The sequence below is a fragment of the Lissotriton helveticus genome, chromosome 1_1, assembly GCF_964261635.1.
Source record: "Lissotriton helveticus chromosome 1_1, aLisHel1.1, whole genome shotgun sequence".
NCBI lineage: Eukaryota > Metazoa > Chordata > Amphibia > Caudata > Salamandridae > Lissotriton > Lissotriton helveticus.
The window spans coordinates 1,349,652,998-1,350,229,713 of NC_136057.1; the positions used below are offsets into that span (position 1 = coordinate 1,349,652,998).

At 46.7% G+C, this 576,716-nt stretch overlaps 3 protein-coding genes across 6 annotated transcripts; 1 reads left to right on the top strand and 2 right to left on the bottom strand.

Annotated features, from left to right (window-relative positions):
* Positions 1-26,420: 26,420 nt before the first annotated feature.
* Positions 26,421-208,430, bottom strand: POLR3H (RNA polymerase III subunit H). 2 transcript variants are annotated; one of them, XM_078683152.1, is made up of 8 exons: positions 208,416-208,430; positions 206,762-206,803; positions 148,016-148,168; positions 146,811-146,907; positions 97,717-97,803; positions 64,459-64,522; positions 57,422-57,626; positions 26,421-27,066 (listed from the first exon to the last, which is right to left on the bottom strand). In XM_078683152.1, the coding sequence occupies exons 3-8, from the start codon at positions 148,124-148,126 to the stop codon at positions 27,013-27,015; spliced, it is 618 nt and encodes a 205-aa protein (XP_078539278.1). In that variant the 5' UTR covers positions 148,127-148,168; positions 206,762-206,803; positions 208,416-208,430; the 3' UTR covers positions 26,421-27,012. The 2 variants fall into 2 exon arrangements, with proteins under 2 accessions (XP_078539278.1, XP_078539275.1); XM_078683149.1 differs by lacking the exons at positions 206,762-206,803; positions 208,416-208,430 and adding an exon at positions 175,874-176,025.
* CSDC2 (cold shock domain containing C2) lies at positions 176,069-374,013 on the top strand. Of its 3 annotated transcripts, none has more exons than XM_078683171.1 (4): positions 176,069-176,268; positions 293,134-293,366; positions 319,854-319,976; positions 371,331-374,013. In XM_078683171.1, exons 2-4 carry the CDS (start codon positions 293,191-293,193, stop codon positions 371,494-371,496), a joined length of 465 nt encoding a protein of 154 aa, XP_078539297.1. In that variant the 5' UTR covers positions 176,069-176,268; positions 293,134-293,190; the 3' UTR covers positions 371,497-374,013. The 3 variants fall into 3 exon arrangements, with proteins under 3 accessions (XP_078539297.1, XP_078539289.1, XP_078539304.1); XM_078683163.1 differs by lacking the exon at positions 176,069-176,268 and adding an exon at positions 222,012-222,508; XM_078683178.1 differs by lacking the exon at positions 176,069-176,268 and adding an exon at positions 225,987-226,005.
* A 12,940-nt stretch (positions 374,014-386,953) lies between these two features.
* PMM1 (phosphomannomutase 1) lies at positions 386,954-456,669 on the bottom strand. The gene is made up of 8 exons (XM_078683192.1): positions 456,554-456,669; positions 448,412-448,529; positions 448,083-448,159; positions 442,314-442,405; positions 441,556-441,655; positions 399,094-399,169; positions 395,759-395,874; positions 386,954-392,142 (listed from the first exon to the last, which is right to left on the bottom strand). Exons 1-8 carry the CDS (start codon positions 456,623-456,625, stop codon positions 392,020-392,022), a joined length of 774 nt encoding a protein of 257 aa, XP_078539318.1. The 5' UTR covers positions 456,626-456,669; the 3' UTR covers positions 386,954-392,019.
* Positions 456,670-576,716: the final 120,047 nt, after the last annotated feature.

A 576,716-nucleotide genomic window follows, 5' to 3' on the forward strand; every position in this document is an offset into this window, starting at 1 on the left:
TTTGCAGCCACTTACCCTACCTGGACTCACGGACGGGGATGGTGTCGCTATAACGGCCCCAGTTGAATTGGCAGCGAGTTTTGCCCGATATTATGTGAGCAATATGCATCGCAGGATTGCCTTCCGGTTGATGCAGTCGATAAATTTATTGCCGATCTGCCCCCGAGGGCAGTCTCCGCTGAGACGAGAACAGCGTTGGACCTTCCTCTTACGGCGGAGGCGCTGGGGCAGCTCAACACAGGGAAGGCGCCCGGGCCGAGCGGCTTCCCGTGTGAATTCTATAAGAAATTCCAACTCCAATTGGGGTCCCATTACAGGACTGCACTGGAGGCAGCGCGGGAGCTGGGTCGGCTGCCAGCGGACTGGCGCCACGCTGAATTAGTGGTTTTTCAGAAACCGGGTAGGCCCCCAGACCGACATGATTCATATCGCCCTATATCATTGCTTAATATTGAAGCTAAACTGCTGGCTAAGGCGTTGGCGAACCGCCTTCTCCCCTACGTAGCCGATCTGGTCCACCCGCATCAAGCTGGTTTTATGCCGCGTAGGGCAACCCGACACAATATTAGACGGGCGCAGACAGCGGTGGACGCAATGGGAGCCACCGGGGAGCGAGCAGCCCTACTGTTGGCAGATATAGATAGGGCTTTTGATTCTGTAAGTTGGACCTATTTATTTGCGCTCCTGCCTCATCTAAATCTAGGCCCGGTGTTTATCTCGTACATCAAACTGCTATATGCTGATATTACGGCGTCCGTGCGTGTTTCCGGAGCGGTGTTGGGGAGGTTTCCAATCGGTCGAGGGACCCGTCAGGGGTGCCCGCTATCCCCGTATTTATTCGCACTTGCCATGGAGCCCCTGGCCTCTTGGGTACGCATTGACGGGCAGCTTCGGGGCTTCGTGTGGGATGGGGACTCACTGACAGGATCGCACTCTATGCGGACGACATCCTCTTCTTCCTCACGGATTTAAATAGATCGGGGCCCCGAGTATTGGAAATCATGCGCATCTTTGGCGAAGTATCGGGGCTCTGTCTTAACCCGCGAAAGTCCACCCTATGGGTGCTGGGTGGCGGCGGGCTCCTGGGCGTCGGCCCTACAGATGGCGGCTGGAGGTATGTAGTATCTTGGAGTGTTCCTGTCCGAGTCCGCGACAATCTCATGGGAGCGCAACGTGATACCGGTGTGAGAGAAGGTCCAGACGGATATTAAAACATGGTCCCGGATGCCTCTTACCATATATGGTAGGTCTGCGATCTTTAAAATGGTCGCACTTCCACGCCTTTTATATCAGCTTCAGAATCATCCGCACCAGATCGCGTCTCGTTGGTTCTGGCAGGTCAATTCAGTCCTTGGCCGCTTCTTGTGGGCAGGGAGTGCAGCTAGGGTGGCGCTGCGTACCTGCTTCCTATCCACGTATTGTGGTGGTCTTGCTATGTCGGACTTACTGTCATATTACCAAGCCTCCCACTTGTTAGTACTAAATGAATGGTGGTACGGGGACGGAGGAGACCCGGCATACGCTCTGGAGCGCTCGCTGATAGGGGACAACACGCTGTACACAATCCTATACTCGGCCAGGCTGCGGAGGCGGCTGCCATGTGCCACGCAAGTGGTTTTTGCGATTTGGCGACAAGCCCTGCGTCGCATGGGCTGGTGGGGTAGATTGACAGCGGAGACCCCGTTGTGGAATAACGGGCGGCTCCCCACAATGGCCTCCCTAGCGGGGTTTGGCGGATGGGATTCTATCGGGATCTCTTCGCTTGGAAATGTGGTGACCGGAGTGACTCTCAAGTCCTTCCAGGAGCTTAGGAACGAGTTCCATATGCCCCAGACCCAATTTTTCAGGTATCTGCAGTTTCGTCACGTGCTCGCGCCTAGTCTGATTGGTTTGGAGTCGCTGCCGGAATTAAGCCCCGTGGAAGCGAACGTTTTCATGGGAGACCTCGGGGATAAGAAGGTATCCCGTATCTACCAAACACTGGTCACTCACTGTTCCTCTTCCCTACATCCGTTAAAGGAAACCTGGGAAAAGGATGTCGGACCCCTAGATGACGATGATTGGAGGGAGGCCTTGGAGTCCTCGCGTGAGAGGCCTTGGAGTCCCCGCGTGGGACCGCTATCGCAGTACGACTCCGATTGATCCAATTTAAATATCTGCATAGGGCATAATATACACGGGAACGACTGTGGAGAGCGGGCCTGATTGCGACCCAGGAGTGCCTGCGATGTGGAGCTGAGAGGGGTACTCTGTTGCATACTGTATGGTTGTGTGCTGGCCTGACTAGGTTCTGGAATGGTGTATGAAGCTGCCTGTCGGAGGTACTGGGATGGGATCTACCCCGCACTCATCGCTTGGGCCTTCTCCATGTATTGGAGGGTGTGGGAGGGAATATCTACAAACGTCACCTTTTGTTACTGGGTCTGGTTGTGGCCAAGCAGGACTTGGCACGAGCATGGAAGAATGAGCGAGCCCCCCCACTGTGCGCATGGAAGGCCGGACTAGACTGTTTTATGGGGCTGGAGCGCCCAGTGTTTGAAGCCAGAGGATGCCCTCGCAAACACTACAAAATTTGGAAACGTTGGGCCGATGATAGGGATTTGACTCTGGAGCCTCCAGCAGAACCTGACGAAAGTCCGGATTTAGACATTGGACCTCAGGCCTAGGGAGGCGCATGGTGCCTGGCATGATACAAACTGTTACTGGAGGCTTACTGTGATCACGTGCACTGGGTTAGGGAGGGATAAGGGGTGGGTGGAGGGGTTGTTGGGTGGCTGTGGGAGGTGGGGGGAGTTAGGGGGAGGGTCGTTCTTTTAAATTGATTGGGTTTACAAGATGCTGAGCCATGTGTTGATATTTGGCAGTGATCTCCTGGCTGTGGAGAGCTGTGTATATGCCTTGACCTGATCAATCAATAAAATGTGTTGTGGAAAAAAAAAAGAATGGTGTCCAGTGATTTTATTATCTGATTCAATATTGGATCGCTCGGTTGTATGTAGATATTGAACACATGTAGCGGTTTATCATTGTTCATAGTTCTTTTGATTCCAAGCATGTCTAATTAACCAATGTAATAGATGTTAGTATGTCTGGTGCAAATGTTGTCCATATCACCAAGCCTCCTAATGGTCTACCATTCTGTGAGGGAATTGTGTGTTTGTAAAAGGTTTTATACCCTTGTTTATAGGGTGGGCCTAGCAGCCATGTCTCCTGGAAGAGGCAGAGATGGGACTGCTTTATGTATTTGTGCCAATCAGGATCTAATAAACACACAAGATGATGGACGGAATGTTGCACAATGGCAAAATCACAGATCTGGGTTTAATCCATCGTTATTTTGCTCACCAAGCCACCCCAGATCAGACATGGCCATATGCAAATCAGCCTCGACCCTGTGCCTTATGGGAACAGTCCAGACTGAACTGCCAAGCCATGTCTTCCCTGGACCGGAATCAAGCATCCTAGGACCGCTTTCTGGCTCTAATACCCTACTTTGTAGCCCTGCTACATTCCATTAGGTCATTACTACAATCTCCTTGCCCATTGTCCTAGAAATGTTGGAAATATTCAGGCATTCATCCTGCCTTCTCACCACATTTGCAAAATTATTTTCCTCCCTGCTTTTGTCTACTTGGGTTTTTAAGTGTTCTGCCCTATTTAAATGTTCTGCTTGTGCTGGCCCTTCCTGCACATAAACAATCATTTAAAAAAATGAATGACGTTTTGCAATGTCTATGTGTGCTGCATTAAGCAGCACACATAGAAGTTAAAAAACACCATTTACATAGTGTTTATGTGCAGGAAGGGACACATTCCTGCACATAACCAATCTTTCCATGCAACGCAGAGACCGTTGCACTATGGTGCAAGGGTGCCTGTGTTGATGCTAGGCAGCTAAATTTAGCCCGAGAGCGGGGGGAGACGAAGGGCTGCACCATATTGTTGTAAATATAGTGCAGCCCTACGTTTCAGAAGTGGCAGAGGGCGGCATTAAGCCAAGGAGGCGAAGGCCACGCTCCGCCATTTCTATTGTAAATATGCCCCTAAGTACTGTGATGCACGTGAGCCAGTAGTGGGTTAGTTGATACATTTTTTAACATATGGTACCCATATAACATGGCTGTGGGACCACACACAACAGACATGCCAGCGGTGGCACATTTATACATGCTGCCTTTTCGGCGAGTATCCAAGTCGATAGCACTTTGATTGAAATACGGCGGACAAACTCTCTATACAGTGATGGAATTACTAGTACATAAGGGCTTAGCAATATGCGCCTTTATCCATACTGTTTGGGATACAACACATGTATTACAGCATTGTTTGATTTTTAGATCCACTGATCATTGTACAGACATATGGTTGTGATGGTGCCATAACATGGGCTAGTTTCATCATAGATGAGACCCCCCCACGTTTCCCCCCCGTGCACTGAGGTTCACCCCAAGAGTTGGCATGTTGCCATGTAGATACCATAAATACAATTAGTAGACCGCGCTTCGATAGGACGTCTTGCTGACATGATTGGTAGCGCACATTTCGCATGCCATACTAATTGCATATGATGCAAAGTCATTAACCATTTGAAACAAGAAGTAATAAAGTAAGTGATGGATGTGCATATTTTCATTGGCAATTGCTGTAATGCATGTAAAAACCCAATAAAGAAATAAAAAAACACGGGCTAGTTTCAGGCCCAATATGGAGGCCGCACGGGGGGAGGTGGGGAGGGAGGGGGAGTTATCATTCTCATTAGGTTAGGAATAGTTTATAAGCAGGATTGGTTAATTTGATTCTGAGCAAGAGGTATATTGCGACTGTGTGCAGAATGATTAGTTCACTTTAACGTGAATGGTGTGAGTGACTGTTAACCAGCAAGTTAGCTGATATAGTAATTGGGTCCACTGATAAATGTGTAAGGAAATCGATGGGTATTTGTTGATTGCATAGAGGATTACTTGATTGACGAGATGTAAAACAATAAAATATGTTTTCAACAAAAAAAAAATGGAGGCCGCACTAGTCTGTCTCGTGGTTAATAACAGTTCATATAGCAGAAGCGGCTTCTGCCCGCTTCCCATAGGCTGCACAAGGAGATCGCCAGGCTCTGGAGTCAGGTGTGGGCAGAAGCACACTGTAACAAGTAAGATCTTACACACCTCAGGAGACTGTTAGCAGTACAACACCAGCTGCAAGCACTCAACATCCCTGTTTCCCTACTTTTAAAATCATGCACAAGATCACAGTCTTGATGGGAGTATTAATGTAGTATCGGTCATCACGGCCAGTGACAAATAGCAAGTTACGCTCAACAACATGGGCACTTAAGTAAAGAAAAGTGCATACAGTACGGTGAAGAGTATAGTGGCATGTGATTGATTGTGGTTTGACATGAGCATGTTTTCACAGGCATAGTAAAACTATGTGTTACATCTTTTGTACAGACCACAGTGCTGACAGTGTGCCCCTGTCAATATTAGGGGCCCACAATTTTGCACGGGGATTATGCCAACACGGCACATGGGTTGCGTCATCCCAGGCACAATATAAGCTGTATGACACCCATTTAATTTAAGACCATGTCACGGTGGCTAAGCGCTTTTTATATGCAGCTTGAACTTGTACGTTTTCACCTTCGCTTGCTCATTATAGACTCAGTTGAGTTGGCATAGCTCGCTATACATGCGGCTTGCTATCCTGTGGTTCAGTTTACATACTATTCCAGATGGGTCTTGGTCGCGGATAAACTGCTGCAAGCAATATAATTGGGTTTGGGTTGCACGACTGTGCATCATGCACGTTTGGACACTGTTAAGATCGCGGGATTAGTAAAGCGCACCACTGCCCGGCGGTGTCTAAGCGCTGTTCAGTTCCAGTAAAAGAGCAGAGCAGAGACCACAGAAATACCAGGACCTAAACGGGCAGGTCTTTATGTTTAAATTTTGTTTATTGCGCTGCACATTCAATCTGATATACCAACATGCTTTACAAGCTGGTTTGGCGTCAACATTCAGCCCAGCCAGCGTTGATGCAGCTTTTAATAACAGGTCTAAACAGTGGAAATGAAGGATAGATTGCATAGTCAATCGCATTTCGCAGACCCTGGTAGTTAGTTCAAGTGCTGGTAGAAGGTCTCTCAAATACCGTTGATGGTGGCTCGGGGTAGTTGAACACCACATCAAGGTAATGGCCACTGCGACCGGGTCTGCATCAAGGCTTCATAGTAGTGTCCAGAAGAAAGAAATAGAACAACAACCAAACTGTATGACCCCATTCCCGCCACCCTCCAACCTACCAACCCCCCACCCCTGTTCCAGGTCCAACTGTCTTCCACTTAGCAGTGATCGTTCAATCCTTAGGTCCTCCGGCATCGGACTGTGACAGCCGCAGCAGGCGCAAATATCTAGGGCAAGTCACCTCCCTGAACTCAGTAGCTAGAAGCGTTAAGAAGGGTCGCCATAGTTTGGGTACTTGTCTCCCTCCCCCTTGGCAATTAGTGACAATTTCTCCATCCCCAGGACGTTCCAAAGACGGTGCAACCAGCCCTGAAAGGTGGGGACATGTGTAGTGCGCCAATAAGTGAGAATATTCTGTATCGCTGACCCCAGGGCTATGGCTATCAGTCTGCCTCGGTGGGAGCGCAGTGGGTAAGTGATGGGATTGGGAGAGCCCAGCAGCACATATGCGGGGAACCTCGGGATGGTAGTGTCTAAGTGCAGGTCCACCTCGTCCAGCACCTGTTTCCAGTAATCCAGCAGGTGAGAACAGTCCCACAATAGGTGTACTAGTGTACCCCTCTCCCAACGGGCAGGTCTTTAGAGCTTTCCTGGAAGAGAGAAGGCTACGTGCAGTTTTGATAAAGGGAGGTAGGGTATTCCATGCCTTAGATGCTTCCAGCATGAAGCTCTTGCCACCTCACCGGACACGTTTGAACGTGGATAGTACAGCTAATTTAGCATTAGCAGAGCGTACATTTCTGTTGGGAAGATACAATTTGAAACTCTGATTCAGAAACATCAGGGCTGAGATCATTAAGTGTCTTATACGCTAGACAGTGCGCCTTGGAGGTAAATCTTTGCTTGATAAAAAGCCAATAGAGGTTTTTAATATCCTGGGATACTGAGCAAAACTTTGGAATTTTAACAGAAGTCTTGCTTCAGCGTTTTACAGGACTTATAGATTTTATTGAAGTTGTATTTACAGGTAGTAACACGCATTTACAATGCAATGGTCTCTGCTAAAGTTAGAGCTATTGGCATTGCTCAGGACATTATTTTTATTTATGTTTTGGTTTTTAAAACAAATAAATGGCATTGTCATTTACAATGCCAATAGCTTAATCGCTCGCAAATGCATGACCTATTGCATTTACACCCACACAGAGCCACCCACACAGAGCCACACACACAAAGCCACCCACACCCACATACAGAGCCACCCACACAGAGCCACCCACACAGTCATTCACATAGAGCCACCCTCACACACACAGAGCCACCCTCACACATAGCCACCCACACATAGAGCCACCTACAAAAAAAGCTATCCACACAGAGCCACACACACACACAGAGCCACACACACACACAGAGCCACACACAGACAGAGCCACACACACACCCAGAGCCACACACACACACACACACACACACACACACAGACAGAGCCACACACACAGAGAGAGAGCCACAGACACACACAGAGCCACACAGACACACACAGAGCCACTCACACAGACAGAGCCACACACACAGACAGAGCCACACAGACCAAGCCACACACACAGACAGAGCCACACACACAGAGCCACACACACAGAGCCATACACAGCCACACAGACAGAGCCACACAAAACCGGATCACAAGCAGGAGGGAACAGAGGCACGAAAAAATCGGATCACAAGCAGGAGGGAACAGAGGCACGAAAAACCGGATCACAAGCAGGAGGGAACAGAGGTACGAAAAACCGGATCACAATCAGGAGGGAACAAAGGCACAGAAAACGGGCATAGGTGCGTCTACGGAGGGGAGTGAATTGAAGCAGGGAACAGAGGCACGAAAAAACCGGATCACAAGCAGGAGGGAACAGAGGCACGAAAAACCGGATCACAAGCAGGAGGGAACAGAGGCATGAAAAACCGGATCACAAGCAGGAGGGAACAGAGGCACAGAAAACGGATCACAAGCAGGAGGGAACAGAGGCACAAAAAAACGGATCACAAGCACGAGGGAACAGAGGCACAGAACACGGGCATAGGTGCATCTACGGAGGGGAGTGAATTGAAGCAGGGAACAGAGGCACAGAAAAACGGGATAACAAGGATGGAACAGAAGCACGAAAAACCGGATCACAAGGAGGGAACAGAGGCTGGATAAACTACTCACACACCACATACTGAATTTACATGTTGAAGAGTGCTAGAGGGGATGTACAATTATAGTATTATACTGAGTGGAAGCGCCTTACAAGCCTCCTCTCACACTGCACAGTACACGCACAAGGCCCCCTAATCTCGGAGCTTCGGCAGTGGTGAGAGCTCCACCACACTGCCCTGACTGCGGAACTGCGACGAGCCTTGGGAGCGCTTCTGGCGCTGCACCTTGCGCACAGATTTGCGCGTGAATCCGTCCGCCTACTCCGCTGCAGAGATAGCCGACATGGCTATGGCTATGCTGGCGGCTCAGTCACCAGCAGGGGGCGGTGCTCAAAAGCTGCTGTGCACCCCGTTCTCTCGGTCACTTCTCGTCCCGCACATGCCGCGGGGTACATTCATGTCCGCCCGTAGGCTGCTGGGACTGGCCCGCTTGTAAGTGCAGAGTGGCCCACTCCCCGGGGTGTCCACTCCTGCCCTCTCCCGTTAGTCCCCGACCCCTTGCCCAATTCGCAACCACCACAGACCGGGCCCAGCACTCGAGCACACCCCCAACTGACAACACTTTGAGTAGAGCCCCCGATGTAGACATAGAGAGCGGACTAGAGCCTTGTCTGCAGCCACTGCTCTCCCCTGCAAAGGCGCCATTTTTGACAAGTCAATGATCGACAACAGGCGCAAACGAAACATTTATTAAATTAAATGTAAACTGAACTTCAATTAACTAGTTATATTCAGGTATAAATAACAATTCGACATTGATATATTTAGGCTTTCCTGTTTTCAGTTTCTATTTTTGGTAAATTCTGGTGGGGTTTTTTCAGTGTTTTCAATATCTTAAAAAACTGTTGTTATCAGTGGTTACACATTTTCGCACCACTAAAAACAACAGAAAAAGTGTTTTTCCGGTGTTTATGGAACGTTTTGCTTTTCTTATTGCTTGCTTTCTGCACTGAAAGTACATGGTATATAGACAGTGTACTTATAGAGTATATGAGGTCCAAATAGATTTCTGCAAATTAATCTTATTGTAGTACCCCATACAATACTTCTTCAGTGAGTCTTTGGGTCATGTGCGCTCGCTCTTTCCTTCCCATGTAAACTTCTGTGAAAAGGTCCTCTCAGCATTCTTAGCTCATTGGGCTGAGAACCATCAGCTAAGGGACACAGTTGGGATGACTCTTTCTTTGATGCCACATAAAGCACAAAATGATAAATATTTGCGTTTTAGTTCCTGTGCATTAGAAACCAGTGCACCAGAATGGACTAAAAAGTCAATAGCATCCCTCATTAACTCTTAAGATTGTAAAGATGCTTTCAGCATACCATCTAACAAGTGGCAAGGATCTACTACAGGGAATCACTTCAGCTCGGGTATCAATTTTGACAGGTCAACACACAACTTTATTATATATGTAGCTGAATCACTGCAAACACAAACAATATCACTCTAATCTTTGTTGAACTTGGAAAGAACCTTTTTTGCAGAGCATTACAAGTGACACTGCATTCCATGTTTTCCAAAAGTCTGGTGTCATGTTTTCACCACTATCCCAGATGCTTGGTGATATATATACTTGTCACTATACCTAGCATTGAATGTTTAAAGCCTGAGGTGTTGGCAATTCACCTACTATCAATACTGACCCACTAGAAACTATGGTCTGATGTATTAAGGGTTTTTACCCATTCTCTGTGGATAAATGTGATGACACATATTAGGAAAGATTTTTATGAAAGCAGCCATTTTACCTATCGGTGAATGAATCAAATGCAGCCAAAATATTAAATATGAGTTTGATATTTCTTGATTCTCTATAGTTTATAAAATAATTAAACTAGACCTAAAACATGAAACTAAACCCTGCATCTTTAGACCAAAGTCCACAAAACTGAAAAAGTAAAAGGAAGAAGAAACAATATAGTGGTATCCCTAAAGAACAAAACTCAAGCAGAATAATGTTAGCCAGTCTTTCTTACTGCTACTTGTATAACAAAGTTAAATTGTATTGACCCCTTTCAGGCAGAAAAAAATGACTCTTTCACTCTCTTTTTCCTTTCATTGAATGGCATTTAGTTTGTGGTTGTCCAGGTGTTTTTCAGTGTTTATATGTTTTCACCGTTGAGGGCTATTTTTCATACAGTGGGGTTTTATCAGTTATTATAGGTTTAAACCTAAAACCCCACAGCCTAGATATATTTTAAAAGGTTCCACATTTTTAATCCATTCAGCTCAACCCGGAGGTTAACAGCATCAAACAATCCCAGCGAGCCCCCACGATGACGTGGTGGGAGTCCCTGCAGGCGGGAGCCAATCCCAGCGCGGCAGGCCGATGACGCTGCCGCAATCCCTAGGGTCAGGAACAAACCACAGCGCTGCAAACCGATGATGTAAGCCCCGTCCTTTTCAGACTGGGGGCGTGTTTTTTAGGTTTGAGAGTGACTGAAGATGTGATAGAGAGAAAGAACCTAAAAAACACACCCCGAGTCCCAAAAAGACGGGGCTTAAATGGAGTGACGCCCCTCTCCTCCAATGGCTGGCCAGTATTTACGAGGCCAGCCAATGGAGAAGAGGGGCGGGTTTAAGCCCTCATACTGTAAAACAAAATCTCTAACAACAAGGGGTGGTGATGGACAGAGTCTCTGAATTAAGCAGAATACTCTCACCCAGTCAAGAGATCAGGGCTGGATCCAACACCCTTTTTTAGCTCACTGCACCATCCCAGTTCAGAACCTGGCTATATGCAAATTAGTATGTTCCTGTCCCAGTGCATGATGGGAACAGGGCAAACCAAACTACCAAGCCAATTCTTACACTGGGAAGGAAACAAGCTTCCGGGGACCGGTTTCTGGCATTTCAGCCGTCGTCGGCCCGGCTTGCTTGAATCCTGATGGTGCAATGAGCAAGGGACTCACATCTGAGTATACCCTTCCACGCTTAGGGTGGACAAAATATTTAACAACAAGGGGTGGTGATGGACAGAGTCTCTGAATTAAGCAGAATACTCTCACCCAGTCAAGAGATCAGGGCTGGATCCAACACCGTTTTTAGCTCACTGCACCATCCCAGTTCAGAACCTGGCTATATGCAAATTAGTCTGTTCCTGTCCCAGTGCATGATGGGAACAGGGCAAACCAAACTACCAAGCCAATTCCCATGATGACCTGGGCCAGGGACAGACTAATTTGCATATAGCCAGGTTCTGAGCTGGGATGGGGCAGTGAGCTAAATAACGGCGATGGATCAAGCCCTGATCTTTGGACTGGGTAAGAGTGGTCTGCTTAATTCAGACACTCTGTTCATCACCACCCCCTTTTCTGAATCGTTTTTGGCTACTATAGGTGTGGCAGGGTATACTCAGACATGAGTCCCTTGCTCACTGCTCCATCAGGATTCAAGCAAGCCGGGCCGACGAGGCTGAAATGCCAGAAACCGGTCCCCGGTAGCTTGTCTCCTTTCTGGTGAAGAATTGGCTTGGTAGTTTGGTCTGCCCTGTTCCCATGATGCACTGGGCCAGGGACAGACTAATTTGCATATAGCCAGGTTCTGAGCTGGGATGGGGCAGTGAGCTAAATAACGGTGATGGATCAAGCCCTGATCTTTGGACTGGGTAAGAGTGGTCTGCTTAATTCAGACACTCTGTTCATCACCACCCCCTTTTCTGAATCGTTTTTGGCCACTATAGGTGTGGCAGGGTATACTCAGACATGAGTCCCTTGCTCACTGCTCCATCAGGATTCAAGCAAGCCGGGCCGACGAGGCTGAAATGCCAGAAACCGGTCCCCGGTAGCTTGTCTCCTTTCTGGTGAAGAATTGGCTTGGTAGTTTGGTCTGCCCTGTTCCCATGATGCACTGGGCCAGGGACAGACTAATTTGCATATAGCCAGGTTCTGAGCTGGGATGGGGCAGTGAGCTAAATAACGGTGATGGATCAAGCCCTGATCTTTGGACTGGGTAAGAGTGGTCTGCTTAATTCAGACACTCTGTTCATCACCACCCCCTTTTCTGAATCGTTTTTGGCCACTATAGGTGTGGCAGGGTATACTCAGACATGAGTCTCTTGCTCACTGCTCCATCAGGATTCAAGCAAGCCGGGCTGACGAGGCTGAAATGCCAGAAACCGGTCCCCGGTAGCTTGTCTCCTTTCTGGTGAAGAATTGGCTTGGTAGTTTGGTCTGCCCTGTTCCCATGATGCACTGGGCCAGGGACAGACTAATTTGCATATAGCCAGGTTCTGAGCTGGGATGGGGCAGTGAGCTAAATAACGGTGATGGATCAAGCCCTGATCTTTGGACTGGGTAAGAGTGGTCTGCTTAATTCAGACACTCTGTTCATCACCACCCCCTTTTCTGAATCGTTTTTGGCCACTATAGGTGTGGCAGGGTATACTCAGACATGAGTCCCTTGCTCACTGCTCCATCAGGATTCAAGCAAGCCGGGCCGACGAGGCTGAAATGCCAGAAACCGGTCCCCGGTAGCTTGTCTCCTTTCTGGTGAAGAATTGGCTTGGTAGTTTGGTCTGCCCTGTTCCCATGATGCACTGGGCCAGGGACAGACTAATTTGCATATAGCCAGGTTCTGAGCTGGGATGGGGCAGTGAGCTAAATAACGGTGATGGATCAAGCCCTGATCTTTGGACTGGGTAAGAGTGGTCTGCTTAATTCAGACACTCTGTTCATCACCACCCCCTTTTCTGAATCGTTTTTGGCCACTATAGGTGTGGCAGGGTATACTCAGACATGAGTCCCTTGCTCACTGCTCCATCAGGATTCAAGCAAGCCGGGCCGACGAGGCTGAAATGCCAGAAACCGGTCCCCGGTAGCTTGTCTCCTTTCTGGTGAAGAATTGGCTTGGTAGTTTGGTCTGCCCTGTTCCCATGATGCACTGGGCCAGGGACAGACTAATTTGCATATAGCCAGGTTCTGAGCTGGGATGGGGCAGTGAGCTAAATAACGGTGATGGATCAAGCCCTGATCTTTGGACTGGGTAAGAGTGGTCTGCTTAATTCAGACACTCTGTTCATCACCACCCCCTTTTCTGAATCGTTTTTGGCCACTATAGGTGTGGCAGGGTATACTCAGACATGAGTCCCTTGCTCACTGCTCCATCAGGATTCAAGCAAGCCGGGCCGACGAGGCTGAAATGCCAGAAACCGGTCCCCGGTAGCTTGTCTCCTTTCTGGTGAAGAATTGGCTTGGTAGTTTGGTCTGCCCTGTTCCCATGATGCACTGGGCCAGGGACAGACTAATTTGCATATAGCCAGGTTCTGAGCTGGGATGGGGCAGTGAGCTAAATAACGGTGATGGATCAAGCCCTGATCTTTGGACTGGGTAAGAGTGGTCTCCTTAATTCAGACACTCTGTTCATCACCACCCCCTTTTCTGAATCGTTTTTGGCCACGGTATACTCAGACATGAGTCCCTTGCTCACTGCTCCATCAGGATTCAAGCAAGCCGGGCCGACGAGGCTGAAATGCCAGAAACCGGTCCCCGGTAGCTTGTCTCCTTTCTGGTGAAGAATTGGCTTGCTAGTTTGGTCTGCCCTGTTCCCATGATGCACTTGGCCAGGGACAGACTAATTTGCATATAGCCAGGTTCTGAGCTGGGATGGGGCAGTGAGCTAAATAACGGTGATGGATCAAGCACTGATCTTTGGCCTGGGTAAGAGTGGTCTGCTTAATTCAGACACTCTGTTCATCACCACCCCCTTTTCTGAATCGTAAAACAAAATCTCGGCTGCGCGACACTGCTGTGCAGTGTACGCTAGGCCAAGACCTAAAAAGTAAGTCACGGTATGGCAAAGGAAAAGGGTGGAGTCAGGAGGTGCGCAGTCATGAAAAGCATTTCCTGGCAGACAACATTTACATATATTTCTTTTAAACGTTGCCAAACTACTTGGCAACAAGGACACACATGCCAGTAAATCTCTTCTGACTCAGTGGGTCACAAAAAGGCTGTGTTTGAAAATATCTTACCGGGTTAAGGCCCTGCTGCAGAGATCTCTGTGTGCCCATTCCATCTCAGAGGTAATAATATTGGTAAGATAATTCTGGTGGAAATTGCCCTTGCTTGAGAGATCTGTTTAGCTTGTCCCAGTTTTTACTCACAAACTAGCATAGAGGATTCATGTGTCTATGCAAAGCACATTGTGTAACATGCGGATCACAGATTTCTATGTCATGCAGATAAGCTGTTGACTGCTTTTGACAGGAGACCCTTTAGCTACTTCCAGTTTGTAAATTGCAATCCTTATAATATAGAGAACTATGTACCAGCATAAATGCTCTGCAAACTACAAGGCATGGATTTAGAACCTTATTATTTCTGTCAATCTGTCGTTATTCTAAGGATGCTGAAACTGGCTTTTATTTTGATAGTAATAAAGTCTTATTATTATGGACAAACCCCTAGCGCTGCCACATGTTTTAAATCTTGACTTAGCGTTTTTTCTGACGATGAACTTCTCACAAATAATTGCTACCAGTATAGACGATAGGTGACTCCTACATTTCTTACTCTCATTTTGTTCTGTAACATTTACTGCACTGATTTTTACATTTTTTATTCATTGTTAACATACATGTGAACATAATGTGCCCTTTCATCCTAAATTGGGATGAGTGGTGCTATTAAATAAAAATAAATTAGTAAGTTTTATTTCAATTTTTATTTGTGTAACTTCTCAGACAGATACATATGACATGTGTGCAGTGCATGCACATTGCTTATATACAGGGGTTGAAACAAGTCAATATGCTGCTTTCAAATCTTTCTCTTAGGTACTTGAAGTGATAAACCGTGTGCCTTTTTCTCAGTCACCGATCAGTGCCTAACAGGGAGCAGTGACGTCATTGCCCTGCTATCAGTGCAAGGCCCGTGGGCTGATGCACACACTGAAACAAGAAGCACAACGAGAGACACCCTCTGAAGCCCAGAAACCCTTGAGGGCAACAAGAGGTCAGTAGGATGGGAAGTCAAACATGCATGGTCTAGTCTAATGATTAGCTGGCAGTGCTTGTTGGCAAATTCCCACAATGACACCACCGCCTGGAGGGCCAGCATAATACAGCTATCATGGCAGACATACAGGAAGACAGGCTCAGTACCCAGGCCTCTGGGCTCCAAAGTCAGCAACACAACCAGGAGATCGCCTAGCTGTTACAAATGCTGTTACAATTGCTCTAATCACACAGGAGCTGGGAGACAAGCAACATCAGAACACTAACCTAACGAGGCGGCCAGCACCGCAGAACACATGCACTGCGACACAACATGCTTTTCAAAAGCACACCTTCATGCTCCTCCTGGCATCGAAATAACTAATGTGTATTGTTATCCAACTCAAATGGTACTCATTTTAACGGCCTCGGAAGGATGAAAGGCCGAGTGGACCCGACGGGATTCGGACTAGTGACTATGAGATGCGCCATTAGTGACCTTAGCATCCGGCCAGGTGACCACGTACCTATAGCTTGTGCCAACGGGATGACCTCCCAATGTCGAACCTCAGTTTGCGGCTAAGCTGAAATGGCCCTCTTCTGAGCTGAACTCTTCAGACAGAGTTCCCTCGTCTACACAGCTCCTGCTCTCCGGCTTCAGACCCTGGTGAGGGGGAGGCCGCCCAGTGGCTCCATGACAGCTCCTTGCTCGAAGGTACCACAGAAGGGACTCCCTCTCGAGTCGTGCGTGTCCTCGGGGGTGCAGGACCCAAGGCCGGAGAGGCCCCTGCAACAGCTGACAGTGAGGGGCGCATTTTGTGTTTTTGTAAGATGGATGGCCGAAGCTCTCCCGCTGGGAGCCCGCCAGCAGCTCCAGTCAGGCGTGCACGGAGCAAAAGAGGAAAACAAACCGTTTTGTCAGAGAGCCCAAACTGCTGATCGGCCCCCTATGTGGCGGGGGGAGAAGGGAGGGTAAGGGGGGCCCTGACAGGCCCTCCATGTCATCCGTGGGATGCAATGGTATGACAAGGGCGGTGGAGAGGACACCGTACACCAACAGCGAGGAGACAATGCATCTCAGTGTCTGCCATTTACACCCGGATAAATTCAGCATATTGTACGGGGTCCAGCCTGATCCCGAGCAATAATAGCTCAGCTGTCTGACCATGATCCATCTGTCACTCCTCATTTCCTGCACTGGTTACCCGTCACCCCGGTGGCTGTATGCTGCGTTCTGTGTGACCTCCCACCACCCAGCTCCGGGTCTGCAGCACCCACCGTGTCTTCTCTAGTACCGCACCCTCCTGGGCTGTGGGGCGTCAAATGGGGGAGGTTGAGGGTTCGAGTTCACTTCTACATCGGGTGACAGGGCGGTCACCGTGATGGCCGCTTATGAAACTGACAAACGTCGGCGCCATAGATAAAGTGTTAGATGAATGTGTTTTTGTCGAATCCGTTTCATTTAAACCGCTCCCAGGGGCCTCCTGTCGATGGTGGAAGTCTGAAGTATTGACCCAGATCCTTGGAAATCTAGCGTGGCAATGTCTTGGGAGTCATATGGTTTGCGTCGTCATCACAGGCACGTTGTTCACAAATACAAATCAACATACCCGCTATGACAATATTGTCTCTTTAATAACGTGTGAAGATTTTAAAACTTTTTTTTTTTCACCGGAAGCTGTAGAGTTTGACCGTTGCAACTTTTACTCCACTGTTAGGAATATTTAACTTCAGTTTCAGTATTTAAAGTCAGCTTCGGGATATACTATGGACGTGTTCTCTAGCCAAATACACAGCATTTCGGGCTGGGCTTCGAACACCCTCGTATTCTTCAGCCAAGTATACACTATAATATAACGGCGAGCTGTGCACCCCACTGTTCTTCTTCAATTTCTTTGCTGCACTGATTGCATTTGCATTTCCCAAAGGCCTCCTATTGTCCTGTTGGTCACCTGAAAGCACACTTCAAAGGCTTTTGAACGTTTGCAGTGTATATCCGTAAGAAAGCGCGGAAAAGCGGCAAAACATCATCGTGGCGCTAAAGCACCACATACCCAACCTGCTAAGAAGTCCAGATAGACATCTATTCATGTCAGTTTCTTTTTCCTTCAGAATACACGAAGATTAATAATAATAAAAACGGTTAGTGAATATGGCCGCCTTTTGTGCGAATTTTAATAGCTCTGTTTACAGACAAAATTGTAATGTTTCGCAAATGAAACATTTTATTAAATTACAAATCAAATTGGGAGTCCCTGCAGGTGGGAGCCAATCCCAGCACGGCAGGCCGATAACGCTGTTGCAATCCCTAGGGGCAGGAACAAACCACCGCACTGCAAATCGATGATGTAAGCCCCGTCCTTTTCAGACTGGGGGGCGTGTTTTTAGGTTTGAGTGACTGAAGACGTCACAGAGAGAAAGAACCTAAAAAAAAACACCCCCCGAGTCCTAAAAAGAAAATGGAGTGACGCCCCTCTCCTCCAATGGCTGGCCAGCATTTACGAGGCCAGCCACAGGAGAAGAGGGGCGGGTTTAAGCCCCCATACTGTAAAACATAAAATCTCAGCTGTGCGACACTGCTGCGCAGTGTACGCTAGGCCGAGACCTCAAAAAGTAGGCTCTTGCAATAGACAGGATCAGGGAAGTGTGTTTTTTTAAGTTTATCAGGAATCAGAGGCAGGATCTTTTTAATTGTTCCGAGAGTGTAAAAGGTGGATGAGGTGAGTATATTCACCTGATCGGGCAAATTCAGTTTGTCGTTGATAATCACCCCCAAATTCCTAGTCTAATTTACTGGCATAGTGGTAGAACCCATACTAGACGGTCAAGCAAACTGAATCCCAAAAGTAGGACTTCAGTTTTCCTGCATTTAGTTAGAGGCAGTTTGAATTCATCCACTCGGTGACAGCCCACATGCAGTTGTGAAATCTGACCCCAGTGCCCGCCACGCTATTTCTATTGGATATGACAATTTGGGTGTCATCTGCATAGGTCAGAGAGAATCCAAATCTTCTTATCAGATTGCCTAGAGGAGAAACATAAATATTAAAAAGGGTAAGGTTCAACGAGGACTCTTGGGGACCCCGCATGGGAGGGAGAAAGGGAGAGAGGTATAATTCTCCAATTTAACTATTTGCATCTGGCAAATTGGATTTTAGCAGGTCCCAGGCTGAGCCCACGATCTCACACTTAGCTAGTTGGCTTACGAGTAGCTTGTGACTGACAGTGTCAAAGACAGCCAAGAGATTAAGCAGGATTAGGGCTGCCCCTTTTCCCTGATTCAATGCCTCTCTGATCTCTTCGGTTGACTTGATCAGTGCCGTCTCGGTGCTATGCGTTTTTTGAAAAGCCAAATTGGATGTTGTCCAACAGTTTATTAGATTCAATAAAAGCCACAAGCTGGTTGCTAATAACTTTTTCAGCTATTTTGGCCAGTAGAGGGAGGGGTGGAAATGGGGAGATAGTTAGTTGTGTCTTTCTGGTCTAGTGAGGCTTTTGTAAGGAGAGGATGCAGGGCTGCTTTCTTTTAGATGTGTCCCTGTGCCCTTCACAAGAATGAATGCAATGGTACTCCAATTACAAAAATGGCTGAATTACAAGGGCACCACTACTTGCCCCTATGAATGACATTGACTGGTTACCTTATCAAACATTATATGCTCATGAATCATGTTCACTCATCATATGAAGTTATATCCTTAACCTTGCCCCGATTTGGGTCTACATGTATACACAGATGTACTATAACACAGATTGATAATGGTGTATATGTACATTGGTTCAAATACTGGTAGTCCAGGTTGAATTATATGGCTTTACATGGCATGTTGAGATTGAGCCCCCTAGGAAGGAGATACTTTCTTCAACAGGCATTACGGTCATTTAAGTGATACTCTTTACGGCGACTGTACAGTGGTCACACTAATATTATTTTTTTGTTTTTCACTAAGAGAGTCCTCTGGTGCATACTGGCGATTCATTTAGTATTACACACAGCAGATAATACATATTCAACAATGTCGTCCGATGCAGAATGATAGCTGGTCTGGTTTCTGTCTCCAGGTACATGCAGATATTGAAAACAAAAACAATAGACCTGTGAATATATTACTCAGAACCCTTCCAATCCATTGCAGTCTATATACTTTATGTGTTGGACCAGCGGTTAACCTTATACCGTCTGTACAGGAGGGGCCTGGATCACAATTCTGTTATAAAAATCAGTTGTGTTAATTCGTTAAGTCTCCCACAGTCAAACCCACCCCCTGGTGTGATATGACCAAACTCATGTGAACAAGAGAAAAAGTAAAAGAAGGTGAGAAAAGGTTGGCGGTGCCTCATGGAAGTAACACCATGGGAGTAAGCAGGCAGGTAATCGCCTGCATCCTCAGGTTCTCATCAGCAGCAGCCACCAACCCATAACACAAACTGTGATAAAGTAAGACAAAGAAGAAAAAAGGCAAAAGACAAGGTGCTAGGTGTGGTATCAAGTGCTGCCTGTGCACCAGTTAGCTTATCCAAGTGTGCGGCAGTATCAACCCTATAAGGAATAGCGGGATCCGAACTGAAAACCGCGCTTCCCAATTTAAAACCGAGCTAGACCACACTGGCTATGTAAATTTATTCCGTGCTTTGTGTCTGCTCATTTAAAAACCAACATGTTTCATTGCCAGGGGGAACTCACTGCATTTTCATCAGGGCGTGGGTCAATTTCTCTACACTGAACCAATGGTTGTCTATTTTATATATTCCTAAGGGAGACAGAAACAGAATAACACATCATCAGTTGGCACCTAATCTACCATGAACTATCATCGTTATGCAAACCACCTGTTGGACTTGGCCCTTTTTGCAGGGTCACCCCTGAACTTTTTGCATTCTTCCTGTGTTTTGTCTGACCTGTTTTTATTGGTTTTATGACTCTGGGCATCTCTCGATGCCAGCTCCCGCAATCCGGCTCTGTCGCCGCACCGCAAGCTGCAAGCACTGCAATAAAACACTGTCTCGCCCTGCAACGTACGCCTCAGACCCACTGACTCTGTCAACGGGCCGTTGCCTGCACCGCATAGAGGGACATCGCGTCCTACAACGCGACAAACGCCGGAACCGGCTCACACGCCCGTGCCTGCCGCATCAAGTAAAGGTACTGTGACCGAATCTGTCGACACTTGAATGGACCTGGACCAACGCGGTCCGCTGGATTTGTTAGACTCTTTGTTATTTCAGCAACGCTGTAGACGGACAGGGCTACCGACTCGCACAGAGCTTTGATTTAAGCCTTTTTAACAAGAACTCTTGATTTCTAATAGTATTGTGGATTATTTTTGTTGTTCATGGTCTTGTGGTAACTCTATATAAAAGATACTTATTTTTATAAATATACAATCTGTGTGGTGTCCATTTCTAGTGTTGTCACTTGATTACTGTAAGTATTCACAAATGCTTTACATACTACCTCTGAGATAAGCCTGTCTGTTTGTGCCAAGCTACCAAGGAGGTGAGCAGGGGTTATTTTAGGAGTGTACCCCCTTACCCTGACTAGAGGAGAGGGTACCTATTTGTCACAAGTACCTACCTGTGCCAACTAGAGACCCCCAATTCTAACACCACCCTCATTGCGTCAATGTATTTACCAGGTTATTGCCCTGTATGGGCATACCTGTAACCCTCTTAGCACGTCCACCATCTCACTGGCTGTCACGGTTGCTGCAAACGTCAATCTGTAAAACAGTTGTAAAAAGATGTAAATTGTGGGGGGTAAGAGAAGCCAATGTTGTATAGTACATGCGAAAAAGTGTTTTTAACTCACTCTGATATCCGAAGAGTGCATGTGCCCTCCACTGTGAACAGGAAGAACCCGCCCCAGTTTGTCAATATAATAACTCCTACAGACGCCTCGCTATCTGCCTCAAGCCATTGGCGCTGCCTAAAGTCTCCACTGTTGTGACCAGGTTTCGTAACCTTAAATGTGGAGGTTAGCTAGCGGGACCGCCGCGCAAGCCTGTTCTGTGGAACGTTATATTTAAAACTGGCTCCTCTGGGGCGAAATCCTGCCAACCCCACCCCTGCCTGTTTGGGACTCACTCACCATAACCACGTTGGTGTCTGCCGTTCTCTCAGCACCTCGTTGATTCGGTGGGCGGTCTGGATTTTCAAAACATGGCGCACCGCGTCATCGCGTGCGCGACCCGCCCCTCTCTCCGGCATCTCATCATTCTTCCGGATTGAAGGGCCGGTGTGGACACCATATTATGTAAGATTTTTTTTTAAAAAGAGCAACACTTCACTAATGTGCAGCGTACGTTATGACAGACAGCGATGCAATCCTAATATATAAGTTCTGTGCCTGATACGGATTGCATTTGTCCTAGGTTCACGTCCTGGCACCCAGTCCACTTTGATGCAAGTGACCTGCGCTGTACAATGTATCATATTTGGCGACCTCGCAAATTACAAGATGGATCACCTGTAATTACAACAAATTATTGACAAGTTTTCTTTTTAAAAAAAGGATTCAACATGGCAAATCTCTACAAACCCATTACCCACAGCAGTCTGAATTGGAGTGAAAATATTACATTATATACATGTATCACAGCGAGCTCACTCGGTTTCTACCATCCCTCTAGGTTTATGTATACACAAGGTATCCCATCATAGGCTTTTGTCTTGTCAGGAAAGGGTGTCCGTTATATGGTATGCTGCTCTGAACTGCCAAGGGTGTAATACATAACCATACTTTGATGCCTAGCCATTCTTTAATGTAAATCCTAAGCTCACACCCAGACAGTTTCCCTGTTCATGTTTCTAGGGGAGGCGAATATAGGAAGCAAATTAAAACTGGGACTATGGCATGGAACCGTCACGTGGATCAAGATTATGTCATTTTAATGCACATTTGCTTTGTTCCATTCAATGAGGTCATTCAACCCATGCTGATCCACCCCCTCCTGATAAATCCAACGTGCCTCTCTTGTGCACAATCTAGTCTCAATACTGTAGTGATCACCCACTACCCGTTCCAGCCCAACCCATCGTATGTCCTTGGGATTGTGCTTGAATGTATGGAAATGCTGCACAAGTTTCGTGGTCAATTTACCTGTTCTCAGTGGGCTCAGGTGTTCTTGTATCCTAACTTTGACTCTCCGTGTCGTGAGTCCGATGTAATGGAGACCACGCGGACACGGGAGTCTATGTCTATAGAGGACGTTTATGGTGTTAGAATTACTAAACCTGTTCAGGTACCAGGTTTTTTTACTTGCAAGAGTCACACTCTTGACAGGGGCAGTGAGCTCGCACATGGAACAGCTCCCACATGGATAGTGTCCATGGGACACTCCAGTCTCTCTGGATTCTTAAATGTGTACCAGGCGGTCACGTAAATACGCTGACCGCTTGAAGGCGATTCTTGGTTGGGGCATTTTCATGCTGGAGGTGCCAAGCAAAAGCCAATGCCTCCTGATAATTTGTCAGATTTTAGTCGATAGTAGTCCAAAAGTAGTGACCACCGGGATACAGTCTTCACTGTTCTTTGGTGTCCTTTCAAGAAGTGCGGCACGCGGGGTATTTAAAGCTCTCTTTCTTGCCTGTTTGAGAGATCCTCTCCTGTTCTGAGTATGTCTGGATGGACGAACAATCCTGCGGTGTCGCAGGAATTGCCCTACAGGTAAATTGTCACGAAGGGCCCTAAGGTGATAGGACCTGTAGTGAAGCAATAAGTTTTTGTCCATCGGTTTTTGGTGCACAATAGTCACAAGCTTGTTATTTTTGGCCTGAATGTTAAGGTCAAGTTAAGTCGCTGTCGATCGATTGACCGTCCATGTAAACTTCAAACATTCGTCAAGGTTATTTAACCACTCTAAAAACTCATTAAGCTCCGTTTCTGTACCAGACCATATGCACAGCACATCATCCATATATCTCTTCCAGAGGACAATGTTCCTCTGGAAGAGATTGGTGTCATGATTGATGTGATTGGACTCAAACTGTCCTACATAGATGCAGGCCAGACTGGGAGCGAATGTGGCCCCCATCGAGGTACCAGATACCTGAAGGTACATCTGGTCTTTAAAGGCAAAGACATTTTGAGTAAGAGCGATTTCTATACATTGTAAAACAAATGTCTGTGGATTGTCATAAAACCACTCGCATTCCCCCAGGGAGTGTGCTGCTGCCACCAGTGTTACCTCTTGGGGGATGCTGGTGTACAGCGATTTTATGTCAAAGGTGACTAAAAACTGATGGTTCGGGTCACATACAACTTCATCCAGTATTCTCAGAACGTCGGTGGTGTCTTGAATGTAAGAGGGTTGTGTAATAACACATTCTCTCAAAAAGAAGTCTGAAAACTGCGACAGGGGTTCCAATAACGATTGAATACCCAAAACAATCGGGCGCCCAGGCGGTGGTCGCTGGGCCTTGTGTATTTTAGGCACGATGTAGAATGCCAGAACCCTGGGTTTCATATTAATGAGAAATTCGCCTCTTTGTACGTGAGACATTTCTTTTCCTTCGCCTCCGTGACCATCTTGGTAATGGTTGACTGTAGTTCTTTGGTCGGGTCCCTCATGAGTGGTCTATAATTCTGTTGGACTACCAACAGCCTGGTCAATTCGGCCTCATAGTCTTGGGTGTCCATCACCACCACCCCCGCCTTTGTCGGCCGGTTTGATGGTGATGGTGGAATTATTTTGTATAGACTTCACAGCCTGCCAATCCCGGCAACTCATGTTGCTGTGGGTGGTGCTATTCAGGTTTTGTTCCAAAATTTGAAATATCTTGCAGGATTTTCTGCTCAAAGAGTTGGACCTTCGGGCCTACTGAGTTATTTGGAGGACAAAATTGTGAGGGGCATTGCAGGTTGGTCGAAAAGACTGAGGGGGTGTCCTGTTCCTTGCCCTCAAAAAACATCTTGAGTTTGATCTTTCTCATGAGGCCATACAGTTCCCCTCGAAGTCTAAAACGGTCATGTTTTGGAGTGAGGACGTACCCAAGGCCCTTGTAAAGAACCCTAAGTTTGTCCTCAGTCAGTTGGTATTTTGATCGATTGACCACTATGTTCCTATCACTAATGGCTAGAGGGGTGTTCTTCCCCGACTGCATGTGATTCTGGGAGAGAACATCTGCCATGTTGAATTTAAATTCTGGCGTGCCCATCCTCTCCCTTTGCCTCTGTGGCTGGCCCCTCTTTGGTCTGGAGGATGTTGTCCTACAAAAGCCCGGAACAAAGCTCCTAGATCCTCGTTTACTCTTTCTTGGGGATTAAATCTCACCCTTTGATTAGAGGTAGATGGCTAGGCACTGTAGTCGTCGTCCTCACTACTTGTGTTTTCAAAGGTCCAATTGTTTGGAGTCCTCCTGCCCTGACGTCGCCCACCCCTGGGGCCCTGTGGATGTAGTGTCTATTCTGAGGCTTGTTGGTAATATTGATCTTCCACGTACGGGAATGCCCACTCGTGGCTGAATCTATCTAGATTCCTTCTTAATCCTTTAATCTTTTGGTTGACCATGTAAGTTTGATATTCCCCAAGGTCACTTTGAATCTTAGCCAGTTGTTCTTTAGTGTCTTTGATGGTGGTGTCAGCCTTAATGGCTTCCTCTAACTCCAATATCTCCTTAAGAAGTTCTTCACTCAACCTCTTGGCCGTATTAATAATCAGGATAAGCCAGTCCCGGGTGCACTTATTGGGTATGTAGCTCCAGTCCACCCAGAACCTCTTATTCTCCAGAAAGATTTTTGGCTCAATGCGGACCAAGAGGCTTGCTGGTGCTGCGCCTGCCAGTAGATACTCAGTCATTAACGCTCCATACAGCGCTATTCTGGCGCTTTTGAGTGTTGGACAACTTCTCCCATTCATCACGGGCTGTTGAAGTCCCGCTTAAAGGGGCGTTGGGTCTTAAAGATGGCCCGATAGTATGGAAGCTATATGGCCGTCAGTAAGGGGCAGACAGAAATTGTCCATGCTCACAGATCTATGACAGACGGAAGAGGGTGGAAACCTCAACAATGAATCGGTGCCAACAGGATATATCTAAGCTGATATTGAGCCAGACGATTTGCCCTGAAGAGACCTTCACATTCACAAGGGGTTGAAACGTCAACATATATCTCCATATCTCCTTTGGATCTTAGATGACTGTTGATCCGCATTGTGGTATATTACATGCACATGAATATTTGTAAAAAGTTGGCACACAAACCAAGGATGATTTATGGTGCCTTTTTTTAAATATATTTTAAGATTTATACACGCACTTAAGCACTGTGTCTGCACTTGTTCTAAAGTCACACAGTTATTTGCATCTGTATTGGAGGAGAATACATTACAGCAACAGAAACCTTTCCAGTCTCATTGTCCGTTTCTTGCAACCCAAATGAAAACCTTCCATTGGGACCCTTTAAAAAAACATTTGATGAGGGGTTTCCCCTGATTTATACAAAGAGGATTCCAGGAGGTTTCCAAGAGTCCCATAGTGTATTCTGTTAGCATAACAATCCTGATCCATGTCCCTGTGGGCATAGACAGTTGTCCTTGTGGCACTATACATTAAAAGACCAAACAAGCATGGCATATATCCTCCTGAATTGCAGTCAGACTTGGTTTACCAGTCCATTTCAGAGAAGTAAACAATGTTAATGCTGGAAATGCTTAGTATTCCAACGTTCTCTATAACTATAGGATATGGTAACACCTATTGTAGTTTTTTTTATTTTCTATGTATGCAAAAGAGGAGTCTCACTCCTCGCTGGTACACTTAAGAAGAGAATCATAGTGACCGATGTAGGGCTGAACTCCCTATTAGATGAGGTAGGCAGCAATGGTTGGATAGGAATCACTGCAAATCATTGGGTGTTAAACATTAAAAAAAAATAAAAACAAGAAAAAAAACTCCTTGCTCATTGGTCGGCAACAGCTGTATACACAAGATTAGTTGCCAACAGGACATGTAAAGAAAAAAGTACATTTTCGGAAACTCAACTAAAATCAATGTTGCCACATGGGCTGATACACTCTCAGGTGGTGAGTAAGGGGATAAGGGATCATCCATATTGGAAATTTGAAGGAAACCAAAGTACTACAGGCTGATTATTGGAAATCTTAAAACATTTCAATCACCAAATATTTTTAATACTGCAAAATAGTTTCTCCTTTAAGGCCTGTTATGGCGTAAAGTCACTCAGTGTCACAAAGATGCATGTTGCTTGCCATGACAAAATAATCTGATTCACATTAAGTGAATATTATAGAAGAAACAATTATTTTTTCATTTGGCATAAATTAAAGAGCAAATATCCATGATTGGAAGGGCTTAGGAGGAAGTGAACCGTTTTTCACTTTTGTCCCCCAAAATAAAATCCAGTTTCAATGGCTCGTCTTGATGGTATGACGTTGCAACGTAGCCCACACCATTTCTATAAGCATCCAGGAATGTAAATGATGTACTGCTTGTTCTTAAAGTAGAATCTACTTAACAGGTAGCCAAAATTCTCGCTTTTCCTTCACACACTCTTGTGCAAGACCTTACAAAAGATGAAGGCTGGGAAAGTGGCAGTGTTGAGCAGGGTACTGAACATTCATTTATGGTCATATGGTTCCCATTAGGCCCTCAAATTATTGGATCAAGGAATCTGGAACTTGAGGCTGAACAAAATAGTTGTGACTAATAACACCTTGCTGGCACAAGCGATGTTCTAGTAGCTAGCTGCTGGTCCACCAGGAGAGGAGACCCAGGCCTGGCTCGCTGATTGAACCCTGAAAAACAAGAAAAATATAACGTTAAATAGGGAATCCCCAAAAAAGCAACTTAAGAAAATCAATACTCCACTAGGGTGGGATAGCAGACTATGTTAATCACAAACAAAATACCAATGTTCTTGGCAGAGGCCACCAGGAGAGAGCATTTTCTACCCCAGACCTCACACCACTAGAGGAACAAGTATAAATGAAGGTGAACCAGAGATAAAGGCTATTGCTACCAGTGTCCCGGGACATTACGGCTGTACCTGGAATAAAGCCATGGTGAGAAGGAACAATATTCACAACAGAAGCCTTGCTGTGAAGAATAGATCTACAATAGAGAAGGTATTACCAACTTACGACGTTTCAAGAGGAAAAACCAATCAATATGCGTGAGAGCGGACATGCTTGGTGTGATCTTCCCGCAAACCTTTTGCTTTTACCCCTCCTTTTCTCTGAATTAGATTTTGTTGGCATCATGACTCACTTAACCACTGCTAATTAGTGCCAAAGTGCTTGTGCTCTCTCCCTAAAACATGGTAAAATCGGCCAACACCTGATTGGCACATTTAATTTACTCATAGTAAAGTGGTGTACCTAAAGCTCAGAGCCGCCTGTAAATTAAATGCTACTAGTGGACCTGCAGCACCCACTGTGCCACCCATTAAAATGGCCCCTTTACACATTCCCCAGGCCTGCCACTGCAGCCGGTAGTGCAATTTTCAACTGCCAATTCGACCTGGAAAAATAAACCTTTTGACAAGCCTTATCCTTGCTTTTTAATAAATATAGGTGCACTGTATTTTAAAATTAGAACATCTGTTTTAAAGTTTTACTTGTCCTAGTAGTGAAAACTTCCTCAATTTGTTTTTCACTACTGCAAGGACTATCTCTCACATTAGATAACATGTAGTTAACTCATTACATTTAATAAGTGCTACCTTTAGATTGGAAGCAGATAGGGATATCAAGTTTGGACTCAAATGAATTGCAATTTAAAATCCTTTTGATGGTAAAGTTGGATTTTAAGTCACAATTCTGAAAATACCACTTTTAGAAACTTGCCATTTTCTTGTCCCAAACATTTGGTGCCTGCTGCCAGTGTTCTTGGACACCTGACTGTGAATTACTTAGCTGTTGGGCTATGGGTGTTCCTCCCACATAGTAAGGCAAAAGGGGACTAACTGTTAGCAGGATGTGTCCAACCTGCCAGGATAGCTGAGGGTGGAGCTGTTCCCTGTCCCACTTAAGCTTCAAATGCTGCCTCCAGCACACACGCACACCTAAAGGAACATAACACTAGTCTTTGTCACCCCAGACTTCTTGTAGCAGGGGAAGAGAAGAACTGAACAGAACCAGATGTGTGGGTGGTATAGGGACTCCTCTCCATTCCAAAGACTGGCACCAGGTATTAATAGTGGGCCGTCAGAACCACTTTTCAGGACACTCCTAAACCTGTGAACTACAGAAGTACTGCCTTATTCCCCGGTGGACTGACCAACGGCTAAGGCCTCTCCTGCTCCCTGATAAGAACGACTGGATCTGCTCCCTTCATCCCAGGTTAACCTGAGGGACACCAAGGCTCAGTTGGCTGACTTCCTGATCTTCGCTACAGGGACACAACTAGCTCCAGAAGCCTCCTCGCAACTGCCAAGCAGACCTGTATCAACTGGACATACCTGAGCCCTGTTGTCCTCTGGAGTAACCCACCCTCTTGATTCCCAAGCGGTGCATTCCCAGATCCTGGACCCTTGGTTGGCATCATTGGAGCTAATCCTGTGACGAAAGGAGACATCCTAAGGTTTTGGAGCTCTCGTGTCCACGAACGGGCCTGTTTCTGCCGAGACTCTGTCACCTGCGACAAATGCCAATGTGAAGCTTGGGTGAACCCAACTCTTTGCACTACAGCAACAAGAGATCTGTACTTGCTGCTACAGCAACAAAAACCTGCGGTGACCACCAATACGACGCTCCAGCAATGACCGTCCGCTCAACAGGCTGTTCTCACTACAGCAAAGACAGCCTGCACCGCCCAGCCTGCTCTTCACGCTCAGCAATGCTACTCGAAGCCTCTTCCACCACAAACACGACTCTTCATGCAGGACTTTGAAAAGGTAACATTTTCAGCAGGACTAACCTGTATAGAGGCTGGCGTTCCACCAAGCTTGGCCTGAACTTGTGACATTCCCCTGGTCTAGCTCGATCAGAGGACAGAAGTGGGGCTTTGCGCTTTTAGGCCCTATACCAACCTAAAACTTTGAACTTTCATAACTCTGGGTCTACTGAATGGATTGTTGCCATTTTGGTCTCATTGTATTTATTACAATTCATTATATTATTCTAAATTGGTTTGGGATTTTTCTTGTGGTGAGTTTTCACTTTATTACTGGATTTATGCTGTATAAACTCTTTAAACGTTGTCCCTAAGTTAAGACGGACTTCTTTTGTGTCAAGCTACTAGAGGGTTAAACACCAGTTAATTTAGTGACTTCTGTGGTTCACCCTGACAAGGATTATGGTTGGTGCCGGAGTGGAGCTTTCACCACCCACCCAACCAATAACTCAATTCCTTACAGCATGCTTTTATGAACTCAGGGTGTTTGCACCAGTTATGATTTTCTTGACAAAAAGTACAAGTGCTTTGGTTACAAAACAATTTTTAAAATTCTCCTGAAAATACTGAAACTGCCGCTCAACAGTGCCAGAGACTCCAGATAGGTGGGGTACTGATAGAATTTACTCCCTGAAATAGAGAATGTTCAAAACAATAGACTCATGCCTCTCTATACCAGAAAATGAGCTGTTCCAAAAGGTAACTGTGCTCCCCAATATAAAAGATGTTTAAAAAGGGAATTGCAGCAATATTTTGAACATGTGGACTGTCCTACAGTAAAATAGGATTTTTATAAATGCTAAGTGGATTCAGTGGATAACTTCACTGATAGTATGCCTGTCCAGTGGTATGCTGCGTTTTTAAAAAATATTTATGAAGGAAAAAAAGTAAAAAATATTTATAAAGGAACAAAGGTCCCTCACAACATAAATTCAAGGCCCGTAATTAACAAAGAAATACAATGATGCTTTTGTTTATATAAATCCCAATGGGTTTTATAATTTATTTGAAAAATAAAGAAATCATGAAAGTGGGACAGTATTGAACGAATAAGTGAGTTCAACTCAGTCATTGTAAACATTGGCCAGAATACAAGCAATAGTTAGGCCACAAACATGTAGGTTGCACCATTCACATTTTTATGATATAGATATAAACAAGTATGTGTCGAGGTGCTGAGGTGGATGACGTTTCGATCCCTAACGTAAAATAGGATTAACATCTGGACAGAAGTGATGCCTGAAAAAAATGCAATTTCATGGAGGGCAAAGCGGTGACTCATGGTGTCTATGTTTGAAATCCAACCAAGGTCAATTGAAATGGAAGGTCGCAAAATTATACATCAAGTCTCATGGAACAATTGGGAAGAAAATGTGAGCGGATGCTATATACTGGTAGCTAGATCCAGATCCGATTGGGAGAAGATGTGGTGATTAGTTTTGGATGTTCAATTGCAAAACAATATGAAAGTCGGACCATATTCAGCCTGTGAGAAACGGTGTATTACCCCTGCTAGGGTTCCCTTGTTTCTTTAAGATATGTTATTTTAATGACTGGTTACATATGGGGATCCTAGGCCTGCTGTCCTCCTGCTAGCCAATCAATATAAAGGCTTGAGAACCAGGGTCTTGAGAGCTCCTTCAGCTGCAGATCACAGACCAGCAAGAAACAAAGAATGTTAAAATCTTACCTACATTGTATTTTGGGGGTAACCACGTGCTACAATCCAACACACTGGAGCACATTTTTATTACTATCACCTCAACTTTGAGGGTTTTGTCATGAAGGAAGCTGGAAATCGTGAATGGAAATATTTACACACAGTACTTTTGATGCTCTTTTTATGATAGATGTCAGATAAGACTAAAGTAGTAAAAGCTTACAGGAGTGGGACCCATATACCTGATTAGGACTGGGTAAGGAAGGTGTAATCAAAAAACAATGTCCCAATAGGTAAGAATATACAGTCAATTAATTATGCATGCGCATCGCATTGCTCGCAAGGAAAAAGGAGAACACTCATTGATTTAAGACAAGATATTCAATCATCTTATTTTATGATGCACAATCATGGTCAGTAATATACAGTTATAGGCAGCACTGCATAAACTCAATTTAATGACAACCATATAGAACTTGGTGCTCTATAAAAAGTGACTGCGGTGAAAGTGGCGACGCAAGTGAAATGGTGAACAGCATGGACGGCGCACTGTGAATAAGGTGCAAATAATCTACAGTGGGTGGCTCAAATCATGTGACAGAGTGATATCACAGATTGAAAAGATTTATTTCCATTGTTTGAACCACATTAGAAAAGTACGCCTGTTAATGAGCTGTAAAGTCGGCGGCGTTTCGATCCACGTAAGTCAGAATCGGCATCAGGACTTGGTTGTCTGACTTGGGGCGTGCTGGGGTGGAGTGTGGTTTGAAGAGATCAAAGGTGGTCATCAGAAATTAATTTCAAGCCTGCCTGAGGGCGCGGCAAGGAAACACCTGGCGGCCGTGTGCAGTGCGCCGGTGGCCGGCACGAGTCCTTAGTGATCTACGTGCCGCACAGAACCGAATCCTGTAGTCACCAGACTACAGGATTTGGTTCTGTGCGGCACGTAGATCACTAAGGACTCGTGCCGGACACCGGCGTACTGCACACGGCCGCCAGGTGTTCACCATTTCACTTGCGTCGCCACTTTCACCACAGTCACTTTTTATAGAGCACCAAGTTCTATATGGTTGTCATTAAATTGAGTTTATGCAGTGCTGCCTATAACTGTATATTACTGACCATGATTGTGCATCATAAAATAAGATGATAGAATATCTTGTCTTAAATCAATGAGTGTTCTCCTTTTTCCTTGCGAGCAATGCGATGCGCATGCATAATTAATTGACTGTATATTCTTACCTATTGGTACATTGTTTTTTGATTACAGATAAGACTAAAGGCAGTAAATGTTTAGGGCAACAAAAATAATGTGGCACTGGAGATTTTAAATGATAAGGCAGTGTTGACTGAATATATCAAGCAAGCAAAGTTGGATTTAAAGTCACAATTCTGAAAATACCACTTTTAGAAACTTGGCTTTTTCTTCTAATCATTTGGTACCTGCTGCCAGTGGTTTGGGTCATTGGACTGTGAATTACTTGGCTGTTGGGCTTTGTGTGTTTCTCCCACACAGTGAGACAAAACAGGACTAACTGTTGGCAGGATGTGTCCAGTCTGCCAGGATAGCTGGGGGGAGCTGTTCCCTGTCCCACTTACGTTTCAAAATTCTCCCCCTTTGTTCCATTAATTTTTCTTATCCATTCTATATTTCCATCCTTTTTACAGCTTACTCACACCCCTGATCTTGTTTCAACTTCACCCCTATTTGCCCTTACCGCCTTCCCCATTCTCATACCCTCTTCTACTTTCACTCCCCTCTCCTTTCTTCTATTTCATTTTCACCACACCTTCCTAATCCTCTCTACTTCCCACATTCCCTTTGTTCTCATCTCTTCCCCTTTTTCACTTCCTCCTCTGCTCATTCTCCTATATTTCTTTCCATCCATCTCTTTTACATCGCTCCTAATATACCTTCCTCGCCCCCTTACCCTACTTTACACTGAGTCCTTTGCTCTTTCTCCAGGTCTGTTCTCTCCCCTAACCCTCTTCTTAGGTTTCGCCTGCACAGCGCTTGTGAAATCTCAAGTATCTAATACATCTTAAAAAGGGCTATTATATTAGTTCCCATTGTCGAAGTACTGTGTCCATTTACTTTTGTGTAGAACTTTTTATGTCTCACCTCTCAATGCGCATGCGCATTGAGCAGAGTGAGACTATAGGGACTTAAACAGACTTTACCCAACTTGGCGATTTGGTGCTGTGCCCGTGCGCTTTTAGGTCAATGCGCAAGCGCATTGACCTAAAATGCGCGTGCACATCATCAAATCGCCATCTATTCCCCAGCAGCTCTTCCCGCTCCGCCCCACAAGCTTCCCCCAGCGTGCGCTCTGCCTCAGCCGCACTCCTCCCACACCCCCTGCTGCTTCACACCCTCATGCCTCTCTCCCTGCTCCGCCCCCTCCCCTGCCCGCCGTGTCGCATTTCTCCTCCCCCCTCCCCACAGCAATGCACTCCGTCTTGTTCTTTCAGCTGTCTCCTTGCCACTCGTGGGTACAATCTCCTCGTGCCTTCGACCAACACCTCATGCTTGCCGCTTCGGAAGAATCAGTTTTTGTTTATATTTTACATAGGCCTTTATTTATAAACTGCGCCACTTTAACTTCACATTTAAAGAGTGATGCGCTCTGCATGGCGCAGTGCAACTCCTTTTTTGCTACTCTACATAGCTCTGCAGCTCATCAGATTTCAACGGACAGACTGGGAACTCTCCCTTCTCTGGGCTGAGCTCTTTCAATCCTCCCAAAGTAATGATTTTTATACACCCATGCCAGTGTTGTACCCGACACCATGTGCGATCCGTACGAAATGTGATTAGTGTTTTTTATGACCCTGTCAACAGCGGGAGTCACTTTTCCTCTAGCTTTCCAGTTCACCTACACAGCTAAGTACAGACAACTAACCTCCCAGACGGACATTTCTTACTAATAATTCGTCCCTTGCCCCTGCTGCTTCACACCCTCATGCCGCTCTCCCTGCTCCGCCCCCTCCCCTGCACGCCGTGTCGCATTTCTCCTCCCCCTCCCCACAGCAATGCCCTCCGTCTTGTTCTTTCAGCTGTCTCCTTGCCACTCGTGGGTACAATCTCCTCGTGCCTTCGACCAACACCTCATGCTTGCCGCTTCGGAAGAATCAGTTTTTGTTTATATTTTACATGGGCCTTTATTTATAAACTGCACCGCTTTAACTTCACATTTAAGGAGCGATGCGCTCTGCATGGCGCAGTGCAACTCCTTTTTTGCTACTCTACATAGCTCTGCACTCATCAGATTTCACCGGACAGACTGGGAACTCTCCCTTCTCTGGGCTGAGCTCTTTCAATCCTCCCAAAGTAATGATATTTATACACCCATGCCAGTGTTGTACCCGACACCATGTGCGATCCGTAGCGAAATGTGATTAGTGTTTTTTATGACCCTGTCAACAGCGGGAGTCACTTTTCTTCTAGCTTCCCAGTTCACGTACACAGCTAAGTACAGACAACTAACCTCCCAGACGGACATTTCTTACTAATAATTCGTTCCTTGAGCGATTGTTGGCATGGCGGGAGCACCACCACATCCACCTCCACATCCACCTCCACATCCACCATCACCTCCACATCCACCATGACATCCACCGCCACATCCACCACCACATCCACCACCACCACATCCACCACCGCATCCACCACCACATCCACCACCACCACATCCACCACCACATCCACCGCATCCAACACCACTACATCCACCACATCCAACACATCCACCACCACATCCACCATCACCATCACATCCACCGCATCCACCACATCCACCACCACATCCACCATCACCATCACATCCACCATGACATCCACCATGACATCCACCGCCACATCCACCGCCACATCCACCGCCACATCCACCATCACATCCACCGCCACATCCACCACCACATCCACCACATCCACCACCACATCCACCACCACCGCATCCACCACCACCACCGCATCCACCACCACCACATCCACCACCACCACCGCATCCACCACCACCACCCCATCCACCACCACCACCACCACCGCATCCACCACCACCAAATCCACCACACCCACCACCATCACTTCCACCACCACATCCACCACATCCACCACCACATCCACCACCACCACATCCACCACACCCACCACCACATCCACCACCACCACCACATCCACCACCACCATATCCCCCAGATCCACCACCACCACCACATCTATATGTGTGTGTGTGTGTGTGTGTGTGTGTGTGTGTGGCTCTGTGTGTGTGTAGGTGCAAATGTAATGTTCTTGGATTTTCGTCACAATAAAATACACTGAACATAATCTTCACAAAAGTTATTTACAAACGTTTAAGCTATTGCCATTATAAATTACAATAAATTTTATTTCAGTAATAATTATTTACAAAATTAAAAGCCATTGTTATTTGTAATATCAATACATCTAAGTCACGTAAATACAACACACATTGCATTACAAATGCTATAGGTGTCACATTTGCGAAAGTTAAAACTATTGACAAAGCTATTAATTTTGCTATTTTCAAAACCAACACATAAATAAAAAAAGTGTCATTTACAATACCAATCGCTCAAACTTTCCTAATGCGAGACCTATTGCATTTCCAATGCTTGTTTTAGTGTACTTTCCCTGGCAGCACACACTGAAACCGTGTCGCAGCTATTTCTACATGTTCTTTAAGCACAGCATTGTGACAACCACTGCACACATTTAATACTTAAAGCTTTTGTTGCAGCTTATATTGTTAAAAAGCTGGCTTCTGAAGACTGATGAAGCCCTAAAATGTCCCTTAACAATAGTCAGTCGCTCTCTCCCTCCTCTGTATTGACACACCCATTTGCCTCCCTTTTACTTGATCTATTTTCCGCTGCTCTTCATTCCTCATGTGCCTTCCCTCGCCCCGTTGCAGTGCCCCTTCTGTTCTCTTGCAGTTCTAGCTTCTCTATCTCATAGAGTTTTCTCTCTTGTATTGTTTTTGTTGCTCTCTCCGTCATTTTTGTCTTAGTTCTACGCATTCAAATTACTACTGTTTCTTGACCCCCCACTCCCTATTTTTTTATGCACCTGTGACGACGGCAATCCAAATGCAACCAAACGAGGAAAACACTTTAATCCCTGGAGTGTTAAGTGGGTTCCTATAGCACACTTCAGCCTTGCCATTTCTTCTTAGAAGACCAGCATTTTCCCCTTGAGGAAAACCTGTGTTAGGTTGTGGATCGTGTGAGCGCAGCCCGAGTCCGAGACAGGCAGTCAGTCTGCACATATCCCCCAGACAAACACAAAGGGGGTGCTGCATGCCCGACAGCTGCATGGGTGCTTGGAAAGTTAAGGGATGGGTCGTTATCCCAGTTGGCAGTCCTTGTTTATATTCGGTTTAGGCTGCCTGCTGCCTTGAAGTCAAAATGTGGATTTGAAGCCTGGTATTTAATCTACCTCTTCACTTTACTGCACGGAAATGGATTGCCAGAGCTTTCCTAGTTTTATTTTTAAATATGAACTGCCCAGAATTACAGGATGGAAGCAGATCCCAAGTCTCAAACCTGGATCCCAGGTTCTAAAGACCCGATGTCTCGGGTCTAGTTCGCGCTATATAAAACTCTAAAAAATAAAATAAAAAAGACGCCAGCTCTCGCCTCCTCGTCACATGCTCTCCCTTGTTGGTACCTCTTGTCAAGCTCTGTCCCATCCCTTGGTCACTACGACTAGAGCTGCGCTCCTCTGCACAAGCAGGAAGGCCTCCCACCTTGCCCATTGTCGTGAAACACCTCATAAAATATTTACAATCAATATAAAAGACAAAAACACTCTATATTACAGGCACCCATCCGTTTTGCCAGCAACTCTGCTTCAGGAATTTGAATGCTGTCTGCAGAACTAAGTTCATTTGTGTCTCTCTGAAAACGGCATTGCTTAATTTACTTGTGCTGATTATTAGGTCTCGCATGCAGGTATGCTGTCGCTGGCCAACGAATACTGTTCCTTAAAACATGTTTTGTAAGTGTGAATAGTGGGATGGGCTGGGAATAGTCACTTCACCTCTGGGTCCCTAACTATAACAAGTATGGGGAGGGAGCTGCGTCTGGGCAGTAGACTTGGTATCAAAAGTGAAATGACTCCTAGCAGCAGCTTCAGAAAGTGTGTGTTGGCGACTGCATGAGCTGGTTCAGGAGGGTAGCGAAGTTTGTTGGTGAACTACCAGAAGCCACACATTTTCTCTTTCGCAAATCATTTGGACCCACCTTATTAGATCACTTGGTTTTATGTAGCTGTTGTACATCATAGACCATAATTACAACTTTTAAAGACTTTTAAAGGTCTGCTGGGTTGAGCCACATAGACGTGTCGGTCTTATGGAGTCGGGCAGATGGACTTAGCGATGCAGGTCCTGTTACTAAAGTAAGTGAACCAATTTTGTAGATATTACTTTGAGTCAACAGTCATATGAATTTTTGGTTTTGGCTATGAAAGCAGGTACTTAGTGAGATATTGTCTATTTCTTTTTAGGTGAAGAGACGCTTGTTGTAATTACGTTGTGAGTATTTGTATATAACACAATACTTATTGGTGCGATTGGGTTGCTTTTTAAGGTTTTATCATTCTATTCCTTTCATTAAAGTAGTAGGTATAGTTAATGTTGACTTTGTGTTTCGTATCATGTTTTTAGGCGATGAGTGGGCATTTCTGAAGAAGATGTAAGTATTGTCCCCTACTGTGGATAATGTTTTGTAAAGGTTTGTGAGCTCCTACAGGATTATTGACTAAGGGACAATTGTCTGAATATGTTTTGACTAGATAGTTTTTGCTGATGATTTGGAATTTTAGGAGAAAATTCCTCTACTTTTACACTTCTTGGTAAGTGTGTTGATTCAGCATGTGCTTTTAAAACTTTTGATGATTTCTGATTTCTTGTCACATGTTTGGGTACACATTGCTGTGGTGGCATGTTTATAGGTATACTTGGTGTGACACTTTGTTTTTGATACCATCTGGGTTGTTTTGTTGTCTTTCTATGTGGAGCAAAACTATACCATAGTGATGCAGGGGTACCAAGATTAAGTTTATTCTTTTCATACTAGATGTATATATGTGCAACTACATCGTCCTGATGATGGTCCTGTGGATCTCTTAGACCAACGGGGGACCGAAACGTCGACGCTTAACAGCCGTTTACGAACATTATATATTTTTGACCGTTGTCAAGACCGAGTGAGACACGCCGCCAAACAGCGGCTCAAAATAGAATTGAAAAAGCCGGGAGCTCGCTCCTAATGATGACATCATCTGTGGAGCAACTATGGTGGCCATCTTTGAGTGGTCATTGGGTTTGAGAAAAAGACGGATAAAAATCTTACAACCCAGTAGCTGTTCACCTAAGCATCATCAAAAACATGTGTTAAGGATATAACAACGGTCAAAAATACATAATGTTCGTAAACGGCTCCCGATATTGCATAAAATGTCTGTTAGTAGCCGATTCTCATTATCTCAAAACTGTATAGCCCCACGCATCCACAGAGCCAGAACAGGTGGAAGAACCTTCTCCTACATCGCAGACCTGGAAAGAGCTCCCGTTCAACATTAGACGCACCTCCTCCCCGAACATCTTCAGGAAAACGCTCAAGACCTGGCTTTTTGACTGATAGAGAGCGGCTCAACCCCCGCCCCCCCCCCCCCACCCCACCCTGCGCGCATTGAGATCGTCACAGGTTAGTTGGAGATCAAAATTTTAGACAACCCTCCTCAAGCAATATAGTAATTTTCCCTCTCAAAACCGATGACTTTCTTAGAGCATTTTGTGCAACACTGCACATATTGACAGGCTAAATCTTCTGGGATTTTTTAATTTGGATTTACCCACTATTAAAATGAGGGTGAAGGTATTTTATCAGGTGGTCTCATCAAGTTAATCTCAGGAAAAGGGAATGTTACGCTTGAATCATGTATAACTGAACAACATTATATATTAGCTTTACAAATAGAATTCCTGACTGTCAAGCACAGTGCTCACTGAGCGGGCTGCTGTATTATGTATTTACCACCTCAGAAGCGTTATACAAAAATAATCTTGCAAAAGCGCTCGACCAGCATTCAAGTTCAAATTCAAAAAGATCACGGGACAAATTTGATGGTTAGAGTGGAATTTAACAATATAGTGGATAAATCACAAACAATCGTGGAGGACAGAGGCAGAATTAACAACTTTCAGCATATTCCAGGTATGCTTTCACCTTTTAGAAACTGGATTTATGATAATGGTAGTTTTTAGGAAAAGAGGACAGCTATCAAGTTATGTTCCTAGATAATCTGCAACATCCAACATATCAAACAAACACAATTATTATCTTAGCCCGTCACTACATTGACACCGGGGTCATTTCAGATGGTTGCCTTTCTTAATACAGTATAAAGATAGGGACGGTGGCCACAAAAGTATAACCCTTCATTTCTTGTCTACAGAACTTGTAGCTTTAAACAATGGAGACCCTCGGAGGGGTTATTTGAAACATCTAAATTGGACCCATGTGTCAAAATGTAACCTACTTCAATGGAAGAGCTCTAGGGAAATCAAATTTATACAACAAATGTAATTTACTTACCCCACCAGACATGGGCATTTTTGAGATGCAGCAAGAAATTCTCACTAGTGTGATTGGTTTTGCAAGCCCCATTAGAACAGACTTAATGCTCAGCAGTACAACTAACAGGCATTGAAAAATGCATTACGTTTCGCCTATGTTATTTAATAATAAGCTGTTTTTTGCTGTAAATTGTAGCTAGTTGAGTAGCTGTACAATATAAGTTTGTTTATGTACAAAAAGGCAATATATTTTACTGCTGCTAGTGGGGTATAGTGTGGGTAAGTAATCGCAAAACTTTGAAAAATGAAATGAAAGAGGGAAATAATAGAATTAATGGATGAAATGGCAATATTATGTGTTTAGAGGAGTTCTGATATTTCGGTCTTTTACCTACTTTTGACCGTGGTGCCACTGCGCCGCAGCACCATTGAAATCATGGCCCTAGTGCCTGCTAGATACCTGTTTAGTAGTAAAATTTAGCAATATTTAAAATTTTGCAATATTCTGCGTCTAGCGGGGTCCCTAAAGCTTTTGGCCCCGGTGTCACCACACCTGCTGCACCATTCAAATGAAGCCCCTTTTAACTGCAAGGTAACTGCAATTGTGTCTGCCTGTATAGTAGTAAAATATAGCAATATTTGGTGTTTAGTGAAATTCTGCCAACTTTTGGGCCCGGTGCCAGTACACCAGCTGCACCATTCTAATCATGAACCCGTTGTATGTAAGGTAACTGCACTTGTGACTGCCTGTTTAGTAGTAAAATATAGCAATATTAGGTGTTTAGTGGGTTGCTTTGAGCTTTTGGCCCTGGTGCTATTGCATCCGGCGAACCAATCAAATCATGACCCTATTGCCTGCTAGAAAACTAAAGTTTGACACCGAAGTAAGTGTTATCATGCACTGCATTTATTTACTATGATGTATCGGGGCAATTTGAGTGCTGGGATTTGAGGCAGAATACGCCCTCCTCCTGTTTGAAAAGGCTCCCTTAAGCTAATGAGCTGAAGAGTTCTGGTTGATGCACCTGCGCTCAGAGAGTGGTACAGAGACCTGAGAAGACTTTGAGCAGCATTTCCAGCACCCCCAAAAAGAATGTGTTACTCTCTACTGAAGAAGGACAACTATTCTGAAACACATGTCTAGAGATACACAGCACTGGCTGCACCAACAAGGGTGAAACACTGAAGCCTAACACCGAAGTAGGTGTTATCATGCACTGCATTTACTATGATGAATCGGGGCAAACTGAGTGCTGGGATGTGAGGCAGTGTGCGCCCACCGTCCTCCTATTGCCTGCTAGATAACTGCACTTGTGACTCTTGTTTAGTAGTTCAATTTAGCAATAATATGGGTTTAGTGAGGTCCTTGGAGCTTTTGGCCCCAGTGCCACTGCACTTGCGGCAAATTCAAATCAAGTCCCTTTTAACTGCAAGGTAACTGCAATTGTGACTGCCTGTTTAGTAGTCAAATATAGCAATATTAGTTGTTTAGTCGGGTGCCAGGAACTTTTGGGCCTGGTGCCACTGCACCTGCTGCACCATTCAAATAATGACCTTGTTGCCTGCAGGATAACTGCACTTGTTACTGCCTGTTTAGTTGGAAAATATAGCAATATGTGGTGTTTGGTGGAGATATGACAACTTGTGGCCCCGGAGCAACTGCACATGCTGCACCATTTAAATCAAGCCCCTTTTGACTGCAATGTAACTGCAATTGTGACTGCCTGTTTAGTAGTCAAATATAGCAATATTATGTGTTTATAGGAGTTCTGACAACTTTTGGGCCTGGGCTGTTGCACCTGCGGCACCACTCAAATCATGACCCCGTTGTCTGCAAGGTAACTGCAGTTGTGTTTACTGGGTTAGCAGTAAAATATAGCATAGCACTTGTATATCAACTTTTTTTTTAACGTGCAATGTTTATAACAACATTTACATTTGATCATAAAGACCAAATAGTTTAAGTTGAAAAAATCAAGTTGATGATGCCCAAAAGTGCAAAGAAAGGTACTGAGGAATGAATAGGGAAATGTCTTAAACGTTCTAAGGTTAAAGCATCTGCTTTACACAGCTAGGTAATAAAAAGCAAGAATACTGTTTGAAGCCGACTGCCTTTTCCATGGTAAGAGAGTCAATCTAGACAGTAAAGGGGCTTCAACAGTGGGAACAGCTTCAGTACATGTATCGTAAATGTGCGCAGCCAGGGGAGCTTAACAAAAAAAAAGTTCCACACAAAATCCAACGGACACAGTAAGGAATATGCTACTTACCAGTATGCATCTGTTCTTGCCATGTAGGGCTGCTGATATTCACATCTTATGCATAGATCGCCGCCTAGTGTTGGGTCCGGATGATTGCACATTGTTGTCCTGGAAGAGTCTTCGAAGTATCACGAGATAGGTGGCTCCTCCCCTGGACTACAGTGCGCATGGGCATCCCTTCCATCCGTAGATTGTTTTTCGCCATTGTGGCAAGGATGGAGTAGTATGCAGTAAGTGATGTCCATGCTAGAAATTAATTCTGAGTGCTACAGCTGCGACAGGCACCGGGGAGGAGGGAGGGCGATGTGAATATCAGCAGCCCTACATGCCAAGAACAGATGCATACTGGTAAGTAGCATATTCCGTTCGAGGAATGTGGGCTGCTGAATTCACATCTTATGCATAGAATGTATAGCAGTTTCCTCCTAGCGGCGGTTGCCCGTGCCAGCTGCAGCAGTCTGAAAAAGAGTTCTGAGGACAGCCTGTCCTACAGCAGCTTTCTGTTTGGAGTGTACATCCACGCAGTAGTATTTGGTGAATGTGTGTATGGTGGTCCATGTGGCGGCTCTACATATATCCTCTAGAGGAATGTTACCTAGGAAAGCCATGGATGCCCCTTACTTGCTTGTTGAATGCGCACGTGGGGGAACTGTTAATGTGCGTTTAGCTTTTTGATAACAGATTTGTATGCACTTAACAATCCATCTGGCTATACCTGATTTGGAAATGGGGTTGCCTTTGTGCTGTGGAGAGAAGGCAACAAACAGTTGTTTAGTTTTCCTGAAATCTTTTGTCCTGTTTATGTAATACAGGAGAGCTCTTTTAACATCTAGTGTGTGCAGTGCTCTGTCTGCCACTGAATATGGATTTGGGAAGAATACTGGCAGTTCTATTGTTTGGTTAATGTGGAACTGGGACACCACCTTAGGCATACATTTAGGGTTGGTATGTAGCACCACCCTATTTACATGAATTTGTATAAAAGGCTCCTGAATAGTGAGGGCTTGCAGCTCACTAACTCTCCTTAGCGATGGGATCGCTACGAGAAAAGCCACCTTCCATGTGAGAAATTGTATCTCACAAGAGTGAAGAGGTTAAAAAGGTGGTCCTATTAGTCTGGTGAGAACTATGTTTAGATTTCAGACAGGTGAAGGCGGGTGTCTGGGAGGAATCACTCTTTTGAGTCCTTCCATAAAAGCTTTAATGGCAGGCACTTTGAAAAGGGAAAGGTGCTGTCTGTTTTGCCATTGCAGCCAAATGTATCTTGATGGAACTATATGCCAGATTGCATCTGTGTAGATGCAAGGTTGACTACAGACATTTCCAGCCTGATCATTGAAGGCGAGACCGACGGCTGGATCTCGAAACATGAAGCAGAGTTCCTCCTGACAACGGACCCAGTGGTCCCTTATTTCTATACCTTGCCTAAGATCCATAAAGGTACCAGTCCAGTCCCTGGGAGACCTATCGTCTCGGGAATCGGCTCATTATTGGAGCCACTGTCCAAGTTCTGTGACGTATTCCTCCAGCCCATTGTAAAGGAAATACCCTCCTTCCTGCAGGACACAAGGGATGTCCTACGCCTCATAGATTCCATCGAAGGTAGAGAAGGAGTGGACCTCCTCCTCACGCTTGATGTGGAAGCTTTATATACTAATATTCCCCAAGCAGCCACACTAGAAGCCGTAGAATCTGCCCTTATGCAGGAGGAATGGTCTTCACCCACTCCAATACAATTCATCATGGCATGTGCGAGTATTGCCTTAACGGAAAACTTCTTCCAATATGGATCACAGATGTACCATCAAATTAGGGGTACCTCAATGGGTTCTACTTTTGCTCCTAGCATTGCCTGTATTTACATGGCAGCCTTTGAGAACCAGTTTATCTACCCAGAATCCAACCCCTTCAGACAATATCTAACTTTATGGCGGCGTTACATTGACGACATTCTGATACTATGGAAGGGTGACCGCGACAGCTGCACTCAATTTTGCACTTGGATCAACCAACAGAACCCTTATTTGAAATTTACAGGTTCCATGTCTGAGACAGCCCTGCCCTTCCTTGACCTCACGATACGGCTGGGCACAGCCGGTCTGAGTACTACCCTGTTCCGCAAGGACACGGACAGAAACAGCCTTCTCTTGTTCAATAGTCATCACCCTAGAGCACTACGCGAAAATCTTCCCTTTGGCCAATTCCTGAGGGTACGTAGAAACTGCTCCTTCAGGGTTGATTATAGGCAAGAAGCCAATACCCTCCAACACAAACTTCAAGATAGAGGATACCCCACTAAACTGATACGTGACTCCAGCAAGAGAGCCCTTAACAACCATAGGGAGGCCCTCCTTGAAGTGCATCAAAAGGAATGTGATGACCTAATAACGTGCGTCACAAGCTTCACTAGCAACTCCAACTTCATTAAAAAACTGTGAATAAGCACTGGGGCATCCTGAACTCAGGGGGCACTGAGTTACCCAAACCAAGGTTCGCTTTTAAACGCACGGCCAACCTAAAAGACTCCCTGATACATACACGCCCTAAGAGACAGCCTTGGGGTGGGCAACGGACACTGTGGCACCTCCCTCCTGTTGTTGGAAACTACCCTTGTGGTGGCTGTGCGGTATGTCCTCAGTCCAGACAATGTAAAGAAATCAAGCTCACTGATTCCGTCACGTGGAAACTCAACAGACACAAAAATTGCCATAGTACTAAATGTATCTACCTCATTTGTCCATGCAACAAATTTTACGTGGGAATGACCATGAGACAGGTAAAGCTCAGAATAACGGAGCACAAAAGCAACATACGGTGCTCCAAGACCCACACGAGATTGTATGAACACTACCAATTACACAATCACTCTGCAGACAGCATTCAATGGTTAGTGCTCGAGTCCCAACCAGCCATGACCAAACAGGCACTGTTCAGGCTTGAACAAAGATGGGTACATCGCCTTCAGCTTGATTTAGTAGGGCTCAATGATGCTATTCCCTGGGCTACCGTCTCCAGATAACATCCCCTAGCCAGCCCCTGTACCTAGTTATAATCACACACATTCTAGCTCGGCACAGGTCTTCCCACTACAGAGGGTTATGAGCATGACATAGGATCTTACGACTAAATCCCCTTGGTTTCCATCTCTAGATAAGATACACTATCTAGCCCATGAACCTAGTTACCCTATGAATCGCCCACATCCTAGATAAGAATAGGGCTTCCCACTACAGAGGGTTAATGGCATGATACATCATTGATCACTCACGAATGAGGCATCCCTATCTCATGGCCCCTAAGCACCTGTCTGACCCTTGTCATCTTTACGATGAGCCTATCAATCGGGCCAAAAGAAGGGCTTTCTTTGACATTCCCGGGGTTTTAAATTGGTGTCAGCCCCCCTTCTTCAACATGTGTACTCTCCCAACAATACTTGCCCCGCGCGCTACCTTATCAAGAGGCTTCTTCTTACACAAATACCTGAATGAGAGTCTGCTAACGGGAGCCACCCGGCTTACCACCAACTCTTGCACACCTCATCCACGGCATCAGCGACCCTTCCAACATGGCCGCTATGCCTTGCCATCACGTTCCGGATGCAGGTTTAGTCATCGCATTGCTTACACGCATGCGCATGATGCGTGACAGGCGCGACGTTTACGACGGCGCTTCGGCTGATCACTAAACACCTTCATAAAGGCGGACCCCCCCGTGATCCCTTACCAGCTGCTCCGCACCCTGACCAGGTGCCGTGAGCGTGAGGGGTAGGTGTCCCGCCGTTCCAGCGCCTGTACCAAGGTAAGCCTTGTCTCTATCCCCTGACCCCCCAGAGGCTCGTTTCAATGTTTGCAGCCCAGCCTTCCTGACATTGACGGGAACTGCTCCTAAACCCGAATTGGACCTGTACCCATCTGTGATAGTGACCTGTTGCCTTTTACCACACTGGCAGCACCACGGTACTGACCGCAACTGAGATTGCTCCCAATCCCACAATTGACCCACGCTACCTATTTAAAGTACGGTCAGTAGTCTAGCGGTACATGGGGAGTGCCCCCGCCCCCGACCTCACTCGCTCTACTTTACCCTTATTTTGAAGGCTTTGATCAGCGCGGTGGCCCGCAGCACCACGGTGCCGGCTTCAAGAATGCCTTAGGCTTGTGAGCATGAAGTGTCGGGGGGTTGCCGAACTTTAATACAGGGCCCCGTCCTGGGGCCCGCTGATCTTTATAGACATCATGTGAATAGAGTGGTCGTTCCCCCTCTACCAACAACCCCCCCCCATCCAACATGAGTGTTTACAGGGGCTTCGGTTTTAACCCTGGAGGTCTCTTGTCAAACTAGCCTCCATCTACATGCACTAGTATTATAAAAAAAAAACCCTCTAGAGGTGTAATACACAAATCAATCCCTCCCTTACATACCCTACAGGTTCATCCACCAGACAGTGCTGGCCTCACGGGAGCATGCTGCGAGGCCCGTGTTACTCTCCCTTAGGGTAAGAACCTGCCTGCTATTCTCCTAGGAATGGGTGTCACTTTGAAAGATTCGGCGTTACACTTCAGATTAGTGTTTTATCTGCACTCTGGTTTCTCCATTGAGAAATTATAATCGTGCCATCACTAGACCGATTATGAAGGGAAATCTCACCCAGTGTCCGGTATGATCGGTTTCCCTACACGCCCCTCCTCACCCCTCACAGTGTGGAGAGCATTCACTGGAGTCACTCTACATCTTCTGACTATAGTCACATAATTAAGATATGACTTGACTCGCTCTCTGTTAATCCTTTTTTTCCCCCTACCTCTAGGTCGCCTAATTAGAGCAGGACCCCGTGGCCCTCTTTGCACCCGACCCAGAGAGGTTGTATTTGCTTTTTACTATGTGAATGAGCATTTAATCATTGGTCTTCTTGTGTAGTACTTTGTTTTAGGTCCTGACGAATCGCCGGTTGGCGAGAAACATGTTGACCACACCAGGGGGTTGAGTTAGTTTTCTGTATACTTCCACAGCTTCTAGCTCCCCTCCCACCCCTTTTAATTAGGGAATCAGCCACGTCAATAAAACTTATTGTGGACTGATTACCCTTTTTATTATTCACTCACTTTGCACCGACTACACGTTCTTTCGTCCTCACTCACAATCGGCAAGGAACAAAAGAACTCCGCCAAAAGAGTGCCTTTGGGCACTCCGTCAGACATTGCAGTGCCAGTCTGACGAGGGGCAGTGAGCCGATGATGATACTGGACATCCTTCAGTCAGGGTGTGTTTCACACCTAACGCTCTGGGTGTGTGAGGCTCTCTAGTTCCGACAAGGGAACCTTCCCAGTTCCTTGACTCTTTGCATCCACTTTCTTCTCCACACTGTATCACTCTCCTCGGGGAACTTTGTACTCTTCTGTGTGCTCTAGATGCAATAAATAACATATAATGTTTTGCGTTGATGCATCTAGCAGATTTATGTCATTATTGGAACAATAAATGACAAAACGCTTCCATTTTGCCGCGTAGCACGCCCTGGTTGTAGGCCTTCTAGCCTCCTTGATAATGTTCATACAATCAGGGGGCAGGTTGAGGTAGCCAAACTCTATGACCTCAGGAGCCATATTGCAAGGCTCAACTGTTGCGGATTTGGGTGCTGAATGTCTCCACGGCTCTGAGTGAGGAGACTGGGTGTGAGTCGCAGTCGCTGGTGAGGCACCACTGAAAGTTCTAGGAATGTGGTGTACCATGCTTGTCTTGCCCATGTTGGAGCAACTAGGATGAGTGTCATGGAGTGCTGCCGCAGTTTGCGCGCTAACAGCGGGATGAGCGGTGCTGGAGGAAAAGCGTACGCAAATCTGTTTGACCAGTTCATCCATATCGCATTGCCCTGAGACTGCGGGTGTGGAAACCTGGCGGCAAAGGTGTGGCATTTTGTGTTTTCTTTTGTGGCGAATAGGTCTATCTCTGGATGACCCCACTGCTGGAAATACGGTTGTAGCGCTGAGGGATGAATCTCCCACTCGTGCATGTGATGGCAGGTCCGCTATCTGGTTGTCCTTGCCCGGGAGGTGTTCCGCCATGAGGAAGATGTTTCTCAAAAGGGCCCACTTCCACATGCTCTGGGCTAGGTGTGACAATTGTGGGGAGTGTGTCCCCCCCCTGCTTTTGGATATAATACATTGCAGTCATGTTGTCCGTTCGGATCAGCACGACTTTGTTGCACACATGCAATTTGAATGCCTTCATCGCCATGAAGATTGCCATCAGTTCCAGTAGGTTGATATGCATCTTTTGCTGCTGCGTCGTCCATAGTCCCTGCACCGTATAATTGAGGACATGCGCTCCCCAGCCTTGGAGAGATGCGTCCGTTGTCAGCACTATTTGTGGTACAGGCTCTTGGAACGGTCGTCCACTGCAAAGGTTTTGTGTGTTCCACCGATGCAGAGAGTTGTGAGCACGACCGGTCACCAACACCAGTCCTTCAGATGTCCCTGAGCCTGGTTCCACTGTCGTGCCAAGCACTGCTGAAGCGGACGCATGTGTAGCCTCGCGTGAGGGACTATAAAGATGCAGGAGGCCATCATGCCTATCAGCTGCATAAACACTTGCGCTGGAAGTGAGTGATGGGGTCTGAATTTTTGGATCAGCAAGTGCATGCTGTTGATTCTTGCTGAATTTGGTTGTGCTGTTGCTGCCAGGGTGTTTATTTCCGCGCCTAGGTACTGTTGTACATGTGCGGGTTGAAGATGAGATTTTGGGTAATTCAGTGAGAACCCTAGGCTGTGTAGGAGGTGAATTGTGCGGGACATGTGGCTTGCACATTGCTGGGCCGACTTTGCTTGGATAAGCCAGTCGTCCAGATAGGGATAGACATGGATGTGTTGTCTCCGGAGGTGCGCAGCTACTGTCGCTAAGCACTTAGTAAACACTCTGGGGGCAGTAGTGACCCCGAAAGGCAGGACCTTGAACTGGTAATGCTGGTTGTTTATGATGAATCTGAGATATTTCCTGTGACCTGGGTGAATTGGAATGTGGAAATATGCGTCCTTCAGGTCTAGGGTTGCTAGGAAGTCCCCCTGACTGAGCAATGGTAGAACCTGCTGCAGAGTGAGCATGTGAAAATGTTCTGACAAGATGTATTGGTTCAAGGGTCTGAGGTCTAGAATGGGCCTGAGAGACCCGTCCTTTTTTGGGATTAGAAAGTACAGTGAGTTGGTCTGTTGGTCTAAAGGCACAAGTTCTATGGCCCCTTTTTGCAGCATGCAGATGACTTCTTGCTGCAATAAGTGCATGTGATCTGCGGACATAGGACGGTGCCTTGGGGGTATGTTGGGTGGAGTGGAGGTTAGTTCTAGACAATAGCCGTATTGGATAAGTTGTCTCACCCACCTGTCTGTGGTAATGCCTTCCCAGACTGGCAGGAACTGCTGAAGTCTTCCCCCGACCGGTGTTATATGGTCTGGGGGCAGTGACAAGACGTCACTGTTTATTGGTGGCGGAGGACCTGGCATTATTATTTCCTCGCCCTCTGCCTTTGGTGCTGTACCCACGGTATCCACCCCTATTGCCTTTGTTATAGGTGGTCTGCGTTCCTCCTTTGTTGTATTGGGCTTGCTGTGATGCTTGACCTCTAGAAGCTCCCCTGTTACCGGAGCGACGAAAGGAACCGCCCCTGAACTCCTGTGACTTCAGAGCTCCCATGGATTTGGCTGTTTCAGTGTCTTTTTTAATTTTCTCTAGGGTTGTGTCCACATCGGGACCAAAGAGAAAGTCAGGGTTAACAGGCTGATTGAGTAAAGTTGTTTGGATCTCTGGCTTGAATCCGGAGATACGGAGCCAGGCATGCCTTCTGAGCATCACACTTGTGTTGATGGCCCTAGCTGCTGTGTCTGCCGCATCTAGCGCACATTTAATGGATGCTTTGTAATTAGCTTCCCTACCTGTATTAGCATTTCTGCTCCCTCTTTATAAGTGTCAGGCAGGTGTTGTAGTAGCTGCTCTAACGTGTCGTAATGAGCTCTATTATATCTGGCTAATAGGGCCTGCGTATTTGAGATTCTCCAAATATTTGCCGCCTGAGCCGCCACACGTTTGCCAGAAGCTTCCAAGATTTTGGATTCTTTGTCCGGAGGAGGAGCGTCACCACTTGTTTGAGAGTTCGCTCTCTTACGAGCATTAGCCACCACCAAGGAGTCCAACGGTAGCTGGCCTTTGATATATGTAGGGTCCACAGGCGCAGGCCTGTATTTCCGTTCAATTTTGGGGTTTACAACCCGTGCCCGTGTGGTTTCTTTGAAAATGTCACTAGCGTGTTTAAGGACACCCTTAAGCATAGGTAATGTTTTTACTGATCTCTCTGAAGTTGAGAAAGTATCAAACAAAAAGTCCTCTTCTACCGGGTCAGCGTGCATTTCCACATCATGGTTAATGGCTGCTCTTTTAATTAATGCGTTAAACGCAGCCGTATCTTCAGTAGGCGAGGTCTTGACTGTAGATGACGGAGTGTCAGGTGTGGCGTGTGGCTCACCAGGGTCAGTCCAGGGTTGAGACTCCTCTTGATCTGTGTCTACAGGATAATTAAATTCATCCTCATTGTATCCTTCCCTCACATCCTCAGTGGTATGTGTGGGAGAATAGGTATATTCCTGTCCATAGGACTCTATAGGTTCAGGTGAGGTAGCAGAGTCCCTTTTCTTTTTGAGTGGTATTTTGTATGACCCCATTGGATTTTCTGGAATGATTTTTCTTTTATAAATAGTGAGTCTTCCAGTATCGGAGTCGATGAAAAGTTTCGACTGATTATCATAGGATGGCGGTTGGAACAGTACATCCTCATCCATGGGCTGTGCCCTTGATGGCACCGACGACATTGTTGTTGTGTCGGTGCTTCTTTGTACTTGTAAAGCCTTAGGGCGCGCAGTCGGGGGCAGTCCGTACTTTATCGGTGGCGTAGGCCTTGGAGACGGACTGACCTGCTTCGAGGTTGGGGCCGACTTCGATACACCCGACTACGTTTTATCAGGATGTTGCTCGTGGCCATGCGTCGACTCGAGCTCTTGTTGGGCAGCAGTCACGCTTTTGTGCTTCGACTTGTTATGCTCTGTCGGGCCGAGTTTTGTTTTCGACTTGAAGGCCTTGACCAGTAGCAGCTTGGCGGTTTGAAGCTTTGGATCGATAGTCTTGTGAGCTTTAAGTCCTTTGTCGATGTCGCCATCTTTGGTCTTCGACGTCGACGGCGTCAGCGTGACGTGCTTGACTGTAGATACAGGCTTTGTCGATCCGATCTTCGGTCCGACACACCCCTTTGACCCCGAGGGGTCGATGACACTTTTGGATTTGATTGGATCCGAAGCCGTCGATCCGATGACTGTTTTATCCGTTTCGGTTTAGATTTAGCCTCTTGTGCTTTCGGTTTCGATTTCACCGTTTATTGTGGTTGATCGACCGATGGCTCTTTAGAAATATTCTTAGCCAGGCCTTGAAGCGGGGCTATAGAACATGGATGAAGATCTTGGCTAAGGCCTTCCGGCGATGCCTCGACCTGAGCCTTGGAAGGTACAGTGTCACTACTGGGCCCCGCAACTGCGGTTGGGCCTTGCTCATCGCTTGAGTCATCATCGACGGCTCCGATGGCCTGTGCGTCGTCCCCTACCTCGACGACGTCTTCATCATGGACGTAGTCTTCATCTTCGTCCTCATCATAGTTTGAGTTTTGCTCCGACGCGGGATCCGACTGTTGATCAGGATCCCCCTCTTCTACGCCTTCGTCATCTTCAGCCTCGAAGATGTTCTCCGGGTCGGGCGCCGTCTGCCGCGCTGACTGCCTCGCTGCGCGTCGAAGCCTAAGTGTTTTCTTCGACCTGAATCGAGAACAGGCCATGCAGCTGGCCTCGTCGTGGTCCGGTGATAGACATTTATTGCACACCGGGTGCACATCGATGTGAGGGTATTTTGAGTTGCAAACGGGGCACCGTTTGAACGGACTCCGTTCCATCGTAGATCGTTGATGGGGCCTTCGGTGTCGAAAAAGTAAATCGTCCTTCGACGTCCGGCTTGACGAATTGGAAAAAGTATAAGTCACCGAACGAAAGACAATACCGACGCCCCTAAGGCCTTTTGGCCTTGAAAAAAGTGTGTTATTTAGATTCCGAACGTGAGTCACGAAAGTACATCCGAACCCAATGGCGGAAAAAAACAATCTAAGGATGGAAGGGATGCCCATGCGCACTGTAGTCCAGGGGAGGAGCCACCTATCTCGTGATACTTCGAAGACTCTTCCAGGACAACAATGTGCAATCATCTGGACCCAACACAAGATGTGAATTCAGCAGCCCACATGCCTCGAACATGGGAGATCAGAACTGATAAGAGCCCCCTTTTAAGATATATTTTTATGAAATGTGTTTTTATAATTATAATGTCTTTTATTAATATGGATGGTTAAAATGTATTTTGCACTGTATCTTTTATGGTCTAAAGGACCGAAATAAAGAATTTTTGGATTGGATTGGATTAGATATATTACATACAAGAGATTTCACAAGCACAGTGCAAGCGCTGTGCAGGCGAAACCTAAAAACTACATAAATATACTACGTCACTGGGTCTAATCAACTGATGTTCACGTTTTGCTTCCCCACTCTTCAGCACACAGTGTGAGGCACATCGGCCACTGGTGCAGGTGAAACCTAAAAACTCTACCTGATTCATGTAGAGGCATAAAATGGATCCATTTTCTAAACAAATGGAATACTAACAATCCACAGAATTATTGAAACATTGCATTGTTAAATAGTGAGAGAAAGTTATTTGCCAGAACCTTACTTGGGTAACTGTAAGTATGGATTGAGGACAATTCAGTTTTGCTGCTCTATTAATCTGGTTTCAGTAAAGGTGCAGAACCCATAGACAATATAATGGCAGTACTTATAATGGCACAAAGCGTGTTGAGCAATCAGTAGGCTCTGCGCCTGCTTCCTCAACTACTGATCTGCTTTTGATAATTTGTATCAGGCCAAAGTGTGCAATCAGTTGAACATTGTGCCTTCTCTGTTTAGAACAATAAAGCGGCTACATTGGGAAAACTGAATATCCATGAAGACAGAGGATCTTATGCCTTAGAGTTTGGTGGTCCAAGCTTTCACCAGCAAGGTCATTCATAATTTGTGCCACATGACCTCTCCAGACAAGGAGCGGTCATGTGGCAATAGTCAATAGTTGCTTGTTGAAATTAGAAAATTACGCAGCAGATTGTTGAATGTGTGGCAAACACATCAAAATCAGAATTGAATCTGAAACAGATGCCATGACTCAGTGGGAGGCCCTAAAGCCGGTGCTCCGCGGAGTGGACATTGCGTGGTGCGCAGCGAACCGTAGGGCCCACAAGTTGGCCGTCGAGGAGGCGGCGAGTCAGGTCCGTAGCCGGGAAGCGGAAAGCACGTCGGGTGGTGGTGGTGACGCGGTGGGGCAGCTGTTATATCATCAACAGGTGTACTCCTCCTTATTATTAGACGAGGCCCGCCAAGTTTCGCTAGCTACTCAGAGTAGGATATATCAATGGGGGGATAAATCCAGCACGATGCTTTACCGGCTGTGCCAGGGCACATTTCAGGCCCAGCCCCTGCCGGGGCTCCGGGACGAACTGGGTGGTCCTATAGTGGCCCGACGGTCCTGGCCGACACTTTTGCGCAATACTATGCGACATTGTATGCCCCCCGGGAGTCTCTCCCGGCGGAAGAGATTGACAAATTCCTGGCGGACCTTCCGCCCCGGGCGCTCTCGGACGACGCTCGTGCCCGTCTGGATCTCCCGTTGTCGGCTGAGGAGCTGGGGGAGGCTCTAGGTGAGCTGAACTCTGGCAAGGCCCCTGGACCTAACGGCTTCCCATGTGAATTCATGAAAACATTCCATCTCCAATTGGGGATGCGTTATAGGAAGGCTCTGGAGGCGGCCAGGGATCGTGGATGTCTGCCGGCAGACTGGCGACACGCGGAGGTGGTGGTCTTTTGCAAACCGGGAAGGCCGCCGGATCGCCCTGAGTCGTACCGACCGATATCCTTGCTTAATTTTGAGGCGAAGGTGTTGGCCAAGGCGTTGGCGAAGCGCCTACTCCCTTACATTACAGACCTGGTTCACCCTGACCAGGCCGGTTTCATGCCCCATAGAGCGACGCAACATAATATCCGACGAGCACAGTTGATAGTGGAGGCTGCGCGAGCGGCGGAGATCCCGGCGGCCCTTTTCCTAGCGGATATTGATAGGGCGTTTGACTCCCTGAGCTGGCAATTTCTCCGGGCGCTTCTTCTCCGCCTCAATTTGGGCCCGCGCTTCCTGTCCTACATTCATTTACTATATACTGACTTGACGGCGGCTGTGAGAGTAGCGGGAGCAGTATCCAATTCGTTCCTGATAGGCAGAGGTACCCGACAGGGGTGCCCCCTCTCGCCATACCTGTTCGCTCTGGCGATGGAACCACTGGCGGCGTGGGCGAGAGTGGATGCGCAGCTGCATGGGGTTGAATGGATAGGGGGCCCGTCAGACAAAATCGCGCTATATGCGGACGATGTCCTCTTCTTTCTTACGAACCTAAATAGATCTGGTCCTAGAGTCCTGGAGATCATGCGCGTCTTCCGCGAGGTGTCCGGACTCACGCTGAATGTGCAAAAGTCGAAATTGTGGGCCCTAGGAGGTGGCGACGCCCTGGGCCCGTGGGCTTCGGCCCTCCAGGTGGTGACGGGAGGCCTGCAGTATCTCGGTGTCTTTCTGACCGATGTGCCGGGAGTCTCGTGGACCCGCAATGTGCTCCCCGTGTGGGATAAAGTAAGGTCGGATATGCAAATATGGTCCAGGATGCCCCTTAATGTATACGGACGCTCGGCCATCTTCAAGATGGTAGCGCTGCCCCGTATTCTTTACCAACTACAGAATCACCCATATCCATTTTCGCCGCAGTGGTTTCGGCAAGTGAACTTGGTTCTGGGTCGGTTCTTATGGACAGGGGGGGCAGTGAGGGTGGCGCTCCGCACCTGCTTCCTTTCGACTTATTGTGGAGGGCTGGTGACCTCGGACGTCCAGTCTTATTACCAAGCTTCGCACCTGCTGGTCCTTAATGACTGGTGGTATGGGGATCGTGGCGACCCGACCTATGCTCTGGAGAGGTACCTGATGGACCCACACACGCTCCACACGGTCTTATACTCAACGGCCCTCCGGAGAAGACTCCTGGTGGTCACTCAGACGGTGTTTAGGGTGTGGCGCGAGGCGCTAAAACGCATGGGTTGGTGGAACAAATTGACGGGGGAGACCCCTTTATGGCACAATGGGAGGTTGCCGGCTCTGGCGTCCCTGCGTGGCTTTGAGGGCTGGGACGCTATCGGCATTTCGACGCTGGGCCACATTATGAAGGGTGCGGTTCTCAAATCATTTCAGGCTCTGCGAGATGAATACGAAATGCCCCAGTCTCAATTCTTTCGATACCTGCAGCTCAGGCACGCCCTGACCCCCGCAATAGCGGACTTGACCTCTCTACCGGAGTTCAGTCCCCTGGAAGCTAAAGTATTTATGGGGGAATTGGAATCCAAAAAAATCTCTAGCATATACCAAACATTGGTTACCCACTGTTCCCTGTCCCTTGATAGGCTGCGCCTGGTGTGGGAGGAAGAATTGGGGAGTTTGGAGGAGGAGGACTGGAGAGAAGCCCTTGAAGCCCCTAGAGGGGCAGCAATCGCAATGCGCCTGCGCTTTATTCAATTTAAATACCTTCATAGGGCGTATTATATATGTTGTTTGGCGGCCTTCTCCTCCACCCTCAAACCATTTTCTCTACTGATGAGGGAAGTTATCCCGAAACCCGAGCCATGTCTCGGGATGTACACAAAAACCCTGAACATGTATCGGGTCTAGAGATTCATCAGTCCAACAAGTACCGACTTGCACCCACCTGGGTGATCCACTACTGAACTACAAGTACCAGAATCCCGAGGGGCGATCCGGAGGAGGGGCTAGCGGTGTGCGCTCCATTGCGGTGGTTTTTACTAATTGGCTCCCTTGAGCTTTGAGCCGACGGGCTCCTGGATGCTGCCCTGCGTGCCGGTTCGGGCATCGAGGCCATTGACTGTTGTTTGGCGGCCTTCTCCTCCACCCCTAAACCATTTTCTCTACTGATGAGGGAAGTTATCCCGAAACCCGAGCCATGTCTCGGGCGATACACAAAAACCCGGGACATGTATCGGGTCTAGAGATTCATCAGTCCAACAAGTACCGACTTGCACCCACCTGGGTGATCCACTACTGAACTACAAGTACCAGAATCCCGAGGGGCGATCCGGAGGAGGGGCTAGCGGTGTGCGCTCCATTGCGGTGGTTTTCACGTTATGAAGGGTGCGGTTCTCAAATCGTTTCAGGCTCTGCGAGATGAATACGAAATGCCCCAGTCTCAATTCTTTCGATACCTGCAGCTCAGGCACGCCCTGACCCCCGCAATAGCGGACTTGACCTCTCTACCGGAGTTCAGTCCCCTGGAAGCTAAACTATTTATGGGGGAATTGGAATCCAAAAAAATCTCTAGCATATACCAAACATTGGTTACCCACTGTTCCCTGTCCCTTGATAGGCTGCGCCTGGTGTGGGAGGAAGAATTGGGGAGTTTGGAGGAGGAGGACTGGAGAGAAGCCCTTGAAGCCCCTAGAGGGGCAGCAATCGCAATGCGCCTGCGCTTTATTCAATTTAAATACCTTCAAAGGGCCTATTATACAAGGGAACGACTGTGGAGGGCGGGGCCGATTGCCTCCCCGGACTGCCTGCGATGTGGAAGTGAGACGGGTTCCTTTATTCATACGGTGTGGGAGTGCGTGCGACTGCGGAGATTCTGGTCCGGAGTGTGGGACTGTCTGGAGGAGGTGCTGGGCTGGGAACTTCCCCGCTCACCGAAGCTGGGCCTCCTGCATGTGATGGAACATGTGGGGGGGAATGTGTATAAACGCCACTTGCTCCTCTTGGGCCTCGTAGTAGCCAAAAGAGACATTGCCCGGGCCTGGAAGGCGCCTCGAGCCCCGTTGCTAGAAGTATGGAAACGAGGCTTGGACTATAATATGGGGCTGGAACGCCCAATATTTGAGGCCAGGGGGTGCCCTACGAAACATTTTAGGATCTGGAAAAAGTGGGCGGACTACCGGGGCCTACTGCTGGACCCCCCGGTGCCTCGAGACACTGACATTGCTCGAGTCCTACCTGTCTCTGGATGAAGGGGCTCACACGCAGCTCTTTTACTGGCTACACTCCTCTTGATAGACACTGTTGACACCGTGCGGGGTTGTGGGAGGGTACCGGGTGGGGCAGCGGAGGGTGGGTTGTGGGGGGAATGTTGACTGAATATATCTGAACGTGATTCTCTAATGAACGCGCTGCATCTCTGATTTTTTAGGGAGCGGTGCTTTATTTCCTGTATTCTGTCAGCTTCTGAAAACCAATAAAATTTTGTTCTGAAAAAAAAACCAATCAGAATTGAATGCAAAATAGTTACAGTAGTTCGATTCGAACTGAAAATTTGTATTGAGTGATACAAAACAACCACATTTGCATATTAGGTCAGAGCCTAACTGTCCTTATAAACCTGAATAGCTACTGGTGTTCTTGTGTGAAACAGCATCCCTATGTCAGAAGTCACCACCCGAAGAGAATACAATGGCTATATGTCTTATTGTGTGTGTCCAGTACCAGGATATCCTCCTCGATTAAATGGGCTAGGACTTACCACTAGTGTGTAGGGTGCCTCTTTCTTCTGCACCTCCTCTGGGGCAGAGGTAGATGCATCAGCTGTGCTGGGTCCTGTCGGCGACGTATCCAAGAAGGTCTCATCAACCACCCGGAAGCGAATCTCTTCTCCAATGTCCATGTATAGATCATGAGCCCCTTCCTCTGTTTCATACTCCCATACCCATACCTGCTCTCCTTCATCACTGGTGGGATCACAGGTCAAGAAAACAGCGTAAGCAAGTGGAGGATGACAGTAAAAGACATGCGCCCTTAACAATGGAGGTGGTCGAGCCAACAAAATAACACAGAGAGCGGAGCTAAGGGTCGGCTCCGGCAGTAAGAGCTCATGCACGAGCTGAGCCTTGAAACTATTTGGCATGTAAATCAAGCAGCAAACATGTAAAAGGAATATGCTACTTACCAGTATGCATCTGTTCTTGGCATGTAGGGCTGCTGACATTCACATCTTATGCATAGATCGCAGCCTAGTGTTGGGTCCGGATGATTGCACATTGTTGTCCTGGAAGAGTCTTCGAAGTATCACGAGATAGGTGGCTCCTTCCCTGGACTACAGTGCGCATGGGCATCCTGTCCATCCTCAGATTGTTTTTCGCCATTGTGGCAGGGATGGAGTATGATACAGTAAGTGATGTCCATGCTAGAGATAAATTCTGAGTGCTACAGCTGCGAGAGGCACCGGGGAGGAGGGAGGGCGATGTGAATGTCAGCAGCCCTACATGCCAAGAACAGATGCATACTGGTAAGTAGCATATTTCGTTCGAGGCATGTGGGCTGCTGAATTCACATCTTATGCATAGAATGTATAGCAGTCTCCTCCTATCGGAGGTTGCCCGTGCCAGCTGCAGCAGTCTGAAAGAGAGTTTTGAGTACAGCCTGCCCTACAGCTGCTTGCTGTTTGGAGTGTACATCTACGCAGTAGTGTTTGGTAAATGTATGTATGGTAGTCCATGTGGCTGCCCTACATATGTCTTCTAGAGGAATGTTTCCTAGGAAAGCCATGGATGCCACTTACTTGCGTGTTGAATGCGCTCTTGGGGGAACTGGTAATGTGCGTTTAGCTTTTTGATAACAGATTTGTATGCACTTAACAATCCATCTGGCTATACTTGACTTGGAAATGGGGTTGCCTTTGTACTGTGGTGAAAAGGCAACAAACAGTTGCTTCATCTTTCTCAAAAGTTTTGTTCTGTCTATATAGTACAGGAGAGCTCTTTTACGTCTAGGGTATGTAGAGCTCTTTCTGCCACGGAATCTGGATTAGGGAAGAATACTGGCAGTTCGATAGCTTGATTGATGTGAAACTGGGACACCACCTTAGGCATAAATTTAGGGTTAGTTCGCAGCACTACCCTATTAGCGTGAATTTGTATGAATGGCTCCTGAATAGTTAGGGCTTGCAGCTCACTAACTCTGAGTGATGTAATTGCCACTAGAAAAGCCACTTTCCACGTTAGGAATTGTATCTCACAGGAGTGTAGAGGTTCAAAAGGTGATCCCATTAGTCTGGTAAGAACCACGTTGAGGTTCCAGACAGGTGAAGGTGGGTGTCGTGGAGGAATGATTCGTTGAGTCCCTCTAGGAAAGCTTTAATAGCAGGTACTCTGAAGAGTGAAAGGTGCTGCCTGTTCTGAAGGTAAGCTGCCACTGCAGCCAAATGTATACAAATGGAGCTGTAAGCCAGATTGCATCTGTGTAAATGTAAGAGGTAACATATGATGTTTTGAGTAGATGCATCTAGCGGATTTATGTCATTGTTACAATAGATGACAAATCGTTTCCACTTCGCCGCATAGCATGCTCTGGTTGTAGGCTTCCTTGCCTCCTTGATGATATTCATACAGTCGGGAGGCAAGTTTAGGTAATCAAACTCTATGACCTCAGGAGCCAGATCGCAAGGTTCAACTGTTCCGGATCTGGGTGCTGAATGTCGCCATGGCTCTGCGTTAAAAGACGGGGTGTTAATTGCAGCCTTTGATGAGGCACCACGGAAAGTTCTAGGAACGTGGTGTACCATGGTTGCCGCGCCCATGTTGGAGCAACCAGGATCAGTGTCATCGAGTGTTGTCGCAGTTTGCGTGCCACTAGTGGTATGAGCGGCGCTGGGGGAAAAGCGTACGCAAACTTGCCTGACCAGTTCATCCATATCGCATTGCCCTGAGACTGCGGATGTGGAAATCTGGCGGCGAAGCTTTGGCATTTTGCGTTTTCTTTTGTAGCGAACAGGTCTATTTCTGGGTGACCCCACCTTTGGAAGTACGGTTGCAGCACTGAGGGATGTATCTCCCACTCGTGCATCTGGTGGCTGTGTCTGCTGAGCAGGTCCGCCATCTGGTTGTCCCTGCCCGGGAGGTGTTCCGCCATGAGGAATATGTTCCTCTGGATGGCCCACTTCCACATGCTTTGCGCTAGATGGGATAACTGTGGAGAGTGTGTGTCCCCCTGCTTCTGTATGTAGTACATGGCAGTCATGTTGTCCGTCCGGATTAACACGACTTTGTTGCACAAGTGTACCTTGAAAGCTTTCAGTGCCATAAAGATTGCCATCAGTTCCAGCAGGTTGATGTGCATCCTTTTTTGCTGTGTCGTCCATAGCCCCTGCACTGTGTAATGGAGGACATGCGCCCCCCCATCCCAGGAGAGATGCGTCCGTTGTCAGCACTATTTGGGGTTCAGGCTCTTGAAACGGTCGTCGCTTGCAAAGGTTTTGTGGGTTCCACCAATGCAGAGAGCTGTATGCACGACCGGTTACCAACACTAGGTCTTTCAATTGTCCCTGAGCCTGGTTCCATTGACGTGCTAAGCACTCCTGAAGCGGACGCATGTGTAGTCTTGCGTGAGGGACTATGAAGATGCAGGAGGCCATCATGCCTATCAACTGCATAAACACCCGTGCTGTGAGCGAGTGTTGGGGTCTGAATTTCTGAATGAGTAACAGAATGCTGTTGATTCTTGCAGAATTTGGCTGCGCTTTTGCCGCTAGAGTGTCTATTGTGGCTCCCAGGTACTGCTGTACGTGGGCGGGCTGAAGACGAGACTTTGGGTAGTTTAATGAGAATCCCAGCTCGGGTAGGAGGTGAATAGTGCGGGATACGTGACTGGCACATTGCTGGGCTGACTTTGCTTGGATGAGCCAGTCGTCCAGATAGGGGTAGACGTGAATGTGGTTTCTCCGTAGGTGTGCAGCCACTGTTGCGAGGCACTTGGTAAACACCCTGGGGGCTGTAGTCACCCCGAAAGGCAGTACCTTGAACTGGTAGTGCTGATTTTGGATGGTAAACCCAAGATACTTCCTGTGTGCTGGATGTATTGGTATGTGGAAATATGCATCCTTTAGGTCTAATGTTGCGAGGAAGTCTCCCTGACTGAGAAATGGTAGAACTTGCTGTAAAGTGAGCATGTGAAAGTGTTCTGACAAGATGTATTGGTTTAGGGGCCTCGGGTCTAATATTGGCCTGAGGGACCCGTCCTTTTTGGGGATTAAGAAGTACAGAGAGTATACCCCTGTACCTTGTTCCTGTATAGGGACGAGTTCTATGGCCCCTTTTTGCAGCATGCTGATAACTTCCTGCTGCAATAAGTCTATGTGCTCTGTGGACATAGGACGTTGTTTTGGGGGTATGTTGGGTGGAGTGGATGTCAGTTCTAGACAATAACCGTACTGAATATGTTGTCTCACCCACCTGTCTGCGGTAATGCTTTCCCAGACTGGCAGGAACTGTTGCAATCTGCCCCCGACGGGTGTCATATGGTCCGGGGCAGCGACAAGGCGTCACTGTTTAGTATTGGCGGAGTATTGGCGGAGGATCTGGTGTTGTTATTCCCACGTCCTCTGCCTTTACTGCTGTTGCCACGCTATCCACCTCTGTTTGTTTTATTATAGGTGGTTTGCGTGTTCCCTTTATTATATCGAGTCTGCTGGGACGCCTGGCCTCTTGTAGCTCCTCTATTATTGGAGCGACGAAAGGAACCTCCTCTGAATTGTTGGGACTGCAAGGCTCCCATAGATTTGGCTGTTTCTGCGTCTTTTTTAATCTTTTCTAAGATTGTGTCCACATCAGGGCCAAATAAAAAATCAGGGTTTACAGGCTGATTTAATAATGTGGTTTGAATCTCTGGTTTGAACCCTGAGATGCGCAACCAAGCATGCCTTCGGAGCATGACACTAGTGTTGATGGCTCTGACTGCCGTGTCTGCTACGTCCAGCGCACATTTAATGGATGCGTTGGATATCAGTTTCCCTTCTTGTATGAGTATTTCTGCTTCTTCCTTGTAGGTATCAGGCAAATGTTGTAGCAGTTGCTCTAAAGTGTCATAATGTGCCCTATCGTATCTGGCTAGTAGGGCCTGTGTGTTGGAAATTATCCAGATGTTAGCTGCTTGTGCAGCCACCCTTTTCCCAGAAGCTTCTAACACTTTAGACTCTTTGTCCGGAGGAGGAGCATCACCAGTAGTTTGGGAGTTGGCACGTTTACGAGCATTGGAAACCACCAAAGAGTCCAAAGGCAACTGTCCCTTAATGTATGTGGGGTCCACAGGCGCCGGTCTGTATTTTCTTTCAATTCGAGGGTTAATAACCCTTGCTCTTGTGGTCTCCTTAAAAATGTCTCCTGCGTGTTTGAGGACACCCTTTAGCATTGGTAATGTTTTAACTGACTTGTCTGAAGTGGAGAAAGTGTCAAACAAGAAATCCTCCTCAATAGGGTCAGCATGCATGTCCACATCATGATTATGTGCTGCCCTCTCTATTAATGAGTTAAACGCCGCTGTATCTTCTGCTGGCGAAGTATTAACAGGATAAGAAGGAGTATCAGGGATAGGTTGGGACTCCCCCTGGTCAATACGGTCTGTCCAGGCTTGAGCCTGGTCATCCTGATCATTGTCCGCAGGGTAACTATATAGTTCATCATAGTCATACCCCATCTCTTCATTAGAGCGTGTGGGTGAGTAAGAAGTGTCCTGGCCATGGTACTGCACACTTTCAAAAAGGACAGGCGATTGATGTGAATTTTATATGATTCCAGAGGATTTTCCGACCTTATCTTCCTTTGATAAATTGTAAGTGTGCCTGTGTCGGCGTCGATATGGAGCTTCGACTGATTATCATAGGAGGGCTCCTGGTACACAACGTCCGATTGTAGAGGACGACTCCGTTTCCCAAGTGACACAGTTTTGTGTTGTTCGATCCCTGTTTTCGGATCGATGGCTTTAGGCCGTGCTGTTGGGGACAGTCCGAATTTGATCGGCGGCTTCGGGGCCGGCGTTGATATTGGACCGACGGACTTCGCCCTGTCGTCGTGCTTTTGGCCGTGCGTCGACTTCGGTGCTTGTTGCGTCGGAGGTGCGCTCCTTTTCTTCGATTCAACCTGCTCCTTCGAGGCGCTTTTGGATGTCGGCTCGAGGGCCTTGACGAGCTGTTGTTTGTCGACTTGGTGCCTTGGTTCGAGGGCCTTTCGAGACTCGAGTCCCTTGTTTCTGTAGCTGTCCGTCGACGCCGACCTTGTCGGTTCGACGTGCTTGGCTTTAACGATGGACTTCAGCGCACCAATCTTCGGCTCGACACCCTTGGTGGCGGACCTTGTAGGGTCGTCGACATTTTTCGTCGACGTCTATTCCGACGTGTTTGCACTCGTCGATCCGAAGGCTGTCTTAAGCAGTTTCTGTTTCAGTTTAGCCTCGATAGCTTTCGGTTTCGCTTTCTGTAGGGCGACCGATGGCTCGTGTGAGATATTCTTAGCCGGGCCGAGACGCGGGGCTAAAGAATGTTTTTCTTGATCTTGGCTAAGGCCTTTTGGCGATGCCTCGACCTGAGCCATTGAAAGTTTTTGAGTGTCTTGTTTGTGCCCAGTACCCACTGCTGGGCCTGGTTCATCACTCGAGTCGTCATCGACGGCTCCGATGGGGGACACGTCGTCCTTTACCTCTTCGACGTTTTCATCTTCATCGACATGTTCATCGTTGTCTTCATAGTAGTTGGAGTCGTGCTCCGAACCTGGATCCGACAGCTGTTCTGGATCCTCGGTCTCGACGATCTCATCGTCGTCGAAGATATTCACCGGGTCGGGCGCTGGCTTCGACATTGTTTGCCTCGCTGCCCGTCGGAGTCTAAGCGTCTTCTTCGACCGGAACCGAGCACAAGCTAGACAGTTGTCCTCGTTGTGGTCTGGTGATAAGCACTTGTTGCACACCGGGTGTACATTGATGTGCGGGTATTTTGAGTTACAAAGGGGGCATCGTTTGAACGGGCTCCGTTCCATCGACGATCGGGCCTCTGGTGTCGAAAAGGCCACGCGGCTCTCTTCGACGTCCTTCTTCGAAAAGAAACTGGAACAAGAACTCGGCACCAAACGAAAGTACAATACCGACAACCCCGAAGGCCTTTTGGCCTTGTAGAAAAGCTTCCGAACTTGAGTAAAGAAAAGTACATCCGAACCCAATGGCGGAAAAAAACAATCTGAGGATGGACAGGATGCCCATGCACACTGTAGTCCAGGGGAGGAGCCACCTATCTCGTGATACTTCGAAGACTCTTCCGGGACAACAATGTGCAATCATCCGGACCCAACACTAGGCGGCGATCTATGCATAAGATGTGAATTCAGCAGCCCACATGCCTCGAACATATGATAAACCTCATAAAAAATCCAAAAAATGTATATCTTTAACACATGGAAGCGTTTCATTTTAGTAATTCAAATTATTTGAGAAGTATTTATTAAAAGTGAGTGGTTTAAAACATGAACTGAGAAACATTCCTGCCCCCGCCCAGATGAAGTGCTATTAGTGAACAAAAAGATAAGTCAGTGGTCGTGCAACCTACATGTGGCCTTGATTCTTATTATGGATGAAGCAACATTATAGGCTCCCAAACCCCCCCAAAGAAAAAATTATTTGAGCAGCGTAAGACTAGCTGAAAATCAGAAAGGCAGCAATTCATTTTTCAGTACTGTAGTTAAAACAACATCACTTCTCAAAAGTAATATTATCAACTCCTTGCAACTTATTTATAAAGGATACAACTTGCCAGGCTGCTGTAAAGACTCCGGGGGAATGACTATATCATCGAAGAAGCCTAGGGTGACTACAGAGAGAAGCAGAGAAAGTCAGTGAGGGGTACTGGACCTTACAAAAAGAAAGGATTTACAAAAGACATCACAGACATGCAGAATTAGGAACAGCCTTCTCAAGCATATCATTCCTGACAACCGCCAGAGGGTACCAAGTTGAGACTTGTGGGCTATGACAGCTGAAAGGACAGGCTTGAAAGAGTGCTTAATTTGGGCCAGTGGTTTACGGAGCTCGGTGCCCGGTACCAACACTTAATTCTTAGCACTGGCACTTATCTGCCACATGGTGGTGCTGTCTGCCAAATGTGGGTATGAGCACAAGAGCGGCTTATTAATTTAATATACATTAACAATCACTAATACGCGCCACCCAAGCCATTCTTATAGCTCTGTGGGACGTGAACTGTATGAAATGTCACACTTGTGGGAGTGTGATGGTTAGTAGTTGCGTTGGTATTGTAACTGTCAGTGCTGGCAGGGGCAATGGATGATGCAAGCTGCCTAATCTTCCTGACAAGGGCCTTGGCACATATTGTTTTACAAATTAACCGCTGAGCCTGGAAGTCAAGAAATGTTATTGCAGGAAATTTATTACAATCCCATTGCTGGTGAAATTGCTGTCCCTGTTGATGAACCTCAAAGCTACATTGCATTTGATTAAACCATAATACCTCCATCCCCCAAAACACCACTTTATTGGCTCTACATGGGCACAAAACTAGCCTTAAATAGTGAAGATCAAAAGCCACAGTTTCAAATGGAAGTACAAAGATGTTACACAAATATAGGCAGACACAAGCCTGCTAAGCAAGCAAGAGGAGGGTCTGTACTAAAGGAAATCAGGAGATTTTTACACAACTTGACATCTTTGAAAGGCTAACAAACCAGACTGTCACATGTTACTGCTTCTGCCGCAGCGTTCACATAAAACTGAATGTGAAAATTTCTGATTTCTGATAGGGACTTCTAACTGCAGATTCCTCACCTTGTGAATCTCCCCATGCACCATAATGGATCCAGAAATGTTTGTAGAAGCAATTCCCCTGTGCGTCAGTATGTGGCGTTGTGTGACTCCGCATCAGAGCAGTCCCGCTATGGAAGTGCGTCGGGATCCCTAGATCTGTGCCACCTCTGCATGCGGAGGTCAGTTCCTTTCTTTCAGCACCTTCCACAGCGGATCTGGAGCTTTTTAAATTCTGTCACTTTGACAGAAGTTATCCCTCAAAAATGTTTCTCAGTGTGCAGACATGGCTTCCCCTAGCAAAAGTCGAGACTGTCATCACTTATTCTGGTGACACACATACACAACGTCTGCCTTCTGATGGATACATCTGCCTGTGGATTCCTCACCTTATGAATATCCCCTGCGCCAGAATTCCACGGAAATTTTTCCCTAGCTCTCCACGCCGATGAGGTCATCACAATGCCACGGCTCCGCATGACGTCACTGGAGCCATAAGAGGACCACGTCAGTGAGATGACGTCAGTTCCCTTTTTCCGCGCTGTCAACGCTAACTTTTTTTTCTGGGACTCTCCGTACTTGACTAGATACTTTGTATTTAGTTTGTATCTCTTTCTCTTTTGACAAGTATGTCCCGAGGAAGTCAGGTTTTAAGCCCTGCAGGGAGTGCGGTGGACATATGTGAATTACTGACCCGCATGAAGATTGCCTTTGGTGTTTATCTTCAGACCACCACGTCGAGGGATGTTCTTCGTGCAGGAAGATGAATCCTAAGGCGTTGAAGGAGCGAGAAGCCAAGCTTTATATGGCCAAGGTAAGAAAAGAACAAGCATTGGAAATGCAATAGGTCTCGCATTAGGAAAGTTTGAGCTATTTGTCTTGTAAATGACATTTTTTTTTATTTGTGTTGGTTTTGAAAATAGCTAAATTAATAGCTTTGTCATTTACAATGCCAATAGTTATAACTTTCGCAAATGTGACACCGATAGCATTTGTAATGCAATGTGTTGTATTTACGTGACTTGCATGTATTGATATTACAAATAACAATGTCTTTTAATGTTTTTAATTAATTAATACTTAAATAAAAGTTATTGTAATTTCTAATAGCAATAGCTTAAACTTTTGTAGATAACTTTTGTTAAGATTATGTTCAGTGTATTTTATTGTGACGAAAATCCAAGAACAGAAGTGAAATATTAACATGTTTTTGTTACATTTGTAATAAAGCTTGAACCATTGAGAGAACAGATTTGAACCAGATTGATGCTGTGACCCCAAAAATGAGTTTCGGTGAGCAGTGCAATTAAACGTATTACTAATTGTGCAACTCTTTAGCAAGAGGGGGCTCCAGTTAGCAGCTTTATGGATGGGCGTACACAAACAGGGGGGGGGTTACTTTTCGGCTCAGGCGTTGGGCTCGGGTTGCCACAGCAATCACACTTGTGGGCGAACTTTTCAGGAAATAAAATGCCCCAGGGAGTAGATTTATGGTTCACAGGGGGCCCTGCGTCGAGACCCCTGCCCCAATCGATACTGCGTACACCACCTTCCTCACTGCAAGCAAAGCGCCTGGGAATTTGATACGCCACGTCTCGACCCACAACCCTAGATCGGTCTCTCACTGTGAGACAGTCACATAAGTGGATTTACAGCAGAGAAGCGAAAAAAAGGTTTCTGTTATCGCTGTATTTAATGTCATTCAGCCGCACCCTATACCAGCTGCATATCAAGCAACTAAGCACATTGTCAGTGCGTGGGAAACAGCCACAATGTTTACTTAGAGAGACATGAAGAAGGGATACCTACTTAAACTCTCTGAAGAGAAAAATACAGTCTAATTAAATGTGAATAAAATGTTTAAAGAACAACAAGATTGCTGAACGATGATAAAAGAAATTGTTGGAAGTTGTGCTGCGTGCTAAACATGTGGCTCACTGGTTAGAGGAGGCAGACCTGGAAGCAGAGGTTAGCCTGGGACCAGGGTTCAATTCCCGGCCCAGCGGGGTCTTGCGTCCTAAAATGTCGATGGACTCGACAATTCTCGCTCCGGTGCCTACTCGATTCACGGGTTCACACTCTGCGACTCTGGGCAATAGCTTGCTTAATCTCCACAACGGCCCCTCGCGGCGGGATGCCTGGCTTTCACCTTGCGGATACCCTGCCGGGCTTATCTCACAGGGGAATACCAGGACGGGTTCCCTAAGCAAGCGCTTAGAAACCGCTTGGTGATTTGCGCTATATAAATTCCTGTACATTTACATTTACATTTAGGGGAGAGACAGTGCTTTAAGTGGGTCGGACAGTAAATAAAATAAACATGAATAGGGGAGAGACAGTGCTTTAAGTGGGTTGTAACAGGAGTAAGGTTGGACAGAGAAAACAAGACGGAGGGCATTGCTGTGGGGAGGGGGGAGGAGAAATGCGACACGGCCGCAACAGGGGGCGGAGCGGGGAGAGCGGCGAGTGTGAAGCAGCAGGGGCCTTTGAAGTGTAGCTAAGCTTCACTTAAAAGGAGTAGGAGGAGTGCTGCTGGGGAACAGATGGCGATTTGATGATGTGCACGCACATTTTAGGTCAATGCGCTTGCGCATTGACCTAAAAGCGCACGGGCACAGCATCAAATCGCCAGTCTAGGTAAACCTTGTTTAAGCCCCTATAGTCTCGCTCAATGCGCGTGCGCATTGAGAGGCGAGACCTAAAAATGGGGTCGGGAAAGGTCAAAGTCCAAGTCTTCGACGTCGCACAACTCCAAGAGGAAACATAAGAAGAAGAGGAGACATGCTTCTTGGCGCCGAATCTCGAAGTCTGTGGTATCAAGGTCGCCTTCTCCTGCTCGACGTCGAGAAAAGGACTTGGTGTCTCCTTCAGTGTCTCCTCAGGTGATTCTGGCTCAATCTCCTTCATATAAGGAGACTCCAGAGCGGGCGACGACACCAAGATTCTCACCGACTCCAGAGGGTGTATCGAATCTGGCAGACACAGAGGTTTCTTCTGCCCCGGCTGTTCCACCTGTGGCTCCAGCGGCTCCGACTCCAGAGGTACTTAGTTCGGATCTCGAACCGGCTTCATACCCTCAGTTTCCGCACCCAGGTTCGGGGTGTTCACCAGAGCCTCGTACTCCTCTGGAGCACCTTCGGGTCCCATAGATCCTTTGGCATATAATTTGGGTGTGCCTCACCAGTATCCTCAAGCCCCCTTTATGTGGTTCATGCCAGCGACGCCGTCCTGGCCCCCTCCGGCTCCGAGGATGTCGACGCCGTGTGGTCAGTCCCTGGCTCCATCCCGTGAAGCTTCTCGGATTTGATCGCGCCGACTATGGTAGTAGAGCCACCATCCATGCTGTTCCCGGAGCCGTCGCGTGTGGCACCACCGACGCCGCAACCGAAGATGCGGTCGAGGAGAGAGCGCAGAGATTATTGGAAGAGAAGCAGTACCAGGCTGAAGAGAGGGAGGAAGGAGATGTGTATGACACAGAAGATGTGTTTGAGGACTTGTGTGAAGCAAGTGGGCTTGACACTTCTCCAGAGTGGGACTTTGCTTCTCAAAAGGCTTCTCCCTCGAAGGATGTTGCTCCTTATCATACGGTTATTAGGAAGGCTGCTGAACTTTTGGATTTGCAGCTTCCTGTGGCGGAGTATAAGCCTAGTCTTCTCACGGAAGTGCTTCATTTTCCATCTTCGGTGGTTGAACCACTTTTGCCATTTAATGATGCTCTGACTGAGCCAATCTTTGATGTGTGGCGCAACCCTCTTTCGGCTCCTGCGGTTTCAAGGTCAGTCTCAAGAAGGTATAGACCTGCTTCCTGGGGATCCGGGGGAAGTCTGGTGGTGCAGGCTTCGTGTTAGAAGCAATGTACAGGGGCGATTTCGCAGGCTCCCGCAGACAAGGATTCCAAGAAGTTGGAGCAATCTGTTAAAAAGGTCTTTTCATCAGCCAGTATGGCACTGAAGTCTACCAACGCCACTTGTCTCTTGGGCAGGTATATTTATGCCCTGATGGAGTCTGCAAAAGGAAAATGCTACTTACCAGTATGCATCTGTTCTTGCCATGTAGGGCTGCAGATTCACACACCAGTACAATCACCATCTGGTGGTGGGCCCGGATGATTACACTTTGTTGTTGTCCTGGAAGAGTCTTTGTATAGTAGATGATTCCTCCTCTGGAGCATAGTGCGCATGGGTATCGACTCCATCTTCAGATTGTTTTTCGCCATTAGGGAAAATTATGGAGTTGAGTGAGAACAGAAAGAGATGTCCATGTATGGTGTATGTAATTAAGATTATACTGGAACAGATAGAGGTAGGCGGGTGGGCGTGTGTGAATCTGCAGCCCTACATGCCAAGAACAGATGCATACAGGTAAGTAGCATTTTCCGTTCGAGGCGTATGGGCTGCAGATCACACACTAGTGCATTGATTGCATAGCAGTTCTCTCCCTTAGCGGCTAGTACCAGTATCTGTTGCAGTGGTTTGGAATAGTGTTTTGAGTACAGCCTGGCCCCACAGCAGCTTGTTGTTTTGCTTGCACATCTACACAGCAGTGTTTTGTGAATGTATGCGGTGTAGACCATGTAGCTGCTTTGCAGATATCATCTAATGGAATGTGCCCTAAAAATGCTATAGATGCCCCTAGTTTAAGGGTCGAGTGAGCCCTAGGGAGAATGGACAGAGCGCGTTTTGCTTTTCGGTAGCAAATTTGAATGCTTTTAACAATCCACCTTGCAATCCCAGTTTTTGAAATGGAATTACCTTTATGTGGAGGAGAAAAGGACACAAAAAGCTGTTTTGTTTTACGAAATGGCTTGGTCCTATCAATATAGTAGAGGGGAGCTCTTTTGACATCTAATGTATGGAGAGCTCTTTCAGCAACTGTTTGAGGTTGGGAGAAGAATACTGGCAACTCAATAGACTGATTGAGATGGAGCAGTTAAATGACTTTTGGAAGGAATTTGGGATTTGTCTTTAGAACCACCTTGTTGTGATGGAGTTTCAACAAGTGTTCTTGAATTGTTAATGCCTGGATCTCACTAACTCTTCTGAGTGAAGTAATAGCAATTAGAAAAGCAACTTTCCATGAAAGAAATTTTAATTCACACTTATGCAAGGGTTCAAATGGAGGACCCATAAGCCTAGTGAGAACAATGTTTAGATTCCATACAGCGGAGGGTGGTACCCTGGGAGGAATTATTCTTTTGAGGCCTTCCATGAAGGCTTTGATGGCAGGAACTCGGAATATTGACAGATGCTGTCTGTTTTGAAGGTAAGCTGTTATAGCAGCAAGATGTAATCTGATTGAGGAATATGCTAAATTGCATCTTTGTAGATGTAGCAAGTAGCATATGATATTTTGGATGGAAACATCCAGTGAGTTAATGTTAATATTGGTGCAATATATAATGAATATGCTACTTACCAGTATGCATCTGTTCTTGGCATGTAGGGCTGCTAACATTCATATCTATTGCATAGATCGCCGCCTAGTGTTGGGTCCGGATGATTGCACATTGTTGTCCTGGAAGAGTCTAAGTATCACGAGATAGGTGGCTCCTCCCCTGGACTACAGTGCGCATGGGCATCGACTCCATCCCCAGATTGTTTTTAGCCATTGCGGCAAAGATGGAGTATGACAGTGTTAAAGATGTCCATGCTAATGATTGAATGCAAGAAGCAATCTGCAGCTGCTACAGGCGCCGGGGAGGAGGGTGGGCGATATGAATGTTAGCAGCCCTACATGCCAAGAACAGATGCATACTGGTAAGTAGCATATTCAGTTCGAGGCATGTGGGCTGCTAAATTCATATCTATTGCATAGAATACATAGCAGTCCCTCCATTAACGGCGGCCGCCCGTGCCAGCTGCAGAAGTCTGAAATAGAGTCTTGAGAACAGCTTGTCCTACAGTTGCCTGCTGTTTGGAATGCACGTCTACGCAGTAATGTTTGGTAAACGTGTGTGGTGTGGACCACGTGGCTGCTCTGCAAATGTCTTCTAAAGGAATGTTTCCCAGGAATGCCATGGATGCTCCTAACTTGCGTGTGGAGTGTGCTGTGGGTGGGATCGTTAAAGTGCGTTTAGCTTTCTGATAGCAAATCTGAATACATTTAACGATCCACCTGGCTATTCCCGCTTTGGAAATGGGGTTGCCCTTGTGCTGAGCTGAAAAGGCAACGAATAGTTGTTGTGTCTTCCTAAATGGTTGTGTTCTGTCAATGTAGTACATCAACGCCCTCTTAACGTCTAAGGTATGGAGCATTCTTTCCGCTACCGTCTCCGGATTTGGAAAGAATGCGGGCAGTTCAATTGTCTGATTGACGTGAAAGTGTGACACCACCTTCGGAAGGAACTTGGGGTTAGTGCGGAGCACCACCCTGTTGGAATGAACCTGAATAAATGGCTCTTGGATTGTGAGCGCCTGTAGCTCACTAACACGTCTGAGAGACGTGATGGCAATGAGGAAAGCCACTTTCCATGTCAGGAATTGAATCTCACATGAATGTAGAGGCTCAAAGGGTGGACCCATCAACCTAGTGAGGACTACGTTGAGATTCCATACTGGAGCGGGTGGGGTCCTGGGAGGAATGACCCGCTTCAGCCCTTCTAGAAAAGCTTTAATGGCAGGCACCCTGAAAACAGAGAGGTGCTGCCTGTTCTGAAGATAAGCTGCTATGGCTGACAAGTGTATTCGAATGGAAGCGTACGCTAGATTGCATTTGTAAAGATGTAACAAGTAGCAAATGATGTTTGGAATGGATGCATCCAGCGGATTTATGTTATGCTCTGTACAGTAGATGACAAAACGCTTCCATTTCGCTGCATAGCAAGCTCGGGTAGTGGGCTTTCTTGCCTCTCTGATGATGTCCATGCATTCAGGAGGCAGATTAAGGTAGCCAAACTCTAGGACTTCAGGAGCCAGATCGCTAGATTGAGCTGTTGCGGGTCTGGATGCTGAATGTCGCCATGGTTCTGCGTCAAGAGCCTGGGTGTGAGGTGCAGCCTTTGATGCGGTACCACGGAAAGTTCTAGAAACGTGGTGTACCATGGATGGCGTGCCCACGTTGGAGCAACAAGGATGAGCGTCAGCGAGTGTTGCTTTAGCTTTCTTGCCACCAGCGGAATGAGAGGTGCTGGGGGAAAAGCGTACGCAAATCTGCCTGACCAGTTCATCCATATTGCAGTGCCTTGCGACTGTGGGTGAGGGAACCTGGCGGCAAAGCTTTGGCATTTTGCGTTTTCCTCTGTGGCAAACAGGTCTATCTCCGGATGACCCCACTGCTGGAAGTACGGGCGGAGTACTGATGGATGTATCGCCCACTCGTGCATTTGATGGCTGTACCTGCTGAGCAGATCCGCCATCTGGTTGTCCTTGCCCGGAAGGTGTTCCGCCATGAGGAAGATGTTCCTCTGAATGGCCCACTTCCACATGCTCTGAGCCAGATGAGACAGCTGTGGAGAGTGCGTACCCCCCTGCTTCTGGATGTAGTACATAGCCGTCATGTTGTCCGTCCGGATCAACACGACCTTGTTGCACAAATGTACTTTGAAGGACTTTAACGCCAGAAAGATCGCCATCAACTCCAGACAGTTGATGTGCATCTTCTTTTGCTGTGTCGTCCATAGTCCCTGCACCGTGTAGTGGAGCACATGAGCCCCCCAACCCTGGAGAGATGCGTCCGTCGTGAGGATGATCTGTGGTACAGGCTCTTGGAACGGTCGGCCCTTGCAAAGGTTGTGTGGATTCCACCAATGCAGAGAGTTGTATGCCCGACCGGTTACCAACACTAGGTCTTTCAACTGTCCATGAACCTGCGTCCACTGATGCGCTAGACATTCTTGGAGCGGACGCATATGCAGTCTTGCGTGCGGGACTATGGAGATGCAGGAGGCCATCATGCCTATCAACTGCATAAACACTCTCGCTGGGAGTGAGTGTTGGGGTCTGAACCTCTGGATTAGCGACTGGATGTTGTGGATCCTCGCTGGGTTTGGCTGTGCTTTGGCAACCAGAGTATTTATGGTCGCGCCCAGATACTGCCGCACGTGGGCTGGCTGGAGGTGCGACTTTGGATAGTTTAACGAGAACCCCAGACTGTGAAGGAGGTGAATAGTGTGGGACATGTCCGCGGCGCACTGTTGTTCCGACTTGGCCTGAACGAGCCAGTCGTCTAGGTAAGGGTAGACATGTATGTTCTGTCTCCTGAGGTGCGCCGCCACGGTCGCCAGACACTTTGTGAACACTCTGGGGGCAGTGGTCACTCCGAAGGGTAGGACCTTGAACTGGTAATGCCTGTTCTGTATGGTAAACCTGAGGTACTTCCTGTGGGCTGGGTGGAGTGGTATGTGAAAATAAGCATCCTTGAGGTCCAAGGTTGCTAGGAAGTCTCCCTGGTTTAGTAGTGGAAGAACCTGTTGTAGCGTCAACATGTGAAAATGTTCTGAGAGTATGTATAGATTGAGGGGGCGTAGGTCCAGAATGGGTCTGAGTGAGCCGTCCTTCTTTGGTATTAAGAAGTACAGGGAATAAACCCCTGTGCCTTCGTCTTCCACTGGCACGAGCTCTATTGCTCCTTTTTGCAGCATTACGAGAACCTCCTGCTGCAACAAGTGCAAGTGCTCTGCTGACATAGGACGTTGCCTTGGGGGTATGTTGGGGGGAGTGGACGTTAACTCCAAACAATACCCGAACTGGATAAGCTCCCTTACCCACCTGTCTGTGGTGATGTTTCTCCAGACTGGCAGGAACTGTTGGAGTCTCCCCCCGACAGGTGTTGGATGGTCGGGAGGCAGTGACAGGGAGTCACTGTTTGTTGGCAGCAGAGGAACGGGAAGTATTGTTGCCTCTGCCTCTGCCCTTGGCGCTGTTTCCTCTGTAACCACCTCTATTCTGTTTGGGGTAAGAGGCCCTGGCGCCTCCTCTATGGAAACTTGTCTGCTGTGCCAAGTGCCCTCTGGCAACACCTCTTGTACCTGAGCGACGAAAAGTGTTGCCCCTGTATTGCTGAGACTGAAGTGCACCCATGGACTTAGCCGTCTCAGTGTCTTTTTTAATCTTCTCAAGGGTGGTGTCAACCTCCGGGCCAAACAGTCTGTCTGGATTGACGGGTTGGTTGAGGATAGTTGTTTGGATCTCGGGCTTGAACCCTGAGATGCGGAGCCATGCCTGACGTCTCAACATAACACTAGTGTTCACCGCCCGTGCAGCTGTATCTGCAACATCAAGCGCACATTTAATCGCAGCATTAGAAATGAGCTTGCCCTCTTGGATCAACATTTCAGCTCCTTCTTTGAACTGGTCTGGAAGGTGTTGCAAAAGCTGTTCCAAGGTGTCATAATGCGCCCTATCATATCTAGCCAACAGGGCTTGTGTATTGGATATGCGCCATATGTTTGCTGCCTGTGCTGCCACCCTTTTGCCCCCTGCCTCTAGCACTTTAGACTCTTTGTCCGGGGGAGGAGCTTCACCCGTCGTCTGTGAATTCGCCCTCTTGCGGGCATTGGAGACGACCAAAGAGTCTAGAGGCAACTGGCCTCGTATATAAGCAGGGTCCCTAGGTGCCGGTCTGTATTTCTTCTCTATACGTGGGTTGACCACCCGTGCCCTGGTGGGTTCCTTGAAAATGTCAGTGGCATGTTTGAGAACCCCTTTAAGCATTGGCAGTGTTTTAACAGTCTTTTCCGATGCAGAGAATGTATCAAACAAAAAGTCAACTTCCACAGGGTCGGCATGCATCTCCACTTTGTGATTGGCAGCCGCCCGTTCAATTAAGGCATTAAATGCCGCTGAGTCTTCAGGAAGGAAAAGTTTTTATTCCATAAAGCTGTGGGTCACCAACCACCTGTTGGTCACCCTGGTCACCAGTGTCTATCCATGAGTCCTGCTGCTCATCAGGGTCATTATTGGCAGGGAAGTTATACTCTTCATTATGTTCATTTCCAACCCCATCTGAGTAAGTGGGTGAAGGTGTTGGACTCCTCCTAGGCTGTTGAGGAATGGTTTCCACAAGCTTTGGAGTATCCGGTGCAGGCCTTTTCTTTTTTAGAGGGATTACATAGGAGTCCACCGGCTGGGATGTAATTTTCCTCTTGTATAGCATTAATTTGCCTGTGTCGGCGTCGATAAAATGCTCCGAATCGTCGTCCTGCGAAAGTGGCCGAGCAGAGCTACCAGCACGCTGAGTCTGTCGCAGCCCCTCCGAGTCATCGGGCACCGTACGCGGTGCGAAAGCCTTCGGCGCCACCTTCGGCGGCAGAGTATAGAGGATTGGCGTTGAAGTTTTCTTCGGCGGAACAGCCGCCGTCGGTACCAAGGGCGTTTTCGGCTCCGACGTCTTGTCCCGTATCCTCTTCAGGGAGTCCGCGACCTGCTTAGTAAAAGAAGCGGACGGCTTTGTCGATCCGACCGAGGGCCTCGATCCACCACCAGGTGATGATCCGAGCGTCGACGACTTCTGTTTGGGCGCGGACGCACCCTCGACAGCAAGGGCCCGGTCCCCCGTCTTGCCCTTCGGCGTCGACGCCGCCGGCTTCGGATCGGCAGATTTTTCCCTTTGCGTCGTGGTTGCAGACTTCGGCTCGGCGGCCTTCGCCGACGCCACTTCGACTGGCCGTTTGCCTGTAGGCGCGGTAGTCTTGGGTGAAGGTTTCTCGACAGTCTTCTTCGACGCCGACTCCACGACCTTACTCGACACATGCTCGACGACCTTCTTCGAGCCGGCCTCCTTGGCCCCTTTGGGTGCCTTTTCGTGTACGACTGCCTTTTTCGGCATCGAAGCCTCCGAAGACGACGGTTTCGAAGTTGTCTCTGCCGCCTTCGGTTTCGATGGTGTGTCGGCCATCTTAGAAGAAGTCGAAGCCGATGGTTTCGGTTTCGTTTTCTGTAATGGAGGCTCCGCCGAAATGTCTGTAGCCGGGCCAGAAGGCGGGGCGAGGACTTAGGTTGAGGGTCGTGGGTAAGGCCGAGTGGCGATCCCGTGACCTGAGCCTTAGTTATTGTACGGACGGGGCATAGCTCTTCCTCCGAGCTATCTTCCGCGGCCCCATAAACTTCCTCATCGTCCCCTACCTCCTCGACGTATTCGTCTAGGTCCAGGCCCTCAACGGCTTCTCCGTAGTCGGCCTCGACCTCCGCCGACGGAGGCGAGATCTGAAGCTGAAGCTCTTGCTCGTCTGCTTCGGGGTCGTTGAAGATGTCCAAAGGTGCCGGTGCCGATCGCTGGGCCTCGAGGCGCGCAACGCGCCGAATCTGGAGCGTCTTCTTCGACCGGAACTTCGAACAGGCCATACAGTTGGCCTCGTTGTGGTCCGGCGACAGGCACTTGTTGCATACAGGATGCACGTCGATGTGTGGGTACTTCGAACCGCACACGGGACACTTTTTGAACGGACTTCGTTCCATTGTAGTTTCGTCGGGGTCTTGCTGCGTCGACAGGGCCTCGATGACCGAAGAGTCAGCCGACTCTCCAGATATCCGACTCGAAGAGTTGGAACTAACACGAGACCGAACGCGAACAATACCGACGAGGTACCGAAGGCCTTTTGGCCTTAAAGAAATTGTTTTATCGATTCCGAACAGGAGACGTCGAAATCACATCCGAACCCAATGGCGGAAAAAAACAATCTGGGGATGGAGTCGATGCCCATGCGCACTGTAGTCCAGGGGAGGAGCCACCTATCTCGTGATACTTCGAAGACTCTTCCAGGACAACAATGTGCAATCATCCGGACCCAACACTAGGCGGCGATCTATGCAATAGATATGAATTTAGCAGCCCACATGCCTCGAACCAAACCTTTTCCACTTGGCTGCATAGCATGCCCTAGTGGTGGGACGTCTAGCTTCTTTGATAACATTTATGCAATCAGGTGGGAGATTGAGATATCCAAATTCTAAGACCTCAGGAGCCAAGTAGCTAGGTTGAGCTGCATGGGATCTGGATGCATGATCTCTCCATGGTTCTGTGTTAGCAGGTGTGGAGAGAGTTTTAGTTTCTGATGTGGTACCACAGTTGTCTTGCCCAGGTTGGTGCAATGAGAATCAATGTGAGGGAGTGTTGCTGCAGCTTGCGCACCACTAACCGGATGAGTGGGAGAGGCGGAAAAGCGTACGCAAATCTGTCTGACCAACTCATCCATATTGCATTGCCTTTGGACAATGGGTGTGGATACTTGGCGGCAAAGACTGGGCATTTGAAGTTGAGGTGTGTGGTGAACAGATCAATTTCTGGCTGTCCCCACTGTTTAAAGAAAGGTTGAAGAACTTGCGGATGAAGTTCCCACTCGTGAATCTGTTGTCTCTGAACGACTGAACAGATCCGCAACCTGATTGTGAACACCTGGTAGATGTTCTGCCAATAAGAAGATTTTCTGAGGAATATCCCACCTCAATATGCTCTGCGCCAGCCGGGAGAGCTGTAAGGAGTGTGTTCCTCCCTGCTTTTGGATGTAGTACATGGCTGTCATATTGTCGGTGCGGACTAACACAGCCTTGCCTGATAGGTAATGTTTGAAAGATTTTAGAGCTAGAAAATGGCTAGCAACTTCAGATGGTTTATGTGGAGTAGCTTTTGCTGCGGTGTCCACCTGCCCTGTACTGTGTGCTGTGCCAAATGAGCTCCCCAGCCGGTGAGGGATGCATCTGTGGTTAGCACCACCTGTGGAACTGGCTCTATGAACGTCCGTCTCTTGGAAAGACAGCGATATGTCCGGCCGTCCACCACCACCAGATCTGTTAATTGACCTTGAGCCTGGTTCCGTTGGCTTGCTATGCACTCTTGCAGGGGGCGCATTTAGAGTCTTGCGTGCGGTACTATGAAGATGCAAGACCCCATCATTCTGATTAGTTGCATGAACACTCGAGCTGGCAGTGAGTGCTGTGGTTGAAATTTTTGTATAAAAGCTTGCATACTTTGTATTCTTGCTAGATTGGGTGATGCAAGTGCTTTGGATGTATCTATTGTGGCACCTAGATACTGTTGAGACAGGGATGGTTGGAGATGTGACTTTGTGTGGTTTACACTGACCCCGAGCTTGTGTAACAAATGAATAGTCTGGTGCGTGTGCTGCACGCACTGGAGGTATGACTTGGCTTTTATTAGCCAGTCGTCGAGATATGGGAAGAAATGGATGTTCTCCCTTCTCAAGTGTGCTGCTACTACGACAAGACACTTTGTGAAAACTCGAGGTGCTATAGTTACTCCGAAAGGAAAGACCTTGAATTGGTAATGCTGCCCGTCCAGTACAAATTGAAGGTATTTTCGGTGAGCTTGATGGATGGGAATGCGAAAGTAGGCGTCCTTGAGATCTAGGGTAGCAAGGAAGTCGCCTTGTTTTAACAGAGGAAGGACCTGCTGTAATGTGACCATATGGAAGTGGTCGGACTGTATGCAAAGATTTAGGGGTCTCAGGTCTAATATAGGTCAGAGGGAGACGTCCTTTTGGGGAATAAGGAAATATAGGGAGTAAACTCCTGTGTTTTGATGGTGTACTGGAACTGGTTCTATTGCATTTTTTTGCAGTAGAGTGGCCACTTCTTGTTTTAGGAGTGTGAGATGTTCTTGTGACATGGGGCGCTGTCTGGGTGGTATTGTTGGAGGAGTAGAAGTGAGCTCCAGGCAATAACCGGACTGAACTATTTGTCTCACTCACCTGTCTGTTGTGATGGAATTCCAGACAGGTAGGAACTGTTGTAATCTCCCCCAACGGGAGTGGAATGGTCTGGGGGAAGGGGAGGGAAATCACTGTTGGGGAGTGGAGGCAGTACGGGTGTTGTTACCTCTGCCTCTACCTTTAGTGTTGTTGCCTCTGTATCCCCCTCTGTAATAGCCTCTATTGGGGGAGGATTGGATGGGGTAGGAACTGTTGTAATCTCCCCCAACGGGAGTGGAATGGTCTGGGGGAAGGGGAGGGAAATCACTGTTGGGGAGTGGAGGCAGTACGGGTGTTGTTACCTCTGCCTCTACCTTTAGTGTTGTTGCCTCTGTATCCCCCTCTGTAATAGCCTCTATTGGGGGAGGATTGGATGGGTGATTTGTAAGAAGAGGAGGCGGTATCCATTGGAAAAATTCTGGAGGCGCCCCTGTAAGAGGAGCGAAGAAAGGACGCTCTGGGAGTTTGACTTTGTAAAGCTCCCATGGACTTTGCAGTGTCAGTATCCTTCTTCATTTTATCTAGTGAAGGATCAACTGTAAGACCAAAAAGATGTTGCTGGTCAAAAGGTTGATTAAGAATATTGGTATGTACCTCTGGTTTAAAACCAGAAATGCGCAGCCAGGCTTGTCTACGTAACAGTATGCCAGTATGTATTGCCCTTGAGGCTGTATCAGCAGCATCCAAAGCACAACGGATGGAAGTATTAGTGATTACCTTACCCTATTGTATTAAGTCAGAAGCCCTGGTCTTATATTTGTCTGGCAAATGTTGCATAAGGGTTTCAAGCTCATCGTAGTGAGCACTATCATATCTTGCCAAGAGAGCTTGGGTGTTGCCAATTCTCCAGACGTTGGCAGCCTGAGATGTTATGCGTTTGCCTGAAGCATCTAAAAGTTTGGACTCTTTATCAGGGGTTGGAGCATTCCCTGATGTCTGTGAATTAGCTCTTTTTCTGGCATTTGAGACCACTAATGAGTCTAATGGTAACTGGCCTTTGATATAGGCTGGGTCAGTGGAGCGGCTTTATACTTTTTCTCTAACCTGGGATTAATTACCCTGGGCCTGACTGGGTCTTTAAATACCTCAGGTGCATGTTTTACAACCCCATTAAGCATTGGTAAAATGGTTGTGATTTTATGTGAAGGCAATAATGTGTCCATGAGGAAGTTGTCCTCCACTGGGTCAGTGTGTAGATAGACCCCATGAAAAGTTGCTGCTCTATGAATGAGTTGTGTGAACCCTATAGTGTAATCTGGAGGAGATGGCCTAGAAAGGTATGCGTCATCTTGCGGTAGATCGGAGGCATCTGGTGCATTGTAATCCTCCCAAGGATCATCTGATGGCCTAAGAATATTATCTGGGTCATCTAGGGGTTGCTCATCTTCTATCCCACCTGAGTAGTCATCCTCATCATCATCTGCTGGTGCAGGGCTGTGTGGGATGAATGGTGAATGTGCAGGGGAAATGTCAAAGTCTGGTAGCTGTGGAAGTGGTGGAGGTACCCTATTAGGAGAAGTTTGATCATGCTTTTTGAGAGGGACTGGAGGTGTGGGGGGAGGGTCCTATTTTCTTTTAGCAGGCACAGTAATGAAATGTCCAGTCTTTGGATGATTAAGAAGAGTCTTTTGTTTTGGATCTGGATGGAAAAGCTCTTCTGTAGAAGCATCCTTTTTCGGCACCGACTTTTCTTGCTTGGGGCCGAGTTGTTTAGAAGGTTTAGCAGCGTCTATTACAGTCTTTGGAGCAGATTTTGGTTTTGGTTCCGAAGACTTGTGTTCAGAAGCAGTCTTCGGCTCATGTTTTTTGTTCGGATCGGATGTTTTCGGATCCGGAGTAATTGGTTCAGAACTGTGTTTTGGGTTGACGACTTTAGGGGCCGAAGTATGTTTCGGTGCCAAAGTGGCCTTTGGTTGGATCGGTTTCGGTACCGGAGTTGTTTTCGGTTCGATAGTTTTCGGTGTGGAAATTGGTTTCGGTGAAGAGCTTGTTTTCGGCTCGACCAATTTGGGTACCGAGGTTTGCTTCGGTGCCGGAGTTAGTTTTGGTTTAAGGACTTTTTGTTTCTCAAGACCGACAGGCTGACTTGAGCCCGAGTCGCCTAGAGGCTTCTTGGTAGTTTTCGTTGCCGAACCCGAAGGCGGGGCGTCAAAAGTTTATTATTGGTGTGCACCTGGACCCGAAGGTGGAGGTGGAACCGAAGCCTGGCCCGGTGTAGGGGTGTGAGCAGGGTCGACATTTGTACTCGCGACCTGTTGACCAGCTGGAATGGGATTGTCATTGTCTGCTTGTTCTTCGGCTCCGAAAGCTGAATCCTCTGCTTCGGAAACATCGAAGTTTTCCTGCTGTTGTTCTTCGGACTCTAGATCGATTGAAGTTACGTCTATGATGAGATCTGGTGTCGATGAAGAGAATTGTGCCTTGACTCTTCGAGCTCGACGGTCCCTGATAGTTTTCTTGGACCGGAACGAAGCACAGGCCTGGCAATCTCGGCTCTCATGCTCTGGGACAAGCACAGCTTGCACACCTCATGTAGATCAGTGTGGGGAAATTTGTGTCCACACTGAGGGCACTTCTTGAAGGGTGTTCTTTCCATGAAACAAAGGCCCAATGGCGGAGTTGGGCCCAACGGCCCGAAGATCGCCGGAATCGAGAAGTGCAGGATTCTTCGACGAGAGTATGAAGGTAAGTGCGTTCGAAGACTATACCGACGGTACAAATGAAAGAATGGGCGTCTATAGAAGATCGGTAACAGGACCAAGCGACAAACAGATCTGAGCCCGATGGCGGAAAAAAACAATCTGAAGATGGAGTCGAATCCCATGCGCACTATGCTCCAGAGAAGGAGTCATCTACCACACAAAGACTCTTCCAGGACAACAACAAAGTGTAATCATCCGGGCACACCACCAGATGGCGACCTATGCACTACTGTATGATCTGCAGGCCATATGCCTCGAACCAGCTTCTTCCTAAGTTGTCTGAGGAGGACAGGGGGAATCTGAGTGAGGTGTTGGTGGATTCTCAAGCTGCAGCTCGCCAGGTTATCTAATCTGGTCTGGATACCGCGGATTCTGTTGCCAAAGTAATAGGTTCATCCATTGCGACAAGGAGGCACGCATGGTTAAGATCTTCTGGGTTATCTCCTGATGTGTAGGCTGCTCTTGCTGCTCTTATTGATTGGCCACTTGATGGGTCCAAGCTTTTTGGTGAAAAGGCGGACTCTGCCCTACAAAGATTTAAGGACAGTAAGGCAACGGCAAGGTCTTTGGGTCTGCAGACTCAGACAAGAGGCTATGGCTATAAATGTTACCATGGCATTGGGAGGTCTTCCTTTCGTTGGTCCAAACAGTCTCAGCAGCAGCAGAACCCCTTGTATAAGAGCTACAGGAGTAAAGGCAGAGTTCGCCTTCGTGGAACTGGGCGTCAATCTTCTTCCTCTTCCTCCTCTACCTCCCCAACCCCTCCTGGTAATGCAGGAGAGCATCCCTAGATCCTCCATCCTGGATCATGTGGGTCACGTGGGACGCCGGCTTACCCATTTTCTACAAGATTGGAAATTAATCACTTCGGAACTTTGGGTTTTAGATCTGGTAGAAATGGGTACGCCCTTCCTTTCAGGGAATTCCCTCCTCCTTACCCTCCTTGCCAGGTGTTTTGCACAGAGGATCATTTGCTTCTCCTTCAGAAGGAGGTTCTTACCCTGTTACAAAAAGGTGCGATATAGGTGGTTTCGGAGCAGGAAAGGGGTCAGGGTTGCTACTCCCGGTATTTCCTGATCCCCAAGAAGGATGGCAGGTTAAGTCTTATCCTGGACCTTAGAATCTTGAATCTGTTTCTCAAGCAGGAGAGGTTCAACATGTTCACTATAGCACAGGTTCTTCAGGCGCTGCAGCAAGAGGACTGGATGGTGTCCATCAACATACAGGATGTGTATTTCAACACCCCAATCCTGAAGTCGCGCAGGAAGTATCTCAGTTTTATGGTTCGGTCGCAACACTACCAGTTTGTGGTCCTTCCGTTTGGTTTTACTACCGCACCTAGATTCTTCACCAAGGTGATGGCAGTGGTGGCTGCCCATCTCAGGAGGTCGGAGATTCCAGTTTTCCACTACCTGGACGACTGGCTGTTGAAGGTAGAGTCTCCGGAGATGGTGAGTCATCATCTGCAGGTTACAACCCAGTTGTTGTACAAGTTGGGTTTTTCGATAAATGTACCCAAGTCTCACCTGGTGCCCTCTCAGCGCAACCTGTTCATAGGTGCAGTACTGGATACCACTGTGTGTCGGGCATTCCCTCCTCCGCAAAGCATTCGACATTCAGGAAATGATTCCCTTGTTTTACAATGTAGCGGTTGTTCCGGTTCTGTAGGTCCTCCGACTGCTCGGTCTGTTCGCTTCCTGCATCCTGTTGGTCAACCATGCACGCTGGCACATGAGGGCGCTCCAGTGGTGTCTCCGCAGGCAGTGGTATCAACACAACGGAGATCTCAGGGAGTCAGTCAGGATCTCCAGAGAAGCGGCAGCGGATCTGTCTTGGTGGAGTGTGGAGGGCAATCTGTCTCAAGGAAAGCCCTTCCATCTTCCTCATTCGGTGGCCACAGTGATTAAGGATGCCTCTACCCTAGGGTGGGGTGCTCATCTGGAGGATCTGGAGATCAAGGGTCTTTGGTCTCCAGAGGAAGGTATACAACCTTTACAACGCAACTTTTACAACGCACTACCATTACAACGAAACTTTTACAACGCAACATCCATTACAACGCATGCTTTTACAACGTAGTCATTACAACGCACGACACTACAACGCATGCCCTTACAACGCAGTCATTACAACGCATACCATTACAACGCATAGCATTACAACACATAGTACCCTTACACTATCCAACACTTACCCTACTGTTGCACCCCCTGTAGTTAGAATAGTAATTTTTACCCCTACACTATCCAACACTTACCCTACTGTTGCACCCCCTGGAGTTAGAATAGTAAATTTTACCCCTACACTATCCAACACTTACCTTACATGCAATGCAATGTAATGCAATGTAATGGTATGCGTTGTAAATGTAGTATGCGTTGTAGTGGAATGCGTTGTAAAGGTAGTTTCAAAGAATTCGTAGTAGTGGCATGCGTTGTAATGGTGTGCGTTGTAATGGATGTTGCGGTGTAAAAAATGCGTTGTAAAGGTAGGCGTTGTAAAAGTATGTGTTGTAACGTCATACATTCCAGAGGAAGGGTTGCTTCACATCAACCTTTTGGAATTGCGGGCCATACGTTTGGCGCTCAAGGCCTTTCTACCTTCCCTCCGCGGTCAGTCGGATCAAGTCCTGACGGACAACACTGCCGCGATGTGGTATGTCAACAAGCAGGGAGCAGTAGGGTCATACCGTCTCTGCAGAGAGGCGTTGCGGCTCTGGTCCTGGGATCAGGACCATCGGAGTTGTTTGATGGCAAATCATCTGGCCGGGGTGTTGAACATGTGTGTAGAAAGTCTCAGTCTGCAGTTCTCTGCCGACCACGAGTGGAGGCTTCATCCAGAGGTAGTTCGACACATCTTCCAGACGTGGGGAACTCCCCTGGTGGACCTGTTTGCCACTCTCGCGAACGCGCACTGCCAGTCATTCTGAAGTCTCCAGTTTCCGAGGCAGGGAGCGTTGGAGGACTCGTTTGAGTTGAGTTGGAGCTTGCAACTCCTTTACGCGTTTCCTCCCATACCCTTGATTCCTCTGGTTCTGAGGAAGATTCGCCAAGACCCAACCCAAGTTATATTGATCGCCCCGGATTGACCAAGAAGGGTGTGGTACACGGACCTTCTTCACCTCTCATCGCACCCTCCGCTCCGTCTCCCTTTCAGGGCAGACCTCCTCTCTCAGATGGAGGGGCAGGGTCTACACCCCCACCTCCAGAGCCTGCACCTTCATGCCTGGAGATTGAACGAGGCAACCTGAATTCTTTTTCTCTCCCGCCTGACGTGGTGGATGTTATTTTATCAGCCAGGCGACAATCCACCAAGTTGATCTACTCCTACAGGTAGTTGAAATTTGTTAGATGGTGTGGAGAGAAATCTATTGATCCTTTGAAAGCGCATCTTTCTGATGATCTTTTTTTCCCCTTCATTTGGCTCAGCAGGGTTGTGCTGTGGCCACTAATAAAGGATATTCGTCTGGTGTGTCGGCATTTCTTTGTTTGCCCGATCAGCCTTCTCTTTTTAAGTCTCCAATAGTCTTAAGGTTCATTAAGGGGCTTACTAACATGTTTCCGCCCACTCCTTTTATTAGGCCCCAGTGGGATTTAAATCTGGTGTTAACTTTTTTAATGGGTTCCACGTTTGAACCTATGCATAGTTGTCCTTTGAGACTACTGACATTCAAAACGGTCTTTCTAGTGGCTATCACTTCGGATAGGAGGGTGAGTGAGCTTCAGGCTTTGAGTTCAAAGCCTTCTTTTCTGACCATACATGCTGAAAGGATGGCACTCAGGACAAGGGCTGCTTTTCTGTCTAAGGTGGTAACTCCCTTCCAACTAGGACAATCCATTACGGTGCCTACTTTCTATCCTCCCCCTTCCAAGGAGGAGGAGAGGCTTCATAGTTTGGATCCAAAGAGGGCGATTAGTTTCTATTTGGATAGAACAAAGGACTTCCGTCAAGATGATCAGCTCTTTGTTGGATATGCTGGTCTTATGAAGGGCAAGGCAGTGCACAAGCCCACTTTATCCAGGTGGATCATCTTGTACATCAAGATATGCTACTCCCTGGCTGGTAAGGAGCATCCTGTAGGCATTAAAGCTCATTCCACCAGGGCTTAATCATCTACTTCTGCCTTGTCCAGGGGTGTTCCTGTGTTGGACATCTGTAAAGCCGCAACTTGGGCCTCCCTCCACACTTTCGCGAAGCATTACTGCCTGGATTCCGAGGTGAGGAGGGACGGACATTTTGCGTGCTCGGTTATCCAAGACTTTTTGGTATAGAAGGGTGGACACCCTCCTCCGGGGGTTGGACTGCTGTGAGAATCTATTCATAATGTGAGGAATCACAGGCAGATGTATCCATCAGAAGAACAAGTTACTTACCTTCGGTAACGCTTTTTCTGGTGGATACAGTATCTGCCTGTGGATTCCTCACTGACCCACCCACCTCCCCGTTGTCCACCCTTTTATACCTTAAAAAGGAGTTATTGGTTATTTTGATGATTTTATGTATTCATACTTTATTATTATGTCTATATGTGGACTTATTTGAGATGTAGCTTTCTTTGCTTTCCTATTTCAATTTACGCGGAGTGTATTTGTGTGACTTTAGTGTACTATGTATACATTGTCTCTATGGTCAGTCTGCCCGTTTTGCTCAGTGGCAAGGAAAAAATGGGTGGAACTGACGTCATCACGCCGATGTGGTCCTCTTATGGCTCCTGTGACGTCATGTGCAGCCGCTTGCGGAGCCATGGCATTGTGACGACCTCGTGGGCGTGGAGAGCTGGGGAAAAATTTCCGCGGAATGCTGGCGCAGGGGATTTTCATAAGGTTAGGAATCCACAGGCAGATACTGTATCCACCAGAAAAAGCGTTACTGAAGGTAAGTAACTTGTTCTTTGGTGCCTCAACTCCAAACATGAGTTGGTGTTGAGTGACTGCTGCACAAAGATGAACTGTAAGCCCATCCACGACCGGAAAAGCCAAAGTCGCTGAACTCTGCAAGTTGTAGAGAAAAAGGTCCCAGTCAAAGTCAATGGGTGCAGACGTGCACTGGCTCCCAAGGCCGATCTCACGACTGGTCACCATTGGAGTCGCCAGGGGTCAGGGAAGTTAATTAAAATAAAAACCACAGGAAATCCAAGCATGAGTCTCTGTTGTCATACCACCATCATTGGGAGTCATGCAATGCCCTGGGTACCTTGAGGCTGCAGTTGTTTCCTCACATCGGAAATGCTTCCGCTCCTGATCTCTCCTGATACCATAGGATCAGTGATGCCACAACAGCTCTGCGAGTGGAGAAAAGCCATGGATAAAATCTGCAGTACTCCTCTGGGTCCATCTGGAGCACCTTCAGGCCCTTAGTGTCCGAGGTGGCCCCCAGTTGGGTTAGTGCCAGCAGATTTGTTGCGGGTTGTGCTACTCAAACTCAACCTCAGGCTGGCATCTGCTTCAAGCTCGGCTCTCCCAACACCAACCCCAGCACAACATCCCACACCAAGCTCAGCTCTGCGATTGATGCTACCAGCACATGTCTCAACGCTGGCACCGACATCACTGATGCTGAAAGAGGGCCAATACAGTTACCCTGGGATCCATCTTCCACTAATACCAAGGACCCAAACATGACACGATCACACCCAGAGACATAAAATCCATATGACAATGAGGATGATGAGGACGACACTGGAGAGGACAATGCCACTTATGATGAAGGCAAGAGCTTTGATGACTTACAGGATGCCAGTGGTCTGGACACCTCTACAGATATTGGCCTTTCATCCCCAAACTCTGCTCTGTGAACAGATGAATCTGCCTCCTTAGCCCAGGTGATTAGGAGGGCGGCAAAGATTTTGAACCTTACTCTGCCCACAGAGGAAGTTAAAGTGAATACCCTCACTGAGGTCCTCAAAAGCTTCCCTGCGATTCCCAAAACAGATGGAGATATTTCCCAAGGGAATACTTTCTTCCACCAGCCTTGCACTGACGTCTGCGTGTGAGTGGCTGCCTCCTGGGCAGGTACTCACATGCGTTGTGGGACAGGGTGGCTGACATCTTGCTGGCTGTCCAAGGTGACATTTGACCAAGCCTACAGCGACAGCACCTTATCACGGATGGTGAGGACACAGGAAAATACTCAATTCTCTCAGGCTTGGATACAGCTGACAGTCTGGGTAGGGCAGTCAAGACCAGAGTGGTACTTCAGTGCTATGCATGAATTTACCCCATGGGCTTCTCTTAGGACGTTCAACAATCCTTGATGGGTATGCCCCTTGATGGTTCTAGGCTGTTTGGCGAGTAGGTGGACTCAATCCTACAAGAGTTCAAAGAGAGCAAGACTACTGCTTGCTCTCCAGGCCTAGCTCTGCCGGTTCGGCAGTTCCACCAGCAATTTTTTTTTTTTTTAAACTTTTATTTGATAGAAGTACATACACACAGCTCCTCGCCTACAACCCTGGGGCCGGCAGCAATCTAGGGCAATTACAGCAATGAAACAAGAACAACATGCTATAGCGTCCCAGCCGGACTACGCCCCAAGCCTGCAACCTCCCTGCATCCCGCCTCCCCACCACCCGAGAGTGTAGAGCGACTGTCGCCATGTTGCCATGCAGTGTGTAAAGGAGTGTGTATGTCTGCCACCCGAACTAGAATCTAACTGAACTCCCAATACCATCCCGCCCAACCCCTCCCCCTCCTCCGGACAGCTTATGCGCCTACCTCTACCACTACCCTGCCATGTAGATTCGATGCATCCCTCTACTTAACTCAACACCTACCTCTTGCCCACTCTACCCATCGCCCATCTCCTCCCGCCTGACCCTCCGCACTAAGCACCCCCTGTGTCGGTGATCGCTATACGTCGTGTGCCCTTCTAGTGTCCCACCAGGCCCCGATGTGTCAACTGCCATCCCAATCTAGGTTTAGGGGATTGTACACCCGGTCCTCCTGTGCCTCTTCACCTTCCTGCCTCTCCTCCCTCTCCTCCTGAGCTGCGTCCGCAGCATCTTTAGTGGATCTGTAAGTCAGGTACAGGTCCCAAAAATTTCTGGGTCTACTAACTGGAGGTTGTAGCTCACTATACAGCTGCGTCTGAGTGCAGCCGAACAGCATATCCCTGGCCCACCCACGTTTGGTCGGGAGGGGACCTCTCATCCAGCATTGCGCCACCGCTCGCCGAGCCATCAGTAACCCCAGATCTGCCATGCGGCGTGCCACCGGGGGCAGGACCTTTGTGTGGCCCAGTAACGCCAGTGCCGGGTCCACCGGGAGTTCCAGCTCAAGTATCCGCCCCAATTCTAGAAATATGTCTTCCCAGAATTTGTTAATGCCCGGGCAGGACCAAGCCAGATGCATAAAGTCAGCCACCTGTGCGTGACAGCGCTCGCATTCAGGCGTTTGTCTGAGCCCATATCTGTGTAAACGTTCTGGGGTGTAGTACACTCTCTGCAGGAATTTAAAATGGATAAGTCTATGCCTGGCGTTGAGCGACACCTTCCTAGTGTTTAGGCAGCAGTATTGCCACATTGCGTCATCAATCGATGTGCCAAGGTCCCGTTGCCACGCCAAGCGGGCCTTCGAGACCGGGGATCTCTCACTGTGCTGTCCCACCTTATAGAGCCGCGAGATCAAGTGTGTCGGTGATGGCGATTTTATGACATAAGTCAGTTCTGGAATATCGGGCGGCTCGGCCATGGCTGGTCCCAACAGCTCGCGTAGCGCCGCGCGGACCCTGTGCAGGTGAAAGCGGTGCAGCAACGTCCCCGAGTTACGGGAAGAGGCAACCTGTTCCCATGTAATGACCTTCCCGTCTCTGAACAGGTCTCCCAGCTTCAAAATGCCCAGGTATTTAAGGGCGCGCCTGACCCCTTCCTCCCGCAACGGCGCCAGCCAGCCGACCCATTCAATCGGGGCAAGTGGGGAATATAGGAGAGTACATCCCTGTCTCTTAGCCAACGAATGCCATGCATGGTTAGTTGATGAGATCGAGTCCAGAAACCCCACCCGACGCGTGGCCGGCTCGAATACCGTAGCCGGTGGGGGAAGAGGGTCCGTGAATAGGGTCTCGAGCACCACATGTGGGATATTACGATCCCCATGTATCCATGTGTGTAAGTGGGTCGCCTGCGCGATCCTGTAGTACCTCTCCATATCCGGGGCACCCAGGCCACCTTGATCATATGGTAACGTTAGGACCTGCCACTGGACCCGTGGCTGTGCACCTCCCCAAGCCAACCGCGTGAGAGTCTGAGTCAACATTTTAAAGAAGACCCTAGAGAGTATCACCGGAATATTGTTGAACAGGAACAAAAACCTCGGAAGCACGATCATTTTCATTAAGGCGATGCGGCCAGCCAGGGACAACGGAAGTTTACACCATCTGTCCACATCCTCGGTCAATTTATGGCAAGCAACTCCATAATTTTCCCTCACCAATATATCCGGGTCCGGATGTAGCTGTACGCCCAGGTATCTAACTGGGTCCTCAGACCACTGGAGAGGATAATCCATAACAAATTTCTTGGTTACCGGGGAAAGAGGGAATGCTACCGATTTCGTCCAGTTCACCTGTAAGCCAGACAACGCGCCAAACTGGACCACTTCCCTCAGTACTGGGGAAAGGTTGAGCTCCGGGTCTCTCACGTAGAGGAGCGTATCATCCGCGTACGTAGACACGCAAATCTTGTAGGAGGGGAAACTGATGCCTTCGTGGCTATGATATTCTCGCAACGCACATGCGAGGGGTTCTGCTACCAGTGCATACAATAACGGGGATAGGGGGCAGCCCTGCCTAGTGCCTCTGCAAATATTGAAGATGTCCGTGACTCTGTCCCCTATACGCAGCCTGGCCTTAGGTTTGGAGTATAAGGCGCCTATCATTTGTAGGAAGGGCTCGCCCAACCCCATCTTCCTGAGTACTCTCGACATGAAGGGCCACTCCACGGAGTCAAATGCCTTCTCCATATCGAGGAAGACCGCCAACGCTTTGTTCTCCGGTTTCACATGCTGCATCGTTCCCAGCACCGTGCGTATGTTGAACGTGAGGTTCCTGGACGGAATAAATCCGGCCTGCTCCGGGGCCACCAACTCCGGGGCGAGCAATGCAAGACGCGTCGCCAAAACTTTGGCATAGAGCTTCGCGTCAACATTTATCAGGGACAGCGGCCTATATGAGCCACATTCCGTGGAGGGTTTCCCAGGCTTCAGAAGCGTCACTATGAGTGCTTCCCGCATCGTGGCCGGCATGCTGCCCTCCCTGCATATGTCATCAAATAGCGCAGAGAGGTAAGGCACCAGTTGGTCCTTGAAAGCTTTATAGAAGCCCACTGTGAGCCCATCGGCCCCCGGGGCACTACCAGATCGCATGCTCTCTAGCGCCTCCACTATTTCCTCCTTTTGAATGGGCATCATGAGGAATTCCCTCTGCGAGTCGGACAGCTGTGGCATTTTGATATAACTTAAGTAGTCGTCTATTGCCTCTTCCATTCCCTCCGATCGTGATCTATATAGAGAGGAGTAGAATTGCCTGAATTCCTCAAGTATCAGCCCCTCTTCAGTAAGGGTCTCCCCCGAACCCGACACCAGTTCTCCCACTATCAATTGGCGCCTCTCGCCCCGGACCATTCTGGCCAGAAGAGAGCCAGGTCTATCTCCTTCCCCATAAGTGCGAGCGGTGGCATATTTACCCATATGACGCACTTCCCTATCTGCTTCTTCGTTAAAGTCCATCACCAGTAGTTTAATTTGCTCCGAGGCATCACCCTCCGGTTCCGCCCGCTGCCTCTCCTCCAGTTCAGAGAGCTGAGTCTCAAGGTGTTTGAGTCTCTGCCTAATCGCTTTCAGGCCACCGGAGTGTTTGGCCATGGCAACCCCTCGGATGCATACCTTAAATGCCTCCCAAAGCGTTTGGACGCTGTCCACCGTGCCCACATTAGTCTCGAAAAAACCGTCTATTTCATTTGCCAGTTCACCCCGGAAAACTTCATCCAATAGGGAATATGGGGGAAAACGCCACGTAAAGGGGGGGATTCTGCGTGCCGGCGTCTCCAGAATCAGGAGGAGGGGGGAGTGATCAGACAGGGTGCGTGGCAATATCAGGCAGTCCCTTACCTGATTGGAGAGGCGATGCGATGCTAACCAGTAATCTATTCGGGTGTGGAGTGCATGATAAGCGGAGTAGTGTGTGTAGCCCCCTCTAGAATGGTGTCTACTGCGCCACACGTCAAGGAGATCCAACTGTACCAATTCAGTCCGGACCACCTCCGCAGCCGCCGACAGGGCCCGAGGGGGTCCCGCCGACCTGTCCAGATTTGGGTCCAGCACTAAGTTGAAGTCCCCACCCCACAGCAGATTAGAGTAGTCATATGATTTGCACCTCCGGGCCAACTCTGTGTAGAAATCCAGGCAATCGTAGTTCGGACCGTATACATTGGTCACCAATAAGTCATGCCCTTTACCACGACACCTGCATATTACATAACGGCCTTCTGTGTCCGCCTCGAGGAGAGTCAGTGTGAGTTTGGAGCGTGGATTGGCCCATGTGAGTGTCCCCCTTGCATGGGTAGTGAAGCCCGCCGCTACACTACAGCCCGCTACGCCCTTATGGGACAACATCTTGCTAGTAAGGGGCAAATGAGTCTCCTGCAGGAGAGCGAGGTCTATGCGGTGTCTGCGTAGATAGCTAAGGACTTTACGTAGTTTTCTGAAGTCATTAAGACCCCTGACATTCCACGTCAGCACTCGCAGGTGCTCCGGGCCAGTTCCCGGTGGTGTACCAATAGTCTCAGCCATAGCCTTGTCGTGTGAAATAAGTAATGCAATAATGTCGTACCAGGCACAAGTGACCCGGGGGGATGAATTCGAACAGGCAGTGTAGTATGGAAATGGAGGCAGCGCGCGCAGCAGGATTAAGCCAAATATCATGTAGATGCGCAACAGCAGTCAAAAAAAGGAACAACATGTACCCAAGCAAAACCCCCAACAACCCTCCCCCCTCCCACAGCAGACCCTCCCCAACTCGGCCTGACATGTCCCCAGCCCACCCAACCCTCCCCAGCAACAAAATCAACATCTCCGTGTGCTTAGCGCTCAAGGGCGAAGGCAGCAAGGCAGCTCGAGCTCAGTGTACAACTCTCAATTCCACCACCCGGCTCTCCCCCCCCCGCCCAGCGCCACCCAAAGATCATCAAAACATCAACCCGAGGTCCGTTTCAGTATACATCCCCAGTAACTTGTGACTGCTCTTCCCCCTCCCGCCACCCCCAATGTGTTAACCGCAGCCTGACTTCTGGCAAGCTAGCCAGGGGTGAACCAAGCCTGTATTGGGGAGAGTTCACAATTAACTGTCTGTACCATGGAACCCCAGCCCCACTTATCTGGTACCACGTCTCTGCAGGTATCATCTACTAGCACAGTTCCCTCCCGACCTGAAGGGAAAAGACCACGTTCTGAGTCCATCGTTCTCCAGTCGTCGTGGCCCTGGTTCAGTCCTGTTCATCCATTGGGCCTCCATCCGCCTCCTGTTGAACAAGTGGTAGGTCCCCTTTCCGCTCCCTCGCCCACGATTTCATGGCCTTCTGTAACTCAGCAGGGTCAGTGAAAAAATGCGAGTGGCCCTGCCTATTCACTCTTAGCTTCGCAGGGTACAACATTGCATAATCAAGCCCCATGTCCCTGAGGCGCTTCTTATGTGGGGCAAAATGTTTTCTCGCCTCCTGCACCCTTGCCGTAAAATCCGGAAAAATGGAGATCGCAGAACCCTCGTAATGCAGGTCACCCTTGGCTCGAGCCAACCTAAGTGCCGTGTCTCTGTCTCGGTAGTTTAATAGTTTAGCGATTACTGGCCGGGGGGGAAACCCCGGTTTAGGTTGTGGGCCCAGCGTGCGATGTGCTCTTTCTACGACGAACATCGCGGAGAACACTCCGTCACCTAAAAGGGTAGTAAGCAGTTTCTCCACGAAGAGTTCCATCTTCCCCGTCGATGTCGTCTCCGGAAGGCCGGTGATGCGTAGGTTGCAGCGACGTGACCTGGCTTCCAAATCCTCCGTCTTGTCCTGGAGGGTTTTGATGAGCGTCTCCGCCCGCCTTCTCGCCGTGTCCAACTCCGTCTGGCCCTCCTCCACCTCCGTGATCCGCCGCTCTGCCATGTCGTGGCGTTCCGAATGCTTGTCGAGGCGCTCCGCCATGCGGTCCATCCGGTAGGACATGGCGTCTATCTTGGTACCCAGCGCCGCGAAATTCGATTGAATATTCTGCTCCATGGAGCGGAGCATAGACTTAATGTCGGTGTCATCCTCTCGTGCTTCGACCGCAAGTGGCTCTGCATCTCTCGGCGCCGGGGAGCTTTGTACTGGCAGTCGCCTCTGTGAAAACGGGAGCTTGCTCTGGGTCCTGTCGCCTTTCCCCATGCTTGGTGGCGTCGTGTGCCTGCCTCGCGCCACAGGTGGGAAAGCACCAGTAACAATAGGACTGTCCCTGCGCAAATGGATTACACGAGGTTCCCAGCTGGCGCACTCCTCTCAACCAGGACTCAATGCGCTACTCCGGCCTCCACCGATCCAGGAGGTACCCCCCCGGTGAAGCAGCCGAACAGTCAGTGGAGGGAGACACCAGAGACACCACAGTCCCAACAGCCAGAGCCGACTCCACGTCTCCGGAGATGCACCGTAGGGAGGTCGCCCCTAACGCAGCCACCCGCCACTCCCACACCCTCCTACCGTGAACACTCGATCCAGGCACTGGTGGTGGAGCCCTCCTCAGCGTCCGCTATGTTCGCGCCAGAAAATGGCGGCCCGCGGCCCTCAGCACCCCGGTGAGCCGGGCTCTCCCTTCGCCGTGCGGGTAATCAGCGGCAGCAGGCAGCCGTCCTCGGACACACTGGGTGACGCTCTCCCCTTCCCGCCGCGTCCACTGCAGCCTGTGGCGGAATAGGGGGGCCCGTCCGCGGGCGGCTCTCACCCCGTGGCCGCACGTCCACTCACGCAGGCCGGCCAGGCGGATCACCTGAGACCGCGGTCTTGAGGCCTACCCGCCACACCAGCAAGCAAGTGTCCAGCCGTCTGACACGCCCAAGTTGGCCCTCCGCGGTCAGTCCGGACAGTCACCCGGGGTGCCGGCAGCAAGTCGGGTGCCGGGGGTTCCGGGAAAAGTGGGTCGATGTAGGATATTACAGGATTATAGTGGTGGCGCCGGCGGAGCCCGGGAGCTAGACGTCCATTCTCCGTGCTCGCTGGCCACGCCCCCCAGTTCCACCAGCAATTTCATTCCTCTCGATGCTTCAGTAGAGGCACCACCCATGAGAGATTCAGCAGCAACAGGAATCTCAGCACTTTTGAGGTAGACATGGGGTCCAGCAGACAGCATCCAGGCCCCGAGGAGCAGCAATCTATCCAAACCTCAGCCCCCTGTCCCACAGCTGCTGCAACCCCCTTTAATTCACACTCAGCAGCTCACGATCACTTAGTGGGAGGACGTATCACCTTCTACCTCCCTGGATGGAGCGGCTTCACATTCGACCAAAGGGTGCTTCAGTTACTCCTTACACTTCCTTGAATATCCCCAGGGCATGCCAGCCACACTACAATACCTTCCGGATTACCTCTTGTCCTAATATTCGGCAAAGTTCAGACTATCTTGGCCAAGGGAGCCATAGAGAGAATGCGGTATCAGACAGCGGGACTGACAGTTACTCATGTTATTTTCTGGTGCTGAAAAAGGACCGAGGCCTTTGTTCTATTCTAGATCTGCACCCTCTGAACTTTTTCCTCTGGACGGACAAGTTTGAGATGCTCCCCTGGCCCAAGTTCCTTTGGGCCTTGACCCAGGAGACTGGAAAGTGACCTTGGATTTGCAGGACACCTATTTTCACACTCCCATTATGCAAGCATAGAGGCATTACCTGTGGTTTCAAGTAGGCCATGAGCATTTTTAATTCTCCATACTCCCTTTTGGCCTTATCAGTGCACCTAAGATGCTCACAAAGGTAATGGAGGTGGTTGCAGCACATCTGTGGAGATTGGAAATTCCAGTCTTCCCATACCGCACCGACTACTGAAGAGGGGCTACCTCAAGCAGTCGTAAGTAACCACCAGACGACAGACGACCTGGTGACATTGTTAGGATTCCCACCAACGAGCCAAAGTAACATCTGACTCCTTCACAACCACTTCTCTTAATTGAGCTGTTGTGGACACAGTGCTTTTCAGAGCTTTTCTTATACCTCAATGAGTCTAGGACATTAGGAATATGATCCAGATGTTTCAACCTTTGGCCCGGGTCTCAGTGAGAGCAGCTATGAGGCTACTGGGCCTTTTGGCCTCCTTCTGCCTACTCATAAACCACACCAAGTGGCACACACAGGCTCTGCAGGGGGCTCTTAAGTCTGAGTGTGCTTAGCACCATGGAAATCTATAAGAGTCCATCCAGGTGCTGTAGGAGATTGAGAAAGACCTGCAGTGGTGGATGCTTGTCCCCAACTGAACCAGGGGCAGACCTCTCTCTCTACCCCACCCAGACGTAACACCCCTGCTGGATGCATCGTTGCATGATGGGGAGGCCACCTGGGAAAGGTGATGATCAAAGGTCTCATCTTTGAGGGAAACTCACCTCCACATCAACGTGCTGCAGCTGTGAGCAATTTGCTTGCCATTTATGGCGTTCTTCCAAGGGGGGGGGGGGGCAGGTGCAGGTCATCAATGACAACACTACTGCTATGTGGTACAGCAGCAAACAGGGCAGAGTAGGTCCTGTTTCAGGAGGCTCTATGTCTCTGGAAGTGGCTGACACTAAGGGACATTTCCCTGATTGCCCAGCACATTGCAGGATCTTTAAATGTCAGGGCAGAAGAACTTAGCTGCCAGTGCCTAGCAGATCACCATTGGCAGTTACACCTGGAGGTGCAATAGGGCATATTCCAGCAATGTGGAGAACCCTGGTTCAATCTATTCACCACCGAATAGAGGGCAGTGTGTCAAGAATTTTGAGTGTTGCTGTTCCCACTGCAGTACTTCCTTGGAGACACTTCCCAGCTCAACTGCAGCTCAGGACTCCTGTTTGCCTTTCTGCCCCCATCTCTCATGCCCAGAGTGCTGAAAAGATCAAAACAGGGCGCAAGTCATCCTAGTGGCCTAAGACTGGGCGAGAAGAGTATGGTACCGGGAACTTCTGGCCATGAGCATTTGTCCTCTGATCAGGCTGCCCCTTCGGGTGGACCTCCTGTCACAGAAGCAGGGCTGAGACCTACACCTGAACCTGCACAACCGACACCACCATGGGTGTAGATTGAATAATAACAGTCGATGGCCTTCAACATGCCTCCTGAAGTGGTAAGTGTTATTTTGGAAGCCAGGTGTGCATCTAATAAATACATTTACGCAAGATACTGGGAGAAGTTTTGCGCTCCATCCGTAGAATGCACAGTTGTCGGATATATTTTTAACCCACCAACACCTTGCTATGGCAACAGTTAATGGTTACCTTTCTTCCTTCCTATGTTTGCCAGATCAGCTATCACTTTAGGACTATCTGTTGTGATTTGGATCAGTCCCTTAATGAAAAACATGTTCCGCCATCTCCTTTCATGATACTGCAGTGGGAATTTAAACCTGATTTGTACCTACCTGACGTGCACTCCCTTCGAACTGATGCACAGCTGTTCAATTAGTCTCCTCATCATCAAGGCAAGGATCCGGGATGGATCTGACGCAGGGCCTCACAACGCCACCTACTGACATACAGGGGAATTGCTATGAAAGTTTTCAGATCTAGTCTAGCGCCCAGGAAATTCACAATCTGAGGTTAGATAGAGTCCCTACCAGAAAAAGTGTTACCATAACTAAATACCTTTTTCTTCTGTGCTGACTGGGCCACCAGGTGAACAGAGGAACAGGGAAGTAGTGGGCTACTTGTCACCTACCATGTACGCCATCCTGGCTGCAGCCCTTTATCTTCCCAATGAGAATCTCATCCAGAAATGGGTGAAATACCACATAGCGAAAGTGAACTGCAAAAAAAAAAAAAGATATAGGTCATGGGTGAACAAGACCTAACAGATCCAAGGATAAAAAGAGGCATGTATCCAGTGAATGCAGCAACAGCACCTTCCCTGCAACACTTTATCAATGCTTTGAATATCGCTTGGTCACATTTCTTCTATATTAAGAACTTGATTTCCTTCACTTTTATAACGTGATATACATACAAGTTGACCAGCCATGCCAAGTGCCATGCGTATTAGGTTGGACTAATGCATTTGGACTTTTTTTAGCACCATCACAAGCAGCCACCTTTGTCATGCAATTAAATCTGAGCTGTGTGTCGAGTCTTTTTGCCTCGCTCTGGCTGCTGGAATAATTTCTTCCGCTTGGCCACATGCAGTGAAAAATGACTGCTCCTGGGCCTGTTTGCAAGGTGGTAGGTTTTTTGTCACAATGACTGATAATACGAGAGCTCAGTTTCTGTGGAACTAAACTTCACTGGCCTGGCGTTACTAATTTCCAGCCAGGCCGGGGGGGGGGAGGTTTGGAGGGAGGGGGGGGGGGGGGAAGCCGGTGACTGGCTCTCTTCCTGGCCCTGATTGGGTAACTAAAGCTCGAGTGAATCTAGTTTTACCCCACTTGCTGATGATCTAGCGCATCCCTCTGCCAATTTTCCTGTCTGTTACAACACATGCCTCAACCTTTCAATGTTGGTGCAAAATACTCTCTTCACCTCCCAAGAACCACTGTCAGAATCACCTCACACCACACAGGCACTTAATTTTTCCAGCAAAGTAAGTAAGATACAAAGTTTATTCAAGTCCCTGCCTGTCAAAGTATGCTAAACCTAGATCTTTATCATCATGCTTGATTTGGTGTTGCTTCTCTGCAGTGCATAGAAGTGCAACTGCCCATGGTCTGACTGCTAGGTCACTAATACGGGGCTATACCTTGGGTGTGCATTGCAGAGCAGTGATGGTTGGCCCACCATGATGAAAACAATTACAGTAGTCACTGCTGCTCACTGTTCATATATTTTCCAAGTAAATTTGGATGGTAATCCAATTTTCACAGTTAGATAAATAAACCCTAACATAATTAAGCAATAGTTACTGTAATCAAACAATGCCTTAACACTGAGAAAATGAGCAGGTGATGTCACAGCACTAGCACCCCCTTACGTTGGAGAGGTTTGGCTTTACCCAACCCATAGCATCGCAATGGCCTGCAATTTAACGTGTCCCTGTACTGATCAAAGCAGAGGTGCATGGGGTGACAATAACAACAAACACAGGGTCTCACACCCATGAAAGAACAATGCCACAACTAAACACCTGGGATCCTGCAGCACCTTTGTTGCTATGAATCTGCAGTATTTCATAAAACGACCTGATCCTGCAGTATGCTCTGCAGCACCTCAAAACCCGAGTGTTTGCAGGGCACCTGACTTCTCTGTGCCTGCGGGTCCTATACCGGTCGAATTCCAAAATCTGCAGCCCTGCGCTATGAAAGCGAATGACCAAAATCAACAAGGGTGAGATGCGAGTTGAGGAATGCAAGTAGCAGCGCATATGAGTCGCAAGGAAGTGGATAAATCCTACTCAAATGTTATTACTGGGAAACAGAGCATATAGCAATCCCAGAGTGTGTACAGCATAATATTGATCTCACAGAATGCAATTGTTTTGCAGTCTGGTTTGCATATTGAAAGTAATTGGGAATCCAACCAGAATTTAGGCATTACTGTGAAGAGAATGATGACGGAGTCAGACTTCTCAGTTCTATCTCCCTTTACCTCTTCCACTGTATCCCCTGGGGGCCGGAAGGGGTGATTCAGTAAGAGCATCGACAGTGGAGTTTGACATGGCCTGAATGACTAGGGGATGGATGGTTCTCGGCTCACCTGCCACAACAAGTCTAAAGTATTATCCAAGTAATGAAAATTACTCAGGCAATCACCATCATTGCCGCAATTCAGGAAGCACGTCAAGACCTGGCTATACGACTGAACTGCAGACCCACCTCCCCCCACACTTAGCGCCTTGAGAACCCCACAGGTAAGTAGTTGCATCTTATAAGATTACTGAATGATTGATTGATTGACTTTGGTGAACACTCTAAATCCAAAATGAGGCACAGGAGAACCAATGGAGAGGACAGCTGGAAGACCAGGCACTGGACTCCAAGAGAAGACTTGCTTTGTTTGTACTGTCAAATGGTTTCAACCTGAGTAACTTACTTGGTTGATCCATTTCATTTAATCAATTATGACTTAGAAGCAGCCTATCCTAAAAAACAGTATTACTGTCTAAGGACACAGATCGTCAGGTCTGTGCAACTTGAAGTATAACTTTTTCTGTCAGTTTTGTGAAACCTTAGCTGCAGTTCAATTGTTAAAATGTGATTGCCTGAAAGATCAGAGTAACGTTGTGTCGAATGCGAACACCAGAAAAAACAGAAGCTTCAAAGGTAGCTGGACTGTTTAAGACCAACGTGTGTATCATTTGGTGACTTGAACCAGCCCTGGTAACTAAGACAAAGCTTTTGAGTCCATATAGCCTGTGAAGGAGTTCAGCTGTGTATAGCTAGAGTTTGTGGTTCTGTGTAAGTTTTAGAATAGTTTTGCTGTGTGAGACCCTTGAAGTTCAGTGTCCCCACATTGCATCAAAATCCTGACCTTTTTTTGGTGAGAGGACAGAAACCAGATTAAAGTTTGATCTCAGAACAACACCTTTGTTTAGGCCAACAGACACCCACTAAACTGCAAAAGAGCAATAACTTCCACACCCTTGGCATTGTGCCACAACCTCCTGAGAGTGTCAAACAATTACACATTGACGAAGTGCGCAAACAGTGTCCTTTCGGTAAGTCTAATGGAGAGCAAGCCAAGAAAACCATTCAAAGTCAGGTCAGAAAATAGGCTCCACCAGGCCCATGTCGGAAAGATCTGATACGGTTGGTAGAGTCCCTCTCTTGGCTCTATCTGGGTCCCTCTGAGCCGCCCCCCCACCCCCAACAAGTTGAAGCAAGGGCCTCTCATGGGCACACACCACCTCAGCGCAGTCACAGTTCTGACAGCTTTTGTCATGACGAGCCTACTGGTGTGACAGAGTTCTCCTCCAAGGCCTGCGTACTGGGCGTCCCCACCACCAACGTCAGATCTGTCTCTCGGGCTAGGATATCATATCGATTTGTGCTATGCACGGAAACCTCTGCCACCACCTGAGCCCGCTCTGTAGCGGCCTGCTCTTCTGAGGGGCGAGTCCACAGACAGAGAAGGCAAGGGGCAACGAAGCTCACCCTTACACCAGCCCAGCTGATCGTTCTCTTCTGGTCCAGGCAGATTCTCAACACCCTTGAATCTCAACCACACCCAGGACTTCCCCTGGTGTGGAAAGGAAGTAGGTCACATCAAAATCCTCCAGTACCGTGGAGTTAGTTAGTCCTATAAATATAGTTCCATATTAGAGCTCTCCAACCTCTCAGGGAAACCCAGAAAGTGGATATTGTCACGCCAGGAGCGCCCTTCTGCACCCTCTGCTTGCGCCTTTAGCTTCTGCACCGCCACCTGTATGGTCTTTCAAGTGGTCCTGCATAGAAGTCATGGCAGGCCGCAATGATGTCAAGGAGGATTCTGCTTTGTCTATTCTATCCACCAGTTTGGCGATGGCTGCTTGTAGCAGACCAGTTTCCACTTGTATCGTCCCTAGTTGGAGCTCCATGGCAGTTTGAGTCGTGAATTGCTTGTAAACTTTTGTCACACATCCGCGTGTTTCTCTCCAAGGACGTTTCCATAGGCGGATCAGGTCCATCGGCGTGGAGGGGGTGGTCAGCATGTCTATGATGGATTTTGGGGGCGGGATTTAATGTCCTTATGACGGACCATGAAAAGTCCGCAGGTGTCTGCCGGTTTGGGTGGTGGTGGGAGGGGTTGGGGTAATGGGTGCTACACTTTTGCCGGCCAGATGTTAGACTAGGCGCCTTCAGCAAACACTAGACTCCAACGACTTAGTCAGAGCAGTGTGGGCCTCTCTATGTCCTCTGTATGTCGTGGCTCATTGTTCCCGCAGTTTTGGTGCTCCCAAATCCTGAGCCCCCTCCATGTATGTTCAATCTGCAGAGGGGCCTGCACAGCCCAAGGAAGCCTCCAGGGTGCCACTGCTCGTCCGACGGCCAGAGGCCTGCACAGACTACCCTCCAGACATTGCTACAGGGCGCCAAGGCCTACCACCCATCAGAGCCCCTCACCATTGCACTCTGGGGGCATCTCTCGTGGCAGTTGCAGGCCAGCGCAGGAGCAAGCCCCAAGTCGCCTTCCTTCTTCCGACACCTCAGGGTAGCTTCTAGGTCATAACCCGGGGAGACATGCAGGCCATCCCACCTCTGTCTCGTGGGTGAGGCCCGTGCCCATGTCTCTGCGGGGCAAATTGCGCCAATCAGCCCCCACACGCACCCCAAGTGCCCTCGCTAAGCAGTGGAGGCTCCAGTGGGTCTCATCGGGTCTGGATGACTGTGGATGGGCACAAGCTGAGTTTGGATACTCACGGCAGTATGACAGCACCCGGCACCATGTAGGTAATGCCCTTCTGTATTTTATATTATTATGTGGATAGAACAGTTCTGTTTAAGCTTTGAATGGAGTGAGACCTACAGAGCGATTAACTGCGTCACCCTGGCTAAAGAGGAGGGCCGAAAGGGGTCCCGGGAGATCTCGTTCACTCATCAGACTCAGAGAATTGGGCCACATATATTTACAAACTGTTAAATGCACTACTCAGGGCGCAGAGGTCCCACCTAGCGGGAAGGCAGCAGAGTTTGTCCCAGTTTACAACAAGCATTTACAATGCAATGGTCTTGGCATTGTTAAAGTTAGAGCTACTGGCATTGCTCATGACATTATTTTTATTTATGTTTTTTTTTCAAAAACATAAATAAATGGCATTGTCATTTACAATGCCAATAGCTTAATCTCTCGCAAATGCGAGACCTATTCCATTTGCACCCACACACACAGCCATCCACACAGAGCCACCCACACAGAGCCATTCACATAGAGCCACCCACACACACAGAGCCACCCACACACACAGAGCCACTCACACACACAGAGCCACTCACACACAGAGCCACACACACACACACACACACAAAGAGCCACACACACACAGAGCCACACACACAGCCACACATACACACACAGAGAGCCACACACAGAGCCACACACACACACAGAGAGCCACACACACACAGCCACACACACACACAGCCACACAGACACACAGCCACACACACACAGAGCCACACACACACAGAGCCACACACACACACACACAGAGCAACACACACACAGAGCCCCCCCCCACACACACAGCCACACACACACACAGAGCCACACACACAAAGCCACACATACACACAGAGCCACACACACACACACAGAGCCACACACAGAGCCCCCCCCAAACACACAGAGCCCCACACAAACACAGACCCCCCCCACACACAGAGCCCCACACACACACACAGAGCCCCCCAGACACACAGAGCCCCACACACACAGAGCCCCCCCCCCACACACAGAGCCCCCCCAAACACAGACCCCCATCGCACAGAGTCCCACCCCACACACGCACAGAGCCCCCCCCCCCACACACACACAGAGCCCCCCCCACACACACAGAGCCCCCCCACACAGAGCCCAACACACACACACACAGAGCCCAACACACACACACACAGAGCCCAACACACACACACACACACAGAGCCCAACACACACACACACAGAGCCCAACACACACAGAGCCCAACACACACACACACACACACACACACACAGCCCAACACAAACACACACACACACACACACACAGAGCCCAACACACACACACACACACACAGAGCCCAACACACACACACACAGAGCCCAACACACACACAGACATCCCTCAGTCTAGGTCAGCCACACGCCCATCTCTGCCCAGTAACGCCCCAGGGAACAGAGGCAAGAAAAAACTATGACAAGCGGGGAACGATCAGAAGCAGGCAACAGAGGCAAGAAAAAAAAACGATCAGAAGCAGGCAACAGAGGCAAGAAAAAAAACGATCAGAAGCAAGGAACAGAGGCAAGAAAAAAAACGATCAGAAGCAGGGAACAGAGGCAAGAAAAAAAACCAATCCGAAGCAGGGAACAAAGGCAAGAAAAAAACGATCAGAAGCATGGAACAGAGTCAAGAAAATCGAGCAAAAGTAGGGAACAGAGGCCACAGAGCCACACACACAGACACACAGAGCCCCACCCCCCCCTCCACACACACAGAACCCCCCACACACACAGAGCCCCCCACACACACAGACCCCACACACAAACACAGACCCCACACACAGCCCCACACACACACAGAGCCCCCACACACACACACACAGAGCCCCACACACACACACTCACAGAGCCCCACTCACACACTCACAGAGCCCCACTCACACACTCACAGAGCCCCACTCACACACACACAGAGCCCAACACACACACAGAGCCACACACACAAAAACACACAGAGCCCAACACACACACAGAGCCCAACACACACACAGAGCCCAACACACACACACATAGCCACACACACACATCCCTCAGTCTAGGTCAGCCACACGCCCATCTCTGCCCAGTAACACCCCAGGGAACAGAGGCAAGAAAAAAACGATGACAAGCAGGGAACGATCAGAAGCAGGGAACAGAGGCAAGAAAAAAACGATGACAAACAGGGAACGATCAGAAGCAGGGAACAGAAGCAAGAAAAACAAGCATTTACAATGCAATGGTTTCGCCTTTGGAAAAGTTAGAGCTATTGGCATTGTAAATGACAACATTTGTATTTATGTGTTGGTTTTGAAAACAGATAAATAAATGGCATTGTCATTTATATTGCCATTAGCTTAATCTCTCGCAAATGTGAGACCTATTGTACCCTACGGACGAGCTCAGCAGACAGCAATTACTACCACACACACCCAGAGCCACACACCCAGAGCCACACACACACACACCCAGAGCCACACACACACACACACACCCAGAGCCATCCACACACACCCAGAGCCATCCACACACACCCAGAGCCACACACACACACACACCCAGAGCCACACACACACACACACACACCCAGAGCCACATACACACACACACACACCCAGAGTCACACACAGAGCCACAAACACCCACACCCAGAGCCACACACACACACACACACGCAGAGCCACACACACCCAGAGCCACACACACACACACACACACACACACACCCAGAGCCACACACACACACACACACACACCCAGAGCCACACACACAGAGCCACACACACAGAGCCACACACACCCACCCAGAGCCACACACACCTACCCAGAGCCACACACACCCACCCAGAGCCACACACACACTCAAGAGAGCAAGCACAGCGAGGGGGCAGGGAAGCAAGCACAGCGAGGGGGCAGGGAAGCAAGCACAGCGAGGGGGCAGGGAAGCAAGCACAGCGAGGGGGCAGGGAAGCAAGCACAGCGAGGGGGCAGGGAAGCAAGCACAGCGAGGGGGCAGGGAAGCAAGCACAGCGAGGGGGCAGGGAAGCAAGCACAGCCAGGTGGCAGGGAAGCAAGCACAGCCAGGTTGCAGGGGAGCAAGCACAGCCAGGGGAAGGGGAACCAGGGGGCGGGGGAGCAAGCACAGCCAGGGGGCGGGGAAGCAAGCACAGCCAGGGGCAGGGAAGCAAGCACAGCCAAGGGGCAGGGAAGCAAGCACAGCCGGGGGCAGGGAAGCAAGCACAGCCGGGGGGCAGCTTCAAGCATGGGGAGTAACTGACGGTGAGTAAGCTGTTTTCTGGGCTAGTTCGTTAGATGCTTACCGTGCCGCGAGAGCGGGGACGGGGCTTCGTGATAGGAGAATAAAGACTCTGCAATGGACAGAGGCTGGTAATCTATAAGAGCGGCATACGTGGCATTGTGTGAGGAGTTGGGCACGAGGTGACTGACTCAGTGAAGTCCGTGAAGGGAGCAGTCTCACTCACTGGAAGTGCCCCACAGTTCCTCGTCTGAGCAGTCCATCCACACCTCTGGACCGTCTCACCCCAGCGCAAGCTCATTCTTGCGCCCCAGCAGCGCCCACCGTGGGTTGCCTCTCCAGCGATGCCCAGTCTCACTCCCTTCCAGTGCAGGGGTCTCTAAACTGGTTATGGCCTCTTCTGGTCTCCCCCTGCACCCCCCTCCTGCCACCCCACAGGAGAACCCCCAAGTCTCACTCTCCAAAAACGAAATAAGGCACTCTCCTTCCAGATGTGTCCCTCTCCGTGCAGTGCCATATTCCACGTGCACCACTGACTATTATTACAGTACTCAGTCTCATTCACCTTGCAGCCCCCCACCCCAAAGCCTAGAAGCAGGGGTTGCCTCACTGATTCCGCAGTCCTCGGTTTAATTCCCCTACTGACAGTCGTTCCTTCCCGTAGCCCCTCACCCTCCGCGCCGCAGCCCCACTATTCAGCAGTGTCAGTCCCCGGCTTTCACTCTCTAGCACGGCCAGAGATTTACCCTCACAGCAGCGTGCCAGGCTGACTCTTCCAGCACCCTCCAGAGCCCCCTGTCCACTGCCCTGGGTTATCTGCGCTGCAGATCTCCTGCCTGAGTCCCCAGCAGACCCCAGCATCACTCACTCAGCTGTACCCCATTCTCTCTCAGCAGTCACTCTCTCTCCCAGAAGTCCCCTAAACTTAGTGCGCCAGCAGGGCCAAGAGCTCGCTCCCCAGCAACCTGAGTCCCCCGGCAGTGCATTATTCTCACTGACCCAGCAGTGCCCGCAGTCTCACTCTGCAGTGCACCTCCATCCTCTATGTCCGAGCAGGGACCACAGCCTACCCCCACTTCAGAGCAGTGCCACTTTAATGCACGCTGCAGTGTCCTTATTTGCCTTTACGCTTACTCTGAGGACGGTGCCGAATCCAACTCCGGTACCAGTGCCCGAGTCTCACTCCCCCTGCCGCCAGTGCACGAGTCTCACTCCCCCTGCCCGCCAGTGCCTGAGAGTCACCCTCACTGCCCAGCAGTGCCCGAGTCTCACCATCACTGCCCAGCAGTGCCCAAGTCTCACTCCCACTGCCCACCAGCGCCCGAGTCTCACCCTCACTGCCCAGCAGCGCCCGAGTCTCACTCCCACTGCCCACCAGTGCCCGAGTCTCACCCTCACTGCCCAGCAGTGCCCGAGTCTCTCTCCCTGCCCGCCAGTGCCCGAGTCTCACTCTCACTGCCTACCTCTGTGTCACTCAGGTGTCTGCGCTCTCTACTTACCACTGCAGTGGCCCCAGTCTCACCCTTGTCACACTGCCCCTCTCTAGTCTCACTTGCCCCTTGAGTGAATCCAGCTGTTGAGCAGCGACTTCAGACGTATTAATTCACTCACTCATACCCGTAGTATTCCCTCTCCCCACAGCAGTGAGTCCCTCCCGTCCGGTACTCACACGAAGACCCCGAAGAGCAGGGCTCGGACGCCCACTTCCAGCAGCAGCTCCCGCATCTCCGGTCCCTCGGCCGGCGATCGCAGCCGCCCTGCTCTCACAGCACACCCGGCCCCATGCGCAGCCCGCGCCCCAGCCTCCCCCGCCGCCCCTGGCAAGGAACGGGGAGAGGGAGGGAGCAGGAGGGGTGGAGCTACGAGAGGAGGAGGGAAGGCGAAGGATGAGGCTGGAGGAAAGAGCGAGATGCGAGGGGAGGAAGCAGAGGTGACGGCAGGAGGGGGTGAAAGAGAGGAGGAGGGGGTTACAACCAATAATGTACAGTCTCCTTGCAGTGACAGCTGGGCTGCCACACACCTGCAGATGAAAGGCCTGGGCGCGAGGCACGGATCGCCCACAAGGACCGGCCATTGTGTCGGGTGTTAAAGCGGACCATGCCATGAAGGCTTCTGCCCGGCCACCATCTTCGGAGAAAGGACCAAAACAGACCTTAAAAAAAAAAAAACACCGCCCATCGCTGCATGACGTTCTAAAAGGGGCGGGATGAGTAAAAATCGCCGGAACGCCCACGAATCAGCTCCGGCAATGACGGACAGATCTCTCTTCCAATGGCTAGCCTCCATTTATGGAGCTAGCCAATGGAAGAGCAGGCGGGACAAAGCCCCCGTACTGTTCTAACATAAGATTTTGCCTGCGAACGCCAGGCGAAACCTAAAAAACGATCAGAAGCAGGGCACAGAGGCAAGACAATCGAGCACAAGCAGGGAACAGAGGCAAGAAAATCGAGCAAAAGCAGGGAGCAGAGGTAAGAAAATCGTGCACAAGCAGGGAACAGAGGCAATAAAAACACAAGCACAAGCAGGGAACAGAGGCAAGAAAACTTACCGGCTCAGGGGGAGGGGGGGGGGGAGTCTCTCTGTTGCACGTCCGGTCTCCTTTCCTCACTGGTAGGCTCCCTCCGAAACACCCCTGAAGTCCCCGAGTTCTGGAGACCGAGCTGTGCCTACCGTGGTGCTGCAGCAGCAACCCAAGTTGCTAGCAAGAGGACGTGGTGGCCTGCGAGGGATCCCATCTTGCCAAAGCAGTCCCTGCTCCTGACGAGTAGAATTAGACTGCAGATAACTTCCTCCGAGATGCGGTCCCGTTGGGTAACGGCTGCAAGGATGCAGGCAGGGAACGGACGCTTTGGGGGAAATGAGCGAGTCGTTTTGAGGCGCAGCCCGGAAACAGAAACGCTGTGCCCCTCAGCGCAGCGGAAAGTACCTCTAAAGCTGCGGTGTCGGAGTCCGTTCACCTTCCAGCGGGTTACGGGCTCTTCTGGCCGCTTCGGGAAGGCTGTCGGCACACTGACGGGCCCGAGTCCCGGGACCTGCCCCCTGCACGAAGGCGGACACTTACCGACGCTAGATGATAAATTGGCTGGGGCCAGGGTCCTCTAATACCAGCCTTTGCCCCCTGGCTGGTCTCACCAAGTTTATGCATTTTAAGTTATCTTTGATATATTGTGTCCGCACTCACCGTCCGCAGGGTCTAGGCACACTTCATGAACTTAATCTCGCTTAGTATGTATTCTTGTTCCCTCTTGCTCTTCTACAGCGGCAGGACAGGGATCTCCCGCCTCTGCTTCGAACAGAAAGCACCTGGTGAACTCTCCAAAGCTGGCAGAAAGAACGGGAGAGGGACGGGGGAGAGGCGAGGTGAGCTTGCATGTAGTGCTGTCGCTGCAGTAGGGAGGGTAATACCGGGACTGGTGCAGGTCTCTTCTGCGTTTCGCGTTTCGCTCTGCCTCACCTTGTGTATGGTGTGGCTGGACCTGGTTTATTACATCACGAGCTCCGTATGTGTTCCGCCATTTTCCGATTACGGCGGCCAACTCCTCCCGCTCCGAGGTCCCTCTCCGATTTGATCACACCCTGGCGGCGCAATCCCCCGAATTCGTCCCGCTCACCACGTCGACCACTTCAGTCACCTTATTCTTTCTTTGTTTCTGAGAATCACTCGCTGCATGCTGTACAAGTCCGCAAAGAAATCACTGGTCTCTGACACCTTTCCAAAGCCCCCCTCACCAGCTGGGTGCCCGTCCCCAGGGCCCGCCACCTCCTGAGCGCTTCTTCAAAGCCGTCGCAAGCTAGCAGGTTGCTGGAGTGGCCAGGGTCAGGGTGGAAAGCGAAACCGCAACTGCACAGGGGGCCGCCATTTAAGAAAATAATAAAAAGATGCTGCGAGCCAGGGCGACAACAGGCACTCACACACAACAGTGCTTCGGCGGGCGTGCGAGGTACCCCCAGCAGAGCAGAAGGGGGGACCGCCTCATTCCAAGTTTCGGTTCGTCAGAACAGACGCTGACAAGCAGGGAACAGAGGCAAGAAACAGGGAACAGAGGCAAGAAAATCAAGCACAAGCACTTCCCCTCGGTAGCTCCGGCAGAAAAGCGGACCACGCCATAACACCAACTATCTTTCTCCAAGGTCAAGAAAAAATGCCTCGGAGAAAGCCCGTCATTTTCGGATTAGGGGCGTGTTTTTCTTTCTCTCCTCTTCCCATTGGCTGGAATATAAAATTCCAGCCAATGGGAAGAGGAGAGAAAGAACATGATAAAACACGCCCGAATCCCAAAATGACGGGGCTTAAACGGACAGACGCCCCTCTTCTCCAATAGCTGGCCTCCGTTTAGGAAGCCAGCCAATGGAGAAGAGGGGCGGTTTCAAGCCCCACACTAAGAGACATAAGATCTCGCCGGCGAGACTGCGCAAGCGCAGCCTACGCAGGCCGAGACCTAAAAAGGGCTCGAGGGATTCACATCTAAATTACAGACAAACAAGCCTGATAGATGTTATTCAGAAGATTTTCTGCAGGCAAATTCTAAAAAAGCTAAACAATTGGATCGATGAGAATGAAGCCCTATCGATTCTTCAAGCAGGCTGCCGGAGTGACAAATTCTATTGACCAGGTCTTCATATTTATGACAATTTACTGGAAGACGGTGGTACTCCAGTAATCCCATTTATATTTTGTCTTTGTGGACTTTAAATCTGCCTTTGATCTGGTCCCTGGCAACAAACTCTAGGAGGTTTTAAAACATAATGGAGTTACCCTTGATCTATTGAGCATTTTGATGCATTTATACCAAGTTACATATGCACAAGTTTCTCTGGGGGAACTAACAAGACGTATAGAGATACACAAAGGGATGCGACAGGGACGTGTACTCACCCCAACTTTATTTTCTCTGTATCTTAAGGATGTGGTGGCCTACCTGCAGGATTGTGGGAGTGGGCCACCAAGGATTGCGGGCAGGAGGATTCCCCTGTTCTTGTTTGCAGATGACATCTTGTTGATGTCTAACTAAGAATCTGATGGGTCTGCAGACTTTGGTTGATCGTTTTGCAGTCTTCTGGGTGGAGAGAAGGCCATGCAAAAACGAAATCTATGAACATCAACCCACATAAGTCTTTCAGGGATTCATCACCCTTGAGGGAAGAAACCTAGACAGAGTAGAAGAATTGTTCCCAGGTCAAGAAAAGCAGTATGAATTTATGTCATTCTAGAGAATGCAATGGGACTCGAAGACTAGGCAGATTTCCCCCAGCACTTAGGATATACAGCATGAAGGCTAAAGCTAGCGTCCTCTATGGAGCAGAGCTGTGGGGCTACGCAGGACTGTCTAGTTTGGGCATAGCTGAAATTGGGAGAGGTGTGGCGCCGCGGCCAGGGCGACTGACGCTGGAATCTGGGGATCAGGGTTCGATCCCCGGCTCCGGCGGCAGGTTAGCCCAGCACCATGTGACTCTGGGCAATAGATCGCTTAATCTTCCCGACAGCCCCCAGCGCCTAGAGACCCTTACGGGTGATTGTGCGCTTTACAAATGTGGATTATTATTATTAAGATCCTTGGTAAGTCTCACGAAAAGTATACCCTTGCTACCTTTACGGTGGGATCTGGGTGACAAACTGACAGGCAGTAGGAGCCTGGGCATGTTCTCCACCCAAGCTGTAAAACAGCTGGGTGGAGAACATGCAAAGTGCGCATGAATGTTTGGTCGGCCCGAGATGGCCGGTTAAAAGTTCATGCGCACTTTCAAAGTATTCTCACCACTCCCCCTGCTCCTGCCGTCAGACTAGCTCGGCCCCGCGCTTCAAGGATACCGCACCAGGAACAAATACAAGGATCATAACGTTAAGTTATTTTCATTTTATTATTCCTTTATTTCACTGCTAAAAAGCAGTACGGCGACGCTCGTTTGCCTCAGTGAAGGGGCTGCCATTGAGTGACCAGAATAATTAAAGTATGTGCGACAACTCCTGTTACTGCAAACATTGGAATTATCAGCTTTGGTGGTTTGTTCGCACACAATAAATGCCAGATGTAATTAAATCAGTATCCCCAATATAAATTTCAGCAGGTCACACTGGTCAATATTTGCTAGGGGCAGTGGGATGCCTGGAAAATAACAAAAATGCAGATTTTGATTCAGTATGTACTACAATCTGCATTTTATTCCCCTATTTTGCAGACAAAGCTCATAATAGCCGATGATTATGGCACCCAATAAAGTATGAACACCTTGGTGTCTGATTTGATTGAGTGCAATAAATATAGCATAGAAAATAGGCCACCTGTAATGAAAGCCACAGTGCCACACATAAGAGCACTGAAATGCCTTGGGGACGCTTTGCTGTTTGTAAATCATTTGTTTGGGACTGACCTGCCTGCCAGCCTGCCTACTGCTCGCGGAACCCGCTCCGCGGGTCCCGCATCGTGTTGAGTCATCTGCAGCCGCCTGAAGGTTTGGAGGGTCAGCTGAGGGAAGTGTTTGACGGGGCTGCGAGCGAGTGCGTGCGCTCACCGAGGGACTTCAATTCCCAGGAGCGCCCGCCAGCCCGGAGCAGCAACACCTGGGCCGCTCTCCCCGACCCCTCCCACCCTTCCACCGAGCATTTTTAACCAGCACTCCCTGGCATAGAGATTGGGACGCTTTGCTGTTTGTAAATCATTTGTTTGGGACTGACCGGCCTGCCAGCCTGCCTACTGCTCGCGGAACCCGCTCCGCGGGTCCCGCATCGTGTTGAGTCATCTGCAGCCGCCTGAAGGTTTGGAGGGTCAGCTGAGGGAAGTGTTTGACGGGGCTGCGAGCGAGTGCGTGCGCTCACCGAGGGACTTCAATTCCCAGGAGCGCCCGCCAGCCCGGAGCAGCAACCCCTGGGCCGCTCTCCCCGACCCCTCCCACCCTTCCACCGAGCATTTTTAACCAGCACTCCCTGGCATAGAGATTGGGACGCTTTGCTGTTTGTAAATCATTTGTTTGGGACTGACCTGCCTGCCAGCCTGCCTACTGCTCGCGGAACCCGCTCCGCGGGTCCCGCATCGTGTTGAGTCATCTGCAGCCGCCTGAAGGTTTGGAGGGTCAGCTGAGGGAAGTGTTTGACGGGGCTGCGAGCGAGTGCGTGCGCTCACCGAGGGACTTCAATTCCCAGGAGCGCCCGCCAGCCCGGAGCAGCAACACCTGGGCCGCTCTCCCCGACCCCTCCCACCCTTCCACCGAGCATTTTTAACCAGCACTCCCTGGCATAGAGATTGGGACGCTTTGCTGTTTGTAAATCATTTGTTTGGGACTGACCTGCCTGCCAGCCTGCCTAATGCTCGCGGAACCCGCTCCGCGGGTCCCGCATCGTGTTGAGTCATCTGCAGCCGCCTGAAGGTTTGGAGGGTCAGCTGAGGGAAGTGTTTGACGGGGCTGCGAGCGAGTGCGTGCGCTCACCGAGGGACTTCAATTCCCAGGAGCGTCCGCCAGCCCAGAGCAGCAACACCTGGGCCGCTCTCCCCGACCCCTTCCACCCTTCCACCGAGCATTTTTAACCAGCACTCCCTGGCATAGAGATTGGGACGCTTTGCTGTTTGTAAATCATTTGTTTGGGACTGACCTGCCTGCCAGCCTGCCTACTGCTCGCGGAACCCGCTCCGCGGGTCCCGCATCGTGTTGAGTCATCTGCAGCCGCCTGAAGGTTTGGAGGGTCAGCTGGGCTGCGAGCGAGTGCGTGCGCTCACCGAGGGACTTCAATTCCCAGGAGCGCCCGCCAGCCCGGAGCAGCAACACCTGGGCCGCTCTCCCCGACCCCTCCCACCCTTCCACCGAGCATTTTTAACCAGCACTCCCTGGCATAGAGATTGGGACGCTTTGCTGTTTGTAAATCATTTGTTTGGGACTGACCTGCCTGCCAGCCTGCCTACTGCTCGCGGAACCCGCTCCGCGGGTCCCGCATCGTGTTGAGTCATCTGCAGCCGCCTGAAGGTTTTGAGGGTCAGCTGAGGGAAGTGTTTGACGGGGCTGCGAGCGAGTGCGTGCGCTCACCGAGGGACTTCAATTCCCAGGAGCGCCCGCCAGCCCGGAGCAGCAACACCTGGGCCGCTCTCCCCGACCCCTCCCACCCCTTCCACCTCTTGTGTGCAATTCCTATAATAGACATTAGTACTCCCGCAGCGCGGGAGAGCGCGCGGGAGAAGCCCGGGACAAGGGCGGGACAGTCTGTGGCCGTCCGGGGCCGCTGGAGGCCGGGCCGGGCCACGGGATTGTCATTTGTATTTAAAAGTGTATGTCATTTTAAATATTTATTTGTATAGTTGCCCACTGCCTTGCCGCTGCTAGCTCTGTTCCAAAGTATCAAAAAGGGGTAGTTATTGTATTCCTCCTCTACTCCCGTTTATTCCACTGTTTGATATGAGTCATTCAGCCCCTCCTGGTGTGGGTAGTTTTCCACTTGGCCCTCTTGACAAATATTTTAAAAAAACAACCAAGGATGTGGATAGGGATCTTCTCCTTGCCGAAAGAAGAGCGGTACGACGACGCTCAATTGAGCAATTGAAGAGAAGCCAACTGCCCTTTCCATCAGACTCAAATCTTACTCAGGCCACGGATGTCCGAGGGCTGAGCTCGATTGAGGATGATGGTACAGATATTAATCAAACCCCTAACATATTTAGGTTTCCTACTATTTCGCCGCCATGTGACAGTGCAACTTGTGGTGATCAGCTAGCCTGTATTCCTATTGATCACTCGAGTTTTGTGGATGTAAATATTCTAGATAGCCAACCTAGGGATCAGGGGTCCTGTTCCACGTTCCCCAACCCACCACTGGTCTGTATTGAATCCAGTGTGAACTTATGATTGAAGGGTGTGGGCGAGGCCGCTATTGGGCCTGATGATGATAAGAGGGTGGTATGTTCTCCTCCGAGGAAAAGAAGGAGAAAGGGTGGGGTAAAAAGGAAAGGCCAAAATCGCCAAACTGTAATAACCCCCCCACCAACTGTTATCCCAGAACAACTAATCCCTCATCATACAGAGTTACTGACACCAGAAGTACAAACCCTGCCTATTCCGGACCTAGCTCTTGAAGGACTCAGTGAGGCGTCTCGTGTCTTCATAGAGAAGCTCATTAAGTCCTACATGCTACCTTTGTTAGAGCGGGTCAGGGTTGTGAGTGAAAAATTGGATTGTCTATTGGTGTCCCCTGAGCTAATACAGCCTTCTACCTCTGTTAAGGGCAAGGGTGCTTCCATCAACTCCCATACTGCTAAACCCGTGACAGGTACTACAAATACTAATACCAGCAAACCCCCAAATAGTGCAACTAATGCAGCCACTATTCCAACTATAGTGTCGGCTGTGGCTGTCAAACCTCCAAGACTAGCCAGCTCGGCCAAAGCGAACCCCAGGGCTGTTGTTAGTAAACTCCCGCCACAGGGAACTGTGAAACAGACAAAGAAAGGGGAGGGCACACTGGCTCCCACTATTGGTAATCCCCACAAACCCCCATTTAAGAGGCATAATGTGGATTTGCCGCCGGACTCTATAAACTTTGTTATCGTAATGACGGGGGTGCCACCTGTCTCGGAAGGGGATCGGGAAAACATTGATAGCTTAAAAAATAAAGTCATCTTTTGGCTAAAAACTAATAGACCCCTTCCAGCACATCTTAATGGGGACATAGTCTCGGTCAGAAGATGTCAATGGGTGGGGGTTCGCCCAAAGGATATAGAGGGTGATATAGTTATTATCAACTTTAGGGACAATAGAGTAGTATCTTACATCTCTGATTGGTTTGTAGGGAAACATGAGGGACGGGTTTCTACCAGGAATCTTAGTTACTTTTATCCTGAGACCCTGATTAATCCAACTGATCGACCCCATGTCTCAAATACCAAAAGCTTCCTCAAATGGTCCAATTTTACATCCAGCTATCATGGACCACAAATTAACCCTGAGGAACGGTATCGTTCCTACACCCAATCTACTTACAACTGTCCCCCGCAAACACCGGGTTGGGCTAAAATTAAACCTCAACCCCCCGGCCCATCAGTGTTAACAAATAACTTTGTCACTAATAATCCTCTGTACCCCACAGTCCCATTCAATCATGTGTTTCCGCAGGTCCAACAACCACCTAACTACTACCCAGTTTATCCAAATCTAACTAGTTTTAACCCAAAAGATCATTGGAATATCCCGCTGAGGAACCTTTATGATCCCCTATCAGGGTTAGCATCAAATGATTGACCAGTATTGTTGACTGGGGACGATGTAATTCATCAGGTTTACTTGGGAGGGGGGGCGGCTCCCCTTAACCCTTCTAATAACTCTGGAAGTTCTGTTGCACATCCATGTAACCGTATGAAGGGGAGTTTGAGTAACCAATTGGAGACGGGCACATTGGATTTGTCACCGACCCCTTTGTCACCAACGAATGTTATCATAGTTGGTGCAAATCAACCCCCATGTCCTCAAGTTGGGTCTGCTGGGTTGATGATGTTGGGTACAAGTCTTGTTGCACTTGGGCACGAAGAAACCTCCCCACTGTCTAATGCTTCTAACGTGTCTGATAATACCAACCGATGTGAACAAATGTTTAACAAGGGAACTGTTATGGGATGTTGGAATATTGCAGGGTTAGAACCTCGTACATGTATTCCTGACTGGGTAGAGTTTATCTCGTTAGGAGATATTTGGTGTTTTCAGGAAACCTGGGCAATTTTTCCAGTGTATCTCCCCGGTTTTTTGAATTTCTATAAACCTGCGACTAAAGGCCTAAGAAGTCGGGCTATGGGTGGCCTAACAACTTGGGTTCGTCAAGCTGCAGGTGTAACTGTCAATGAAATTTTTATTGATTGTTTAGACTTATTGATAGTTAGCATCCGAACAGCCCGTGGGTTGGATATACTGTTGATCAATGTTTATGCTAGGGGTATGACGGGTGGCAGAGTCGCAGACACCCTTGCTTGCTTAGATGAGTTTTTAAGTTCCAATGTAAACTCTGGTCATGTAGTACTTATGGGTGACCTTAATACCTGTTTTGAACCATTGAGTTATGATGATGGTCTGTTAACAAATGCAGAGGACGAGATCTGGGGAATCCCACAACTGGAATTACCCCCGATTACCAAATGGTCCCAAGCTGCGGTATATATTAAAGGTCTATGTCTGAATTGGGGGCTTCGTGCACTCAATGGTCGGACTAGCTCGGATAGGATGGGTAACTATACCTTTTTTAATGGTAGACACAGTAGTCGTATTGACTACATTTTAGTTGACATATCAATGTGGCCGGTGGTTCTGGATATGTCTGTAAAACAGCGCCAAGAAAGTGACCATGACCCCTTGGTGGCAGAGCTAAAGGACGTTAGTTTCCTCGGGCTGAATGTACGACACCCTAACCCTGTTCAGGAGGCGGTTGTACTTTCAAATGATATGAGGAGGGTACGATGGCCAAAGGTTTCGGTTGACGTGGAAGCACGTGCAAAGATTAGAGCTCTGGTTTCAAACTCCCTGGCAGAAACTGCAAACTGTGGTGTACAGGATTTAGATATTGCAGTTATTCATGCCAGCTTATTTTTGTCCCTAAAATCCTTTTTTGTCAAATATGTTGCAAATAAAGGGAGAGGGAAGGGTAAGAAACCACTAAATTGGTTTAATGAAGCCTGTAAGAAGTCTCACGCAGATCTGTTCAAGGCTCTAAAATCAAAGAACCCTGCCCGAATTAAAGTAAGTAGGAAAGCCTTCAATGAAGCTAAACGCCTTGCCAAAGCTGATTGGGACCACGAGCGTTGGACATCGCTAACTGAGGCCTGTGGGAGTAGGAATCTCCAGCAGTTCTGGCACCTTCTTAGGTGGGGTAACTCACAGGACAATCGCCCAAGCCCAGCTTCTGTTGAACCACAAAAATGGGTGTCCCATTTTGTGGAACAATTTAGATGTTGTAACACAGCGTATGTTTCCATTAGATGGCCTCTATCCTATAACACTCTTGTGTTTACGGCCAGGGAAGTTGAAGCAGTTCTGAGAGCTATCCCCAGGGGCAAAGCGCCTGGTCCTGACGGTATCCCTGCGGATATTTTTTTGGAGGACCATGACCTTTGGGTTCCATATCTGGTGCGTTTGGTTAATGCATTGGCAGCGGACGCCAGAGTACCCGATTCCTGGGCTGGTGCCGAAATATTGCCGATCTTCAAGAAAGGCGATCGGTCGGTTCCATCCAACTATCGGCCGATCAGCTTAATAGACGCGGTTCAGAAGATTATTACCCGTCTTCTGCTCACTAGGATCCAGGCATGGATAGAGGAGTATGACATCCTCACCCCTCTTCAAGCAGGGTTTCGATCCCATGTGAGCACCTTGGATCAGGCATTCCGTTTTATGCTTCTGCATTGGAAGACTGTTACCTTGGGAAAAGGCAACCTGTACGCGGCCTTCGTGGATCTTAGGTCAGCATTTGACCTGGTCCCGAGGGCAGGTCTATGGAACTCCTTACTGGATATGGGTATGCCCCCTATATTGGTTCGCCTTATAGTGAACCTCCATGCCCAGACCTTTGCGTATGTACGCTGGGGAAAACCGGGAGAGGTGACGGAAAATTTTCCAGTGGATAAGGGAGTCAGGCAGGGCTGTGTTATGGCCCCTACCTTGTTTTCCCTATATATCAATGGGGTTATCAAATACTTTGATAACTTCTCCACGGATGCTCCGAGCCTTGCGGGCTTGCGAATGCCCCTGCTCATGTTCGCTGACGACACTCTCTTGCTTTCTCGTACCAGACAAGGTCTGCAAAAGGCATTGACAAGGTTCGAGAGTTTCTGCAGCGAACATGAGCTGGAGGTGAACGTGTCCAAAACCAAATGTATGGTTTTGAGGGGGCACAAGCAAATAAACGCCAGGGTCTCCATGGGGGATATCCCCCTCGAACAAACTAAGCATTTTACCTACCTGGGAGTTACCTTCAGCGACACGTTGAGCTGGTCCCATCAGATTGAACTCATGGCTTTGAAACATCAACAGCTGGGTGGGGCACTGATTAAGGAGCATAAAGGGTCATTTACGAGGCCAATGTCCCCGCTTATAAAGATCTATGGTGGGAAGGTACTATCAGCGGTTCTCTACGGTGCGGAACTATGGGGTGGCAGCAATCTGAACCCTTTAATACATGCCCAAAATAAATTTTTAAGGTTAAGTATAGGTTTGCCACAGTCGACCCCTTTAACCCCTCTCCTTTATGATCTCGGGTGCCATTCGGTGGTGGATCAAGCAAGACTACGTCCATTATCTTTTTGGCGTCGTATGTGGACAACACCGGAACTCCATTATTATGCTGCAGCATGTTTGGAGGTTAAAAATAGTCCTGGAGCTATGAATATTGGTTGGTTCAGAGACCTTAAGGCTATTTTATTAGCTTTGGGTCTTGGCTCCTTGTGGTCATCGCCTGAGTCAGCCACCTTTCCCTCTAAAAGGGCTCTCAAAAAATGTTACTGGGATTGGGTGACTCTTAACATGTACCTGAAGTCGAGCCATAGCAGCCTTACTGGTCGGTTCATTGTACATAAAGATGCGCCCAAGCTTGAAGGGTATTGGGACACCATAACCAAACCCCTGGACCGCAAATTATTCTTTCAATTTAGATGCGGTTCGCTCCCCATCGGGGAGTTTACTAAAAAGTGGGGAACAGAAAGGACGGGGTTCTGTCCCAAGTGTCATGGTACTGGGGAGAGCCTGAATCACTTTTTGTATGTATGCCCGCTATATTCTGCCCCCAGAGCTAAATGGCTCGGACCGGTCTGTAGAAATTTAGGTACCCGAATGGCTGTGGAAGCCACTAGATTGTTAAGAACTAATCTAGATTCCCTTATTGTTGTCGGGGTTGCTAAATTTCTAGGCTGGGCCTGGGTGCTTAGAAGTAGGTATAATAAAAGCACTCAAATGGTGTCAGCCTAGTTTTTGCCAATGGCCTGTCCTTCGGTTGCATTAGAGTTTCCATGTAAAACCTAGCATATTTGTTTAAGAAATTGAGTAATTTTAAATGATTTATATATCTGTTTTAAATTGATTTATGGCTGTATTCAAGTCCCACTATAAAGTTGTTCATTTATCTGTACAAGAAGCTGATTAGTTATAAATGATTTAATACTCGTTTAATTTCACATGTATGTTTATATTGTATTTTATGTCTTTTATGATGAACTAATCGAATAAAGACTTCTTGAAATTGTTAATTGTTGCCTCATGGAAACTCAATGAAAACAAAGAAAAATGTCACACAGACACATTTTTAAACTTTACAGCTCTGCTGAATCCCACTGAAAGCTAGGTCAGCCGAATAGCTAAAAGGGTGCTGCCTTTATTCTGGGATTCGGGGAGGCATTCCCTACACAAACAAGCACCAAGATTAGAGTAAGGAACAAGAAAAAAAGCAAACCAAGCAAAAGAGAAATGTGACGAGGAAAAAAATTGAAACGAGACAATAATGTTAAAGAGACAGATGGAAAACAGGAGGGAAAATGAGGAGCGACATTAAGAGGAAGGCAAAAGAGAAATAATCAGAACCCGAAACAGTGGATATGGAAAACACGCATACCATACAGATGAGAAGATAGACAGCAGAGAATACGTGCAGGAGGGAATGGGATAACAAGCTCTTGGCATTGCTGGGGCGGGGGAGCTGCAGCCTTTGAAGTCTGACGCCTAGGCACAGACAAATGGTGGTGCGCGATATGCAGGTGGGGGGCGCGGGTGCGGCAGCCTTTGAAGTCTGATGCCGAGGCACAGACAAATAGTGGTGTGTTATGTGGCTGGCGTGCACGTGCCGGTCTCAAATGAACTGTATGGGATCCGCAGCCATTTTGGTAGACTTTTCTTTTCCACTTACTATCATTCTCGCCAGCAATGCGCAAGCGCATTGGCAGGCGAGACCTAAAAACAGTCGGAAGGAGTGTAGTAATGCACATGGAAAAGGGGTTTTCCAGGGGTAGTGGGGCAACACTGCACTTCTCCAGTGCAGTTAGTATATGCATAGTTTGTTTTGTGCTCTGATCTTGTCTAGCCAGGTACTCAAACCTCTTTAAGCTACTGTCATTCATCTAACCCTCTCTCTTACTAGTGCACTGCTCACAGATATGCAGATATAGAAATTAATGTCCAGCACAATTAAACTTAACTGTGTGTTAATGTGCATTGTGCAGTGTAGACACTTTTCCACTTGACTGTCCTTGACGAGGGTTATGTTTCAGGTAAAATGGCATAATAAGGCTTGCTAGGTGCACCCCTACCCAGTGCTATCACCATGAGGTTGGCTAGTTGTTTGACAAACAGAGTCCTGTGAAACCTGTGATCCTAAGACTTAAACCATTATTGGCAGCCCCCATAATGTCTCTCTAAAACCTTCATTCAATATGTCTCTTCAAGCACCTTTCATGCAGCCTGTTAGAATTTCTGAGTCACAAATAAACATCTGTGTTGCACTGAGGTTCCATCCTTCAATATACTCGGACATCTCCAATGGCACCCACTTCTGAATGTTCAACATGTTCAAAATTGCTCTCAAAGCAACCTTCTACAAAAAGGCAAGAATTACTATCGACACTATGTCTTCTTGTTTAAAATACATTCATGTGTTTATTGTTTTATCATTGTTCAGGTACCATACATCATACCTGTCACTTTCTCTCTATGTTACCCGCAACAGATTATATCAATGTACGTAAACACTGTTACCTTGTTGCTACATACAGTATTTTGTTTCTATATGTTCCTGTTAATAAATGAAAATTATCTCCAAAGGAGTGTGTGGGAAGACCTATATGCACATAGATTTTTTGGAGGAGGCCTGGGCAGTGGCGTAACGAAACTTTAGGGCCCCCCCCCTGCAAAGTACACAGAGGGGGCCCCTTCCCCACCACCTACCACCATGCTGAGGGGGCCCCCTGGAGCTCCACACCCCTGCAATGGGGGAACTTATGTTATGCCACTGTTGAAGAAAAATAATCACTGAAGTTTTGCCTAATATACATACAAACGTTACAGACAAGCATTAAAAGTTCAATAGGTCTCGCCTTTAATTAAGTTAAAGCCATTTGCTTTGCTATACAATACTATTAGAAAGCAAATGGCTTTAACTTAATCAAAGGCGAGACTTGACTTAGTGCAGTTAAATATCAGAAGTCACACCCATTTGAGCAACAAGAAACTCTAAGATCTTGAAACTGCTGCAAAGGAGCTCAAATGGAAACGCACTTACGTAGTGCCCTGATAATCTCATTGTACTGCAAAACAATTGTGTAATTAAGATATTAAACAAACACGTCTTTCGGAGGCAGTACGTCATTAGCGTTTTGCTTAGATGCAGACACACATACAATTACATTTAAAAAAATACTAACTGCAACAGATTGGCACTTACATTGTAATATAAGCAATGTACTATTAAAGGCCATAGCTCAATACAGTCAAGACTGAGGTACACACCTTCCCAACTGGACACAACTATTAACGTCAAACAGCACAGTGACAGACATCACAGACTCACTCTTTCAGATCCAGCATTAGCATAGGTGGTTCTCAGTGCAACATTCTTTTTGGCTCCCCTAGGACCTCCTTTTTAATGGCTTCCCTTACTACCATCCTCCATGAGTACCCCTCATTTCTTCAAGGGACCTTTCTCACATACATTTAAATTGTTTTATAGCACTGCTCATACCAATGCAGAGAGTTAGAGCACTTTACAACACACCCACATTATACAGAGATAATGAATGGTTTGTGTGTAATTAATTCTAGCAAATGTTATATAAAACAACTAGCTTACCCGTCGCGCGTTGCTGCGATCTCAGAAGAAAGGAAAATCAAGGAAACTCGTTATGATAACATTCAATTTACATTGTGTCATTTTTATTGAAACGTATTCATTTTAATATGGAAAACATTTCAAAGTGTCGTTTTAATTCTATTTATTTATTCGAGTGCTTGTGGATACACGATTTTTTTTGGTTTTCCATCTGGTGCGTACACGAATAAATCAGGTTTCTGACGCGTGAGCTGGCCACATACAGTTGTCCATGTGAGAAGCATGTATTCTTGAAATCTAGTCCACACACTTGCAGAGATTGTCCTTGTGCTTTGTTGATGGTCATTGCAAAAGCGAGTCGCAACGGAAACTGTAAACGTTTGAATTCAAAAGGCAGATCTGTTGGGATCATTGTAATACGTGGCAACAGTACATCTTCCCCCTTGAATTTCCCATTCAAAATTGTAGCTTCGATGACCTTGTTCATCATCTTTTTCACCTAAAGTCTTATACCGTTGCAAAGTCGTGGTGGATTGATGTTTCGGAGAAAAATGATCGGCACACCAATTTTCAATGTTAAAATGTGCGGTGCCATACCTGGCAAATCCAAAGAATTCCGTTGGGTAATTGACAACTTCGTCTTGATTCATCACAGTATCGATGGACTTATACGTTGTCGCTTCGCCTGGTATTCCGTAAATGGAAAAATTCAGTATTCGAAAGATTATGAGGGCCCTGGGGGGCCGTAATTTAAAAAAAAATTATGCCAGAAACCTTTGCGGGAGTGTACTCAACAACTTCCCAAAGTTTCATGGCGATCAGATGAATGGTGTAGTAATGCATAAAGGACAAACAGACAGACATACATTTGTTTTTATATATATAGATGAGGATTACAAGGTGTAGGTAGGCATGAGCATCATGTGTCATCTAAACCAGTAGGCAGTATATTTTAAGAGTGTCTGGTCTGGAGAAAGACAAACTCAGGATAAAAAATGCACCACATTGGTTTGAGTTGGCTTGACTAATAAGATGGTATTTCTAGCCAAACTAACCCCTTTTAGCAAAATTAGGATAATGAAAGACTGGGGCTAAAACATTCAGGTATAACCTATAAAGCTACTCAGTCTTGACCCTTTCAAATTATTTCAGGAATGCTCCTGTGTGCTGCTACAGCCACCAAAATAAAAGTGTGATGCCTGCAAAGCTTTAAAAAGGGCTTTTCTGTACCCCCTTAGGCTTCCCGTGCACACCCGACAGACGCACACAAGCAAAGAAGAGATCCTTGTTCAGTGTGTTACGGAAGTGTACGTTGGACACAAGGAATTTTAAACTCAATAGAACATAATGCATTTTCAGATTCGTTTTAGTTTGCTAATGAAATGCTGTGGGAAGGATAGCACATTTTGTTTTAAAGGGATGTGCACTGTTTGTAGAATAATTAAAATAAATGCACTGGTTTTGCTCATGATAATAAATGAAAGTGCAATATTTAAATCAGTAATGTGTCTTGGTAATGTGAATACCTAAGCACGACGCAGCTCCAGCAATACAGTGGGAGGCCTATCCTCATTGTGCTGCGTCACTCCTTACGCCTGGCCTGCTTGAAGCAGGCGTAAGAATTTGACGCAGTGGCGTCCTAGAAGTGGTGCAGTGAAATCTTGTAGATTTCACTGCGTCACTTCTACACGGCTTTTTTTGCTTTGGAACGCCCACCCTGCATACATTATACCTGATGCAGGTATAATGAGACGCAGAGCTTTACAACATGACACATCTCTCTAGATGCGTCACGCTGTAAATGGACGGCATTTTTACGCTACTGCGTCACAAAAAGTGGCGCAACTGCGGCACAAAAATGACGCAAGGGGCTTGTAAATCTGCCCCCCTGTGTCTCACTCGGGGAGGGACAGTCATCGGCGTGATGGAGAATGAGACCCCCCCATGCCCTAGGCCTAGACCCACCTTGAGGAAAGGCCGAGAGCGGCTGCAAATCCGATGACCCTTTCACCCTTCAGAATCTATCAATAAGAAGTGGTTGACTATAAATTATTTTTTATTTCCTAACTGCAATTACTGTTTTCAAATGCTTTGAATTGTGGAAGCTATAATATAACGTGTACTTGGAAAGTGCACATTAACCGTTGTACACCTGGGCACCAAATAACAGATGTCTATTTTTACCCATCCCAGTGACCTCCTGAGGATAAACGTCTGCGTGTCCCCACTAGGATTAAGACGTGTGCCATTGAGGCTAAACAGTGGCACCGTGAGTCAAATGTCTACCTGATCTTGTTGGTATAAAGCGCTTTGCCCAAGATCAGACAGTGACAGCCTCCGGTAGCCATGACTTCACTACAGCTGTATGCTGGCGTCGAGCCTGTCATACGGGTCTCTCCAATCTCAACAGAATGGACGTGGCCTCCCGCATTTCCCCCTAGTAATCGCTCCCGATTACACCGTATAGTCAAGTGTGGGAGTCGATTTTAAAAAACATATCATCTCCTGCCCCATAGCGGACAGAGGGTGGCCAGGTTATTCCTCATGGGTCCCAGACTCTAGCCTTTGTGCCCAGTGGCAGTCAGTCTCTCCCCACTGATCCCCGAGCTGAGCAGTCAGTAAGAGTCCCTCCACCCCGGGCGCGGAGCAGAGCGCATTCTTCCTCCTTGCGGGGGGGGGGAAGGCCGGCAGGGTTCCTGCAGGTGCTCGACGCAGCTGGAATGAGGAAAAGGAGGCGGGCAGAGGCATCTGCCTGTGACCCTGAGTGCAGGCATTCCTCCCTGGGAGGATGCGGGCACCCGCCGGGCCTCGGTGCTAACGGGTTATACGAGTGTTGGAAGGGGCGACCCCAGGGGACAGGATGTACTCTCCCGACCACCCCGGACTCCTCCTTTCCCACAAATACTGCCGAGTCTTATCGTGGGTCCCCGCCGGGGAGGACTCTATGATCGTACACACTGAACTCACACCACTCTTATGAACGGACACCACACCGTGGATCTTGAGTAAGCATGTTCTTTATCACAGTTAAAAGGAATCAATATTTTCAAAGCTCGGTGGATCGCAAAGTTCTGGTTGGAAGGAATAGGGAAACGGGACAGTCTCAGTAGTAGGCCAGTACGTCACGTACCCTGCGCACAGCTCACAATCCCCGAGCCGGGGGGACACGGAAGTTGGAGGTGGTACTGACTGTTCTACTCCCTTCGGTTCGAGTCAGGTCGTGTTGGTAGTGTCGATGGTCCAGCCAGACCAGAGTACTCCTCAAGCCGCGACGAGGTCTGCAGGGCTCGATCCGGAGGGTACAGAGGCGCTGTTAGTTTGTGGGGAGCCGCGACAGCGTCAGCAGGGCTCAGGATGTTCAGCGCGGTCCTTAGAGTTCCATGGATGAGCCGCGACGAGGTCAGCAGGGCTCCGGGATCTTAGTTCCTTCGGTTCGAGGGTGAGCCGCGACAGCGTCAGCAGGGCTCGTAGGGTACAGAGTTCGGTCTCTCCTCAAGGTCAGCCGCGATCAGATCAGCAGGGCTTTCTTGTCCAGGATACAACTGCCCGCTAGTTCTGAGGCGGGCCTTCATATAGTCCAGTGGCCCTTTGATGTCCGGACCCTCGCAGGAGGAGATCTCGTGGTCCGGGGGCAGGTCGGCCGGGTGTGCCGTCGGCTGGCTCTTTGATGCTTTAGAAGATGCGTCCGGGGATTCTCAGACGCCCATCAAGGTCTGGAGCCAGCTCTCGGGGAGGCCAAAGGTGTGATCGAAACCAGCCCCCAGGGGCAGGCTAGAGGTGTGAGAGAAACCAGTCTCTCAGGAGGAGGCCGGAGGTGCCATTGAAGTCTTTGGTCCGGGGTACTTGGAGGGTCCTCTACCCCCCAGCTGGGTCAGGCGCATCTGCTGCCTACACTTCTCCGGGGCCGGGGTCGGCCAAAGGGGAAATGGCGGCCGGTGGGCCTGTGTGGCAATAATGGTGTCCGGCGGCCACGTGCAGGGATGTAGGAACGGGTCACCGAGCACTGGGTCAGGGCGTGCGGGGAGTGTGGTGTAAGGCTCTGGGCGGACCGGGGACAGGCCGACCAGTGGTTCTCGGGGTGCAGGGTGATGCGCACAGGGTGCTTAGGATCGGGGGAACCACGCCACGAGGCCAGGTCCAACAACGAGTGAGTGCGCCATTTCCTGGGTTAGGGAGAGTGAAAAGTGAAGGAGAACCTCGGGAAGTATTGATATTTTGAGTGGCCGTAAGTCTAGCAAAACCGGCCCTTGAGACTTGTGCTTTATGAACTACAGCTTCAGTCTCAGAGCGTAAGTGTAGGACTGCAAGTCATAGAATTCGTTGGAGAGGCCCATTGCCGGGTGTTACTGGCCAGTATTCCCTATAGGACAACAAGACCCACAATGCATTGAGTTGGATTAGTTGTGACATCCTGCAAGAGGCGCTATGAGGCCCGTTATTCTGTCCACCTGGCCTGTTTCTCATATCACTGCTGCTCTGAGTAACATTGCTCGCCTCATCTACCTCGGATAAAGAAAGAATGACATATAAAATTAGGTTTACATCCCCGTTTGTATTCAGATTTTCTACATTTCCTTAATTTAGGGGCGAAAAAACGGATAAAAAAAAATCTCGAACAAGTGACGTAATGACAGTGGATGAGGCTTGTAAATAAGCCCCTCCCCCTTCCCCCGCGCCTTGTGCGTCCTCAGAAATCAGTATCGGATCTTTTTGGTGCTGCGCACGTTCAAGTGAACCCGTGCGCGCGCGCTGTACTGGCGCCTCTGTTTATTTCGTTGATCTACTAAATCGCATTGGAGTGAGGATTAGTTTAAGAAGGAGAAAGTAGACCAGTAAAAAAAATTTGCTTTTGTATATATTCGGGTGCGTCCGTCTTTAAAAGGAAAGGTCTGCATATATAAGTGAGAACTCCGCAGGCTTCTCGCTTTGAACCTCTAGTCCTCATGGTGCTTTCCTCTGCGTGGGAATGACCTGACCCCTTAGTGAGCTCTGCATACCTCGCCTCACCCGGAGGCGTGTATGCGCGAGTTGCTGACACTCTGCTGTTGTCAGACTAGATATACATAGGCACCTTTAAAGCATCCTGGCTGCTGCTCAGCGCGAGCCAGCAGCGCTTTGCATGTAGGGATTTGTATGTGACATGTTCTTTTCGCTTTTTTGAGCCGTCCCACTTGGGCGGGCTCGGCTGCTGGCGTATAAGGTTTATTATCTTTTTTATGAGGCCATCTGTTTCGCCCGATAAAGAAGATAAGAAACATTTACGCCAGCAGTAAGTCAGGCGAGCCACTCCAAGTAGGACGGCTCAAAGAGAGAAAAGAATACGTCACTAGAAGGTCTTTTTCAATGGCTGGCCACCGTTTAACGGTGACGCCGGCCAATGGAAAAGAGGGGCGGAGCTTAAAGCCCGCTAGTGTAATCTACCCTAAAACATAAGATCTTGCAAGCTAGACTGCGCATGCGCAGCCTAAGCTAGCCGAGACCTAAAACAAGCATTGGAAATGCAATAGGTCTCGCATTAGAAAAGTGTGAGTTATTGGTCTTGTAAATGTAATAATTTTTACATTTTTGTTTATGTTTTTATAATTTCAAATGCATTAATTTTGTTATTATAAATGGGATTTTTTTTAGAAATTGTAAATGTGACACCTATAGCATTATTAAATATACATGTTTAGTATTTACCTAACGTACATGTATTGATATGACAAATTGTAATGGGTTTTATTTTTTATAAGTATTTAATAATTACATAATAATTTCACTAATGTATAATGGCACTAGCTTAAATTTTTTTTGTGATTATGTGTAGCGTATTGAAGATTAAAAGTGTAATAAACTTTTTTTGTTTCTACTTTTTGTGATAAAGCTTTAAACATTGATACATTTCATTTTTGCTGAGAACTGGGACTTAAAGAAGGAAGTGCTGGAATAGATTTTCAGATTATGACGGGTGAAGAGAGGTAAGCATGTAATTATAGAAGGTGTTAAGAGTGAGTGAGTGTCATCACATGCCCACACTTTGCCACGTACTTCACCTAATACACAAGTCACAGTCATGAGACACATACTCATATTCCAATAAACGCACACTTTAAAATGCACATGTGACCAAGATGTACATCATTACATGCAAAAGTCACGGCAGAACATAGCATAACACACACAAAATACTGCCACAGATGTCATTTCGAACATGTCACACTGCCATGTAACAACTACATGCACGAGTTACCACAATAACAATATCACATGCACACATCACACCATAAGGAAAAAAATATGTTGCATTGCTGTAACCCAGGCAAAGTAAGCTGTGGCATTTTATTGGTTCTTAAGAGGGAAAGGGGAGGAGATAGTGGGAGGGAGAGAGAGGAAGAGGGAAGTGGGTGGGCGGGGAGACAGTATAGGGGAAGGTAGACGGGAAAGAGAGGTAAGAGTAACAAGAGAGAACAAGGGAGAGTGAGGGTGAAAGAGGAAGTGGAGGAGCAAGAACGAGCGGCCGAAACTAATTGAAAACGTGCTGGGAGGAGAGATGGGGGGGGGGTCTGGAGGCCTCGGAGCACGAGTGTGCGGGCTGGGGGAGGGGAGCACAGGGAGAGGGGAGGAAACATGCTGTGGAAGCCTAATCTTTACCGTGGTCGGTTGTTTAACAAGAATAAAGAAAGAAGGAAAAAACAATGACTCGTCTTTTACCAAGAGCCGGACGGGCTTACCACGCAGCTCCAGGGTTTGTTCGCCCTAACCAAAAACACACGATCAGGAGCTTCGGAATAGACACAGAGCTGGGAGCGCTAGCTAAGCTGCTGGCTCTACTCCACGGAGTGCGTGGAGAGCTGTGACGTGTCTGCAAGTTATAGAAACCGGACGCGCAATTTGTTTCTTTCCATTGACTTCAAAAGTCGCATTTGTTCGACGGAGATGTTAGTTTTGGACGTCTGGGGATGATAGGAAACAGGCAGTGCTTTAGCTAAGTAACTCCTCGCTGAGTAACATCTGATTGGAACATTGACCAAACAACCTGGGCCTATGATTTCTTTTTTCGAAAAATACACAAAATAAAAAATGTTTACATGCCTGCAAGTAGTTTGCTGAGGAGTGGGTGGGAGGGGGCAACGCAACATGGGAATGGAGCAGAGGGGAAAAGCATCACACACACACACACACACACACACGAGAGAACAAGGGAGTGCGAGCAAACCAGCAAGAGTTACAGCAATATTAAAACAAGCATTGGCAATATGAAATAATAAAAAAAAGTACGGGAAATGCACAACGAGAGACAGAGTTAAAAACGCAGAGGCACCGAGAGACAGTTGGAGGCGCGAGACAGAGAGTTGTGTGGAGAGAGACAATGAGAGACATAGTTACAAAGGGAGAGGCTTCGAGAGACAGAGTTGGGAGGAGCGAAAGACGGGTGAGATGAGAGAGCTGGCGAGGGGAAAACAGAGCATGGAGCCAGGGGAGACAGATCAAGAGAGTAAAGAAGTACACACACGAGAGAACAAGGGAGTGCGAGCAAACCAGCAAGAGTCACAGCAATCTTAAAACAAGCATTGGCAATATGAAATAATAAAAACAAGTACGGGAAATGCACAGCGAGAGACAGAGTTAAAAACGCAGAGGCACCGAGAGACAGTTGGAGGCGCGAGACAGAGAGTTGTGTGGAGAGAGACAATGAGAGACATAGTTACAAAGGGAGAGGCTTCGAGAGACAGAGTTGGGAGGAGCGAGAGACGGGTGAGATGAGAGAGCTGGCGAGGGGAAAAGAGAGCATGGAGGCAGGGGAGACAGATCAAGAGAGTAAAGAAGTACCGACAAAAGAGTTAGAAAAACTGAATTGAAGGGGCAGCGTGGGGCCAAAGAGAGAGGCGGAAAGAGGAGACTGGGGAAGCCTTCGAGAGAATCAGACAACAGTAGTGAAAAAGTGAAAGTACAGCCGGCCTTGAATAATTAGGGGAGGAGAAATGCCTGAGGCAGAGCGCACACTGGGGGAAGCTGTGGGAGGGAAGCAGATGGCTTTGAAGTGCTTGCGCTTTTTTTACGGGCACTGCATGAAAATCGCCAGTTTGGTTAAGCTCTGGATAAGCCCCTATATTTCTCGCCAGCAATGCGCAAGCGCATTAGCAGGCGAGACCTAAAAAGAAATAGGGGCATGCACAGTTTACTCTGAAAGTGTGGATGCGAAGCACGATTGGGTATTTTCAGCACAATGAAAAATGAACATTGCCATATTAACAGAACACTGCTCTTCCAGAGGAAGCATGGGATTGAAGACATTTGGGTCTTGCAGTTTGTCCGCTTTCCTAGTTCCCACCCAGGGTGAAAGGGAGAATGGCTGTTGAAAAAGCCATTTGTCAAGTTTTTCTTGTGTCACATCCCATCCGGAGACACCGGACCCTCCAATAAGTAAGCACCAATAAATCAAATACCCTCGCAGGGCCGCAGGCTGACAATTGCAAAATTTTGCAAAAGTAAGTATTTTATGATGAGTGTAAGGCTCATGGTGGCTAGAGTTGCACAAACGGCATGCAAGCAAACTCAGGGCCCTGAATAAAAGCGGCCCCCACTGCAGAGAATTGAAGAGAGAACATAACTGAACTCAACCAGTGGTTGAAGTTGGGAAAAAAATAGTAGGGGAACTGTGGGCAAAGAATCAGAGGGCGGGAATAACCTGAGGATTGAGTCAGAGCTTGGAGTTAGAGGTGTAGTCCGAATGAGCAATACATCTTAATTTCTAGTATTGTTTGGCATTTCACTGACCAGTTACAGCTTATTACATTTAATTCAACCAATTGATGCACATAGTTATAAAAGGTTTAATATGAGCTATTGACATTAAAATACATTCACGAAGAGGGATATATTTCCAATCACAGAATGTCCCACATACGCTCAAAAGTGGAATCACAAACTATCTGTCTTCAAGCCATGCAGTATCTGTCATCAGAACTTCTCTTGCCCTTTTCCACAAGAGCAGGGGTTCACGGTTCAATTCCCGGTGCTGGCGGCAGGTTAGCTCCGCACCATGTGACTCCGGGCAATATCTTGCTTAATCTTCCCGACGGCCCCCAGCGCCAAGACACCTCTCTGGAGGTAGTTGTGCGCTTTACAAAAACTGGCATTTCATTTCATTTCATGAATGTCAAAATATCCTAGTTTGCAAATGTATTTCACATAATTATGGCTCTGCCATATTTTTTCACATAATACATCTTCTGCTGCATAATTTGACGATTTTAAATAATAAATTGTTTGTAGCTTAAACGAATCAAAAGTTACTAAAAAATGTGACCGGTGTTGCTGCGAAGTGGAGGGCCCTTTGCAAAGGTTGACTGGTCATCTTTCTCACTGCTTCGTTGTATGTTACAGTGGTACTAATGAGGCAACATCTTTGCAAAGACTGTTAGTATGTGTAAAAAGTCAAATTAATAAAGTATCAGAAAATATACCGCATTACGCTGCAGTCATTTTTTTTCTGCATAATTTAGTCAACACTGGGGCACAATGCTGTCCTCCAGTGCTGTATAATTCCAGTGGCCCCAAAGCAGGCAGCACATGTTAAAAGTGCTTCTGCATGAAGCAGAGGGGAAGTGAAGTTTGCGAACTTAGTTTAGTATATGTGCAAGTCCTGCATTGCCGATCCCTGCTGAGTTTCAGCTACTACTGCTGTAAAAGGCCAATGGAGGTACCAATGGGTGAGGCGGACTGGTTTTAGGGGTCCTTCTGTTGTAATTTAGCAGCGATTGGGTTAGCATTAGCAGAAGCCATCCTGTAATTAGAGACTATCGTGTCCGTTTTGTGGAATCCATTTTGTATTTCTGGCAGCCATTTTGTATGGAAAACAATAAAGTGATGGTCGGTGCAAAACAGACCGGAAAAAAGGATATAACTAATGAAAAACGCGCAGATCAAAAATATAACATTGGGTGCCACATAAATATGAAATAAAAATGTGAAAAGAACCTATAACAAAAAATAATGAAAAGGTGACATGCACCAAATGTGTGTCAGAGAAGAAAGGTAAGAAAATGTTAAGATGAAGAATCAGGAAAATGTACATGGTTATCCCTTAAACAACAATTAACTCCGTAGATGCATACAGTGATGATAAAATAATGACATATGGACATTCAAAATACATAGAAAACAACGGAATTGATAAAATTTATCAATAACAGAAAAGTACATACAATCTATATATCACAAAAAAACGTGGACATTTACATAAGATTGATACAATTGGGCCTCAGTATGAGTGCTAAACACATGTAGTGCTTGTGTTACAGAAGGTCTCCCCACAGGACAGACAGGTATTTTTATAGTACAGGGGTCTCTTTGCAGTTATTATAAGGTTTACCTCCACACTTGTTGTTTTCTCCAACCCACAGACTTTAGGTGAAGGGTTCTATCCACTTTTTTTCAAGTGTCCCTTTACTATCATTATTTTTATTATCATTACGTTTTTGGATATGTGGAGTACATTGGTTCCTTCTATATGTTCTACACATGGCTGTTTTATAGCATTGGTAATTTCTGATCACAATACCATCATTTAACCACGGACTTTTATGTACTTATGTGCAACTTTCTGCAGTTTTTTCCTCTCGCTGCGTATTCACGCAATTATGTTAAGTGATATATGTTCATTGTTTTCTTGGTAGACTGGCCTCTGAAGAAGGGACTCTCAGGTCCCGAAATGCATCGGGCCCACGTTTAAAAAATGTTTTCGTAAACAATTGATTATCTGTCTCTTTGTAAATGTTCTCAAGATACATGTATAAGGAATTCATGCTTTTGATTTCTATGTGAATGCAACTAAAAAATGATATCAATGTAAAAGATTTGGGGGGGGGGATTTCAACAATTACCTGTAAAGATTTACATTTACAAGTATATTTGCTATTCTTGTGATTCATTTTTGATATAGGGTTGTTAAATTGTATTCAATGACCTAGAGGGTCACTTTGTGACCATTTGTGGATAGTGCGCAGTGTTGCGACCGTCTTGGTAGCATTTTTCCACTTTTGTCTATTGACCCCTGTTAGACAGCGAGGGTTACACTGCTGCACCAATTGTGTTAAGATTGTTTATTTGTTATCAATATTTGATTACCTTTTGAGTACCTTTAATTGGTGTGCGCCTCCAACCCCACTTCTTTTCAGCCATTTTGTATGCCATGTGCTCCCACGTGCTCACCATGTACTCTGTCCTACCTTTCTGTCCCCTGCTCTTGTATTCTGCCTAGAGACAAGATATATTTAACCTCTTCTGCTTCGCACATGCCCAGTTGAGCTTGCAGCTGTCTTTGCAGCTGCTACTAGTCTGTAACTGTCAGGATGTGTTTACTAGAATTATTCACTGTTAGCTCCTCCCACTTGTTGATTGTAAATTTTCTCTTTGACCTTATATGTACCTAAAACCTTCTTCTTGTACTTGTACCGCCTTCTTTTGACCCCCTGTGTGGGTATAAAAGGACCATCTTCCTTCAGTTCAGTGTGCTACTTCATACATTGCCGAAGGGTGTTGTGTGAATGTAGTTCCACCTCATGAGGTTAATAAACTTTGTATTTTCTATTCCAGTTTCTGTGCCAACTTCTATCCTGTTGGTCTGAGGACTTGTGCAGAGAAGGGCAAACCCCTTGCACTGGTAGGCCTTGCTGAGGCTCACCACCACAAATTGGCGCCCAACGTAGGGCTCATCGGCGACTCGGATGCCCGAAGGAGTGGTCGAAACGAAGGATTGGAATCTCGCTATGGATGATCATTGCCCGAGGAAACCCGCGTCTTGGCAAACCACAGCGTTTTTCCTCTCTTTCTGATCGGACCATCCAGGTTGTGCCGGTCCTCGACTGAGATCTCTTCTGTTGATTCGCCGTGCAGTGACCATTTGGTCGATTCTTGGTAAGAGTCGTTATGCGGCACTTGCTGTTGGTTTTGATGCCTGGGATTGGTAAGGTAGTTTAGTAAGGCTTACTGTGGCTTTGGAATTTTGGAATTTGTGTTGGCCAACTCTGGATTTGTAAGTGATTGATATATGAATTGCAATTTATATAGGCAGGTAATGAGGAGAATTTTCTCTGTTTTGTATTGATTTGATTGGCACAACGTACTACAGCACCTTAAGTGCTACTTTGGTTATAATACCGCATATTCTGCACTATTTTTGGCATGCCTGTTTCTAGCACACTTCGTAGGATGTTTTGCTTTTGTAGTGGTACCAATTTGAGATTCGATGAAGCACAACAACCCCCTCCCCCCCCGGCGGGGACGCCTAATAGGGACATGTATATTAAATATGGTATTTCTTCTATAAAGTAAAGCACGTTATGGAATAAATATACTCGTAAGGATCCTGGGTTACGTTGGCCTATGTATGGGTCATTTGATTTGCGAAAGATTCAGTATGTGAAACAACGAATGTTTAAGCGAAAGGCTAGACAAGACATGTTTTACTGTGTACGAATGTGGGAGAAAGAAGTGCGTGAGCCAGCCTTGATTGAAAAAAGAACAGCGTAAGAGCATTCATGCGAAAGCATTGGAAATGGAAAATAAAGAAATGAAAGAACTTAAAGAGAGAGAAGATAGGAAGCGTCATTTACAGGTAAATGGCCAATACGCGGTTCCTAGACCTCTTTATTTTATTCTTAATAAACCCCAAGATGATTCTCTCTGGTTAGATCATTCTCCACCTCCGTATACTCTTCGTTCTGCTCCTTATGACTCAGATGAGGACTCTCCTACAGACCAGGGCAAAGCACGAGAAACTCGTTCTATGTTGTCCGCTAAGCATGCGCCTGACATTAGAGCTGCTGCTCGTAAAACCATTAGTAGTGCTGCAGAAGTCCTTGAGCGGTTTAGGAGATATTCAGAAGAATTGGAGCCCGTTGATATAGCAAATGATTATAAGCAACTGCGTGAAGGTCTTTTTGATTTCTCTCAGGTGGCTGATACAATCAGACGTTTGGTTAAACTGCGTGCTGATGCAGTCCGTTTGCGAGAGGAGAAAAAGGCAGCGGAAGCACCTGCACAAACATCCCGGATTAATATGGCCCTAGCTTCCACTTCCGAAACAGATAAGAATGTTGTAGTTCATGTGAGACCTATGCGTGAGGCCGCACCTTTGTATGTTCCCCCTAGAGGTACAGGAACTAGCGACTATAAAAATTCTACTGATGCAAAGGGTTATTTTGTTTATAATTGGGTGTTTACTCCTTGGAATAGAACGGATGTCATGGCCCTTAAAACTGCATTACCTGATCCACGAAAGAATCCAGCAGCCTTTTATGAGGAAGTTGAGGGTACTATTAGCTCTTGTACTATATAGGCCTGTTTTTCGGTTTGATATTACCCCCTGATATGTGGAGAACTGCGAGTAAAGTTTATGATCGTGCGACTTTTGGGGCATCATGGAAAGATTTAGAACAATTAGATGAAGATGAAGAAAGAAAATCCGCGCAGAAACCGTGTCAGTTAATTTTAGGGCTTCCCGCAGCTATTATAGTAAAGTTAAAAATGATTATTCCCCCTAAAAAGATAGATTGGACTGTATTAGCATCTTGCAAGCAAAAGGCAGATGAATCGGTTTCGGACTTCTTCACGCGCTTTGAAGAGGCATTCCACGATTTTAGTGGCCAGTCATTGATAGATGACACGGGCAGTTATCTGTTCGTCGATAAATATGTTGCAAACCTGTTGCCAGGAATAGATAGTCTCCTAAAGGCCAGCGAGAGTTCATGGACTACCTCTTCTCCGGTTTCTCTTTTAACTATGGCTCAGTATTACGAACGACAGGAATTAGAATCGAAAGGCAATGAGGATAAAAAGACTAAAGAATTAAAAACAAAGGTTATGTTGGCTCAGGCTTAAGGGCCGACTTCTAGAGGCAATGATAGAGATGGACGTGGATCTTATGGTTCGTCCTTTTCCTCTTATACTCGTTCGAATTTGTCTGTTGATCAGTGTGCGTATTGCAAGAACTTTGGACATTGGGCTTCTGATTGTACGGCACTACGTGCTCAGCAGTATCCACGTGGTCGGGGACAAATGCGAAATCGTTCAGGATATTCAGGGTCTAGTGGAAGCACGGATGATAGTGCTAGGTTTGATTCTAATATGCGCGGACAGGATTGGTTTAATACTTTTGACAGACAAAATCAATAGCAAATGTCCGATTATTTGCAGTCTGATTTCAAAGATTCAGTTTATGCATAGGATTGCCTAGGACGGGGTAAGGAATCAGTTGAAGTTCCAGTATATCAGAAGGGTCCCTATGTTACAGCACATGTTTTGGGTTCTACTGATCAGTTTCTGGTTGATACAGAAGCTACTTGTAGCGCCTTATCTAAACACTTGGTTCCAAGGGCTCCCCTGTCTGGCTTAACTATTACATCAATAGGTTTCGATGGAACACCTCCCTTAGCCCGTTATCACAACCGCTTGCATTCCAGGTTGATAAATTTACTGCTCCATGTCTGTTTTTGCTCTCTCCAAACACACCAGACAATATTTTGGGTCTTGATATGCTCAAATATTTCAGGGCTACGATACGATGTTCTCCTGAAGGTGTACATGTTATTTTGAATGACAACTAACCTGTGATTGAGAGATCTTGTCTTGTAAAAGAGGATATTGCATTAGCTTCACTTCCATGTACTTTATAGGCTACTTCAGATACCGTTGTAGGGCAAATGGTTATTCCACCAATGCATATTAGTGTCAAGGAGGGTGCTTCATTGCCACGATTTCCTCAATATAAAATTTCTCAAGAAGGAGAAGAAGCACTTATATGCTTTGTTCATGATTTGATTAAAGTGGGGGACGTGGAAGAAGTTCCTTATAATGTTTGCAACAGTCCTATTCTTCCTATTTTGAAAAAAGATACTGACACTAGGATTTACAGATTCATCATTGACTTGCGAGAAGTCAACAAGATTGTAGTACCGCAGTACCCTGTGGTTTCGGACATAACACTGCTTACCCTAGTTCCTCCAACAGCAACTACATTTTCTGTGATTGACCTGAAGAATGCTTTCTTCTCGATTCCTATTCATCCTGATAGCCAATATTTGTTCGGTTTCACTTTGAATAACAGATCGTATAGATTTTGTAGAATTCCACAAGGGTACACTGAGAGTCCGAGTATTTATAGTCAAGCCTTGAAACGACAACTTAATTCTTCTACTTTGACTGAAGGAGTGGCTCTCATACAATATGTCCATGACATCTTGTTGGCAGCCAATACACCCGAGCAATGTGAAAAATGTACTTTGTCCCTACTTTCTTTTCTTGCTACACACAACCATAAAGTATCACAGAAGAAATTGCAATATTGTAGACCGAAGGTAACCTATTTAGGTCACCTTCTGCGTAAGGAGGGTTGTGCACTTACACCAGATCGCATACACGCAATTTTAGAAACACCAGTACCTTCCACCCAGAAAGATGTCCGTGCATTCATTGGTTTGACTTCGTTCTGCAGGCAATGGATATTAGGTTTTTAACACATGGTTAAACCCCTGCTAGCTCTTTTGACTAAAGACACTCCAATGCCCCTTCCATGGACAGATGAATGCCAGGATGCTTTTTGTCAGTTACGACAAGCTCTTTGTTCTGCGCCAGTGTTAGGCACACCAGACGAAGGCTTTTACACTCTATGTACACGAGAAGGATGGGTGTGCATTGTCAGTTTTGGTACAGACACACGGTGACAAGCAGCGTCCCAGTGCATATTTTTCAGCGGTTCTTGATCCTGTTGCTCGAGCATTGCCGGAGTGCTTTCGTTCAGTTGCAGCAACAGCTGTGTCCATACGTCAGAGTGAAGGGATAGTTTTGTCACATAAACTGTAGGTGCTAGTACCCCATGCGGTTGATGCCCTTTTGAGTCAGATGAGAACGCAGCATCTGACTAGTGCCCGTTTAACAGGATACGAGTTAACACTGTTAGCCCCTCACATTACACTGAAAGGATGTGCGACAGCTATTTTGTTACCATATCCGGCAACTCGGCCTCAGTCACAGGAGTCTCATGATTGTATATTCCTTACTGAGGAACAGACAAAGGGTTGCATCGACTTGCAAGATTCGCCCCTTTCAGATGTAGATGGGGAATTGTGGGTTGATGGGTCCTATTTGAAGTTACCAGATGGTACGACTTCAGCTGCATATGCAATTGCGACACTTGAGACAGTAGTGGAAACAGCTTGTATACCACAGAATTCGGCTCAAGCAGCTGAGCTAATAGCTTTGACACAAGCGTGTGAACTTAGCACTGATTTGTGTGTGAACATCTACACGGATAGCCGCTATGCTTTTGGAGTGGTTCATGATTTTGGTCTACTCTGGAAGGAAAGAGGCCTTCTTACATCCCACGTGGTGCAGATAATGCATGGAGAATTAGTGCATAATCTTTTGACTGAACTTACATATCCAAAGAAAATTGCTATTATTAAATGTAGCGCGCATAAGAAAGTCATTGATAAGATAGGACAAGGTAATGCCTTTGCAGATCGCGTAGCTCATGAAACTGCGATGCAACAAAGCACTACATCCATGAACGTAGTGAAATCGCAAGCTGAGCGTTGGCATGATAGCTAGAGAAGAAGTATTAGATATACAGAAATCTGCCTCTGTGAAAGAAAGAATGTTAGACGATGAGGACTGTTGGCGTAACAAAGAAATGGATACGTGGAAATTGCCTGCTGCTTATTTACCGCCTATGGTTCAAATGGCACATGGGCTGGCACATGTTGGAGCTCCAGCGATAACGAAATTGCTTACACAAGTCTGGGAGCATTCAGAGATTGCCGGTACAGCAAAAAGAATAGTACCATCCTGTTTGATCTGTTGGCAGTATAATCCTGGAAAAGGGACACGAACTCCTACAGGAGGGTTTGCTACACCAACTGCACCTTTTGAAGTTTTGCAAATGGATTACATCCAACTTGAACGCTGTAACAATCTAAAGTATGTTCTAGTGGTGGCATGTGCCTTCTGTAAATGGATAGAGGCATACCCTACAAAGGATAATACGGTTCTTACTACAGCGAAGGTGCTTTTGACAGAGTTTTTCCCTAGATATGGGGTTTGCAAACTTTTGTGGAGTGAAAACGGACCTCATTTTATTGGGCAAGTTGTTGAGCATGTCCTGAAAGGATTAGGGATCAAACAGAAATTCCATGCAGTCTTCCACCCACGATCAGCAGGATTAGTGGAGAGGAACAACGCTACGTTAAAATTGAAGTTAGCGAAAATACTTGCTTCCACGTCTTTGAAATGGCCAGACGCATTACCCTTGACATTGTTGTCCATAAGATCGGTGCCACATTCATGATCTGGGTTTACACCATATGAAGTAGTATTTGGAAGACCGATGAACATTTGGGGAGTTCCAAAACCACGCCCGTACATGATGTACCTTGTGTTCTGATGAATGATTATTTGGCACAGTTAACCGACAGTTTGATCTCTATTCATCAACAGGTTTGAGAAGCTCTTCCTGACAGATCTGCAGGTGAGGCCCACGAACTCTGTCCTGGAGACCATGTGATGATCAAGGTCTTCGAGAGGTCGAACAGCTTGGAGCCAAGGTGGTGAGAACCGGAGCAGGTGCTCCTTGCGACAAGGACAGCAGTTCAAGTAACGAACAGGAAGAACTGGGTCCATAGCAGTCACTGTAAGCGAGTGTTGTCTCCCTTGGTGGAACCTGCTGTGCTGACTGATCATCGAGAGATCTTGGAAACAGAAAAGGGCCGCGCTATCTCACCTGACGAATCTGAGGGAGTCTTCCCGGACCACACGATTCCTGGAATATCGCAATACCAACTAAGGCAGAGGAAAGAATCTGGTTGAGCAACTGCCCCGGGTTGGTGAAACGGAGTGCCGATGTGGCAGGGGGGGGGGGGGGGGGGGAACAGTCCTGCGAAGTGACACCCGTCTTGGCCCTCGGTGAAGAAATCAACGGCTGCCCAGGGATAAGAGCTCCAACGATTGTTTTTGAAAACGAAGTGATCATGTCTGCCGAGAGATCGAAACTTGCTAAGATCTGCAATAAGAAGATTCTTTGCGCTGTAGGATTTGTTGTTGCTATGGTGGTTATGGCAGCAATAACCTGGGTTGTTGAGAAAGTGGCTCCTGCTCGACAATTGCTGATTGCCACTACTTCTGCATCATTTGAGCACCACTATTTTACACTTCCCAATCATTAGCAGAAGCATCGACAATCCTACCTAAATAACACCTTCACCAGATGTTACATCATACGTATAATGCCACAAATACTACCGATTGTTGGGTGTGTGGAATGATACCTGCTCACCAAAAGAAAGGGGGCACAGCTTTTATTCCTCTTCCGTTTTCCCATAATGGTTCATGTCATGCTTGGTTTGCGCTTTTGATTGCTTCAAAGAAAGTGACAGTTGGAAGGATTAACTATCATCTTAATAAAGCTTGCTACCCTGACGAAGATGGTTATCCGCAAGCCAAAGGAACTAAATGGGAATGTTAGGAGTAGCGACCGGACAATAACTCTGTACCATATGTTTTCACAAACACGAGAGCTCTCAAGAATAATGGACCATTTGTAATTTCTGCGACCAGAGCTAAAGCAGATCTATGTATAGAGAGTATTGGAACAATTCCAGTAGGAAGGAGTGAATGTACTGTGACATTGACTATTGAAGGTGCTAATAATAGTAGTTTTACGTGGTCACATAATACTTATTTTGTATGCGGTAATAAGGGATATTATCAACTCCCCATTGGATGGTCTGGGGTATGCTATGTATCATTTCTGTTACCCCCTGCATTTTTGGCCCCTCCTTTGTATCACCGGGACTTGAAACTGTACAATGATATCTCCAAGAATAGATACAGAAGAACACTAAGTACAGATGAGGTTGATCAGACTGATACTACTTTGCAACAATACGTTGATTTCAATTTAGGGTAGTTTTTCTTTGTGGGTGCTGCACTGAACAGTAGAAAGATAAGGAGATTAACTCGTGTTGTGGAAGCTGTTACCAACCAGACAGCAATGGCACTTGGGAACATTACAGAAGAACTGAAAATTGCAAGGATTGTAGCACTTCAAGATCGTATGGTTCTTGATGTGATTTTGGCTGATCGAGGTGGTGCATACCGCAGTTGTTGTGTGTTCATTCCGGATCACTCACATTCAGTATATGATGCTATATAAAAACTGCATAAGATTGCTGCAGAAATTCACCCAGAGACTGGTACATGAACTTTTTCGACCTGGTTCTGGACACTCTTCGCCACTTGAGGCTGGACACTACTGACTATCTTATGTATACTGCTGGCGATAATATTTACATGCTGTGCATATATACAATGTGGTCCTATGCTCTGCTCCATGTGCATCACTGCTTGTACACCTACTAAGGTAAATGTTGCAGAAATAAAAGCCCAACAAATGCTGAATAAAGAGGTCACCGAGATGATGAGCATCAATATACAGGATGAATATTTAGACTACCCTAGATGAACGAATGACTTCAGCTAATGCTAAAAGGGTCGTCTGTTGTAATTTAGCAGCAATTGGGTTAGCATTAGCAGAAGCCATCCTGTAATTAGAGGCTATCGTGTCCGTTTTGTGGAATTCATTTTGTATTTCGGGCAGCCATTTTGTATGCCATGTGCCACCACGTGCTGTCTTACCTTTCTGTCCCCTGCTCTTGTATTCTGCCTAGAGACAAGATATATTTAACCTCTTCTTCTTTGCACATGCCCAGTTGAGCTTGCAGCTGTCTTTGCAGCTGCTACTAGTCTGTAACTGTCAGGATGTGTTTACTAGAATTAGTCACTGTTAGCTCCTCTCACTTTTTGATTGTACATTTTCTGTTTGACCTTATATATAGCTAAAACCTTCTTCTTGTACTTGTACCGCCTTCTTTTGACCCCCCTGTGTGGGTATAAAAGGACCATGCTCCTTCAGTTCAGTGTGCTACTTCATACATTGCCAAAGGGTGTTGTGTGAATGTAGTTCCACCTCATGAGGTTAATAAACTTTATATTTTCTATTCCAGTTTCTGTTCCACTTCTATCCGATTGGTCTGAGGACTTGTGCAGAGACGGGCGAACCCCTTGCACTGGTAGGCCTTGCTGAGGCTCACCACCACACTGTGACCTCAGGGACAGAGTCACTGTTGCTCTAGGGTGTGCTGCTTCATAGCCCTGCCCACACGACTGAAGGTGAACTTCAGTATGGATTGTGGTGGCTGGGCCTTCATGGTTAACGCACACTTGTTAGCTCTAGGGTCGACCTGCTGGTACCATGACACCACGGCCTCTAAGGTCTTGTGGAGCCTTCTAAGGTCTAGCATGGGAAAGTGCTCCCTCAGAAGAGTGGTCTGGGGAACTGGTCATGAAGGCTGAACCTGGTTCCCCAGTTCCAAATTTGGCAGCTCTGGCCATAGTGCCACATCCTCTCCCCACGGAACACCATACTTCGCCACCGAGAGAAACTCGCACTGCCTTCAGCTACAATCAAATTGTGCCATGCTATAAACACCTGTATGTGACTCAATTCAAATAATGCACTAGACAAGAGTAATATACTGCCTGAAAAAAAAAAGTAACGATATCCTGGAAAAAGCAAACACTCATAGGGAATGTAAGATTAAGTAAAGCATTTGAAATGTAAGCAGGACCAGCATGGTTACCTTAACGCTTATACAATCATTATCCAGAAATCAATTCATGTTTTTGCTAGAACAGTTAAGGACGTGATTACAGGGCCCAGAAGGGACCCATTTCAATGTCCATTGCTTATATCCCTACAAAACATAAGCAGTATGGTTTATAAAGACCACATCCCTGGACGCAGATAAACTAAATAAAGGAAAACAGGTGCTAATGATCACATTAAACTTTTCCACTCTACACATTAACTAGGTATTGTAGTACCTTCAGGAATGCTGCACTTCCCCAACCAAGGAAAACAAAGCTGTTCAAAGAAAGACGAGAAAACCAAAGTAGCGCTTCACTGATAAACACTGTAAAGTGGCGCTAAAGTCTGCGAGTGTGAATAAAACCAACCTGGCCACTTTGAGACCATTATGTCTTGCTTTATTTAGTTATTTATTTTTTGTATTTTGAACCTTTTTTCCCTCCGTTCTAAGGCTGCACTTTGGAATTGAAAAATGTCAGAAAAAGTCGACATTTCCAGCAAGTGTTTCTTTTTTGGATCCATTTATTTCACAGGGGAACAAACATAGGAAAGGAGAGAAAAGAGAGGGTAAAAGCCGTTGAATTCATGATTTTCAGCAAGTAAGGAGGAGCGAGACAGAGACAGAAAAAGAGGGAATAAGAGTTAGGGGAAGAAAGCGAGGGGAGCAGCTGACAGCAGCAGAGCAAGAGAAGTGGACACTGCCATTGTCTTCTTTGGACAAGGACAGAAAAAAGAACCAGTTTTCCTTCTCTGCCCGCCCGTCCCCAACGGTCAGGAACCCCGAGCCTTATATATAAGCCTTGGCTATTTATGGCATTCTGGGATGCATTTTTAAAATAGAAAAGTAGGGGAACGGATCGCATTAAATTTAAAAAAAAGTAGGGGCAAGCCATGCCCTGCCAATTCCACCCACTTCGACCACTGAAGTTAACATAATATAGTGAGCGACTGGACTAGTAATACTACTACCAGTTGTCTAGTCGTATCACTCTCTCACCGACTCACCTGAGACTTGCAGCTTCGGTGGCAGGCACAGGCTTGCAATTACATTCCGGTCCCAGTGTCGGACTCAAAGCCACCGCCTCCGCATGTACAGTTTACACTAACTGCACATGACAATTGAGTAAGCCCAGCCCTTCCCACCAGATGCCCCTCCCAGAGGCTGAAAACCACACAGCTGCACCGTACGCAGCATGCACCTTGAAATTTAAGAGCATTGAGGCACGAGTTTAACTTCAAATCTAGGTACCAGAGCTCAGACGGACCCTGTCTGAGTGACTGAGCGCTTGGGCAGCCCCTGGCACTCGCCCCCTCCCGCACTGCGGGGACCTTTGTTGCGCCCATGCTTCTGGTGAGGACAGCCTCGGTTTGCACTGGCTCTTGGGACCCTCAGCTAGTATTCCGTTCTGTATAAGGCTCAGCACAGCAACACCTACTGTCCAAACTGGTAAGCCTCCCAATGCTTGTACTTTATATGAGTTCACTCCGGCTAGTATATCATACTCACTTGTTGTCCTCTGTCTTTCCTACAGCTGGTTCTATGAGTATCCATCTCTCCAACACTGATGTAGTTTCTCAGTAAATCCATTCAGATGAGGAAGCTCAGTGACTGTGTTGTGAGAGACAGACTGCCAAGACCAACATTCCCAGGGCCCCAGGAGGTGGTTCCTGGCTATCATGTTCACCTGGGTACCTTTAGTGCAATAGCCTTGTTAGCAACCAGTGAGAATGGGAAAAAGGAAAGCTGGTTCTGCAAAAGGTGTTCCTTCAAATGCCCTCCAAGCAACACGGTCTATCACATCATACCTTACCACAGAAATGGGGGCAATTAAAAAATTAGCTCTGGTTGAAAAACACACAGACAAAGTACAACGTCTGTCATCAGCCCCATTCCCTGCATGAGTGGTAAATAAAGATGACAAATTTAAAACCATGGGGCTGCTCCTAAAAAAGTTAACAGGGTTTTGACGGACTTAATCGCAAAGATTGTGCAGAACAACCCCCTTGCAGTAGCACTAATCTGCACCTGTAAATTATTAATATAGGCACAGAGACTGTAAATCCCCCCTGATTAACTGGAAAAGAAAGGAGCCTGATGTACATTTGCATTTGCCTCCATCTTGCACCCAGTTTGTGGTCATTTTAACGAACGTCCAAAGTGGTACATTGGCTCATGCAAAACTCAGGGTGGTGAGAAGACATACATGATGACATTGACCTCTTTCAGTAGAGATCTCTGGCCTCGAGGCAGTTGCCTTCAACCCCCTTGCTACTGGGCCTGGGAGCTCAAGTCACCTGCAACCACCACACGCTGCATCACACACCATTTAATTTAGGAGGCAGGACTGTTATGAGGTAACTGGTGCAACCAACACCTGCGTCTCTTGCTGGCGTTGGTTGCACCAGTTACCTCATGTATAGTGCACTGCTGCCTGTGTGGGCTACAATTACTGCGCTGATGGGGCCCCTCACATTACATAGAGGCTGGAACACAGGGGCTGCGGGCCTATATTACGTTTTACACCCTGCCCCATTAGGCATGTGATGTCCAGTATGCTTCCCAGCACAGACCCCACCCCACCCTCTGTGACTCACCTGAGGCCTTGCTGCAGCTTCAGTGGAAGGCGCGGGCATCAGAAGACCGGGCAAAGCTAGTCAGGGGCTAGCAATAATTAAATCATGGCCGCAGTTACCGCACCCTCTCAGCCGTCTCGGATTGATTGATGCCTCACCGTCCGTGCGCGCACTTTTAATTGTGCAATGCGCATGACAATGACCAGCCCCACCCTAAGGGTAAAGTGTGTAGAGGGCGGAGGCATCTGCGCGCCGTGCACCATGTAATTAATGATAAAGGCGCGGCGAGGTGTAATGATGGCACGCGTAGCGGAAGTTACGTAACCTAAACATCAATATCAGGGGCACAGTGATGTGTGCTTGTTTGCTTGGCGAAGGGGAGCGCGGGGGCCCCCCCGCAACACGGGGGCTGTGGGGGCCTGTGTTACGCCCCTGGGCCTGGGGGAAGTTTTCACACTTGTCTATGATCCATCTCCTTTGGATCAGTGGCAACATAGAAAGGCAAGGAACTTCAACAGTGACTTGGTTCAACAGGAAACCCATGGAGGGTTTAGGATCAACAAGATCATGAAAAATTCAAGCACTGTGACCAGATCCCATGGCTCAGATGTTTGTTTAAAGGAGTTGGTTGGGAGCTCACTTACCAGTTTTTTTGTAACTCTAGCAGGAGTACATATACTGTCAGTAAAAGTGCTGAACTGCAAGTAATGTAACTAGTTAGAGAATAGTTTATGTAAATAGGCAGTGAATTCTTGCAATTCAAACAAGTTCTTTTGGCTTGAGACTGCTTTGGATTAGAGAGGTGGTCAGGTTTTTTTTACCTTGGGAAATCTGATATAGAAGCAGCTGCTATTTCTTTGCACATCAACCAAGTTATGTGTTGGTGATTTGGAGGGTCTACTCACAGACATCTAGAACTGGTTCTAGTTCAGCGTGGGCAAGTGCACATTTGGTAAGAGACTTTTAGGAACAGAGATAGAAGAAAGAGAGAAGGGGCAACAAAATAATAAATAAAGAAGGTGCTTATAGAGTTTAAGAGAGACAGAAGCAAATAAATTGAAGAGAACAGGAAAAAAGATATATCACACAGAAAGTATCAGAGATCAAATCACAGGCGAGAGCATGTAAGAGAGTATGTGAAATGTGGCCAGAATGAATTGGAGGGAGAAACATTACCTTTGGTGTGTGAGGCTCCATCCCCAGGAAAGATGTAGGAGTCCTCCAGTTGGGTGATGTCATATAAGCAGATACAGAGCCCTACATTGTACACCACCTGTGAAGGTAAAGAGGGAAATCTCAATGACTGAAGGTGCTACTCCACGCAAACTCTGTTGATCCTCAGTTTAAATTAGAAGTACTTATATCCAATTCTTTGATGCCAGTGAAGCACTCCAGTGCATAATATAAGAATATTTGCACTCCCTAGATCAACATTATTATTATTATTACATTTGTTGAGCGCGCAGCTACCCAGAGGTTTCCCGGCGCTACATCTGCATATGTTGGTAGCTGTACTCATTACAGATTGCCCAACCATGATCTCGAAAACACCATGGATTTTGATGTAACTATACAGAGCAGGGAGGTCCGAGAGGGTAGAAATTATTCTGCTTTGCTGGACATCCTTACTTCCATGGCACATGGCCCACCGTTGCAACTCATCCTTTGTACAGAGCTTTACAAAGCCTCAATGTTTTCTCACTGGAAGCCATCTGAGATTGGAGGACCTGAAGAAATACACCTGTTACATCTGCATCGATATCAGTCTTGCACTATGACTTTTAAGAGCACAATAGGCTTAGTGTCATCTTCCAGGCCATGTGACCAGTGTATCTTTGCTCTGCCTGAAGGAAGCAAAGTAGTAGGGTCAGGCAATTGCTGTGAATCTTGGGCCAGTTAGAGAACTATAACTACATCTCCTAATAAATTGTTCTTAGCTAATATCTGTCCTAAGCATGCTGGAAGTATAAACCAGAACACCCACCGTGTGATATCGCAATCTTAAAGAGAAAGATGCAGTCAATGGTAACATGCGCACAGACCCTCACTCCTAAAATGTAGCTAAGAAAACTGGATGGTGACACTTCCATATATTCAGAGCTTTAAGATGCCAGTTCCTTCTCTTCCATGTCTCACCACAAGAAGGCACAGAATGGCATCTCAGCCCTGCATGGGGGACTGTGAGGACCAGTATATTTGCAGTTCCACAATGCACCAGCGGATAGCAGACTAAAGCCCCTAGAGACTTTTCTGATTCAAAGTAGTTTGATGGTGTTCATTTTTGAGCATACGAAAATATGTTTCGATTTTCTTCAACAACTGTTTTAGCACATTTCTAACGAAAAGCACAGACACGCAAGCTGAGAGGACCATGTCCTTACCTTGTTAGCCAACTTCTTGTTGAGTTCTTCAGCAATTGAGTCATTTAGCCTCCTTTCAAACTGCCAGGGTGGGGTTCGCACAGTGTCTATCATTTCCACCAGTACAAACATGATGGCGAACAAGCCCCCAGAACAAACACATGAAGTAAAGAGCTGTAAAACAAAGGGTTCACAATGCGGCGTCATCAAATCGGAGCTCAAAATCCTAAGGAGCAGTGCAAGTGAGCAATTACAACTCACAAAACAAGAGATACATTTTACAAGGATCCCCAAAGTAAGCCAACAATGTGACATGGATGCCAAAGGAATGTCGACGCACACAATATACTCAACATGAAAATGGAGGCTATGAAACCACTGTATGCGTTACGGGTTAAGCTGCGTCTGAAAACTTAAGTACAGATAGAAAAACAATTAAAAATATGATATTCAAAAAAATACACCAACATTTTAGAAAGATGATCGCATAAATTATCTGTTTGCAGCTTAAGCAACACACATATTGCAATATTAAATGGCAATGCCCAATTCTTTCGAAAAATAGGTCTCATGTGTTCTACTCAATACATTTTAAGCTTTACAAGCAAACAAGCTGTGCACAATATCCTCCCTACCGTTACCGCGTAGCTGACAACCTTTTCTCCACATCCCGACCTCTACTAACATAAGACACTGTTTTAAAAGTTCTAAACAATGAACTTACAGTAGGGTCCAAAGTAGCTGCAGACAAATTGCATACCAAAATATGACTGATACTGTACCATGAGACTTTTTCATACAATGCTATCTCTTGTCAAACAATTTTCTTACATGTTTAGCCATAACCGATGTTTTATTAACTCTTTCTTTGAAAACACTACCTCCTGGGTGAAAACTTCTCCGCAGCCAACGGTGAAAGTATAGACTGTTCTCTGTATTCACTAAAAGTTCATCTAACAAAGTGAGTTGATTATTTTCTAGAGACATATAGCTGTTATACCAGCACTTAAATGTCTGATAGCGTAATTGGTGCCTATAATTAAGTACCAGTTCCGACTGCAAGACTTGGTCTCATTATCATAATTCTCTTTAAAACATTTTTTTAAAAATCAGCCAACACATTTACTCACTTGACAAGATCACCAAGAGTGCTCTCTATCCCACATAATAAAAATTACACAGATTTGGCCTCATAGATTTCGCAATTGTATCAATTATTTGCTTGCACATACCAAAGAACAAACATAGATTCCCATTTGTAACTGACAACTTAGCGATATTTTTCCACATGCAATTTCCAAACCAATGAACAGTCAAAATACAGCTGCAAGTAAAGGCAAAGTCACCCATTTTCCGTAACTTTATCTCAGCTATTTCCAACACTGATAAAAGTTTCAAAGGTTTTATATAAATATAAAAAAGTACTTTTGATTGTAAACCTATTGACATTAAGTCAGTCAAAACAGTGCAATTGACATACATACAAAAAGCTAAAGTGACAAATCTCAGCGTGACCAGGAAAAACAGCAGATTGGCTACGTAAAGAGAAAATAGTAAAGGGGCAAGAATGCAGTGCTGGGGTGCATTCAGGTTATTACAGAATGCATCTACTTTAATATTGACCCAAGTCTTTGAGCTGCTATACTACCAACTTCAGTAGGGATTCTGAGACCTCCCACTGCCCTTAACCTGAGCCAAAGAAATGATGTATCCACTTTGTCAAAAGTACTGCTTAAGTCAATAAATGCAAAGTACACTTGGTATTTATTTATCTCGTATGTATCTAGCATTATAAATAGTGCCAGAGAATTGTAAGCTGTAGAAGCTACTTTTGAATATCTAGATTTCATTAGCTGGAAACCGGTTCAAAGGAACCACTTTTTTGTGTAGTTTCACACGGAGAGGTTTGGTAAACAATTTCTTGCACTATCAATAATGCTATCAGTTGGTAACTATTTAGCAATCGTATAGAGACTTTAAAACAAAAATAGGGCTTAGGAGGCTTTATTTCCATTCAGTTGCATTGCACACTTCTCTATGAAATACACAAGGAGTGTCTTCAATGCATTTGTTCATAGTAGCACATTTTGCTTTAATATTACATGGGTTACTAATCAGGACCTTGTGCGTGTGAGAATTTTAAGCAGCTATTCAATTCACCATCACCTCTACATCCTGATGGTACAACTCTATATCAAAAGCTAAAGATTTGCAGCGTCAAGGACTAATTAACAATGGCTAACTTCATAAATTTCATAAGGGGCTTTTATGCCATTACGCCACATTTCAGAGCTGACCAAAGTAACTTTTGTAGGAACCAAATTCTCTGTAATCTTTGATATACAGCCTTAAAAGATATGCTAATTTTTTTCAATCCAGAACATGTTTGAATTTGCACTAAATTATACGTTCAGTTTGTTCTTTTGCCTGAAAAATAGGTCACTGGTGATACCGTCTACTTCATTTCACTGTTATCCACCTAACTTCCATCTGTTTAACCTACAGGCTGTAGTTTTTTGATCCTTTTCTGTTTCATCCATGTCTAATATTTCTTTTTCCACAGCGATCATTATTCTTTATATTTCAAATCTCATTTGTAGACCAGTTTGGAATACTCTCCACCACTCTACTAATCAGTTTGTTATAACCTGACAGATCTTTTGGTCGCAACAGTTACTCTAAATGTGCTATCAATTCTTTCTACATCTTCTAGCTGTGCTTAGAATTCCTTGATTTCAAACTGCCATTTCTGGAGGCTGCTTCATCATTTCACCACAGTAAGTATATCCAAGCCAGTTTCATTCTAGCTCACTAAAGTCACATACTCTTTGTCACTGCTAAACTTTCTCTAGGTGTCCTCTGATATCAATGGGATGCTCAACCAATTCTGAATCCCTCATTCCAGAATTAAGAGATCCATGATGTAATCGTCCACAGCATTTCCACTGTATTTCTCAAACTATTACTATGCGGGACGAGTGACAAGGAAGTGGAGACTGAGATTTACACCTTCTACTGGGGACCTCTATTGCATCAAAGCTAGTCGCTCTTAATTAATCCAGTTATGCAGAAAAGATCCCTTGTGTATGGTAACCTGAAAGTCCCCACTGAGCACACCATGCTCTACCCAAACCTGACTGAAGCCACTAATATTAATTGCGTGCAATTAAGATATTTGGGCAAATAATTCCCAACTGTGCTATTTATTTAAATAAAATTAGTTGCTGGAAAATATATTTTAAAACTGCAGTGGCGGGGGGGGGGGGTCATATTGATAAATAGGTTACTTATTTCTGAGATCGTCGTTATGAACAATAGCAAACCCGTGTCTTTGGTATCAGACTTACTATTCTAGTACCCTTGTTGTATCTTATGAACTCATGTTTGTATGTCTTTCTTGAAGTGTTCATACATTCAAGGCGACCTGAGGGTTTGGTGGCAATGAGGAGGCTTGGCTCCAAATTCTGTGCTCACAGACACCATGCAAGGACTTTATGTGGGAGTGGGTCCTGTCGGTTCTCAGACCCAGCAGTAATTAAAAAGTGAGTTTCAAATTTGTCCTTCTTGGGCCCTGTATAGATGTCCTTAATTTTACAGACAAGACCAATGTTGGAATTCTCAAAACCCAAAGTAATCCACATCAGTGAAGCAGTCCCTGTTTACATTTCACATCTTACTTAATTTTGTATTAACTGAAATGTTTTGTTTCATGCAACATATGATTGTTGTATAGGGCATTTGGCGAACTGAGTCACCTCCAAGTGTCTGGGTGACTTCCGATTGCGGGTGGCGTTTATAACTTGGCAGGCTGAAGACGGTACTAGTTTCTCACTATTACGGGTTTTCAGATTACATGGACAGACGATCCTTGGCCTCGATGATCACATATGTACCATTTCCAACTATGTTTCTATGAGAAAGTGTGTGAATGAGGTACTCAGTGGCTAAAACGGTCATAGGCATTTCCTCACAGTAAATATTGACAGGTTTGACAGGCTTAAATTTGTGTGGGGGATGTGGATTTTATTGCATCTGGCATTTATTGTGTGTGATAAAATGCCCAAAACTCATAATTCTGATATGTGCAGTAAAAGGAGTTATATCACATACTTAAGTTACACAGACCACTCATAGAGAGGGACTAAGAGTGATACTTTACCCCAAGTAGAACACAACAATTATGTACACATGAGATAAATTACATAAATGAATGCCTTTTGTGCAATGTAATATTTTATCCACTCTTTTTTAGGTCTCGACTATTATATCTTATGTTATCTTATCTTATCTTATCTTATGCTGTATTTATAAAGCGCGCTGACACCGGAGGTTTCCTGGCGCTGTGATTAAGATTGAGGGTGGAGGTCAGAGTTTAAATGAGGTTTGAGAAGAGCCAAGTTTTTAGGCTCTTTCGGAAACTTAGCAGGGAGCCAGAGGTTTTAATATGGAGGGGGAGGGATAAATAGACGAGAGTATAGTGGGCAAAACAAGCTCTGAAACCATCGCGGATTGCGTCCAGTTCATGTGGTGCACTCGTGCGGAATGCGCGTCCACATCAAACCCATCAGCCGCCCTCCCACAGGCATCGAAGCTTCCCCAGCGTGCACTCGGCCTCAGGCATTCACCCCAGCGCGCGCTCAGCCTCACATCTCCTCCCCCCTAATTCACCCCTGCTGTTTCACTTTCACGGCCGCGAGGCCGTGCTCTAGCTCATTATGCCGAGAGCTTCAATTAAAAGGGATCCGCTCCCCCGCCCCCTGCTTCACACGTCAAAGGAATGCGCCCCTCACCCCCGCAATGCTGAGAGCATTTCCCGGCCGCTTTTAATTTCGTTTCGCAGCCGTTTTTTTTTCTTTTTTTGCTCTACGTTTTGCTATTGTAAATAAAAATATTTTAATTTGTTAAAGGTAGAGCTCTAACTGCACTGTGACCTTCAAGTGTTTTATTGTGTGTCATATTGCCATATCCTGTATTTTTCTTGGCTATATTATTGATTCCAATTGTCTCTGAACAATTGTAAATCGCCCTGATACTGCAAACATAATGTTCGCGCTATAAAACTCATAATATATACATTTTTAAATTAACAATTAGATTTTTGAACACTCCTCACTTCCTAGGTGACATTTTGTCTGCTCGACCTCACCACACTTTAAGAGGTGTAAACACCCATATAAAATAAATGGCCACGAATGAGCAGTGCAACATTGCCCAAGCCCATGTGACCAGTGATCAACGACAGTTACCCACCCGAGAACTGCCCAGCAATCACGGACTACTCCCAGCACCTGGAGCAAAAGCCTGACAACATATCCCGAGGATGGGTGGTGAAGAGGCTTGCTAAAAAGTCCCTGAGCTTGGCAGAATGGGCTAATTATAGAGGGTGTCAGGTCGTCAAACGCCCTTTGCCCCCTTCACACCTGTCAGCCTGACTCTGTTTCGGCTTCTGGTCCCTTCATGGCATCAGGGATGCCCCCTCAGAATCTCACGCGCATGAATGATGATGTCCCCGTGCCCTGTCATGCGCACAGCGTTAAGTAAACCTCACATGGGCGCTTTAACTGCAGCTTTACTACGTGTTGTGATTTGGCCGAGCATACGTTATTGTTTTGTATGTTAATGTTTCCAACTCTTGCCAAGCAATGTAGACCACTGTGGATAATGTAGCTAAGAAAAAGAACAGCCGGGATTAGTTTACAGTAAAAACCACAAGCAAAGCGCGCTCGGTTTGCATTTCAGCTTCCGAGTGCCCGTTATCATCCGCAAGTGCAGAGAGCGGCTTTTTATCTGTGCCTTCAGCATCTCTGAACTGCCTTCTGGCCGAGCGCGGTTTGTGGCTTCTTTATTGGCAGCCTTGTATATTATTTCCAATTTGAGCTGCCCTTAAAGCTCCTAATCTTGCTGCTCTTGTCGACTGCTGCCGTCATTCATGCACCTCTGAGGTAGCGGTGGGAAGGCCAGGCACAGCTGTTGGAGGCTTGTTTTCTTGCTTCAGACTGGCACATCGTGTGGAATACCATATTTTTCCTTTTTTAGAGAGTTAAGTCACTTAGGGCCCGATGTAGGTCGGTCGGTAACGGACGAAAATCGGTATTTTCGGCCGTTACCGACCGGTATATCAGAAATGGTATGTAGGGCCCTTAATTTTACAGAATCAGTAAATTTACCGATTGGTAAATTTACCGATTCTGTAAAATTCCGAATCGGTATTTTTACCGATTTGGTAAATTTGAGATGTAGGTGGGACTCTTCTGAGTCCCACAAGCCTTACAAAATCGGTATTTTACCATCAAATCCAATTTGATGGTAAAATACCGATTCCGGTGTGCATGCATGTGTGCATGCACACCTATGCCATATGACAGGCAGACCTGCCCTTGGGGCATGTATGCCTGCCACATGGCACCCGAGCCTGTTTTGGGGGGGCCAGAGGGTGTCAAAGTGACACCCCCTGCACCCTTGTGAAATTAGGTATTTACCGATTTGGTAAATACCGAATCGGTAATGCCCATTCATTCCTATGGGCTTCAAAGCCCATAGGAATGAATGGGCATTACCGATCGGTATTTACCGAATCGGTAAATACCGATTTTTATCCGATTCGGTATTCCAGCACATCTGGAATACCTACATACCCACCCCTCTGATTTACCGATTATTATGAATCGGTAAATCAATCCTACCTACATCTGGTCCTTAGTATTCAGCGGTTATAACAGCCCCCCCCATCCCCCAGCCTCTTTTTCTCGAGATCGCTACATCACTTAAAATCTTCACCTTTATTGCATTTAAAGTAATTATAGTGCTTAAAACTTACGACCTCTTATATTGGAGTTAACTACACCATGAAAGGTGTAATATTCTAGCACTTGATAAACTCCGATGCTGCTGAGTCGTAAATTATCTGGTGCTACAAATACCACCCAGTTACAAATACCACATGTTTTTGGGGAATTACGTTTTGATGTTGGTGCCTACCGCTGCAAAATCAACATGTTCCGATAAATACCGGGTATTTTACCGGACAAATATCGGCAGGTTTGAACTACCGATATTTTATACAAAACCCATAATTGTGATATGTGGTAACAGCAGATAGCACACACATATCATTTAACAGTGCTGTTGTGATGAGGGCCGTAATGTCGGCCCACCATTTCTTGCAGTGCGCTAGCTGCATCTCCTAATACGATTCATATAACATCTGCGCACTGCTTGCGTTTTCGATAGGCACTATACTCATAACTTGTCTTGTGGTCAGGGCAGTGCCCTCTGCCCTGCAACAAGTCATGCACCCAAAGGGGCTGGAGGTTTAGGAACCGGAGGGCCACTTCTCTGTGGCCACCATCTTTGAAGTCTTTTCAACAAGGTGGCTTTCTTTTTTTAATAAAGCAGTCAAGACGTATCCCACACTCACCAAGATTTGAAGTTAAGAAATATTTCACGAAGTTTGTGGAGGGAACTATGGCAACCTACTTTACAGTGCTGCAGCAGAGTTGTGTCTGAGCTTCAACATGTCTTGCCTTTCAGAGAATATTTGGCCTCTCAGATAGCTGTGCACATCACTCAGGAACACCACCACATCACTCAGGGGCACCACTCAGGGACACCACCACATCACTCCGGGACACCACCACATCACTCAGGAACACCACCACATCACTTGGGGACACCACCACATCACTCGGGGACACCACTCAGGGGCACCACCACATCACTCAGGGGCACCAACACATCACTCGGGGGCACCAACACATCACTCGGGGACACCACCACATCACTCGGGGACACCGAGTGGGGACATATCTTGCACACCCCTAGCCGTAAGAACTTAAGCCGCTCAACCCCCACAAAGCTAGCCACCCTCAACACCAGGTCATTGCAGAAACACCATTTGGAAATTTTCACCCTCTTACAGGACGAGACTATCGATATCCTAACACTCACCGAAACATGGTTGAGTGATGCTTCTTCCCCGGATATCATCGCCGCCCTTCCCAGCGGGTATGATATGATCTGGCATAATCGACCAGAGGGGGCCCGAGGTGGGGGTGTAGCAACGATCTTTAAAAGGCAACTTATGGTAACCAAAATCTTAGCAGAGACCATAAACACCGTTGACCTACTGGGGATAAAAATCACCTCGAACAACTCCTGTCTTATTATCTTAACAGTATACTGCCCACCTCAAAGTACCCCCATGTTCAATGATCTCTTCATTCCCATTATATCAGATCTATGTACACGCTATAAAAACATTCTGGTAACGGGTGACTTTAATGTCCATTGGGATAAAAGTGATCAAAACTCATCCGTCCAGACTTTACAGACTATCATGACCGCCCTTGGACTGACACAACTCGTGGAAGTTCCAACTCATATAAAAGGCCATATCTTAGATCTCATTTGGTCCTCGACACCAAAAACGGTCATCACAAGTATCTCACCTTGTATCTGGTCGGATCACCACCTTATTTTATACGACCTACCGCAAAATATTTACCAGGCCAAATTACCGCTAAAAACAAAAAAAGTGCGCCAATGGAAGAAAGTGAATTCAGAAACCCTAACCAAAGTCTTGCCTAAATACAAACAGGATTTCACTACCTTCTCTGATAGCATAGACCTAGACTCAAAGTATGACGCGATAACAACCACCCTTAGGCAATCAATCGATGAGCTAGCTCCTGAAAAAGTACAAAAAGTAAAAGGTGTAGAGAAAGGAGCCCCCTGGTTCACCGAAGGTTTACGTGAACAAAAAAGAAAACTTCGCTACCTCGAAAGATGCTGGAGGAAATCTAAAATGGATATTGACAGGGAATCATATAGATCATTGTTTCAATCATATAAAAAGCTCATTACATCAGCTAAAAAGGATTACTATGAGACACGCATTAATAATGCTACTAACATCCAGAGAGAGACCTTTCAAATCCTGAAAGAGCTGAGTAAGAAGGAGGAAAAGGCAGATATCCAGATCGACTGCGATACCTTTCAAGGTTACTTCCTCGAAAAAGTAGCGACCATCTTGTCTGATATCAAGAAGGACAACCCTGTCTCTTATATCGACCAACCGCCTCCTCCATGTTCTTCAATCCCTGTCTTCACCAGCTTTCCTGAAATTGACTCCACCATTCTGAGACAACTTGTATCATCCACTAAATCAGGCTCCCCCGCTGATCCCTGCCCGCCTGACATCCTTCGGCTAGCAATGCCGATTCTAGAAGACCAAATCTTAGATCTTTTAAACACTTCATTAGCCACTGGAACACTACCATCTACCTTCAAAGAGGCACGCGTCAGACCCCTGATAAAAAAGCCTGGAGCAGATCCAACTAGCTTAAAGAACTACAGGCCAATCTCCCAGCTGCCATTTCTGTCAAAGGTACTAGAACAGCATGTATTAAAATCTCTGTCATCCCTCCTGGAATCTCACCACCTCCTCCAGGAGCGGCAAGCTGGTTTCCGTGCCCACCATAGCACGGAACTAGTAATGCTGTCAGTACTAGATGAGTTAAGATGCATGGCTGACGGTAAAAAGCCAAGCGCCCTGATTTTATTAGATCTTTCAGCGGCGTTTGATACCGTCAGCCATGCACTGCTCCTGGACAGACTGGCTAGGTTTGGGATAGGAGAGCAAGCCCTCAAATGGTTAACAGCTTTCATGACAGGAAGGACGCAGAAGATCCAGTTGGCAGACCAGGTCTCAGATGTGGGCATTTTAGCCTGTGGAGTCCCGCAGGGATCAGCACTCTCTCCGCTCTTATTCAACCTGTACTTACAACCATTGATAGAGTCCCTGGCAAATATGAATTGTAAAGTCTTTAACTATGCTGACGATACGCAGCTGTTGCTGAGTATCGATAATACATCATCGGCTCAGTCTTTGGCCCAAGACATACTACGATTTACTGTGAATTGGATGTCGTCCAATTTGCTGAAAATCAATCCAGATAAAACGGAAGTGCTTGTAGTTTCAACCTCTACTTCCCCCTGGAATGATTTATGTTGGCCACAAGAACTAGGACCCACCCCAAAACCGTGCCGTAGTGTCAAGAGTCTTGGGATGAAAATTGACCAGGAACTCTCGATGGTCAACCAAGTATCTGCTGTAGTTGGTTCCTGTACCAACCTGATCAGGCAACTACGCAAACTCGCCCCCCTGCTCTCGAGAAACATGCTGCGAACTATTGTCTCCGCCACTATAGTGTCTCGAATAGACTACGGCAATGCGCTATACCTCGGCCTTCCAAAAAATTCCATCAATCGTCTTCAGGTTATTCTGAACGACGCAGCACGTTTGAGCTTTGGACTGCCGAGGAGGACTCATGCCTCCCCCCTGCTCTATAGGCTACATTGGTTGCCCATGACGCAGAGAGTAGAATTTAAAAGCATGTGTATCTGCCACAAAGCAATCCACGGACAGGCGCCAGCCTACATAAAAGAAAGGCTTGAGATATACGAACCTAAGCGCGCCCTGCGATCATCCGGATCTTTTCTGCTATCCTGTCCACGTTTCAAGTTAACAACAAAAGGAGGCAGATCTTTTTCAGTTCAGGCTCCGACCATCTGGAATAAGCTACCGGAGGCACTTCGTAGAGAACCTAATCTCCTCCTTTTTAGGAAGTCCCTGAAAACCTTACTCTTCAAAGACGCATTCCCATCTCGATAGTCGGCTACCAGATCAGACACTTCTATATTCTTTTCCCTCTTTGTTGCTGTACTTGTTCAGTAGCGCTTTGAGACCTGTAGGTGAGTTGGCGCGATACAAAACACAGTTACAAATTACAAATTACAAATTACACCACCACATCACTCAGGGGCACCACTCAGGGCACCACCACATCACTCAGGGGCACCACCACATCACTCGGGGACACCACCACATCACTCAGGGGCACCACTCAGGGCACCACCACATCACTCAGGGGCACCACCACATCACTCAGGGACACCACCACATCACTCGGGGACACCACCACATCACTCGGGGGCACCACCACATCACTCGGGGGCACCACCACATCACTCGGGGACACCACCACATCACTCGGGGACACCACCACCACCACATCACTCAGGGGCACCACCACATCACTCAGGGGCACCACCACATCACTCGGGGGCACCACCACATCACTCAGGGACACCACCACATCACTCAGGGACACCACCACATCACTCAGGGGCACCACTCAGGGGCACCACCACATCACTCAGGGACACCACCACATCACTCAGGGACACCACTCAGGGGCACCACCACATCACTCAGGGGCACCACCACATCACTCAGGGGCACCACCACATCACTCAGGGGCACCACCACATCACTCAGGGGCACCACCACATCACTCAGGGGCACCACCACATCACTCGGGGGCACCACCACATCACTCGGGGGCACCACCACATCACTCGGGGGCACCACCACATCACTCGGGGGCACCACCACATCACTCAGGGACACCACCACATCACTCAGGGTCACCACTCATGGGCACCACCACATCACTCAGGGGCACCACCACATCACTCGAGGACACCACCACATCACTCGGGGACACCACCACATCACTCGGGGACACCACCACATCACTCGGGGACACCACCACATCACTCGGGGGACACCACCACATCACTCGGGGGCACCACCACCACATCACTCAGGGTCACCACTCATGGGCACCACCACATCACTCAGGGGCACCACCACATCACTCGAGGACACCACCACATCACTCGGGGACACCACCACATCACTCGGGGACACCACCACATCACTCGGGGACACCACCACATCACTCGGGGGACACCACCACATCACTCGGGGGCACCACCACATCACTCGGGGGCACCACCACATCACTCAGGGACACCACTCAGGGGCACCACGACATCACTCAGGGGCACCACCACATCACTCAGGGGCACCACCACATCACTCAGGGGCACCACCACATCACTCAGGGACACCACCACATCACTCAGGGACACCACCACATCACTCAGGGACACCACTCAGGGGCACCACGACATCACTCAGGGGCACCACCACATCACTCGGGGACACCACCACATCACTCAGGGGCACCACCACATCACTCAGGGGCACCACTCAGGAGCACCACCACATCACTCAGGGACACCACCACATCACTCAGGGACACCACCACATCACTCAGGGACACCACCACATCACTCAGGGACACCACCACATCACTCGGGGGCACCACCACATCACTCGGGGGCACCACCACATCACTCGGGGGCACCACCACATCACTCAGGGACACCACCACATCACTCAGGGACACCACCACATCACTCAGGGACACCACCACATCACTCAGGGACACCACTCAGGGGCACCACCACATCACTCAGGGGCACCACCACATCACTCAGGAGCACCACGACATCACTCAGGAGCACCACGACATCACTCAGGGGCACCACCACATCACTCAGGGGCACCACCACATCACTCAGGGGCACCACCACATCACTTAGGGACACCACCACATCACTCAGGGACACCACTCAGGGGCACCACGACATCACTCAGGGGCACCACCACATCACTCGGGGACACCACCACATCACTCGGGGACACCACTCAGGAGCACCACCACATCACTCAGAGACACCACCACATCACTCAGGGACACCACCACATAACTCAGGGACACCACCACATCACTCAGGGGCACCACTCAGGGGCACCACCACATCACTCAGGGACACCACCACATCACTCAGGGACACCACCACATAACTCAGGGACACCACCACATCACTCAGGGGCACCACTCAGGGGCACCACCACATCACTCAGGGACACCACCACATCACTCAGGGACACCACCACATAACTCAGGGACACCACCACATCACTCAGGGGCACCACCACATCACTCAGGGGCACCACTCAGGGGCACCACCACATCACTCAGGGACACCACCACATCACTCAGGGACACCACCACATCACTCAGGGGCACCACCACATCACTCAGGGGCACCACTCAGGGGCACCACCACATCACTCAGGGACACCACCACATCACTCATGGACACCACCACATCACTCAGGGGCACCACCACATCACTCAGGGGCACCACCACATCACTCAGGGGCACCACCACATCACTCAGGGGCACCACCACATCACTCAGGGACACCACTCAGGGGCACCACCACATCACTGAGGGACGCCACCACATCACTCAGGGACACCACCACATCACTCAGGGGCACCACCACATAACTCAGGGGCACCACCACATCACTCAGGGACACCACCACATCACTCGGGGACACCACCACATCACTCGGGGACACCACCACATCACTCGGGGACACCACCACATCACTCGGGGACACCACCACATCACTCGGGGACACCACCACATCACTCGGGGGCACCACCACATCACTCGGGGGCACCACCACATCACTCGGGGGCACCACCACATCACTCAGGGACACCACTCAGGGGCACCACCACATCACTCAGGGACACCACCACATCACTCAGGGGCACCACCACATAACTCAGGGACACCACCACATAACTCAGGGACACCACCACATAACTCAGGGACACCACCACATCACTCGGGGACACCACCACATCACTCGGGGACACCACTCAGGGGCACCACCACATCACTCAGGGGCACCAACACATCACTCAGGGGCACCAACACATCACTCGGGGGCACCACCACATCACTCGGGGGCACCACCACATCACTCGGGGGCACCACCACATCACTCGGGGGCACCACCACATCACTCGGGGGCACCACCACATCACTCAGGGACACCACTCAGGGGCACCACCACATCACTCAGGGACACCACCACATCACTCAGGGGCACCACCACATAACTCAGGGACACCACCACATAACTCAGGGACACCACCACATCACTCAGGGACACCACCACATCACTCGGGGACACCACCACATCACTCGGGGACACCACCACATCACTCGGGGGCACCACCACATCACTCGGGGACACCACCACATCACTCTGGGACACCACCACATCACTCGGGAACACCACCACATCACTCGGGAACACCACCACATCACTCGGGAACACCACCACATCACTCGGGAACACCACCACATCACTCAGGGGCACCACCACATCACTCAGCCCAACCACATCATCACTCAGCACCACCACATCACTGTCCTTGCTTGCTACCAACAAGCATTGCCATAGCCAATAGGACTCGCATTAGGAAAGTGTAAGCTATTGGCTTTGTGAATAACAATGCTATTAATTTATATATTTTCAAAGGCAACACATATTAAAACAAGCATTTACAATGCAATAGGTCTCGCAGCATTAAAGTTTGAGCTATTGGCATTGTATATTACAATGTGTTGCATTAATTTGTTATCAAACTCTGAATTGTTTTATAAAGATTGATTGCAAACTGTCAAATGTTGCTGAATAGTAAGCAACGTTGTGAATAATACTGTTTGCTAGTCATCCTTGGGTACCAGAGTACTTCACTTGAGGCAGAGGTATTATCTTTAGACTACAGGTGCCGGTGCCGCTTGAGCTAGAAACAGGGCCAGCCACTCACTACTCTGCACTCACTACTCAGCACTCACTACTCACTACTCTGCACTCACTACTCTGCACTCACTACTCTGCACTCACTACTCTGCACTCACTACTCTGCACACTCACTCTGCACACTCACTCTGCACACTCACTACTCTGCACACTCACTCTGCACTCACTACTCGGCACACTCACTCTGCACTCACTACTCACTACTCTGCACACTCACTCTGCACTCACTACTCTGCACTCACTACTCACTACTCTGCACACTCTCTCTGCACTCACTACTCTGCACACTCACTCTGCACTCACTACTCTGCACATTCACTCTGCACTCACTACTCTGGACACTCACTCGCCCGAAAATATGCAATTGCATAGTCGCTTTTTAAAGGTAAACATGAATCTGCTTCAAACTCTCCAACTAGTGCAATATAAGCAAATATTACCAACAAAATAACCCCGGCTGCTTCAAATATTAAACAGGTTGTGCGTGGGGTACAAAGCAGCACCTGACAATTTATTGGGTGATCTTTCAGACGGATATACTCAAATAGGTGTCATTTTTGCCCAGAGCCTACAAAGACCCCCCACCCACACCCCGATGAAAGAATGAGAGGGTTGAATTTGTGTCGGCAGCTGCAAACAAATACTAAAACACCTGAGAGGAGTGTTCTTGTGACACTTGCAATGCATTTCAAGTTTATATCACGGGCATAGTTCTCAAAACAGCAGTGCTGCTAAAGAACCTCAACTTATTGCATCTTTTTATGGTCTGGAGTCTTAAAATCTAAAATGTCCGTTTGTTCTGCTAGACGGGTTCTTAGTGGAAATAGATGCCCTCATGGGCCTAAAACGTGTAACACAAGGTAAAGTGAGAGACTTAAGAAAGGATATAGAACATAGCTGGAAGGTACAGAATAAATAAAGAGCGTTTATTATTAGAAGTGTTTACAATTTGGTTTATGTTTTTTGCTGAGCACAACCCCGAATTCACCACACACCAATATTAATACAAAGGCAGAGTTTAAGGCAGGCTGAGTGGCTAGATTGTTACTCTATGAATCCACCAACAGTGCGTTATTCGATGTGTATTTAAGCATGCAGTAAGTAAGCACTGTCGCAATCCACATTCCTTATGACTGGGGCTACAACTAAGGTCACCTTGAGTTCGGGAATGAATACGTCCCTCCCCCATCCCCTTATTTTAAGGGCCTGGGAACTTGTGCCTCTCCAGACTGTATTTTTAAGTTACGGGAGACTGTGTAAAATGAAAGATTGGGTTGGTTGGCGAGTCCTTGACCCATAACGAGGGCTGCAGTATAAGGACGGTTACAAGAGGCATCTGCTCTCCGAGAGGGAGGCTTGCTACACGGTCCTGTTAGGATGTTAGATCCTCGGTGGTCGCCCCGGTGCTGAGTTGGGGTGACGCTCCCTTGGCATTGATACCCGAGGTTATGTTTTGAGTTTACTGGTTAGATCTCTCAAGTGCAGCGTATGGATGATGCTACCCGAATAGAGATGGGCAACTTTCAGACTGATGTTCACCCACAGATCTTCGGTACGAAGATACTGGATGTTTTAGTTGTGTCCTTCTTTGGTACTCGCCTAGGTGAAACGTTAGTGTGCTCCAGTATTACTGCTCCCCGTGATTCGTTAGTTGTGTTGAGATTAGTTGGTAGGTACTCATTCAGGTGCAGCGGGATGATTGTGCTCCCTGGCCTTTGCACCCGGGTGCAACGTCAAGCAGATGTTTCCCAGGAACTGCGCCCAGTGGTTTGATGTTTCGGTGCCATTGACCCAGGAAGGGGGCTAGGGTGATGCCTCACTGTTACACCGCACCCCCACCCCTTTGTCTGGGTGGGTTAAGGTTGGGCACAAACATGAGATAATGGGGGTACTTTCCGAGTTCTCAACCAGGTGCAGTGTCAGGGTGATGCTCCCCGAATGGAGTTCTGAGCTTTGGAGTATGTTTGTGGTGAAAGGGGGGTTTGGGGGTGTTAAGATGTCTCTGTACTCACCCAGGTGCAGCGTCAGGTTGATGCTCGAGGGGTACTGTGGAGTAGTGTGGCTCACTGGTTAGAGGTGGCAGGCCTGAGAGCAGAAGTCAGCCTGGGACTGGGGTTCAATTCCCGACGCGGCAGGGTCGTGGACCTTGGTCAGCGGACTCGATAATTCTCGCTTCGGTGCTTACTCTAATCAGGAGTTCCACTCAGCAACTCTGGGCATTAGCTTGCCTAATCTCCACAACGGCCCCACCAATTCCGGGGATGCCTGGCTCCACCTTGGGGACTCCCAGCAAGGGACCATCCCACAGGGAAAGCCAGGACGGGTTCCCCAGAGTTATACAGCGCCGGGACGCCCCGTTGCTGGGGCAGCTGTGCGCTTTACAAGTATACTACTACTACTACTACTACTACTACTACTACTGCACTCCTGCCAGCATGCTCTGGCTCTGCCACCAGGTGGTGTCCTGGAGGTTGTTGTAGTCGGTCAGATAGTCCGCACTGTGCCGCAGGACCGGGAGCGCGAGTCGCACGTGTGGCAGCTCTTGGTGACGCCGGTGACCCCCGTCTGCACGCAGTACTCCTCCGGCGGGGAGCCGCACGTGTTGGTGGCCTCCACCGTCACATTAAAGGCGGCGTTGACGAACTCCGGCATGCAGCGCTGCGGCCGTGCATTCGTCCATGGCGGCGCGCCCCCGGGCGCACAGCAGCCCGAGGCAGAGCAGCAGCAGCCACATTCTGCGCCCTCCGGGGCTCGCGGCAGCGGCACGCGCTCCCCCTGGCACTGCAGAGCTCGCGCGCCTCGGAGCTGCAGGTGATGGGCTCGCGCGCCACCTGAGTTCTGGAAGTTCTTGGGCTCGCGCTGGCTGCAGGGCGGTGGTTGGTGCTCGCACTCCGCCGTCAATGGCCATCCGGCTGCAGCAGCCCGGGAGGAGCACCTACTTCCGGTGTGGCCGGCAATGCTTCCGGGTCGCTGCAGGCAGCGCGGCGGCCCGCCCTGCACGGGGAAGGGAGGCAGCTTTCGAGGAGGACAGCACCTGGCCGCGAGCGCGTTCTCGTGCGCGTGACCTTAACAAATCGCCGCGCGCGGCCAGTGCTGTCCTCCTGGAAAGCAGACACGGTAACTATAGGTCTTTGGCGAGAGCGAGCTTCGCTCGCTTCACCGAGACCTAAAAATGTGTCATTTACAATAACAATAGCTAATGCGAGACCTATTGCATTGCAAATGCTTGTTTTGCGTTACATAACAAAATACGCACAATCTGGCATTGGTGCACTGCGATGGGTTCATATGAGAATGGGTGCGGAGGAAGAACAAGGGAGGGGAGGGAGGAGTCTTCTCGTCACAAGAGGGGAATGCAAAAATTAAACATCAACAGCTGGGGTCGAGGTGTGGGGCTATGAATCATAGGTGTCTTTCTTTATTGGTCGCCAGGATCTTTGACATTATGTTCTGAATAACCAGACATTCTATGGCACCAGGCCTCATTCACCAGATCGGGCGTGTTATGACATTTTCCAAACTCCCATATGAGGTTTTTTTCGAAGTCTTGAAAAATTTCCAAGTCCTTTCAAATATGAACATTTCATCTGCCAATAACATAGTCAGTTTCTCCATGACATGAAAGTATTAGAACTCTGTCCACCAGAAGCCTAAAAGAGGTGGAGTTTTTTTGCTTCCAGCAGTGGGTCTCGATTTATTTTCCTGATTAACGGTACTCTGCAATGAAGTGTCCCATATGCAAATACAGGGGATACATCCTATCCTCCACCCTGGTGGCCCAACCGAACTATGAATTGATCAAGCGGGAGAGCAATTCCACTTATGTCTTTTATGAGATTGAGCAAGGACACCCAGTAGTAATGCGTCTGAGCAGAAACTGAGGATTTTCCTCCATGGTTTGCCCACAATCACCCCGTTTTTTACCTTTTGCTGGATTTAGAACTCTCAGCACTGTACTCCAGCTAATTGTAGTAAGGTGTCTACACTCCCCCTTTAAACAAGGTTGAATTTTGCATAGTCCTAATAGGTATATTTAACTTATTATAAGGCTCTTGTATGTGGTACAAGGTGTACCGAAGGCCTGGAAGTTAAATGTCACTAGTGGACTACTGTACTTATCGTGCCTTCCACTACACTGGCAGTGCAAACATGGATTCAGGCTACCACTATAGCCTGACTACTACAGTTTTAAACCTGAAGCTCGGCCAGTCAAAAGGACACTTTCTGACACGAGAAAAACTCCCCTTTAAATATTGATAAGTCACCCCTATGTAGGCCTTGTAGCCCGGATGGTAGGATATTTAAAAGTAGGACTTGTAAACATCTAATGTTAACATGGCCTCACAGTGACTAGCACACAAAAGCTATTTTCTGTGTCGTAGCCTAGCTGTCCTTTGTATAGAATAAGAGTACCAATTAAATTACTAATAATGTATCTGGGGAATGAGACCAGCTAGAAAAATAATTAATCAACCATTTTTATAGTTACTAAAAAAAATTCACTTTAATGGTGAAGTCAAGTTGTTAACAAATATTAAGGAAAAGTAACTTTTAGAAAATTACCTTTTCCTTGACTGGAGTTCCTGGAGGCTAATTTGCATTTGCTCTCTAGCTTCTCCCAGTGATTAGCCTTGAATAGGTGGGAAATGCTTCCCAGGAGCAAACAATAGGCTGACCTAAATGGACTGAGATAACGCCTCTGAACCCTACAGAACATGCAGGGTGGGGGCTACGGGTATCCTGTTTAAAACTACAGTGTCACATCATGCTTAAGTGTCAAATTCTGCTTGACTAGTCTGCTGGTTTCATAAATAACACCAGAGGCACACTTGAAAGGGAGAGAACAGGATGCTAAGGCAATTCTTGTGTATCCACTATCTAGTTACTGTAGGACCAAACTTTTGTCCTACCAGACTTACGGCTTGCGGTTTGTTGTGGGTACAGTACCGCCTCCAAACTTGATTTTATAGTATTAGATGTGGGAGGACACTAGGATTACCATAGAATATTGAGCCAACCATACCCAACCCACAGAGCCCAATTTTTGTGTAGCCAAATACTTTTAACATCTTCAAGATGCCCAGACATTCAGTGTTTTGTTCTTGATTGCAGTATGGCAAAAAAGGATCCAAAAAGTGAGTAGGGTAGTGTGAGAAAGTGGTTGTATACATACTGGACTAGAATGGAGTACAGTGTGTATAGAGTCCACCAACCCCAGAGGTATAACAGAGGTAAAAGTTAGAACTGACCTTACTCTCCAAAGTGGTAGCTTGGTCGAGCAGTAAGGCAGTACCAGAGGACAGCGTAAAGCATTTGTTGTACACACTCAGTCAGCAAAAGGTTTCACACACCCAAGGACTGAACTCCAGGGCAATTGTTTTTATATCCACAGATATAGTTGTTTTATCTTTAGAACCAACAGTTATAAAAATATACTTTTCTCGTTATGAATACTCTCATGTAATTACTTTGCAAAGGAGCAATAAAGTTTGTTTACGCAATTAGTACAGTATTGACAGTAAGCAATATAATCCTAAAACACACTATAGCATTGAGCTCAATGAGTTTTCCACATGTAAGTACAGTTGATTACTATACAGATTACTTTAGTAGTCCCAGGACCAGATCCTAGATTCAGTCTGGGGTCTAAGCTGAAACCAGATTAGCAAAAACGTTTTAGTTACTGTAGTGAATTTTCATGAATATAAAGCTGTTTTAAAAGTTCACACTTAGAAACTTTTCAATGTAAATCTGACAATCTTATTCAATGGGAGAAAATTCAGGTTGCAGGTAAAGTACGATCGCGTTACTTTTGAAATCCAGCACTGGTCTCCTGGGACCAGCCCTGGGGTCTTAACTTAAAACAGGTAGGTAATTGCGTTTCAGTATTTCGTATGATTTTTAAAGAATATTTCAAGTTTTCAAAAGTAGACACTTAGAAGAAATTTCATAGAAAAGCAGACAATGGGTTCCTATGGAGAAAATACAGATTACTAGTAAACCCAGTAAGGATTACTTTTACGGTTCAGTACTGGTCTGAAAGGTACAGTACTGACTTCTCCCCTGATCCCAGGTGAGTATTTCGGAATTCGGCTGATTTTATATGAATATTTTCAGTTTTCAAAACTTCATACTTAGAAGAAATTTCATAGAAAAACAGTCAATGGTTTCCCATGGCAGAAATTTAGATTGCTAGCAGACACGATTGCGATTACTTTTGTGGTCCAGTACTGGGCTACAAGGTACAGTACTGGCTTCTCTCCTGATCACAGGTGAGTAATTCGAAATTCGTTATTCGGCTGATTTTGGATGAATATTTAAAAGTTTCAAAACTTCACACTTCGAAGATTTTTCGAGTCAAACCAGTCAATGTTATCCTATGGCAGGAAAGTGAGTCATCGGTTTCCAGGTGAGTACTCGACTGGTTCTGGGTATAGACTCAGGGGTCCCCCAGGGTCAGGTAGGTACAGTTAGTACACCCTCAGCGGCACAGGGGCGGCCGGGTGCGGAGGTAGTTAGGCCCAATGTTTTCCAATGAGAGGCAGGGGGCCTTCGGGTGGTGGCTGCTGGCTAGCAGGCCACGCGGCTGTGGGAGCTGGGCTCCTGGTCACTTGCTCAGGGCAAAGGGGGAAGTAGAATAGGGTACAGGTTGCACGGCCGGGTGCACTCAGGCGCCTGGGTGCAGGGTGCTTTTGAGACGTTGGGCGCTCAATGTTATCCAATGAGGATCATGAAAAGGGAACAAAGGCTGCAGGCTCGGGGACGGTGGATCTTTAGGAGCGACCATCACTTCGAGGGGTAAGTTGGGATCTTGGAGGATAGGTAGGCACCCAGGAGTTGGGCACAGGGGGCCGTGGGGCTCTGGGTGCAGGGGTGTCTTTTGAGGTCGGGAAATGGTACCCCCTGCTGGTCGCGGTCGGAGGGGTCCTTTGTCCTGAGGCTGCAGGCGTCGTCGGGGTCGTCGAGGAGGGTCCTTGGGCACTGGATTCCGAGTCAGAATCGCTGGGGGGATGTCCTCAGGGCCTTGGTTCACTCCAGCACAGGCCAGGCTTGGCGGGTGCAGGGTTCGCGGTTCCAGGCTGATGCCAGGGCTTGTTACTTGCTTTGAGCAGTACCACTGCTCGTGGGAGACCCAGGTAGTCAGAGTCACAAGGCAGTCATGTCCTCCGGGGTTTTTGAGGTTGCTGGCCACTGGAGACACCGGGGTTTAGCAGGAGCAGGTTCGAGGGTCGACAGGCCGGTAGGGCTGGGGCCAAATCAGTTGGGGTCTTCCTCTTCTTAGCAGTTGCACAGCAGGTCTTCTTGTTTCTTGTTCTTCTTTCTTGTTTCGGTATCTGGATCTAAGAAAGGAAGGTTCAGGGAGCCCCTAAATACTAAATTTAGGGGCGTTACAGGTAGGGCAAGGGCAGGGACCAATGGGTCCCTGTCCTGGGGTGAGTACACCCCCTAGTCTGCTCCTCTCCTGTGGGAGAGGGGCAGGAGCCTAGCTGGGATTGGGCAGGGCTCCCCATCTATAAGATGGCTGGAGCCCGGGGTCGTGCTTCACCTCGCCTCCTCCACCTGAGGGGTGGAGTTGGCAAAGGTTGGCACACCCCCTTCCTGACAGTTTTTCCCACCAGTCTTCCCGCCAGAGTGGGGGTAGAACGGGTGGGGGCCAGTTGCTGGGTACAGCAAATGGTCTGGAGAAGCTCTCAGAGGCGGCATGCCTTTGAAGCTTCCCCCTGTCCATCCTGGGGGAGGAGACATAGCACCTCGCCCAGGATGTGCATTGTTGCAGGCCCAGGAGAGCGGGGGGCTCTCCACCAAGGGGTCCAGCAACATGTCTGCTGTGTGGCAGCCTCTGCAGCCACTCAGCCCAGACGTGGATTGTAGGTTAGGTTTCAGGGGGCATCTCTAAGATGCCCTCTGTAGTGCATTTTACATTAAATCCCACACTAGCATCAGTGTGGGTTTAATGTGCTGAGAAGTTTGATATCAAACTTGTCAGTGTTCAGTGTAGCCATTATGGTGCTGTGGAGTTTGTAATGACAACCTCCCAGCACCATATACTCTTAATGGAATCACTGTACTTACAATGCCCAGGAATGGCCCTGGGTACTGTAGGGGCACAGGGCTCTTGCACCTGTGCCCACACCACTGGCATAGGGCACCCAGCTAGAGGGGTGGCTGATGTATGCCAGGGCAGTGGGGTTGTGGGCATGGCGGCTCTTTGTTTAGTTCTGCACCTAGACACTCAGCCTGCAAAGGCAGTGTGTGGGTGTCAAGGTACAGGGCCCCTAAGGGTGGCACAATAAGTGCTGCAGCCCTTAGGGGTCTTCTCTGGTCACAATGCCCTGGGTACCTAGGATACCATTTACTAGGGGCTGATATGTGGCCAGAGATGCCAATTGGGTTTAGGCTTTAGTATCATTTTTAGGGAAGAAACACAGACCCTGGGTACCTGATTGGGTGCTGCAACAGGAACTCACTTTCTCACAGGTAGGCCCTGGTAACTTTTACCCCATTGGTTAGCACATACCCAGGAGTCACCCCAGATGGTGCCAGCCATACATTTGGCATCCCTAGACACCTACTTCAGAACACTTTCTGGACTAGTGGAACATCAAATGAGGTCTGGACCTGCTGTCTGTGACCTGAAAGACTGGATATGCAAAGAAGTGGACTCCAAGGGTAAGTTGTCTGACCTTCTGTGTCGGACATGGAGACAACAAGCTGCAATAGGCCTTTTCCTGGAAGTATCCAGATAATCAGTTGCTACTGGATCAGTGTTTGGACAAAATATTGAGTTAAAAATAGCGTGTGGACAAAATTTTGAGTCAAGAAAATCGAGGACAAAAAAATAGTGACAGTAAGTTTCTATGAGTAAGCAAAGTTAAACTATGCTTAACTCTATATATATATATATATATATATATATATATATATATATATATATATATATGCACAACAGTCTTTCCCAAACAGAAAAGGCGGAGGCCACACAGGAACAGGTAGGAAGCCTTTATTTAACAAAAATTCCACCAAGGCGTATGCATTTCGGCGTCTTGTTGCCATCATCAGCGCCGTGGAAATAATGGGAAGAAGGAAGTGGGTCTGCACCTATAGGTGTCCTGCTGCAGTTGGATTGGCTGCCATAACTCCTCCCCCTGAAGGGCTCCACCGCAGGTAGTTCGTACTGTCGGTACTAGAACTACAGGACCCAGAATGCACAGTATTATTCTGAGGTCCCGCGGCGTTGATGATATCAGGAAAAGCCATTAAGCAGGGCGGTGCACTCTCACTGTCCAGTGTTTCCCAAGTTGGCAAAGAAAGAGCCTCCTTCCGTCCCCACCGCACAACCACACTTCCCAGATGTCTCTTTCGCGGGGGCATGCGGCGCGTGCAGCTAGCCCAGCGCAAGGAACAGTGTCCTCAACACCGCGTCCATTTCACCTGGATGATGTGGTGGGCCTGACAATGTCAACATGACCAAGTCCAATGCCGAAGCGTTGCCAGCAACTCGTCAGGCCACTTGATGTGCGGGGGCCTCCAAACACGCCACTGGCAGGCGCGTAATTGATGCACAACAGTCTTTCCCAAACAGAAAAGGCGGAGGCCACACAGGAACAGGTAGGAAGCCTTTATTTAACAAAAATTCCACCAAGGCGTATGCATTTCGGCGTCTTGTTGCCATCATCAGCGCCGTGGAAATAATGGGAAGAAGGAAGTGGGTCTGCACCTATAGGTGTCCTGCTGCAGTTGGATTGGCTGCCATAACTCCTCCCCCTGAAGGGCTCCACCGCAGGTAGTTCGTACTGTCGGTACTAGAACTACAGGACCCAGAATGCACAGTATTATTCCGAGGTCCCGCGGCGTTGATGATATCAGGAAAAGCCATTAAGCAGGGCGGTGCACTCTCACTGTCCAGTGTTTCCCAAGTTGGCAAAGAAAGAGCCTCCTTCCGTCCCCACCGCACAACCACACTTCCCAGATGTCTCTTTCGCGGGGGCATGCGGCGCGTGCAGCTAGCCCAGCGCAAGGAACAGTGTCCTCAACACCGCGTCCATTTCACCTGGATGATGTGGTGGGCCTGACAATGTCAACATGACCAAGTCCAATGCCGAAGCGTTGCCAGCAACTCGTCAGGCCACTTGATGTGCGGGGGCCTCCAAACACGCCACTGGCAGGCGCGTAATTGATGCACAACAGTCTTTCCCAAACAGAAAAGGCGGAGGCCACACAGGAACAGGTAGGAAGCCTTTATTTAACAAAAATTCCACCAAGGCGTATGCATTTCGGCGTCTTGTTGCCATCATCAGCGCCGTGGAAATAATGGGAAGAAGGAAGTGGGTCTGCACCTATAGGTGTCCTGCTGCAGTTGGATTGGCTGCCATATATATGTATCTTGACTATATATCTTCAAGGTAAGTAAAACTATACTCCACTTAGTCTGCAGCAGTAGACACGCCTGCATCGGGAAACCCTGTCTAGGGTAGCTGCGCTCATTACAAATTCAATTATAAATAAATAAATAAAAATACTTAACTATTTGCACTTATCGATATTTTGGTCCTTGAAATAATTGACCCAAACTTGCACTCAGGCAATATTTTTATCTTCAATATTCTATCAGACAACCAATTGACCTTGACTGTAAGTAAGTAAGTAAGTAAGTAATGTTTTATTTGTACATGATTAATTAAAATCTTTACAAAATTATAAAAACACCAATAAAATCTTTGTTAAAAGAAACCATTTGTACTTGAATTTGTCAAATTAGATTACATTAAAAAATACGACATTTGTTGGAATCAGTTCATGATTATCCTCAGAGCATTAAAAATGTTTGTCAGACATTGTTAAGTCTCTTTCTTGTTAAGTCGAAGAACTTCACGACCTGGCAATTCAATTTGGTGTCGCTGGTGGAAAAGCACAGTTTGACTGCCTGCCGGCAGGTCTGAACGGCATGTAGGTTAAAGGATGGACGTAGGAAGTTGTACCTCAGGTCCTTTAAACTAGGACAGGTGCAAATCACATGGACAATGTCCTCCTTGCCGGTTTTGCACAGGCGACACTGTTGGGAGGGGTTATTTCTCTCCCAGGGAGGAAGGTGTGGGAGTATGGGAATTACACCGAGGCGTAGTTTTAGGAATTTTTCTTTAACTTTTATTTTCATGCCAATGTTGAGGTATACTTGTGGCTGCATTTTTCCGTAATCACCCAGCGTTAACCATTCATGGGCTCTATTTGCTTGACCTTGACTGGACTTTGTCGCCCTGCGGTGTCCCCGTCTGCCAAATTCTGAGATGTACCCTGGCCCAGAGCAGTGGCAGGATCCGCAGTCAACAGGACAGAGCCGCATGGCTAACTTACAATGTTTTTATTTTGCAAAGCAAAAAATGCCAAGGGGGATTTTGTTTTTGGAAAAAAACTTCTCCCTCACCAAGGGAGTTCTCTCCCATGAAGAGGGGGCAATTTGCGTTTTTCAATGCCTCTTGCTGCCAGGTTTTACTTGGCGGTGATGAAATTAAAAAATGGCCATGTGTTGGCCTGCTCTGAACCGGGTGGGTAGACCCATAGCCAAACCTTCGACAACCATTACTCTGTCGGGAGGTTTATGTCGGTGGCGGAGATGGAGAAATCTGCTCTGCCAGCACAATGAAGGTCCGTCCATCTCTAAATGAGGTGGGTAGACCTTCAGTTTGGCAGAGAGGGGTCACTGTTGCTAAGGAATACTCTTTCCGCCAAATTCTAAATTGGCCCTAAGTCAGAAGGTAACATTTTTGACCCAGATGACCCTGGCTGATGAAGTAGATCCGGGCTCCATGGCAGCCAGCCTCAAACTGCACCTATGTCCTGGTCTACCATGACCACTGACTATCACTGGCTGTTTGTGCTTTTTGGCGCTATTTCTAGTTTAAATAAATGATAATTCTGGTTCTCTTTATTGTTTTTAGCGTTTTGGTGTAAAATTTTTTATTACAATTTACTCTATCTTTTGGTAATTCGGTATGGTATTTTTGTTTTACATTTCGACCGTTTTGTTAATGCATAAATACTTTACAAACTGTCCTAAGTAAAGCCTGTCTGATTACAGTACTTTGCATAATGTGATTTTTTTAGGCCAAACTTACAAGGTTAAAAGCGAAACTACAGATCTCAACATGCAACATGCTTTTGCTGCTGGTTTAAAATCTAAAGTCTAAAACATTTCAAACAGAACCTGTGGCCACTTCGCAGCTTCAAAGTAAAAAGATGCACTACTTGATACATACATCATAAAACAGCTGATACCGACAGGCGACTACCGATTTTCTAAGCCAAACCTGCTGCATTTTACCTGTCTCCAGCCTAAGTAGTGTATCTACTTCAATGGAAATCAACGGGTAAATAAATTACCACTTTTCCCCCCAAATCTTCCCTTTTCCTATTCCCAAATCTAGGCATGTATACACTGATGTGAAAGACCATTTATAACTCTGCTGCCAGTAAAATAACCAGACGAGTTCATAACACCTAAGGTTAAGGCACCATATTCCCAGTACTAACGTAATCAGTGTCATAGGGAGAGGATGTGGTTTCACGACTGAACTGACGACTTTGAAGCTATGACACCAAGGTTCCAGCCTCAGGGTCCTCTCCATATCCGGTGATTCTGACAAAATCACTTAATCTCCCTGTGCCTACCAATGTAACGTGACTGGTGCTCATTTAAAGCGCTCCAATACCTTCGGGTCGAGTTCGCACTACATAAATCCAGAAAGAAATTTGAGAAATGCCTCGCTAAAACTAACACACAACACGAATGCAGATCACGTCTAAACTTCAACAATTTCAACCTTAAAGCAGGAAATGCGAAGTAAGGGGGTTTAACATTTTGTGAAGTTGTTAAAATGAACCTAGGCCTCCCTAAAATAAATTAATCTGATCAGATGCATTATGGGCTGAATACTATTTCTTAAAAATAAGTAACATTTATGCTATCGTGTCTTTGCCATGCATGCCCCAACTTATGCATTGTAAGATTCATTACTGTGCATTTAATTTCCTTGAAGAAAAAAAATCTAGAGGCAAAAGTAAATTGCAGCTTGAATTTTATTAACCGACTTCTAATCGCTACAGTATATATCTGCAAATCACTCAGTACTTTCCGCCATAATAAAGTGTTTTCTGTTTCCGCATGCGCACTATGCAAAAGTAAGGGCATGCGCATTAGAAAAATCTAAAGGCATTGGTAGTAGGCAGTGATCTTAGCCCCTAACCACGAGGCAGGCACCTACGGAATAACTTACCTTTTCGTAAGGGTAACACTACGTACACATCCCCCACGTGCTGCACAACTAGAGAACGACAGAGCTGGTAACATTTGAAGGGCGGATCTGCGTCGTCTTCCGTATACTGTGCGCGCGGACCAGCCAATAAGGGTCACCACTAGACGTAGAAGACGGACTTTTCAGTAGAAATGGAAAAGAGAATAATACGCCAGTCACATCGTGACTAATATGAGGAAAGGTAGAAGTACTTGCGGTCTTCGAAGAGCAGTAAGTCTTCAGGGTAGGGCGCGTCACAGTTGTGATGCAAAAATGTCAAGTTAATTCCAACGAAACCCCTACGGAACTTGGGGCGGCCGCACAGTTTTCATTTTCTAATGATTCTTCACAAATGTTCAGCCGCGTGCCGTGTTCTGGTAAATACTTGGTTTTTTTTTGTTTTTATATAGCATGCTAATTTTCTAATGTGCGTCACTGTTTGCCCATTGACAGACATGTTCGCCTTTGCATTTGGAAAGGCTATCTATTCGCTCTCACTCACTGGGCAGTTTAACCTATGATTTCCTACAAAAATAAAGACAAAAATTGAGGAGGTACATTTAATTGTGCAGTTCTTAAATCTGCCAGGTGGCATGATGCAATTGCCCACTTATAGTTTTTCACTCAGCAACATACTACATCATGAGGCTTGTTGCATAGCTGCCAAGGTTTCAGATTGCTATGTGTGACATTTTCATAATTTTAGTGTAATTATGAGTGACATTTCTACAACTATGAGTGACACTTTCTCATGAGCAAAATCTAGCGATGTAACGGTGCTAATTTCTCGCACAAACCACACAGGACTCAGGGTAACCTCTCCAATAGGCAGAAATAATGTGTCTACCTATAAAAGCAGGCTAAGAAACAATAGCAAAAACAATAAATGTATGCCCAAGTGGGCCAATTGCCCTTTTTGGTACTTTCTACATGAGAGCCCTGCTTTTCGCACAGCACGCCCCACATAGCGCAACCCGTGGACTCCAACATGGAAGTGCAGCCACAACCACAAACACAAAGGACCGCCATACTCCATCACGTCATCCTGGCTGCTCTGATGCGACAGCACCACAGCAGACCAACTCATAGCAACCCGGTGTTAGCTTCCATGAGCGAAGCTCCACTCACCACAGAAATTCACAGCGATCTGCAATGAAAGCAACAGTAGCCCATGAGGCTCTGCCACAATGTACAAAATCGGGTATCCGCCGAGAAAAGGGAAAAAAAAAAAGGAGGAGGTGGTTACAACTAACAGCACCGGTGACCCCGCTGTTTAAAAGCGAATAACCATTTGTAATTATTTTTTGTTTCTGGCGCACAGTTGATGTCCGTCTGTCAAAGTACTAGAAATCTAACAGCAACACCGTATAAGTATCAATAAAGACAGCACATAAAATGACTTGTAACAATTTTAACATGATAACTTGCCTCGGATGATAAGGGGTTAATATTGTGGCTGTCAGGCATGTTAAAATGAGCACAGCCTTTTGATGTATTATTGCTCTATTTAGATGGGAAAAAACAACAAAGGTCTTCTTCAAACAAGTAAAAATAACGGAGTAAAGCAACCCTTTCAGCTGGGGAAAACAAAAAGTGCATCTTTTATTCACTAACATGTAATATTCAGTAAAATACAAATCTGCAGTGTTCGCCTACAGCTGAACACTTCCTGTTCCATGGCTAGTTGGGTTAAGTGTCCTTTATTTCAGCTCCACAGTGACTCTCGTCTCTTGCATGAAGTGCCCTCCCCCATAGCAATCACTGCAAAGGATGTCTCACAGGACAGAAAGACGACAGTCCGTACTATTAGGGCTGAATAATTATGTTTGGTCGTGGTCAATTGAAACCTTTCCTGCATAACAGAACACTACATGTAAACTTGCCATGATCAACGTCACGTCTTAGGACATGCAGTCTCACTTTGGCTACAGCCTGCGGCCGCCAGGCAGCCTCGCCTGTATTCATGCCAGCCCGGGATTCTGAGCTACTAACAGTTAGGTCTCCTCTTTAACACGACTGGGCGGCAGCTACTGACTGCAGGCGGAACTGCCTGATCTTGTGCTGCTGAAAAGGAAATCATTCATGAGAAAATTTTAATTCACACGCACAGTGCTGCACAGTCACTTACTTCAATTTGTGGCAGGCTCAAGCCGTGAGCCACAGGAATTCATTAGGTTTGCCGCCTGCCACCTGAGAGTCCATTGAAGTCCCCGCTGTCGACTCCGTCTCCATGGCCCCTCCAACTGGGTTCAGTGAATGATTTTAAACTTACTGCAGCTGAGCCACGCATCTTCCTATGAACACTGCAGGCAGCGCTGCGCCCAGATTTACGCAAAACCAGCCTCCAACTTACTCCGAAGTCAAGTGAGTAATACAGGACGTCGTGAGTGACGTAATGAGCCGCAAGCCAATGGGAGCAGTGTGTGCGCCACACAGGCAGCGCGGTGCCCAGATTTACCCAAAACCAGCCAGCCTCCAACTAGCTCCTTAGTCAAGTGAACAATAAATACAAGATGTTGTGAGTGACGTAACGAGCGACAAGCCACTATCGGCACACAGGCATCAGCTCGCTCGCAGCACCCTGCCATACGCGAGTTTCAGAATTGCATTAAAAATGCCTGACAATGCTTTTCAGTGCGGTGTTGCGGAACGCCACACTGAAATGCGTAAGAGTCACGCCTGATGCGTGATACTTGGCAGGACTGTTGTTGCTCTGCTTTATTTTGTGGCACTTTCATATGGTTTCAAAATCCCAGTATGCAGTGTGGTGGACTAAAATGCCAGAATTGCCTGAAAGTGTTATACAGGATATCGAGCCACTCAGCTATTTAACAATGTTACAGTCATCATCATATATAACTTTATTCGGTCATTTGTAGAAAAACCATCAAAGTATACAATGTATAAAACATAAATATATCTACAATTAAAATAGTATTAAACCATTGCAATCACAAATACAAATGACATCTCGAATCAGTTTAAGAACATGAATACATATACCATCAATATGAACAAGAATAGAACATCTGGTAACAACATACATCTGTCCATCATATCGCGGAACGTCGCAGGGCTAAAAAGATTGCTTAGCTGCAATGCAGCATGTATGTACCTCCGAGCAAATGACATTCTGTGCCTACAAGAGACGTGGGCCACTGAACCCCTAATTCTCCCAGGCTTTTATGAGTTTTACACTGCAGCGATAAAACGCCGCATCTTTGGGAGAGCAGTTGGTGGGCTCTCAATTTTTATCAATCATGCCCTCAATACTTGCAAGCAGTACTGATCTGCGGATTTAAAAGTAACAATATCTCAATCCATATTTTGATAATTAATTGTTATGTTAACCCTGCCACATGGCAAAAAAAGCAAGTACTAAAAACTTTAACTACAAAAATGTACCACCTTATAAATAAATATGCCTCACATCTTCCAATCGTAGGGGACATGAACACCAGGGAGTTTGGATACGTAACGAGGGATCTTCCAAACAAAACAGAATCTGCTCCTCTACAACGGCTTCTTTTCTCGCAAAATATGGTTTCCGCCCACTCCATCAAAAAAGCAGTGGACCCTCTCTGGCATCCTTTGCTCACCTTCAGGGATAAGTCAATAATCGATTACATCTTTATCTCTGAGAACCTGCTAACATACTTTAACGACTTCGAAGGGGGAAACAGGGATGAGAGTGATCACAGACCATTGAGGGTATCCCTTGATCTAAATGGGAAATCTGCAAAACAACCAAGACCATTGGGTACCTCAACTGGTGAAGAGCTCCATGAAGTATTGAGCAGAATAAAATGGACCATAAATCTAGGTCCAAAACTCTTGAAGTGGATTACACACAAAGAGTTGAGCCAAACAGTTAGAAGTTTGGCATCCCCCATGGAGCTCTGGAAAGCACTATTTGAGGAACTAAAAAAACGTTCTCGGACGGGTCACTGGTAGCCCTAAAGCACAGGACTCCAATCCACAAAACCTTTCATTACAAATAAAACCAAGGGCCCTAGCGCAAACCAAGTGGAGTCTTTCAAAGGCCTTGAAGGCTAGAAGAAAAGGAGCTACAAATCCCCACATATTGGAAATAAAAGTGCTTCGCAGGGAACACAGGAAGAAAATATGGGAAATTCGATCAAAGAAAATCTAGACAGAGTGGCTGAAAATATTTAACCTTTTCAAAGAAAAGGGTCACATCCAACTTTGGAGATATATCAGACAACAGAACCACACCGGTCAGAGCAAGGAAAACGGGGTGGCAGCCTCCGAGTGGGTCAAATATGCAAAGCTTCTGTATACAACACAGCAGAACACGACTGACACCGAAATACAACAAATCCCTCCAGTAACCCATAAAGATGGCAAAACTCCAGTTATCACCAAGGTTGAGATAACCAACCTGATTAAAAAAAATGAGGTCAGATGGTACGCCATGTCCCAATGGAGTTCCAGCGGCAGTGTTTAAAGCCACATAAGGATTCTGGGCGGATCAGCGAACTCCACTTTTTAGGTCTCGCCGGAGCCAATGCGCTTGCGCATTGCTCCGGCGAGATTATAGTAAGGGGAAAAGAACAGTCGACCAAAACGGCGGATTAGCTACAGTTCATGTGAGACAAGCGCGTGCACGAGTCCAGCCACGTCACACACCACCATTTGTCTGTGCCTCGCATCAGACTTCTAAGGCTGCCGCTCCCCCGCATCAGACTTCAAAGGCGGCTGCTTCCCGGCCCCCGCATCTGACTTCAAAGGAATGCGCTCCCGCGCCCCCGCCACAGCAATGCCGAGAGCTTGTTTTTTTAATGTGCGCGGACTGATTTTGAATCCCAATCTAACCCGGAGTTCAGCCGTTTGTCCTATTGTGAGTTAAGGCCATAGCTATTTAAAACAGCGAGTTCTCACGGAGCACACCTCTGGCAGTGCGCTCGTATCTAAAATACAACTTCACCTTGAGCGTGTCTCGCACACAACTGTTGCTGCGTCTCGTAGGCGACAACACAGGAACTGGAACATGTATCTCTCCCAGTGACGTTATCCGGCAGTGTTTTATCCTGTTCTTGCAAAGAAATACAGTTCTAGCATTCAACTCAAAGTCTCTTAGAACCGGGCGGTTTCCAATTCAATATTTAACAAGAATAGTCTATTTTTCTGCATTGTGTTTGTCAGCTAATGACGTCATCTGCAATCAAAATAAAAGACAGACCAATGTGACATTTTTCCGCCCCATTCCTAAACTTCACCCAGTAGCCATCTTGGAAAAAAGGCGATTTGATTAAAAACAATCAGAAGCAACCCATTTACTATAAAGGACAGCTACTACACGATAGTACACAGGAGATAAACAGTAACTCTATACCAAAATAAATGTCTTGTTATCTTCTACGGTCTAATTTAAAATAATTAGCCAATATGCGTTTATGTACTCAGATGCAACTTTTACTATATATGTATTTATGAAGCAGAGGAGAACAGCGTCTTTATAAGACCTTAATGAAAGATTATTTTGTAAAACGGCATGCTAAAGAGTTAACTGAGCAACCCGACCCTCCATCAGTATTTGATCATGGCCGCTTCCTTTTCTGAATCCTTCCACCCTCCAACTCCACCCTCCAACTCCACCCTCCACCTCCAACTCCACCCTCCAACTCCAACTCCACCCTCCAACTCCACCCTACAACTCCACCCTACAACTCCAACTCCACCCTCCAACTCCGCCCTCCAACTCCACCCTCCAACTTACCCTCCAACTCCACCCTTCCACCCTCCAGCTCCAACCTCCAACTCCAACCTCCAACTCCACCCTCCAACCTCCAACTCTACCCTCCAACTCCAACCTCCAACTCCACCCTCCAACTCCACCTCCAACTCCACCCTCCAACTCCACCCTCCAACTCCACCCTCCAACTCCACCCTCCAACTCCACCCTCCAACTCCACCCTCCAACTCCACCCTCCCACTCCACCCTCCATTTCCAACTCCACCCTCCATTTCCAACTCCACCCTCCAACTCCACCTCCACCCTCCAACTCCACCCTCTAACTCCAACTCCACCCTCCAACTCTACCCTCCAACTCCACTCTCCAGCTCCACCCTCCAGCTCCACCCTCCAACTCCACCCTCCAACTCCACCCTACAACTCCAACCTCCAACTCCAACCTCCAACTCCACCCTCCAACTCCACCTCCACCCTTCAACTCCACCCTCCAACTCCACCCTCCCACTCCACCCTCCATTTCCAACTAGCTAGCACTAGCACTAGCACAGACACTGGTTATGGCTGGATATACGGGATCAGGTGGATGTGGAGAAGGGGACCAGTCAAATGACTCAATCTTATTAAAATCTACCCAAGAAAGAGACGCATCAGACATACAGGACCTGCAGGGCCCACAAGTCCCACATAGACCACAACAGACTCAGACGCAGACTCAGTCTGAGGCCCCAGAGAATCAGGAGAGTCTGGAGAGGTCGGAGAACCTGGGAAATATTAAAAAACACGAAACACACAATGCCCACAGAAGGCAGAAGATACGCAGAGTAGACCGGAAACTAGGGGGTCCAAGGCAAAGGAGAATAACGAGGGAAAAGATGATGGCAACGCGAGAGCTAAAAAACAAGACTGAAAAAGCAGAAACAGAAAAGAACGGAGAAAAATAAATTGATAAGGGGAAAAGGAAAGGGAAGGAGAAGGAGAAAGAGATGGAAAAGGAACCGAAGATACCGAAAATTTGGAGTTATTGGCAAAAAAGTCAAAAAGACTACAAACAATCAAAAATTTGAAAGCAGCAGCCAAATCATCCGGACAGTCGATAGATTCTCAGCCTAGGATCTCTAATATATTTAGCCCACTCACTAAGGATGGGCTACACACAAGCTCTAATAATGAGAAACTACAGAACACCATGCATCAACAGGTAATCAAGAGGGCGTTGCCGGCGGCGTAGCCTCTGCCGCACGCTTGGAACAGGTCGATGCGGGGGAGAAGGCCATGATGGGCCCCAACTCAGATTTAATTCTGGATTCATGCCCCGGTGCAGAAGGGTCTGGCACTGCCACAACCAAAGGGGCTCAAATCGAGAGTTGCCTCAAGATTAAAGCAGGCTTGGAGAACTATGACTCCCCTACTCCTGGGATGCAAACATACACCCCGGGGGAAATGCCTCAACCTCTCAATGACGCACTTTCCGAAGGATCAGATTCGGATCTATATGAGACAGGTGTTTCCATCTCCAGCGAGGAGAGTGAAGCAAGTGAAGTCCCCAAACTAGATGGACCAACTCCGGAGGCATCTGATTTCACGAATCTTAGAAATATAAGTGAATCTGGACAAGGCACAACGCCTAAGAAAAAACTGGGGAAAAAAAGAACTAAGCACAAGAGGCAATCTAAATCTACCTACGAAGAAACTACAGATCCGGGGAGTAACACGGAGCAAACCTCAGGGAGAACTAAACTAATACGCAAAAGCTCCCACTCAAAATCAAATGTTGAACCAGAACGGAATCAGAGTATTACGGACGAACCCGAAGAGGGGGGGCAAAGGAAAAACAGATATGGAAGCGACATGGGACTGACCATAGAGCCTTCACTGAGGGAAGTCCTCAGCTCAATTAAGATCTTCCACCAAGACGTAAAAAAAGACAATCAACGGAACCATGTGGCTATTCAAAAACTTGAAGGTGCTATTAACAAAGTGAGTAACACCTGTTTGGAGATCTCTGACAGAATGGGTTCTGTAGAAGTGCGTACAGAAAATTTAGAGACTGATATTGGTAAGCTTCAATCTCGGGCAAAGGAACAAGATAGCATAATAAAAGACTTAATGGCAAAGGTCGAAGACCAAGAAAACCGAGCGAGGAGAAATAATTTGCGTTTTCTCATGATTCCTGAGGGCATAGAAGGAAGTGGTCAAAGGGGCTTCATGTCCAACCTTCTTAAATCTGCATTCCCGGATCTCGAATCTTGGGAAATGAACAGGGAAATTCATCGTGCCCATCGTTTTCCTCTAATTTTACCGAAACGCTCTGACAAACCATCTCAATATCCCAGGGCTATGCTGGTCAATTTCGGAAACTTCCTGCTACGTGAAGTTATTTATGACCTAGCTAGGCCTACAACCAAAAGAGAACACAAGGGATTTATGTTCTTTGTTAGACCGGATTTTGCACACGCAACTGTCGAACGCAGATAGTGCATGCGACAACTTTTCACCCCCTTTGAAAAAATTGGAGCTACAGTGTTCTTGCAAAACACAGCTCGTCTAAAAATCATCTTCAGGGGATCAACGAGAAGTTTCACAAGTGAAATCCAAGCAGAGACTTCCCTAAAGGAAATATCAGAGAGAGTGAAACAAAATAATGGCAAATAGTGGGGTTAAAAACAAAAATAAAACAAAAAAATTATTTCTTGTAAATCATAATGGGCAGGAGAAACTCAAAGACTTTGACTCTGCGGCGCTAAAATGTGAACTGTCTAGAACTAAGAATTTGTGAATATTATGGGTCACAGCCTGGAGAAGTGGCGGGGGTGGGATTTGGATTTGGATTTGGATCACAGCTCGTTAAACAAATATGATATTAATATTTGGCCTAGTCTAAAAATGTCTAGCGAAATGACTGAGCTGACAAATGAACATCCACCGCCCTCCAGTCGTTATATCTAGGGTATATATGACCAGGCCACGGGGCAAGCTTAGGCGCACTGACTATACGGATGCCCACACCTGGGTACTCAAGGCCTCATAGGGTAGTAAGAGGGGGGTGGAGAGGGTTAGGCGGGAGGAAGGGAGGGAAGGGAGGGAATGGGGGAAGACACACACTAAAGATATTAACTGTAGGGCTGTAAAAAAGCAAATTTGCAACAAGGATTTATAGAGCTGATAACCACGCAAGTAAATTGATGTAGTATCTGGAAAAGGGCTAATATACTAACTCGTAAAGTCCAGAAGGGGGCAAAAAAAAAAAGAATAATAAAACAACAATTTTTAAACACTGCTTTAACTCAAAGAAAGATTTATAAGAAGGATGACTAGATTAAGAATTGTATCATTAAATATCTGCAGCCTCAACGATTTAAAAAAAGAGGCAAACGGTAGCAGAGGGACTGCATGCTATGGAGGCCAACATAGTCTGCTTACAAGAGACACATATAGAGAGGGGACAACAACATCTATTAAAATCTTTAGGGTACCAACTTACAACCGCTTCCACTCAGGGAACTCGCACTAAGGGAGTGGCAATTCTTGCGAAGGGAGGCGGCTTACAATTTAACCGATCACTTGCAGACAAGTTTGGAAGATGGGCCATTACAGAGTGCTGCTACAATAGTGGGCAAAACATGGTGACCTTATGTACAGTATATGGGAATCTGGGGGATGACCCAGTTACTTTACTAAGCATTTCTAATGAACTGGTACATTGGCCCTTACCGCTAATTGTATGTGGTGACCTTAACCTTCACCTTCCAGGAGATTGGACTCCGGGCCCTGAATTTACATATCAGGGGAGGAAACCCAAAGTCTTTAGAGCATTCAAAGACCTGTGTGAACCGCATGGCTTGACGGATGGATGGCAATTGGGACACCACGGGGATCATGGATACACTTTCTTTTCCCACCCCCACTCTCGTCATGCCCGACTGGATTATATACTAGTATATAATTCACTCAGGGACAGTTGCACTATAAGGAAGCTCCCAAGGGTACTATCTAACCACAACCCACTAGAACTTAATATAGCATGCAGCAGTGCTACTCGCGCTAGAAGTTCCTGGACCTTTGAAAGAGCCTTTTTAAAAAATGAGGAGTACTGTATGCATATGAGAAAGTGGCTACCATCCTTTTTAGAAATAAACATGGGTAGTGCTCCTGTCGAGGTAGTATGGGACAAGATGAATGCTGGCATTAGAGGGGAGACACTGTCATTTTCAGTCTGTACAAATAGAAAAGGTAAACAGCAACTAGCCTCTTTACAACAGATCTTGAATAAAGCGGAGGCAGATTTGATAGTAGCTGTACAAACAGGTGAGGGTACTGAGGGATTAGCGCAAGTTGCCATCGCTAGAAATAGGATATCTGAGTTCTTTACGGAAAAAGCCATCACTAAAGCCACAATCTACAAAGAAAAAACGTATGAACTTAGCGAACAAGTGGGGCACCAGTTGGCAGTGCGTACAAGGGAGGAGATGACTGGAAATATGATCAAATCTATTAATGATAGCAATGGCGTGCTGAGATTAGAAGAACCCGAAATTAGAGCTGCTTTTCAAAGGTTTTATTTAGAACTGTATAAGGAACCGTTGAGAGAGCAAGAGGATCCGAGAGAGTATTTTGATGAAGACTTGAGTGGTGTGAGAAGTTGGCCTGGTATATGATGTCCACAGTTCTGTGGGCACCTTGTATCAGTCCAAACAATCCCTTATGGTGATGGTTGTAAGTCAACCTTATAGACAAGCTATCCTAGGGGTAGCATGGACTAAGCAGCCTTACAGGCTTAACTCAAGAGGGCATGTGAAGCCAGCTGTTTTGCCATATGCAATCCTGTAATATCAAATGAAAGGACACCACACAAGTTATATATTATAAAAATATATGTATTTATTCTCAGAATAATCCCCACTACGCTATGAGCAATGAAGCACAAGCGTTTAAACAAAAGCACACTATTACATATACAAGTTGCACGTTTTTGGATGAGGCCGGTGGCCACTCAAACCATATATCAAACAAGCATTTACAATGCAATGGTTTCGCCTTTGGAAAAGTTAGAGCTATTGGCATTGTAAATGACAAACTATGTATTTATGTGTTGGTTTTGTCATTTACATTGCCATTAGCTTAATCTCTCGCAATGTGAGACCTATTGTACCTTACGGACGAGCTCAGCAGACAGCAATTACTACCACACACACACACACCCAGAGCCACACACACACACACCCAGAGCCACACACACACCCAGAGACACACACACACACACAGAGACACCCACCCACCCACCCAGACACACACACACACCCAGAGACACACACACACCCAGAGCCCCCCCCACACACACCCACCCAGAGCCCCACACACACACACACACCCAGAGCCACACACCCACCCAGAGGCAGGGCAGCCCACATCTCACTTCTTGCTGTTTGAACAATATATTTGGGGACTAAGAGTGTATTGCTACGTTCTCCCTACCTCTCTTCACAGAAAAATCTAGGACTAACACAAAAACACACAAAATCTTTGACTCTGAGGAAAGGCAAGTAACCATATACATTGCTAATCCACTGTTTCTGAGGAAAAAGCAACGGCCAGCCACCCCGTTATTGTCATCTACCACGCATTGAAAAATACCTACCCAACAATTGCTTTTCCATCAAAACCTGAACAGGAATGAGACTTATAGGCAAAGACACAGAAACTCGATCCATAAAGAATGGAAGAATACCTTGGCTGGCACCATTTTCTTGCAGGAAAATCAGTGATTACACAGAGAATACAAGGGTGTGGAAATGCAGGAAGCATTGGGTGGTGTGACCTATTTACAATCAAGGATAAGGGGGAAGGTAAGCACATTGTAGATGGTCCCTAAAACCTCAATTTGATCTACACAGTGTGGGACAAATAGATGCTGCAATCCACATGCGAGGAAAAGACAGCCTGGTTTCTGACCTATCCACCAGACAACTTTGCAGTTCACATTTTTTTTCTATCGAAGGGCAGCGCAAATTTACATTGTCTGCTAGCTGCAGTTACATCATGCTGCTGGCTTCACGACAGCTTAGCCCAACAAGAGGCGCAAGTTTGGCAAACTGTATTTAAAACTTTGTTCTAAATGTCATACACTGCTTACTGCAAGGCACCGCATTAGGGAAAGGGGTACTACTTTTTATTAGCCTATGCAGAGCATGTGCTCTACTTTTAAACATCTAGGAGTATACCCAAATCACCCTACAACACCTGGGCTGCGAACATTCAAAATACAAACATGGTATCCTGTAGGGATCCATCGCATAATAAACGTTAGCCACAGTGAAATATTCAATTTGACGCGGGGTTGATGGGGCTGCCGGTATTCAGCTCTCCGTGGTTCGCAGGGACAGTGGCCGGGGGGGGGGGGCAGTGGCGCGGGCGGCACACGAACAGCGGGAGGGGGGTGGGAACAAGCAAACGGACAGAGGGGGGCTGGGGGGGTGGGGCAAATGGACAGCGGGAACGGGCAAACGGACAGCGGGAGGGGGGCGCACTCACCTGGACATTGATCCGGCAAATGATCAAAACATGGCGTCGAAAAAAAAAAAATAATAACATCCGTCCACAGCCGCATGACGTGCTAAAAGGGGCAGGATGAGAAAAACATCCCCGGAACGCCCACAAATCGCCTAGGACCATGATTGACAGATGTGAGAGGCGGGAGTTTTGTCCATAATGGTAAACAAAAGTTTTCGCCTTGCGCGAATGTCTGCTGCGCAGCTTTCAGCGAGGCGAAACCTAAAAAACTGGGTGGCGTGGAAATCTGCTTACTTTAGGTCCGACGCTGGAACTCTCAGAACGTCCCTAGACGGCAGGATGGCTCAGTGAGTTAATGTTTACCACTGCCATCTGTTGGAATATGAAGGCCACGAGTGTGAATTCCACAGGGCAAACTCAGCCTGTCATCCTGCAGAGTTCAGTAAAGTAACATCAAACTGGGTAATAGGAATATCTGTTATTTACATAACTTAGAAACTGCGGAAAAGCACTATGAAGCGCTATGCGTACAAATAAGTAATCTCCTGAAAAACAGTGCAATAGTAGGGTCGGGGGGAGGGGTCTTAGTAGGAGACCAGCCTCATAAAGGAGATAGAAGGGGGCACAAGGGAACCTTAATTCTGGCTTGTGCAAGGACAGCTTCTCTAAACCTGGAATATGTAAACCTAGCCGCTGTCCAGGAACTTCCAGTTCCTGTGAAAACAGCAACAATACCATCTTCCCGCCCAGGTAATTGTAAATTACATTGAAACTAGCAAGCATATAAATAAAAAATGTATTTGTTTCAACAGCTGCAGACAATTCACTGCAGCCAGGAGGCCTGCTCAATTACAGTTAGTAGCCCCAACCCCAGCAAAGTCACCACGACCCAGCAGCAGAGAGAACTCAAATGCGTTGCAAACCGAGCAATATGGGGGGGGGGTGTTCATCTTTAAGGGCATTAGGGCTATGCAATTCCTGTTAGTGGACCACCACCCGGAAGTAAAATTAATCTAAATAATATACCGGTTATGACGCACTATACGAAATATCGAAGCACAACTACCGGAAGTGTTTAGCCAGCTGGTATGCCTGACTGATGGTGAATGGAGCACGGCTTCTGACAGGACGCGTGACACCCCGTGTGCCGGGCCGGGTGTGTATAAAGCACAGCCATTGTATGCCTGGTAATGGCGGGTTTGCCTAATTAGCTGAGAGTTAATGGAGTGCGGACGGCTGGTAGTGCAAGGTCACTCACCACACGCTGGAACTCTCAGAACGTCCCTAGATGGCAGGATGGCTCAGTGAGTTAATGTTTACCACTGCCATCTGTTGGAATATGAAGGCCACGAGTGTGAATTCCACAGGGCAAACTCAGCCTGTCATCCTGCAGAGTTCAGTAAAGTAACATCAAACTGGGTAATAGGAATATCTGTTATTTACATAACTTAGAAACAGCGGAAAAGCACTGTGAAGCGCTATGCGTACAAATAAGTAATCTCCTGAAAAACAGTGCAATAGTAGGGTCGGGGGGGGTCTTAGTAGGAGACCAGCCTCATAAAGGAGATAGAAGGGGGGACAAGGGAACCTTAATTCTGGCTTGTGCAAGGACAGCTTCTCTAAACCTGGAATATGTTAACCTAGCCGCTGTCCAGGAAGTTCCAGTTCCTGTGAAAACAGCAACAATACCATCTTCCCGCCCAGGTAATTGTAAATTACATTGAAACTAGCAAGCATATAAATAAAAATGTATTTGTTTCAGCAGCTGCAGACAATTCACTGCAGCCAGGAGGCCTGCTCAATTACAGTTAGTAGCCACAACCCCAGCAAAGTCACCACGACCCAGCAGCAGAGAGAACACAAATGCGTTGCAAACCGAGCAATATGGGGGGGGGGGTGTTCATCTTTAAGGGCATTAGGGCTATGCACTTCCTGTTAGTGGACCACCACCCGGAAGTAAAATTAATCTAAATAATATACCGGTTATGACGCACTATACGAAATATCGAAGCACAACTACCGGAACTGTTTAGCCAACTGGTATGCCTGACTGATGGTGAATGGAGCACGGCTTCTGACAGGACGCGTGAAACCCCGTGTGCCGGGCCGGGTGTGTATAAAGCACAGCCATTGTATGCCTGGTAATGGCAGGTTTGCCTAATTAGCTGAGAGTTAATGGAGTGCGGACGGCTGGTAGTGCAAGGTCACTCACCACACCTGGAAGCCCCAGTTGGTGGAGGGCCACCCGCTGGGTACAGACTAGGTGCATGAACACTTACTGAAGCGTGGCTGGTGAAAGGTGCCAGAGTGATTAAGGCCCCCAGTGAAAGGTGGTGTCTGAACTGAATGCCACGAGCGCTCCCTCTGCTATAAAGGTATAGTCACTTCGAATGCAGGGTAGTAGGGGAACTCATAACCATCACTTGTAAGTTAAAGCCGCCAATACGCTGCTGCCTTTGCTCTTCTCAGCTGGCGTGGCTCAAGTATGGGGATTCGGCAGGGCCTGTGGCCCCTGAACACAAACATTTCCGGACCTCGCCCAGCGATAGCCTAGTTGCCTCGCGCAGGTGATGGTTTTGTTCATGTGTGCCGGTAGGAGTAAAGGGACTACCAGGGGCTAAAGGGGTGCTAAAAACATCGCCCGCTATATGATAAAGTGGCAAATCGGACAGAAACGAACAGGCATTGGAAGGCTGGATCGAGAAGGGCGCTGCTGCTGCTGGCATAACCTTAATGCACACAGCCCCACACGCCCCTCAGAAAACTGGCGCCCTGGGCCCGGGTCGTCCATGCTAAAGGCCTACAGCAGAGACAGTATTAGCCTTAAGATCTAGGTTACGATGCTTTGTTTCTGCTCAGTTCTCACCGAAGAGCACCGGCTGTCAGGGAGCCTGCGCAGACTGGCCACAAGCGTCGGATGTAATGCTACAGGTTTATTTCCGGGTCGGTAAAGAAGAGGACAAAAACTAGGCCTCTTAGGGTTGTGGAAATAAGCCTCGTTTATCTCGCTTAGCAGCCAGTGTGAGTCACTGGCCCCCCTGCCAGTGTGGGCGGCGATGGGAACAGGAAGAAGAAATCAAAGCGGCGCAGCTGCACTCTGGACACGGCGCTGGCACGGCGCCCGGGCTCTATGAAAGACATCCACGCCCTCTCTCCCGCCACTCGCCCACGGTAACTCAATCCACAGCAGGCGGTGTAAAAAGTATCTCCTGGCGAAGGAAGGGTCGCAGCCAGAGGCCTGACTCAGACCCGCCAACCCTGCTCCCGATTCTTGTGCCGAGTTTAACCCCAGAATGGGTGTGAGCTCCGCTTCCGTTCAGTCCATAAGCGATCGGCGCGTTTAAGTATTCCCCAGACATATGGTGGCGAGGACGCCGGGCGACAACTGTGGACAGCTATTAAGATTTCTCCCCAACCACAAGCTTGTATTCCCTTCCCACCCACAAACTGCTAACTGTCCTCCATCCAGTGTGCCCTAACAACCAAGAGCCGGCCGAATTTTAATCGCGGCACATACTTCGCGTAATTGCGGGAGCCGGGCATGCGGAATTCCACAGGTTATTGCGTGAGTGTAATGTGTAAAATAAATATATATATATAAATAAATAATCAGCCAACGAAGAAATATACACCGCACTTAGAGTATTGTAGTAAGTTAAATTTATTAGTGGCCACATACTGCCACCAACACACCCCCATTGACGCGTTTCGAACACACAAATACAGTCACACACACAATGTGAACGACCAGAACTCGACTGGCTGTTGTTACCTGAAGTTGTGTTTTTCATGCTATTTCCAGGGCGAAATGGACCCTTGTGTCAAAAATTATGGCGAGGATGCAGTTTTCACACTAAAATATGCCACAAAATGAATGATTTTCATTTTCTGCAGAGGGAAGTAGCAACGAAAAGAACAAGTCAGGTCCCGGGCCGGCCAGCCAATCACAGCGCGGCCCGGGAATGACGTCACGGGGGTGTCCCGGGCCGGCAGCCAATCACAGCGCGGCCCAGGACAAAGGGGCGGGGCTTAAAAAAACACCGCCAAACGCCCCCGAATCGCGTTTTCAAGAGAAAGTGTGATTGACAGCCTCTGTCTCCCAATGGCTAGCCTCCATTTATGGAGCTAGCCAATGATAGACAGAGGCTGAACCCAAGTACATATGTAGGATCATGAGGTTTCGCCATGGGCGGAGCAACTGCATACGCAGTTGCAACGCCCAGGGCGAAACCTAAAAAGTGGTATAACAATCACTAATCGATCGGGGTTAAGGCCTAGGGCCTTGGGAATCGCTGGGACTACACTGGACTAACAGCAGTTAGGACGGGAGTAGCCCGCGGGATTCGGGTGCAGTGCAGAAAGCACACGCATGCACCAATGCAAAGTCAATGATGCGTAAAAGTTACAAAGTTATTGCAAAAGGAGTCTTCCGACTGGACTAGGACTACCAAACTTTAGAGTTAGGCACTAGAGGTGTGTACCAGTGTAAGAACACCAGCGCTAGTAAGTTACCTCACCCACAGGAAGCGGGTGCATAGGTGCAAAAGTGTGTCGGGTTTCGTCACGCAGTTCGATGGTGCCTGAAGATGAAGATGCTGCAGGCGTCCAGAAGAGAAGTGTCCGGTGTGATCAAGGGTGGATCGAAGTTGAAGAGTACCTGAAAGCAGAGGGGACAGAGTCTGGGTCACTGGGCAGTGACCAGGAAGGAACCAGGAAGGAACCAGGCAATGTCGGGCGCAATCAGGTCGATGTCGTGTAGCTTCTCTCCGCTGCCACGTGGTCTCTGGGGCACCGAGGATGTCCTGGAGTGAATCACGAGCTGTCCCACGATGGCTCTCGCTGTCGGCGGTGTCGGCTTCACGATCGGAGTCAACAAGCCTTGGCAAAGGCAACCCACGCAGGATTCGAAGATGGCTTAACACTCGGACCAGCAAGGTCAGAGCGGGTGCTCCTTTTCAGGGGAGCGAGTGCCAGTCCGGAGCAACCAGACCAGCTGTGTAAATTAAAGGGTTCATCGGTTCTGGGGCCACTAGCCAACGGGCAAGCGACCGGACCAACGCGTCGAGCAGGAAAATGCAAAAGGGCCCCACGCAGCACTCGTCGAGTGTGGAGGGGTGAGCTTCGGTGCAAAAGCTGCTCGGAGCTGGAGCTTCTCAAACTCCAATGCACAGCGTCGAGGAAGCCTCGGGTGCTGCACGGTCAGCGCTTCGTGGTTTATTCAAGATGGCCGCTCCCACGCTTCAGGTCGCCTCCACGGGTCCCAGCTCTGCATGGACTGTGGATCGGGCTGTTGGAAGTCAGGATAGCTGGCTCTTGTCAGTCTCTGTCGCTCGAGTTCCGGCGGGAACTGCAACAAAGCAAACGTCAAGGTGCTGGATGGTGCCTGTTTGCACAGGTTGGTCACTCCTTGACCACAAGGGAGATTCTTCAGTCTTCCACGTCGAGTGGGATGTCGAAGGGTCCAGAGTTTCGGTCCATAAGTTTCAGTCAGGATAATCTGATGTGCATTGGCACTGCTCCCACCTATATTCCAAATCTGGGGGCTGGATTACCTGCTAGGTCCCTCCTATGGGTGGGACCCAGGAAGGGGGTGGTTACACCCCTTTCCTTTGTCCAGCTTCCCGCCAGGACTGGGGCTGGAAAGTCCCAGAACCGGTTTGGCTGGCATTTGCCCGGGGACACCTTGTGCGCCCCAGGCAGTGTCTAGTTTCTTTCAACCCTCCCTGCTACAATCCACTATCTCCTGTCTGGGGTGGTGTAACACCTCCCTGTGACAGGAGATCCTTTGATCAAGCCTCCTCTGTCGAGTTTCGGTCAGCAGCAGGAGGCCAGACTAGTGTCTGTGGCAGCAGCATCCATTTTGTGATGCTGGGGCTCTGGTTTGGATTAACCGCATTTGCAGTAAGTAACATGTCTTCCCCTCCTGGAGGGGTGGGACGCTGCCCCCATCGTCAGAATCGTCGAGGGGGTAGCATTCCAGGTTGTATGACACCAAACACGACATGTTTTGATAAAGCCAAACCGGAGTTGCAATAACTGTAAGGATTATAATGCACTTAAGAGTATCTAGTATGGCAGTATCACTGGAACAGCTATAGGGAAATGGTCCTGCAAGCTGCAGACAGGCTCAGCTCATGCCCGAGCACTATCTCACATAAAACCAAGCACTCTGCCTCCAGGATTGTTAAGGCCTGCTATAGGAGTGGCTGATAGGTATATATGTGTCCAGATATAGGTTTAGACATAGGTATACTATATCTAAGCAAGGGGTGATTACACCACCTTGCCCCAGCTGAGTGATCAGCCAGTTGTGTCAATTTAAGAACCAGCCAGGGTGGCAAAAGCTATGCTTCAGCTCCTGGTAGGCCTTGGATGCCCCTATGCCCTGGGCAGCTATAGTGCACTGTATAGGGGCTGACAAGGAGTCCAGTACCAATTTGTTATGCACCTAGGGTGCATGGAGTCCATTTTAAGAGAGAGCAGATAGCCTGGGGCCGTGGTTAGCAGGATCCCAGGCCAACTAAGTCGAAAACCAGCTAAACACTAGGCAAAACATTTGGGGTAACCATAGTCAGGTGTCCACCCTCCTACATAACCCCACCCCCCCCCAAACGAAAGGAGATAAGGCTATCCTTGACCAGGTAAGCCTATATTACCTGAGTGGCCATATAAGGAGGAACCTGCACTGGCATGGTTACCCCCTGTGTCATGGTCCACCAAGTAATCCCTCACCCTATGGGTATCAGAGGGTCTCCACCATGGGGAATTACTACCTGTGGTGTGTTTTGGCAAAGTCAAAGGCTGGTGTTGAGATGGAGTACTAAAGTGAGGCTCCACTAATGTAGGGCTCAGCTTCCTCCAATCATCTTCCACCATGTGTGCCTTTCTTTCCTTGACTGAGTTGCACTGTGCTCTCAGGGTCAACCTCTGGCTACCTAAAGCTGGAGGCTGGGTCCCTTTGGTTGGCTTACTGGAGGGACAGGTCAGGTTTGGGGCCTTGGGGTCCCAGGTTTGGCTGTGCCCAACAGTGTCCATTTTGGGGAGATCCCTAACTAGTGGTAAGGGGGATCCCTCAGAAGTTGTTAGAGTTTTCACCTGGCTAGGGCTGCTAGCTTTGGTGCCCCTAATCTGCTGATGTGGGTGCTTTATTTGACAGGGGGCCCTTTGGGGCTCCCTGACCTCCTTGAACCCTGTAGCCCTGGGCTGACTGAGGCAGGGTAGAGAGGGGCAGGTTACCTGCTCCAGACTGGGTCCTACCTTGGAAGGGTCCACTGACATCAGGGGCTCTGCCAGGCTAGGCCTGACTACCTCTGGGGCAGTTCCTTCACAAGGGGTAAGATCAGTTCCCTGAGGAGGCTGATCCTTTCCTAATGTCTGGTAGGAGGGAGATTTCTCTTCCTCCTCAATGCTCTCTGTTTGTGTGGAGTGATCCATAGTTTCAGGCTTCACAACACATGAATCAGTTTGAGTTTGGGCTGTGGCCATCACAGCCCACCAACCTTTTCAGGAGGGGACTCAGTTTGGGTATGGGCTGTTACCATAACAGCTCTGCTAATCTTTTCAGGAAGGGATTCTGCTGAAGATGGGGCTGAGTCTTGCACAGCCCTACCAACCTTTTCAGGAAGGACATCTTGGATTGGGGCTGTAGCCATCACAGCCCCACTAACCTTTCCATGGAGATTTACCATTTTAGAATGGGTTTCTTGTTCCACCTCAGCCCAGGCTGAGATTTCTAAATCATTCCCCAGTAGACAATCTACAGGCAAGTTTGATGACACTGCCACTCTCTTTGGGCCAGTGACACCTCCCCAGCTAAGATTTACTACTGCCATGGGGTGATTGTTCTGCACTCCATCAATGTTTGTCACCTGATATGTGGCACCAGGTAAAAGTTGCTTTGAGGGGACTAGATTCTCAGTCATCATAGTGATGCTAGCCCCTGTGTCTCTGTAGGCCTCAACTTTTTGACCATTGATGATGGACTCCTGTCTATACTTGCTCAAAGTGTTTGGGCAATCAGTGAAGTTGGCAAACCCCATGCCATTTCCATAGACAAGTGTATCTGGACTAGGGGACCTGGTTAGGCCAGAATCCACCTGAGCTCCAAAAGTAAACCCACCCAAATTCTTGGGGGTGCTCCCACCACCTGGGGGATTACTGCTGACAGTAACAGGAGGTGTTGGAGCCTTACTTGGAGGTATGTTTTCTTTATTGCTATTCCTTGGACAACAGCTGTGCTGTCTGTTTTCCAGTGGCCAGGCTGTTTAGAGTCATGGCAGTAAGGTTTCTTCTGGGTAGAGGAGTTGTTTTGGGACCCACCCCCATCCTTGGAGTTTTGGGGCCCTGTGGGAGACTTGTCTTTAGATTTATCCCCACCCTTCTCTTGAGCCTTGGAAGTATCCTTCTTCTGGTCATTACCCTGATTTTTAGGCCTAATCCTGGTTCTGACCCATTTGTCTGCCCTCTTACCCAATTCTTGTGGAGAGGTCAGATCTGAGTCCACCAGGTGCTGGTGTAAAAGCTGGTTCTGACAATTACTTAGGATCTGCTCCCTCATAATCAAATTATACAATCCTGTATAGTCATGTACTTTGCTGCAATGTAGCCAACCTTCCAGAGCCTTAGTAGCACAATCTACAAAATCAGTCCAGTCCTAAGTCTGAGCTTTTTGGGTGTCTCTGAACAACAACCTGTATTGTTCAGTGGTTAATCCAAACCCATCAATAAGAGCACTCTTCAGGACAGTGTAATTTTTAGCATCCTCAGCTCTAACAGTGAGGAGCTTATCTCTCCCTTTCTCAGAAAAGGAGAGCCACAAGATTGCTGCCCACTGATCTGAAGGGACCTGCTGTACGATGCAGGCCCTCTCCAGAGCAGTTATCCATTTGTGGATGTCATCCCCATCTCTGTAGGGGGGCACAATCTTACTCAGGTTTCTAGTATCATAGGACCTGTCTTTATCTTTTGGGATATTGCTGCCACCAGGGGGTTCTGACCCACACAATGTTTGCTCCCTTGCTAAAGCAAGTTTAGCTTGGGCCAGGGCTACCTCCTCCCTCTCTATCTGGAGTTTGACAGCTCTCATCCTGGCCTCATGCTCCAATTTCTGGGCAGGAGTCATGCCCCTTTGGGATTCTCTAGAGGCACTAGAAATGTGAGAGTCTCCAGAAAGAGATCTCTCCCTCCCATTGTCTGGGAGAATCCTGTTATGTACTCTGGGAAGGGGCTGGCCCTCTCCAATTCCATGTAGGTCCAAGTTGGCCCGGCTAAGCCTTCCAACTGGTACCTGGCTAACCCCTTGATCCACATCTGAATCATCTCCATTTGACTCAGGGTCTGCCTCCTCATCTTCTACATCTGGGGGGTGTTCTCTGTGTCTGGGGGGTTCACTCCTACTCCTGATCCTGAGGGAACTACCTTAGCTCTCTCTAGGTCATCCTTCTCCAGGATGGCAACCATGATAGGAATGGTAGGGTTGTCACCCTTTCTCAGCTTCCTTGCAGTGCACAAGGCACTCAAGTTTCTATGGCTGAATCTGTCATAGTCTGAGGTTGCCTTTGGAGGGTCAACCACCACAGGTAGAGAGCCTGTAGGTTCACCTGTGGCAGACATGACTCTAGTGTGGTGTAAGTGATGCACCTACCTACACTAAGTGTTTTCCTACTGTACCTTACTAGTGAGTTGTAGTCAGGGTGTGCTAAGTCCTTCTACCTACAACTACTAAGTTCAGTAGAACTTAAATATGCTAAGCTTTGTTTATATGTACCTAGGTACTTAATGTGATCTTTCAATTTGATAAAAAGATTCCAATGGTAAAACAACAGCAAGCTCAAATCCGCACCGCTGCTCACCAATGTGAGAAGTTGGCCTGGTATATGATGTCCACAGTTCTGTGGGCACCTTGTATCAGTCCAAACAATCCCTTATGGTGATGGTTGTAAGTCAACCTTATAGACAAGCTATCCTAGGGGTAGCATGGACTAAGCAGCCTTAAAGGCTTAACTCAAGAGGGCATGTGAAGCCAGCTGTTTTGCCATATGTAATCATGTAATATCAAATGAAGGGACACCACACAAGTTATATATTATAAAAATATATGTATTTATTCTCAGAATAATCCCCACTACTCTTTATGAGCAATGAAGCACAAGCGTTTAAACAAAAACACAATATAACATATACAAGTTGCACGTTTTTGGATGACGCCGGTGGCCACTCAAACCATATATCAAAAAAGTGGTATAACAATCACTAATCGATCGGGGGTAAGGCCTAGGGCCTTGAGAATCGCTGGGACTACACTGAACTAACAGCAGTTAGGACGGGAGTAGCCCGCGGGATTCGGGTGCAGTGCAGAAAGCACACGCATGCACCAATGCAAAGTCAATGGTGCGTAAAAGTTACAAAGTTATTGCAAAAGGAGTCTTCCGACTGGACTAGGACTACCAAACTTTAGAGTGAGGCACTAGAGGTGTGTACAAGTGTAAGACCACCGGCGCTAGTAAGTTACCTCACCCACAGGAAGCGGGTGCATAGGTGCCAAAGGGTGTCGGGTTTCGTCATGCAGTTCGATGGTGCCTGAAGATGAAGATGCTGCAGGCGTCCAGAAGAGAAGTGTCCGGTGCGATCCAAGGGTGGATCGAAGTTGAAGAGTACCTGAAAGCAGAGGGGACAGAGTCTGGGTCCCTGGGCAGTGACCAGGAAGGAACCAGGCAATGTCGGGCGCAATCAGGTCGATGTCGTGTAGCTTCTCTCCGCTGCCACGTGGTCTCTGGGGCACCGAGGATGTCCTGGAGTGAATCACGAGCTGTCCCACGAAGGCTCTCGCTGTCGGCGGTGTCGGCTTCACGATCGTAGTCAACAAGCCTTGGCAAAGGCAACCCACGCAGGAATCGAAGATGGCTTAACACTCGGACCAGCAAGGTCAGAGCGGGTGCTCCTTTTCAGGGGAGCGAGTGCCAGTCCGGGACAACCAGACCAGATGTGTAAATTAAAGGGTTCGTCGGTTCTGGGGCCACTAGGCAACAGGCAAGCGAACGGACCAACGCGTCGAGCAGGAAAATGCAAAAGGGCCCCACGCAGCACTCGTCGAGTGTGGAGGGGTGAGCTTCGGTGCAAAAGCTGCTCGGGGCTGGAGCTTCTCAAACTCCTATGCACAGCGTCGAGGAAGCCTCGGGTGCTGCACGGTCAGCGCTTCGTGGTTTATTCAAGATGGCCGCTCCCACGCTTCAGGTCGCCTCCACGGGTCCCAGCTCCGCATGGACTGTGGATCGGGCTGTTGGAAGTCAGGATAGCTGGCTCTTGTCAGTCTCTGTCGCTCGAGTTCCGGCGGGAACTGCAACAAAGCAAACATTGAGGTGCTGGATGGTGCCTGTTTGCACAGGGTGGTCACTCCTTGACCACAAGGGAGATTCTTCAGTCTTCCACGTCGAGTGGGATGTCGAAGGGTCCAGAGTTTCGGTCCATAAGTTTCAGTCAGGATAATCTGATGTGCATTGGCACTGCTCCCACCTATATTCCAAATCTGGGGGCTGGATTACCTGCTAGGTCCCTCCTATGGGTGGGACCCAGGAAGGGGGTGGTTACACCCCTTTCCTTTGTCCAGCTTCCCGCCAGGACTGGGGCTGGAAAGTCCCAGAACCGGTTTGGCTGGCATTTGCCCGGGGACACCTTGTGCGCCCCAGGCAGTGTCTAGTTTCTTTCAACCCTCCCTGCTACAATCCACTATCTCCTGTCTGGGGTGGTGTAACACCTCCCTGTGACAGGAGATCCTTTGATCAAGCCTCCTCTGTCGAGTTTCGGTCAGCAGCAGGAGGCCAGACTAGTGTCTGTGGCAGCAGCATCCATTTTGTGATGCTGGGGCTCTGGTTTGGATTAACCGCATTTGCAGTAAGTAACATGTCTTCCCCTCCTGGAGGGGTGGGACGCTGCCCCCATCGTCAGAATCGCCGAGGGGGTAGCATTCCACGTTGTATGACACCAAACACGACATGTTTTGATAAAGCCAAACCGGAGTTGCAATAACCGTAAGGATTATAATGCACTTAAGAGTATATGGTATGGCAGTATCACTGGAACAGCTATAGGGAAATGGTCCCGCAAGCTGCAGACAGGCTCAGCTCATGCCCAAGCACTATCTCACATAAAACCAAGCACTCTGCCTCCAGGATTGTTAAGGCCTGCTATAGGAGTGGCTGATAGGTATATATGTGTCCAGATATAGGTTTAGACATAGGTATACTATATCTAAGCAAGGGGTGATTACACCACCTTGCCCCAGCTGAGTGATCAGCCAGTTGTGTCAATTTAAGAACCAGCCAGGGGTGGCAAAAGCTATGCTTCAGCCCCTGGTAGGCCTTGGATGCCCCTATGCCCTGGGCACCTATAGTGCACTGTACAGGGGCTGACAAGGAGTCCAGTACCAATTTGGTTATGCACCTAGGGTGCATGGAGTCCATTTTAAGAGAGAGCAGATAGCCTGGGGCCCTAGTTAGCAGGATCCCAGGCCAACTAAGTCGAAAACCAGCTAAACACTAGGCAAAAAATCTGGGGTAACCATAGTCAGGTGTCCACCCTCCTACAAGTGGGCGCCTGGAACAAGAGGATCAAGATGGATTGGATTCTCCCCTTAGCTGGGATGAAATATTACTATCCATGAAATCTTTGACTGCTGGTAAAGCAGCAGAGGTAGATGGGATCCCTACAGAGTTTTTTGTTGAATTTGCCGAAAAACTGAAAACTATCATGCTACAGCCCTTCAAATCCATACTTCAGGGAGGGAACCCACCTCCATCCTGGTCCATGGCAAAGATCATGATCTTCCTGAAGAAAAAGAAAAACCCGCTGGAAATGGGCTTGTACCGCCCGATAACATTGATTAATGGAGACTCGAAGATTTACTCGAAACTTCTTGCAGGACGATTGGCACAGACAATCCATAAGATGGTTTCAACTCGACAACATGGATTTATCCCTGGCAGATCGACAACTGACCACATACAGAGAGTGATCTCCCTATTTGACTATGCAGAGACTACAGGAGACCCTACGGCCCATATTCTGCTGGATGCAGAAAAGGCATTCGATAGGGTCTCCTGGAAGTTATTATGGGCAGCTATGTCAAACCGTGGAATAACGAAGGAATTTATTAAGGCTATCCAAGGCGTCTATGTCAACCCGCGCGCTAGCGTCGTGATAAATGGGAGTATGTCCGAGAGTTTTATGATCACGAGGGGAACTAGACAAGGGTGCCCCTGCTCGCCTCTCTTATTTGCGGTATATATTGATACATATATCCGCAAACTTGAAACCATCCTCGTGTGTCACCTATTATGATCAATAATTATAATACAAAAGTCCTAGCTTACGCGGACGATATAGCTCTAATTACTACCAACCCCAAGGAAGCTATAAAGATTGTCGAGGAGGAGGCGGTACGATTTGGCAAAACCTCGGGATATAAACTGAATACAGGGAAAACTCAGGTTGTTATCAATGATAAAGTAGAGATGAGGGACAGTAGAGTAGTGGAGCATGCCGTTTATCTCGGCGTCAGTATATGCGCCAAGGTAGACAAAATTGTGCAGATAAATCTGGACTCATTAATAGGGCGCACCAGAAAAGATTTGATCAGATTGCATAACTTACATTTGACAATTGGTGGTAGGTGCAATATGATTAAAATGTTGTTCTTACCTAGATTTTTATATTTTTTTAGAACAATTTGTCTTGAGTTTTCTCCGCACTACTTTAAAAATATTGAATCTCTGTTTTCTAGATTTATTTGGGGATTAAAGAAACCTCGAAGGGCACTCAAATGGATTATGCTACCGAAAGAAAGAGGGGGGTTAGCTATGCCAAACTTTAGGATTTATTATTACGCAACAGTGGCTAAATATTGCGCGAATAAGATAGCTAGTGACTCTAGCAATCTTTTAATCCACACCCCACAGGAAATGGTTCTAGGGGATAGAAGCAAACTTTGTTTATGGCGACATGTTAACGATAATTTTCAAGAAAACTAAACTCAAGACTATCTCGAGCATTTGGAAAGTTTGGATCAATATCCGCAAACTCTTAGGGTTGGGACGTTTTTCTTGCTAATCTCCAGTTAACTGCAACTCCGATCTCCCAGAGATTTTTCAAGATGGGTGCATGTCTAGGTGGATCGGGGCAGGGATTACCCAACTGGGCTGCTTTTTTACCGCAAATCGGGTGAAAAGCTTCTCAGAGCTGCGGAACGACTACAATATCAGCAATAGGGATTTTTCTAAATACCTACAGATCAGGGATTTCTTGTCAAGGAAAATGGGGGGTTGAGGCAAATTCCCAAATTTTGCAGCCAATGATAATTTGTGTATGGAAACAACCCCTAAAATCGGGAAAATTTACAAGGAGTTTAATAGCACTCTACTGGACGATTTAGACAAGCACTTTGCTAGGTGGCAGACCAACCTAGCGGTTCCGCTAGTAACACCTGCTCGTGCACTAGAGTTCGCACAAACTTGGCTAATGTCAATAAAATTGCAAGCGCAATTTTATAAAACATTTTTTGCCCTATACTACACCCCTTATAAAATGGCCAAATGGGCCAGCGGTGTAGGAACTGCTTGTCCACGCTGCTCATTGACTGCCACCGACGACATTCATATGTTCGCCATGTGCCAAGCACTTACAAATCTTAGGATAGAGTTATCCAACTTTATATCTGACATATTTCATGTAGAAATTACTATCTTAACTGAAGAAATAATACTAGGAGTGGCTGGAACCGAGCGGCCAACAAACCAACAGGGGCTGATTTTTGTAGCTATGGCGGCTCTCAGATTATGTATAGCCTCCTCATGGCTGGACCCTCAGCCGCCGTCTTTCACACAATGGAGGGCTAGATTACCTGCAATTTGTAGTGTGGAGGTGGCGATATATAAAAATAAAGGGATAAAAAAGAAACAAAGAGGTATGCTGATATGGGATCCATTGATACAGTGGATACAAGCTCACGCTTAAGGGCAATATGTTAAAGGGGGCATGCCAACAGAGCTAGAGGGATTTTGAATTTCAGTCTAAGCTATTATCTCTTCCCTACAGGAATACAATGTTGTATGTTCCTATAACCCATTTTTGGGCATCAGCTTATATAGTATTTGTATGATGTAATTTGCTCTGGAAATTTGTTTCTTTTATGTTTATATTTCAGGTGGTTTAATCTAATTTGTTTCATGAACTTGGTCTTCGGAGGGGGTGGGGGGCGAATGTATTAATTGTCAAAATGTGAATAAAAAGTAAAAAAAAAAAAAATCATTGTAATGCATTATGCATAGTCTCAGCTTTCACAGAAAGCGCAATGCAAACTGTGTGTGTGGAAGCTAGCAGTGCCCCAGTGGTCTCCGCGGGCTGCTCTAGCAGGCTTGGGGCGCTCCTAGCAGCCGAGCAGGCTCACAGTGCTGCTACAATGTATCTTTTGATTTCTATGGCACTACGGGGCTCTGTGTCAAGGAGAGCCTGATATCAGGGCCCGACCGGTAGCGCCCAATTGCTACCAAGACACCTTGGGCCTGTGCTTGTTTGAGTTAAATTTTGTGAGGAAGTATAGCTGCGGACTGGCCGGCTGCTCAACCTCGCTCACTGGTTTGCGGGTGGCGCGCCTGTGGCAATCATGGTGCTCGGCCACTGACTTGTAGCACTGCTTCTCACATCTGTCCAGCCGGGCCACCAGCGCTGTTGGGGTCCAGGGGCTAAATTATATCTATGGCCATCGGCTGCCGGCAAATTATTTCTGGGCCCGGGCAGCCAACTGACTTGAGGGAGAGTGCTGCATGCAGCCAGTAGTGTGACGCTGATGGATTAGGGCTTATACCAACACTGATGGCTGCACGGTAATTCCCAATCATACTTTCGCCCCTGAAGGCAGGGTGACACTGCCTAAATTCTTCTGAGATGAAAGGCAGAGACTAGAAATACTGTATGTCAGTGCAAAGCAGCAACAAATTGTTCGCTCTACTCGCAGAGAATAAGCTTGTCTTCAACAAGGTTGTTCTCATGTTCTTCCTGAAATGTAAAAAGTTGCAAGTAGTCTGGAGTTCAAGGAGGAAAGTGTTTCAGCAGCTTGCTACTTGAGGTTGAAAGACCATCTGTGCTGTCTGTGGCATCTGATGGCAGGAGAACCTAATTGTGTTATTTGCAATTACCTACCTGGCATTCAGAGTGGTAGTGTTTGATTCTAGTCTGACTGTAGAGTGGACCAGTCTAATGTTTCAGACGTTGAATTCCCTTCATTTTTCATATAGGTCAACCAATAGAGTTTTATATGAAAGGAGTAATGTAGTCTTGCTCCAGAATTGATTCTGGTGACCAGAGTCCCGCGTGTAACCAGCAGTTGGACGGGTCGTCACCAGAGAATCACTCATTGACCGGTTGCAGGAGTGGCCACCAGAAGTACTGAGGACAGCTAGAGCTGCCTTACCTGGAGTCGCCAATGCGCCAGTCATGCTGCCTGGCTCAGGCTGAAGATCAGAAGAACACCAGTAAGTAGTATATAACCACTAGCCACTTTAAGTTGTCAGCTAGAGTGTGTGACACAAATATTCAGCTTGCGATAAATGCTACTCAAAATGTCACACATATTGCACGGAATGTCACACATAAAAACACACAAATATCACACATAAGCAACCTGAAACCTTGGCAGCTATGGAGAAGATTACAGTGAAGAAGGAATTTGGCCCATGACACAGGGCACTGGTGTCAGTCCTCGGCATTCAAGGTATAAGAACCGTAATATTGCCAATGCTGGCTGGCTGTAAATACAATCATTTTGTCTCTATTTATCAAGTAAAATTAGATCATGTGGCCAATTAGGCCTGAGGACTCCATGGTAGTTCCCTTACTCCTCTCACCACTACACAGGAATTTCCTCTACAGCTTCTGCGCAATATCAAAACTGTTTCTCTCCAGCTGGTGGCGGGGCAGTGGTAAGTGAACTTCAGTCAATTCCTGGTTCCGCTACAAATACAGCCATACGATGGAAGTGAGTACTGTACTTACTACAGCGTCTCTTGGTGTAGTTTATAGTAATTCACCCTTCATGGAATCTACCAGTTGTCTTACTACAACTGCAGCTCCTGTTAATCAACAAATTGATTTTGGTTATTTTTTGGTAACAGATGATTTTTCATCTGCCTCTTTTGACAGTTCCACTGTTCTAGATACTCTGTCTAAATGGGCCTGTATTTTTCTTTCATAGCTACACATTTTTCTGGTCCCTCCCTGGATATATGTTTTGATAATACTTTCCTTGTTTTTTCTATTTCTTTGGATTGGATTTGTGACTGTTTTCATCTTGCTAATAAATGACCATTACCTTCCAGGACGCTCTGCCACAGAACTGGTGAATGAGGTTTTAAAGCGTCACTCATCTTCACACAAACTGAAAAGAGACCTCTCCCTTGGGAACATTTCAGTTGTCTCCGTAACTAATGGAATTGTTTAGGATAAGATCCCCTTTGAAATTTGTAGTCCTACAGAAATTCTTCAGATTCCTTGTGTATTTAAGTTCTCCAGTGGTGATGTTATTGTACCTTGGTTACATTGTAATGACTGGGGTGGTGATACTGTTAACTCCATGCTCTCGGAGGTGGAATATTATTATTTTGAAAGTGAGGACATGTACCATAATTCTGCTAATTATGGTGAAATGTTTAGTTATCATCATTACTCACATCATTATTTACCTAGAGCTACTGCTCAACACCCATTTAATTAAACATAATGGGAGCATTGTCCAACTCCCCCAGAAGGGAGTTTACCAGAATATACGGATAAATTCACATATTTGTCTGGCCATGGTTCATCAGACCCAAGGTCTTTCTATATTAAACTTGTCCTTGCACCACTAAAATCCTGAGTTTGTCCTTCTCCAGACCAAGCACTCTTAAAAAGTGCCTACCAGTATGGGTGGCATGTGAATGTATAACAACAAAATTGGTGGAGTGGGGTCCCAGGGAACCTGATTTAAAGACCACGAGGAGAACTTCCCCTAAACAGAAGCAGTAACACAATGCCACCTCAGGTCTAGATATTTAGCACAAAAACTATATCATAATAAAGAAGTGCAATTTATGTCTGGACTCTCTCAAGTTGTAATGGATACAACAAAAAGAGGGGGAATCATCCCTTTAGAACTAGAACCCTCACTCACCCAAAGGTGACATGCTTCTTCATATGGGTTCCTCCTACCAGTAGGAAATCCTAGTCCTACTGGGAGCTACAACTTCCTCACTGTAGGGAAGGAGCTCGGAGATGTTTTCATGGATGTTCTATTAGGGAGCTAGGATGCTAAAATCCCATATGTGAAGATTTAGGTGTAGTGAGAGTGCAGCGCAACAAAAAAGAAGGATAACCTAATGGTGAATTAAAACTGCTTAGGAAGATGCACAAAATTATCTTTATTGGAATGCTCTCACTGGCAGGGGTAAAAAGCAGTGCAAAGAGTAGTAAGGATATAAAACTACTCTAAAAAACGGGTCGACATGTTTCAGCCTATTTGATCAGTGAACTGTATCAGTGGCTTTCTTCAGGACCAAAAGGAGTATTACTAATGCTGCTGCTGAATGCCATATAAAGTGATAATAAGAAGAAACAATACATACCCAGTAGTCCTGCGTAGTGGTGTCCGGTATTACTGGTAATATCTGTAAGCATAAGAGAGAGAAACAGAAAAAATAACCACACAAACACAAAATCAGTTTCAGTGCTATGCTAATGACATATTCCTGTTCCTATTGTCAAAAACCAAATTGATGTTATCACACTTACCTTCAATAGTAGGATAAAGTGCCTCACCTCGACCTGGCAGGCAGCTCAGGGAAGGAGGTCTCGCTCTGTGGGAACAAGATTTAATGTCACACCTGAACAAATATTTAGGTTCCGGCGGAAGCGCCACATCTGAAGATTGAGGGAGTGGTGGCAGACCCAGTGCCGTTGCCGGCCTTGCTCGCCCGTCCTAGAGATCGGCGAACGGGCATTCTGGACTCGCTAAATGACGTAACACACGCCTGGTATCACCTTATGGATGCACAGGCCTGCTCGTTGATGTACGCCCCGACCGCACCGCTGGCCTGGTGCTCATGGCTTGGTCCTTGTAGGGACAAGAGTGTCCTGTCGGCGCTCGCTAAATTGAATCTCACCACCATGGGTGACCTCTTTCTTGGCGGCTCGATCTGCTCCTGGGAGGAAATCGACTTGGATGGCGTTTCGGGTACCCAGCTTCTCCCTCGCTTCCAATTCCATAGAGTGAGACAAGCATTGCGAGCGCTACTAGGGGACGATATGGAGTAGCCACAGGTGGTACGGGCATACGAATTTATGGCTTCTGCTAAGTCCCGTACCCAATTGATATCGCCCCTTTATCGTATTACGTTGGCAGAGCACACGATGCCCTATGTGAAACCTCGGTTGGTGTGGCAGACGGACTTAAACGCTGAATTATCCGAAGACAAATGGAGATATTGTTCCGCGAGTGTCCGGAAGGTGTCACTTAACGGCCGGCATCCCCTGTTACATTTTAAGTTCCTTAACAGGGTTTATTATACCCCAGAGCGGTTGTTTAGATACGGCTTGCGAGACAGCCCCAGTTGTGAGAGTGCCACGTCCAGGGAACAGATGTTTACTATAAAGGTGATGATTGCTATGTTTGCTATAGAGGAACTGCTGCCGCTCACATAAGACATGTTTCTTTCTTTATCGAAAAAGTTATTGTGAAGCTATGTCTATGTATGTGTCTACACTGTGCTACGTGACTGTAACTTGTTTAAATGCCAATAAACACAATTTAACATTTAAAAAAAAAAAAATCTTTAGGTCGACATTATTTTAGAAAATGCTCCTGTGTTTTCAAATTCAGAATGCTGTGTCCACCCCAACAAAGGAGAATAAATTCTCAATTGGGATGTCTGGTGTTTATCAATAAATGTGCTGGGAATATCATGATCTACAGATTTTTGAAAAAAACTTTTTGACTTCCGGATTGAGATGTCTGATTAGTATGTTTGATGTTTATCAATAAATGTACTGAAATATCCTAATCTACCAATTTTAGAAACTATTTTACTTCCAGATTGAAATACGAAAGTCTTCTGGTCTAAACTTAATATGACATTCCAAAAGAAAGAAATTGCCTTGGGTAGATTAACAGGCTACAAGAGCCAATTTGGCATAAAGCAGTTATTAGAGAACACTCTAAATAATTTCTAGAAAAATTAGAATTTAGGAGAAAGTAGGGAGGGGAAGACCAGAGCGCCTTACCTCTCCGTCGGTACCTCGATGCGGCTGCCACGGGAGGTAAAGGACGGGCAGGTAGGCTCCGCTTAAATAGTATCTCAATTAGCAAACACCCAATCATTGTAAAGACCCATAAGGCGTCTATTTTCATGCCTGTATTCGCAGTACACTTTCCAATGCGCATGGTGTAGCGTAACACTCGTTTTTTGCAGACCGCACATGCGCGGAAGGGAAATGGAATCTTTGCTACAATAAACAATGTTTGTAAAAAGGATGATTGTTCCCCGTAAGCATTGGACTACAACTGAACTCACACGTGTAAAGATTGGTGTACTTAATTAAAACGTATTGTAAAACTATATGTAACACTGCACATGCGCTAAGTATTCAAAACCAATGTTTCTAAAGGACTTTTGGTATTCACTTTAAGTGTTGCACTATAATTATCGAATAGTTGGAAACGCTCCTGTGCAAATTGGCGCAGTAGTTCAAAGCGCATGGTAAAAAAGGAAGTGACAATGCACATGCGCCTAGCGATGTCGCTATACACTAACATTGTCTCCTAGTGTAGTGTCTTGTTTCTGTGACACTACACTCTTTTGTATATCCGCAGTACTGTATCTAATGATGTTAACCCCTTCGCCACGGGGCTAATTCCCCCGCGCGCAGCGCCACCGTGCTTGTGACAAGCTCAGCTCGTCACGCTGCACGGTGGCGCTGTCCTCATGACGAGCTGAGCACGTCATGACCACACCCGTTTGAGTGGAACGCTCAGCACAGCAGGGGAATTATACCCGCGTGTGAGCGCCCCGCGGGTCACGACGAGCTCAGCACAACCGTGCCTCATGACAGTTGAGCTCGTCATGAGCACGGGAGGAGTTAAATCCACAAATATTACCGTCAGTAAACCACGGAAAAACCCGAATGTTCGTTGATCGCAATGTTTAATGAGCTATCTATGACCTCGAGAGCTCCTAATAGTAGCCCCAAAACGATAGGGTTTGCAAAAAATGGTAGTTGTTATAAACCATACTTCTTTCTTTAGGTCTGGACGGAGGGTAATGGTCTCTGCTGATACTAAATGCAAGAGTTGAAAAAATCATGTTTGTGTATACTATATACATGTATCTATGAACCTGTGTGGTTTGCACATCAATCTATCAAAACGTTCAGAGTTCAGCTGCTACTTTGTGTAGAGGTCCATAGGCCCCTAGCTATAATGATAGCCAGGGTATCTCATGTGGTTTGCACATCAATCTAACAAAACATTCAGAGTTCAATTGCTAATTTGTATAGAGGTCCATAGGCCCCTAGCTATAATGATAGCCAGGGTATCTCATCATTTAGGCAAATAACGTCAGTTTTCAGTCTGAAGACCCAACGTTGCTCTCGACTCAGAAGGAATTTGGAGATGTCTGTTATGTGTGAAGGTATCCACGGTTGTTCCAGGACCAATCAGCGCGAATCGGTTTCTGCATGATGTTTGTTCAGAAAGTGATTAGTTAGCTTATTTGATCTTCTATTACACCGGATGGTACTCTTATGTTCGGAAATTCTTGTTTTTACTTTTCATGATGTCATCCCGACATAACTCATTGGGTGAGTGAGGGTTCTAGTCCTAAAGGGATGATTCCCCCTCTTTTTGTAGTATCCATTACAACTTGAGAGTTTCCAGACAAAAATTGCCCTCCTTTTTTAGGTCTCGGCTAGCCGCGCGAAGCGCCTCTCCGCCGAGAACCTTTTGTCGGCGTGTGTGCTTCCCAGGAGACAATCCTGGCCACGCGCATGGCGATTTGAAACTGCCACGCGCACGCGAACGCGCGCTGTGGCCAGGCGCTGTCTCCTGGGAAGCTCGAAACACCACACACGCATGCGCATACACACAGACACACACACACAAGCACCCATGCATGCACGCACGCACATACATACAGAGACACCCCCCCACACACATACACACAAGTGCACCAAGGCCCCCCCTCCCCTCCCCTCACCCCTCCCCCGCCGCCGTCACTGTCGCACACATACATACACACACGGGCATACACACACACACACACACACACGAGTGCACCAAGCCCCCCCAACCCTTTTGAACTTACCTGGCCAATCTCAAGGGACTCTGCTGTCAGCACGCGGCGCACAACCTCCTGCTGGCGCGGCAGCCCCGGGGCGCGAGACGCATTGACTCCGCCTGCCTCCTCTTCCGGTCCGGACGCGGCCCCGCCCCCGTCACAGGCGACCTTGCCTGACTTCCGGTGCGGCCGTGGCAGGATTCCGGGGGGCATTTTCTGTTGCTCCCCCTCCCTAGTCACCACGTAGACTGAAATCCATATTTTACACAAAAATGATCTTCCATGTTTCATGAAAAACATTTTACGAGAATTACATTTACTGTGGCATCTGGATTTTGAAGTCACAATGATTTGTGTGAAAACAATAGCTAAACATCTAATACAATGATTAAGTGTGTTAGTATAAATATACAGCTAATGACTCCTCTTCTGTGGAAATAATGATATCCTACAAGTAAAATTCGTATCGCCAAAAAAAGAAGATATTAGTTCCCATACAGATACGATTGTATCCCAGCAAAAACAGTGTGGATGTATTAAAACAGCAGTTTAAATATGAGTGCAAGCCCGTGTTGGATGTGACTATGAGTGTGTGGGTGGCCAGTGGCTAAAATATCATTTGAATTGCTTGACACAGGAAAAGTGCAGACTGAGTGTGCAGAGCAGTGAGTGCAGAGTGAGTGTGCAGAGTGAGTGTGCAGATTGAGTGTGCAGAGTAGTGAGTGCAGAGTAGTGAGTGCAGAGTAGTGAGTGCAGAGTAGTGAGTGCAGAGTAGTGAGTGCAGAGTAGTGAGTGCAGAGTAGGGAGTGCAGAGTAGTGAGTGCAGAGTAGTGAGTAGTGAGTGCAGAGTAGTGAGTGCAGAGTGCAGAGTAGTGAGTGCAGAGTGCAGAGTAGTGAGGGCAGAGTAGTGAGTGCAGAGTAGTGCGTGCAGAGTAGTGCGTGCAGAGTAGTGAGTGCAGAGTGCAGAGTAGTGAGTGCAGAGTAGTGAGTGCAGAGTAGTGAGTGCAGAGTAGTGAGTGCAGAGTAGTGAGTGCAGAGTAGTGAGTAGTGAGTGCAGAGTAGTGAGTGCAGAGTAGTGAGTGCTGAGTGCAGAGTAGTGAGTGCTGAGTGCAGAGTAGTGAGTGCTGAGTGCAGAGTAGTGAGTGCAGAGTAGTGAGTGCAGAGTAGTGAGTGCAGAGTAGTGAGTGCAGAGTAGTGAGTGCAGAGTAGGGAGTGCAGAGTAGGGAGTGCAGAGTAGGGAGTGCAGAGTGCAGAGTAGTGAGTGCAGAGTGCAGAGTAGTGAGTGCAGAGTGCAGAGTAGTGAGTGCAGAGTGCAGAGTAGTGAGTGCAGGGTAGTAAGTGCAGAGTAGTGAGTGCAGAGTAGTGAGTGCAGAGTAGTGAGTGCAGAGTGCAGAGTAGTGAGTGCAGAGTAGTGAGTGCAGAGTAGTGAGTGCAGAGTAGTGAGTGCAGAGTGCAGAGTAGTGAGTGCAGAGTAGTGAGTGCAGAGTGCAGAGTAGTGAGTGCAGAGTAGTGAGTGCAGAGTAGTGAGTGCAGAGTAGTGAGTGCAGAGTAGTGAGTGCAGGGTAGTGAGTGCAGGGTAGTGAGTGCAGAGTAGTGAGTGCAGAGTAGTGAGTGCAGAGTAGTGAGTGCAGAGTAGTGAGTGCAGAGTAGTGAGTGCAGAGTGCAGAGTAGTGAGTGCAGAGTAGTGAGTGCAGAGTAGTGAGTGCAGAGTAGTGAGTGCAGAATGCAGAGTGCACAGTAGTGAGTGCAGAGTAGTGAGTGCAGCGTAGTGAGTGCAGAGTAGTGAGTGCAGAGTAGTGAGTGCAGAGTAGTGAGTGCAGAGTAGAGAGTGCAGAGTAGTGAGTGCAGAGTAGTGAGTGCAGAGTAGTGAGTGCAGAGTAGTGAGTGCAGAGTAGTGAGTGCAGCGTAGTGAGTGCAGCGTAGTGAGTGCAGAGTAGTGAGTGCAGAGTAGTGAGTGCAGAGTGCAGAGTAGTGAGTGCAGAGTAGTGAGTGCAGAGTAGTGAGTGCAGAGTAGGGAGTGCAGAGTAGTGAGTGCAGAGTGCAGAGTAGTGAGTGCAGAGTAGTGAGTGCAGAGTAGTGAGTGCAGAGTAGTGGGTGCAGAGTAGTGCAGAGTAGTGAGTGCAGAGTAGTGAGTGCAGAGTAGAGAGTGCAGAGTAGAGAGTGCAGAGTAGAGAGTGCAGAGTAGTGAGTGCAGAGTAGTGAGTGCAGAGTGCAAAGTAGTGAGTACAGAGTGCATAGTAGTGAGTAGTGAGTGCAGAGTAGTGAGTAGTGAGTGCAGAGTAGTGAGTGCAGAGTAGTGAGTGCAGAGTAGTGAGTGCAGAGTAGTGAGTGTGTAGAGTAGTGAGTGTGCAGAGTAGTGAGTGCAAAGTTGTGAGTGCAGAGTTGTGAGTGCAGAGTGCAGAGTAGTGAATGCAGAGTAGGGAGTGCAGAGTAGGGAGTGCAGAGTAGTGAGTGCAGAGTAGTGAGTGCAGAATGCAGAGTGAGTGTGCAGAGCAGTGAGTGCAGGTGCAGAGTGGTGTGTGCTGTTGAGTGCAGAGTAGTGAGTGCAGAGTAGTGAGTGCAGAGCAGTGAGTGCAGGTGCAGAGTGGTGTGTGCTGTTGAGTGCAGAGTGCTGTGTATTGGCAATGTAAATGACAATGCCATTTATTTATGATTTAAAGAAAAAAAAAAAGAAATGTCATGAGCAATGCCAATAGCTCTACTTTTATTGATGCCGAGATTGTAAATGCTTGTTATGATATAGTTTTTGTGCTAAATATCTAGACCTGAGGTGGCATTGTGTTACTGGAACGTGACTCTTACACCCTTTGGTCTCCTTTGCCTTATGTAACATTTTCTATGCACTAATTCACAAACGTACGATTCATTGTGTCGGTTTGTGTGATTTTGAAAATGTGGAAAGTTTTGCTTTAGGAGCAGTGATTAACTGAGTCATTTTTAAATGCGTACTGTAATATCTGCAGTTGTAAAGCAACCATTCATGTCTTTGGGCATTCTGGCTGTTAGATAAGATATTTGTTACTGATGAGGTATGTTTCACACAAGATTCCCTATTCGGCACACTATGTCATACCGCCTTTAATTCTGATATGCTTTCGAGGCACCATGTTTGTTGAGACTAAGCGTGGTGTGCCAGCACATGTAAAGAAGGTGGGACTGTGTCTGACAAAGGGTAGCATGTTAAAAATGCACTGGAGAAAGTTAAATATGCATTTCCAATGAATGCATGATGATGCATAAAGCGCAATAATGTAGGAGATTCTATACATACTAATAAACAAACGGCGTGGTTATGCATATAGGGATTAAGGCGCCTAAGTTAAAATTAGCACTGATACTAAGGTTGATTAAGATTAAGGTTTACAGTGCTTTAAGGTATGGAGAACCATAAACTCCACAAGGTTAGAGAAAATTCCTCAAAATACAATTTCTACTCCCAAGCACACGTTTAAGTAAACACGGTTTCCCTGTTAGTGATGAGTATATACAGTGATTCAATAACACATTACACAATACACAATATTTCTTTATTTGTGTGTTCTTTTTGTCACGCTTTATTCAGTTCTTTCCAGCAACAGCTAACGCGTTTCGTCGCATTAGGGTGTGAAACTGCGACTTCCTCAAGGCTGCGTAAATATTTATCAAGGACCCCCTGAGTGCATGGAAATAGAGTTCCTAGACCAGGGAAAAGCAAATAATTTGATATGTATCAATCTAGGCAACAGAGCGTAACAAGTGGTCGAAATGAACTGAGCTAAAACATTGGTTTTTTGTAAAAAGGGGGAGTTCAATTTTATTCACAAATTATTAAAACACATTGAAGTAATAATACACATTCACAATTTACATTTAACACATGTAACTCAATAAATTGAGAATACACAACAACACTGTTAAAAAGAAGCAAATAATTCAACGAAATGAAGGTTACATGAAATAAACACAATTTTTAAGAGAAAAATGTGGCTAAATTAATCTCTACGCGCGTTTCGGCGAACCAGCGCCTTCTTCTGGAGCAGCCACGATAGTATCTAAAAAAGGAAAATGTCATATAAAAAAACATTATATACAATATTGTATCACTCTTATTGTGTAACATAAAAACACTTCAAAACAATCCAATGTTATTCTAGTAGTCTCAGACTTTCCATTTTGTTATGACCAAACTTTTTAGTATTACAACATTACTATTAAGGATTTCATTTCCTTGCCTTAATGGTAATCATAAATAAGCGACTGTGGTAGATCATTGAACCCATAATCTTTTATCTGCACTAATGGTCACAGAAAGAAGACGGTGTCTCATAATATTAGATTGACCATTCCCAATATTGGAAGTTAAAGGGTTCTTACATTAGATGGTTAATAAAGGAATTCTGATATTTGTATCTCTCTAGTTGAACCTCTAACTAGCGTGAACGATGAAATAGAGAACACTAGAGATGGTCGCAGTTATCAAGAGGTTATCCTAGCAGGACCTAAATACTAATATACAGTACATTTATATCATAAATAAGGTCACTTACTTTAAAAACACGAAATATATTGCTGTAACTCGATGACGCAATCTGGTTTGTATGTACAACGAGTACCCTTTCTTTGTTTATGTAATGAAGATATTCTAAACCATAAAGAAACAGTGAATGAACATTTGAACAATTATTATTATAGCCTAGTCTATGATTTCTTCATAGCCAATATTTAATAGAAGAACAGGATTGGTGTTTTACCTATTTTAATTGAGGTTTGCAGATGGATATTCCGTAAACACTGATGTGATTCGTTGGTCTCGAATGTTGATTTTAATTTCTATATTTCCTAAAGAAATTATAGGATCTTTCAATTTATTAGATCTTTCAATTTTTTATGTTTTACTTTAACTAAACAATTAAGAAGGATACAGTTTTTTACTTTAAAAGATGAAGGTACCTTAATTAAGGAGTAGGGGTTCGTTTAGACCCGCCGCCCGGAGTTAAAAAGTAATGGCCGCAGTAATGCGTATTTATGTGAAACTGGAAAGGTATGATCCTCCTGATGTGGGGATAATTAATTGTGATGATTGCCTACAGAATGGATAGAAAGAAAACTGGCATGAACATCTATACCATATAGTTACCGGGTAGCAACTTCTTAACTTAATCTCTCAAGGAGAGGAAGGACTGATGGTTACCTTTTTGCTTGTGCTCAAAGGCGGTCGATTCAGATGATTTAAAATAACTCCCTGTCTGTAAGATAGAAAAAATAGTAGGGAAGTTATGTTACTCGCTCTTCATTTAAAAATTGCGAGTCAACTAAAAAGTGACTAGATTAAAGGTGCCACATTAGGGATTTCTCCAAAAACTTACCCAATTGATATCAACAGGGCTCCAAAAATCCGGCGGCGGGACACGGGGGTTCTATGCTCCTTCCACGAACGATGGCGTTTTAAAGCTCTTTAAACCGCTATTTATATACCCTACTTGATTGGATGAGTGAGTGCAGCTGACCTATGTGCGGAAATGGAGAAAGGACCACAAATTGCAGGGAGGTAAAAAGAGGACTAGATTCTCTAAAGGAATATCACAAATGGCTCCCAAGTATACTGTCACTTGAATAGACATAGACGATGGTGTGGAGCGCATAGACTCACCTAACTCAACAGAATAGTAAAAATGGAGAAGGGAGCCATATTATCAAGGGGCCCTAGAGTCAATTTTACCTATTGATCAATGCCAAATAGGAAACTCTATATCTATAGCGCAACAAGAATAATTGCAAATATAACCATTGGCTCGTTATGTATTGAGTAGCGATCTACCTAATAATTTGTAAAAGAAAGGATCAAATCGTGCGGAATCTCGTAAAGCTTGGAATTCCGTTTGACACAACTATACGTGTAAACTTGAAGAGACTCCAGATAATCTATAATTTTAGCAATTTGTAGATCAATGGCTCCCAGATCTAATGTTGCTTAAATCAACATAAACGACGGTGTGGAACGCAAGGAAAACCCCACCTAGTCGGGATAATGGAAGATAAAAAGAGGAAACTGCATCTTAGGTGGGCACTGAACTCAACTTTTCTTATTGTTAAATTCCAACAAAGGAACTATCAGTGACACACCGCACGTGTATGCGAGAATAACTCTGGACTCGTTATAAAACGGTATGCGCCATATTCTATGGATGAGAAAATCAAACCATAAAGAGTATCGTGCAACTAAATAATATATTTGACAGAACCATGGATGTCAACATGATGGAAATCTATATCATTTACTATTTCAACAAATTATACATAAATTAAAAATATAAAATGACTGAGAGAATGGTTATGGTAGTAATGGCTAGAAGAGGAAGGAAGGGAGCCCAAGGGTGTGTGATATAATTCTTGATACCACATGAGGAGAAATACCTTGGAACTTCTTAATAATATTTCTAGTAAGGACAAACTATACATAACTGTCAACTTATAAACGGAATGGATCTTCAACACTAAATCAGATAGAGCCAAAACAAATTTTACTGAGGTAGGAAGAATCTGCGGTTATTCTAGCAAATAGCGTGCTCCCACGGCAATTCGCTATTCATTCCTTCCCGAAAGGTGTTAAAGACAAATATCCAGAACACCTCCCTCTTTTTTCTAATTGCACAACCACCATTGGAGTCTGAGATATGAATTTTTTCCAGCACTCTCCATTTGAAGTCATCTGCTTGGTGTCCCTTTTCTAAGAAATGCTTCACCATTGGGGCAGCAAGTTTGTGAGTTCTTATCGCCGAACGATGTTCGTTTAACCGTGTTTGTATAGCACGGGATGTTTCTCCTATATACCCGAGGAGACACGGACACTGTATGAAGTAGATCAGATTTGAGGATCTGCAATTCCACATTTCTTTTGCCACTGTTGTATGGCCATTGTGCGTAAATTCTTTGCCTCTTATAATATTGGTACAAGAGGAACATGAGGAACAGGGGAAAGTTCCTTTTATTGGATTGCCTGATACAATCGACCTTTGTACTGAATGATTTCTGTCAGATGTAGGTTGGAAGCATGAACGAACGATATGTTCCTTAATATTTCTGTTCCTTTTGTAGGCAAAGAGTGGCTTAGCTAGTTTCAATTCTGGAGTACAGTTGCTGTTTAAGATGTGCCAGTTTGAATTTATGACTTGTTTAATTTTTGTATCAAGGGTAGAATGTTTAGTTACACAGACCACCTGGTCAGTGGTTTTAGCAGGCTTTGGTTGGAGCAAGTAATTACGGTCATAATAGCGGGCACGCTTATAAGTATGTCTCACTAATCGGTGAGGATAGCCTCTCTCGATGAATTTGCTTCTCATCACCATTGCCTGTCTGTCGAAATCTGCAAGGCTTGTGCAGTTGCGCCTGACCCTTAGAAACTGGGAGAATGGAATTGAATCTTTTTGTGATCTAGGGTGAAAACTACTATAGTGCAGTAGGGTGTTTCTGGCTGTGGGTTTCGTATGCAGATCAACTTTTAAAATGCCCACATCATTCATAATTTCAATATCTAAGAATTCCACCTTATCATCACTGATGTGAGACGTAAAGTGCAGGTTGGGATCTGCTTCGTTTATCCAAGAGATGAACTCATCTAGTGCATCCCTCCCATTGGTCCAGACAAAGAAAATATCATCTATATATCTGGACCAATGGGAGACGGACTCAAAAAAGGGAGCTAATTCATTATATATATTTTTTGCTTCGAAAGCCGCCATATATATATTCGCAATCGAAGGCGCTACTGATGCGCCCATACTTACCCCCTTGATCTGGCGGTAAGTATTCGATCCAAATTCAAAAAAGTTGTCGGTTAGGACAATTTCCAAACATGCCAGTAAAAATGATTTGGGGCAAGAGATGTTATATGAATCAATGAACCAAGATGTAGCTTTCATTGCTCCGATGAGGGGAATATTACTGTATAAAGACTCTACGTCCAATGTAACTAAAAGGTCTCTTCCAGGGGTAAAGGTTAAGCCTTCTGTTTTTTGTATCATGTCACCTGTGTCACGCACATATGACTTGATCTTAGATACAAATGGACGTAGGTAGTTGTCTATATATTTGGAAAGGGGCTCAGTAGCTGTACCTATGGTAGAAACTATGGGTCGATAAGGGGGATCAGACTTCCTCAAGGCTGTACAAGATAAATATACAAAACTGCGCTGTATTTACTGGTGTCATACAGTTGTAAGTCAAATTGACTTATAATGTTACATGTTATACATTTATATCAAAGTTAGAGGGTATGTTTAAATGGATCACATGTTTACTACATATAGAGCTAAGACCCATGTCAAAGGAAATATTCATAAAGATACTCAGATATAGTATACGATGGAGAGAGACGGAAGTAATAAGATATCACAAATAGGCGGTAACAAAACCTTAAGCCCGAGTGTTAAAGGAAATAAAGCGCCGAGTCCACCATTGAAAAGTTACAACTGTGCACGAGCGAATGGTGATGTGATGGTATCAAAGTGCGGTTCATCATATAAATTTGTGCCAAGTTTTGTTATAAAAAGGTGGCTAAATTGCTAAGACCAAAAGTGAGTGTTAGAGAAGAGTAAGAGTTTTCAAATACCTATGATGTCAGAACGTATAATATCTGTAGATTGAGATGAGAACATGGGTAAGTATCTCTTAAAAACATCAGTATTGTCTAATCTATACTCCAATCAACATATAATGGGGAACACCTACTGTATATGTGGTGTTAATTCCAACTCACACAGGGTTTCTGAAGAATCGAGATGTGGATAAATATGCGCAATTCTTGTGTATTCCACTCCAAATAAGTCACCAATATAATCACTCCTCTGAAAATCAATACATAATGTCAACACCGTGCATGTACATAGTGCTCCAAACTTTGTGGCAAGTACTGGTTTAACATGAAATTCTGTATTTAGACGAAGCAGTATGATGAGTTACTAACAAAGCTTTGGCAATAATGTGCACACAATCAGCACGTGTGACTATATTTCAATACTTCATAACCACTATCTATATTGGCTGTTGCTGGAAAGAACTGAATAAAGCGTGACAAAAAGAACACACAAAGAAATATTGTGTATTGTGTAATGTGTTATTGAATCACTGTATATACTCATCACTAACAGAGAAACCATGTTTACTTAAACGTGTGCTTGGGAGTAGAAATTCTATACATACTAGATGGTACCTCTGCTGTGAAAGAACTCCTCTAGAGGCATGCACTATATGCTGTACACACACACAATACTCCCCAATGATGTCCCATTTTGTTTCCATCTTCTTAGTATCAGGGTAGTAATAGTTAGGGATGTCTCTCAGCCTTGCCAAATGCATTATCCCATACATACTAGATGGTCCCTCTAACTTGACACTGCATTTAAATAAACTGTTTGAGTAGCTACATGGCATAGAGTTTCAACGTTTCAGCTTTTCGACTTCACTAAAATGGGTAATAGTCTGCTTTTGCAAAGTTTGTTCTTTAATGCCAGGTTCAGGTTTGGATTTGTAGTGAACAAAGTAACAGGTCCTAATGGGGACCGATCTTCAAAATCAGTAGATACTAAACGAATTTGGACATGATTGCAGAAGTGCCTAGGTGCCCTTTGAACTGCCTCCCACTAGAAGCATATTGAATAGAAATTAGGATTGTGCATAAAATATGTCCTAAAGGCTGATTTTGCATGAATTGACTGTGGCAACTTTGGGCTGCTTTTTGGCCTGAAACTGATCTGCGTTGGGCTGAATTTGGACTTGAACAGCACTGGGACAGCACTGGGCTTGGGACAGGTATCAAAATCTGGCAACACTGGCAGTGCCCCTTGGTTCGGCCCCCCACTCCCCAGGGGAAGGGGGATAGTGGCTGGACCGGGGGTCTCTGTGGAGGCCACCCCCGGGAAGCAGAGCCCGAACACCAATGGAGAGGATTGGCGGGAGATAAGGGAAGGGGGACAAAGAAGGAGAAAGAGTGGGCCCACCAGATAATAGGGCTGGGCCAGCGTAGTCGTAAATCTAGGGTTAGGAATGTGGTAGGGAGATAGGGGTATTTAAAGGAGGGCACCGGGCACAAGGCCCTCTTTCTCCGGGGAATTTTGTCAGGAGAAGACCCGCCCACCCACCCGCTGAGGAACAAGATTTCAGGGGTGGGGGGCCTGGAGAAGGAGGTGAGATTTGTCGCAGAGGCATAGTGGACTTGCAAGAGGTTCTTTGGTTTGGAAGAAGGGACAGCAGGCGGTATGTACAAAGCGATCCAAGAATAATACAAAAGGCAGGTTGCGAAGCGGGCACAGACTGCAAACGGGCAGTCAGGACCCAGGGGGTCACTGGCAAGCTCCCCGAGCACTCTGTTTTCAGGTGAACCGGAACTAAACAATTACACAACAGAGGGCAGAGCCTGTGACAAGGGGGAAGTTGGGGTACCGGTTACCGGGGCACCTCGCAGAGATTGGTGGGGGAACAGCCAACCAGGTTTGGCGGGCGGGAAGCACATCGGCTTGCCCAGGTAACAAGAGGGTACGCACCGGAAGGGACGAGGCCCCGGGCCGGGGTGGGAACAAACGCTTACCCAGAAGGAATTGTGTGGACACCGGAAGTGAAAGGTCACCCGGCCAAGTGGGAACCGGCTGGTTACCCGGGAGTGAGTGGGCACCGGAAGCGAAAAGGACCACCCGGTTGGGTTAAAGCAGACGCTTACCCAAGGATTGCGTGGCAACCGGAGGTAAAAGGTTACCCTGTCGGGCTGGAAGCAGAAGCTTGCCTGGAGAGAAAGGAAAGGGTGTGTCCCGGGGAGGGGGTTACCTTGGCAAGGATAGCTGCACTGAATGTAGGGCACAGTGCAGAGCAAATGGGGTTAAGGACGGTGATAGGTCACCTTGGCAAAGATAGCTGCACTGAATGTAGGGCACAGTGCAGAGCGGATGGTGTAAGGACACAGGCTCGCCGGACAAAATAAATAATGGTGTGTAAAGGATCGCTTGTAAGTTGGAAATGCCTAATAAACTGCGGCCTCAATTCTTCCATAAACCGAAACTTGTGTGGTCTGAATTTTTTGGGGGTGCGACCATGTGGGGGGGGGGTGCCTCTGCTGAGTGTCTGCTAAACACAGCTTGCTCTAGCGACAGTTTAGCCCAGTCACAGTCTGCAGGGGCAGGATTCAACTGAGAGACCGCCGGAGAGGGCTCCAATAACCGGGTACTCCACTGAGAGACCACGATGGAGGGGCTCTAGTGACGGCCTATTCCAGTTACAGTCTGCAGGGGGTAGACTTCAATGACAGCCCCCGCAACCCTTCACTGGAGGACCAAGTTGTCACCGAAGCTCCTCCCCTGCCGTCCCTCCTTCTGCAGCTTGCCACTAGGAAAGAGAGCAAACTGTCCCTGGAGCCCACCCCCTGTCACTGGAGCCCACTTAATGCAGCCATCACAGGAGCAGTCTCCCACTACACTGGACTACAGCCCGTCGCTCGAGCGAGCGGTTACTGGAGGGCCTCCCCTGAACTCCGCCCCTTGCTGCCTGTCATTGGAGTAGGTGGTCATAGTAGCCCCTCCCGCTCAGCCTGTTGCCGGAGGTGCCTGTCACTCACAGCTCCGCCCCTGCAGGCTGTCCTCGGAACAGCTGGTTCCTGGAGCCCACCTGGCCCATCCCCTGCAGTCAACCACTGCGCCTGGCAGCACCTTTCTGTTCCCTTTTCTAGAAGCTTCTCCCCTGCTGCCTATAACCGGAACCCTGACAGACCCCCCTCCCCTGTATCTTGTCTCCTGAACCCCTCTCTTTCAGCCAGTCACTGGAGCAGGCTGTCACTGCTGATGTCAGCAGCAGGGGGCGGGGCTGAGGGTTGTGGGTCTGACGAGGAGGCAGAGGGAAGCAGAGCAGGCGGGAGGAGCTCCAGCGGAAAAACAACACCCCCTCCCCCGTGACTGCCCCCCACCCCAGGCGAAGAGGGGCGCCCGAAGAGAGACAGTCACTGGTGGGCGGGGGGTGCACAGAACCCCCTCCCGGGACTGGGGTACGTTCCTCTAACCCCACCTGTCCGGGGCGCACAGGCAGGTAAGGAGAGGCAGCACCGCTTGCTGCATGCCTGCTCTCAGCGGTGGGAGAAGAATGAAGGGGCGGGGGGTACAATATGCGAATAGGCAGGCATTTGCAATATGGTGGTCTCTGCAAAAGGCAGGCAGCATGGGAGTGACAGCATGAATACTAAAGCAGTCATATTGTGGAGGTGGGAGCATAATCACAGGTGCGGGCCAGCAGTCTGTTTATATACGCTCTGCCTGGCCTGCTGGCCAACCCTTTCTCTTGCTACTATCATTAAGATTCGGCTGATCACTGTGTATCGATTGCTTCAGACACCCAAAGAAACACCCCTGTCTGAAATATAACCTCGCCTTTAATGCAACCAACCATTGAAGCCCTCTACGTTAATGCTTCACCCTAAAAAGAATGCAGCCACCCTTTGAAAACCCCCACTTTCACCCTAACAACGAGACCCGCCCCCATAGCAATGTCCCTAAAATACAAGGTCGCCTACAATGCCCACTTTTCCCCAATAACAGTCGTATGGTATACCGCCCACCCTTTTTCCGTCCTGACTATACAGCGCTCCACTTTGAAATGCCTCCTACCTCTTCTCGACAGTGCACCTTTCTTTGAATATTTCCATTTGTTTTCTTCTCAGAAACGTATACCATTACAGAGCCTTTGATCCGACCCTGGAATGTAGTTTTACCCCCTCATACTGCCCCTCTTCCTCGTCAATAGTGCAGTTTGATGTCAGCGGAGTGCCCCCATGGTTCCCAATAACACAGTTCGAATTGCTCCTTTCCCGTGGCAGAGCAGTTCCCACCTGAAAATATTCGCCGTTCACCCCTTACTTAAGCTCCCATGAAAAAGTCTCATTTTCTCCCCATCAATATAAGTCCCTAGACATGGCCCTTTCTCCTTTTCTCCACCACAACTCAGCACTGCCCATGAAATGCCCGCTCTCGCCCAATCGTCTCTAAAATACAGTTCCGTTCTTGAAATGCCACCTGACGTGCTTCTAAATTCCCCAATTTCTCCCCAGTCATGTAATTCTCTACATACGAAATGGCAATTTTCGCCGCGATATGCCGGCCCTGTGCTTCTGGACAGGTGACTGAAGTCGGGGGTGTGTCCCTGCTGCACCAGTCTGTGCTCACTCACTTCCTCCGCCAGTGCCATACTCTGATTGGACACTGGATGTCACTGTTTGTCAGTGTAGTCATTTTAATGACCTCAACTAGTACCATATATTGAGTGTCTGCTGCACTATTGTCTGCTTCTTCCGGGACCTCAACCAGTGCCATAGTCTGGGTACTGACTGTCACCGCCACATCCGTGTCTGCACCCCACACGACTTTACCCACTTCCATACTGCTTCTAGACAGAGGGTGTCACTGTTGTACAAGCCTCTGCTCCCACCAGCCCCCCACCGCCCAGCCTGTGCAGTTCTCGGCCTTTACCCTGAATTTTACCACTGCACTTGTGTGTTTGCTGTCTCGGTCCATAGGGAATGCCACAATTACTAGACTGCTCCGCCTGCCCCGCTGTCAGCTCCCTCAAGACGTGCATCCAATATTTTAATGTAACTGGACACCACAGATCCCCAGAAAGCACAAAACTTGCATGTGAATGAAATGATATTTTGAGGTGCCCCACTTCTGTTCACACAGGGTCAGTTTATGGGAAACATAAATATTGGATTAAAGACCGTTAAAACAAGCACTGGCCAAGCCAGGGTCCGACCTTAACAAGCCTGTCAGTTTTTTGTTAAATATCTCGTCTAGAGACAGCTTTAAGTGTGTCGCCAGCCTCTTGTAAAAGAAACTCATAAAAAATGCCTGTGAACATAAAGGGACGTTGGGTCTGCCCTCTTCACCCATTGTATTATTAATCTGCATCCACTATTTTCTGCTGACCAGCATGGGTCAGCTCATGTTAGCCACTGGCTCTCTTGTATCGTGAGTGACAGAATTTTGGCCGATCACATGCTCATACCCACCTCAAAAGAAGTGCTTTTCAGTACCAAAACTGGTGGGCCAGCTCTTTGCCATTTTTTGTACTTTCCATTCGTTATCTTCTTTTAGAACAAAAAACATACTTGTGTGTTTAACATATTAGGATTACAGTTGTTCAAAGCCAATAGTACATTTTCTTTAGACCAATAAAATCCAAATTCTCCTGCGATGTGCAGTAAAACAAAAAATAATTGCTATGCCAGTTTTAAAAACACCTACCTTCTTGGCAGCCAGCACCCATACTACTCTGACAGAATATGGGATAGTTATTTTTCTTTGTAATCCAACCTTTTTAGTGCAAGCATAAGGTGACCATGTTTATGATACGGAATGTTTTCTTTTTTAATTTTTTATAACATGTGCTTGCAATAAAAAGAATGTAAACATATTACCATCGCTTTGGCATGCGTGGCCAGAACTTGTGCCTTTGCCAGTGCATGTTATTTATATTTATCTGCAAAAATATGCAGTAAACATAAACAGTTTCAAAGTAATAAAATGTAAAACTGCTGCTGTCTAAAGGTGGTGTGTATATTTTTGGAACACATTTCTATTTTATAAATACATTTAAAAAAAAGTGCAGTGAAAGCAGAGATTTGCCCACTCTTCTCAATCCAAATAAAACTAACATATCCACCGCTCAAATTAATTTCATATATCACCATACTAATACACCACTAATCCTTTTGGTTTCCAGAGTAACGTGCTACTCGCTGCAAAAGCACTTTAACGCCTCGTCAGGGGTAGCAAGTGCTTTATAAATGCATGTACAGTACAATACTAGCTCTGGCTCTGTAGTAAAATACCATCACTCATAGTGAAGATAGCCAATGACCAGGCGCGCAACACCCATTGGCCTCAAAGAGCTTCAGCAATCCCCCACCCCTGTCGTGTGTGGCAGCCCGGGCTCAGACAGCTCCCGGCACACACACAGCAGCACCCGAGCACTTCACAGGTCTTTAAAAGACCTTGTGCATGTTAATGGGGCTTTGTTGTTGTTTCACCCCTTCTAAGAGCCCCTGCAGCTACTGCCGATTGCCTAAAGATTGAGCCCCCACCCCGAATTTTTTTCTAACCTCCCCGCCCCCCCCCCCCCCCCCCCCCCCCGAAATTTGACTCTAGTTGCACCTGTGCCAATAACTGAAAGTGGCTGACTCATTTCCCCATGCTTACTGCTGTTGTGGGTAGAGGCAACATGCGAAGTACACTTAAACAGACCAGTAGAGGAGGAGGGCTCAAAAGAGATAGGCAGAGAGAGAGAAAAGGATGAGGTTATTTTATTATGATTTTTTGGAGGGAAAACAATGGGCCAGTCAAATCTGGCCTGAAAAAAGAAGGCAAGCCCAGAAGATTTAAGCACTTATTTCAACACCATATATAAAACATTGCATATACTATAGTTCTCTCCATCTAATTGTCTGATTGCAGATAAGAAAGAGGCAAGCTGTAACTTAACACTTCCGAATTTGAATGGAAAGACAGCACCACCGTCCCTCATCACTCCAGCAGGTAGAAAAGTACATCGTTTAAACAGGCGCTAGAGGGGGTGCATTTCTTTGCTTTGGAAGGATTCTTGACTTTATGGACAGGGGTTTGGTTTGTGTACAGTACATGGCAGAGGTGCAGTTTGTAAGGTGTGGATAAGGGCCCCACTCCACGAGGCCGCAACCGGTCCATCAGCATCAACGTGAAAACGTGTTTGTGGGTGCAGTCTTAGAGGATGATGAGTGGAGGGGTGTAGTAATTGGGGAGGAAAAAATACAAGGGCATAGGCGGTGAACGTGAACTGGTTCGAGAGAAGTGTTTAGTTTACTGAGCAGAACTGAGAGCCAAGGAGAGGCAGAATAAGAGTTACTCAGTTTTGGTATACTTCAGAAGTGACCAGTTGGCTGCTATCCTTTTTCCGGATGGGGTCAAGGCAGTAGTCCAGGTTGTTGTAGGCGTTTAGTAAATTAATTACATTTGTGTGTAGTATCAAAGCATAACACATTTACAGTTGCTTGTGGCTTGTCTGAGGCACCCACTTCCTCTCCCTCTATAGCTACGCAGAAGATGCAATGTTGATCTCGCTTTGGCTGAGGGCCCGCATAATGTTGTTTTTTTCCAAGTCAGCTTACCGAGTAGAGCAAAACGAGTTGAAACATGCATCCACTCAAGTCAATCCTGAACTATGTTTCAAGTTTGTTTATTTCCTGCATAGTTACTTAAAACCATTGCAAAATTGCTGCATAAATTACATATATTATTCTTTTTAGTTTATAAACGGGAATGTTCAGATTAAAACCCAATTTAAAACTGACGATTGGACGAGTCTTTGCAAAAAAGAAACAGAGTTAATTATAGGCATAATATGTGTCCATTGTGTGTCTGGATACTGTACTTTGCAGACACATGTCCCGTGGGTTTCTTCTGAAGGTCATCGTGGTTATGTTGGTCAGGATGTCTCCACTTGTTTAGAGGGTAATCCCTTTACTTCTGGCAGTTTGTTCTTATTATGTACTGGTTAGGGACATTGTCCCTGTTATCAGTGTGCTGCCCAGGCCTGGTTCAGATTTTTGTAATCTTGGGCATTTTCTGTTCAGCCATCATAAGGAATTTGACCAATCTGCAGTTTAGTTGTGTGTTTTCTGGATTTAAGCATGTTAGCACCGCTTGCCTCCTGGTGCGGATGCCTTTCTGTCTGAAGGGTTCTTTGAGAAGCTGTTTCCGTGCTTGATGCAGGTCCTTGCATAAGCAGATTAGATGTAATATGTCACCTTGTTTGGTTTTGCACAACCTGCACGGGTCTTGTGCTAGGGACCTTTGCCATGGTGGAAGATGCTGAGCGCACGGAAGGATTCCCATCCTGTACCTTAAAAAGATCATTTTTATGGACTTCGGGTAACTCTGGTTAAAATATGGTTGCGGAGCCAGTGTTTTATAGGAATTAAGCGTCATCCAGGCGTGAGATCTGTGTGAGAAGCTTGCTTTATCTTCCACCAAGGAGATATGTTTTAAGGTTTTCAGACCAGTTTTTTAAAGTTGTGATGGACAATTTGTGCGTCCCAGAGTTCTGTAAATGTAAATGTGTGTATACTTGTAGAGCGCACTGCCGCCCCATCTCGGGGCATCCTGGCGCTGTATACCGCTGTGGAACCGATCCTGGCTTTCCCTGTGAGATGCCCCCTCCAGGGCGCCCCCAAGGTGAAGCCAGGCATCCCAGCGCTGTTGGGGCCATTGTGGAGATTAAGCAAGCTATTGCCCAGAGTTGCAGAGTGGGACCCATGATTAGAGTAGGCACCGAGGCGAGAATTATCGAGTCCGCGGACATTGAGCCCAAGACCCTGCTGCGTCGGGAATTGAACCCTGGTCCCGGGCCTGACCTCTGCTTCAAGGTCTGCCGCTTCTAACCAGTGAGCCACACTTCTCCAGTTCTGTAAGTTGGGTTGATTCTAGGGCTGTCTGTAGATGGCGTCGGGCTTCGGAGTACTCCCTGTGGTGTATGTCCTGCCACAGCAGATAATTTAACCTATCTGTAGTGGCACTTCTGATCCTATGCAAGCAGATTATATAAGCTCTGTGCCTAGCTAGATCTTGTCATAGAAGGCCAAATTCCAGCCTTATTTGAGCCGGTGATGTGTAGGACGGAAGGCTTAACATGATTCTATAAGTCTTCAGCCTTGTCTTTTCCAGCTCCTTTGTGTCTCATCTCGCATTGCCTGGCTGCCATAGGTAATTGAGGGGAGTAATTTAGCCTGGGCTACCTTCAGAAATGGAGTCAGGGTATGCCCCATCAGATAAATTGCAAGGTTTTTCAGTGTTAGTGCAATCAGCAGACCTTTCCTTCTGGCGTCCTCATTCTGGCGCCAAAACGACCCGTCCTTGTCAAATGTGACTCCAAGGTACTTATACTCCTGCACTGGGTCAAGCTTTGTGCCACCAAGGAACCCGGTTTTATGAAGGTTCTTTTTGTAGTTTATTGACATTGTCCTTGCCTTGCTCAGATGTATTTTTATGTTGTTTTCTGTGGTGTAGTGCATAATTTCTGTCAGTAAATGCTGGCGACCAACGTAAGTGTGACTGAGCAGAACAACGTCGACTGCGTACATGAGATTGGACAATGTTTTCCCTCCTATCCTTGGTGAATGGGAATTGCAGGCGTCGAGCGCCTTTGGTAGGTCAGCCATGTACAGATTGAACAGGGTCGGTGCGAGCACACAGCCCTGTTTCAATCCCTTGGTTGTCGGAACTTTCGCCGAGATGTGGGTACCGCCGCCTAGTTTCACCTGCACCCAGGTATCAGTATGGAGAAGTTTCAGCATGTTTAACATATGCTGCGGTATTCCCCCTTGCGCCAGTTTCCCACACAATCTACCCCTCTCAACGTTGTCGAAGGCAGCGCTAAGGTCGATGTAGCATAAATGCAGAGGTAGTTTTGAAGCTTTGGCTGCATCATTAGTGAGATTGTGAGAATATTTGTCCATGTGCTGGCCAATTTGCAGAAGCCTGACTGATTCAGCGGTATTATCGAATTCGCCTCCGCCCAGTTTGTCAGCTCCTCTAGTATAGTGCCCGAGAAGTATTTTACTTCATTGTCTATAAGAGGGACTAAGCGATAGTTGTTGGGCACAGCTTTATCACTTTTTTTGTGGATTGGCACTATTGTTGAGCCCTTCCATGATTCCGGCATTTTGTTTAGCTGCCTGACTTCCAGAAACATAAATTGCAGGATGTCAGCCCAGTCTTCGCTTTGAAGGGGGCCGGTGAAATTCCGTTCGGATCCGGAGCCCCTTCCTTCCCCCCTTTAGCTATCTGCTTTTTAATTAAGAGGGGCAGAGAGCGGTTGTCTGTGCTTAATGCTCTGTTTTCTTTGGGTGGCAGCTCCTGGTCCCTCATCTCCACTTTGCTTTCTCCGGCTTGTTCTCCAGATGTCCTGATATTGGCCTTGAGAGTTCCTTCGCTATCTGTTTGGTTGTTGAAGTGGGTGGTAAGGAAATTTACCCAGTTTGCTTCCAAAATATGTGACCCAATACCTTTATTGTGTGGGTGAATAATCCCGTTCACCGTCTCCCATAAGCGGGCGCTATTATTACTGTTTGTGTCGTGTAGGAGTTTAGCCCAAAACGCATTCTCACACTCCCTGTTGATGTTACATTTCAAACTTTTTAATTTTGCCCGTTGCTCATTCAAGGATGCTCGTACAGTGGCGTTCTCTGGGAGTCTTCTCAGCCTGCGCAGAGTTGCATTTATTGATTTTTTTGAAGTGTTTCAACTGTTGTCTTTGATCCTTGAATTCTTGTTTTTCTCCCATGCTTTCTGGGAGTTCTTTTTGTGACAAAAGTTTCTGCGTCTCGATCGAGGAGCTTGGCTGTGAACTGTTCCAAGTGATCTATTTTGTTTTCTAAGCTGAATGAATTGAAGAGTTGAATTGCTGCTTCAGCCTTAGAGTTTATGTTGTTTGTTGTACATTTTTTCCTTCTACGGTTGGACATAGAGATACAACCCAGAGTTATGTCCGTGCTGATTGATCTTGCTGCAGTTGCTGTTAATTGGAATTCTTGGGGGGGATGATCACTATCGCCCTTACCCCCCATTCTATACCCAGATATGTATGGAAAGAGTGCGGGGCTTGCAAAGGTATAGTCCAGTATGGAGCTTGTTTTAGGGGAATAATAAGAATCAACTGATGGAGTGTCGTTCGTAAATCTTCCATTTAAATCTCGAAGGTTTAGATGTTCTAGATCTGCAAGTAGTCGACTATTGCAGTACTTCTTCTTTCTGTGCGGTGGATGACTTTGTATTGGTATATTGTGACTTCCATTTTGTATAGTTACTTCCTCTCCTTGTGATGAGCCAATCCGATACTGATTTAGGTCCCCTGTCAAAATGAAGATCGGAATTTTCATCTCAGTAGCATACTTTGCCGCTTGACTTGCGAATGCTGTGGAGTCTTTCGCTTTACGTTTAGGGTGGACATATGAATTGATCAGGCACACCTCTGTTTCTTCGTTCTCAATTAGGATTGAAATTGTGACTGCTATTATTGGGTTTGACGTTGAGTCCATAATAGTCGATGAGGGTATTCTTGTTGTAGAGATGTAGGTTGCCAGCCTGCCAGAGCAATGGCCAAATCTGCCCCTCCATATTGCTGTACTGGCATAACAGGTGTAGCCCTCAATCTGTTTTATTGCATCAATGCTCCTCTGTGCGTAAGGTGATAGTGCTCTATATTGATCCTTGTTCAAGCCTTGGCGTGTTCTAACAGCTGCCTATGGAGCCGTTTCTTGTTGGCCCCAATCGGTGTTAGCACTCAGTTGGCGGGATCTACCCTGTGCTCCTCTGAGTACACAATTTGGGTACGTTTGGCAAATTTCTGGTTCCGGTTTTACGTCACTTAGTAATGGCGGTGGATACGCTGGTTTTTGAAAGGAGGCAATATCAATGTCCCAGCTTTGAAATATGGCCAATTCGGCAATCCTGAACTATGAGAAATATACATTTCTGTTTGTAGCTCGGCCATTTCAAAGTGATTCTCTTTCATGCAAGACAAAATAACCTCCATCCTCACCGTTTGTACGGATCAGTGCTGTCTCCTATCCACTGTAATCTTAAAAAACTTTATTTAGTATTTTTTGTGTAATTGGCGCATTGAGCTCCTGCTTTGTTAGTTCTTGGAGTGCCTTCCAACTGTTTAGCTGCTTTCCATCCCCTCATGCTGGTTTTCTCATCACATCTTAGGGATATTTGGAAGGCTTCCCTGGCAATGCATTCCTCTAATTGCTTAGCATTGGCTTTGTAGTTGTTTGTGACTCATTTGCTTGCTTTCTGTTTGCTGGCTCTACTTGTTTTAGGCTGTCCAGCTTCAGTTCGTCCCTTTCCTTGCCCAAATGTTATTTACTGATTTCTGTAAACGGGCCTTTAAATCTTGTTCTTTTCTTGTCACATTTGCTATTCAATCAAAGACAAAGGTAAAATGTCAGACTCCATCTTCAGGGAGCTTGATGTTTACTTTTCTTTCTTTAACTTCAAAGTGGGAGGATTTTTGTGACAATTATTCAGGCTACTGAAGGGTGCTGGAAGGAAGGCTGTAGGATGTATTTTTTTCCAGCAAACAAAATCTAAATGTGAATGAACTATGCAGAGATTTCAAAACATCAGATTTAAGAAAGCACAAATAATGCACATTTTTTGTTAATTCTGAAGTGTGGTGGAAACAAATATTCTACTACGATCAAAACAAATCAATACACTAGGTGGATGACATTTGCACACATTATCGTTTGTGTATTGTATACTTTCATCAGTAAAACTTTGTGCAAATGTAATGGTCATTACAATTGAAGATGTGTTGTCTGTAATGGCAGTGCGCTACCGCACCATGCATACACCACTTTACACTATTCCACTCTTTTCTGCACCACTCCATGTCACTACACTCTACTCGGCACCATTCCACTCTACTCCACGCCACTCTTCTCTATGCCAATGCACCATACTCCGCAGTACTCTACTATGCACCACTGCACTCTGTGCCACTCCATTCTACACCACTCCATGGCACTCCACTGTATGCCAATGTACTCTGCAACACTGCATTCTATGCCACACCACTCTACGCCAATGCACTCAAATCTGTACCACTCCACTCTGCCAAAGCATTCTACTCTGTACCACTCCACTGCATTCTATGCCAATCCATGCCACTGTACTCTACCCTGCACTACTCCACTCATCTCTGAGACAATCTACTCTGCACCACTGCACTCAGTGCCACTCTACTCTACTGTACTCTATCGTACACCACTCTACTCTGAAACCATACGCTATCCACCTCTGCAATCTACGACAGTCTGCTCTGCACCACTGTACTCTACGCCACTACACTCTGCCCCACTCTACTCTGGGACACTCTATGGAATGCACTCTATGCCACTACACTATTTCTACCACATCACTCAAATCTATGGCACTTTACACTACCCTGCACTACCCTGCACTACACTACTCTACTCTACTCTACTCTACTCTACTCTACTCTACTCTACACTCCACTCCACTCGGCAACATTGCATTCTATTCCATTGTACTCTCCTCTGCACCACTGTACACTACGCCACTCTACTGCACTCTACACCAATGCACTGTATGCCACTCTACGCCACTGCCCTCTCTCTCAATCCACTATAAGCCACTCTTATCTACTCTAATCAACTTTACACCTCTGCACCCTACAACACTCTACTGTATGCCACTGCACTATAAGTCACTCTATTCTGTTCTGCACCATTCCACTCCGTGGCACTCCACTCTACGCCACTGCAATCTACTTTGCGCCACTCCACTTTGCTCCGCTCCACTTTACTCTATGCCACTCTGTTCTACTCCACTGCACTCAAAACCAACCCACTCTATGCCACTGCACTCTACACCAATCTACTCTGCAGCACTGCACTGTATGCCATTACACACTACAACACTTTACTCTACACTTCTATACTCTACTTTACAACACTGCACTCTCTGCCACTGAACTCTTGCCACTCTAATCTTCCCCAATCTACACCACCTCACTCTGCTTTGTACCACTCTACTGTCAAAGCACTCTACGTCACTGCACTCTATGCCACTGCACTTTATGCCAGTCCACTTTATGCCACTCTAATCTACTGAGGACCACTGCACTCTGACACTGAACTCTATGCCTCTCTACTCTTCACGACTCCACTCTGTGCACTCTACTCTGCAACACTACACTCTATGCCACTGCACCCTATACCACTACTCCATGCCACTGCACTCTGCACCACTACCCTATGCCATTGCACTCTAAACCACCTCTCTACTCTCTACCATGCTAGTCTGCACCACCCTACTGCACTCTATGCCACTGTACTCTACTGCCAAATCACTCTACACCACTGCACTTAAAGGCAATCGACTCTAATGTAGTCTGTTCCATTGCACTCTACGACAATATGCCACTGCACTCGATGCCACTCTATTCCACTCTGCTCCATTCCACTCTGCTCCATTCCACTCTACGCTGCTCCACTCTACACCACTGTAATCTACCCTGCACCACTCCACTCTGTGCCACTCTAGTCCATGCTGCTGCACTCTACGCCACTTCACTCTATGCCACCACTTTACTCAAAACCAATGAACTCTATGCACCTGCACTCTACACCAATCTACTCTGCAGCATTGCACTGTATGTCACGGTACTGTACACCACAATACTGCACTGTACAACACTCTACTCTGTGACACTGCACTCTCTGCCACTGAACTCTTCCACTCTAATTTGTACCACACTGCTCTATGCCACATCATTCTATGCGACTGCACTCTATGCCACCTCACTCTACTCTGTACCGCTCTATGCCACTCTACACCAAAGCACTCTACGTCACTACGCTCTATGCCACTCTAATCTACTGTGCACCACGGCCCTCTATGACATTGCACTTTACTCCTCTCTACTGTTCATCACTTTACTCTGTGCCAGTACACTCTACCCCACTCTATTATGCACCAATGAACTCTTCACCACTGCACACTACACAACTTCAGTTTAGGTAACTCCATTCTAGTCTGCATGACTCCACTCTACTCTGCAACATTGCACTGTTTGCCACTGCACTCTACCCCACTACTCTATGCCTCTGCACTCTACCCTGCACCACTCCACTTTCTGCCACTTCACGCTACTCTGAAACAATCTACTCTACCCCAGTGCAGTCTGTGCCACTCTACTCCACTCTGTGCGACTGCACTCTATGCTGCACCACTCTACACCACTCCACTATGCACCACTCTAAGCCACGGCTCTCTACCCTAATGCATTCTACAACACTTTACTCAAAACCAACGAACTCTATACCAACTACTCTGCACCACTGCACTCTATGCCACTCTAGCTTACAACACTCTCCGCAGCTGCACTCTACACTACTGTACGCTGTGCTACGTCACTCTATACCATAATGCTCTGCGCCACTGCTCTCTGCACCCTTGTACTCTGCACCAGTGCACTCTACATTATACTCTGCAATACTGCACTCTGCGCCACGTAATGCAGTGCCACCTTATACTCTGCACCACAGCACTCTGTCACTACACTCTACATCACTCCACTCTTCGCCAAAATAATCTATTCTGCACCACTACACTCCACGCAACTGCACTCTATGCTACTGTACACCTCTGAACTCGACCCTGCACCACTACACTCTCCCCTGCACCACTACACTCTACCCTGCACTACTCCCCGCCACTTCACACTACTCTGAAATAATCTATTCTACACCACCGCGCTCTAAGCCACTCAACTCCGCTCTGAGCCACTCCCCTCTACGCCATTGAACTCTGTCACTGCAATCTATTCTGCACCATTCACCTCTACTCCACTATACGCCAATGCAGTCTACACAACTTTACTCAAAACCAATGCACTCAACGCCACTGCACTCTACACAAATCTGCTCTGCACCTCTGTTTGCCACTTCACTCTACATTACTACACTGTGACTCTCTACTCCATTAAACTTCTACTCCACTATGCCACTACTACACTCTCTAAGCAACTCCGCTTATGCCACTACATGCGTCTTTACTCCACTCTATTCTATGACACACTACTCCACTGCCACCCTATGCCACTTCCCTCTGACAAACAACTCTACAACACTCTACTCTGCTCATCTCACATTCCAACACTACTCCACTCTTTGACACTCCACTCTGACTTTCCCTCTATACTACTCTACTCTACAACACTCTATGCTACTCTACAACACTCTACGACACGCCACTCTACACTATTGCACTCTGCACCACTGTACTGTACTTTGCACCACTGTACTATACGCCAATGCACTCTACAACTCTCTACTCTGCCAGACTGCACTCTCTGCACCGCTGCACTCTTCGCCGCTGCACTCTTCGCCACTGCACTCTTCGCCACTGCACTCTACGCCACTGCACTCTACGCCACTGCACTCTACGCCACTCCACTCTGTGCCACTCCACTCTGTGCCACTCCACTCTACACCACTCCACTCTTCTCTATTCGGCACCACTGCACTCCACCGTCTCACTGTACTCTATGCTACTCTACTCTACTTTATACCTCTGCACTCTACCCTACACTGCTCCACTCTACGCCACGGCACATTACTCTAAAACAATCTACTCTACCCAACGGCATTCTACACCAATCTACTCCACTCTACGCCACTGCAATCTACTCTGCACCACTCTACTGCACTGTACTCCAAAGCAGTCTAGACCATTTAGCTCAAAATGAATGTACTCAATGCCACTGCAGTCGACGTCGATCTACTCTGCACCACTGTACTTTATTCCACTTCAGGCCACTCTTCGAAACTCCACTTTACAACACTACAGTCTATGACGCTCTCCTGCATTAAAGTCTTCTCGACTCTACAACACTACTCGACTCTACAACGCTCTACACATCTCCGTCCATGTCATTGCATGCCACTTCATTCCAACCTATTCTACGACCCACTACTCCACTCTGCTGCACTCCACCATTCCACTGTATGCCGCTTCACTCTGACTCTCTATGCCACTTGCCTCTACAACACAGTGCTCCACTCAATGCCATCCCACTCTCCTGCACTGCTCCACTCTACTGCACTCTACCCCACTCTACTCTACATCACTGTTCTCTATGCCAATACGGTCTATGCACTTTACCCAAAACCAATGCACTGTATGCCAATCTACTCTGCAACTCTGTACTTTGCGCCATTTCACTCTAGGCCACTCTACGGCACTCCACTCTACTCCACTCTATGGTACTACTCCACTTTGATGCTCTACGTAACTACGTCTATGCTACTCCATTCCACTCTATTCTATGACACACTAGTCCACTTTGCTCCACTCCACCACTCAACTGTTTGCCATTTCAAACTATGACACGGAACTCTACCACACTCTACTACACTTTCTGCCACCTCACTCTCCTACACTACTCCACTCTATGCCACTCCACTCTACGACAATCTGCTCCACTCTACGCCACTCAACACCCTCTACACCACTCCACTCTGTTCTTCACCACTCCACAACACACAGTGCCACTCCACGCTACTCCACTCGGACACTCTACTCATTTCTACTCCACTGTATGACATTCTACTCTCTCCACGACACTTTACACCACTCCACGACACTCTTCTACACTACACTCTACGCGACTCCATAGCATAACACTCCACTCTACTACACTTTACGACAGTCCACTCTGTGCCACTGTCCTTTACCCCACTAACTTTTAGCCATGCTGAACAGCAGCCACGCTGAGGTACGACTTGGCTAAAACATATTGGCAAAACCAATAGCTCTTGCATAGGCTAGTCTTGTCAATGCTTGTTTCCCTTTAAATGTCTTGTTTAGTTGGCCCATTCTCTAATTTCCACATTTCCAGAGACCATGTACCCATGCAGGCAGACCGTTTTCAGACACACAAACAGCACTACAGATGCACAAACAAATGTGAAGGGCTTGAATGTAGCCTGTGCTTAATTTTTATTCTATTGTTTAAAGTGCAGAGCACAATGTGTTTCTTAGTGGATGTGGGTGAGCCACTGAAAGCTGGAGGATGGTTGAGCCAAATGACTGGCTGTGGCTTCGCTTGCGGTCTTCTTGAAACCTCGAGCTGAAAATGGACAGGACTTTCATGTAATTTCTTCCTGCCACCCGCGCTCTATCCCCACGCGTCAGCAATTAAAGACCACGTGTTAACGTTTGATGTAAAAAGGAGAGGAGAAGGGATAGCCATTAGGTTGCTGAATTACACAAAGTGAAACCAGAGAACTTGGAATCAGTCCTTGCTTCTCTGCTTTACCTAATGTTTTGATACTAGGCACATTTGTTTTTCCACCGAGCATCCTTTGTCTTCATTATTACGTATGAGAGCACCAGTACAATAATCTCTTGCGGTTGTTGCTCCACTTATAATAAGAAACCAGTCCCTATATAGGGAGCATTTGATAACGGCCTTGCCCTTAGCTCACTAATGGCATATTTTGTCAGGGAGGGGTAGGGAATGTTTATAAGCTGATGTTTGAAAATTATCACTTTTTAGGGCTCGCCTGCTGTGCGCACAGCTGGCGAAGCTCTATAGGGGCTTAAACAGCGTTTAAACAAGCACGATTCCACTGGCGATTTCTTGGAGTGCATGTGCTTTTTAGGTCATTGCGCAAGCGCAAGCCCTAAAAAGCGCGTGCACAATGCCACCAGCCGCCTGCCTGCCTGCCTCGCATTACCACATCAAAGGCAGCTTCTCAGCGTACGCTCCTCCCCTAATTATTCACGGCCGGCCGGCCGGCCGTACTTTCAGTTTCACGGCCGCTGGCCGTGTCTCCTTTTATGCATCTACTTTAGATTGCATTTCTCTTCTCGTGACTTCTGGTGACTTGTTTTAGTATGCACGCGTTACTTTTTGTTTACTGTTGGTAGTGGATTTAATAGTCTCTGCAGGAGAGAGCTGGATCATCAACAGAAGCAACAGGTTTTACGTTTTTCAGTGCGACCCCCCATGCACTCCCGTTAGCAGCAAAATCAAGCACAACTCGTATTTAAAACATGAATGACAAATGTGTCACACAACACAAGCCCTTTCATGCGCTCTTGACAGTCGGACTCCTACATTAACTGGGAGGGCACTGGCAAAGACTATGAAAAACTATCAGGTTAGTGAACAATCTGGCATATGTAGACCGTGATTAGCATAATTTCAACCTTGTAGGTGCATTCGAAAAGTAAACACACATTTTTCACCAAATCCATAATTAGCCTCTTACTTCTAAGTAAAAACAAAACCTCAAAAGTTGAACTCAAACAGGATCAGCTAAATCCAACCTATCGATTATGGTATGTCCTTCAAGAAATATAAAAATGAAACAAGGTGCACTGGGTTGTAAGCACTTGCAAATCTCGTCAATTGCCATACAAGCAGGAGAAATACTTTTTTTTTTTTTTTTTTAAATACGATCATTCTCTCGTGATGAAATAAGAGACCCGACCACCCTCGATGCCTTGCAATTATATTACATATGTGCTCAGGAGCCAATATAAACATTTCCATTTGTAAAGGAAGGTTATAATCTTCCTTCGAATCGGTCATATGTGTACTTGCAGGCATGGAAGCAATTTTTACATGATATAAAAATAAAATCAATGCCCCATCAGTCTATCAGCAAGGAATATGCAATTATTAAGAAATGCTGCATTTTGTTTATATTTTTAGCCCTAGGAGCGAGATACGTCAAAAAACAGAAAACATAAGCAGGTGCAGTTTCATGTAAAAAAAAAAAATTCATTAAAAAAAAAAAGCTTAGACAGTCAATATTAGGTATGGCATTGGTTAGCATCCTTTTGGCTTGCCAATGTTGGATTTGCCACGTTTGTTTTGATAAAACGTTATTGTTGAGGAAGCTGCGAACCCTCGTTAACATAGAATAAAACAAATTGTTCACAAGCAAAAAAACATTTGTATCTCAAAAAGCACACATAGCTATAGCAGTCCCTTGCACGAGGAAACAAGTCATTGAACGTTTTTAGCTGCAACACTTATTACAAGGGTTGAATGTTTACTGACATCAGATTACTTTCAATCAAATTTATAGAAACTGGTAGATTAGATACATCCAAGTCACGTAAATACAAAACATGTTGCATTACAAATGCTATAGGTGTCACATTTGCGAAAGTTATCACTATTGGCATTGTAAATGACAAAGCTGTTAATTTAACTAATTGAAAAAATAACACATAAATAAAAAAAAAACATTTATAAGACCAATAGCTCAAACTTTCCTAATGCGAGCCCTATTGCATTTATAATGCTTGTTATAAAAGTCTCTCAATACAGTTATATAATCGGTTATTCTAAGGTGAAACCCTTTCATGTGTTAAAGAAATACACTTTTTGGAATTTCGAAGAGAATGTCATATATTTTTACATGGTGGCATGGTTCACTTGATAAATATTCATAAATGCTCAGCTCGTGCATGAGCTCTTAGAGCCTAGCCAGACCCTTGTTGGAGTGCTCACCACTGTTTCTTGGGAGCGGGCTGCCGAAAGGCTGCCTGTTCTTGATTCCACCTCATCTCTCTCTCCAACCCGACATTTCCTGTCTAGTTAGCTCACTCTTGCAGGTTTTTTCATCCCTGGTTTTTAGGTTGCACCTGGGCAGTGAATGCGCTGCTCTGCAAGGCATGCTGTATTCAGGTATGGACTTGAAGCTCCGCCCATATTTTTGGTTGGCTTGTGTCATTGTTCTGTGGAAACTATGGCTATTCATTGGTCAATAGGCTTAGTAGTCGCGTCTTGACTCATTTTGTAACCTACCATGAGTTCACCCCCGTTACATATGTTGTTACTCTGTAGGCTTTAATTCGAGCCTCCGAGCACTAATTGCTTAAATGGTTTTCTCCTGCCTGCTGTTGCAGGCATGACACCCTCACCCCCACTGTTTGAAAAAAAAAGTTCTTCACAGCACGGCACGCTCATACAGTGGCGGCCATGTCTTTGCTTTATGTGCGGCACCAAACGTGGCTGCATGTTTTTATTTTCTATTAACAAACAAATACTTCTTTTTGTTAACCCCTTTGCTGCGGGGGTAATTCACCCCACGGTGCAGGGGGGGCGGGGGTTGAGCACTGCGCCGCGGTGCTGGTGACGAGACCAGCTCGTCATGAGTCACACCAAGGAAAGCAGCCCAGGAGGCAGACACGCCCCGAGTGGAACGCGCCTGAACCCCCGCCGGACAAGGTAAACCAGCACCCCGATAGGCAAGAGTGATGACAGCCTTAATCCAACGACCCAAGGTGAGCCTGGAAGCAGCCTTACCCTTACCAGCCAAACCAAAGGTGACAAAGAGAGAATCAGAAGTGCGAAACTCCCCAGAACGAGCCACATAAACAGACAAGGCACGCCTCAAGTCCAGAGAATGAAGCAACAGCTCAGAAGGAGAAGAAGGAGAAGGGCACAAAGAAGGAAGAACCAGCTCCTGAGAGGAATGGAAACGGGAGCGGACCTTAGGGACAAAACCAGGATCCAAAGAGAGCACCACAGCGTCATCCAGAAAACGCAAAAACTGAGGGGAACAACGCAAAGCCGTAAGCTCACCCAACCGCCTCGCAGAAGTGATGGCCACCAGAAAGGCAACTTTGTAGGACAGAAACTTAAGGTCCACAGTCTCCAAAGGCTCAAAGGGGGAAGACTGCAAAACACCCAACACCAAAGAGAGATCCCAAGGCGGAACCAGAGAACGAACAGAAGGGGAAGAAAGAGAAAAACTACGAAACAGCCAAGAAACTAAAAGGCCATCAGAAGCAAGAAAAGAACCCGGGTCCCGGAAGGCCCGGATAGCAGCCCATTGACCAGGCAAGGTAGACACAGCAAACCGCTTCTGAAAACCATCCAGAAAAAACTGAAGGATAGAAGACACAGGGCAAGAGGTAGGAGACAAACCAGAAGAGGAACACCACCCCGAGAAAGAAGACCAGTGCTTCGAGTAAGAAGACAAAGTAGACGGCCTACGAGAGGCCTGCATCACAGAAATGATGTGGTCGGGCAGACCACGGACCCCAAGAGACAACCGTTCAACCTCCAGACCGCCAAGGAGAGGGGAACCAGAAGAAGGGACTGAGACCTCAGAGGAGAGGGGTAGCGGGGCAGAAGCCAAGGGGGGCCCACCGCTAGGCCCAGCAGCAGTGGAAACCAGGACCTCCTCGGCCAATGAGGAAGAACAGCCACAACCTGAGCCCCCTCCCGCTGAACCTTCAGCAAGAAGGCAGGAATCAGAGGAATCAGAGGAAAGGGAGGAAAGGCATAAAGAAGCCAAGGAGGCCACCGGAGAGACAAGGCATCCACTCCCCAGGCGCCCACCTCCGGAGACCTCGAGCAGAACAGGGGAACCAGGGCATTGGACCGGGAGGCGAACAAGTCCAGACAAGGAGTCCCGAACCGCAGGCAAAGCAAGCGAAAGGTCCGGGGGGCCAAGCACAGGGACAGAGACGAAGGAAACCTCCGGCTCAAAGAGCCCGCCACCACGTTGTCCACACCCCGAATATGCTGAGCAGACAGGGCCAGAAGATTCTTCTCCGCCCAGTCCGAAATGGAGCAGGCCACCAGGATCAGGGAAGAACTGCGGGTCCCGCCCTGGTGATTGATGTAGGCCACAGACACCGTGTTGTCCGATCTCACCAGGACATGGCAACCCCTCAGATGAAGATGGAAAAGGCGGAGCGCCCTCTCCACTGCAGACAACTCCCTCCAGTTGGAAGACCTGCGAGACTCCGACGGCAGCCAACGAGCCTGCACAGCCCAATGATCCAGAGTCGCCCCCCAGCCGGAGGCGCTGGCATCTGTGGTCACAACCAGAGGAGGAGGCAGACGAAACAACATCCCCACAGAAAGGTGGCACGGATCCAGCCACCACTGAAGCGCAGACACAACGTCCAGAGTCGCAGGCACAGAAACCGCATAATCCAGGACAGGAAACGGGACCCACCGCTGCACATGCCACAGCAGAGGGCGCAGATGAACCCTGGCCCAGGGCACGGTGAAGACAGAAGGAGCCATGTGGCCCTGAACCTCCAGCCACTGAAGGAGGGGAGCCGAGGGCAAAGACAACAACTTCCTCAGCAAAGACTGGAGGCGGAGAATCCGGGCCTCCGGCAGGAACACCTTCCCCAACACGGAATCGAACACAGCACCGATGAAGGTCCTCCGAGTGGCAGGCTCCAGGTGGCACTTCGGCAAGTTGATTAAGAACCCGTGGTCCCTGAGCGTAGACATGGTCAAGAGAAGGTGGCGAGACATGACCTCCAGGGACGGAGCCTGCACCATCCAGTCGTCTAGGTACGGGAACACCGACACCCCCAGGAGATGGAGATGGGCCACCAAGGGAGCCACCACCTCGGTGAACACCCGGGGGGCGTACCGAAGACCAAAGGCAAGGACGCAAAACTGCCAATGACGGCCCTCCAGGCAGAAGCTCAGGAAACGCTGATCCCTCACAGCCACCGGGACGTGCAGGTACGCATCCTGGAGGTCCAGAGTGGAGAACACCCAACCGGACTGAATCAGCGGGATAACCTTCTGGAGAGTCTCCATCTTGAACGGGATCTTCCTAACGAACAAGTTCAAACCCCGGAGGTTGATGACCACCCGAAATCCCCCCGTGATCTTCGGTACCACAAAGACGATGGAGTAGACACCCAACCCCCTCTCCGCCCGAGGGACAGGAACAACCGCAAGCTTGCTGACCAAAGACTGAACCCCGTCCGACAAGGCCAGACAGCGAGAGGCATCCCGAGGAGAAGGGGTCACCACCACTCCGGAGGGGGGAGGAGGGGACAAGAACTCGATCCGGTAGCCCCTCGACAAGACATCCAGCACCCATCTGTCCGTGGTAGTCCGGTGCCAAGCAGGAAGGAACTGGCGAAGCCTCCCACCAACCAGAGGCGGACCACCAGCGAGAACGACCTCCAGGCCGGCATAGTCAGGAACGCTGCGGACCAGACCCGGCACCACGCTGGGACTTCTTCTGAAACTTCCTGGGAAAAGACCGGCCAGTGCCCCGCTGACCCCGAAAGGAAGACTGCTGAAACCTGGAAGGCTGGCGGAAAGACCTGGCACCAGAGAAGGAGGAACCCTTACGGGGCTGAGGATCACGAAAGGACAAAGTATGTTTGCGTTCCTTGAAGACCTTGTGAAGTTTCTCCTCCAGCGAGTCACCAAAGAGACGGGCACCAGTGAAAGGCAACCGCAAAGCCATGGAGCGCTGGGCCGCATCCGTCTTCCAATCACGCAGCAACAGGATACGACGGGCAGCCACAGAGGAACCACAGGACATAGCAGAAGCCCTCACAGAATCAAAGGTAATGTCCGACAGGAATTCCGCCTGGCGCTCCATAGACTCCAGCAAGTCCGGACAGCTGGCACCCTCCTGCATAGATGAAAACAGGGACTTGAAATCAGTCAGCAGAGACTGGGCAACATACGCCCCATAAATGCCAGAACGAATCGCCAGGTGAGAGGCAGCATAAGACTTCTTCAGCGCAGAACCCACCTTCTTGTCCACACCATCCTTCAGAATATTATCATCCGCCATAGAAGGACGTCCCACAAGACTGGCCACAACAGAGTCCACAGGAACGGAATCAGGCAATTGCGCAGCCATATCCTGTAATGGATAAAGCTTAGACATAAACCTGGGCATGGAGATATGATCAGGGTCCTTCCACTCATTCAGCAGGACATCAGAGACAAAGGGATGCAACGGCAAAGAAGAGGCAACAGGCTTCCTAAACTGCGGCAAGAGAGAATCCTGAGAAACACAGGGCGCAGCAACATCAGGAAACCCCATGTTAATACGCACATGGGAAAGAACGTCAGGCAAGAGATCCCTGGAAATGTATTTGCCTTGAAGCTCCACCGCAGCTGAAGAAGACTCATCAGACCCAGAAGATGACGAAATATCAGAGTAAAGCGCAGCAGAACCAGCAGCACCCTTCTTGGACGCCCTAATATCAGAAAGAGTCTCCAGGATAAGGCGCTTTATCCTATCATCATCATCCCCCTTGGCACGCTTCACAGGAGGAGGAGAAGAGTCCCCACCGGAATCCGAGGAAGAAGGAGGCATAGGAGAGGTATGCTTCCTCTTGCGATGGTGTTTCCCCATGACTGAACAACCAAAGCACACACAGGAACAAAGGAAACCACAAGAGCACACAAACACCACCCCCCAGAGCACATAAAAAAGAAACTGGTACACCCTAATTAACCCCCCACAGGGAGGACCGGGATAGGCCAATACACCCACAGGGAGGCAAGGCCCCACCTCCCCACCAACCAACAGGCCAGGCCGGAGAAGAGGGAGGGAGAGAAACACCAAAAGCGCATCCGCGCGTCAAAGAAGTAAAACTGACCTGACATCAAAAAACGGATGGACCAGGAACGATGCCGGAAGCAGGGGCGCCGAAAAACGCCCAGGACCCGCCACAGGGTAGGAAGAAAGCAGCCGAAGCACCGGAGCGCCCGGAGCCCACCCGGGCGACCGGCCATCCCAAGGTCAGGCAAGTGGAGTGCTACTGCGCATGCGCGGTCCACGCAGCGCGAGAGGAGGCCGGGCAAACCAACAACGAGGACGCCCGGCCTCCAGGAAGCAGTGCTCAGACGGAAACCCCCCGGGAAATGCCGGGAAGCGCACCGGGGGCCCCCAGTGACAAAGCAAACTCCTCAAGCCCCCACCGCTCACAGAACCAGAAGGGGGGGGGGGGCGGTAAAAAGCGCGCACCGAAGACAGCGCTCAGAACCATACCCAGACAGCGAAGAAGACACCCCAGGGCCCCCATAAGCAGAGAGAGGTCCGAAGGGAGGGTACAAGGGGGGGAAGAACACCCCGAGGAGGGGCGAGCACAGGCAGACCAGCGCCCCCCCCCTACCTGGAATACAGAAGCAGGAGACCAGGAACGAAGAAGAAGCAGGAAGACCAGGGAAGCCCAGCATCCCAGGTCAACCCATCCAAGGGCAGGAGAAAGGGAAGCCCAGCAGCCCCACTCCAAAGAATCCCACGAAGGTCCATGGGAGCCTCCCAGAGCCCAGCAGAGGAGGAACCACAGGACAAAAGATGGAGGTAAGTTCCCGGCACCCACCCCAGCGTCTCCCATCAAGTAAACCACTGACAGGAAACAAAACAGGATGTGCTTCTGGTGGTTGGTAGTGATATAGCACCTGGCAGGAGGGGGGGTGGAGCCTAAAAGCGTTTCCTGTTTTGTTTCCTGTCGTGTGGAATACCTCATGAGTGATGACTGGGTCGAGGACGAGGGACGTAGAGGTAATTCCCCCCACGGTGCAGGGGGGGGGGGCGGGGGTTGAGCACTGCGCCGCGGTGCTGGTGACGAGACCAGCTCGTCATGAGTCACGGTAGAGCTGTGCTCATGACGAGCTGGTCTCGTCACGACCCCGCCCACTGATTAATTCGCCCGCACAGGCGGGAAATTAATAGCGCGTGGGCGGAGGGGCGCTTTTATGACGAGACCAGCTCGTCTTGAGCACAGCTCCATGTGACTCATGACGAGCTGGTCTCGTCACGAGCACCGAAGGGGTTAAAGCGCCCCATACTGCGCTTTCACTTTAATCGCAGCTCGATATATAGGGGCTTATCGAGAGTTTACCTAACTGGCGATTTGATGCTGTGCCCGTGTGCTTTTAGGTCAATGCGCAAGCGCATTGACATAAAATGCGCTTGCACATCATCAAATCGCCAGTCAATCACCAGCAGCACTCCTCCCACACCTTTGAAGTGAAGCTTAGCTTCACTTCAAAGGCCCCTGCTGCTTCATACCCTCATGCCGCTCTCCCCACTCCGCCCCCTCCCGCCGTGTCGCATTTCTCCTCCCCCACTTTCACTTTGACGGCCACAGGCCGTCACTCGTGTTTCTCCTTGTTTTCGCATTTCTTCTCCCCCACATAACCAAAATGTATTTACTTTCAGGCCTTGTCTCCTTTTATTTTTGCTTGTTTATCTCTTTTCTTTCCTCTTTTGCACGTCACCCTTTCTTGTCGTTCAGTCTCCCTGTGCCATTCTCTCTTGTTCTTGCACTCATTTGCTTTATTTTTTTCCGTTTATGTTGCTCACTTCTTCCACCATCCCTTCATGTTATGCCCCATTTGGCTCGCCCGGTACCCTCTATTGCTCTACCACAAGCTATCCCACTCTTTCTTCTGCTTCTACGAACTTCTCTCGTGCTAGGCTGCCCCCTAACATCCCTATGCTTCTCTGCTTTCCCTCCTCCACCAGGTCATGCACTTAGCCCCCTCCAGGTTCCATTTTTCTGCTCCCGTTATTGTCCTGAAGTCCTCCTGACCCTTCTTTCCCCACGCTATCCCCCTTCTGCGTCTTTCATCTTCCCCCGATGTCACCTTCTGTATTCTGAGGTCTCCTTTCCTTTTTTCTTCCTTGTCTCCCTCCTGTCACGTCTTTCTTTCCCCACTCCTATTCACTTAACCTCATGTAACTCACCTGTGAGCGTTCTCCCCTCTCGCTCCTCATGCTGTGCTCACTCTCTCACCCAGAACCACTGCATCCGACCCCTACGGAGCGATGCGGTTTAGCGCTTATTCAGCCTTATTCTGGTTACTTGTAATTACTATCCTTGCCCATCTTTGCTGTGCAGTCGGTCACTTGTGGCTCTCGTCAGGTCCCGTCTGTGCTCCTCTCTTGGTTCTGGTCTGTTGTTTGCATCATTAGTTTGGTCGCGTGCTAGCCTCACGTTCGTGTTTGGTCACATATGGATTGATTTCTCTTGATGTATTCTTCTGGTGTAGCTCATCCTTACCCCCTGTTTTTGCCTCTCACGTGTGTCGCTGTCCAGTTTCTCTTTTTCAGCTTTTTTTCTGGTCAGTTTATTGTGAGACTTAGTTTCCGTTTGCTTTTACTCTCATGTTTAAGTAGTGTCCTACCCACGTTCTATGGAGTGGTTTCTAGTCCTATCCTTTCTGTGCTGCCCAATTGTCAGTTGTTACTCTGTTTAGCTTGTCTCATTCAGTATATATATTTTTTTTTTACAAGTTTTATATAGCGCTAGCTTGACCTGTGGGTATCAGAGCGCTTTACATACACACAGGAGAAAAAACAAGCATCAGCATTGCCAATAGGTCTCGCCTTTGTGACCTTATAAGTGTTTAGCCATGCAACAGTTGATGTTGCACCAAGGATATTGTGTTGGATAACTAAAGACTTATAAGGTCCCAAAAGCGAGACCTATTGGCTATGGCAATGCTTGTCTCCCCTTGTCACTGTTTTCCTGTCTTTCTATTCCTCCTCTGTTCTGCTTTTTTTTGCTTTTCACTGGGTGAAAGTCTTATGGTACAAACGTAAGACGAGGCCTCCAAAAATGATTGGTGTTGCCCGCCATCTGCAACTACCGACACAAAGTAAGCGCAAGCTGATAACTCTGAAGGTGGATGTATCATAATTGGCTGTCCTTTAACATATCTAAGACCAAAGTTCTTTACAGTGTTCCATCAACTTGACTTCACTCCCGTTTGAATGGACAAGCTCTTAAGGAAAGAAGTCCACCACATCCTTCTCACAAGGTGCATGACTTGGAAGTCATCCTAAACAAAAGCAGAATTGAGCTTTTCAATGGACTCCAGGGAGGCTGTTTTACCAAGTCCATAGTCCAGCTTCAAGGAGTCAGTGCCTTACCTCTGCCTTGTTCTTGACTGGTGTACACATATCACATCTTAGGGTGGTTTACTGACTCTCCACTGGCTCCCAAAGAAGAAATAGGCTGATTTCAGAACTCTGTTGCTTGTTTGCAAGCCTCTAAAGTATTATATACTCGTCGACGTTTTTTATCCTACAACACCTTATTTCTCAACCCAGCTCTTAAGGTTAACCAAACAAAACAGACTGTCCACCTGGAGGTTGCTACTGGACAAGTGCCCTCTGTGCAGCAGCATGTTTGTTTTGGGGCCATTCCCTTTGGGTGTGGTTGTGGTGGTCCAACAGGTTCAGCAGTTTTGCCACACCCTGTCAGCCAGTTGACTTTACAAACCTCGAGGGGGTTAACCTGTGAGTAATTCTGAAAACATTCTGACATTCAAGTACCTCTGGAGAGCCAGTGCGGCTGGGGAAGAATCGATTATATATTAGATTTTGAGTGCCGATACCCAGGCAATGTGGATGGCTAGTACCTGCGCTTTTCAGCTGGGCTTCAATACCTGTAATGGTAAAGTGAGAACTTCTTAAAAGAGCTTCTGTACTTGTAACGGACAGCAGCAGCACTTCTCATTAGGACTGCTATACTCATTACATAGCCTATTTTACCTTCTCCACAGGGTTGGCGTACTTGTAATGAACAATACCTATATTTCTCAGCAGGACCACTTTACTACTGACAGACTGGTCCTGCAATTCCCAGCAGCACTATTTTATTGAAATAGAACAGTACCACAACCTCTAGTTATGGCTGCAAACTAGTAATGGACCATACGTGCACTTCTCAGCAGAGCTTCTGTACTAGTTCGGGCAGTAGGAGCACTTCTCAGTGATGCTGCTGTACTTTTACAAGGACAGAATACAACTACTCTGTTGGACTGCTGTACTGGGAATGGACAGTACCTGCATATGTCAGCAGGACTATTGGAATAGGCAGCAAGAGCAACGCCAGCAATTGTCATATGTTGAAATATGTAAATGGCCCCATATCTATGACCTCAAGCGATACGGTGCTGTTTCAAGGCTGAAACCCTTGTGGAAGGCACGGTTTGGGACAGCCACGATTGGTATATAGAATTGGCCTTGGTTTGAATTGCACTTAGGTGCCAGTAAGCATAAATACTCACACATGCTGAAATGTTGCATTAGAGCGCAGATTGCGAAGCTTTTCTGAAGTTTAGTGTCCAGGCGTACAGGCTGTCCAGGACAAGCCTGGGTTTTCAACATCTGTTCTGGCAAATTTCATTCAATTTAGCTCATATTCTGGTTTTTGGAAGGAGTCGACTGAACCCACAGAGAGACTCGTACTCACGCCTGTTCCTGTGCAGAACAAGTTAACAGGCCTTAGCTGAATGCCATATAGTCAACACATTTGGTTTTGTGTGTAAACGCTGCTTTGCCTCATTGTCGTCTGTTTTCTATGTTGCTGGGTGCCATCAATTAAGCCATTCCATGTCCACTGGTTGATGCCAAAATTGTCGTCCCACTTCTATGTTTGTGGAATGTCCTAGTATTTGATTTTCAAAATCTGGTCACCCTATTCAGAAGGCACTTTGTGCTGCCACAGATACGTTTTTTTGTCTTAAGATGTGCATTCCAGAGGGTGGTAGCAAGAGTGAGCAATCTCATTCCACCTCTTGATTGGCATGAATTCTTCAGAACTATCATTTGCAAGAGCAGAGCAACAGCTCAGGGGCACATGCATCAAGGTAATCATTTGCGATTACCAAATAGCACATTTTTAAGAGTCGCTATTTGGTAATCGCAAATGCCTAATTGCGAATCCTTAACGTTCCCTAATAGCGAATCGCAAATTGCGATTCGCTATTAGGGAATGCATTCCCATTCATTCCTATGGGCAACGGGAATGCATTCGCAATTTGAGATTACCAAATTGGTAATCTCAATTTGCGAACGCAAATCCAAGTGTGCCTGGGGGCCCGAGGCACCCCTGAAGCACCCCCCACAAAAAGGTAAGTATGCTAGTGTGTAGCACACACATGCCTTAAGGGCATGTGTGCGCTACTTAGGGCATTGAAAAAATGCATTATTTTTGTATTTTCCAATCCATGTTACCATCAACTTCAAGTTGATGGTAATTAGCATTTCCAAAATGCACACTTGCATTTATGACATGCTACAGGCATCTCAAATAGGGAATCGCAAATTGCGATTCCCTAAATGCATTTGCAATTTAGGTAATCACAAAAATTGCGAGGACCTATTTTGCGAATGCAAAAAGGTGCATGCATCAGAAAAGGCATTTTTCAAGTTGCAAACGGGCCGATTCTGCAAATCAGCTCATTTGTGACCGGTAAAATGCTTGATGCATGTGCCCCTCAGGTACTAGGGAATAACTACTTTATTCAGGTATCAGATGCTGCCTCCTTGAATTTATGTGTAGTCTGACAGATGATAGTCATTAGTACTCCTTTTCAGTCAACAGCCAACATGGTGCCATTTACAGCAGGGACAAGTGGGAACTCGCTATCCCCCTAACTATAAGGTGCAGAAAAAGCCTTTTGAATATTATGGCTGTTGAAAACCTCTGCTGAGGTATGATGGCGCACAGATGAATATGTAGAAATGGAATTGTGGGACAAGTGAATGAGGGGGTGTGGCCAAGCGTCCATGAAGTAGGACGTTCACCGGTTGAGTTCCCACCAGAGTTCCCCATCCGATAACCTCATGCAAACAATAAGGGTCTGGGGAGCACCGGTACACTTCGATACAACCCCTCTGGACCAAGACACTGTGATCCTGCAACAGTTGTTGCAGGGGCGGCTCTAGGCTCATGGCGGCCCTGGGCAGGGAGCGTAGGTAGGGGGCCCCCGGAGGAACGCAGGCACGAAGGCCAGTGAAGAGATGGGGTCAGGGTGTTTGGAAGAGGAACAGAGCCGGAGGCCGCCAAATCCCTGCCAGGAGCCGCCACGCAAATATGTATCCATCCTTAGAGGATTATTATATTAAGGATATATATTGGCATGGCGGCCCCTGGGGTTTGGCGGCCCTGTGCAGGTGCACAGCTTGCACATGCGTAAGGCTGCCCCTGGTTGTTGCTTCGGATATTATCGGATGGACCACCACAGGGGCACTGGCTGGCTGCCCACATACCTAACTCCGGCCTTTCTTCACCATCAAACACACTTCCGACCAGGGGCACAACCAAAGCAATATGGGGATGGTGTCACGCAGGAAAGATCCTGCCACGGAGAGCATACCCACAGGAAAGCTTGGTGAACATTTGCCAGGAGGAGGACACAATAGATTCTTAGCTGTGCTCTGAACAGGGCCCTACGCTCCAGGGTATATTGCATGCAATAACCACCTCCAGAGAGGTACTCGAGGCGATAATTGACATAGTGGTCGAGGATATGAAAATCATGAAAGACGACCACTGTCACCTGGCGGAGCATGTTACTGCGACAAAACAAGAGTTAGTGGAGATCCCTCCGAAATTGATTGCAACAAAAGGGAGACTAGCTGAACTGGAAGGGGAAGTACACACGTTGGAGCTTAGGGCAGATGATGCCGAAAACAGATCCTGGGTCAACCACTTTGGAGTAATTTGTCTGCCTGCGCAGACTGAAGGGATGAGCATGGTGGAGTATCTCACACGTTGGCTGAAGGAAGAGGTGACTATGGAGGGGCTCTCGCAGTTCTTTGCCCTGGAGAAGGTGCACAGGGTTCCAGTGAGGCAGCCGCAGCCGGGGGCATCCTCAGGGCCGATGGTCGCCAGAAATATTTTACTAAGAAGACCGAGACCACATACTGGGCAAGCCTGTCATAGAGGAGAATTTAAAGTGGAAAATAGCAAAGTGATGATATGCTTGGACTTCACAAGAGAGGGCCGGCATCAGCGGTCTATGTTCTTAGAAGCAAAAAAACAACTATGTCAAATGGGTATATCATCTGCTTTGATGTTCCCGGCCAAGCTCTAGGTGGCGACCGCTGGAGAGGTGAAGTTCGTCAGAACACAACAAGAGGTGTGGGACTGGATAGACACGCAGCCTCCATTGGCCTCTGGCACAAGGCTACCATGCATACAAACCAAAAGAAAAAGATCAGGACCTAGGGCTACCAGCAGTCCCAGAGTATACAGACTAGGAAAGAGGTGCATCAAGAGCAGCAAAGAGCGGTGGTTGCAGTAATGACTGGCAGTGGAGTGAGCCGCATATCCTTGGCGGGCAGTGTTGGGGCCTGAGAATCAAACATGATCCCAGATCCAGCTCAACTGGAATTCCAGATGATGAACTCCCGAATATAGCACCTGGACTAAATCATCTAAATGATTAATAGAACAATTGAACTCCAACTTGGGGTGGGGGATAGAAGAGAGGGGAGGCTGGCACTGCTGGGACGGGAATGGTGAGCCCCATAGCAAAGGCCTTCGTTGAATGCTGAGGTTGGGTGGGGTATATATGAAGACAACAAGGGGACCCAATCAAGTCAGCCAAGGACCTTGGGTGCAGTTACTTTTAGACAACAGTGGTCCTTTGGAAGGAAGAAAGTAGAGAACAATAAAATATAGACTCAATCGTAGCTATATTTGTTTTGACATATCCAGCCGGACAGAGGTCTGATATTTACTTATAAATCAATTGCAAAGGTATTATACAATAATACACAAGGTGGAGCACAGGCCTGTGCCCTACTAGTCACATAAATACATACAAACAGGGGGAAAAACAGGGGGCTTTAAGGCAAAAGCTTAGGGTTAGTTGCACTTAGGATTAGGATAATGTCAAAGTACAACAAGAGTGAACCACAACACCTTTACACATTTAGTACATATGAATTAATTTGTATAAGGTGTTTCAAAAGTGTCGACGGCGTTTCGATCCGCCTTAAGCGATATGCGGATCATCATCAGGACATAATTACTATGCCTAAAGGTAGCCTCAATTGCCGGTTCAGTGGGACGGCAAGGATGAGGTGTTGCAAGAATAAAAGAATAAGAGAGTGCCCGCTTAATGGAGGACACAACATACAATGTGTTTGAAAGGAACGTCCCTTGCGGAGAATAGGGAGCGGTGTCCTCGTGGTGGAGTGGATAATCGCCTGAATAGGTCATGCGCCACCGGAATCAATGTTCCAATGCGGTGTCACTCCGCGTATTTGTAATGGAAGGTCGGCAGCTCTGTGGCCGGGGACGACTGATGATTCCTGCACGATCGCGGTTGGAGTTGGGTGGGGGGCACCCATTGGACGCCATGGGTTAATACACCACCAGCATTTAGTGTTTGCGCGGGTACCCCCACGAGTATTTCTGGATGCCTGAGAGTTTGGCCATTGGGGGGGTCATCATTGCCTACTTGTCCTGGGCAAGGGGACTTGGGGTGAATGTTGTTTGTGGGATTGCATGGAAGTTGCGTCCTAGGGGTGAAGCATGGCAAGGTATATCCCGGGAGATGTGAGAACTTGTGCGGAGTGGTTTGAAAGACTCTGGGACCAAATAAAGAGATGGCTGCCCCCATGACCTACCGACTCATCTCCTGTAATATTAGGGAGATGCACGCTATGCTACAAGGTACAAAGTGTTCTCTCACCTGACTAGAAGGGGGATTCAAATAGCATTCACCCAAGAAACATGCCTTGTGGCCAAAGAAGTGGCAGCTCTAAAAAGGATGTGGCGGGACGGGCATATTACACATCTTGCTCGGCCTATGCACAGGGGACATTGATCTGGATACTAGTGGGGTTGCCCTATCAGCACACTGGGGATACTATTAACCCAGTAGTGGTGATGGGCTGCCTCGAAGGCCGCAACATTGCCCTGATCAGCGTCTATTTCCCAAATGTGGACCAGAGAACTTGATTTGCAGAGCTCTTGAGAACCTTAACCTACCTGCTTCAAACAGTTATTATATGAGGGAATTTCAACTGTGTTGCGGATCCGTAAATGGACCGTTCCCACCTGCCGCTGTGGGATTCCACGACCACCAGGCTATCCAGAGTGCTCTCGAACTCGCAAGAGCAGTTGGTATTGATTGATACGTGTCATCTGACACATATTCTCAATAGAGACTACTCATTTCTCTCGAGGTACTATGTGCGATTAGACCCGTTTCTCTGCATCCCAGACATGCATGGTAAAGTAAATGACGTTGAGTACCTCACCAGAACCATATCTGACCATAACACAGTACTTTTACACCTGAAATGGGAAAGACCGCTTTGTATTCCCAAGTGGCGACTAAAATCAGAGCCTTAGAGGACGCGGTCTTTCAAGATGCCATCGGTGACCACATTAGGCAATACTTTGAGTATAACACACACACACACTGCCTCCTAACCTCTGATTGGATGGAATGTGTTTAAGACTGTACTGAGGGGGAGGGTATTTATCTTAGTCAATAGGAGTTTGACGTACTCTGGTGGCGGAGATCACCAGGCAGAAGAGGAGTTGAGAAGCCTAGAGAAGCTTAGACAGGGCCACCCAGAGCTACATAAATTCCTTTTGGGAGCTAAGGAGGAAGTGTCGGAACACATCAAAAGATTGCGCAGCTTCGGATTGTGCTGCTTCGATTATAAATCGTATATGACTAGGGCCCATGCGAAGCAGGACCGGACGGGCTCGTTATTAGCATGGCTTGCCAACCCTGCAAAGTGGTGATCGGTGATAGTAGATATAGCTACGGCTCACAGTGGCTGTCTCTACAAACAAGCAGAAATAAACCAACATTTCTGCGAATACTATTCCACTTTATATACTAGCACATCTACACTAACCGAGAATACTATTCGAGAGTTCCTGGCACCCTTGCCTTTTGCACTACTAACCCATGAGGAGGCAGAGGGATTGGGAGGGGATATTATAATTTAGGAGATCCGAATCACTATCAAAGCCCTGGCCAGCAGTGGCGTATCAAAAGTATATGGGGCCTCACAGCCATGTACACGGAGGGGCCCCCACTCCGGATTTAATCCGTAGCTCTCAGGCCTCAGTGCTGTGCTGAGAGGGCACCCTGCAGCTGACCCCCCGCAGCGCAGGGGATACGGGGGCCTGTGTTACGCCCCTGCTGGCCAGGGGCAAAACACTGGGAAACGTTGGCTTCCAGGTGGAACTGTATACCACATATGTGAATGAAATAGTCCTCTGAATCATCCAGATCAAACAAGATTTATCCCTGGGTGCAATACTGCGCTAAATATCCAGAGATTATTAATGAGCCGACACCTAAGACCGAGAGGCCACTGCCATCTTTGCTGTGAACATTGAGAAAGCCTTTGATAGTCTTGAGTGCGGTTTCTTATACGCAGTGATGGAGCGCTTTCATCTGGGCTAGGAATTCATAGCCTGGACTCTATTGTTATATACGGACCCCACAGCCAGAGTTCGTACTGGCTGCTACATTTCCGAGAGTTACAGAGTAGGCCGCGAACATGGCAGGGCTGTCCCCCTTGCTCTTTGCCCTGGCGATGGAACTGTTAGCCTGTTTAGCCAAAATGGGGAACTGTTACTGGGGGATAGAAGTCTCATGACAAATCTATCACATTGCCTTATACATGGACAACCTTCTCATATTCTTGAGGAATATGACGACCGACCTGAAGGGCTCGAGAGGCTTACTGGAGAAATGTGGCTCTTTCTCTGGGCTAAAGGTCAACTGGCAAAAGTCACACTTATTTCCAGCACCACTGACCAGGAGCCTCCGGCAGCGCTGCTTTAATTACAATGGGAACCTAGATGCTTGGCATATTTGGGGGTAAACATATACCACACACCAGTGGACTTGCTAGATGGGAATGTAGGAAAGGCGATCAGAGCCCTCCGAGCGAGCAGAGCATTCTGGAAGACACTCTCTCTATCAGTAGCAAGGAGGGTAGCCCTTATTAAGATTTGGGCTCTTCCCAGGCTACTCTACTTTTTTTGTGACACTACCAGTGTGGATCCGCAGGGCATTATTCAAAGAAATTGATTCCATACTTATTGCTTTTCTCTGGGAGACAGGTCGCAGATGGGTAATCCTAACCACTTTACAGAGGCCAGTCGCAGAAGGCGGCCTAGCCGTCGCTCATTTTGATGCATACTTTCTTGCGGCACAGCAGCAATGGGTAACGTAGTGGATAGCAGGCAGACAAAGAGTGAGGTGGGCACTACTGGGTAATACACCCGATCCCCAAATCCTGACGGGAGTCCTGCTGAGACTATGTCCAATACAAGGGAGCAACGCTACTGAATTCTTGGTGCTGCAATGGACATGGAATAGATGCTTGCAAAGAACAAGAGCTTTGCTAATTGCTATGATTGAGACACTCCCACACGTGGACTGGAGGTCTCTCACAGAGTGGGAGGAACCGGTAGCCACAAAGGTGGGAGATTTATACCAAGAGGGGGTGCTCCTCCCATTTGATTAATTCAGGGAGGCCTTTGACTTACCAAAGGGTCCCTTTTTAATACATAGCACAGTAACCATGGCAATTTGCCAACACTAAAGGGTGGGACATGAAGAACCCACGACTCATAGGAGCGGTCAGTACAGGATACAGCTTCGGTCCCATACTTATATTGAGCAATATGGGGAGGCATACATAAGCATCTCTCTAAGGACTAGATGGGAAGAAAATTTAGGACTCCCTATACCAGAGGGCGACTGGGCGGCCATAGTGGAATAAGCCCCCAAGGTATCCCGAAACGCCTGGTTCAAATTAATAGACTAATACATATTGCATAAGGCTTACCTCATACAAGGGAAACTCACCAGACCTTTCCATAAAGCGGGGCGGCATGCCCGAGATGTAGAGAAGAGGGAGCGGAATTCCTACACATCATGTGGAGCTGCCCGGTGCTTGCAGAGTATTGGGGTAGGATAACGAGCACTATGGCAGGTATTGCATCCAAGGATGTTCCTTGCGCACTGGGGCATTGCCTTCTAAGTTGGTTGTCCATACACAGCCAAAAATAAAGCTACAAGCAGATTCCAGGACTTAGTGTACTTCCTAGCGAAACGCAAAATTACAAAAAGTTTGGAAACCCCGGGAGGAAATGTGGCGCAGAGAGCTTGAGAGATGGGCAGGATATAAGAGCACAGTGGTTCTTAGAGATGCCAGAAGGGAGCGAGGTTCGCTGTACTTGGCCAGGGTCTGGGAGGCATTGGTGGATTGTATGCAAGACCCATACAGTTCACCTACGGCAATGTCCCCAGGTAACTCTGTAGGAAGGGACCCTGACACCATTGACAGAGAGGATAAAGTGCATGAGTACAGACACTAATAAAGGAGAGAGTGAGAATTACCTTGAGATTTTAAACGGGACACCATAATTACTCTTGAAGGTTAGACACGACCAGTTGGGACATTGGAACATGTTATTAACTAGCAGAGCCACGTGGACGTGACTTGGGGGGGGGGGGGGGATTGTTTGATTTTACAATGGGATATTGGGATTTGATGGTAATCAGCTGACTAACATGATAGTCACTGTGAGGGTTATGCTTTGTTGTGAGGCACAAACTGATAACATTTTGTGTACAGCAAAAAGTAATGGAATTGTGGATTCCACGTGCCCAGAGCCGCCTCATTGATGGAGTTGCCACACCATTGAAAGACAGAGGAGAGTGCTGCTTGTGGACAGAAGTTGAGGTGTGTAGATGAAGACACAATGGTTTCCTTTTACTAGTTGTTCTCTTTCAAGATTGACTAAATAAAATTAAAGAATACCTCACAGATATCTGGGAACTTAGCCAAAGTTATCTTGAGGGTGGAGGCGACTGCAAGATCTGCACAATGCTGCCCAATGCATGTCCAAAAGGAGTGGATCAGTGGCAGGTTTTAAAGCTACACAGATGAGAGCAATCTGTCTACAGTTTATCTAACTGGAAGCCATTTACCTAGTCAACAGTTGTCCTACAGTTCTTGAATGGAGTGAACCCTCATGGATCAAGGTTAGTTACCACTCTTGTCTAACATAATTGATGACTGCAAACAAGGGCATCTCTATGACAATGTCTAACGTGACATGCTCTTGCATAGAACTCTACAAAACGTTCTTCAAATTTTGGTTAGTCTGGAGTGACCAGCAATTTCCCAAATGACATTCAGACTATTTGGACCAAAGGAAGGCTTTTTCATAGCTGTGCCATAAGACATGTTACAATTCAGTTCACAATTTTAGCACATATGTGATCAAGCAGAGATAGGTACTCGGCCCTTCGTAAAAAGTAAGTGGTCATGAATGTAAGCTAGGGTCAGACTATAAGCAGACGAAGGTCTGAATGATCGCTCTGGGTTGCATGTGACAAGTCTACCAGGACCTGGGACGTCCGTGAATTTTATGAGTGATGGATAGATTGGTCCGTTGCAGTATTGTGAGGCAGCGTGAAGACTGAATACCAGTTTTACATGATCCATCGGCTTTAGCCTAATTTGTACCCAAGGCCGCTTTGTTGTGTATTGTATGTGGATATTTTGGTGGCTTTGTTGCAATCATGTGATGCCTCTCCAACGGCTCTTGCAGAGATATTGGAGATTGGAGAAGTTAGAGGTCCCAACTTCTCAAAAGTATGTAATGTGATACAGGGAAACAGTGGAAATGGGTAGCCTTGTGAGTTGATAGGATGCTCACTGTGGAGTGCAAATGCACCCTTACGTGGATAGTGGACTGTCCCCTGAGGGAGGTGCAATACCTGGGGTAACAGCTGATTCCACACTATGAACCTCAGAGACACCCTTTCATGACACTGACTAACCCCTCTCAATTAGCAGCTTAACAGTTTGATAACAGTTTGCAACGTTCCGAGCCTTATGTATGGTCCCGCATAGCGCCATGATGCTCCCTTGGAGTGATAGTTGCACTTTATAAATAATGTATACATACATAACTAGCAAACACATTGAACCCCTAGCACTCTAGGTCGAGGATTTAGAAAACACTTTTTGTTTTAATGCACATTGCAGGGAAATATTCATGATATTTGTGCAAAGAAAAGGTACCATTGAGTTTGAATTACTGTAACCTGAAGACATAGTTTACACATAAAGGAATGACTACAATACATTTAAATAAAAGGTAAAAAATGGAAAGAAAAAAGCATTGGAAAAGTAAAATATTTCCCCACCAGACTGGCCACTGAAGTACACATCTTTTTAGGTTAATACACACACGTGATCTGACAGGACTGGGGCAACAGAGGAGCAGGACACAACGGAGAGTTGGAGGAAGAGAGCAGCACATGAGGGGAACCAGCATGGGATGGGTGGAGAAGCACACAAGTGAGAGAGAGCAACATAGAGCACAGAGGATAAAAGCATGTGGGCGAGATAGAGCAACACAATGCACAGGGGGGCAGGGAAACTTATGGATGATCAGAGAACCTGGAGCGCAGGGGGAACCACAGCACATGAGGGAGAGGACTGGAAAACACACGCACTCTAAAGGAGTGCTTATGCAAAAATAAAAAAGTAGTTCCCTAAAAAGGAGCAGTGGAAGGCCACAAGTAAAGATTCTATGCTACATGGGAGTGGCAAACAGAAGATGGATACTGCAAGCCTTCGAATTAGAAGCAAGCACATGAAAGTGACAAAGTCAACCAATGGTATGCAATGTGTAGACTTTAAGCCGACTAAGTGCTTGGTAAGCAGACATTAGGTCTCATATGCTTGAAGAAATAACTCTGTCCTAGCTCTAGTCCGATCCCTATTTCTAATTCCAGCCACTAATCCTAACTGTAATCCTAATTTTTACACTAACTTTATGAACAATCCTTATCAATTTTAACAGAATATATATATTTTTATTTTTATTTTTGTAAACTTAAAAGTCCCTTTCTGCATTTCTTCCTTCTTTTTTCCCCCTCAAAATGTCTTTTTGATTTAGGTTTCTTTAGTTTGCCAGATTTGCCTTTAGTTAGACAAACTTTAAGTAGTAACATGTCCCCACACCTACTGCTTGTCCACGAGTCATATACTTTTATCTGCCCACGACACATCGCTCCACCACAATTGTGCTATAAATTGCCGATTTCAGCCCTCTCTTACACGCGTATGTCTTTATTAATTTGGTTTCTGCTGAGCTGACCTCAGAGGTCTTTTGTTTTACTTTTCTGCCTTGGCAGGAAAGGTTTTAATTGTATGTATTTTCAGATCTGACTCAGTTCCAAAGGGTGGCTGTCTTGCATAGATCTATATAGGAAAACTGACTGGTATTTAAATGTCTCCAAGGTGTACCGGCTTCTCCATGCCCTTTTCTTCAATGTGTGCCCAATACATTACCAGGCAAGAATGCAATTTCTTTAGTGGAACAATAGTGGCGTCCATCAGCAGGACTGCTGTGTTTTTAATGGTAATACCCGCACTTCTTAGCAGGGCTGTTGTGTTTTTAACGGGCCCTGAATTCATTCCTGTAGATGACTACTACACATTTATTGGGGCATTACCAACAGTTCCAAACAGGGGGCCACACTTGCGTTATTTTACTTGGTATTTATGTGGTGCAGTGTTTGCTAATTACTGTAGGAAAGTGGCTCTATATTAACTGGACCAAAGTAAGGTACAGTGTGTATAGAGTCCCCAGTCCCCAGAGGTTTGGCAGAGGCTAAAGTTAGATATAACCTTACTCCCTAAAGTGGTAGCTTGGTCGAGCAGTAAGGCAGTATCAGAGGACAGTGTAAAGCATTTGTTGTACACACTCAGTCAGCAAATGGTCTCAATCACTCAAGAACTGAACTCTAGGCCAATGGTTTTGTATCAAAATATATAGTTGTTTTATTGTTGAACCAACAAGATATCAAAATATACTTTCTCAGGATGAGTTACTTTAGTAAAATACTTTGCCAATAGGCAATATACTTTTTGAATGCAATAGTTACAGTTTTTTGCAATGGCCAACACAATTTCAAACACAATGCAACATTGAGCTCAATGGGAATTTCTGGTTAAATGCAATTAGTTACTTTGTAGATTACTTTTCTAACCACAGGACTGTATCCTAGCTTCAGTCCCGGGACATGAGCTGTAAACAGTTTAGTAAAAGCGTTTTGGTTACAGTAGTGATTTTTAAGGAATATTATTGTATTTTAAAAGTTGACACTTGGAAACTTTCTCAGTTGAAATTACCAATGTTATCCTATGGAAGGAAATTCAAATTGCAGGTAAAGTAGGTTCACGTTACTTTTGTCATCCAGTACTGGACTCCTAGGTTCAGCACTGGGACCTCTATCTAAAACAGATGAGTAATTACGTTTTGGTAGTTGGTACAATTTTTAAGGAATATTTGTAGCTTGCAAAAATCGACACTTAGAAGAAATTTCACAGAAAAACAGTCAATGGTTTCCCATGGAAGAAAATTCAGGTTACTGGTAAATATGGTTAAAGTTACTTTTCAGGGTTTGTGCTGGGCTAAAAGGTGCAGCTCTGAGGTCTCTCCTGATAACAGGTGAGTAAATCGGAATTCGTTGTTCGGCTGATTTTAGGTGAACATTTTAAAGTTCCAAAACTCCACACTTTGACTGGTTCCACTTGGAAATTCTTCTATGTTAGCCTATGGAAGAAAAGTGAGTTATCAACTTTCAGGTAAGTACTCGACTGGCAGAGTTAAGGTTCTGGGCATAGACTCAGGAGTCTCCCAGGGTCAGGTAGGTACAGTTGGTACACCCTCAGCGGCCCAGGGGCAGCCGGGTGCAGAGGTAGTTAGGCCCAATGTTATCCAATGAGAGGCAGGGGGGGAGGCCTTCGGTTGGTGGCTGCTGGCTAGCAGGCCACGCGGCTGTGGGAGCTGGGTTCCTGGTCACTTGCTCAGGGCAAATGGGGAAGTAGGATAGGACAAAGATTGCACTGTCAAGGGCACTCGAGCGGCTGGGTGCAGGGTGCTTTTGAGCCGTCGGGCGCTCAATGTTATTCAATGGAAATCTTGAAAAGGGAACAAAGGCTGCAGGCTCGGGGACGGTGGATCTTCTGGAGCGACCAACACTTCGAGGGTTAAGTTGGGATCTTGGAGGGTATGGTAGGCACCCCGTAGTCGGGCACAGGAGGCCGGGGGCGTCTGGTGCAGGGGTGTCTTTGGACGTTGGGAAATCTTACCCTCTGCTGATCGCAGTAGGAGGGTTCCCTGGTTCTGAGTCTGCAGGCGTCGTCTGGGTCGTCAAGGAGGGTCCTTGGGCACTGAATTCCAGGTCAGAATCGCCGGGGGGACGTCTTCATGGTCTTTATCCACTTGGGCACAGGCCGGGCTCGGCGGGTGCAGAGTGGGCTGGATTCGCGGTTCCTGGCTGGCACCAGGGGTATTGCTGTTTGAGCAGAGCCACTGCTCGTGGGAGTCCCAGTCTCTAAGAGGGTCAAGGCAGGCAGGTCCTCTGGAGTTCTTGATGTTGCTGTCTGCAGTAGACGACAGGATTTAGCAGGAGCAGGTTCAAGGATCAACAGGCCTGTAGGGCTGGGGCCAAGTCAGTTGGTGTCGTCCTCTTGTTAGCAGCTGCACGGCAGGTCTTCTTCTTGGTCTTCTTTCTTGTTTCGAAATCGGGATCTGAGGAAGAATACTACATTTAGGGGCGTTACAGGTAGGGGAAGGGCAGGGACCAATAGATCCCTGTCCTGGGGTGAGTACACCCCCTATCCTGCTTCTCTCCTGTGGGAGGGGGGCAGGAGCCTATCCCTGATTGGGCAGGGCCCCCCATCCTCAAGATGGCCGGAGCCCGGACTTGTGCTTCACCTCGCCTCTCCCACCTGAGGGGTGGAGTTGGCACAGGCTGGCACACCCCCTTTCCTTACGTAGGGTTTCCCGCCAGTCTGCCCGCCAGAGTGGGGGTCAGAACTGGTGGGGGCCAGTTGCTGAGAACACAAAGTGGTCTGGAGAAGCTCACAAAGGTGGTATGCCTTTGAAGCTTCCCCCTGCCCATCCTGGGGGAGGAGGCCTAGCACCTCGCCCAGGATGTGCATTGTTGCAGGCCCAGGAGAGCGGGGCTCTCCACCCAGGGGTCCAGCAACATGTCTGCTGTGTGGCAGCCTAGGCAGCCTCTCAGACCAGATGTGGATTGTAGGTTAGGTTTCAGGGGGCATCTCTAAGATGCCCTCTGTAGTGCATTTTACATTAAATCCCACAATGACATCAGTGTGGGTTTAATGTGCTGAGAAGTTTGATATCAAACTTGTCAGTCTTCAGTATAGCCATTATGGTGCTGTGGAGTTCGTAATGACCACCTCCCAGCACTATATACTCTTAATGGCATCACTGCACTTACAGTGCCCAGGAATGGCCATGGGTACTGTAGGGGCACAGGGCTCATGCACCTGTGCCCAGACCACTGGCATAGGGCACCCAGCTAGAGGGGTGACTGATGTATGCCAGGGCAGTGGGTTTGTGGGCATGGCACACAGGGATGTGTGCCATGTCGACCCTTTGTTTAGGTCTGCACCAGGACACCCAGTCTGCCAAGGCAGGGTGTGGGTGTCAGGGTGCAGGGCCCCTAAGGGTGGCACAATAAGTGCTGCAGCTCTTAGGGGTCTTCTCTGGTGACAATGCCCTGGGTACCTAGGGTACTATTTACCAGGGGCTGACATGTGGCCAGAGATGCCAATTGAGTTTCAACTTCAATGCAGTTTTAGGGAAGGAACACAGGCCCTGGGCACCTGATTGGCAGGAGCCCAGGGCACACTCAGTCAAAGCACATCAGCAATTCAGCAAAAAGTGGGGGCATACCATGCAAGAAAGATGGCACTTTCTAACAATTACTTTGCCTTTTTAAAGACATTGGTATGTGGTTGTGATTCATTCATTGGAGGTTCTTTGCTGAAGTATTTTCTTCTTGAATCGCACTGGTGTGGGTAGATAGCTGAGACTGGAGATTATTCTCAAGGAGGTGTTCTGTAAAGAGAGAGGAGAGATAGGTTTTGTGACCTTCCATCCCAAACCATAAAACTATTGAGTGTAAAATGGGTTGTTTCTGCATGGTGGTTTGCAGTGCTGCGTAAGGGCGATGGGGCTTCTGCCCTTCCAAAAGATCCAAGTGGTTGCAAGTCAGGAGTTTTCTAGCGCAGTGTTTGCAGATCTTCATCTGGAGTGTATTGCTACTGATTTGTTTTTGAATCTAGGTTCTAGTGGAAACATGCCACCCCTGAGGTTTTGTTTCCCTGTCTCCTTGTAGTTGAAGCAGGTCTGTCCCTATTTTGCAATGAATCTGTTGTTCTTGGGTGTAACCTCTCTGTGTGTTATTGTGTCTGATGTTTCCCAGCCTAATGTTACTAAGTTGTGAGAATTCCTCAGTGGCATGTTCTCAGCACCTGTGCCTCTGTCACCTAATTTTCCCTGTCTCACTAGAGTCATCTCTAATGTTGATTTGTGACCAAGGCCACCTGCTATAAAGTTTTTTTGTTCCCTAAGATCAACAGAACAGGTAGAAAGACAATCATAAAGGTATGAACCTATAGAGGAATATCTCAGTGGAGCAAAGCATAGTTCTATTGTCTCTAACCACTATGTATTTGCTCTGCTATCTGCGACCAGTAAGAGGTAGCGCTGCTGTCTTGATACAGGCATTGGATAGTTTTGTTTCTGCATTGAGCAAGATGTCAGCAAGCAGAGCAGGGGAATGATCTGCTAGAAGTGAGCAATAGCTCTACAGCATAAGTACTCACAAACATTTCCCTGGGGGCCACAAAGTATTGTCTGTGGCACTCTGCTGGCCGCTCCGATGCCACCAGTGCGAGGATCGGTATGATGAAAGGTGGGTGTAGGGGGACACTGAAGGACTGGACTTTTAACAGAACCAGCGGTGCCAGGGAACAACACCTATAACCTTCATGGGATACCTGTTTCGGCGCACAACTACAGAGACACGGGACACTTCCTTCGGCGTCAAAGATCAGCGTTTATTTACTGCAGGGAAACAAGAGTCATTAGAAGTACATCGGCATGTAGGTTCTGCGAGTCTGCTTCAAATTGCATATGCAAGTCGCTCTCTTTTATACAAAATGTTGCCATTGCACAACATGTGAACAAAAGGTTACAATCCAGTTCCCACAGTAAACTTCAAAAGGGTCGCTTTCATATTTTCACAATCCCGGAACATATTTACAATAGCAGTACCGGTTCCCAACTGTAAAACCACATCTTCCCACCATTAGGCATACCCATTAGAGTTGTAAATGACCAAGAAGAAGAGACAAGAGCAGCTGCAAGGAAGTCAGACACGTGTAGAGAAAAGAGTGTGGGGGTAATGTCGGAAGCATGATCGTAGGATCAAAGAGTTGGATCCCATCGCCTGCACGGCTGTCACAATAGGCCGGCACGGCCAGATTACCCTCAAGCTGAGCCATCTGCCTTCGTTGTGTCATTCCTCCGGCCATAAAGACGCATGAAAGGAGTATGCGTCTTCCGCAAGGCTTGAGAACTAGAGGGTCAGGGGGCGAACAGTTACCTGCTCGCTGACTACGTGAGGGCAAGAAACAAAATGGATGCCGTATCTAAAATGGAACCCGAGGGTTCAGATGAAGAACACGTAATATTAGGCGAACCCTACCAGGTAGTGTAGCGAAAATGCGTACACTTACCGAACTCACCCTTTACGGTTCATAGATATCAAACTCGTCCATATTCGGTAATGCCCAGAACGTCGTAATAATTTTTACGGAACCTCAGACGGTCCTTTTGCCCTCATGTAGGCAAGCACTAGTCGGAATCATAATCGATTTCGATATTCATCAGATCATTTAGATGTTGCTGATACATTATTCTATCCATCAATGCCTCTTTGGTGACAACTGGCTGTCTTATACACGTTGTGGCACAGAGACCACATAAGGCAGGACCACATTGCACACAAAGACAACACGTGAATAGAAACGTCACAACAACCCCTATGATCATCAGAATTTTCCAACCCCAAGTCGACATCAGGCCCCAAAACCATCCCAGAAGCGTCCAATTTCCTTCGTCCACGTGTATGGACTCCGAAATTTTGTGCAACTTAGAGATGGCCTGATAAACCGTTGGAGCGTTATCAGGTATGAATATGCAGCAGCTCGAATGGATGACCTTACAAACACCACCTCTATCTGCTAGAACCACGTCTAGAACCATACGGTTCTGTAACGTCATCAGTCTATCCGCCTGAAGCTCGGCTGTCAGATTACCAAGGGCACTTGCAGTTATGTTGGCAGTTGATTCTACTACACGAGTTAACTGCCTCAGATTCCTGCTATTTACCATAGGGCCCCAGAACGGTAGGAAACCCTTAAAGAAGTCTCCTGCTTCTTGACCAGCAGTATCTTCTTTATTGACAACACCTCTCACAACTCTAGTTCGGTGATAATCCGAGGCCACAGTGAAAGTCGGGGGCAAAAGATTTGCAATATAGCAGGTACCCGAGAAGTCATGAGGTAACCACGTATAGGCTCGATCATAACATACAAAATATGTACCCTTGGCAGTTAGGAAGACAGGGGATGAGAGCGTTGGTAAGACATATGTCTCAGTACACGCACTCTCCCCAAACTGAGCTCTCGGATTTCGACCAAGTCCTTTCAGGCAGAAATTACCAAGGTGAGGTACAATCCATATCGGTGATGAGCTTTTAAGCTGTCTATCACCCACTGATACACTATACTCAGCCTCACTTAGTTCCTTATATGCTCGCACCTCTTCCTCTGGGATAAGCGATGCGTCAAAAATATCTCTATCTAAGTCAGCAATAGCTCTCGCCAGAGTCTTGTGGTACGGGCCAGGACCAAAGTTTGCTGAGCGTGGTTCTCGATGGGGGTAGGAATCTAGTGCGCTACGGAACATAGTTTGTAATGCTCTAGCTGACCCTTGGGCACTATAAGGCAGAACTAAGTACGGAATACCCTTATCCATGGTATGTGGCATTAACCCACACACCCAACAATTGGTAGTGTTCACCACTAACTGATGCTGATGCAAGAGTTGAATAAGGGAGTTGTTTCTGAATTCCGCACGTCTGGCTTGTTCGTGTTGAGGCAGAAAATGAAAGGAATGTGGAGAGATAGTTGAAACGAAATGTAGATCATGAGATGGAAGAGTAGGTATAGTAGAAGGCAGTAAGAATTGGGACCCATAATATACTCCCCCCACCAGTAACATAGATACAGTCAGGAACAATATGAAAACCTGTAGAAAAAACCATTTTGTACGAAACATCTTATGTAATGCAGATCTTTGTGCCGACATTCTCTCTCTTTTCGACAGCTCAGACAATGACGATTCCATCCCCTAATGACCGTCCGCGACGTTCTTGACGCACTTCGTTCTGAGTAGCTATTATCAATTCCCAGGAGTTCCCAGAAATCGACAAAAGAAACCGACCTTGTGTCGATAGCTGCTAAACAGAAGGAAGTACCCGCACGGCCTTACGGCCAACCTGGATGATAGGTTCTAGCTAAAATTGAACATTCAATTATAACATTCTTGGCTGTACGGAAAGGGAAAAAAAAATACACAATATATAATGTCCACTATGTTCAGGGCAAGTGTGAAAACCTAAAAACAAAAAAATCTTTTTATTTAGTCTTTTGTGCGTGGACGAAGAAAGTATCGGCTGCTCCCAGGGCGAGTCTGTTCTTCAAATAGTGGATTGGATGGCAAACGAGTGGTCAATTGTTCAGATGATTGTTCAGCATTCGAATTTTCCAAGGTTGACTGAGAGGGAATTGTTTGAGGGGGATCAACAAGGGTGTCAGATACAAGCTGAGCTTCGCTGAATGGGACAAAACGTTGTGGAGTGTCGGTTTCAGATGAAGAAAGACCTCTTCTCATCCAGGTGTCCGACGGCAAAGGAAGCGGGACTTTTTTGGTGTGGGTAGCATGTACCCAGTGTTTGCGTCCCTCCAGCCGAACTGCCGTCCTCGTAGCTAGTTGCACCTGGAATGGTCCCACGTATCTCGGCTCAAGGTTCCGTTTTCGTCCGAAGTTACGGACAAGGAGCCAATCCCCGGGTTGGAGCCGATGACCAGGACCCTCTGTTCGTGACGGCAGAGCCTCAAAGACCTGTTGATGAATCAAACTCAATTTAGCAGTCAGATCATGAAGATAATCAATCAACATTGGATATTCGATTCTATCAAACTCTTTAGGCCTTGGGACTCCCCATATATTAGCAGGACGGCCAAATACAATCTCATATGGGCTAAGCCCAACTCGTGAGTGTACAGTTGCCCTGGTCGATAGGAGAGCTAGAGGCAAAGCGTCGGGCCATGATAAACCAGTTGTTGCCTGAATTTTAGCCAATTTTAGTTTTAGGGTTCCATTGTATCCTTCCACCAAGCCTGCTGATTGTGGATGATTTGCACTATGAAATTTCTGATTAATACTGAGGCCACGACATACACTCTTCATCACACTTCCCACGAACTCACTTCCGTTGTCCGACCATACAACCCGAGGCATTCCATAGCGGGGAAAATACTCTTTGAGCAAAATTTTTGCCGTGGATAGAGCAGTATTATCCTTAAGGGGGTAAGCCTCAATCCATCTGGAGAATGCACACACCACAACTAACACGAATTTCAAATTGTTACATCTTTCCATGTGGATGAAGTCCAACTGGATAACTTCGAAAGGGTAAGTAGGAGGGGCAAAATGGCCAGGTGGAGTGGGAGTGCCCTTACCAGGATTGTGCATCAAACACACCATACAATTCTTAACCACTCTCTCTGCACACTTAGCAATCCCATCATTCTTCCATACATGAGACAACAACTTGCATATGCCTTTCGTGCTTATGTGTGCCGTACCATGAGCCATTGTAACGACAGCAAGCACATACGCATCCGGTAACATCCATCTCTGCTTTTCTGACAAATCAACCCAACATCCGTTCTCATCCAATCTTCCCATGCTCTCTTTCCATTTAGTCTTTTCCGTCTCAGTGGCTTCATTCTGTATTCCCTTCACACTCTCAATCGTGTCTTCACACATACTAGTCTCTGTTGGCCATCTCACTGAACTCGTAACATACATTCGGTTCGTCAAATCTTTAGCTGTCTCTTTAGCCGTCTCATCCGCAAACGCATTACCACGACCCACATCATCCGTCACTTTCTGATGTGCACTACATTTGATTACGGTCACCTGTTTAGGTAATGTGAGTGCATCTAAAAGGTCATTCACAAGCTGTCCATGCTGAATCTTCGTGCCATGTGACGTAAGGAACCCTCTTTCTCTCCACAATCGCCCAAAACTGTGCGCCACACCAAACGCGTACTGGCTATCTGTAAACACATTCACCCCTTTATCCTTAGACAACACACACGCTCTTGTCAATGCGATCAACTCAGCAGCCTGAGCCGAATTCTGACTCAATCTTGCGCTTTCCACAATCGTACTTAATGTTACTATCGCATACGCAGTCGTCCCATCACCATTCGGTAACTTAAAACAAGAACCATCCACATACAAAGTACCATCGGGGTCTGCCAATGGAGTATCCTTTAGGTCAACACGACCCTTGGTTTCCTCTTCAGTTCTGAGATAACAGTCATGTAGTGCTTCACCACTTGACTCCGTGTCGATCGGCAGCAATGTTGCTGGATTCAACACATTACATCGTTTTATCCGTATATGACTGGCCAGTAACGTCAACTCATATCCAGACAATCTTGCGCTCGTCAGATGTTGAGTTTTCGTTCGATTTAAAAGAGTGTCAACTGCATGTGGAACCATCACCGTAAGCATATTATCCATGACCAGACCTGCGGACTGTCGAATGGACGCCGCAGCTGCCGCTGTTGCTCTTAAACAACTCGGCAAGGCTCTAGCCACTGGGTCTAAAGTCGAGGAAAAATATGCACATGGACGTTGTTTGCCGCCAAAAGGTTGTGTCAAAACACTCAATGCACAGCCATCTCTCTCGTGAACATATAGTGTAAACGGCTTACTGTAATCAGGGGTACCCAACACAGGAGCCGAACACAATGCAGCACGCAATTCAGAAAAACCTTTCTGACACTCTTCAGTCCAAGGCAAAGGAGATGAAACATCCTTGCACGTAAAGGCTATCAATGGTTTCGCCAACAATGAAAAATTTGGAATCCATTGTCTGCAGTAGGACGTAATACCTAAAAAGGCACGTACATCTCTGTGGGTTTTTGGCACAGTCATTCGGGAAATCGCTGCGATTCTCACTGGGGTCAACCTTCTCCCTTCTTTTGACAATAAGTGACCTAAGTAGGTAACTTCTTGGCAGCAATATTGTAGCTTAGAAGGCGATACTTTGTGATGTAAGTCATGTAGATAATGCAATAATGATACTGTAGCCGTTTTGCAAATAGCTTCTGTATCAGCCGCCACTAGTAGGTCGTCAACATATTGAATCAAAGCCGCACCCATTGGTAACACAAAGGCATCAAGCTGACTTTTAAGTGCTTGACTGTAGATTGACGGACTCTCACAGTAACCCTGTGGAGCGCGTTTTAGCCTAAAACTGCGACCACCTAATGAAAATCCGAATAGGTCTCTGCTTTCCTCAGCAACCGGGATACTAAAGAAAGCATTCTTTAGATCGATCACCGTGAACCAGGAGGCAGAGGCCGGAATCATTGTTAGTAAGGCCGTGATATCAGGGACCACGGGAAATTGAGGAATCACTATTTTATTGACTTCTCTCAAATCTATTACAAAGCGATACACAGGAGGTTTGGATGGATCAGTTCGTTTCAAAATAGGCAATACAGGGCTATTACACACGTTTCCACGAGTTTCTTCAACAACACCTTTCCCAATTAGATCATGAACGATCGCTAACAGCGCTCGCTCACCATCACGAGAGATACGATATTGAGGTAAACGTGGTAATCGCACACTTGGTTTCAATTGAATCACATAAGGTGGAATGTTCAGTAGGCCCACATCATTGGGACCTGTGGCCCATAGAGATGCAGGAAGGGAACTCAATTCCGGTGGGAATTTATCGATCGACAAATACATAGGAGAGATCACTCTCCGACCTAATGTGAGCTCCACTCCTTCAGGAGAGCAATACAAAGTCGCATATAGTCGTTTCAACAAATCCAGACCCAAAAGATTCTCACCACAGCCGGTAGACAGAATCAGTGGAGCCTCCAGCTCACGAGGGCCAATCGTAAGGGGCAAAGGGCTGGAAACAGGATTGCTAACAGGGGCGCCAGAGAATCCAACGGAAACGTTCGTTAAGCCAGACAAAGGTGCGCCAGGGAGTTTCGAATGCATGATGGAACTTTTCGTCGCAACAGTGTCTAACAGAAAAGGCTCAACTATGCCCGATGTAGCCACTGCAACGTAAGGCCCACTCTGATCAACCGGAACTGATACTACTCCCTCTCTTTGTCGGTGGCTGTCCTAGTAATGGTCGTTTGCAACAGTCTCATGTTCTACGTAATAATCGTCCACATTATATTGTGCAGATCGAACTGACCCCGCATTTCGCTGGTCAAAACAATTATTCGTATCTGATTGATTTTGAAGTCGCTCAATCTGATTTTGGGGTGCACCGCGACCTCTACCTCGTGATGCCTGTTGAGGACCACCACCACGGTTTCCTCGTATCGACACACCATTTAGACGGTCCCGTAAAGCAGGACAATCATATTTTATGTGTCCCTCTCTTCTACAATATGCGCACTGATTATACCCAAGTGAAGATCTATAGTCAAGGTTATCTGAGCGCGGCTGCATCCTATCGGGCTGTGCTCGCGGTCGATACTGCTGTTGTGAATCATTTTGGTTTGATCGTGGAGGATATGCTTGCTGCAACAAAACCTTCGTTTTGAGCTCCTTCGTTTTCTTATCTGCACGATCACTTTCTTCCTTTTCCCTATTCTCATAGTATTGAGCCGTTGCTAATATCTGTGTAGTGGTTGAAACCGCCCATGCACTTTCTGAATTCTTCAATTTGTTGCTTAGCTCAGGCAACAAATTCGACACGAACTTATCGACAAATAACCGCTGACCTCCCTCAGCGCCCATGTCCTGAGCGCTGTGGTCGACAAACGCTTCTTCAAACCTTGTGAAGAAATCCGAGACACTCTCGTCTTTCTTTTGCTTACAAGCTGATAACTTATCCCAATTCACCCTCATCGCTGGCATGAGAGTTTTCATGAGCGTAATTATTTTCTGCGGTAAATCCAAGATCAACTGCTCTGGCTTAGCCCCACCGACTTGCAATGCATCAGCCGCTATCAGTGCAGCCCAATCACCACCTAACTCATTTGCATGGTTTGCTTGGCGGATTTTCGCCCAAACTGGTTGTGGTACGACATTACCAAATAACATGTCGATATCGGCAAGGTTCATAACAGAAGCTTCCACCAATTGGGATAGTTCCTTATAATAACCAGCCGGATTCTTACGCGGATCAGGCAAGGATTGCTTCACTTGCAAAACTTCCGATCGTTTCCATGGGAGGTGTATCCACACTCTTCGAAAATGCGGTAAAACCGCAGGGTTAGCTTGCGGATCACCAGGAACCCAAAGTGGCGGAACCTCTCGCATAGGGTACTGACCAGGAGCCGCTTTCCAATTCTCAGTGGCATCATCAAATGACACTCGAGAATGCACTGTGGATCTGAGTGCTAACAAACGTTCCACGGCACGTCGTACATCACCCCCTACAATCGTACCGTTCGAAAAGTGACTCTGGAGTTCAGTCATATCGGGTGGTACGTTATCTAGATCATCGTTATACCATTCCTCCCTCAAAAAGTTACACATTTCTTCGAACACGAATCTCTGCGTAGGCTCATTAAACTGAGAAAACGTGTCGAAGACCACACGTGGAGTGTAGTTAGCAGGATGTCTTATCCATCTATGTGCCATAGTCAGTAATGTCTCTCTCTCCCTTCCGCTAGGGATCTGGCTCCGTCTCTGTGGAGTTTCGGAAGAACCAGACGGGAATAACTGACCAGAAAGCGGTGAATAGAGGGTAGCAACAGTGTTAGGGATACGATTACGAACAGAAGGGGAAGAAGAAAGAAGAGCAGGAGCAACAATATTAGAAGCGAAGGAAGGCATAGTAGAAACAGACAGAGTAGTCGGGGTAACAGGAATAACGGTTTGAGGAGGTACAGGTACAGGAGCAGTAGGAACGAGGACAGGTGGTGGGACAAACGTAGGGTTAACAACGGGCTGACCCGCAGCTGCTGGAACACCAGGAGGAACTACAGGAGGAACTACAGGAGGAGCTACAGGAGCCGTAGCACCCTGTGCATAAGGAGGTGGCGATTTCATCAAATACGCTAACAAGGAATCCTCCTTCGAATCTTCTTCTTTCTTATCTAGACTAGTCGGTAAAACCGGATAACATTTATCTATACTCATATGATGTAATCTAGTGGAAACTTCTTTTTCCTTTTCTTCTTTTTCTTGTTTACATTCCCGCACAGTTTGCATTATCGGAACGAACCCTTCTCTTTGATCTTTTTTAAGCTTTTTGATTTCTTTCTGCTTGGCCTCTTTACGCCACAGCCGAAAAGAATCAAACATAGCCGGCCTAGCTTTCTTTTGGAATAATTTAGCTTCGAGATTATCTAAAATCGTAAGTTCAAAACTGCCATGTGGTGGCCAACTAAGGACACCGTCTTTTTTCGTGTAGCGGACCCAGTATTCATTATATATAATAGGACCCACACCATGTCGACTGTAGAGCTCATAGATCGGAGTTCCAACTGGAGGTATCGGACACGAGTCCTCCAACCGGGAATCCATTGCGCAACATTTGAAGATACCAAACAAACCACTATGGCTAGGCATCGTGCACACTAACCTAGTATCAAACTTCAAGGGTTACCAAAGCGCTAAATCTTCGTGTAAGACAAAACCCTCGGTTTTTGGCAATTGCAACTGTCAAATAAAATACTAAGAACCACAACTAAGAACCACAAATGCAATGGAACCATGCAATACAACAAAGCCTTAAGGCTACCGCAAAGCTCGATGAGCTAATACAACAAAGCCTTAAAAGGCTACAACAAAGCTCAATGAGCTAGAACAACAAAGCTTTAATAAGCTAATCAACAAAGCTTCAAGAAGCTAGAACAACCACTAAGGACTGGGAGCGACCCACAAATACTTAACTCAGAACTTCAATGGCGTCACCAGGAAGGCCCGTCTGTCGTCTCGCTTGTACGTAAGGTCTGCGCCGGGCGTCGAAGACAGGTCGACAGTCAGGGCATCGGTCCGTCGCAGCCGTCAGGAGGCGGGAATCTTCGCAGGGAAAATCTTCGGGCCACTTATTTCGACAACAGGATCGATGAAGCGGGGTGCACCTTCCCTCGGAGATTTCACACGAAGTTCCTCACGATCGTCAGGCTTTGGACCATTACCGCTGATGTCGCCCCACGTTGGGCGCCAACTGAAGGACTGGACTTTTAACAGAACCAGCGGTGCCAGGGAACAACACCTATAACCTTCATGGGATACCTGTTTCGGCACACAACTACAGAGACACGGGACACTTCCTTCGGCGTCAAAGATCAGCGTTTATTTACTGCAGGGAAACAAGAGTCATTAGAAGTACATCGGCATGTAGGTTCTGCGAGTCTGCTTCAAATTGCATATGCAAGTCGCTCTCTTTTATACAAAATGTTGCCATTGCACAACATGTGAACAAAAGGTTACAATCCAGTTCCCACAGTAAACGTCAAAAGGGTCGCTTTCATGTTTTCAGAATCCCGGAACATAATTACAATAGCAGTACCGGTTCCCAACTGTAAAACCACATCTTCCCACCATTAGGCATACCCATTAGAGTTGTAAATGACCAAGAAGAAGAGACAAGAGCAGCTGCAAGGAAGTCAGACACGTGTAGAGAAAAGAGTGTGGGGGTAATGTCGGAAGCATGATCGTAGGATCAAAGAGTTGGATCCCATCGCCTGCACGGCTGTCACAATAGGCCGGCACGGCCAGATTACCCTCAAGCTGAGCCATCTGCCTTCGTTGTGTCATTCCTCCGGCCATAAAGACGCATGATAGGAGTATGCGTCTTCCGCAAGGCTTGGGAACTAGAGGGTCAGGGGGCGAACAGTTACCTGCTCGCTGACTGCGTGAGGGCAAGAAACAAAATGGATGCCGTATCTAAAATGGAACCCGAGGGTTCAGATGAAGAACACGTAATATTAGGCGAACCCTACCAGGTAGTGTAGCGAAAATGCGTACACTTACCGAACTCACCCTTTACGGTTCATAGATATCAAACTCGTCCATATTCGGTAATGCCCAGAACGTCGTAATAATTTTTACGGAACCTCAACGTGAAGCAGGTGCATGATGTGGACAACGAAACAAGTGATTTCTGTCTGTATTCTCATGCACCAAGAATTAAAGTCAAAACATTAACTTCTAATGTATAACATGAGAGGGAAAGAGATACTTATCTGGTGACTGAATTGCTAACTGTGAAACCAGAAAACCTGCCATCAGTCCTGGCTTCCCCACTTGACCAAATTGTGTTATCCTAGCCACTTGTGTGATCCTACACTTCACCTCTTATTTCTTCTTTACCACATGTGAGAGTCCCCTGAAATACACAAGTTCAGGATGGGCACTGTACAAAACATTCTCTTGTGTTTTATTTAATAAACTATAATGTTGTTCCAATTATTTAACAACCAAGACTATACACAGATAATACCAGACAAATTACTTGTCTCTTGCTTCACTAAATGGCATGGGTTTCAGAATGGGGGTGGAATGAATGTTTTTAAGATCATGTTTGAAAACTATTACTGCTAATAAATGCCTCTCAATGCAGTGACATAATCTGATCTACTAAGGTAAAACACTCATGCATGCTAATAAAATACACTTTTTTGAAGTTTGCAGAGTTTATCATGTTTTTACATGTTTAGTGCAAAATGTCTTTTTAAACTAAAGGTGTTTCTTAAAGATCTAGGACAACTTATTTTCTTCTTCAACGTCACTTTAGTTAATGTGTAAATAAAGTATTTCTGTTTGTTTCACAGCAATCTGAATGTGCCTGTTCTGTCAAGTGAACAGCAGTCTAGTGCTGCTGTTTGCCAGGGGACTGCAATGAAAGGTCAGTAGGGCCGCATGCGGCCCCCGGGCCGTACTTTGAGTATCCCTTCTCTACAGGATTTGGATGTGAGAGCTAGCTATTCTGACTCTAGCAAGTGACTAGCAGTTATCTATGTGTAAGGTTAGAGATCGCTCTGCTGTATATGCAGGCTGAGGAATAATTTATCTGGCTAGAGGAAAGTGGAAACGTGGGATTTTGCACCTTTCTCTGTACAAGGGTTCCTCTATTCCCTGCCCAGGTGCTGATGTGATCACAGAAGACTGCTCTGGTGGACTTTCATTAGTTGACCCATTTACCTGCAGACTCGGGCAGGACCTTCCTGCCTCCTCTCTTTTATTGACACATGTATTTGTGCAACCCGGAGTTGCAGAGAATTGAAAGACGAGAGCTAGGAGAGGGCCTGTTTGTCATTTGCCTTGAGGGTTTGACGAGAGCGACGGGAGGCGACCAGTTGCCACGAGAGAGGCGCTGTCACTCTCTGATCCAAGGGAAGCAGGGCCTGGGTTGACGTGACTGGAACCATGACCCGGTGTAATTGTTCTCCAAGTTAACAGTTGATTAGCCCCGACCAGGGCTGGTGCGAGGGTTGTCCACGGGTTTGGGACACGATCGTGCTTCTGCGCATTTCATTCCAGGATTTCGGGAAAGGCAATGTGTCAGTAACTGCGAACTAGCCGTCTCCACTGCTTACATACATGCACAAATACCACTTTTCATGTTCAGGCTTCTCTCCATCGGCCAGTATTGGGACAGTATTAACACCTCGCTGCAGGGGGGTTGAATACTGGCTCGTCTGAGCTCAGCTTCTATATTTGTAGTTGGGCATGATGTGCACTTTCATCACAGATGCTCTACTTGTGATGGGACACCGTCGGCACTTCTCCTCGGGGCTGCTGTAATTCTAATGGAGCAGCACTACATTTGCTCCCTGGCAGGTATACATCAGGTGCCAGCGAGCTGGGCTGCTGCGCTCTTGGCTGGGGAGTGCATTTGTGCGTGTGCCTGTACTATAAATGCTATCTGTAAACAAACACTGGTGCAGGGCGTGCCCTCTGGGAGTCTGCCAGGGCTCTTGGTTTCACAATGTTATGCGATTGCACAATGCTAGGAAGCTGGGTCATTGCGCGGGGCTTGGAGGAAGCCGGGCAAGGGGGCGTTCTGGTCCAGCCTCTCTGGCCTCGTTTAATGTTTTCCTACGTGATTCTAGTCTTTAGCCATCCCCCTGATATTTTTTTGTATTTTCCCTTCCATTTTTCTAAATGGGCAGTAGTCACTCGCACCAGCTGGTCCAGTCCTGGGGTTCAAAGGTCTGAGCAGCACAGTGTTCTGGGTCTCTAGGACAGAGCGCTCCACACCACCACAACAGGCTGGTCTAGTCATAATGTTAATAATAGATTGGGTACAAAGCTCCAGGTCACTAGGACAGGCCATTCCAGTCCAGGTGTTGAGTAAGTAAGTGGCATGCAAAGGTCCAGGTCACTAGGACAGTCCAGTCCTGGCATTGAAGACTGTGGAGCACAGAGGTCCAGGTCACTGGGACTGTCCAATCCAGTTCAATCTTGTTATTAAAAAGAGTGGAGTGCCGAGGTCCAGGACACTAGGACTGGCTGGTTCTATGTATTAAAGTTAGGGTCACATGGCTCCTGTGCCACTTCAGGCTTCTCCTGGGCCTTCCACCAAACTGTCACCACAGGCCTAAGGCCTGTGCTCGTGTAAGGGTGTGCACTTTCTCCTTGAAAACAACTCATTGGCTCCAGAAAGGGAACCCCCTCGGGCACCACAGCTGCGCCAACACTGCTCTTACTCTTTTTCCCCTATGCATGAATATTGCCAGAAGAACACACCCAGTGTCTTGTACCTATCATTTCTATCTAAAAAGCAAAGCAGACCTGCCATCTTAAGCTCTAATATTTGTTACCTTCGCAAAAAGAATCAACTCTGAGTACCTTTTCCTTTTTATTTGTCTCCAATGTGTGAAAGCCATTAACCAACAACTCTCCTCACATCTGTAGGAGAACTGCCTACTCTACTCTTCCTAATCCGGATTCCACAGCACAGAGACCGCCCTCATTGTGGCTGCCGAATACATCCATGCCCTACTCAGTTGAGGAGAGACTGCGGCTCTGATCCTCATAGACCTCTCAGTAGCCTTTAATGCAGTCTCCCACCACACACTCATCACAAGGCTGCCCAATATAGAAATCCAAGAAGCTGATTTCAGATGGATCGCCACTTTCCTTACCTGGAGAAAGCAAAAAGTGCACCTTCCCCCATCACCTCCGAACCCAAGGAAATCATCTGTGGAGTAGCCCAAGGATCCTCACTCAGCCCCACCCTCTTCAACAGGTATATGACACCTCTGGCCAGCATCGCCAAAACCCACGGAATCAACATCATATCCTATGCCGATGACACACAACAAATCTTCTCCTTCTCAAAAGACACAACAAACAACAAGACCAACTTCCACAACTGCATGACCGATGTCGCCAACTGGATAAAGGATAACTGTTTTAAGCTCAACTCTGGCAAGACAGAGGTACTGATTTTCGGAAACAAAGGTCCCAATGGGACGCATCCTGGTGGCCCTCAGAACTCTGACCTACTCCTACCCCCACCCCTCCTCCCATCTGACCACGCTAGGAACCTAGGCATCATTCTGGAAAATAGGATAACTGTGACGACTCGGTTCAACTTAGTCTACCCCTCCACCTCCTACTTTTTCATCCTCTGCATGCTTTGTAAGTTATCCAAATGGCTACCCAAAACCTCAAGACACACCATCACTCAGGCCGTCATCTCCAGCCGTCTGGACCACGTCAACACTCTCCTCGAAGGGATCGCAGATCACCTCCCCCAATGACTACAGACCACCCAGAACACCGCAGCCAGACTCATCCTGGATCTCTATAGACGAACCCACATCACCCCCTACCTCAGGTTAGTCTACTGGCTCCTGGTACAGAAAAGATTCCAGCTCAAGCTCCTGACCCATGTATACAAGGTCCTACACAACTGCGGGCCCGCCAGCTTGAACCACAGCCTGAACTTTCATCAGACCAAAAGACACCTACGCTCTGCATCCCTTTCTCGAACCCTCGCCCACTGCATCCAACAAAGCAAATGCAGAGTTTGCTCCTTCTCCCACCTAGCAATGAAGATATGGAACATGCTACCCTTTCATCTACGGACCTCTCCATCTCTTTCAGAGCTCCAAAAGACCCTGAAGACCTGATTATTTGGCTAATCAACTGGACCCGGTCAGCACCTGGATACCCTCATGTGTGACCAGAAACGCTCCACAAATGGATGGATTGATTGATTGATTGAACTTCCTTGTAGGTCGGTTAAGGTGCGTCTGAAATGGCAGAAGCCAGCGGCTAGGGCGGAGTCAGTCATTGTCAGGCAAAGGCAGATAAGTGACAGTCTCTGACCTAGGCAGTCCCTGCCATGATTATGGCAACTTTTTAGAGCACAGCACCTTCCATGAATACAAAATCCTAAGCGCCTAGTGGTAGTTCAGTTTGTAAGGTATGTTACTCAAGAAATGTTTTATTTTTGTGCGCAAGTTTCAACTTGTACACATTAATAACATGTTTAGGTTCCCTTTTTACCTGTGTATTGAACCCACAAGATATTACTTCTCTCCTTCTTTAGAAGGCATAGAACTATATTTAGAATTAGGGTGGGCTGCCTACCTCTGAAAATGAAGCGAGGACATAACTCTAGACCCCAATGCAGATTAATGCAGGTCATATTTAGAGATATCTGCCTACTTAGCAGAGATCTCTTTGGCTTCAGAGGAACCACGTACAGAAAGGGGTGGTCCCAGTCTTACAATTCAGAAAACATATAATTTAATTCAAATCAAACAACACAATAAACTGTTCAATATTATTTAATCATATTGAGCATCAGAACACATCTGGGACAGCGTATTATATCAAGTGCCCCACGAGGTGGGGAAAGGAAAGAGGAAATAGTAGGGTGCGATTTGTGAGGATTGGGGGAGTGAGAGAGAAAGGTAATGATGTCAAATATATTACAATTAGAGCCGGCTTTACTCTGCTACAAAATAATCATGAAAACATAAAAAAGCCATTGTTTGCAATACGCTATTGCAGTGAAACAAGCACTGTTGATCAAACTGGCATAGGGCAGTGATGTAGTCGACGTTTCGACCCCAAAAGGTAAGTAGGCTGTTTAGGTCCTTACGTCAGGGTCTTCCTCAGGACTAAGGAGGGGGTACCAGAATCCACCCTTGACTAGATGGAGGATTTAAATGTTCATGGGCTTCAAAGGCTCCAAAATGACAGGGAGACGGAACAATGTCACTTATAACGTGTATTGGGGGAAACCTCTCATACACTACTTGTGTCAGGGAATTAATGTAGACTTCTACTAAGGCCCAGTGCTTCCATAGTTACTGAAAAGGAAACACAGAATCCTGTCCTAAATTCTATTTATGAGAGTTGCCAAATCTTCGTTAATGCGTCTGTCTCCTGGAATTGGAGGAGACGGACGCATTAACGAAGATTTGGCAACTCTCCCAAATAGGATTTATTCCCTGACGCAAGAAGTGTATGCAAGGAGGTTTCCACCACTACACGTTATAAGAGACATTGTTCCGTCTCCAACACGCTAGACCATCCAGAGACATCTGTGGACTTATTAACTGATACTCTTCACTGCACAATGAAAACATTTGACCAATCTCTGAGCTGCACACAATTTATCGATAAATAAATTCCTCAGAACATCTTCATATAAGAAACAAAATTACTCTTCCTTTGAGGCAAATATACACTGCACCCTGTCTGACGTACAAATATTGGAAAGACTTTAACCCCTCTGTCTAGCTCTAGTTTTCATTGGCTCAAACCACGGCTTTCCATGTCCATCATTAATTTCCAGTACTGTAGAAGAGGCAATCAGTGGCGTAACACAGACACCCAACAGCCAGGGCCGGCGTTGGGCATTGGCAGTGTGGGCAGGTGCCCAGGGCCTCCCACTCAGTCTACCAGCATGAGGCCCCACACAATTGCAACACCACACAGGTCCTGATGTACCCCTGATGTATCCAATTGAAAGAAAGTTGTCTCTTTACACTTGGGCCCATGGGACGGGCTCTCTCCCTGGGCCTCTAAGGGATGGTGTGGGAAGGCCTAGGGGAAGGGGACACCTCTCTGGCTGCCCATTCAGAGACACCGCAGGACGTCCATTGTCAGCACTTTAGCACCCCCACAGTTTTAACTCTTAGCCCCCAAGCAATTCTCACACCTTCAGCCAGACAGGAGCTGTAAAAGAGGTGCTTCTAGGAGGCTGAGAGTAGGAGCTGTGGCCCTGGAGGAGTCTGCACAAAGAAGCTTCCCTAGCTCAAAAGGTGTCACTTACATAAATTATAGGGGCCGCGCACCTTTCCTTTTGCTTGGGGCCCCAAAAATCCAAGAACCGGCCCTGCCGCATTGGCCGCGTTGCAGGGGACCCCAAGCTCCAGGGGGCCCCCTCAGCGCAATACTCTTGCTGTAGAGCTCCTGATTGAGTACAGAGGGGGGCCCTCCCCATCCCTGGCAGGGGGACCCTCCTCAAGTTTTGTTACGCCAGTGGAGGCAACAACACTTCACTGCCAAGCGTGGCCACGTACCTCTGTGCCCAAACTGTAATAGAATGCAGATCTGTCAGCACTACCAAAGTGTGCCACAACGCGAGAGATTTGTGGGGCAAGTATGCTTGTGAAAGCCTGTGCTTAGAATCTGTAAACAGTGCAAGCCACAATTCTAAAAAGGCACAGTTAACTAACAGGGCACTGAAACGACAATTTTCAGTTTTATCAGTTACTAATCGGGAGACGGGGAGGGGAAGAACCGACCGGAGACAGATGTACGGTGTGATAAAGGCCGCTTTATTGAGAAACAGGTGCATCCTGACAATATACCACATCCTTGGCCTTTGCCGTACAAAACTAGGCCTAACTAACTATACGTATACCTGTCAAAACCCCTCACCCCCACCCCTAAACAGTTCCCCGCCAACAACATAAACATTAGTACCAAATACCCAAACGCCTGCCTCAACTGTTTCAACACCTGCCATATGTACACTCCCTCCTCCTCTGACAGGAAAACTCATTCCTCCTATCCTACCTCCCCCGTTTAACTAGGAAAAAGCGCCACCCAACATAACTTTCCAGCACCTGCTCCCAGCGACAACACATCCAGCCAAACCTACCTTAGAACGCACCTGCTTCCAACAAAAATCCTTTGGACCCCTCCCGTACCATCATGACCCAGGAAAAAAAACCCTGCTACTCCCCCCTCCCAACCAAAACTACAGGGAGGGTGGGTGGGACAACAATCAACCTGCCCCCCGGCTGCTGGGTCACTGTCCCATGAAATGGTGCACAGTGACCCAAAATGGCCGCTCTTATTGGCACCAGCCCAAAAGAGACCAAATCCCACTGCCCAGCCCAACCAGCTTCGAGCCCTTCCTGTCCCCGTCAATTCCTTCCCCCCACCCTTCCTCCCGGGGCCCCAAAATCCCCGGGGGGGCGAGCCTCCCGCCGGTCGGCCACCCCCCGCAAAGCATCATTGGGGCCCATCGGGAGACGGGGAGGGGAAGAACCGACCGGAGACAGATGTAAGGTGTGATAAAGGCCGCTTTATTGAGAAACAGGTGCATCCTATCAATATACCACATCCTTGGTCTTTGCCGTACAAAACTAGGCTTAACTACCTATACGTATACCTGTCAAAACCCCTCACCCCCACCCCTAAACAGTTCCCCGCCAACAACATAAACATTAGTACCAAATACCCAAACGCCTGCCTCAACTGTTTCAACACCTGCCATATGTACACTCCCTCCCCCTCTGCCAGGAAAACTCATTCCTCCTATCCTACCTCCCCCGTTTAACTAGGAAAAAGCGCCACTCGAAAGCCCCCATACGGCTTTCGACCCCCCCCTAGGACCCCTGCACCTTTGGATACCTGTGCACCCCTACTGCCCGGTCTACTGCCTCTTTCAACTGCACAATATAGAGCTCCATCCCATATCTCGATAAATGCACTCCATCTTCCATAAAAAAGTAGACCGCCCCATACCTCAGCTCCGGGTGCTCCATCCTGCCCACTCCTTCCTTCTCACAAAAAGCCCGCATCTCCCTGTTAATTTTCCTCCGAGTCTTGTCAATTGCCCCAGGTCTCTCCGCCCCCCTCCAACATCTCCTGGGTATGAATTCCGACCAAATGACATAACATCCCGCCCACTGCCTCCTGATCTCCAGCAAATCCCTCTTCATTTGCTTCACCAGTGCCAGTCCCTTACACTGCACTAAATCATTCTCACCCAAGTGGATGACTACCACATCCGGACAGACCCCCTCCCCCCCCCCCCGCACAACATTGTTCAAAACCGGCACCAACTCGTGCCAACGCATGCCCCCTTTACCCCTCCAATGACACCTAAACAACTGCGCGTCCAATTCCAAATTGAGATTCCTGTGTTTCTCCCATTCGGCCCTCTCCGCTCTCTTTACAAAGGAATGGCCCACCACGTATATGCTCATCGCTGCTGCAGCAGGCCCCGCCACCGCACCTGTAAAGACACATATGTGAGCAGCGCGCACAAACTGCAAGTCTATTCCAACACTACCCCCCGCATCCTGACGTATGTCTTATAGCAGTCTGATTTCCAGCGCCCCAGCTTCTTAATCTCCTCCTTCCCCCAACCCTTCCGCGCCGCCTCCGTCGCCGCCCCCGTCGCCGCCCCGATGTGAAATGAATGTGTCCTGAATTCCTTCGGGTCCTCACCCATAGCCCGTAGGGCGTGCCGCAGGACCCACAGCAACTGCGCAGCTGTCACCCGGCCCACATCTCCCCTGCCAAAGACCTCTGCACCGTCCTGCACCCGACCGGCCGCCAGTCTTCTCCCCCATTCCGCCGGACACACCGCCTCCGTTCCCCCTGGACCCAATAGAACCCAAGTACCCTCCCCACGCTGATCAGTCTTGGACCGACGAAGCCGCACCGCAACCTCCCGGCCGCGCAACTCCACCTCCTCCCAGGTCAAACCCGGACGTCCTTTCAAACCTACCAACTCCGACACCCGGAAAGCTCCAAAGAACATCCATGACATCAGCGTGGAAAAAAACACCGTCTCCGCCTGGTCCTTGCATACTACCGGCAAACGGCCCACCAAGCCCTCCAACATTGCCTCCGTAATGGGCCGTCTCCGCCGCGCCTGAGCACCATTCTCCCTTTCACAACCCTCTAAAAGACGCCCCCCCAATTCTCCCGCTGAAGGCGCATAACCCCACCAGAGCTTGCCCATGAGAGCCACCCCTGCCAGTTTTCCTGCTATTGTCACTCTCGCCAGACCGTTGTCCATTAACCCTAGCATGAACTGCACCACCTGTTCCTCACGACGCCACTTGCCGCGCTGCCTTACCGCTCCGCCACGTAGAAACTCCATCCAAGCCTGCTCATAACTCCTCCACGTGGACGCTGCCAGGGACGACCTCACCAACTGAACGACCCGCGCTCTCCCACCAACCACAGCTCCTCCGGCACCCGTATCTTGTCCGCCGCTGCCTCCGTGGCTAGCCCATGGAACCTCCGCCACTGGGAACGAGACAAAGCATCAGCAATGTCATTGTCCACTCCCGGCACCTGTTGAGCCTGGAACAAAATATCATGCTCCAAACACCTCAATACGAAAACGCGCATCAACTTCAGCACTTGGGGCTCCCTTGCAGACTGCCGATTCACCACCTGCACCACCGACATATTGTCCACCCTGAACAAAACACGCTTGTGCACCAACTCTTGCCCCCACACTGTCACAGCCACCACCAACGGGAACAACTCCAGGAAAGCAATGCTCCTACCCCCCGCCTGCCACTGCTCCGGCCATTTCTCCGCGCACCACCTGCCTGCCCAGTAGAGTCCAAAATCTCCGACTCCCGCCGCGTCCGATGACATCGTCACGTCCCACTCCCAGTCTTCCGGGGGCGCCATGGGCACTCCATTGAAACGCCCCAGAAAAGCCAGCCACATGCTCAGGTCCTCCCTCGAGCCCGCCGATAGGCGCACATGATGATGGGGCAGCGTCAACCCGGACAAGGCCAAACCCAGCCGCCGACAAAACGTCCGCCCCGCTCGCACCACTCGGCACGCGAAGTTCAAATGCCCCAGCAACACCTGCACCTCCCGCACCGTCACCTTTCGCCTGGCCAACATGCCCTTCACCAAATCCATCATCACCACCCGCTTTTCCTCCGGTAGGCGTGCTTCCATGGCTGCTGAGTCGAGCTCTATCCCGAGGAACGACAGCACCGTGCTGGGACCTTGCATCTTCTCTGGCGCCAAAGGCACCCCTAGGTAACCCATCAGGTCGGTAAAACTGTCCAGTCGCTGCTGGCAGTCCGTCGAACCGGGCCGTCCCACGAGGAAGAAGTCATCCAGGTAATGCGTTATCGCCTCAGAGCCTGTGCGCCAGGAAAAAACCCACTGCAAGAAGGAGCTGAATCTCTCAAACAAGGCACACGACACGGAGCACCCCATGGGCAGCGCTCTATCGACAAATATGAGACCGTCAAACTGGATCCCCAGCAACTGATGATCCGCCGGATGTACCGGCAGCAACCGGTACGCCGATTTCACATCGCATTTTGCCATGAGCGCCCCCCGCCCCGCCTTCGTCACCAACCTCCTCGCGACGTCCACGGACGAGTACGACACCGACGCCAACTCCGTTGAAATAAAGTCGTTCACCGACGTGCCCTCCGGCCATGAGAGATGCTGAATCAGCCGGAATTGACCCGGTTCCTTTTTCGGGACCACCCCAATTGGTGAAATGATCAAATCCGGCAATGGCGCCTCCTCAAAAGGCCCCGCCATCCTCCCTTCCTTCACCTCCTTGAAAAGCTTCTCCCGGACGATACCCTTGTGTGCGTTCACGGACTTCAGGTTCTCTGCCCATCGAGCGATCCGCGGATCCTCGTAGCCCAACCGGAAACCCTCCCTGAAACCCCGACGCAGCACAGCAGCATCGTCCGCCCGCGGATACGCCTCCAAGAGAGGTTCCAGTCGGTCCAGCCTAACAGGAGTACGAGCCTTTTCCCAGGGTACTCCCCCCCTCCCCCTACCGGGCACGGAGGATGAGTGCTGTCCCTGTGCGGGGCCTCCCCCAAGCCCCCAACAACGTGCCTCCGGGTGGCGTCTCCCGCACGCGGAGCATTCGTGCCGAAAACGGCACACCTGCCTGAGACAAGAGCCTCTGTTGAAGTCCCAGCAGGCCCCAACGCTGGCAGTGCTACCGGCTCCCCCCGCCCCCACCCCCCCACGGGTGGGGCGGGCCGAAAAGGGGGGGGCGCCAGCCCACTGGCCGTGTAGATGGTGCGGCCAAATTTTGCCCCTCTCATCGTCTGTTGGTACAAATCCGCGTCCAACTCTCCCCACTTTGCCTCTGGGTCCGATGCCATGCGCGGCCGAAACTCCTCGTCGTAATGCGACCACGCATTACCCCCGTACGTCACCTGCGCCCGCCGCACAACGTCCATGTACTTGAACAGTGCGACCGCCTTGTCGGGGAACTTTTCGCAGTACACGCTGGCTTAGATCAGGAAAGCCGCCGACCAATTCTCAATGGTAACCGGCACCTTAGGCCGCCTGGCTAACTCCTGCTCTTCCTCCTTCGACCCCTCTTTGGCCATCAACTCCCTGTGGAGCAACTTCAAAATCTCCACATACTCCCCTTTCCAGATCTTCTCCCTGGTCGCCATCGACAAATGCGCCCCCAAGGGCTTCGCCACCCCCATGTATGGCAGCTTCTTGACCGGCACCTCACAGCTCTCCTTCGCTCCGACGCTGGACGCCGCCGACCCGCCGGACGTCGCCGCCTCTCCCGTCCCCGCGCTTGCCGACACCGCTGCACCCGCCGACCCCCCGGACTTCGCCACCTCTCCCGTGCCTGCGCACCCCGACGTCGCTTCACCCGCCGCCTCCGTACACACCCCGGCATCCATCACGTACCTACCCTTCACCAACCTCACCTCATCCCCTCCCCCAGCATCCGTCCCCACTGACACCTGGCAACCGCCATCCCCATCTTCCGCCTGGCCTCCATGAGGCCCGCCCAAGCCACTCCCCGATCCTGCATTGTTCTTACCTGGCGTCAAGGCTGGCGTCCTCACCGGATCCCGCCGCCTAACCAGGTCCACTGGGGGGGGCCGTCACTCGCGGCACCGTCTGCCGGGGGCGTACCTGTAAAACACTGCCAACAACATTACTCGCCTCCCCCTCCCCCTCCCCCTCTGACTCAATCTCGCCATCCCCTTCCACCAATACCCCTCCTGCGTGTACCCTACTCAGACCTGCCTTGTCCCTGCACTCCATCATCAGTGTCCCTAAATCCACATTCCCCCTTCTCCTGTCCTCCGTTTGGTAATTAGAGTAACCTGCCAAATTGCCTCTCCTTCCCCGTCCCCCGGCGCCGTATCGACCCATCGGGAGGGGGGGCGTTGGAGACCTATGGCCCTGCCATCCGCCGTCCGCACGCGCATGCTCCCTCGTTGGAGCGCGACCGCCCGTACTAGGCAGAGCCGGCCCATCCACTCGGCGGGTTGAAGCCGCAAGCTGCTCACCCGAGCCCCTCGACAACTGCTCCTGCCAAGAAAAAAGCGGGGAAGTCCAGCATGCCGGGGCAAATGCACCCCCTTCACCCCCCCAAGCTCCTGGCGCACCCCTCCCCCACGCCGCCGAATGCCCTCCCCGCCGCGCCGGCCGCCCTCCCCACCCCCCCTCTCCCCACTCCCAGCCCCCCGCACCTCCCAGGCCGCCCCACACTCCCCCCCCCTCCCCACCCCCCGCACCACCACAAGCCCCGCACCCCCGCGCCCCACCCCTGTAAACCCCTTCTACCCCCCTTCCTCGTGCCCCCACTCACCGAGACGCCCCCTCCCCTCCCCCAACCACCCTCCACCCTGAAACCCCATGGCACCTCATCTCCCGTGCCCCGCCCCCCACCTACACCTGCCACTCCCCCTCCCCGCCCCGCACCCCTCCTCCCTCCCCGCGGCGACACCGGCCCACTAGGCCCCACCATGTCCTCCTCAGACGACGACCCCCATTCCAGCCTGCTCTCAGCTCCTTCCCCTGCCCCCTTCCCCTCCTCCGATTCCTCAATCAACAGCGGCGAGCCCCCCACTCCTCCCCCTTGCCCCCCCCTCCTCCCCCTCCCCATCTGCGCCCCCTGCTGCCCCCCCCTCCTCCCCCTCGCCCCCTCCGGGCCTATGGGCACACTCGCAGCATCCTCTCTTCCCCCGAGCACCCCCCTCTAGCACACCTTGTCCTTGGCCCCCGTTGCCCCCCCCCCAACCTGGCACCTGGCACTCCTTCTCGACTTAACCTGCTCAGGCCCCTTCCCCCTCGAAGACCCTCCCGCCGGCCTCTCGCTCGTCCCCCCCGCCCCCCCGCTCCTTCCACGAACTTAAGCGGAGCCTTCCCCCGGCCGCTGCGCTTCTTACCCGCTCCCCCTCCCCGCTTCGGCGCACCCACCGCCCGCTGGCCGCCACCACGCTCCGCTCCTCCCTGCGCCGCTCCTCCCCTCGTCCCCGCCTCCTCCTCCCGCGCGAACGCGGCAGCTCACAAGCCGCCACTGCCGCCGCGGCGCCATCAGCAGCGCGCCGCGGTGGCCTTACCATTACATCGCCCCTCAGCAGGTCCGTCCTGCCGGCTTCTCCCAAGAGGCGGAGCGCCTCACGGACGCGGGGATCCGCCATCACCGCCGCCATAAGACCAGGTACTGTCTCTCGCGCCGCCCTCACCGCCGCTTCCAAGTCCTCCGCTCCGCCACACGATCACCGCACACGCCGACAACTCCTTCCGTCCCACTACTCACGCCTCAATTTACAATATTCACCTGCTAAACCACCCGAAACGACCACGACAAACTACCAAGGCCGCAATTTACAACAACAATTAACCTGCCCCCCGGCTGCTGGGTCACTGTCCCATGAAATGGTGCACAGTTACCCAAAATGGCCGCTCTTATTGGCACCAGCCCAAAAGAGACCAAATCCCACTGCCCAGCCCAACCAGCTTCGAGCCCTTCCTGTCCCCCGTCAATTCCTTCCCCCCCACCCTTCCTCCCGGGGCCCCAAAATCCCCGGGGGGGCGAGCCTCCCGCCGGTCGGCCACCCCCCGCAAAGCCCCATTCTAAAAAGGCACAGTTAACTAACAGGGCACTGAAACGACAATTTTCAGTTTTATCAGTTACAACTGTCTGCTTCCTGTTGCCTGCATACAATCGCTAAAATTATCCGAGGTGCACTTCCTTGCTCCAAAGATAGTACCAGAGAGTTGAAGTCCATCCAGGATTACATACATGCCAACATTTTAGGACAGGGACGTGGGAGATTTAAAATAAAAAATCGGGAGAATGAAAATTCCCCATTGACTTCTATTGTAAAAAATGCACTTTCAGGCAGGAGAGACACATAAAATAAAGCCATTTTTGGCTTGAAAAATCGGTAGTCTCCCGCCGGAATCGGGTCTATTGGCATGTATGCAGGATGTTTCCGATTACTCAGAATTTTGGTTTTGCTCACTAGCTATGCCACTCAGCCGTTTAACCCTTACACATCTTCCTTATGTCCAGTAATCATATGTTGCTCTTACCCAGCTCCCATCCTTGTCGCCATTGTTACATTTGAAGGTGCGTAAGGAGACTCAGAAGGCAGGCAAATACAGGTACGTTATTAAGGTACAAAAGTTACAAGTAAGGGAACCCCACTGGGAGCTAGAATGTTACATGCTCCACCCCCAGCTATAGACACCAACTCCACTGACAAGGATAGAACACTCTACCAAAATGAGATCACACAACTTAACATTCCAAACCAGGCAAGATTAGAGGACACGCCAGGCTAAAACACAAGACTAAAACACAAGACTAAATACCGCCATGCCCCACTAGCGGCTAAACTGCACAAAGTGAAGTAAGAAATTCTACGATCCATTCTGGGTCCTCTGCTCGCAAATGATGTGATCCTATAATAATGTAGGCCTCATACAGGGCACACATGACATTTGAGTTGCCGCGAAGTTCACTATGGCATTGTCATCAGGGCGGGGGTGGGAAGAAGGAATGTTTCTAAGTTCTTGTTTAAAAACTATCACTTTGAATATGTACCTCTCAATGCTGTGATATGATTTGATGTACTAAGATGACACACTTCCGCCTGTAAAATAAATGCACTTTTTTTTTTCATTTTGAAGGGACTTTATCATATTTTTTCACGGTTTGCTTCATGATTTACATGCCAAATATGTTCAAGGTTTCGCTTTTGCATGTGCTATTGGAGCCTTGGCTCGGCTCTGTCTCCGCTCCCCCTTTTAATAACGTTGGCTCGTCCCACCTGTAGTCACTTGGAGTTGTCCGGACAATTCGCTTTTTTTTAGTGAAGGTGGCAGAGTCTGAAGCCGTAAAAATGAGAAGGTCGCGATTTTCGAATCAGAAGTGAACACCCCATGGTTTGTGAAGGAACATTCTAAAGACCGCAAACAAGTGGCCAGCCGATGGTGCACTCCTGAAAATGATTATGAGAGGTACACAGACCTCCCTTCAAGAGGTTCTGGCTTGCACTTCTTTCTCCCGGCGAAGTAAAACTATAATCATGTTATGAGGGGTACACAGTCATCCCTTCAAGAGGTTCTGGCTTTCACTTCTTTCCCCGGCGGAGTAAAACTAGAATCACGTTATGAGGAGGGTACACCGACCTCAGTTCAAGAGGTTCTGGCTTTCACTTCTTTCCCCGGCGGAGTAAAACTAGAATCACGTTATGAGGAGGGTACACAGACCTCCGTTCAAGAGGTTCTGGCTTGCAATTCTTTCCCCGGCGGAGTAAAACTAGAATTACTTTGAGGGGTACATGGTCTTCATTTCAAGAGGTTTTGGCTTGCACTTATATTCCCCGGGCGGAGTAAAACTAGAATCACGTTATGAGAAGTACACAGACATCCATACAAGAGGTTCTGGCTTGCACTTCTTTCTCCCGGACGGAGTAAATCTATAATCACGTTATGAGGGGTACACAGTCATCCCTTCAAGACGTTCTGGCTTGCACTTCTTTTCCCCGGCGGAGTAAAACTAGAATCACGTTATGAGGAGGGTATAAGGATCTCCCTTCAAGAGGTTCTTGCTTGCACTTCTGTAGTATCCTCAGGTTGTATATATATGTTCCTTTACTCCTCTGCATCTAGCTGCTCAGTCAGTGTGAGTGTTCCTGTTTGAATGTTAGTGCGAGTGGAATGCTTGGGTGCATGAGTGTTGTCAGTTGAGGATGGGCTGAGCAGCTAGGAGGCTGCTCCTGGTGGGGCTTATTGTATCTACATCTAAGAGCTTAATAAACTACATCTAATTCTACCTGGCCATGTCTACAGCATCTACTGGTGACTCCTGAACATATGGGACCAGCTCACTAATTTGCATGAGCTCGTGAGGTGGCACGTGAGACGGCGCGGCAGAGCTGACTCGCGCATGGTTTTAAGTCAATAGAGCCAATTCAGTTGATAAATATAAAAAGAGTAAGGCCGTGACAGAAAGATTACTCCAACCAGCTCAGTGTGCAAAGTTATGCAATGTCAGACCTACAAGAGGTAACCACTGACGCAGGGCAGTGCGACTGGTGCGACCGCACTGGGCACTGACCTGCAAAGGGGGGGCAGCGCTGTGGTTGAGACATAACTTACGATTGAAAGGCACCTGCTTCAGAGTTCCATGTACGTCCAGCTTTTAGGCATAATAAAAATGCTAAGCTAACTCTTGTGATTATCGCTTCTGATAGAGAGAGAGAAAAATCGAGTTTTGTCTGGTGGCAGTTTTGACTCGCCATAAATTAGCCCAGAGGGTTAATATGCCTGCTGTAAAAACAGATCTGCATTTTTGTGGATAGCTGAGTGGATTAGTAAAACCAGCCTCCACCAGTGCTTTAAAACAAATGAAATGTATGTGAGAGAGGGGCTATGGAGAGATGAGGGACACTTTTGCCAGGTGGTAGAGAAGGAATCCGATGTGTCGGTCATGGGGGGCGCCAGAAAACCTTGTTGCACTGGACGCCACCAGCGCTTTAAAAAAAGACGACTGTGGATAGAAGGCACCCTTTATATCCGAGAAGCTGGCACAAGGTCACAACACTTGTGGGTTTTCAGTTACTCAGCACTTGTTCAAAGTCTCCTCGCCTATCAGCTTGCGAGGTCATCCCGTCTGTCCGTTTTCACTTACCTAGTACTTGCACAAAGTCACATCAAAGCCCGACGCTATAGAGCGTTGGCAAAGCCAATAAGAATACGTCTCAAAGGCTAGATCTATTGGCTTTTGCCAATGCTTGTTTCAGTTACCCAATACTTGTACGAGATCTCAGAAGCAGTCTCTTTTGAATATCTCGGTGCCTGCTCAACGCTTCATTAAATCCGCATGGATTGTTGTTGTCTGTTTCCCATGCCTTGCTCAAGATCGCACAGCCAGTTTGACACTAGGTCACACGGCCTGTCAGCTGTGATTTACTCTGAGCTTGCTCAAGGTCACGTAGCCTGGCCATTTTTAGTTACACGTAGGCGGGTCAGGGTCACACACTACACAGTGTTCTCTTACTGCATGTTAAAAGTCACACATTTTATGCACAGCTTGTTGAAGTTTAGAACTCTTGTCATTTTTCAGTTTCTAAGATTGCTTACAGTCACTCGTCCGTTACTTTGAACTTGCTCAAGGTCACAATAACTGGCAGTTGCACAGGGTTTTGCAGCCAATTCCTTCAGAGTTACTCAAGCTTACAGAAGGTTACACAGTCTGCCAATTGTAAGTTACTCTCAACTTATTCTGCCACTTGCCATGCATTATTTAGTAGGTTTCAGTTAACTAGAGATCGTAAATCTTCCTTCGAGGCTAATCTGAAGAAAGTATCAGCTGTCAGAGTTTACAATGTATGGAGAGGTGGGGCGAGGCCATCAGGCATTCATAGGCACACAGAGCCACCACCTCATCTCCTCATCTAGGGGCCAGCCTACCATCCACAATGTGCATGTCTGCATCAACTGGGAATGGTGTTTAGCGAGTAAACATTTTGGTTTAAGTTAAGTTCTGACTTAGGAAGAAATAAGTCCTAACATAACTTGTAGATTTCCAAAGAGAGCTGTTCCTGAGGCTGGCACGTTGCACCTGAAGACATGAGTACTGATCTTGGCTCTTGCACTTGACTTTAGGTTGTGATCGTGGGAAAATAAGATGCTTGAAAATGGAATAGATACCAGTATTAAATGACGTATATCTACTTCACATGTGTACCTATTTCCCATGTGTCTTGGTTCATTTGATTTGTTTTCAGACCGCTTTTTCGGGCCTATTCAAGATTCCTTCTTTTGTATTCCTAGGTGGCAGCGTGATATTTGACAGCAGCCGCCTCCCTGGTTTCGTGGATAACCTGAACCATGTCTTCAAACCCGACGACTCCCACCTCCCAGCAGCCGGTGCACTCTCCCAAGTCCCCCATCTCGCCCTCCTTCCCTTTCCACAGGGAAGGGAGTCGCCTGTGGGAGAGGGGCCACCTACACTTCGGGGACTTGCCGAGCCCTCTTCCTACCAAGAGGAACCGGACGTACTCTGCGTAAGTAACAGGATTAAAAGTTCAGTTTACATGATTGCTTTCACGCGATTAACACAAATTTCACATGCATGTCACAAAATCATCACTTGTAGTACAGGTATAATGATGAAGTGAGAAAGAGGTAAACATGCATGTTGATTGCACTGCCGTGGCAGTGGAGTGCCTTGTTATATTTTTTTACAGCTCCGAAAATGGACTGTCTAGGGGTTGGAACTTGGGACAAACAGGTTAGTCCGGGGTGAAGTGCTCCCGGCAGGCATCTTCGAAAAACTTTTTTGGGGGAGGTTTGAGCTATGGTTATTGCAGGACTGGGTGTGTTGCAAGTGTCTCGGCCTTTATGGGGATGCTGAGGGTTCGCATGCCTACGTGGTAACCAGGGGAGTCTATATTGTCTCGGGTGCCTTGGGGGATCTCAAGCTGTGGGTCACCTCTCCGGGCCTTAATGGCAGCCGACAGTGGCAGTGGTTGCTGGGCGTTGACCATGTGTTGACGGAATTGGTGTAGTAACGCGGCCCATTCTGTGGATATGTGGTGTCTGCACTCTCCCCGCACCTCCGCGTATCTAATTGCGTCCTCTTCTGCTGTACACCATTTGCCTACTACTCCTATCCAGGTTGTCACCAGGGGGCACGCCAGTACATTGTGATCCCTCTCTTTTCTAGCAGAAGGGCCAACAAGGCGAATCGTGTTTGAACTTTGAGGTGCCTCCGTCTACGGAACACCCTGATCGCACTGGTCTCCCAAGTATTCCTGTCGGTGAGCCCTGTGATTTCCAGTAATGTTTCTTGTATTGGGCTCTAGTAAGATTGTATCGTGGGGCAGTGCCAGAACATGTGCTGGAATGTTGCAACTGAACGAGCTCCTTTCCTTCAGGAAGGGGCTGAAAACTTGGTTATTCCCTTTATAAGTCACCCTATGTCACAATAACCAATTAGGCAGTGCTCAGCACCAGGACACCCTAGGACAACCATTGCGCTTAAGAAGTTAAATTAACGGGGCACTAGACAGGGGTGCCCGCTATCCCCGCTGCTATTCTCCCTCTTATTGGAGCCCCTCGCGGCCTGGGTGCACAGAGATGTGATGTTGCGGGGAATGCGCTGGGCGGAGGATGTGGAGGACCATATATTTTTACATGCAGACGATATACTGCTGTATTTAGCATCTCCGTATAAGTCAATTAGTGTGGTACTTGACATATTCACGAATTTCGGGAAATATTCCGGGTACGCGATCAACTGCTACAAGTCCGTCTTATTTATGTTGCATGGTCACGTTCCCAGGCTTCCAGCTGGGTACACCATAGCGGTGGCAGAGGAAGGGTTCTGTTATTTGGGGATTTTTGTCACTTCGAATCCGGTTTGTTTCTATAGCTCCAACTTGGCCCCCCCGTTGGCTCGTCTGCGTGCGATGTGAAGCATTGGAGGTCCTTGCATCTCTCATTGGTGGTTCGAGCTTCACTCTTTTAGATGCTGGCCCTCCCTCGTTTCCTATATGTATTGCACAGCTTCCCACACAGAGTCCAGAATTCGTACTTTAGGGCAATAGAAGGGGAACTCAGCACGCTGCTGTGGGATGGAAAGGCCCCCCGGGTGGCTCTGAAGAAACTTACAAAGGGGTGGTATGACAGTGGCATAGCAGTGCCCGACCTACAACTATACTACTGGGCGGCACAGCTGGTGACCATTAATCACTGGATGTACCACCCCCCTGACAACCCAGCATATGCTCTCGACCGATACCAAACTGACAGCTCCGGTTACCTGGGGGCTTTGTATACCAGTGACAGGAAATGCAAACAGAAATTCTTTGGACCCACCCAACATACATTGGACATATGGTGTCTAGTACGTTCCCGCCGTGCTGGACGGGAATTCTTATGAAGGTAACGCTGCTGTGGTACACGCAGAAATTGGGCATGTTGTGCCACCAGCCCGGGTTCGACAAGTGGGATCTAATGGGGATCTCGGCAGTGAAGGATCTGGTCAAGAAAGGGGCAATACTAACATTTGGGGAGCTTCAGAGCCAATATCGTCTGGCTCAGGGAGAGTTATATAGGTATTTGCAAATTAGACACGCGCTCTTGGCGGCTCTTCCATCCCTTGAAGACATACCTGACTCGTCTCCATTGGAAGACTGGTTGTTAGCCGGACCTCTGAGTTCCAAAGCGATATCCCTCACATATAAGAAGCTGTGTAATAACCCACCAGACACCTTTCCAAAGCTCAGGGAGCGGTGGCAAGAGGACCTGGGCCCGATAAGTGATGATGACTGGCAGGAGGCTCTTATGTCCCCTCGAGAAGCGGCCATCATGCTTAAATTTAGGCTCATACAGCTCAGGATACTTCATAGGTCATATATGACAGGGAAGACCGTGGCAAAAATAGGTTCTAGACCCGACGATTTATGTTTGAGGGGTTGTGGACAGCAGGCCACCTTCTACCTATAACCTCTATGTGTGTAAAGCGCTCTGATATCCGCAAGGACCTTGTTCGCGCTCTATAACACTTTCAAAAGAAATAAAAGAAATAAATATTCTGTGGAGCTGCCCGAGAATACGTACACTTTGGGAGAGAGCCTCAGATCATATGCGGACGGCCTTGGGAAAGGAGGTAGTGCTGACACCACAATTGGGACTTCTTAATATATAGGAGGCGACGGATCTTACTGAAATTGAACAGCAATTCACAACACTGGGATACACGTTAAACGGTAATTGGCGAGAGGATGGGGAGATCAAACCCGCCGCTCATTACCGGGTGGGCAAAAGAATTGGACAGGTGCATGCTGGCGGAGACAGAGGTATTTGTGGCTAGGGGGTGCCCCAAAAAATGGGACCGGAAATGGTCATTGTGGAATAAATATCGTGGAGAACCTTGTGTATCCCCTGTGGCGGAATTGGAGATGCGGAGGAATACGGAGAACTGTGTTGATATGTAACAAATAATCTACATTAATGCTTGCCCAAATGATCTCCTGCTTGATTTGACAATGTTGTCTACTTCTGTATGTATGGCTGTAAAAACCAATAAACAAAGTTATAAAAAAAAAAGAAGTTAAATTAACATAACATAACATAACATGGGCAGAGGAACTGTGTTTCGAGGTAAAAGCGCTGAGGCCATGCAGGGGTGAGGTATGCGCGTTGTAGCATAAAAAATTGTATGTTCTTAAACCACGAGTTCCTAGACACTTTCTTTGGGTATTCTAAGGCCTGTGTTTCCATTCTTTATCGTGCTGTGGGCGGCCCACGTCCTCCTCCCACCTTCGTTACAGCGGGTTAAGTAAAGTGGCTGTGAGGTCGCTTGTAGCTTTATAGAGCCAAACGATTAGGTGACTCCCTGTGCCCATGTGGAGTATTGTGTGGAGTACTGGGTGTGTTGTCCAAAGGGGACCCCACGAGTCCCAGAGTTGGCGACAGTTTAAGGCAATTTGTCTGTGGAGCAGGAAGTGTCCCTGTGGGAGATCGCTCTCCTCCGCTAATTGGTCCAATGAGAGAAGCTGGCCCTCTGCGAACAGGGACCCCCACCTCGAGGCGTGAGTGGTTTGTCCAGGTCCACATAACCTGGGCTGTGAAGTATCCTCCGTCTCACGGTAAGCCGGCCAGTGGTAATAGGGGGCTGTATTAGCAGGGTTTCACCGGAAATACAGTGAAGATGTAGGATGCAGTAGTGCGCTACAGCCACCTGTAATGGATATATCGACATGGGGCTGGTACCCCGGAGAAGCAACTGACAAAGCGCATGCGCGGACAGAGGCCCCGCCTCCGAGACAGTCCCCGCCAAATGACGCCCCGCCATCCAGCAGGACAACAGTTGAAGTTGTGCGGATAGAAAATATGCCTCAAAGGAGTAGGCTCCCAGCCCTCCACGATCCGCCAGTAGCTGCATCTTGGATAGGGCCACTCTCCAACGCCTGTTACCCCAGATAAAGGAATTTTATAAAATATTTAGCTCTTGCAAGAAGGAGCGAGGGGGAATGACGGAGATGTTGGTAAAGTGGTGCAAGAGCTGTGGCACCTTTATCATCTTTGCTTAGGTATTCTGGCTATGGGAGCTAGAGGAGCATAAGTAACATGATGGTGTAAAGGGAAAGCTAAGGATTCTCTCTAGCCACTTTTCCACGTCTCACGGTCATAGGCCACCTATCTCATATCTGCAGAAACAGATGTGAGGTCATTTGTAGGATTTGCAGTGGAGGGTAGCACTCTTCTCACCACCAGGAGCAGCATGACAAATCCCCGTACTGCTGAAATAGCCTTTTACAACGTGTCTGTATATAAATAAGTCTAGGACCAACTGTCTTCTATATCAATGTAATCTGTAGCAGCAGTCGAAATCTCGCAACCAATGGGCATTGTGTCAGGAAGTACATTAAAAAATTTATTGTAAATGTAAAAAAGCCATAATGCAAATCACACCAAAGTATGAATTCAGCAGACTAAATAAATACAGTCAAATCCATAGTTAGGTTTTATTTTAGAGCATCTCATAAGAACAATCAGATTTACTTTGTTCATAGCGAGCCCTTATTATGAAACAAAAAATCATTACTGATAAAAAAATGAATTGATCAGTGCACATTAACTCACTAATCTATCAACTAGGCTACTATAAAACTCCATGCATTTTTTTTTATAATCCTTAAACATTTGAACACAGTTTAATTGTAGGCGGCTTTAATTTGAACTCATTAATCACCACTCATGAATTATGTGATCAGCCCGCGGGCTACACTGAGACTCCATATATGAATTAAAAAGAATAATTAACATAAGAAGGCTGAATAACATAACACAACATTTAAATCCAGGCAGGTCAAATGTACACTGTTTTATAGTGTAGTGACTCAACTTCCAGTGGTATAAGCTAGGTCATAAAGCTTGTAATATTGTACCAATCGGATAGTTCCCTCCTCACTTCCCTTAAATAGAATTTTACATACATTGCACGTATTAAATATAACCACCCATATGCTCCAAGCAAGCCAGGGCATCATCAAATACAGTGATGCACGAGCTTCCTATCCCAGGTGATATGCAAGGCAATTTAGCCATCTGTCAGTAGGAGTTAAAAGGTTGAAATCTCAAATGTCGAAAAGTTCTTACACATATGAGAAGACAACATCCTGTTTTAATCAATGTATGACATCTGTAGACCACTCGATGAGTACAAACTGCCTAAGGTTGAACGGAATTAAAACTGAGGTGCTTCTTTTGGGCTCAGATTCTTCTATATGGTCTGAAAAATGGTGGCCTCAGTCGATGGGAACTCCTCCTATCCCAGTAAAAAAGGGCAAAAATGTGGGAGTAATTTTTGATGACGGTCTTACGTTTCAATCTCAAGTTAATAAGGTTGCCTCCCAAGTACATTTAACCCTAAAATTGATTCAGAAGGTGAAACCTTATATTCCGTCATCTACTGTTAAAACACTGGTAACATCTTTTGCCTTAGCTAAACTGGACTATGGCAATGCCCTGTATTTGGGTCTTCAAAAACAACATCTTGTTAAGCTTCAACGGGTTCAGAATTACACCGCCCGGAGTCTGTTGAACATCCCCAAGTTCCAGTCGGTGTCCCAGGGCCTCAAACATCTTCACTGGTTGCCGGTGAAAAAAAAGAGCAGAATTCAAGGCCTTATGTTTGGATATATCATCATGTCTCATGAAATATTCATTTATGGTCGCTTGATGTTATAAGGGCTCTATAAGTATCATTAGTTTGCTATTTTACTCCTTTTCCTAAGCGTTTATGTACTCCCTACGAATAGCAAACGGAACATTATGTAGGGGTCCCCTTTTTCCCAAATATGGCCTTCAAAGCCCTCCAGGGGACTGGACCTGATTACCTGAGACAACATCTACTATGGTATCAAACAAACAGAACACTTCATTCTGCCACGAGTAAACTTCTTCAGGTATTTAAAATCAGGAGGGTGCGCTGGGGAGGAAGTAGTTTCTTTTTCCACACTGTCAAATTGTGGAACACTCTGCCTTTATCCATAAAGAACAGTACAACTCTTCTCTCTTTCAGAAAGCCGATAAAAACCTGGCTTTTTGTGCATTGATTCTCACTTTGGTACTTCCTCCGCTGTAGCGCCTAGACGCCCATGGGCATTCAAGCGCAGTATAAATTATAAATTCATTCATTCATTCATTCAGCTATAGGATGTCATTTGGAATGTTATGAATGTTTGTACTGGTGGGATAGCAGTTTGAGAAGATGGGCTGAGCAGCCAGGAGGCCGCTCCTAGTGGGGCTTATATTAGGAACTTATATTGAGACTTACATTGGAACCTCTAAGATGTAACTTGAATAATAAACTACAACTACAAGAGCTGTCTTCAAGACTTCTTTTATTTCTACAAGGTCCTCCCAGCAGGGAAGATCACAGTCCAACCAGCGTCGTCCTGGCAGAGGATGAGGAGGGATCTCCAGACAGTCTACTTCTGCTGCCAAGCAACAACAGAAGCAGTGAGTGCTTGCTTCCCCAAACTCCGTTACCCACTCCTGTGGGGGGGGGGAAGTGTCAGTTTCTGTCTGGAAGAGTGGACCAAAATCACACTAGTTAAGTGGGTGCTCAATATATTTTTTTTGATAACTTTATTTCGGTCGTTGACCATAGATGCTCAATATTGTAAAGAATGGCTACTCCATCAGGGTCAAGTCCCCTCCACCTGCTATTCCACCTCAAAAAACTGTCATCCATCACATCAATCTTCTGAGCGAAGAGGTATCCGCTCTACTCCTGAAGGAGGCCATCGAGGAGGTTCCATGGCACCAAAGTCGACCGGGGATTTACTCCTGATATTTGTGGGTCCCAAAGAAAGGTCAAAACAAGGAGTTCAGGCCTATACTAGATCTCAGGCTTCTCAACAAATTCATTCTGAGAGAGAGGTTCAGAATGCTGGCATTACGTTAAATAATCCCGCACTTACATCAAGGGGACTGGATGTGTTCTATAGATATTCAAGATGCCTATTTTCACATTCCAATCGCTCAAAAGCATCGGAAATTTCTGAGGTTTCGCATCCAGTCAGACCACTTCCAATTCAGGGTCCTGCCTTTCAGACTGAAATCAGCTCCTCGCACTTTCTCAAAGTGGATGGCAGTAGTAGCTGCATTCTTGAGAAGGAAACAAATCTTCGTCTACCCTTACCTAGACTAGTGGCTTCTCAAAAGTGCGTCTCCAACACTTCTGCAGCAACACCTCACTTACTGCATTCAGCTGGGTCTGCATGTCAATTTAAAAAAAAATCCATCCTGAATCCAACACAGAGGATACATTACCTGGGTGCGACTCTGGACATGGTAAACTCAAGAATGTATCCTTCAGAGGAGAGACTATCATCCATTCTCCGCAAGTGTCAGACCCTCTTGAAGAGGCAACATCCCACGGCCCGATAGGTTTCATCTCTACTGGGGTCGATGGCCTTGTGTATTTTTCTGGTCCCAAACGGCAGACTCCGCATAAGACTTCTACAGCAGACTCTGGAGCATTAATGGTCTCAGATTTACAATCGCTGGGAAGACACTGTAATCCTACCTCTAGCTGTCCGGCTTTCCATCAGTTGGTGGATGCGATGGTCTCATCTCCTGATAAGAACTCCCTTTCACAAGGAGCTTCCCAAACAGACTCTGGTGACAGATGCGTCCCTTCAGGGATGGGGCGCTCACATGGGGTCCCTGCAGATAAAAGGACTGGTCAGAAAGAGAACAGCTGTACCAGATAATTCTGAAGCTTATAATAGATAAACATGCTGGAGCTCTCAAGGCGTTTTTCTCTTCCATCAAATCGACTGCACTGCTTGTTCAGACAGACAATACAACAATGTATTACCTGAAGAAGCAGGGGGGCACACCAGGTCCAGACCCCGTCGCTGGAAACACAAGCGATTTGTAAGTGGCTTCTGGCACGAGACATAAAGATCTCCGCAGTTCACCTACCAGGCTTCTTCAACGCCTAAGCAGACGGCCTAAGCAGGCTTTTCGCAGAAGCGCATGACTGGGTGCTAAAACAAGAAGTAGCGCAAGACATCTTTCGCAGCAGGGGAACACCAGACATAAATCTCTTTGCAAAATGCTGCGTCTTCGCCTCCAGATACCCACAACCAGGCTCCAGGGGGAATGCTCTGTTGATAGACTGGTCAGAGACATTACTCTATGCCTTTCCACCAGTCCCCCTCATTTCCCTGGTGATCAGAAAACTGTCCGAATCCAAAGCGAAAAAGATCCTGGTTGCGCCAGACTGGCCTCGCCAATGGTGGTACCCGGACCTTCTTCATCTGTCTGAAGTACCACACAGGAGGTTACCGTGTCATCCGGATCTGCTGATCAGGGCGGACGGCAAGGTGTTCCATCCCAACCTGCCATCCCTGAGGTTAGCAGCATGGCTCCTGAGTTCACCCAATATGGACATTTAGGTCTCTCTCAAGACTGCATGCAGATCTTGAAGGAGGCTCGGAGACCTTCTACAAGAAAGTCTTATGCTTTTAAGTGGAAGCCTTTTTACAAGTGGTGTACTGCTGAGGGTCATGACCTTATTCGAGGTCAGGAATGGGTACTGTTACCATACTTACTGTATTTGGCCAAAGCAGGTTTGCAATATTCCTCCATAAAGGTTCACCTGGCAGCGATAACAGCATATAGAAAGTCTCCCACTCAGAATTCTTTCTTTCAGATGCCAGTTGTTAAGGATTTCCTGGAGGGTTTTAGAAAGGTCTACCCACCAGTTAGGTCTCCATCTCCTTCCTGGGAGCTTAATGTGGTTCTCTCTATGTTAATGGGTCCCCCATTCGAGCCTATCCACAAAGCCTCCGTACAACATCTTTCTTGGAAGACTGCTTTTCTCGTGGCAATCACATCTGCTCGCAGGGTGAGCAAGATACAAGCTTTGTGCTCTTCTGAGCCTTATCTTGTTTTTCACGCGAACAGAATGGTGCTTACAACTCACCAGAGGTTCCTTCCCAAGGTAGTCTCGGAGTTTCACATCAACCAGTCAATCACTCTTCCTACCTTCTTTAATAACCCTGTCACTCCTGCTGAGGGAACGTTGCACACTCTCGATCTAAAAAGAGTGCTACAATTTTATCTAGATAAAGCAAAGATTGTACGAAAGGCGGACAGGTTGTTTGTTAATTATGGCCCATTGAACACTGGTTTTCCTGCCTCTAAAAAAGGTCCATTGCTAGATGGATAGTGTCATGTATCATGTCATCCTATTAGCTGGCACACAAATAGCTCCCGGGCAAGCCGAGAGCCCATTATACAAGAGGAAAAGCCGCTATTGTAGGGATTCTTAGAAAGGTACCTATTCAGGAAATTTGTAAAGCAGCTACATGGCGTTCGGTTCACACTTTCGCACGCCATTACTGCCTTGATTCTGACACTCAAGCAGATGCTCAATTTGGTCAAGCATCCTTGAGAAATTTGTTTGGGTAATATATGTTCTGTAAACCGGTTATGATGTCTGGTATTCGTCCGCAGGGTATGGGGATGGTCTTGCTTCTCTATTCAGTGCTCATGACTATTGATGAGTATCCCCTGGATGAGAAGGAGAAGTTACTTACCTGTAATCCTAGTTCTCTTCCAGGGTATACTCATCAAAGTCATAAGCAACCCTCCCTCCTCCCCGGACGAATACCATGGACATATATATGTATCTGTTACCCACGCTATATTTACATTGTTATACGCGGTCCAAAAGAACTGACCTAACTGTCACCTGTGGTGCATGATGGAAGACTGGGGGTTCCTGGAGGTCTTAAAAGCACGGCACCAGTTTTTCCAATTGTTCTATATGCAGCCTCTCTAGGCTAATCTGCCTCTATGATCTTGCCTTTTTTACCTTTGAAAATGAAGGTTGTGTTTTTCAATGCAAACAAAGTATTTTCTTTATCTGTATCATGAAAATATCATGATGTTTTGTAGTGTAGCTCCTATTTTCCCAATAGGCTCTGCGCATTGGAATAGTACCTACAATAGTAAAGGCCTAGACCAGACGTTAACTAGGTCTACTACTGTCGATACTAGACTTAATTTTTGGGTTTGCCAGCTAAGCTCAGAGTTCGCTAGAAACTTTCTCGAATGTTCAAGGAAGGATTAACTCCCCTGATTAGACAAGAAGGGATTTAGTTTCTGACAACCATAGAACATGACAACTTTGCTCTCCCCTAATCAAGAGTCAATCTCAAGAGTCGTGTGAGCACAAGGCAATTATTTTACTCAGTCAGTACGTGCATTCTTAGTCTCATCAGAATGTAGAGAAAAGGAAGAGACGGGCGTGTTCAATAAAAGGTGTTATTTATTGATCAGTCTCTTTTCTCATACATGAGAAATGGATCGATATTATTGCAATACTTATAGTTAAGTAAAGTGCATACATTAGAAGCAATAGTATAAAATAATACTGTAAAAACATTGATATGGTTTCTGAGCCATATGATGTTTAAAAATGATTAAAATATATTTACATACACATATACATTTGACTAAACGTACTCAACTGGTGTTTCTAAATACGCCTACCCCGTGTACCTGACCTAAGTCTAATGCGTGGGCGGGAATAGAAAGTTACAGTTTAAGTTAAGTTTGTTTTTGCCAAGTGAATAACTAAAGAATTCTCTAGGAGGGGTTATTCAGTTCTGTACCTGGAATTTAGGATGAATGAGGAATGGTATCTCTTTCTCTGCTCTCGATATTCCAGGCTGCCTGCGAGGGCTACCCGGAAGCGCCGGTGCTGGGTCTCTCGGCTTGAGATAGCAGCGCGTCTCTCAGCGCGTCAGGAAGGCGGGGCTGCTGCCTGCGGGGTCTGCTTCTGCTCTCGGCTTCGGCAAGTATGGCTGCTCCGTCTTGTCACCACGCGTGTGTGTGCATAGGGCAAGGTCGGCAATATTTATACCTTAAAGGTGCCGGGATTGACGTAAGGATGGACATAGGTACGTCAATAAAGATGTCATACGACTTGCTCGTTAGCACATTCTTTACTAAAGTTCTCGGTGAAATCAAAACAATGGCCGCACGGATTATCCAGGTTGTCATAGGTTTGATTTGTTATGAGAACGTCGTATGCCTTATCAGGGGCTGGAGGAATGTCGCTTGTCTAATTAGATCTCAAGCGTTATGACCTAATCAGATAACACGTTCCTGTGCCGTAGTGTGACTGCGTCAGATAACGGTATCCGCATCATGGGGGATTTATTGCCTCATGGGCTGACTGTTAGTTAACTAGCTAGGTAGTTTAACCAGAATAGGGTCAGGAATAGGGGGATCGATTCAGAACCTATAGAAATACACGACACCCACTCCACGCTAACTATGGTCATATCTACTAATCTATGCATAGTATAACATAGTACAACATACTATAGAGTATAGTGTATACCTTACCACCCCAAAATACATAAATGCATTTTGAAATTTTCAAATATACTGACAAATTGCAGTCATATATATTGTATGCACTTAAGCTATGAATTAAATGCAAAAGTAAACACGCATTGTTATGCATTATTGCTTTTTAGTATATGAGAAATACACATGAAATGGCTCTTAATATAGCTATACAGAAAGGAAGGTCGAGACCATTTCATCACATAATAATATATTTGTGAACATACCAGCGGGCAGCTAAAGTCTATATAAAGTATCTAAAATAGAAATCTTAGTTCTCTAGGAATAGTTTCTTACTTTAAGCAGAAGATCAGTGTCCCGGGGAAAAAATATATAGAAAAATATTTTAAGGGCTTGCTGAAAAAAGTTGCTGTCCGTGAACTGGATTGTAATTGTTCATGTGACTTTATTTTTAAAGGTTGAAGGCCGAATTCAGGGAACGCCGTGTGCGAGTTTACTCAAAAGTCTCTATTTCTGTTCCGGAGAGAACATCATATCATTCAGGCTTTCGAAAAAACTGTCAACAGCTTCATGGGAAAGTTCCACTAAGTCGGAAATAGGTGTAACCATGCATTCATGCGCATGATTGTCTCCATTGACATTCTGATTTGCATTGCTGACAGAAGGTCGTACCTGTTCGATGCTGCTTTCATCTCGAACTTCACTACCCTTCAATCGTAGTGGTGAAGATTCCAGGAATGCCGTCATCAGAATTGGCAGCCTTTGAGGGCAGCACAGTGCGTGAACCTTGGTAGGAACCAACAGTGTATCTGCATCCACCGGCGCATCCGATTGTAGCGTCAGACAGGTGTCTAACACGCATTCTTCTCCGCATAGCAGACACCTTAGTACAGGTAAAACACACCTTTGCCACATTGGTCGAAATGATAGAAACCAAGTCATGTTTAGGTCTCTAAGCCGGGAGAGTCCCAGGATTTTTGATATCCGGTCCCGGTATCCAATGGCTAGGATCGTATCTTCCATTGTCGCGAGAGTTTGATCTGTGACATGGGTTGCCATAACGAAAAATAAGGACTAGGAATAGGATTCCTGCAATTAGTCCCAGGATCAGGGGAAGTCCGCCAAAAATCGAATGGACGAAATCTGGAAAAATACCCAGTATGGCTTTGAATGGTGTTAATGCCATCGAAAATACTGTCTTAAATACCTTTGAGACCCCAGTGGTATCAGAAATATTTAAGATTTCGCTCAGGATTTCCGCGAAATGTACGGGGGAATTAGTTGATAATAATGTATGTATCTCTGCAGTCGTCCTTGCGACTTGTAGATCATACGTTTCTTTAGATGACGTGAGCCTTGTAGGCGTCTGAAGAAGCACTGTTTTCATTCTGCTTAAAGTGTCTATTCGAATAGAAGTAATTTTCAAACCGGGCCATGCCCTTGCCTCCCTGTCTGGAAAGGAGCTGGGGAACAAAGAACGTCCACAGCACTTGACCTTCGCCGTCGTAGTGACGAGATAAGGAGTCCCGGGCATAAGACTACAACATCTGCGGTCTACAATAAGAATGTAACTCCCATTATAGAGTCTTTGAAAGAATGGTTCTATTTCAGTTGCAGGTGCGCCTTGCTGGTGACATGAAAGGTTGTATGAATTCCCTTCACAGGCTCCGTGCAAACTAATACCGTTACACAGAAGCGTGCCGCTTAGTGACATAGCACAATTGTTGCCACTAAGAAACACTTTCTGTCCTTTGTTACTGACACATGCATGTGAATAGGGCAGGTTCCAAGTTGTTTTAAGGTACCCCTTTCCCAATTTCTCGTACATGCCAGCCTGTATATATTTTTGGCAGTATTGAAACCTGAAGGTTGAGATTGGAATATTTATGATTCCGTGGATTATCCATTCACTGACAGGTCGTTCTGACATTGTCATTGGTAATCTTTCTAGTTTTTCAATGCTCAAGATTGTATAATCAGCACCCTTCTGCGCCATACCGATTTGTCTATCAGTAAGGTTAAAGATTTGGAATAGTGACGTTGTGTTGATTAAACGCCAAGGCACATAGCCTGAACGCAGATTTTGTAACGTCCAGCCAAGCTGTACAATAGAACGCAATTGTGACTGACCGTGTTGTAATAACAGTAAGTCTTGCGATAATATATCGATTGCTGAAGACACAATGCTGTCCAATGAAAATATTCTGGAGGACAGAGTCATTAACCCATTGTCCACTACAGAAAGTGATTTTTCCAAATTAATACGATCAATTTCACGTATTCTCTCTGCTGTTTCAATTTGAGTAACCTTCCAGGCCTCATTGTATGCTGCATATACAGAGGCTGCTATGAAACGCTTTTGACGCTGTTTGCGTGGTCCCATTATGAAATCATGCAAGTCAGCACCATCAGTAAGTAAAGTTAGGTGTTGCTTAATTTCAGGCAGTGTGGAAGTTTGTAGCCATTGAAGGCATAATTTACCCACACTGTAGGTTGTTATTATCCCTGGGTGATGTCTTTGAGGATATCTAGGGTCTGGCCTGGTCATTTTGAAACCCTGTGTTTTATTCAGGAATCTATCTTGACAGTTATTTGTATCTGTGGGCCAGATCAACCATTGTTTCCAATCAGGATGTGTTCTGTTTTGGTTAAGTATATGGTTTATGTCTATTTCTTCATCTGTATCAGAGTTATTGCTAAACATTGTTGGCTTTGGAATAGACAGGTTATTTAAATCTTTGATTTTGGCTAAGCCAAGACAGGTGGTTTGTTGAACAGTGTCATTTAAAAATATCATTTGTTCTGGGATCATGCAGGCTCTAAACAAAGCTTCTAAACCCTGTACTTGCCATTCTTTTGTACCCCAAACACTTTTCAAATCAACATTTTTGTCCCAATAATCAAATCCAAAAGTATTCATTTTTTCAAAGAATGAATCTGAATATATCAATTTTGTGTTGGTTATCATGGTTTTCATCCCTGTCTTGTTTGACAATTTATAATAAAATGTTTCAGCATTACTAGTGTTAAAACCTTGAAAGTATGAATATTTGTCATAAACGGTTCTAGAGCTCCCTTTTGGAGGTGTAGCACAATGTTCCCATTGATTATAATTTAAAACATTTCTAGGTTGTGCAGATTTATGCAGGAAATGGTTACCATAATGGTTGTAGCAGTACATACTATCATAATTTGTAGAACCTTGCAAATAATCATGTTTTGTAAATTTAGCAGACATTACTAAGTCAGACATCATATTGTTTATACTTTCAAAGTCCCAATCATCAGCAAATGAGTTTGGTTTTGCAAAGTCACTCAAGGAGATCTTGATTTGGTGTGGATATTTCAGGATCTCGACCGGACCATAAATTTCATAGTCAGTGTTGTCCCAGGCTACCCCACCAGGTATTGGAATTGCTGTGAAGTTGGCTGAAGAAAGTTCTGAAGAAAGTTCTCTTTTCTCGACGTGTGAAGATGTGTGTGGTTTGAGGACCAAGTTGATGTTCTGACTTGCTGTGTCCATTTTAGCATATTTTCCCTCAATGAAGCGTCCCAAGGTAAATACCATGATGAGCCAAAGTATGAGGATAAATGCACCAAAACCCACCCAAAATTCAATCCATGGAGAAATCAGATATGTTTCTTTCAGTTGTTTCAAAAGTTCCTTAGCTTTGTCTTTAAAGGATTTTGATGATGGCTGTGTCTTTTGTTCGCTGAAACCTTCAGAGGAATCATCGAAGTTGATGAAGTAACCAGATGCAGTTCTGTCAATTGTTCCAATTGGTTCAGGATTTTTGTTTCTTGCATTTTCACTTGGAACTTCATTGTAGATTGGTGTGTCTCTGCTAAATGTCTTTATTTGGGTTTTCAGAGGTCTGAGTTCTATTGCATTGTTGCATAGTCCTTGTTGTTCTTCTGTAGGCGTTTCGAATGTGATTAGCCTCTTTGTTAGGACCTCTGTACTGGTAGCAAACCTTGGTGTTCTGCTACTTATTGGGAGTCCACTTGGCCTACCGTTTGTTATCGGCCACATGTTGTGGTTTTACCAGGTCGATGGATACAACTCGGTTCTCCTTTTTTCCAGCAAGTGGCGGTAGTACAACTGATCTTGTCCCGTTGACAGACAAGACAGGAACTGCTTTTCTGTAAGAAGGCCCAAATTCCTTCTTTACCGCGATTTTATCCCTGACTAGATCCCCGACTTTTGGAATCCAGACAGGTCTTGCTGGGACAGGTGGTGATTCTTCAGTGGTTGTTGGCTGTTGTTTCAACTTTATGTTGCTCAGGTCTTTTCTTGTTTTGTTTAAGTCCTGCAAAATAGCCAAACGGTCTTTGACATCAAAGGTTTTTTCTATTACCACTGAAGTCTGACTATCAAGGTCAGAGATCAACATCCTAGTTCCGAATAATAATTCGTACGGACTGAATCCCTTCAGAGAATTTCTTGGCAAGTTATTTAGACTACGTTGGACACTTATTAGATGTTTGACCCACCCAGCTCCCGAACCTAATACCTTTGCCGTTATAGATTGCTTTATGTCACGGTTTTTTCTTTCAACAATTCCGTTCCCCTCAGGGTGAAATGGACAAGAGTACCGCAATTGCACGCCCATGCTGACCATGGCCTCCTTATAAGCCCGAGAGCTAAAAGCAGGACCATTGTCCGAATGCAGAATGCCAATTGCGTATGTGCCGATAAAGACCCGCAAATCTTTTATAACAGTTCTGGCGTCAGCCGTTCGCTGGGGCCACATCCATATGAATCTCGTGCATGAGTCCACTGCGACCAAGATATATTTATAGTTACCATCCCTTTGTAAGGGACCGCAGTGGTCTAGATAAACACAGGCTAATGGTTTATCCGAGATTAGAAGGGGCGTCTGCGCTGGACGTCTCACAGTTGATACTTTCATTTTTTGACATATTTCACATGCTAGAACATAGTTCCTTGTTTGTCTTCTCATTTGTGGCCACCAGTATCTCTGTTTTAATAATGATACTGTGGCTGAGACGCCAGCATGGGTAGAAGCAAGCCCTTCGTGTGCCGCTATTATTAGTCCTAATCTGTGTTCCATGTTTGGAATTGCCCTATCCCCCACTCCAGGGATTTGAGCAAAAGGAACATTGTTTTCATCAGTTATGTATGAGTATTTTACTGGAAAGCCTTTAGGGAGTGGTTCTATCGAATCCTTTTCTGAAGCGCTGACAGCTTGTAATATTTCGCTGTCTATTTTTGTTTTTGACCGGGTGACGGCCGCTACGGAAGCCGTTTGCACAGCTGCCTTCGCGGCCTCATCAGCCAATGAATTCCCTGCAACGTGAACGCCATCACGTTGATGACTCAGTGTATGCATCACGTGAGTCTTTGGTAGTTCTTTTTGTAAAAGAGCTACCTGTTCCCATAGCATTTTATGCTTGATTGTGCCACCTTTCGCATCCTTGAAACCGTTTTGAAGCCAGATCTGCAAGTATTCATTGTAAGATTGAACGCAATAATACGAATCGCACACTATGAGTGTGGGGAATTCTCGATCGGTATTTTCAAGCGCCATCTTGAATGCTAGTAGTTCAGCTCGCTGAGCTGTGCAATCTCCTAGAGATTGTGTTTTAGTTAGGGTTGGTTTAAATTTCCCTTCGTGCCAACGACCTTTAACAATCGCGCACGCAGCACTGTAAGCTTGTTTACCCCCTACTGCGGGTTGTGCTGATCCGTCTGTATATATTATACAGCCGTATTGGTCTAGAGGCAGAATTTCGGTTGGCAGAGGACATTCAAATTCATATTGTAGAAATTCTTGTGTTTTTAAGTAAGGATCAAATTCGTACACCACGTCTGTTGCAGCAAGAGAGTTAGCCCATTGTATCCATCTCGGATGGAGTGCTTTAGCATTTGGAATGCTCGCTTTTGTTACAGCTTCTAGGGCTGGTATCGGTGTCACGATTATTATTCGTTTACCTTGCGCCAGGGCTCGTTCTTTTGCTATAGCTGTCTGTGTTGCTGTAAGAATTTTTTCCGTTGGGCTAAATTTCATTTCAGCCTTAGTGTACAAGTGTGATTTGAATGCAATTGGTACCTTTTCCCCCTCATTAGAGGTTAGGTATGTGAATCCACATCTCCCTGGGATGACTCGGATCACAAGGTTGCGTGTGTTATCACGTGTTTCTAATTTTGTTTTAATTAGCATGTCTGTTTGTAAGGATCTCAAAATTTCTGTGTGTGCTTGAGTCCAACTGGATCTTTTAAAGTCTGGTTTAATTAGATCATAAAGGGGTTTGACCCTTTCTGCGTAATTTGCAATGTATGTTCTTCCGAAATTTAGGAAGCCTAGAATTGACTGTAAGTTTTTTAGTGTTTTAGGAGCTTGGATTACGGCACATTTCTCTAGGAAATTGTCTGCCAGGCTTTTGCCTTCACTTGATATCTCATATCCTAAGAATAGGACCGTCAGATGGGCAATTCTGGATTTTTTGAAGTTGAATTTGTAACCCTCTGCAGCGAAACCAAGTATTATGGTGTTCACTCTTTTCAAGTGAGTCTCCAAGTCATCATCTGTTAAGTAAATGTCATCAACATAAGATAATGCTTCATCATCATATAGTTGTAGTAATTCTGTTACTCTCGCTGAGAATACCCCCGGGCTGTTCTTGTACCCCTGGGCTAACCGACAGAATTGTTTTTGAGTGCCATTTACTGAGAATGCAGTTAAATATCTGCTCTCTGGTGCTATGTTTTGACAAAAGAATCCGTTGGAGATGTCCAAGGTAGTTTTGTATTTTTTGCGCACTATGTTATTCATTAGTGCAGCACTGTGTGAGTTTTGCACTGCAAAAGTTTTGCAACATGTGTTAAGGTGTCGGTAATCCAAAACTAGGCGATATGAATTGTCTGGTTTGGAGACCGGAAACAAAGGATTGTTCATTTGTGAGGTGCAAGTTTCAATCACCCCCTGGTATTCTAGCTGATCTAGTATTTCATTTACTTGTTTTTTAGCTTCTTGCTTAATTGGGTACTGCCTTTGTGCAGTTGGTTGTGATTTTAACTGGATTTTGTGAGGAGGAGAATCCTCATCCCATCCTACATGATTTTTATATAAAGCAGGTGCTAAGGCCACTGCCCACTTTCTAGCAAGTGTATATTTTTTATGAATCGGCATTTGATTCGAGAAGGCAGGCATAATTACTTCTTCGCCATGAGGGCACTCCCTGACAAACTCTGGTGGCCAGTCTTTTTCAGCTAGAAGGATGTCATAGCCCTTGGAGAGGTTATCCCAAAATAGTCCCCTTATTTTCCTAGTCTTATCTCCCTCTATACGTAATGTTATCTCGTATATTTTGTGGGGCTTGCTAACTCTGGTATCTGCAGTTTCCACTTGAAGGTATTCATTCGTGTCCACTGTCTCCAGATGATTCATAAGGACTTTGCGAGCTATGCTCACCTCTGCTGCGCTGTCTAGCATTGTCTGAGCCCATTCTCCGTTTTTCAGTTGTGTCCTCAGTATTCTCGGCATTGTTAACTACCTTGATACTGGCTACCTTCTTTTTTGGAAATTGTAATTTCTTTTTCAGTTGAGCAGGTTCCTTGTCTTTGGACTTGGCGTGCTCTTCTGATCGTCCTCTTCTTTCCGATTTCTGCGAGGAATTCTGAAAAGATTGAGAGGGACGTGTATCAATGTCTTGATATCTATCAGGTTTTTTAATATTATCCCTATTTCTAAGGTTATATCTATTCCCAGAGGGGTCACTCTGGGGTGACCTTTGTCTCGGGTTTGGAGATTTCTCTCTTCGCCTAGGAGACCTTCCTCTTGACTGGAATTTCTTTTCTTTGGGATTGGATTGTTTGTTTCCATCCCAGTTCTTTTTTGGTGAATTATTATTATTATTAAAAAACATTTTTTCTGGACTTGTAGTCAGTTGCGGTTTTACTGGTATTCCACCTAGACTATCTCTGCCTAGTTCTTCATAGGATTTTTCTATGATTCTGGCAATTTCAGCTGGTTGGTCTGCTATATCTGTCTCTTTTAACCTCTGGCGGATCGCCACGTTTGCTGCCTCACCTTTTATGTTGGCTAATAATATAGCCGAGACCTGCTTGAAGTCTTTCAGTAATTTCATACCAAGAGTTAAAGCAGGTTCTGGACCGTATTCATCTTGAATTTGTTTTAGCACATCTGGTATTACCGAAATGGATGGTACACCGTGCGTTTTTGTATAGATGGAAGCAAAGACTGTACCCCAAGTGTCACAGTCCTCAATGTGTGGTGCGATTCCCATTGGGAGACATATAGTCAGAATCCTGTGTTTTTCTAATGGGGTGGTGTCAGGAAACACCGCCTCTATTTGGGTAATTTTCTGTGCCAACCAGAATGGTATTTGTTCCCGTTTAGCTGGAACTTTACCTAGGCAGGATTGGATGTTCTGTGGTGTGATCTTATTTGTGTTCCCCTGGTGAGGGGTCAGCTGTGGAAGTTTAATCGCTGGCTGAATTGTTGAAGTCCGCATTACATACTGAACTAATTGTCTATGAATTTTTATTAATTGTTTCAGCTGTGTTAATAATTCAGCTGCAGGCATCCTATCGATGTCTGGATGTGGTGTGTATCCGGCTAAGACCGGCCACGTTGCTCCTGGTCTACCTAAAGGACCGAGCCTTGTAATGTGATTGTTATGTATTAGGGCGCCATCAAATAAGAGCAAATGCTCTTGGAATTTGAGTGGTACTTCCACCTCCTCGAAAGGAGTGTATGTTTCAGGAGGTTCCTCTACTTTGTAATAGTGGAAGTACTTTGTTACAGCATTTGCTGCTGGAAAATGTATCCATGAATAGTATACCTCTGTCTGCCGATATTCGTGTGCCTCGATTACGAATATGACTGTACCACCTCTAGGTGTCAGTCCATTTTCTATAAGTTTTAAGGTTATAGATCTCCTTTTAATGACCGGAATGAGTGTTATATTCGGGTCTGCTGCTTGCATGGTAGCATCAGCATCTGCGAGTTCAGTAGCTAATCTAACTGCCTCTCTTTCTTCATCACTGTCAGCCATTTGATTGACCGGATGGTATTATGTTATTTTGCAGATCAGGTTTCTTTATGGAAACAGAGATTAGATGTACAATATTTTGGAACTGTTTTTATCCTTCAACGTTGACTAGACCAAGAACCATACATAGGAGTTCCCTCCTACGAGGTTTTGGAGGATATAATAACCTTTCACCCACTCCAGACGTCTTTGGAGTATTTGGGAAAAGGGGTCTGAGTGAGAAAGCACGACTGAGTTACTCTAAATGTCTTACGTTAGTTTTATCGCCCTTTCCAAACGCGTTGGGCACCATGTAGTGTAGCTCCTATTTTCCCAATAGGCTCTGCGCATTGGAATAGTACCTACAATAGTAAAGGCCTAGACCAGACGTTAACTAGGTCTACTACTGTCGATACTAGACTTAATTTTTGGGTTTGCCAGCTAAGCTCAGAGTTCGCTAGAAACTTTCTCGAATGTTCAAGGAAGGATTAACTCCCCTGATTAGACAAGAAGGGATTTAGTTTCTGACAACCATAGAACATGACAACTTTGCTCTCCCCTAATCAAGAGTCAATCTCAAGAGTCGTGTGAGCACAAGGCAATTATTTTACTCAGTCAGTACGTGCATTCTTAGTCTCATCAGAATGTAGAGAAAAGGAAGAGACGGGCGTGTTCAATAAAAGGTGTTATTTATTGATCAGTCTCTTTTCTCATACATGAGAAATGGATCGATATTATTGCAATACTTATAGTTAAGTAAAGTGCATACATTAGAAGCAATAGTATAAAATAATACTGTAAAAACATTGATATGGTTTCTGAGCCATATGATGTTTAAAAATGATTAAAATATATTTACATACACATATACATTTGACTAAACGTACTCAACTGGTGTTTCTAAATACGCCTACCCCGTGTACCTGACCTAAGTCTAATGCGTGGGCGGGAATAGAAAGTTACAGTTTAAGTTAAGTTTGTTTTTGCCAAGTGAATAACTAAAGAATTCTCTAGGAGGGGTTATTCAGTTCTGTACCTGGAATTTAGGATGAATGAGGAATGGTATCTCTTTCTCTGCTCTCGATATTCCAGGCTGCCTGCGAGGGCTACCCGGAAGCGCCGGTGCTGGGTCTCTCGGCTTGAGATAGCAGCGCGTCTCTCAGCGCGTCAGGAAGGCGGGGCTGCTGCCTGCGGGGTCTGCTTCTGCTCTCGGCTTCGGCAAGTATGGCTGCTCCGTCTTGTCACCACGCGTGTGTGTGCATAGGGCAAGGTCGGCAATATTTATACCTTAAAGGTGCCGGGATTGACGTAAGGATGGACATAGGTACGTCAATAAAGATGTCATACGACTTGCTCGTTAGCACATTCTTTACTAAAGTTCTCGGTGAAATCAAAACAATGGCCGCACGGATTATCCAGGTTGTCATAGGTTTGATTTGTTATGAGAACGTCGTATGCCTTATAAGGGGCTGGAGGAATGTCGCTTGTCTAATTAGATCTCAAGCGTTATGACCTAATCAGATAACACGTTCCTGTGCCGTAGTGTGACTGCGTCAGATAACGGTATCCGCATCATGGGGGATTTATTGCCTCATGGGCTGACTGTTAGTTAACTAGCTAGGTAGTTTAACCAGAATAGGGTCAGGAATAGGGGGATCGATTCAGAACCTATAGAAATACACGACAGTTTGTTTCTTTATTTTCTCAAATGTAAAAGATCTGCAATGCAATTGTGGCAGTGTGAGCCTAGTGATATGTTTTCAGGCTGCATATGTGTGTATATATACATAATATATATATATATATATATATATATATATATATATATATATATATATATATATATATATATATATTATCTCTATGTATGGGTATTTATTTATATATGTACATATATGCATATTATTTGTTATTGCTCCGGGGTCCCCGCACGTGGGCGGGACTATTCAGTGCTTATGACTTTGATGAGTATACCACTGGAAGAGAACTAGGATTACAGGTAAGCAACTTATCCGTCTTCCACAGCTTAGCCTGGTCCACCCAGTTGCAGTTTCAAGGTCACCGTCACCTCCCCTGCAACACTCTACATCGGTGGGCTTTCGTCTTCCCTGCCTCCTGGTCACTCCTGAGTGGCATAGACTCTGTCCCTCTACTTGCAGGTTCTTCACATCTTGACTCCCCCTTTGGGTTCCACCGGACACTTTCACCGTTTCCAGCAGCGGCATCTTCCTGAAGTCCTCCATTGAGTTTGGGGGTTTACAACGCCACTTCACATCAATGCACCCAGCTTTCCTGGTACAGGTATTCTGATTTTTAAGTTATCCACAGGTGGGGTGGCTCTCCCACCTTCTGTCTTCCACTGGGTTTCTTCAGGCTCCACTGGGAAGGGTCCTTTAAAATTGCAACTGCAACTTACTCATTCACTTGCATTGATCCTGCAGTTGTGTTCCCACTCTGCACACGGCCTCCGTGGGGCTCCTGGTTACTTATCTCGGGTGGTTCCTTGGGCCCCAGCACTTCTACGTCTTCTGGTTATAGTCTTGACTTGAGTCGTGGTTCGTATACCACTATTTTAGTATATGGTTTGCTATCCCCCTGGCAACCTCTTTGTATTGTGTGATACTTATCTGTTTCTATTCAAAAGTATTGTGTGCATTGTGTATATCTCAGGCTAGGAGATAACTGACTGTGTTAGTGAGTATATTATAATAAATACATATTTTTATAAATATACTGTGTGGTTCCTTTTCACTTAATCTCTACCTATAAGATTATGTTCTGGTAAAACAAGCTGCTTTACACTCCTTCTGGATTAAGCCTGAAGGCTGCTCGCCACAACTACCACATAGAGAGCTTTCTAAGTTTGCCTAAGGCCACTAAATTCACCACAAGGGTTCTCTGGATTGGTGCAAAGTGCCCACTTACATAAGTGCATACCATATACTAAGCCAGCTTCTCACGCTCTCTCTATGGGCTGCCAAGACCACTTACAGCTGCATTTCCACCCTTTTCCACCAGAAGTCAGGTCATCACCCCTGTCCCGCTGCACCTGAAGCTGGGATTGCCTACAGCTTCAGTTTCAGTCTTCGCCACTTCAGACGAGAGAATGAACCCTCTCTTACTGCAGAGAAGCTCAGAACTCTCTTTAGCGCAGTTCCTCTCTTTACCACAAGAGGGTCTCACTTTACTGTAGGAGACATTGTGAGAGCCCTTTCCTTGCACTTTCTTGTACTCTTCAGTCAGAGCTCAACAGGGTGATGATTTGACACATTTCTGCAAGGTTTGCGCCTGTTGTACATGGAGTTACAGTGAATAGCTTGTTCCTGGTAGAAATAATATCATTCAGCCTGGTATGTACTATATGCTTGCTTCTGGCGTCTGTTATAATAAAGTGCATGCCTTGTGTTGAGAATTTGTGATAGTATTCCACTATCTCGCTTGTGTTGACCTAGTATTATTATGCTTACTGGCTTCTGCTTGAAGGCTGATGGTATTTAACTTCATGGCTTGGACCTGGTCTCTTATCACGCTTCCTGGTGCACGAGTTAATAAATTAGAGAGTGTGTTACTACTCCTAGGTAGAATACTACACCACTTGAAAGGTCACAGGGCGCTGGGCAACACCACCACAGGTCAGATTATAAGTGTCCGATTTAGGTTTTCACTTGGCGTCTGAGTAACGGGGAGGAAGGAATTCGCCAAATGTGAAGTGGGAGGTGGTTCACTTCCAGGTTTTCACCTTCTGAAGCCTACGTTGTATCTTTTCTGCAGAGACCCGTTTGAAGGGAGGGACGGTGAGGTTCATGTTGTGACAGCTTTCAAGCGCATAACTTGAGAATTATTTTTAGAAGATAAGGAGGGGTCAAGGCATAGAGGCATTTAAATGCTACATTATACCTTACCTACTCTACTTTTGGGGGCTTAAAGATGTCCTAGACCTGGAGATGTCATCAGTGTGAACCCGAGGGCTGCGTTTGGGTTAAATTGACCTGGCCAGAGACCATTGCCAGAGTCCAGTCAGTGACTCTAACCACCTTTGCAGGATTCAATACCAGTATAAGAGGCTTAAGCTTTCCAAAGAAAAAAAGAATCGTACTATTAACTATGATTATCTCAGTGCAAATGTGCATACCAGCTGTGAGGCCTCTTCTGGGGGTCATAGGACATTCAGCGAACACTAGTCAGTATCCCTGGTGGGTACTGTCAGCTAGCACGGGTTCCTAAGAGCCGGACATACTGTTGCATTCCAATTGAACAATAGAGCTATCACACTTGTGTACCTGCCTTTGTAAGGAAAATGAGCCAAGACATCAAGGCTTACTCTAAGAGGTGGTAGAGTCCAGCATGTAAAACTGTGAAGCACAAAATGACTGGGAACTACAGTATCCCAGCCACATCACAAACAGAATATAAAGTCAATCGCACATCACAACCATCCACAGTATACTTTGGCCCTGAGCCAGATGCAAAAAAAAGTATTTAATTATATTTAGGATGTAGGGCAGCTGAAACGATAATCGGCAAACAAGCAAGCAAGAGGGTTCTAGCAAAGATTCTGCTGAAACTGTTTCATAGCGCTTATATTGTTAGAGGAGATAATTAAGATGGCGATATATGGACACAGTTGCCTAATGGTGCGGAGATAAGCCTTTTTCAAACTTTAGACTTCTTCAGGTTTTAGTACTTCTTTTATTGTAGTCTTTCTCAGGGTCTAAAGGCGCAGAATGTGACAAAGCAGCAAGGGCACATTTATAAGTCTTCTCTTAGTTCTGATTTCTCAGAGGTCCAGTGTGGCTTCATGCCTTTGTGCCTGAGAATTTGCAAAATATTTTTATGAATCCCTAATATCCATCACCCAAAAGTGAATTTGGATTTCAAAACATGAATCAGGTGAAGAAACCAAAAAAACCTGTTTCCAAGTCAAAGTTCAAGTATCCGGTCAACGGAGCACACTGATGATCAGGGGCTGCTGGACACCGTTCAAGTGTGACCACTAACAGTCCTAACTGGTCCCACAGACATTGAAGCGAGGACGACTAGTGCTGGAAATGAGGGTGCACCCAAAGAGTCTGATATGTCAGTGCGTGGACTGGTTTACTGGCTGTTTGTGGGGCTGTTTTATGGTCTTCTGGGCTGTTTCTTTTTATTACTGTTAACTTCCCCGATTTTAAAATAAACATTGCTTGTAGCAAGCTCAAATGCAGTCTTTTATACCTCGCAAAAACGTATACAGCATTTCTTTATAAGTTCAAAAGTGCACCGATTTGCAAATATTGGCCAGTTTTTTCGTTTCTAATTAACTAATGGGGCCACTTTTATTTTGATGCCTAGGCCAATGTTTGCAAATTGGTGCACTTTTGAACTTATAAGGAAATGCTGTATACGTTTTTTGCGAGGTATAAAAGGCTGCATGCATTTGAGCTTGCTACAAGCAATGTTTATTTTTAAATCGGGGAAATTAACAGTAAAAAATAAAAACAGCCCAGAAGATCATAAAACAGCCCCACAAACAGCCAGAAAACCAGCCCACGCACTGACATGTCAGACCAGCCTGTCAGGTACGGCCTTATTGCCCTATAGGTCAGTCCTAGGTTGGTTGATAGGTCCACAGTGTAAAAGGAAGAGCAAAAGGGATGATCCACATAAGTAGTGGAGACCAGACACAAGCAGTGAATGGTTTGGGGTTTCCATCCCAGAAACCGAGACATGCCCATGAGGTTATTACACGGTCTCTTATCACTGGTGTTATTACAGTGCCTAACTATAATGGTGTTATTTCACAGCATGCTCTAGTTGTGGTATTACACTACATTCTATCTTTGGTGTTACTCTACTTCTTAAACCTATGCCTGATAATTATGGTTTTATTTCTCTGCCTGCGTTGTTTCTAGTATGATATTATTACACACCCTGGTTTGTACTGGGCACCCATAGCATTTTTTACAGTGTGTGGTGTTTTCTTGGTATTAAATCTGTGATGTTATTATTGACTGACCTCTCAATAGTGTATATCATTGTGGTGCCCATATTGTTTCTAGTGTTTATGATGGTTTTCTGTCCCTAGTACAATGATGTAACACTACCTGCCCCTGTATGATCTCCATTCTCTCTCTTGTCCACAGCTCTGCCCGGGCCTCCGCTGGACCCCTGTACAAGGGCGTCTGCAAGCAGTTCTCTCGCTCCCAGGGCCACGGATTTATCACACCTGAAAATGGCGGAGATGACATCTTCGTCCACATCTCAGAGTGAGTACTAAGGCAGGGGTGGTGGGTGAGGTGCCCAGGGTGTCTCCCAGCACTGGGGATGGAATGGCTGAAGAGACGGGTATGAATGGGTTGTCAGCTAGCACAGTGGAGGGACAAGCGTGAGAGTGAAGAGTGTGCTAAAGTCTAGGAGTGGCTCCTGAACAATGAGAACATTGTTGAAGGGAGAGAGACTGCCTATCTGTGAACTGGACAGTAAAGCCTCAAAGCCGTCCCACCTTCTTCGAAGAATGTGTCACCTCTCAAGGCAATCCAAAAAGAAGCCGCTCACTAGCACCAGGGACCTACCATATTAATCACAGACTATCTGGTCTTACATTGGCAACACATCTTAGCTTGCTCCTCATTCAAATCAGCCGTCTTAACCTATAAAGCCATCCACCACAAGACGCCAAGTTATCTGACCAAAAAACTCATCATTTTGTGTAGTTAAAAATTACACATACTTCCTCCCACCCTTCCCTCTTTCTCCTCCACCCTCTTTTAAAATTCCAAAATGTTAAAATGCATTTATTCTAAGTATAGGTTTAGAAGGTTTAATTGGTCTTGTTGATATTCCTATTCTTTTTTGCTACACCTTACTTTGGCATTTTGTACTGATTGACCTCTGTTTATATAATACTGTAATGATGTTTTAATTTGCTTACTATTTCAATAAAGCATTCTAAACTCAAAAAGAACTTACACGTAATCCTCAAAAACCCCAAAGGTCGGAGAAATAAGAAACTCATAACCAATCCTTCGTTAGCTCTGCTACCAGAATCTGGAGCATACACCCCTTCCCCTATCTTCTACTGCTCTGAATGCAACATCTGTCCTGGATCTGTAAGATTTTAGGAAAAAGCTCACAATTCTCCTTGTAAGGCAGTATGTCACCAAGAAGTGATTTAATCTTAGATTCATAAAGCCACTAGGGGACTTTACTATTTTTTGTGCCTTCCAGAAACTTTCTATTTAAATGTATTCAGTTGAATTTGAACGAACATAAGTCTATGTATAGAATGATTTGCACAGTTCCAAAAAGCTACCCTCCAGTTCTAAAGAGGTTTCATGTGTTTATTTGGAGAAAAGTAATTACTTTAGGATTCATCTTGAGTGGTTAATCTTGCAGTAATTAATTTCTAGTCCCTATTTTATGTTTAGACCTGGCCTAGAGGCAGCTTCATATTTTTTGCTACTCTCATGTTTTCCAAAAAATGTATTATAAAAATACATACAAATACACATACATGTAGGGACTTGCGGTCAGTCATTGTCATTCATTGGTCTGTTAATGTGTCATTCCCTTTTTACTTTCGCTGACCACAGCATGGAGCAGTGGGTCATACCCCTTCTGACATTCGTTGTCTTGCACTGTGATATCAACATTTTGCTTGATCACTTGCACAGCTGACAGAAAAGGGATGCACATCTTGAGTATGAGTGCTTGAGTGACTAGGCTTATGAGCCACATCTTTGTTTCAATAACATTTATTTATGCCATTTTTTTGGCATATTTTTTATGTTTTGTAAAATTAAATAAAAGCATTGCATGCTTCTGTAGATCAGACGTTTTAGCCTTGCTAGTGCATATTTTTTATTTGTTTTGGAGTTATATCAGAGGAGTCGTCTTCATCCAATGTTATTTTGTTTTCACCACCAGTGATGGCTGTGTTGTGATTGATATATATATATATGTATATATATATATATATATATATATATATATATATGTGTGTGTGTGTGTGTGTGTGTGTGTGTGTATATATATATATATATATATATATATATATATATATATATGTGTGTGTGTGTGTGTGTGTGTGTGTGTGTGTGTGTGTATATATATATATATATATATATATATATATATATATATATATAAATCCCAAGGTGCTCAGATACGAGACCGCACTCCGCTGTCAGGTTGGTACAACCACTTTATTAATAAAGCATGCATCTTCCAATCTCGTCGTACAAATCCTCAGCCTTACGCGTTTCGAAGCCTTTGCGCTTCAAACAGGCCAAAGAACAGACACGGAACTATAACAAAAGGGGGGAGAGAGAGAGAAGTGGATCCAGTCTCCCTAGGCATCATGAATAAACAAAAAGGAATCCACTAGGAGGGTGGCAGTGGTCCCTAATAGAATGGGGAGCACACAGTGTTGTTTAAATGCCCCTCACACACCAACAGGCCCCTTGGTGTCATGCTTCATCATTGGGGCCTTCGCACCCCTCTATGGGATGCGGCGTGCTACGACAAACGACTACGTAGGAGCACTTGATAGTGAGCTATGTGAGGGTGTGTATTGAGTGATGTGAGTGAGGTGAGGTGAAAAAAGTGAATAAAAAATACCTGGCACTAAGGAAAAAAAAATGTATTCCGTCCCTGGCTGGTATTAGTAAAAAGTGCAAAGACTGGTTGAAAGAATACGTACTAGGGTATATCAACCAACAACAGTGTCAACATGTTTCGGAGCACAAGGCTCCTTCTTCAGGACGAGGATATGCACTATTATCCTCACCTTACTCACATGAAATGTGAAAGTGTTCAAAAAAACTATTTAATAAAAAATACAATGTGTAATATACCTATCAATGTTTTAAGAGAAGGTATGCTCGTTGCGCCCAATTGGCGTTTGAAAACATCTGTAAAAGAAAGACATAATAAATATACTAGTCGGATGTCCAGGAAGATAGTAAACATGCTAGTCGGATGTCCGGGAACATAAGGAAAAAGTATTTATTTTTTAATAAAGGTGAGTCTACAGAACTCAACTGTGGCTCTGGTACCCTGTGAGAAAAAGACACTTTAAGGGGGACACACAGCCCTAGACACACACGCATACATACATGCAATCTCCCTGATGTAAATGGGAAATAAAAAGAATGGTTAGCGATGGTGCAGGCTTACTTAAGTTCAAAACTCGGAAGGCCTCATGAGCCTATGCGTAGTATTGGGGGTATCACTCCTCGTTGTCCAGTAAACAACCTAAAAGATAGTAAATAGCTGTATTATGGGAGATGAAGTAGAGATTAAATAAAACCAGGTTACTGATATGTGAGAGGCATCCTCAGTCTAAACTCGCCCTACTTACGGTGACTGCAAGGAACGATCGCCTGCCTTCCCCTCAACGCTGCTCCGGTGAAGTGAGCTGTTAAGGCAAAGGCTCGCTTTTTATACTCTGTGGTGTAGTTAATTAGTTGGAGTAAATTGGATAATCAATAGCGGAAAGGAGCCCATATAAGGTAAAAATACCCGTTTCATTTCCGGAATGCCTGTGGTTCTCGGAGCTGCGCTGGGCTTGGTCGCGCTGGCTCGGCGGCAGTGAATCACGGGACGCGCATGCGCAGACTTAGTTTCGTGATTAGATAGCTGCGCATGCGTCAAGGCCGAACGGCCAGCGCATGCGCAAACGAGTGATACTACAAAGCCGAGTGCTGCTGATCGTGGTAATACAGCCATTAGTGTTTGTATTGCATATCTCCCTCAATCGCTGATCATATATTGCAACGTTCCATATGGAAGGACAAAATAGAGGTGAATTAAATCCAAGAAGGATTTTTTTGGGAGTGTGGCGTTTGTGGTGGCCCAATTGAGGTAGTCAAGTGAACCATAAATTTTACAATCAATGAGGGGAGGTGTTCATAACGCAAGGGTACAATAGGCCTCAAAAGATGTCATCAATGTACATAAGCGCTCATCACACCATTAGAACCATGAATACTCTGGTAGATAGAAATAAGATGCAATGTTGGATGTTCTTTCATCACTCATCATACCAATCACACAGTATTCAAAAGTTAGCGTAATTGGCTCCAGGGAATGGAATCGTTAAGCCCTGTGATGTCGGTGCCCAGACGGAACACCCAGCGCTGCTCCTTTTCCAACAGACCTGTGTCTGAGGGAAGTTGTTCGATCACTGTCCATTGTAATTCATTGACACAGTGTTGAAGTTCCAGGAAATGAGCTGACATTTTTGTGGTCGCCTTCTTACATCTAATGTTGCTCTTATGCTCATTAATCCTGACTTTGACTTGCCTCGTGGTCATTCCCACATACTCCTTGCCGCAGGGACATGTGATCAAATAGACCACATTTTTGCTATTACAGTTTGTGAACGTCCGTTGTTCCCAGCTCGTCCCATTGGCAAAGGAGAGGGTCTGACTCTTTTTTGTAAGATGACAACAGTTACAATTGCCACAGGGATGGTGGCCCTTTATCCCTTGTAGTCTTGTTTGCTCCACTTTGTGGCTGTGGTCTAGTATGGACTAGAATATCTTTCAGATTCCTGCCACGTCTGTGGGCGAACATTGGTTTCTCAAGGGATAGTGTGCCACATGTGAGTGTGCGCCAATGTCTATTCACCAGTTTCGTCAATTGGTTGGTAACCGGGCTGTAGGTGGTGACACAGACCGTCCTGTTCATCTGGTTATCATTAGTGGGTTTGTCTTCAAGGAGAGCCTCACGATTGTTATTCCTAGCTCTTTTCATAGCCTTCTGGATAACAGGGTTGGGATACTTCCTTTCTCTCAACTTAGTACAAAGGTCTTTTGCTTGACTTTTATATTTCGCCAGGTCGCTGCAGTTCCGACGCAAGCGGAGGAACTGTCCATATGGAAGGTTCTCCCTCAGGTGACGCGGATGGAAGCTGTCGAACCTGAGGAGGCAGTTTTTGGCCGTCGGTTTGAAATGAGTCTCTGTCTTAAGAAACCCTGCCTCATGGTAGATGTTAAGGTCCAAGAAAACCATGGACCTGTTTGACATCTGGTGGGTGAACTTGAGGAAAGTGTTCTGATTGTTCAGCCATTGCATAAACTCTGTGATGGAATTCTCGTCCCCCTCCCAAATCACCAGGACGTCGTCAATATAGCGTCGCCACATGTTTATCCTTGTTCTGTAGGGATTACTGGGATGGAGGATTTTAGAGGACTCCAAATGATGGACATAGAGTCCTGCCAGGCTCGGAGCAAAGGTGCTCCCCATGCTGGTCCCATGGCTTTGCCAATACAGAGTTCCCTCGTATTCAAAAAAGTTCTTGGTGAGAGCTAGAGAGATGCACTCCATAACAACACCTCTAGGGGTTTGGTATTTCCAATTGGTGGGGTGGAGTACTTCTTCAATGATCAAAAGTCTCTCATCATGTGGGAGGCTCGTATAGAGACTCTCCACATCCAGGCTCAGCAGCATTTGTGACTCAGGGTCAAATGGGTGATTCTGCAATAATTGGAGCACCGCCTTAGTGTCCTTTAGATATGTATCTGTGGCCTGTACAAGGGGTCTCAAGAATGCATCGGCAAACTTGGATAGTGGTTCCAGAATGGATGAGATGCCAGACACAATAGGGCGTCCTGGCGGGTTCTCAAGGTTTTTGTGCACTTTGGGTATGGTGTAGAAGTATGGCGTGCGAGGGTTCTTTTGAACCAGAAACTCTGATTCTTTTTTAGATAGCCAATCATGTGCAAGGGCCTCTTCAATCATTCCTTGTATCTTCACTCTAAGGGACTCAGTAGGATCTACAACCAGGACTTGATAGTTTCTGTTGTCAGCTAAGAGCCTTCTGCATTCCCTGTCGTAGGCAGCGGTGGTTTGAACAACCACAGCTCCCCTTTTGTCAGCAGGCTTAATGACTAGATCTCTGTTTTGTCCGAGTTCCCCAATAGCTTCATTTTCCAGTTTGCTGATGTTTTGGAATACCTTTTGTTTAGTGTCCAAATTCTTTAGTTCTTGCATGATCGCCTTTTCAAAAGCCAATACTTCTACCGGGAGTTGGCTGTCCAGTGGTGTAAAGTTAGACTTAGGTCTCAACCCCGTATCTGAGGTCTCTGGGGGTGGTTCCTTATCCTTAAAGAAAGCCCTCAATTTGATAGTTCTTATAAAGTCCTGCATTTCTTTGTGCAACAAAAAAATGTCTGGTTTGTTAGTTGGGACATACCCTAAGCCCTTGTTCAAAACTTTGTGTTGTACCTCAGTAAGGGGCCAAGGAGTTATGTTGATAACTAGGTCCCCCTCTTGCTCGTTGATGCTTGGTTCGCTGTCATACTCCTGGTTAGGACCCTGGGGTCTGTTCCATCCGCGGGTTGCCAGTTCACATTGTTGCCCTTCCTGTTCCTCCCTCTGTTCGATCCCTGGCCCCAGGATAAAAAAGGCTGAGCATTTTGGACTACGTTGGTTTGTTCCGGGACCCATTGTGGATACATCTGCCCCATTGGTGGGGGGACAAATTGGTATGGTGGGAACTGGTAATGGTTCTGGTAGGGGTTGAACTGTGGTCCCTGAAAACCTCTCCACCCTCGCTGGCGAGGGAATTGGGATCTCTGTTGTCGGTAACCCCCCCTCTGTTTTCTTTGTTGGAAACCACCTGAGTCAGACCCTCTCCTTTGCCAATGGGACGAGCTGGGAACAACGGACGTTCACAAACTGTAATAGCAAAAATGTGGTCTATTTGATCACATGTCCCTGCGGCAAGGAGTATGTGGGAATGACCACGAGGCAAGTCAAAGTCAGGATTAATGAGCATAAGAGCAACATTAGATGTAAGAAGGCGACCACAAAAATGTCAGCTCATTTCCTGGAACTTCAACACTGTGTCAATGAATTACAATGGACAGTGATCGAACAACTTCCCTCAGACACAGGTCTGTTGGAAAAGGAGCAGCGCTGGGTGTTCCGTCTGGGCACCGACATCACAGGGCTTAACGATTCCATTCCCTGGAGCCAATTACGCTAACTTTTGAATACTGTGTGATTGGTATGATGAGTGATGAAAGAACATCCAACATTGCATCTTATTTCTATCTACCAGAGTATTCATGGTTCTAATGGTGTGATGAGCGCTTATGTACATTGATGACATCTTTTGAGGCCTATTGTACCCTTGCGTTATGAACACCTCCCCTCATTGATTGTAAAATTTATGGTTCAATTGACTACCTCAATTGGGCCACCACAAACGCCACACTCCCAAAAAAATCCTTCTTGGATTTAATTCACCTCTATTTTGTCCTTCCATGTGGAACGTTGCAATATATGATCAGCGATTGAGGGAGATATGCAATACAAACACTAATGGCTGTATTACCACGATCAGCAGCACTCGGCTTTGTAGTATCACTCGTTTGCGCATGCGCTGGCCGTTCGGGCTTGACGCATGCGCAGCTCTCTAATCACGAAACTAAGTCTGCGCATGCGCGTCCCGTGATTCACTGCCGCCGAGCCAGCGCGACCAAGCCCAGCGCAGCTCCGAGAACCACAGGCATTCCGGAAATGAAACGGGTATTTTTACCTTATATGGGCTCCTTTCCGCTATTGATTATCCAATTTACTCCAACTAATTAACTACACCACAGAGTATAAAAAGCGAGCCTTTGCCTTAACAGCTCACTTCACCGGAGCAGCGTTGAGGGGAAGGCAGGCGATCGTTCCTTGCAGTCACCGTGAGTAGGGCGAGTTTAGACTGAGGATGCCTCTCACATATCAGTAACCTGGTTTTATTTAATCTCTACTTCATCTCCCATAATACAGCTATTTACTATCTTTTAGGTTGTTTACTGGGCAACGAGGAGTGATACCCCCAATACTACGCATAGGCTCATGAGGCCTTCCAAGTTTTGAACTTAAGTAAGCCTGCACCATCGCTAACCATTCTTTTTATTTCCCATTTACATCAGGGAGATTGCATGTATGTATGCGTGTGTGTCTAGGGCTGTGTGTCCCCCTTAAAGTGTCTTTTTCTCACAGTGTACCAGAGCCACAGTTGAGTTCTGTAGACTCACCTTTATTAAAAAAGAAATACTTTTTCCTTATGTTCCCGGACATCCGACTAGCATGTTTACTATGTTCCTGGACATCCGACTAGTATATTTATTATGTCTTTCTTTTACAGATGTTTTCAAACGCCAATTGGGCGCAACGAGCATACCTTCTCTTAAAACATTGATAGGTATATTACACATTGTATTTTTTATTAAATAGTTTTTTTGAACACTTTCACATTTCATGTGAGTAAGGTGAGGATAATAGTGCATATCCTCGCCCTGAAGAAGGAGCCTTGTGCTCCGAAACATGTTGACACTGTTGTTGGTTGATATACCCTAGTACGTATTCTTTCAACCAGTCTTTGCACTTTTTACTAATACCAGCCAGGGACGGAATACATTTTTTTTTCCTTAGTGCCAGGTATTTTTTATTCACTTTTTTCACCTCACCTCACTCACATCACTCAATACACACCCTCACATAGCTCACTATCAAGTGCTCCTACGTAGTCGTTTGTCGTAGCACGCCGCATCCCGTAGAGGGGTGCGAAGGCCCCAATGATGAAGCATGACACCAAGGGGCCTGTTGGTGTGTGAGGGGCATTTAAACAACACTGTGTGCTCCCCATTCTATTAGGGACCACTGCCACCCTCCTAGTGGATTCCTTTTTGTTTATTCATGATGCCTAGGGAGACTGGATCCACTTCTCTCTTTCTCCCCCCTTTTGTTATAGTTCCGTTCTAGACAGCGCACAGCTGTGGGAGCCCCTTTCCCATTTAAAATTAGACACTGTGGACATACCTAAACACTTTCCCTTACATACATTTGCCCGGCACCAGAAATTTCACGTCCTCCGAAAACCATCATGGATGACGATCAGGGACTGACCTTCAGTGAGGAGGATATCGATAGAATTCTTGCTGATGTTAATCCTTTTGAAGGCCTTAGCAGCAGCGACCCGAGCCCAGCAGTAGCAGACTGGGATGAGCTAATGAATACTAGAAAAATCCAAATAAGAGCAGCCCTACATGGTCTCCTGATGAGGGAATATTTAAGAAACAAAATAGCCCCTCAGGGCTTGTTGGTTAAAAATGAACCTTTCATTTTTCAGGACGACATATTTTTCAAAAAAGCATGGTCTCTTATTTCGTGGCATTGCACTAGGGACTGGCTGGTCTTGATAGTGCATACTGCTACAAGAAAATCCCTGGAACTTAAAACAGAGATCACCAGACTGGAGGTGAAGTTGAAGGCTTTCATTTCACCAGCTGATCTGAAGAAAGGATTAGATGAACTCAACCAACAAATGATGGATTTTGAGGCCACTCTGAAGCAAAGTAAATTTAACAAAATGAAAAAAGATAAAGATCGCTTTACCCCTGAATGGGCATATCCCTACACAAAAGCAGACTATGTGGTGAAAGATAAGGGGAGCGACTCAGATAATGCGAGCTCTGATGGGAGTACTACCAGTACAAACTCAGGTGGTTTCCAACAAAGAAAACAGAGGGGGGGTTACCGACAACAGAGATCCCAATTCCCTCGCCAGCGAGGGTGGAGAGGTTTTCAGGGACCACAGTTCAACCCCTACCAGAACCATTACCAGTTCCCACCATACCAATTTGTCCCCCCACCAATGGGGCAGATGTATCCACAATGGGTCCCGGAACAAACCAACGTAGCCCAAAATGCTCAGCCTTTTTTATCCTGGGGCCAGGGATCGAACAGAGGGAGGAACAGGAAGGGCAACAATGTGAACTGGCAACCCGCGGATGGAACAGACCCCAGGGTCCTAACCAGGAGTATGACAGCGAACCAAGCATCAACGAGCAAGAGGGCGACCTAGTTATCAACATAACTCCTTGGCCCCTTACTGAGGTACAACACAAAGTTTTGAACAAGGGCTTAGGGTATGTCCCAACTAACAAACCAGACATTTTTTTGTTGCACAAAGAAATGCAGGACTTTATAAGAACTATCAAATTGAGGGCTTTCTTTAACCACATCGATGCTCGATGAGTTCCAGCCCTGTGCTGGAATATGCAAAAACCCATTATACATGACGAGCTGGGCTCGTCATGAGCGTGTGAGCAGGCTACTGCATGACGAGCCCAGCTCGTCATGAGTGTGGAAGGGGTTAAGGATAAGGAACCACCCCCAGAGACCTCAGATACGGGGTTGAGACCTAAGTCTAACTTTACACCACTGGACAGCCAACTCCCGGTAGAAGTATTGGCTTTTGAAAAGGCGATCATGCAAGAACTAAAGCATTTGGACACTAAACAAAAGGTATTCCAAAACATCAGCAAACTGGAAAATGAAGCTATTAGGGAACTCGGACAAAACAGAGATCTAGTCATTAAGCCAGCTGACAAAGGGGGAGCTGTGGTTGTTCAAACCACCGCTGCCTACGACAGGGAATGCAGAAGGCTCTTAGCTGACAACAGAAACTATCAAGTCCTGGTTGTAGATCCTACTGAGTCCCTTAGAGTGAAGATACAAGGAATGATTGAAGAGGCCCTTGCACATGATTGGCTATCTAAAAAAGAATCAGAGTTTCTGGTTCAAAAGAACCCTCGCACGCCATACTTCTACACCATACCCAAAGTGCACAAAAACCTTGAGAACCCGCCAGGACGCCCTATTGTGTCCGGCATCTCATCCATTCTGGAACCACTATCCAAGTTTGCCGATGCATTCTTGAGACCCCTTGTACAGGCCACAGATACATATCTAAAGGACACTAAGGCGGTGCTCCAATTATTGCAGAATCACCCATTTGACCCTGAGTCACAAATGCTGCTGAGCCTGGATGTGGAGAGTCTCTATACGAGCCTCCCACATGATGAGACACTTTTGATCATTGAAGAAGTACTCCACTCCACCAATTGGAAATACCAAACCCCTAGAGGTGTTGTTATGGAGTGCATCTCTCTAGCTCTCACCAAGAACTTTTTTGAACTCTGTATTGGCAAAGCCATGGGACCAGCATGGGGAGCACCTTTGCTCCGAGCCTGGCAGGACTCTATGTCCATCATTTGGAGTCCTCTAAAATCCTCCATCCCAGTAATCCCTACAGAACAAGGATAAACATGTGGCGACGCTATATTGACGACGTCCTGGTGATTTGGGAAGGGGACGAGAATTCCATCACAGAGTTTATGCAATGGCTGAACAATCAGAACACTTTCCTCAAGTTCACCCACCAGATGTCAAACAGGTCCATGGTTTTCTTGGACCTTAACATCTACCATGAGGCAGGGTTTCTTAAGACAGAGACTCATTTCAAACCGACGGCCAAAAACTGCCTCCTCAGGTTCGACAGCTTCCATCCGCGTCACCTGAGGGAGAACCTTCCATATGGACAGTTCCTCCGCTTGCTTCGGAACTGCAGCGACCTGGCGAAATATAAAAGTCAAGCAAAAGACCTTTGTACTAAGTTGAGAGAAAGGAAGTATCCCAACCCTGTTATCCAGAAGGCTATGAAAAGAGCTAGGAATAACAATCGTGAGGCTCTCCTTGAAGACAAACCCACTAATGATAACCAGATGAACAGGACGGTCTGTGTCACCACCTACAGCCCGGTTACCAACCAATTGACGAAACTGGTGAATAGACATTGGCGCACACTCACATGTGGCACACTATCCCTTGAGAAACCAATGTTCGCCCACAGACGTGGCAGGAATCTGAAAGATATTCTAGTCCATACTAGACCACAGCCACATAAAGTGGAGCAAACAAGACTACAAGGGATAAAGGGCCACCATCCCTGTGGCAATTGTAACTGTTGTCATCTTACAAAAAAGAGTCAGACCCTCTCCTTTGCCAATGGGACGAGCTGGGAACAACGGACGTTCACAAACTGTAATAGCAAAAATGTGGTCTATTTGATCACATGTTCCTGCGGCAAGGAGTATGTGGGAATGACCACGAGGCAAGTCAAAGTCAGGATTAATGAGCATAAGAGCAACATTAGATGTAAGAAGGCGACCACAAAAATGTCAGCTCATTTCCTGGAACTTCAACACTGTGTCAATGAATTACAATGGACAGTGATCGAACAACTTCCCTCAGACACAGGTCTGTTGGAAAAGGAGCAGCGCTGGGTTTTCCGTCTGGGCACCGACATCACAGGGCTTAACGATTCCATTCCCTGGAGCCAATTACGCTAACTTTTGAATACTGTGTGATTGGTATGATGAGTGATGAAAGAACATCCAACATTGCATATTATTTCTATCTACCAGAGTATTCATGGTTCTAATGGTGTGATGAGCGCTTATGTACATTGATGACATCTTTTGAGGCCTATTGTACCCTTGCGTTATGAACACCTCCCCTCATTGATAGTAAAATTTATGGTTCACTTGACTACCTCAATTGGGCCACCACAAACGCCACACTCCCAAAAAAATCCTTCTTGGATTTAATTCACCTCTATTTTGTCCTTCCATATGGAACGTTGCAATATATGATCAACGATTGAGGGAGATATGCAATACAAACACTAATGGCTGTATTACCACGATCAGCAGCACTCGGCTTTGTAGTATCACTCGTTTGCGCATGCGCTGGCCGTTCGGGCTTGACGCATGCGCAGCTCTCTAATCACGAAACTAAGTCTGCGCATGCGCGTCCCGTGATTCACTGCCGCCGAGCCAGCGCGACCAAGCCCAGCGCAGCTCCGAGAACCACAGGCATTCCGGAAATGAAACGGGTATTTTTACCTTATATGGGCTCCTTTCTGCTATTGATTATCCAATTTACTCCAACTAATTAACTACACCACAGAGTATAAAAAGCGAGCCTTTACCTTAACAGCTCACTTCACCGGAGCAGCGTTGAGGGGAAGGCAGGCGATCGTTCCTTGCAGTCACCGTGAGTAGGGCGAGTTTAGACTGAGGATGCCTCTCACATATCAGTAACCTGGTTTTATTTAATCTCTACTTCATCTCCCATAATACAGCTATTTACTATCTTTTAGGTTGTTTACTGGGCAACGAGGAGTGATACCCCCAATACTACGCATAGGCTCATGAGGCCTTCCGAGTTTTGAACTTAAGTAAGCCTGCACCATCGCTAACCATTCTTTTTATTTCCCATTTACATCAGGGAGATTGCATGTATGTATGCGTGTGTGTCTAGGGCTGTGTGTCCCCCTTAAAGTGTCTTTTTCTCACAGGGTACCAGAGCCACAGTTGAGTTCTGTAGACTCACCTTTATTAAAAAAGAAATACTTTTTCCTTATGTTCCCGGACATCCGACTAGCATGTTTACTATGTTCCTGGACATCCGACTAGTATATTTATTATGTCTTTGTTTTACAGATGTTTTCAAACGCCAATTGGGCGCAACGAGCATACCTTCTCTTAAAACATTGATAGGTATATTACACATTGTATTTTTTATTAAATAGTTTTCTTGAACACTTTCACATTTCATGTGAGTAAGGTGAGGATAATAGTGCATATCCTCGTCCTGAAGAAGGAGCCTTGTGCTCCGAAACATGTTGACACTGTTGTTGGTTGATATACCCTAGTACGTATTCTTTCAACCAGTCTTTGCACTTTTTACTAATACCAGCCAGGGACGGAATACATTTTTTTTTCCTTAGTGCCAGGTATTTTTTATTCACTTTTTTCACCTCACCTCACTCACATCACTCAATACACACCCTCACATAGCTCACTATCAAGTGCTCCTACGTAGTCGTTTGTCGTAGCACGCCGCATCCCGTAGAGGGGTGCAAAGGCCCCAATGATGAAGCATGACACCAAGGGACCTGTTGGTGTGTGAGGGGCATTTAAACAACACTGTGTGCTCCCCATTCTATTAGGGACCACTGCCACCCTCCTAGTGGATTCCTTTTTGTTTATTCAAAGAACAGACACTGCAAAGATTAAGAGAGAGAGGCTACACTCATGCCGACTTACACCAGGCAGAGGCCAGGGTAGCGAAGATCAACAGGGTAGACCTACTAGTAGCAAAGTGACAGAGTAAAACCATACAGGATGGCCCTGTGAGAAGGATAACTAGCTACAATGAGAGGCATAGTAGTATTCTACAGATCTTCAAAAAGAACCGGCATATCCTGCAAATAGATAACATCCTTAAGAATAACCTTCCTGTACGCCCACTGGTCACTTGCCAACGATGTCCATCATTGGGTGATCATCTCATCCACAGCCACTACAATTCAATCCCTAGGGTTAAAAATCGAATGAGTGTTGTGCGTTTTTCCCCTGTAAAAGATCTAAGGCCTGCAAAACAGCACTAAAAAACAAACAATTTTCAAGGCAGAGCCTGTTAGAACGATCAAACAGTTCCTTAACTGCAACTCTGATTTTACGGTTTGCTGCCTGACATGCCCCTGCTCCAAGCAATACAATGGGAGCACCATACACCCGACAAAAAAACGCATCCTGGAGCACATGCGTGCTATCACAAACTAAGAGGCAACCTATCTCGTTGCTCCCCAATTTGAAAAATGTAATCTGAGCATCCGGGACCTCCTCAAATTCTGCTGTATAGATCAGGTATAAAAACATGAGAGAGGAGGAGACAGGGTGCGAAAGCTTTGGATTTTGGAGTCGAAATATATAATCGATCTCCAAACCAAAGCTCCGAAAGGGCTCAACAATGTTGAGGAGATGTGGGTGCATTTGGATTAATCAGAGAAGTACAATATACAAGCTCATTCTACTATAAATTGAAAGAAGGAACATCTTAGTTTAAGGTACCGCACTCCCTTAGGCTTGACATTCTGATTGCCCATTCAGGGCTAAATTATGAACACAAGGGAATATGCTGATATTCATTGTATAGAAACATAAAAAGTAAAAAACTTTGTTTTTAGCATATATTCTCTGTATTTACATAATGCTAAACAATTATGTATTGGAAATTATCCATAAATGTGTATACATTAATTTTCTCAACCCTTTAAAAAAATTGCAATCATGTTTTTAATTATGCACATTTCCCTAAACACTTTTATAAATTCACTTATGTAAATAGCCCGTTCAAAGATGGTCCCCAAGATTTGTACACTTAATGATGCATAAGTCCGTCTTTGATGTTTAGTGACAACACATGTTGTATTGTTATTTTAAATACTTTCGTGAAGCACAGGGAATCTGACATTGAGGAAGCCATGAGGCGTAACGCGTCTGTCAGGCGGGGCCTACACAATAAAACATCCAGCTTGAATAACTTTCCGTGTTTGCTCTCCACTTTTGGCTACGAATGGGTTTGCCTCGTTTTTTGAATATATATATATATATGTGTATATCTATATATATATATATATATATATATATATATATATATGTGTGTATATATATATATATATATATATATATATATTCACTGAAAAAACCATAGGTTATACACCATATATAGTTAGGAATTAGCATTTAAAAAACCTTATTTTACTCACACAAAACCATTGAAATTCCATATATAGTTAGTTGCACTAACTATATATCGCGCACCCGCAATCCACTGCTGATCATGTCACATATTACATCATTCATGACATGGTCAGTGACATCACTGATGACATCACTGATGACATCTCATTTGACATCAATGACCACATCACTGATGATATCATTCATGTGACAATACAATGCATCTCCTCACGTTTTAATATAACCTCTGTTTCACCCAGTGTTAAATACAGAGTATAATTTTTGAAACCATTGACACACCAATACTAGTTACTACATACGTACTCACTGATTCCTACGTCTACACACACATTCACTCATTCACCCATACAATCATTCATACATACAATCACTCATCTTTACAACACTATCATATGCACTCATACACCTATACAGACACTTACACTCTGCCACTCATCCATGGAGTTACTCACACACCTAGTCAGTCCTGTAAAGAATCAATCACACTTCCATTTTCTTGTCTATACAGTTAAACATAGAGCACCTTACATTTTCAAACATATACTAACACATACTTACTTTCTTATACAATCATTGATACAAGTACACATTGATCTGCACAGTCACACACCTCCCAGCCAGCCACACACACACTCAGTCTCCTATACAAATACTTGGACAATCAATCAATAACCCATATAGTTAATCATATAGCTACTGATCAACACATGCAGCAGTTTACAGAACAACAGACATAATGAGGCACAAATTAAGACAGTTTAGTCACTAACCCATGCACTCAGTGAGACACATTTAATCACTCACTCATACATTCAGTCATGCACCTACTAAATCCTTCGTCCAGACACTTATACATCTACTCATTCTTCAATATGTAAAACATATTTAAACTTTACAGAAACACACAGTCACTGGATGATGTCATCAGTGATCTCATCAGTGATGTCATTTGAGATGTCATCAGTGATGTCATCAGTGATGTCACTGACCATGTCATGAATGATGTAATATGTGACATGATCAGCAGTGGATTGCGGGTGCGCGATATATAGTTAGTGCAACTAACTATATATGGAATTTCAATGGTTTTGTGTGAGTAAAATAAGGTTTTTTAAATGCTAATTCCTAACTATATATGGTGTATAACCTATGGTTTTTTCAGTGAATTTTCAAGGTTTTGTAAATGCTAATTCCTAACTATATATGGTCTATAACCTATGGTTTTTTCAGTGAATTTCAATGGTTTTTTAATAGCAAATATCATAAGCTGTCGAATGTCAAGTACGTGGTAAGTAAAAACATTTTCGTGTTTATGCACACTGATCTGCTTTGAATGCTGCCCCCCACCCCTCATTTCTATTAGGAGTACTCTCTCTTTGCAGATAGTGAAGGGTAGTTAACGCAGCCCTTTGCCCCCTTTGTAATCCGTCGTGCCTGCTTCTCTCTCCATTTGATTGATTGTTCTCTTTGGTTCATTCTCTATTTACAAACAAGCACAGAGTCGCAATACTCTGTTTAGTCTTTGCAGATAGCGAAAAATCGTGTAAAAAAACAAAAGGAATCGAGCAAAATCAGTAGGCCACTAATGGGATCTCTTTTTGACCTCGCTAAAATAGAAACATTAGGAACAACCTGTTGAAAATAGCAATGCGTATGTACATAAGCGGCGTTCATTTGTGTTCACAGTACCCCTTGTTGATTGTTTCAATCGAGCATTGAATTGTTCGAAGTTAATTCTCTTAAGGATCTTCTCTACCTGCAAACGAGGAAGAATAGGAATATTCTCTCTCCCTTTGCAGATAGTGAAGGGTAGGTAACGCAAGCCTTTAACACGTCGTACCTATTTCATTCCTCATTGATTGATTGATTGTCCGAACATTGACTGTTTGGGAATTAGTTCTTTTTGGAGGTATTCCCTGTTTGCAAATAAACGTAGGAAAATCTTTGCAAGTAGTGAAAGGGTACGTAATGCGGACCTTTCTCCCCCGTTGTAATCTGTCATGCCTATCTACTCCCCACTGATTGATGCACCTTTTTCACCCGGACCATTTACTAGAGATACGTCATCTGGCCCGACCAGAGAGCACCCCTAGTGAAAAGGACATATGCAATAATAACGAAGTGATCACTGTATCCTGTTAACAGAAACTTTACCATGAAACAACCTGGAAAGAAAAAAATAGGAAAACGAAAATCAGTAGGCCACTGATGAACATGAACTTTTATTAAACAACGAACAAAGAAACGATAACATAACGTAATGATAAAACCTATTAATGTCCTAGAAACAAGAAAACGTTAAAATATGCCAGTGGTGACAGACCAGAAAAACAGTAAGAGAAACCAAATCACCCCTCGCTGTCCCACCGCCTGCCACGCCCAAAAAATCGATAGACTAGGGAAAATGCAAGTCAGTAGAACATCCGCCCCCACTCTGGAAACTTCCAAGGTGGGGCAGGGTTCCGGCTACGCCCAGCCGGGAGCAGCCCATATAAGGCAGGTCCTGCTGCCACGCCTCGGCCAGGAGATCCTAACGTAGGGTGTAGCCGGAGGAGAGGCCGAGGCCAGCGGGACCCGGCCAGGGGATTGCCTTTACAACGCTGAACAGTTGCAGGGGGGGGGAATGTCTCCTCGACCCTCCCCTCTCTCTCCCAGTCCGGCCGCGGTGGCCCTTGAGAGTTGCAGGTAGTCCCGCCACATGCTCTTCCGGTCCGGCCACCAACGGTCGGGGGGCCGAGGCCGACGGGATCCGGCTGCAGCCGATAAACCAAGAAACCCGTTCATGGGGCCAGAGCCAGGGGCGTCCGGCCGACATCCACCGGAAGCCCGGCCCGAAGACGGACGGGACACTTCTTTCTTTTATAATGGCTGCGACAACACTGGGGGGGGATGTCTTGCACATGCCTCCGACCTCCCCCCCCCTCGTCCTCATCGCCTGGTCCGGCCATAACAAATCTCAAGCGAGACGCCGTGGGGTGCACTGGGAGGGAGAGACGGTGCGAACAGGCCTCTCCCGCCTCCCCAGGTGGAGGCTTCCCAGCTGCACCCTCAGCGCTCCAGGCGCCCGGAAAAGGGTTCTTCCACTGTGGCCATGCTGCAACGTCTCGCCCGGCAGGGTGGAGCCCGTCCGCTCATGTGACCCCGCGATCGCCGGTAGCTGCCGAACTCTCAAAATGGCGGTCGACCTGGCAAGAGCGGGCCCAGCATAAAGAAATGGCCCGGTCACTGGTTGACTCCACCACCGTAGTCCTCCACGACCTTGAAGATTCTAGAGGAGCCGCGGGAGTCTCCGACCCCCGATGGGGAATGACTGCCATGATCGCCCGTGGAGTGACGAAACTGTATCCGCGGGACGTCGGCGCTCCCATGCTGGCGCCAGCCTCACTTTGAATTACTAGAATCCTGCAGACCTCACTTCCGGTGAAAGCACAGTGTGACCTGGTAGGAAAAATTATTGCACCCCCTCCCCTTTTTGACTGATAGTTCAAACCACCGATCCTTTCCTTTGCCCTTTTAACGGAACTTTGGACTGCCTCCCCCTCTTTTACATTTTCTAGAGAAAACAAAACATTAACCACTACATTAGCATAGCAGTTGACACCAGAACTGTTTTCAAATTGAAAACCAACAACATCTTCAACAGAATCCTTTTTGTTTCTGCTGTGACCCTGCTACAGCACAGGCATTGTCCCCAGCAGTAATTCTGCAATGCCGGTAAGAATAGCTGTGGTGCCTACTGGACTCACTCACCCCCGCGGCGCCCCACGCCGTTTTTTGCTGGGCGGCAACTTACTAGACATCACTTTCGTGCCATCTAGATTTCAGCGCGTTCTGCTGCCTTGGAACTATTCGCACAACAGACCGCTACTGACAAGAATATTTCATTATTGGTGCTGTCAATTTCAATAAATCTATTGGATAATTCAAAAGAAATTGCCACGGTCTCTTCGTTGTTTAAATGTTTTTACTGTTTTTGTTTTCTTGTATATATTTATATGTTATTAAAGTTTTATATTCCTACTACTTTGTTGGAGTGCTATATATTTTTAATGTGACACATAATTGTAAAAACTTTGATGTACAAAGAGTCATTCCTGGAATCTTCCGCTTCAGGCTCGGTCCCCTCCCCAATCACAATACAGGATGGTTTTCAGATAGTAGGAACACGTGTGGTGTGACGGATCTCATCGGGTGTGGGCCTTGATCTACTATAACTCCTTTGAAGAGGGGTGATTCTTTACAGCTGGGGCCATAAACTACATCTGCAGGGCTAGCTGATAGCCTGGACAATCGGACACAGAGAAAGAGGAGTGTCAGAGGGTGCGGTAGTGAATAGGGCGAAAGGGAGGTGTCGGGCGGGCACAGAGTGTGATTCTCAGGGAAGAGCAGCGCAGATGGGGGGAGGTTTATTGCCCATGCATAAGACAGAGAGCGGTGGTGACCAGTGCCTAGGGAAGATGCTTGCGTGGGTGAGGAGCCATGCTACGAATCGACAGCGTGCAGAGAGTGGGTCTGGTCAAGACATCTAAAATGGCTGCCGTGCACGACAAAAGTGTGGCATTTCAAAAAAGGCAAGATGGCGCAGACAATGTTTTTCAACACTTCCTCATTTCCTTCTAATCGAACGTTAACAGACGTTGGGGCATATTACCAAAGTTAAGCGATATTTATCGCTAACGATGCTTACCAACCAATTTTTTACCACTAAGCATCGTCAGAAATTATCAAAGATAAACCTTGCTATTATCAAGGTTTATCGCAAATGCGATAATAAACGGCCGCAATGCATGAATATCGCTAAAAACTCAGCGATATTCATGCATTACCGAGCTAATGCTCTTAGCCATGTTATCCACCTCCCATTGGATAACATGGCTAAGAACTGCTCAGGGCAGGTGTTACTTTTTGGAGATATTCGCGCTTAGCGCGAATATCTCCAAAAGTTGGTAATAGGAGATAAATATCTTGCATGTTGTAATGCAAGTTATTGTGGTATATGGAACTCATACCATAATCTCTCAGGAAAGCAGAAACTGATCCTTTTGGGACCGCCTAAAAAGGCCTAGGGGGTGAGGAGTACTCTACTTTGCCCCCTTTTCACGTTCCGAACTATTTTATTTTACTCTCTTCTGTAATTACACAAAATAGCAGCGATAAGATGCATCGGAGACACACAGTGAGAGAAAGGAGGCCGGAGATGAAGAAGAGATGTCAAATACACATTGGAGATAATATAGTGGCAGAAGGGAAGTAAATATGAGTAAACTTACCATGTAACATAAAAATGTTGCACTCTATACTATAAGTCTCATTTTATACTACAATCACTTCGCTACAACCTCATAAATTAAAAATAAAAATGAATAATGTCTCAAACAATTTTTGATTTCTAAATATAAATTTATTCTTCAGAATTTTCTAAATTTGAAAGAACTAGTAACATGTCCTCATCAGCAATGTCCTCATTAAAAGTCTCCAATGATGATTCTTGTAACTCTATGGTCTCCAAACACTCGATAAATTCGCCATCAAGAGATTGATCAAAAAAATCATTCAAGTCATCTCCTCCTTGTGACAATATTTCATTATTGGTGCTGTCAATTTCAATCAATGTAGTGGAATCATTCAAGTCATCTCCTCGTGACAATATTTCATTATTGGTGCTCTCAATTTCAATCAATGTAGTGGAATCATTCAAGTCATCTCCTTGTGACAATATTTCATTCTTGGTGCTGTCCATTTCAATCAATCTAATGGAATCATACAAGTCATGTCCTCCTTGTGACAATATTTCATTATTGGTGCTCTCAATTTCAATCAATGTAGTGGACAATTCAAAAGAAATTGCCACGGTCTCTTCATTGTGAGCCATTTTATTTTGAAATTGCTTGCTGTAAATTGCAGAAAAAAATAATCACTTTCATTTATCGTTTTTAGTAATACATAATATAAAACTAACTTTATCAAGTATTTAGTATAACAGAAGGACTGCAAATAAATAACAGAAAACATTTTTCAAATTATCTTCAAGTGTACAACATAGTTCCCCTTACAAATTAACAACTCACCTTTTTAAAAGTAGCAGAAGTGTTAGTACTGTGTAAATCAAACACCAGAAATTCACCACCAAAAATTCCTCACAAATGTACCTCAGACAGTAGTATCACAAAATGGCTGTGGTTTCCTCTCATTTGACATATATACATAACCAATTAACTTTCATCACACACAAATACAAAACCAAAGTAACATTTTAATTGGTTCTAAATTTCAACACTTTCAAATGTGTTTTCCCCATGCAATTTTCCATAGGACATTTACATACGTCTACAGCCTGAATGGCTGAACGGAATTACACCAAACTTGACAAAATGGTACATCAAACCTAAGAGGTCAGGAAGGATCTACTAGGCCCCCTTATGGTCATTTCCCCCTTCGCTTTGGCCTCCTCTTGTCTCTCAATCCTACCGAGAGACAAGATGGCGGCCGCTACGGACTGTTTGGAATGTTGACAGACGCCGGAGAACCAATCAGCTTCGCAAAGCTCCGTAACGCGAAAAGTACGCGAAGCGGAGCGCTGTTACAGATATATATCTTTTTTTGAACGTTAATTTCTCAAAATCCACTGGAGCACATATATTGAGACCTAGCAAAGGCACATCGGGCTACCAGTCCCTAATATTTTGCCAAGTTTCGTGCAAATCCATTCAGCCGTTCGATTATTATTATTTTTTTTTTTTTTTGCCCCGCGGAGCCCTTTTAAAACCTCCACATCAAACGTAGGGGGTCAGCGAGGATCTACTATTCCCCCTTATGGTCATTTGCCCCTTCGCTTTGGCCTCCTCTTGTCTCTCGATCCTACCGAGAGACAAGATGGCGGCCGCTACGGACTGTTTGGAATGTTGACAGACGCCGGAGAACCAATCAGCTTCGCTTCACAAAGCTCCGTTGCGCGAAAAGTACGCGTCCTGGAGCGCTGCCCGGTCCGCTGTTACAGATATATATCTTTTTTTAAACGTTAATTTCTCAAAATCCACTGTAGCACATATATTGAGACCTACAAAAGGCACATCGGGCTACCAGTCCCTACAATTTTGCCAAGTTTCGTGCAAATCCATTCACCCGTTCGGGCTAAAAGTGAGGCCAACCGCCCTATGGAAAACTCAATGTTAAAAACACGTTTTGGGACCCCCCTTTTTTCTCAGCCCCCCCTTGACGAACCCCCCCCAAATTTTCAAGGGCTGCTCAGAAACAAAATGTTCCATTTTCCTGAAAGTTTCAGCCAATTCCGTCCACAAACGCCAAAGTTATTAGACATAGAATTTTCAAAAAACCCATAGAGAAAAAATCCTAACTATATATACCTACTGGCGACCGCCAGTAGGTAATATATTTCACCTCCAAAAGATTATACTCTCACTCGTCCAGCAACTTATTTCAGCAGGTTTTTATTTATTCATTGTGCCATGACAGCATAACAACCTACGCGTTTCGATCACTCGATCTTGGTCACGGTTACAAACAATTGTCCTACTTCACTTTCAGACTTTTATACCAGTGCAATCATATCAGCATTTTTATGATGCATTATGGTCCTGGTAGTTACTATTCACCTCCATTTCCTTTTTACGAATATTTTCTCAGTTTTTACATGGCATACTGGTGTGCTTAATTACATATTCTTATGTCTGGCAAGATGTTTCAAAACGTATGTTTGTCATAGCTTGTTTATCCTACAACCAAATTGTTCGTAAATATGGCGCTTTCATCGCCCGAAGCAAGAATTTCTCAGTGACTAACTGATCAATATTGTATACATCTGTTATGTCATTGCGTGTCAGTTAACACTTGTTTCTACCAAAGTATCAAGATAATATTTCGGGACTTAGTGCCCTTTGTCTGACATGTACCTATGACTCATAGTGAATCCATGATCATAATTTTACATGCTTTCTAACATCCGTTATATCATTGCAAGTAAATGTTACATATCACATTATCTTACTTCAACCGAGGTATCAGTTTATGCCCATGTGTATGGAATTATTTTAGGACTTGGTGCCTTACATTTCTGACAACTATACGTTTTTCAATAGATTCATCAGTATCAACCAGCTTTTAAGAAATTAAATCAACTCAACGGTGCATATAAAGTTCTTCGTCCCCGTTCAGTCCATGCGGGATCTTTGTTTTAAATCGAATGATTAATCTAGATTCTAGACGACGTAGTGTCATTAATCTATATCCACCTCTCTCTTTTATTGGCACTGTTGCCAACCCACTGTAAGTTATATTTTTCCATGTCTTCTTGCCATGGGTCATCATGTGTTTGGCCATTGCATATTTAGGATCACAATTTTCTATCGCTCGAATATGTTCCAATATTCTTTTGTTCAATGAGCAGATAGTGCTTTTACCACAGAAACATTGCAATAGATATACAACATGTGTTGTTTTACAAGTTATTGTGCTCTCCACATTGAAGATCTTTCCCGTTGGATCTTTCAGTTTGGGTAAATTTCGTCCCACTTGACACGCCTTACATTGGCTGAATTTAGTAAATCCATTTTGTCTCCTTTGTAACCAGTCCTTCGATTTCTTCTTGTTCTCGAAGTGACTTTTTACCAATTTGTCCGACAGGGATGGCGCTTTTCTGAAAGTCATTTGTGGATGTTGACCAAGATCCTTACCAATGTCAGGGCCTTTTTGCACAATATGCCAATACTTTTCCAATGTCTTTCTTATCTTGTGGCTTTCTTTTGTGTATGTGAGTATCATTCTGATTGGTTCCCTCATGATTGTTTCTTTCTGTAGATCTTTATTCGGAATTAATGTTTCATTTTGACTCTTTTCTCTTGCTCTCTTTTCACCCCGTTCAATGTCACATTGTTTATAGCGTCTTTTGCTGAATCTGGCTGCCAGTTCCTTAAATTTGATATTCATTTCATTTTGATTTGAGCAGTTCCTTTTCAAACTGATAAATTCCCCATAGGGTATATTCTTTTTCAACGCTTCAGGATGGAAACTCTGTCCATGCAGGATGCTATTCATTGCTGTTGCTTTTCTGTGGACTGTTGTTTCCAGCTGACCATTATGCACATAGACTTTTGTGTCCAGAAATACTATTTCACTGGTGCTTATGCAATATGTGAATTTCAATCCCACCTCGTTATTATTGAGGATTTCCATATACTCAAGAAATTCATCATTGGATCCATTCCATATTATGAATAGATTGTCTATGAAACGCAGCCAGAGAATCACTCTGGCCACGTGTTGGTCGTTTCCTTCTCTCCAAGCTACCATTTTCTCCCACCAACCCATTACTAGGTTGGCGTAGCTTGGAGAGAAGGAAACTCCCATTGCTGTCCCACAGATTTGAGAGTAATATGCCTTATTGAAAAGAAAGACATTATTTCTAAGGCACATTTCTATCATTTCAGTCAGCATCCTGCAGTGCTTCAGTTGTTCAATCGGTTTCTGTTTAAGAAAGTACTGTGTAGCTGTCAGTCCCAGCTCGTGACTGATCGAGGTGTAGAGAGATATGACATCGATGGTTACCAGCCGGTAACCATCCATCCATCCATCCAATATTCATCAAATGTCTGAGGAAGTCCCCCGTGTCTTTTATGTACGAGGGTAAGGTAAGCACCATTGGAGCTAGGAAGTAATCCACATAGTTAGCAACATTCTCGTACAGGGACCCACAACTAGAGATAATGGGTCTTCCCGGAGGTTTGTTTAGTGTCTTGTGCACTTTCGGAAGAAAGTATAACGTCGGAGTAATGGGATTTTGGTTGTTAAGGAATTGCACTTCTTTCTCATTTAGCAGATTTAATTCTTGCCAATTTTTTAGACGTTTTTCCAAGTCCAATGTCATTTCATTCATTGGATTCATACTCAATTTTTTATAGTTGCTAGTGTCACTTAGCTGACGCATAGCTTCCATTATGTAGTCCTCTTTCTCCTGGATCACTATGTTGCCGCCTTTGTCGGCGGGCTTTATTTCCAGATTTTCATTTGCCATTAATGTCTCCAGGGCTTTACGTTCATCCATTGTCAAGTTTTCTTTTTTCTGTGTCTTAATGTTGCTTAATCAATCTAATTCCTCATTCACCAAATTGTAAAAGGTATCAATTTTGTTCCCTGGGTGCAATATGGGACAAAACTTTGATTGTTTTCTGAAGCTTGTTTGTGGATAACCACTTGTTTCTGGTTCCATTTCGGTTAGAATTTGGGTATCTGAGATATTTTCTTCATCTATTTCATTGATCAGACCATGAGCAGTTCTTAATGCTGGTATATCTCGGATGCTTAAGCCTCGATCTTCATTGGTGTTACTGTCAGTATTTGATTCCACAGTTTGTCTTCCCTGTTTTTTGAAGTATTTTGCCAACTTTATTTTTCTCACTTATTTATATAGATCTTTTTTTGTTTCTACTAGATCCCAATGTTTTTCTGGACAGAATGTCAGTCCTTTGTTTAAAAGAGTCTCTTCTGCTCTGGTTAATACATGTTTCGATAGATTTATGATCAAATATGGCTCTTTTTCATCAGGGGTACTTAAGCATTCGTTACTCTGTTCCTTAGATTGTATCCCTTGTTTCTTCCTTTTACTTCGTCTGGTTTTACGCTTGGTTCTCCTGATGATTGGGAGCCTCTCCCTCTTCCACGTCCTCTCGAGAACCCCTTCCTCTGCTCTTGCCTCTGCCTTTTGGTAATTGCTGTTCGAAATATACCAATTTCATTTCTTCTAAAAAAGAAGGTTTTTGACCTTGAGGCCCAGACTCTTCATTTTCACTAAAGTCAGTGTCTGACTCACTTGGGGTCGTGTTCATTGATGGCATTAGTGGTTGCTTGTTTGCTTTCAGTTGTTGTCTTAATGTTATGAAGCGTTTAGCAAAGGTGAGGATTGTCCCTGTAGCATATTCATGCTCATCTCTTCTCTTCTATGTTTTCTTTCTTTTCTCTCTTCCACCTCTTTCTCGTGTTTGTCCAAGTTGGTTTCCATTGTTTTTCGTAATTTCTTCACTTCATCATCTTTGTTTATTTCCTGTATTTTAGCTTCAATCTCTTCCACCTTTTTTCGAATCTCATCAATATCTACTTTCGCGTACTTCACGATGATCATCATCATGTTGAAGGAACACTGCATATTGTTATTTCCCCAATCGATTAGCATTTCCGATCTAGTATCAGGATGGTTCGGAAGGGTGAATATTCTTAGCCGCTTGGTACCATTTTGCGTTCTATGTACTTCTCCAATGTTATAATCTCCCAACTTTTTGTAATTTTTTTTTTTTTAAAGTCTCCATTTGAAAGAATAACTGTTTTAATGTATTCTCTCCTGTGGCGTTGGGTGTTTCAATATTGCTCCTTCCAATATCATTTGAAGCCGCTTTCTGAAACATAGCTTCCGCTCTCTGTGCACGTTTGAGAGCTCTCTCCTCCATATTTGGATATTAATAGCACTATTGTGATGCCACGTTCCTCTTTATTTTCACCGAAGAAATCAGTAACTTAGATGCTGTCAAAATATGTGGTTACAATTCCACAGGTTCTCCTGCTTTCCCTGGACAGTTCAATATAACATGGGCAAGTTCGCTCAGTTTAATGTTTACACTGGCGCTTTAATTGCCTTTACTCGCTGCGACTTTAGTAAAAGTATCTTCAATCATCTGGCACTATTAGACGCCTTTCCACATTCACGCTCTTACCTCGTTTTTCAGGTATGCGCTGTTGTATGTGCCTCCGCCGTCGTGAAGACCTTTTAACAATTTCTTTGGTTGACAAGTCTCTTTCAGACCGGGAGCTTCACTCGATATTAGCCTGCAGGATCCGTCTTCACGCATTCGCGTTCGCTGAGCCACTGCAGTTTCTGCTCATAATCCCAGTCCACAAACAAGCCAAAGGTCAGTCGGGTGCCCCTCAGTATTCTCCAATTTGAACACCAAAGCAATCCCGTTACCGAGGGCACACTTGCACCAGCTGTGCAACAGTGTGCCCTCGGTAACGGGATTGCTTTGGTGTTCAAAATATATATATATATATATATATATATATATATAATCTCAACAAAAGCCCCCACAAGGGAGACAATGGAGCACTCGCAGTTAATATCAATAATTTATTAACCGCAAACGCGTTTCGGCGAGTCTGCCTTTCTCAATGTCATCATAGTTAATGTTTTATTCGCTCCAAATTCATAAACATACACTGTCGTTTTCCCATTGGACAGTCGACATGTCACAAAATGTGGGCTCAATCCTTCGGTGCTCTGACCTGCAGATGATCCGCATATCGACATAGGAGGTCAGCGGCGATTCTGCCAGTTAAATACTTTTTCCACCAAATGCCACTGCAACTGCCGAACAACTTGATGGGCTGGTGCTCCTTCATGACCTTGGCAGTCACGTAAATATTTTCACCAACAAAAGCCCCACCCAGGTAGACAATGGACACTTTCGGTTAATATCAGTAATTTATTAATGGCAAATGTGTTTCGGCGATTCCGCCTTTCTCAATGCCTTCATAGTTAATGTTTTATTCACTCCACATTTATAAACATACACTGTCTTTTTCCCATTGGACTGTGGACATGTCGTGATGGAAAGCGGCCTACGGGTTAATTACTCCACTGTTCATTCTCATGTCAACCATCATGGCCTGCCCTTCGTTTTGTAATATCACAGTAAGTGTTTCTGCCAAATTGTGCATTCAACTTTAGTAATGAATCTTGGTAAAAACATTTCATGCAGGCAAAAGAAACTTGTTTACAGGGCAGGACAAAATGTGGGCTCAATCCCTCGCCCTGCCGTACTCTGACCTGCAGATGAACCACATTCGTTGGAGCAGGATAGATATCAAAATTTCCATCCACTTTGCAGTGCCTACCTTGTGTCGACGAGTGCTGTACTCAAGAGGTCAGCGGCGGTTGTGGCAGTTAAATACTTTTTCCACCAAATGCCACTGCAACTGTGTAGTGGGTAAGTCCCACAGGTACAGGTGTAGATAAGTAGACACCGTAGACCAATTCAGGTACTTGTAGTTGATGTTTATTAACATAAGTCAAGGTCAGGATAACAGCCCCATCAGGAGCAGACCACTGGCCGCTCAGCCCATCCTTAACTGACACTCAGATGCAACCAACATTCCACACAGACTAGGATTCCAATAAGAATGCACACACACAGGGCTGAGCAGCTGGATACAAGTACATACACATTACATGAGGATACTACATTATCCTCTCCCTTTAATAATTTAAAACAAAAGAACAGAAGAGAAAACAAAGAGAAACTATGCACAAGAAAAATATACAACTTCTAAGAAATCTGTGACCCAGGGATGGAGACGAAAAGGCATCACAAGAGGGAAAACAGAAATCCAAATTATTAAAGAAGGAAGGAAGCAAAAAGATAAACACTTACCCATCCTCCTCCTTTAATAATGAACAATTTAAAATAAACAAGGCAAAAATTTTGAGCTCACATATAATAATCAAAAACTAAGACAAAAACTGCAATGAGCGAACCAAAACCCAAGAAAGTGCTTCTCACATGAGAAGACTGTGACGTAGACTTAATGAGGTAATGGGACTATAACCCACACCAAAATGAAAAGCGATAATAAGGGAAAATGGGACTAGAAACCCACACCCATCCCAAGACAAGACAGGGATGACCTAATAATAAGAAGAAGTAATGGGACTGAGACCCATACCTAAAAGTAATGCGTAAACAAGGGAACATGGGACTTGGAACCCACACCCATCCCGAGACACGACAGGGATAATCTAACTACATGAAGAGATCATGGGACTCAAACCCACACCAAAATGCAGCGCAAAAACAAGGGAACATGGGACTCGGAACCCACTCCCATCCAAAAAGATAAAACAGGTCATGGGACTTGGAACCCACCCCAATCTCAAAGCATAACACGGGTCATGGGACTTGGAACCCACCCCAATCTCAAAGAATAATTACTGTAAAAATGGGGTGAAGGGACTTAAAACCCTCCCCAAACTAAAGAACGGAAAAACGTGTTACTAAGAGGGAATGGGACTATACACCCACCCCTATGTTAACCACAGCACTAAAGTAAACATTAAGAAAAACGAGCATACTGTAGAAAAACACAAGCAGTGTGCAGAAATTTAAATACAAGTAAAATAAAGCGTTTCACTTTAAATATATTTCAAATGAGAAACAAAAACATCCTCTGAAGCCCTTTTTGCTTTGTTAGAGCTAAAAAAAAACAAAATGACAGAGGTGTGTCTGTCACCGGAATGAGGCAGACAGGTAAGTAAATAAATGTCATTCACCTGAAATGAAAACTGTCGTACTTGACTCAGAGCTTACATGTAAAGGCTAACTTCAATAAATAATGCCTAGAACAGTGAGCGTGAACAGACATCACTAGATGGCAGTGCAACACAATGGGGAAAAAAAAAATTATAACAAGGACATGCGATTAAACACAGATATTTACACTTCTTCGAGAAAAAGGTTTCCTTACTGCCATGTTACCACAGAACAGCAAACACGCTGTGAAAATCGTTTCCCAAGTGCTGTTAGTTGCTACGACGTTTTTTTTTATTTTTTATTTTCCACATTACTTTACACAACTTCTCCATAAGAACGTCAGTGCTGCTACGTCGTTTTTTTTCCAAGGCTTTTCCTCTACATTCTCTCGGCAATTGCTGCAGTCCTTTTTCACTGTCACTGCTCCAAAGATGACTCATGCTGCTTCACTGAATCCCTAGAACATTCCAACACGTCATTTGCTTGCTGCTGTTTCCAGAAGAAGGTCTCTGTGACAGACACAATGCAGGGCCAGGGACAAACCGTCACCACCTAACATCACGCAGCATGTTTCCACAAAAGGCAGTTGGACCCTCGCGCTCACCACACGATAGGAAAAGGTACCTTTTAAAGTTTTTTTTTTTTTTAGCAGATAAAGGTACTTTATACACTCCCTTTCACCACCGTGAAATGAAGAGGAAATCCAAGTATATTATAATAATGCTTTAATCAAACGAAGAGCATATGGGAAGTAATCCAGCAAGTTCAGTATCCAAGAATAACTGACTCTTACACAGCAATGCAAATACATGACATATGTAACATTCCACATTCAGAAGTGACATGAGTAGAATGTGAAGGATTAAAGGAACAGTAATTATAAATAAGCAACACAACACATCCCCCTATCTAATAATAAAATTAAAAAGGAAAGAAAAACAAAAAAAGGAATTTGGAGGAACTACGACTAATGGTTGTGAAGTGCTAACTATTGTTAACTATTATTAGTGATATAGTCTTTAAGCCACAAAGGCACCACCTTCTTCCTTGAGGAATGGCGGAGAGAAGAATCTCCACTAGTAGGTTGAACCTTGTCCTCAGGAGTGAAAACGGAATCTTCAGAGATGTTGTTAGAAGATTCTAGATCACCATTTCTAGAAATATTTACATTTGAATTTACATTTGAGTCAGGCATACAACTCGTACCAGGATTCGCATTGGGATTGTCAATTGAATTGTCATTGACATCAGAACTTTCAACATCTAAATCTTCTGGTTTCCAAAAAATGTTAGGATTACATCTAGCAATTCTACCTAAGTTCCAAACTTTTCCATTGCTAAGTTTAACAGAATTCTTTAAAATTTCCATTATTTGAAAAGGTTCAGAAAAGGTAGATTCACCTTTCTGTACCTTATAAGGTTTTTTTATTCTAACCCAATCACCAATATTTATCCTAACTTCTTTAGATCCATGCTTCCAATCATGATATTTTTTACTTTTGTCGTGTACCTGTACCAATCGTGCCTTAACAAGATCCTTAGAGTAGGGTTCAATTTCTCCAGAGAATAGCCAAGTAGGAATACTTTTGGAACGTGGTTTCCTACCTTTCATTAGGACAAAAGGAGAAATACCAGTAGAATCATTTACAGTAATACGATAATTCCAAACAACTTTTCCAACCTGAGTTGGCCAATCCAAATTATTGCTACTAGAAAGTTGAATAGTATTCTTCAAAACCCTGTTAAAGCGTTCTACAACTCCATTTCCGCCTGGATTATAGAGAGAAGTTGTTCTATGCCTAATACCAAGTTTACTAAAATATCTTTTCGCTTTAACAGACAAGAACTGAACGCCATTATCGGTGAGAATGCAAGAAGGAATGCCTTCAGTAACAAAAGTTTCATCCAAGAAACTCAAAACGGAATCAGTATCTGCTCTCTCTACTATCTTAACAACCGGCCATTTTGAAAACAGATCTATGATGACTATTAGGTAACGATGAGAACCATCTTGATCTTGAATGGGACCCATAATATCCACAGCAACAGATTCCCAAGATGAATCAGGGGGGGAACACTCCAACATAGGAGGGCGGAAAGTACGTAAGGTTTTATCTGCAGAGGCACAAATTACGCAATCCCTAACAATCTTTTCTATCTGAGAATCACAACCAGGCCACCAGAATAAGTTTTTTACTAAGGATTTGGATCTCACAATACCAGGATGACCTTCATGGCAAAGTTCAATAATGCTCTCACGTAAACCATTAGGGGGAACGATTTTCTCACCCCTCAATAAAGTCTCCTGGGAAACAGAAAGTTCAGACCTGACCTCCCAAAAAGGTCTGAAAATATCATCCAAAAGATCTTTCTTATCTGGCCAACCTTCAATTGTGTAGGAAATCACCCTTTGTAAACATTCATCAGATATATACTCATTATTCCACTCTTCTCTGCTAAATGCTGAAAGGCCTTCATCATGGACATATGCTATTTGTAATTCGTTCCAATCATTATTGTCTACCTCTTCCAACATCACAGGCATCCTTGACAGAAAATCCGCAAGAACATTGCTTTTGCCAGGAACATAAACAATCTTATAAATGAAATTCTGTAATCTCATGGAAATCCTAGCTAAACGAGCAGAAGCATTAATAACCCCTTCAGTAGTCAAAATCTTTACTAATGGTTTATGGTCACTGCGTAACAAACACATTTTACCCCACACAAAAGATTTAAAATGATCAAGAGCCCAGGCACAAGCCAAAGCCTCTCTTTCTATAATAGGGTACTTTTCTTCACAAGGAGAAAGAGATCTTGATGCATAGGCTATAATATTTTCCTTCCCCCTCTCATCAATCTGCACCAACACAGCTCCCAACCCTTTGTTACTTGCATCTGTAGTAATTACATTTTCCAAAGAGGGATCAAAACTGTGCAAGGCAGTGGTCTGGGCAATAGCGTTCTTAATATTCATGAAATCTTCATCACAAGACTCTGACCATTCAAACTTCACACCCTTTTTTAAAAGTTGCCTAATATTGTAAGAAACACTCGCAAAATTAGGAACATATTTAGAGCAAAACTCAGCCATTCCTAAGAATGACTTGATGTCATCTTTACTTGTAGGAACAGGAGCCTCGGAGATTGCTGAAATCAAAGAGGGTTTGGGTTTAACTCCCTCAGCGTCAATGATATGGCCTAGATAAGTTACACTTTTCTGAGCAAATTTACATTTGGAATGTTCAACAGTGAGGCCTTTACTTTCAAGGATATTCAAAACTTTATGTAACCTTGATAAATGCTCATTTTCATCATCTCCGAAAACCAGAATATCGTCTTGAAAAAATCTGATACCTTTTTCTTCCTTGAATAATTGGTACATAAGCCGTTGAAAAACAGCAGCCGCTGAGGCTAAGCCAAACGGCATGCGTTTATATCGGAAGCAACCAAAAGGTGTCACAAAGGACGTGAACTTCATTGAATCAGGGCAAAGGGAAATCTGGTGGTATGCAGATGACAGATCTATGGTAGAGAACCATTGAGCGTTTCCAATACTCGAGACCATCTCATTGATCTTGGGAAGTGGGAATTTGTCGACCACAATATTGCTGTTTAAATATCTTAGGTCTACACACAACCTGATTTTGCCATTGTTACGTCTTGCGACGACAATTGGCGAAACCCATTCACTCGCTTCAATAGGTTCTATGATGTTAGTAGACACAAGTTTGTCCAATTCTTTACTGACCTCATCTCTCACTAAAATAGGCACATTCCTACACTTGTGCACCTTAGGACAAGCATCATCCTTTAATATGATTTTATGTTCAAAACCAATTAAATTTCCTAAAGTTTTACTGAAAACTTTTGGAAATTTCTTCAAAATGCTATTCGTAACAATTGAACAATCATCAACTACTAGGACTTGTTCTTTACTATTAGGATCCAAGATGATGTGGAGTTGTTTTTGGTCGAACCACCCTAAAACAGGTGGTCCTTTCTTCGAGATGTATAGTTTCCCTCTACACTCCCTGTCCTTGAACCTGAAAACAAACCACCGGAAACCCAAGATGGAGATAGGGTCTCCCAAATAACCTTCAGGATGGATATCTGATGGTAATAATCTCTCTCCAACATGTTGGATAAATGAAGATTTCCACATTTCTTCATTAACAATGGTGTAAGGTGAGCCCGAATCGGCATAAATTTTTACAACTACACCACCAATACTCATTGTGCAAATAGGTTTGTTAACCATATCTTCATCTCTTATTCTTAAAACTAACTTATCGTGAACATTCATCACTAGATTATCCTCAATATCATTTTCAAAATTCTCTTCCTCATCAATGTCATTTACGAAATTTACTTTACTTCTCTTTTTCCTATTGCATGCTTTCGTTAAATGACCTTTCAAACCACAACTAGAACACTTGGCTTTCAACCCAGGACATCCTTTGAAGTCAGCCAAATGGTCTAAACTGTTGCATCTGTAACACTTAAGTTTAAAATTTGAGGAGGACTGAGGATGTTTAGTTGAGGAAGTCTTGTTGTTAGAACTAAAAGACTGCCTAGAACTATAGTTAAACCTTTTTTTATCAGTAGCATTGACTTTGCAAACTACCTCGTTAGTCATTGCACTATTATCATTTTTTATCACATTGGCACATCTGCCAGACATTTCTGCCTTGCGTGCAATGGCAAGAATATCATCAAGAGGAGAATCCCCATTTATCCATAACCTATCCTGTATGGAGGTATTATATGAATGCATTACGATTTGGTCTCTAATTAACTCTTCTTGTAGAACACCAAATTTACAATCCAAAGACAATTTCTTCAGATCTGCTAAAAAATGATCAATATTTTCTTCTTTAGTTTGTTTCCTAGAGAAAAATTTATACCTCGTTACGCCAATACACACCTTAGGAGCAAAATAAGTGTCTAAATGTAAAAGTGCTAACATATAAACATTTAAATCACCAGGAAAGGATGGTTTAGTCATAGTTTCATAAACTTTTAGTCCAACAGGACCTAAGGAATGAAGAAGAAGTCTCTTTTTCTGAGCATGAGACATTTTTCCATCCTCATCTAATGCATCAATGTAATTACAAAAATAGGGTTTCCATTCCAACCACTTAAGTGGTGGTTCATTACCCGAAACCCAAAATGCTTGAGGAGGACTAATATTGTAGTTGGGTTGAGTCATTCTGGATTAAAACCTAAAGCTACAATAAATTAAAAAGAAAATTAAGTAAGAAAATGCTGGACTAATACTTCTATATCACAATTATCACAATTAATATTATAACAGTGTTATACAACTTATTAATTAGAAATCGCAAAAAATTCATACACCTATAATGTAATGAATATATCTGGAATGATAAAGGTGTGAGAGTCACCGTTGTTGATTTCCGATAAGGTCATTTGAAGGTGTGCGAATCACCGTTAATGGTAACTCGCCGTTGCAATCTTCTTCACGCTGTGTCAATGAAAGTGTGCGAATCACCGTTAATAGAAATCCGCTGTGAGGTAATCCGTCGTGAAAGTAATCAATTCTACGATGTATTCAAGAAGGTGTGCGAATCACCGTTAAGGTAATCCGCCGTGACAAGAAAAGATGATTGATTTCTTTCGTGACAAGTCTGTAACGTGAAACGGAGAAGTCCGTGATCTGACTTCAAGTTTTTTCAATATGGCCGCTGCAACGTGTGACGTCAGACGTGATTACCCAGAATCCAAAGCGGGACGACGTTTTTTTGTCCACGCAGCGTAGGGTAAACGTCACTGAAGAAGAAGGAATAGAACGAAGAGGAGTTGTTTACCTTTGGAAATGGTGCGAGCCTTCGAGCGAGCTGTGGTGCGAGTTGTCACACGCGCTGAAGTTAACGGCAACGCTTCTTGAAAGACAACAGTTCTTTCAAACAACGCTATTTGGCAATTTAAACGGTAAATCGCTTCTTTCTTCAATTCCCAGTTCGATAGTGTATAGTCAAATTGCGAAGGGAACGATGAAGTTAATGCCAATTAGTTGTTTAAAGCACCATTTGCTTTTCGCCTCAATTTAATAATAATTAATTATGCTCAACACACAGAGATGATCTGAAAAAAGGTGATAATACTTATCAGGAATGTTCTTCAAAGTAGATAGAAGTCCAAAGGTTTCTTTTAAGTTCTTCTTAAAGTCCTTCCAACAAAGATGAAGAAAATCAATGAAATTGATTTAAATGAGGTATTCCACGTAGGTTCTGCTCTTCGAATCCCGTCGCCAGTGAAATGAAGAGGAAATCCAAGTATATTATAATAATGCTTTAATCAAACGAAGAGCATATGGGAAGTAATCCAGCAAGTTCAGTATCCAAGAATAACTGACTCTTACACAGCAATGCAAATACATGACATATGTAACATTCCACATTCAGAAGTGACATGAGTAGAATGTGAAGGATTAAAGGAACAGTAATTATAAATAAGCAACACAACACACCGCAAACTACATTTGTGTTTTTAAAGGGAAGCTGAAGAAAATCACGAGCATGCCTTCAAATATACAGTCCTTGAGACTTTAAACTGCCACTCACTGAAGGACAAATAAACTCCTCTCCGGTGGGAAATGCCACAAAGTCAAAATGAATTTCATTCTTATCTTTTAAAATAGACAGATCTCGTTTTAAACTTTGCTTTGTTTGAGCTGATAAAATCTCGAGCGCGCCCTCACATCTTGACAGTTAGCCCAGAGATTTATAGTTCTTGAAACTGTCTCTTACTGAAAGCACAATTTAGCTTCACTCAGGTGGGGAAAGATGCACAAAGTCAAAATGGATTTCATTCTTATCTTTTAAAATAGACAGATCTCGTTTTTAACTTTGCTTTGTTTGAGGCTAGAAAATCATTTTCGGTTACACATGCAGCATGTTAATTGAATATCCTTGAAGAAAACATACAGACACAGCTCACCTGCATTTGGGCTGTCCGTTGTGATGGACACTGATGGGGCAGGCAGGTAGCAGTTGGTCTGGTTACAGGAAAAGAGTCTTTTGTCTTGAGGTGTGCGCTTCTTAATCAGCTTAATCTTTCATGTAGTTGCGTTTTAAGTTGCTGCTTTATCTTTACAGGCGTGACCTCTCACATACTTGACATGTTAAAACTTCTTAATTAAGCTTTTTCTTCCTTTTGCTTGACTCTTGAGTGTAGTTCTTCATCATTGGTAGGTTCTTTAAGTCCGACGTCGCCAAAATGTAGTGGGTAAGTCCCACAGGTACAGGTGTAGATAAGTAGACACCGTAGACCAATTCAGGTACTTGTAGTTGATGTTTATTAACATAAGTCAAGGTCAGGATAACAGCCCCATCAGGAGCAGCCCACTGGCCGCTCAGCCCATCCTTAACTGACACTCAGATGCAACCAACATTCCACATAGACTAGGATTCCAATAAGAATGCACACACACAGGGCTGAGCAGCTGGATACAAGTACATACACATTACATGAGGATACTACAAACTGCCGAACAACTTGATGGGCTGGTGCTCCTTCATGACCGTGGCCATCACGTAAATATTTTCACCTACAAAAGCCCCCACCAGGGAGACAATGGAGCACTCGAGGTTAATATCAATAATTTATTACTCCAGTATTGGAACTTTCATAGATTCCCATGCTTGAATCATTCCCCATCGTCGAGATGGGAGTCCCGGGTACATATAATAGCAATAGAAAACATTACAAAACAAGAAACTAGGCCTAGGCACCATCTAGTTTTGTAACATATCCACCTCTTTTTGTAAAATAGACCAAATAAAGTGAACAACCAGTCAGATTAGCCTCACCCTTTAGAACCTTCCTGAGAGAATCTCGGACCCTCAGATTTTCTACCGCACTTTGTGCAAGGGAGTCTCCACTGAGCTCTGCTCAGTTTTTTCCTGTCAACTTTATTTCTACTGTTTTTTCACCTGTTTTTCTATGAGAACTGCTTGGACTTGGTGTCAAGATGTCTGATAAAGAGAAGAAAGCCCTCTTTAAAATGTGTGCAACCTGTGCTAAGAAGAGACCTGATGTGAAGGACAAGCACAAGGATTGTATTTACTGTCTGTACCCAGACCATAAGGCAGCAGACTGTAAGATATGCCGCACCTTTTCAACGAAGACTTTGCAAGACCGTGAGGGGCGTCTCTTGACCTGGCTCCAAAAGCTCAAGTCAAGGAAGGAGCCAGTCTCCAGTAATAAAGATGAGGCCTCCTCCACTACATCTTCTAGGAGGTCTGTGAAGAGGGGTAGGTCTTCTCCTTCACCTTCTGAAGACCGTCCCAGTAAAGCCTTGAAAAAGACCTCTCATAGGTCTGAAAGGCGTAGTCCTAGTGAATCTCTTCACTGAGGTGTAAAGGAGAGGGAAGGAATGTTGGCAGGAGTGGCATCAGAGAGGAAGTCCAGCTCAGTTCCTCCATCTTCTCCTCCAGTGGCTCCAAAAGCCTTCAAACAGCCCTCATCTCTCTCTCTTCTGATGGTAAGCCTGTGAAGACTTCAAAGGTACAGTCAAAGGCCTCTGCTCCTCCAGTTCTGGCTCAGTTGAAGGTTATTTCCTCATCGCCTACGCTGCAGGGTCCACCGCGCAGCTTCAAAGCCGATGATAACTTTGTCGCCGACAATGGTGTCAACGACGTCGACTAGGATGACGACGGCGGTGGTGACGACGGCAACTACGTCTACCACAACAATGATGACAGCAGCATCTGCTGCTGTGGTGACGATGATCACGACGACGGCTCCGTCGATGGCGTTCATGTTTTCGTCGATGACTCTTACATCATCGTTGACGACCTCGTCGACGCGGGAAAAAATTGCGAATACAATCAGGAAGCGCCAGATTACCCCTGAGATGACTTCCCCCTAGGAGGGTGAAACCTCTACCACCTGCACTTCTTGAAGAGGAGGGATCTGAGGAGGATGACGGACCGAACTTTGAGAATAGCCCTTCTCAATTGCACATTAAGTGCCAGGACACAGACTCTGAGGGAGAATACTTGGAAGAGCAGCAGTATGATCCTCCCTTAGGTTATCAAGAGGTCTACCAACAGCAGATGGTCTCTATGCCTTTCTCATTACTAGCGAGCTTACAATTTATGCTTATGGACTATAGACGGAGATTCCCAACACGATCTCCGATTCCAGTTGGGGTGCCAGTTACAGCTGTTCCAACTACACTGCCTTCTACCCCTCAAGTGCCACTGCCTCCACCACTGCCCATGGCTCCTGATGCGCCACCAATCGTCACTCTCATCCAGGATGATTCCTCTGATGAGGACCAAGACAACCGTACTTTTCCAGATCCAGACACTGAGTTGTATGACTGTCATCCCGGCTTCGCCTTCACCAGCGCTAGTGGATTCTCCCCCTGGAGACATAGGGGGTTTCCATAATTTGATGTACAGGGCTGCTAAGAGATTTGCACTGCCCATGCCCACGGTGCAGTCTGAATGTTTTCTTTATGACTTCAAGGAGCCTTACAAAAAATCAGCATGGACCATTCCTATAGTTGGTACGAGGGTCGAGGGTCTCAAAGTGATGAGAAATCCAGCCACTGTTATTCCAGTACTACCTCGCCTTGAAAAGAAATATAAGGCTCCTGAGGATAGCCCTGCCTGCCTGGTCAGTCAGCCTAAACAGGACTTTGTTATCTCCCAGGCTGCCCAAAGAAAGTCCAAAAATCCTTCTGCTCCCCTCACAACACCTCCAGATAAAGAGGGCAGATGCCTCTATAATGCTGGCAAGAGGTTTTCCTCCATGTCCAGCCTAGTGGTCAGGTCTGCAAACGCCTTAGCAATACTTGGTCGCTACGAACGCCAGATGTGGTACGACCTTTCCCCCTATCTGGATCAATTGCCGGAAGATGCGAAAGTGGAGGCGAAGAAGATTCTTCAAGAGGGAGAGAAAACATCTTCTGAAGTCATTGATTGTGCAATGGACATCGCAACGACTGTGTTCCGCTCCCTTGCGAGAACGGCTGTTCTTCGTCGCCAAGGCTGGCTGCGAGCTACATGGTTTCGTCCAGAGGTCCAAAACAAAATCTTGGATCTTCCCTTTGATGGGGAGGCGCTCTTTGGGAAGCATATTGATAATGTGCTCCAGGACATTAAGAAAGACACAGAGATCGCAAAATCCTTAGGGACTCTGCAATAACGCAAGTTCCCCTTTCTTGGGGCCAGAGGCAGAGGGAATTCTACCTACAGAAGGGGATACCAGCAACAACGGTATTCTTCTTATGGATCAAACTCTCAATCTCACCACCTGCATTATAACCAGTGGCAAAATCAATCATCCTCTTTCTCTAGATCAAACAACAGAGGACGACAAGGACGCCAGGGGAAGGACTCCTCTAAGCGTCAATAGCGACTTGCTGGCTCTTACTGCTGTCCCTTCATCTCCTGTAACACCAGTGGGAGGCAGAATCTCAAATTACTTCCACAACTGGCAGCAAATAACATCGTATCGTTGGGTTCTGAAAATCGTTCAATACGGCCATACTCTGGAATTTGTCCATGCACCACCTTCCAAGCCCCCTCGCACCACCGTGTCAAAACATCTTCGTCTTCTACATTTGGAAGTCCATCAAATGCTCTTGAAAGGGGTGATAAAGGCGGTTCCTCACTCTCAGCTGGGAGAGGGTTTCTATTCCCGGTTCTTCCTGTTTCGGAACACCTTAGAAAAGTGGCGCCTTATTCTAGATCTGAGGGAGCTCAACACCTATCTCATCAAACAATCATTTCAAATGGTTTCTCAGCAGGACATCCTTCTTCTTCTCAACTCAGGAGATTACATGGCCACATTGGATCTAGAGGACGCATACTTTCATGTGCCCATCCATCCAGCCCACAGGAAGTTCCTTCTCTTCACAGTAGCCAAGAGCCACTTTCAGTTCAAAGTCCTACCCTTTGGGCTCAGATCTGCTTTACGGATCTTTACAAAAGTACAAGCTCCTGTGGCAGCTTTTCTGCGAAAGCAGCAGCATCAGGTTTTCCTTTACTGGTTGCTGAAGGCTTCTTCCAAGTACGCGGCGGACGAATCAGTCGCGACGTGCAGACACCTTTTCGACAATCTCGATCTTACTCTCAACACGGAAAAGTCGACAATGTGTCCATCCAGAACAGCCTGGTTCCTGGGAGCCATTCCCTCAACAAGGCATTTCTGACCCTGGAGAGACAAGAAAAGCTGATGGTCATGGCCCGTCTACTGTTAAGAAGGCAGTCACTTTCAGTTTACCTCTACAAGTCCCTCCTGGGGTCCATTTCTTCCTGCATTCCTCTAATTCCTCACTGCAGGTTACGGATGCGCCCTCTCCAGGAGGAGTTGGACCTGCAGTGGCCCCAAGTCGACGGGTCCTTCAAAGACAAGATCTTCGTTACCGTGTCCGAGGGACACCGCAGCATGGTGGACAAACGAGGGAAACATTTCTCAGGGCATCTCCTTCAGGATCACCCCAGCTCCTCCGATAATAACTACGGATGCCTCGCTGGTGGGCTGGGAAGTGGTCTTGCAAGACCTTCATGTAAGTGGCTGTTGGTTACCCCAGCATCATCTTCTACATATCAATCTGCTGGACCTCAGAGCAATTCGCCTGGCCTTACAGGCTTTTCTCCTGCATGCCTGAATGTTCTATGGGGGATAGTTTTAAGTTTTTAAGTTTGCTGTATTCCTTAGTCCGTGTCAGCTACACTTTATTAGTAAACCACAATCTTTTCCTATGGATTCAGCCGAAGTGGCTTTTGTTTTATCATACCTTGGCGGGATAGTGGCAAATTGATCTATACCCCTCATAGACAAGAAGAGCAGTCTGCAGTCTTAGTACGAACAGACAATACGATGGCCATGCATTACATAAACAAAGAGGGCGGCACCAGGTCTCCCCTTTTGTCAAAGGAAGCTCAGACAATTTGGGAATGGGCGATCCAGCATGGGATAACGCTAACAGCGGAGCATCTTCCAGGTGTTCTCAACGATACGGTGGACACGCTGAGCAGACTAAAATCAGTCAGCCACGAATGGGAACTGGACCAGTCCACCCTGGATCAGGTTATTCGCCTATGGGGCAGGCCGTTCATAGACCTCTTTGCCATGCCGGAGAACCAGAAATGTCTATCTTACGCAAGCAGGCTTCACCATCAGGGTTCATTGGGGAATGCGCTTTCGATGGCCTGCTCAGGTGCCTTTGTTTACGCTTTTTCCCCCAATCTGCTGATCCTCAGGCTTCTCAGGAAGCTCAAGACGGAACCTTGCAAGATGATTTTGATAGCTCCTGCGTGGTCCCGCCAATTTTGGTTCACAGAGCTGCATCTCCTCTCCCTGGACCGTCCAATGCCTTTGCAGCAGATTCCTTAGCTGCTGATAATGTCCCAGGGCCAAGTCTGGCATCTGGAACCTCGATCCCTGCAGCTATCCGCATGGCTCCTGAGCACCGAGAATTTATTAGTATGACACTTTCGGCAGAATGCAGAGATGTACTTTCTCATGCACGAGCTCCAAGTACCAACAAGACATACTAGTTAAAGTGGAAGCGTTTCTGCCTTTGGTGCCAGCAGGAGGGTATTCATCCTTTGTCCTTTGGGGAGGCTCTTGTATCTGCTCCGTGGGACCACCTTTTGACTTGCGCCCCATACCCTAGCGCTTCTCTGTCCCCGCCATCGCCGCCGCTGCCAGGACACCGCAGCGCGGCAGCCGGGACAGGGAACTACACCCCCCAGGAACCTCAGCGGCTGGAGGCCGCCTCCACCAACCAGGGTGCGCCCGAAGGCGCTTTAAAGGAAGGACTGCCCTTGGGGGAGCGGGAGGCTCTTGTATCTGCTCCGTGGGACCACCTTTTGACTTGCGCCCCATACCCTAGCGCTTCTCTGTCGCCGCCGCTGCCAGGACACCGCAGCGCGGCAGCCGGGACAGGGAACTACACCCCCCAGGAACCTCAGCGGCTGGACGCCGCCTCCACCAACCAGGGTGCGCCCGAAGGCGCTTTAAAGGAAGGACTGCCCTTGGGGGAGCGGGAGGCTCTTGTATCTGCTCCGTGGGACCACCTTTTGACTTGCGCCCCATACCCTAGCGCTTCTCTGTCCCCGCCATCGCCGCCGCTGCCAGGACACCGCAGGGCGGCAGCCGGGACAGGGAACTACACCCCCCAGGAACCTCAGCGGCTGGACGCCGCCTCCACCAACCAGGGTGCGCCCGAAGGCGCTTTAAAGGAAGGACTGCCCTTGGGGGAGCGGGAGGCTCTTGTATCTGCTCCGTGGGACCACCTTTTGACTTGTCCCCCATACCCTAGCGCTTCTCTGTCCCCGCCATCCCCGCCGCTGCCAGGACACCGCAGCGCGGCAGCCGGGACAGGGAACTACACCCCCCAGGAACCTCAGCGGCTGGACGCCGCCTCCACCAACCAGGGTGCGCCCGAAGGCGCTTTAAAGGAAGGACTGCCCTTGGGGGAGCGGGAGGCTCTTGTATCTGCTCCGTGGGACCACCTTTTGACTTGCGCCCCATACCCTAGCGCTTCTCTGTCCCCGCCATCGCCGCCGCTGCCAGGACACCGCAGCGCGGCAGCCGGGACAGGGAACTACACCCCCCAGGAACCTCAGCGGCTGGACGCCGCCTCCACCAACCAGGGTGCGCCCGAAGGCGCTTTAAAGGAAGGACTGCCCGTGGGGGAGCGGGAGGCTCTTGTATCTGCTCCGTGGGACCACCTTTTGACTTGCGCCCCATACCCTAGCGCTTCTCTGTCCCCGCCATCGCCGCCGCTGCCAGGACACGGCAGCGCGGCAGCCGGGACAGGGAACTACACCCCCCAGGAACCTCAGCGGCTGGACGCCGCCTCCACCAACCAGGGTGCGCCCGAAGGCGCTTTAAAGGAAGGACTGCCCTTGGGGGAGCGGGAGGCTCTTGTATCTGCTCCTTGGGACCACCTTTTGACTTGCGCCCCATACCCTAGCGCTTCTCTGTCCCTGCCATCGCCGCTGCTGCCAGGACACCGCAGCGCGGCAGCCGGGACAGGGAACTACACCTCCCAGGAACCTCAGCGGCTGGACGCCGCCTCCACCAACCAGGGTGCGCCCGAAGGCGCTTTAAAGGAAGGACTGCCCTTGGGGGAGCGGGAGGCTCTTTTATCTGCTCCGTGGGACCACCTTTTGACTTGTCCCCCATACCCTAGCGCTTCTCTGTCCCCGCCATCGCCGCCGCTGCCAGGACACCGCAGCGCGGCAGCCGGGACAGGGAACTACACCCCCCAGGAACCTCAGCGGCTGGACGCCGCCTCCACCAACCAGGGTGCGTCCGAAGGCGCTTTAAAGGAAGGACTGCCCTCCGCGTCGCGGGTAGCGTGCGGGTAGCGCCGGGAGAAGCCCGGGACAAGGGCGGGTCCATCTAAGGCCATCATAGGCCAGAGGAGGCCGGGCCGGGTCATCCCCCTTGCTTTTGGTTAGATTACGTGCTATGAGGAACACTGACTCAAGGTATTTTACCAACTGACTATTTTTGGTTTATTCCACGGGGTCTCGCCACGGGTCACTGTTTCTCGACTCCCGATATTGTTTGTGTTCTGATTGTTACAAGCTGTCACACTATGTCTTGCAAGGGGGTCTCTAGAAAACACTTCTTTGAGGGTGACTTGCTCAGGGGAAGAATGGACTATTATCTTAAGAGTGCTATATTGCCCATTGCTAGTGAATTGGAGAGACTAGAATGATCTCCAGTCTTGGACAGTTCACTTATTAAGGGTTCTCCCTCACAGTCTGCTGATTTAGCCCCAGCGATATCACTATTGGAAGAACTCAATCTAATGTGTAATATAGAAAATGTGATAACTTTTGTTTCAATCTCCCCCATAGCTATGACTAGTCCTGGTCCCAGTCGTTCTTCCCAACCAACTCAGACCTTACAGGATACAACTCACCCAATACCATATTCCCTATCCACCGTCTCTACCCAGGTGTCCTCGGTCAAAAGGAAGAGAGATGAAGCTAACCAAACGGGCAGTCAGGTCAAGAAACAAAAATTAAGCCTACACCGACCAGTACACAATACCCCAAGCAGTGATACTCCGAAAGTACCTGTACAGGATTCCCTATTGCCCGCGCTGGAAAATATTATGAAATCTATTTTATCCCCATTGCTTGATAAAATAACTAGCCTAGGGGATAGGCTCACGGGACTTGAAGAAGCAATAAAGGCTAATTCGCTACCTACAAAAACCTTGGGAGAACCAGTACAACTACAGCGCCCACCCCCTATAGAATCACCTGATTCTACTATACAAAACACAAACACTAGTAAACAAATAGCTGCCCCACCTATGAACACTTAAAAAAATTCTAAAGCAGCCACGATACCACAGCGCTCTTACCTCAGGGTTGGGCACAATAAAGAAATGCCATCTCAAAATAGATTAGTGGCCAGTCACGACACCATCCCACGTAAAACTAATCACCTTCATTTGCCTCCAGAAGCAGCTCCTATTGTGTCCGTCCTCGCAGGTATACCAGAACTCCCAAAGGGGAAACATGAAAAACAGCAGGATCTAAGGAACAAGGTAGTGTTCTGGCTAACTAAAAATAGGCCAATGCCCCCCAATATAGATGGCACTATACTAAGCGTCAGAAGGGTGGGCTGGCTAGGACCTCTTGTAAAAAATACTGTGGGCGATTTGGTCCTCATAAAATTCAGCAATAAATATGTCGTCCCATACCTCAAATCTTGGCAGCCGCAAATAGGCGATGGTCCAATATCGACTTGGAGTCTAAGCGATTTTTACCCTAGATCTTTATCTGTCCTGTCGCACCGCTAAGTAATTCAGAGTAACTTCTGGACGGCTAGAAGTGGTCCTGTACTGAATGACCCCCTTTCTCCTTATTTTTATTTGAATTGTCCATTTTTTCTGTTGTCCAGTGATTAGCTGAACTCCTCTATTGATTTAATCATTTTTTTTAAACGTTTGTTAATTTCTTGTGAAATGAAAAGTTTTTGATGTGCTGATGTATATATATGTGTTGCTGTTGCTTTTATGATTTTATATTGAAATCGAATAAAGCTAATCAAAGTCAAAGTCATCCTTTGTCTTCTGCACCGCATGAAGTTGTTCCTTACATTCTTTCATCAGCGAAAGCAGGGTTGGCTCACTTATCCATCAAGGTCCATCTTGCTCCCATCTCTCACTACAGACGCACATCTTCTGGTCCTTCCCTCTGGTCGGCAAGGATTACTAAGCAGTTTCTCAAGGGCCTTTTTTAGAGTTTTCCCTCCAGTCAAGCCTCCGCATCCTCTTTGGCACCTTAATTTGCTTCTCACCCAGCTCATGAAGCATCCCTTGGAACCTATCCATCGGGCAGATTTGAAATTCCCCTCCTGGCAGGTGGCTCTTCTGCTAGCCTTGACTTCGGCTAGGAGAGTAGGTGAATTCCTGGCTCTCACCATTCAGGAAACTTTTCTCCAATTTAAAAAGGGGACAGTGACACTCCGTTCCAACCCAAAGTTCATACCGAAAGTGCCTTCAGACTTTCATTTGAATGAGCCGGTCATACTCAAAACTTTTTTTCCCTCAACCTACTACTCCGGCAGAAAAAGCACTCCATTCACTGGACATTCAGAGGTGCTTAAAATTCTATCTTCAACGTACTAAGGACTTCAGGAAGTCTCCTCAACTATTTGTGTCTTTCAGCGCCCCTAGTAACGGTTTTCCCCTTTCCAAGCAGGGGATTGCTCGTTGGATTACCAACGCTATCCCGTATTGTCACAAAGCAACGGGAAAACCCCTTGAAGGTCTGGTCTGTGCTCACTCCACGAGGGCGATTTCTTCTTCGACAGCCCTCTTTGCTGGAGTTCCTATCCGGGAGATCTGCAGAGCTGCAACCTGGAGCAGTACTCATACATTTACAAAGCATTGCTGCCTGGATTCTTCAACACAGAGCGACACGGCAGTGGGCCAGGCAGTCCTGAGGAACCTCTTTCATTAAGTGGTGAGCTTTCCCTTTCTACCCTCCTTCCGTTTTTCTGCTTCTGCTCTTTGCACATTTTTTAAGTTCATTTGCTTATTTCGTCCTTTTTTCCTTATGTTTACAATGTGTTTAATTTCCATTAACTGTTGATTACAATGATTAATAATGAATGAATAAGGAATCAAGGTTCAAAATATGTGCTCATAACTGCTAGCTACTCTGATTCAAGCATGGGACTCTATGGAAGTTCCAATACTGGAGTAAGAAAAGAAGTTACTTACCTGTAACTTTGGTTTTCCAGCATTGGAAACTTTCATATATTCCTATGTGACCCACCCGCCTGCCCGGGGAAAGTTCAGTTATAGTATTTCACTACGGCTACGAATATATGAGGGTCTGAGGTTCTCTCAGGAAGGTGCTAGAGGGTGAGGCCAATCTGATTGGTTGTTCACTTTATTTGGTCTCTCTTACAAAAAGAGGTGGATATGTTACAAAACTAGAATGGGCCTAGGCCTAGTTTCTTTTTTTGTAATGGTTTCTATTGCTATTTTATGTATACCGGGTATTCCCATCTCGACAACGGGGAATGGTTCAAGCATGGGAATCTATGAAAGTTTCCAATACTGGAGTACCACAGTTACAGGTAAGTAACTTGTTTTCTTAATGGCAAACGTATTTCGGCGATTCCGCCTTTCTCACTGCTGTCATGTTTTATTCGCTCAACATTTATAAACATACATTGTCCTTTTCCCTTTGGACAGTCGACATGTTGTGATTGGAAAGCGGACTACAGGTTAATTACTCCACTGTTCGTTGCCGTGTCCGCCATTCTTGCCCTTCCTTCCTTTTGTAACATCACAGTAAGTAGTTTCTGCCAAATTGTGCAACAGCGTTTGTGCAGGGCCTGGCCACCTGCATTTAACCCTTGCTGCACACAGCTGAAGGCCATGCATAATGAGGGGAGGCTGCAGCTGATACAGACGGAGGCATTATCATTTACCACCACATCTTCCACACACTCATCAACTATGTATACACAGCCATCAGAAAAACACTTTCACCTTTCAGAGTTAATAGGATGTTATGGGTAACTTAAGTCATGATATCCTAATGTATGTTAAAAAAAAAAATCCGGAAAGTCACTTAAAGAAAAAACACCCCTTGAATTTCCCTAGTTTGTGCAAGCCCCGGAAACCATAAATCACACCTGCCATGCAGACCATAACTCACAAAGTGTTTTAATAAGTGGGAGGTTAAATAAATATAGAATTACACACACCCCCACATACACACATTACCTTCACCCCCCCCTTTTTTATGGGCGACCCCTGTAAATACACCCCTTTTCATTCCGTTTTCCCTTTATCTAGTTTATTTATGATATTTTTATTGTGGTCACTCCCCAGGTTATTTAATATTTAAATTGAATTGCCTCCAAATGTTTGTGTCCTGAAGTAATTAAACCGAAACTAACACATCATTGTCAAAACCCATCCATTTGATGAGCTCTTTGAGTAAATATTGCTAAATTCCTATTCTGTTATTATGTATATCTGTTGTTGTGCTTGTGAATCTTTTAAGACAATGTGTTTGTCACCAGGTGACCGATGGAAGCTTTTGCACAACTCTTTCACTGTTATAAGTCTGGTCTGGTAAACGACCCCCTCCCCCCAATCTTTTTGTTTGAACGAGTTCTAAGTGTGCATGATAGGCAGCATCTATAATTGTTGTCCAAACAATACAACTGTTTCTGCCATTCGTTCACATTTTAAATAATATGTGGCTGTGTTTCTGCACAAAGCTTGCATGGTAAAATCTAGCTTTAGCATGACACTGCCTAAATAGTTATGCTGACTTGCTTCAGTACAGCTGTCACTCTGCTCTGTACTTTACCTGTATGTTATCATCATACAGTGATACTCCTTGATGCTGTTATACTGTGGTTAGCTGTTTGAAGAGACCAAGGCTACGGGTGCTTTACAAAATCTCCTAATTAAATCAAATTATGATTACATGCTTCTGTTGTGTACTCACTCCATTTCATGCATTGCTCACATGCGAACAACCACCCCTGCTGCAAAGTCCTTTAACCTGAGTTCGGATATTCATTTGCTTCTGAATTTGTGTTTACTCCTTGGTTTTAAATAATTGTGTTGACTTCCTTCTGTAAAGCGTGCCAAAGCATTACAGCAAACAAATGATGGACGGAATGCTGACAATGCAAACATTCTCCCCAGTCAAAAGATCTGGGTTAAATCGATCGTTCTTTCGCTCACCATGCCACCCCAGTTTAGACCCAGCCATATGCAAATCAGTCTTGACCCTGTGCCTCATGGGAACAGTCCAGACCGTACTGCCAAGGCAAGTCCTCCCTTTACCGGAAACAAGCATCCTGGGACCGGAAGAAGGGTATGTCACCCTTCTTCAGCCAGGCTATCTTGAATCCAGTGGCACAGTGAGCAAGGGACCCACGTCTGGGCATATCCATCCCACTTAGGGCGAAAAAAGTGTTACAGCAAACAAATTATGGACGAAATGCTGACAATGCAAACATGTTCCCCCAGTCAAAAGATGTAGGTTAAATCCATTGTTCTTTTGCTCACCATGCAACCCCAGTTTAGACCTAGCCATATGCAAATCAGTCTTGACCCTGTGCCTCATGGGAACAGTCCAGACCGTACTGCTAAGCCAAGTCAAGCGTGCCAATGCATGAAATTGCTTGAGTTACTATCAACAAAAATGTACAGATAAACACAAAAACATGGCCTCTTATTAAAGTGTGGTTGAATAGACTTTCCCTCTCTACGATCGGTCATTGACTGACTAATCCTGTAACCACGTCTTTGAAAGAAAACTGCTGATCTTTTTATCTATTGTCGATAGTCTTTCTTCTCTTCTATCCCAATGATATTGTTGGATGGCTAGACTGTCCATCCCGTCCCTGTGACTTGTTATTAGTAGTGGATCTGCTCTCCTGTCTTACTGACATGTAGTTAAATAAACAGACAGACAGTCCATCTCTGCAGAATGGTATTGTGAATTTGTCCTCTGATGTCTGGTTGTTTAGGGCATTGTCTATTATTGACTGTTTTCCCTCCTGTCTCAGTCACTTGTGGTTGGATAGCTAGACTGCTCATCTAAATGAACTGTTATTGACGGTCTGTCCTATCTCCTTTCTCAGTGGTGTGGTTGTATGTCTAGCTTTTCCATCTCCATGACTTGCATTGACAGTCTCCGCTCCTATCTGGCTAATTTATATTTGGATAGCTAGACTCTCCAGCTCCATGTTCTGTTATTGACAGCCTATCCTCCTTAACTGACGTGGTGAGATGGCCAGACTTCCTATACCTTTTAACGGCTATTAACAATCTACCTGCTCTCCTGTCTCAGCGAAATGGTTGGTTGGATAAATTGCTTATCTTTGTGGTTGCTTACTGACACCAATGGCTATCCTATCTGGTTGACATGTGGCGAGATGGCAAAGCTGCCCACTTATATGGTCTGCTATTGGCATGCAATCATTTAATCTCTCAGGGTTTGATTCGGACCTAGTTAAGAAAGGAAACAGTCAGGGCAAAATGCATCAGGAAAGAACTACTTGTCAGGATTTGTAAAGTTTATGTTGGTTACACAAAAGAATGTCTTGGTAGGTTTGGTGGATAGGGTCAATTAATGTCTATGATCCTACTGCTCAACCATTTTTAGGAACTGGCTGTGGCAGCTGGAGTGTTCTGGCTCCTATTTTATTTTAGTGCGGTCACATTACTATAGCCTTATGTATCTTGTGGGCTAGGCGTTCATTTTAGGTGTAGCTTGTTGGCTGTCTGTTACTGCACCTTACACTTTCTCTCTGAGATATTTACATCCCTTTATCTTTTAAAATTGTATATATTATAGCCTTTTTATTATTGAGTCAATATTTTTTGTATTTTCTGCATCATAATGGTTTTAATTTACTGAATAATACACTTATTATTATTAGGACAGCTGGATACTCTTCTCCATTCGCCCACCCACTAATGTTCTTCATTCCATTCACTGTGCAGTGTAGTTGAAGGTAGCAGTCAAAGGTTTGAACAGCATTAGTTCAAGAGTCTGAGTTTGCAGTATGGAGACGGGACGCCTATGTAATGTTGACCACAGGGTAGTACATTTTAATTTTCAGTGAAAAATGTTATGTTAAATACTTGAAGTATTTAAAATATTTTTTAAACTGTCTGTATATCATACATATTCAGTTTATTACTGATTCATTAACCATACTGAGCAATATATATTTTCATTAATAGTAACGCAGTACTTGATATTTTCATTACTCTGATAATTTTATTAGATATAACAAAGTTATCTGATTCATTAGTGTACTGTGCATTTATATTTAAATACTATATTTTATAAAGTGTAAATAAACAATTGTTACATTTTTCAATATATTTATTTTACTGCATTTAGTTTTTTAAATTAAGAGGTCCTTATTTGATGCAATGTAATATATTCAGGCATGTTAAAATGTAGTCTGTTGTAACTTGTTAGTTCATTTGAAGTTCCCTAAATTAAATAACTGATTTATTTTATTCAATTATGTTGAGTTTTTTTCCCTTTTTCACACTGCCTTGCTTTAGTATAGATATTTGTAGTTAATGCTCTTATTATTTATTGTTGTATTTAAAACATGTATATTGTTATTTATATTTTATGTAACAATTTTATTTACTGGCATATTTTAATTAATTTCCATTAATTTAACATACATGCGTCTTTAAAATTAACTTAAATAAATGACTTTATCTGTCACTAACTGAATGTATTTCAATTTGCTCACTTATTGAACATTTGACATTGTAATTGATTTAATTTAAAATAATGCCTTTTCCATTATTTTGCCTTGCCAGCATCGACGGGGAGTATGTTCCAGTAGAAGGCGATGAAGTGTCCTACAAAATGTGCCCGGTGCCCCCCAAAAACCTCAAGTTCCAGGCGATCGAGGTGGTTATAACTCATCTCTCCCCACACTCCAAGCATGAGACGTGGTCAGGCCAGGTCATCGGCTCTGGGTGACAATTCCCAGTAGCACCCCCCCAAACAAAGCGGAGGGAAAGCCGCAGCAAGAGAGAACCAGATGGATAATTCTGAATGGTTGGCCGAGTAACACCAGAGTGTGAAGTCAAACCCAACCCTTCTTCAATTTATTGTGTTTTGGGTGATGCTGATCCTTTTTTGTGGGCCTCTCTTGGGGTCATTCATGCATTTCCTAGAATCTCCAGACTCAAAAGCTGTAAAGTTTTTTTTTTTTTTCCCTGCTTTGAGAATTTTACAGTTTTTTTTTTCATTTTATTGGTCTGCAAATCTGTCCTTTGATGTTTGTAAGCATCATGTGGGAACCAAGAGCACTTATCTCCATTGGATTGTAGGAAGAGACCAAAAGGACTGCTGAAGTTGCAAAATGTGTTTTTATTACCAACACATAAATGGTTCAGTCTTGGGGAGTTTGGCTGGGATGTCAATTGTCAAATGATTATTTGGTTCAGGTAGATTTAAAGCAGAGAAGAGAATATCCGCACGCATACACTGGATTGTGAGTGTTAAGCATTTTAATAATTTTTGTCTATGTGAGTTTCTTAGCCAGACTTCCTAAAAGTTCTGCTGATCGGAAGATTAGGTGCACTGGGCTTGGTTTGCATGCAAAATTGGAAATGCCAGATGCTTCAAAAGAAATGACTGTGCGGGAAGTCTTAATGCGCTAACATCAATAGGCTGAATATGAATGGGCACGTCATTTGTTCGTTTTTACTATTGATAAAAGTAATGTCCGAGCATTGTTTTAATTGGTTATTCCTCTTTTCCCAGCCTTCCCTCCTGAAAATACTAGTATGTTTGGTCAGAGAATGTAATTCCTAATCCAAACAGGGTAGCCATCTTTGTTTCCCAGTTTCTAAGTAACTGCTCATTGCTTGGTGCACAAAGGACGTTTAGGCCTCGCCATTTTTTGTACTAGTGCACTTTCTTTCATAAACCTGTCAGTTAACTGCTGATTTGTTTTGGGCACCTTAATTGCTTGTTGTCTTAGAGGTGATGTGGCGAACCTGCCAGAGCATGTGACGGGAGGAGCTAAGGGTAGCTCGCTGTAAAATGCGCTGTGTTTTTTTGTTTAACCTTCTAAAATGTGTTTTGTCTGCACAAACAACGCCACGTTGACTCTTCCCAATCACACGGAAGGGCTGTGCAAATTAATGAAAAATTGAACAAATAGTTCTGATAAGCAGGTGCTTACTGCCCTTCTATTGATGTTCTTTTATTCTGCTGTCTCTAAGTATGTCCATTTCCGGGAACCAACTTGGTATAGGGGCATTGGAAGGCAAACATTCTAAACCCTGATGGCAGCCCTGCTGTCTCCCAGAGATGTCACACAATATACAGACTACTTTCTGTACCAGAGGCATACCACCTTTTGAGGGGGGAGTTAAGGGGCTGTGATGCTTACTGCCTAAACGATGTCAATGTGATTGACTGCTGCACCTTGTGGAGGTAGACACCCAGCTCATGTTTCTAAAGGTCTGACCGCCCATGAGGCCCATTATTGTAGGTTGGGGCCACTGAGGTTGCCTAGAATTGCTCGGTGCACATGGTACCCTTGCTCAGCCACATTCGCTAAATGGTACATAAAAAAACGGGCGGTCTTAAAAAATATAGTCTTCCTTTTCTTGCATAGGGGTGGGCCATGCTGGAACTGTCTCTATTGTACTTTGCTGCAGGATTTTCATTTCTATTTCTTCGCAGCAGACATGGGCAACCAAGTGTATTGCGCGTGGCTTCGAAAAGAGGGTTTTAGTCCAACTTTAGCCAAGTCATCCTATGGCCTTTGGTGCTGAGTTGTGGAACTATCGCTAGACGCTCTTACAGTTCCCCCTGCAATGAGTCGATGTGACTCTGCCATTCGATGGTGGGAAGTGGAAATGCAGGTATAAGCGGAGTTGTAGTTAGTATCTGCAATGGCGAGTTGTTATACTGTACCAGGATGTGGAACTGCGTCTGTGAAGGATCAGATAGCTCCTCCTGGAGTGTGGGTGATGTCAGTGTCCTGGTACTGGAACATAAAGCTACAGAGAATCACACAGTTCTGTTGGTGATGTGTTAGGCTTCACACCACAATCGTTGGAAGGGGTGGGTCATCAAACAAAATGTTAGATTCCCCTTCTGGTGGCAGCGAGACTATTTGTCAATCTTACCTTGTCGTTGACCAAAGTCTCTGGCCAAAATAGGAGAGTCTAGGACAACCCCACAAGCAAAAGTGTTGGCAGGTGTAGCCCTGAAAACTGATTTGATTTCCTAATCCAGAAACTGCGGTAGTGTGTAGAGACAAGAGATACAAGGAGTAAAAAAAGACATCCCCTTCAGCACTGTAACCTCACCAACTGATGTCTAGAGACAGACCATCTGAGATCAGAACATATTGGGCAAAGGAGAAGGATCTGCATCTTGAAAAATGTGTCTTTGTGCGTGGCCGCTGGTGTTCTTCAAGTCTTCTGACTTTGTGTTTCATTGTAAGTTGGCAATAATAAAAGACAATGCAATACACCATGCCTCCTGCTGCAGTGTTTCTTCTGTGTTAAATCCGTACTGTCTTTGAAGTTCCTAACTTAAATTAAGTCTATGCCGTTCCAAATCGATGTTGGTCTGCCTCTTTGAACAACTTATCAATGAGTGTGAGACTAGAGTAAAGGCTGCATTACGTGCCGTCACTGTCTTTTGAGATGACATATTAGAACAATTTCTGCCAGCTTCCATTTTAGCTGAGGCTTCATTCACAGTACATGCCATTTCTGACATGTGAAGGGTTCACGTTCACTGCTGCGCACTCTGTTGGGATACAAATATTCCTTGCATGGTAAACAGTAGTGTATCCCTGCCCTGAGTGACCCAACTGCATGTGATATCTGGTACTCTGACGTTTTGTGGTCCAACTCCCATGCTAGTGAAGGCTGCACGCTGAGGTGCAGGCCTTTCCTTTGAATCGGAGGTCCAGATCCTGGGACCTGGAGGGGCATATCAAGCGTGCTCTCTAGCTGACATGGGAATACTGTCCATGTTGTTGGTGGTCGACATCAAGCGCTGATGGCAGTAAACTGTTATAATCCTAGCACTGAACAGAATGTTTTCTCTGATTCAAGTAGGAGTGTGGCACCATCTGGTCCCACTCCTGTGAAGCTCTGCTTGTAGAAGACACCCAGACCATTGCATTGACATCCTGTGAGCATGTTGAGTGTGTGTTGTGTAACACTTTCATATCAGCAGAACTATCTGTAGACGTGCATATGAGACTGGTGGGATACATTTTGGATTGCCCCTGCTTTGATAGCGCTTGTGGGACACCCTTCTCAGACAGCAGAAGTTTAGAGCCTGCCTTCCCGAGCTGTATGGTGTAGCCCTAGACACAGAAGAGTGGGATAAGGGATAAGGGATAAAGTGTTTCCTTTAGAAGTTCTACGGTGACCTTTTCGAAGGGGGTTGCCAATTAGTTTTTCCTGTGTACTTCCATTTGGAATAAAGGTGGGGTAGGAGGAGTGTGTCAAGCACATTTTGCTGTTAATGGTAGGGCAGGTTTTAGGCAGAATAAACCCATGTTACCTTTCTCCTGGATTGCTACCTCAGGAAAGCTAAGTACAGCCAGTTGCAGAGGTTTCACAAATCATTGTGCTCTTGTTGCGGATAGTCCCGCCCAGAGCTATCATTGTTCCTACCTCCTGGGAGAGCCAGTACCTTTTAAAAAGACTTTGTGCTGCAGAAGGAGCATAAAAATGTGAAAAGGATCCACCCCAAACCTCTTCTTGGGCATTAAAATAGGCTCAACATACCCTGTCTGGGAATTGTGCATAAACTTGAGATCCAAACTCGCCCAAATTGTTCCAGTTCCAAGATTTTCAAGAGCAAGAAATGGACTACTGTGCAAAGTACTCAAAATGATGAGATCCAGGGCTGTGTCTATTGAACAACCAGTTACCAGAGATGAGAGGGTATCACTGGAAGTCTGCACATCTTGCTGGAAGAGCTGTGGGTCTGCCAGTGACATGGGAACCTGCTTAACGGGGCTGAGAAGGTGGAGCAGCATAGCTGCCGCCGAGCTTGGAACACCAGTGGCCCAGAAGAGTGGACATTTTGTGGGAGAGTAACCGGGGTTGACTTAAGTCTGGCCCAAGGTCTCTTGGCTTCCCTGAGTGTTTCTGCATTCAAGCAAAGTGAGCAAACCTCTCCCCTAACCCCTTCCCTGTATGCCTGCAACAGAGACCACCAACAGAGGAGAACAAGGAACGTGTGCTGACTCTGCCTTGAGTGCCCAGGATCTGCCTAATCAGAGCAAACTTCCCGAGACCTGCTGCTCCTGCATGGGATCGCCTGGCCCAGTCGCTGCATCAATGAGCACGCCTGTGCAGCTGTGGCTCGTATGCTTGTGTGTTAGGCCTAATAAGTGCCTGACAGCTAAGATAAAAGCACCACCTAAACTAAGCTTTGACTATTACCTTTACTACACATGTATGGAAGATCCATGCTTAGCAATAAACCCTCTTGAGGATTATCTAGTAAAAGCAATACTTACCGTTCTACAGGTTACATAAACCAGGGAGTCTGCTCATCTGCATCCATAGGAAACCCCTACCAGCAATTTAAAATAAACAATTGCTTTCTCTGCAGATTACCTTGGAGAATGCAACATTGTGGTGGTTATCACATCTTATGTGTTGCATCTCATTTTGGCGTGAATAAAGTACTTCTCGTTTACTAAAAGAAAAGCTCTGGGCTTGACATTACATTTTTGGGTCTGTTATTTGACCTTTTAGGAGACTACCCCCAAACTACCTCCCAATATAGCTTTTTTTAAAATGTTTTTTTATTAATTACAATTGCAAATAATCAAACAGTATTATGCATACAGTTCAACCTTATGACATCAGGTGCATGTTATTTTACAATAAATAATATATCAGTCAATCAGTCCAGATAAATTTTGGTTATTCCTTGACAGTTCCATTTCTACGGTCGGTGATATACTCAAGTCCCCTCGATATTTGTTCCACCCACCCCACTTTTTATCCCATTTCTTGGGACATCCTCTAGATTTATAGACGTCTTTTTCTGCAATCAAGCACTTATCCAATTCCGCACCCCAAGCCCCTGTCTTTGATCTTTCTGCTACCCTCTACTTCATTGCTATTGCTGTTTTCACCAGTGTGTATCCCAAAGTAGCCAGGTGTTGCTCCACCTCCGTAAGATCGGTTGCTTCCCAAATATTAAGAAGTCCTAATGGTGGCCTAAGGTTGACCTGTTTCCCTTGAGCGTCTTGCAAGTGTTTTGTCGCCCCCTCCTATATGAGCCGTATGAAAGGACAGTCCCATATTGTGTGGTAAAAAATTGCCTCTTGGTGACACCCGCACAGAAACAATGCATCCGGTCTAGTTCCTATTCTCGCTAGGATAACCCCAGTGAAGTACGTTTTATGTAGAATTTTTAATTGTACCAAACAAAAGCGAAGTGCAACAGCCGCTTCTCTTGGGGACATCAGTGGCATTTGCCAATCCTCGTTCTGCTTTGTCACCCAAGTCGGCTTGCATTCTATTCCGGAGAGCTTGAAAGGGATCAGGTAGGATTTTGCACAGCTTGCGGTATGTTAGTGATATGGCCTTATCCGGGATTGGTTCAGAGAGCAACCGGTCCGAATACAGCTGTTGACTGCTCACCCTCGAAACCCTAAGAGTTCAGTGCAGAAATGGTGTACCTGGCTCAGTTTGCAGAGGCATATTATGAGAGACTCTAGGACACCAGAGACAAACTAGTCCTTCCACACTGGTTGTGGGCCAATCTCTCGTGGTGGCCCTGTAGCCCTCCATACAGGGTGTAACACACCATGTGTGAGGTTCCACATTCACAATATATTTAACGTCTGGTGAAATCTGTGAGGGTCTCACATTCCAGTATATCCAAGTTTTTACAAATTTTCCTGGGTTACATCAAACTGCTAACACCACATGTGAGTGTTTCACATACACAATGGTCACAACTTTTGTGGGATTATTTTCATTTTAGTTTTCAGTTTGAACTACAACTATTCATCAAGGCTTTTAACAATATACTTATACAAGCAATATTTCCATACTATTACATATAGGCTTGTCACGCATATTTGTTTAATGTACATTCGTTTTGTATTTCCCATGGGTATAGTCACTATCATTGCTTGAATTACTCCGCCTTTCTTGATTTGCATGTTGGGGTACTAGTCTTCCCTTACCTGATGACTGGCTACTGATGGCAGGCTCGCCCAAGCAGTTGTTCCCCTCCTCCTGATTACAGCAAACCTCTTAACATGTTTGAGGTTCAATATCAACGTACATAAGTCACATCTGACTCCTTCACAGCTGCTTCCTTTCATCTGAGCTGTCCTGGGCAATGTGCAGTTTCATGCCTTCCCTCAGAGAAGAGAATCCAGGCCTCTGTCCTGGATCTCAATGAGGACGACTTTGTGGCTGCTGGAACTTATGGGCATCTGCATCCTGCTGATCTAATAGAGAATTCAAGCCATAGATTTCGGTAGGTGGCGTCGATTAGCTCCACTTTGTCGACGCTAGAAGTGACAAGTGCAGTGCCAGTATAGTTCCCACCACGGGACGTTCACATCAGCGCTAATCCAGAGAGAGCTACCTCAGTCCTTTTTTGTATTACTTTTTTTGACTTTTGGTTAAATTCGTTTTGAGGTACGCTCAAAACGTGCGTTAGGGATGTCCCCTAAAGAATTGTGGGGTTTGAATCCTGTGGATCCTGCCAAAGGCAGATGTCTGTCACTGGTTTTCTTGTGGTACCTGGAGCCAGGCCACGGCCTACCCAGACCCGCTCTCAGAGTTGTTCCCGTCAGTCATTGTTGCACTCTAAATCATTGTTTGGTAAGTCCCGCAAGAAAAATAAATCTAAGAAGTCGATTTGCTCTTTGACTTCGGTGTATCGGTCCAAGTCACCGGATAAGGCATGGGACCTACACCTCAAATCTAGGCCCTGCTCCCACACGTCAGCCTCGAAGCCTGAGTCTTGGTCCACTCCGTATCTCCCAGAGTTTCTCAGAGTGACCCCCACCCAGCTAAAGGAATTTTATGAGGCCATGCACCTCATTTGGGCCGAACGACCCCTCTGGAGTGCCTTCAGGCTTCACAGGATCGGGTGGTACCCTAATTGGGTTACCACTGGTGGGTTTGCCTTCTGCGCCAGTCAGCCCTTGGATCTGTTCCTGGATCCGCTCCGGTTTCAGGTAAACAACCTTACCTGGAGTCTGTTGCAGTGGTGCCGGTCCCTGCAGCATGCCCTTATTGTTCTACCTAACTCCAATGCAGAGCAGGATCTGCGTCATCTGATGTCGACTCCCAGACACAGACCATCTGGGTGGCAGACAGCACCTCCCTTTACTGACCGGCCCAGTGGGGGATACTATTGAGGTGGATCTGAGGATCCCTATGGTTAACCTGATCCCCTAGAAGAGCTTTTGGCCAAGGATAACTGATAAAAGGAACTAACAGATGCCAGTGTTCTGGACACCTCTCCTGACTCTGGCCTAGTCTGTGTGGCTACGGAGGAAGGGGCTTTCTGTGCCATGGTGAGGAATGCGGCTGAGGTCCTTGACCTTACGCTGCCCATTTGTGAAAGTCAAGTTCAATGCCTTGCCAGGTGCTTCAACCCGGGTTAGTCCCCATAGAACATTTTCTCCCCTTTTATAAAGTCCTTGCTGATTTTCCTGTTTGGGGCCTGGGCGAGCTCTAAATATGCGCTCCTGTGCACAGGACCGTTGCTTACCATCATCAGCCGACTACTGAGGACCCGGCTTTCCTCACCCTGCACCACACCATGGTAGTCCAGGCCTCCACCTCCCATGTTAACGCTGGTGTATTTCTGACCGCCCCACTGGATAGGGAGTCCAAGAGGCTGGACATCTCCGGCAAGAGGATTTTCTCTTCCACTAGCCTTGCTCTGCGGTCTTGGGCCAATATTCCCACATGGTTTGGGACTCGGTTGCACAAGTGCTGCCCATCCTCTCGGAGGAGGCCCAACACATCTTGTCCCAGGCTATTGACCATGGCAGGGACACAGCAACGTTTACAACACACTGTGGACTGGACACGACAGACTTGCTAAGTAGAGTAGTTGCTTTGTTGGTTGCACTTTGTTATCATGCCCTGGTGATGTCAACTGGCTTGTCGGGGGATGTCCATGCATCCCTTATGGACATCACCTTTGATGGCAGTCGCCTGTTTGGCAATAAGGCAGATTCAGCATTCTGGCACTTTATTGACTTTTGTCCCTTCCCTCGCTATGGTAGGGGCTACCAGCCAGCTCTGTTTCTTCTCAGCCACTGCGGCCAGCAGACTCCCCGGTCCTTTCATGGCCGCAGTAGCGGTATCCACAAGCCTCTTAGGACACAAGGCCAGAGATCTGCCAAATCCAACACCCTCAAGATGTTGCTACCTATAAATCCCTTTAATATGCCTCTCTCCATCATAGTGAGCCATTCGGCGGTAAGATCCAGCACCATCTGCCTCAATGGCAGTCTATCGCCTCAGACAACGGGATGCTCCAAATTGTTCAGCTGAGTTATATCCTTCCATTCACAGAAACCCCACCACTCATGTCACCCATTATCTTTAGATCAGCTGACAAAGAACCACCTCTCACTGTTGTGTCAGGAAGTACAGGCTCTTCTGGCTAAAGGAGCTATCGCGAGGATGTCGACATCAGAAGTAGGTTGTGGTTCCAACTCCTGCTACTTTCTGGTGCTGAAGGACTGAGGCCTCAGCCCTATATTAGATCTAGGCCCTCTCAACTATTTCCTGAAAAAGAAGAAATTCAAAATGCTTATGTTAGCTCAGTGCCTGTCTGCCCTGGAGACTGGATGGTAGTGCTGGACGTGTAGGATGCATATTGCTTTTTACCTGTCATGCCTGCCCACAGGCATACCCGCGGTTTACTGTGGGCCAAAAGCACTTTTAGTTTGTTGTGCTTCCTTTTGTCCTTATCAGCCTCCTTTGGGTGTTCATGAAGGCAGTGCTGGTGGTAGCAGCTCATCTGCGAAGGTCAGGAGTTCAAGTCTTCCCCCTACCTTGACAACAGGCTGTTGAAAGCAGGTTTGTCCCAGGCTGAGTTTCTCTCAGATGCTCCCTTTTATGACAGCCATTCTGGGCACAGTGCAGTTCAGAGCCTACCCTCCGGAGCGGCAAGTCCAGGATACAATCCAATATCTTCTGATGCTCCAGTGGTGATGCACAAAGCAACAATGTATCCTGCAGACCCTTGGCCTTTCTTGAGCCACTGGGTATACAAGCAAACTACTACAGTAACTGCCATAAGTGGGGAGGTGTGTCTGCTTAATTCATACAGCTGGACAACATTCTGTGTCCCAAAGTCAGATTCTGCACCCATAACACATCTCTTAGGCTTCATCTGACTTGATACAATAAATCATTGGTTGTGCTAAGGCAGTAGGCTGCATACCTGCCATTCACCATATATACCTTGCAAGTCTCCCTCATCTTCCCCAGAAGGAACATAAAAAGTATATGGAGAGTAGGTCCACTCTTTCTTAAAAGTCGTTGGCTCTCTGCTGCAGAGGCTTAGGGGAAAGGAGCAGGACTAGGTGGCCATAGGGATGAAACTCCCTAGTAGGCTAGGGACAGAGAGCAGCTTTCAGGGTGGAGAAGTCCTGAGGTATTGGCGCGGGCACAAATTCCTCAGTATCTGCTGCAACAGAGTCTGCAGGGAGAGGAGCTCATCTGGCTATAAAGACACTTGTGGTTAAGGGATCTGCGTAGCCGTGGCAACCTTGAGTGCTCAATATAGGATTTGCTGCTCCTGGTCACTGTGCCAGGTGCCATAGTATTGGACCATTTGAGTACTTTCCGACGAAAACCTCTGCATAGTTTGTGGCTTTTAGGCCAAAATATCTGGAAAAATTGTGCTGTAAAACTAATCAATTTGCTAAACTAAAAACCTAGGTTATTGGGGATATGAACTCTTCTAAACTGGAGAGGGTTAAGCTCCACCATCCATGTACACTACAGAACCAAGACCTACTTTTACTAAGGGTTGCACAGGCGCTTGTGTAGCATTGAACAATTTAGCGCTGCACCCTCAGGCTTTTATGCTTTGCACAATGCAAGTGCCTGGGTGAAACTTTCCTAAATATAGAAAGTAAAAACTATATTATTGGGTTTCCCAACTAGTGATTATAAATGACTGGGTATTTGCCTCCCAGCAAGAGTAATTTTTAAGGGCAGATAGACTTGCCTTTGGAGTTAGGCTGTCAACCCCAGTTTGGAGGTCAGGGGCTATTGGGCCACAATCACCCTGTTTGCGGTAGTTTGCCACTGGCGTTCTTGGGTCCCCCTATGGCGGTACAAACTCAGGCAAGGACACCCTTTTCGCACTTGACTATCAGGGTAGCGAGTCCAAGCAGTCAAGGGCATCTCAGGGAGGTAGTGTGGAGGGCCAGAACTCAGCAGTCAACCAATAGACACAATAACATTGTCCAGCCCAGTGCTTATCTTTTTATTTTAAAAAAGTACTTTAATCTCACAACAAATAAAATATCATACAGTTCAACGGAGGTCTTGGGTACAAAATGACACTTGTCGACGATCCCCATTGAGGTGCTACACCCCATTTGGTGCCCTCCTCCCACTGTAGGAGTTTGCTAATGTTTGCAGTTCCTATTATGTGGCATGCATTGATTAGGTACAGGCACAGTTGACTCTGAATTACCCCACTGGCTAGATGCATAAATCAGTTAAATGTTTTTTTCTGATTCAGGTTCACCCGGGCAAAAGCTTCATGTTCATGCAGTTCACAGCAAAGCTCCACTTTTACCTGCTTGGTAGTGATGCAGCCCTAGTGGTGCTGGCAAGTGCAATCTGTTAATCCACTCCCACAGCAGGGGCTTCATTGATACAGCAATGACCTCTCAGGATACAAGCTGCTGACCATTTTCAGTGTGGCCGGCCTGCACTTGTCTTTGTCAATTGTAGCCTCCCAGGCAGAGGGGGCACAGGTGACACACAAAATGTGATGGGAGGAAGGCTTGCAATTTTTCTAACCACGGGCAATCGCACTGGGTAGCATCTCAAACCCTCATTCTTTTTCTCACCATGCCCCCTTAGTTTGGACACAGCCATATGCAAATCAGGCTTGACCCTGCGCCTCATGGCAACAGTCCAACCCTGGTCACACAGCAGTCCTTTGAATACTCTAAAGCACTCCCTTACATGGTGATGAGGAACTTGGAACTGGAACAAAGTGTGGTAATTTAGGACCTGTTTTTAGATTCATTTTCTAGACGGGGTGTGTTTCAAATGTCTAATGCTCTGGAACCAGTGTGGGGTGGTTCTCTTTCCAATGACATCTTCACACTGTTTCTCAGTCAGTCTTTGTAGAAGGTTACGGCTCTCACAGCACGTTACAATGATGTTGACTCCAAGCAGGAGTTTCCATAACAAGGCACAATGCAGCGTGAGAACTCTGTAACAGGCTGCCATCAGCCATTCTTAGTTCATAATCAGGAACAGACAAAAGGAAAAGCCCTAAGTGGAAATTTCCCTACCTTTGACAATATACACTACAGCCCCATCCCTCGTACCTACAATCCACCAAATACCTGTGCTAGTAAAGAACTAATCAACAGCCCTTTGCTAACTTGGGGCCTGATTCAGAGTTTGGTGGGCGGGTTACTCTGTCACAAACGTGATGGATATCCTGTCCGCCGGATTACAAGTACACTATATCAAATGACACTTGCAATATGGCGGATGGGAAATCCGTCACATCTGTGACGGACTAACCTGTCACAGTCCCAGTCGTGGCCGTCACTAACAAAAAGTGGTGGTGAGGGTGGAGGAGGTGCAGAGGAAAGGAGCGTGGGGGGGCTAGTTTTAATAATAATTTAAAAGAAGGAAGACTTGCCTGAAGCTGCCAGCTGCCTCACGCCTCAGTGTTCTTCTTCTTGGGCGCATCACAGACTTCCTGTGCAATCCTGCACTGCTCTCATGCTATGAGAGCAGCACGGGGATTGGCCTGAGCAGGCTGCCTTGACGCTCCACTCAGGACAGGGAGTCTGTGCTGTTTCAATACAGCCAGGTTGGTGAAACCTTAGTGTGCATGCGTGCTTGGCTGGCCTAACATCCAGCCAAACACACATGCACACTTAGAAGTGCACAAACCAGTCGTCCTTCACATGACCCCCGCCTCGCCCCGCCCCTCCCTAGGTACGCTGGATCATCCAGCAGATGAAAAATAAAACAATGATAGAATATAGTTTTATTTTTCACCTGCTGGCCGTGCGCCGGTGGGGTGATGCCCCCCTCCAATGCAGAGGAGCTGCCCCTGCAAAGTCCTCAGTGAATTTCTAAAGGGTAACCGTCTGCATCGCTAGCTACAGGATTTCAGCCTATACATGTCCACTGTCTAGCGAGGCTGCAACCACCCTCCATTTTATGGCGTGCTAAACCAGGGCCTATCCAAAATGAATTCAACTGGTCTTACAACCCCATGTGTTACACACAACTGCACATATATGCATTTAACATGCACACCGAATGTGAGTGCAAGGGTTAGGGCTCCACACAAAGAGGAACTTTACACAAAAGGTGTCAGTAGACCTCACTCTCCTTTGATTCAGGAAAAAGGTCCGGGGATACTAATGATTCACAAGACGTTGGGACTCTGCCATCACTGTTTTACAGGACTCACATGACATGAACAGTAGTACCATATCAGTGACGAGGCTATGCTTGGCATGACCCTCCAAGTCTTAGAATAGCATATGAGCTTAGCTTTACAATGAGCAGTTCTAAATCTCTGTGGGCACTCCAGATTAGCCTGATTTCAGGGCCATACAAAAATCAGGAAAGCAGTTTCACGTGTAGGCGGGCACACAGGGCATCGGTACATACCAGTTTATTGAGGACGGGGCATTCCTGTCCCAAAGGTGGCAGGGTGCTAATAACACTGACAGCACAAGCATTTTCATGAAAACAACTGCTAAAAACCTGCATGGGATATTGACTCTTAAAACCCCACTTGGGGGTTTTAATACTGTTGCCAGACATTTGAGGCCCAAAAATGGGACATGATTGGGGCATCAAATGTAGGAGACCTATTGTGTCTTGATGCTATCAAATCGTTCTTGACCTCTCAAAGAAGAATTCACTCTAGCTGATTCTCTAACACCTACAGCTAAAACATGCTTTACTGAAATACACAACGCTCCTGACTTGAGTACAAGATGAATCTCAGTCAGAGTATAGGAGTTTTGTACCCCCACTGATGAAATAAGCGATATCCGTGGTGCAGAAGACCACGATGAACAGCTCTTGGGGGACATTAGATACTTTAAAATCTAGATGGGAAACAGATATAGATCATCTAGATGAGGGAGACTGGTGTATGGTGTCTATGTACCCAAGAAAACTGGCCATCAGGCTGGTTCACCTCAAAATACTACACTGCATCTCAGCTGGTTACATTTGGGGTCCTTATCAGCGACCTATGTTTGAGAAACTGTGACTCACTGGGATCCTGTCTTCATACACTGTCACGCTGTCTCATGAGTCTGACTTTTTGGAAGGGACCTGTATGTCAGTCAGTCAGTCAGTCAAGAAATCTTTATTCGATTTAGTTAAAAATCATACAAAGAGTATGTACAGGAAAATCAAATGTACAGGAAAATCATGTTGACCTGATGCTGAGACTAGCGCTGTTGGCGATCTGCGATGAAGACTGTTAATAAAACTGCACAATCGTCTGCAATGTAGCTTTGATAGTCAGGATGATTCTGCAAATGGCTGTTCCCTGCCTAATGGCACAGATCAGCTAAACAAAAAAGCAATGGAATAGAATATGCCCAATGTAATTTACCCCCCCCCCCTTTTGTACCGCAAAGTAATTTACAGCATTTCAGACTAAGTATTTCCATCAAGCTTTTCTTTTTCTGTCTGCATTCATCCACAACATTCCGTGTAGCTGGTGTTGGCAAGGAACTAGCAACCATATATTTGTCTTTCAAGCCATTGTTGGCCCGCAAGCTCAGTGCTTTCTTCTCAGCACAAATAAATGCCTACAGCGAGAATCGGTAAAGAATTTCAATGGAATATTTTATTTACATATGTTTGCTGACACAGATATATTCAATAGAGCAATTAAACAGTACTTTTCTGCAAATATGTAGGTATTTTTTCATTCGATTAAATTGAAATTACAGAAACTCAATGGGACTTTCGGTGACCAGTGAACCTGGATCTGAGCCAGATTTTCAGTATGTCCACATGTATGTATACGAGTTATAAAGCGCAAACTTAGGGGGGAGGTTTACTAAGATTTTATGCCGTGTTTGCGTCACAAAAGTGACGTAAATCATTGCAAAATCCTTTTTTCTGATTTACTTTCCAGCGCTAGACTTGTTTAGCACTGGAAATAATGTGAAAGTAACGCGAAGCAGAGCATAGCGCTGCTTTGCATCACTTAGTGCCAAGTGGGCGTACCTTGGGTGATTGTATGGGCGTTCCAATGCAACCACCCAAGGTTTTGACACTAAGCCCAATTTTCTAACCAGAGTAAATGGGGTTTAGCATCAGAAAACTGCGCCCTTTTAAAGTAGGCGCAAGGAAGGAGAAATGCTTTAATTTCTCCTTCCTTTTCCGACTTTGTACATGTGAACCACTGTAAGGCACACATACAAAGAGGGAAAAGGGTTGAAGTCAGTCTATGCATGCATTTTCTACTGGAAGGGTACCCTTCCAGTACAAAACCTATGCTAGCTCATGGAGACACCCTTGCGCTATGGTGCAAAGGTGTCTCTGTGGCACAGGGCAGCTGATTTCAGTGCAGGCTCTAGGAAGAGGGAGCCATATTTCAATACATTTGGCACTCTTCTGATCTCTCCTGCTCATGCAGCATTTACGGCTGATGCACTGCATGAGAACTTAGTAAATCTGGCCCTTAGTTACAAAGCAGAGTGCAAGAATAGCGTATTACAAAGGAGATGAAAATAGGGGTACGGGTCATGTTGTAGCCGGGTAGCTGATAGCCACAATAAAACGGTTAAATAAGGAGCAAACTATCAGAATCTATGCATTTGTGAATACTACACATTGCTGTGCATCCTGGGTTGGAACCCGATGAGGCTCCAGTACAGTTACAATTCTAGTTCAGAAGGGACATTCCACAAAACGCCCTTTGGATTTTGATAGCCTGGGGTGGAGTAGAGACAGTCTCCCACAAAGAAGAGACGTTCCACGAAAAAGGCGCTGCAGAGACCCCACCATGTATCAAGGACTTTCTTCCAGTGTTCCAGGACTGTGAGTTCTCTTTGCAGGATGGTCAGATACTGCTACTGTCTCATTGCAGAGAGGAGGGAAAATATTCTTACCTCCTTACAATGTTGTAAATTGTGCATGTAATTTGTATTTAAAATGATTCCATAAGATTACCAAACCTTTCCTTTCACAGCTTCTGGATATTTTGTTTTATTGGAAGAACATACAGGAATACAAAATCTTAAAGCTTTTTATGCAGCATAAATGGTTTCTGGTTTTTCCAACATAAATTACATGGTACAGATCTGCAAATGCCATTACAGAACACAGTTATTTCACAAACGTATAACTAAGGGCAACACTGACACACCTGCATAATTGAAGGAAGAGAGAAGAAATAGAGTCAATTATAAGATTAAATCAACCTCGGTTCAGAGCAAGACATTTGAGATGATGACCTAGGACATACCAGTGAAAAGTGCAGCTGATACATCTACAGAAGTCTTAATAAACTTATGGGTAGAACACTATGGAGACTTCCCCAAACAGAAACGAGCCTCTAGGATTTATCTTCCATGTCATGGTTTCTTTAGAACCGTATTTGAACGATCACTGTACCACAGAAACCGGTGGTGTATTAGCCCTGGTGTTCCTAAGGTTCTTTCAAGTACTCTGATAACTTAGATCAAGGATTGAGAACAGTAGTGCAAAGATCAAAGTACCAGAGCAGGTGCTGATGAGTTAGCCGCAGAGCTCTTGGGGGTTTCGTAAAGCTCTGGGCTCTACTGTAATACATTGAGAACTGTAGTACAGACATCTTTGTACCAACGCAGGAGGGTGGAGTGTTAGGCCCTAAGATCTCAGTGTCTTCATGGTCTGTGTTCTATGATAACTTAGGCAAAGCATTGAGAACATTAATACAGAAATCATAGATCTGGTCTGGGGAGGGTTGTGTTGGCATGGGAATCCGAAAGTTATTTCCAGCTTTACACTCCGTAATACTGTAGTCCTGGCAGTGGATGACCCTGGAGGACTTTTGATCTGGATGCTAGGTTACCCACGACAAGGCAATGAAATCAGCCATACATATACCACTGGACGAGAGCACAGTGTGTGGAGCGTTAAGGCTTCCAGAACTGGTACTTCTTTCCAACTCTACAATTTAGGATACCCAAAACAATCAAATGAGTAAGATAGAGAGCATTGCTACAGAGCACAGTGTGGAGGGACTATCCTTCCAACCCCAGAATCAGAGACACCCAAAATAAGGCCATGAGTCTGTAGCAGAAAGATCACTCCTGAACCTGAACATAGGATTAGATAGAAGGACCGCAGAATCCTTTCCCAGCTCAACATTCTCTATAACCTAATGAGCACGGAAGACAGTCATAGATAGCTCTGTATCCAGGTACAAGAAACAGGAGTGTGGAGGTGGTCTTCAACCTCGCAGCTTTAAGAAACCCAAAACAGGGCATTTGAGTTCAACAGCACATAAATCACTACTATAGTGCACAGGAGGGCCACAGAACCTGCTTTCAGCTCTATAATACGAGACACTGGATAGAAAACGGACTACTATAGCTCAGGTCACGACTACAGAGCAGGCATGGCAACCAGGGTTGAATTTGGCACAAGGGCTCAGAATGCCCATCCCAGCTTTACATTCTGTGATTACCTTTATGAGGCAATAGATGCAATAACATGCAGTAAACTCCTACGCCACAGCAGAAAGTTGAACAACTGTATCCAACGGAGAATGTTTAGCTCAAAATTCTCATATCTCCTAACAACCATGGAGATTCGGTGAACCTACATCAATATGCCTGCAGGACTGTAACTGAATTATAGGATTCCCAAGATAATGAACGCAGCAACACACAGACCACTGGGCCTGTGGACGAAGACAAGACAGCGGGTTCCAAAGTAGAGAGTTCACCTGAACAGATCCTTGGATAACTGGAACCCAGTGTCCCTTCCCAGCTCAACGTCCTGGATACCTTAAAGAGCAACGATTGCAATCACACATATATCTGTGTCCTAGAATGACAACCTGGGAGGACCTCCTCTCTTGATCGCAGGTAATTTAAAACAAGGTAGAGGGGAGCGAATCTGGCCGAACGGCTAGAGCGGTCAACCTCGAACCTATGGAAGCTCGTTCGAATCTTGACAGGGACGCTCAACATCCTGTGATTCTGACCAAATCACTCAATCTCCCCGTGCCTCACAAAAAATGAATGTGTCAGTCTGTAGAAAAGGTAATGAGTGCAGTAGTAGGTGGTTCGCTTCTAAAGAGCAAGGGTTTACAGGTTAAACTGAAGGACTCTGGAGCGTCCTTCAAGCACTAGAATTTGAAACCCATTCTAGGCATTATTTATGATCAGTAGGAGAGAAATTCACGGGCGTCCGGGCTGAGGTAGCAAATGATAATGTTGGAGCTATCCTTCAAGCTTACTTTCTAGGATATCCTAAGTAAGGCAGAAAGTGCAGAAGAATCAAGACCACTCCAGCAGTGACTTCGTGCTTTACAGTGTATATGATAACTTAAACAAAGCAATAGGAGTGCTAGTAAAGACAGCACAGTGGCGGAGCAGGAGGTAGTTACGGGACATATGTACTACAGATATTCCTTTCAATCTTACATTCTTGGACACTCTACAAAAGGCAATGAGTGCAGTGGTACAGGGATCACTGAACGTTGAGCAGGAAGGCGTGTCCCAAATACACGTGAACACAACCATACGATAGTCCCGTGTAATCCATGATGCCCTCATGTATTTGAAGGAGTTTAGCAAAAAGCATAGATCACTGCGTTCAAGCTCGAGAACAATTGGAGGCTTGAATTGTGTGTTTTGCTTAGTGCAATATCACCGACTGAACCAGCACTCAGCGCTTTTACAGACTTTGAGCTACAGGTATGGCTATTTTAACACATCTATATCATACCATCATGTCTTGCAGCAGGAGGAAAAGTGCATGCTCATTACTTAAATACATTCAAATGGACGTGATTTTTAGGAATTAACAGATCCGGCAGCAAGTTCCTCCAGACTGGTTGTGCAACTGGGAATCTTCATAGGGCAGATTTACAACCCCTTTGCGCCACTTTTTCATAATTTTTTTCATGTTAAAAGTGTCACAAAAGTGGCGCAAGGGGCTTGTAAATCTGCCCCCATGTGTTTTAGGCAGGGTTCTGGGCCACATTATCTACCGCCTGGCCAGGAATAAAGAATTAGATTGAGTCGGCCTGGTTTTCTTGTGAAGGTATGAAATGAGCATCCAAGTTGCCCCATTCCTCATTCAGTGTCAAGCTAGATAAAGAGGTGTGTGCAGCTGTTCAAAGATAGCTTCCGGGGCAAAGGCTGAGGGTAGGATACATGCCTCGCAACAGCCGTTTTTGACCCTACAATCAAGAAATTCCTACAAAAACATAGTAAAGACTGGACATGATGCCTGTGCACATCCACCTGCTTTGCAAAAAGTCTAGCACAAGTGTACACTACAGAACGGAGAATCTCCAGAGATCCTCCACTGTAAAATAACCAGACGGTAGCATCTGAGGTGGAAAGATGTTAACATATACAAAGCGATCCGATGATTTCTATGGGGATAAACACAAAGGATATCAACATTACTTCTGTTTGTGGGGCAGAAGTTCCTGCGTCTGGATAAAAGCGGCATAAGTGACCTGTGTACATGTGCAACATAGTATGAAGCCATTTCGGAAACATGAAACAGTGACCCAGGCCTGTAGCATTTCACAGCTAAATTCTTAAGCATGCAAGTATCTGACTTTGTGCCAGAGATGATGGTAGAGAAAGGTGGGCTGATGAGATGCAGCTTTCTCTTCAATAAGCCCCCTGTTACCATTGTCCTTCATGCTTTAAGTGATTCCTGATCTTTCCAACTGGCATACCGTGAGAAGCACAAAGTGTGCCATCTTTGGGCAGAGCTGAGGGAACTTTAACCTTTAACACAGACTGGTGTTTGGGTTGCTTTGTTGCTCATGCACCAAAGTAAGTCCTTCAAACACTAGACCTTTATATGTAGGTTGAGCAGATTCAAAGTAGGCAGATGACGTGTAAGCTATCCTCCTTTGTTGAGAGGATGTCGCCTACCGGCTAGAGCGGTCGACCTCAAAGCTGGGACTTCGAGTCTCTGCAATGACGCTCAGCATCCTGTGATTCGGGGCAAATCACATAATCTCTCCGTGCCTAACAAAAATGAATGGGTTCATCTGTAACGAAACTGGTGCTCATGGAAAGCGCTCTGATACCCCACATCTTCTGGTCGAGTTTGAGCTTTATAAATCACGACCCCAACCCCCACAAAGAAGGAAACTTTGGAGTTGCGAAGTGTATCGATATGCTACAGTTGCATCACAATCGGACTACTGGGCAAAGGCTCCATATGCAACGCCTTCAGAGAGCTGTTGGAGATGTCTTTGAGGGTGGGCATCTATCTTCAGAATGTGGCCTTTGGTTTGCTGTCCAAGGGCAGGATCCTGCATTCCCAGAGCACCAACTGCAGGTTTACAAAGGGACAAAGGAACAGAAAGTGGACATCACCTATGTAGTCAGAAAGAGAGAGGCACTGATTATCAAAAGAATTACAGATGACTGGAGACAACTGATATGAGCACCATCTGAGAATCACAAGGACCACACACTGCTGCCACTTCCTTCACCCCGTACAGAGCGCCCAATACGAGGATGGAGATAGCCAGCAGATATGTTTCCATAGCCACAGATTGCAGTGAAATAAACCCAACACTTGGTCCCTTTACTCAGGGCAAATAGTGGCAGCATGAGAACACGCCCATGCCAACGTAATCTGGCCTTCAGAGCTGCAGTCCTTCTCCTCAGTGACAGAACCTTCTTCTGTGCCTCTTGTGAAGCTAAATTGTTGAAGGACCCAGCAGGTCCTGAGCTCCAACTTCGGAAGAGGCGAGGAATCATCAGAACCTGCGACGGTGAACCTGTCGTCCATGTGGAGTATTGGTACTGTGATGCTTCTAATGGTGCATGAGATCACAGAGCAAGTTCCTGCAACTCTTCTTCAGCGAGCCCAAGTGTAATCCCTTTGTCTTTGGAAAATGAGATCCCTTTCATAGGCAAGCAGTTACCTGTGTGGTAACAGGGGTTGCACACTTGACATTCAGAGGTTCTGAGCCATGCAGAAGGGTCCTGAGATGCATGGAGGAAGATGACATTATCCTGCAGCGGAGATGATGATGATGTAGAAGGCCTTGGTCTCAAGATTTGCTGGCCATCTCTGGGAAAAAGAGCTCTCGGCATCGCCGCACAGTGTCCTGGGGGCAGCTCACTGTGTGCCCCACCGTCCGAGGGTCAGCGTAAATCTCATAGTCATTACCACCCTGTGGAGAACAGAGAAATATGTATTTTTCACTCAAGTCTCAGGGAGGCATAGAACGGCATGGTCACAAGCGTATCAGGAAAACACAGGAAACAGAGCCAGCTAATCCCAATTTAGTAAAAGCACATGTCAAATACAAGTAACTCGCAGCCCCTTACAGCTTTACAGGCACTCCCTCCCTCTTAGAGGCAATCACATTCCAATCTCGGTGGGCAATCTTGTGCAGCACCCACTTACTTTTATAGGGATCCACAACACATCACAAGCACTCCTATCTTTTCTGAGGCAGTCATGCTGTTTACAAGGACTCACTGTCTCTTGGAAGCACTCAGTGCACACTATAGGTAGTTGTTTCCAAAGGCCGTCTAAAGTACCCACCCCTCAGACCTCCATGGAAGCTACCTGTAACTGGTTTTGAGGCTTAAGCGTAGTGAATAAGAAATGTGGTGTACTGGAGTGCCATTGTATGTGCATAGGAGTTCTCCCCATCCACCCATTGTACAAGCTCTTTTTTGTCCATATCCTGCTGCTAATGGTCAATCTCCTCACAGAGTGTGAGCACCCCCCCTACCAAGTGATAGGGCCACAAATATGACAATGCAAAGTAACTACACCAAAGCCTCCCAGTTGGAGTAAAATGTAGCACCTAGAAGGCCGGTACATAAATTGTGTATTTGGCATAACCTGCAGCGGGAACATCTTCCCATCAACATGTCTTGGATAAGGATTACGCATCATTTTCACATCTGGGCCACATACCCTGTTGGCTACTGCAGGAATAAATATTTGCATATCTGTAGCCAAAACCTGCACACCTCACAATGACCAACCAGAAATAAAACATATACTACATTTGCAATTAATTAAAACCCATTTCACACTAAGCATTATTTTTTCAATGCAAAGGTATGTTGTGCGAACAAGGCTTTTGAGGCCTCATAGCAATGTCGAATGATAAGTGGATACCCAGGGCTAAAATGTAAGAAGTAATCACAATATCTACCAGGAACAGACAAGTTATGCTTTATGGACCAAAGACCATGGCTGTTGTGAAAGTAGGGAAGCCTATCCAAATGAACCTACGGTAAGTAAAGCAGCTCTCGTTTTAAGCAGATTAACAGGATACCCACTGGCTACACGATTACCAGTTAGATGTATTGTACATCAACTCATCCCATGTGGATAGCCTGAAAATCTGGTATGGATTCCGCCCAACGTTAAACAAGCCTGCGTAAGGGAAAAAAACTATCTTCATCAGATAGGCTTGTGCCCAGTCGTTGTGAGCAGGGCAGTAGGTGCCAATAGCAACGATTTCTGTCACCTCTGCATCGACTGCTTGTTGGATGGGGGCTTTGAAATCACAATTCCCTAGGGAGGACCCATTACCTGCAAGCCAGGGTCTATGGTCAGCGCTGCTATATTCAAGTGCAGCTTATTCCCTTTGTGGGGACGTGCAAGACTTGTGATTTGTATTCATGGTGTCCCGGGGAATAGAGTGAGATTGTGTCTCCCAATAGGGAGTGTCCACTATAGAGGAAATCTAAAGCATTCCATCAAGGTTCTTGGAAAGAAAACCTGAGCTTTGTTGAAGAGGATACATTCAGTTAAAATTTTACTAGATTAGTCTATAGCATTAGCTGCCTAAGGTCTGCGACGTCAAATTGTTGTAAAAAAGTATTACAATTATCTCAAGTTAACAGTATCCATTTTAAACAACCCCAGAAGTATGACATGCATAATTTGAACCTGTGACCATGGGTTTAGGAACAATGGGGAACAAGGTGATTTATCCCATCCGGAGAGGAGTTGGCCTAACGGCTAGGGCGGTCAACCTCGAATCTGGGGAACTGGGTTTGAGTCTCGGCAATGAGGCTGAACATCCTGTGATTCTGGACAAATCGCTTAATCTCCCCGTGCCTAACGAAAATGAATGTGTCCTCATGTAATGCAACTGGTGCTATGTAAAGCGCTCCGATACCCGATTCGGGTCAAGTTTGCGCTATATAAAACTCTATAAAATAAAAAAATTAAAATCCAGGTTTCAGAATATGAGGAAGCATTGGACAATAACTTCTCTCCCCCCACTCCCCCCTTCAGTTTTGAAGTGTACCTGGTGAATAAGGCGTGGCAGGCAGAGCATGTCTCTCAGCAGTCACACTGCTCCTCCCCTATTTCTTCTTGAAGCAAACTATGGGAACTCTATAGTCTCTTTGGTTTGTTAACTATTTAATTGCACTTGTTGAGATGTTGAGCTGCTCCTAAAATGGTTCTGTTTGTAAAGGCAGGCATGCTACCAGTTAAGGGACGGCAGCAGATGTTACTTTATGTTAATGTTATGATGGCTCAACTGGACTTGGGGAAAGAACCAATTTGGGAGAAGCTCACCACTTCAATGACCTCCAATTCAATAATTAGCAGAAAACGAAGATTTCTCCGAGCCCCCAACAGTTTGCTCCTTAGGTTACAGCTCTTCGAGGAGACCCCTGTGAAGTGCAGTATGATTTCAGACAGCCATGTTCCATTACTGTGTTTGATCATCAGTGTCTGTGGAAACATTCCAAACAAAAAAGCCCACCTTTGAACCTTATGACAACGCCTTTAAATACAGTGTCAGTTTGAATTAAGGTGTGCTAAGTTAATTTACCCCTTCGGTGCGGCGGATGGCCCCCGGCCGTCCCACGTGACGATAGGTGTGTGCGGAGGACGGCCGTGGGCATCCGAACTCCGCCCACTGATTACACGGTCAATGGGTTAAAGAACTCTGTATGCTAACAGTTACTTAATAACAATAATTAAATAACTGAAGTCAAAGCACTGTCCTTTGGTGTTAAGCAAAAGAGAGAAGGATGTAACCCTAGAGTCTCTGAACAGCACAAGACGCAATCCAGTACTCCCATCCCAGCTTCCACACTTGACCAAATTGTTTGAGCCACGTCTATTGCTTTACTTCACTGCGTATCTTTTTCCTTAACCATCCAGTTTAAGAGCATGTTAAAGTATTTAAGTACATGATCTACGCTCAACAAAGCCCTCACATATTTGGTTAATTCGAATATTCTTACTTCACATTTAATAACAATATAGAATATATATATATATATATATATATATATATATATATAGAGAGAGAGAGATATTTAACAGACATGTTATGCGCAACTCATGGCAACATTATCAGAGTGTAGGAGTACTCTTGAATGTTTCTTGTTTAAAAAATATATATATCACTTCCAATGAATGCCACTCGATTCAGAGATATAATACTCGGTACTTATTGGAGACACTGAGAAATGCTGAAATATATATTTTCTTCACTATAAAGTCATTATACTATTTTTTTAATGACCTGCATTGTGCCTTTTATATCTTCTGATGGCCCGGCTCATGCTTTTTTCCTTAGAGCCAACCTAGTCCCCAGGCTTGTCCTGGACCCCACCCTGAGAAATGTATTGTCTCTCCCACGCCCCTGTCTGCTGATCTTACACACGGCTATCTGCTGCCACCATTTTGTTTGCAACGCTGTAACAGCAACAGCACGCGAAGCAGCGAGTAGTAGTGGAGGGGCAGAAGTCATTCACCGGTCACAGCATGAGGACACAGTATTTTAGAGTACTCACCGGTGATGTCTCGTTCCCAAAGAAGTGGATGGTGTCATAACTCTCGTCATCCAGGATACCCAGGCAATAGCGCTTGTCCCAGCCTTCGGGGAAGATGTCAAAGCTGATCATCCCTCCTGCAAAGTACAGAGGCCACTTGATTAACAGTATCACACACTGGAACACCCTCCCTCCTGCCCCAAGACAAGATTCAAGGGCATCTTCCTGAAGACATGTCTATTCCCCCCTGAATATGACCCGGTGGTATTCATTGGAGAGGCAGGCACTAATGCACTGAGGAGGGCAGCTGGCATCAGTGATGGCACACATTAGAAGGTGATTCACTGGATGGATCGTTTGGCAACAACTGCACAGCGGAAGATAGAGTTGGAACCCCAAGAATGCTAGAATTATGGGAGCCGCCAAGTCAAATATGTTGTGAGTAAAAACCCTCAAGGTTACAAGACACTAAAACAAATGTAAGGACTTGGTAAACACTCTCACACTTAGACATTAACTTCCTACTCTATCCTTGTATGTTCCTGTGTGTGAAAGTATACATTAATTTCAATTTCATCAGGAGCTTAAAGCCCATGATTGGAGAAAGAAAGGAGTTCTAAACACTGCAGGCTAGTCGAATGGTATAAATGCCCCTGCCCGTACACTATGCAGGGGGACTACTCTTATATAGATAGGGTGAGGAATTTACTACGTAGATTCATCTTGGTGAGGTTCAGACTTAATCTAATCCCCCTGATGATGGGTTTCCCACTGAAGAGGTATTTGCTTACTGATTTAACAGCAAGCCCTTGTAATGGTAGTTTTGAGCAGTCTGGTCTTCATTTAATCTTCTATTGTTGCTTTTATAAAGAACAATGGTCAAGGCACATCCTGCTTCTTTTGTGTCGATATAATTTTAGCTAATGTCGCCCAGCACTTTATTTCTTTAAAAAACGTATATCGGAATTCTACATGTGTTTTTCATGCATGCCTTAGAAACTCCGTAATTTGGACAAAAGCGTCTTTAGCATGCATTTGTTCTGCACGCAAGTCGTTTTTAATGATTTGCCCTCGCGGGCGCTGGATATTGGAATAGTTTAATTTACAACTCCAGTCTGCGCAACTATAGGGAAGGTGTTGGACTTTAATTCCAACACCACTCCACCATTGCGCCTGCGCCTCCACCCCCGACCCCCCCCCCCCCCCCAAAAAGCAAGTCGGTTCTGTTGCCGGCGCTGTGAAAGCACAGCGTGATTCCGGCTTCATCCTAATGGACTTTTCCCTCATTCCTCTTTGGTCCTGTATGAAATGGAGGAGAGCTTGCGAATGCTGAGTCCACTTAAGATGTGAATGTATTAATATTAGTCGCCACTCAGCACTTTATAACACCTATCTTTCCAGGTTTCTAGCCCTGAAATATTACAAGATTTATTTCGAATTTGAAGGAACTAGTAATTGGTTTTAATGTATTTTAAACTGATTGTAATATTGTTTTATTGATGTAATTGATTTTTAGATTGTTTTTAATGTCTTTTCTTTTACTCTGTGCACTTTATATGCAGTAGAAATACTGCGACATAAAGATAATTGACTGACTGACTGGTTGTCGTTCAGCTGCAGGTGGCTGTATCAGCAGACACCCAATGCCTTGTAGAGAGGTCTCAGTTTTAATGTTTCTTGAGAAAACAATCCTCAAGCTGCTAGGGTGTCTTACAAGCTTTAAAGGGATGAGGTACACAGTGACAGGAAGGTTGGAAGTGTGCTACTGAGAGGACCCCTCTTTAAAAGGGACTCTTGGCCATAGCTAAAGGAAGTTGATCCTTAGAAGTAGTGGTGTGTAGCAATGGCTCCATGGGGCCTGTTGCAAGCAAGCTAAATTGCCGTTACACCGCCCATTTTCTCAACAACAAAATACTGCCATACGGATGTATTGGGCCATTAACTTTCCTGGGCCCCACTGCACTATTGATAGTGCGCCCCGGCTTAGAAGCTGCAGTGGGACTTGCAGCAGGTTAACTGGGTGGTCACTTTAAATACCACTCCATGGCTCAAGCTACGAAGATCATGATAAAGTCTGCCAGGCTGACTGGAGCCTACTCCCAGCCATGCTTGGAGGGGCTGGTGAAGGTGCATAAGACAGAGTTTCATGGATCACTGCCCCTTCTAGACCACAGCACAACAAAGGGTGCATCTTCCAGATTCCTTGCCTACTGGTTTATGAGTCTGTGCCTCTGCCTGTCCCTTGGTTTTTACCTCCTTCACTCTGCTTGGTTCTGGAAGTGGCCTGGGGGTGCTGGCTATGTATACGTTATCTGTTTGAGGGGTGGAGGTGGTAGGTGAAGGCACATTAGCAATGGGGCACCAGTGGCATAGCACGCAGAGGCCAGCCATCCTCACTGCTGAGAGTTCTTCTGTGAGGAATGAGGAAAAGGCAATACCCCCTCGGCCTGAGCCTGGTTGCTGTTTTAAATCCGCTTTCTATTTGTCCCGATTCACTTCTTGTCTGCGAGTTACCGACCAGAGGTGTTCTTAATCGCCAGGCTGCTTTCTCCTTGTTTTTATGGAGTATAGTGCATCTCTCATGAACACGCTGTATATCTGTTCTGTCAGAAGCCATGCGTGCACCGTGTAAGTGATCAGCTTGCAGGCCAGACTGGCAAGAGACCGGTGGGTCCTTTGGGGAGCGGTCACTGTAGTGGGTGAGGAATGTGGATAGAGAGAGGGGAGGCAGAATATGTACTTTCCTGACCTTGCACAAACAATCAATGGTTCTTTCAAATCCTTCCTTACACTGAGTGGCACACTTCTAACTTTAGGTTTGACTGGCAATGCATCTTTTATAAATTTTATATCGTGTATAACTCCCTTTACACACCCAATCTTATCCTCAAACACTTTTTTAAACCGGTTTAGAATTTCATCCAATTCAGTTGATGTTTCTTCATCACACACTTCAATAGATGCAACAGGCATATCTCCTAATCCAATGGGTGTGTCACATCCAGGTTTGAGCATGATGCCCATCCTCCCTAGATCATGCCAACCCACAATGTCACGCCCTTTTTTGCCACATAAACTTTTGTTTGCATTCTCCTACCTAATAGACAGAGTATCCTGAAAATAGCCAATCATTACAAACAATAAACTTAAAGGGGGGATACAACAATTTCCCCAGCCACCTCCTGTCCGTATACATTTCTGCCGCTCCCAGGGCCAATGACAATCGGCCAGACCCTGAAGGAAGCCCCGCCCCACGTACACGTCATTAGTAATCGCAAGCGTGCTCCGGCCCATGGCCACAGGGCGGATACTCGAGCGCGTGGGGGGAATGAGAGGTGCGCGTGTCCCCGACTCACCACGAGTGAACCTCAGACCCTTCCCAGCAAACTCGCTCTGCAGGGCAGCGACGAACTTCTCCCGGATTCTCTCCCTCTGCATAAAGACAATTGAAGAGGTTAGAACGGAGTCAGGGAGCAGAGGGGATATAAGTAGGGGACAGGGGGTAGAGACAAACAACAGTCGAGGCGGGACAGATGAGAGGAAACGGGTGCAGCAGTATGGGGGAAGAGAACAAGAACAATTATATTGAGTACATGACACAATAATAACGCTTGTTTATACAGTTGCAACGCGCACAAAATATGAAACGGGTTGTTTCCAAGATCAAGATTATTGCTTAATAACTCTGTTTTGCGGAGAGCAAATATGGAAGCCTTTCTAGTACCGAAGGTATTGTCTATAAATAATACTTGGTCACCACGATGGCTGTTCCTGGGACCTCTGCTAATGCCATACGATGTCTCTCCGCAAGGTGTCACTGCTGCACCAATGTTTGTTCCGTCCAGTCTCAGTCAATAGTTCCGCCTCAGTCAATAGTATGTTAAGAGACTGGCCTCTAGTCATTGCGTTACAAGTTTCTGCTCCTTACTCAGCCGGTATTGTTAGCCGGTATTGTTAAATTAATGACCGGCAAAATTCATATCTGAAGTTTCAGATTTTAAAAATAAAAATTCAGACAGAGCCTATCATTTAGAAAATTGAATGAATGCTTTCTTGAAACTTTGTGTTGGAATTTCATAAGTTAAAGCTCCAAAATTCTCAATTGATCCTGACCAATTATGTTTTCCGTTCAGCGCACAGTATATAATTACAATAGAGCAGCACGAATCAAGAAAAACAATGAACACTGTCATTTAAAAAAATTAAGATTAGGAAATGTAAAAATGGAATTCAAAATTGCTCATTCAGTATTAGGTTTCACAGCTGGTTCCAGATGTAGATCTATCCGTGAAGAGTATCCCCTGCGGTACCATAGTACACGAAGGGGAATATCTACAATATCTATTTCATGTCTTGCCAGGCACCTTAGGTGAGAAAATGAGGCAATCTGTTTAAGGGCACTTTAAGGTAATAATCTCTCACAATTCGATGCACTTCCACTTTGAAATTTGTAGATATATATATATATATATATATATATATATATATATATATATATATATATACACATATACACACACACACACACACACACACACACATACACCGTGACCAGGGACTGGAAAGTCCGAAACGCGTAGGGTGAGAGAGAACCTACTGAAAATAAAGCACTAAAACCATCTTGAAAGTGGTGTGCGGCGTCTTCTTCATTGAGGATTTTGCTTTTTGGTAAATACAGCGAGGTTGTCCCATTCCTCGCCGCCAGCTATTGAGCTCCCCCCGCCTGGGACATTTGTTTGTGCGATATATATATATATATATTTATTTATTTTTTGGTCCCCCTGCCAACCTCCCTCGTAGATGCCAGCTGCCACTGGGTCACAGGATTGAATCCTGGAAGGTTGACTCAGCTTTCCATTCTTCTAAGGTTGATAAACCATTAACTGAACCAAGAACCCTCTCTGGGTGAAAGTGCACTTTACAAACAAATGATTTAGTTATATAACATCTTTTAACTGTTTTGCACTTAAGCTGGCCGTCAGTCATTTGCTAATGTTAGATTACACAAATGATATTGCGGATATAACACATTGGAATTAATAGTATTAATTATTTAAAGAGGAATTTAAGTAAAACTAAGCGAATTGTATTTCGGGACGCCTAAAATATTTGTCAAACCCATGTTAAACTACTTTCTTAATGTTTGGGCTACCAAGGAGTTTAGTTGGGATAAATTGCAAAATTGAATTGCACTTTGTAAGACATGGAATTGTGTAGTTCATTTCAAACATCTATTGACTTATATCATTAGATTTTGCTTATGAAGATCACCAAAACAACCTATGAAGTTTGTTTTTTCACAGGGAGCCACAGTTGGTTTGTCTTTCCTTTCTACTAAAAACACTTAACGCCTCCATCGATATCTATGGGATAGTATGCAGTCCAAAGTTCTACAAAAATGGCCGCTATCCTTCCACGGGGGCTTTCGGACCATTCGCCGGTGGCCATCACTATATTGGCAGGCAGGGCACATGGGCCTTTTAGAGTGCCTTTTTGCCTGGATCCTCCAGAAGGAGGACTACAGGGAACGAATGGAAGATGCCACCGATCAATATTTGGCATTCAATGTCGGCTCGGTAAAGGGGCTGATCCTCTTTGGGAGGCCATAAAGCTATTCGCATCTCCTATTGGATGAGGCCTGCCAGGCGTGGTTGGCGACCCGTAGCAGGATCTACCAGTGGGGAGATATATCTAGTGTCAGGGGTCACATGCCCCCAGGCTCTCCCTGGTATTGTGGGGCCAGACGAGACACCCATTTCAGACTCCTCAGCTATTGCCAAGAGCTCTGCAACGTATTACGTAGATCTCTATGCCCCAAAGAAATGCTTATCAACAGAGGTGATGGGCCGCTTCTGAGATGACCTTCCGCCTAAGGCCCTTTCGGACGAAGTGAGTGTGGAGTTAGATCGACCACTTAGGGAGGATGAATTGAGATCCACCCTAGGGGACCTGCACCCCGGAAAGGCCTCGGGACCGAAAGGGTTTCTGAACAAATTTTTTAAACGGTATTTCCTGCAGTTGGGTCTCCACTACCGCAAAGTGGTGGAAGAGGCCCGGGAACGGGGTCGCTTGCCTAGCGATTGGACACATGCGGAAGTGGTGGTGTTCGACAAGCCTGGTAGACCTCCCGATCAACATGCATCGTACCGCCCTATCTCCCTCCTAAAAGTTGAGGCCACGATTTTGGCCAAGGCGTCGGCCAACCGTCTCCGGCCGCATATTACCTCCTTAGTCCATCCCGATCAGGCCGGGTTTATGCCCCTATGGGAAACCCATCACAATATTCACCAGGCTCACATTGCCGTTGCGACCATCCAGGGATTGGGGGAGTGGGCAGCGCTATTGCTGGCGGATATGGACAGAGCATTTGATTCTCTAAGCTGGGTGTACCTATTCGCACTTCTTCGTAGATTGAACATATGGCCGGGTTTCCTGTCATATCTAACCCTACTATATACAGATCTTACAGCGTCTGTGCGCATGGCGGGCTCTGTCTCCTCCACGTTCTCTATTGGACGCGACACCAGACAGGGGTGTCCGCTGTCTCCCTATTTGTTCGCGTTAGCGATGGAGCCCCTTGCTGCCTGGGTGTGGATCGATGCTCAAGTGACTGGTCTCGAATGGGCACACAGACTGTCGGTTCATGTTGCTCTATACGCCCATGATGTGACGTTCTTCCTCACCAATCTTGACGGGACCGTGGCAGCTACACATCATGCAGATATTTGGGGAGACCTCCGGCCTGTACATGAACCCTCGGAAGTCTACCCTCTGGGTCTTAGGCGGTAAGGGAGATCTTGGTTCCTGGGCATCTTCGGTGCAGGTGGTGCATGGGGGGATGAAATACTTGGGAGTGTTCCTATCGTACTCACCTACCACATCCTGGGAAAGAAATTTGGCGCCTGTATGGGACCGTGTATGGGAGGATATTAGAACCTGGTCCCACATGCCCCTATCTATATATGGCCGGTCGGCCAAATTTTCAAGATGGTTTCGCTCCTGCGCTTGCTGTACCGATTGCAAAATCATCCGTATCTGATTTCTCCCAGGTGGTTCTGTCCAGTTAATGCGGCCCTGAGTCAGTTTCTCTGGGATGGTGGAGTGGCAAGGGTGGCCCTGCGGACCTGCTTTCAGTCCACATACTGTGGGGGGGTTGGCTACCTCTGATATTTTGTCATACTAAATGGCCTTGCATTTGCTAGTCCTTAACGAATGGTGGTATGGGGATAGGACTGATCCAGCGTACGCTGTTAAACAGAGGAGCATGGGGGACACACCGTACACACAATTCTCTACTCTGCACAGTTGAGACGCTCCCTGCCGTCTGCCTCAAGGATTGTTTTCCAGATCTAAAGACAGGCACTACGGAGGATGGGTTGCTGGAACAGGTTGACCCAGGAGACCCTTTTTGGCACAATGGGCGCCTGCCACAATTGGCGGCTCTGCCTGGATTTCGCGATTGGGACAATATCGGGATCTCTACCGTGGGTGATGTTATGCGGGGGTCTGTTTTGAAATTCTTTCATGACATACAAAAAGACTTCCATATGCCAAAAACCCAATTCTTTGAATATTTACAGTTCCGGCATGCCATTTCTCCTAGCTTGGAGGGGTTGGAGACGCTGGCAGAGTTCAGTCCGGTGGAGGCACAGGTGTTTATGGGAGATCTCCAGGATCACAAGATCTCCAAAATCTACCAGTCCCTGGTTACACATAGCTCCCCTTCACTGCAGCATCTTAGGGAGACATGGGAGGGCGATTTGGGCCCGATGGAGGAGAAAGACTGGACATAGGCCTTGGCCTCCCCGCGAGGGGCGGGTATTGCAATGAGCCTAGGGCTTATCCAGTTCAAGTACCTTCACCGGGTATATTTTACCAGGGTTAGGTTGTGGAGGGTGGGTTTGGTGGCTTCCCCTGTGTGTCTTCGATGCGAGCATGAGGAGGGTACCCTTCTATATACTGTCTGGCACTGCTCAGCACTGGCACGATTCTTGAGGGGGATGATGGCTTGCCTCTCTGAAGTATTGGGGTGGGACCTTCCCTGTTCACCGAAGCTTGTTCTCCTGCACGTTATGGATGGAACTGGGGGCAATATTTACAAGCTCCCTCTCATGCTTCTCGGATTTACCCTAGCTAAAAGGGATATTGACAGGGCCTGGAAGGCAGCGGTGCCCTCGGTCTCTGTCTGTAAAAACGGGCCAGGAGACTCCTATCTTTGTGGCCAGGGGTACCCATGAAAGCACTTTAAAATTTTGAAGCACTGGACTACCGTGGCCTGGAGCTAGAGCCTGCTCCGCTGGCCCGGTACCCCAATCCGGTTTAATCTCCTTTTCCTAGTGTGCAGCAGAAAAGTTGCTTCCTGGGTGATGACCCATCATAACTGTATAAATAAAACTATTGCTCTGCTTTGTTGCTCTGGAATTGACGACAGTGCGATGGGGTGGGGTACAGTTATTTGATGTTTCATTTGTATTGCTTTTCATTTTCTCATGCATACACATGGAAAAATAGTCAAAGTCAAAATGGTGTATGTTGATGCTGCAGAAGTTTCGTTTCTGGGGCACAGAGCTCTGCTATATATGTGATATTTGACAAATAAAATTTGTTATAAAAAAAAGTTCTAATCAAGCATTTACAATGCAACGGTTTCGCCTTTGGAAAAGTTTGAGCTATTGGCATTGTAAATGACAAAATTTATATTTATGTGTTGGTATAGTTGTGAATTTACCATAATCTACTGTATAATCTGCATCTTTGATAAAATGATAAAATAACAAGCGTATACCGTCACATGATATGCTGTAGCATTCTGCTAATTGATTGAGTTAGCCTTACCTTAAGGCTTATTTGGGTCCTCCTTTGCCGCATAATTCCAGAGGCAGAGGCCCTTGTGACAGATCGTACACTCAGCACCTAACTGTCCAAAAGAGCTGGCTTCAAAGCTGATATTGAGTATATTATAGCCACTGGGAAGGACGCAGCTGCTGAGAAAATGAGTCTGCCTCTACATTTAACACTTTATAAATGAAACACTGCAGAAATAAACAAGCGTCTGCATACATTGCTGTAGCGCCTACGTATAAAACGCCGACAGGCACTGAAGTCTGACACCTGATTGTGAACACACTGGGCTTTCAATAATTTCTACGCTTAAAACCCTCTAACACAGGAGAGACCAGATCACTTCTGTGCACAAGGAAATGACACGAGGTTGTAGGAGTTCGCGAGGCAAGAGTTGGGTAGAAGGGTGAAGGAGAGAGAGAAAGAATGAATGAAAAGAGAGGGGACAGAAGAAGTTCTGCAAGATGGAAGGATAGAAGACAGGATAACACCTACAGGAAAGAAAGGAGATTGGGAGTTAGGTTCAGGGAAGTGTGGATGGGAAGAAGAGAAAAATTTGAAAGGAAACAACGCGAAATGAGGAGCGACTAGAGAAAAAGTAATGGAAATAAAACAGAGAGGCAAGGGGAGGGAAAGGAGACGAGGGAAATAAAATTAAACGGGGAATACAGGAAAGATAAAGGAATTTAAGAGAAGAGGTAATACATGAAAGAAAGAGACTAAGGAAGAAAGAGTGATGAGGTGAGGTAAGAAGAGAAAATGGAAGAGAAAGCAAAAGAGAACTGAAGTACGGGTGGGGGTGAGATGCGAGGTGAGAGGAATGCGAAGAAGGGAAAGAAATAAATACTTTATGTAATAACATTAAAGCTCAAGCAGTCGCAGAGAAGAGAGGAATCAATGCAAGCGAATATACAAAAAAAGTACGTTTTAGTTAAGATGAATAACGAAACCTCTCCAAAACACAGTCCAGGTACATTTTGTCAATGTCCGGGCGTGGGCTGGGCAAGGCAAAACCTAATTCGTTTGTAAAGGCTCTTCGTGTATACGACCAAACATCAAGGACAGGTGAAATGAGGGCGGGAGCACCGCAGACAACGTGTACTCAGCAACAGTAAGAAGAGGCGCTCTGAGATCTAAATGGGCATCTTTACTTTTGACCCAGCCAACATCGAGCATTGAAGAGACAGTCAAACAGTAAATGGTGGCAGAAGAAACTCTAAACTTGAGAGCACAGCAGATGGAGAAGAAACAACAGATCGAATATGATCCATTCCCTTTGCTCGCAAACATTTGAACGTCTCACCGCACACACGTAAAATCTACAGACTGCACATCACAAACTCTGACTGGGAGTGACATAAGATCGCACAGGAGAGAACTAAATACAGTTAAAATGGAAAACGTGTGAGGATATGCAAGGCTTCCATAAGCCACAATGCAGTAGGTTCTCCTTATCCTGAAGTCCCAGGCCCGCCCCTAACTCACCTGAGAGTCCCTGAATTCCACCACCACATTCTCACTGCTCCAGCGTGCCGCCATCTTCATCCGGCAACACGTGATGTCACAGAATAACAAGCCCGCAGCGCACGACGGGAAGAGTAGTTCATTTGGAGTAGAAGGAGGCGGAAACGTGAGGTGACAGTAGAAATGCTAGAGGGGGGGGTGCTGAAATTACAGGATGTAGGGAACTATTGAGGGTGTGGGTCAAAAGACAAGTAGGTGATATATGCTGAGTGAGGGAAGGATGTAGCTTGCAAGCTTCATACGTCGCCTGTAGGGTTGCCACGTGGCCGGTTTTTTAATTCCCCTTTTGGTACAAAAATAAGCAAAATCACCCAAAGCCGGTATTTTTACCCTTAATCCGTGCGTAATTCAAACAGCAAATGTAATTAGAACAACATTTTAGATGTGCACCAAAGCTGCGTTCACGGTCCCTGTTAATTAAAGTAACAAAGGCAGCAACGTCAAGTTACGATTTTGTTTAGTGTACAATTTAGTATCATGTTCGGGCTATTGCAGGGTCTTAAAACACAACAGATGGTCGGTATTTTTCTCATGGAATGTGGCAACCATAGTTATGTTTCACACCACCAGTATTTAAAAAAAAAAAAAAGTCAGGTCCCGGGCCGGCAGCCAATCACAGCGCGGCCCGGGGAATGACGTCACAGAGGTGTCCCGGGCCGGCAGCCAATCACAGCACGGCCCGGGACAAAGGGGCGGGACTTAAAAAAGCCCGAGAAATGCCCCCAAATCGCGTTTTCGCAAGAAAGCGTGATTGACAGCCTCTGTCTCCCAATGGCTAGCCTCCATTTATGGAGCTAGCCAATTGGAAACAGAGGCGGTCCAAACATCCCTACTGAAGACAAAAGTTTTCGATCTGGGAGGGGCACTGCGTGCCCCTCGCCAGGTCGAAACCTAAACAAGCGGGGAGAGGATGTGGCCAGAGCTGCCAACCTCGGAGCTGGGGAACCAGGTTCGAGTCTCGGCATCAACAAAATCCTGTGATCTTTGGTGAATTTCTTAATCTATCTGTGCCTACTAAAAATGAGTGTCCTTAACTGGTGCTCAAACGCGGTTGTTGATGAGTAAGTGCTGGTACTGAGCACAGGAAATCACCGGCTAACATTAAGCACTGTGCATAACCATTCAGAGACCTGCCATAGTGTTTCTGAGTTTGAGAGACTATCATAAAGCTTTGGTGCAAATTTGCATGCTAAACATACGATACGATAATGTCTTTGAAGGCCAGGAAAGCTATTCTAGACAACATAAACTCCTCCAGATACAAAAAAAGAAACAACTCTATATAGTTTACAATTTATCAAGTACCCAAAAAAAACAAACACACACTCCCACCCATCCTATCCTCTCCCCTCCTCCTGGCAATCCCTCAAAGACATAACATAACGTCTAGGTCCAGCACATAATATTGTCCTTTCTGCACTAGACAGGAACATTGTAAATTTCAAATAGTCTTTCAGGTACTGGAATAGAAACCTGTAGATGCGGTATGTATAGCTCTCTTTCGGTAGCAAGAGGTGAGGAATAAGCTGTATCTGTATGGGCAACATTTCAGACATTCATGGATTAACATAGAAACCCCAATGATGAAATATGCCACTAACTAGGCTGGTGTGTGAGGGGCCTTTTTAGAAAAATCTAAAGGTGTTTTTTCACACCCATTGGAAGGGGCATCTCAAAAGAATTAATAAGGAACTTGGTAGCATGTTCGTTTCTCTTTGTTGGAAATACATGAGTTGCTAGAAATGAAAGGTGATGGGAAAAGGACATACTAGTGGGATAGAGATAGAGAATGGGAGAGGGGCAAAACTATGCCATTCACAATTTAGGAGAGACAATTCAGTTTTGAGGTATTCACATCAGTTGTACATTTCCTCTTTGGTACCATTAAAATATATTTTGCTCAAGCCACTCACAACCAGATATTGGTTGAGAAACTAACCACCAACTGAGAAGACCAGTCATCGACCTTAGAAGCAGTGGTGACTGCCACTACTGTGAGTAGGGGGAGAGTGGGGGAATTACATTAAATAAATAAATAAAGTACAAAGTTACTTACCATGCAGCAGCCATCCTCCTCGCTCTGGTCCTCTTCTTCTCTGTGATATCAAGCCCCCAGCCAACTTCCTTAACCAACCATATCTTATCTCTAATGCTGTTAACCAGCATAAGAGACGCACCGGGATTGGAGGGAGTGGCCTCTGTCAGCGTTTCCGAGGACACTGGAGGCCTGCTGTTGCTCCCAACCTAGCAGTCTTTAGACAACTGGATAGAGAGGTTTAAAGTGCGCATGTCTGGCTGGCCGTCGCAAGATGTCCGGCCAAAGAGCCATGCACACTTTAAAAAGTTCACAGGCAGCCCTCTGCTCACCACTTCTCCCTGCCTGCCACTCAGCAGGCCCCGCCCTGTCCTGACACTCGGTGTAGATCGGGGTGATGAAAAATAAAATAGTAATAAATGAACTTAATTACCATTTTATTTTTCATTTCTGGGGGCATTTTAGTGGGTCGACACTCCTCCGCTATAATGGAAGAGCCGCCACTGCTTTGAAGCTGTACTCAGTAAGCATGAAGAAGAAGAAACAGGCCCACATATGATTGTTCATCAGGTCTGCTCAGGTTTCCAACTTTGTTTGCATGTCCAATTGTTATCACAGTTATTTGCAGTAAATGTTCTGAAGTAGGCACTATCCACAACTTTAAAACGTTACTATCTCTTTAAAATACATATGGACCCCAGGTCATTGTAGCTCTGTCGCTGTTCAAAATGTTGAGAGCTGCCAGTGAAGAACAGGTACAGGGGAACAGGAGTAAAGGGTATGAACACATACACACACACACACAAACTCACTCACTCACTCACTCTCCCTTTTCCTCTCCCACGCGTTCACTCAAGAAAAACCACTTGTACGGCAGCAGCTCAATTCCATTACATACACAAAACCGTTACTCCATAATGCCTCAGAAGTGAAAGTGAGGCTGACAGAAGGGTGTGATGTGGAGAGTCATGGGTGAGGTGAAGTGAGAGGTGGGAGTAGTGGAGAGAGGGGAGGGAGAAGCAACGAGAGTGGAAGGTGATAGGTATGAGAGATAGCATGAAAGGTGTGTGGTAGAAAATAGAAGATAGTGAGACAGAGAGGGAGGACGAGGCGGAGAATGAGAGGAGAGAAATTCAGAGAGAGAGAGGAGTGATGTTGAGAGGGAAAGGTGAGGTGGAGACAGAATGGTGAGGATAGGAGAGACAGGGTGCACTGTGAGCGGATGGTGAGGATTGAGAGAGAGATGAGAGGAAGGCAGAAAGAGAGGCAGGTGAGAGGAAAGAGGATGAGGTGGGACAGAGAGAGGGAGAAAGCTACACAAGGGAGAGGGCAGGATGAAGTGGAGAGAGCAGAGGGTGAAGCAGAGAGAGTGAGGACTGTGAGGTGGATAGAGGGAAGGGTTAGGTGGAGAGAGAATAGGGTGAAGCAGAGATTTAGGTGGACAGAAGAGCAGGGGGATGCAGAGCGAAGGCACAACAGAAGAGATAAAGCAAGGAGGTACAAATCCCCAGTAATACAGAGTAAAACGAATAGGCATAATCCTGGCAATAGGTAGAATATGCTACTCGTACCACTACAAGGCCATTAAGCATGCCCAAAGGCAGCCCTAAGACTCTGGGAAGAAGCTAGACAACCCCATGTTTCTTCGTTGCCCTCCCAGATCCGGGATCATGGAGCTGGGCCTGCTGACCTCTTCTAATACTCCTCTTAAGGGTGTCAATGCTAAGCACTAGCTGCTCTACCACTTAGGATTATAGCGCGGTAGAAATATAGAGTGGGAGGTCCGAGCTTCAGAGCCCAAACCAGAAGGGGGAAGCGCGGCTCTCAATCAAGACACATGTGGGTTGATCACGGACATGTCAGAGGAGGCCGGCCGGAAGGGTGCTGGAGCCAAAGGGACGTAAGAACAGTGGTGGCCGGTGGACGTGGTGACGTGAGGCCCAATAGCACGATCCAGCACTCTGCCTCGGTAGTTTCAACCCTATTCCAGCTTCCGATTGGGTGGAACCTCGTGGGTCTGTCCCTGGCTGCTGTAGATAGGTGAGAGTGTTGAAAATCGTGGGCCTGCCTCCCTCAGGTTAGTATTTCTGAATTTAAGTCTGTGTGTTTGTCTCTGTGCTGGGAATGGCATGTGGTTGTATGTATGTATTTGTTTTCATTCCTGGAATTGTGTTTCTGTGTGCCTGCTTATCTGCCCTGGAGTTTGGCAAAGCCCGCGTGCTGGATCATGCTGTTGAGCCCCCCTCTACCATAGCGCACCAACCTCCCCTGTATTCCATATTCTGATTAGGCAAGAGGGCGTGTGGTTCCATTATTTGACATGGGGTAGTGCGCGTCGCTAGTGCAGCATGTCAGATGTTTTGTGTGTATGTTTGGCTGGGTTGTAACAGCTCCCGTCTGATAAATGCGCAAAACGGTTAGAGGAGCCCACTTCTGCGACAAACCTGACATTGCAGCTTTTACATGCAAACAAACATTTGTGAGCTCGTTTGTTTTCATATAAAAGCTGTGATATGCTAGCAGTAGTGGCAGAGGGCTGACGCCCTGGCGCCCACAAGGGGCCCCCCGCTTCACGCCTTAGTAACGCGCTCTGGAAATATAATTCACGGAGAAAGCACAGCCCCATCCCTGGGCCTCCACCAGATCCGAGCTGAGGCAGGAGCACGAGGCGCGAATCACGTAGATAAGACATGTAACTGAAACGGAAGAGATTAGCGAAATGGACACATATCTGTCAATGAGGGAAATGAAAAGCGCCCAGCCGAGCATACATTACCTAATGTTTAAATAATGCATGCCCCCTCCAGTAATTGTGAACACGGCCCTCACCCAAGGCTCTGTGCATTGTGGTGAAATGCACCTATCACGAGCTTCCTGGTGTACATTACCCGGACTCAGCCTGAGTTCTCCGGGCTGGGAAGGAGCGCACACGCACCTTAAGGAGCGACGGAAAAAACACCCCAGGGACAGTGAAAAACATTAGTTAAACAAGGCAGCCAGTATTCCCACGATAGCGAGCACGAGCAGCTTCCCCATGACGGCGGCAAGCAGCAAGCAGCTCCTCTGTCTCCAAGAGCGGTGGGAACAAACATTAACTAGAGAGAGAGGTACAGCGCGAGGTGTGTCCCAGGAGCCGTGGGCAGGGCTCGCTCTCTAATTACCCAGTGCGTAATGTTGCTTAAAGGGCCCGTCCCCAGCCGTGAGTCTTATCCAGGGCTGCAGAAGCGTGTTTTTTCTGCATTTCAATTCTTTATTACATTTTTTGCCATATTAATCGAACAATGATCAATAAACAAATATCTGCATAGAAACATAAAATGCCAAAGATACAATATGAAGCATAAGCAAAAATAATACAAAAAAGAAAAGAGAAGAAAAAAACAAGTCAGGTCCCGGGCCGCGCTGTGATTGGCTGACGTCACGGGGGTGTCCCGGGCCGGCAGCCAATCACAGCGCGGCCCGGGAATGACGTCACGGGGGTGTCCCGGGCCGGCAGCCAATCGCAGCGCGGCCCGGGACAAAGGGGCGGGGCTTAAAAAAAGCACCAGAAACGCCCCCGAATCGCGTTTTCGAGAGAAAACGCGATTGACAGCCTCTGCCTCCCAATGGCTAGCCTCCATTTATGGAGCTAGCCAATGATAGGCAGAGGTGGGTCATCAGCCCAGATAGAAATCAAGAGGTTTTGCTAGCGCATGCGTACTTCGTACGCATGGCTAAGGCAAAACCTAAAAATGTCTTCGATTCAGAATGCCAAATTGAAGGGGTGTGGCACCAGACTCCTTATAGCCCCTCCTAGGGTTGCCAGTACAAAAATTAGGAAAATGTCCAAAGCCAATATCTATTTGACCTATAAATACATACTTTAAACAGTAAATGTAAGAAGAACACGCTTAAAAATGTGTCCTACAGCTGCTCTAATGCCCCCTGACTGAGCATTAGAGTAAACAAAGACCGAAATGCAATGTTAAAAATGAATACAGAGGATTTCATATAAAGTTTTACTTAAGAATAATGTCCGGGCCTTTGCAGAATCTTAAAACGTGAACAGATGACCAGTATGTGTCTCTAGGAAAGGTAGCAACTCTAGCCCCTTCCCACTGTCTACAGACTTGAATCTCACAAAAATTAGCCAGGCGCCTGTGTTGTAGACGTGTATTAAGCAGATTAGCTGAAAATATTGAGCAGAACTTGACTTGGCGCCTCAGCTGTACGTACCTTCGAGCAGCGATCTCATTTCTGAAAGCATGGTGAATAAAAACCCAAGATGGCAGTGCCCAGACTCACGGTAAAATTGCTGCATATCAGTGTGGCCCTCTGGGGGATTTGAATGATGGAATACGCCCATTTGGAGAATGTTTTTGGCCTGGGGACTACACCAGCACATATCTTGATGCAGCCTGCTTAATCCACTGTTGCCTTGTGGGCTTGTGGCAGGACAAGTCGCAGAAGGAGATGTGCTCAATTGTACAATGAATAATCCTTCCAGAATCAGAAGTTATACAATCTCTATACTGTGCATGTCCCAGACTATTCTAGCACATGCAATGTGAACCAGGCAGTGTGTGTACATCACAGCTAAAGAAATGTTAACATATTGTGTGCACATCACAGGACATAGTAAACATGCATTGGGTCACATAAAAGAAATGTGTGCGCATCACAGTTAACAAAGCGACTTAAAACAACATAAAATAACTGATATCCTCACTTCTTTTGATTAAAGACGGTACTTAATATTCATAAACACATAGTGCAGTACTCAAACGGTGGATGAGAGCTCTTCACAAATAGTTACGAACAAAATCACAAAAAAGTGTTTTGGTGGGTGGGGGGAACCATAAATGAAGTCCACAATGCAGTGAGTGAGTTAGAGCCAGTATACAAAATGAGTGAGTAAGAATGCAGTTTCTAAAAGAAAGGCATTTGTTAGAGGTAGTGTAGGAAGCTGGCTCTGTATACAATATCCCAAAGTAAGGTTTAGTGTGCACAGAGTCCAGTGGATCCCCAAAGGCTAACAGAGGTAAAAGTAGATAATACCTTACTATCTATTTGTGGTAGTTTGAGCGAGTAGTAAGACTTTATCAGAGGGTAGTGTTAAACATTTATTGTAAACACTCAGGCAAGAAATTATGTCACACACTCAAAGATTGAACTCAGACCAATTGTTTGTATAAAAAATATTTATTTAGTTGTATTTTACTTTTAGAACCAAGCAGGACTTGGGACAGGTAAGTAAAATTGTACTTTTCAAAACAGGTTGATCAGACTATGCAAGCTGGATGAAATTGACTTTGTTAGAGGTTTGTAAAACATTTAAAAACAGTTGATACTTGTAATTACTTCGTGAATATATTTTAGATTACTTTTTCTACTCAGTGTGGTATGCCTAGATATCACACTGGGACATTTCCTAGACAAAGGTAAGTAAAGTATTTTGACATTAAAACACAGTTGCTTAGGTTTCCATACAAACACAACTCAACACGTGGAACTTTTTCAGAGGAAAAAAAGTCAGTGCAATACTATGGAGGAAAATTAGGTTATCTGTTTGCAGGTAAGCAATCTGTGTTTGGGCATGAGCTTCTGGGGTTATAACAAGGGTTCCCCCAGGGTCAAGTATGCACTCAAAGAGCACCCTCAGCTGCACTAGGGCGGCTGGGTGCAGAGTGCTGAGGCCCGATGTTAGCCTATGGGGGCTAGGAGGCCGTCGGTTGGTGGCTGCTCTCGGGCAAGCCAAGGGGTTGAGGGTGCAAAGCTCTAAGGGTTAAGCTCAGGGCAAAGGGGGATCAGTGTTAGCACACAAGGTGCACTCACTCACAGTGATACAGGGGCGGCCGGGTGCAGGGTGCTGGATTGGCATTGGGTGCCCTTTTGTTTTCAATGGGAGATCTGCAGTCAGAACAAAGGCTCAGGCAGGGAGGCTTTCTGGAGGCCACCACCGGCTGAATAGGTAAGTTGTGATGCAAGGGAGTGCCTGGACACAGTTGGTTGGATCACCCAAGGCCGTGGGGTGTCGGGTGCAGGTGTTGTCGGGAGGCTTGAGGTAGGTCAGGGATCACCAGCTCCTAGGTCAGGTTCGCTGTGGGGACCTCCTCGTGGTGTTGGGCCACTCGAACTTGGGAAGTGTGCGTCAGGTGCAGACTCGCAGAGTCGGCTGGAGGCAGAGTCTGGTTCTTGAGCAAGTCTGGTGCTCACGGGAGACAGAGTCTTTGTAGGGAAGGCAGGGCAAGTCCTCCGGGGTCTGGGGGGCTGCTGGACATGCCGGTATTCTGCTGGAACAGGTCAAGGTGGGGACCAGCCAAGATGGTTGGGGCCAAGGTAGTTGATGTCCTCCTCTTCTTCTTTCAGTGGACCCATTGGTCCTTCTTTTTCATCTTCTTGCTTGTCTGAGGAGGCAAGGTTCGGGTCACCCCTAAATACTAAATTATGGGGATTTTCAGGTTGGTACAGGTCGGGACCAATGGGTCCCTTCCTTGGGGTGGGTACACCTCCTATTATGCCACCCTCCTGTGGAAGGGGAGCATATGCCTCACTCTGTTGGCTGGGTCCCACCATCTTCAAGATGGCAGAGACTAAGAAGTGTGCTTCGCCTCGCCTCCTTCACCTGAGGGGTGGAGTTGGCAAACATGGGCACCCCTCTCCTCCTATGTTGGTTGTCGCACCGATTCTCCCTCCCAAAGTGGGGGTTAGAACCGGTGGGGGCCATTTGCTGGGAGCAGCAAAAGGCAGGGTCAGCAAACAAAGCCGGCAAGCCTTTGACGCTTCCACTTCGTGGACCTTGCCCATCTTGGGGGAGGAGGCTTGGCACCTCTGCCAAGGATGTGCTTTGTTTCAGGACCCCAAGAGCGAGAGGCTCTCAACCCAGCGGTCCAGAAACATGTCTGGGGTAGCAGCTGACAAGCAGCCACTCAGCCAGGACACTAGAGTTAGGTTGTTTTTCATGGGGCATCTCTAAGATACCACCTGAGTGCATTTTATAATAAATCCAACACTAGCATCAATGTGGGTTTAATGGTGAGAAGTTTGATACCAAACTTCTCAGTCTTCAGTAAAGCCATCATGGAGCTGTAGAGTTTGGGGTGCCAGACTCCCAGCCCGTGGTCTAAAATGGCTTCCCTGCACTTACAATACCTGTGAATGGCACAGGTACTGTAGGGGCCCAGGGCTCATGTCACAGGGCCCTCACCTGTGGTATAGAACACCCTGCCTTAGGGCTGTAGGTCCTGCTAGAGGGGTGACTGACCTATGCCCCAGGTGGTGTTTTGGTTGGCATGGCACACAGGGATGTGTGCCATCTCGACTTGTAGTTTTATGGTCTCCACCTGGTACACAAATAGCACTGGCAGGGTGTATGGGGGAGGGGAGCAGTTTCTGAGGGTGGCAAAATATATGTGTCAGCTACAAGGCCCTGGTGCCCCTGGCACCTTTTACTTGGGACTTCTAGGTGGGCCAGAGGAGTGCCAATGCAGGTACAAAGGTACAGTTTTGGAGAAAGAGCACAGGCCCTGGGTACCTGATTAGCAGGTACCCAGAGCACACCCAGTTAAAAAGCATCAAACATCAGGCAAAAAGTGTGGGGCAACCATGCAAAAAGGGGCACTTTTCCTACAGGTGGCAGTAAAGAGTTAATATGCCATATATTGGTAACAAAGAGAGAACTTTGAAGGCCTCAAAAAGAAGGGTGTGTGCGAATTTCAGCAGGGACAGAGTCTGAGAGCGTTTCCCGAAAAGGATCAGGTGGTTATAGGAGCAAAGATGCAGCACTTTGATGCGAACAAGGACTCCACATAAAATTCATTTTTGGGCCAACTATTTAGGGATGCCACAGTGCAAAGTTTTGTGTGTGATGCAAGCAACTTTAAATATGCTTCTGACTTCAATTGGGAGCTAATTGAGGATTAGGAGAATTTATGTGATGCAATGAAAGCGTTTGACTCAGGAAATTTGTCTTGCCGCAGTGTTGAGAGGCGAGGTGGAGCCTGCGTGCAGCGTACCTAGAGGTGGGCATGCATTTCACATTGGCCTCACTGCGTGCCACGGCCTGGCTCAAAAGAAGAGCCCTGCCACCTTCTGAAAACAGGAGTACTGGTGCTCACTCCTATCACTTCTGGAAGCCAGTCATAGCAAATTTAACATCAAATTCTCAAGCCACTGTTTACTGACGCTTTGAACAAGAATCTCCTACTCATTGCCCCCGCAAGACAGAATGCGCTTCCATCAGCGCTTCCCTCTAAAAACCCTTTTGCTTTTATGTAATGATCCCTAGGTTAGACAGACTGCGGCTCTTTGTAGGATGCAATTACAGGCAAGCTTGCAGATGTTATGTTATGTTATTAATACTTGTAGAGCGTGCAGTTACCCTAGGGTGTTCTGGCGCTAAAATAAAATCAGTCGTTAACATTGATGCTGAAAACTGAGTTGCGTCCTTGAGATCCTATGTCCAGAAATCACTGTGATTGCATCAATACGATCAAAAGCCTCTAAAACGCTTTCTATCAAATGAATGCTGACTTCACAAAAACAGACGAATTGGAGAGTAAGGAGGCTGTCAGTCTGTTATCATGTAGGAGATCCCAGATTTTGGGGCTACTGAAGAATCCATTCAACTTGTATTGCTGGAATTCAAAAAGACATTACCACCCTGCAGCAAATATTGTAACAGCCGTAACCCCTTCGCTGCAGGGTGTTTTCCCTCCGCTGTGCAGGGGGGCGCGCGCAGCGCCCCCATGCTGGTGACGAGCTGAGCTTGTCATGAGGCAAAGCGTAGCTGCCCTCATGACGAGCTGAGCTCGTCACGGCCGCACCCGTTTTTAGAACGTTCAGCACAGCGAGGAAATTAGCCCCGCGTGCGAACGTTCCAACGGCCGTGACGAGCTCAGCTCGTCATGAGTGGAGCTCAACTGTACTCCATGATGAGCTGAGCTCGTCACCAGCATGGATGAGGTTAATGGAGCTAGACCGGTCTTTACGAAAGGCATAGTCACAAATTGATCATATTGAAAACAATGTAGTCAAGCTGGCACATGAACATGGGAAATTGTCCTCCAGAATTGATGTACTTAAATGTCAACAAAAGGATCTTAAGGACAACATCGAAGACTAGGAAAATCATTGCGCTATGAACAGAGTTTGCTTTAACAGAATTAAAAACAAACAAGGGGCAACAGGGTCAGAGCTGATTTGCATAAAGCCATTATCTGACCCAGGGTGGTGTGGAGTGCAAAAAAACGATGGATTTGGGCCCAGATCTTTTGACTGGGGGAGTGTGTGACATTGATCCACATTCAGTCCATCACTTGTTGTTTTTTGCAATTGCCGCCCTAAGTGCGCTGGGGATGCCCAGACGTGGGTCCCAGGCACTCCACACCACTTGGAGTCAAGCTAGCCGGGCTGAAGAGAGGTGTTACCTCGAAACCGGTCCGGTCCTCGGATGCTTGATTCCGGTCTGGGAAAGATATGGCTGTTGTAGTTCGGACTGGACTGTTCCCATGGGGCAACAGGGTCAGAGCTGATTTGCATAAAGCCATTATCTGACCCAGGGTGGTGTGGAGTGCAAAAAAACGATGGATTTGGGCCCAGATCTTTTGACTGGGGGAGTGTGTGACATTGATCCACATTCAGTCCATCACTTGTTGTTTTTTGCAATTGCCGCCCTAAGTGCGCTGGGGATGCCCAGACGTGGGTCCCAGGCACTCCACACCACTTGGAGTCAAGCTAGCCGGGCTGAAGAGAGGTGTTACCTCGAAACCGGTCCGGTCCTCGGATGCTTGATTCCGGTCTGGGAAAGATATGGCTGTTGTAGTTCGGACTGGACTGTTCCCATGGGGCAACAGGGTCAGAGCTGATTTGCATAAAGCCATTATCTGACCCAGGGTGGTGTGGAGTGCAAAAAAACGATGGATTTGGGCCCAGATCTTTTGACTGGGGGAGTGTGTGACATTGATCCACATTCAGTCCATCACTTGTTGTTTTTTGCAATTGCCGCCCTAAGTGCGCTGGGGATGCCCAGACGTGGGTCCCAGGCACTCCACACCACTTGGAGTCAAGCTAGCCGGGCTGAAGAGAGGTGTTACCTCGAAACCGGTCCGGTCCTCGGATGCTTGATTCCGGTCTGGGAAAGATATGGCTGTTGTAGTTCGGACTGGACTGTTCCCATGGGGCAACAGGGTCAGAGCTGATTTGCATAAAGCCATTATCTGACCCAGGGTGGTGTGGAGTGCAAAAAAACGATGGATTTGGGCCCAGATCTTTTGACTGGGGGAGTGTGTGACATTGATCCACATTCAGTCCATCACTTGTTGTTTTTTTAACAGAATTAAAAGCAGTTTTTCCAATGCTGAGGTGGGAGGCAATATTCAGGCTCTTTTCCGACATTTGATCTAAGCAACCAATGACTGTGATATCATCCTGGATTGCACTCAAGAGTGTTTTCTGTAATCCAACTATGCAAACAGCTGGTTCTAAATGTCCTTACAGGAGTTTACTTTTTTCGACTGCATGAAGATCTACTTTCAGGCCCTAGAAAATGGGAAACAGTTTCATTCTAAGGAGGTCCCATCCCACTATTCCATCTGTCATCATTCACACTAGCAAAATGAAGAGGCTTTACAGAACAGTCATTAGCAAAGCCAATAGGTCTAGGCTTTGGGACCTATTGACCTTGACAATGGGTTACTGCAATGCTGTGCAGCATGACTAAAGAAAAAGAAAAACAAGCATTTGCAATGCAATCGGTCTCACCTTTGGACCTTATATGTATTTAGCTATGCAGCACATTAGCCTGGCTGCTGAAACATCTACTGTTCTTTAACATGGATGGAAAGTAAGCACCAAACTGCGCGACACGCCAGGTATGGGTACACATGGAGAGGAAATATTGCCTTTCAGCTGGAAATGGTGTAGTCCAAAGCTCAGTTTTTAATATAAAAGCAGGGCCTTCGGTTGTCATATCACTGAGATTTGAAAAAAATATTATTGTTTACGGGTGCTCGTGGAAGACAATTTCTATGGACTGGAATCTAGAGAATGATAAAGTGATTCTGGTATTTTACAGACCTCTGCTGGTCGTTTTCAATCAAGACAGTTAAATAGAAGCAGCTGAACAGAAAAAAAGTCCCTAAGCGGAAGCAGACAAGTCCTAGGGCTGATCTCCAGAGCCCACAAAGTACATACACATATAAGTATATACACTAAAGTATATACAAGAGGTCTCGAATGCTCAACCTAAAAAAGGACCAATTGCATCTAGACCCAATTTTACCACTTGTGCCCAAGCCTAATTTAACCCAAGGTTGTTACGCACAATCTTTCAATGTCCTTTTTCTTAAACACCTCTCTTATTCATTGTTGTGTTTTTTCCTCTTACTCCTTTACACACTCACATTCTCACTAACCACGCTCTACAAGAGGGGACTTTACGACTAAACATACACAAAAGTATTTCCTTGTACTGCATAGAATATATTTTGAATGTTCTTTGAACCCCTTGGAGATTTAAGGTTTATGACTGTGAAATTCAAAGTTTGTGAATCCAGTCATGCTAGTCTATGTTCAGAGAGCCACAAGACCAGTGTAATCACAGATTCAACAGGTACCGGATTCTCCTCTGGGTTACTCACTTACCTTCTCCAGATTTACTGAGGATACCTATGTTAACTTCCTAACAAACGAAATGTCTACATACAGAGAGTAAGAGAGGGAAATGGGTATCAACATCCCCGACAAGCTAACCCCAATCAAAAAATTCACCAAACTGATGACGTCACTGCATTCTCTTAACTGTATGTATCATAGTTAGGTATTGGGTCCAAATATAATGCCTACTCTGTGGGCGGTCACGAGACACCACATAGGTATACACATTATGGGTGTGCATTGTCTCTTTGCAGCGTGTGCATTATGACCTTTACTCAGTTGCTGAGGTGCTCAATCAGAAGGGTTTTCAGCAGTAATTGTTAAATCTCAGCAGAAGATAAACTAATTGAGTGCTAGTGTCATACTAGGAAAGCAGCCTCATTCATTTTAGCCTAAAAACTATCTCCTAGTTTTCAGGTTTTTTTTTTAAACCTTTATGTTTGTTTTTATCGTTATGTATTTTTGGACATCTTATTGGTATTTATCTATATTTATTTTGTGCTTTGAGAATAAATGTAGTCGTAAAATTGTATATTTCCACACCTATTTAACTGATAAACATGCACTCATACTTGGAGGCCTGTCACTGTTTAGCAAATAAAGCACCCAACACAACACTACCCTACAGGTAAATATTAGATTATATTAGCATTATACTACAAATATATGTTAACATATGCCTGTATTCAAGGACATTGCATTCTGTATTTTGCATTCTGTTTTTTTTAACTCCCCATCCTGTCTATCTGCTCAGCAGTTGTCCTGGAATTGCGAAAGGCGACATGGAGGGTTATTGTCAAGACTTTGAGTATTTGTCAGATTTTTAAAAATAAACACAGATAGTAAAATCAGTTTTCCGTCTATATTTTTTCTGTAAACATGTAAAACAGGGAGCCTTACTTATAATTGCGACAATTAGCTAACAAATCACCAGGTTACTGTTGTGATTGTTCCCACAACCGTAAAGCCAGTCCAAAGGGTTTCATTCAATACGTGCATTTCCATTTCTGAGGGACTACATTAATGACAGGTTGAGAACTATGTGTATTACCTGTAATTGGGTATTTTGTTTTATGCCCCATACACATGTACTGAAAACTAAGGACTATGAGCACGTTAAAGTTGCCAAAATAATGATTTTTCTTTTAAGAAAATACGACTGGCAAAAATACGAAACTATACAAATGACGAGTTATATATACATTCTGTGTATTGTAATCTTCTGTACTTGTATATTGTAAACAAATCTCTTGCTACCAGTCAACACATGGTTTGTTCAAGTTTAATAAAATAAAAAAAACGAAATAAATAGCTAAGAGCTGTTGAATTTTGTTTCCCAGCTGTCTGCTGTTGCAGAATATATTACGTGTGTACTTTAGAGAGGGGACGGGGTAAAGTGTTAGGATCCTGCAGCTGGACTGGGCGTTCAATGGAGTAGCAGACAAGGGAGACGGGGTCCTTGCAACAAGACGGAGTTTGAGGGCAGCATAGCCAGCAAAGGCCATGCGGTTGGTGGTCGGAGAAATCCAGCTACAACTGGATAGCTTTCAGTGGGCGGTTAAAACTGCTGCTGGAGGCCGGGGACTAGAACTTGGTGCCCCGAGAGCATTAGGGGCAAGCAATCTGCTAGAGGAAGGAAGAGGCCGCGCACTGGAGAAAGGGATGGTTATGCAGGAAGACGCATGCAATGAATCGCTGGGAGATAACTATTAATGTATAGGAGGGCTCGCCGATGCTGGCCGGGAGAGTTAGTGTAGGGATCGTGGTGTTGAGAGAATGTGGCAGACAGAGGGGAGGGAGGGAAGAGAGTAGCTGCACTTCCTGAATTTGTCGGGCATGCAAGAATCCTCTTTGACCTGCAACTGCAACAAGCAAGACCACCCACCTTCAAGCGTGGAACCCGCCCCACACACAATTCCCAAGAATGCTGCTCACCGGTGTGAGTGTCACTGGGCGCTGCTGCTGCTGCTGAGGGCATGGACCCGCTGCTGCAGTGGGAGGCATAGTTACTGCCGCAGCCGCTGTTGCTCCACCTGTGGAAGGCGCAGCTCCGGCTGTGGCCCCTGCTGCAGCCTGGGGCCTTTGGCCACCTAGAGCTGCAGCTGCCAGGGCCCCATTCTCTTGCTCATCACCGCTGCTGTATGCGCGTTTGTTTTTCCTGCCTCTCCTGTTTTTCAGGTTTGGCATGGCTTAGCCTCCGACCTTATCTTCTGTTTGTTTTGAGCGGGCTGGGGGCCTCAGCCAATCAATCAATCAATCATAACACTTGTATAGCGCGCTACTCACCCGGGAGGGTCTCAAGGCGCTTGGGGGAAGGGGTCCGCTACTGTTCGAACAGCCAGGTCTTGAGTTGTCTTCTGAAGGCGAGATGGTCCTGGGTCAGTCGAAGGTAGATGGGGAGGGAGTTCCATGTTTTGGCCGCCAGGTATGAGAAGGATCTTCCTCCGGCGGTGGCTCTTCGGATGCGTGGAACGGTGGCGAGGGCGTGGCTAGTCGATCGTAGCTGGCGGGTGGGTGTGTAGAAGGTCAGGCGGTCGTTGAGGTACTTGGGGCCCAGGTCGTGGAGAGACTTGTGTGCGTGGGTGAGGAGCCTGAACGTGATCCTCTTGTTGATGGGGAGCCAGTGCAGGTCCCTCAGGTGGCTGGAGATGTGGCAGCGTCGGGGGATGTCCAGGATGAGTCGGGCGGATGCGTTCTGGATGCGTTGGAGTCTTCTCTGTAGCTTGGCTGTGGTTCCGGCGTAGAGGGTGTTTCCGTAGTCCAGTCGGCTGGTGACGAGTGCCTGGGTGACCGTCTTCCTGGTTTCGGTCGGGATCCATCGGAAGATCTTGCGGAGCATGCGTAGGGTGTGGAAGCAACATGATGAGACGGCGTTGACTTGCCTGGTCATCGAGAGGGAGGAGTCCAGGATGAAGCCCAGGTTGCGTGCGTGGTCTGTTGGTTTGGGAGCGGTGCCCAGGGCGGGGGCCACCAGGAGTCGTCCCAGGCGGAGGGTGATGGTCCCAGGATGAGGACTTCCGTCTTGTCTGAGTTCAGTTTCAGGCGGCTGGTCTTCATCCATTCGGCGACGTCTTTCATCCCTTCGTGTAGGCTGGTTCTGGCGGTGTCGGGGTCCCTGGTGAGGGAGAGGATCAGCTGGGTGTCGTCGGCGTAGGAGATGATGTTGAGGTTGTGTTGGCGTGTGATGGCTGCAAGAGGTCTCATGTAGACGTTGAAGAGGGTGGGGCTGAGTGGTGATCCTTGTGGTACGCCGCAGATGACTTCAGTGGCCTCGGATCGAAACGGGGGGAGGCGAACTCTTTGTTCTTCCGGCGAGGAACGAGACGATCCACTGCAGTGCCTTCTCCTGGATGCCGATGTTGCTGAGGCGTTGAACTAGGGTGCGGTGGCAGACAGTGTCGAACGCTGCAGAGAGGTCCAGGAGGATGAGTGCCGCTGTTTCCCCGTTGTCGAGCAGGGCTCGGATGTCGTCAGTAGCTGCGATGAGGGCGGTTTCGGTGCTGTAGTTGGCTCTGAAACCGGACTGCGAGGGGTCGAGGGATCCGTTCGTCTCGAGGAAGGAGGCCAGCTGTCTGTTGACGATCTTCTCGATGACTTTAGCAGGAAAAGGGAGGAGCGAGATGGGGCGAAAGTTCTTGAGGTCGGTGGGGTCCGCTGTTGGTTTCTTCAGTAGGGCGCTGAGCTCGGCATGCTTCCAGCACTCCGGGAAGGTGGCGGTGTTGAAGGAGGAGTTGATGATGTTCCGGAGTTGGGGTGCGATGGTGGAGTCGGCCTTGTTGAAGACGTGGTGGGGGCACGGGTCGGTGGGTGATCCGGAGTGGATGGTGTTCATCGTGCGGTCTGTGTCTTCGGTGGTCACTGTGGTCCCGGTGCGGAGGGTGGTGGTGGGGGGCGTTGGTTTGACGGTTGGGTGCGTGGGTGGTGCGCCGAAACTGTTGTGGATGTCGGCGATCTTGCGGTGGAAGAACGAGGCGAGAGAGTCGCAGAGATCTTGTGAGGGAGTGATGTCGTTGTTGCCGGTGCTGGGGTTCGAGAACTACTTGACGATGCTGAAGAGTTCCTTGCTGTCTTGGGCGTTGTTGTCCAGTCGATCTTTTAGTGATTTCTTCTTGGTGGTGCGGATGAGCTGGTGGTGCTTGCGGGTGGCTTGTTTGAGGGCGGTCATGTTGTCTGGGTCTGGTCGAGGAGCCAGGCTTTCTCGAGGGTGCAGCAGTTCTTCTTGGAGTCCTTGAGTTAGTCGGTGAACCAGGAGGCCTTCTTGCTTCTCGGTCTGCTGGGAGGGTTCTTCAGTGGTGCGAGGTCGTCGGCGCAGGCGGTCAGCCACTGTGTGAAGTTGCGGGCTGCTTCGTTGGGGTCCGTTGTGCTGGCGGGTGGGCTCTGGCTGAGGGAGGTGGTGAGCTGGTCGACGGTGATCTTGCTCCAGTTCCTGTGAGGTACCTGTTGCGGGTGGTGGTAGGTCGTGGTTCTTTTGAAGCTGAAGTGGACGCAGCTGTGGTCGGTCCAGTGGAGTCCGGTGGCTTGGCTGAAGGTGATGTACTTGCTGGAAGAGAAGACTGGATCAAGCGTGTGGCCGGCGTAGTGGGTGGGGGTGTTCACCAGTTGCTTGAGTCTGAGGTTGGCGAGGTTTTCCAGCAGGGCAGCGGTGTTGCGGTCCTTGTTGTCCTCCAGGTGGAAGTTGAGATCCCCTAGGAGGATGTAGTCGGCGGAGGGGAGGGCGTGCAGGCTGATGAAGTCGGCGATGTCTTTGCTGAATTGTGTGCGTGGTCCCGGGGGTCTGTAGATGAGGGTGCCTCTGAGGGTGGTCTTGGGGTCGGTGTGTATCTGGAAGTGGAGGTGTTCCGCAGTGGCGAAGGTGTCGTCAGAGTCGGTCGTGATGCGGATGGTGTTCTTATGGACGATGGCGAAGCCTCCTCCGGTCTGGTTGATGCGGTCCCTCCTGATGATCTTGTACCCGTCCGGGATGGCGATGGCGATGTCGGGGGCTGAGGAGACGTTCATCCAGGTTTCCGTGAGGAAGGCGATGTCGGGTGATGTTGCGTCGAGGAGGTCCCAGAGTTCCACGGCGTGTCTGTGGACGGAGCGGGTGTTGAGCAGGATGCACTTCAGGTGGTTGCTGCTGGTGTTTGGCTTGGCGGGTGCGGTGCAGGTTCGGAGGCAGGTGAACTTGCAGCTTTTGCAGGTGAAGGGTCCGTGGGTGCGTTTCGGGGTGGCTTTGTAGCAGGTGGGGTTCCGTCCGGCGTTGAGTGCGTTGAGGCTGGCGGCATCGTAGGTCCGTCGGGTCGTCTTGCATCGGCGGGGGCCAGGGGTCCTGTCGCTAGGCGCGGGCCAGGCGCAGACGGGCTTGCCTTTGGCGCGCCTTCGGCGCACCCGCTGTGCGCCAACGCTGCGCGTTCGTGGGAGCGACATAAGAAGGAGGAGCAGCTGGGTGGCGGGAGCGGGGCGGCGAATGGGCAGGAGGGGGGCGGGCCGCAGGGAGGCAGTGGCGGGAAAGGAGGGCAGAGGGCTGCTCAGCGGCGGCTGGGTCGCCCTGTGGGACAAATGCAAGTGAAAACGAGTAAAAACAACTAAGGCAGCAGAAATGAAGGCAGCAGAGGGCACCAGATGGCAGATGACAGGAGAGAAGGAGGAGGCAAAACGTAGAGTGAAAAAACGAGAAAAAACGGTAAAAAACGAGTAAAAAAAATAAGACTAAGGCAGCAAAAACGAAGGCAGCAGGGGCACCAAGGGCACCAGAGGGCTGATGGAGGCAGGGGTGTGTGGGGGCGACCTCGCCTGGTTACAGGCTCAGCGGTCGCTTCATTATGTCTCAGAACCAACCGGTGTACAGACTGAGCAGAGGGTGCAACTATCTCTAGAACTACAGAAACGCAACAGTAGGGTATCTAAATTGGGCCTCTGTGCTGTGGTATAAAGGCTGCAGCGTGCGGGGCCCACTCAGCCTCCCCGCACTGTTTACATCGTGCAGCAACAGCGCGGGCTGTCAGTCTGTGAAGGGGACGGAGTTGGGAGGGGTGTGGCAGCTTCCCTTTCTCCCTTGTTTTGTTTCTGTCTCTCTGTTAATCCTGCAGGCAGTTGGCAAGCGATGCGACAGGCTGTCGTTAAACCGAAACCCACGCCACCGCCATTTCTGACCTTCGTGTTTTATAATACAGAGAAAAGTAGGGATAGCAGTGCTCCCTAGAGGGGGTTTACAACACAAAATCATTAGGTCGCCTAAATGCGTTTCGCATTCATACTTACCACCAGCGTCTTACATTCATAAAAGCATATAACTCCAAGTGGTTTGAAAATATTACCATTTTAGAACTTTTCAGTTACAAAATTTAGGTTATATCTATGGTATGTAAAAACTCGAATGCTTCCTCACGTTTGACCTTTACTTTGAATCGCATTTTGTACCAGAACAGTAGACGTTTCTCTTCCAAGATGGCCACCACAGTAACAACAAAGCTCAGCCTGCCCTGCAGCATCGCTCTCCTTCTTTGTTCAGTGGTTCCTGTTGCTTACTGGTGAGGATGCCGCCCACACCCATTTCGGAGTGAAGTCATACAGTCTCATTAGCTAACGAGCATGATGTACGACGGGATGAAAACAGCTTTCATGTCACATGGCCCCATAAAGATAAGAAATCTTTAACGACCAACGGAAAGTAGGCGAGCCAGTCCAAGTGGGACAGCTCAAAAAGACAAAAGTATACGTCATCAAAAGCTCTTTCCCAATGGCTGGCCACCGTTTAGCATAAACGGTGGTCCGGCCAATGGGAAAGCGGGGCGAGGCTTGAAGCCGATTCTGAAGCTCCCTCAAAAACATAAAATCTCGCCAGCGAGACAGCGCATGTGCGCAGCCCACGAAGGCAAGACCTAAAAAGGCCGATGCTGTAGCAGTCAGCGTCATTTTGTAGGCACATGCACCACAAATGCCCTTGTCTACATAATTATATGGGCACAATTTTTATTTACCTATCCGAGTTGAATTGGCAAATAAAAAGAAAATAAGTGTGCTAATACGTTTTTTGGGTGGTGGGAAGCAACACGGGGACAGAAGCAACACAGTGTCCGGGTAAGGAAAAGTGACACGGATGCTGAGGAGAAGCAACATGGAGTGAGCTTGTGGGGGAAAGCAGCAGAGAGGGCACAGATGGGGTCAGAGAAAATCAAATGGGAGACCGAGAGAGAGCCACGTGGAGTGTGGGGATGGTGTAGCAAACGTGAGAGACAGACCAACGTTGAGCTGGAGGAAGAAACACAGACAGAAAGTAAAGGGAGGTGGGAGAGCACACAAAGGTGAGCACATCATAGATGGGTGCAGGGGAGAAGCACACAAGCGCAACATGGGGCCTTGCGGGGAACAAAAGCACACTAGGGAGGCAGCTGGAAAACCCATGCAATCTCATGGAGTGTTTAAGACAAAAGAAACAAGCATTTGCAATGCAATAGGTCTCGCAGTTACTGGAGTTTAAGCTATTGGTATTGTAAATGACAATGCCCTTTATGTTTTAAAAAAGAAAACAAAAATAAAAGGAATTGTTATTTGCAATGGTAATAGCTCAAACTCGCGAAAATGCAAGACCTATTGCATTGCAAATGCTTGTTACCTTTTTCTTGCCTGTTTACAATAAGAAATAAAAGAAAAATCTATCACGCCAGCTGGAGAAGGCCAGGCCTACTGGCTTTGTGAATGCGTGTTTATAATGCGACAAGTGATGTGAGGGCGCTTTGAAATGAATTTCTTGCTAACATGATCAGGCAAGTTCATTGGCAAGCTCTCAGGCAGAACTTGCTTTTACTAGCGTCATACCAGTAAACCGGCAGATGTATAGAAAATAGGGACCAGAGGCTAAAACCTTGCACCCAAATGACCACAAAGCCCACAATAGCACTTTGCATCGCACAGCTCGTATTACTAGCATTAAGCTTTGGCATATAAGGAAAACATTAGTTAGAAAGTGAATAGCAGCAGCAAAAGTGACCCTGAAGGCAAGGACAGTTTAGGAGCTTGTGTTTATATCGGTACGATTTGAAATCAACTACAGCAGTTAGCTAAAAAGACAAGTTGTGATTGTTAAAGAGCTTGCTTACGATGACACTGAGTGAGTACTAACTAGGACCAGCAGGGAGTTTCCAAAAGGGTGAGGTAATTTCTCCCGTGTGATTTTGTTTTAAAGTGGGTAAGATGAGAGTGATTCTGGAAGAAGTCGGAGACCATGAGAAGATGGATGTAGTTTATTTGAAGAGTGGAAATTCACGCATGCGTAGTACTAAGTGTAGACGGTCCCTACCTAAATTTAGAGACATTTGCAGCAGTGGCAGGTAAGTCAGTGACTTTCACGAGCCGCTGTGAAACCAGCACGACGGAAGCTTATGGCATCGTATACACAGAAAAGCGAAAAGGACAATTAAAACAAGAACAGCGAAAGTAAATGCCGGGCAGCAAAGCGCGTGCAGCCTGGCAGACTCGGATTCCACACGCGCCTCTTGCCTGTTTATCAGCGCCGTGCGCCTCTCTGCAGACTCCCCCTGCATTCCAGAGAGGCGCGCGACGCGATCCGGTCTGCATTCGCATGCCGTGGAGACAAGACCTGGCCGCGCGCACAACGTTATCCTATGGAGAAACGATGCGCGCGGCCAGGTCTTGTCTCACTTCGTCGGTCTCAGACTGCTGAGACGACGGCTATAGTTCTCGCTTGCGAGAACGCGCTTTCAGCGCGTTCGTCGTAGGCGAGACCTAAAAAGTAGTTCCTTAAAAGTGAGCAGTGGAAGGACACAAGTAAGTTGGTGTTACACCAGGGGAGGGATATACACAAAACGGACAAAGCAAGCCATTGAATAAGAAGCAGACTCATGTGAGTGACAATAAAGCCAACCAGTGGTAAGCAATGGGCAGTCTGCAAGTACCTCTGTTCTTGGCAAGCCCTCAATATGTCTTTTGCAGACAGACCGCTATGCTGTCTGGTAGGGTCCATCAAAAAAACATTCATGGGAAACTATTATACAGGCAACACTTTCCATTTCATCTGTCTTTCAATCTCAGTAACAAAATCACTCTGTTAGATCACAAAGTGAGTGAAGCAAGAGAAAATATGAACTTTGCAAATTCTGAGACATCCACAAATGCCACCAAATAAATTAATGCAAAGGGAAGAATTATGTGAAGAGTGGCAGAAACAGCATTCTAAAAGTGTCCAAAGAGCAGTTAGACATTTGAGACTTGACAAAGAAAAAGGTTTCCTCAACGAATCAGGTTGAGGGCACGTCCAAGTTCTTTTTCCCATTATATCTCTCAAACAAGCTCTTTAGCGTCCACACGTGGATCTTTGTTTTGTTCCGATCATGCACTATATATCTAAATAGTTAAATTGCTCAAGTTATATAGATCTTGCTTTCTTAATCGACTTGTGTGAGCTAGGGGTAATGGAGATTGAAAAGCCTTTCAGTCCCAGCCCAACAAGGGATTGTTGGGGTAATTTGGCATAGTCCAAATTTAAATATGTTTTTGTTTGAAGCTTCACTGTTTGTATTTAGCATTTTGAGCTTCCTGCTTTATAAATTACATGTTAATTCAGTACATATAATTTAATAAAGAATGAGGGTGTTTGGATGGAAATGTCCCTTGCATGGTACACAGGCGTGCTTCCCTTTCCCAAGAGCCAAAAACGTGTATCTCACAGTAATCTAGCATGCACACAAAGGACATATCCTGTGACATGGAGAGTCGCACTAAGCATACCTGAATAGTATAATAGTAGACAGACAATTACTATCCATGTCCAGGGTGTAGTACATAAAGCAGTGGTGGCAGAATGCCATATTTTGTGATTGATTGTTGGACCAGATCTTTTTACATAATTCAGTGTGGACTACTTGCTCTGTCGTACAAAGAACCACAGTTATTTGAATGACCTAAACCTTGAGCTGACATTTTGTGTCTATGCTGAGTGCATGTGTGTAGTATAAATATTAGAATAGCAGGACTCGATGTGCAAGAGTCTGAGTACTAAAGTCAGTGGGACCCCTTTTGAATGCGCCTGGTTTAGCATGGCACAAGATGGAGGAAGAGGACATCTTCCCCAGAGAGTGGGAGTGTATTGCCTGAATTCCTGTTGGGGAAGGGTGGAGATTCAGGCACTAAAGCAAGATGGTTGGAGGCAGGGCTACCTTTAGAAATTTCAAAAATACTTCGTAAGAAAGGGGATTCTAATGACTTCTTCCGGGTGGCTGCCATTTGGCAGATCGTTGTGCTGAAGAGCGGAACTGCAAGTTCTGTTGTTTATGGTGAGGAAGCTTCTAGGTCAGGCCAGCATGTCTGTCCCCGACTACTACTTCAGAGTGATAACCAGGTGTAGGAATCTCACACTTCATTGTGCTCGTGTTGCGAGTGCTCCAGTATGGAGGCAGCTCCAGCGCTACCTACTATGAGAAACATTGCTTTACACAAAGGCTGGGTCAATAGCGCAGCCAGAGAAAGGCATTTGAAAGAGAACCACTGCAACTGGCTCTAAATTTTCAGATAGAAGATTTACACCCCCTTTCTGCAAAGTGTGTATGAAAAGAGGGCGTAAACCACTTTGTGGCAGTTCCAAGTCCTTCATAAGGAAGGGAGTGCTCCCCAGAGGTGTGAGGATATTGCCTGAAGTCTGCAACTCAGTAGAGAGACAGAGGGTCTGCTTGGGTGGCAAAGAGAGTGCCTGGTCCTATAAGAGGAGAAACTGTCCAGAAGTCCAATGTGTTTCTGTTTTGAGGAACACCCACAGAAACCAGACTGCCTGCGAGCAAAGCCAAGAGTGCCCCATACTGCACAGGGTTTCTCTGCCTCTTAACAGTTCCTGGCAAGAACTGCAAAAGTCTACATGTCTCCACTGATCAACTCTGTTCTGGCTGAATCTGCCTCAGTGTACTGTTCGGCCTGGTCAGGGCAGCACCTGCCTCGAACTACTCAACAGCCTATGACGGAGCCACAACTGCTACGACAGGTGCCTTCACAATCGTGCCAATGCCCACTGGCTGACCCCTGTGAGCTTTGGGGCTTAGCTCAGGGCGGACTTGTGCCCCACCCAGTCTTTCTAGCAGCTGCTGCATGTGTTCATCACGGGCCTCCGCCCGTGGTGGGAGTGAATTGCTGACTTTGCACTAAAAGAACATGAAGGAATAAGCAACTGAATTTCTATTCACTACACTACCAGAGGTAAGAACTTCAACAAACGAGTTAACTGATTGCGCATTTGACTTTTGGGGAAAACAAAATCTGCAAATCAACTGATGCTTCTTCTAAAATTACTGGGGAATACAGTCAACTAGTGTCACTTGGGTGGGAAGGACCAATGAGGGGGGATAAGAAGTATAGCACCCACAAGCAAGTTGTTACCAGGATCACTCCCTTGTAAAGTGGATCGAATTGTGTGGTTTTAAATATAGCTGTGAAATTAAAAGAAACTTTCTTTTCTAAGAGACAAGCACTAAGTTGGACATTATAGTTATTTTGTCTTTTTGCTGACTTATAAGCTATGTGCTCATGGCCCCAGAATACATCCCTAAGAAGCTTGTGACTGGTTGTCCTCGCAACTCTGATAATCGACTGTGGAAGGGTTGTACTTGGCTCCGTTTTGCAGACCCATAGTAGGACGGACCACGGCACATTAGAGGCAAACGACCTCAACTACCACAGTTGGAGCCCAGTATCTCTGACCTGCCCTGTGGCCCTCAAACAGGGTCTGACAGAGTGTCGCTATTTGAGGGATATGCAAGGCAGAGGTGTGAGGCGTCCACTCCACAGAATGATAACACTGCTCTCTTCTACACATGCTTCCAAGAAAAGTAGAGTTCCAGATAGCAACACTGCCTATGCGATTTTACCGAACATTCATTGCCCAATTTAAAAAGCCAAACTACAAGGACTCATTTTGCACATTAAAATGAAAGCCCTGTTGCAATGGTAATATTTTCAGGAAGATGACACTGCTCTATTACAGGAACTAAATGTTCAGGAAGTTGATTCACTTAGTCTACGCCACTACCGGTATTTGTTAGAGTTTCACTCTTCAAGCAAAACAAAAGGGGAAGTGATCTTGTTTCAGTGCGGTGTGCTACTCAGGGTAGAAGGCAGATAGTATTATAAAGAGGGCCGGATCTTAGCACTCAGAAAAGAATGACTAACACTTTATTTTCAATCTATAGCCCAAATGAAGACAAAAGATCAATTTTACACAGACATATTTCCAACTATAGCCAAGTTTAGTGAAAGAGAATTTGATAATTTGAAGCTACATTAATGCCATTATGCATCCCATTAAAATTAAACCCATAGCTCGACCTAGCTGCCAGCATGCACCACCCTCCCTTCTACTAGAGTTTACCTGACCTTGATCTTTTAAATCATTGAAGTAACAACATATAGGTAAAAGAGACTACCTTCTCTGGATTTCTAGACAAGCACAAAACTCTCACTAAGCCAGATTTTTTACTGATCAACAGAATGCAAATGGGCTCCACACCACCCCCCACTATAGTCTCCGACATCCTGTCAGATTGCACCCCAGTGATACCCCACTTAGATGTAATGCCATCAATTCACTCTTCTTGCAAACTTCAGTATATTAATAAAATCACCAACCCCCGATGGAAACCTTAAAGGAGATTGTAGAGAGTTACTTTAGTGAAAGCAATAATGGAGAGCTCATATGGGTACACAATCTGGGATTCAGGTGATCTAGTGGAGAGCTGATCTAATAGCACATACAGGAACACTGATGAGACTCGCTAAAAATGTAAAAGACCTTAACACAGGTAAAGCACAACACCAATCAAACTGGTCACAAAAACACATCAAGAATTTGAGGAAAGTCAGGGGGTCCTTTAGAGCAATTGCGAACGAGAGATACTCCTGGAAAGGTGTTTTATGTTCAACCAGAAAGATGTCGTATTAATGTTATAACCGACAGAACAAGCAATCTTCTCAGAAACCCCCAGAAATAATTCAAGTATTTAATTTCGTATTACTCCTTCCTATATTAATCAGAAGACGAAGTTTTAGCGTATAAAACAAACACTGAAGTTGCATTCCATTTCCCCAGAATGATTCCTTTGATCCTATCATATTGGAAACACCGGTTACTGCTGCCAACATCAGAATGGATAGCATTATCACACAGCAAAGAGCCAGGACCAGATAGATTCTCCGTACCAATTCATAAAGCCTACCAACAATTACTATTTGGCATACTATCACATTTTTCCTTTATTTCCTAGCTTACCAGTCAGCCACCAAAACCATAACTGAACCTACATTTTTTTTTATTTTTAAAATATGGCTAAGACCCCCCCCCCCGCTTGCACTGCGTATAGGCTGACTGCATACAACTTCTCTTCTTGGATACGTGTAGGAGACTAAAAAGGGAGGACAGCACCATCCGTTCAAGGAAGATCTACACAAAATGGGCTTTAAGCAAAGGTGCTTCCTGGGGCCGTATCTTTTTAACATGTTTTTGGCTAATTTGCCGCGAGTACTTGATGCAGTAAACTCTCACCCACATAAGCTGGGGATGTCTATGTATCTCAAACTTGTTATATGTGAATGATGTCATACTTCTTAGCCAAAATAAAGTGAACTTGCTGCGCCTCACTGACAAAACTATCAAGTTACACAATAAAGAACTGTATGTTCATTAACCAAAAAAACAAAACAAGATCATGATGATGAAAAATAGGAAACAGAACATGTTATACGGACATCTACTCGACTAACAGCATGGAATGCGTAAAAGTATAAATAATTAAGTGTTCTATTTGATGACAAAGGCACATTTCTTTCTCGGGACGCAGCAGAACTTGACATAATCATCTCAAAAACTTACAAGCAACTCTTTAGTCTGCCCACCAATGCCTCTCCTGCTCAAATTCGGCTAAACTTTGGGTTGGTATAGCAATCAATTGCAAGAAAGGGAGCGGATGTTAAAACCTAGTAGAAATTAAGGACGTCAGACGACAAATCCTTAAATAAAACCTTATGGTTAGGAATGTAATGAAGCCAAACGGCTCCAGCCAGGTTATCAATTGAATCTGCTAATAACACCTTCAGGGCCCCATCACTATGAGACCTAAATGTCTCCAATGCTGTTTTCACAAACTCAATTAATCACTGTAGGAATCTGGCTCTGTATATGCTATACCAAAGTGAGGTACAGTGTGCACATAGTCCAGTGGATCCCCAAGAGTAGACCGAGGTAAAAGTAGATAGCACCTCTCTATTTGGGGTAGTGTGGTCGAGCAGTAAGTCTTTATCAGAGGACAGTGTTAAGCATTTGTTGTACACACTCAATAGGCAAATGATATCACACACTCAAAGACTAAACTTCAGATAATTGGTTTTGTATAAAAATATTCTTTTAGTTATTTTATTTTCTAGAACTAAGCAAGCCTGACACAGGTAAGCAATAAGTATTTTACAGTAGTAATGCCGTTTTTACAACAGTTTGAATTGTAATTGTATATGCACTTTGAATTGATTACAGTAGAGCTACTTGTAATGCAATGCTTTGGAAATACTGTACATATTCTTTGTAGTGGCTTTTTAGCAGAATGTCAAGGAGATTACTTTACAGATTACTTTTCTTACACATTGCAGTATACCCGGATACTGCACTGGGACATTTCCTGTAAACCGGTAAATAAAAACATTTTTGTTAGTTAGTTACAGTTTTAAAGGGTTTCATAGATTTTCCAACTCCACACTTAAGAACTTTTCACAGAAAAACAGCCAGTGTTATCCTATGGAGGAAAATAGGGTTATCGGTTCAAAAGGAAGTATTCGGTTGTGGGAGTTGGTATTCTGGGGATAGACTCAGGGGTCCCCCAGCGTCAGGGGTGCACTCTTGTTACACCCTCAGCTGCATTAGGGCGGCCAGGTGTAGAGTGCTGAGGCCCAAAGTTATCCAGTGGGGGATTGGGGCATCCGGTTAGTAGCTGCTTACAAGCATGCCACTGGGTTGTGGGAGCAAAGCTCCTGGACTTAAGCTCAGGGCAAATGGGGGTTCAAGCCAGCACACAAAGTGCACCCTCAGCGGCACTGGAGCGGCCGGGTGCAGAGTGCTGTTTTAGCGTCTGGAACCCTGTCGCTTTCAGTGGCGAGTCTCCAGTTTGCAAACACACTGCAGGCTGGGGGGCGAAGGTCTTCTGGGTGCGACCACCACTTGGAGAGGTAAGTTGGGATGCTGGGGGTTGGTTATGCACAATCGGTTGGACCACCCAAGGCTGTGGGGTGCAAAGGTGCCTTTTAGGGTCAGATCTTCCTAACAGCTCCTGGTCGCGTTTGGGGGGGACCTTCCGGATTTAGGCTGCAGGCGTCGGCTGGAGGCTTGAGGCAAGTCAGGGGTCACCGTATCTCAGGCGAAGATCGCCAGGGAGACCTTCTCGTGGTGTTGGGCCACTCGAATTCGGGCCGCGGACTTCGGGTGCAGATTTGCGGATTGTGCCGGAGCTGGAGTCTGTGGGGTGCACAAATCCGGTGTTCACGGGAGACAAAGTCTTTTCTTTGGAAGGCAGGGCAGGTCCTCTGGGTACTTGAGGTTGCTGGCTGCAGGACTCACCAGCGTTTCACTACTGCAGGTTCGAGTTGGGGACAGGCCATTAGGGCTGGGGCCAAGTCAGTAGGCATCCTCTTGTTAGCTTTGGCAGGGCTGTTTGGTCCTTCTTCTTGTAATATTTTGTCTGAGGAGGCAAGGTTCGGGGTGCCCCCTAAGTACTAGATTTAGGGGTGTTACAGGTAAGTAGAGGTTGGGACCAATGCGTCCCTTCCTTGGGGTGAGTGCACCCCCTATTATGCTACCCTCCAGTGGGAGGGGGCATATGTATCAGTCTGGTTGGCTGTGTCCCCCCCATCTGCAAGATGGCACTGACAGAGTTGTGCTTCACCTCGCCACCCCCAACTGATGAGTTGAGTTGGCAGAGGTGGGCACACCTCTCTGCCTCACTTGTTTTCCAGCTGGTTCTCCCGCCCAAAGTGGGGGTCAGAACCAGTGGGGACCAGTTGCTAAAAGCAGCAAGTGTCCCACAAAGGGTGCAAGCCTTTGAGCTTCCCCTTCGTGGACCCTACCCATTCTGGGGGGAGGAGGCTTAGCACCTCGTCGCCGGATGTGCATTGTTTCAGGCCCCTGAGAGCAGCAGGCTCCTGACCCAGGGGTTCAGAAACATGTCTGGTGGTGGCAGCTGAAAGCAGCCACTCAGCCTAGGCACTAGTGTTAGGTCGTTTGGCATGGGGCATCTCTAGATGCCCTCCGTTTGCATTCTTCATTAAATCCCACACTGGCATCAGCGTGAGTTTAATGTGCTGAGAAGTTTGGTACCAAACCTCTCAGTTTTCAGTGTAGCCATTATGGTGCTGTGGAGTGCGTAATGACAAATTCTCATCACCATATACTCTTAATGGCAGCACTGCACTTACAAGGTCCAAGAATGGACTTAGATACTGTATGGGTACAGGGCTCATGCACCTGTACCCTCACCAATGATATAGTGCACCCAGCTAGAGGGGTGACTGACCTATGCCAGGGCAGTGGGTTGCAGGCATGGCACACAGGGATGTGTGCCATGTCGACTCTTCACTTTGTTCTGCACCAAAACACGCAGCCTGCAAAGACAGTGTGCGAGTGTAATGGTACAGGACCTCTAAGGGTGGCACAATAAGTGCTGCAGCCCTTAGAGTCCTTCTCTGGTCACAGTGCCCTGGGTACCAGTGGTACCATTTACCAGGGGCTGACCTGTGGCCAGAGATGCCAATTGATTTTTGGTTTCAGTGCAGTTTTAGGGAAAGAACATATAGACCCTGGGTACCTGATTAGCAGGAGCCCAGGGCACACTCAGTCAAATCACATCAGCAGTTCATCAAAAAGTGGAGGCAACCATGCAGAAAGAGGGCACTTTTTCACAATCACTCAATGAGGAAACTCTCAGCAACTAAAGGCAAGGATATGCTGGAGAAAAGATCTCACGGATGGATATTACATGACTACAAAACTGCCAAGCCACAGCATTATTTGCTTGCAGGTTGGGTTCCAAACTTGAGGGAATGTATGAGGTCCTGAGTTGATCACTTACCCACCATCGCCAACACTTTGCACTGGTTATGACCTCAAACTTTAAACTCCTGCTGTTTATGTGTCGACGAGTGTGGAAGATATAGTGCACCTATTATGCATCTACCCCAAACTTCAAACAGAAAGGAGAGCCTTCTAAGAGTGCCCTTCAACAACAAGGGTATCCGATCATGCAGACACACTGTTACTGACTGCTTCAACCCAGCGGACACATTTTTAACCGCTCAGTTTGCCAAATTTCCAACAAAACCAGATCAAAAGCTAAAGGCATTGGAAGTACATCCCATTATCTGATCACCTTTTGTGTTTTATCGTATTTGTGTCTTAAACCTAGCATACTGCTGACAATTTTAAATGATCATCTCTTTTGTTATTGGACATCATGGTTTTTATTGTTTTAGTATTAATCATGGAAACTTTGTTCATTCTTTTATGCATTTTAATTAATTATGCATAACAATAAAAAAAAGAATCCATATAGGCCGATTGCATTTTTTGAACTTTGATCTTATATGTTACAGCAATATTAGTGACTCGTTTACACATAATTTCGCCTTATTTTACACTACCAAGCAGGCTTCTTAAACAAATCGCCAAACAGGTGATAGTATTCGACTGGCCAATGATCTTATTACAATAGCACAGTGCAAAAATAAAAATAAAAAAAAACCTCAATGGACGTTCTCTCGCTTGATGCAGACAAGGCATTTCTTACACCTGAAATATTATGGACCTATTTCCCTGCTGCCTATTCCTGCCAAACTTCTAGAAGCATTTATGGCCAGATTCTTTGGTCAGATCTTGAAAACTCTCAATTTTTGAATTTGCGCCAGGCCAGGTTTTACCCAGGACAGTGTACCGAGTCAATAATACTGTCAGTGTTAGATGATATCCGAAAGGATTGTGACAAAGGCCTCATTTCTGCTTTGTTCTTGTTAAATCTCTCAGTAGCCTTCGACCCAGTTACCCACAAATTGTTGGTGGGCCGTCTGAAGGCTGCTGGGCTTCGAGGTCCTGCTCTTGATTGGATGAAATTTTATTTTGGGGGAATCAAAATCAGTTTGTCATTTTGGGTCCCTTCAGGACCACGGGGGCCCAACTAGAGTGTGGAGTACCCCAGGGCTTTTCTCTATCACCTCACCACAATATTTACATTAGATGCCTCATCCAGGAATTAGGTGATGTGAATAGTTGAATATATAACTGCGCTGTTGACTTGCAGCTACTTTTTAGACTGGATGGTTCCCTCACCTCTCAGAAATGTTCAATCTATTCTGCATTTTATCAAGGAATGGATGGGCCAACTCTTTATCTGTTGGCCTTCCTAAAAATCAGTTGCATAGACTTCAGATCATCCACATTTAGGCAGCCAGACCTATCTTCAAACAACCAAGGAATAGCCATATCACCCCTTTATTATGGGATCTTCATTGGCTCCTGTCAGAAGACAGGATTTGTATTTAAAGCCTGCTGTGTCGCTTTTGAAGCTCTACTGGACAAGGGACCGCAGTTATTAAAAACAAGAATTGAAAAATATATTCCTAGTCAAAAACTATGCGCATCATCCTCTAATCTATTGATCATACCTAAATATAACAGGAAACGGATGAGTGCTGTTGGGTTTCTGTGCAAGCCTCTAAAACCTGGACTACTTGCATCCAACAGTACAATACGTAACTAATTTCTCGAAGTTCAGGAAAAAGTTAAGACTTGACTGTTTAAGCAAGCCTATCATTTACCATGATCCGCGAATTAGCACTTCAGTCGGGCTTTGTGATTTTTTTTTACTTCTCTTTTAGCACCAAGAAACCACACGGTGTATGTGTGCTCTATATGTGTCTTTTAACATAACATTTGGGCAGGCCGATAGGCAATACATAACTAAAATCACTTCATAAACATGGCTTGGTACCAACATGATAACATATGTTTTGACCAATTTTGTTGGACTTTCAGCAAAAATCAAGGCAAATGGTGAATATTAGCCAACAGCCCCGCTATCTAGAATCACGAGACAGGGGTTCGCCTGGTCTCCTTGCTATACGCACAGACTATAAAGCCACTTATTCAATACATAATAATAACCCTAATATAGCAGGAGTCTCCGTAAAATACAGGGAAAATAATCTCTGTCGATAATGTGCTGCCTTTTAAAATATGTATTACGAGAAACCGATTTGGTAACAAAAGTACTTTCCTGACCATTCTAGAGACGTTTACCTTATCTGGAACGGCGTCCTCCTCTAAAGGTACAAATGCAGTTGAGAACACGGACCTGATTGTACGTAATTAATCATATCTTTTGTTGATAAGCATGTGCCTACTAACTACGTTGTGTTGTTATAATACGTGATTTCTTATTCACTGTGCCCTGCCCCCCTGTGTTGTGAATTTAACCTACCATGACACCCTTAGCTTTGCTTCAAAAATCTAAATAAAGAGGTTAATAAACAGAATGCAGTACTCAAAGGTGTTCACTATACCGGGGAAAATGAGCGCAGATGCTGGGAGTAAATTATGTAGACTGCAACCTTGACGAATTTCCTTTCATCATACTTTATATATTTGCCCAGCATTCGATAAAAATTTTCATCATAAAAGTATGCAATTTATACAGTACAAAAAAATAAGAAACAAGAACCCAACAATCCTTGGATACATACATCATTACATACTACCCAGATTTAAAATATACATTAAAAACAGGTACAAGAAGGCCATAAAAACTTCCTGCCGGGGGGCCATCTGGCAATTAAGTTGTGTGGGGGGTGGGCTTAACCCTCCTCATACGTATCTGCCATGCGCTACCCAGGTATTTAGCTACCCCACACACCATGGCAGTGGAAGATGTGTCGGTGCAGAGGACCCGTAGGGCCATTTTATGAAATCTGAGGCCCAACCCCTTACATAATGGTTTTAACCATATCTTCCTGGCAACCCTATATGCCAGGCAGGCGAAGAAAACATGCGCCACAGACTCGTTAGGGGCTGTACAGCCAGGGCAGGCTTTCGATAGACCACCAAGCCTATTCCACCCGAAGGTGAAATCGTTCACCGGGAGGGTCCCGAGCCTAAGTTTTAAATAAAGTGATCTATCCAAAGGTTTCCCTATGAAGTCTAGAAAGGGTTCAAGTTTCCTTGTCCATTTGAACTCGAGAAACCGCTCAGAGAGGGGACCCCCTACACCTCTGCATATTGCCTCTTCCTGGACCCCGTCCCAATAGAGCTTCTTAATCACTGACTTGGGAGGCGGTGTTTGGCTTATCCATGATTCACTCAAGCCCAGTTGCACAACCAACTGCCTCAGATTACACAGCCACTTAATCTTGTTGCCCGTATTAAGCAGAATGAGTTCATCTAGAACTGCTGCGTAGTTATGGAGCTCCCGGGTCCTTCTCAGTCGCACCCAAAAAAGTAGTGGGCGCAAGCGCACTATATCTTTGAGGGGTCGCCTACCCAAATCTAGCCGCAGTGGGATCAGCGGGGTAGAAGCTGGGAGGGCCACCAAATTTCTCATGAAATTATTTTCGATATAACTAAATCCGTTGCGTTCTCGAACCCCCACAGCTCGGATCCATATAGGGCAGCCGGTAATACTTGGCCTTCATAGATAGCGAGAGTCGGTGCCACGGGTTTACTCATTGACTCCCGCTGTTCCCTCAAAACCACCCCTGAAACTCTTTTGTGATTTAATAACATTTTGGCCATGTGATCCTTCCAACTCATCCGACTATTTACCCTAACACCCAGGTAGTCGAAGGAGTCTACCATCTCCAAGGGGTCACCGTTAAGCAGAACATTATTCCTAAATCTCTTGGAGGGTGAGATGGCCATAAGTTTTGTTTTAGAGGTGTTAATGGTGAAGCCTCTGTCAGTGCAAAACACACTAAAACGGTCCAAGAGCTTTTGAAGGCCTATGGGGGATTTGGAGATCAAGATGGTGTCATCCGCGAAGAGTAGGGTAGGTGTTTTTTCCCCCGCCAGGGATGGCGCATCGGCCGCTTCCTCCCTCAGGTGGTCCACCACACCATTCACAAAGAGGGAGAACAAGGTCGGCGCCATAACACATCCCTGGCGGACTCCACTCCTCACGGGCACCCTCTCTGTCAGGTGTCCCTGGGTGCCCCATCTAATCCTCGCATAATTCCCCTCGTGGAGCTTCACAATGAATCCTAAAAGTGGCCCTGGGAAACCCATCTTCTCCAGAATATCCCACAATCTTGCACGAGGGACCAGGTCGAACGCCGTTTTGAGATCTATGAATGCCAGGTAAAGACTACCCTTATTAATGGTCACAGCCTTCCAATAGATCGCAAAAAAACGGAAGACCTGGCCCATCGTGCCCACCTTCTGTCGAAACCCTGCTTGGAAATGAGAAAGGACATGCCCAGCATTCAGATTCCTTTCAGTCTGTATGAAATTGTTATTTAAAAATATAATATTTGACCAAACCTCGATGTGTTGTTTAGGAGTAAAAAATTAAACCTGTCCCTGAATATGACACGTTTAGATTTGTCTAATGCTTTTGCAAATGTTAAATTAATCATGCGGGGACTGAATTTTTATTTTTGTAATTTTAGTCCTGTGAATGTTCATTTTGGTTGTATCCTGTATAAGTTAAAAGCGGCTCTGAGCCTCATGCATTAAATATTAATAATGCTATTTAATCCCAGCATTCATAGGGGTGAAATTCTTCCTGACCTTGTCCAGCTCGGAGAACTCGACCCTCTCTTCTGGAGTGCAGCTCCGACCGATTGGAGATATGTTCAACATCCCATTCCGGAACTCAATGAAGGTCCCTCTGTTGTAGGCAGGGGACGGAAAACAATGAAAAAAAGAAAACAGCACATTAATAGTTTACATAAATGAGGCCAGTAACAGACACACATCTCTTGACTAGTTCAACAATTTCATAAGCACTCACACCGTCACCTGAGGTCTGTTTGGGATTAGGTTGAGAGATGAGACTTTGAAGTCTGGGGTAAGTGGGGAGCTGGGAAGACTAACTGTAAGCCCTACCGGAGTGTGGGGGCAGCGGGGAGCCTCAGTTGTGGGAAGAGTAGGGAGCTCATTCAGGTGGAGGGGCTTACAACTGCTACAAGCAAACCAATCACACTTCTACTACTTGCTTTTAGACTCCATTTAGTCTACAACTAGAATCTATAGTCTTTTCACCGATCTGTGTGTAGTGGCCAAAACGCAGGATGGAGTTGGTGAGGCGCTGCAGAAGCTCCTCAGGTATTGGTGCAGCGAGGAAGCTCCTCAGGTATTGGTGCAGCGAGGAAGCTCCTCAGGTATTGGTGCAGCGAGGAAGCTCCTCAGGTATTGGTGCAGTGAGGAAGCTCCTCAGGTATTGGTGCAGCGAGGAAGCTCCTCAGGTATTGGTGCAGCGAGGAAGCTCCTCAGGTATTGGTGCAGCGAGGAAGCTCCACAGGCGTAGCTGCAGAGGGAGTTCTTACCGCTTCTTGGGCAGCCGGAGCAATGCAATGTAGTTAAGGCAGAAGTTAATGAGGTCCTGCAGCAAATCCTCGCCTAGGTGGTCTTGGATAGCCTGCAGAGAAAGAACAGAGTCAGACAGAGAGCAGGCATGAGTGGAGAAGAGTGCAGACAAAGGGAAGGGGGTAGAAGAACCAGGGCAATAGGAGTTAGAAGGAGCCAGAGACAGGGTCAATTTTTTTTTTAAATATAGTCTTTTTTATTAAATAGTTGTGACAGTACAGTGAGATAGAATGTGAGGTCACATAACATTTATATACAACAACAGTGCAGCAATGATTGATTGCAGTTCAGTTTACAGATTGAGCGCGTTTTCCTTACACAATTAACTCGAGTTAAGATCAATTCCCACTCTTGTCTTTTGCAATTCCTCTGCTGAGGAAACACATAAATCACCTCTCGATAAATTTCATTTGGCCCATTTTTGCTCCCACTTCTTAGGACAGCCCCTGTGTCTAAATACCTCTTTCTCTGCAATCATCGCACTGTCCATATCATTTGCCCATCTCCGATATGTAGACAAATCTCCAGTCCACCAAGTCTTAGCTATATTTCTCTTAGCAAGGGTGAATCCCAGTGAGACCCACGTACTTCGGTCTGGGTTAGGTCGGTGGCCTCCCATATATTTAGTAGGCAGAGTCGTGGGGTGTTGGTGATGTCCTTCCCACCCACCTCTTGAAGTGTGGAGACAATTCTCTCCCAGTATGGGTGGATGTTTAGACAACCCCAGAGCGTGTGGAAAAATGTGCCTTCCTCGGTACACCTCCTAAGGCACCCAGGGTCATGTCTACGTCCCATTTTAACCAGCGTGCTTACAGAGATATATGTTCTATGTAGGATTTTTAGGTGGATTAACCGTAGCCTAATAGGAATAGCGACTTATCTGGGGGAAGAAAGTGCCTCCTGCAAGTCGTCATCCTTCAGATACCCAATATCGTTTTCCCACAGTTGCCGGAGACGTATTAGCGGGTCCGGCTTATTATTTATTAATTTACGGTATGTAATGGATATTGCTTGATGTCACATGTGTTCCGTTAGGAGTCTATCCTCCAGTGGGGATGCGTCTGGCAAAGCTTTACTGCTCGTTACAGCGGTAGTTATAGTGTGGCGTATTTGTAAATATCTGAACGTCTCCGACCCAGCCAGTTGATATTCTACTTATAGGTCTCTAAACGGGACGATCTCGTTTCACTTCCAAAGGTCACCAACTGAAGATATTGCCAATTGGGTCCCACTTGTCGAAACCCGGGCATTTACTCAGCATGCAGAGTTGCTCGGTCTCCCATAAAGGAGTAGTCAGTGTTATTTTCTTGTCCACCCCAGTGTTTTTGTAGCCCTGTGCCAAATTGCGACTGTTTGGGCTGTGGGACCTGTAAGGAATTGGCGTTTGGAGTTAGAGTAAAGTGCTCTCCGATAACCGCCCGGGCTCATTATCCATTTCATTTATTCAAAGGCAACCAACCCAGTGTGTACTCTTCAGGGCCGTCTGCCATGATATCGGCTACAGCCCTGTGCATTCACACGAGGACGAGTAAAATTAAAGATTTTAATGCACCTGCTATAACCGCGCTTTTTAGGTCTAGCATGCCTAGCGCAGGAGCACGCATGCGCTCCTTGCTCTGCAAGGCTTATAGTGATCGAGTAGATTTCAGAAGGGGACTTGAAGCCCAGCCCATCATTCCTATTGGCTGGCGTCATAGTTTATGCTAAACGCTGGCCTCCCATTGAAAATTAGGCTTCTTGGTTACCGCCCTGTCTTCTTTTGACCCCGCCCACCCGGACTGGAATGTTTGCCTGTGGCGTTACACGGGATGCTTTAGTTAGTCAGATCCAGATCTGTGACTGGGGGTGAATGTTTTGCCATTGTGCAACATTCCGTCCATCCTCTTGTGTGTTTTGCTGTTCACCCAATGTGGGAAGAGTATGCCCAGACGTGGGTCCCTTGCTCACTAAGCCACTGGAGTCAAGCTATCTTGGCTGAAGACGGCTGATAGCCAGAAACCGGTCCTAGGATGCTTGATTTCGGTCCAGTTAAGACATGGCTTGGCAGTTCGGGCTGGACTGTTCCCATGAGGTACAGGGTCAAGACTGATTTGCATATGGCCATATCTGAACTGGGGTGGCTTGGTGAGAAAAATAACGATGGATTAAACCCAGATCTGTGACTGGGGGTGAATGTTTTGCCATTGTGCAACATTCCGTCCATCATCTTGTGTGTTTAGTTAGTCAGGTAGCACTATTTTCTTTAATAAATACTGGGGGACAATGGTGGCGCTTGAATTTGCAGCGCGCCCACACAGCACTCGCGGGACAACGGCGGGCGATACTTGCATGCAGAGCGAAGAGCTGCTTTTACTTCAATATTGTCTAACACCCCCCCCCCCCAAGCACTCGCGGGACAATGGAAACCGTGTTGACTTCTGGATGTTGGAGTGCATGGTCACCGCGTGGCGAGCTCTTGACCTTTTCCTGAATTTGGTGCAATTTGCGTGCACTACTACTTGTTCTTTCTATCTCTTCCTGTTGGTCCTGTGCGCGAGGAGGCCTTGAGCTATCCAACCAGCGGGCGCCGGAAACCCTGCACGGATTGCAGCTGGAGCTCGTGCAGAAGAGGCCCGGCCAAGGACAGTGAGCTGTGTGTGCGCGCTTCTAGGTGGCCTTACCCCATGCTCAAAACCTAAGGGCAACAGCTGGCCACCCCCCTGGGGGTAGGGGAGTAGAGATCTACTTCTGTATCGTCTATAGTGCTTCTCGTCGGACAGCGCATCTCTCCCGACGGAGCACGTCTTGGGAGCCTGCTTCCAGTGCAGATTGTTCTCTGTGCTGGCCCGGGATTGACGAGACTGCGACCCAGCTGCCCTTCCTGTTTGGGCTCTGGCGACCGGTTTCTCAGAAGGGCCTTCTCCTTATTGGCAGGGTGACCTCCATGCACAGAGGCCTCGTGGCAGTGACCGGTCAGTCCGTGCCAGGCCGGGCCTTGTCAGCGACAAAGACGTTAATGTTCTTGCACGCATCCTGAAAGGGGAACAGGTGGTTGGGAGGGGGCGGGGGTTTCATAAATTGGTGCACTTTCACTCGGTGGGTGTGAGTCTCGCATAGTCTTGTGCCACGCGCAATGACGCCAGTGTCTTTAATGGAGTAACAGGTTTTGGCACGTGCCACCCTCACACTTCAGCATTCCGTCCATCATTTGCTTGCATAGCACTTTTCACCCTAAGAAGGATGGGTATGCCAGACTTGTGTCCCTTGCTCACTGTGCCAATGGATTCAAGCTAGCCTGGCTGATGATGCGTAATACCCAGAAACTGGTCCCAGGATGCTTGTTTCCGGTCCAGGGAGGACTTGGCTTGTCAGTTTGGTCTGGACTGTTCCCATGGGGCACAGGGTTAAGACTGGTTTGCATATGGCTGGGTCCAAACTTGGGTGGCGTAGTGGGCAAAAGAACAATGGATTTCACCCCAGATCTTTTGACTGGGGGGGGGGGGGGAGTATGTTTGCATTGTCAGCATTCCGTCCATCATTTGTTTGCTGTAATACTTTTTGCCCTATGTGGGATGGGTATACCTAGATGTGGGTCCCTTGCTCACTGTGCAACTGGATTCAAGCTAGCTTGGCTAAAAAAGGGTAACATACCCTGAAACCGGTTCCAGGATGCTTATTTCGGACCAGGGAGGACCTGGCCTGCCAGTTTGGTCTGGACTGTTCCCATGAGGCACAGGGTCAAGACTGATTTGCATATGTCTGGATCTAAACTGGGGTGGCATGGTGAGCAAAAGAACGATGGATTTAACCCAGATCTCTTCACTGGGGGTGAATGTATGATTAATTCAGCATCACTAGGTGGATATGGGTCTCACAATGAGGCATAGACCCACTCCAGCCGCTGTGAAACTATACTTTTTAACAGAGCTGCACATGTTGGCGGAATAAGACTGTGTGTTTAGTCTCCCACCTCTGTGCACTGAGTGTACCTGTGTCTCATGTTTGGTTTATGTCTCTCTCCACGCTTGGTCAGCCTGTAGACTCTAATGTAGTTGTACACGTTGAAGTTAGGTCACTCAGTGGCTGTGTTGCTCACTATTTGGAGCACAGGCTAACTATAATTTTGGGAGTCTGTGCGACTGTTGCATTCTGTCGGACACTATGCCTAATGGTCTCTCACAACCGCTCCCTCTCACACTTTAGTGCAAGCCCTCGTTCAGAGTGTGTAGGCCTTACAGTGATGCACACGCAGTCGCACTCCAGCTTCAGCCAACCCAATGACTTTAAGAGTGGCACATTCATCAGACGTGTCACTCGGCTCGTGCGCGTTTTACACAACGGCACACAGTTTCACTCTACCCTCCATCATGCCATGTATTGTAACAAAGTCAGACGTGGAATGAGCAGTCTCTCTCACTGTGTATTTCCTCACACAGCATAATTCAGCTGGGGTATAGGCCTGTCACCAGTGCGATGTCTCACTGAAGTTACAGTCATCCTCTGTACTTCAGTGATGTGGAGCACAGTGAAGCAGCCGCTCACTCACTTTTTGTTTAGGCTTATAGTCTCACACCTCGGTGCACAGCCCTGTTTCAGAGGTAGTAATCTCACATTTGAGCAGATCTCACTGCAGCCTCTGCCATTCCGCTATCTTTAATTGAGTGACACACAGTGACTCCCTTCTGGTTTAATTTAACACCAGTACTGTGGAGCCTGGCTCTTGTGCGTGGGCTTAGTCCAGCCTAAAGTACCCCGTGAAGTGTTGGTGTCTAAGGAGCCCACCCCGTGCACACATTAGGGCACAGAGGCAACGGAACATCCGTGTCAGACCACATCCCACTCTCACGTGGACAACACGCTGCCCAAACCGGAGTGTACCACCTCAGCAGTGCAATGCACTTTTTTGCACACCCCTACTCACTACAGACATCTAAAGGCGCTAGTTAAAGGACACAACCACAGAGGAAACAGTGGTGTCAATGAACAAGCCTTTGCAATGCAATAGGTCTCGCATTTATGAGAGTTTAAGCTATTGGCATTGTAAATGACAATGCCTTTTATTTATCTTTTATAAACCAAAACAAAAATAAAAAGGCATAGTTATTTGCAATGTCAATAGCTCAAACTTGCGTAAATGTGAGACCTATTGCATTGCAAATGCTTGTCATTAAAAGGGCAGAGGATTGAGACAGACAGAAGCAGGTAACCTTGCTTAACTGGAGATCTTGTTCAGCTTGCACTTCTTTTCTCTAGAAACTTTCAGGACAGATTTGAAAAAAGTGACTTGGGCTGAGAGCTACATTTGCTCTCATGACTGAGATTGTTTGTTTAACAAAGCCAGCTCCAGCATAATAGCTTACAATTGCACCGGAATGGCATATTAACATTTCACAATATAAATAGTTCGGTTTAGATTATTTGTATGTACATTCATCTTGGGTGGATATCCTGAAATCCCAACATGGCTCTGGGCTGAAGGAGTAGAGCTGGACCCCTGCATAAAACCCACTTCCAGTCTTTGAGAGCTCCATCCCACCAGGCGTTCGCCATAACCTTTCCCAGAGCAGAGGATAGCTTTTAGATATTTAATATGTACATGTATCTAACGTGGATATCTGGCATGGATCCATCCCTCGCAGACCGGGATAATTGCTATTAAAAAAATAAAACCTTGTGGCGAATTTTCAAAGTTACTACAGAGAGTGTCTGAGGAAGATCTTATGTAATTCATCCACAAGAGGGGTGCTCACCTGGCGGGACAGAAGCTCCCCGTTCTTATACTGCACCGTCCCATTTTCGGCAAAGACGTAATCGAATTTGCGGATGACTGTAAGAGAAACCAAACGGGGAGATGTCATGGGTGTCAACAATCCGACCCGCCCCCCGTCCACCACCACCAGCACCACCGAGAGGGACAAGATGGGGGTACGTATCAATCCCGTGGGATTGGAGTGAGGAATATTTTAGAAGTAGAAAATGTAAATAAAAGGGGGAGAGAGAAATTAACATTTTTGGATAAAAAGATGGAGTCTTCCCCCCTAAGTAGGGAGGGCTTAGATGGAGTACCGAAGAGCCGTACCTTGGTCGCCCTCCCCGAGCTGCTCTGCGATCTTGGAGTAGTCCGAGCCCCCGACCACTCCGATCTCCACCCGCTGGCGCAGCTGCTGCAGAAACTCGTCCACCTCGGCCTCTATTTTCTGTGGAGAGGGAACAGTGTGGGAGAAAGGTGTAAGAGAGGGGGGCTGTCAAACCAGCAACAAGGGCTGTAAGGACCCGTCTGCACGGAGCCTATTCCATCGCATGGCTCTTAGAACTGAGAAAAGCAAAAACCTCATCTGTGTGACCAGGACTTAATGCCTGGGTAGCAGGTTATACAAAACAACACACCGACTCAGCCAAGCAATGTGAAGTGGTACAGAGGTAGAGACAAACAGCACCCAGCGGCCCACACTAGATAACCCGCTAGGGCCAGATGCAAAGGCAATGCCTGCCGGACCCACAAGCAGTATTGGTAATTGGGGTAGTGAGGAGCACTCCGAATGTGCTCGAATCCTTTTGGTTTATCCAATGGTGCAATGATTAATTAGGAGAGTCACTCCTGAATGCTTTAGACAATGGTTATGGTGGGTTTTAGCTCACCTAATCATGCACTGTTCACTTGGCGCTCCGCACCTTAATGATTTAAATATTTACCTCCACTCTTTATAGTTCGTTTTTACATTTGTTTAAGCATTTATTTTCAATTTTTCTATTCTGCTTATTGGCATTTGTTATTTACATTGTTCATAACAATTTCCATACAGTTCTATAAGTACATGTAAATGATTGTTACATTGAAATTATAAATTATAAACATGACATTGCTTTTTGAACTTTTATCAATAGGCCCAATGCATTTCGGCACCCGGGTGGTGCCTTCATCAGGGGCAATTCTGAAAAAAATGAATAAAAAGGTACTCAGTGTAAGCATGCCAATAAGCAGAATAGAAAAATTGAAAATAAATGCTTAAACAAATGTAAAAACGAACTATAAAGAGTGGAGTTAAATATTTAAATCATTAAGGTGCGGAGCGCCAAGTGAACAGTGCATGATTAGGTGAGCTAAAACCCACCATAACCATTGGACCCACAAGCAGAGCTTTCCCAGGCCATACACAGCGCTTAGAAGGCCAGAAGAAGTGCCTGCCAGCACCACAAACAGCGCCTCATAGCCCCACAAGCATCTCCATCAGACCCACACGAAGCACCCACCAGGCACTCGAGCAGTATCTGCTTCACACCTAAACAGAGCCAGGTCCACCTCCGACGCTATCACCACATGCAGCACATGTCAAGTCTACAAGCACCAATGTTTTGTTCCTTTGTATTTTCACAAATTATAGGCTTTGCACAGACACACCTAGTTGTCACGGGAAAGAAAAAAAAATCCCACAAACACCCCAACATTTCTCAGAAACCAATTGCTGATGCTGCTGATGCTGGGGTTGCCGAATACCAGGAATGTGTCATCTAGATTCCACACGATGCCTCATTCTTCCACCACCCTACAATGACTGTCTGTCACCAGCATCGGATTGGCAGGGCGGGCAATTGGCCATGGCCCGAGGGGTCTGACGCCAAGGTCAGCTGGTAGGCCGTCTTTGGGAGATGTAGATAAAATCACATTTGCCTGGCCCAGCTTTACCTCTAGCGCGTGGTCCTAAAGGCTGCTCCAGCCTTAGAGGGAAGACCGGCGCTGATTACAGCCAAGTACCGACAATGGCTGGCTCGTTGTCTTGTGCAGTATGACCATGAGCCAAACGGAGCAGGCATATCGTGTGATGGGTCTCCTCCCCTCTATAGTCTCTCAGGCCACTGGCAGTGGTTGTGCTCTTTTTGAGCATCACAGCTAGCAGTAATATTACCTGGAGGTGGGGTGAAAAAGGCCTGTGCAGGGAAACAGATTATAAGTGGTGGCCATCTAAGAGGCTCTAGTTTTGTCTCCAGCAGCATACAGACGACCCCCAAGTTCCAGCTAACCACACTGTCACCTTAAAAACTGGGAAGGGACTGCAGTTCACCACTGAAGGAAAATAAAAACAACGCAAACAACCAAATTGAGCAAAAAGACAAATGTTTTTGCCAACACAAAATATTTTTTTTAAGTTACTGCGATTTATTATTAATTCTGGGCAAAATGACAAAGGGAAGGAAGAATAAACACAGCAGGAGAGTAACAAAAATGGATTGAGCGAGGAGAGCAATGTGGAGCAAGACAAATGGTGAAGTGAGACAGAAGAGTGGAGAATAATGACAACAATATTTGAAGAGTAAAAGGAAATCAAGATAGGAAGAAAGGAAAGGCAGAGGAGAGAGGATAAGAATGCTGGTGGTTGAACAGAAATCTCTAGACACGAAGGATTCGCATGGTGCTCTGACTCATGGCCTGATATAATGCATGACATTCAAGGATCTTTTTTGGTGTGTGTGGGGGGAGGGGGGGGAGTAGCACAGACTAAGTGACCTGAAGTAGAGAAATGTATCGGCCTGAAGATTAGGTGAGGTGACCGGGCGAGATGCAGTGGGATAATGACATGTGTAGTGGTGTGTCTAGTCAGCTACTAACCCCATGAGTTTAGAATGCTTAATTTATCAGAGCTTTCTCCCAAAATTACTCGGAATATTAAGCAACTTTTCCTGACAGGTCATTATCCACAAATGTCTGACCGGGCCTAATTTTGTTCCCAATCCAACCTGGTCTTTCACTACTACATATTCTTTTACATTCACGTTTTTAGATCTCGTTTTAAAAGCACAGCTGTCAAAAAGATCTATGACTTACAATATGCATAGCCTAGGCTTTCTGCCCTTTCCAACCACTGCCTTTCTTCGACCAGGCTCATTCAACCATTGTCTTGAGATTTTCTTAACCACGTCTAAAAATACAAATTTAGAGGCACCTTTCACATTATTACAAATACCTTTAACATTAATTCAGAAACGTAGCCGTCCACATACGTTGTTTTCTTCATATATTAATAAGAATCAACTGTACAGCACAAGACATTTCCAAGAGCAAAAACATAGATATTCAAAAATGTCAACACGTGCATTTCAGCCATAGTCCTTCCTTTCTTGCTGTGTTATGAAAACTGAAGACTTACTATAATGAACACTTTCTTGTCATCTGGCTGTCATGTGAAGTAGAAACAAAAAGCAGGGCTGTATCGAAAGCAAGGGAGCTTTCAATAAACTGCCTTTAGTGGTTTGTCAAGCATTAATGTGCTTATGCTACATCTATTTGCACATTCGAGTTTGACTTATTGCCTTTGCTTGTTCCCCTTGGTCACTCCTTTCATGCAATTTCTCTTCCACCTTCTTTGTTCCTTTTTTCTGCTCTCAGGTGCTCTGGATCAAAGTCAGATTATCTAAAATAAGTCCTGGTTCCAGAAACGAGTGTGAACGCCAAAGACCTACACAAATTAAGTACCTAATGCATTCATACACTCCCCGCCACACATGTACATCAGATTTAACCCTTCACAATCCCGTACATACGCCAGCCTACACACACACACAGCGCATGTGCAGATACATAGGGATTCCTCGCCCAGATACACAGTCACTGAGACTTACACCACATACTGTCAGACATAGATGCTAGTTTAGAAGGTTCCCGCAACCTGCAAAGAAGGCTGCAAAAGCCCTCTCTTTGAAAAAGAATCATCATACATCTTCTAAGCTAATTACCCCGAAACCGGTCCTAGGATGCTAGTTTCTGGTCCCGGGAGGGCCGGGCCTGGCAGTTTGGGCTGGACTGTTCCCATGGGGAGCAGGGTCAACACTGATTTACATATGGCTGGGTCTAAACTCGAAAGGCGCGGCATGCTAAAAAACAGTGGATTTGGCCCAGATCTGTGACTGGGGGTGAATGTTTGATTTGTTCAGCATTCCGTCCATCATCTGTTCTTTTTGCAATTAACCCTGGGTAGCACCTATTTTAGGTCTGGCTTGGAGACAGCTTTAGTTCATTCGCTACCTCATTTTTTCCAAAATAATCATAATTAAAATATATTTACCTATAGGAGCTTTTGGTCCGCACGCTCTCATAATTTGCTTCTGCCCACCACAGAATATAGAATAGGGCAGTAGATCTCCTGTGTATTTTATTACCTGTTTTGCACAGCGAGTAACAGCATTTATTCTGATCACTTACACAGCTCCCTGAAAAGGAATGCTCTTCAGTGCCGGGGATGACGCACCTCGGCTGTTCTGCTACAAACTTTGGTTATATTTTTTACATTTTCTTTCCATATTGCATATGTTTGCAAAGATTTTTCTTTTAAATGGTGCGTTTGGCAAGGCCAGACCTATTGCTTTGTCATTGCTTGTTTAGGACTTGTTCCCTAGTTTTCTTTTCAAGGGAGAGCAGCTTGGGTGTCCAGCGCTGGTTGGTTGATGTTATACACACTTAAGAAAGATAAATAATTTTACCAGCATTCTTGGAGTCTGAGGCATACTCTGCTTCCTGGGTTGTTTCTATGGACCAACAGTCAGGTATGAGTTGTGGCACCGTTTGGGACGCACTAAGCATTTCATCTCGATGGAGCTGCTCATATGGCCTGGATCCTATAATAAAATTACAAAAATAATACATGGGGTCCAATTTTTTTCTTAGGAGCCTGTTGCCAGTGCAGCCGAATGCCAAGGTTGCCAAATACCAGTGGCAGCTCCTCCGCAGTTAAGAAAGGAAAACACAAAATTATAATAACGTAATGTTATTATCATTTTATTTTGCCCTCCTGCTGCGGCAGCTTTGCGTGAGGGGGCGGGGCAGGCTGCAGAGCAGGGGAGGAGTGGTTTGCCCACTCCTGAGTGCACAATGACTGTTTGGTCGTCCCTCTGAAGCCGCCCACAATAGTCATGCGCTTTTCCCTGTTCTTCATGCAGACTGCATTACAGCCTGCGTAAAAAACATGCCCACGCCTCCGGTCCCTGGCTGAGCGAAGTGTCACGGCGCCCAGACCAGTCAAAAGGCCACAATGCAGCATTGTGATTGGCTTAGGGGAGGGAGCTTGGCTGCCTGCTTCCTGTTCCTGGAGTCGGACGCAGGAGAGCAGAGACACGGGACCCGGCAGCAATGTACTGTTCCATTCCTGCTTTCTCCCTTTTCCAATCATTTTCTTCCTCCTTTTTTCTTCCTTTTTCTGCAGTTCTGTTGCTTTCTCTGGGTCAGTCTGATGATTAAAAATATGTCACTGAAAATGAGTGCTGGTGCCCACCACCTGCAACCCACAGGCACAAATTAAGCACCACCTGCAGCAACCAGCAGCTTGTGTTATTGTTGTTCAAACATCAGTTGTGAAATGATGATGTAATAGGCATTGGCTTAGGGGAGGGAGCTTGGCTGCTTGCTTCCTGTTCCTGGAGTCAGACGCAGGAGAGAAGGAGCAGAGACGCGGGACTCGGAGGCAATGTACTTTTCCATTTCTGCTTTCTCCCTTTGACCCCTTTTCCAATAATGTTCTTCCTCCTTTTTTCTTCCTTTTTCTGCCGTTCGGGGTCTTCCTCTGGGTCAGTCTGATGATTAAAAATATGTCACTGCAAAGGAGTGCTGGTGCCCACCACCTGCAACCACAGGCGCAAATTAAGCACCAACTGCAGCAACAAGCAGCTTGTGTTATTGTTGTACAAAGATCAGTTGTGAAATGATGACTTAATAGGCATGCGTTTAAAGGGTGGGCCTATGTGTGATATGAACAGAGTGAGTGCGTTATGTCTCTACGCCTGTCCTTTCCAGAGGGAGGTGAAGAGTGTGGAGAGGGCCAAGGGTGGGGGCGAATTGCGGCTATGTTTGGAACAGGGTATAATATGTGTATTGTAAATACAGAAATATTTTTCTGCGCTAGAACTCTCAGTCCCTTAGACAGAGCCTGGCTCTGTTTCGGATTCCATGTGTGAACTTACATAAGATACTGAACCATTTTATGTCAAATAGTTTTGCCTTTAGCCAGTGTCTATTTTTATACTGACAAGGGCCTGAGAGCTCCTCAAAAATATTTTTTGACAAAACAAAACCACCACTGGCAAAGCACATTATCAACACCAGACCTATTGGCCTAGCCAATGCTTGGTTAAGTAATATACAATAATGGTCTCAAAGTCGAGTTTATTTGCATAGTTAATTAAAACCATTGCATTCCACTAACACATTCAGATTATACGGCCTCGTTGTGGAAAGCATGCCTGGAACACCATGTCCTTTTCTGAAGGACGGGTGTGGTGAACCGTGTCCAGTTCTGAGGGCCACCGTGAGGGAACTGTGTACTGGTTTGCATATCTCATCTAGAGGACAGTTTATACTCTGGAAGGGTTTTCTGGTGGGGCTGTTTCTGTTCTAGAGACCTTAGTTCCAGGAAGATGAAGACAGACATGTGACTGCGCTGGAAGGCACTGAAGAGATGCTCGGTTCGACTCAAGGAGAGTACACAGAAAAATTGAATAAATGCAAGGGAGGGAAGGGGTGTGAAGCCTGCAAAGTGGTGAGGCGATCAGCTGTCTCGTAGGTATAAAAGCAGAGCAGGGGGTGGGAGGAGGAGGGATGATGTAACAGAGAAGTTAAAGTGTTTGTGTACCAGGGAAAGGTGCAGAGTCCAACAGAGACGCTGTGTTAACTGAGCCAGAGGGCACGGCCGTACCAGCCAAATAGGTTAATAATCTCACGCATTCAAAAGACCTGGCCTACTTTCAATCTCAAACATTCTGAGTATGAAAGGTTTCCCTTTCCCTCAGTTTAGACAGATTTCACAGGCTCGGACAGCACAGATCTCCTTTGAGTTGAACATATATTTTAAGCCTCAGCAGGACTTTTTCTCGGGCTGCAAAGATCTCATATGCTCTGACCACAGAGCCAGTCTCTTGGGTTACACAGGTCGTGCTGACTTAGACCACCAACAGCACAGCTACCTCTCAGCGTTCACACATCTCACAGGTTAGGAAACAAAGAGCACATCTATCCATCTGGTTCATATGATATACCTACAGTCCAGTCTCAGGCTTTAGACAGCAATGCTACATCTCATCTTATACAGCATTTCAGGCTCAGGTCACAAGCAGCACAACTATCTATTTGACTACACACACATATATTTGAGGTGAGCGGATTAAGACAGCACGGCTATCCTCCAGGTTACATACATCTCACAGTAACATGCATAAGTACAGCTTACCTTAAGGCTGCACAGAGCTCACAGGGTCATGCCTCAGTAAAGCATACCCTCAGGCTGCACAGCTTACAGGTGCATACCACAGAAAGTGGATTTGCCCTTAAGATTATACGTGATGTAGCATCTATATGAACTCGCCACCCCTGTGTGGCATATTGAAGTGCTAATCCACAGGGATAGCGTAATACACTACTTCAGTGTGTGGTTGGAATTGTGTTGTCTTTGGAATTCCGGTCGCCAGCAGAAAACTCACCCATGAGATCTACATATCTTACATGCTCCTGACGAAAATATAGCCCTTCCTCAGATACACAATTCTCAGGGGCGTATGCCTTAGCAGAACTATCCCTTCAGCGACACACATTTCACAACAGAGCTGGTCCTCTGGTTTCACTGAATCTGCGGTCTGAAACTCAGACTCAATTTATGTGGCACTTACAGGCTAGCCATTGCCGGGGTAGAGGTTCTTCTCTGGGCTGCAGCCGGCCCTGTTTGTGGCAGAGGGGTGGGACAGCAGACGGGGGCAGAGACAGGTTTTGTGAGTCGGAAGCAAGAACCGGGTGCTAGAGGGAGGGCTGGAGAAGTGTTTGGATGTAGTCATAGGTGAGCAGAGCTCATTATCGCCCAGATGCATTTCCTGGCAGGGCAGCCCCACTTACTCATCAAAACGAGCAACATGCATCTCACAGACCTGAATGGGACCAATCACTATGCAAAGCTTCCTCGCGCACAGGACTCCATCTCTTACTTGGAGACTCGACATGTTGAGCGGTGGGTTACAGCCGAGGGCTGACAATGATTCAAGGGGGGGGCGACTCCTGTCCCAGACTGGTTCTGGTACATCTGTTTTTTGGGGGCCTGAGGCCGATCATGGGGGTCAGAGGTCACCCTGGGTCGTAGATCACCGGCTCTGAGGCAGGAAAGACCGGTTTCGTTCCCGGGAGAGGCCACAGACCCGCTTGAGGTGAGGCACAAGCGGCCCCCATGCAACGTGTGCGGGGTTACAGGGGTCCTACCTGCCTGGCCGCCGTCAGGGTGCCGTCCACGTCGAAGAGGCAGAGGGTGCGCCGGGCTCCGCGTTCCCCCATCTCCGGCAGCTCTCGGGCTCGACTGTCATCAAACACCGGCCTGGGCAGGAGAAGGGCCGGGTGGGGGTGTGCCGGGGGACGGGCCTGTGAGGGGCGGGGCCGTGCGAGGCCTGCGCCAATGAGAAGCAGAGAAGGGAGGGCGCCTCTGTTAGTAAACAGGACCCGCGGCACGTACGCACCGGGAGGAGGGCAAGGACACTACAGGAGGCGAGCTGGACCCGACCATGCCGAGAGCAGGCCCAGTGCGTGACCCAGGGGCACACCCTTGTTACCGCCAAGGGTCTGGAGTCACGGGATTCAAGGGCAGCTCTGTGGCCACATGTGAGCAGGGGCATCCCTCATACACGGCCAGGCCAGACTCACCGAATGCCACCCGCACCCAGAAGCAGCCGAGTGTCACCCAGAGCTGGGGGGGGGGGCTCATGTCGCCCAGACAGGGGCAGACATGCAGTCACTCAGATCCAGGATATATGTGACAAAGGGAACTGTTTTTCTCACCCAAGGAGACCTCACGTCACACATACGTTGGGCAGGCCTCGTGTAACCTACAGCCAAGGGCAAGCTTCCCGTCAACCAGAGGCCTGGCAGAGCCAAGCTTCGTGCGACCAAGCATGCCTCATGTCACCACTTCCTGCGAGATTGCCCAGGCCCGGGTATGACTGGCTGCTCCAGCCCAGGTTTTTTCTTTACAATGTGAGACTTGAACTCCTTTCATGTTTTTTCGAATGTGTGGACAGTGGACACAGGAATGGAAAATAAATAAAAAAGCATCTGGCAATTGCATTACGTTGGTAGTATGTTGAATTTCAACTCACAAGAAGGAGTTATAAAACCAGAGGATAAAGGAAACATATGTTATATGAAAACAACACATTGTCCGGGTATATATAGGACTGGTCCTTCCTGTATAACTGGATAAGTGAAGAGAGGCCGGCTCACTCAAGCCATGCATAGTCAGTCACAGAATGATAGTTCCTAGGGTTTCGTGGTGAGCCGTTGCAGTCAGGTGGTTTCAGTGTGAGCTCCTGTAGAAGGAAAATTCACCCTAAACAGTCTAGGGGAGGTTTGACAAAATAAACACGACTAATTGGGAAGGGGGAGGGCGGGGAAAGGGGTTGGAGGGAGAACAATGAAAGTGGAAAGAGAAGAAAAGGGAATTAACCATTAAAGAGCATGAACAATAGAAATGAAGCACCGTCGAGCGAGTGCAATGGGCTGGTGGCAGACTGGGGGCTGAGTGAGATAGCGAGGTTAGACCCGGAGAATCAAGGGGGCGGGGGAGGGGGAGGTCATCGGCTACTTGCACTCCTTTCATTACGTTATTAACCCCAGGACTACAAGTCGCAGAATGCAAAGGAAAACAATGGGCAGAAACAGCTAGTAAATACAAGGACAAAGGTAACCTGGCAGCAATATGTTGCTTAGAGCCAGGTGCACGCTTCATGTGAGCAAGGAGCAGGCCTGTGCCAGAGACCTGACTCATCTCACCTAGAGGTGTCCCATCACGTAGTGGTTGGAGCATACCTCTTTGCACCCAGAGTCAGGCTTCACGTGAGCCAGGAGCAGACCTTGGGTTACCCAGTCAGGGGAGCCTTTGGTGCTACTCGGGGACAAGGCTCTTCGTGTGAGTCAGGAACAAATCTAGTATGAGCTAGAGGCAGGCCTCATGCTAGTTAAAGACTGCCTCGCATGAAACACCAGCCTCATTTTACCCAGAACCAGCAGCAGGCTGTGTGATTCGAGGGAAGGTTTCATCTCACTCAAGAACAGACCCCGTGGCACCCAGACCATGGGTCTGGTCTCCTTTCAGCCAGGATCAGGTCAGAAGTCACCCTGGCAGAGATATGCCTCATAAGAGCCAAATGTAGAATATTTGTATGTGTCACCCAGGAGCAAGGAGTGGTGTTATGTGAGCCAGAGGTAGGTTGTCGTAGGTGTAGGTCAGCTTCATATTATCCTACTAGGGACATGCCTTGTGTGAGCCATTGGAAGCCTTGTGTCAGCCAGGAACACGTTTCTGTGAGCCAGTCACGCCCCGTTAGTTTGCTCTCATTTGGAAGGTATCACCCTAACAAGCCAAATGTCTTTATAGTCTTGAAAAGAGCCCCATCTTCGCATCTCCGTACCACCCTCCTAAAGTTGTTTACTTCTGATTCACTTTAATGGGTTTGCCCTCTTACACATCTGATTTGAGACTTACTCGATACCAGGTATCCCCTTTCACTTTAATGGAATAATCCTTTCAGATAAATGTCTTCAGTCTTGTTGGAGAGTCGAGAGGGAGCTTTGTATACAGATAGATGCAAGAAATGTCAAGAAATGTTTCCCATTCACCTTAATGGGTTTGCCCTCTTAAACATCTGCCTTCAACCTCATTGGGGAGTGACAGGGAGGCCAGGTATGCAGAGACAGGGCTCGTTCACATTTATGGTATCATGCTTTTTATTAACCTCTGTCTTCACCTTCATTGCAGAGTCAACAGTTATGGTGGAACAGGACAGATTTATTCCCATTGCTAATAAACGGATTGCCTTCTTAAGCATTGGCAAAACAATAGGCCTGGCATCGGCTGCCAGCATTTTGGGCTTGCCAGAGCATGTCTTGTTTCATCATTGCTTTCGCAAAACGTGCCTGTATAAAAAAAATATAAAAAGCAAAATAACTTTTGGGACTTAATCAGCACACATTTCCAGAGGAGACTCTAGCATTATTGGAACTACTTTGTATGCTGATGTGTACCTTATGAAAGAGCAGAATGTGATCACTCACAGTGAAATTAGCCAATGGCTGAAGTAGGCTCACTAGATAGAGGAGGCAGACCTGGAAGCAGAGGTCAGCCCGGGACCAGGGTTCAATTCCCGGCTCGGGGGGGTCTTGAGTCCTAAAATGTCCATGGACTCGACAATTCTCGCTCCGGTGCCTACTCGATTCACGGGTTCACACTCTGCGACTCTGGGCAATAGCTTGCTTAATCTCCACAACGGCCCGTCGCGGCGGGATGCCTGGCTTTCACCTTGCGGGTACCCTGCTGGGGTTATCTCACAGGGGAATACCAGGACGGGTTCCCTAAGCAAGCGCTTAGAAACCGCTTGGTGATTTGCGCTATATAAATTCCTGTACATTTACATTTACATTTACATTTATTGCCTCGTGATGTGTGCTGTAGTGGGCAGAAGAAAAAAGTGACTAACACAACTACAGACCAATGGATAAAGAGGGCTGACTAATTACCCCTACAAGTAAATAGACTATATATATAATTTTAGAGAATTCAAAAGTTCTTGGTTTACACCAGACCTAAAAAAAAAATATTTCAACCTCTCTGGATAGTTAAAAAGAAGCCGTAAAGAGGTGGCGTGGCCAACCATCATGGCTGCACGGACGTGATCCGTATGAGCTCAGCTGCATTCGACTAATAGATCAAGGTATCAGGTGCCTTCCAGCAATAAGCCAACCTGGTGATGGTGCGGAGGGTACAGAGAACCAGGGGCACCAAAGGGGCTGCTACCTGAGGCCCGCAAATGGCACTAGAACACCAGTGTGGTCTCACAGCCTCCGTCTTGGCAGCGACTGCCACCTTGTCCCGAGGCCTGGAAGGGACACCACGGACAGCCAGGAGGCCTGCCACTTCAGAGCTCCTTCTTCACACAACATTGCAAGCGGGAAATCGACAAGCAACAAAGAGTGAGCTGAACCCCCTTGTATCTGCACAATGTAGAGTTGTAGGGCCGGGAGGCCCTCAACGCTTCAAAACCTACTGTGCCCTTCCCGGGAGCTGCATAACAATCCCAACCTGCAAGCGCCCCAGCCTTCAAGACAGACATCCAATAGGGGGGTGCTCTGGAGTCGGTGAATGAGTCACATGCCTCCGAAACAGCCCAGACGATCCGGGTGGGGCCCTGTCGCCTGACTCTAAAATGGCGGACGTGCCATGTGGTAAGCTCCAGAGACGGCAATTGGAGCCACCATTACCACACTAGATACCTGGGGGCCAAAATCCCAGCTGGGGACGCACTTGCTGAGGATCAAGTTCATGGCAGCATTATGAATAGGGTACCAACAGCAGCAGCGAGTTCCTGCTCATCATCCCTCATGCTGGATAACTTGTGACTACCCCATGACCAAGCACCCGTGGACCCTACGCGTCTGGCTGAGAGGTGGGACTGTGGGCCCCCTACTGCCCTGAGAAGTACTATGCCCCGGTTCCACACCTAGAGGTGAGAGTTGAAGCTGGACACGAAAGGAGCTAAGTAGTGCAGTAGCCACTTTTATGTCGCTCCTGTCTGCTTCATAGTAGGTGACAGGCATCGAAACTTCTACCGCTATTACCTACGCCTAATATCCATCTCAGACCTATCGCCATTAAACTTCATGAAGGGGTTGAAGAGGGCTGGTCGTAGACCCCTAGTAAGTCTGAGATGCACTACCAGGTGCTCTCCCCTCTCAGAGAAGCCCACCTACAACCTCCAGCTACTTTATCCCTCACCAGAGGAACATACGAGTCGCAATCCAGGCAGACTGCCTTCCTCTCCTTCCTAGTGAGTGAAAACCATTGAAATGAGGAAGGCAGAGACCCACTGTTTGACTTCCCACAATCCCCCTAGGAGTATCTTGGTGAGGGCTGGTTTGTAACTCCTTCACCAGCGACCTCAGCTACATTCTACATGCCTCTGAATAAAACTCAACAAATAGAGAATCAAGCTACTTTCAACCAGCTGAAGCACAAGATACACATTCTTCCGAAGCAACGGAAAGCAAAATTGCATTAACTAAAGAGGAGGTCATTCCCTCCCTTCAGGACTTTAAAAAAGAGTTGTGAGAGGAACTCAAGGCGGACCTTGCCAGCTCCCTACAGGCTGTACGATAGGGTCTCAACTCACAACTCACTACTCTGCAACAAGATGTGGACTCCATTGGAACTCGTAAACTTGACCTCAACACCAAATGCGTTGAACAACGAGTGGATTGTCTTGAGGGCTCCTCAGACCAACTTAAAGCACACCTCTAAGCTACATTGTTACAATGCGAAGACTTAGAAAATCGCTCATCGAAAACATTGTCTGCGGAACCCATGAGGACTGGTCTTTTTACTTGTGTGATCACACGGTATGTATATTTAGTCTGTGAGTTCAATTTTCTGTAATTATTCTGTCTTACTGCAGAGATGACCTGCTTTCCTGCAACAGCTTTTAAAACATGCGTGAGGCACCTTCAGGTTCGAGAATGGCAGCCGCTTATTTCTTTTATGTGCGGCTGCCGAAATGAACACAAACTCACTAATGCAGGGCTGCCCCAGGCCCACGAAGGGGGCCCTCCTAAGATGGCACACAAGTCAGCCCAACAGTGTTTTGGGACCTTCTAGGGTTCAAATACATTCATCACTTCCGAGCAGGAGGGGGGCGGTGGGCGAGGTACTTATACTTCTCCCGCCCACTGGTCGCCCTCTTTGTTCTGCTGCCCTGACGCCTTTTTTGAAAGTAGATTAGGGTTTGCCACTCCCCTTAGGATTACACAGCCAAGGGCCACCGGTTATGTCTAGGTAGGTCAAGCTGTACGCACTTATGCCTCGGGTTCCGCCCCGATGAGCTTACTTTGATTCTACAATAGTTATTATCGGGCATTGGGGAGGGAGAAGCTGGCTGTCCAGAACAGGACAATAAGCAAGTGAGAGCTGTAGCTAAGAGGCAGTCTTTAAGTGCTGGTCTCACCCGTCTTTCAAGACCAGGGTTCTAGACCCTGCAGTGGGGACGTTGTCAGTGTTGTTGCGGATATGTTGGTGCACATTGGAAGGCGCAGAGCAGCTGGTTGCTGCATCTCTGTGGCGGCATGGGGCCGTGTCGTCTGTCAATGGGCTCGACGCTTGGAAGGATTGCGGCGGGAGTGGTGGATTTAGCGTCTTGGAGTTTGGGATCCGGGTTTGGGCTCAGCATTTGCCCTCCAGCCTGTGATTCCGGGCTGAGAGAAGGAGAGGAGCGTGCTCCGAGGCAAAGTGATTAGCAGGTGAGCCGACTAGGGGACGGCTTGGTCTTATTTTGGGGTTTGAGCGCCATGACACAGCGCCTAAGCATATGTGGTCGCGGGGTGCCTACACTGATACAGGAAAGGTTAGGGGCCGCTTCGGCGGAAATATGCGGGTAGGTCCTGCTGGCGCTGTTTGCCCCCCCCCGCAAGAATTTTAGATTTACAAGTTAATAGGTTTCCTCCCACTAATACGTGAAGCATCCTGGGGTGGGAGCCAAAGCCCAAGGGCTAGGATTTTGGCATTTGGCCTTAGGGGCTGGAGGGGGCATGGTCATCTTCACTACACATTTTCTCCGGTGTGATGCCTTTGTACATTGTGTGCAATGACCCAAATAGTGTTCCCATCCCTGCGGTACCCTCATCAGATGGGGTCCTTTTACCGGCGCTACCTCAAGCAGGGGGAGCAGACTTATCCTAAACGCTTAGGACCGAGAGCTAGGCCATCACTTCCATGGCTAGGCCCCTACGAGATGATGAAGATCTAAAAAGTGGTGTTTGGCCACCTGCATGATTTGGCGTGCCAGAGGGAGATTGTGCTGTCCCTTCACCTCCCTCGTGTGCTTCTCCCATGTTTTCCCATTGATGAACACATCACAGTGGGTCTTTAACCTTATTCTTCCATGTTATGAGGCAAGCAAGGTAGTACCTGGTTCCACTTGGTAATTTTACAGAGTTATCTGGTCGCCTACATGGGTAATTTAGGAACGCCGTAATCAAGGAGTAGCGACATAGTTATGCGGCAAGGCTCCTCTCCGTCCCAGCATATCTCCAGGCCGCATGCTACATGGGCATATCGCGGGGAGAGGGTGTGTGCGGTTTAGTTTGTTCTGCTGACCGGACCCTGCGATGCTTGTGCCACCACGGGTGATCACACTTTGTCCTAATTTAGGCATGAATGGCTCACTTTACGGGCAGAATACTCAATCCATTTCATGTCTTATAGGAAGCCTACCTTGGAGACATTCACATTTAGCTATGCAGTTATGCGTAAATATTCAGTGGCACCTTAGGCTATGTCCATGGTTCTTTGCGTGGCTAATTAAGATTTTCAGTACACAAAGACACTTGTTGCTTAAGGCCTCATGCTTCTTATTGCTTCAGTACTTAGGTTGGTCGTACCACAATGGGGAGACAGTCACCTACTTATAAACGTTCTCTTGGCTACTTTAGAAAGACTTTTCACACACCTGAGACTATCTGGAGCCCCTATAGTGGAGAATTCAGAGGAGAACTGGACAGACCACTGCCCCCAGTGGGCCGGCTGTTCACCAGTTTTTGTTCAAGACTCATTCTCATGACGGGCGAGTTAAAACGTGGAACATGTATGTTTCAATTGTTCAATATCAGTTCTGTCTGGGCAACTGACCTACTCGGTGTCGCGCAAGTTGAAACCTTGGCTAACTTTGGTCTGCTGTGGCAAGGATGACCGGGCGAGAAGGTATGATTTGTCACCATTGGGGGTGATGACGTGGGATTGGGTTAGGAGGAAGTAATAGCTTCAAACCCTGATGTTAAGGTTCAAGGGAGGCAGCAGTTATATAGTTTTAAGGTGCAGTGGCAACATTTCATTGTGACATCCTAGGATTACAAACTTCCCTTTTTGGTTGGTGGTCGCCGTTGGGTGCAGCAGTGCATGTAACATCCTGTTGGGTAGGTAGTTATGCAGCGGCTTCCCAGAAGAGCCTTATTGGGTGAGAAGGAGCACAATGAGGGAAGGCCAGGGATAGAGAGACTGACATTGTTTGGGGGCCATAATCTCAGCGAACATTTGCTCAATGAGAGTTTCTGTGGGGAGTGGTGTCGCCACGTTTAGCCACATGCGAATGTTCCAGCTCAGGACCAGTTGGAAGTAGGTTTAGGGGTCAACTGGGTGTACCTTCTAGGTGCAGTTTCTGGATCTGATGGTTCTTTCTAGCGTCGATGGCTGCTTATGGCATCCAAAGTCTCGTCAATATTCCCTGTCTGGTGTCCTCCAATAACATAATCTCAGATACATTAGAAGTATGTCTTGGGTCACTGCGTTGCTTGTTATGTTTGCATTACTAGAGACATCCATTGCTCTGGGCCACTGGCTCCGAATTGCATCAGAAGTGGGGCAGGCACATATCATGTGGGGACAGTCACCAACGTATAAAGGGTATTTAGCACAACTAGGGTCTACCTCAATGCTTGTTGACTGGATGAACTAACACAGCTCATAATGGACAACACAGGAGAAAGCTTTACACAGTGGAGGCCCGGTCCACAAGTAGTGCAAGGTGCTCTCAGGTGCGGGGTACACTGGTGATAGGACTCTTGCTGACAAAGTGTAACAAAGCCACCTACATTTTCCTCTCCTGCATCCCAGCATTACTTCCAATCTGGGTACTGGGTAAGCCACACCAGGGTGGGTGCGCCGGTCGGCTACACATCATCCAGCCTCGATCCATAGTTAGACTGGGATTGGACTCTGTCAGCCGAGAAGGACCTCTTATTCCTGGGTTCTGCTGGCTCAACGACTACAGCGTCCACTGCGGGGGCCGGGGTTTGATGTCACGGTCCCCCCGTGGGGTTTCTCTCAGCTTGGCATCCCATCTTCAGCTCCAACATGCCCACGGTTTCAATCACCCGGTTCTTAGGAAAAAAACACTTGCACAGGGATGGCTACAGCACAAAGAGCAAAGGCTACATGTTATTGGACATTGGGCACTCCCATATTTAGAAAGGGCAGATAACGGCTTGTATTGTTAACTCAACTATTGTAGCTTTTCCACACACAGGCCTGCATTCTGGTATACTTCAGCAGGAGTCTGGCCTTGGGCCACTCATGTGAGGGTGGGGACCTGGGGCAGCAAATGGGGACGACTTGCTCAGCATGCTCCCTGCAGTCGTTTTCACGTACTATGGTGATGCAGGGGACAGTTTGCAAGAAGGCGCCAAGGGATGGGTCCTTCGACACCATCCATAGGTTAACCTGGTTAGTTTCAGGCCTAGGAGCGACTGCATGACCCTAGGGTGCCGGAGAGGGTTTCGGGGTGGCAGGCTTTCCCAAAGCTTGCACAGGTTGTTTCCACAGAGTGGGGGCAGGTTAGCAGGCCTTATCTTGTCGCTGCGGGTTTGAGGTCTGTCAGGTCATTTGACCAAGTACGAAGAGGCTATATTCAGTCAGCTGGGGAGTGAGTTTGCCATTCCCAAAAGGGTTCTGTTACCAGAATAGTGCTGAAATAGAGGGTTAGGATCACAGAGACAGACTACTATCGGAGCATATTTTGCATTCATAGTTAAAAGGGTACAGGTACATCGCTCACAGGTTACTCCATGTCCTCATATCCAAAAGCTTTGCATGATACAGGTTGCTTCAGTTTAGCACAATATCCTTGGGAGGAATCGGCTTTCAAGGGGACTACTGTCCCAATTTATGTGACATTCGCCTTGGAAAAAAAGCCTATCTTGCAGGGAGGATAGAAGCCGCCTCCAACTCCTGTAAGGAGATTTTCACCATAGTGAGAGAATTCATGGCTCCACGGTCCACTACATCTGAAGAGATGCCCTCTGAATCCTGGGCTTCGGATCTTGCTGGTTTTTTTACTAGCAAGATCAAACTTATACAGGATTCTTTTCCACCGGGGGCTCCTGCGGGGCCGATCAACCCTGAGGTTGATATGTTCCCTCGGGCCTCGCCAGGTGCGACGTTGGCTGTGTTTCCACCTATTTCGGCCCCTGCTTCCTTAGCGCTTATGGGCAATCTCAAATCTGGGTCGCCTCTGGACCCGTGCCCGGCCAAATTTTTGGCGAAAATCGCGGAGGTGATTAATCCGCTGGCGAACCCTCTCCTGAATCTCTCACTAAGCCAGGGAGTGGTTCCGCTGGCCTGGAAGCAGGCAATGGTCATCCCTCTGCTTAAGAAGCCCGGTCTTGATCCAAAGGCCCCAGTCAACTATAGGCCTATTTCTCTGTTGCCGGCTCTAACGAAAATTTTGGAGAAGCACGTTCAGGTGGTGCTCTCCAATTTTTTAGAGACACACGAGATTCTGCATGCCACCCAGTCTGGCTTCCGCCCAAATCTCAGCACAGAGACCGCGCTCCTAGAGGTTTCAGAAACCATTAAAGGGGTTTTGGATACTGGGGGCAAAGCCATGCTGGTGATGCTGGACTTGTCGGCGGCTTTCGACACCGTCCCCCATGATGGCCTTCTCGCAAGACTCTATGAGATCGGCCTGCGGGGGACGGTGCTCAGCTGGTTTTCTTCCTTTCTAGCGGGCCGCCGGCAAACGGTCTGGGCCTCCCCGGATTCCGCCGTGATGCCGCCTTTGGGAGTTGGGGTTCCACAGGGCTCTATATTGAGCCCGACCCTTTTCAACATCTTTATGACCCCTTTGGCGGCGTTGGCGGAGTCTTTTGGGGCCCAGATCGTATCCTACGCAGACGACACCCAGCTCCTCTTCTCTTGTAGGAGTGGAGGAGACTTTGATGGGGAGAGTATCCGGGATTGCCTTGGGGCTGTTTTTAGTTGGTTCCAACGGAACGGCCTCAAGTGCAATTCCGATAAGTCCGAGGTACTCTTCTTTGGGTGCGATACGGAGCCAGACTGGCAGGCTTGGTGGCCCATTAATATGTTCCCCCCGTCTTGTTCATCCCAAACTGCTAAGAACTTGGGGGTCAAGATGGACAAGGGGCTAACGCTGAAAGCCCAGATCCTTGGTGTGACGGGTATGTGTTTCGGCCTCCTAAAGATGCTGCGGAGGTTTTTACCCCTTCTGTCTGAGGAGCATAGGAAGCTGACTGTGCAGGCTCTGATCGGCTCTAGGTTAGATTATTCGAACGTTCTTTACCTGGGCCTACCAGAGTATCTGTTACAGCGGCTCCAAGTCATGCAGAACGCTGCCGCGAGGGCCATTTTTGGTCTGAACAGACGAGCTACTGCTACGGCTTTGCTGCAGACGCTGCACTGGCTTCCCATCCGCAAACGGATTGCTTTTAAGGCATTGACTTTGGCCTACAAGGCTCTCCATGCGGTGGGAGCGAAGTACCTCCAAAAGAGACTTGCCTTTTACCATCCGGCTCGTTCTCTGAGGTCAGAATCTTTTTTCCTGGCGGTTGTTCCGCGAGTGAAGAGAGCCCGCCTGGGAGGTCGCTCCTTTGGATTGCTGGTGCCGCAGATGTGGAACTCACTGCCGCTCACACTCCGGGGAGCCACCAGTCTTCTTGTTTTTAGGAAAGGTCTCAAAACCTGGCTGTTCACCCAGTAGGCCGTCCCATTGTTTGCTCTTTCTGTGTTCTTTTCTTCTTTTTTACCGTGTTGTGTTATTGTGCTGCAGCTCTCTTTGCTCAAAGCGCCGGGACACTCTTTTTGAGTAGCCGTGCGCTATACAAGAATAAATATAACAAATAACAAACAAAATATAACAAATTTATGGCCCAGGAATGCGGGCCTGGGTGGTATTCCCTTACAACTGGTAGGGAGAAGGGCATAATCCAACCAGGCTCGGCTGTAGGGTATGCGGGTTGCACCAAGCTGGGGGATAGACGTATGGCCTAGTGGGTCTGGTCACCCCCTACCTGGCCCTTCGCCCTTCTGGAGCGGGTTACTCTGGTTCATGCTGAAAGCACGCCCCTTACCAATTTAAAAGGTACTTCCATTCGCAGCCACCCAGGGGAGTGGCCGGAAGATAGGTTAACTGTTTTATGGACAGGTGAATGTGGAGTATACCATAGGCACCCCTGTGAGGCACCTGAGGTTTGTTGGGGTGCAGTGTTATTAGGTAAATTAGGTGCAAGCTGGATTAGTTGTATAGAATGGTGTGCAGTGCTCAACAGAGGGTGTTTAGCAAACCTAGCATTTCTTTATTTTGCCAGGATCAAAGGTCTGGGTGAAGGGCTCTCCGTGTGTCCTGTGAGTGGCACGACGGGTGGAATTCAAGAAATGGAGGCCTGGGTTTTCCACACTCAGTTAATTTGGTTGGGGGGCCCAGGCATGTGCTGGAACAGCTTGCTGAAGAAGCTGCGGCACACTGCTGAGATAATTTGGTTGGGGGTCCCAGACATGCGTGGGAACAGCTGGCTGTTGAAGCTGCGGCACAGACTAGGGGGGGTGTCTCCTCTCCCAACAATTTGGTCATACACCTGGGAGGCAATGACTTGACTTTCCTAGGTAGGAGGGCACTGCTGCCAGAATTGCAACCGTCCTGGTGTAAGTAAGCAACAAATTGTGGGCTTGTGTGTTTTGATGGCCAGAGATAACCCCGTTGTTAGGGTGGCGAGGGGCCCGGTCAGGGGTTGCCAGGGAAACCTCACGCAGGAGTTAACAGTGCCATGCCCAGATTCACTGATCAGAGGGGGTTTGGTTTATCAGGCATGGCCTGCTGCATGCTAAACTCCACAGGGAGTTTTGAAGAGGATGGGGTACACTTGTCCAGAGTGGGCATGGACGTGTTTTGCTGGACCTGGGAGAGGCCCTGGAATCGGCAGGATATAGGTAAAGATGCCTACCTTGGAGGGTGATTCAAGGGACATGGGTGGTGTGGCCGCATCAGGTTGCGCCATGCGAAAATTAACCAAACAAAGGGGGTTTGGCTTCATCCGACATGGGTTACTGCACGCAAAGTCCATAGGGTGCTTTGATGAAGACGGGATACACCTGTCCAGAGTGGGTATGGACCTGTTCTTGCTTGATCTGGGGGAGGCCTTGGAAACAGCAGGGTGTAGGTAACTATCCTATCTTGGTGGGGGACCCTGGGGTGATGGTGGCTACACCCAGAGCTGTGGCGGAGTTACAGAGCGAGCCAGAGGCTCTTAGGAACAGAGGGGTACCCTCTGCACGAGCACCACAAGAGTGCAAAGGCTAAATATCCCCAGGGAGGTCCTCGCGTTGGACCCTGGAGGAGCGACAGCGCCCCGTTAGTCCTACGGGCGGTTGTGGACCTGAGCAACCGGGGGTTGCCTGCAACGCTCCGCCCCCTTTCTGGGCGGGGCATGTGTAAGGGGGGGACTGGCGGTCCACCGGAGGGAGGGGCTATCCCCTCCCCCAAATCTGGCAAACACAGGTTGGCTAGAGCCACGGTGTAATTAGGCTTATCAGGTGGGCAGGCGGCGAGGGACTGCCTGCCCTGGGATTGCCCGCAAGATAACCCACCATGTTGGCATATTTGTTATGAACATCAAGTAGTGGCGGATTGCACTCCTCTTTTTCAACTTTTTATCTCCTTTGTCAAATCATCATAAAGTGCGTGCATAATTGTTTTGCAAATAAACCTGGAGCAATTTCTCCACAAAGAAGGTGTCTTATCAGTTTATTTCTCCAGGATATTGCTGTGGGAGGGATGGGGAGTGTTGCCGATATTGGCACTGTGGCACCCACGGCTCGTAGCCCCTCATCTACGCCCCACTCCCGGGCAACGCACTTTAGGTTTCAGCATGACGGCCGCTTTAAGATTAACAACATGGGTGCTCGCTTTCACATTAACAAGGGCGCCCGCTTTCTTTACCACCAATACACATAAAAATGCGAAAATGTAGGGCACGCACATTCGCATTTCCACTGCCCAGCGCTACAGCACATCAGGGATACAAGTTAAATGCTTTGCAACACCCGGTTGTGTTGTTTTCCTGTTTTCATCTTTGTCAGTGCAAACGAGCGTGGCAGCTGCCTCCTCCTTCACTCCCCCACTGCTTGGTATTTTAAGGCTGCAGGCATTGTGAAAGTTAGGAGAAAAGAAAACTATAATTATGCACTGCTATAATTAAGACGTTCACTACTAAAGTGTTAATTATAGCAGTGCATGGTTCGATGGTCGTGACAACATTGCAGGCTGCATTGGGCGCAGATGCAGTTAAACTTTGCTTAATAGGTCTCGCATTCGCGATAGTTTAAGCTATTGGCATTGTAAATAACAATACCTTTCATTTATCTGTTTTAAAAAACCAACACATAAATAAAAGGCATTGTCATTTACAATGCCAATAGCTGAAACGCTCGCAAATGCGAGAACTATTGGATTACAAATGCTGGTTTCATTTACGACCTGCCATACTTTCACTGAGAGTCTGAACAATGAACATTGCCACTTGAAAGACCGTACTGATTGATCAAGAATCGTTTACACCCTTTGTTACTTCGATCTTGAGTTCTCATAGCACGAATGCCTAAATAGTTTATGATCTACACACTTGCGCATATGCTACCCATTTCAACACTACTAGGGTAGGGTAGGGAGGAGAACCCTCGTGAGGGGCGAGGACTACATGATAGGTGATCACTGTGCAATTGAAGCCCTTGAATTTGAATAACAATCTAACAATATCATGGTGTTAATTACATTGATGTGGAATGTTAAAGGCCTTACTTCTCTGGCCAAACGTCATAAACTGTGGAAATACCTTCTGGACCGGAGACACAACATAATAGCACTACAGGAAACGTACCTTAAGCGCAGCGAGGACCATGGATTACACTATAAAGCATATCCCCTGATATATCGATCTCCAGCTCCCACCACACATAATGGGGTTGCCCTACTCTTTCACTCGACCCTTAAGTTCCAACCAACAGACAGTAAATCTGACAAAGAGGGGAGGATAATAATAGTAAAAGGGAAAATATTGGGCAGGATGTGTATGATAGTTTCGGTTTATATCCCCATCTCAGCGCTGGCTACCTTTTTAGGTCGAGCGACCTATCTCAATGCGCATGCGCATTGAGCGGGAGCGAGATATATAGGGGCTTATCGAGAGTTTACCTAACTGGCGATTCCACTGGCGATTTGATGTTGTGCCCGTGCGCTTTTAGGTCAATGCGCAAGCGCATTGACCTAAAATGCGCGTGCACATCATCAAATCGCCAGTCAATCACCAGCAGCACTCCTCCCACACCTTTGAAGTGAAGCTTAGCTTCACTTCAAATGCCCCTGCTGCTTCACACCCTCATGCCGCTCTCCCCGCTCCGCCCCTCCCCTGCCCGCCGTGTCGCATTTCTCCTCCCCCCTCCCCACAGCAATGCCCTCCGCCGGCCGTACTTTCACTTTGACGGCCGCAGGCCGTCTCTCGTGTTTCTCCTTGTTTTTTCACCAGCCCATCACAAAATAGAGAAGTAATACTCATTCTCGTGTTAAAACCATAAGGGATTTTAAACGTTTACAAAATTTAAATTAGAAACGTAGCTGTTTATCAGGATCATGCCTGATGTGCTATCCAGTCCAGATACTGCAAATGGTTCTGACTCAGCAGCTGATCTCATTCGCACAACTGAGCGGGCACTCATTGACTCTCCCTTCTTGTTGAAGATCAACTTTGTTTCACTAGCGACTTGTGCATGAAAGCCTCTGGTGCAGACACGTGGCACTGTTCTGTCCCCAGTCTAATCATTGAGTCAATCAGATGGAATAAGTATTGCCTGTTACCTCGAAGCGGAGACTGTGTTCGCTCAGTTTGGATACAGACCGAATTACGGTGCTGTCACGACTAGCTATGACTGGCCTCTCAGCATCAATGGCTGACATCATCTCTTCTAAGCATGCAGTGAAGCAAGAGTCGAGTCGCCCTTCCGTGCAGAATTGTATGTGGTGGGTCACTTACAGCAGATATCTGTATAGCGTTTGCTCTTATCTTATCGCTGACAGTGGTGGTCTGCATGCTTGTCATTCATTTCTCTCTCCTAGCTTCGCCCATTTCTCCCAATCACTCTCTTCTCTCACTCTCATACCTCGCTGTCAGTCTCTACTTTCCCGCTCCATTCCTCTCTAAATGTAAACAGAGACCCTCCCACACACACACACACACACCACCGCCACAGTGCCCGAACCTCCAATGCTCGCAGCCTCTATGGTCCAAACACACCAAGCAAATCTAGAGGAGGGAGGTTTTAGTTTGAATGACTAAGTGCTGTGGCAGCACCCTCTCTTCAGTGTTGCATTCCAAATGCTATAAGTGTCACATTCGCGAAAGTTATAACTATTGGCATTGTAAATGACAAAGCTATCAATTTAGCTGTTTTAAAAACCAACAAATAAATACAATATTTGTCATTTACAAGACCAATAGCTCCAACTTTTCTAATGCGAGACCTATTGCATTTCCAATGCTTGTTCCAATCGTTACTCACTCTTAAGGGGTTTTGCAGAAGGTGAGAGTGTCCGAATGGGGGACCTTAACCTTATTTGGGATCCAGAATTAAATAATTCCCATCCACAGCACTCTGTCACAGGATACTTCACTAAAGCCCTAAAACAAACCATTCAGATAGTTAGCTTAATAGACGCCTGGGGACAGCACATCCTGCCATTTGTGATTACACATTCTTCTCCTACGCCCATCACTAATTCTCAAGACTTTATTTGTATTTCACAGTCAATCACTGGAACATTCCATTTTGGCCTCCACTGTCCATCCTATTGCATTATTAGATTGCGCTCCTGTAGAGTTTACACTAGGTTGAATGGGCCCCACATCTTAACTCCGTCAGTGGTTTTCCCTGTATTTTTTACCAGAGATCGCTTCTTCCGGGACAAGATATGCAAAACTATCCAGGAATTTTCCCACCTGAATGACCCTAAATATACCAACTTGGCCACTACATGGGACACCATTGAGGCAGTTATCAGAGGGAAATGTGCCTCTTAATTAACCACATTAACTTAAAAAAAAACCAACATAGATTTGCTCTTGAGACAGAGCTCCATAAAGTGGAGTGGACTCACAAGGATACTCCCACCCTTGCACTGCAGAGGAAGGTTACGGCTCTTAGAGGGAAATTTAATGCAATTTACTCAAATAGAGCAGAATTTACTTTGCTACACCTTAAACATGTGACATAGGATCAGGGAAATAAGGTGGGCAACCACTCAGCGCAACAATTACATGTCAAATATGAGCAAGATTATATCAGTCATCTCCATAAAGAAATGTGGGATGTAGCCACAACCAAAGAAAATAAAGCAAATCCTTTCCCTCACTGCTATAAAACCCTATACACATCTGAGGCACTGGGAGAGGAGAAACAGCTATAATATTTGAGGGGAGTCGATTTACCCCAAGTGATGGCTGATCAAAATGAGGACCTAGGTTGCACGATCAGGGAAGATGAAGTCCAAATGGCAGTTAGTGCCCTTAAACTACATAAATCACAGGGACCGGATGGGTTTATAGCCCAATTTTACAAAACCTTTAGCTATGATCTAGTACTTCACCTAGCACGCCTATTTAACTATATAGCTTCCACCCGCATGGTTACTCCCTAGATGAGCGAATCGCTGATCTCGGTCATCCTGAAACCAGAGAAAGACCCTCCTTACTGTGCCTCTTATAGACCGATAGAGATACTTAATTTAGATGTAAAACTTTATACTAAAATCCTCGCTGCCAGACTAGAAAGCATTTTGGCGGATTTGGTCCATCAGTACCAATCTGGCTTCATTCAAGGTGGAGAAGCGCATAATAACCTAAGGATGATGGCCCACCAGGTCGACCCCAGCCTTCTTTCTGGTGTTAGATGCTTAAAAAGCCTCCAACCGGCTGGATTGGTCCTTCCTCCTCCACACTCTCCGCTAATTCAACATTAGTGAACACATCGTAGCCATGGTTCAAGTGAACTAAGCAAATCCACTATCACGAGTATTAATCAATGGAGTGGGCTTGGACTTCTTTGAGCTAGAACATGGCACATGGCAGAGGTGTCCACTCTCACCACTTTTATTTGCTCTTAGTATAGAACCCCTCAAAGCCAAAGTAAGGGCTACACCCGAGATACGAGGCATTCCTTTTTGCCCTGCAGACCACAACATTTTCCAATTTTCGGATGATGTGCTACTCACCCTCACCTCCCCCTTTCCTCTCTATCAGCTCTACAGCAAGAATTAGCCCGCTATGAAATGGTGGCAGGTGTTCGCATTAATCTCCACAAATCCTTTCTTTTCATTTTGTCCCTACCCCACCTGAAATGTAGACATATATCTGGGGATTAAAATAACACACCTAGGGCCAGATGTAGGGGAGGGACATTTACCGACTCATAAATACCGAATTTTACCAATTCGGTATTTATGAATCGGTAAATATGAAGGTGGGAGATGTAGGTATTTTTTAAAATAGAAATACCGATTCGGTAACATTCGGTATTTACCGATTCGGTAAATACCGAATCGGTATTTCCTATTGATTCCTATGGGCTGTGAAGCCCATAGGAATCAATGGGAAATACCGATTCGGTATTTACCGAATCGGTAAATACCGAATGTTGCAAGGGTGCAGGGGGTGTCACTTTGACACCCTCTAGCACCCGAAGTAAAGGCATGTGTGACATGTGGCACACATACATGCCCTTAGGGCATGTCTGTGTGTCACATTGCACAGTGTGCATGCACAGATGTGCATGCACACCTGGATTCGGTATTTTACCACACAATAGGATTGTGTGGTAAAATACCGACTCTTAAGGGCCTGTGACACTGTCAGGAGTGTCACCTACATTTGGATTTACCGAATCGGTAAAATTACCGATTCGGTATTTTACAGAATCTGTAAATTTACCGAATCGGTAAATTTACCGATTCTGTAAAATAATGGCCCCTACTTGCCAATTCCTAAATACCGGTCGGTAACTGCCGAAATCGGCCGTTACCGACCGGTATTTGGGCTCCTACATCTGGCCCCTAGTTTCTGATCTGTACCGCGCTAACTACTATCCACTTCTTCAACAGCTTAAAACTGACCTTAAAAGATGGGCACCTATGTACTTATCGTGTTTAGGTTGCATCAACGCCATCAAAATGACTGTTTTACTGTCACTTTTATACTTATTCAAAGAAATCACCATAGAGCTGAACCAGGAGTTTTTTCCTGACCTTCTTTCCCTAGTAACCCGATTTATTTGGCAGGATTGCAGAGCACGGCTCCCCTATAAACTCTTGTGGCTACCGAAAGAGGATAACGGACTGACATTGCCTGACTTTCTCCTATATTACAGGGCAGCACAGCTAAGAGTGATATCCGTGTGGTCAATGAGGGAATCAGGTAAACACTGGCTCCATAGGGCTAGAGCAGTGGTTGGTCGTTACTCATGAAATGTTTTATGGAAACCGAAAATAGACCAACCCCATAACGCATACTTTAGCACACCCACACGAACGACCCTAAAGGTGTGGGGCACGGTGAATTAGTTGGCTAGGGGGCTACCTTCCCCTCCCCTTACACTCCTATTCACTTTAACCCAGCCTTCTCATCATCCCTCACGCCAGGCCCCTTTGATCAGTAGAGAAAAGGAGGATGCCTCACTGTTACCGACCTGTTCCATGGATGGTACATTCTTATTTTGAAAATGACCAACAAAACTTTGGCCTACCAGCCTCGGAGAGATATGAATATACTCAACTGAAACACTTGGTCCTCCACCCAGACATGCGACTAGCTGCTACAAGAGATATTTCCCCGATTGAGAAATTTGTTTAGTAAGCGGGAGTGACTAAAGGCTCTATGCTCACTTACTCAATACCCTACCCACGACCTAACCACGGCATATACAATTCTGGAATACGATACCTGGTGACTGTTGGACTTGGCCCTTTTTGCAGGGCTATCCCCAAACGTTTTGCTTCTTCCTCCTATTTTTTCCTGACCTGTTGTTGTTGGCTTTAGGATTCTGGGCACTTTACCACTGCTAATCAGTGCTAAAGTGCATATGCTTTCTGTGTAAATTGTGAACATAATTGGTTATCCATGATTGGCATATCTGATTTACTGATAAGCCCCTAGTAAAGTGCACTGAGTATGCCAGGGCCTGTAAATCAAATACTACTAGTGGGCCTGCAGCACTGATTGTGCCACCCATAAGAGTAGCCTTGTAAATGTATCTCAGACCTTCCACTGTTTTGTGCTGCCATGTCGACCTGGCAAGGGTACCCACTTGCCAGGCCTTAACCTTCCCTTTTCTTATATGTAAGGCACCCCTATGGTAGTCCCTAGGTACCCCAATGGGCAGGGTGCAGTGTATATGAAAGGTAGGACATGTACAGGTGTGGGGGACATGTCCTGATGAACAAGTTATTTTCCTTCGGTAACGCTTTTTTTGGTGGATACAGTATCTGCCTGTGGATCCCTCACCTTGTGAATATCCCCTGCGCCAGCAACATTCGGAAATTTTTTGTAGCTCTCCACGCCGACGAGGACGACGTCACAGAAGCATGGCTCCGCTCGTGGCTCCGCTGACGTCACCAGAGCCATAAGAGAGCCTCGTCGGCGTGATGACGTCAGTTCCGCCCTTTTTTCCGTGCTGTCGAGGCACACGGACAGACCGACACAAATATATATATATACAGCATACACAGTATTCAAACCAACACACACAGTGTGAAATCAATGCAGCAAAGCAAACAGAATCAACCACTTCCATTGAAAGTAACAGATAGAAATGATCAGCATTGCAGGTATACAAGGGTGGACAACGGGGAGGCGGGTGGGTCAGTGAGGAATCCACAGGCAGATACTGTATCCACCAGAAAAAGCATTACCGAAGGTAAGTAACTTGTTCTTCTGATGGATACATCTGCCAGTGGATTCCTCACCTTGTGAATAGAGTCCCACAGCAGTCCCCACTCCCGGAGGACGGTGTCCACCTTTCTATACCAAAAAGTCCTGAAGGACGGAACGGCAAAGTGCCCGTCCCTCCTCACCTCGGAATCTAAGCGGTAATGCTTTGCGAAAGTGTGGAGGGAGGTCCAAGTTGCTGCCTTACAAATGTCTTCCACAGGAACACCCCTAGATAAGGCAGATGTAGAAGACTTTGCTCTGGTAGAGTGAGCTCTTATTCCCTCTGGAGGACCCTTACCGACCAAAGAGTAACAGATCTTGATGCACAAGATAATCCATCTGAAAAGGGTGCGCTTGTGCACCGCTCTGCCTTTCCTGCAGCCAATGAAGCCCACAAAGAGCTGGTCATCCACATGAAAGTCTTTAGTTCTATCGAGGTAGAAACTCACTGCCCTTTTAGGGTCCAAGCAGTGAAGCCACTCCTCCTCCTTGGAAGGGTGAGGGGTAGGATAGAAGGTAGGAAGGGTAATGGACTGCCCCAGATGGAAGGGAGTTACCACCTTAGGCAGAAAAGCAGCCCTGGTCCTGAGTACCATTCTTTCAGCATGAATGGTCAAGAACAGGGGTTTCGAACTCAGAGCTTAATTCTCACTTACCCTCCTTGCCGAGGTAATGGCAACTAGAAAAACTGTTTTAAAAGACAACAGTCTCAAAGAACACTTGTGCAAGGGCTGAAAGGGAGAACCCATCAAGTAGGTTAAGACAAGATTTAAGTCCCATTGAGGCACAATAAATGGAGTGGGCGGAAATTTCTTGGTAAGGCCCTTAATGAACCTTAACACAATAAGTGATTTAAACAAGGACGGCTGATCCGGCAAGCAAAGGAACGCCGACAAAGCCTATAAATAGACCTTCACAGTAGCCACAGCAAAGCCTTCCTAAGCTAGAGAATGAGATAACTGAAGGATGTTGGATAAACTAGCCCTCAAAGGGTTAATAGATTTCTCCCCACACCAATGGACAAATTTGGACCACCTAAAGGAATATATAGACTTGGTGGAGTGTCGTCCACCACGTCAGGCGGGAGAGAGAAAGAATTCAGGTTGCCCCGTTCAATCTCCGGGCATGAAGGTGTAAGCTCTGGAGGTGGGGGTGTAGAACCTGGAGCTCTCCGACTACGAGAGGAGGTCTGCCCTGAGACGGAGACAGAGCGGAGGGTGCGAAGAGAGGTGAAGTAGATCTGTGTACCACACCCTTCTTGGCCATTCCGGGGCGATCAATATGACTTGGGCCCGGTCTTAGCGACTCTTCCTCAGAACCCAAGGAATCAAGGGTATGGGAGGAAACGCGTAAAGGAGTTGAGAGCTCCAACTCAACTGAAACGCGTCCCCCAAAGCTCCCGCATCGGATATTGGAGACTGCAGAATGATGGGCAGTGAGCGTTCTTGCGCGTGGCAAACAGGTCCACCTGAGGAGTTCCCCACCTCCGAAAGACGTAACGAACCACCTCCAGATGAGGATGAGAACTGCCGATTGAGACTGTCTGCATGCACGTTCAGAACTCCGGCCAGATGATTTGCCATCAGACAAATCTGATGGTCCTGAACCCAGGACCAGAGACGCAGAGCCTCTCTGCAGAGACACTGCGACCCCACTCCTCCCTGATTGTTGACATACCACATCGCGGTAGTGTTGTCCGTCAGGACTTGAACCAACTGAGCGCGAAGGGAAGGGAGGAAGGCCTTGAGCGCCAAACGTGTTGCCCGCAACTCCAAAAGGTTGATGTGAAGCAACCTTTTCTCTGGAGACCAAAGACCCTTGAGCTCCAGATCCGCCAGATGAGCACCCCACCCTAAAGTGGATGCATCCATTATCACTGTGCCACCGTTGGAGGTTGATGGAAGGGCTTTCCCTGAGACAGATTGCCCTCCATGCCCCACCAAGACAGATCCGCTGCAGCTTCTCTGGAGATCCTGACTGACTCCCTGAGATCTCCGTTGTGTTGATACCACTGCCTGTGGAGGCACGACTGGAGCGCCCTCATGTGCCAGCGTGCATGGTTGACCAACAGAATGCAGGAAGCAAACAGACTGAGCAGACGAAGGACCTTCAGGACTGGAACGACCACTTCATTGTAGAACAAAGGGATCATTTCCTGAATGTCGAGAATCCTTTGTAGAGGTGGGAATGCTCGACACACAGTAGTGTCCAGTACCGCCCCTATGAACAGGTTGCACTGAGAGGGCACCAGGTGAGATTTGTGCACGTTTATCGAGAATCCCAATTTGTACAACAGCTGGGTTGTCACTTGCAGATGATGAAGCACCTTCTCTGGTGACTCCGCTTTGAGCAGCCAGTCATCCAGATAGGAGAAAACCAGAATCCCCAATCTCCTGAGATGGGCTGCCACCACTGCCATCGCCTTGGTGAAGACTCGAGGTGCAGTAGTAAGACCAAACGGGAGAACTGCAAACTGATAGTGTTGCGACCCTACCGTAAAACGGAGATACTTCCTGTGCGACTTCAGGATTGGAATATGAAAATACGCATCCTGCAAGTCGATTGACACCATCCAGTCCTCCTGTTGCAGCGCTTGAAGTACCTGTGCAAGGGTGAGCATCTTGAACTTCTCCTGCTTCAGAAAAAGGTTCAAGATCCTGAGTTCCAGGATTGGACGTAACCTGCCATCCTCTTGGGTATCAGGAAATACCGGAAGTAGCATCCCTGACCCCTTTCTGGAACCACCTCTATCGCACCTTTTTTCAGTAATGTTAGGACTTCCTCCTGCAGGAGAAGAAGGTGGTACTCCGAACAAGCCCCTTGGCAAGGAGGGTAATTTGGAGGGAATTCCGGAAAGGGAAGAGCATACCCATTTTCCACAAGATTTAGAACCCAAAGGTCTGTAGTAACCGATTCCCAATCTTGCAGAAAATGGGTAAGCCGATCCCCCACAGGACCAACATGATCCAGAATGGTGGATCTAGGGCTGCTTTGCTGTGGCAAGAGGAGGAGAGGTAGAGGAGGAGGATGGCTGACAACCTCGTGGACAACCTCTGTTTTGTCTCTGTAGGTCTTATACAGGGTATTTTGCTGCTGCTGAGGCTGCCTGTATGTCCGAAAGGATGGCCTTCCAAAACCTCTGTACCTCCTGTAAGAGGAACCCCTAGGCTGCGCCTGTAGGCCCAGAGACTTAGCTGTGGCTTTGCTGTCCTTGAACCTCTCCAAGGCTGCATCCGCTTTTTTTTCAAAGAGCCCAGAACCATCGAAAGGGAGATCAATAAGTGTTGCCTGCACATCCGGAGAGAAATACGATGACAGAAGACAAGCACTTCTCCTCTTGGCAACCGAGAATCCCATAATCTGGGCAACAGAGTCCGCAGTTTCCAGGCCACTCTGAATAACCTGACGTGCAGGTGCTTTAGTGTCCGACAAGACCTCATTAAAATTTTTCCTGTCCTCCTTAGACAGCTTAGACACAAGCTGTTTTGCAGAGTCCATTAGGGCATGGATGTAACGACCCAAAAGACAGTTGGCATTTGTGGACTTCAAGGCCATACTAGCTGAGGAGAACACCTTTTTATCCGACTGGTCAAGCTTCTTTGATTCCCTATCTCCAGTGTCTTGAAGACAAGCCCCAGTAGATTTCTTCGAACATGCAGCTTGAACCACCAGGCTCTCAGGGGAAGGGTGAGACGTTAGGAAGTTCGGATCACCTGGAGCCGCCCTATATCTCCTAGCAACAGATTTAGAAACTGCTGGAGCTGAAAAGGGCTTACACCAAACCTCCAAAAACCGGTTCAGCAATGGCATCATTAAACGGTAAAAAGGTTCTATGACAGTGGAGGGAGAATGAAGAACCTCAGTCAAAATATTGGACTTGAATTCAGCTATTGGAAGCTGTAGGTCTAAAAGCTCCGCCGCCTTCCTTATGACCATGTGGTAAGGGGCCACATCTTTAGAAGGAGCATCCGAAGGAGGAGAAAGCTCCCATTTCGGGGACTGTGAGAAGTTGGCCTGATGTATGATGTCTCCAATTCTGGGGGCACCTTGTATCAGTCCAAACAATCCCTTATGGTGATGTTGTAAGTCAACCAAAAAAGACAAGCTATCCTAATGGTAGCATGGACTAAGCAGCCTAAAGGCTTAACTCAAGAGGGCATGTGAAGCCAGCTGTTTTACCATATGCAATCCTGTAATATCAAATGAAAGGACACCACACAAGTTATATATTATAAAATATATGTATTTATTACTAGAATAATCCCCTGTACTCTTTATGAGTATAGAAGCACAAGCGTTTAAACAAAAGCACAGTATAACATATGAAAGTTGCACAATTATGGATGAGGCCGGTGGCCACTCAAACCATATATCAAAAAAATTGTATAAGTATCACCTTTCGAACTGTGGTAAGGCCTGGGGCCTTGGGAATCGCTGGGACTACACTGGACTAACAGCAGTTAGGACGGGAGTAGCCCGCGGGATTCGGGTGCAGCGCTAAAAGCACACGCATGCACCAATGCAAAGTCAATGGTGCGTAAAAGTTATCGAGTTACAGTTTTAAGAGTCTTCTGACTGGAATAGAATTACCACACTTTAAACTTAGACACTAGGGGCCCGAATCACAGAATGAACTTAAGACTCAATCCTAAACTTACTACTATTTTGGTATTCACAGAATGAACTTACTACTTTTGGTATTCACAGAAGTTAGGATTTTGTCTTAAGTTTGTCTTAAGACAAACTTAAGACAGACTTAAGACAGACTTCAGTTAGGATTTTGTCTTAAGTCTGTCTTAAGACAAAATCCTAACTTCTGTGAATACCAAAAGTAGTAAGTTCATTCTGTGAATACCAAAAGTAGTAAGTGCATTCTGTGAATACCAAAATAGTAGTAAGTTTAGGATTGAGTCTTAAGTTCATTCTGTGAATAGGGCCTAGAGGTGTAAACCACTACAGGAGCACCGGCATTAGATCGTTACCTCACGCACAGGAAGCGGGTGCATAGGTGCCAAAGTGTGTCGGGTTTCGTCGTGTAGATCTATTGTGCCTGGAGATGAAGATGCTGCAGGCGGCCAGTAGAGAAGAGTCTGGTTGGATCCAAGGGTGGATCGAAGATGTAGAGTACCTGAAAGCAGAGGGGACAGAGTCTGGGTCACTAGCCAGTGACCAGGAAGGAACCAGGAAGGAACCAGGCAATGTCGGGCGCAATCAGGTGGATGTCGAGAAGCTTGTCTCCGCTGCCACTTGGACTCTGGGGCACCGAGGATGACCTGGAGTGAATCACGAGCTGTCCCACGAAGGCTCTCGCTGTCGGCGGTGTCAGCTTCCGGATCGGAGTTAACAAGCCTTGGCAAGTGCAACCCACGCAGGATTGGAAGATCGCTTCTTGTTCGGACCAGCAAGGTCAGATAGATTGCTCCTTTTCAGGGGAGCGAGGGCCAGTCTAGAGCAACCAGACCGGTTTGACTGGATTTTGCATGGGACACCTTGTGTGCCCCAGGCAGTGTCTAGTTTCATTCAACCCTCCCTGCTCCAATCCACTATCTCCTGTCTGGGGTGGTGTAGCACCTCCCTGTGACAGGAAACCCTTTGTCCAGGCCTCCCCTACCAAGTTTCGGTCAGCAGCAGGAGGTCAGACTTGTGTCGGGGCAGCAGCATCCATTTTGTGATGCTGAGGTTCTGGTTAGAATTAACCGCGTTTTAAGTAAAGTAACATGTCTTCTCCCTCTAGAAGGGTGCAATGCTACCCCCGTCGCCAGAACTGCCGAGGGGGTAGTATTCCAAAGTGTATGACACCAAACACGACATGTTTTGATGAAGCCAAACCAAAGTTAGCAATAACCGCGAGGATTATAATGCACTTAAGAGTATATGGTATGGCACTATCCTAGAACAGCAGTAAGGAAATGGTTCCGAACACTGCAGACAGGCTCAGCTCATGCTAGAGCACCATCTCACATAAAACCAAGCACTCTGCCTCCAGGATTGTAAAGGCCTGCCATAGGAGTGACTTATAGGTGCATATGTGTCCAGATATAGGTTTAGACATAGGTATACTATATCTAAGCAAGGGGTGAGTACACCACCTGGCCCCAGATGAGTGATCAGCCAGTTGTGTCGATTTAAGTGACCAGCCAGGGGTGGCAAAAAGATATGCTGCAGCCCCTGGTAGGACTTGGATGCATCTATGCCCTGGGCACCTATAGTGCACTGTACAGGGGCTGATAAGGTGTCTAGTACCAAATTGGTGATGTACATAAAGTACATGGATATTAATTTAGAGAGAGAACAGCAGGCTGTGGGTCTGATTAGCAGGCCCACAGCCACATTAAGTCGAAAACCAGTGAAGCAAAAAGCAAAAATTGGGGTGACCATAGGAAAGCAGACCCTACTCTCCTACAGGGACATATCAAGGCCACTTGCCTCCCTTAAACCTTCAAACAAGTCCTCTGACTCTTGAAGTTCACCTTCCTCCATTTCTTCCTCTGCACGAAAACGCTGCTCCAAAATCCTCTACGCCTCTCGCCTGGACCTCATCCTCGGAACCGACGTCGGCAGCGCCAGATACGACTCCGACGGATCCGGAGCCGGCGTCGAACACGGATCCAGAGGCACAGCCTGAGTGGAGCGAGGTTGAGCTGACGGCACGGGGGATGAAGGAAACGGCATCGATGTCCTCGGCGCCGGAAAATGCCATGACGGCGCCGCTGGAAGAAATGGCATAAAGGGAGCCTGAGCGTAAGCTTGAGGAACCCCCAGATTAAAGGCCTTAGGACCCATGGGGCCAGAAGGTGCTCCAGTGGGGTACATAGCCCTTGTAAAAACAGCATACATAGCATTTAAGTATTGCGATGGGTCCTGCCCCGGGCCAGGGAAAGGTGGGTAAGCACCTGGTACAGATTCAGGCTGAGGCATTACCGTACTAGGGCCATCCGGCGCCGACATGAAAAACAATGGAGTTGAAGACTCGTCAGGTACTGGTACATCTTCAGCCGGAGCCAGAGACTGAACCGGCATTGGAGATCAGTCCGGCGTCACAGAGTGCGCTGGTGAAGCTTCGGGCAAAGCCAAGGGAGCAGGAGAGCCCTGATTCGATCGAGAAGGAGAAGGAGAGACTTTGTCCTTACGATGCCGATGAGCTGGAGAAGACGACTTCGGAGTCACATCCTGTACGAACAGAGTAGAGAGCCGTGCCTCTTCTTCTTTTTATGCTTCTTTGACTTTACAGCATGACCCGATGTCGACTTCGAATCCGACCTCGTTCTCGACCTCGATCTTGATCTTCTTCTACCTCTCTTCTCCTTTCTCATCTTCGCCATGAACAGCTTGGCCTCTCTCTCCTTTAACACCTTCAGATTCATCTTGCAACAGCAAGCACAACCCTCGACGTCGTGATCCAACGACAGGCACCAGACACAATGTTCGTTGGGGTCCGTAATGGACATATGGCCCCCACACTCCCTACAGGGCTTGAAACCTGACTTCCTCAACGACATCTTCAAGAAAGAAACAAGAGAAGTAATCCAGAAACACAATGTAGCAACAAAACTACGGAGAGTCCCAAAAAACCTTTAGCGTCGACAGCGTGGAAAAAAGGGAACTGATGTCATCACGACGACGAGGCTCTCTTATGGCTCAGGTGATGTCAGCGGAGCCGCGAGCGGAGCCATGCTTCTGTGACGTCATCCTCGTCAGCGTGGAGAGCTACGAAAAATATCCGAATGCTGCTGGCGCAGGGGATATTCACAAGGTGAGGAATCCACTGGCAGATGTATCCATCAGAAAGTGAAATACTGTCAATTTCGTTTTTCATTATTGAAAGGCTATCTGCCCCATAGGATAGAATGGGAGATACTTCGTAACATCTTACAAGTATAACTTCCCATGGGGACAAGATGAAGAAATAAAGTTTAGCCTCTCTGAACTAAGAATTTAATAGCACATATTTTAGTAAATATGTTTTTAAATTATGTGTTTGGAAATGCCCCTTTTAGAAAGTAGGCATTTTCTTGTTTAGCAATTCTTTGTGCCTCTGCCTGTTTGTGGATTGACTGTCTGGTTTTGTAGTGATAAGGGCTGGGCATGTGCATTCACTGTAGACAGCCATTGGGGGGGGGGGGGGTTGAGGTGTGCCTGGCCCTTCCTGGATGACTCAGAGCTGAGATTAATAGGGCTTGGCTGCATTTAGAGTACTGGGAGGAGTTTTTCTTGGACCTGAATAGGGCCTGTCTCCCTTGCACAATACTGTCTCCACCCCCTGTGGTCATACTGCACCAGTGAGAACCGAACTGGTTTGGACTGGCCTCAGAGTCCCTTGCACCTAGAGAACAAAGACAACATGGGATAGAAGTAGTGGACCTTAAACCCCAGAACTTTAGATCACTTCTGAACTCAAGAGGATCCTTTGCCAAGGAGAAGAGCTGAAGAGCTGTGAGGAGGAATACTGCCCCTTTGCTGTGTGCTGCGTGGGGTTGGCCTGCAGTTGCTGTTTCTGCCAAGGAAAGGGCAAAGTCTGGAACTTTGCTGTGAACCTGCTTGAAGAAAAATCTCCCAAGGAAGTGTGTGTGTGCTTGCCTCCTGTACTGAAGTCTCAGGGACACAAAGACTTCACCCTCCTCTCCCCTGAACTCTAATGCTGAGAGTTCTGACCTGCCAGGAGGTTCCTAACCCAGTTTTGGGCCCCTGGAGGTTGTTCCTGCTATTGGAAACTGGAAGAAACCTAAAAGAAACAAGAAAACCTGTCTCTGACACCGTCAGCGATTACGCTGTGACACCGTGACCTGCACCGAGGCCCAGAGCACCACTCGTGAAGTGCACGAAGCACCGCCCAGCCTGCACCGCAGCTTCGACACCTTTTGACACCTGCAGTTATCGGCATTTCCAACACCAGCGCACTAACTGACTTTGTCATTGCCAGCACTGACATCCTGTTATCGCTGTGCCGATAACTGCTGAGGTTGACTCCACAAATTGCCGACTTTGCATTGTCACTGGAACTGACGCCTCACTGCCGTCGCAATCGTCTTGCCCTGTCCTGGACACAATGCGTCCTCGCGGACATGACTCCTCGCCTCCCATGTAGCAGCCAGGGTGTCGGACTCGCCCTCAGCACCGACACCAAACTTCCACGATGCCATGCATCATCAAAGACTTGGTTTCCAAGGAACTGTTTGTTTGGCGGTCCGCGTGACTCGGTGTTCGACGTCGCACTCCTCGCATTCAGCACCGTAGTTTGGATTTATTGCTGTCACGACTTCGCAATAGCCCTAGGTGGAGCTATTTGTTTTCTACAAGCTTTATGTTTGCAATAACTGTTCTAAAGTCATATTTTATTACCTGTATGTTTGATTTTTGTTGTTTTGGTCTTGTTGAGTTTAGATAAACATACTTTATTTTTCTAAACTTGTGTGGTGTCCATTTGTGGCGTTATCACTGTATTACTGTGTGTTTTGAGTACACTTACTTTACACATTGCTTTTGGATAATCCTGTCTGCTTGTGCAAAGCTACCCAGGAGGTGAGCAGGTGTTATCTATAGTGTGTATCCCCCTCAACATGACTAGATTCAAGGGTCCCTATTTGGACACAGGTACCTACCTCTGCGAATTAGAGGCCCCCATTTCTAACAGTGACCCAATAGCAGATAAACAATGGCAGAAGCTATGGAAGGATATTATCAGAGTTAATCACTCAATAGAGACAAGGGTGGCTCATTACACCATATTATTTGATACCCCACCAAACTGAAAACAGTCTAATCCAACACATCTGACTTATGCTGAAGTGGGTTGCTTGGTGGTTTCAGGCAAATCTGGTGGGAGTGTCCAATCATTCAACCTTTCTGGTCAGAAATCTTAGCACAGATAAAAACCATACTGGGTTACCCACTCCAATCTACACTAAACTTCACCCTTTTTGGGCTACCAGACGAGACTCTTAAACGTCAAACTGTGAGTGACCACTCCATTGTGTGATTGTGTCTGGGAGCAGCTAAGACAGCCTTGGCGGCATCTTGGCAGAAAACTGCAGGACCCTCAATCGCTCAATGGCATGCTAGACTGTGGCGATCCCTGACAATGGAGAGAATGGCAGACATTTTGTTAGATAACAATAAGAACTTTGAATATCAATGATGTCCTCTGACCACTTTCTTGTCTGAAGGTCTTCTGTTCACCACCTGCCCCACTCGCACAAGAGCTTTTCACCTCTTTCAAATTTGATCCCCGTGCAAGACTCGCTGACCGCATCTCAGTTGCACTTAAACACCCATCAGGTGATCCCTGCCTGCTGGCTTGGTTCCCGACCATCACACTCTACAGAGGTTTAGTACGCTCAATCATGGTTTATTTGGGTATTGGGCGGAGAGAGGGGGAAGATAAGTTGGGCAACAGACTATTCCATGGTAACATTAGCTTGACGTCAGAGATTTTGCATTGTCTAAATGTATTGCAGATGTCACCACCTCTGCCAACTGAATGTAATATTAGTGTTTTATATAAAATGATGGATGCCATTTTCAATGTATAATGCCTCTGTATCGTAAAGTGCCCTGTTAAATCTCAATAAAGTAAGTTTGACAATAAAAGTGGCCAGGTATGCAGGGACATAGCTGGTTTGCTCTCATTCACTTTAATCAGATGACCATCTTAGACATCTGCCTTCATGATTAGTGGAAAAGCAATAGATTTGAGGCTAATGACAGGGTTGTTCCCTATTTACTTTAAAAGGATCACCATTTTCAAAGTCTATTTATCACTGCTGATAAATAACAATAACACAGGGTTCGTTATTTAGCAGGTGTTATAAATAGAATCAATTACGAGTTATTGGGGAAAAAACATGCAGATGTTGGTGTTTAATGCACCAAAATCCGCATGATAAGGTAAAAACTGTATGGTATCCCCTTTAAATTTCAGCAGGTTTGACCTTTAGAAATTTAACGGAGGTTGATGAATATATAAAGAAGTTGATAATTATCGAATACGTTAAATACCTTCAAACTCATAATTTTGACCCACGCGTAAACATGGGTTTACGCATGAGTCCGGATATATTGAGCAACTCGTAATCAGGTCCCTAGAGGAGACTCAGTTTAAAGTATGCACTATTCAAGATTAATATGCTACACGAAGAAAAACAACACAACATCCTGGGAATAGCTTACACACTTAGGGAAAGAAAGATTAATTAAGCCTGAAATATATACATAAATTAATTTGCTGACATGGATTACCGTAACTTTTATACACTCAATGTTCATAAATCGATCAATGTTTTTGCCATTATAGTTAAGGCCATGAAAATAGAGCACGAGATCTGTTTCAATGTCCGTTTTTAATTACTACAAAGTCTAAGACTCAGAGCCCATTTGAACCCCTGCCTAGCAATACACTGATACAACCTTGAACTTCCTCGCCAACTTCACTGCACTCGTGGATCATTGCACGATGAGAGTGTCTCTGATCCTAATGAAAAACATGAGAAGACACAAACTTCACACCTGGTGATTGCGCAGCTACACATTTTTATAGCAAATGATATTACATCTTTCAGAATAGATTTATCCAAATCTACGTATCATGCTCAACTGGCCAAAGTATTAAAACAGCAGAAGCAGCATGTAAAGAATTATCGTTATGGTGCATGTTGTTTCTGTTAAGACTACAGTAAGTCTGTGATTGGCCGGTAGAGTGAGTTTCTAACAAAGTTGAAGGCCAGCATCTTGCCCGGCTAAAGTATATCATGAACAAATGCTTTAGACCAGCAGTTCTTAACCTTTTGACTTCTGTGAACCCCCGCGGATTCGCTAATAGAAGCTGGTGACCCACCACCTAAACAATTTCTGTGATTTGAACCTCAAATCAATACACAAAAATACACAAATCATGTCATATTTTAATATACATACAAAAACATATGCCACAATCAAAATTGCAATTTTAAACTGAAGGTTGGGTTGGCTAGGGTGTGTTAGGCCTTTCTAATTAAAAAAAGGAAGGGGCAGCGAAAGGTACTACAACCTGGTGCATCTTGAGCGATAGACATGTAAGGCCAGGCCGTCTCTAGACCACCTAGGGAGTGTGACTTTAAAAAACAGAGAGATTCAAGAGGCTTCAAGAGGACGAGTCATAGTTGCTGGGTACCTGCAGTAAGCACACAAATGCAAAGGAATTCAAGGAACTGATTTATTAAGTAGAAGTATCAAATATGCCCACAAAGAAACGTTTTTAAACAGATGAATGCTCCTTTGGTGCAGGTTTCAATGTGACACCAACATTCTAACACACCAAATAAACATCCCAACTAAGCATGAGCGCAAAATCCGCTACGCTCGCGGATTTTGCGAATTTTCGGTAAATCCGCGATCCGCGAACTCTCGCGAATTTACTGAAAATTCGCAATCCGCGAGCGGCGGATTCCGAGGCCAAAAGTTCAAGCCTTCCTGGCCTGTTGTTGTAACTAATTTACGATGGCGCCGGCAAGCTGCCAGCGCCATCGTAAAGTAGTTACTAAATTAGCTTCAACAGGAAGCACTAATAGATAAAATCAAGCAGGCGCTCGTGCATCTACTTTATTTTATCTATTCGAGCTTCCTGTTGAAGCTAATTTAGTAACTATTTTAGGATGGCGCTGGCAGCTTGCCGGCGCCATCGTAAAATAGTTAACAGGCCAGGCAGCTGTGCCCTCTTCCCAAATATACCATCGAAAATCGGCTGTTATGCTGGACAGAGGCCTTTGCATCCTTGACTTTCACGAGCGCAATCCTCGTGCTGTTCCTGTGGCCTGGAGCTTTTATAGCTCACTCAAGGGACCCCTGCGCCCTTCGGCGCGATTGCATAGTAACACACACCTGGTCGCTGTAGACAACTCTCTGGCACTTTAGGCAGCTGTAGTGTAGTGAAAGCACTATACATTTCCCCAACGAGGTATGGCACAAAACGGTGGCGTCTTCTTGAATAAATATGAAGGGCAGGGTTCATTCTGGCACGATGGTCCTGGCACAAAAATTAAACCTCAACCGGAGGCACTTACAGATATCATTGAAGCATGTGCCCTAGTTGAAGCTTAAATTCAGTGACTCATTCATCGGCCCAAAAAACAATCGTGAGCGTTGTCAAGGCTGGGCAGCTGTGCCCTCTTCCCAAATATACCATCGCTAATCAGCTGTGATGCTGGACAGATGCCTTTGCATCCTTGACTTTCACGAGCGCAATCCTCGTGCTGTTCCTGTGGCCAGGAGCTTCTGTATCTTCATCCGCTGCTCTGATCGGTCTCTGACCTTTCATACACACAAGAGGCATGTGCACTCGCATGGAAGCCCCGCCCCAAATCCGCAAATCCGTCAATCCGCAAATACGCGGATTTTGCGGATCCACGATCCGTGAATACGCAAATCCGTGAATCGTGGATCCGCAAAATCCGCCCATGCTTAATCCCAACTACATTCTACCTATCCTACCATGACCTCATAACCTTCCATTACAACTCACAGGCTAATACAATACCTCTCTCCTTAAAAAAATAAAACAAACAAATAAACAATGACATACCGTATATATTCTGTCATTATTAAACAATGTAATCTTTGAGTCTAACGGGTACAACTACTTTTCTCCTTGTTCCAACACTAGCTTCTGTTGCATTATCTTGCAATTCAAGCCCACAATCAGCATTTTCATACTCAAAACTGTTAATACTACTATGCTCTTGTGTTTCTTGAACATTAACCTCTGAACCCTGTAAATAAAAAAAAAGGTGATGAGCTATTTTCTTCTGAACAAGTGAACATTTTTTCTTGTCCTTGTTTCAGTAATATTACTGCGCTCTTGTTCCACCATCCTTTATCCTTCAACAATGCAGCACTCTCAGATACTTTCAAAACTTGTTTAGGTGAATACAATTTTGATTCCCCCTTTTGAACTTTATTTGGTTTTCTCACCAAAACCCAGTCCCTTACAGGCAATTGTTTTGTTTTTGTTCTAGGCGAATTGTCATGATACTATTTGTCTTTTTACTGTTTTTCTTCTATCCTGTGTTTCACTTCTAAATTTTCTTCCACAAATTCAGTAACACAATTTTTAACACTATTCTTTTGTAATGTTGGTGTCAAAGGTGTTCGACCCACTCTTCCTCTCATCAAGAAGAAAGGAGAATAACCTCTTACTGTATGCGGGGTATTGATAACGCTTGCAGTTTTCTTCCTTATAAATTCTTTAACAGGCAAATTAGAAGACAATGCCATTTGTATACCTTCCTTTAGAAATATATTGACTCTCTCCACTAAATCATTAGATTATATAGTGGTGTTTTTTCTTGTTTGATGCAATATTTTTGTAGAAAGTCCAACATTTTTTTTAATGTTAATTGAGTCCCATTATCTGACACTAAGATATAGGGAATACCTTCTGTTGCATTTTTCCCCTAAGAACTCAATGACAATATCTGCAGTTAATGTAGAGCTAAATTCATAATGCACCCACTTGGAATCATAGTCTGTTTACACTATTAAAAAAACGCATATCTTCAGTCAAAGAATTAATAGGCCCTGCAAAACCAATTCCTAACTTCAGCCAAGGTCCTTCCAGAATGGCTACCATGTGCATTAGCTCCTTAGAAGTCTTCCAATGCTTGTCTGACCTTACACATGCTAAACATTCATCAATGTTGCCATCAACATCCTTATCCATACCTGGCCACCAATAATGTCTTCTTAACAAATTCTTTGTGGCTGTAGCACCTGGGTGTCTATCATGTGCTAATTCTATCAACCTCTCTCTCAGAGTGTATGGTGGAACGAAAACATTATACCTTAAAAGTAACTGATCCTCTATAGTCAATTCATCTGCAACTTGCCTATAACTTTTCAATGTGTTCTCCATATTTCTATTTGGTGGCCATCCCTTAATGACATATTCTTTGACTTTTTTTTAAAACAGTATTTTTATCCATAGTTCTATCCATTCACTTTCAGAAATTGATCCTTCTGAACAACTTATAGCATCAATTACAGATACTACACACTCCTGATCACACACATTACTGTATTCCTCAACTTCTTCAATAGGTGATCTGGACAACCAATCTGCCTGTTTGTTCAAACCTCCAGAAATATGTCTGACTTCAAAACTATATTCCTGCAGTCTGGACATTAGTCTTATCATCCTTGATGAAGCAGTTGCTGTACCTTTCGATCCATCAAACATGTATAAAAGTGGCTTACGAACAGTGACAATTTCAAATTGTTTACCCCATAAGTAGCTTCTCAACTTCTCCAACGCCCAAACACTCACTAATACTTCTCTTTCGATTGTACACTGTTTCTTTTCTGCTTCACTTAAACCTCTTCAAATGAAGGTTACAGTATTGCGATTCTCATATTAGCATGACTAGAGAATCTGGATTCCTTTAATGCAGTCCAAGCAGCCGCTTACATCACAATATTAAAAAGGTTCCAGAATAGAAAAATAGCAACACATGAAAGGCATGAGGCATCAACAATCTGCCTCTTTTAAATGTGGAGGAAAATAAGTTCATGAAACTTGAAACATCAAAACAATCTTCTGATGAGCAGGATGAAGGAGAAGGAAGAACGAAGGTAAAACCAAAGGCCAGATGACACACAGTTAAGGAGCGTTACCTGAAAAGAGAAAGAAGTAAATATCTCTTGAATGTAAAAAATAGTGTCAAGTGTAATGTTGGAATCTTACCTGTGTACGAGAAGGAAGAATCTCAGGCTCAAAAACAGATTGTTGAGCACCAGCATCTTTGAAAGCCGAGTCAGGCATAAGCATTGCACCAGAACAACCATCCACCTTGGAAGCTTGAATATCAAGTGAATCCCCTTTCTGATAAAGAGCAACATTCCTCAAATTCCACCTCTCACCGCCTTCAACAATCAGGGAATACTTGCTCACAGCAACAACACGGAATGGCCCCTTAAACTTGTGCAAACCAGCTTTGGTTCTACCAAATTTTATTTTGACCCAATCACCAACCACAATTTTACCAGCAACAACCTCCGGAAAACTCTTACCATCAGACAGTACCCAATCTTTTAACCAAGCTGGAACCATCCTAGAACCAGGAGAACGCCCACGCATGATCTGAAAAGGAGATTGTTGGGTGACACTGTGGAGAGTGGTTCTATACGACCAGATCATGTCATCAACCAACCGTTTGGGATTTAAGTTGTTGGCCAACGCAAGTTAAATGGTGCCTTTAATGAGTCTGTTGGACCTTTCGACCATACCATTGCCCATTGGATTGTACAATGAAGTACAAGAATGCTTGACACCACATTTCTCAAAAAAACATTTAATTTCATTAGAAGTTAACTGTGTGCCATTATCAGTTAAAATCATATTAGGAAGACCTTCTTGCGAAAAGAGACCCTCTAGCACCTCAATTTTGGACTTAGTGGTAATATCTTTAAAAATTCAACACAAAGCCACTTCGAATGTACGTCAACAACAACTGCAGCAAAACGCATATCCAAAGATAAACCAGAAAGAGGGCCTATGAAATCCAAACATAAGTTATACCAAGGTTTCCCCGGATCTGTGATATGTCCTTTACTACTTTGAAGGCCAACCCTTAACCTCTTCTCACTCTCCTTACAACATTTACAGTTTTCTACCCAACCTATGATCTGATCATCCATCCCTGGCCACCAAAACTCTTGTTTTATCCTCCTAATGGTCATAGCCTGACCCAGATGTCCCTCATGAGCTAATTTGAAAATATGCAACATCAACCCAAAAGGTGGTACAAAACGATCTACTCTCATTATCACTTCTGATCCTGAAAGTGACAATTCGTCTAACAGTTTCCAAAAAGGTCTGATAGGAACAGGCAACATACTCTCTCTGGGAGCACCTCTCTTTATTAAAAGAACCACTTCTTTTAACGTTGAATCCTTCTCCATTTCAATCAACCACTGATCTTTAGAAAACATACCTAGTGAAGACTCACACACATCACTAACCGAAGCCACAGCCTCATCGGTATTAGATTTCTCCATATCTTGATCAACCAATTTCCAATCAACAGACAAACGAGACAAACAGTCTGCCTGAACGTTTTTCCAGCCCTGGATAAAAACAATATCATACAAATACTCTTGCAGTCAGGCAGAAAATCTAGCAAGTCGCGCCGAACCCTTCCCAGCTCCACCAGCTGACAAAATCTTTAACAAGGGCTTGTGATCGGTCCTCAAAACAAATTTCACCCCCCACAAATACACTCTAAAATACTCAACACTCTACGCAGCAGCTTCTCACTCTATAACAGAGTAATTCCTCTCAGCTTGAGTTAGCGTCCTTGACGCAAATGCAATAGTTTTTTCAACACCATGTTGAAGCTGCGAAAACACCACCCCAATACCAGTTAAACTAGCATCCACAGTCAAATAGGATTTGCACCCAGGATCAAAAGGAGCCAAAATCCCAGCATTGCAAATATTGTCCTTGATTTGTTGAAAAGATTGTTCCTGCTGCTGTTTCCAGACAAATCTATTGCCCTTCCTCAACAAAACTCTCAGAGGTTCAGATAAGTTTGCAAAACCCTTGACAAACTTGAAATAGTATTCAACCAATCCTAAAAAGGATCGGAGCTGATCTCTATCTTTAGGGGCTGGAGCTTGACTGATGGCATCTAACAAATTCTTCTTGGGAGCAACACCACCACTAGAAATAGTATCCTACTTGAAGTGTCTGTAAACCAAATATTTGTTTCGTTCTCTTAAGTTTATGATAGTTTTTTTTTACAAGAAAGTGTGTGCTTATAAATCTAAACATTTCTAATGGGACCTCTATTATGTCTCCTTTCTGAAGCATAGAGGAGATCTCCTCCTCTGTTATTTTTTGTTGCTCTGGAGAGAGGCATGTCTCTTGGGAAAGAAGTTTGTAAAGGTATGTGAGTCAAATCTATCATAAACCCATTGGCAGTGTTTAAGAACCAAGGATCTTGAGTGATCAATCTCCAATTGTGAAGGAAGTATTTGAGACGGACACTCAGTTTTTGGGGGAAAGAAGGAGAAGGGAGAGGGGAGAGTGTTCTCACTTGCAGGGTTATTTGCGATGAAGGTTCCACAGGATCTAAATCCTCTGATTCGTTGGCCACTAATTCTCTGGGGGTAGAATTGAGGCACGTTGTACTGCTGATACCCTCTTCCGAAACCACAGGATCTTGGAAATGGCCTTTGATTAAAGCGGCCGAAAGAGAGGACCGTCTTCTGGCCCGCCATAAAATGTTAGGACTGAAAACTTTGTGCATATTTTGCTGTGCCTGGTCCAGGGCGGTGAAAGTGGAGACGTATTTCCCCAAGGATTTAATGAAGTCTTCTCCAAAGAGTAAACCTTCTGGCATTTGCGAGGGTTCTTTATCTGCCATGTCAGTTAGTTTTGGATTTATTTTAGTCAAAACGACTTTGTCTTTCTGCATTAATGCTAGCATTGGCATTAATGCTCTCTGGCTCCATCCTGTGATGAGATTGGTGTTGAGAGGGGTGCCATTGATGTGGCTGTCTTCTGCGGAGTCTAGGATTCTGGCTAATGGTCCAAGTACGTCGAGAAGATGGTATTGGCACCCTTTCAGGGATTTTTCCATCCCTTTTCTTGGATCACGTCCACGTTTGAATAGGAATCTAATGAGTTTAGGGTCCAAATTGGGGGTATAGCAGCTTTTATCCTCAGTAGAAGGTCTAGAGCATTCAGCTCTAAGGATGTTACGACTGCCCCTTTCTAAGAGGTTTCTTATCCATTTTTTAATTATTTTTGCGACGTGGTCCTGAGGGCACCACTCAGAATTTCTCGGGTGTTTCAGATTTAATGGGGAAAACATTTCTTCCCCTATGGGGTCAAGGATAATGTCCTTAGAGGATGATGGGAGTTCCTCTTATGGTTTGTAAAATTCTTCATCATCTTCATCAAGATCGAGGACATACTCATCATGTGTGTCTGAGGATTCTATATCATTAGATTCTTTATCTCCCATATTGTAAAGAGCATTATGATATTTTATGCCACTAGGGACACCCAGATGTTTTGTGCCGCTAGGGACACCCAGATGTTCTGTGCTGCTAGGGACACCCAGATGTTTTGTGTCGCTACGGACACCCAGATGTTTTGTGCCGCTACGGACACCCAGATGTTTTGTGCCGCTACGGACACCCAGATGTTTTCTGCCGCTCCGGACACCCAGATGTTTTCTGCCGCTACGGACACCCAGATACGTTGTGCCGCTAAGGATACCCAGATAAGTTGTGCAGCTAAGGACACCTTGGGAGTTTGAGGTGCGATGACCTCCATTAGAAGTTGAGGTGCTAAGACCTCCCTGAATTGATGAGGTGCTTGGACCTCCTATATTGCTCTTATCAGTGTTTTTACTTTTCTTAAGTCTTTTACCCCTTAATTCAGTGATCTTGTCAGAGTAGAGGTTTGGAATTTCTGAGATTTCATCCTCATCAGGGAGTGACCTTTTAGAGGGCATGATCTGACTTAAGGTCTCAAACATGCAGGACCTCAATTCCTGAAGGATTTTTTGCAGGGCTTCCTTATCTATGTTAGGAGTATGGGCAAAGGCCTTGTCTGAGTCAGAGTCAGACATGGTATATAGGAAATGTTAACTTGAAAAAAGTGGTAAAGCCCTTTAATGAAAGATAATTAGGGAGGATTTCCCTTAATATTAGTGACAAGGTTTATAGATGAAGGAATGTCAAGAGAATAATTCCTCTCTTATTATAATTAATTTTGTTATAAAATGTTGAATAGGCCAGTTAAATGAGGATTTCATGCTAAAAACCCTTTTTTTTAATTTTATGAATACGTTTGTAAAACAATAACAACTTGCGGATGAAATCTGAAATAAAAAAAGGTAGCGATGCAGAGCCGCGTTGTAGTGCGCGGCCTGTATCGGTGGAAAGGGTTGTAAAACTGGAGTTAAACGTAGACATTAGGTAAGCTCATTATGGCATGAGGAAGTAGAACAAGGATGAAATTAAAGAATAATCGTTTACACAAAAAACAAAATATTAGGGTTCGATTAAACATCTAAAAATCTTTAAATATATTCATACATTAGAAATAGTACATAAGCTGAAAGAAAAGGCTGGTTAATCAGGTCAGTCACGCAAGGATAGGACTAGGGAAGGGGGTGTAGGGAGATCTCAGTAAATTGGAGATCGGTATAGAGGCAGTAGAAAGGGGGCTGGGGTTAAGCCACACACAAGGGAACTTCAAAATAGAGATACAAATGAATAATGATAATGAAGGAAAATGACCTTATCTGCTTGGAGCCGCATTTAAAAGAGGCAGATTGTTGATTACTCATGTTTTTCATGTGTTGCTATTTTTTTTATTCTGATACCTTTTAATATTGTGATGTAAGCGTCTGCTTGGACTGCATTAAAGGAATAATGCATAATGTCAGCCTCCGTTCTTATAATGAAATTCGTTGTGATCAACCACCTGAGTGAAAATAGCCCCTAGCCCTTTTTCGCTAGCATCTACTGTGACAATATTTCTTCCTTTGGGAACATAGGCCTTAAGTGCTGGGGCATTCAAAATCCATTGTTTAATATGTTCAAAAGATTGTATCACTGTTCCACTCAGATCTCACCTTTTTTTACAGCCTTCTAATGGGTTCCACTAGAACGGCATAACCCTGGATGAAAAGTTAATAGTACTCACTCATAACCTGGAACGATCGCAAAGAATCTTTGTTCTGAGGTACAGATGCTTCTCTGATAGCCTTCACTAAACAATATTGGGTGTAATCCCTGCAGCCGATACTGTGTACCCTAAATACTGAACACTGGTCTTCAAAAAGTTACATTTTGACTTGCTGACTGTCATTCCTCTATTCTCCAATATTTCCAGAACTTTGTTCAAAATGACATTATGTTCGCTTATTGTTTTAGCATGAACCATGATGTCATCTTGAAAAGCTTGGACACCTGCCAAACCATCAAATAAAGGATCCATCAATTCATGGAACACGCTGGCAGCTGAGGCCAAACCAATAGGTAGCCGGACATACCAATATGCCTCAAAAGGTGTTACAAAAGTCTTAGGTATTTTGAACTGTCCAATAATTTAACCTGATGGTATGCAGATTTTAAATCTATTATTGAAAAATATTGTGATCAACTTACCAAATGTAACATTTCTTGTATTTTTGGTAGCGGATGACAATCCACTATGGTGTGTTTATTTAACGATCTCAAATGTGCACATAGCCTAATGTCCCCATTTTTCTCTAGTAATAAGGATCACAGAAACCCATTCAGATGAATCATTTGGTTCAATTACACCATCTTTGCATAGTGTTCCCAAAAGTTATTTGAGCTCATTCCTGACCGAAAATGGTAATTGCCTAACGTTATGTGTAACCGGAATGGCATTATCCTTCAGTTTAATGTGGTGTTCAAATCCCTTTACACAACCAATTTTTTGGGAAAATACCTTACTATGTGCATCCAGTACATTTTCAATGGATAAACCTTCTTCCTCTTGTCTACACTGAGTATGGGCATTTCACCTAATACTGTGGGTCCATCTGAACCTGGTTTGAGTGTAATTCCAAGTTTTCCCAGGTCCTGCCAGACTGCTATATCTTTTCCTCTCAGAGCCACATTTATTTTAGTCTTTATGGAGCATCCTTTAAACTCTAAAACATCATTAAAGTTGCCTAACATTTCAATATCAAACTCCCCAAAGGCTGTAGGGTTCACATCCGAGTCTATTAACTGTATATTACTCCATAACCGATTAAATGTGTGATCCTCCAAAATTGTTATAGGAGAACCTGAGTCTGCCATAACTGATAATTCAACTGTGTCTATATCTACAATTCCTAATGGTCCCTTAAATTTACTCGGTTTCATATCAACAGTGAGGACAATGTTGGCACACATTTCCTCATCAAATTCCTCTACAGAATACACGTTTACTTTACTAGATGGTTTAGAGGTTCTACAGACAGACATGAAATATCCAATTTTTTTACATTTTAAACATTTCTTCCCTATAACTGGACACCTTGAATGATTCCCTAGATGATTTTTAGAATCCCACCTGTAACAATATACATTTCTCCTCTGGATATTTCTTTCAAACTTATATTTCCCTTGTCCATGCGATGAATTTGTTCCAACTCTTACATCTGATTTTTTATCATGAACAATGCAAACTAACTGATTATGAGCATTACCAGTAGATATTATTTTTGTTGATATTAATGACCTCTGAATACCTTTGGCTGTGTCTATAACTTCATTAGGTGTTGGATTTCTACATGCCAAAAGCCTCTCTTGTATTTTTTTGGAGTGACAATGAAAAACAAATTGGTCCCGCAAATAGATATCCATCATGTCTCCAAATTCACATGTTGATGCAAAAATTCTCAAACTTGCAATATACTCTTCGATACTTTCATGCTCTAGTTGCTTTCTCATATGGAAACTATGCCTTTCCACCATGACATTCAGTGCCTCAATACATTGTTTTTCCAGTCTCTTTACTGCCTCTTGATATTCATCCAAAGGCACAAATTGACCCACTGCTGCTTCATATTCAGGAAAATTGTCAAACATTTATTGGCCGGCGATCCCCAATAAGCCATACATACAAGCCTTCCTCTCTGGTTCAATTTTTTTTGCCGGGGGCGTGGCCAAGATGGCGAGCTAGGAGGAAGCAACCCTCGTGAGCTCCTGAAGCCCCGGAGCCCACGCGCCACCCGTTGCCGCTGATCTCCCCCGGATCAGGCGGAATCAGGCGCTCGGAGCACTTGTGGACGCAGCGACACCGTTTGTGGAGTCCCGGAGCCCCCCGGTGAACATAGGGAGCGTGTCCGCGTTCCCCGACGGCGAGGCCTGCTGCTGCGGAGGGAGCCCGGGCGGTCCGCCCAACGAAGTAGACCAGCGGGACGTGCGGGGGCACTAGCGGGACCGCCGGGGGGGCGGCGCTCCTCGCCTCTGGCTCCCTGAAGAGCGGCGGAGGGACACGCCGCGCCGGGCTCGCGGCCCGCCAACTGAACTGTGGAGCGCCGGACCTGGGGTGCGAAACTACGCGACCCCGGGGATTTGAGGAGCGGTGGGGCCTACCCCGGAATCCGGCCTTCTGCGACCCGCCACAGCGCCTCGCCCTAGGGGAGGGGCTGGCGCAACAGGCTGCTGGGACTTTGCGCTGCCCTGGACTACTCGGACGGCCTGTGGGGGCCTGGGCACCTCTCCCCCCTCCTGAAACACGGCCGGTGGGCCCTCGGAGGCGCGGCGGCACCCGGACTCAGAGCCTTGCAGGCGGAGGGGCCCTCCCTCCTTCATTGAACCCCGCGCCGGTCCAGAGCTGGGGCCTCCGGGCGCTGACACAGGTAGTGTGGGGTTGTTGGCCTGAGGGGTCAATGACGCAGTTGCGGTGAGGAGCCTACCTGCGTACCACGGACTGGTGACACCTTGGCAAGCGGCGGGGGACCGCCCGGGCCCTTTCGACCAGGCTTCCCCCCCTCGGGCGCTGCGGGACCGACGTGGCGGTGGGGCCTGCCTGTCATCCTCCCCTGCCACACCCCCCCTCGTGTTTGTTCCGGGGGGTACTTTACGCTCGGGGCGAGCGCTGCCGCCCTCCTAGAAGTGGGGACGTGGAGGAGGGTCCGCGGCTGCTCCCGGCCCATGGCCTGCAGCGACGAGGGGAGCTGACGGACTCCTCGTTGCCCGCCCTTCACGGTTCCTTCAGTGTCACGATCTGTGCCTGGCGCCACGATGTCGGGCAACCGTGGGGGAAAGAAGGGTGAACGCACCCTTCCTGACATGCTGAGCAGAGCCGCTCCCCGGCATGATAGAACCCAGCCTGCCCCGAGTCCCCCGTCTGGCTCCCGGGGGGCCGAGGGTGGAGAACCTCCGGTGACTCGTTCATTTCTGGAGTCGTTGTTCGGCACCCTCAGGGAGGACTTCCAGGCGCTGAAACAGGAGGTGGCGGGTGAGGTCCGTGAGGTACGGCGAGAGGTCGATTCCCTGGGAGAAAGAGTGACCGTTGTGGAAGAATCCAGCCAGGCTCGAGAAGACGAATTAACGCATCTGCAGCAGGAGGTCCTGCGACTCAGGGACCAGCAGATTGACCTCCAGGCCCACGCAGAGGACCTTGAGAACAGGTCCAGGCGCAACAACATCAGGGTTGGTGGCGTTCCATCTGGAGAGGAAGGGGAAGACGTGGCTGCGTACCTGGGCGACCTGTTCCGCACGATTTTGGAAGAGCCTGAGGACTTCCAAGTGAGAATTGACAGAGCGCACAGGGTGGGACCACGTCGCCGGGCCTCTGCACCGGCCCCTGATATTCTGGCCTTCCTGCCGGACTTCCCCTTGAAGGAGCGAATCCTGCGCGAGGCTCGACGTCGGCAGCCGCTCACTTTCCGAGATCGCCCAGTGGCGCTGTTTCAGGACTTGTCGACCATCACCCTCCAAAAGCGCAAATCCTTCAAGATAGCCACGGACTTCTTGAGAGAACATGGCACGCAGTACTCCTGGGGTCACCCCTTTCGGCTCATCTTCCGCTGGAACGGCACTCTGCATCAGCTCCGGTCTCTTCAGGACACCTGCGATGTGTTGGGGATCACGACAGCTGACAACGACACTCCTGCGCCATCCCAGCGACGCATCACCAGAGATGGGTGGCAAACTGTCCGCCGGCGATGGTCCTCTGCTGTGCCTGCGCGGCCGCCCTCGCCAACAGCCAGGGCTGAGAGAGACAGCGCGGTCCTGGCGGTTTCCGGAGCTACGGCGCCTGGCGATACGGCCCTGACGGCCTGAGAACACTCCGGGGGGAGATCCAGATGGCCTCATCTTCATAGCAGGTGCGGGGGTCCTGGGAGGGAAGGGGTGGTGGGGGGGTGCTGAAGGTGGCTGGACGTCCACACGAACACTCTACCACAGACTTGTCCATTAGGGACTGGACTGGGACAATGTTCTTCGTTCTAGGGGAGTTGGGTTGTTGGGGATGTTGGGGTGCCGGGTGGGGTGAGGATGGAACTGTGCTGAGTTTGGAGGGAGGGGTTCGAGACCGCCACGGGTCCGTAGGTTTGGGGTGGAGTAGCCGGGTGATGGTTCGGTTACGGGTTGGTTGGAGAGGGCTCTGGGGGATGTACCGGGGTGTCATTTTTTCTTGCTGTTCCTACTGTTGCTTTGCGCCTGGTGCACTGGGTTGTGGTTCCGATGATGCTTGGCTTCTGCCTTTATTCGGCCTTCTGCCACTGCTTCCCACGACGTTTGTTACTGACATTGCTTCGTTGATTGCTGCTCTTGTGCCGCCCGTTAATGGCCCTTAAAGTAGTCACGTTAAACGTGAAGGGACTTAACAACCCGGTTAAGCGCAGAGCGGTTTTGTCCCTCCTTGAGAATGCCCAGGCGGACATCTGCCTCTTACAGGAGACTCACCTCTTGGCGCGAGATTGCGTTAGAATGAGATCACCGAAGTTCCCAGTACAGCTCTTCTCCTCGGGGCCCACTAAAACGGCGGGGGTTGCTATCCTGGTCTCCAGTAAATTTAAAGGGGAGGTCCTGCACAAGGTAGCGGAGCAGAAGGGTAGGCTCCTAGCTTATAGAATCAAGCTGGGGGGATTGTTATTCACAGTGGGTTCAGTTTACAGCCCGAATGACCGCCAGGACACATTCTTACACTCTGCCCTTGAACACATAGCGGCTACACCAGACAGACACATACTCATCGGGGGGGACTTGAATATGGTTTTTGATTCACTCCTGGACAGATCTGCGCAACGCCGCCCGAACTCCGGGGAATTCTCACAGCTGAGTCGTTCCCACCTCGGGGATCTTGACATGCACGACCTGTGGAGACGTCTGCACCCCACTGCCCGGGCCTATTCTTACTACTCCCATGCTCACAGGACATATGCAAGGCTGGATCACATTCTGGTTACGGGGCCGATGGCTGCGCTGGCGACGGCTTCCGACATTGGAGTGCTCTCTCTGCCGGATCATGCCCCGGTTTCGGGTTCCTTCCAGCTGCCGCCGGCAGCGCCCTCTCGAGGGGTTTGGCGCCTTAGAGACACACTGCTCCATAGGTCGGCAGTGGTGCAGCGGATCCGCACCGCGATATCGGACTACCGATCCCATAATGATAATGGGGACACGTCCTGCGCGACGCAGTGGGCAGCCTTAAAGTCAGTGCTCCGAGGGGAGTTCATCTCCATCTCGTCTGCAGAGAATAGGGATCGTAGGCTGAAACGGGAGGAGCTAACGACCCGGGTGCGGGAGCTGGAACAGATGCATCAGCGGACTGGGGCCCCCCGGGTTTGGAGGCAACTTAAAGCGACGCGGAAATTGCTCTCCGCGCTCGATATGGATAGGGCAGAATATGCGGCGCTCCGCCTGAAGCATGCATACTACACTGGGGGCGATCGCTGTGGCCGTCTCCTAGCAAACAAGCTTTGTGTGAAGCATCAACGCATGCGGTTTGCGGAACTCTCCACTCCGGGTGGAGTGGGTGCTACGGAGGACCCTCAGATTGCGGAGGGATTCCGCCGGTTCTACGCCGACCTATATGCAGGTGAGCCTCCATCGGTGCTCGCGGAAACTGACTATCTGGACTCCGTTGACCTCCCCGCTCTCACCTCAGAGCAAGCGGAGTATCTGGAGCGGGATATTCGCCCGGAAGAGGTGATTGCGGCTATTTCCCGGCTTAAGCAGGGGAAGGCCCCGGGCCCCGACGGTTACTCCCCGCTTTTCTACAAGACGTTCTGTCCGGAGCTGGTCCCTCTGTTGACGAAGCTCTTTAACACCTTCGCGGAACCAGGCGCTATCCCTCCGGACTTGTTCAGTGCGACGGTATCGGTTATTCCCAAACCTGGGAAGGATCGAACGGAGTGCGGCTCTTACAGACCGATCTCATTGCTGAACGTGGATCTTAAGCTTTATACGGGGATCCTGGCGACTCGCCTGGCGCAATATCTACCGGGACTGGTGGACCCGGACCAGGCAGGGTTCATCCCCGGTCGACAGACAGTGGATAACACTAAGAGGGTGTTGCATGTCCTGGAGAAGGCCTCCCGCGTCCCGGGGGAGCGTATACTTTTGTCTGTGGACGCGGAAAAGGCATTCGACCGAGTGCACTGGTCTTACCTTGAAGGGGTGTTACGCAAAGTGGGGATTGGGGAGAAATTCCGCACGCTTATCTTTAACTGTTATAAACACCCGACCGCGGTGGTGCGGGTCAACGGGTGTAGCTCCGACCGCTTTGAGATTGAACGAGGGACCAGGCAGGGGTGCCCACTGTCCCCGCTTCTTTTTGCTCTTTATATGGAGCCGTTCGCCCAGAGGGTCAGACAGAACCCGAGAGTGACTGGCGTCCGGATGGGTGGCTATGTTCACACCATCAGCCTGTACGCGGACGACGTGATCCTTCTGCTTGAAAACCCAAGAGAGGCACTCCCAGCCTGCGTCGCCGAGTTGGATGCCTTCGCCAGGGTAGCGGGTTTTAAGATGAACATGGGGAAGTCGGCGGCCCTAGACCTTTCCCTTTCTACCGCAACGCGACTCGACTTAAAGGGGCGCTTCCCCATGAGCTGGTCTAGAGACCTAATCCCCTATTTGGGTGTCTTATTGGCGCCTTCCCTGCCCGCTATGGTGACGGCGAACTACACGGCGTTGAGCAGTAAGATGAAAGAGGAGTTGTCCCGCTGGAGCAAAGGCACGCTGTCGCTGCTGGGTCGGGTGGCTGCCGTCAAGATGACTCTTCTACCACAAGTCTTGTACTTGTTTCGGGCGCTACCGCTTCAACCACCAAAGGGATGGCTCCGTCAGGCGCAGGCAGATATAGCCCGCTTTGTCTGGCAGGGTCGCAAACCCAGGCTGAAGAGAGCCTTGTCTACTCTGGCTCCGGAATCTGGCGGCCTTGGTATCCCCGATCTCCAGAAATACTTTCAGGCGGCGCAATTGCGGTACTTGGTGGAATGGAGCAAGTGGGAGTCTGACAGGCACTGGCTTTTTCAAGACCAGGCTGTGGCCGGCAGGACTTTGCAGGAGATACCCTTCATGCGCAGGGCGCACAGGCCCCCCAACCTCTACGCGTCCTTGGTCACTCGAGTCCCGCTTAGAGTATGGGACGCGGTGAACATCACACGGGAACTTACTACCTTCCCGTCGCCGCTCACGCCGTTGATTGGGAATCCTGACTTCCAACCTGGGCTAGAGCCTGGTGCGTTCGCACACTGGCAGGCAGCCAGGTGCTGCGCTTTGTTTCACATGTATGGCCCAGACGGGATCGTGTCGTTCCAGGACCTCAGACGGGATTATCGCCTACCTGAGACTGAACGTATGCGATATTTCCAGGTTCGTCACTGGGCACTGCAGCCGCAAGTGAGGGAACTGGCAGACCGGAAACTTACACCTTATGAGATGTGGCTGGCGACTCGCTCCTCGGATGTCAAGCTTGTCTCCGACCTTTATAAGCTTCTGCAACCCCCCGCCTTTCACATCCATAACCCGGGGAGGGAACGCTGGGAACGCGAACTGGGGAGAACTCTGAGCCACAGGGAATGGGACGACATATCTTATCGGGCACGTCACTCCGCATACCACACCGGGCTCACTGAGACTTTCACTAAAATAACTACATATTGGTACTACACGCCTCAGAGACTACACGACATGAATCATGGTCTCCCCGACACCTGTTGGCGCGAATGCGGACAGACCGGTACCCTCACACACATCTTATGGGATTGTCCGTTACTAGGCCCCTACTGGGGAAACATCCTAGATGAGATCGACCAATGTTTCGATATCGAACTGCCTCGCCTTCCGGCCTATGTCCTCTTGGGGCTGCCCAATAGGTTGATGTACTCCCTGAGGTCCAAGAAAGGTAGACAGATCGCAATTGCTCTGGGCTCAGCGATACAAAACATACTCATATTCTGGCGTACCACCACCATTCCCGACATTTCAGGTTGGCTACATAGGCTATGGCATGTTCTGGGTATGGAGAAGCTGTCCCTCACGGTGGCGGGGGAGGTAGATAAATTTGAGGAGCTGTGGCACCCCTTTCTCACTCTGTTGCAATCGGAGTTCAAGGAGATTACTTGTCCCAGGTACCTCAGGCTCCTGCGTTTGACTTCCCTGCCTGGTCCGCAATCTTAATCACCCTAGTGGCTAACTGTACGACGGGAGGCGGGTCTACTGCACTGTTACTGAGGGCATGTGACGTTGACCTAGCACATCACCACCCGGGGGGGGGGGGGGTCTCCAAGGGAGGCAGGGGGGTTGTTTTGTTGAGGGGGGGGAGTTTTTTGGGGGTTAATCGTCACCGCTTGGGTGCCTAGCTTGTGACCCTGCCGCTTATTATGTATGTACAGTTTGCTTTTTTTTTTTTTTGATGGCGCTCGTGCTGTGGAGTCCCTGAATGGCATCTTTGTGACGCTGAGTTACTGTTGTTTGTTTTGTTTTATATTTCTGCAATAAAATGCTTTAAACCCAATTTTTTTTGCCATCTATGGCTATTAGATGACTTTCAAAAGACCTGTGCCAATTTTCCACCTTATTACCGGTTTTCCTGGTGTTTGTAAAAAAAAAAAATGGTGGTTGAGTACACATATTAGAATTTCCCAGCTTCAAAAAAACTTTTTTTTTCCAAAAATATAATTTCAAAAATAAAACTGTAAAACAAAAGAACCTATTAGTAAATGTTGGACAATATGCCTGTAGCCTGTAATTCACTTCCAACACATCAGATGGCAGCATAAGCCTATCTATATTTAAACATTTGTGAATAATATTTATAATTTATCTATGCTGTGCGAATCACCTTTGCATGTGATTCAAATTATACAGTGTCCGCAATTAAGTGTGTGAATCACCGTTTTGACTTTTCCTTTTTTTTGGGAATAAATATAACACAGCGTTCGACCGAGGTGTGCGAATCACGTTGCTGTTTGACAAAATAAATAATCCAGGCGTGCCTGTCACCGAAAACAGGCCAGTAATTATGAACTCGTTCCCAAAATATGGCAGCCGTTACCAAAACACCTGTTTCCATATGAAGTTGGGCTTGTTAAGCCATTGTTGCGCTTGCGCGATGACGCAGCTTCTTTCTGTATACGCACGGGCTTAAGCATGCGTGCTCTACATCACGGCTGACTTCACGCGCAAGCAGACTCTCGGGAAGTGATTTCGCGCACTGAATCCAACTAATTCCTTACTTGAAGATGTCTCGCGCTGGTGGTTATGTGCGCTGTGCTAAATCTTTAACTTAACTTTGCCAAGCAAGAATCACTTTACTTTTCTTAAATCTGCTGGTAATACACAGATATTTTTTTTAAATGCCTATTACTAAACTTTCTTTTCCTCTTCAGATTTTTTTTAAATGCCTATTAATAAACTTTCTTTTCCTCTTCAGATTTTTCGTACTAAATTCCTTTTTTTTTTTTTTTTTTAAATAAAAGTGCAGATACTTGTAATTCGTCTCTTTAAACCTGCGCCTCGGCTTCTTAAGATAATTCCTGCTTTTCCTGGCAATCTGACATTTTTATAACTTTTAAAAATATACATACAATTCGTAGATGATGAACTCACAAAAGGCACTTGGTAAGATGCAATATGAGTCTAATTTCCTTTTCCTTGGTGGGCTTGTAAAGTTCTGGATTCATGTCAGTTTGTCGCCAAATTGTAGAAAGCACAAAAAATGCAAAGGTATTCAGGAAACTGATTTACTAAGTATAAGTATAATTTAAGCCCACAAAGGGAAACATATATAAACAGATGAATGCTCCAACATTCTAACACACCAAAGCAATACCCCAACTACATTCTACCTATCCTACTATGCCTCATAACCTTCCATTAAAATTCACAGGCTAATACAACACTACCACAACCAGCCCAGATAGCAGTGTATCCCAGTCCCGAGCTATTGGTTGTCTTCGCAAACCTCTGGCCTCGTCTCTGAGGAAAGCGATGTGTTTGATCACTACAAGGTACGTGTTGCACTGCCAGCTTGTTTTTAGTTTTGGCAAAGGATATTTACTAGCATTACTCTGAACTATACACCCTGGTACTATTAAGACGCTATCAAGCCTTTGAGTAGAGAATTGTAAGACTATTCATTTACATTTATTTCCAGTGTAGCAGTTCAAAACTTTTATTATTGGAGCTTACTGCATGGGAGACGCTCACAATTTAAAATGGCACAGCAAGTGAATGTAACTTTACCACCACAATTCTTGAGTGAACCTGGCAATCCATAGATAACCTGGGAGGATTGGTTCATCATGTTTGACAACTATCTTGAGGCTCTGGATGGGCATGAATTCTCTGCTAAGCGTAAAAAAGCAATTCTTCTCAGTACCCTAGGTAAAGAGGGTCAGAGAGTTTTTAGATTTTTACCTATGGCATTACAGGCCAATGGCCAAGCCATGCCTGACGAATATAAAGAAGCAATCTCTAGACTTGAGGTGAGATTTTCAAAGGAGGAGAATTTGGTGATGAATCGCTATAAGTTGTATACACAACGGCAAAAGGAATCTGAATCCATAGATGACTTTGTAGCACGCCTAAGGGAGTCATCAATAAAATGCAAATTCGGAGCCATGAACGACAAGCTCATAAGGGATCAGCTCATAGTTCAATGCTATAATAAAAAGATACAGGAGAAATTGTGGGCGGCGAAAAATCCCTCATTAAAGGTTGCCATCGATTTGGCAAAAGTAATCGAGGAATCTGAGAATTGCATGAAGGTGATTGATTCACACAAGAAAGTATGTCCACAACAGGATGTTTCAGAAGTATCTGAGAATAAATATGGTTCTGAGTGTGAAGAGGAATCTATAGCTGTTGTCAAAAGAAAAGCAAAAACGAATGTGAGAAGGAACTTCACAAGTAACAAGCATTGTTCACGCTGTGGGAGTAATAGCCACACTTCCGAAGCCAGGTTTTGTTTCGCTGCAAATAAAGAGTGCTTAAAATGTGGCTGCATAGGTCACTTTTCAAAGATGAGCAAAACAAGAAATAGACAGCAGATTGCTGTTGTTGAGGATTATTTACACGAAAGTAAGGCAGAAAGAGATAAACTACTGGTTGTCGACGATGTTGACATTGTGGGAGAGGAAAGACGACAAAATAGACCCAAAGCTGTCTTCTGCATTGATGGACATGAAGTATCATTGATGGTGGACACCGGATCCAGATATACTATTATCCCACAAAGCATCTTTGATAATATCTGGAAAGAGAGGAAACTTACACATAGTGACATCTCACCTACAGGTTTCCAAGTAGAAAAGATTGACATTATTGGCTATTTTGATTCTGACATTGTGTTTGAGAAAAGGTCTACATTTGGTAGGGTTTATGTTTCGGTTGATGGTCCACCTATATTGGGTTGGGTACATCAGTATGACCTTTATATCGTTATTAACCCAAGAGCAAAAAAACTAGTCATGGTTATTGAAGATGACTCTGTTGAGAGTATCCTTGAGGAATTCAGTTCAGTCTTTAAAAATGAGCTAGGGGAGCTCAAAGGGTATTCTCATCAAATTAAATTGAAGAAAAATAGTGTACCAGTGCAACACAGGTTAAGAGGAATTCCTCTGTCCATCAGAGATGAGGTAAAACCCTTGATTAATAATATGCTCCAGAGCAGTGTGATTGAGCCTGTATAGGCTTCTGCATGGGTTTCTCCAGTGGTCATTTCTAAAAAATCGGATGTCAAATTGAGGTTTTGTGTTGACCTCAGGTCATTAAACAAATGCGTGGTTGCAGACACCTTCCCTTTACCCAATATTGGTGAAATGGTATCCACTCTTCAGGGGGCAAAGTTCTTTTCGAAACTTGACTTGAAGAGTGCCTATCATCAGGTAAAACTTCATGAAAGCTCAAAACATCTCACTGCTTTTACCACTACGGAGGGAATATTTCAGTTTACTCGGCTTCCATTTGGTTTAATATCGGCAGCTAGTGTATTTCAAAGCATGGTAACTGAAATTTTCAAGGGTTTGCGTAAGGTAGTCTTCTTTCAAGATGATATCTTGATCTTTGGTGACTCCGTGGCTGATCACAACCGAATACTCTGGGATGTGTTGCATAGGATTTGGGATACTGGACTTACTATACGTAAGGAAAAGTGTTCTTTCTTGGTGCAGAACATCGAGTATCTTGGAAATGAGATTTCAGAGAAAACTGCACACTTAAGACTGTTACTTAAGAAAGGTTGTAAATTTGTTTGGGGTCCTGAGCAGGAGAGTAGCTTCATCAACATAAAAAAAGATATTTGTGATGCTAAAATTCTTGCACCTTTTGACACCAAGAAAACTTCTACCTTGATGGTTGATGCAAGTGCCACTGGGATTGGGGCTGTCCTCTTACAAAAACATAAGGAAGGTGATCGTCCTATTTCCTTTGCCTCACGCACCTTATCTTTATCCTAACATAATTATTCGGTTATCGAAAAAGAGGCGTTGGCGGCGGCTTGGGGTACACGCTACTTCCGCACTTATCTTTGGGGGACCAAGTTTAATTTGAAGACTGAACACAAACCACTTATTCACATCTTTTCACCCGGATGAGCAATTAGGGGTTCACCAAGACTAGCAAGACTAGCTACCAAACTACAGGAGTATCATTTTGAAATCTCACACTTGCAAGGTTGGAGGAATTTCCAAGAAGATTGTCTGTCTAGACTTTCTATCACAGGAGATGGTACAAATGATGCTAATTTTAGTTTGGAAGGGTTTGAAGAGAACATTGCTTGGATTGACGACATTCTTTTCTTAAGTGAAGGTTCATTTTCACGAGATGATTGGGTTAATGCGATGCTCAATGATAATGTGATAAAAGAAGTTATTCAATGTTAAAACTAGGGTCAAGACGAGAGAGTTGTCTAAATGTCAGTGTTCGACCATTTTTGAAAATTCTTGATGAACTTTCTTTGAGTGATGAAAGTGTTTTGATGCGTGGAGAAAAATGTGTTCTTCCCTCTGACTTAAGATGTAAAATAAAATCCATAGCACATGAAGGTCATTTTGGACAGACCTTGACACAAGGGAGGGTAAGGGCCAATTTCTGGTGGCCAGGTATGGACTCTCAAGTTTCCTCATGGATTGAGGCATGTTCAATTTGCAAAGAAGGGGAGAAAAGGTTGAAAGTAGCTGTGGGTTCCAATATCGGGAAGTTGATTTATCCTGACATTCCTTGGCACACCATATGTATAGACTTTATTGGCCCAAAGGAGGAATTGCCGCTCTCACAGCGGTTTGCAATTGTTTCTGTTGATTCTTTCAGTAAATGGTTATCTGTAGAATTTTTAAAAGACATTACTACTGAAACAACTATTAAGCATTTAAATTCGGCTACTATATTGTAAACCCCAAGCTACGGTGTTACTCAACGGGGCCCGCTCTGCTCCGTTTGAGATTCAGAGGGGCACCCGGCAGGGATGCCCACTATCCCCAATACTTTTCGCGATCGCCATTGAGCCCCTAGCCGCTAAACTTCGGCAACACCACAACCACCGCTCCCTCATCTACCCGGAACGACAACTCCTGATCGCGTTATACGCAGATGACATGACCCTATATGTGGACAAACCGCGAGAAAATCTAAATCCTTTGCTACGAGAGATAACCAAATTTGGTGCAATAGCGGGGATACAGATAAATTGGGCAAAATCGGCCTTGCTCCCTCTGACTGAAAAGACCGAGGAATTTCCTCTAGATTACCCCCTAGTGTGGGAATCGGAAGAAATAAAATATCTAGGAATCATAATCACAAGAAACCGGGAAACCCTTATCAGAGCCAATTACGGAACTGCACTAGACAAATTGACCGACAACGTAACCAAATGGATACACCTTCCACTATCCATGGCAGGCCGCATTTCCCTGGTTAAAATGGTGGTCCTCCCCAAACTGCTATACCTGTTCACTAATATTCCCTATAACCCAGGCTCATGTTTCTTTCGCGCCCTCGACTCTCAGATGACGCGACTTATCTGGGGAGGCAAGCAGGCCAGACTCAGTCTGAAGACGCTAATGCTCCCCTACCACCAGGGCGGGTTTGAAGTCCCGGACTTCCGAAAATACTACGACTGCGCCCAAGGTCATTTCGCCGCATACTGGTTCCACCCACCTCCATTCATGGCCCACCTGGCGGTTGAAGATGGGTACATGAGACCGATACAACCTTCGGGATATCTTTATACAACAGTCAGTATGAAGGATAGGGACCCCACTACAGTAGACTGTACTATCAGGGCTTGGAAACGTATCGCAGAACATATGGAAATGCATTTTTTTTACTCACCTTTGATGGGGCTGGCAAACGATCCTAGAGTGAGTGTCGCACGTGAAGAAATTGGACGCAAGTTCCTCGCAAAACTCGCTATTCACACCTGGGGAGACCTTTACCTCCAAGGTACTTTTCGCACGGTAGCACAGCTCTTTGGTGACAGATCCCCCACGATTATGGATACTTTCCTGTATGTTCGGCTCCGGCAAAACATTAAAACAATCACACCCAATTTCCCGGATGAGCCGGAAACCATGGCACCTCTGCATTCCATACTCCAGACAGACACCCCAAAGCATGTGGTCTCTATGCTGTACAAACACGTTCAGATAGCCCCATCTCCGCCCCCCCTCAGAGCCAGACAGGATTGGGACACTGACCTGGACGATCCCATGACGGACGAGCAATGGGAGATGAGCTGCTCTCATACACACGCCGTGACAGGTAATGCCCGCCTCAGATTGGTACACTATAAATTCTTGCATCGAATCTACTTCACGCCTGCTAAACTGCACCGACTAGGTCTCAGAGACAACGATCGATGTCTTAGATGTGGCAGGCCTGGCGCTGACTTCATACACCTAGCATGGACATGCCGGGCAGTGGCCACGTACTGGATAGAAGTGTTTGAGGCTATATCGGCAATGATCGGAATATCCACGGACCCTTGCCCAAAAATAGCCTTACTCGGACACAACAACCCGGCATTGAAAACACACCGAAAATTCTTTGCGCTAAGCCTCCTATTGGCTAAGAGACAAGTGGCGTGCAGATGGGGTAGGGGAAGAGCGCCTAAATTCAAGGACTGGCTTAGTACTATGTCTGCGTGGCAGGAGCAACTCCACAACTACGCTGACCTTTTACCTCATAAGTCACGCCCCAAAGACCTATGGGGTCCCTTCACTACATATCTGCTCCAGGCACAAGATAACGACGAATCTGAAGAGGAGGACGGTGGAGAGATGCGTAGCAATAGCCAGGCCACCGCCCCTCTCCCAGAGCTCACACCCCCGAACAGCGGGGCAATATAACTCCAACACACACCCCCTAATCTCTTCCCTCGGCCAGGAAGTGCACGCCCCAGACCTCACATGTATAGGCGTATGACACATCGCACGGGACACCCTTGAATAAAACCAGTAGCTACACAGGAGGAGCAGACTGCGAGGCTGTTGCCCCCCCCCCCCCCCCTTGGGTACACTTTGTTTGGGTGTATTGTATCTTGTTTTCTCACAACTTTCCTCACACTAGGAAACACTCACTACATCACATCCAGGACATAGCACAACATCAGATTCTTTGAATGGCATCAAAAAGTTATACCTTCCCTGATAATGAGTGACGTTTACGTGGTGCGGGATTGTAATATTGAGAATGCCCGGCAATATGAACTGCTGCAGGACAACACACTGGCAATCCACACTGCAAGCTCCACCACGCCACATACACCGTATGGTGGCCTCATTAGGGGAAGGAAAAGTGAATAATATGTTATAAAGTTGATTTAAGGAAACAAACACAAAAAATAATAAAAAATAAAAAGTAACCTCAAAACTCCGTTGCTTATAAACTGCATTATGTTCAAGATGCTTAGATGTAAACTTCCTATATGGCCCACGACTAGATACATCGCGGCCGGCCCGGATGGGTTGTAGTCGACATGCTGTGTTAAGAGTACACCCCCATCGAAAAAAGTATATACAGCTTCACGAGACATGTCAAAGCTGCCGGCCTACTGAGGTGGGTTGTAGGCGTTACAGCAGTGTAATTTGTGTTATGGACCAATAAAGGTTTTCAAAAAAAACAAAAAACTATTAAGCATTTAAAATGTCTCTTTCAACAAGAAGGTTTTCCCAATACTATTATTACTGACAATGGTACACAGCTAGTGTCTCAGGCAATGCGTTTTTTTAAGTAATTGTGGGATTACACATCATAGAACTTCTCTCTATAATCCACAAGGCAATGGCTTGTGTGAGCGCATAAACAGACTTGTGAAGGGAACCATTCAAATGGCTCTTTCACAAGGTAATTCCGTGAATGATTTAGTACAGGAAATGGTTTATGCTTATCGCACTACATCTCATGGTTGTAAGGTTAAGTCACCTTTTGTAATCATGCGGGGGAGGGTTCCGAGCACCAAGTTAACTCCTTCCTGGCTAAAAGATTTGCTATCCAAAGATGTTCAACCGAAAGGCATTCCTGTGTCAGAGCCATGTTTTTCTAAAATTTCAAAAGGTGACTAAGTGAAGGTAAACCCAGGTAGGGTTTCTAGAGGTTTGTCTAAATTTAGAGGTCCGTATACTGTTAAAGAAGTTTTTCCACATTACGTTGTGCTGACTAATGGTGAAAAATGGAACATTAGAAGAGTAGCTTTATATCAAAAGGCGAGTAAAAACAATTGTTCAAATATTGCATCTGATAAAAATGTTTAATGTTCACATCACAATGATAGGAATAGTGGTTATATGTTTACTTCTATGGAAGATCCTACTGTTTCTTATTCTTTTCCAATTCACAGACGAAGTGATGGAGGTGGTGATGCTACTGACTCTCAAAGTTGCAGTAGTTTGACCAGTGTCATTTCTAATTCTCCCATTTCCCGCACTGTGTCCTTCCTTGTTAATACTAGGAATTCAAGGTATCGTAGACCACCTTTACACTTGAATGATTACTGTTGTGATTAATCCGGATGTACTTTTATTCTTTTGCTTATTGTTATTAATTGTGTTTTCTTTTCTGTATAATGAGGGAAGATGTGTTTTATGTTACTTGTTTCTTCAACTCTATGGTTCTTGTTCTCTATGCTGTTCTCCCATGTTCCAGAACGCTGATGGCTCTGACTCATGTAGAACTCTGATAGAGTCAGTTTGCACTTGGCCAGCAAGCGTTGGGTAGACTGCTGTTCTTCCTCCCAATAAACTATATCTAATGAATCAAACAAGTAGTATTTTACTTACTAGCTTTCGTCTATATCACCAGAGAGTTTGATGCCATGACATACTGGTGGGCAGGGGAGGATGAGAGGCTTTTTTGCCACATCATGGTAATAGCACTTTTTAGGGAGAATTAGCACTAGGTCGAGGAAGTGAGGGTTGTTTGGGCCTTCTTTGGCTGTTTGCAGTAGCTTAGAGCTCCAGCCTCCCATGGCTATATTCTCACAATGCCAGTGACGTCTGCCAGTCGCTTCAACACCTGTGTCCAGTACAATCCGAACCGGGCTAATTCCAATAGAGAATGCCTCACTCAGGTCCACTGTCTCAGCTCAACAGCGGCCACAGGAAGCAGTTGTCTTGGAGAACATTCTCTTTATGCGTTCTGGGGAAAGGTAACCTGCATGTCAAATATAACATTCTATTAGTTAAAGTCTGGCCTTCCTTAAAACCAACTACGGGTACTCTAGTCTCTAGGCCTCCTTCCTATTACTCATCATATAAGGGCCTGCAAAAGTCCATCTTGCAGGCGACATGCATGGACTGTGGTCAAGCCTGCGTATAACTTAAAATGGCTTTACTTATTCAGCTAATTAGTCGGAAACCATTGTCTAGTCAGGGATATGGTATGCAGAAGTGACAGCTGAAATTATCACTGCGGCGGAATTGTGGGCTGTGATTTGGCCTTTATCCTAACTTGAAGGAGATGCTGGATCTACCTGGCAAGGTTTGGTCCTATAGGTGGTTCGCGCTGCTCTTCCATTGAAGTTGACATCAGAGCCATCTTCTGAGGGCCTCTGTATTCATTATCAGTGCAGGTAGACTGTACATGTGCACATGTGCATATATACTGATTGGTTCAGCAGTTGGTGCTTTGAGGGTGCATCGTGATGGCCCCTCTTGGGTTAAATGCCTTAAATTGATGTTGGGTTCATGTTACAAGGGGACTTGACACTCAAAGTTTGTGATTTCAGTGTAGAAGGCAGCAGGTGGGGTCGGGCGTTATTTTAAACCTGTTTTTGTTTCTTCATACTTAGTAAGGGTAAAGTCATATATCTCAGTGCTCATTGGAAATGGCATCAAAGACACATCACTTATATATGAAAGAATCCTCCCTTCGACAAGTGACAAGGAAATTATCAAAGCAAAGAACTGGAACATGCGGGGGTTGGGTAACCATAAAGAAACAGAAGCAAACTCTGGCCTACTTGGAGCGGCATGGAGTCGAAATAGCAGAGCTTCAGGAAATGTATTTAGGTGCTGGAGCTGCTAGCTCTCTTGGAGGCACTCGGAGCCAGTCCTTTTATGTTGCCCCATATAACACCTATGGAAGGGGACTGGCCTTACATGGGTACTGTGACCTTCAGGGCAGATTTCTTATGATCATGGGGGTGATTCAGCATCTCCCAATATCTCTTTTCAATGTATATGCTACCAACACTTATTCCTCTGAGTTTTTTTATTTAATCATAGCAACATGCAGAAAACACGGTGCTACTAACATAGGTAGAGATTTTAACCTAACTTTGCATTCTGACCTTGACAGCAACAATCCCTCAAGGGCATACCATCCATCCTCAGGTATCAAAGGGGTTATACTCAAATCTTGAGCTGGATGGTTTGTTCGACGTATGGAAATGAAAGAAGAGGTTGAACACCGCTTACTCATTCTATTCACCTGTTCATAAAACATCTCACACAAAGGGTCACAACGGAGCTTACACTACCCAATTCGAAACGTACTACTCCGATCACAAGTGTACAGGGTAAAAAGATGAACAAATGTAGGAGAATGTGGGGCACTACTTGTGTTTGGACGAAAACCCTCACTCACCTTAGGGTGACATGCTTCATCATAGGGTCTCCTCCGCACACTGGGACCGCAAGGTACCCAGTGTGGGCTACGACATTCCCCTGGGAAAGGAGCAGGGTTGTTCTATAGCACACAAAGTACTAATAACTAAGGGGCAGAGTGCTAAAGAAAAAAGTGTTTTAAAACTATCTCAATAAGGGCAAACAACTTTATTCCTATGCCCTATAGGATAGAGGTTAAATCCATAGTGAAACAGGGATATGGATGTTTACCCTGTATTAGGTCAACATGTTTCTGCCGTGTATGACTGAACTGTTCAGGGCTTTCTTCAGGACCAAGATGGTTAGTCACTCTGGAATATATAAAGCGTGCAACAATATATATATAATACTCCTTATATAATTAGGCCATACAAACACTTGACCAGCTGTGCTAAATAGCATCAAATTCTTTGGAGGACAGAAGGCACTGTGAAAACAAAAAGGAAAAAATATAACAAATAAAATAGAACGATGTCCATCACCAGTGTCTATCACCACCACTGCCAAACACGTGTAGGGTGACCTTATGTAACAGCATGGACCCACCGCTTCATTAGTAACTCCCATAATTCTCTAAAATGTACCATGTTTTGTGTTAGTGTATTGGGCCTCAAAGTCCTATAGTGTCAGGAGCGGCACCACCTAATGGCCATCGTCACTCCTGTTACACAGAATAATCTCCATACAAATGGTAATTATTCATTACAACAATGTAGGTCCCAGATTGTGGCTAGAGTCTATTTAAAGAGAAAGCTATTGGTGTCTGGTGTCACCCCAAAATCATAGGTTTTGTCCAATCAGAACTGCCCACCACATAGTGTTTGCCATTCTGTTTGTAAATCGCGCTAATATGACGGAGCCCCTACCCCCGCAATAGCGTGCGGGTCAAGGCAACAAAGGCCGCAAAGTAACTGAAGTTGTGGAATCATTTTAGAAAAACAACTAAAAAACCTGTTAGAAATGAGATTTGTGTCAGGCTAGGGCGTGGGCCAAAGCCAGGCAGAAACCACCACTCTAGTCAGGATAAGGGAGTTGCACTTCTAAAATAAGCCCTGCTTGGTAGCTTAGCACGAGCAGCCAGGCTTATCTTAGAGGCAGTGTGTAAAGCATTTGCACAAAACCAACAGTAATACAGTGGACGCACTACAAAAGGACACCACACCAGTTTAGAAAAATATCAAATATTTTTATATAATTAAGACAAGACCAAAAACGATAAAAATCCACACTACTATACTTAAAAGTTCACAGTTCCAAAAATACGCTGATTAAAAAAGGGTTCCTTGTGGGGATAGCCCTGTCCGGGCTACCACGGCGCCGTGAACAACAAAATCCAACAGTTCTGGCTGGTCGCGGACCAGCTACGGTGTTGGGAAGACCCGCAAAACAGTACCTGTGAAAAATGCAGGGCGTGGAGGCCCTTGAAGTCACTAGCGTTGCAGGTCGAGCTCCTCTCTGGTGGAATCAGGAGCGCTGGCGCGGGAGGCGTCGGGTAGTGCGGTGCGAGGTGCAGCGGTGCGGCGTGCGGAGCCCCCAGGTCACGGTGCGAGCAGCGGCTCGGTGGCGGCGTCAGATGACGTCATCTGTGAGACTAGGGTTGCGGTGCGAGATGAAGGCGGTGCTCGTCACGGTGCAAGCAGGTCATGGTGCAAGCAGCGGCGTCATCCTTGCTGGAGCGCTGTCGTCGGCTGACGAACTGGAGTCAATGGCACCGGCGTCGGTAGGCCAAGGCTGCGGTGCGGTATGAGGGCGGTGCGTCATGTGACTTAAGAGCGGGGCCCTCGAACCACGGTGCAAGCAGCGGCGTCGATTTCGGCGGGAAGAGGCAGCGTCAGGTTGGCCAGGGTGTCCTCGTGAAGTAAGGCGGTGAAGAGTGTGCTCCCCCCGAGCTGCTGCTCGCTGTGCGAGCAGCAGCTCGATGGCAGTGTCAACAGGCGTCGTCAGTGAGACCAGGGTCGCGGCGCGGCGGTGCCCTATGCGGTGCCAAAGCTTCGGCGTGAAGCGAGGCACTGCGGAGGGCGGTGAACACAGGTCGTGGGGCAAGCAGCGGCTCGGTGGCGGCATCTACAGGCTCATCGGTGAGACCAGGGTTGCGGTGCAGTACTGCGGCGGTGCCTTCAGGACACGGAGTTGGCAGTGGCGCTGTAGACATCGTCGAGTTGGTGTTCTTCGGGTTGCAGCACAAAACACACATTCACCAGTGCTGCGGGTCAAAGAACTTGAAGTCTTTGCTGTTCCTGAGACTTGGTGAACAGGGGACAAGCTCTACCTCAAGCCCTTGGAGAGACTCGCAAGTTAGGTTGCAGAAAGCCCAGTCCAGCCTTTCACTGCCCAAGACAGAAGCAGCCACTGCAAGTCAGCCCAGCAAAGCACCCAGCAAAGCAATAGTTCCTTTTCGCAGCTTCTTCTCTTCTTCTTGGCAGTCTTCTTGATCCAGATGAGTTCTAAAGTTCAGGTGTCTGGGACCCAGTATTTATGTCCAAAAATCCTTTGATCTTTCAGGCAGAGGGTGTCTGTGCCCGGCCAGAACCAGTTGGGCCTTCTCTGGTGTGAATTCTTGGCAGGAGAGACCGCACTTGTCAGAGGCAGACCAGGTCCTCTGAGGGGGCAAGAAAATCTCCTCCCCCTTCACCCATCGTAGCCCAGGTCCATTCAGCCCTTTCCTGACCTACCTGGACTATCTGGAGCCCCTCCGGCCCCCCAGCCTTCTGTCATCCAAAACCCAGACAGGCAATCCACATTCCAGCAGAGGAACACGGGATGATTGAGCAAGAAAATACCCACTTTCTAAAAGTGGTATTTTCAAACGCAGCATGTAAAAATCACCTTCCCTAAAAGATGCATCTTTAAATTCTGAGTTCAGGCATACAACATTTTATTTTCTTACCGAATTCCCTGAGCCAGTTATGTTTATAAGATGTTATAAAAAACCTCCCATTCTGTCCTATGGGGAACTGGTAGCCTTGCAATAGTGAAAAACGAAATTGGCTGTAATTCACTATAGGACATGCCACACACACCAGGGCATGTCCTACCTTTCACATACACTGCACCCTGCCCACAGGGGTACCTTGAGCCTACCTTAGGGGTGCCTGACATGTAAGAAAAGGGAAGGTTGGGGACTGGTAAGTGTGTGCACTGGCCAAGTCGACATGGCAGTTACAAACTGCGAGCAGACTCTGCAATGGCAGGTCTGAGGTAGCTTTTCAGGGCTACTCACATGAGTGGCATAATCAGTGCGGCAGGCCCACAAGTAGCATTCGATTCACAGGCCCTGGCACACTCAGTGCACTTTACTAGGGACTAACAAGTAAATCAAATATCCAATCATGGAAACACCAATCCATAGCACAATTTACACAGAGCACCTGCACTTTACCACTGATCAGCTGTGTGAAAAGTGCGCAGAAACGTTATGCCAGCAAAAAGTCAAGTCAAAACTGGGAGGTCAGAAAGCAAAAAAGTCAGGTGAAACACACCAAAAGATGCAAAGTCTAACACACGTCCCCTCCAGCTGAAAGTAGGGAGAACTACCCACACACCTGGGAGTTTTCTTCACTAAGGAGAAAGAACCTGGACAGGCCACCTGCGTTGGCGTGCTCTGTGCCAGGGCGGTGTTCCAAGGTAAAGTACATTCCCTGTAGGAAGACGGACCACTTCAGCAGTTTTGGATTCTCCCCCCTCATCTGCATTAATCTTCTGAGGGGCCTATGGTCTGTCTGAACTCGGAAGTGAGTCCCAAACAGGTATGGTCTCAGCTTCTTCAGCGCCCAAACCACAGCAAAAGCCTCCCTTTCTTTGGCACTCCACCTCTGCTCTGGGGAGTAGTCTCCTGCTAAGGAAGACTACCGGCTGGTCTAGGCCCTTTTCGTTTAGTTGTGGGAGTACCGCTCCCACTCCATGCTCTGACGCATCTGTCTGCACGACAAATTCTTTGGAGAAGTCGGGGGCCGTGCACATGGTGGCCTTCAGGGCATCAAATGTTGTCTGGCAGGACTCCGTCCAGATAACCTTTTTGGGCTGCTTCTTGGAAGTTAGCTCAGTTAAGGGGGCAACAATGGTGACATATCCCTTAACAAACCTCCTATAGCACCCGGTGAGTCTTAAGAAGGCCCTCACGTCTGTCTGGGTCTTGGGGGACTCCCAAGCCAGTATGGTGTCAAACTTGGGCTACAGGGGCACCACCTGGCCGCTCCCTACCTGGTGTCCCAAGTACACCACGAACCCTGCCTGATCTGGCACTTACTGGCCTTAATCGTGAGGCCTGCCTTCTGCAGCGCCTTCAACACTTCCCCGAGGTGCTGCAGGTGTTCGTCCCAACTGGAACTGAACACCACAATGTCATCCAGGTATGTGGCGCTGAATTCTTCCAGCCCGGTCAAAACCTGGTTGACCAACCTCTGAAAGATGGCAGGGGCATTCTTCAACCCGAAGGGCATCACACGGAACTGGTAATGTCCTTCCGGGGTTGAGAAAACGGATCTTTCCTTGGCCCCCTCGGTTAGAACAATCTGCCAGTACCCCAATGTTTAATCAAATGTACTAAGGAATCTGGCAGCTCCCAACAGAGCGATGAGCTCATCAGCTCGGGGGATGGGGTGTGCATCTGTCCGAGTGACGGCATTGAGCCCCAGTAGTCCACACAGAACAGCAGTTCTGGTGTGGCACCGGGTACTGTAGCCTTCGGGACCAAGACCACGGGGCTGGCCCATGGACTACTGGATGGCTCAACCACCCCTAACGCCAACATCTTCAAGACCTCCTCTTTGATGCTGGCTTTTACCCGGTCAGCCAGCCTGTGAATCTTATGTTTCACAGGGGGGCTGTCACCGGTGTCCTTATCATGGGTACACCAGTGAGTAACGTAGGTCAAGGAGAACGGGGGGCAAACTGCCACAGCAACTGGCAACACTCGCTTTGTTGCTCAGCGGTCAGGGTCATGGAGAGGATCACAATATCCACCGACCCATCCCCCTCTTAGGCAGACAGGAGGTCCAGGAGAGGCTCACTCTCCGCTTCCTCCCTGTCGTCCATAACCCACACTTTTTGCCCAGGTTGAAACTCGACCAGAGTGGCATTCTGGTCATACCACTTCTTCATTTCTTCCTGGCTGGCCTTGAGGTCCGCCTGAGTGAGTTTCTTGAAGCGAGCAGTTTGGTTTCGGAAGGCCAGCTTGTAGCTAAACACATCCTGGGTTTTTTTTCTGGGAGCGTCCTCCCAGCCTTCCTTCACCAAGCTTAGAGGTCCTCGCACGGGGTGACCGTACAGAAACCCAAAGGGACTGAACTCGAGAGACTTCTGGGGTACCTCCCGGTATGCAAAGAGAAGGCACGGTAAGCGACGTCCCACTTACGCCTCATGGGTTCGGTGAGACCCTTGATCATGCCCTTCAAAGTCTGGTTGAACCTTTCTACCAGTTACCTTGGGGGTGGTAAGGGGTGGTGAACTTGTAAGTAACACCACACTCCTTCTACAGGGATGTCATATATTTCGAGATAAAGTTGGTTCACCTGTCAGAAAGCACCTCTCTGGGGAACCACACGCAGGAAAAGATCCCCATTAACGCCCGGCCCACCACTGGCTCCGTCGTTGTCCTGAGAGGGATTGCCTCTGGGTACCGGGTGGCATAGTCCACCAAGACCAGGATGTACCTGTTACCCATGGCTGTCTTGGGATCCAGTGGCCCCCACAATGTCCACCCCTACCCTTTCAAAGGGTGTCCTGACAACGGGGAACAGTTGGAGAGTAGCTTTGACCTTCCTCCCACTCTTGCCACTTGCCTGGTAAGTTTGGCAAGACCGACAATGCACATCCGACTGCCTTCGCATTTGAGGCCAGAAGAAGTGGGTGACAAGCCTGTCAAAAGTCTTGTCCTGCCCCAAATGTCCTGCCAAAGGCACATCGTGAGCCAGACCCAGTAGGAAGATCCGGAAGCGCTGGGGTACCACCAGCACACGGGCTGACCCAGGTTCCCCGACCTTAGGCTCGCTGTACAGGAGATCATTCTCCCAGCAGATTCAATGGGACCCGGACTGATCACCAGTCGCCTGGGTTGCAGCCTGCCGCCGCAGACCCTCCAGAGAAGGGCACTGTTTCTGCTCCTGGTGGGACCCCCTTCTTAGTGCCAATAGGTCAGCTCAGAGATGTCCCCAAGTTCGGCTACCTGTGCTCCTGTTGGCACCGGGGTGTCCCTCTCAAGATCCGCCTCCTCCCGGGCCATAGTAACTTCAGGGACCGGTTTCCCGCGCCCCGGCCCTTTCTCTTGGCAAGGACCTGGGCCACTGTTTCAGGCTCCGGGTCCCTCTGTTCATCCTCTCTGGCCGCCATGGACCGGGTGGACACGCAAGCCCACTCTGGCAACCCAAGCATCTCCAAGTGGGAACTTCACTCAACATCCTTCCACAAGGACTGCTCCATGTCGTTACCGAGCAGACAATCGACAGGCATGGAAGGGCTCACAACTACCCGCAAAGGACCTGAGACCCCCCCTCCCTCACTCGAAGGGAACCTGCACCACCTGACACTGGCGCTCGGAATTGTCGACTGCAGTTACTTGGTGGAATGCCCTGAGGACTACCTGCCTCTGAGAGACCAGGTGACACCGAACTGAGGTCACACCGGCTCCCGTATCCCTGAGAGCCTCTACCCTTTTAATATGGTATGGGTCGTGCACCGCTAATGCTTCTTCTCTGTTTTACCAGTAGGCCGTGCTCCAGGGAATCACTCCCCACTCGGGAGTGTGAGTAATAGACAATGAAGTAGCAGTCCCAAGTTCCCTTAGGCTGTCTCCCTGGGCACAGGTGAAAAATGCTGTGTATCCAGCCAAGTTAATAGAAAATAATGCTATTTATACTCTTCTGACTTTATTTTGTCATTCAATGTGTTTTATTCACACCATATTCCTCCATATGTAGGTGGAAACTTCTTTTCCCATAATGCATTATATTCACATGTGGCGTTCATGCATATTTTCCTCCCTCCCAATGCATTTCGGCTTCACAAGCCTTCATCATGGGAATATCTGAAGAGCAAATCAAATACGACATGCTTACTATCTCATAACATTGAATCACCGATTTATAACCACCACCGTGTGGTTAAAGTGAAATAAACAAAATAAACATAAGTTAGTCGAGTGTTATCCTGCCCTGTTCTCCAAAAGTCATGTGTATCATCCTTCGTTCGCTCTGTGCTCCCCGTGTGGTAGTCTTCAGTTAGAATCCGGCCGTCTCTAATGTGCAGTATATCGCTATTTTTAATTGCATTCATTACACGCTATAAAAGCAGTAGTTAACAAACATTGATCACGCCTGTAGTTATACTAAAAATCGGGGTATGTTAATCGGTTAGTAGGTGCTTACCGAAATCTCAAACGCGGTGAGGATCTCTCCTGCGTTAATCGTGTGTAACAGCTATCTCGTTGGTTGTTAATTAAAGACGTGAACCTACGTTCTTACGTTCTGACGGCTAATGGTGACGTGTTTGTTAAAGTGACATCGATGGTCTTTGTCAATAAAGATATACTCCTGTATCTAAAAAAGATCACGGGCATCATTATGTTCTATTAGTATATCTGAAGTGAATGTTAAAATGATAGACATGCGTGTTTGGAAAGGGTCACTCGATTTGAAGAAAATAGCAGTCTCCCCAAAACGCTCTCTTGTGGACCCTGGTACTCACCCAGCGGTCCGCCTCCATACCAAACTTCCTGGGGTCAGTTAGCTTACTATCAACTAGGTGCTGGCGCAGATCTGCAAAACATAGACTAGACAAGTGCTCCCACGCAATCAAATTGTAGAGCCCACGAAATTCTGTCACATTACTACCCTTCACTCAGCCATCCAACGACCGACGAAACCCATCCACACATTCCAGCCACGTGTTGGCATCGAACTTCTTCCAGGGCCTAAACTGATCCCTGTACTTTTCAGGAGTGAGACTATACTTAGTGAGAAAGGCTTCCTTCATGTCAGCATAGGTGAGGTCAGGCCCTTTACCCAAAGCTGTCAAAGTATCCCTGGCTTTTTCTGGAAACAGAGACCACAATCCTGCTCCCCAATTCTCCTCAGGGACCACATTCATGATTATCGCTGCCTGGTAACCCTGAAACCACCTCCGTATGCCATCCCCCTTCTTGAACTCTAATGCCCACATTCTTAGGGATGTGTACGATTCGGTCTGTCTGTCTTGACGAGTTGCTGCCACCATCTGAGCTGGTTCTTTTCTGTCGATCCAGCTCCTTCATTCTGATTTCGTAATCAAATACTATTCTCTTCTCTTCCATGGCGAATCTAATTTTCTCTAGTTCTGTGGCTACTTTCCTTGCTTACCGTCTGTCCTCCAGCTCCTCTGGGGACATGCCACTGCTGCCTGGCCAGGAGGTTTCCCTCCCTCCTAACAGCACATCCACCCTAGGACTAGGCTCCTCCGCCTCTCCACTAAGATCACAAGATTGCCCTCTGGCGTTTCTGGCTGCTACTCAGGCCCTCGGCGCCTTTTGTAGCTTGTCCTTCTTAGTTCTGACTTGGACTTTTAGGTTCTTGCAAACGGATTTCAGTTCTCTAACAGTGTAGAGCTCCAACCTATCCTCCTCAAAGGCAATTTCCATGGATGCAATGGATGATGCTATTGATTCCGGCATGATGAAGTTGAAAGTTCACCTGGCAAGATCACAAAAATCGTCCAAAAAGAAAACGGGCTAGCTTGCGGTGCGTAATGGCATGCGATATGGTAGTAGGGCACACCAATCACTGTAACTCACGTGCAAATGCAAGTCCTATCCTCACCGCTGCCACCAATGTTAGAAATAAAAATCCACACTACTATACTTGAAAGTTCACAGTTCCAAAACTACGCTGATTAAAAAGGCTTCCTTGTGGGGATAGCCCCGTTAGGGCTACCACGGCATAGTGAACAACAAAATTCAAAAGTTCTGGCTGGTCGCGAGGTCGCGGGCCAGCTGCAGTGTCTGGAAAGCCCGCAAAACAGTACCTGTGAGAAATGCAGGGCGTGGAGACCCTTGAAGTCACTCGCGTTACGGGTCGAGCTCCTCTCTGGTGGAATCAGGAGAGCTGGCGCCGACAGGTGTCGGGTGCTGCTGTGCGCAGTGCGGCGTGCGGTGCCCTCAAGTCGCGGTGCGAGCAGCGGCTTGGTGGCTGCATCAGATGACGTCGTCGGTGAGACCAGGGTCGCAGTGCAAGATGAAGGCGGTGCTCGTCACGGTGGTAGCAGGTCACGGTGCAATCAGCGGCGTCGTCATTGCTGGAGCGCTGTCGTCGGCTGATGATCTGGAGTCGATGGCACCGGCGTCAGTAGGCCAAGGCTGCAGTGCAGGATGAGGGCGGTGCGTCTTGTGACTTTTGAGCGGGCCCTCGAACCACGGTGCAAGCAGCGGCATCGATTTCGGCGGGAAGAAGCGGCATCAGGCCGGCCAGAGCATCCTATGAAGCAAGGCGGTGCAGAGTGCGGTGCCCACAGGTCGCGGTGCGAGCAGCAGCTCGGTGGTGGCGTCAACAGGCATCGTCGGTGAGACCAGAGTCGCGGTGCGGCAGTGCCCTCTGCGGTGCCAAAGCTTCGGCGTGAAGCGAGGCGGTGCGGGAGTGTGTGGTGCCCACAGGTCAGGGTGCAAGCAGCGGCTCAGTAGCAGCATCAACAGGCGTCAGCAGTGAGACCAGGGTTGCGGTGCGGCCCTGCGGCGGTTTCTTTAGGACACCGAGTTGGCAGTGGCGTCGTAGACGTCCTCGAGTTGGTGTTCTTCGGGTTGCAGCACAAAACACACTGTCCCCAGTGCTGCGGGTCAAAGAACTTGAAGTCTTTTCTGTTCCTGAGACATCGTGAACAGGGAGCAAGCTCTACCTCAAGCCCTTGGAGAGACTCGCAATTTATGTTGCAGAAAGTCCAGTCCAGGCCTTTCACTGCCCAAGACAGAAGCAGCCACTGCAGATCAACCCAGCAAAGCAGTCGTGCCTTTTTGCAGCTTCTTCGGCTCTTCTTCTTGATCCAGATGAGTTCTAAAGTTCAGGGGTCTGGGACCCAGTATTTATGTCCGAAAATCCTTTGATCTTTCAGGCAGAGGGTGTCTGTGCCCGTCAGAACCAGTTATGCCTTCTCTGGTGTGAATTACTGGCAGGAGGTGGAGACGGCATTTGTCAGAGGCAGACCAGGCCCTTTGAGGGGCAAGGAAATCTCCTCCCCCTTCCCCCAACGTATCCCAGGTTAATTCAGCCCTTTCCTGACCTACCTAGACTATCTGGAGCCCCTCCGGCCCCCCAGCCTCCTGTCATCCAAAACCCAGACAGGCAATCCACATTCCAGCAGAGGCACACGGGCTGACTGAGCAAGAAAACATCCACTTTCTAAAAGTGGTATTTTCAAACGCAGAATGTAAAAATCACCTTCCCTAAAAGATGCATCTTTAGATTCTGAGTTCAGGCATACAAAATGTTATTTTCTTACCGAATTCCCTGGGCCAGTTATGTTCATACAATGTTATAAACAAACCTCCCATTCTGTCCTATTGGGAACTGGTAGCCTTGCAATAGTGAAAAACAAAATTGGCTGTAATTCACTATGAGGACATGCCACACACAGCAGGGCATGTCCTACCTTTCACATACACTGCACCCTGCCCACAGGGGTACCTTGAGCCTACCTTAGGGGTGCCTGACATGTAAGAAAAGGGAAGGTTGGGGACTGGCAAGTGTGGGCAATGGCCAAGTCGACATGGCAGTTACAAACTGCACGCAAACTCTGCAATGGCAGGTCTGAGGTACCTTTTAAGGCCACTCACGTGGGTGGCATAATCTGTGCTGCAGGCCCACGAGTAGCATTTGATTCACAGGCCCTGGCACACTCAGTGCACTTTACTTGGGACTAACAAGTAAATCAAATATCCAATCATGGACACCCCAATCCATAGCACAATTTACATAGAACACCTGCACTTTACCACTGATCAGCAGTGCAAAAAGTGCACAGAAACGTTACGCCAGCAAAAACAGAATCAATACCGGGAGGTCAGAAAGAAAAAAAGTCATAAGAAACACGCCAAAAGATGCCAAGTCTCACAAAACCCATCTTCAAAAGACCTCATATATTGGAAAGATCCCTTACCTCAAACAATCTTCCATCTCAAAACAAGCCCGCCCGCCATCTCATTTTACGTGTTGCCCATTGTGCAAAGGAGATCACTGGCGGGAGTGTTTGTACAAGGCTTGGGCACTTCTTATGACATCAGAGCTTCCACCGGAAAGATGTGCAAGGTGTTACCTGGGAGTTGTAGTTAACGCTCGACAAATGAAGGCGTCGGTCCTCTCACAAAGTACGTCTACATGCAATGTATGACCGGGCCATACAGAAAATATTCTTTTCCACTACAACCCAAAATCAATTTAGAAATGGATGTTATGATAATAGTTGCAGGTTTACGGGATTGTAATTGAGGCTCCTTTAACTCTGAAGACTCTAGCAAAGAACGGGCAGTAATGGTCAATAACGATAGATTCCTGGGCTCATAACATATGTCTCATTATCCAAAAGGGGGGCAACAGTAACAACAAAGTGTGCTGTGATTTACCAGCACATAGTGGTAACACACATGGACAGCGAAAAACTTTCAAAGTAAACTAAAGCTGTCTGAGTCATGTGCACTAACTAAAGCTATATGGAATCGATTTCATATGACAACTCTTCATAGCATATATGGCTTGGGGTGTTTTATAGTGCACACCACGGAATAGCATCATTCAGACCGCTAAGGTGGCTGCCTAATCTAAACATCCAACACTGTTCTCTGCGGAAGAGTACTTTATCCGGGGGCCCATATCCTTACAATAGTGTGGTTTATCTGTTCATAAAACGCATTCCCGCATTGACTTCTGGCTGACTTCATCAGACACACTATTATGGGCGACTGACATCACTTACTTGCTTCATACGCTCTCAGATCACTCCCCCGTGATTTTACTGTTGGATGTTCCTGACAATCCTCTGCACTGTTGAATATAGAGATTCCCTTTAAATGCCCTCCAAGACAGTGTTTTCCGGACTGGCATTCAAGAAGCTCTGGTTCTTTTTTTCCAAAACAAGGAAGGATCAGTAGAGTGTTTCTCCACGATCTTGGACACTTTCGAGGTTTAATATTTGAGGTACTCCACTTGATTCCCTCACAATTAAGCCTAACTGAACAGCGATCTCTCATGATAGAGCAAGCACACATTTGAGTCGGGAGTCGAGTGTGCTCGCTGAGCTGAGCTTGGCTCAGGGACTTGGCCTACCATGAACGCTTGTATTTGGGATGGCTTGCCCAGGCGCATGGCGAGGGAGAGCACCTGAGCCGTATCCTCTCCTGGCTGATTAAAATGACTTGTCCGAACAATTCTATTCATGCTAATAAAAGAGTAAAAGTTGAAGTAATTAGGGGAGGGATCATATTTTGAAGGAGTGGACCAAATGTTATGAACAACAATATACCATTAGGTCCACCACTCCTCCAGATTACATTAAGGAGTATCTTGATGGAGTGACTTTTCTACAAGAGCTAATCGATGCCAAGGAGAACAAAGCTGCTATTGAGGGCTTGGGAAGTGGTAAAGCCCCAGGCATAGATGGCTGAATTTTACAAGTCCTAACTTCTGGCCCTTCACCTGGCTGACCTGTATCAGGAGGCCGGGGACAAAGAAATGCATGCCCCATGATTAGGGAAGCTCTCATATAGGTCATTTTAAAAATGGGTAAGGATGGCCTGGAATGTGTGTCTTACCAACCTCTCTCCCTTATGAATCTGGACAATAAGATCCTTGCCCACATAATCGCAATCTGTCTCAACCCAGTCTTGGACACTTGTATCAACTTGAGAACATTGTTTGCACTCATTTATTTTATTTAATATGATTTTATATAGCGCGAACTGTACCCGAAGGTGTCAGAGCGCTTTACATAAGAACCAGTTGCAAAAAAATAAGGACTTAGGATTACATGTGTTACATAAAAGATACACACCAAAAAAAAGATGTAAAGTCACACAAAGAAGAGACTGGTGATTATAGTTCTCTATAAACATAGGGAAGGGATAAGAATGGATATACTCTAAGAGTCACATAGGAATGGTAGAGAGTACAATGGTCTACTGCATATACTAGTGATTAGAGTTATCTCTATACACATAGGGAAGGGATACGAATGGATATACTCTAAGAGTCACATAGGAATGGTAGAGAGTACAAAGGTCTACTGAACATACTAGTGATTAGAGTTATCTCTATATACATAAGGAAGGAATATGAATGGATATACTCTAAGAGTTACATAGGAATAGTAGAGTAGAAAGGTCTACTGCACATACTAGTGATTAGAGATATACAGAAAAGCAGAGTTCCATTAAGTGGGGTCGGAGGGGGCATGCAGGCACAGCACCAAGGGAGAGACAGAGAAGGGCAGGAAAGTGAGACAAACGAGAGAGGGAAGCAGATAGTAATGAGTAAGACAGCAAGGAGTGTGTCAGAGGCAACAGGAGAGACAATAGAAAGGTTGCTAGGACAGAGGGGGAGGTCAGAGATTGCTAAAATGGCGGAGGAGAAAGGTAGAAGAAGAAGCGAGTCATAGAAAAAAAATGCCGGGGAGCACAAGATCCAAGTCCGAAAGTCCAGGAAGAGGGCTGACATAGCCAGCAGGTCCAGGGGGAGAAGGGCAGTCCGCAGCAAAGTCACAGCCTCATCGTCCATGAGGAGCTGGGGCAGAGGAGTTCAATCCGGAGACCAGGGGTCAGGGAAGAAAGATCACAGGCGCCAAGGCAGCTGATCACAGAACGGGAGGCAGCAAAGTCAAAAACAAAGTTTAAAGGGAAGGAGGAGGGGGCCTCTCACCAGAGCCCAGTTAAACACGCGGTGGAACTTTGGCACCTTTGTGGTCCTCTTGGACACTGAGAAAGTGTTTTACTCCCTTGAATGGTCATACATGTTTGCAATACTCCACAAATTGGGTGTAAGTGCAAACATTTTAGAACTTATTAAGTTACTATATACGGATCCTGTGGTGGTTTACATTAATGGCTGCATTTCGCAGCCCTTCACGATACATAGAGGTGATGGAGCAGATTTCATCTGCAGTCATGCATTGTTAATTTTTTTTGTGCTTCAGACAGGCTGCATTTAAATTGCCACTCACATTTTGGTGCAGGTTAAAAACATGGCACATGAAAAACATGAAAGTGAGGCCTGAACATGCTTTTGCTGAATTAACATGTGTGGTTTTTTTTGCAATGTAGAGAAAAAGTGGCCTTTTTACCTTTGAAGATTAATAGAATGTGTTTCTCTCTTCCCAGCTCATCCATGTAATCTAGATTATTCCTGTCTTAATAGACTTTGACTTGTTGCATATTTTGATAAAACATTTTCAGTTAATAACACCTCTTTTTATAATGTGTGTGAATTAATAATGCACGTGGGAAACATAATGGGCTGATTTACATGAAATTAATATTATCTTTGTGTTTGTTTTATTTTTAGGGCCTACACAAAACATGGCTGCCTGTGAATCCATCAAGGCTATGGCTTGCAATTTAATGAGAAGGGAGCATGCGCAGACTGTGGCAGCTTTCCTCATGACAAAAAGTCAAGGACAACCTGAACTGTACATTCTTGTGACTGTGCCAATGTACCAGTTAGTTAAAAGTATCCGTTCTGACTACGCTGTGGAAGGAAGGAAGAGAATCAGAATGAAACATTTTTCCTAGTCAATGTTGCAAATGTTTATAAATGTAGTTATTCATGTATGCTTCTTTTGTTAAAACTGGTGAAGTCAGGTTTTTAGAATGAGTCAGGGAAGTGAGAACTCATGCCATCATGACTGACCAATCACGTACAGGTTTCCTGAAAGATGCTACATCTTTGTGTAATCTGCCAATAATTAGGGTATAAATACTGTCCTCTCTGGATGGGGGCTGGCTTTTTCAGCTCAGCTGGCTTCTATGGGTTAGGTGCACGAAACGTCCCGGGAGATTGCTGAAGGGGAGGTGCGTCCGAGGAGAGTCAGGGGGAGGTTTCTTGCTTCCACGTCATATCTTGGAACTTCAGGCCACATTCCTTTGAGGCCTGTGAAAGGAGGGGCTGCTTTCCTCTTTAGACACAGACAGACAGAGAGTGCAGTGGATCAGGATAGAATTAGATGCTAAACTTTAAGTTTATGCTTTGACTAATAATTAGGTCTGAAAAGATTTATTTGACTATGCATTTATTTCTCTTTATGGGAGGTTTTTTGCAAACTATTTAATTATTGATTAGCCTTGCAAGACTATTTTTCTTAGAAACTTTTTAAGACTTTTGTGCCACATTTTCATAACCACATGTAATGCTTATATGCAGACTGTAATGTGTTCTGTATTATTGATATTTTTCCTGTTTTCCAAATTCTGTAACCTAATTGATATTTTACTAATGAATAAAGGGTCAGAGAAAAACTTAACTTTTGACTAGAAAATAAAACCCTTTAAAATACTCAACAACTCTCTTTATTGGCTTGAATAATGATTGCAGTTTTTACTGTTCATGATTATTTAAAGTCTCCTGAAGGTAATACATGGTGTGAAGGGCCCAACACCTTTTGAGCGGTAAATTAGAGGTTGCATGAGGGTTTTGCATTGAGAAACTACCAGAAGAAATTACCGCTCCATCAGTTTTTGGTAAGCAGAGGATGGTCATTATTGATTAGTTTGGTGATTAGTGATTATTGCTTTCACCATCAACTACTCAACTAATGGATCATTGACCTTAAGAGGGAAGTAAAATAATTGCCCAAGTTAGATAAATGTCCAAGTCCTGATTCCTGACTCCAATGTTCAGAACCTGAAGACTGGCAAAGCAGTACTGGCAGGTGATGCAAGAAGTGGTGTGAGTATCAATAGGGTTGTGAAATGTTGTTAATATGCTAGCATGTATTTTTGAAGTGTTGAAAATATTAAGTTTTTACTGTTGGTGACATTTTGCTCATTTTGAATTGATGGTGTTATTGATTATATTGGTAATTTCATAGGACATAATTTTTTTGGTTATTGATTACATGTTTTAACTCTTCATGTTAAGTTAGTGTCTTGTTCTGTGTTGTCTGGAACACGCAGGTATGCACACCTGTGGAATCCCGGGAAGGAATAGCGGGTGGTAAATGGAAGCCACACTGCACTGAGGTTACTCGTCTGTTGGAATAACACTGAGAAGCTAGGTAGGGCTGGCAGTGTTAAATTAGGGACTATTTTCTGTGTGAGTGATTGATAGCAAAGAGTTCGCTGGTGAAACTTTGGCCTAAGATATATCCTGAAGGATAAGTCCAAAGGAGTAGCAGGTTCTTCTGAGCTTGATTGACAGCAAAAGGGTTCGCTGGTGAAACTTTGGACTAAGATATATCCTGAAGGATAAGTCCAAAGGAGTAGCAGGTTCTTCTGAGCTTGAGTGAAAGGTAAGCGGAAGGGATTTACCTGTAGTGTTTGAAGAGTAACCGGGAAGTCTTACTTTGTGAAGGGTAAGCGGAATGTGTTACTCGCAGTGAATATAAATCTATCCTTTATTTAGCACAACAGACAGAGTAGCGAATGTATGTATGTTGTTACTAATAGAGTTATTGATTAAGAGAAATATTGCAGTAAGATTTTGTGGAGGGTCAGTGGTAGGAGTAAAACTGACTACAATTAAAACTGACAGCTTTGGAAAAAAGAAATTGCATTGAACTATTGCAAAAATGAAAATGTTTGAAGGTTTAAAGAAGCTGTTAGGAGGTAAAGTGAAAAATTCGTTTTTTATTGGTGATGCTCCTGAAGGTACACCTGTGCATTTTATGTCTACCAATTTGGGACAAAATACATGTATGTGGGTTCACCAATGGTGCAAGATTACTGAAAAAGAAGGTGCTTTGAGGTTTCCAAAAGATGGTACTTTTGAATTGCAAATTATTGACAAATTAAGGGAAGTGTTATGTGAAATAAAGACACAATCTAAAGCTGCACAATTTGAGGCCTTAAGCCTGTGGGAAAAGCCAGCAAGAGAGAAAGCAAGCGAGGATACAAAGGTAAAGCACCACATGCAGGAGAAGAGAATTCGTGATGGTAAAGAGCTTCAAATAAATAATGATTCAGAGGATGAAATAATGGATGAATTGTTAACTGAGTGTCCACCACTTTATGTGGTTCCCATGAAAAATACTGAAAATAGTGTACCAGTAAATACTACAGGGGCTACTGCTTCTGTTGAACAGAGAGAAACACAGATTGAGAGAACTGTGCAGATATTTTATATTGACCCATTACCTGTTGATTCAGCACTGACAGTGATACCTCCAGGTGTTACTGCTTCAAATATGACTGATTCAGTCCAAGAATTGCAAACTGCAGATGCACAGATAGTGCCTAGAAAAATTATGACTGTCCCAATTAATATGGTCCCTACTGAAAAGGATCAAAGAACTGCAGAATCAGTGATTTTGCAAGTGTTTATTTTAGAAACTCAGGATACACAGATTATTGAACAGAAATTACCCCAAGTACTGAAAGGTGAGGGAAAATGGTATTTACAACTTCTGCAGCCCAGGATAAAATGAATGTAATTGAAAATGGGATTTTTCAAACCTGCTTTGAGGAAGCAGCAGTAATTAAAAAGATAGAGAACATGGGAGAACATATGAACACAGGCCCTGAAAAAGAGAAACAGCTTAGTGTTTTAAATTCAGCATTTGAACATGGGGAAAATAACAGTCCTTGCTGTTTAAATTATGAAAATGTGAACCAGTGTCAGGAAAAAGAATTACTTTCCCTGAGTAAGGTAACAGCTGCATGTGCATTAACTACACATAATGGACTGACAGATTTGGCACAAAAATATGAAACTGATGTTTCAGGAAGTTTTCCATTTCAGAAAAGTTTTAGGGTACACATGGATGAGGAAGCAAATGACAAAATGTGTTCTTCAGGAATGCATTTGCACATTGCAGAAATAAAATATGGTTTTAAATGCAATGAGCTTGAGAAATTAGGTGACAAGTGGGCAAGAAAACATGGGAAGAAAAAGAAACTATCAGACTTAGCAAGGAAAATGGATAAGGAAAAGAAGCCACCAGATTTAGTTGAGAAAAATAATAAACAGAATGAGGGAGAGGCTTTTGCTTACTCATTGAGAGAAAAGGTAGGAGAAATGTATGTTCATATGCCACAGAATAAAAGTGAACTTGCAGCATTTCTGAACACATTCCCACAATTGAAAGACAAGATTGTGCTGTGGTACACACAAGTTGATGGATTTGTTGAAATTTTAAAAGAGTTGTGCATTAATTTGGAAATGTTCTTTTACATTGACATGCTGACTAAATTGTGGTTTGAATCTAATGTTGTTCAAGGGCCAGGTGAGGAGACAGTGAAAAGGGTTTGCATGAATGCACCATCATTTTTTGTTGTTATGGAGGAAAATATAGCAGTGATTTATTTCCTAAAGGGCAGAGTGCCAGCAAAGGACGTTGATTGGGTACAGATTAAAAGAGCACAGGATGGAAGTAAAGGTGTTTTGGTTTGTGCAAATTCAGGTATGGATGTTGTACTGCTGGAAAATGTGTCCTTTTGCCATCTTTATAACAGATTTGAGCATTGGAAGAAGAAAAATAAATTTAAACATGATGCACAAAAACATGGAGAATTGCAGATGCAAAATATGCCAGTTAAGCAAATGCAAATGTCAGTTCAGAAACAGGTACCTATGGCAGGAATTTGTCAAGCACAAATGGTCCCACAAAATATGGAAACTGCTAAAGTTAATTTAAATAAGGTGTCCAGAGCAAATGTGAATTATTCCCAGAGACAAAAACAGAACCCAGTCCAACAGGTTACTATGTTTGCAAATGAGAGTTTTAACACTCACAATTCTGAATTTACCAATTCCATTGTGAAGGCAGTGGAAAGTCCAGATTTAGTTGCAGGAGTTTTAAACAAAGAAATGACAAACCCAGTTTTAGAAAAATGTGCACCAAAAATAGGCTCATTTGAGGAAAATTGCAAAATTGTTGTCTGTGACTCTGACCTAGCAAGAAAACAATTATTTTGCAAATCAAGCAGCACAGATTACTGTACACCAGATAATGTTATTTTTCAGATTCCTGATGAGGATGTACATTTTAAAATGGCCCAACAAGAGACAGCTGTACCATTATTTTCAGAAAAGACCATTGAAAAATTACCTTCTGCTTTGGAAAAAATAATAAACACAGAAATAAGAGAGTTCACAGAGAAGGATGCCAGATTAATAAAATGTGCAGAACATGTCTTATTAAGATTTGAACCAGATGACATGTATTCAGGAACAGAATCAGTTGCAGGAATTTTACCAATAAAAGGATTTTTGATGGAATTGATTAGAAGTTTGTGTAACTTTCTGATCATAGGTTCACAGAAAATAAATGAAAAGAACAGAATAGTGCAGAAGATTAAAAGCATATTTTTTCCATGTTGTCCTGTGGTACCGAATCCAGCCAATATATTTTTTCACATTCCATGTGGTGAAGAATGGCTTATTTTTATTGATTTTTGCCAGGTTCATGTCACAGTGCCATTGGATGAGAATAGTCAGGAGTACTGTCAAAAAGAAGATGAATACCTGGCACACAAAATTGGAAAGGGAGGTAGAAAGGTGTCACCAGAGAAGGTGGAAATAATTCACAAGATAAATCCACCTCAAATTCAGAAAGAAGTCAGGACATTTTTGGGAATGGTTAGCTGCTGTATAGAGTGGTTACTAAACATTTCCCTAGTGGCTAAGCCTTTACTGAGGCTGACACACTCTGGTGTGTCTGATCCGCTTCCATTGGACAACAACTGCACACAAGCATTCCTAGAGTTGAAAGAGAAAGAATGTCGCGCCCCAGCACTAGGAATGAAAGTTTATTTGAAAGAAAATACACTAATTTGCAGTGAGAGGGAGGGCTGCGCTCTCTCATTGCCTATTGAAAAAGATGACTGTGTTCAAAGGTCTGTGATGTATTGCCCAATGACCTTTGACCCTAACTTCACAGAAATGTCAGCAAATGAATTGGATTATAATGAAACTGAATATGAGTGTCTAAATATCATGAAAATATGCATAAAGCCAAATTCAGACTTTAAAGATGAACGTCTGAGTCAGCCCAGCAATGTCCATTTTGTAGATGGCCCATGTTTGAAAGGTAACACATTAAAAGCAGCACATGCTGTGCTCCTTACACATGATGTTGTCAAAGCTTCATGGCTTTTAGTAATTACCCCAGCCCAAAATTCGAAATTGATTGCCCTTACCATCACATGCAGTTTATCTGCTCAAATGAGAGTCACTGTTGTCATGGAAGAGAGAAATGCTAATTCAGTTGCACAAAATTGTGTTCTGTTAGCATGTACATTCTATGGAATCTTCACAGATGAATTAAAAGAGGCTCAAGAAAATGTTTTTGAAGCAGCACAACAGGGTTGTATCAGAACTGTTTTTGAGAGAAATGACAACTGCATAGTGGCAAATGTGTTATTGCAAAGACTGATGCCCAGGTATAGATTGCCAGTTTCTCTGAAATCAGATCATAATGTGGGCTTAAAGATAATAAGTGCAGAACAACAGATTGGACAAGGAATGGATTGTAGCTATCTGCCTGAAGTGTCAAGCATAATAAAGCAACACAATGGCAGCACTGAGTTACCTTTTGTAAAATACTGTTTTTCAGCATCACCAAAGTGGCTTGAAAATGCATATGCAAATGCACTTGTGGAAAACACTGAGGAGAACACTAGCCATTGCTGTGTAGGTCTGGTTGATGTACAGTGTGCAGTTTCTCACCAGATTGCAGCTGCTACACAAGATCTGCATAATGGATGGTGCAACGGCTTTGATCTAAGAGATGCTGTGGTGAAACATCTGAATTTGATCAAAGTGAAAATAAGAGTGAAAGGCCTTGGTTGAAAAAAGTGCAAAGGATTGATGGTGCTCTGTCAGAGTTTCTCAGCACCTAAGTAGTCCAATTTGCATGGAAAGTATGAGCCATACTAATGACAAGCTGATGACAATGAGCAAAGAAATGCTGAAACTGTCCTGGTGAATTCTCCTTTTTTATTATTTTAGTTACTTATTTTAAAGAAGACTGTTCCAAGAAGCTACTTACAGAACTCTGCACTATAACAATTGAGCGTGGCTATATATGATCTGATTACAGACCAGACTTGTGTTTGCCTTAGAAATAGAAGTAACATTCTTATATGCTCAGCTTTTGCAATAAAAAAAAAAAAAAAAAAAATACTGTCACTAGTGAAATTAAATATGTGTGATGAATTATAAATCATTTTATTATGATTTGAATTATCAGAAGGGTGGATTGATGGAGCAGATTTCATCTGCAGTCATGCATTGTTTAATTTTTTGTGTGCTTCAGACAGGCTGCATTTAAATTGCCACGCACATTTTGGTGCAGGTGAAAAACATGGCACATGAAAAACATGAAAGTGAGGCCTGAAAATGCTTTTGCTGAATTAACATGTGTTTTTTTTTTTTTTGCAATGTAGAGAAAAAGTGGCCTTTTTACCTTTGAAGATTAATAGAATGTGTTTCTCTCTTCCCAGCTCATCCATGTAATCTAGATTATTCCTGTCTTAATAGACTTTGACTTGTTGCATATTTTGATAAACATTTTCAGTTAATAACACCTCTTTTTATAATGTGTGTGAATTAATAATGCACGTGGGAAACATAATGGGCTGATTTACATTCAATTAATATTATCTTTGTGTTTGTTTTATTTTTGGTGCCTACACAAAACATGGCTGCCTGTGAATCCATCAAGGCTATGGCTTGCAATTTAATGAGAAGGGAGCATGCGCAGACTGTGGCAGCTTTCCTCATGACAAAAAGTCAAGGACAACCTGAACTGTACATTCTTGTGACTGTGCCAATGTACCAGTTAGTTAAAAGCATCCGTTCTGACTACGCTGTGGAAGGAAGGAAGAGAATCAGAATGAAACATTTTTCCTAGTCAATGTTGCAAATGTTTATAAATGTAGTTATTCATGTATGCTTCTTTTGTTAAAACTGGTGAAGTCAGGTTTTTAGAATGAGTCAGGGGAGTGAGAACTAATGCCATCATTACTGACCAATCACGTACAGGTTTCCTGAAAGATGCTACATCTTTGTGTAATCTGCCAATAATTAGGGTATAAATACTGTCCTCTCTGGATGGGGGCTGGCTTTTTCAGCTCAGCTGGCTTCTATGGGTTAGGTACGCGAAACGTCCTGGGAGATTGCTGAAGGGGAGGTGCGTCCGAGGAGAGTCAGGGGGAGGTTTCTTGCTTCCACGTCATATCTTGGCACTTCAGGCCACATTCCTTTGAGGCCTGTGAAAGGAGGGGCTGCTTTCCTCTTTAGACACAGACAGACAGAGAGTGCAGTGGATCAGGATAGAATTAGATGCTAAACTTTAAGTTTATGCTTTGACTAATAATTAGGTCTGAAAAGATTTATTTGACTTATGCATTTATTTCTCTTTATGGGAGGTTTTTACAAACTATTTAATTATTGATTAGCCTTGTAAGACTATTTTTCTTAGAAACTTTTTAAGACTTTTGCGCCACATTTTCATAACCACATGTAATGCTTATATGCAGACTGTAATGTGTTCTGTATTATTGATATTTTTCCTGTTTTCCAAATTCTGTAACCTAATTGATATTTTACTAATGAATAAAGGGTCAGAGAAAAACTTAACTTTTGACTAGAAAATAAAACCCTTTAAAATACTCAACAACTCTCTTTATTGGCTTGAATAATGATTGCAGTTTTTACTGTTCATGATTATTTAAAGTCTCCTGAAGGTAATACATGGTGTGAAGGGCCCAACACCTTTTGAGCGGTAAATTAGAGGTTGCATGAGGGTTTTGCATTGAGAAACTACCAGAAGAAATTACCGCTCCATCAGAGGTCCATAGCAGGAGTGCCCACTCTCGCCTCTCCTCTTCTCCATTGCCATGGAGCCTTTTGCGTCATGGGTGCATGAGTATCACAGCCACAGCTTATTGCTTTCCGATTCCAGCACATACTTTTGTTGTTCTATGCAGATGATATGCTGTACGTCAGACTCCCAGCTGCGAACCTAGTCCCCCTGGTGGAGGAAATCATGAGGGTTTATGAAAATTTCAGGGATTCAGATCAACCGGTGAAAATCAAAGATGTTCTCCCTAAAGGAGGCTGCAGAAAGACCACAACTTGGCTATCCACTTCTCTAGTGTGACAACTCTGTTAAGTATTTGGGAATCATGATAAATAGAGATAAACAGAAAGTTATTCAAGATAACTATGGTCCGGTCATTGATATACTGCATGACTAAATTGAGCTATGTAAAATGCTACCCCTGGCCAATGGTGCGCCGGGTGAGCTTAATAAATATGCTAATCTTCCCCAAGCTTTTTTTTAATCTATTTAACAACCTCCTCATCCGACTGGGTAAAATATTCTTCTCCAAACAGCAAATATTGCTTATCAGACTGGTGTGGACCAGTAGGAACCGCAGACTAAATTGGGAAATTCTTACCCTGTCTTTTGAACAGGGGGCTTTGCAAGATCCTATGCAATATAACCACGTGGCCCAATCTCACTATGCCCTTTATTGGTCTGACTCTTAGAGCTGGGCCCCACTCTTTCCCATAGCAAAGGGCAGTTTATGTACTAGTGTTACATTCCAACCAAGTAGTCCCCTTCAGTTAATTTAGACTGTAGGTTACACTAATTGGTCAGTTTGGACTATGGCTAGGTCAAGTAGAGAAGGATCCAGAGCAGGCTGGCGTGGGCAGGCTACCTTAGATTAGGTCAGCTATTTCCTACTCCGAAATTTCTCACCCTCGAACAATATAAGGAAGGGAGAGAACTCACATATATTTGATTATTAGCGACTGAGAAATGCAGTGAAATCCTGCTGGCAAGCATCCCCGGTGAATCCCTGAATGCTTACCATTGACACACATGATTAAAGGCTCGGTGGGCAGGAGATGGGTTGAAAGACTGTACGGACTATACACAGACTTGTCTAGGTTGGTAGCTCACTCAAATTATTGCATAGTGAGAAATAGACCGTGGAAACAATACTACTGGATCATTGGAGGTACTGCTGTACTCAGACCAAGCGAATCTCAGTCAACTATAGACACAAACGTATCCATTTCATATTTCTGAACAGACTGTATTGTTCTCACAGTTTCCTGGATAAAATTGATCCCACCAGATCCCTCTGTTGTGCTCGCAGTGGCGCTGAGCCTGCTGGGTTCTTCCATCTCACATGGCGGTACTCAATGGTTGCGAGCGTCTGGGCATATGTAACACACATTGTGAAAGAAATGGCGGACACTAAATTTGAGTGTTCCCCGGGAATATGCTCTTAGGGTACACAAAAAAAATCCCACAGCTGGTCAGGAAACGCATCGCCATACTGAATCTCACTAGCAAAGCAGAGATTCAGTGTGCCTTGGTTGAGGCCTCCCCCTAAAACTGCAGGTTGGCTATAGAATGCAGCTTCCAGAGAAGTCGTGGCCTCAAACTTTGTCACCCAGCAACACCCCAGTGCTAGACCACAAGATATATGGTGCCAACTTCGCAACTACCTCCTCTGATCACAGGAAAGTGACATGAACTCTGAGGAAAATTGATATAAAGGTAGAGAAACTCTACATTCCGTTTACCTCAACCAAAATTGCACAAGTTCTGTGACGTAGTGGTATTCCCCATATCCCTGTCAGTCGTCCATGCACAGATAGCTAGGAGCTCCATGGCCAGAGCAACAAGCATTGGCATAGTCAATAGGTCTCGCTTTTGGGACCTTATAAGTATTTAGTTATGCATCACAATATCTTTGGTGCAACAACACCAACTGTTGCATGGCTAAACACTTAAAAGATCCCAAAGGCGTCTCAAGACCTATTGGCTATATCAATGCTGGTTTCTATAGTGACAACCAGGTTGCTCAATGGCTAAATGAATGGTGCCAGTTGAAAGGCTGAGTGTCTCTCTTCTAATTGTTTTTTAGGAATGTGTTTTAGGGGCATCTGAAAAGCTGCGTGACTTTTCGGTTCCTATTTACATTTTTAAATTGCAAACCCTGTGTATGTAACTGAACATATTTTTGTAAACATTATACGTACATATGTAAGGTTTTCAATTTAAAAATGTAAATAAGGGCGAAAAGACAGGCTGCTTGTCAGATGCCTTCTAAAGCACATTCCCCAAAAAACAATTAGAATAGAGACACGGAGTCTTTCAATGCGCACAAACGCACTTATAAATGTGAATATATTTTCATCTTCTCACACTGTCACCTCACATCTGCAAGCTATGCAAATTTTATAATTGGAGCGTTTCAGGCAACATTTGTCTTTAGCTGGCAGGCATAAGTCTGAAGGAACGCAATCTCTAACATTTTGCCTCAGGAAACTCAGGGGGTCAGAGCTTCTTAGACAGTCAAACAGATAAGACACGTTTGGTACAAATGTGCTGAACAGGACACCTTGGTGTACAGCAGCATCCAAAACTGCCATTTGTTTACGTGCTTGATGTAAAATGTGTTCCGAGTTCAGGTTTCAGGTTTTAATGTCTTTATTTCGATGATAAAATCATAAAAGACAAATTTGACAAAGCATTCAAAAACAGTTCAAAAAAAAGAAAAGGAAAATCTCCGCAGTTTTACAGAATCTTATTAAAAAACAATGTCAGTATATTATCGAAATATAAAATAGGGGTGAAAATCCCCAGTTAAAACGTTATTAAACCATATATTATAGAAACCAGACATTAAGTGATACTCATCATGAGAGCAGGATTGACATATACAAGGAAAAGACGATTTACACATTATGCATTATGATCATGGGACAGTTGGTTTCCTTCTGGCTCTTATTGCCCAAGCCCACCCTAGATACTTGGCCAAACATATCACAATTAAATCAGAGGTATTTGTTTTTAAGGCCCGTATTGCCTCCGAGGCTATTCTACAGGACAGGCGTTTAAAAATGGGTTTTAGCCATTTAGAACGGGGTTCTCTGTATTGGGGGCAAGCAAACAGAAAATGACCCTCGGTTTCCTTACATCCGGGACAGTATCTACAGAGGTTTGAGGAGGTTTTGTCCCAGGATGAGGTAAAGGAGTTTAAGGGTAATGAGCCCACCCGAAATTGGTGGTACAATTTTTTGTCCATTGGCCTAGTGATAAGGTCCCAATATGTCTCACGGGCAAGATCCAATTTAATGCTTAAAAAACGACCCGTCAAACCTTCAGAACTAGAAGCTTGTGCCAAAGAAAGGCGGATTGAGGCCCAAAATAAACCCTTAAATTCCTTTTTCGAGGGGAAGTTGTTAATGCCTGGGGAAACCCAAAGATGACTCAAACCCATTTCGCACAGGCTCGTTTTTACTGAGCGAAGCCATGGAATTCGTTCCGAACCCCCCATAGCCTTCACCTCAGATAGCTCCTTTGCGAAAAGTGCCAAATCCTCGGATGTCCATAAGCGCCTCCACAAAGACACTACTCTGTATCTTGCCATGTCCGTTATTGGAAGGCAACCCATGTCATGACAGAGTGGAATCAGTGGGGTTGATTGGGGCAGCCCCACCAGATTACGAAGGAATCTACTCTGGGTTCTATATAAACCCGTGAGGTCCATAAATCCCCATAGCTCTGCCCCGTAAAGTGTAGCAGTATTAATTTTAACATCATATATTTGTAGGGCAGGGGCGACCCTTTTCGTGATTGTTTTCTTTTGCTCCCGCAAAAGACATCCAGTCAATTGGGCAAGTTTTAACTGTTGGGTCTCTATTTGTGCTTTCCAGGATAGTCGAGAATCCAGAGTGATCCCCAGGTACGTCATTTTATCGACTTGTTCCAGGTTAACCCCGTTTAATTGTACACTGCTGCGTATTGGTTTTTTCCTAGAAAAAAACATAAACTTGGTTTTCCCCACGTTTATCTGGAGGTCATTTTTATTGCAAAATTCCTCAAAGTGATTTAAAGCCTGCTGTAACCCTCCCCTGGTCTTAGATAGGAGGAGGGTGTCATCGGCGAAAATCAACATTGGGAATTTCGTCCCCGCCAAAGATGGTGCATCGGTATTGGTGGACCTAAAGAATTTGACTACCTGATCGATATAGAGTAAGAAGAGGGTAGGGGCGAGAACACACCCCTGTCGGACTCCTCGTGAGACAGAAAATGAGTCCGTAAATTGCCCTTTGGCCCCCCATCTTACCCTGGCAAAATTATCTTCATGTAGTCTAATGATCATCTCAACCAGTTCCCCCGGCATTCCTAAATCCCTTAATACTTGCCATAGTTTTCCCCTCGGCACCAAATCAAAAGCTGATTTCAAGTCTATGAAGGCAGCAAAGATGGTGCCCCCTCCAAGAAAAACGACCTTCCAAAAGATCATGCAGAACCGAAGAACCTGGTCAATGGTACTTGTACCAAATCTGAAACCCGCCTGTTGTGGGGACAGTATTCCTTCGAGTTCCATCCACCCATGTACCCTCGCCAGGATTATACGAGCAAAAACTTTTTGAAAGCAGTCGATTAAGCTAATCGGGCGGTAGTTCCCTGGGTTTGATCTATCTCCCTTTTTGTGTATTGGGAGGATCTCCGCCCCCTTCCATGTCTTGGGGATACGGGCGCCTCTCGCTATGGTGTTTGCTATGCGTGTTAAATAGGGTACCCAAAGGCCTATGTTTGCTTTGAATAGGTCTGCTGGAATTTGATCCAGTCCAGGAGCTTCCCCCCGCTTTGTTAAACCTAATGCAATCTCCATTTCCATTTCTGTAAAAGACATGATCACATTACCAGGAGATATTGTATGTTGCAAGTTCAGTGTGATCATTGGGTCGGCAACCTCTGGGCAAAATTGGGTGGAGTAATGATTTATCCAATCTTCCGGAGATACATGGTTAGATGGAGTGCGGAAGTCACCATCCTTTCCACATCTAACAATGTCCCAGAATTTGGTCTGGTTATTAGATTTACTGGCGTCCAAGAGGTCCGCCCAAAAATCATCTTCCCATTCCCTCTTTGCATCCCATTGCACTCTTTTGTACCTTTGCCTAGCCACCTTTACTGCACTCAGGTCTCTAGATTTGACTTTCTCTATTAGATTACTATGGGCCTCTCTACACTCTCTATTATACCATTTAGCTCTTGAAGCAGTTGGGTTCCCGGTGTTTGACTTACACGGTTTAGAGAGAAGGTTATTGAGCTCAGAGAAACATTTGTCATGTATGCCCATGATCTTATCTAAATCGCTATGGCCCATCTCGACGCCAACAGACCTCAAGTTGTTTAAAGCATTCTTTACCACATTTTCTATGTTGGCCTGTAACACTACATCATTTGATATGGTTGACCATTTCAGTCTCCTCCGGTCATTTGATATGGTTACAGCCCCTAGGCCCCTAGGATCAGGTTCTGCTAAACTTGTCTGATCTTGCATTTTGATTTCCAGGCACAGTGGGTTGTGATCGCTTTCCGGACGCATAACAATTTCCATATCAACGATTAGGCACCAATATTCCATTTTTAAGAAGATGTAGTCAATGCGGCTCTTTCTGACACCATTGTCGAAGGTGAAATTGGCTCCAATATCCGATGTAGTACGACCGTTTACGGCCCTTAGTCCCCAGGTAAGGCAAAAAGCAGTCCAATTCAAAGCAGCCTCCGTTGCTTTAACTAGTCTATTGTTTGAAAGTTCGGGGATTTTCCATGTCGCGTCTTCTGCAAACCCCCAGTTATCCTCCGGCATGTACAGTGGCTCAATTGTACAGTTAATGTCACCTGCTAACATTATGAATGTTCCTTTGTTCCAACCTGTAAGTAAAGTATCTAAGGCACCTATCAGCCTGGGGCATCGTCCACCTGGGAGGCCTCTAGAATATATGTTAATAATAAGCATATCCTGCCCCCCTGCATTACTCAACCTTATAGCCAATATATCAGGGTTGTCCACAAAAAGTTCAGAGACTGAGTAACACCAGGCCTGTTTTACCCATATAGACAGTCCCCCTGACGCCCGCCCTTTAGTACCTTTTATTGCTGGTTTAAAAAAGTTTACATATCCAACCATAAAAAACGGGGCAGTGGCCCAGGTTTCTTGCAGAAGCACGACCTGATATTTACCAATGAACTCCAGCCAGTCCTCAGAAACCAGACGTGTCTTAACTCCAGCTACATTCCAAGACACCATATGTGAAGTTAACATGTCTGATTCTGCAGAAATGTTACTAACTGTCGGGGGGAAAAGGGGACTCGGTAAACATACACTTTTTGGGCTAATTTCTCCTACATTGGGAATAGAGACCTCTTCCCCAAATAATTCCCCCTGTGTTCTAATTTTATTATGGGGTGAAGTCTGTTGCTCCCTTATAAAGTCCGAGGTAAGGGTGGTTGGAATGAGCACTCCTTCCCCATTCCTTATTACTGGATTTGGTAACTGGGTCGGTGCACATAGTCAGTCAACCCATTCCAAATCTGACAGTGCCTCGAAATGATTAAAGAGAGGGGGGTAATATGGGAGAAAGGGGGTTGTGGGCTCTCGAGGTCTCCCCCCTCTAAGTTTCCAGTGATTGGGGCCCATTGAATAATTGTGGTGCATGTGGGGGTAAAAGTAACCAAGGTGCAGGGTCTGGATATCACCAAGACGGGCAAATCTAGCTTTCCTTTGAATTCTTTCCACCACCCAGGGATCTTTAAAAGAAATCAAGATACAGTCCCCTTCCAGGTCTTTTTCACCCTTGCCTACCCAATCAACTCTCCTTACATAGAGGATCTCGGTGGGGGATGATGGGGGGAGTGGACGATGTTTATTTAGCCAAAATGTGACCTTGTTCCGTAAGTCCCCTTGAGACTCTTTAATACCCTCTCTTAGGGGGGCCACCCCAGTTAAAACAATAGTGTATTGAGCCGCTTCTGGAGGTAAGTTAGCTCTGGGAGGATATCGTGTGTTTCTGTTGACGGTCCTATGATTCCGTTCTGGGTGGGGGATGTTCTTCTCCTTACCCAATAAAGGTGTTGGCACTGTGGTATTATTTGTTTGTTTCGACGTGCCATTCGCTAAGTGTTGTTTTGCTGGCACGTTGTTGGGGGCCAGTGGGTGTTTAGCCTTTAATGTTTCATTAGTATATGCTCTACTGGCAGTGGTCGATGTGGATGCTGCCGATTTTGCCCCTGTTTGTGGCTTCTTGACATTGTGGCTAATTGATGTCCCTACGGGTATTGTTGTAACTGTCCCCCCTTTTTGATTAGCACCCCCTGCAGGATTAAGACCCCCTGTCATAGAACTGGGAGATGTAAGTTTGTGCAAGAGGTCCATATTAATGTTGGCGGCCGCTTCCAAAACATCTATTTTAGCGGACATTATCCTGGTTGTTTCTAGGACCGGAAGCAATAGGGTTTTAAACATTGTTTCCATCTTGGCCAACAAGACATCGTCACTGCTAAAACACGTTGGACAGGGGTTGGAGGACCCAGAATGGGCTAGTGAGGGACAATACGATATTGGGAGTTCTAGGTTGGTCTGTGAGTGGGAGGAACTAGTCCTATTAACGTGATCTATTTTGGGTTGTTTTTGTTCCTTTTCTCCCTGTGGACTTGAGACATGTTTTCTTTTCCGAGAAATGTAGTTAGTGGTGGCATGTTGCAAAGCGGGTGTACTAGGTAGGGTAGGAGCATTTGAATGTAAGGTGTCAACCGTGCTACACTCGTCATCCTCGGGGTTTTGGCTATCAACTTCTAGGCTGGTCAGGTTGTTATCGGAGTTCAATTCCATATTTTCATCGGCCATGGTTATTGTGGCTCCATCCCCATCTACATGGACTATTACTTCTGACTCTGTGGTGGAAATGCAATTAAACGCTGCATGAGTTATGGGGCTTTTAACACGGGCCAAGGCACCTATTGAGGAGCGCTTCCCAGTAACTAAATCCAGGGACAATCTGTGTTCTGGCTGTTCTATTTCTTTTTCTAGAATTCCTGTAGCTCTAGAGATAAAAGCATCAAGGGGACCTGAAACAACACCCTTTGAGGTTTGGATATGCACTAAGCGCTGTTTGCCAGATCTTAATGCCATGTTAAAAGAGATAATGTTAAAACTAATAAATAAACCTCAAAATGTAGCTAGATGGGGTATTGCAGGAAATGAGACAAACCAGAACTCTGGGCCCAACCCAACCTCGTCCGACCACGGACGGCCACAGACGGTCCCGCCCTTGTCCCGGGCTTCTCCCGGCGCGCTCCCGCGCGCTCCCGCGCCGCGGGGAGGTTTCCTACTTTTTAAGGATAAGCTGGGAACACCGAGGGGGCGGGGCCGGCAGGGAGAGGAGCCCAGCTGGAGACGGGCGCGCGGGGACTCCTGGTCCGTGGAGTCCTCCGCTCTACCCTCGCAGCCCTGCCGGTCAAAATGGAGCCCCTTTAAGACAAACCTGCTGCTGTGAAACCGCGAAGCGGGACCCGCGAAGCGGGTCCGGCGAGGAGGGGCGGCACACAGCAAGCAGGAACAGAGGAGTGGCACAGAGTTCGCCGCGTTGAGCACAAGGAGCACAGGGAATCCAACGACGGTAGGCTCAGCTGTTGTTTTAATCACCCAGTGATGGGGGCGGGGCCGGCAGGGAGAGGAGCCCAGCTGGAGACGGGCGCGCGGGGACTCCTGGTCCGTGGAGTCCTCCGCTCTACCCTCGCAGCCCTGCCGGTCAAAATGGAGCCCCTTTAAGACAAACCTGCTGCTGTGAAACCGCGAAGCGGGACCCGCGAAGCGGGTCCGGCGAGGAGGGGCGGCACACAGCAAGCAGGAACAGAGGAGTGGCACAGAGTTCACCGCGTTGAGCACAAGGAGCACAGGGAATCCAACGACGGTAGGCTCAGCTGTTGTTTTAATCACCCAGTGATGGGGGCGGGGCCAGCAGGGAGAGGAGCCCAGCTGGAGACGGGCGCGCGGGGACTCCTGGTCCGTGGAGTCCTCCGCTCTACCCTCGCAGCCCTGCCGGTCAAAATGGAGCCCCTTTAAGACAAACCTGCTGCTGTGAAACCGCGAAGCGGGACCCGCGAAGCGGGTCCGGCGAGGAGGGGCGGCACACAGCAAGCAGGAACAGAGGAGTGGCACAGAGTTCGCCGCGTTGAGCACAAGGAGCACAGGGAATCCGTGTGTTCCGAGTTACTCCGAGGTGTTCCGAGTTACTTTGAACAGAGCAACATTAACTCAGTGGCAGAAAGATGTCTGATCTAGTTCATATATTTTCTTACCCCTGAACTCTCCACATTTGATTTCGTCACCATCCTTCCAGGGACATCTTAAGAATTTTGGGGGCCCTGGGCAAAACATATATAGGGTGCCCCTATACAGAACAAATTTGTTTTTTATTAACCATTTCCTGCTAATTCAAGTCCACAGGCCAAACAATACTATATTATATGTTTGTTTTGAACACAGTTCAGTTTCTCAGGGGGCCCCTAGGAAGCTGGGGGCCCTGGGCAATTGCCCACTTTGCCCATGCCTTAAAACATCTCTGCATCCTTCTGTTCTTCTAAATCATGACCACTCACTAGGTATTGCTTTCCAACCTTCCTTTTTATTTTTCATTCAATACCTGCACTAGACGTGCTATACTTTACAACTTGGTTTAATATTGTGCCACTATTATGAGACTTATTTTGCAGATAAAACAATTCATTATCTACCTTTACAATTTAGGCAATGGTGCTGTCTTTGTTCCCATGTGATCCAATCCCATCCAACAAAAACATTTTCATTGAGCTTTCAACCAATGTGATTCATCCTTCATTTTTTTCTTTTGTGTAAATGATTTTGAAAAGATTTATGGCCTTGAATAAAATATTTTAGGCGATTAATCAAATTCTATGATCAAAACGGTCTTGTCCAGTTTCCCTCGCACTTGTATTGAATTTGTTTTTTATCAATTGAGCTAACAACATGGCATAGACCAGTGTCCAAGGGAAGAGGGGCTTCATCTCGCAAAGATTTACAATGATTAATGCCTGCATACATATGGAGCTGGTATCACAAGAAATACAGATACCCATGACTAATAGAACAAGTTTCGTATTACAGAATTAAATGTATATTGTGAGAATGTTCTACTGCCATATATATATTGCTTACCTTAAATTATGTTTAAAATAGGGCTGCACTTGTTCAGACACTGAAGAGGAAATCAGTCAGGTTTTCAAAATTACGAACGGGCAAGTAAATAATCTCCAGCAACATTCTTAATATGACAATTTTGCTCACACATATTCATTGTGGATGTCCTGAAAACAAGACTGGATTTGGACTATTTGGAGTCTCGAAAGTATGGATCTAGGTTGAGCTAAGGCTTGTCCTACAGTATTAGTATAATGCTTCTGTTGTCCTGACTGCACTTCAAAGCACTGCCCAACACTGTTTGGAGTGAGGTTACAGGGAGCAGACATTTAAAGGGGGCATGGAAGATAGGCAATTTATTTATTTTTATATAGCACACTTACCAACTGGCACTAGCGATTCCCAGACCCATAACAGTCCAATTGTTATCCTGTCATAATAGTATGTGTAGTTCTGAGCATAAATCTAATAAACCAAAACTACAAGTACCAAAATGGAAATAAAATAAAAACATGAATTAGATAGGTACTCAAGCACATGATGTGAGCATCAGAGAATTCTGACATGATGATATTTGGAATATGCAATAAGCAGAACTGAGTTAGCCTTTACTTGATTTTACGCTCACTTTTATTTTGGGAGAGACAACGAATTAAAAAAAACGAGTTCTTTCAATTTAATCGGGATATTTCATCCGAAACGCGATGTGGCATATATGCATTATGGGGCAGGAAGGGGAGTTTGCATGACAGGCTCAGGGTTCACTGTGCCTCCTTTGAGCACTCAAACAGAAGTCGACCCTGTGATAAACTTTTGACAGTTACCACTCCCAGGCCTTGGCTAACAAGTAGACTCCAGCCAAGTGTTTTACCTGCAGCCAGTTAACTGTCACCTTCAGCCACTCAACTAACAGGTTTTTATTTTGTATGCTATAATTTGTGATGCTATACTTACATGGATAAATGCTACGTGTGTTAGGGGGAAAACTCTGAAGCTATAGATTGCATGGCAATCGTAGGTATTAGGGCAATACCCCTTTAAGACCCACCTTAAAGAAGCTATGATGCATGTTGCGCATGCGCAGAGATAATCGGCGGTATTCTATCAAGCTATATTTGCATGCAGTGTTCCATACCCAATTAATACATGAGCGATTATTCACCGGATTGATAACTACTCTTGCGAGCGCCAAACACCTACTGTCGAATCTACTGTAGCTCAACCTCCCTGTGCCCACAGCTCAGATTTGACAAAAAGTGGGCGAGGCCTGTAAGCTTGATCCAACCAATGGCAATGAGAAGCAGAGTACACCGTAACCAGTCGCAGAAACCGACGGCGCTTTGTGTCGTCAACCCCAGCCAACCACAACAGGTCAGATCTCTTTCAAAACGCAATTATAAGAACCTTAACACTGTAATTTTACCGTATGCGTACCTTTGATACCGTGTCTGCTAGTTGAGCGTCAGAAAGAGAGGAAGGTCTCTGGTTGCTTCGGTTTTTTACAAGAAATACCAGAAGTAGCAAGCACCTCAAGAAGTACCACGACTTCCTCAGAGCTGCGATTAAAACAAGCATTGGCCGCGCAGCCGTGAAAGTAATGCAGCCGCGATCAAGCAAAAGTGAACGTGGGGACGCGCTCTGTGGTGGGGGAGGGGGAGTGCGAGGCGCTTGGGAGAGCAAGGAAAGGGTGCGCGCGGCGCCAAAAGTGAAAGCAGGGGCGGATGGAGGCATGCGCTTCGGCGCGTAATCGCAAGCTGGTAACCGCTTGCCCGCTTTGGTAGCACTTCCAAAAGCCGCTCTTACTAAATGTCTCGTCAGAACAGCGCATGTGCTGGCTCAGGCGAGACCTAAAAAGGGAGGGGGGGGGTAAGGAAAAATCCCTCACTAGTTCTCCTGCTCTCGTGGATACCAGCCCCATTAGCCGAAAATGGACCGTGGGGTCTGAATATAGTAATCGAATAAGCCAAAGTGAGTGTGGCCCAAAACTGAATTTTGTCAAGAACTGTAACAAATAGTAAACAAAACACTAGGGATGGAGGGTCCTAGGGGAATTTTTAACGAGCAAGACTGCTATGCCCCCTACCTACCATATATACCAACAAAGAAATAGCAGTGGGTCACAGGACTAACTAGATTATGTATCCTTAGAACAAAACTGTGTTCAAAAGCAAATGTGAAATCTTTCCAAGGGAACCTCCTCAACGTGAAAGAGTTCCCATCAGTCCACCGTCGAGACCGCCCTTCATCATCTGAGTACTCTCAAACTTCGAGGATACAGATACCCACAGCAGACCGGCAGATGCTTTGAATCTAATCTGAGGTGAGTATGTGAGTGATGCAAGACTAGAAAAACGAGCGTGTCTCTACAAGAACTGAATAGCAGTGCCAACTAAAGTGAAAGTGTATCAGTGAAAAAGTGAAATGTTTATAAAATTGGATAGTGAAGGGAAAAAAACTTTTTATTATGCACCCCTCCACTCCCAAGCCAATAAAAAACAGTGCAGATGGTAGTGTAACAAATAACTGCCAATGAGAATATTAGGTCGACATGTTTCTGCAGACAAACGGGGCCGAGTGGTCTCCTGCTGCTTCCTCAGGACCATTAATGCGACTGCTAAGAATATAAAAGAATTGATATCACCTGAAAAGTGTGATATGTGTTCATCCTCCCGGCTTCAACACAGCATTCAGCAGGAGAGAGTCCAGATACATAAAGAAGAAAAGGCCAACAGAGCACAATCAGTAACTATAACCATGTGCTCAGATCAAAAAATTAAATTGATCTGACATTATTACGCTAGTTATTAAATGCTAGCCGAGTGTGGGTCAATAGGATTACCACATTTAATGATTATTCGTGCTCACTCACCTATTAGGCAGAAGGGAACAGCCCCACCTCACCTGGCATCAGCTCAGGTACTAGGAGCACCGCTCTAGCAGAAGGAAAGATTAAAGGACAGCTGTAGAAAGTATGTCTCCTTAGAAGCACAATAATTCGCCAATCTCTCACGTACCACAACGTGCACCTAATCACTTCTCATATGTTTATTCCATTCTGGCGAACAAAAGCCTACCAAAGTAATTGCGTCTCATTCGTTTGGAGTATGCATCGCTGGTCTCATCGACCCACATTCAAAACACTGACTGTTTTTAAGCAGACTCGGATGATAGCGAGTGCATTCAGGCTTCCGCCCCCTCTACGTGGTAATCGCTGAAGCCGAACCGGCTTTAGTAACACTCTACGCGCTATCAGTCGTATCGCTCTAATCGGACTAGTCGCGTTACAAACAACACTCTCACCGCTACTTACTCACCTATCCGTCGGTACACCTGTCGTCCCTCTGGGCTGTTTCTTGGGGAGGTGCGGACACGGTGTACCAGTGGTCAATAAGTTAGTTTCCGGTCCCAGCGTCGTGCGTGCGCATGCGCATGACGTCATCATAGCGTGACACGTCATGGTTCTCGGGAATTGTAATTCTCTGATCATACCATGTCCATTGCGCTAGTGGATTAACGCCAAACGCTGATAAACATCATGATGTTCCGTCGCAAAATAGCGAAAAGTAATTCATATCAAAGGTATGTCTAGTTACCAAGTTAGCCATTGTAGACACCAACATGTGCTGGCTTAGGCGAGACCTAAAAAGGGGGGGGGTAAGGGAAAATCCCTCACTAGTTCTCCTGCTCTCGTGGATACCAGCCCCATTAGCCGAAAATGGACCGTGGGGTCTGAATATAGTAATCGAATAAGCCAAAGTGAGTGTGGCCCAAAACTGAATTTTGTCAAGAACTGTAACAAATAGTCCCAATGTAAGGTGCTGAACACATTTTTCAGAAGTCTAGAACCAAGCAAGGAGCCTGTGGCCAGTTCATTCAGGCTGCCTTCATGATTCTGTACACATGCCTACTGTTAAGGGAGGTGTTGCTACCCGGGGTCAGTGACATTCTAATTGGCATGATTTGACTGTGGGAAAACTTACTGTATACGGTCAGCTAGATTTTTTTTTAACTGTATTTTATTGATTTTCCAATAACAATGAACAGACAGTAAAGTGACAGTGCATTGGCATGACCGAAAAGGCATTTTTAGCAGACAGACATTTCACCGCAAGATCGCTGACATCCACGACAGCTTCAACACCACGACCGCCCCGACTATGCCAGACTCCACCTCCCCTGTGAACACCACGAGCGCCAACCACCTGACCTCCTGGTACAAAGCCAACGACGACGAGACACGCAAGGTCATGAACTCCATCCTCTCAGGATCTCCGTCTGACCCGTGCCCACACCACGTATTCAACAAAGCAGATGCAGCCATCGCACCCCAACTAAGGAAGGTCATCAACATCTCCTTCGAAACAGCAACATTCCCGGAAAGCTGGAAGCACGCCGAAATCAACGCCCTCCTCAAGAAGCCCAAAGCGGACCCCAAGGACCTCAAGAACTTCCGGCCCATCTCCTTACTCCCATTCCCGGCAAAGGTCATCGAGAAAATTGCCAACATGCAACTGGCCCGCCACCTGGAAGACAACAACATCTTGGACCCATCTCAGTCCGGATTCAGACGAAACCACAGCACCGAGACAGCCCTCATCGCCGCCACAGACGACATCAGGCACCAACTAGACAACGGCGAACATCAACCCTCATCCTCCTGGACCTGTCCGCCGCCTTCGACGCGGTCTGCTATCGCACTCTAAAGTCATGCCTCCTAGAAGCGGGAATCCAAGAGAAGGCTCTTGACTGGAGCACGTCCTTCCTCTCCGGCGGAACTCAGAGCGTCCGTCTCCCACCCTCCCGATCCAAAGCCACCGACATCATCTGCGGTGTCCCTCAGCCCGACGCTGTTCAATGTCTACATGGCCCCCCTCGCACAAGTGACCCGCCATCAGAACCTCAACATCATCTCCTACGCTGACGACACCCAGCTCATCCTCTCCCTCACCAAGGACCCACACACCACCAAAACCAACCTCGGTGAGGGAATGAAGGCCGTCACCGACTGGATGAGGAGCAGCTGTCTGAAGCTGACCTCGGACAAGACGGAGGTCCTCATCCTCGGACTCAGCCCCTCAGCCTGGGACGACTCCTGGTGGCCGACCACACTGGGAACAGCACCAAAACCCACCGACCATGCCCGCAATCTAGGATTCATCCTCGACTCCTCCCTCTCCATGTCTAAGCAGGTCAACGCCGTCTCCTCCTCCTGCTACAACACCCTCCGCATGCTCTGCAGGATCTACAAGTGGATCCCGACCGAAACTAGAAGAACTGTGACACAGGCCCTCGTCAGCAGCAGACTGGACTATGGCAAGGCACTCTATGCAGGAATCCCAGCCAAACACCTACGACAACTACAAAGCATCCAAAACGCCTCCACCCAACTGATCGCCAACGTCCCCCGCCGCAGCCACATCACCCCCCACCTGAGAGACCTACACTGGCTCCCCGTCAACAAGAGGATCACCTTCAAGCTCCTCACCCATGCACACAAAGCACTCCACAATGCCGGACCAGCCTACCTGAACAGCAGCTTCCACACCCCCACCCGCCAGCTCCGCCAGCCTCGCCCTCGCCGCTGTCCCCCACATCCAACGAATGACCTCCGGCGGCAGATCCTTCTCCTACCTCACCGCCAAGACCTGGAACACCCTGCCTACCCACATATGGCAGACCCAAGACCTACTCGCCTTCAGAAGACTCCTCAAGACCTGGCTCTTCAAGCAGTAGCAGCACACCCCCCCTCCCCTCAGCGCCTTGGGACCCTCACGGGTAAGTAGTGCGCTTTACAAGTACTCTGATTGATTGATTGAAGACATGTGAAGATCTACTAGTTTCAAATTACAAATAAAAGAAAATAAGACACCTGTATCCGAAGGTATTCCACAGCATTATGAAACAGGATCAAGACATCAAGCTATAAGTCATACAGTCAAGGAAACAACTAGTAACAGAGTGCTCCCCCCTTCTCTCATTCTCCCCCGTCAGGGTCATCATCCATGAGTTGGCAGTTGTTCTCCTTAAACGGACCTACCATTTGCACCCATAGTAAAATGGCCTTAGGCCCTATCATCAGTGCGCGTTTGCGCATATGCTGCTCCTCCGCAACCCCCCACTCCATCAAGTCTTCCAGCCAGGTAGTCTGCAGTGCTTCCTGCACACCCATCCACCCGATGGCCACCCTCCTTTTAGCCAATAGGAGAGCCAATTGAGTCAATATGTAAGTAGTCTTGCGCCATCTTGGGCACATCACCACTCCCAACAGGCATGCGAGTGGCCGCCTCTATTCGGGGTTCGACCAGCACCCAAAAGGACCGAACTGAAGGGCATTTCCAAGCTAAATGCAGAAAGGTAGCGACCACCCCTGCATCTCGGACAGGTAGCGTTCCTCGAGGGATCTATTCTATTAATACCGTGTGGAGTAACAAGGTGCGGTGTACGACGTAGAAATGCAGTCATTTGAAACAGTTATTAAAGGAGACAGTACGGACGAGGTTCAACGCCAGCTCCCAGTCCTTGTCGGAGATCGGCATCCCGAGGTCACCCTCCCATGCCCCACATGCGGGGTACTGCCACTTCTGCATATCATTCCTAAGGGCCTTGTAGAAATGTGTAATAAGCTGGCACCCCTCCCCCCAACCAATAAGCTCTCGAGGACCTCCGATAAACTCAGGGCTGCTGGAAATTCCACCCAGAGATCTTTGGCTACACTTTCCAACTTGGCGTAATGCAAGAAATGGGCCGGTCCTCCTCCAAAAGTATCCTGTGCGTCAGGAACGAGATGAAGGTGTCTCCTGGGTGAAGGTGACCCACCATCATGCAGCCCCCCCTTCTCGCCAGGACTCCATGAACATGGTGGAGTCAATAGTTCGGAATGCTGCCAGATGCCACAGATTCAGTTCCCTGCTAAAGGGGGCCCTGCGGAGTACCCTTTCCCAGATCCCTGCAGTGTGTGCAATCAAGTAGGGCACCTCGGCCCCAGATCTCCCCACTCCCATCAGTAGTTGAGGTAGGGTTTTCCCCCCCAGGTCATCTCCCAGGAGCTGTTTCTCCCAATTGTTGGAATTTGCCAGCCAGAGGTTCTGCGTGCTGTAGATGAGCAGCGTAATAGTAAGATTGAATATCCGGGACAGCCAACCCCCCGGCCTCCGTATCCTGCTTCAATGTGGCAAGCGCCACTCTGCTATGCTTACCCGCCCATAAAAGCGGGTTGTGTAGTGATCGATGGTTTTGCCCTGGGGGGCCCCTGTCTGTTTGTTCATTCCCATGTGCATCCCAAGGATCTAATGGCTTACTTGATGAACAATAGCGATATTCGCTGCCTACCCCCCTCACAAATGCAGTACAGCACATGCATGGGCTCACCGGGGACCACCACGGGCCCCAGGTCTCGTCTCCAAGCCCCCTCTTCGGTTAAGCTTCTGCGCATTCCAGTGGCCCTGTATCTTCTTCAACAGCACTCTGCCCATGCTCTGCTGTAACTGCTGCTAGCCTCTATCACATAGTCTCCGGAGCCGCTATGCCGGGCTGAGCAGTACAGGCCAGGCATTCAGGATTTTGCAGGATTCAACGGGGTCCTCCGGAGCCTCTCAAAGGCGATTCCTGTCGGCCATCTCGCGTGGCCACGCCCCGTCAACTACAATTTTGCGAAGAGCTTTATAATCAGTGTTTAAAGTAGCTAGGGGGGGCCTGGCCAAGATGGCGGCTGGCTAGGACATGCCTGAGCATTGATCCGTCCTTGCCACCAGTAGATCTTCGTAGCCCCCACCCGCCAAGATCCTTAGCCCCCGACAGCTTCGGGGTCACTGGCAATATGAGTCACCTACAGTAGCGCACCCGGTGTCTCCTCAGCTGGTAGGTCGAAGACGCGACCGAATGCATGAAGGCTGCGAGACGCTAATTGCGGCCTGCGGCGCTGCCAGGGCCTATGGATTCTTGGACCACCGCTTCATGATCCTAGAGGAGGGAGGCGGTGGACCTGGCATGAGGCTCCACTGATGGCCTTCTCCACTGAGATCGGGAGGCCTGCAGGGTGTAGGCGAAGGTGAGCAGGCCGCCCTCTGGACCGGGCCATTGGGTTGCCCCCCGGTTCCTGAAGCAGTGCTGTCTCGTGCAAAGACGGGTGGTGGCGAGGTAAGGAACCCCCTCCTTCCCAGGGTCGTACTTGTAGCCATCACCGGGGTCGCTGCCCTTGTGCTGCATGAGAGCTTGGGTGGAAGCATGGCTGTGCAGAGGCCTACCTGTGGCCTGGGCCAAGGATCCCCTCCCAACCCTTGCGGATGAGGTGAACAGTGGAGCCCCCGCTCCTCCTTATAATTGCAGCACCCGGTTTGATGGTACTACAGCAAGACGGTATGGCCATCTAGCTGGCAGCATGACCGATAAGGGGTGGGCCTCCTGACTCTGGAAGTGTCTGCCCCAGGCTGCGTGGTGAGTGACCTTGAAGGGCTGTGGGGAGATAACATCCCAGGTAGGAATTAGGCCCTCCTTCTCAGAGTGCAGTGAATACTTGGCCATAGAGATATCTGCGCTGAGCTCTGGCCTGCCTGCTGCAGAGTTCTAACCTGCTCTCCATTTTGCCCTGGTGCTCGGCGGCTGTCGAGGGCGCCATGTGGAGCTTCACAACTCTACGATTGGGGTCTTGGTTATCTGGTTGGCGTTTTGTGATTGGGAGATCTGACGCATCATTCTGGCCTGAGGGCGCCTTAGCCAGCCCTTTCTGATATTGCGGTGGTCCGTTTGATGGTATACCACTGGTGGACCCTCTTTGGCCCAGAGCTCTCCTCCGTGCTTTCCCCCCTTTTATAGACTCATTGGCAAGACTCACTAACATGGGCTCTGCTAAAGGCAAAAAGGAGAGCTCAGTGCGTGATATGCTGACTAAACATCCCAGCGGAGTCCTGGGTGAGGGGTCCACAGCGGCAGATATGGGACCAACAGTTGATGTTGAAGATTCCGACGGCCCTGTCACCCGTTCGTTCATGGAGTCTCTCTTCACCTATCTACGTGAAGATTTGCAGGCTGTTAAGAAGGATCTCTCATCTGATCTGTGCAAAATTTGCAGAGACTTGGACAAAGTAGGGGAAAGGGTAGTTGCCTTGGAAGATGAATCTACGAGGAGAGACGAGGAGGTTGAGAGCTTACAACAGGTAGTGATAAACCTCCAGGAGCAACAGATTGATTTGAAGTCGCATGCAGAGGACCTCAAAAACAGGTCCCGGAAGGAACAACATTTGGATTCGGGGTGTTCCGACTGCTTCGGCGGGGTCCAATCTAGAGGAATATGTGCAAGCGTTGTTTCATCTTGCTTTGGGGACCCTTGCTGAAGAGGCAAACAAATGGAATAGAGCCACCTTGTCGGACCACCGAGAGCAGTGAAACAACCTCCAGCTGACATTTTGGTGCATGTCCATGATTTTCAAACTAAGGAGGCCATTTTGCACAAGGCTCATGATGCCCATCCACTTCAGTTTAGAGGCCACACTCCCCAGCTATTCCAAGACCTAGCGATGAATACATTGCAAAAACAGCTAGAAACCTGAGAAACTCTGAGATTTCTTTCTCCTGGGGCCATTCATTTAGCCTGAACTCAGGTCTCTCTCCGAAACTTGCAAGGTCCTAGGTATTAAACATCCACCCCCGGATGCCCATCCTATTTCCACGCAACATCGTGAGGGAGCTCGTAAACGGTGCAGGAGTCGACATAGGAGTAGGCTCTGCTTTCATAGTCACCCTCACTTTTTGCTGGTGTCATTATGTTTTTCTGACTAGTCTGACTCGGATCCTGCTAATCAGGACCCCAGTCTCTGTGCTTCTTCCCTAAATTGTACATGGTGAATACTTAGGTACACCCCAGAATGGCTACTGAAGTACCTTTGTTTGTCCTTAGTATATGGTACTAATGTACCCAGAGCATAAGTACACCAGGGGTCCCACATGGGCTGCAGCATGCATTATGCCACCCATTGGAGAACACTCAAATTGGGACTACTCATCTGCCATTGCAGCCTGTGTAAGCTGGTGCTATCATCACTTACGACAGATATAAGTTTCCTTATATCTGAGGTCACTGCACTTAAAACCAATATGTCACCCCTAAGGCAGGCCTTTCAATCCTGAAGGCAGAGTGCTCAGTTATAAGTGTGAGTGTGCCCATGCATGAGCAGGACACCCCTACAACCCTCGTCCATTGTCCCGGGTTGTAACAGCCATTACGATACATAGAGTGGCCAGACGTCATTACGCGATGGCTAACTCTAAACTGCATGTAACGAATCCTGTCGTGTTTGGTATCAAGCATGTTGTAAAGCTCCTCCGGGAGGCACTCAGTGCTCCCGGTACCAGTCTTCTAGACCCGGACAGCAAACTATGGCTGCTGCCAACCAGAGACACGATTGTGCCTGCCTACTGCTGAGCCAAGCTTGATTAGGGGAAGGCAGGACAATAGGTTTCTTGTCACGGGAAGGTGTGACCACCTCCCAGAGAGGACGCATTGTATTAAACAGAGTGGGGGCACTTGCTAGCACCACTAGACTGCTTTGAAGGGCACATTTGATGCACTCCTTGCATACTCCAGTCGGAACTAGTTCAAGGTGCTGTTGGCTCCCGCTCTGGCGTGAAACTGGACAAAGGACATGGGAGTATCCTCCCTACTGTTCAGCCCATCCTGTGGGAGTGACCCCTGAATCGTCCCAACCCTTCCCTTAGGGTACTTAACCGCTTACCTGTGGGTGGTTCCTTAGATTCGTCATGGGACAAGATTCAGATCCAAAACCACTTCATCTTCAACCATCTGGGCACTTTGGACTTCGCTTTGGGATCTAAGACTGCAACAGGGAAGACAACTGCTGCTCCTGGTCTCGTTGTCCTGCCAGTCTTTTGCATTGTCTGTGCCTGTGCTCCATTCAGGTTCTTCTACAGGTCTGTGGACATCCAAGACACCCAAAGGAATCTCCCTTGAAGTGAAGGAGTCACTTCCCTGCATCTGCAGGCACCACATTGAAGCTGACCGGTCTGATGTTCCAGAGCTCCTACAGACTCCAAAAGGTCCAGCAACACAGGGGGTGGTTCTGCAACTCCTTCGAGGATTCACAGCATGTTTAAAGGCAGTTCCCTCATCAGAACGGCTGGAGCAGTACCCCTGTGCACCTCGTCGACTTGCAGTTGCCAAGGCTTGTTAACTCTCTTCACCAGAGATCCAGAGAAGCTCCAGCCACAAGCATCTTCTGCAACTAAGACCTTCACCTGCATTGCATCCTCTACACCATGGACCTTCATCCTTCAGTGAGCTGCTCGAGGTCCTCTTGCGACTCCTGTGCCTTCGGGACCGTGGGTCCTCTTGAGGGTCTTCTTTCGCTCTCTTGCTTGCTTGGGGCCTGCTCTGACTTACCTGCTTGTGGTGAGTCACTTGTACCTTGCTGGTCCAGTCACTGCACCTTTTTTCGCATACTAACTTTGTTGCCATTGCCAAGGCTGGTTGGTGCTTCCCTATGGACACAGACTCCTTGGCTCTTGACACCTGACATGGGACAGCTCATGCACAGCTCCTGGTCTTCCACAGCATCGCCTGGTCTGCAAAGCTGCAGCTCCAAGGGCACCGTCATCTCTCCTTCATCTCTGACATCGGTGGCATTTATCTCCCATGCCTCCTGGTCACTCCTGAGTGGCATAGATTCTGTCCCGTCTGCTTGCAGGTACCTCTCATCTTGAATCAACCTTTGGGTTCCACCGGACTCTTTCACCTTCTTTGCCAGCTGCATCTTCACTGAAGTCCTCCATTGTAGTCTATGGCGGTTTCCGACAGCACTTCGCACCTATGTACCCAGCTTCCCTGGTGTAGGTATCCTGTTCCCGGGGTAACAATGGGTGGGGTGACTCTCCAACCATTCATCTTTCACGGGATTTCTTCAGGGTCCTCTGGGAAGGGTCCTTCTCAGAAACTGCAACCGCAACGTACCAATTGACTTGTATTGAGCAAGCAGTCGTGTTCCCACTCTGCACATGGCCTCTGGGGGGTTCCAGGGTACTTACCTTGGTTGCTTCCTTGGGTCCCCCGCTCTTCTACGTCTTCTGGTCCAGTCTCGACTTAGGTCGTGATTCACATTCCACTTTATTAGTACCACTGTGTATTTGTGCTACTTACGTGTTCTATTACTAAAGTATTGTATTTATTGGGATTATATCTCCGAGTAGGATATATTGCAATGTATTAATTAGTGAGTGTTTATAATAAATATATTTTTATAACTACATTGTGTTGTTCTTTTCCACTTTACCTACACTATATGATTAGTACTGGTAAAACAAGCTGCTTTACACTCCTTCTGGACTATGCCTGAAGGCTGTTCTCCACAGCTACCACTTAGAGAGCTTTATAAGGTTGTCTAAGACCACTAAAATCACCATAATGGTTGTCTCAATTAGTGCTGGATGCTACACTTACATAAGTGAGCACCATATACAAAGCCAGCCTTCCACACTATCCATATTACCTGGAGCTTAAACTAGTCAGCCTTAATGTTCGAGGCCTAAACAATCCCACTTAAAGAGTGGCAATCCTCTCACTACTTTAACAAACGGGAGGTGGAATCTGCCTCCTTCAAGAGACCCACCTGGGATCTAAAGATGTCCACAGAATGCAGTCCAGGTGGTTCCCACAGCAATACTGGTCCACTGGTCTTACTAAGAAGGGTGGGGTGGCCATTCTTTTTTCCAAACGCTTCACGGAGGACGTGTTGGACACAGTTTTGGAGATCAAGGGTCGCCTTTTGGTACTACGTTTGAGGATGGGCACCTTTCATTTTACCCTTGTAAATGTTTATGCTCCTAACGAACAGAAAGAGAGTTTCCTGACAAACTCGTTGGCCAAGGTCCTTCCGTCCCCAGATGCATCTATACCGATTGGGGGTGACCTGAATCATGTGGTAAACTCTGACTTGTACCGTTCTGGTCAGAGATCTGTCCAAATTAGAGACTTTTCAACTGGAGGCCTTCGCTGGCTTCCGGACTGCGGTTTGCACGATATGTGGCGATGGTCTCATCCCAACAATAGGGACTATGCATTCTTTTCTGCTGCACATAAGACGTGCGCAAATTGATTATTTCTTAGCTTTGCCGACCCTTTTAGACTGCATCATTCATACTACTATTAAGTCTCGCTCTCTCTCGGACCATGCACCTATAACTGACGATGCGGTGGCCCGCCTACCCTTCCCAGTGCCCCCACTGGCAACTTTGCAATGCTATGCGGCAGTCCCCACGTAAGGTAGAGGCGATTCAAGCGGTGCTTACAGACTACCTTGCCATAAACAAAAATGGTGAATCTTCCCTGGCCTAAGTTTATGAACCTTGAAGTAGGTTATCTGAGGGGAGTTTGTTGCTCTCTCTGAAGCTGAGAATCGTAGACGACGCGACAAACGGGGAGACCTCGAGAGGAGGGTCTCTGAACTGAACGCTATCCACAAGAGGTCTGGAGCCCCCAGGATCTGGAGGGAATTGGAGAAGACTCGGTTGCAGCTTAAACGGCTAGACCTGGATTCTATCTGGCTAATAACTGCAGTAGGGGCATGTTAGCACACCGACTTCGCAGTAAGCATTACCCTGGCTCTGTGAAATCTATTAATACGGACCTCAACACAGACAAGTGATGCCGAGGGCATTGCCGCAGCCTTCCAGGCCTTTTATGCTTCTTTATATTCCTCTTCGGAGGGTCCGACCACTGACCCTGTGGAATACCTTTGCGAGGCAACTCTCACTCACTTGCTCTTGAAGAGGCTGATGCTCTGGAACAGCTGATCTGCGTTGAACAGGTGATCTCGGTCATTGCTCACCTAAAGCTTTTAAAGTCCCCTTGTCCGGATGGCTTCAGTGCTTCATTTTATAAATCTTTCTGCAAGGACCTGGCTCCTGTACTTACATGACTTTTCAACTCTTTCTCCGAAGCGGGCTCACTGACAGATTCCATGTTGGAAGCTTCCATATCGGTAATTACTAAACCAGGTAAAAATCCACCCTTTGCGGGTCATATAGGCATATGTGCAAACTCTTTGTGAGCGTTGTGGCTCACCATCCCAATCCCTTATGCCGGGTCCTATAGACTCAGACCAGTTAGGTTTTATCCCCCATCATCAATGTGGGGATAACACCAAGCGTATTTGTCATCTTATAGACAAAGTACCCCGGTAGCGCAAGCAAGCTCTATTGCTTTCTATACACGCTGACAGGCGTTTGACCGGGTGCATTGGCCTTATCTTTACAAAAAGCTAACGATATTTGCCATCGGTGAGAGATTTGAGAAATGGATTTGGTGCATATATAGTGCTCCCTGAGCGTCGGTAAGGGTTAATGGAGTCCAGTCCCAACACTTTCCTATCTGTTGGGGCACTCGTCAGGGGTGCCCTCTGTTGCTGCTCCTTTTCCTTTTATATATTGTGCCATTGGCGCCGCGGCTTCGGGATAATCACACTAACAGGGATTCCCTTCGGTTCCAATTACCATCTGATCAGCCTTTATGCCATCTTCTCAGTTACGGAGCCCTTGATCTCACTCCTTGCCATTGTTGTAGAGCTTCGGGCATTCGGTTTGGTTGCTGGATTCCAGGTTAATGTGCACAAATTGTAGATATTGAATCTCCCTGTTACCCCGACGGCCAAGCTGGTCTTGAGATCGCAATTTCCATTTGAGTGGGTTATGGAGGGTCTTCCATACCTGGCCATTTCCCTAGCGCAAACTTTGCCCAAGATTGCTACGGTAAACTATGCATCCCTTGTAGGAAGCTGACTCTGTATATACTATACCAAAGTAAGGTATAGTGTGCACAGAGTCCAGAGAGTCCCCAGCAGTATACCAGAGGCTAGATTAGGTAAGTACTAACAGCTCTCTTGGTGGTAATGTGGGCGAGCAGTTAGGCTTATCCTAAGGGTTTGTTAGGCATTTATTGTATTCGCTCAATCAAGGAGTGATTTCACACACTCAAGACAGAATCCAAGCCAATTAGCCAAGTATAAAAACCGTATACATAGGTTTTATTTTAGAATCCAGCAGTACTTGGCACAGGTAATCAAAATATACTCTCCACTGCAAGAATTTACAAGGAAATACAGTTGTGGTTGAATTTGCAATTGTTACAGATTTGTATTGAGTTAAAAACAGTTTAACTTATACAGCAATTACTTTTGGATTACTTTCAGATTACATGAACTACTCGGGGTGGTATGCCTAGATACCACACCGGGGATCTCACAAGACCAGGTAAGTAATTGCTTTTAAGGTTTGCAGTTGACTTACTTTTTCTTTCATACAAAGTTCAGCTCAACCCTAACAACATTTTAAAGGACAACACTTGTAACATGGGTTCCCATGGGTAAAAAGTGTTAGCGGTTTCTCAGGAAAGTAAATGACTTACGAGTTGGCGTTTTGGGAGTTAAGACCAAGGTTCCGCAAGGACTAAGTGGGCACTCCAATCGCACCACCAGTGGCACTGGGGCAGCCTGGTGCAGAGTGCAGGGGCCCAACGTTAGCTAAAGAGGCTAAGGGGGCCTTTTCGATCAGGGGCTGCTTATGAGCAGGCAACTCAGGTGTGGGAGCAAAGCTCCTGGGGTTAGGGTCAACACAGCAGGCACCAACAATGAGCAGAGGAGCTGCACCACCAGCCGCACTGGGTCGGCAGGTGCAAGGTGCCAAGGAGATGTTAGGGGCCCTGTTGATTCCAAAGGGGACCTTCAGTTTGGCATGAGGCTGCAGGCTCGAGCAGAGAGACTTCCTGAAGGCAGCCACTGGTGGAAGAGGTAAGTTGGTTTCTTGGGGTATGCCTGGACACCGTTGGTAGGGCCACCCAAGGCCGCAGTGCATCGGATGCAGGGGTGTCTTTTGGCCTTTGTTTCTTCTTACCAGCTCTGGTCACGGTCGGGGGACCTGTCAGGTTGAAGCTGCAAGAGTCATCTTGAAACTTGAGGGAGGTCGGGGATTACCAGATCCCAGGTCAGGATCACCGGGGAGACCTCCTCGTGGTGTTGAGTCACTCAAACTTGGGCCATGGGGGTCGGGTGCAGAGTGGTGCAGACCCGCAGAGCCGCCTGGGTCTGGGTTCTGGTCTTTGGTTGAGCAAATCCGGTGCTCAAGGGAGACAGAGTCTGTAAGGTGAGTGCAGGGCAGGTCCTCGGGGCTCTGGGGCGCTGCGGAACACGACAGGTTCTTCACTGTAGGCAGGCTGATGTCGGGACAGGCTAGTAGGGCTGGGGCCAAAGCAGGAGGTGTCTTCCTGGGTCAGCATGGCTATTTGGTCCTTTCTTCCTCAAATCTGAGGATGCAAGGTTCGGACTTGCTCCTAATACAAAATTTAGGGGCGTCACAGGTGTGCACAGGTCGGGACCAATGGGTCCCTTCCTTGGGGTGAGTACACCCCTATTATGCCTCCCTCCAGTGGGAGGGGGGCATGAGCCTGTTCCTAATTTGTTGGGTCTCCTCCTCTCCGAGATGAAGGGGACTGAGATATGTGCTTCACCTCACCTCCTCCATCTGAGGGATGGGGTTGGCACAGGTGGGCACACCTCTCCTCCTAGCTCAGTGTTCCCATCGATTCTCCCGCCCAAGTGCGGGTGAGAACAGGTGGAAGCCAGTTGCTGTGGATAGCAAAAGGCAGGGAAAGCTTACAAACTTGGCAGGCCATTGAAGCTTCCCCTTTCGTGGACCCAGCCAATTCGGGAGGGGGGTTGTTGGAGGGGGGGTGTGAAACCTCTGCCCAAAATGTGCACTCAAAGAGCAGAGGTTCTCTACCCAGGGAGCCAGGAACCTGTCTGGTGGTTGCAAATAGCAGGCAGCCATTCAGGAACCACACCAGAGCTGGTCGTTTTTCAGGGGGCACCTCTAAGATGCCCTCTGTGTGCATTTTACATTAAATACCACTCTGGCATTAGTGTGGGTTTAATGTACTGAGAAGTTTGCTACGAAACATCCCAGGTTTCAGTGAAACCACTATGGAGCAGTGGAGTTCGTAATGACAAAACTTCTAGACCATATACGCTTTATGGCTTCACAGCACTTACAATGTCTAAGAATGGACTTAGACACTGTAGCCCTACAGAGTTCATGCCACTGTACCCTGACCTATGGTCTAGTGCACCCTGCTAGAGGTGGGGCTTACCTAGGCCTCAGGCAGTGGATTGCAAGTATGGCACACAGGGGTGTGTGCTATTGTCGACTAACCCTGGGTGGAGTTGTGCTACGCGAAACTCCGCAAAGTGGTAAAAAAACTCCGCCGCACTACGCGGATCTCCACGAGCTGCAGAGTTTGATAGAAAAATGTTATTCGCGGTGATTGTACAGTGCTGGATGCTTGTCCGCACTGTGCGATCATCACGAATGGCACATTGCACAGCGTAGGATTTCCCTTTCTGACGCTCAAGTAGATTTTTACCCGTACTGCAGCTTACTCAACGCGAACGGCAATGAGAAACCTGACCCCCCCGCATTGAGAGATCTAGCAGGGAGGTTTATTTTCCAAGCTCGCCAACTTGATGTTGACGATCGCGATCGAGGAAAAATCTCGCCAGGAAGTTGATTTTCCTTGCTCGCACTGGCCAACTTTCCATTGGTGAACGCGAGCGAGGAAAAAAACTCTGCTCTGCTGCGCGAAGCGGAATTATTGGGAACTCCGTGTATCGCGGAGTGCGGAAAACTCCGCAAACTCTGCGAGCAGAGCGGAGTTCACTGCCCAGTCCTATTGTCGACTCTTCACTTTTTTTCTGCACCAAAACACGCAGCCTGCAATGGCAGTGTGTGGATGATAAGGTACAGATGGGAGGCTGAGATAGGTATACCTCTTTCCGATAAGGAGGGGGAAGACATACACTTATGAATACATCATACAGCATATACGATGACTGGCACTGAAACGGCCTACAAGGTTTGCTTCATATTGGTGTTATATCCTGATGCAGATATATAATTGGAGGGCAGGTTATGGGGAGTGACAGTCGGCTACCTACCTTTAGGGCGTCTACACCCTCTATATGTCCACTTTCTGTGGGAAGTGGGCTTACCCCTGACTCTAGAAGGCTAATTCCATCAAAACCAACATGGAGGAATCTGAAAAGTGCGGCCCGCTTCAGCTCGTCCGCCCTACGGGTGGTGCTGGCTGGATGTGGGAACACCTAATCTTACTAATTGACGCTTGTTTTGCCACCAAAATATGGGGACAGGACAAGGAAGTGGGAACCTCCACTATCTGGAGATACCCGGGGTCGCATAACAAAGTCGGTAGGGCCTTTGAAGCATCCAGCTCTGGAATGCCCATCCTGCTTGGAGTTGGTTTAAACACCTCTGCCCAGAGCAGTCTTGGTTCCTGTCCTCCAAGAGTGAAGGCTCTAACAACAGGAGGTCAGAAACCGGTCTATGGTGGCTGGCTGGCTGGTTGAGACCAGTTAGCACACTAGTAGTCGGTAGGTTCCCTCTGGGTGTATTTATTATTAAGTCTAGCACTGGCATCAGTGTGGGTTCATTAAGACGAGGTGTTTGGTACCAAACCACCTCGGGTACATTGAAGCCATCATGCAGCTAGGGAACTCGTAATGACCAGTGTCCAGCCCATGTATTCGTTACGGCGTCCCTGTGCATTGGTAATATCTAAGGGTGAACTTAGATGTCACTGCGACATATCCACTTCTGCAGATATGTCATCACATTGGTATAGTACACTCTGCCGTAGGGTTGTAAGGCCTGCCGTAGGGGTGAATTACCTATGCCACATGTAGTGCTGGCAGGCATGACACACAGGGATGTGTCCCATGTTGACTCTTCAGTTTTCTCTGCACCAATATGCAGGCTGCAATGGAAGTTTGCATAAGCTTGGTGAGGGGTCCCTCAGGGTGGCACAATTCGTGCTGCAGCCCTTAGGGACCCTCTTTAGTACCAATGCTCTAGGTACCAGGGGTACACTTATTAGGGACACACAGGACACACAGGAATCCTAAAGGGGTGCAAATTGTGGAACTATCGTGCAGTTTAGGGAAAGAACACTGGTGCTTGGGACCTGTTTTTTTTTTTTATATTAATGTATTTATTGGCATTTCAAAAACAAACAGTCCCTAGGGACAAAGAACAGGCACGAAGAGCATGACATCGGAACAGTAGCATTACTATGTGGAGAAGCGTGGCTCAATGGTTAGAGCGGCAGACCCTGATGCAGACGTCTGGCCCGGGACCAGGGTTCAATTCCCGCCTCGGCGGTTCTTGGACTCAATCTCCCCGGACCTGATAATTCTCGCCTCGGTGCCTAGTCTAATCATGGGTCCCACTCTGTGACTCTGGGCAATAGCTTGCTTAATCTGCACAACGGCCCCAGCAGCGCTTGGATGCCTGGCTTCACCTTGGGGGTGCCCAGGAGTGGACATTTCACATGGAAAAGCCAGGAAGGGTTCCACAGAGGTATGAGTGCAGCGCCGGGACGCCCCGTCGCGCGGGCAGCCGTGCGCTTTACAAATACATTACATTTACATTACAGCATGCACAGTTCAATCAAACAGTAATTCTAAGGCCCCAGTACTGTAAACAAAGTTGACCAACAATTGCAGCATATCTCCACAGCACCCCCCCCCCCCGCACCCCCCCCACCCTCGTCGCCACCCCAACACAGCTCGAATACAAATAGGCTAGTGTTCCAGCTGGTGTTCAAGTGCGATGCGTCTGTCCGCAGCCCCCGACACTTGAGTCGTATCTGTCGTGTCTGTGTCTGTTGCGCCCTGTATAGATCTACTCTCCAAGTATAGCGCCCAGTAGTTCTTTGGCCTATTGCGGGCGGTAATAATTCGCTATACAGCTCCGTCTGTGTACAACAGAATAGCATGTCCCTGGACCACTGGGAAAGCGTCAGGGTAGGACCCCGCATCCAGGTAGTCCCAACGTTTTTTTTGGCTATCAGAAAGGCCATATCCAAAAGCCGTCTGTGTTCTGGCGGTATATCTTTAGAGAACCCTAGCAGAGGGCATGGGACCAGCGACTGGCCTGTGACTCTGTTCACCTCCCCGTAGACAGCGCACCAGGGGCCAGATGTAGGTAGCCAAATACCGGTCGGTAACGGCCCAAAATCGGTAATTTCGGCCGTTACCGACCGGTATTTGGACATTGAGATGTAGGGCGCCCAAAATTTCCCATATCGGTAAAAATTCCGAATCGGTAGATTTACCGTATCGGAAAATTTTCCGAATCGGTAAAAGTACTGATTCGGAAAATTTACCGAATAGGAAAATATACAGAGTCAGTAAACGTTCCGAATCGGTAAAATTACTGATTCGGAAAATATACAGAGTCGGTAAATATTCCGATTCGGTAAAATTACTGAATCGGAAATTAAGAAATGGAAAAAATAACACCCTTGAGATGTAGGTGACCCATAAAATACAGATTTTGTTGCAAAATCGGTATTTAAGAGTCGGAATTTAACATGGATTGAAAGCAGGTGGTAACCAGGTGCAGCCTATAAAATAGGGCCCCAAAATGCAACACTGTAACCAGAATGGCGGCATTCTACGTCATAGCAAGGCGGCTACGGCTACAGGCAGCAGGAGAGAGGGAATGGAGAAGGGAGGAGCAGGTCTACAGGCAGAGGATTACACTCTTCCAATTGACAGAGTCAGAGATACTGCAAAGATACAGACTGCACCCCCAAACCATCATGGACCTGATCCAGGACCTGCACCCACTCCTGGAGCACCCAAAACCAAGGGCCCACGCCATCCCACCCCGTGTGCAGGTGCTCTGTAGCATACACCTGCTTGCATCTGGGAGTTACCAGAGTGTTGTTGCTGCGGTAGGTGGGGTGTCCCAGAGCTGCCTGTCCCGTTTTTTCAGGAAGTTCCTGGATGCCATGATGCAAAGATTGGAGCATTACATCCACTTCCCAGACACTGATGCGGACTTGCTCAGGACCAAGACTGACTTTTACCTCATGGCAAATTTCCCACACGTGATTGGCTGCATTGATGGCACCCACATCCCAATATGCCCACCAGCTGCCACTGAGCACATATACAGGAACAGGAAGTCATCACACACAATTAATGTACAAGTAATCTATGATGCCAAGTACATGATCACAGATATAGTGGCCAGGTACCCAGGAAGCACCCACGGCTCCTACATCTTCCAAAACAGTGGGATCTACACCCGCCTGACAGCGGATGAATTTGGGGAAGGATACCTGCTAGGTAAATTACTGTGTGACACTCCCTTGATAGATGATGCAGACGTATGTTAATGTGTGCCTGTGAGTAATGTTTTTCTCCTTTCACATTAGGGGATAGTGCATATGCACTCCGTTCCTTCGTCCTGACATCCTACCTCAACCCCACGACCCCCCGCCAGAGACGATACAATGTGGCACATAAATCCACCCGGAACATCATGGAGCGCACCTTTGGGCTCCTGAAGAGCCGGTTCCGTTGCCTCCACAAAAGTGGGGGGGCACGGCAGTACTCACCAGTAATATGCTGTAAGATCATTGCAACCTGTGCAATGTTGCACAACCTCGCATCTAAGAAGGGCACAGAGGTGGAATTGGAGGACTATGAAGACCAAGACGATGAGCAGGCACTACCAGCAGCCAACGCAGTAGGAGTACCAACACCCACAGACGGAAGACAGAGACGGGCAGAGATCACACACAACTACTTTTGAGTAAGTATAGAGACAAAAGCACGTGTTGTACTGCAATGCACGTAGTTTATGTGGCACTACGTCAAATGTCTGAAGACACAATTGTAACATACTAGTGTGCCTAACACAACTGGGTGGACGGGGGTTACCTCATCCTCACATTTCCGACCGAATTTGGCAGACTCACTGCTTGCGCCCATGCACTGCACTGCGTGATGCGTGAGGATGGCTTAGTTCTATGTCTGCTATGCCAGCGCCGGTACTCTGGCATCTGCTGCTCCTCCGTATTTCAGGGATAGGGGTGCTGCTCCTGCTACTGGTGTTGTCTGTGTCCCCTAAACCTTCAGCTCCTGTGGTGGCTGACTGGTTTGTCAGCAGCACTTCCATTGCGGTAGTGACTCTCCCCATCCCCCTCGTGAGATCAGTACAGCAGTGCACCAGCCCCTCCTGCATCGCAACTGATCGGCGACACAGCAGTGAAGTCGTAGTTGCAAGACGGTGCATGCCCCTTGTCTGCTGTTGCATGCAATGCCTCTCCCTGGCGTGGTCCTCATGTAGTTCCTCACAAAGTGACATCACACACTGTGACATGTCCCTGACTCCATCTGCCATGTCCCTCATACTGTCCGCCATTGATGTTATTCCCTTGTTCATGTTATCGAAGTTTTTGTTCATATGGCGCATTTGTCTGTGCACTGCACTAATAGCTTTTGCCTGCAGGTGCTGCACCTTGACCATTGTGGTCTCAAGGCCACGGAAGACACCCTCATCACGGCCACTCACGCTTGCCTCCCGTACCCTACGACGTCTTGTTCCTCCGGATAGAGTGACAGGAGTGGATGGAAGACCTGCTGCATTTCCTGCCATTGACTCAATTGGCTCCTCACCCTCCTTTCCTCATCGGAGGATGTTTGTAGGATCCTTAGCGGGGGAACGTCATGCCTCCTGGGCCTGCAGATGTCTGACACCTCTGTGTCTGCTGGTGTGTCAAGTTGTTGTGACTCATGTTGTGGTGAGTCATCGAGCAGAGGAGATGCTTCAAGTTGCATGGTGGCTGCCTCTGGTGTGGCAGCTGCTTGTGTGCAGGGTGCTGTAGGTGTTGCAGTGCTGGGCCCTGCATCCCTGCCTTCTTCCTCACTCCTCTCCCTTTGGGGATGTGTCTTCTCCCTCTCCTGCATTGACTTGCGCGAAGTCTCTCCTGTGGGCAGATATGGACAGTGTCTTAGTGGTGCGTTCACTGTGTATTACACTATTAAATCACATTATATTAGCACTATTTCCTGCTCCTCCCCGGTCTCTAATGGTATTGTGTGGCATGCCTGACATTATTTCATGTTGACTGCTCTGATGTGTATTCTTATGACTACCACTCCCATAATGCATTGCAGGTGAATACTGAAGCCTGTACTGGATTTCCTCAACACACAGCCACATTGGGGGAGGGAGACAGGCAAGGGGTGAGGAATGATGGACATGTCCCTTACCTTTCTTTGATGCAGCTCGGGCTGAGCTGTCTGCATCACCAATCCCCACAACGCACTCTGGCTCCAGTGTGGACTCCACAAGCTCTTCCAGATCCGTGAGAGCAGGTGCCCTGTTCTTTCCTCCACCTGTAGCATTGCCCTCTTTACTTCTTGCTGCCAATTTCTTCTTGGTTATGATCCTTAGATCATACCATCTCTTCTTGAGATCGTCCACTTCCCTGGTTGTCACTCCTATTGCGTTCACTTTGGTTTGGATCCCCAGCCAGGTGTTCCTCTTCACAGCCTCTGCTACCTGCAGAGACTGCTTTCCAAATATCTTGGAGTAGTGCTTTACCACCTCCTCCACCAGCACCTGAAGTTCACCTGTGCTGAACTTCATCTTCCTCTTCCTCTCTGCACCTTCCCTCTTGGAGTCTTGGGAATCCATTTGTTAGTCCTGCAGAGCTCAGCTTCACAAAAGCCTGTCACTGTGTAACTGCTCTCCTGTGTGATCAGGTACTCTGCACCTGCATGGGTGTGGCCACTTCCTGGTTGTGGGGTGGGGTGGATGCACAGGATTGGTAGATTGCTCTGTTGGTTGGCTGAGGGGCGGGGTGGAGGCACGTGATTGGTTGATACATCAACTGCCCGATATTTTGTATCCCTGACTCGGTATTTACCGATTTGGTATTTACCGATTCGGTAACTCCAATTCATTCCTATGGGCATCCAGGCCCAAAGGATTGCATGTGAATTTCCGAATCGGTATTTGCCGAATCGGTAAATACCGAATCGGTAATTGCCGGGTCAGGGTTTCCGAATTTTACCGAATCGGTATTTTTTACCAATTTTTTACCTACATCTCATTTCCCTTTTCTAAAATACCGAATCAGTAAAATTCGGTATTTTAGAATCGGTAAAAATGAGTTACCTACATCTGGCCCCAGAAGTCTGAAACGCTCGGGCATAGCCAAGCCAAATGAAGGAAATCAGCGACCTGGCATCCGCACCGCTCGCATCTAGGACTCTCCCGCAGTCCGTACCGGAACAAGCGCTCGGGGGTGTAATAGACCCTATTCAGAAATTTCAAGTGCAGTAGGCAATGGAGTCCGTTAATCGACACCCTTTTAAAATTTGCGCCACAATATCTCCACGTATCCTCCAGAAGCTCCACCTCCAAGTCCATCTGCCATGCCAAGCGGGGCTTGGCGTATTCCATTGTACGCTCCGTGAGTGTGATGCGGTACAAATTCGTTATTAATTTGGTCGGCTCCTTGGCGTTAACTATATAGTCATAAGCCAAAACCGTCTGGGGCTCTGTCATATCCTCCCCCAGCAGCTCCCTCAAGGCATGGCGGACTCTGTGGAACTGAAAGCGGGGGTGGAGGGAGCCGTGGGCTTCCTCCGGATCAATCTCTTCCCAAACTCGGGCCCTGCCTTCCACGAATAGATCGCCCATCTGAGTGATCCCTAAGAGGGCAAGAGCAGACAGCACTCCCTTATCCCTGCAGGGATCAAGCCACGAGCCCCAGGCCAGCCGCGCCCGTGTGGCATAAAGCAGCAAGCAGGCTTGCGTGTTCATCAAATGATACCAAGCATGCGTCATGACATTCAGAGAATCTAACATACCCGTTCGGCGATCTCTGGGGCGAGACAGTAGCGCCGGTAGAGGGGTCGGATCTGCAACTATCGATTCTATACGCAGGTGCGGTGTATCCGCCGGGCCGTGAATCCAGCCATACGCATGAGCGCTCTGCGCTGCGCGATAGTACAGCTCCAGGTCCGGCGCATTCAGTCCTCCCTCCTCGAAGGGACGTATGAGTATTGACCACGCCACTCTAGGTTGCTTCCCAGCCCACACTAGTCGCAGTACAAGTGCGTGAAGCTGCCGGAAGAAGGCCCCCGATAATACCCTGGGGATGTTACTAAACAAGAACAAGAATCGTGGGAGAACAACCATCTTCAGTAGAGAAATGCAACCCATCAATGACAAGGGGAGGTTTATCCATTTATTCACGTCATCCTCTAGTCTAGATACCGCCACCCCATAATTCTCCCTGAGAACCACCTCCGAGTCTGTGTGCAGCCGGATTCCTAAATAGCGCACGGAGTCTGTGGTCCACTGAATAGGATATTCCGAGTCAAATCTACGAGTGGCAGGCGTGATCGGGAACATTAGTGTCTTGTTCCAGTTCACATGTATCCCAGACAACGAGCTAAATAATACAACTTCGCATAGCACCATCTGTAGATTATCTTCCGGGTTCCGAACGTACAAGAGCGTATCGTCGGCATAGGTGGACACTACCAGATTGTATGTGGGGAAGCGGATACCACGGGGCCCGTGATATTCACGTAGTGCGCAAGCCAGGGGTTCAGCTACCAATGCATATAGTATAGGCGAGAAGGGGCAACCCTGCCTGGTGCCGCAACAGATGGTGAATGGTTCTGTCGTAAGCGAGCCTATGCGAACCCGAGCCGAGGGGGAGAAATAGAGTGTGTTCAGCAATTGGAGAAAGAGGTCTCCCACCCCCATACGACTCAGCACCTGCCTAAGAAAGGCCCACTCAACAGAATCAAAGGCCTTTTCCAGGTCTAGGAAAACTGCTACCGCTGAAACCTCCGGACGTGTGTGTTGGAATGCAGCGAACACCGTCCTCAAATTGTAAGTGAGGTTGCGATTAGGGACAAAGCCTGCCAACAAGTTTGGTAACCAGCAGACTGAGGCGGTTAGCGATCATTTTAGCAAATATCTTCCCATCGACATTGAGCAACGAGAGCGGACGATACGACGCACTGTCCTCAGGGGGCTTTCCCGGTATAAGAATGGCAACTATGATTGCTTCCCGCATCGTGGGTGGCATCTCCCCCACCTCCGCCATTTGCTCGACTAGCGTCAGTATTTGAGGGATCAGCAAATCGGAGAACGCTCTGTAAAATGCCACAGTTAAGCCGTCACAATCAGGCGCGCTCCATGCTCTCATGGATGATAGTGCCCAAAACGACTTTCTCCCATTCGAACGGTCGGACTAAAAACTCGCGGTGTGTATTGGTCAGCTACGGTAGCTGGATATGTGTTAGATAGTCCAATATACGCTCCTCCGGGGTCAGGTCCCCTGGATGCGTACAGTGACGCAGAATAGTCCCGAAAACGGTCTGCCACCTGCTCTTCGGGCAGGAGGTCTCCAGTCATGGGTGACCTTAGCTCAAGCGATGTCGAGCAATGACTACGCTGCTTCGCGAGTAGCGCTAATACT

Coding starts and splice junctions, on each gene's coding strand:
- POLR3H (XM_078683152.1), bottom strand. CDS start 148,126: ATGTTTGTACTGGTGGAAATGATAGACACTGTGCGAACCCCACCCTGG. Junction 64,523..97,716: donor CAGCCAGGATGGCGTACATG/GTAGGTGACAAG, acceptor TTCTCTCTGTAG/TCACCCTAGGCTTCTTCGAT. Junction 57,627..64,458: donor TTACAGCAGCCTGGCAAGTT/GTATCCTTTATA, acceptor TGATCCCACCAG/TGATGAAGGAGAGCAGGTAT.
- CSDC2 (XM_078683171.1), top strand. CDS start 293,191: ATGTCTTCAAACCCGACGACTCCCACCTCCCAGCAGCCGGTGCACTCT. Junction 293,367..319,853: donor AGGAACCGGACGTACTCTGC/GTAAGTAACAGG, acceptor TCTTGTCCACAG/CTCTGCCCGGGCCTCCGCTG. Junction 319,977..371,330: donor ATCTTCGTCCACATCTCAGA/GTGAGTACTAAG, acceptor TTGCCTTGCCAG/CATCGACGGGGAGTATGTTC.
- PMM1 (XM_078683192.1), bottom strand. CDS start 456,625: ATGGGGGAACGCGGAGCCCGGCGCACCCTCTGCCTCTTCGACGTGGAC. Junction 441,656..442,313: donor CTCCGGCTGCCCAAGAAGCG/GTAAGAACTCCC, acceptor TGCCTACAACAG/AGGGACCTTCATTGAGTTCC. Junction 395,875..399,093: donor GGGTCTGAGGTTCACTCGTG/GTGAGTCGGGGA, acceptor TGTACTTTGCAG/GAGGGATGATCAGCTTTGAC.